Here is a 452,036-nt window from a genome sequence, read left to right as displayed (position 1 = left end):
AAGCCCCAATGTATGTGACATAAATGGGAAGTCCATGGAAGAAAAGAGCCAATCGTCTATGGAGCCCCAAGTGAGCAATGTTTGCAAAGATCTGGAAAGAGGGATTGAAAAAACAAAGCTGCACATAATGTATGTACAGACTGAAACATTAAACCAGACAAGCAGTATGATAATCACTGTTGTTTATATGAGATAAATATATTTTAATGAAAGCCCTTCACATCCTTTCTACAGTAATATTTTGATGTGTGGAAGTTCATCTGCGGAACTGACTGATGGACGGGGGTGTGGGTGTGTGTGTTGTGGGATGGAGCAGGTATGGTTTACTCACAGGTGAAATATAAAAAGAAAAACAGTTGTAGGGAGCGCACAGGCACCGTAAGAGTAATTACTCAGAGAGACGGAATAACAGCAGAACATCTGTCGTGTTCATTAGAAAGCATTATGGCTAGGGGATCCATGGAGGCTTTCAAATTAAGTCCTAATTATATTGGTGAGGGGGATATACGGAGGGATGAATGGCTGCTAAGAGACTGCCGTTAGAATTAATAACCCGGGGTCTCTGAACAACTGAAAGACTGATATGTGAAGTCATCACCATCCTCTTTGACTGTCTAGCTAATCAGCTGTTTAGGGAGGGTGAGGGAGCGAGGGGGAACCGTGCTTCATCAACGGACATGAATTCTGCATTTGCTCAGTGTGGAACAGGAGCCCAGCTATTAGGAGACTTGGTGGCAGATGTCTCGGGAGATTGCTGCAACGAAACCGACTGCACGGCAACGGTTCCTTCCAGCGACTCGTTCCCTCTCCCCATCTCCCTCTGTCTATCTTTGACCTTCTTTCTGTCCCTCTCTATCTATCTCCGTGTTCCATGTGAATGTGTGACGCAAACTCTCTTTCTCTGTCTGTCTGTCTGTCTGTCTGTCTGTCTGTCTGTCTGTCTGTCTGTCTGTCTGTCTGTCTGTCTGTCTGTCTGTCTGTCTGTCTGTCTGTCTGTCTGTCTGTCTGTCTGTCTGTCTGTCTGTCTGTCTGTCTGTCTGTCTGTCTGTCTGTCTCACTCCCACGTTGCAGGGGTGTAGATGCCTGATGGCTCTGTAGAATGAAGGTTATCACTAACACAGTGGACAAACACCGGTTCATAGACGTTAGTTCCCTCTACCATCATTGGAGGGGGGCTGCGGGAGGTTTAATTTCGTAGACGTGCACGCTGTGTCATTTGCTAAGTCCCTCAAAGATAATTGTATGTTTCTGTGTCACTGGTTCAACTCTCTGATCTTCTGTTCTTTGCTTTCTCTTTCGTAGGTCACACGATAGCAAGAGAATCACTGAGCAGCGACATCACCAAGTCTCTCTACTGTTAACTCCATATGTAAAGAAAGGATGGCACTCATAGCTGAGACACTTAGACTGCCAACTGACGGAAGACTGTCAGTCATCCCATAATACCAAGCTGTGACAAAATCTAAAGAACAAATAAAAAAAACACTCTCTAATGGACCGAGACACCAAGGTGCAGTGTCAAATGTAATGCCCAAAACTGCTATGGACTATAGACTTCATAGAAACAAAGGGTGTATACTTTTATGGTGGATAAAGACTACATCTGAATACTTTTGAGGAGCCTGCATCTGAAGACATTCGCCTGTTAATAGACAAATAGGGAGATCCAAAGAGGTGGTTTTGACCAGTGGCTGAGGAGGAAGTGTAATCGATGGCTGTTTTGACCAGTGGCTGAGGAGGAAGTGTAATCGATGGCTGTTTTGACGAAGCATTTGTGGATGTATTGGCACCAGAGCCGCAGACAGTGTGTCAGTGTATGTTTCTACGGCTCTTGGACTGGATCCTGAACCACTCTGATTATAGAGTGGAGTGTCGCTGCTCTATCAGGAGGACTTTCTATTCATGAGCACGGAGGGGGAAAAATACATCACTCGTGAATCGCAAATTATTGTCAAATTACTCTTGTGGGTCAACTCATTACCATGGAGATGTTTCGATTAATTTAACAGTTCTAATTAGGGTTGCTAAGAAGGATCATAACAACATATAAAAAATAAATATAAGATCTTTACACTAGTAGAAGACCGTTTTTGGAATGTTTTGTTTTTCTAGTTATTTCTCGTCTTTTGCTGGTGATGTCACATTAAATGAAAGAGAGGAAGATATTTTTTAAGAGTTTTGCCTCTGATGCTGTAGAGATGACACAGCCCTTCTCTCTGGTATAGTTGCAGGTTATTACAAGTTAATCCATGGCTCAGACTAAAGGGATAGTTCCCTTTGAACATATTTAACTATATACTTTGATTCTTTGATAACGAGCAAGTAATCTGGACATCATTTGGTCGGTCACTGACGCTCTAGATCTACAGGTTACTTTCTAGTTTTCCATAAAATAAGGTAAACGTGTCATTTGTGGGAACTAATCCTTTAAAGAGTCTTAAATACTGCTTGTCACTAACTGTGGACTGTCCAGAAAGCTGAAAGTCGATACCTGTGACATCTCTTATGTAAACTGTAAAATAGAGCGCCCATAAACCATTAAAACATGCTTCTGCTTATGTCGTGTTTCAGTTTGACTAAGAAATAACATGTTTTTAATCTCTGACTAATCCTTCTCTCCATCCATTTTTTTAAACAACATTTTTGGTAATGTTCTATTTTTACAGGCCGCTGTTTGCTTGCATTTTCATCCAAAATGTTTTCCCTTTCCATCGATTTTCTCATATCCCCCCATCTCTTTCTTTCAATCTCTCTCTCTCTCTTTTTGGTCAGACACGGGGCCAGACCTGTGATGGCTTCTCAGAGTGAGAGGCCCTTCAGACTGGCTGCTTTGAGAGCTATGATAAATCTATTTGAGCTGTTGCGTTTCCAGTGCTGAGCCATGGGCCAGAGGGAGCTGGGGACAGCAGGGCTAGTGGCAGCTCCACTCTCTCATTATCCAGGCCTGGATCGCACTAGCCCTCTCCCGGGACCACTGACTTGTATTTTTAGGTTCTACTGTATAAGGGGCCTTATTGTCACAATGCCACACTCTGTCCCCCCTCTCTCAACTCCAATGGTCCATTTAAATTCCACACATGTGCCTGCAGACACACACACACACACACAAATATTCATACATACAGAAAAACATATATTGTATAGTAATATATAGTACAAACACAATTTGAAGAGAGAGTAGATTGTTTGTACTCTTATGGTCTAGTGTTTGCTGTGCTAAATTAAGCCAGAGAATGCCTCTCTTTCTCTCCCTCCTCCCCCTCATTCTCTCTCTCTTCCTTTCCTCATCTCCCTGCTCTCTGGAGGGATGTTTACTGGGCTGTGGGCTGTAGAAGAGCCAGGTGCCTGGGTCCGTCCTACACGGCTCTCTGCAGCAAAATGAATATTTGAGGACAATTTGCGCGGCGCTGCCACATGGTGGCCGGGGTCTGACACTACAGCCCCAGTCAGAGATGAGACCTGTCTGATGACTGTCATAGGCAGCCCATCTCAGGTCACTATTATTTCACTGGGAAACTGCACAGCGCACCATGTATACAATTACCACTGCTGTGGAGCAGAGACACCTCTGCAGCAAATAGAGGAACTCTGCCCTGCTTTAGGCAACAGCCAACACCTGAACACAACCCTGTGCCGGATGCATTGGCCCCATTCAATAACCTTTACACATCCAGGTGTGTTATTGAGAGTCACCTCTTTTTTACTGAATGATTTTAATATAGTGGGAAACCATGATAAGACATTAAATAGTAGAAAGAAAGAGTGTCTCTCCGTGGGCAGGTGTCTGATTGCAGGATAAATGTCCCGTGGCGATTGGTCCCTTTAATCTCTCTGGGTAGCCTATCAGGCCATGGGGACGGGACTCACAGTAGCAAACACAACATGAAGGAGTTCAGCTAACTACAGATCAACATGCTAATGAGATAATCAGTGAGAGAGAGAGAGACAGAGACGGACAGGAAAATGAGGATGGAGTGATGGAGGGAGAGAGTGGTAGAGAAGGGAGAGATATTGAAGTTAGTGAGAGGGACCAGAGGAGAATCATGAAGTGGGTGAGAAAGACAGCAAGACTGTGAAGCGTATTTTAAGTATGCTGTTGTTTATGTTCCATGCTCAGTGGATCCCATGAGGCCACTTGCAATGGCAAACCGTGCACCTCCACTGGTCCATCATCACGCTCCCCGGCAATCACAACATGAGGGGGGAAATCAACCCAGGAAGCACAGCTACTTTGACTTTCCATTCATCTATTGTCAAGTCCAGTTTGTATTAGCTACCCTCCAGCCAAATTCTGGAAATGTGGGGCTTTTCCTGTTCAGTGAGAATGGTAATCTTCTGATGAGCAAGGGATTCTGTCATAAGCACTGAAATGTATGTGACTATTCAGCTCTGCTCTCTGTTATTGGAATATCATGGATGGAAACCGCTTGTTATCTTTGAAACTACAAACCTATCTAGCATTTTACATGGTATAATGTAGGCACCAGTATCACAAGGAACTTAACTGTGAGCATGATTACATTCATTGTATGGACAAACAGACATTGCAGAGTGATGTCCATTTTATTTACACCCACATTCCCAGTACATTCTTCATGAATGGTGCATTCACGTCATGTAATTACATTTCCTTGAGGGATATATGATAGTAGGACATGATCCTATTGGCTAACCATCCTGTTAGCCTTCAGGTGATGGTATGATCATTAATTGCATAAGTCACACTCTCTTAACCACCACAGACTACATGACAAAAGCACAACAACACAGGATATTTAAATTCAATCAAACGTTGCAAAATGCCAAACAATCAGGAGCTTTTCTGATGAATTTGCACAGCGGTGGTGGCCGGCGAGGGAATGCTATTAATGCTGGAGTGACTGAGGATTCATTAAGTTCATCTCCCCTCGCTGTCTGCTCCCAGAACCTCTCGCTGCTGCGTCATCAAACTCTGTTATCTCTCCAAACCAAAGCAATTAGCGACTGGAGGCTCCAATGACCTGGGCCATTGTTGGAGCAGGCTGCTACATTAGCATGGCCAGAGCCTGGGAGCTTTGGCGCTGCCAGAAGAGGTGCCAATGTGACCAGCACCGATAAAGCGGAGCCCTGCAGTGGGTGTGTGTGCAGGAGCTACATGAATATTAACTGGGTACTGCCAGCGTGTCCAATAGGATTTAAGCAGTCAGAGAGGAATTTGTTGTTACAGTGTTGTTTGTGTGTGCCAGGGAGGGATACAGAGAATAAAACTAATTTGTAATTCAGATGGGGTATGATCAGGGTGTGTGAAGTGTGCATGGTGTGTGTGTGTATGCGTGTTTGCATATGTGTCTGCATTCGTGTTCCAGTGTTGCATGTGTACGCTTATGATAGTGACTGTGAAAATGGTACATCTGTAAAATCACATCAATCACAGCACAACAGAGGTCACTACTATTTTCACTCACCATTCTTTCAGGTTCGTGACAAGCGCTGTAAGTCAACATGCTGAGTTTTACCAGAGTGACAGCTTCAGAACACCATAATGAAAACAGACAATGCCTCTTCAAGCCTTAGCCGTATGGTTTATGACAGACACAGTGAATTTAGATTCAAAAAGTATGATAAGATCATTCTGCAAAATGTACTATGTTCATTTAAATGAGCTGCAAAGCACAGATCTACAGTACACAATAACGAACACAACTTATGTTTGCGTGCCAGTATGTCTGTTTCCACTGTGTGTAGTCAGTGAATCCAAATGTACTGTACATGACTTGCAGTCCACCACCTGTGAATCTAGCATGCCTCTAATTTGTGGAAAGAGGATTTACTGTCGTACTACATCATAGTCAAACAGTGTGTCACATGACATGAGAAAACACAAGAACCGGACAACCCAGGGCAATAATACAGATAAATAGCAAAAGAAACAGCCAGGAAAATGACTGCAAAATAGAGGTTTGCAAGCAAGCGTTTTAATGTTTTTACCGGTGACAACAACGCACAAGTAGCATGCATTATTCATAATTAATACCCAGTATGGCTGATTCCTCTTCCTTATTTACCAAATTAATGATTTTTTGGCAACGTCTCCACTCTATTGCATGGGGTGGAGAAAAGGCTTGTATATTCAGGCAGTAGGTGAAATAGGCAGAGCGTGACTAGACACATTAGGTAATGTACCAACAAGTAAAAACCATTATTTGTTATTTCTTGGGAAACTGATGGAACATTTCTAGTCAGCCAAACTACAGTACACATGGCTCATTCTGAGAGCATATTACTAGTGTAGAATGTAGTGAACACACATTATTGTAACCCCTGTTGTCTTCTAGTCCAATGTAATATCGTGTGGATTGGTATTCTGGTCAGTGTCAGTGACTTAAAACAAATGGAATGATATTTGTCACGTGCTTCGTAAACAACAGGTGTAAACTGTAATGATGTGCGCTGAGAGTCGGGAAGCAAGTTCAGGGAGTGAGCGTTTTAATAAATAAATGCAACATAAAACAAAACAAGAAACACGAACAACGCACAGACTTAACACTGGAACAGAAACAATAACGCCTGGGGAAGGAACCAAAGGGAGTGACATATGTAGGGAAGGTAATCAGGGAGGTGATGGAGTCCAGGTGAGTCTGATGACGCGCAGGTGCGCGTAACGACGGTTAAAGGTGTGCGCCATAACGAGCAGCCTGGTGACCTAGAGGGAGCACACGTGACATAAACAGTGAAATGCTTACTTACGGGCCCTTCCCAACAGATAGAAAAAATATAACACCAGGAATAAATACACAATGAGTAATGATAACTTAGCTACAGACACGAGGTAGCAGTACCCAGTTGATGTGCAGGAATATGAGGTAATGGAGGTAGATATGTACATATAGGTAGGAAAAAGTGGCTAGGCAACAGGATAGATAATAAACAGTAATAGCAGCGTATGTGATGAGTCAAAAGAATGTCAATGCAGATAGTCCAGGTTGGTTAACTATTTAACTATTTAGCAGTCATATGTCTTGGGGGTAGAAGCTGTTCAGGGTCCTGTTGGTTCCAGACTTGGTGCATCGGTACCGCTTGACGTGCGGTAGCAGAGAGAACAGTCTGTGACTTGGGTGGCTGGAATCTTTTAGGGCTTCCTCTGACACCGTCTGGAATAGAAGTCCTGGATGGCAGGGAGCCAGTGATGTACTGGGCCGTTCACTCTAACCTCGATGCTCTCGATGGTGCAGCTGTAGAACTTTATGAGGATCTTAGGGCCCATGCCAAATGTCTTCACCCTCCTGAGGTAGAAGAGGTGTTGTCGTACCTACTGTACGACTGTGCTGGTGTGTGTGGAACATGATAGATCATTAGGGATGTGGACACCAAGGAACTAGAAGTTGCTGACCCGCTCTACTACAGCCTCGTTGATGTGGATGAGGGTGTGCTCGGCCCTCCATTTCCTTTGTCTTGCTCACGGTGAGGGAGAGGTTGTTGTCCTGGCACAACACTGCCAGGTCTCTGACCTAATCTCTGTAGGATGTCTCATCATCATCGGTGATCAAGCCAACCACCGTCGTTTCATCAGCAAACTTAATGATGGTGTGGGAGTCACGCAGTCATCGGTTAACAAGGAGTACAGGAGGGATTAAGCACGCACCCTTGAGAGGCCCCCCGTGTTGAGCGTAAGCATGTGTTGTTGCCTAACCTTACCACCTGGGGGCGGCCCGTCAGGAAGTACAGGATCCAGTTGCAGAGGGAGTTGTTCAGTCCCAGAGTCCTGAGCATAGTGATGAGCACCATGGTGTTGAACGCTGAGCTGTAGTCAATGAACACTATTCTCACATACACTCTTAGAGAAAAAGGTGCTATCTAGAACCTTAAAGGGTTCTTCGGCTGTCCCCATATGATAATCTTTTGAATAAACCTTGTTGGTTGCAGGTAGAACTCTTTTGGTTCCAGGTAGAACCCTTTTGGGTTCTATGTAGAACCATTTCTACAGAGGGTTCTCCATAGAACCTGAAAGGGTTCTACCTGGAACCAAAAATGATTCTACCTCGAACTAAAAAAGGTTCTCCTATGGGGACAGCCGAAGAGAACCCTTTTGGAACCTTTTTTTCTAAGAGTGTAGGTGTTCCTCTTGTCCAAGTGGGAGAGGGCAGTGTGGAGTGCAATAGAGATCTTGTCATCTGTGGATCTGTTGCGGCGGTACGCGAATTGGAGTGCGTCCAGTGTGTTTGGGATGATGGTATTGAAGTGAGCCATGACCTTTCTTTCAAAGCATTTCATGGCTACAGATGTGAGTGCTACGGGGCGGTAGTCATTTAGACAGGGTGTTGTGGCAGGGCCAGTGAGCATGGCAGGCAGATGCAGCCCCCTTGCCCAGGCCCTGACCCCCCTGTCTGGCCCTCTCTCTGGCTCTATGGGCAATAACTGGCACCCTGAACTTCCACCACCGCGTGCCTGCCTGCCTCACTGCCTGACAGATGCCTTGTCAGGTGACCAGTCTGAAGAGGTGTATGTAGGGCAAAACAGGGCAGGACAGGACATGACAAATAACTGTGTAATAAACAGGGGCATGGTGGGGAGGGGGAATAGCAAGCAAATAAACATTTACAAATGGCCACACAATCCTTGTAATCAGTAGTGGTTCTACAAAAGAGACAGGCTGAACAATTTACTGGCTGTAGAGGATCTGGCTTTGGGGGATTTTGGAGCATTGATTCTGGCCGGGAGAGGGGGTAGGAGCAAGGCTTTCTCTCTGCTAGTGTTATCAAATGCTTCCCACTCTCTTTATCTTTCATTTCCGCCTTTATGACTCTCTCCAGTCCTACTTTTTGCTTCACTCACTCCATATCTTTGGGTCCTTTTCACTACCTCTCTGTCTTCCACTGCTCTTCCTGGTCTCATTTGATCTGTTTTTCTGTCTGAAACTGTGTGGTTGCCACTATGCTCCAACTTGCCAGAATGGTAAATAGCAACAGCACACAGGAGAGAAAAACAAAGGAACAGATGGCGGTAAAGAGAGAGAGAGAGGGATGGAGAGATGAGGGAGAGGGAGAGAGAGAGAGAGAGAGAGAGAGAGAGAGAGAGAGACAGAGAAAGTGAGGAGGGAAGGCTGGGGGAGACAGAACAGATACAAAGGGAGGGAGACAGACAGTTAAAGCAAACACACTGGGCACACCACATCATTTCAACGTGGAAAATTGGGTCATATTTGGTAGATACTGTACATTGAGATTCCAACCTATTTTCACACACTCAAAAAGACAGCCACAAGTTTGTTGAAGTTGATGGAATGTTGACAGTCTCTCCCCACCGGGCACAAACTGGTTAAATCAACGTTGTTTGAACATAATTTGTCAATGTATTGGGACGTGGAATCTATGTGGGAAAAAAAGGTCATCAACATAATCAGTTTAAATTTGAGGGTCACATTTAAACAATAGAATTATGTCTTCATGGTAACCAATGTTCAACATAGACAAAACTTGTAGAAAATATATACAATTTGTACCTTTGAAACAATGTCAGATATTCAACGTAATATACACCATAAACTGGGCAGCATGTCCTACTGGAGAGTTGATCTATCTACAGCTAGCCCTTCGCTCTCCCATTCAGGATTTTAACCTGCTTAGCTTTGATGTTTGTTACTGACACTACCAATGTGCTATCTTGAGAATGCTTATTTAGAAATCTCCAGATTATAGATTCACTGTTGCTATCGAAGTCATTCCAAAGTCATTCCAAAGTGTAGGCTCAACAGAGCAAATTAAATGGAACCATACTTTGTCAATCACATGTCATATAGCATTTGAGAAGTCATCAACAGCTATTGTTTCAATTCAGCCCAGGATTCAACTAAAAATAACAATGCGTATAGGCCAACGGTTTCAAGCTTCTCCATCCACGTCTCCATCTCAACCAAAAATCAACGTTAAAGAATAAGATCAAATCAAAACTGTATTTAAAGGGCATTAAAAGTTGGATTTGATTTGATTTAGTCGAACATATCAATTTTTCATTTGTAGACAAACTGGAATTAAAGTCAGACTCAGTTGATATTTGGTTGTGTTGACAACCAAACACAACTCAATATCACTTTTGCAATACTGCATATAGTCTATTAACTTATCGGCAAGTTAACAAATAATACTGTATGTTGGATACACTTCTCCAACTAAACCCAAAATAAAAGTCAAATAATAGGATGAGTCAGTGGCTCATGTGGAACTATCCAAGCAGTAGATACATCTCCTTTAAATGTTGATATTTGGTTGTGTTGTCAACCAGGCAACAATAAAAAAAAAAAAAAATGTAAGACAGTAAATAGCCTAATAGTTAAGGTTTACAAACAAATGTAACAGTATTTATTCAACCTTAAAATGAATAACACATCCATGGCCATATTTTGAGGTTACTGTAACTATAAATGTCTTCTTATGTAATCATAGAACACGTGCATGTTTAGGGTCGCAGGTCTGTGGAGATCTTCACAATTGCTATAATAATCTGCACAGAATCTCAAACGACATTGATCACTATCACCATTTACTTTAATAATCTCAACTGCAATCCAAGTCATTTGGTTCTGCTATTAGATGAAGCACAGTGTGAACACATGAAGTTGATGTATAAATAAACAAAATGTAAGACATTGTATTCCCATTTGATCTTTGGTGTGCTTTTAGATGGCTGAAAGCGCAATGATAACACATTTAGGTTACAACTAAACCAAAGATCTGACATAGATTTTCTATAGAAATGTGATTGTGCTTTCAGATGATTGAAAGCACAGTGATAACACTTTGGAAATTCAACAAACTTCTGGAATCTCATTGATCAACGTATTTACCGAATATTACCCAATTCTCCATGCTGAAATGGCGTGGTGTGACCAAACTCCTCTGCGCAGGAATCGATGCAGTCTCTTCTCTCCAGATGTCACAACAAAGCAGCAACCACCTTGAGCATAACTATGGTCTTTTCTATGGACCACCGTATCCCCATTAGCGTAGGTTTCCTGATTATACAGATACACTTGGCATGATGTCCCTGGGAGTCACATGAAAGCGTTCCCCTGTGTACTGATGCCCTATGCCCAAAAAAGCATTGATACAAAACAGACAGTCACTCTGGGCTAAACTTGGCAAACCCTTTGAACTGTCTGTCTGTCTGCTCTGGTCCATGACTAATCATATGAATTACTCTATTCCAAGAAGTGAACCAATACGGTATCATTTTTATTTATGCGTGATGTTTAACTTTTTAGCTGACAATAACCACTTTTGGGAATTTAGTTAGAAAATCATAAAATTCAGTTGGGAAGACGAGGATTGGCACGGTACTTCAAGAAGGACCGCAGTAGTCACAGAGGTGTGTGCGTAATATGGTTGTATGTGCGTGGGTTACATCATCCACCTAGCCTCATGGCCATCCCTCCTCTGTGTTGACACAAAAACGATGTACAAAGACTCAGAGGAAATGTGCTCAATAACATTGAAATGACTAGCATTCCACTATAGCCACTGGCACAGCTAAATCATTAGATGTTTTCTCTGGGTTGGACCCAATTATTCTCAGCATCCACTTCCAAACCAAATTGCATTATTGCAATTATATCCCCTGTGTGACATAGAGGAGAAGGCGTGTGAAAGAGTGAGAGAGGAGAGAGGAGAGGGGGAGGAAATTCTGTAGTGGCAACAAGGGGCAGTAAATGTCTTTATGTTGCCAGGGCCAGTCTTTAAAATGCTTTATTGATGGTGTTTTTATTGTAATGGATGTTTGCATTTACCCCATAAACGCCTCACACTCCTTTTTCTCTGACTTTCTTTAATTGATTAAGGCATTCTAAGTCTGTCTTTATTATACTACATGTCTCTCCAAGGCATGGTCTCGTGCCGTCTCTCTAATGCTGTCCTACCTCGTTACATTTTCATCTTCACCTCATCTTCAGCTGACGCAGGACGTCATCACACCATCACTCTGAATGTGACAGGGCTGGTGATGGTGACTAGTGGAGATCATTGGTCTGGCATCGGTATGTGTTCTGTTAAAGAGGCCTACCTTCTACACTAATTAAAGCTAGACATCATCACACAGCATCCTGTCAATACCACCAGCGTCCATGACCAACAATACTTGCTACACTTAGATCCTAGACCTGTGAGTCACCACACTGTCACCGTGATGTCACATAATCACTCTAAGGTTTTGTGGGCCAATGCCTGTACCACGATAGTATAAGATCGACAGTATCTTTCTGCCCACTCTTACTAAATTGTCCCATTAATAAATTCCAATCACATTTGGTAATTCATGTAACCGAAACAAGGAAGCAAAACTAAAAAGTTCCCTCTCTGTGTGAGTTGACTGACGTTGGCTTTAATTAAGGGCCGCATCTGTGTGTGTTACCTTGGCTCTGCCCTGTTCCTGACGTCTGGCAGTGGGGTGTGCAGCGAGACCTTGGACCCAGATGTAATTAGACTTGGTAATGACTGTGGCCTGTTTACAGCGTAAGCCTCTGCTAATGATGAATGCAGCTGACTTATGGATTCCGGACTGCACTTCAAACATGACTTATGAAGTTCGGACTGCACTTCAGTCTGTGTGGCTAAGGTCCATATCAATTAGCCAACAAACAGTAATATATCATTCACTTACATCCTGGACTCCCTGCACGCAAACATTTTCACCTAGAGGCGTTTTCATTTTTAGACATATTACTCCGTAATAATGTTTGGAATCACTGAACTGAAGACCTTGTGGAAAATAGTGTAAATTGAATGCAGCCTCTGTAGAATGCCCTTTCTTCAGCCTGGCCTCAAAGACTAGACATAATATAGTAAATGTACATTTGTGACCCTCCAACGCAAAGGTTGTGTGTATGAATCTCATCACAAACAAATTAGCATCTTTGCAACTACTTACTTTTTTTTTAGCTACTTTGCAACTAACCATAACCTTAATCCCCACCATAACTCTTAACCCTAACCTTAACCCCTGTTGGAATCGGCTAAACTTTGAACATTGAGATATTAAATAAATGAGAGAGACAAAGCCTTGAATAGAAAGAGTTTGTAAAAAGCCAGAAGGCTTTGGAATGTGTTTGATGGAGGAGAGGAGAGCGATGTGTTGATACAGGGAAGACTGATGGATATCTGTGGATTAGGTGAAGGAGGGGTTGAGGTCAGGAGGTGAGGGTGAGGTCAGTCCCCCTTAAGGGAGTAATCAGGGTTGGTATCTGGTTACCTTCTTTCCTGTGGAGAGCCATAAAATGTAAGGATTGGAGAGAAAGAGGAGTGTCTTAAGTAGGATGCATATAAACTGTGATGTCTGAAATCCTTTGCTGTCTGTTTACAGCTGTTCAGAACCTTTGGGGAATGATTAAACTTGGTTAAAGCTTTTCTAGTGTTATTTACTCTGAAAAATAAGAACCCAACACCCCTAACCCCAGTGCTTTATTTGTAAATTGGGAGGTGCCGGAACCCAAAGTGAGTGTGAGAGCAGGGTGACCTGGGTGGCTCTGGGGGGCTCTGAAGTGCAATTTGTAACATATCGTACAAAATGGATGACGGACATCCACAACTTAAAACATATCATACAAAACGTGACATAGCATAATAAATGGAGAGATTCAAATGTACGTTTACTGTGTAACGTCTACCCCTGAGTCTAGGTTGCTGGAGCGTTTACTTTTTCATTTAATAGACTTACCTTTACCAGACCATAAAGTTGTATAAACTTTGGTTTAATGTATTTGTCTGAACTGTAATAAGCACTATATTTTCCTCATGGTTACATAGAAATGTCCTCGTGACAATGCCCATAAAGAATGTGTATTTCCCTTGGCGCTGTGCCTGGGAAGTGACATTCGTAAAAATGGTAGAGCAAGAAAGAAGGAGAGAAAGAGACAGATGGATGAAGAGAAAGAGGGAAGAGAGCGAGTGGGGAAAGAAAGACAAACAGACAATGTTTGTGAAAGAGAGAGAGAACGAGGAAGAGAGAGGAAGATAGAGAGAATGAGGAAGAGAGAGGAAGAGAGAGAGAGAATGAGAGAAAAATATGAAGATAGAGAGGAAGATAGAGAGGGAGAGATTAAGAGAGAGAGAGGGCATCCTCAGTCCAGCCTCAGCCAGACTTCTGGACACCTGCTCTGCTCTTCAAATGCCAAGCTGCCTGGAGGGGGCATTCTGGACAGACACACTCAGCAGTCAGTGGACCTGTACTAACACACTGTTTGCTGAGTCGCATGTTTCCCCTACCTCCTTCCTGTCCTGCACCACACTCTGTCCCCTCATTACCGGCCAGAGTGGACAGAGTGCAGGGCGTTAAGGGCAAGCTGCCTGATGATGTGACAGTAGAGGGGCAGCATCGGGCCTGCTGCTCCAGCTTCATCAGTACCTCGCCTTCTGTTCCTCTGCTTTATGACCTTTGACTGTCTTTAGGACTTACATGGCAAGGGCGTCTGTGCTACGTCACATTACGGTCCCGTCGGACCTGGGGTTACCTTGGCCGTGTGTGAGACATACATGCACGTCCCTGGACAAAGACGAACCCCAAGGCCAAATGTGAAAATGTATGAAGAGCGTTAGATATTTTATGATCCACAGAGAATATTATTTTACCCTCTGCTGATGGGCTACACCACGGGTTGGCAACCCTGTTCCTGGAGTGCTGCACGATTTATTTCCAACTAGGCGCCACACCTGACCAACTGTCTGAGCTAATTGATCAGTTCAGTGACTACCTAAATTCAACACACCTGGGCACGGTTTCCCCGAATGCATCTTAAGGCTAAGTTCATTGTTAGTACCTTGGTAGGAGCATTGTTAAATCTACAAGCTGTTTCCCAAAACCATCGTTACTAAAGTAGCTCTTAAAAACGCTTGTTATTTAATGACTGCAGATAACTTCAGAATGAATGTGACCAGCTACAAATACAAAGGTGCCAATTTCTTTGCCATTGTTACTAACAAGCCAATGACATAAATCTGAGATGACTGTATTAAAATGTAAATACAGTATAGGCTACATATACCTTTATATTTCAATGATATTAAAATCAATTTCATGTTAATTTAATAGAGTTTTATTTAGCTATTTGTATGCTACTGTCTGTAATTTTTGCCTCAATTTATTTCATGATGTGTAACATGCAAAGTGATGTGCCATGTTGATTTAGTGCATTATTATAGGGTAAGTATTATAATAAGTCGCCTCAATATTTGTAGCCATAGGTGATAATATCTCGTCGTCAGTATTGTGGAATAATTCTAATGTTATCGCTGAACCTATACATAGAGCAGAGCTGCCTTTCTTTCGATCCTATCAGTATCTCTCCGTGTGGTGTGTTGGGAAACGCATGTTACATCTTCAGTCGTTCTAGGAACGATGTATTAGAACACTCGTAAGCCTAAGTTCCATTGCTATCGGGACACCGGGCCCAGGTCTTCCAGGTCGATTAAATAAAAATGTCTACACAGTAACTCAGTGATCCATTTAAAGAAGTTCTCAAATCTGACCCCAACATTCCAGCACAACAGAATGACAGCTCACTAATCTTTGCCTCCCAATAAATGTTCTTATCCACTGACTCCAATGTAGTAATACAACAAAAAGCTGTCACTTTATTGCCATGGTTTGGGCACAATAACCCAAAGTCAGGCAATTCACAGAGGAGAGAGAAAGAAAATTAAGCATCTGTCTCATTTCCCAAACTAGCTTTTTGCCAGACTCATTAAAAACAACTGTGCTACAGCTAATCAGCACGGAGAAACAGCCAGTTGTTAAAGGGGCAATCTGCAGTAGTTACATTCATTTTTAGACTTGTAAATCTATCACATTGCTTCTTGAGGAACATTACTTATAAATGCCTCATGAGCTTAGTTTGACTGTCACACATCATCAGAACGTAAAATATAAGCATGTTTTGAAACAATTAAAATGTAAACAAACACTGTATAACTTCAAAACATGGCTAAAACTATCATTTTGATATCATTGATGGTCAGTCCTTGCATCCATAGCTCTGTCTATGAATTTGAGAGTGGTTACATTTCTCCAGTGCTATCCCTCAGCTTTTTCTAACATTGGCGGGGAAAACCTTTGTTACTATTTCAACTGCCGATTGCCACTTTAACCCTTGTTTTGTCTTAAGGGTCAAAAATGACCCGCCACTATGTTTATCAGCAGAGAAAACCCCCCCCAAAAAATTCAACTTGAAATTTGATGACTTTTCCTAGTGACCCCAACATTAGAAAAGTGAAACATCACCTTTGCTCATATTTCCATGAAAGCTGTACACCACCAGGGTACAAAGATTGTCTTAGGGTCATTTTTGACCCGGCAGTTATAAAATAATTTACACACCACAAAAAGCACAAAGACACACACACACACACACACACACACACACACACACACACACACACACACACACACACACACACACACACACACACACACACACACACACACACACACTGAGAGATTATGTGTGCTACTGATTGAACTCAGCCAGCAGTTCCTGAAGAGGAAGATCACCATGGTTGGCACAGTTAGAAAGAACAAACCTGAGCTCCCCCCTGCACTCCTTGCAACAAGGGGGAGAGAGGCCTTCTCATCAAAGTTTGCCTTCACCGCCACCACCTCTCTAGTGTCTTACCTCCCAAAGAGGAACAAGAATGTGATCCTCCTGAGCACACTGCACAAACCTGATGAGATCAGTGATAGTGAGGACAGGAAGCCAGCCATCATCCTGGACTACAACCACAACAAAGGAGGAGTGGACAACATGGACAAGATGATTGGAACTTACAGCTGCAAGAGGATGCCTGCCGGCTGGCCCCTGGTCATCTTCTATAACATCATTGATGTGTCCTCATACAATGCCTTCGTGATATGGAACAAGATCAACCCTACCTGTATGCCTGATAAGCGTAACAAGAGGAGGGTGTTCCTGGAGCAGCTGGGAAAAGCACTTGTAACCCCACACATTCAAAGAAGGGAGCACCTCCCCCACAAAGCAGCCTCTGCAGCGCTTGTGAAAGCTGTTCAGGGGGCTGAATCTTGTCCTGATCCACCTGAGGCTGCAGCTGGAGCAGGCAAGAGGAGGAGATGCCAATTCTGCCCCCCAAGAAGGACAGAAAAACAAATACTATGTGCTGCACATGTGAGAAATACATCTGCAATGTCCATGCACACACACTTGCATAATGTCCTACATGTGAAAATTAGAGTTGATTGATTTATGTTCTTCACATTTTTGTTTTGTATCTATTATCTTATTTTATTCTTATTTATTGCTGTTGTTTACACACCTTGTGGGTGGTGGCAATGGTTATAAAAATAGGAGAAGACTAGTATTTTGTAGTTGAATTCCTCATTGTACAGTATATAAGAATATATCACTATGTTGCCAAAACAGTTCAAGACTCTTATTGTTTCCCTTCAATAAAATGCATTCAAAACTACTTTCTGCACATTTCTGCTACTTTCTTCGGCTCTTTCTAAAAAATGTATGTTTACACCTATGCAGTACCTTTAGCAATAATAATAATAATAATAATAAACCTCTACTTTAGTAAAGAAAACAATTATGACAAGTGTATTGTAATAAAAATGTGTGGTGTCCACTGATTAAATGCCGTCTTTCTGCATTGTGAAGAGGGAAAACACAGATATTCACAAAGTTTGTGATGAATGACAGGTTGTTTCTTCATGCAAAATAGATTTGGGGTTTAAAATTCAATTAAGCTGCTTTATTTTAGGGGTTTAGTGAAGGCGGCTCATTTTTTACCCTTAGGACCATGGTAGTATACAGAATGTTAAGACTACACAAGGGTTAAATGGGTGGTCCTGAATGAGCAGACTATGACATGGTACTGAGTATGCATGGCAGGATTACAACAGTGGCCACATCCTGTCAGGAGGCTTATGTGATGGGAGCAAGCTAGCAGGATTACTTGCTACTGTAGGTCACTATTGGGACTTCCACTGTGACTAACACAATTGCACTGTTTGTGTGTTTGTGTGTGTGCCACAGTTGAACTATGACTGGGATGATGGCTAGCCGCTACTGTTTACAGACAGGGGGAAGGACAGAAGGACTGGGGAAACCAAATGCTAGAAAAGCTTGCAGATAAAGAGGTTAGAGTGAGTCAGAGGAATCAATTAGCTTTTGGGGAAGGTCTTAAGATTCATTAGTGACAGCTTAATTACAGAGGAACAATGTGCCAATAATTACATTGCCAATAATGAATACACTTAATGTAACAAAGGGAGCTTTGAGAACACAGTCATCGGCTAATAGGTTATTACTGAGTTGATATAATCAGCAATTTTGTAATGTAGCACAGTGCCAGAAAACGTAGCTCAGCGTGAATAACGATGGTATCATTTCCATGGTTTTTGAATGGCACATGAAAACAGTTATTTATGACCCCTTTAGGTATCAAAAAAAGAATATATATATATATATATATATATTTGATAAAATATTGATTTTGCCCATTTCTACCAAAGCCTATAAAAACACATTGAATAACACATTCTTAAATGGCAAAAAGTACAGGACAAAAATAAGGTGTTGAAGTGTCTGTCCTAAAACGCAGTAAATATGTATATATACGTATTTCTTTTTTTACACATATTTAACACCTTTTTTGGGGTAGGCATAAAACTACTTTTATACTTCCATTCGTTTTTTTTAATCCGGTACTGGTTACCTTCATACGAGTTCTGTGACAATTGTGGGGGTCATAGAGAAAATAACATTGTGTTCCTGAGACTCTCCCCTTTCCATAGAGGGGTCATAATAGATTTTTGGTCAAACTATTCGGACGCTACAGAAGTTTTCGTGAGAAGACCAATTTTCGGGATGTCTCATGGTCTGACAAACATCGCTCTAGCTCTGCCACCTTTCACCGCAGATGCGGAAGTGCAACACTAGTGGATGCACTGGGTTGACGCAGCCAATGCAAAAAATACCAAAAACTGTATCTCCAGTTAAATTCAGGATCGGACCCTTTTTTTCAATTTTCGCCTAAAATTACATTCCCAAATCTAACTGCCTGTAGCTCAGTACTTGAAGCAAGGATATGCATATTCTTGAATGTATCAAACCAGTTGCCATGATGAAATTGTTTTGTTGTTGTACACTATCCTCAAACAATAGCAGGGTATTTTTTTGCTCTAATAGCTAATGTAAATTGGACACTGCAGTTAGATTAACAAGAAGTTAAGCTTTCTGCCCATGTAAGATATGTCCATGTCCTGGAATTGACAACGTCATTCTAGTCACATTATCGCATATTGAGCGAGAACTGTCCCGGTTTAGGGACACCGATCCCGTAGATGTTAGACTGACTGATTTTGATGGGAATTTTTTGTTATGTAAATTAATCGACTCTAAGGGTTTTTAAACAAGTGTCCTCTATCACTGTTGATTTGATGTATTTCAGAGAGATAAAAAATAGGCTAACTGCTTCCCCCCCAATTGATTTTAGTCTATTTGAGAGGAAGGCCGCTATCAAGGCACTGCAGCTCTCTCGAGTGTAATTTATTCCAAATAGGTAACTGTAATTAATGTTGGCTGTGAATGTTGCCTTTCTATCTGCAAATCTGTTCATTTGTTCCAATGGGAGGAGGGCATTTTTTATTGATTGATGTGTGCTTGGCTGGAACCACATACTGTATGAAACACAGAATCATGAACAGGGGACCAATACAAAGGCCTACTCATTAGGTGTTGTAACAGAATTAGCAGTCCATAGTTTACTGTAATTGTACAAACCTTTTATTCAATTATTCAAGGTGTTAGGGGGGTAAAACACTTTTTTAGAGCTGAACTGACACGCACGCACGCACACACACACACACACACACACACACACACACACACACACACACACACACACACACACACACACACACACACACACACACACACACACACACACACACACACACACACACACACACACACACACAGTTTACTGGTTGTGCGAAAAGAACAGATGCTCAAAAACAAGAGCCAAAACATTTCATTCTGAAAACATCACCCTGGACAGTACAAATCAGAATGTGCATACATTTTTCCTTGTCTATCACCTCATTCTGGGTGATAATTCTGTAAGCCATGCAGTAGATTGAGGCCAGGTCTGCCAGGGATATTTACTTCCATTCGCAGGACATATCTCTGTGTTTGTCCAGGGTAAATGTTAGAGCTATGGCCATGCTTGACGGATGCTGCCAATGTTCCTTCGACTAAAGTAAATATTCCCATGGTGAGCTTACCTGGGCTGTCGACAGGAAAGTCACAGCTCTATTACACCAAGACCCAGCCTGGCCCAGCACAACACGATCCTCACTACGCAACACTTCCTTTACAGATACACTGCCAGCCTCGTCATACAATCATGCATTCTACTGAGCATTAAACAAATGAACAGTGAGATTCAATTGTTATTTTTAACATCTGTGTATAACTACAGTACGGCCCTTATGTACAGGTATACAATTAATAGGATTTCACTATAACATTAACCTGTCATTTGATCTTGGTTTAAAAATGTAATCTATAAATCAACTCTGAGACAATGTGACGCATGTGATGCTATTTGATGCATGCACTTCTCACCTCCTACATTTTTGCACAAATGGCACAGGTATGTCTGACTTTATTTCAAGCTTTGTTAGTTTCACACTTACTTATACATTAGGGTTTAATATTTTCCCGCTATTTTACAAATGATCCATCCCAAGAATAAATCACTTTTCTCCCGGGAAACCCGTTTTTTCCATCCAAAACCAGAAGTGTCATTCAAAACGGCAGCTGCACCGCCCACAACCGCAGGGCTCTCCAGAGGGTGGTGCGGTCTGCATCACCGGAGGCAAACTACCTGCCCTCCAGGACACCTACAACACCCGATGTCACAGGAAGGCAAAAAAGATCAAGGACAATAACTACCCGAGCCACTGCCTGTTCACCCCGCTTCCATCCAGAAGGCGAGGTCACTACAGGTGCATCAAAGCTGGGACAGAGAGATTGAAAAACAGCTTCTATCTCAAGGCCATCAGACTGTTAAACAGCCACCACTAGCACAGAGAGGTGGCTGCCAACCTACAGACTTGATATCATTAGTCACTTTAATAATGCCACTTCAAGAATTTTTACATATCTTGCATTACTCATCTCATATGTATATACTGTATACTGTATCCTTCACTATCTATCTATTTTTTACTATCTATTGCATCTTAGCCACTCTGTCACTGCTCATCCATATATTTTATACTTATATATTTTTATCCCATTCCTTTACTAGATTGTGTGAATTAGGTTTTGTTGTGGAATTTGTTAGATATTAGGTTTTGTTGTGGAAATGTTACTGTTACTGCTGCACTGTCGGATCTAGAAGCATAAGCATTTCGCTACACTCGCAATAACATCTGCTAACCATGCGCATGTGACCAATAACAATTGATTTGATTTGAAGGCATTTTAAAGCATACAGTGCCTTCAGAAAGTATTCAGTCCCCTTGACTTTTTCCACATTTTGTTACGTTACAGCCTTATTTTAAAATGGATACTATAAAAATAAATCCTCCTCAGTCTACATATAGTACCCCATAATGACAAAGCAAAAACAAGTTTCTAGAAACGCTAATTGCTAATAATAATATATATAAAAAGAAATACCTTATTTCCATAAGTATTCAGACCCTTTGCTATGAGACTTGAGCTCAGGTGCTTCCTGTTTCCATTGATCATCCTTGAGATGTTTCTACAACTTGATTGGAGTCCACCTGTGGTGAATTCAATTGATTGGACATGATTTGGAAAGGCACACACCTGTCTATATAAGGTCCCACAGTTGACAGTGCATGTTGTGATACAAACCTTATCAAAACATATAGGCCTATGGGCTAGGCTACATGAGGTGTGCCACTATGATTTTAAAAAGTATTGCCTTAAGCTGGGCATCATTCAAAAGTGATAAAATATAAATCACAAATGATAGGCTAATATTGTGTCACGCCCTGACCTTGGAGATCCTTTATTCTCTATTTTGGTTGGGTCGGGGTGTGACGAGGGTGGGCATTCTAGTTTCTTTATTTCTATGTTGGCCTGGTATGGTTCCCAATCAGAGGCAGCTGTTTATCGTTGTCTCTGATTGGGGATCATATTTAGGCAGATATTTCCCCACTGTGTTTTTGTGGGATCTTGTTTGTGTATAGTTGCCTTGAGCACTGCATAGCTTCACGTTTCGCTTTGTTCTTTATTGTTTTTTTGTGCCGGTTCACATAATAAAGATGATGAACCCAAACCACACTGCATTTTGGTCCGATGCTTACTCCAACGATCGTGACATATTTTCACAAATCATACTATTCTTGATTTAATATTGTCTTTATAGTACTAATTAATATACGTGTGAAATTTGTTTTGATTTATAATGGACCATTATCATGCACCTGTCTCAAAACAAGGACAGCGGGGAAAAAATGCATGTCATCTATGCACTTAAATAGCGAATGGAGGACGCTTTTCCTGTGGTTCATTTTTTATTTCAGCCAGGTAGGCTATACTCCTGTTATAAAGAGAAGCAATGTACTTAATATTTGGTTAATATTAGGAAAGTTGAGAAATAAATATAGTAGGCCAAGCCTATAAAAGCTGATGGGATCCTCCTAGAGGCCATCACTCTGTTTTATCACGCAATTGCATAGCCTTTAGAAATGTTGTGCAACATGAGCTCATGGGCTATCATGAAGTGTTTGATTAGATTTTCGATTACATTTGCATTGATGTCAGAGTGATTAGAGGGAGAATAGAGTGCTGAGTACCGGCAGTTAGCATGTATGGCAGGCTACTAATTATCATCAGCAGCATCAGAGCTTGGAGAAGCCTAATTATGCGACTAAATGGTCACGTGGAATTTGACTGCCTTCATGACCAGTGTGGTGGTATTATAGTCACCGCAACAGCCCTAAGTGTGAGTGTGTGTGCGCGGTGTCAGACCTGTTAGTATGTGTGCAGTGCAGCAGAGCCCCTCTCTGAGGGCCTTTATGGAATGTGTGTACAGTTTATCTATGTATATGTGTGAGAGCCCGCCGATATGGAGAAATCAATTTGAGGTCACCTCGGGAGGGATTTCATACTGTTTGTTAATAATGCCGAAGTCTCAGCTTCTCCCTTCCAGCATGCCTTTGATTTATCACACCATAGGGGAGAGAGGAAGGACCAGGGGGATTCCACTGGACAGGTCCACCAGACAGATTGTGACAGGGTTGGCCTCTCCCATGAATGGATAAACCTGTTATGCTTAAGCTCTGAGCTTATTTCCAGTGTGAGGCCTGAGTTTGATGACCTTTGCAGTTGTGGCTGGTTGTGTGCACCAGAGAGAGGCCTTTCTCCCTGGTCTCTGGGCTGAGTAACCAATGGTTAATGCCCTCCACTGTGACTCCATGCTGGCAGGCCTGTCACACACTCTACACTCCTGGACTGCTGGGTTGAACTAACCAAACGCTGAGTGCAGAGATTTCTGTTCACCTTTTCTTTCAGACCTGTGAAATTTTAAATCTAACAACTGATCTTTGTGATCTTTGTATTGAGAGGGAATTCACAGTGGGTTGTGTTGTTGCAACCCTATAAACAAATCACATTTTATTGGTCACATGCACGTGTTTAGCAGATGCTGGTGTAGCGAAATGCTTGTGTTTCTAGCTCCGACAGTGCAGTAATATCTAACAAGTATGGGTGGACCATTTCAGTTTCTTAGTGATGTGTACACCGAGGAACTTGAAGCTTTCCACCTTCTCCACTGCGTTCCCGTCGATGTGGATAGGGGGGTGCCCCCTCTGCTGTTTCCTGAAGTCCACGATCATGTCTTTTGTTTTGTTGACACTGAGTGAGAGGTTATTTTCCTGGCACCACACTCCCAAAGACCTCACCTCTTCCCTGTAGGCTGTCTTGTCATTGTTGGTAATCAAGCCTACTACTGTTGTGTCGTCTGCAAACTTGATGATTCAGTTGGAGGTGTGCGTGGTCACGTAGTCATGGGTGAACAGGGAGTACAGGAGGGGGCTGAGCATGCACACATTGTTGAGGATCAGCGAAGTGGAGGTGTTGTTCCCTACCTTCACCACCTGGGGGCGGCCCGTCAGGAAGTCCAGGACCCAGTTGTACAGGGCGGGGCCCAGACCCAGGGCCTCGAGCTTAATGATGAGCTTGGAGGGTACTACGGTGCTGAATGCTGAGCTATAGTCAATGAACAGCATTCTTACATAGGTATTCCTCTTGTCCAGATGAGATAGGGCAGTGCGATGGCAATTACATTGTCTGTGGATCTATTGGGGCGGTAAGCAAATTGAAGTGGATCTAGGGTGACAGGTAAGGTAGAGGTTATATGATCCTTGACGAGTCTCTTAAAGCACTTCATGATGACAGAAGTGAGTGCTACGGGGCGATAGTCATTTATTTCAGTTACCTTTGATTTCTTTGGTACAGGAACAATGGTGGCCATCTTGAAGCATGTGTGGACAGCAGACTGGGATAGAGAGAGATTGAATATGTCCGTAAACACACCAGCCAGCTGGTCTGCACATGCTCTGAGGACGTGGCTAGGGATGCAGTCTGGGCCGGCAGCCTTGCGTGGGTTAACACGCTTAAACGTCTTACTCACGTTGGCCACGGAGAAGGACAGCCCACAGTCCTTGGTAACGGGCCATGTCGGTGGCTCTGTGTGATCCTCAAAACGGGTGTAGAAGGGTTTTAGCTTGTCCAGATGCAAAACGTCAGTGTCCGCAACGTGTCTGGTTTTCCTTTTGTAGTCCGTGATTGTCTGTAGACTCTGTCACATACGTCTCGTGTCTGAGCCGTTGAATTGCGACTCCACTTTGTCTCTATACTGACATTTTTCCTGTTTGATTGCCTTTCGGAGGGAATAACTACACTGTTTGTATTCTGCCGTATTCCCAGTCACCTTGCCATGGTTAAGTGCGGTGGTTCGTGCTTTCAGTTTTGCACGAATGCTGGCATCTATCCACGGTTTCTGGTAAAGGTAGGTTTTAATAGTCACAGTTGGTACAACATCTCCCATACACTTCCTGATATACTCAGTCACTGTATTAGCATATTCGTCAATGTTATTATCTGAGGCTACCTGGAACATATCCCAGTCTACGTCATCAAAATAATCTTGAAGCGTGGATTCTGATTGGTCAGGCCAGCGTTGAATAGCGAGTGCTACAGTCAATGTGTTGATAGAACTTCGCAGCCTTATTCTCAAAATTTCTTTGTTAAAATCCCCAGCTCCAATAAATGCGGCCTCAGGATATGTGGTTTCCAGTTTGCATAAAGTCCAGTGAAGTTCATTGAGGGCCGTCGTGGTATTGGCTTGAGGGGGATATACACGGCTGTGACTATAACCGAAGATAATTCTCTTGTGTGGTATTCTAGGTTGGGTGAACAAAAGGACTTGAGTTCCTGTATGTTTTCACAATCACACTATGAGCCGTTAATCATGAAACATACACCCCCGCACTTCTTCTTCCCGGAGAGATATTTATTCCTGTCTGCGCGATGAACTGAGAACCCAACTGGCTGGATGGACTCAGACAGTATATCCCGAAAGAGCCATGTCTCCATGAAACAGAGTATGTTACAATCCCTGATGTCCCTCTGGAAATAAATCCTCGCCTGATCTCGTCAACCTTATTATATAGATACTGAACATTAGCGAGTAATATACTCAGAAGCGGTGGGTGGTGTGCGCGCCTCCTGAGTCGGACTAGACATCCACTCCGAGTACCTCTCCTCTGCCGGCGGTGTTTTGGGTCTGCCTCTGGAATCAGTTCAATTGCCCTGGGGGGTGCAAACAAAGTATCCGATTCGGGAAAGTCGTATTCCTGGTCGTAAAGCTGGTAGTGCTGGTGAGTTTCCGCCGCTCTGATATCCAATAGTTCTTCCCGGCTGTATGTAATTACACAAAAAAAAATCTGGGCTAATAATGTATTGTTGGGAGCATGGGGTTGGAATGCAGTGCAGACTAGTAGTAGGAACCTGACTCAGATCACACATTTGGGTCTCAGGTAGGTCTCATGTGTTAAATACACTGTCCTGTACAGACTTTACTTTACTGACCTTTAGTCACGGAGGCAATCACACACTTAATCATTGTCTTACCATCTTATCAACCCCAGCTCAGAGTAGAGGGAGACTCACCTCTCTCTCTAAATCCTCAGTATTCATGTTTTATTAATGTCATATGCTCTTTAGTCGGTCTTTCTTAACTGACAGGTCATCCCATTCCTTTTCACAAATCAAATTAGCTCAGTCGGCCATTAATCTTGGCCTGGTGCAGCCTCTGCTAGGGAATGGACACCTTATTAATTTTCTTAATTAGATCTCTTATTAGGTGTCTGAATCGTCACCTCTAATTACGCGTTCTTTGACTCTCACACTTTCACCTGGCTACGCAAATTATTTGTGCAAAGTGAAGTATTTAAATGGATTTATTTAATGTAAGTGAGTGTGATTAATGTATGAAAGTAAAAGGGGAGGATTTTTCCTCCCCTACTGCATACAAGCCAAGATGGATCCCTATGCTAGCAGATAGTAATTATGACTGTGTTGTAATGCTATGGATGTGTGTTATTTCACATAGGAGTCCCATCTTATTCTGTCTCAATTCTCATCCAAAAGGCAATTACTGTCAAAATAATCAACACAAAGTACCATGGTTTTGGGCATTGTGTTATTTTTCAGTGGTACACACTCCGGATAAAGTGTTGGGCATGTCCAGTAGAATATACTGTTGCTGCCATTGTTTGTGTTTGGATGGCAAATGTGAAGGTGATGATATGAAAAAGACAGAGTGTATGGCAGAACGCTCACACACCACAGACATACGCATTATAGGCTGATGAAACTGTTAGGAAATGAATTGTTCATAGAGAGTTTAAATGGTTTCATTCTGATCAATTTGAGACAAATGTGATGCCAGTGGTAAATGATATGTCTGGTTGTAAGGGCCCTTACCTCCTACGGATATGTCTGGTCTTCCTCCTACGGATATGTCTGGTCTTCCTCCTACGGATATGTTTGGTCTTCCTCCTACGGATATGTCTGGTCTTCCTCCTATGGATATGTCTGGTCTTCCTCCTACGGATATGTTTGGTCTTCCTCCTACGGATATGTCTGGTCTTCCTCCTATGGACATGTCTGGTCTTCCTCCTACGGATATGTCTGGTCTTCCTCCTATGGATATGTCTGGTCTTCCTTCTACGGATATGTCTGGTCTTCCTCCTACGGATATGACTGGTCTTCCTCCTACGGATATGTCTGGTCTTCCTCCTACAGATATGTCTGGTCTTCCTCCTACGGATATGTCTGGTCTTCCTCCTACAGATATGTCTGGTCTTCCTCCTACGGATATGTCTGGTCTTCCTCCTATGGATATGTCTGGTCTTCCTCCTACGGATATGGCTGGTCTTCCTCCTATGGATATGTCTGGTCTTCCTCCTACGGATATGTCTGGTCTTCCTCCTATGGATATGTCTGGTCTTCCTCCTATGGATATGTCTGGTCTTCATCCTACGGATATGTCTGGTCTTCCTCCTACGGATATGTCTGGTCTTCCTCCTACGGATATGGCTGGTCTTCCTCCTATGGATATGTCTGGTCTTCCTTCTACGGATATGTCTGGTCTTCCTCCTACGGATATGTCTGGTCTTCCTCCTACGGATATGTCTGGTCTTCCTCCTATGGATATGTCTGGTCTTCCTCCTATGGATATGTCTGGTCTTACTCCTATGGGTAACCTTGGCAAAGAAAGCTAGGTCCAGTCACTGCATATTATGAGAAGTCCAGTGGATTGTCAACTAGAAGTCAAACTAAAGCTTTGTTTATACCTGGTGTATCCGTCTACACTTGTAAGATATCCAGACACAATGAATACATGACTAACTCCAGAGGTGGTATTCAGACCCCTTGACTTTTCCCACATTTTGTTACCTTACAGCTTTATTCTAAAATGGATGAAATTTTTTTTTAAATTTGTTATAATTAAAAAAAAAACTGTTTTTGCTTTGTTACTATGGGCTATTGTGTGTAGATTGACTTAGGGGGGAAAAAACAATTAAATCCATTTTAGAGTAAGGCTGTAACGTAACAAAATGTGGAGGGGTCTGAATCCTTTCCGAATGCACTTCCTCAATTACCTCCAACTACCTCGTACCCCTGCACTTTGACTCGGTACTGGTACTCCTTGTATATAGTCTCGTTATTGTTATTTATTGTGTTAATATTTCCATTTTTATTTTTAACAAATTGTTGTTACTTTCTATCTCTGCATTGTTGGAAAAGAGCTCGTAAGTTAGGTATTCACGGTAAAGTCTACATTCGCAGCATGTGACAAATACAATTTGATTCGATTTTATTTGATGAGGGTGAGTATTAAAACAGGCCAGCCAAAAGGATACTCTTTCTGGAGTTGTTAGCAGGAAGCTTGCATGTGTAATATATTACAACTATAAGACTCTTTCTAAACCTAAGGTAACACACAGAGAAACAAGTCAATCATATAGTATATATCCCCCAGCTATACTTACCTGCTTGTCAGTTGCATTGCGCCTGCAGTGTAACTTTGGATTCGGGACCTTTCCTCAAAATGTCTGATTGGATAATATAGCAGAGAATGTCTTTATGAATGTAACAAAAATAACCTTTATGAGCAAACCACATTGTGCCTCAGTAAGCATAATAAAACCAGTGTTTATACAGCCACCCTGTCTGTTTTATTGTCTGTCAGTACAGTGCAGTGTTCCTCGATGTGGCCTGACAAATAGAATACATTGCTTTGATGGCTCAGGCAACAGCATCTCACATCCAATGTAAATCAATGGCCATCGCCTTGAGACACAGACACCATTCTATTTGGGATGATAGCTTGGGAAAAACAAGGTGAGGAAGGTAATACAAAAAAGAAATACTCTGCACAGTCATACCAGGGAACTGTCATGGGGATACATCTAAATTGATTTTTGCACCATACCCATGTTAACATTCCATTGGATCTGCCACAGAGGCTATTTTCTACCTGCTTTTCAGAGCCTGCTGTTTTTTCCTTTGGAATTTCTATCGTTAGGTTAGGGTGATTTGCAAGGCAGGTAGCTGGCTTGTATTAGACAGCACATTATGGGGATTCATAGCAAAATGATAAGAACTCCATAGTTCCTTTAACAAAACATGCCTGGATGGATGTACATTCTGAAAAGTTTAGATTTCACCTACTTGGACAAATTGATTCTGAATCCAAAATGATGGCTGTCCATCAAAGGGGGCTCCACTCCCACTCTGCCTCAAAACTCTGTCCTTTACCTCTCCCAGCATGCCCTTGTGGTGTTCATTTGCACACTGCCCAGATCCAAACAGCCTATTGGCTGAGGATAGAATTGGAATTGGGCATAATTGTTTTATCCTCCCGCAAAATTAGCCTCACCATTACCATTAATCCAAACAAATCACACTGCTGAGCGCTACTCTGACCATTACTGCAACATAGCAATCTGGAATGAGCTATGCTGCAAGAACATTTACTGTACTGCAACAACTCTTTTATTGACACGCGTCCTCAGAGCATGTGCAGAACAGCTGGCTGGAGTGTTTATGGGCCAGCTGGCTGGAGTGTTTACGGACATATTCAATCTCTCCCTATCCCAGTCTGTTGTCCCCATTTGCTTTAACTGAACTAAATGACTATCACCTCGTAGCATTCACCTAGGTCATGATGAAGGGCTTTGAGAGTCTAGTTAAGGATCATATCACCTCCACCTTACCCGACACACTAGATCATTACAATTTGCATACCACCCTCACAGATCCATGGGCGATGCAATCGCCACTGCATTAAACTCTGCACTATCCCACCTGGACAGGAGGAATACCGATGTAAGAATGCTGTTCATCGACTACCACTCAGCCTTCAACACCATAGTGCCCTCTAGGCTCATCACTAAGCTCAGGGCCCTGGGTCTGAACCCCTCCCTGTGCAACTGGGTCCTAGACTTCTTGACGGGCCGACCCCAGGTGGTGAAGTTAGGCAACAACACCTTCACCACGCTGATCCTCAACACGGGGGCCCCACAGGGGTGCATGCTCAGCCCCCTCCTGTACTCCCTGTTCACCATGACTGCGTGGCCATGCATGTCTCCAATGCAATCTTGAGCAAGGCACTTAACCCTTATTGCTCCAGGGTCACTGTTGATAATGGCTGATCCTGGCCGTAACCCCACTTTCCGAGGGTGTCTCAGGGGGAGTTGGAATATGCAAAAAACAAAAGTCCAATTCACACAAATTGTGAAATAGGACAAATATTTTTTATTATGGTAGGTCTGATTTCCAACGACGAGACAGCCTACAGGGAGGAGATGAGAAACCTGGCGCAGTGGTGTTAGGAAAATAACCTCTTCCTCAATGTCAACAAAATGAAGGAACTAATCGTGGACTACAGGAGACAGCAGAGAGTGCACGCCCCCATTCACATCGACTGGTCGCAGTGGAAAGGGTCAAAATGAGGCTGAAGAAATTTGTCTTGGCCCCCAAGACCCTGACAAACTTCTACAGTTACACCATTGAGAGCATTCTGTCGGGCTGTATCACCGCCTGCTACGGCAACTGCCCTCCAGAGGGTGGTGCGGTCATCCCAACACATCATTGGAGGAATATTGCCTGTCCTCCATGACATCTACAGCACCCGGTGTCACAGGAAGACCAAGAAGATAATCAAGGACCTCATCCATGCTAGCCATGGCCTGTTCACCCCACTACCATCTAGAAGGCAGAGACAGTACAGGTGCATCAAAGCTGGGACTGGGAGACTGATAAACAGCTTCTATCTCCTGGCCATCAGACTGTTAAACAGTCATCACTAGTCGGCCTCTGCCCAGTACCCTGCCCTGAACGTTAGACACTGTCACCAGTTGGCTACAACCCGCTACTCTACCCTGCACCTTAAAGACTGCTGCCTCATGTACATAGTCATTGAACACTGGTCACATTAATAATATTTACATAGTGTTTTACTACTTTATATGTATAAACTGCATTCTAGTCATGGCTCATCCTATATAACTACTGCTGTACACAGCTTTTCTATTCATATACTGTCCATACTGTCTATACACACAATTCACATATACTTCTATATATAGAAAAATATATATATTTATATTCCGGACTCTGACAATGCTCGTTCTGATATTGTTCGTTCTGATGTCTTAATTTCTTATTTTATTGTAAAAAAATATATAATTGGAGGGGGGGGTTATGTGTGTATTGCTAGATATTACTGCATTGTTGAAGCTAGAAACATAAGTATTTCGCTGCACCTGCAATAACACCTGCAACACTCTGTACGCGACCAATAAACTTTGATTTGCCGGGTAGCATGGGGATGCTGCAGGGGGGTTAGTGTATTCTGTAACCTAATATTATAGGAATCAACTCACTCTTTTGTGACTTACATTTGATGACAAGTGTAAACATAGAAGTGTAAATACCTACAATGTACTCCCCGAAGGCCATTACATTTATGCATGGTCTTTACTATGGAAATTGCACTCACTGTTTCAAAGCCGAGGGAGTCTTTCTTTTGGGATGAAATAGCATTTTGTGTACTTTGTGTCACATTTGCCTTACAAAAGACATGACATTGAGTTCCTGACAACTATCTGAGCACAGACAGTCTTTCAGATGAAACACCTTGAATAATGAATGAACAGAAAGTTTAATCCTAAGAAGTTTTATGGGAAAAAAAAAGCTTACAATCAGCCTCAAATGGAATTGGGAGTCATTTGATCAAAAGTGCTTCCAATAGAAACCATTTGTTAAATATTAAACAAAATCCTGAATATTGTTACTGATCATTTATATAGATAATTTATTGAGAGCTTGTTTGCCGTGTAAGTCACTCAGATCAATAAAAATGTAAGTGCACTCAGTCATTGTTGTGATGGAAGAATTCTGAGAAGTTAATTAAGTGCCTATGCTTCATCAGGCCAGTTTGAAATCTATGACATTGGGCTGTAACCGAGGAGGAAGTGGAATGGATGAACTCTCTGAGGAATATAAACTAAAGCAATGTGGGACATCTCAATGGGTCTAGGAACAACAGCTATAGGGTTGATTCAGAAACACAATGAGCTGTGGTTGAGAGAAACACAACAGTGACATGTACAACACTGGAGAACATTGTGGAACTACTTCTTTGAAAACGGTGAAAAACATGTGGAAGCTTATGTGATCTTCACATACTAGACGGTTGCACTGTCCATTACATCCAGTGCTTTTCTCTAGGTTTGATTGCAGGTGGAGTCACAGTGAGTCAGTCACAAGTTGTGGTACGCTGTGATTATTAAGGTCACTGTGTGGAGGCCTATGTCCTATTCAGAAAGGAAATCACTACGCCGAACCAGCTGCAAAGAACACGTATGTTGAAATGCACTGCGACTTGTGAAAAATGTACACTGTGTACATATAAGTCTCTCAGGCTTAATGCGCGATATTAGTTCTCTCTCTCTCTCTCTCTCTCTCTCTCTCTCTCTCTCACACTCACTCCCCCCCCCCCCCCCCCCCCCGCCCCAGTTTGGAACACAGCTCTGGGTCATTCACTCTCGAGTGGAAAAAGATTGAGAGTCACTATGCTGACGTGTGGCTGATTCTGTGGAGACATTGTGATGAAAAATGGTCTCTGTTTAATGGAAAGTGTGAAGTTTGAAATCTCCCAGGAAGCCGAGAGTGCTGTGGCCCCAGCGCCCCTTGTGGAACAAGCCCTGTCATGTACTGCACATAACCATTCATGAGGAACATGATGGATCTCATTGTTGGGCCCGTCTCAGGGTAGTGGCTTTTGGGTTGACTTTGCTTTCTGGGGAGAAAATATGGTGGAGAATTGTCATCCCGGCTTATCATTATCATCGCAGCTGACAGTCATAGACTGGCAAGTCATTTGACTGTAAAGTGTGTTGGCGGTTCGTGGGCATTGTGCAGTGTCAAGGGAGGCAGACAGTGATGTATTGGGTGTCTATTAGAGTGTGCATTCATTTGTCACAAGGAATTGTGTTGGAACAGTGTGGCAATCTGTTTCCGATTGTATTGTGTCGAGTTGTGATTTTGCCCAAAAACTTCAGAAACGAGAATATAGCTGTGTGTTACATGTGGAAAAATTAGTTTGAGCTACTTAAAAATGTCACTGCAAAACAATCTGTTTATGTTATCTCCTACCATATACAGTGAGTGTACAATGACATAGACTGACCAGCTGAATCCAGGTGAAAGCAATGATCCCTTATTGATTTCACTTGTAAAATCCACTTCAATCAATATATATGAAGGGGAGGAGACAAAAGGATTTTTAAGCCTTGAGATATTTTAGACATGGATTGTGTGTATGTGCCATTCAGAGGGTGAATGGGTAAGACAAAATATTTATGTTTCCTTTGAATGGGGAATGGTAGTAGGTGCCAGGTGCACCGGTTTGAGTGTGTCAAGAACTGCACAGCTGCTGGGTTTTTCACGCTCAACAGTTTCCCGTGTGTATCAGCAATGGTCCCCCATCCAACTTGACACAGCTGTGGAAGGCATTGGAGACAACATGCGCCAGTATCCCTGTGGAACACTTTTGACACCTGGTAGAGTCCATGCCTGATGAATTGAGGCTGTTCTGAGGGCAAAAGGGGGTGCAACTCAATATTAGGAAGGTCTTCCTAATGTTTTGTACACTCAGTGTATATTTCACCTACAGTATATAAGGGATAATTAAGTTTTACAGCAAAACATCAACACACATACTACCAATCATAAACTATTGTTAGGCCAATTACATGGATACCTTCACAATTATTCAAAAGTCAAGTTGACTGCAATTGGCTATTGGAGTGAATAAAGACTTCAGATCTTTATTCTACACTACAGCAGCTCAGTCATGACAGCTTTGCTGACACCCCTACTAGAATAATAATCCCATTCCACTTTGCTTGCTCTGTGATAAAGAACTCAAAATCTAGTATACTGTGGCCACTCTTTTTCTCTGAAGTCTTTTCCTCACCAAATGGATCTGGGCTAATAACTAGGCATCAAAGTCAGACACTGCAGCCACTAAACAGCTGTCATTAAGAAGACGTTTGAGGTTATTCATGATGTTTGGGAGACTTTAGACATCTGCCAGAGATCAGTGGAAAGGTGACATTTGGGATTAGTCATGGTCCCTATTTACATATTTTTTTTTTTTTACCTTCATTTGACTAGGCAAGTCAGTTAAAAACAAATTCTTATTTACAATGACGGCCTTACACCGACCAAACCTGGACAATGCTGTGTCAATTTTGCCCTGCCATATTGGGCTCCCAATCACTGCCAGTTGTGATACAGCCTGAATTTTAACCAGGGTGTCTGTAATGACGCCTCCAGCACTGAGATGCAGTGCCTTAGACCTCTGTGCCACTCGGGAGCCCCGAGTGAGACTACTTTACAGGTTTTGAAGACATTGAATTCAAGACTACCTTTCACAGACTGAACTCATTGATCATTGAATCCACAAATTATAGTCTGATAGAAAGTGTATTAATCAGATATAGTCAACTGTAGTAGTTGTACCTATAGAAAGTTAATGGAAGTTGTGTTGGAAGTTCCAATCAATCCCGTTGAACACTTGATCAGCGTAGTGTTCCATCAGTGCTTTATACAACGGCTGATTGGTTAAAAGCACGTTCCAGTGTCTATTCCACAAGTTACCACCGGCTAAATCTATGACGTTAAAGTGCCTATTTACTCTGTTCCATATGACTGCGCAATCCACTGTCTCATCAGGCCCGGGCAAAGAAGTTATAAACTTGATCTCCACTATAAAAAGCATCTAGACATTATCTCACATTTCTTTTAGACTAACATTTAGTTTTCAACAGCGGAGATTTCTATAAACCTTACTGTCTGTCTCTGCGATATTTGCAACATTGTTTCAATATTCAAATTCAATCTTCAACTGTCCCATAGTAATGAACGTGTCGGGGTTGGGAGTCGGGACGAGAGAGAGAGGCAGACAACGTTTCTCAGTCGGTCTAAATCAATAATCAGCTGGCATAATTTTTATGGATGTATACAAAGAAATGTAAATTGAGAAAAGGTAAAACGAAATGAAGTGCAGCTAGTTTGCAGTCTTTCCAGCTTCAGTTTGAAGTGATTGTGTTAGCTGTGTTGTTAGCTCCTCTGAACAACAGTGTCCTAACGAGAGAGCACATGTTCTATGCCAGGCGAAATTGTGCCTCATTAGCTCATTGTTATGGATTTATCCAAATAAATGTCACTTGAAAACAGCTTAAACGAATGCTGCTACTGTTGTTATTCTGTCTGCACTGTTTGATGTGACTAGAAGTTAGCCGTAGTTGACTAGCTAGCAAGCAAGGGATAAGAACGTTGCCAGCCAGTATGGCAATGGAACATTTAGAATGGAACGACTGGGTCGCGTCCATAGATACAGAACAAAAAGACTGAACGACTGGGTCGCGTCTCTGACAACCGACTTCATATCGGGCCTAACAACACCCGTGCCAATATATCCTCCAAACACCGGCTTCTTGGGCATTATCACTTAAGTGTTCCATCAGTGTAGTGTTCCATCATTATTAGTGTTCCATCAGTATTAGTGTTCCATCAGTGCAGTGTTCCATCAGTATTAGTGTTCCATCAGTGTAGTGTTCCATCAGTATTAGTGTTCCATCAGTATTAGTGTTCCATCAGTGTAGTGTTCCATCAGTATTAGTGTTCCATCAGTGTAGTGTTCCATCAGTGTAGTGCTCCATCAGCTGTCATGCTGTCGGCTGTAGAACAGCGGTACAGGTTGATGCGGACATGGTTGCTTCTCAGAGGGAGGCTGGGGGGCGTGATTGACGTGTCGCCTGTGACATTGTAATAATAATGTGGAGAGGGAGAGAACCGAGGTCTGTTATCTATGCAGGTTGCGTTCAGCTCTACTCCGCCTTAAATGGAGCAGGACCTCCCTCCACAGCATGACTCCATCATCTCTGCACAGGAGTGGAGTGCATAAAAGAGAACAAAGAACAAACATATCTCTACTTCTCTTCCAGCACTTATCCAAGAGCACCCTTTAAACACAATCCACTTTAGAACCTGCATAAACAAGGAGAGAAAAACCCTATGATGTGTGCATCTTCATGCATTTAAGGATAATCTTCACAGTATGTCACAGCACCATATCTTCCCTTCAGAAACTTTAGATTCTCCCGCTCCTCTACCTCTCACTGCAATATACACACTCAGTCATGTTGTTCTGTACAGACACAATGACACCACAGGAAGCTCTGAATCCTATTAGATATGAAACAAACAAAGAGAGGAATGGGAACGGCTCATTGAGGAAGAGAAAACACACATTCCATCTCTCTCTCTCTGCATATCTTCCTGTGTGATTTTGGCAAGACCGCTGGGAGATTGATGTGTCTGTCAGTTTGATACCTTCTGTGACTGTGCAGTGAGGAACCAAACGGCACAAAAAAGCAGAATTTCGAAATGACTAATATACAAAAGTGTCTGTAGGGAGATAAGACAACTCTGCATCAAGAGATATAGCTGGGCATGATATTGGAAATCTTTATTCTAATTGCATAAATTCATTGAATATGTTATTTTGATAAATTCTCTTTGGCACCAAGGGAGTTGTGTAAATGAACAATCACACACTAATTTGTGTGTGTGTGTGCGTGTGTGCGTGCGTGTGTTTTTGAGCACATCTGTGTGTATGCATATTTCCGCCAGTTATTTTAATACTTGTTAAAAGCGTTGTTGACTGAGTGTCGACTCAGACAAATGGTATAATACTTATCTGTTCACAATATAGATGGCACTTAGAGGAAATTATGAATGTACGCACCACAAGAAAAAGCACCCACATTAAAACAGTAAACGTTTAGTAAACGGAGACAGGAAACTCATTATAGAAAACCCCTTTAATTCTGATAAGACTGTATGTATATTTAGTGAAGGTACTGCATGTCTGTTCAATATGTCCAATACTTTCTCAATGTGTGTCAGTGTGGAATCTACGCACAACAAGCAAAGTCAAGTCCACAACCATTCTCAATAGCAGACACAGGACATAAAATAACTCTCAGATACTGGACCCAGTTGCACTGTTGTTATCTATAATTTATAACAAAAAAAGAGGACTTGGGTCACTGTTGATGCTTGTTTCTTTTGTGAGGCAGTTCTGTACAGTAGTTTAATAATCTTTACAGAAGCTACAGGGATGCCTGTTTTCCAAGCACATCACTGAAAGGTGAAGGAGACCAATATTTTCTCATTATGGTCCTGCAAAGTCTATTCCAGAGATTCTCAATGAAATCAAACACTGCAAACAGTCCTATACACAGAGAGGATATTCAACCACTACCTTTGACTAGGAATTCACTGTACTTCATAATCAGGTATAGAACTGAACAATTCCATGGAAGGATCTCCTTGCAGGATATGTTTACTGTATAAGAGAGCCCTCAAACTGCCTTTTTTATCCTGTATTTACAGTATATATACACACAAGTATATTATGCACAAAGAAAAAGCTCCAATGAATTACATAGAGCGTGCCAATAAAGAACAGTTCTGAATGACATGTCAATCATGGACAGTGACTATGGGCCCCTGGGTTGACCCCTGTGACCTCTGAGTGTCTGTTTAATCAGCGTTGTGTTGTTGTTGTTCCTGGGGGCATTGGGTTGCGTAGGCAGAGTCGACAGCAGTCAGGGTCACTGCCCAAGCTCCGCACAGTCACAAGAACGCTGGCATGCTGAGATGTCGCTTCTAAGATGGACGCTGATGACAAGGATTATTGAAAAAGGTTCAATCGATCCCCACATAATGTCCCTCCAATGTGCCACTGATCCTGTAGGATCCCTTGCTCAGTGGCACTGAGGCTCAGTGAGGATAATACAGTTTACCTTTGGGGAGGCGTTAGTGTCTTCAAATAACGTTTTTACAACCTCTAAATAACCCCTGCTAAGCTGTTTTAGTTTCGAAAGGGAGAAAAAAAAAGCATGAAAGGAATTGTCCGTGGTTGTTGTGGAGGAGAGTCCCGACGTGAGGCTCATTGATCAAAAAGGGATTAGTCTGGTCTAAAATCCTTGGCACCACCCGAGCGAAGCTGTTTTATCTAGGAGGATATCCTTTTTTTTGCAGTCACAGGTAATCCAGTTGATGTAATAGTTTTAGTCCGTTCGGAGGGAGGGGATCCTGGCTGGGAGCCTGCAAGGGAGCTCTTTGTTAGGTCCTGGGGTGAATCTGAAACACACAGGGAAGAGGAGAAGAGAAACACACACACACTTAGACAGAACAAAGGCATACAAGTGCGTGAGGATTACACCCCGAGGAATTTCTCCATTCCACATGTCAAAACAAGAGGTCTTTTGAACTGAGAGGCTCATCTCTCTCACCTCCCTTCTGCTGTTATTGCTAAAAACAGACAGCTTTTGTGAGAGTGAGCAACATCGAAACTGAGTTACGTTCTCAGCCATGAGATATCAGAGAGTCAGTGCAAAAACCTTGGTGTGCTTCCATGCTGTGTTTGTCTGCTCTGGGTAATATCACTGTGGCATATTTTCTGCTTTATTACTTCACACTTCTTTACACATGATCAACATCATGGAAAAGCCTGTGCTTCCTCAAACAGAACCAGCCAATCATCTCTCAGTATTTCAGCCTGTCTATCTGAGCGCGCTGAAGTGACTTTGGTTCTGCTAAAAGGGACGTATGCCTGACTGTCTCCCTGTGGTTTAAATTCAACAACTCTTATTTAGTGTCAGTCGTGAATCTGGCTGGATTTCAGTGGCACATTGTGCAGCCCTCAGGCAGCTATAGAAGGCTTTTCAGAGGGCTGAATGAGGTGCTCAGTATGTTCATGATGAACCAGACTGCTCAATCTTTACCTGCTGCATCCCCTTTGTCTCGTCTTGGTTACACACACAATGTTGACAGTGTGTCTCAATATATCATTTAAAAGTTAACATCTCCTCAGAAATGTGATATTATGTTGGATATTTACTCAAATGCTCATTTACCGAAATCAGCAACATTCACAGCAATCAATCTAAAACGTTGACTCGCTGATAAATCCTGTCTAAGAATCAGAAATGAGGACCGAGAATAGGGGACACACCCTGCACAACGTGGAGCTAATAAAAAGAAATAAACCCGGTGGCTCTGGTCTCGCCCTCACACTGCTCACAATGACATTTCCATCCACCGGTCTCTGCTGGTGGTGGCAGCCAGGTGTGTGTGTGTGATTGAGACAGGGACAGGACCCTGGGGGACCCCTCGGGGCCCTGGGCACAGCTCATACTAAGAGGTCTGTGTGGTAATTTGGAGATTGTGGGGGTGGATGGTGGAATGATGTGGAGGCTTATAGCCTTTCTCTCTGACAGGTCAGAATGTTCATGCAGTTTGTTAGTGGCCCTGTGTGCACCACCTCTGTCAACCCAACTCTCCTGTCCAAAGTCCTATGTTAGCATCATTTTGTATGGTTCACAATCATGGTATAACATTGTGATGACATTCAACATTTTCAAGATAAGTGCCACCTTTTTTCAAAGCTGGAGTGATATAGTTTTAGACAACATTCACAACCATAAACACCATATAGGAACGTCTGACTTAGTGTAGCATGACGACTCGATCATTCCCATTTTCTCTTTACCAGGCCACAGCCTTACAGTAGCAGGTACCACGTGTACTCTCTCCCTTCTCTTCTCTCTATGCAGAACTAGCCCCTTTGGTCAGAGAGCTAATCCTTAGGGCTTAGCTGTCCAGCATTTGCATCTGTTTCATCTCTATCAACCAATGAATTGCCAAAATGTCACAGTGTGTTTCAGCAGAAAGTGACCTCTAATGTAACAAGCACAGTTGTCATTACGCCTGCTTCTCCCACAGAGAGACAGACTGAATCCCATAGAGGTTTGTTACATTATATGCACATGCTGTCATTTCAGCTGTCCTCCGTTCTGTCTCCTTCTCTGGAAAGGAACAGAGCAGCAGCAGGTAGGGATGGATTGGAAAAGGATTCACAAACTTTTTTGTTGTTGTTGGAAACGAAGCCCTCTGCATTCTAATTTACAGGCCACATTAAAATGCAATTTGCATAGACATCAATAAGTAAAAAGAGCCAAGGACAATTGCCTTAGCGAAATCATGTAGACATTCTCTTTCCTTCTGTTTCTCGTTAAGTGCTGAACACATCCATTCCATTTGTTGAGGAACTTCTTTGAAAAGCAACGAAACCCCCTCAAGGAACAGAAAACTCCAGACAACAACAACATACATCAAGATCCATTTAATGTGACACTGACAATGGGTATAGAGCAAAAGAGTAGAAGCAAGCAGATCCACTTTACATGAACCTTCCATCATAACGCCTACATAACACTGTTATGAGAATGACATGACAGATGACATAAACAGTGAAGGCAGTTGATGTCAGCTGATGACAAATCCCTTTATGACACCGCAGGCTCGGCCCTAAACTATGTCTCTCTGTCAGCTGGGGCTGCATGGCAAATGGAGCAGCAAAACACAAATGACAATGCTTTAAGGACCAGTACGCTCTTCCCCCCTCTGAGGGCCAAAATGTATCTCTCTCTCTACAGCAGCGGTCACAGACATTTTCTGAATCAAAATGCAAGCCGAGATCTAACGCTCAGAAAAAAAATAACATGACTTTAAAAAAAGTATGCCTATGCAACATTAACCAATTAAAAACAGTTCTGCAGCAATGAGGTTTGTGCAGCAGGCTGTAGGCCCAATACATTATCACTGCATATTGGCTAAGCTTGAATTGCCCTGCCAATGTTGTTCTTCTAAGACAACTTTGAAATGATATATTTCAACATTTAAGGTGTATGACCACACTGGTAATAGATCATTTGTTGTATTACTTGTGACAAACAGCTGAGTGAGCGTAATCATTCACTTTTTTTTACTGGACTGATGGCCTGCATCTGATAGTCAGTTTGAGGGGAGGGGGGGAGCAGCGGTGAGGCTGCCTCTTACCCGATTCACCATCCCTCCTCTCTCCTTCCGCTGAGAAAAGGGGACACAGTCTTCCAGCTGCAGTATTTCTGCCTCGCACCAATTTATGTTGTTGAAAAATTCCTCGATATTAAAAAAGACGCCTCAAGTAACAACAACGCAAGCTTATCGAAACACTTTGCTATACTCATTCATTGCAGCTGCAGTGCTGGTTATAGTGTGAGTGGAATTTGGGAGAACGTGCATTTTATGAACTATTAAAGTGTTGAACAAAGTGTTGACAGTACTGAATAACAACTTAAACATGAACTTACTCATAAACACAGCAGCTCTTTGCTGTATTCGTTGAGTCTCTACTCATGGTTTTAAAACTTTTGAAATCTCACATTATCAACTTTGCTGTGCGTTCGATCCTTCCTATTACAGTGTGCAGACACTGCAGACACGGTGTTACGTGCTATCTGATTGGTCAGTGGTAGGCCTATAGGTGCACTTGATTTGCTATCTGGGACTGCTGGGTAGGTGGAGTTCTACCTTCAGACACATGCAACGGTTCAAAATGGGAACACTGCCTTCCCGGTGCTAGGGCTGCTGAATCAAGTGCACTTAATATCAACAGCATGAAAAAAAGAAGAAAAAAACAGGAACACAAGGCTTTATTGTTGTTGTTTTTTTACGGAAATGTTTGATGTATTAGGTTTTGTTGTGGAATTTGTTAGATATTGGGTTTTGTTGTGTAATTGTTAGATATTACCTCTTACAGTGAGGGAAAAAAGTATTTGATCCCCTGCTGATTTTGTACGTTTGCCCACTGACAAAGAAATGATCAGTCTATAATTTTAATGGTAGGTTTATTTGAACAGTGAGAGACAGAATAACAACAACAAAAATCCAGAAAAACGCATGTCAAAAATGTTATAAATTGATTTGCATTTTAATGAGGGAAATAAGTATTTGACCCCTCTGCAAAACATGACTTAGTACTTGTCTACTACTTTGTCTACTGTTAAGACAGTTAAAGCAGTAATCAGCAGTTGAAACAATTAGAAAGTGCAGGGATGGGGCTGGATAAATGTAACCACTCTCAAATTCATAGACAGAGGTATGTACGCAATGACTGACCATCCATGTATATGTTTACATTTACTTTGTTTAAAAACATTGGAGTAAAACAAGATCAAATTTTGGGTTCTGATGGGGTACGACAATTGAACTAAGCTCATAAGCTCAGTATTTCTACTTTGCACACTCACCTACTGCAAATCTACAATTCCAGTGTTTTTTAATTGCTATATTGTATTTACATCACCACCATGGCCTTTTTATTGCCTTTTACCTCCCTTATCTCACCTCATTTGCTCACATTGTATATAGACTTGTTTTTGTACTGTATGTTTGTTTTACTCCATGTGTAACTCTGTGTTGTTGTATGTGTTGAACTGCTTTGCTTTATCTTGGCCAGGTCGCAGTTGTAAATGAGAACTTGTTCTCAACTAGCCTACCTGGTTAAACAAAGGTAAAATTCATAATAAATAAATAAGGCATTTAGAAGTTGCAGTATATTCTTCAACAATCAATGGGTACATATCATTAATTTAGAAGTCCAGAATGTATGTAGCAACTGTAGACTACCCCTTTAAGCTTACATCAGCTGTCATGTCATTATTATGAAAGCAAAATGCAGATGGATGGTTAATGTAAACTGTTACCAAAAAGATATACACTACCGTTTGTGAGTTCGATTACAGGCTCCAAATGGCCAGAAACAAAGAACTTTCTTCTGAAACTTGTCAGTCTATTCTTGTTCTGAGAAATTAAGGCTTCATTAAATAGTACCCGCAAAACACCAGTCTCAACATCAACAGTGATGAGGCGACTCCGGAATGAGTTCCTCTGTCCAGTGTCTGTGTTCTTTTGCCCATCTTAATCTTTTCTTTTTATTGGCCAGTCTGTGATATGGCTTTTTCTTTGCAACTCTGCCTAGAAGGCCAGCATCCCGGAGTCGCCTCTTCACTGTTGACGTTGAGACTGGTGTTTTGAGGGGTAATATTTAATGAATCTGCCAGTTGAGGACTTGTGAGGTGTCTGTTTCTCAAACTAGACACTCTAATGTGCTTGCCCTCTTGCTCAGTTTTGCACCGGGGCCTCCCACTCCTCTTTCTATTCTGGTTAGAGACAGTTTGCGCTGTTCTGTGAAGGGAGTAGTACACAGCGTTGTACGAGATCTTCAGTTTCTTGGCAATTTCTTGCATGGAATAGCCTTCATTTCTCAGAACAAGCCTGTAATCAAACCCACAAATGTTGAAGCTCCAGATACTCAACTAGTCTAAAGAAGGTCAGTTTTATTGCTTCTTTAATCAGAACAACAGTTTTCAGTAGTGCTAACATAATTGCAAAAGGGTTTTCTAATGTTCAATTAGCCTTTTAAAATGATAAACTGATTAGCTAACACAACGTGCCATTGGAACACAGGAGAGATGGTTGCTGATAATGGGCCTCTGTATGTAGATATTCCATAAAAAATCTTCCATTTCCAGCTACAATAGTAATTTACAACATTAACAATGTCTACACTGTATTTCTGATGGGCTTTTCTTTCAAAAACAAGGATATATCTAAGTGACCCCAAACTTTTGAACGGTAGTGTAAGTTGAACACATGATTTTACTGTGTGGAGTAGTGCCAGTTGTTCATTTGAACAATTGATTTATGATTTCTCTTATTCAACACATTTGATGGTGATGCGTCTGTTGCACTTTGCTCTGAACTAGCCTCCCAGATGGGATATATCCTGTTGTGTTTTGTGACTGGCTTGAAAAGGTGCCTTCTGGTACTACTAATAGACAACATGTGGCTTTTGAAACAGCAAAGCATATACTGAATTTACATACTGAGGCAACAGCTAGGAAGCTATTAGTATTAGTGAAACGGCTGTTATCAGTTTCTTCTTCTTCTCTCAGCCAGGAATGATCCTGGGCTAACAGTCAATCTGCCTGGTGACATGTACTGTCTGTCTGGTAGGGATTCTTGATTATATTGAAGCCTTCACATAATTAGATCTTTATAACAAAAGGGGCAGGTAAGCAGAATGAAGACAAGATGTTACATTTCAGCTTTTTTTTGTTCTCTCCATTTTCCATGTAACTGTATGGCGTGAGAAAAAGGATTGATCTATTTAGCCAATGGAGCGGGTAATGTGGATCTATGCTGGGCGTGTGTTTGGAGGGGTCCCTCCCCAGTTCCCTTCACTGTGACTTCCTCAAACAAAAGGCCTGCCTTGTCTGCTGCTGATAGAGTACAGGCAAGCAGGGCTCCCCCTCTGAAAGACAGCAAGAAAAAATACAGAAAAAAAGGCTGTCAGGCACTCGCTTTGTCAGCTTCTAACGTTCATGCCAATTTAAAAAACGAGTATTAAAGCTGATGTATTTATGTGTGTGTGTGTGTGTGTGTGTGTGTGTGTGTGTGTGTGTGTGTGTGTGTGTGCCTGATTGCATTTCACTGAGGCTGTTTAGAGCCAAATGAAACCCTGCAGGTGAAATGAAAAGGGGGAAAAAAAGTCCTGTAGGATTTACTGGAGTATAACAAAACAAATACAGATGAGGTTATTTGCCCTCAATGCAGAAAGAATGAAGGATGTTGATTAAAACAGGAATACAGAGAGGGAAATAAAACCCTTTTAAATGGCCTGTTGTCTATGCTGTCCGCTGATAGTTGTCTAAATGCCCCACGTTAGAGGCAGATCAGGACATAAAGCAGCCTCTGATAACAACCCACACAACAAGAGGGGCAGAAGACAGACATACCCAAGGGTGTCAGACAAACTCAAACACACACACACACACACACACACACACACACACACACACACACACACACACACACACACACACACACACACACACACACACACACACACACACCCGAGATTAGCACATGATAATGGGATTGGCAGACTGGGACTATGCACTGTAATCTAATTCACACAGTACCCAGTAGCAAAATAGGACATGAAACAAAGGAGAGAATGGATGAAAGAGAGGGACTGATCCTACTATTACACACTGATCTGACCAGAACAGCAAATGAGCAGGGCTGTGTTTGTTTGTATACATGTGTGTGTTGACAGGCGGCATGCATGTCTTTGTATTTCCAGATGTACAGTACCAGTCAAAAGTTTGGACACACCTACTCAGTCAAGGGTTTTTCTTAAATGTTTTACTATTTTCTACATTGTAGAATAATAGTGAAAACATCAAAACTATGAAATAACAAATATGGTATTGTGTAGTAACCAAAAAAGTCTTAAATCAAAATCTATTTTATATTTGAGATTCTTCAAAGTAGCCACCCTTTCCTTGACAACAGCTTTGCACACTCTTGGCATTCTCCCAACCAGCTTATTTGGAATGTTGTTCCAGACATCTTGAAGGAGTTCCCACATATGCTGAGCACTTGTTGCTTTTCCTTCATTCTGCGGTCCAACTCATCCCAAACCTTCTCAACTGGGTTGAGGTTGAGTGATTGTGGAGGCCAGATCATCTTATACAGCACTCCATCACTCTCCTTCTTGGTCAAATAGCCTTTACATAGCCTGGAGGTGTGTTGGGTCATTGTCCTGTTGAAAAACAAATGATAGTCCCGCTAAGCGCAAACCAGATGGGATGACGAATTGCTGCAGAATGCTGCGGTAGTCATGCTGGTTAAGTGTGCCTTGAAGTCGAAGTAAATCACAGACAGAGTCACCAGCAAAGCACCCCCACACCATCACACCTCCTCCTCCATGCTTCAAGGTGGGAACCACACATGCGGAGATCATCCGTTCACCTACTCTCCTTCTCACAGACACAGCAGTTGGAACCAAAGATCTCAGACCAAAGGACAGATTTCCAAGGGTCTAATGTCCATTGCTCATGTTTCTTGGCCCAAGCAAGTCTCTTCTTATTATTGGTGTCCTTTAGTAGTGGTTGCAGAAATTCGACCATGAATGCCTCATTCACACAGTCTCCTCTGAGCAGTTGATGTTGAGATGTGTCTGTTTTTTTAACATTTTCTTTTTTTAATTTAACCTTTATTTATACAGGTTTTTCTCATTGAGATAGCAACGCTTTTCCCAATAGCAGCAGGGGAACAAAGTTTCAGACAAAACAACTTACATACACTAACACAACATTAAAAAAACTATAGACACACATACAGTACAACAATTACATATTACGTAAAAAAAACACGAATGTCACGACTAGAAAACAGCTGTCCTAAAGACAATTACACTCGTGATAGTTACATCGATGAAGTGTTAAAACTCCACCAACGTGACTAGATCATCAAATTTTCAAATGTTCAGGAGAGAATTCCAAAACCACAGAGCTGAGTACCTAAAACTATTTCTACCATGACCTGTTCTAATTCTTGGTACTGTTAAAAGCAATTGAGAATGGGACCGTAATTTATATTTATTTACCGACCTGATTAAAAAAGAACAGAGAAAGTGGCATTTTACCCAGTATGGCCTTATAAATCAGTGTATACCAGTGTTTAAGCCTACGCAAGGTCAATGACGACCAGCCAATGACGCTGTAGAGATCACAATGGTGTGTTCAACGTTTTTGATTGGTAACAAACCTGAGGGCCGCATGATATACTGAATCAAGTGCTCTCAGGGGAGGGGTTGAGGCCTGCATATGTATACTACTGTTCAAAAGTTTGGGGTCACTTAGAATTGTCCTTGTTTTTGAAAGAAAAGCACATTTTTTGTCCATTAAAATAACATCAAATCGATCAGAAATATAGTGTAGACTTTGTTAATTTTGTAAATGGTTGCTGACTTTTGTAAATGGTAGCTGACTTTTAATGGAATATCTACATACGGGTACAGAGGCCCATTATCAGCAACCATCACTTCTGTGTTTCAATGGCACATTGTGTTAGCTAATCCAAGTTTATCATTATAAAAGGCTAATTGATCATTAGAAAACCCTTTTGTAATTATGTTAGCACAGCTGAAAACTGTTGTCCTGATTAAAGAAGCAATAAAACTGGCCTTCTTTAGACTAGTTGAGCATCTGGAGCATCAGCATTTGTGGGTTTGATTACAGGCTCCAAATGGCCAGAAACAAATACCTTTCTTCTGAAACTCATCAGTCTATTCTTGTTCTGAGAAATGAAGGCTATTCCATGCAAGAAATTGCTAAGAAACTGAAGATCTCGTACAACGCTGTGTACTATTCCCTTCACAGAACAGTGAAAACTGGTTCTAACCAGAATAGAAAGAGGAGTGGGAGGCCCCTGTGCACAACTGAGCAAGAGGACAAGTACATTAGAGTATCTAGTTTGAGAAACAGACGCCTCACAAGTCCTCAACTGGCAGATTCATTAAATATGTCATTAAATATGACCCTTCTAAACACCAGTCTCAACGTCAACAGCAAAGAGGTGACTCCGGGATGCTGGCCTTCTAGGCAGCGTTCCTCTGTCCAGTGTCTGTGTTCTTTTGCCCATCTTAATATTGTATTTTGATTGGCCAATCTGAGATATGGCTTTTCTTTGCAACTCTGCCTAGAAGGTCAGCATCCCGGAGTCGCCAATGATTCTATGATTCCATGTTTGTTATTTCATAGTTTTGATGTCTTCACTATTATTCTACAATGTAGAAAATAGTACAAATAAAGAAAAACCCTGGAATGAGAAGATGTGTCCAAACTTTTGACTGGTACTGTACATGAGATAGTTCTTAAATTGTTGCGCGTGTTGCATGTGTTGTGTGTGTTATACTGTAATCTTGAGTAGAAGGGAGAGCGCATAGTATTTGTGTCATTTTGCCTAATTATGCACATACTGTAAACACACACAGTTGAATATTTTTCACTGAGTATTTGAGTTAATGAGAAGCCAATGAACATAAGTCAATCAGTCACACTCCTATAGTTGTTTAGTGAAGTGCACATGAAGAAAAGCTGGAGAGAGACTAACCTTTACAGAAGCAAGAATGCAGCTCAGTTTCTGTTGAAGCATCCTCTGCATTTTGCTTCCAGAGCTAAAAAGGTGAGTATGGCGCAGTGTTCTGCAAAGAGAGGGTCAAGAGAAAATGTTGATGTGGATATTTAGTATATCCTTTCGTAGAGCCTTTGACCTCTGACCCTACTGCACACGCACAGGATCCCTTCCTGTTCACTGACTTCAGATCACTTCTAGTACTGCACATAGTAATTGATTCATATGATGAGCGTTTGGACAGTGGTTCTCAAACCTCTCCTCGGGGATGGCCAGACATTTCAATATTTTGTTGTGGCCTTGAATTAGCTTGCCTGATTCATGTATTCAACGGGTGCCTGGATAGGTAGTTTAGGTATCAGCTAACCACATCATATGTTTTAGCAATCTGGTGCCCGACGGCACAGTCGATGACGTGTCACGCAACCATTGGTTGATGCACGCAATGTCTGAGCAGAGGACCAAGGATTTGATGATTAGTTGACAATTTGAATCAGGTGTGCTAGCTCTGGAATAGATCAAACACATAGGATGGTAGGGGGTCCCCAAGGAGAGGTTTGTGAACCACTGTTTTAGGAAATATGCTTGGCAACGAGAGGGTTCGTCCAAGGTTACATCCAACTTATGAAACGCATTTCACGTTGTTGTCCAAAGAATGCATTCTGAGAGGCGTTCTTAAAGTTTGCTTACCTTGACAGGCAAAATCGTACCATCCGGTCAACTTCTTTTCACTTTTAGGGCTTGGAATAGCATGTAAGTATAGACTGTGTATTGCATAAGCAAGCGGAACAACCTTGAGAAACCCTGTGTGGTCTAACCTTCCCTGGCTGTTCCTGTCACCATTATCACATTAGTCTCTATTTCTATTCAGTCATGGTCACGAATCACTAAGAGAAGCGGGAGGCTGCACCCGTAGAATGAATACAAATCTGCCGATCAACCTGTCACAGAGTGTTAGATGAGCTCACTTTATTCCTTTTATTATTTTCATTTCTTACGACCGATTCTTCATCTTGTTTTTTTACACACTGCCTGGCAGTGGAAAGGCACTTGCTCTTAAGTTTATCTTCTAAAAGAGTTTACCCCTCAGGCAAAAACACGTTGTTTTTCACTGCCTTGCTTACACTTTTCTGGCGCAGGTCATTGGATATTCTGCTTACAGTTTAAAAAGCCCACCTCACTAGAACAAACACATGCACAATACGTGTCAAGTGCACACTTTATTCCCACTGAACTCTGCTTGAGTTTTGAAAATGTAGGGTTCTTCATATGAAATAACAGGAGACGATTCAGGAGGTGATTACCCAAATGATAGGAATGGGAAAGGAGATGCACCTACCACAGTACACCAGTGGATGTACCAAAGCATTTATATCACAACTTTCTTGTCTAGCTATGGTCACTCAGGTTCTATTTACCGCCTGATAGGTTGTTGTGGTTGTGGTTGTTTTCTAGTGAGGGCTTCTCACCACGACTCACTTAACCAACAGATTCACAAAGCTTATCTGACACATCCATAGCCATTGTGAGAGAGTAGCCTATGTGTGCTGTGCTGATGTGTATATGTGCTGTGTGTGTGCTGCGTTCAGTGTGATGTGTGTGTTTGTCTAGGGCCATAGCAGAGTCTCACCCTTGTGGTCTTGATCTTGTTCCCAGAGGAGCACATCCATCCAGAGTTATCAGGCAGAGTCTTACACTCCTCTCCCTCCAGACACGGCTCCATCTCACACCACCACTTCCCAATCACAATGGACGCTGCCGGGGGGAGAGAGAGACAGAGAGAGAGGGCTGAGTCCAACCTGTCATTACACACAATATTGGTACACAGGCGTGGGCAACAGACACATTGAGGATAATTCCAGCTTTTCAGTATGATGAAAAAGTCCTCAAGTGAACAGACTATGGTGATAAGACCCACACATGTTTCAAAATGAATGTTTTCTCATCCTTCCTCGCTCAGAGCAATTTGTACAGTTTGTGAAATGAATCTCGGTGTTGACAATAATGTCTTGCCCAAACAGTGATTAATCATTATTTTGTTTTGATATAGTAACATTGCATGGAGAAGCAGTAATCTTATTTTGAATCAAAACTAATTGCCTCTCATTAACATCTACAAAACACGTCCTCTAGCTATTAGACAAAACAAATAAGGTTCTTTCCCGTCTTCTCATCGAGATGTTGTGTGTTGTGTGTTGTGTGTTTGTGTGTGAACATCTGCCTGTGCGTGTGCACCTATTGCATGTCTACCACAGGAATTCACAAAGTGGTTTCTGTGACATTCAAACTTAGAAAGTATGTGCTTTGTATCACCCATGTGCCGTTATGCTTCTGTTTCCAGTGATAGAAATGTCTTGTATAGAGCCTTCATTCCCATTGAAGGCAATGAGCCAGTCTGGTGTTTGTCCTGCATGATCTTCTTTTCACCCAGAAATGTACTACTGTACTTTTTATTATATTATTTTAAATGCACATGTTTAGCACTAGATTGAGCGCATCTCTTTGCTTAGCTTACCTTCCTAAAGTTTTTCCATTCCCCTGTAACTGGATAGGATTGGAAGTTTGAATGTCTGAGTCAAGATAGACATATTGGGGTTTAGCAACTCACATCCTGTTTCACCTTTCTGGTAAAGTTTTTCTGTAGTCGGTGTAACCAAGGTTACAGGGTAGCAAGTCTTTGTAAGCACCTCTTCAGAAATGCAGGGCACAGTAAAGCTCCTGTGCCTTGTGGTACAAACTGTAGAAACATACGGAGCACGAACAGGCTGAACTGTAGCCTACTTTTCAAACACTGGACACATACACACTCCTCACACTCCGAGAAGAACTGACTCATACAGTTGCTGCATTGGCTTTATAGAAACCACAGAGACTCCTCGGTGAAGTATCAGCAATCCCAGGCTGACGCTTCCCCTCCCCCTAAAGATGGCCTAACTGTGTGCTGAAGCTACCAGAGCTAGCAGAGCCCAGAGCAAAGCGTTATCTTCCTCCGCACACCAACCAAACACACATTAACCATAGGCTCCCCCGTGGCTGTTCACCACATACAGTAATTACCACACACTCATCTGTCATATCTCTTTCTCTCTCTCTCTCTCTCTCTGTCTCTCTCTCTCTCTCTCTCTCCCCCTTTTTCTCACACACTGTGTAGCTTCACTAAATATGCATCCGATCTTAATCACACAGCAATCGCATGTGTGATGGCAGGAAACATTATCTCACCATGAGGTCTTTCTGAGATGCTGCAATGTTGGATTCCATGCTATTCTAGTTAAGCCAGGGCTGAGCTGGACAAACACCATCAAATATAAATGCGTCTGATCGTTTTGTGCTGCAATGAGCCTGTTTTCTATTTACCTCATGATTTTTGTTATTGACAGCAGAACCTGGAAACATTGAGAAGGATTTATATTCAACACTTTGAATGCAGAATCCACTGAATTGAAAATGGTGAAGTAATACCTGCAAATATTTGTATTTTTTTTGGAATGGAAAGAGAGAGACAGAGACGGAGAAAAGAGAAGGAGAGAGAGGGAGAGCTGAGATTAAAATGCTGCCTCACCAGAGGGGTTGAAAGATGACCTGTAATTTGCATGAAAGATGAATGGTATTTACTATACTCCACGAAACATTGATTTCTCCTCACATTGTGTGCTGAGTGTCTACATCTGTGTTAGTCATTTCTATAGGGCCAGTCAATTGTATGTGCCTGTCAAACATGTCTCAAAGACAATAACTCTGCCCTCATTATAAACAGCATAACGGCTTTCTGTGCAAGATATATAAATAGCTCCAAGTCATTTCTACCACCGTTACAGTACCTTAGAGACAAGATGTCTATTGATAAGACAGTGGCAGACAGTGGCAGACTTCTCCATCTCATTCATAAGGTCATCATCGTAAAAGCTAAACTGAAACAATTTGAACCCAACTTAAATAGCAGGCCTTAACTTGGCAGCCCTTCTGTGTGATCCAGGATGTGTAGGGAGTCAGAGAGCCACAGGGGCTAAAGGAGAGGCTCAGGGTTAATATGGAGCTCCAGATCCATTGAATCCAGGCCAGGACATCTCTCTCTTAGTGACCATGGCAGCTGGAAAAGTGCCAGTCTATGGGCTGGGATCCATTCCTCACTACCCAGCAGTCCACTCCACCCCTACCCCCCCCTTTCCCACTACCAACACTAAAGTCCCAGCCACAGCGACTTCATGACCCTTCCTGTTTGCCCTCCTCTCCTGACGAGAACTATGGAGGGGATGTGGATTACTATAGCAGGACAGTGGTCCCTGGGTAAATCACCTACAGTGCAAGGCCTGGTCATCACAAAAATATCTGTCTGTATGTCATACTTATTTTGCCTCTATGGCCTATTTATTGCCTTACCTCCCTAATCTTACTACATTTGCACACACTGTACATATACTTTTTCTATTGTGTTATTGACTGTACGTTTGTTTATCCCATGTGTAACTCTGTTGTTGTTTTTGTCGCAGTGCTTTGCTTTATCTTGGCCAGGTCGCAGTTGTAAATGAGAACTTGTTCTCAACTGGCCTACCTGGTTAAATAAAGGTGAAATAAAATAAAATATTATTGGCACAATCATGATGGACCAAATTCTGCATTAGAGGTCTTCACGGGACCAAAACGTTTTCTATGTCACGGGTCTGAGGGTCTGATATGATTGTCATGGGTCTTGGGTATGTGCAATTTGAACTGACTTGTAGTGTCAGTCAATTAACTGACTTAATTAACTCACACTACTCTGAGTGAGCGAGTGAGTGACACGGGGAGCAGGGAGAAGACGCAATTGTAGATAGCTGTCACAGCAAGGTTATTTATCATTCAGTATGATTACATCGTACCTGTCTTGACTGCATCAAACCAGGAGACGCTAGTTAAGCTAGCTAGCTAGGCTAATTCAGGCTGCACGCGCTTTCTCGTCCTACACAGTTACAAATAAACTCCATTCAGAATATTAAGTAGCAGCCTACCATTTGGCTCTTGGTTGTTGTAGCCTATCCTCAGTAGTGGAAAAAGTACCCAATTGTCATACTTGAGTAAATGTAAAGATACCTTAATAGAAAATGACTCAAGTAAAAGTGAAAGCCACCCAGTAAAATAATAAAGTATCCCAGTAAAATACTACTTGAGTAAAAGTCTAAAAGTATTTGGTTTTAAGTAAACTAAAGTATCAAAAGTAAATGTATTGCTAAAGTATACTTAAGTATCCGAAGTAAAAGTAAAAGTATGAATAATTAAAAATTCCTTTTAAATTTAAGCAAATCAGACAGCACAATTGTATATTTTTATTTATTTACGGATAGCCAGAGGGACACTCCAACACTCAGAAATCATTTACAAACAAAGTACTTGTGTTTAGTGATTCTGCCAGATCAGTGGCATTTGGTATTACCAGAGATGTTCTCTTGATAAGTGTGTGAATTGGACCATTTTCTGTCCTGCTAAGCATTCAAAATGTAATGAGGACTTTTGGCTGCCAAGGAAAATGTATGGAGTAAAAAGTATATTATTTTCTTTAGGAATGTAGTGAAGTAAAAGTAAAAGTTGTCAAAAATATAAATAGTAAAGTACAGATACCCCCCAAAACGAATTAAGTAGTACTTTAAAGTATTTTTACTTAAGTACTTTACACCACTGCCTATCCTTCTCCTTTAACTTTTAATTCCATAATTTGAATTCCATGTTCCATTGATTATATATCTCCTAACCTTTGCCACACATGGAGGCTCCGTGACTGTAGCCTATTGCCGCGTTGATGACGTATGTTTGGCCAACAACAACAACAAGCTACACGTGCCACGCGTCACTCTTGTGAAAAGCAAGAGCAGCAGAATAAATTATACAATTTCTCTCTTTCTACTGCTGCAGTCGCGTTTGGATCTGTGTGGATCCTTCTGGACAAGTCAGTTAAAACTACACATACCTGTGACAGTCATATAAGATCCGACTCAGAGAGTGACAATACTTAGAATTCTGGATTCGGACCCCCTTGGAACAAGTGGATCCGTGAAGACCTCTATTCTACATGACAGATCTCTTAAAGTATAATCCACCTTTACATTGAGGTTAAGAACAAATTCATATTTACAATGATGACCAGTGACGACTGGGAAGTGCGGTGCAATAAATACAGTAACAAAAAAACATTAAAATCATAGGACAAGACAGACATCACAACACAGAAGCACAGGGACATTATGACAAACACAAAGTCAATACAGAACAACATGGGCCAGCATCCCTGTGGAGCGCTTTCAAGACCTTGTAGAGACCAATTGTGTTAGTCATTTGAACCAATTGAGACTGTTCTGAGGGCAAAAGGGGGAGCAACTCAATAGTAGGAAGGTGTTCTTAATGTTTTGTACACTCAGTGTAGAACTCATATGATGAGACGTGTAAGGGGAAAACCTGACGGCAGAATGATAAAGCATGTCTAAATTCTCAAGGGCTCCTTGCATGCTGACCTGTAGATGACGTCCCCATAGTCAAGCATCCACACAGGGGTAGTTACAGTGTGTGATAGACTGAACCTAACACATGTCTGACAGGTAACACAATGTAACACAATGTTTGAACACCTTGACAGATGAGCGAACATAATTGAATTTGGTCCCAGTTTAGTTTTGAGGGCATGCCTGAAGTTTCAATGAATAGTTAAAGCTGCAATGTGTACATTTTTGGGTGACCCGACCAAATTCACATAGAAAGTTATAGATCTGTCATTCTCAATGAAAGCACATCTAAGAAGCGGTAGATATGTTCTATCTGCGCTATTTCTATACTTCGTGTTCTTAAGTTTTGTTTTTGAGTATTTTACTTTAGGTTTTGTACAGCAGTTTCAAACAACTGAAAATACATTATTTTTGGTTATTGAACATATATTTCACAGCAGTTTAGATGGTACAATGATTCTCTACACTATACATGGACTGGACTTACTTGAAATGAATCAATGGCCTTTTCCTATGTCTTGGCTTTTCTGCAGGTGTTGGGGGCATGGATCAATAGTTCACACTGGATAACGGGGAACTCTCTCTGCCTCTCTCTAACGCCCCTCTGGCCCTCCAGTGCCCCTCTGTCTGGCACCATGTCCCTCCAGCCTCTAATAGTCAGCAGCACTCTTCTACTCTCCAATCAATCTACAGTACCTCAACACTCGGTGTCTGTGTCTCTAACCCATCACTCATTTATTTCCAAATCAATCAGTCATGGGAGTCCTATCTCACCAGACCAGTAACAAACCCCCAAACTGGGCATAATGAGCTGATTGTTTTAATGAAGAGGCCTGATCAGTCCTTACACAGAGAGATGAGCCTCCCTGTCCCAGGGAGACTAGCCATTTTGTAATGGCAGTAATAAGACTGGGGAAGGTCAACAGAGCTGGAATAATGAAGCCAGTGTGTGATTATGGAGGGGCCGAGACAGAGACCCTAGATCTGAGGTCAGTTTCACAAGTCATTATTTTGTATTAATCGCTGCTCTGCACAGTACCAGACTGGCTCTTGATTAGCTACACAGACACTATTGTTTGGCCTCTCAATTATTACATGTCCAAGATTTTACAATCATAATGACTACCCAGGGACTACAGCCTGTATTTATGGAATGTGAAAAGTGTATATTTGCGTGTATGAGTGTATGTGTGTGTGTATGTGTGTGTGTGTGTGTGTGTGTGTGTGTGTATTGCATGTGTATGTGCTTGTAATAGTGTTTTCTTTTTCTTGAAGTGTGCCCGAGTGGTCATTGTAGAACTGTATCACCTCTGGTGAGAGTTTTTGAATTTCCCATGACTTGTCAATTGTAACCTGTACAATTGCTCTTGCAAAAAGAATGTTGACAATGGATGGAACTTTAAAGTGTCCAAACGTGAAGTAGTATATGTGGAACTATGCAGAGCGTGGAACACAAAGAATAGCCCTGGTTGGCTGAATGACTTGCTGAGCACTTCCTGTCTTGTCAGTTGATTTGTCAAGTGTCCAATGATGCCCGCTTTTAGGGAAGAGTTTTGTGGAATGCAACAAAGTTGGAGGACGTTAGCTTCCTGGTTCCATTCAATAAGAAAAATAAACAACTCTGACTCAGGCATTCTTTAGTATTTGTACAGTTTTTACTTTGCTCGTGTCGGCGGGCGTGCAGCGAGGGAGGATGCATTGTTTTTCTACAGGAGCTACAGCCCTGTTCTGCTGACCTTGTATTGGCACCAGGTTGAGGCCTTGCAGGCTTACTCATCACAAGTGGGTCTATAACTGAGTAAAGCATGCTGGGAAAGACAGAGGTCTTCCAATAAGTGAATTTGATGTTCATTTTGTGTGACTTTGTTTAGATGTCATTGGATTGAAGCCAGGTCTGAAGCATTGTTTTAATGCAGCCAGCACAAGTGTGTGTGTATAAAGAATGCATCTCCTCTGTATAGTCTGAGCAGTGTGTACAGTACACATGTTGTAGAAGAAAATTATTTTATTCTTGCCTTTCTTGATGATCCTGCTGAATCATATTATGAAATGCACTGAGTATACCAAACATTACGAACAGCTTTGTAGTATTGAGTTGTACCCCCTTTTGCCCCCAGAACAGCCTCAATTCGTTGAGCATGGACTCTACAAGGTGTCGAAGCGTTCCACTGGGATGCTGGCCCATGTTGACTCCAATGCTTCCCACAGTTGTGTCAAGTTGGCTGGATGTCCTTTGGGTGGTGGAATATTCTGGAAATACACACTGGAAATTGTTGAGTGTGAAAAACCCAGCAGCGTTGCAGTTCTTGACACAAACCGTTCAAAGGCACTTAAATATTTAGTCTTGACCCATTCAACCTCTGAATGGCACACATACACAATCCATGTCTCATTCGTCTCAAGGCGTATGTATCCTTCTTTAACATGTCTCCTCTCCTTCATCTACAGGGATTGGAGCGGATTTAACAAGTGACATCAATAAAGGATCATAGCTTTCACATGGATTCACCTGGTCAGCCATTGTCTTGGACAGAGCAGGTGTTCTTATTGTTTTGTATACTCAGTGTATGTAGCATGTCACATCTTCAGATATAATGAAGTAAGTATTCTCTTTGAAACATTGATATCACTAATGATGGGAATGGCCTTGCGTAGGGAAAATACTATCTTTTGAAGGGCCTTTTCAAACTATGTAGTTTATTCTGTAGCTATTTAGATGGTTCTTTTGATCAGCAGACTGTATGGAGGAATCAGGCATCTCTTTCCACCCTTGAAGTAGCTAGCGTCCATGTGTCGTTTCCCCCTGGACGTTGCTCAAATGTACCATGACAACCTGTCATGCTCAGTATTACCCGCCCACAGCCAAACAGAAGGGTTTATTCTCCATCAGTGGCTAGCACCACACTTAATATGCCGAAGAGGGAAAATAAATGTGTGTCTGTGTGTGTACTGTACAGTATGTGTATGTATGAGAGAAAGTGTGTGTGTATTGCTTGTGACAAGAGATCATCATTGCTACAGTATAAATAGTATGTGCGCTGTCTGTGGCAGGGTGCAAACAGCATTCTGGACGTGTGTGTGTGTGTGTGTGTGTGTGTGTGTGTGTGTGTGTGTGTGTGTGTGTGTGTGTGTGTGTGTGTGTGTGTGTGTGTGTGTGTGTGTGTGTGTGTGTGTGTGTGTGTGTGTGTGTGTGTGTGTGTAAAAAGTATGTGTACAGTGTTTGTGCACTTGCATTTCTCATAGCAGGATAAAGGCAGTGGTGCCGTGACAGGCGCCTAATTTGAGCATATTGCATTGGCCTAGCATGGGCTGTGAGAAATAAGCCTGAGTGTTTGACTTGTTAAAAGGGATGTTCCTCACTAAAAGCCTTGTTGGCCCTGACATAACTGGGACGTAGTTCTACTTGTCAAAGCTAATAATCAATTCCCATGCAGGGATAAGCTTACAGCACTCCCCCACTGAGTATGTGAGGCACCAGCCTCCAACACAAGCACCACATTCCCATGCATTAATAAATACCCCAATCATTTACCAATCCCAGAGGAAGAATCACTCAAAAATACACATCTCGCATATCCACAAAGGAGTAAATATTACATTTAAAAGAATGGAACTGGAACTGTTTAATCTTAATGCAGTCTTTTTTCTCTGTTCTGTTTAGGGGTTTGCCTGGTTTGATGCTAATGACAGTTAATACACCTGTCTCAAAGGAGAGTAATCGATCTCTACGTCTTGCCCCTCAGTACAGGACTTGGTGCACGTGTAGGAAGATAGGGTGCTGTGTGTGTGTGTGTGTGTGTGTGTGTGTGTCTGTGTCTATGGGACAAACACAGCAGGTATCCACTGGAGGGTAAGATGAGCCCGGCTGGGTAGCAGCATCGTTACTCATCGTAGATGCAGCATTAATAATAGGAGACCTGGGGATGAGTTCCATCTGGGCCAGTACACCCCACCATGCCCCACCCCACCACTGAGGGGACAGTCACGGGACATTGACTACACAGGTCTATAATCCCTCACAGAGTTGAACAGGGACCCGCAGGCTCCACACAAACAACTTTCAGAATGAGTTCACACACTAAAGTCTTAACACTTTCAATGATTTTCCTTGATTGCGGACTCTTTTGTTACCTGTGTATTGTACCAACTGGTTCTATTCCCTGAGCCGACTAGGTAAAAAAATCTGTTGGTGTGCCCTTGAGCAAGGCACTTAACCCTAATTGCTCCTGTAAGTCGCTCTGAATAAGAGCGTCTGCTAAGTGACAAAAATGTAAATGCAAAGTTATGATCATCTGAGTACAAAATGGCATCTGTTTTTCTCTGTCATTTCACCTGGTTCTATGAAAGAGGGATAGGCACCACTGGCACGCTTCCTCCCTCCTTCTGGGGTGCCGTGGTGCTCACTGCTGGAACATCGCTGCTCAGTGACTTGTCAGTTCCATTTCCATCCCCTCTCTCTATATAACAGGCTGTTAATTAATACAGTAACAGGTACAGGGATTCTTTCCTCACTGCAGGAGCCAGGAGCACCGAGGCATGAAGTGTCTCCCAGCCCTCTCTTCCCCCCTCTGCATCCCCCCTATCCCCTTCTCCTACCGTCTCCATTCATTCTCCCCTCCCCACCACCTCACTCCCCATCCTCTCAACTCTCCTCATATCTTGATCATATCAAACGTTATCACACCAAGGCAATGTAAGGATATCAATCCATCTAACATACTGCACTATATCCTTTCATTCAGGTGGGTTTTCCCTTTGTGAAATGCACTAAATAACATATTGGGCGCGTTCCTATGCTCAGACATTATGGATGCTTGACAGAGCTTACAACGGCTGGATAGGTATTTGAAGTATCAGCTAAAGCAATATACAGTTGAAGTCGGAAGTTTACATACACTTAGGTTGGAGTCATTAAAACTCGTTTTTTAAACCACCCCACAAATTTCTTGTTAACAAACTATAGTTTTGGCAAGTCGGTTAGGACATCTACTTTGTGCATGACACAAGTAATTCTTCCAACAATTGTTTACAGACAGATTATTTCACTTATAATTCACCTTATCACAATTCCAGTGGGTCAGACATTTACATAAACTAAGTTGACTGTGCCTTTAAACAGCTTGGAAAATTCCAGATAACGATGTCATGGCTTTAGAAACTTCTAAAAGGGCTAATTGACATAATTTGAGTCAATTGGAGGTGTACCTGTGGATGTATTTCAAGGCTTACCTTCAAACTCAGTGCCTCTTTGCTTGACATTATGGGAAAATCAAGACCTCAGAAAAAATATTGTAGATCTCCACAAGTCTGGTTCATCCTTGGGAGCAATTTCCAAATGCCTGAAGGTACCACGTTCATCTGTATTAACAATAGTACGCAAGTATAAACACCATGGGACCACACAGCCGTCATACCGCTCAGGAAGGAGACGCGTTCTGTCTCCTAAAGATAAACGCACTTTGGTGCAAAAAGTGCAAATCAATCCCAGAACAACAGCAAAGGACCTTGTGAAGATGCTGGAGGAAACAGGTACAAAAGTATCTATATCCACAGTAAAACGAGTCCATAACGACATAACCTGAAAGGCCGCCCAGCAAGGAAGAACCCACTGCTCCAAAACCGCCATAAAAAAGCCAGACTACGGTTTGCAACTGCACATGGGGACAAAGATCGTACTTTCTGGAGAAATGTCCTCTAGTCTGATGAAACACAAATAGAACTGTTGGCCATATTGACCAGGAGGCCTGCAAGCCAAAGAACACCATCCCAACTGTGAAGCACGGGAGGTGGCAGCATCATGTTGTGGGGATGCTTTGCTGCAGGAGGGACTGGTGCACTTCACAAAATAGATGGCATCATGAGGGAGGAAAATGATGTGGATATATTGAAGCAACATCTCAAGACATCAGTCAGGAAGTTAAAGCTTGGCCGCAAACGGTTCTTCCAAATCGATAATGACCCCAAGCATACTTCCAAAGTTGTGGCAAAATGGCTTAAGGACAACAAAGTCAAGGTATTGGAGTGGCCTACACAAAGCTCTGACCTCAATCCTATTGACATTTTGTGGGCAGAACTGAAAAAGCGTGTGCGAGCAAGGAGGCCTACAAACCTGACTCAGTTCCACCAGCTCTGTCAGGAGGAATGGGACAAAATGTACTTATTGTGGGAAGCTTGTGGAAGGCTACCCAAAACATTTTACCCAAGTTAAACAATTTAAAGGCAATGCTACCAAAAACTAATTGAGTGTATGTAAACTTCTGACCCATTGGGAATGTGATGAAAGAAATAAAAGCTGAAATAAATCATTCTCTCTACTATTATTCTGACATTTCACATTCTTAAAATAAAGCGGTGATCCTAACTGACCTAAGACAGGGAATTTTTACTAGGATAAAATGTCAGGAATTGTGAAAAACTGAGTTTAAATGTATTTGGCTAAGGTGTATGTAGACTCCCGACTTCAACTGTATGTCATAGCAATTTGTGGTGATGTGGCACGCAACCATTGGTTGTTGCGTCACATCGCCTTAGCTGTGGAACACGCCGGCTTTCTTAAATTTGGTAAGTCAACCAAGTTCGGAGTCCTTAGCCTTTGGAGCTCAGTTCAGAACTTTCAAAAAGTTTACGCAGTTGGTTCCAAGAATGAATTTGCTTAGCTTTGTCTGTCTCATGTGTCAGATGTAGCTAAACAAGCCTATGAAATGGATTGAAGAGGGCAGACATACGCCTCCTCATAGTACCGTCATTCATGATGAAGACTGTGTCGTTCCTTTGTGAGGACAGTCTAGATTACTTTGGTCATTGAGGAGTTTGAGGTGAAACAATAAACTGCATCAGGATAAATTAGTTCTGAAGGACCTCTGTTATGTTGTGTTCTATCTCACTGGGCTTGTGACTGCCTGTGGTCCTTTGCTCTGTTTCCCTGTAACTGCGTCACTCCGTTGATTATTTTCCTCAGGCATTTCAGGTGTGTCAGCCCAGGGGTTCCTAGACTTGTGCTTTTTATTTTTTCATTTATGAACCTAAGCTGCATTGGGCCATGCAATATGAAACATGGGTAATTCTCATGTGCTCAGCTGTGCATCTGAGGTATTGCTTGTCTCCCACAATCCTTTGCAGCACTCACCCAGATTCGATTTAGTCTCCAATTTAGAGTGCTTTGATATTATCTTAATTGACTTCATTAGGACAGAAGAGAGTCATGCATAGAGTATATTATTTGAAACTTTTGAAGTTTACCAGTAAACTACCAGAATGTTGGCATCTTTCAAGGATCGTAGACTAGTATCGAGTGGCCCTTTTGGGATACTTCAGATTATCACAGGTGTCTGTAATTATCTCTGCCCCTTTGTGTGGCCTTATCACATGTAAACTATATGAAATAATTCAATAACATTTAAAAAAAAAAATTGAATGATAAAGCTGTAAAACATTATCGTAAATAGAAAACATCAACACCCTTGGTCTTTTAATATGAAGATTTTTACACTGATTTATTTTACTTTGTCAATATGTACTTGTTGTAAATGTTGTGGTGTCAAACTGGTGACAGCTGTGAAAAAAGTCAATAGTTGGACAAGTTGGAAAGGTAATTGAAAATAGTGCTTTTGTCCTTTCATTAATAAGACTATTTTATCTTGAACAATATGGTGTATCTACATGGACAATATGGACGAGACATATAAAAATGAATACTATATATGACTACATTTTATGAAAGTTATTCAAGTATAAATTACCTACATTTCTACAGATTGCCATAGATTTTCAGTTAATTACTAAAATTACTGAAGATTCCAGTAACGTGGGTAAAATACCAGTAGCTTTGCAACCCTACTCATGCAAGAACGAGCCGCATTAGGTAGAAAGCTGTTGAAACACCTCAGCGTGTGGCAGTCTCATTCAAAAGTGCGTAAAAGCCAGCAATATTGTAATTACAATCAGCTATAAATGACTGTAAAAAAGTACCTCAACACTACATTCAGAGAACTACTTCTTTTTAGAATATTAAGCCGTATGTGATATTAAAAATGAAAAAGATGCTTTGAACATATCCTTACCATCCACACAAGAGGGTTTGTTGCGTGTTGTCCCGGCCACCTTTCCCGGTAGACAGGAGCACTTGACAGTCTGGGAGCGCTCCTCGATACGGTTCTTATTACAGCACCGGTGGGCTGCGATCACCTCACACGTACCTCCTTCTGAGGACACACAGACAGAGGGACAGAGACACATGGTTAGCTGACACATGGAGCTGAGGAGTTTGGTTGGTTAATTACTGTGGAACATATAATACAACGTCAAGAGTAGGGTTGATGTTCGATGATGTTTGGTATATGTACAAAATGATGTTAGAAAGGGAATAAATCCCTGATGTGAATTCTATATAGACCAAATGATCGACAGTGAGCTAGAAAAATACATTGTACTAAATAGGCTCATAATGCTTCTTTTAATTAGCTTCTATGGTTACTCACTTCATCTTTTTAAATGACTATATTTATCTGAGTGTAAATACCTTTCTGTTGTTTTTAACAACCTGAACTTAATTAAATCATGAGTTCATATAATCACATACTACACATTTTAAAAATACTGCTGAAAATAAATGTAAGGCACATAAACATGAAATTACTATGTTATCCTCTTCACCACAGCATGCGCTGCAAATTGCCCCTAGAGGCATTTAGATGATTCTAATTTGACTCTCAGGGTGTTCCTCAATCCATTACAAATCACTCCCTGATGAGGAAATCATGCTCTGCTCTTGCATTGACGTGGCTCTCCTTACATCCCTGAGAGCCTGCATATGATAATCATCTGTTCCAGTAGGTTCAGGAGTGAAGGCCTGGAGAAACGGAGCAATTAAATCTCATTATTACAACACACACCAGGCCTTAACCAGGCTGACTGGGTTAAACCAGCCTCCACTAACAATGGCTCTCCTACAGAGGTGACATCATTTACAACAACAGCAGCACAATGGACCTCGTTCTGACAGAAGAGGGTGTCAAAATAATGTGGAGGAGAAATGTGCCACTGATGGGTCAAAGTAACAATAAGGATCACCCTGGGGAGCGAGGGGCTGAAGGAGCCTAGGGACGTCCCTCCTCTCCAAAAAATGGAGAGAGGAGAATGGAGAGAGAGAATGGATAGAGAGAGAGAGGGCAGGGGCCTGCCAGAGCCCCGACTGGGCCGGTGAGTAATGAGGGAGCCACTGGAAGTGCCCCTTTCACATAGTTATAAAGTGGCGTGCTAATGCAGCCAGCGGAGCTGCAGGAGAGGGGCCCTCCATCACCGTGTGGCCCTCTCCTCACGCCCCGGGAAAAACTCTTCATCTTCCTCTGACAGCCGTCACCACAGACACCATCGTCCAACAATTAAACTGGAGCTCACAGAGGAGAGGAGAGAGGGATGATCAGAGGGAGAATAGGTAAAATGGAACCAAAGAACACTTCCTCTTTTTGTAGCAGTGTGATTTTCTTCATGGTGGTATTGCATTTTAAACATGGTGGTAAAATCGTTATATTGTCTTATTGGAGGATGGCTGTGTAAATGTTTGAAGTGGCTGGATCTTGAAAAAAATATCTGAGCTGAGCTTGGTAACACTTTTCTGTTCACATTTTCATCAAGGTCTGCCATGCCCAGACCACAGGCAGTGGAGACTGGGATTAAAAGGAGTACATTTGCAGTTATGTTGGCCACCGCTGTCCTGCAGAATTAATGTCACTCTCCACAAGCTTAGTTTTTGATACAGTATATCGGGCCATGAGGCATAACACGAACCATAAAAGTGAGGAAAGAATCCCTTGAGTGCACTATATTTAAACCCTAAAACTCACAATATGTTGGATTTATTCAATATTTTACTGGTAGTTTCCTGCCTGGAGACATGCTTTCAAGCCTGTTGTAGAGGCAGCCCTCACAAAATGCCCACCTTCAAGTTCCGACTACTTAGGGAATATTTATCATACCCCTGGCCTTTTGTCGATGTTGGTCAAAAACCACAATGATTCCATCAGACTCCTAAATGCTGAAAATGCATTGCTATGAGGAATCAATTATTCTGTCAATAAGAAATGCAAACCGGTGTGATGAACATGTACTGGTGTCCTCTCTTCATTTGATCACTGAGCATTTTCAAGGTTTAAAAAGGCTTCTAAAGTTTGTAATTTCCACTTAGTTATATCTGACTTGATTTGCCCTAATGAAAAATGTATCAACTCCTGCAAATATTTCCATTATTTATAATCCATATAATTCACATGTCCTGTTGCTGTAGGATTATTTTTCTGATGTGAGAAACTGGTCAAATTAAGATTGGACATCTGTATGAACTGCATTTCAAAGGACATTCAAAGAATATGGTATCATCTCTTCTTCCAAACTCATCTCTTCTATCTCACTTCCATATGGGATATTTGATCAAAACATGCGTGTGTGTTCTTGCATTTGGGCGTGCCTGTGTGTATGTGGATCTGCATGCATGCGTGTGTATGAGTGTGTGTGCGTGCCTGTGTGTGCACGCGTGTGTGTATGTGTACTTGTATGCGCACGCATGTGTGTGTTATTTAGCTCCAGGCCCTGGGGTGAGATAAGCAGCTCTATGTCCAGCCATCAGCCAGGTGGACATTAGAGCAGTTAACTCAGTACCATCTGTGCAGACAGAGAATGTGAGCAGTACAATAGACCTGATCGGACACCATGGGGCCAGAGGGGAGTGATATGCAGAGGACAAATGGCCACTTGGACAGTACATTATGCTGTCCACATACAGTACACCTAAGCTCACTTGGACCATGTCAGCATGGGGCTAATACTTGTCTATTCTGTTTGTGTGTGTGCATGCATGCCTGTGTGTTGCATGCCTGTGTGTGTGTGTCTGTTCCTGGCCTGTATGTGCACATTTGTGTGTGTGTCTGTGTATTTGTCTTTGTGTATGTGAATGTAAACAAGGTGCACTGTACATGTATGTGTGCATTCGCGCGTGCATGTGTGTTTGATGGATGGACCGTTCACAGGCTGTCACCCAGCTAGAAGGGTTCATCCAAACAGGTAAGATGGGGTAGGTGGTTCTGCTTTCTACCCTTTGGTGGGATGAGGTGAAGGGCATCAATGAGAGCATCGACTGGTCATTTTTCTCCTCGGAGCCCACAGTGACAGCAGTCATTAGGCAACTGGTTGAGGTGATTATGTTTAAGGAAATCAATTCTTCCTTGTCTTCAGCTTAGCCCAACGGCCAATTAAAACCCCACTAACGAAGGAGCGCTGGGATATGAAGAGAGAGAAGAGATGAGAAATGGAAGCTTACAGATCAGAGTCATTATTCACAGTAATGAATTAACCGCTCATGATTAAAAAGCAAAGAAACCCAAGTTTGAAATCAGTAGTAAGGTAGGATTGGATGTGTGCTGCATGGTGTGTATTGTATACACCCACGCATATCCACATTCCAGTATGAATCTCCTATGGCAACATCAGATGAAGAGAAAACTCACTGGAAAGAGAAGGAGCTTTGTGTTTTGACACTTTGGGGGACAGGGGTGTGCGGGCTACCAACTCCCCTCTCACTAAATCTGTCAATTTCAGACATGGCGACAATAGCACTGTTTTTGTCTATGTCAGTGCAGAGATAACAGAATGCCTCCCCAGAAAACCAAAATTGTGACTTATTTTAGGAAAGTAGGCGTATGTCGCGCGTCACTACTTCACAGGATAATTTTTTTTAAATAAAAATGTGTTTTTTGGCAGAAATGCCTTCTGGAACATGTGAACTTTCATGTTCCTTAATTACAAACTTGAATGCCATCTGTAAATACAAATAAAATGGTTAAATTATGATCTTAGTTGGTTTAGCCATGGAAAAAGACTGGAACCTTCCCGGTAGCCATGATTGGCTGAAATAATGGATGGGCTGGACATGCTGAGAGATGACTTTGGAGTGGTCTGCCATGTAGCACGCTTCTGTCTATAACATGACCTGCTCAGAATGTGTAGGTAATCCTTTCTAACGTGTCTTTTTTGAAAGATTTCACAAAGAACTTCAAAGGTTTTGCTCTCCACTTTCTGCAGGACCAAGTTTTGAAATCAGTGGAATGCCCGGTGGAAGCAGAGTATGACAGCAAAGGAGATGGAGAAAAATCTGCCGTTTGATTGTAAATATGTGGAGTGAGTTAAAAAGAGAACACACAGGCTGTTTTATAAAACACCTGTCTCCGGATTACATCTTCAAACTAAGGGCAACTATGGCATCTGTGACAGAGAGGGAGAAGCATTCATTCTTGTATATGAGTAAAAGAGTCTAGCTAGCCACATTTGAAGATATTACATGTTTCTAGTTTTGTCAGAAAGTCATTTTCATGCAATTTAAAGCGTACTGTTAGATAGCTAGCTAATGATTGCTGGCTGGCTCGCTAGCTAACGTTACGTGTATGATCTGTGTAGTAATATTATTCGTATCTTAGAGCCATTTGCATTATTAGGTATAGCCTTACGTTAGCTAGCTAGCTAACATTGACCCTAGTTGATTAGCTACCTGCAGATTCACGCAGGGTAGTAACATTATGAGTTGGGATTATGGTTCATTGTTTAGCTAGCTAGCTAGCTAGCTACATGTCTAAATAAAAGACTCCACTATGCAAGTAACCATTTCATAGTACCATTTACACCTTCTGTATCCTGTGCTAGTGACATACACTACCGTTCAAAAGTTTGGGGTCCCTTAGAAATGTCCTTGTTCTTGAAAGAAAAGCATTTTTCCCATTAAAATAACATCAAATTGATCAGAAATACAGTGTAGACATTGTTAATTTTGTAAATGACTATTGCATATTTTTAATGGAATATCTACAAAGGCTTACAGAGACCCATCATCAGCAACCATCACTCCTGTGTTCCAATGGCACGTTGTGTTAGCTAATCCAAGTTTATCATTTTAAAAGCCTAATTTATCATTAGAAAACCCTTTTGCAATTATGTTAGCACAGCTGAAAACTGTTGTTCTGATTAAAGAAGTAATAAAACTGGCCTTCTTTAGACTAGTTGACGATCTGGAGCATCAGCATTTGTGGGTTTGACTACAGGCTCCAAATGGCCAGAAACAAAGACTTTCTTCTGAAACTCGTCAGTCTATTCTTGTTCTGAGAAATGAAGGCTATTCCATGCGAGAAAATGCCAAGAAACTAAAGATCTCATACAATGCTGTGTACTACTCCCTTAACAGAACAGCGCAAACTGGCTCTAACCAGAATAGAAAGAGGAGTGGGAGGCCCAGGTGCAAAACTGAGCAAGAGGACAAGTACAATAGTGTCTAGTTTGAGAAACTAGACAGTTTTTGCAGCTTCATTAAATAGTACCCGCAAAACACCAGTCTCAACGTCAACAGTGAAGAGACGACTCCGGGATGCAGGCCTTCTAGGCAGAGTTGCAAAGAAAAAGCCATATCTCAGACTGGCCAATAAAAATAAAAGATTAGGATGGGCAAAAGAACACAGACACTGGACAGATGAACTCTGCCTTTGGATGGTGTATCAATAGACAACATCACTAGAGGCTTCCTTCCTAAGTCAACTTCTCAGGGATTTCATCATGAGGCCAATGGTGACGTTACAACAGTTACAGAGTATAATGGCTGTGACATGAGAAAACTGAGGATGGATGAACAACATTGTAGTTAATCCAAAATTTTATTTGACAGAGTGAAAAGAAGGAAGCCTATGCAGATTACAAATATTCCAAAACATGCATCCTGTTTACAGCAAGGCACTAAAGTAATACTGCAAAAAATGTGGCAAAGTAATTAACCTTTTGTCCTAAATACAAAGTGTTATATTTGGGGCAAATAGAATTTAACACCTTACTCAATGCCAGTCTCCATATTTTCAAGTAATGTGGTGGCTGCATCGTGTTATGGGTATTCTTGTAATAATTAAGAATTGGGTCGTTTTTCAGGATAAAAAATAAGCTGAATGGATCTAAGCATAGGCAAAACCCTAGAAGAAAACCTGGTGCTTTCCACCAGACACTGGGAGATGAATTAACCTTTCCAGCAGGACAGTAGCATAAAACTGTCACGACTTCCGCCGAAGTCGGTCCCTCTTCTTGTTCGGGCGGCATTCGGCGGTCGACGTCACCGGCCTTCTAGCCATCGCTGATCCACTTTTCATTTTCCATTTGTTTTGTCTTTGTTTTACACACCTGGTTTCAATCCCCCAATTACTTGTTCATTATTTAACCCTCTGTTCCCCCATGGTTTTTGTGAGTGATTGATTGTATGTATCTGGTCCGTTATTGTGGGCTAGTTTATTGTGTTGTATTTATTGATTCCTTGAGTAAAATTACGTTCCTTACTCATATCTGCTGTCCTGCGCCTGACTCCTCCACACCAGCTACACACAGGCCAATTACAAAACACAAGGCCAAATCTACACAGAAGTTGTTTACCAAGAAGACAGTGAATGTGGCCTTGACTTAAATCTACTTGGAAATATATGGTAAGACCTGAAAATTGACATCTAGCAATGATCAACAACCAATTTGACAGAGCTTGAATAATTTGGCAAGAATAATGGGCAAATGTAGCACAATCCAGGTGTGGATAGCGCTTAGAGGCTTACCCAGAAAACCTCATATCTCTAATAGCTGCCAAAAGTGCTTCTACAAAGTACTGACTCAGGGGTGTGAATGCTAATGTAAATGAGATATTTCAGTATTTCCTTTTTACAAATTAGTAACATTTTCCAAAAATATGTTTTCTCTGTCATTATGGAGTATTGTGTGTATATGGGTGAGAAAACCCTCCAATTTAATCAATTTTGAATTCAGGCTGTAACACAACAACATGTGACCTGTTTCAGTAAACTAAGTGTATGTCGCCGGTCACTACTTCACACGAGAGCCATTTGAAGGTAAACTTTTCTTAAAATAAAAATGTGTTTTTTGGCAGAAAATGCCTTCTCGAACATGTGAACTTTCATGTGCCTTAATAACAAACTTGCATGCCATCTGTAAATACAAAATAAAATTGTTAAATTACAAGCCTAGTTGGTTTAGTCACAGAAAAAGTCAGCAACCCTCCACTAGCCATGATTGGCTAAGATAACGAGTGGACTGAACATGCCGAGAGATTAGTTTGGATTGGTCTGCCAAATAGCACGCTTCTGTCTTTTTGAGCTGGTCAGTATGTCTAGGTAATCCTGTTTAGCACATTTTTTTTATGTATCGCCTAGTAAAACTGCATGAACCTAATGTCAAGTTGAAGTGTACTGTTAGCTAGCTAACGTTCGCTGACTGGCTCGCTAGCCAACGTTACATGAATGCTCTCCACTTTCTGGAGGACCGAGATTTGAAATCAATGGAATTCGAGTATGATAGCTAAGGAGATGGAGAAAACACATGTCTCCTGATTACATCTTGAAACTAAGGGCAACGTGGCATCCGACAGGAGACACGTCCAACAATGATGTATACGTTAAGATAGTCTAGCTAGCTACTTTTTCAGATATCACACGTTTCTAATTTTGACAGAATGTGGTTTAATTTCAATTTAAAGTGTACTTAAAGTGTACATGCAGGGTAGTAACATCATGAGTTGGGATTATGGTTCATTTTTAAGCTAGCTAGCTAGCTAGCTACATGTTTTAACAAAAGACTCCATAATGCAAATATCCATTTCAATAGCATGTCACTGCAACAACTGTTGATAGACGTACTAGCTGGTAAATTCGCTGTGGCTATCTACTCCGTTTTCAGACCACGGGTAAGATAGTCTAGCTAGCTACATTTTCAGATATTTCACTTTCTAATTTTGACATAAGGTCTTTTCATTTCAAGTTAAAGTGTACTGTTAGCTAGCTAGCTAACATTAGTTGCCTGGCTTGCTTACTAATGTTACGTGTATGATCTTATAATTCGTATCTCAGAGCCACTAGTTATAGACTAATGTTAGCTAGCTAACATTTACCCTGGTTGGTTAGCTACCTGCAGATTCATGTAGGGCAGTAACGTCATGAGTTGGGATTAAGGTTAATTGTTTACCTAGCTAGTTAGCTAGCTACATGTCTTAATAAAAGACTCATCTTAGTGTGCCAGAGTGCAGAATAACTGATGAATTTACGAAGGCTAAACACCAGTTGAATATGGCCGGTGTCAGTTAACGTCGGCAAAAAAGCTCAATTAAATTTTAGGCAGAAACACAGTTAGTCACCAACACTCTGGATAACATGAAAACAGCCTAACCAGCTCTGTTAGGGCGAGTAAAATGGTCAAAGTGGGGTGTTCTCTCATTATGTGTCTGGAAGTAGCTAGCAAGCTAGCCAATGTTAGCCAGTTAGCTTGGGTGCTTGACTGCCATTGTGAGGTCAGAACATTCAGATCAACCCTACTCATCGGGCCAAAGCGCCCAGTGTGCACTCTGAACGTGAAACGTTCTGAGTTTACGAACTGACAATCTGACAGCACAGTTGCAGTCACCAACGCTTTGGATAACATAAAAGCCTCACCAGCTCTGCTAGGGTGAGTAATGTTCAGTGAGGTATTCTCTCTCACTTAGTTGTTTGGAAGTAGCTAGCAAGTTAGCTTGGGTGATTGACTGCTGTTAGTACAGAATGCTCAGATCAACCCTTAAAGATATGGGTGGGGCTAAAGCTTAAGAAAGGTGTGAACGATGCTGAATGGGTGTAGCCAAAGAAGGGCTCTCCAATAGTAGTACCAAAACATTCAAAGGCCATTTTCTCAAAAGTGAGTTTACAAGTTTATCAACTTTCAAAGCAAAATGACTTTCCCATTGATCCTCAACTGTAGTGTATGATATACCATTTTGTAGCTCTCTGTCTCTACCTCTATCCAACGTAAAAAAAAAAAACGCAATTTCAAATGTCGCTACATAAGACCGATTTGAGCCGGTCGGTCACAAATGTGGAATAAGTCAAGGGGTATGAATACTTTCTGAAGGCACGGTGAGTGTGGAGCAAGGAGCAAAGCATAATTATAGCAGATTGGAAAAAAATGGTGTAAGCCTTCCCTCCCGTTCCAATTTTGCTCTGGCACTGCTCACCCACAGGCTCTGGGCATGCTCTGCCTAGCGATTTTAGTTTCCTTTATCACTATTCTTTGAATTATGCCTATTCGGTTGTAATTATTTAGCCTACCCACCCACAGTAGCCTATCTCTATTTTATATTCTACTTCCTAACATTAGGATGTGTTGTTTCTATTATGAAGGACTTCAAATGTGTTAACAGATGTTTTAGGTGGGCAATACATAGGATAATGTAAAATGTATTTTCGCTTTTGGGGGGGAATAGAAACACCATAATATAAATCAATTTAATTAAGCTACAATTTCATAAATAAATAATAAAGGCCAGTTTCAGCTTCTTTTCATGCTTCTGTACACAAATCATTTTGCCGCTGCAGTTTGAGATTATTCATTCCCGTTTGTTTACGAAAAGAAGCGGATACTGGCCTATATTATTTACAATGTATTTCTGCTATTTTAGATTAATTATGGAGTTTCTATTCCAAGAAAAACTCAAATACATTTTACAGTAGCCTATGTATTGCCTACCTAGAACATCAGTTAATACATTTGAAGTACTTAATGTTAGAAAGTAGAATATAAACTAGATATAGGATGCTGTGGTTGGGGAAGGCTAAATAATTACAACCGAATAGGCCTAATTAAAATAAAAGTGACAAAGGAAACAAATAACGCTAGGCAGAGCATGTCCAGAGCTTGTGGCTGGGCAGTACCAGAGCGAAATTTAAGCGGGAGAGAAGGCCGACACCATTTAAAAAAAATATCTGCTTGAATTACACTCTGCTACTCGCTCCACACTCACCCATTTAGATGCTCTGGCATTAAAAATTAGCCCTGCTTTAGGCTATCAAAGAACTGTCAATGAATAATCATGTCAATGGATGGAATCAGTGACTTAATGGCTGCAGCAAGCATTACACGGTCTGACAAGCTGCATAACAAATGAGGTCTAATAAGACAAAAGAACAATTAAGTCGTTCAAATGAGGTACGAAGTCGTTCAAACTGGATCATTCCAAGAGTCTACGTTTTTTTTTTGTCACGACTTCCGCCGAAGTTGGTGCCTCTCCTTGTTCGGGCGACGTTCGGCGGTCGACATCACCGGCTTTCTAGCCTCCACCGATCTACGTTTCTTTGTCCATTTGTTTTGTCTTGATTGTACACACCTGGTTTCCATTACGTTATAATTGATTCCCTATTTAACCCTCTGGTTCCCACATGGTTTTGTGCGTGTTTGTTCTTTGTTAAGTGGTCGCTCTTTTGTGTCGAGCTGGAATATTTTCCCTGTATGGAATTAGTTTGTGATTTATTCGAGTAAAGTGCCTTTTTACTCAGTTCTGTGTCCTGCGCCTGACTCCGTCCTACCCGCTGCACACTGACACTGACACTTTACATTTTTCTTTTGCTTTGGCTTCAGGACTTCCGTACTGTTCAAATGTCCTATGAATGAAATAATGTGCAGATTGTCAACAGATGAAGTTAATAAAATATGGTTGTGTTTGTATGGTAAAATGCTGTTCAAATGTCCTATAAATTAAATTAAAATGCTATGTGTCTATATAACCTTCAAGTGGGCCTACAATACAGCCCTCAAATGTGAATTGCCATTAAACCTGGAGAGAAACATAGTAGGGATGTATTCCAATCTGCTGTTTTATGCTTTAAGGAGCTACCAGTTTGCATGCTGAGAATTGTGCGGCAATATCAGGTAAGATTTAATATAACATGTTCCAAATGTTCTTAAAATGTTCCGAGGACCTCCAAGACAAGTTAAAATGTATATTGCATGAACACCAATGGAATATTGTGGACTTATTTATGGACCCATGGACTTATTTCAAAATTGTGGAACATTGTACAACATTGTGGGAATGTTCTGTGCAACCTATGTGAATATCCCAAGAATATTCTTGCAACATCCCAGACAAGTCCCATAACTTAATTAAATGTTCTACCAACTTTTAATGAACGTAGACCAGGTGTTCTGTCAACATTCTTACAGCGTTATAGGAACATCCGGTGCAACCTAACTTAAACATGGTATGAATGTCATCACAACTGAGCATATTGTGTTTTGGGGACCTATCTCTTGTAATGTATCCACACTGTGCCCACAACCTAATTAAATGTTCTGTGAACTTTTAAAGAACTCAAAGGCTGTTCTGTCAAAATTATTGCAACAACAAAGGAATGTTTTGTGCAACCTGATACAGACATTATCTGAATGTCAGCACAACTGGACTGTTTTTGTGGTTTGGGAACATACATTTTTGATGTCCCCACATTGTTCTCACCAGACTGTTCCCACAACCTAATGAAACATTCAGAGAACCTTTAAAAACAGATTAAATGTGTTCCAGGAACATTCTTGCAACATCAGATGAATGTGTTTTTTGCATCCTAAAAGAAACATTGTAGAATCATCCACACAGCTGGACAGTTTTTGTTTTGGGAAAATCATCTTTTGTGATGTCCCCACAATGTTCCCACCTGACTGTTCTCACAACCTAATGAAACATTATGGGGACCTTTAAAGAACACACACAATGTGTTCTAGGAACATTATTGCAACATCAGGTGAATGTTTTATACAAACATTGTATTATCATCAGCACGATCCGACAGTTTTTGTGTTATGAGAACATTTGCAGCAACCTAACGAATGTTCTGGAAACTTTCATAGAACCGATTTTGGTTTGCTGGGAAAATATTACAGTTAAATTGTGTTATTATATTACCTGGAAACCTAATGAGAACTTTTGGAGAATGTTCTGTGGTGGTTCTTACAGGTGTTGTGCCCAACATTTTTGTGAAAGTTATGAGAACATTTCAAGGATAATTCATAAAATAAATAAAAAATGATCTTAATGTTAGATTAAACCCTAACTATACTGAAAAGAAATACAAACGCAACATGTACACTATAGTGTTGGTCCCATGTTTCATGAGCTGAAATAGAAGATCCCAGAAATGTTATATATGCACAAAAAGCTTATTTCTCTAAAATGTTGTGCAAAAATGTGTTTACATCCCTGTTAGTGAGCATTTCTCCTTTACCAAGATAATCCATCCACCTGAAGAAGGTGATTAAAGAGCATGATCAAAACACAGGTGCACCTTGTGCTGGGGACAATAAAAATCCACTCTAAAATGTGCAGTTTTGTCACACAACACAATGTCACAGATGTCTGAAGTTTTGAGGGAGCGTGCAATTGGCATTCTGAATGCAGGAATGTCTACCAGAGCTGCGGCCACAGAATTGACTGTTCAATTCTCTACCATAAGCCACCTCCAACGTCGTTTTAAAGAATTTGACAGTACGTCCAACCGACCAAACAACAATGTGTAACCACGCCAGCCCAGGATCTCCACATCCGGCTTCTTCACCTGTGGGATTGTCTGAGACCAGCCATACAGCTGATGAAACTGAGGAGTATTTCTGTCTGTAATAAATCCCTTTTGTGGGGAAAAACTAATTCTGATTGGCTGGACATGGCTCCCCAGTGAGTGGGCCTGGCTCCCAAGTGGGTGGGCCTATGCCTTCCTAGGCCCACCAGGGCTGCGCCCCTGCCCAGTCATCTGAAATCCATAGATTAGGTCTTACTGTAATTCATTTATTTCAATTGACTACTTTCCTGATATGAACTATAACTCAGTACAATCATTGAAATTGTTGCATTTTGCGTTTATATTTTTGCTTAGTATATAACTTAACGGGAATCTTAGCTAATGTTCTGGGAATGTTCCCAGTTTGCTGCGTCTCTATGCCCTCACCTCTTCTCAGAATTAACAGCACTCTCATTTATGCAGAGTGTGCCCTGATTGGTAATCATTGACAGAGACTGCCAGGATTCTTCAAGAGCTCTCTGTCTCTCTCTCCCTCAGAGCTGCCATTATATCGTAATGTATCGCTGTAACAACAAACACCTAAGACAGAGAGGCCCACTCTAAATAACTCAAAGACTACCTCTCAACCCACAACATCTTAATCACAATTCAATTTTCCTGCATGTTTGAGTGGGTGTTTTGTTTTTGCAGATAAGAGGGCGTCCTTTGTTCTACCTTTTCTTTCTGTGTGAGTTTTTCTTCATTGGCAGTCTCTCACTAACTGACAGCAAATAGTTTAGTTTTAAATGGGAGACAGACTCAATTTGAAGAGTGTGGTTATAATGATCTCTTTCAATAAATAGATAAGGGAAAAATACCCCCAAAAAAGAACTAAAAAAATGTGTGGCTTTCATTTTTGGAACTAACTGGGAGCTGTGTTCATTTGTCGTTTGTTTGAAGCAGCTGATGAATATCAAATTGAGTTCCTTATCCCCTCCAGTGCTCTTTGGCTATGAACCTTAAAACAATATTTTCTTAATCTTTTCTCCGTGAAAAACATCTCTATTAAAGCACCAACAGCGTTTCATTATCTTCAGCATCGAAGTGGATTGTTTTTCAACCACACTGGAATATAGTGGAGTAAGGACATGCATTATGGAACAGACACTTCTTTTCAGACAATGTATTTACGCTTGAGTGGCAGACATACTTTAGGTGCAGTACATTCACAGTGAAGTGCTTTTGATCGCTGACAATTAAGTCTGATATCAAAACAGCTCTATTCTGTTTGGCCAAGTCTGTGTTTTTGATCAGTTAGCTGGGTCTTTAACGGGTGGAGTGTTAATCAGCTAGCATCAGAAATTAAGAAAGAAAATGGGAGATATTAATGACTTGTTTTAGGAGGCAGAGGCATCAAAGTGGATGAGCCCCAGCTGTCCCTGTGCATGTATCTTTAACGGTGCTGCATCATCAGCCAGGCAAAGGGATTTGGCTCATCATTACTAAAACATCAAGGAGGAACTCCAGGAACAATCCCCTGATTAGTTAATGTTAATGTTAAAATGCGCTATAAAGCAACATAATATGGACTAATGTGACGATATCGGGGCCTCGAGCCTCGCCAGAAAAACTGTCTTTGTGTCGTTCCCCTCTGACTGCACTTAGTGCCTTCCATATTTCATCTGCTTAAATGCACCTTCTGAGTCACAACGTTATTGAAATTACACAGCTCCATGACTAGCACTGAAGGCCTTGGTGTCTTTCATACGAAAGACCCCACATCCATACAGGCAATGCATGTTTAAACAGGCAGCAAGTGTTCTGTGTGTGGATTGGTGGAAATGAGCTTGGTGTTGTATTCTGATGGTGGCCTTGGCGCCCCGGCCCCAGTAACTTGTGGGTTCACACAAACCCTGACCAGGTCATCTCCCAGGGAAGTATGCTGCCTAGGCTGTCAAGGCTCATACTGCCTCGCTGCCACTAACACTCTTTGACTAACACCTCCCGATGAAGAAAAGGAACGTGTGAAGGAACAAAAGTAGGGAGCGTGTGTGTGTCTGTATGTACAGTGCCTTCAGAAAGTACTGTACTTCTTCCACATTTTGTTGTGTTACAGCCTGATTTGATAAACTAACAAAATAAAGAAAGTCTCACACTCCATATTTAAACTCACAGTAATTTATTTGGGTATTTACCAACGTTTCGGCATCACTGTGCCTTCTTCAGGGTAATGTCATGAATACTTGAACCAGGTTATGTAGACAATTAGTGCAACCAATGACAATAGTGAGGGGTGTGTCATAATGATTAAGTTAATTAGAATGAATTAGTGAAACTAAAAAAAAAATTGTACATGGCATATTAAATATATTAGGCTATTGTTATCATATAGAAACATAATTGAATATTGTACATCATATTAGCATCAACATACAATATTGTTTAATTCAATTTCAGATATTTAATTGTTTTGTATTTCATTTCATATTTGTTACATGTAATATTTTGGTTCAACCTTAATGTATAATGGCAGGGGGGACATATTAGGTGTACGCTAACAAACTGTAGAAAGAATATATTAATTTCTAAGACTTGTTCATAAAAGAAAGAGCTGTTCATTAGAAGGGCCTGAGATCAAAGTCAATATTCAGACCACTAGTGGTCAATGTTTTTGGATAGGATATCCAGTAAGTCTCCCTTTGTAGTGGTAGGATCTCCATGTTACCTTCTCTCCTTGGTAGGACAACATGCTCAATGCCTGTGTATTTGAGGGAGGAGATTGGATGTTTAGCTTCAACAAAGTGAGCTGCTACTGGATAGTCAATGTTCTGACATCTGATTGAGCTGCGGTGTTCAGCTATGCATTGTTTTAATTGTCTTTTAGTTTGTCCTACGTAGACTTTTCCACATGAACAGGTGATGAGATAGATTACTCCCTTGGTCTTGCATGAGATGATACCCGTAACAGGGATTTTTTTACCTGTGTGTGAGTGTCTGAAAAATGATGTTTTTATAGTGCTATTGCACTGTGTGCATGAGACACATTTGTAGTCCCCATTTGGGATAGGTGTCAAGAGTGTCTGAGTGGGCTCAGGGGGCATGTCAGATCTCACAAAGCTATCGCCAATATTGCGACAGCCTGATTTGAACAATTAAGAAATTAAGATTATTTTGGCACAGGCCTACCCACAATATCTCATAAGGTCAAAGTGGTATTATGTTTGTATTATGTTTTCCAATGCCTAGCAAAGAAGGGCACCTATTGGTAGAAAAAGCAGACATTGAATATCTCTTTGAGCATGGTGAAGTTATTAATTATACTTTGTTGCCGGAGAGGAAGGAAACCTCTCAGGGATTTCACCACGAGGCTAATGGTGACGTAAAACAGTTACAGAGTTTAATGGCTGTGATAGGAGAACACAGAGGATGGAGCAACATCATTGTAGTTACTCCAAAATACTAACCTAATTGACAGGGTGAAAAGAAGGAAGCCTGTACAGAACAAAAATATTCCATTACATGCATCCTGTTTGCAACAAGGCACTAAAGTAATATTGCAAAAAATATAGCAAAGCAATTAACGTGTTGTCCTGAATACAAAGTATTATATTTGGGGCAAATCCATTATAATATGCTTATAATCGTTACGGACTGGGGGGTTTCTCAGGATAAAAAAGAAACGGGATGGAGCTAAGGCAAAATTATAGAGGAAAACCTGGTTTAGTGTGCTTTCCACCAGATACCCTGAGATCAATAACCTAACCTAAAACACAAGGTCAAAATCTACACTGTAGTTGCTTACCAAGAAGACAGTGAATGTTCCTGAGTGACCGAGTTATAGTTTTGGCAAAAATATATTTGAAAATCTATGGCAAAACCTGAAAATGTCTGTCTAGCTTTGTTCAACAACCAATTTGACAATTTGACATAATGGACAAATGTTGCACAGTCCAGTTGAGGAAAGCTCTTAGAGACTTACCCAGAAAGACTCACAGCTGTAATTGCTGCCAAAGGTGCTTCTACAAAGTATTGACTCAGGGGTATGAATGCTTGTGTAAATTAGATATTGGCATGTGCGGACCATCCAAAGCATGCGCAGACCAAATGTCAAGTGTCTTCACTGACATTTTCAACCTCTCCCTGACCGAGTCTGTAATACCTACATGTTTCAAGCAGACCACCACAATCCCTGTGCCCAAGAAAGCGAAGGTAACCTGCCTAAATGATTACCGCCCCGTAGCACTCACGTCTGTAGCCATGAAGTGCTTTGAAAGGCTGGTCATGGCTCACATCAACAGCATCCTCCCGGCCACCCTTGACCCACTCCAATTCGCATACCGCCCCAACAGATCCACAGATGATGCAATCTCAATCGCACTCCACACTGCCCTTTCTCACATGGACAAAAGGAACACCTATGTGAGAATGCTGTTCATTGACTACAGCTCAGCTTTCAACACCATAGTGCCCACGAAGCTCATCACTAAGCTAAGGACTCTGGGACTAAACACCTCCCTCTGCAACTGGATCCTGGACTTCCTGACGGGCCGCCCCCAGGTGGTAAGAATAGGCAACAGCATGTCTGCCATGATGATCCTTAACACTGGGGCCCCTCAGGGGTGTGTACTCAGTCCCCTCCGGTATTCCCTGTTCACCCACGACTGCGTGGCCAAACACGACTCCAACACCATCATTAAGTTTGCTGACGACACAACAGTGGTAGGCCTGATCAACGACAACGATGAGATGGCCTATAGGGAGGAGGTCAGAGAACTGGCAGTGTGGTGCCAGGACAACAACCTCTATCTCAATGTGAGCAAGACAAAGGAGCTGATCATGAACTACAGGAAAAGGTGGGCCAAACAGGCCCCCATTAATATTGACGGGGCTGTAGTGGAGCAGGTTGAGAGTCCACATCACCAATGAACTATCATGGTCCAAACATACCAAGACAGTCGTGAAGAGGGCACAACAAAACCTTTTCACCCCCAGGAGGCTGAAAAGATTTGGCATGGTTCCCCAGATCCTCAAAAGGTTCTACAGCTGCACCATCGAGAGCATCCTGACCGGTTGCATCACCGCCTGGTATGGCAACTGCTCGGCATCTGACCGTAAGGTGCTAAAGAGGGTAGTGCGAACGGCCCAGTACATCATCACCAGCCATCCAGGACCTATATAATAGGCGGTGTCAGAGGAAAGCCCATAAAATGGTCAGAGACTCCAGTCTCCAGTCTCTATAGACTGTTTTCTCTACTACCGCATGGCAAGCGGTACTGGAGCGCCAAGTCTACGACCAAAAGGCTCCTCAACAGCTTCTACCCCCAAGCCATTAGACTGCTGAACAATTAATAAAAATCACCACCGGCCAATTTACATTGACCCCACCCCCTTTTGTACACTGCTGCTACTTGCTGTTTGTTTGTTACCTATGCATAGTCACTTCGCCCCCACGTACATGTACGGATTACCTCAACTAGCCTGTACCCCTGCACACTGACTCAGTACCGGTGCCCTCTGTAGATAGCCTTGTTTTTATTATTCTTATTGTGTTACTTATTATTATTACTTTTTATTTTAGCCTACTTGGTAAATATTTTCTTCTTCTTGAACTGCACTGTTGGTTAAGGGCTTGAAAGTAAGCATTTCACAGTAAAGTCTACACTTGTTGTATTCAGCGCTTGTGGCAAATAAAGTTTGATTTGATTTTTCAGTATTTCATTTTCAGTACATTTGCAAAATTTCTAAAAACATGTTTTCACTCATTATGAGGATATTGTGTGTATATGGGTGAGAATTTTTTTTTTTTAATCAGTTTTGAATTCAGGCTGTATCAACAAAATGTGTAATAAGTTAAGAGGTATGATTACTTTCTGAAGGCACTCTGTGTGTGTGTGTGTGTGTGTGGGGGGGGGGGGGGGGTGCATGTTTGGGAGGAAGGGCATGGCATTATGCCTGTGAAAGCATAAGGAATCGGCTACATCTTGGCTCAACACAAAGGTTCACACTAAAAAGAATCCAAAGTGCCCCGAGCCATGTGAGTGAGTCATCTGGTAGGACGTGATCCCCATCCAGACTTAGACGGCCCTGCTACAGCACTGTGTTCACAACGCTGACGCTAGCCAACATGGCTCAATAAGAAAGGCTACCCTGAGGATGCGGGCACTGACATACGTTCATGCCAATCGTCCCTAAATATATTGAAGTACTTTGGATGGCAGCCAGCTTGTTTTTTTTAATTGCATCATGAAATGTCTTTCCATTATCTCAGAGAAAGCCCTGAGAAATGAATGTATTGTGTACAGTGTCGATTCAGTTGATATAATGTTATGTCATCTATGCTGAATTGACTTTGACCAATGGCATGCCTTTGCTGCTCTGATGTTGGTGAATTTACCCCTGGTTGTTTCTCAGTGACCCATATGTGGTCCATATCTCCATCCACACCCCCCCAGGGCAACATTACCTACAGTAACTGGAGAAGACAAACAAGTGGACATCCAGCTAGCAGTGCCTGAAGCTAACAGGCTGCTTGCTGTCTGTGAGCTGAGAACGGGGAACTCTGCCGTGCTCCTGCTCCGGAGCAGAGCTCAGACAGACAGACAGACTGGCGAGAGAAACCACTGACCCAGCTACAGTGGATTCACATGAATCAATTGTGGTTTTCCCTCAGCTAGAACAGCTTATCTCGAAAGCCGAAAAAACAGCCACTGAATTTTAAACATCATCGCAGAGACACACTCTGACCCACATCTATCGTCCTGGTAACCGGTAGATGGAGAGAGAATGTCTCTGTCTCTATCTTCAATCAACACAATGCCTTTCATCCTGGTTAAATAATTGGTACCCTCTTCCATGTGCATTGAGTGCCCCACAGTGGTTAGTAAGTTGTGAGTTAAAAAGGTAAAAATACTATAAACAAAGTATAGTAGAATATCACTTTTCTTTGTTGTAGTAGTAATGGTGCACTACTGGTAGACTGGTAGTAATGATATCTCTAACTAGTCATTCTACTGAAGTGAATGGGAGGTGGGAGGAGGGTCGCATGGCCTCAGTCCTGGTCAATTCTTAATAACCTATATGGAATACCACACCTGGGCCATATGAATCAGATGCCCACATCTTTATGGTTATTAACGTTAACGATTGCTGCATGCCTCATTTACCCGCACTATCAATACCAGTTCAGCACCATGAAATTACCTAGGTCCAGTGGGAGCACTGTGACAAATCTGATTAAGAAATTAGGCTAGAGATTAGAGAGTTTAATAGTCACATGTACAGGGTTGCAGATGTAATTACAGGGTACAGTGAAATTGTTGTCTGTAATGCTCAAGTGTAAAATGCTCAATGTCCAGGAGTGAGCTGGCTTCAAAACGCCCTATTCCCAAGATCCAATGGGGCGGATAGTTGCTAGGTGTTGTTGATGTCCCTAATAGCTTCTATGTGTACAGTAGTGGCCAAAGGTTTTGAGAATGACACAAATATTAATTTTCACAAAGTCTGCTGCCTCAGTTTGTATGAAGGCAATTTGCATATACTCCAGAATGTTATGAAGAGGATCAGATGAATTGCAATTAATTGCAAAGTCCCTCTTTGCCATGCAAATGAACTGAATCCCCCAAAAAACATTTCCACTGCATTTCAGCCCTGCCACAAAAGGACCAGCTAACATCATGTCAGTGATTATCTCGTTAACACAGGTGTGAGTGTTGACGAGGACCAGGCTGGAGATCACTCTGTCATGCTAATTGAGTTCGAATAACAGTCTGGAAGCGTCAAAAGGAGGGTGGCGCTTGGAATCATTGTTCTTCCTCTGTCAATCGTGGTTGCCTGCAAGGAAACACGTGCCGTCATCATTGCTTTCCACAAAAAGGGCTTCACAGGCAAGGATATTGCTGCCAGTAAGATTGCACATAAATCAACCATTTATCGGATCATGAAGAACTTCAAGGAGCGCGGTTCAATTGTTGTGAAGAAGGCTTCAGGGCACCCAAGAAAGTCCAGCAAGCGCCAGGACCATCTCCTAAAGTTGATTCGGCTGCGGGATCGGGGCACCACCAGTACAGAGCTTGCTCAGGAATGGCAGCAGGCAGGTGTGAGTGCATCTGCACGCACAGTAAGGCGAAGACTTTTGGAGGATGGCCTGGTGTCAAGAAGGGCAGCAAAGAAGCCACTTCTCTCCAGGAGAAACATCAGGGACAGACTGATATTCTGCAAAAGGTACAGGGACTGGACTGCTGAGGATTGGGGTAAAGTCATTTTCTCTGATGAATCCCCTTTCCGATTGTTTGGGGCATCTGGAAAAAAGCTTGTCCGGAGAAGACAAGGTGAGCGCTACCATCAGTCCTGTGTCATGCCAACAGTAAAGCATCCAGAGACCATTCATGTGTGGGGTTGCATCTCAGCCAAGGGAGTGGGCTCACTCACAATTTTGCCTAAGAACACAGCCGTGAATAATGGTACCAACACATCCTCCGAGAGCAACTTCTACCAACCATCCAGGAACAGTTTGGTGATGATCAATGACTTTTCAAGCATGATGGAGCACCTTGCCATAAGGCAAAAGTGATAACTAAGTGGCTTGGGGAACAAAACATTGATATTTTGGGTCCATGGCCAGGAAACTCCCCAGACCTTAATCCCATTGAGAACTTGTGGTCAATCCTCAAGAGGCGGGTGGGCAAACAAAACCCCACAAATTCTGACAAACTCCAAGCATTGATTATGCAAGAATGGGCTGCCATCAGTCAGGATGTGTTCTAGAAGTTAATTGACATCATGCCAGGGCGGATTGCAGAGGTCTTGAAAAAGAAGGGTCAACACTGCAAATATTGACTCTTTGCATCAACTACAGGGAATTGTCAATAAAAGCCTTTGACCCTTATGAAATGCTTGTAATTATACTTCAGTATTCCATAGTAACATCTGACAAAAATCTCTAAAGACACTGAAGCAGCAAACTTTGTGGAAATAAATGTTTGTGTCATTCTCAAAACATTTGGCCACGACTGTACAGAAAACAAATAGCAAGTGTATGAAAACACATTTCGCAGCAACTATACGACTATGCCAGGGGCCTCATTTATTAATATTGTATAAAAACTATTCTAAAATACTACTTACAAATGGAATTTAGAATGTTCTTAGGCATAGAGAATGTGTGACTTATCAAACATTCCTACGTCCATCATACATAATGTAACAGTGTAGGTTCCGTCCCGCTCTTCGCCCCAACCTGGGCTCGAACCAGGGACCCTTGCACACATCAACAACTGACACCCACGAAGCATCGTTACCCATCGCGCCACAAAAGCCGCGGCCCTTGCAACGCAAGGGGAACAACCACTTCAGGTCTCAGAGCGAGTGATGTCACTGATTGAAACGCTATTAGCGCGCACCACCGCTAACTAACTAGCCATTTCACATCGGTTACACTCATCCCCCTTTGACCTCCTCCTTTTCCGCAGCAACCAATGATCCGGTCAACAGCATCAATGTAACAGTGTAGGTTCCGTCCCTCTCTTCGCCCCAACCTGGGCTCGAACCAGGGACCCTTGCACACATCAACAACTGACACCCACGAAGCATCGTTACCCATCGCGCCACAAAAGCCGCGGCCCTTGCAACGCAAGGGGAACAACCACTTATCTAGCCATTTCACATCAGTTACACACACACCGTTAGGACATAACCACTGATAAATTCCAATTGTTTTCAGCCTCAGTGCTAATGCACGGAATTGGCTAATGCATTTCGAAATGCCCCTATTTAACCATATATGGTCAAATAATCTGTTTATAGCGCGTGGGGAATATACAAAGCAGTACCATGAAATACAGCTGCACAACCAAAAATGCTACGAAATAGAATGAAATAGAGGTGCTAGTGTCAGAGATTGAGTACAACCAAAAGGTTTTATTTGGCTCGTTCAGTTGTGGCTTGACCAGTAAAAATAAAAACATAGCTACAAAGAGAGGACCATTAAGACAATTTTAGTTGCTTTAACAATGACAAATATACTTCAAATGAGTAGGCAACACTCACCAATAAGCCATCCATCCTCAACAGCTCCCTCCTGTAGGCGTAGAGGCCAACATTGCTGTTCTGCAGAATGAACGAGTCATGCGTTCCACCTGGCCACCACATTCAACAGTGTCTTTTGTGCATCATATAACCTATCACCTGCACATTAAGAGTCAAAGCCTTTTCTGTTCACATTTGAACTCATTTTGGGATGGTGCTTTATGGCGATGTGTGTGCCGTCTATTGCTCCGTTCATATTTGGGAACCCTTTGATGGCATCATAGCAAAGAAACCCCTCTCGACTTCAACCTGTTGTGATATGGGGTATGGAAATGACGTGTTACTGTTTTGCTGATGAGGACGTGCCTCTAATTTAACCAAATTACTGTACTTTATATTGATTATTATCATAACAAATTCACTGATGTGTTAAAATTATACTATACAGCCTATCAATATATATTGCATGAATTCACAATGGAAATACAATGACATCTAAAAATAATTGAATTATTTCTCTAACAATTTCACACATTTTCAACATATATTTTCCTCATTCTACGCTTGACAAGCAGTTCCGTTATTTCAACACTTGGCACTGTGCGTAAGCATGGTAATGGCTGTGCCTAAATCTACACACACTCATAAGCAAACGTCCATATTAATACATCTCACACTTTGCGTGGAAATGATCCCACACCGGATTTCCATGCAGATCTGCAATACACATGACTAATAAACAAGGCACCTGAAAAATAAAAGTTTTCAGAACTTTCTCTAAAGAAGAATATGAGAAAGTAAATGACTATGATAAATATATGCATGATGTAACCTAGTTCTATGTTTTTAAGGTGCAAGTATTCACACACATTACTTTGTTGGATTTCATGTCAAAGAAGTGGCAGGTATTTTCTCATGTTGGGCTGAGAGACTTAAAAATCTGTTCCTAAAATGAAAGAGGAAGAGAAAGCTCTTGTCCTTTCTCTTAAATATCCCATATGCCCCATTTCCTTCGCAGTAAATTAGTGTGTGTGTGTCTGTGTGATGCACAAACACATTGGCCAAAGTCTGACTTCGGTGAATGTCCGTATGATGCACGTCACTGAGCACTTTAAATGAGAACAGGCAGCTGAAACTAGCAGCTGAATTGTCCATTCAAAATCATAAAATCACTTATTTTTAAAGCAATCACAGGACAGCCTTGCTGAAATGGTATTCCTTTGAAGAAAAATGTTGGTTGAGCCAGGAACAAAGGGCTGATCAAAGAATGAGGGATATACACAAAACAAAAATATATACGCAACATGCAACAGTTTCAAAGATTTTACTGAGTTACAGTTTATACAAAGAAATCAGTCAATTTAAATCAATTCATTAGGTCCTAATCTATGGATTTCACATGATTGAAAATACAGATATGCATCTGTTGGACACATACCTAAAAAAAAAGGTAGGGGTGTGGATCAGAAAACCAGACAGTATCTGGTGTGACCACCATTTGCCTCATGCAGCATGACATATCTCCTTCTCATAGAGTTGATCAGCTGTTGATTTTGCCCTGTGGAATGTTGTCCCACTCCTCTTCAATGGCAGTAGGACGTTGCTGGATATTGGCAGGAACTGGAACTCGCTGTCTTACGTGTCGATCCAGAGCAACCCAAACATGATCAATCGGTGACATGTCTGGTGAGTATGCAGGCCCTGAAAGAACTGGGACATTTTCAGCTTCCAGGAATTGTATACAGATCCTTGCGACATGGAGCAGTGCATAATCTTGCTGAAATATGAATTGGTGGCAGTGTATGAACGGCACGACAATGGGCATCAGGATCTCGTCACGATATATCTTTGTCTATTCAAATTGCCATTGATAAAATGCTATTGTGTTCATTATCCGTAGTGTATGGCTGCCCATACTATAACCCCACTGCTACAGTACCATGAGGCACTCTGTTCGCAACATTGACATCAGCAAACCACTCACCCACAACGCCATGCATGCTGTTTTCCATCTGCCTGGTACAGTTGAAAACGGAATTCATCCGTGAAGAACACACTTCTCCAGCGTACCAGCGGCCATCGAAGGTGAGCATTTGCCCGCGGAAGTCGGTTGCGACACCGAACTGCAGGCAAGACCCAGTTGAAGACAACGAGCACGCAGGTGAGCTTCCCTGAGACGGTTTCTGACAGTTTGCGCAGAAATTGTTCGGATTTGCACGCCCACAGTTTCATCAGCTGTCTGGGTTGCTGGTCTCAGACAATCACACAGCTGAAGAAGCTGGATGTAGAGGTCCTGGGCTGGAGTGGTTACACGTGGCCTGCGGTTGTGAGGCCAGTTTGACGTACTACCAAAAGAGAAATGCTCACCAACAGGGATGTACACAAATTTGTAAACAACATTTTAGAGAAATAAGCTTTTTGTACATATGGAACATTTCTGGGATCTTCTATTTCAGCTCATGAAACATGGGACCAACACTTCACATGTTGCGTCTATTTTTGTAATGAGGCGGTGAGTCAGAAGCAAGCGCAACGTTTTAATAAAACAACAAACCCAAGAACACAGCACTAACATAAGGCAGAACGCTGATACACAAGAACAATACCAACTGGTGAGTGAACATGGGAGAGTGGCATAAAGGGGAGGAGATGAAGGTAATTGAGTCCAGGTATGAATCATAATGATTAACAGGTGGGCGAAATGATGAGTGCCAGGTGGGCGTAATGATGAATCCCAGGATCGGGGGTTAGTACTCTGGCGACGTCGTACGCCGGAAGGGAGGAGCAGACGTGACAGTAACCCCCCTTCTGACGTGTGGCTCCAGCTGCAGGACGAAGGTGGAAATCATAGATGATGTCTGTGTCCAGTATCCTCCACCGGAATCCAACACCAACTGGTAGATGCATCTGTGCAGAGGTGTAGCACCTGGAAAACAGATCAATGGCACAGTCCCGGGGGCGATGGGGAGGGAGACAGGTAGCGCTGGTCTTGGAGAATACCTCCCTTAGATCCTGGTATTCCTCCGGGATGTTGAGCTGGAGGGCAACCACAGGACTCTCAACCAACGTGAAACCACAGGGGACAGGGAAGCAGGTCCTCCGGCATTCAGGTGACCAGTTGGTGATTCTCACACTCGACCATGAGATGGTAGGGTTATGGCGCTGAAGCCAAGGTAGGCCGAGGATGATCTTGTGAACTGGTGCACTAGTGATGAAGAAGGGGATGTTTTCCTGGTGATTGGGCTCCACGGTGAGGGTGAGTGGTTGGGTGATGTGTGTGATGGTTCCGGATCCTAGAGGCCAACAGTCGAGACCTTGAACAGGAAAAAGAGAGGAGAGCGGATAGGTAGTAATATTGAAAGAGGCAGCAAGGGTCTGATCCATAAAGTTCTCCGCAGCGGCAGAATCCACTAAAGCTGTGGACACAGGGCATTTGGGACAGCCAGCCAGAGTGATGGATATTACAAATAGTCTAACAGGAAAAGCAGTAGATGGAATACTCACTCCTGGTCCAGGGGATGTAACATCCCGTGACCGTCCTTCTGCTGCAGTGGATCCGGGATTCGGAAGTAAAGACACCGCTGGACGCATGTGCCCTCCCTGGCCACAGTACAGACAGAGCCCCAGCTGTATTCATCTGCGTCGTTCCACGGCGGGAAGGCGTGTGACCCCTACCTCCATGGGTTCAGGCTCTGATCCCGAACACTCGCCGAAGGAGGGAGAAAAGCGATGAAGATGCCGACACTCCCGCTGGAGGTTATCCAGATGGATGGCCATCGCAATGAGTGCGTCCAGGGGGAGGTTGTCATCTCGGCAGGCCAGTTCCGTCTGGACCTCCTCCCGCAGACCTCTTTTAAATAACGTGCTGAGCGCTGGCTCATTCCATCCACTGGAAGCTGCTACTGTCCAGAAGGTAAGTGCACTCTCAGCAGCTGTCTGATTCCCCTTCTGGAGTTAAAGCAGACGCCTACCTCCCTCTCTGCCCTCCGTGGGATGATCGAAAATACATTTAAACAGAGCCATGAACCCCTCATAAGACTCAAGCTCCTTCTCACCTCTTCCAGATGGCTGTAGCCCATTCCAATGCCCGCCCAGTCAGCAGAGAAATAACCATGGCAACCTTAGACCTCTTGTAGGTGGAGGCTCCCATCTGATGTGCGAAATAGAGGGAGCACTGAAGGAGGAAGCCACGGCATTTGGATGGTGTCAGGTCATATTTCTCCAGGAGGGATAGACATCCATCGCTGACCTGAGCGGGTTGCTGGATGGGCTGGTGTGCTGACTCGTTGGGTAGACAGGCTCCAAAATATCCTCCGCTGTTGAGACGTTGTAGACTGCGGAGAACATTTTACATGGCCATCCCCAGTTGAGCCAGCTGATCATGGTGTTGACGAAAAAGGTAACCTTGTTCATCGATCGTCTGGGAGATGTCCGGTTGTCCTGCTGCTTCCATATTTTGAGTTGGTATTCTGTAATGATGGGACGGTGAGTCTGAAGCAGGTGAAACGTTTTAATAAAACAACAAAACCAAGAACACACAATTAACAGAAGGCAGACCGCCGATCCACAAGAACAATACCAACTGGTGAGTGAACATGGGAGAGTGACATATAAAGGAGAGGAAATGATGAAGGTAATGAAGTCCAGGTGTGAATCAAAGATTCACAGGTGCGTGTTATGATGAGTGCCAGGTGTGCGTAATGATGAATCTCAGGACCGGTGGTTAGTACTCTGGCGACGTCATACGCCGGAGGGGAGGAGCAGGAGCAACTCACTTTTCCCTCAGTTGCACGCTGCTTGGTCCTTGTTTGGTGGGATATTCTGTCACGGTTGTTGGGATAGACGGACCAAAGCGCAGCGTGTGTTGAGTTCCACATCTTTTATTAGTGAAACTTAAACAAAACAATAAACAAACAATAACCGTGAAGTAACAGAGCGCACATCAGCACTCAACAAAACAACATCCCACAACCCAGGTGGGAACAATGGAGAACTTAAGTATGATCCCCAATTAGAGACAACGAACATCAGCTGCCTCTAATTGGGAACCATAGCAAGAGCACCAACATAGAAAAACCTAGAACACCCCCTAGTCATGCCCGTGACAACGTGACAATAATTTTGTTCAGTATAGTATTGGCTCGTTCCATGAAAAGAGTGCCTTTTGCGTCCCTTTGATATTTTAAGAAGAAATATTTATATTTTAAAAGCCTGTTATATTAACTTGCCGCTCATCAACAGCCAGTGAAAAAATCGGAGCGCCATATTCAAAACCAAATCGAATAATTTCTATTTATCAAACATAGGACTATTTTATAACATTTTATAGATACACTTCTCCTGAATCGAACCACGTTGTCCGATTTCAAAAAGGCTTTACAGCGAAAGCAAAACATTAGATTATGTTAGGAGAGTACATCGACAAAAATAACCACACAGCCATTTTCCAAGCAACTAGCATGCATCACAAATACCCAAAACACAGCTAAATGCAGCACTAATCTTTGACGATCTTCATCAGATGACACTCCTAGGACATCATGTTACACAATACATGCATTTTTTGTTCGATAAAGTTCATATTTATATATAAAAACAGCATTTTACATCGGCGCGTGACGTTCAGAAAATATTTTCCCTCAAATACTGCCGGTGAACCAGCGCCACAATTTACAAAAATACTTGTCATAAACATTGATACAAAATTAAACTGTCATTCAAAGAATTATAGATGAACATCTCCTTTATGCAAACGCTATGAAAGATTTCAAAAAAGCTTCACGAGGAAAGCACTCTTTGCAATAATCTGAGTACTGAGCTCAGAAAAATACACTAGGCTATACAGATAGCCGCCATCTTGGAGCCATCTAAAATCATACATTGCATTAGAAATATTCCCTTACCTTTGATGATCTTCATCAGAAGTCACTTCCAGGTATCCCAGGTCCACAACAAATGTTGTTTTGTTCGATAAAGTCCATAGTTTATGTCCAAATAGCTCCTTGTTGTTAGCGCATTCAGCAAGCTACTCCAAATGTGGGAAGCGCGCGGACGATGTCGCGACAAAAAGTAAAAAAAAGTTGTATTTACGTTCGTTCAAACATGTCAAACGTTGTAAAACATCAATCTTTAGGGCCTTCAGAACGTGTAGATTCAGTAATATTTCTACCGGACGGTTCCTGTGTCTTGAAAAAAGTTTTGGAACGGAGGATCCACTCTCATGAACGCACGCCAAGAAGTGATGTCATCCCCTGCCTCAACAACTTCCCCTCCTTCTCATTCGGTCTCTGTTCATCGTAGACTCTTCAAACAACTTTGTAAAGACTGTTGACATCTAGTGGAAGCCGTAGGAAGTGCACAACTATTACTACGTCACTGTGTATTCAATAGGAAACGACTTGAAGAGAGCCCATGCATCCAGATTTCCACTTCCTGGTAGGATTTCTCTCAGGTCTTTGCTTGCCATATGAGTTCTGTTATACTCACAGACACCATTCAAACGGTTTTAGAAACTTCAGGGTGTTTTCTATCCAAATCTACTAATAATATGCATATCCTAGCTTCTGAGTTTGAGTAGGAGGCAGTTTAATATGGGCACATATTTTTTCCGAAATTGTCAATACTGCCCCCTATCCTTAAGGAGCTGTAAGAGGTTTTAAATGAAGCATCCTTTAATTTAGACCACATGTAAAATTCTATAAATCTGATGTGCAAACACGTTCAGCATTTTGTCTCTCCGTGTACCCTCTGTGACTAGGAAGATTTTAACCCACTTAACTCAAAAATGGCTCCAAGATCTCAACATTATTGTAAAGCCCTAGTCATTCTGTTGCTTTGACAAAGTAATTTCTAAAGATTATGTCATTAGTGATTCATTTATGTTGGTCCATCATTTTAAGGTCAACACTGTTATATGAACTAAACTCTTGTTTTAATATGGTGAAACTATTTATTTTAAAAAAAATGTCAAAAGAAACATTGACCGTCTAATATTCAAATCATAGTAAAAAAGCAGGTGAAGTGGTTACACTCTTTTTGGCAATGTTCTGGGGTTTTGTGGTGGAAAACGGAGTGGGTCGAGCATAACACGTCAACTCTGTTACCCATACTGTAGATAGACAGGCTAGAAATGTTTTAACAATTTCAATTTCTTTGTGAAGCTTGCATTCAATTGCCCCTCCCTGTTGCACACATCAAGCTTCCTTTCGCCCTGTCATAAAGGGATTTATGGTTGATTTAAGATGATTACTTTATTTTGGCACTTAATAGTCACTTACTATAGTAATTTTGAGATGGGAAAACATGTTTTTTATTAAGTTGATCATGTTCTCTTTATGACAGAATGTAACAATTAGGTTAAACCCCCGAACATTGACCACGTTACACTTCTCAAAAGGCACCAAATTGGTGGAATGACCCTATTGCACTGCTGTTTTGATAAAAAGAAATATACTGAACCTGGATTACAGTATGTGAATGCAGTAACTAAAACAGGGGATAAAAGCATAATGTCTGCACTTAATTTTTTTAAATTATTTAAACGAATTATTATTAAGTAACTGGTTCCACAGCCTATTTTTTGGTTTACTCAACTTTTTGGTCCTGAAGTGTTATCTGAACAACAACAAAAATGGTTGGCCCAAACTTGGCTCCAACTTGAGAAAACCCATGCAAAAATTCTGTACACTTAAAACGAACATGCACAATGCAATCATGTATGTCAATGTGTGTCAAATATGTAAGTTGGAAACATTGTAGGTTAAAAGCAGTGTGTGTGTTACTAGTATCTACTTGAATGAACATATGAGACAAGTTGAGCAAACACATCATTTTAAGTTGACTGTATTTTTGCCTTTTTGTATTTTTGTATTTTTGGGCTACCTTTTTTTCTCAGGTAACACTTGGACTGAAAAATGCTGTGAAACTGTTACTTAATAATAATTAATTGAAACAACTAGACTTTTTTTACAGTGTGAGTTAGTAATCTAACCAGGGTGAGGAATGCATCACTGCCACTCAGACACATTGCTGTACATGGGTTAATCCAAAACCACCTTCCTGTATAGGTGAGTCATATATCATATATGAATGTGTTGATGAAAAGACATGACGTGTCGAGGTGTGAGGTAGAAACATTCAGAGCTGGCTCTTCCACCATGCAGCGGTCAGCCTGTCTCCTCTCTAAATGACCTGTTCCAGTCAGTTCAATGTGCCCAGATTACATACAATACATGAGTTAATATGCATTATGCATCGCAAGCCACTTATCTGTGTCCAATTATAAGTGCATGCAAAAAATCCCAGTGTTACATATGGAAAAAGGCTCACTCACTCTGCAGCGTGAATAATCTAGCCACTTTCTATTAAACCAGAACATCAGGGACTGGAATGATTTTGCATAACAGGGCCTCATTTGCAATGAAAGTTAATCAGCTCCCCCTCTCTGCCTGCCACACATTTCCATGTTTGAATGTTTTCTTAAAGCATTAAATGCAGCTGGCTATATCCCAGTGTCTGTCTGTCTGTTAATTCAGCGCTGCTATTCTGTGCTCTCTCCTCCCTTCTCCCCACAAACACCCCCCAGGGCACCCAGGCCATCGCAGTAACACAGTTGTGAAAAGGGACTCTGCTTTGTCATGCATTGTGTGTAATTGGTAGGGACAGTTACGCTTGTAAACCATTTGTGCGAAGGTGGTCTGGTCTGGCAAGACTGACTGTCGCGTTTCATAACACTGAAGGCCACTGTGCTGTGTGGCTCCCACACTATACACCCACACTACAATATCTATTCAACACTTTCCCTTTAAGAAAGCACAGTTTGTTAATTAACGCACATTGGTCATGTTAAATGACCAATGCAGAGATCAAGGCTGTTTTCTCTACTTACGTTAAATGTCGTTTCTTGATTTTTTTCAACAGTACTTTCCTGGAAGCTGCTTTTTCAAATAATTATTGGCTTATGAGATCGCATTGTATAAGTCTTTGCTAAATGACAATTGTAAGGCACAACATTGATCCTTCTCTCAGCCAGAGACGTTCAAATGATGATCAGTCTGGGTAACATGAAAAGGGGAGAAAATCAATGTCTTAAGCAGCCAGTTTCAAGGTGTCAATGCAGAGCAATAGAGTCAGATGGATTATTTAGCGCCTGGCCTTGCTCTCCCTGCAAGCCAGTGGTGCCATGTATTATGTTGCAAGAAAAGGTTGGTATACATTTACATTTACGTCATTTAGCAGACGCTCTTATCAAGAGCGGTATGGGGAACCACTGGGGCCGCAATGTGCGACTGGTGTGTTTTCAGTTTGCTCTCACAGTTTTCTTAAAATGTACATGAATTTAGCATTAAAACCATATTTTTTTTTAAATATTATTTTGAGGATCCCTTTCTGAAGTACCGAAGACTACATTACTTTCAAATGTCAGCATGTCGACAATACAAAAGGCCAAAAACAGGACTGAGAAAACCTGGCCTACAAGACCCAGTTTCAACACCACTCCTGAACCGGGCACAGCATTGGCCTAGAGACCAACGATGTGCACGGGGACGCAACTCTGCCTGGGGGGGGGGGGGGGGGGGGGCTGAAATGAACGTTCTCGAGGCCATCAAATTACTACACTCGGAGATTAAATGATATGGAGGTAGTTGCTACGATTGAGGCCCAAATCCAAGGTGTTTCTGAAACATCCAAGCAGATTTAACTAATCTGCGAAATGAGACAGTGCCTGTTATCACATCACTCAAAACAACAACAGAGTTGCACAACACAACGATTTCAGCGCTGGAGACTTCCGCTACCAGTGCCTCCGACCTGACTATCTCTCTGGAGGCCGGCGTGAAAAGCCTGACTACGGATCTTAAAAAGGTGTAGGATAGCTTTGTGAGCTTAGAGGGATTTTCTTGCCGCAATAACCTCAGACTGGTATCGATCCCAGAGTCAGCGGAAATGCCTCGAGCCACTGATTTCGTCTCCTGCTAAAGAATGTTCTCGCCATGGATAAGAAGCCCTGATCAATCTTGCCCACCAGTCACGGCGCCCAAAGCCCTGAGACAGTGTGAAGCCCCGTGACATCATTCTTCGAGTGCACTTTTTCAATAAGAAGATGGAGATTCTCCGACGAATCAAATACCACTCTGAGCTTTCAAGGACAGAGCTTCTCTGTCAACCAGGACTACTCCCCCACTGTGTCCAAGCAGCAAGCAGCTTTTGGGCAGGCCAAAAACCTGCTACAAGACCATCCAGGTGTGAAGTATGAACTGCGATTCCCAGCCAGTATTTTACTTGTTCATAGATCAGCAACTGTGGCTTGCTGACTTTGGATTGTAAGTAAGTAGCCTACTTGGGTGAAAGTAAGCCGGTCCGGTATGGCGTCCCAGCAAAATATATAGTGGGGGTATGCTGTACCGGTAAAACATGAACATATCACAATAATTAACACAAAATTATAAGAAAACTATAGGCTATTACACCATTATTTAACATGGCCACATGTCAGCCGCATGAAAAATGTGTGAATTGACTTGAAACCGGGTGGTATATGATCCTAGTTGCAATGTTGTTTGACAACAACACTTACATTGTACCAAGGCGGAGATAAGTGGCCGAGACCAAGCGTGGACAGCAGTGGATGAATCAATTTAGGCTGCAATTGCAGGTCTAATTAAAATTGCATCATGTCATAACAATACATGTTTAGGTGTTTTGGAACAGATGTCTCTTTCCATTCATGAAATTGCGGGTGCACAGTGCACTGTTTGGATGCTGGAATTATCTTGTGAGTGGTCAAATGTGTGTGGGTAGCCTACAGTGGTGATTTCACAAACCCCCCATCTCATCGTCAAGCTTTGATTATTTGAATCAAATACAAACCTTGCACCCAGGTGGACTTTTTGAAGTGAATGGTTGACAGGTTGAAAACAGGTTGTGTTCATACCACTTGACAAACTAATACATCTTAAAGGTGATATGACAAATCTTTACTAGGCCTAGGCTACTAGGCCCACAAAGATCATATAAAATGATAAAGGATTCTATATGTAATTCTATGATTACATCTAGGCTATAAAAAATTGTTGTGCGTGCTTGGCTGTCCCATACCGGTAAGACAACCCACCCCTGGGTATAACTATGTTTAATTACAACAGTACCCTTTCTGCATAGTTTGGAAGTAGATGAACCTATTCAGGCTTATTTGATGTAATCAAATGTCTTGATCATCGAGTTTGCTTGCCTTATAAACATTCAGTCAATATTATTTCCTTTTTTTAACCTCTACGTGATTGGTGTCCCTCCACCGGGACGGTTGAGCTAACGTGCGCTAATGTGATTAGTGTGACATTGTAAGTAACAAAAAAAAAATCCCTAGACATTGTCACAACGTCCACAGAAGGTGGCGCCTCTCCCCGGTCGGGCGGTGCTCGGCGGTCGTCGTCGCCGGCCTACTAGCAGCCACCGATCTATGTTTCTGTGTCTTTTGGTTATGTCTGTTCAGGTCTGCACCTGTTCTGTGTTAGTTAATTAGTGGGGTATTTAGTTTGTCTGTTTCGTTTGGGATATGTGCGGGATTGTTTATTTGTCATGCCTTTTGGGCACGAAGGGGTATATTGTAATTTCCTTATTACGCTGTGTGTTTTAGGCATTAGGGTTGCCGAGCTGCGTCCCGTCCCTTAGTATTTTTGGAGCTGTTCTCCTATTGTATTATTGTGCATCCTGCCTTGTTGCGTCATTTTTTCAAGCATTTATTAAACGTGTGTTTCACGGACCTCAGTCTCCTGCGCATGACTTCACCCCTCCTGCTATCGAAGTGTTTCGTGACAGACATACACATGTCTTATATGGGCAGAAAGCTTAAATTCTTGTTAATCTAAATGCACTGTCCAATTTACAGAAACTATTAAGGTGAAAAAATACCATGCTGTTGTTTGAGGAGAGTGCACAACAACAAACACTTTTATCACGGCAACTGGTTTGATACATTCACCAAGGTAAATAATGTATTTACATTCAGTAATCTTGCTCTGATTTGTCATCCTGAGGGTCCCAGAGATAAAATATATTATAGTTTTATTTGATAAAATCCATTTTTATATCCAAATGTAGGACGTGGGTTCTACAGTTTGAACCCATGCTGTGTCTGGCTCCACACCAACCCCGCCCGGCCATCTAGATGTGTGAAAGTTAGTGTATAAGCTAATGATCCATCATGTATGACATTCCTGGGAGTGTGTAAACTTACATTTTTTTATTAACATATCATTTTTTGTATGTTCTCTATAGTTATGTATTTGAAAATGTATCAATTGACCAATTCGGCACATTTGGGCAGACTTGATACGAAATATTGTCCAGTATGGAAATGCTTCACAGGATCAATACTTCTGCCATCTAGTCTCCAAAATCTAATTTGCATTGTTTAAATACATTGTCTTTTCTCTTGCATTTCAAAGATGATAATTATATATTTTTTCTAAACGCATGTTTTTTGGTTTGTATTATCTTTCACCAGATCAAATGTGTTATATTCTCCTACATTAAATTAACATTTAAACAAACTTCAAAGTGTTGCCTTTGAAATGGTATCAATAAGATGCATATCCTTGCTTCAGGTCCAGAGCTACAGGCAGTTCGATTTCGGTATGTCATTTTAGGTGAAAATTGAAAAAAGGGTGTGATTATTAAGAGGTTTAAGGTAGAGTCTCCAGATGGAAGAAACTCCTCAGTAAAGGCATACGACAGCCGGCTTGGAGTTTGCTTAAAGGCACTTAAAGGACTCTCAGACCATGAGAAAAAATATTTGCTGGTCTGATGAAACCAAGATCGAACTCTTTGGCCTGAATTCCAGGTGTCACGTCTGGAGAAAACCTGGCACCATCCCTATGGTGAAGCATGGTGGTGACAGCATCATGCTCTGGGTATGTTTTTCAGAAGCAGGGACTGGGAGAATACAGAAAGATCCTTGATAAAAACCTGCTCCAGAGCGCTCAGGACCTAAGACTGGGTCGAAGGTCCACGGTCCAACAGGACAACGACTCCAAGCACACAGCCAAGACAACGCAGGAGTGGCTTCAAGACAAGTCTCTGAATGTCCTTGAGTGTCCCAGCCAGAGCCCGGACTTGAACCCAATTGAATATCTCTGGAGAGACCTGAAAATAGCGGTGCAGCGACGCTCCTCATCCAACCTGACAGAGCTTGAGAGGATCTGCAGAGAAGAATGGGAGAAACTCCCCAAATACAGGTGTGCCAAGCTTGTAGCATCATACCCAAGAAGATTTGAGGCTGTAAGCACTGCTAAAGGAGCTTCAACAAAGTACTGAGTAAAGGTCCCATGATGACATAATCGTCCTGTGGGAGGGGGGTGGGGGAAGAGAGAGAGAGAGATACATAAAATATACAGACCACAAATTCAAATTGGCTATGCTTAAACTTTTTAACATCATCCTCAGCTCTGGCATATTCCCACAATATTTGGAACCAAGGACTGATCACCCCAATTCACAAAAGTGGAGACAAATTTGACCCCAATAACTACCGTGGGATATGCGTTAACAGCAACCTTGGAAAAATCCTCTGCATTATCATTAAAAGCTGACTTGTATTTCCTCAGTGGGAAACAAACAGACCACGTATTCATCCTGCATACACTGACAAACAAACAAACCAAAACAAAGGCCAAGTCTTCTCATGCTTTGTTGATTAAAAAAATGTGGCACCAGGGCCTGCTATACACATTGATGGAAAGTGGTGTTGGGGGAAAAACATACGACATTATAAAATCCATTTACACAAACAACAAGTATGGGGTTAAAATTTGAATAAAACACACACATTTCTTTCCACAGGGCCGGGGGTGAGACAGGGATGCAGCTTAAGCCCCCCCCCCTTCAACATACACTACCGTTCAAAAGTTTGGGGTCACTTATTCATTTCCTTTTTTGTCCATTACAATAACATCAAATTGATAAAATGATAAACTTGGATTAGCTAACTCAACGTGCCATTGGAACACAGGAGTGATGGTTGCTGATAATGGGCCTCTGTACGCCTATGTAGATATTCCATTAAAATCATCCGTTTCCAGCTACAATAGTCATTTACAACATTAACAATGTCTACACTGTATTTATGATACATTTTATGTTATTTTAATGGACAAAAAATTTGCTTTTCTTTCAAAAACAAGGACATTTCTCAGTAACCCCAAACTTTTGAATTGTAGTGTATAGATCAACGAATTGGCGAGGGCACCAGAACAGTCTGCAGCACCCGGCCTCACCCTACTAGAATCTGAATTCAAATGCTTACTGTTTGCTAACGATCCGGTGCTTCTGTCCCAAACCAAGGAGGGCCTACAGCAGCACCTAGATCTTCTGCACAGATTCTGTCAGACCTGGGCCCTGACAGTAAATCTCAGTAAGACAAAAATAATGGTGTTCCAAAAAAGGTCCAGTTCTCAGGACCACAAATACAAATTCCATCTAGACACCTTTGTCCTAGAGCACACAAAAAAACTATACATACCTCAGCCTAAACATCAGCACCACAGGTAACTTCCACAAAGCTGTGAACGAGCTGAGAGACAAGGCAAGGGCCTTCTAAGCCCTCAAAAGGAACATAACATTTGACATACCAATTAGGATCTGGCTAAAAATACTTGAATCAGTTATAGAACCCATTGCCCTTTATGGTTGTGAGGTCTGGGTTCCGCTCACCAACCAAGAAAATGGGACAAACACCAAATTGAGACTGCATGCAGAATTCTGCAAAAATATCATCAATGTTCAAAGTAAAACACGAAATAATGCATGCAGAGCAGAATTAGGCCGATACCCGCTAATTAACAAAATCCAGAAAAGAGCCATTAAATTCTTCAACCACCTAAAAGGAAGCAATTCCCAAAACCTTCCATGACAAAGCCATCACCCACAGAGAAATAAACCTGGAGAAGAGTCCCCTAAGCAAGCTGGTCCTGGGGCTCTGTTCACAAACACAGACCCCACAGAACCCCAGGACTGTGACACAATAGACCAAACCAAATCATGAGAATACAAAAAGATAATTACTTGTCACATTGGAAATCATTTACAAAAAAACCAGAGAAAACTAGAATACTATTTGGCCCTGAACAGAGAGTACACAGTGGCAGAATACCTGACCACTGTGACTGACACAAAATTAAGGAAATCTTTGACTTTGTACAGATTCAGTGAGCATAGCTTTTCTATTGAGAAAGGCAGCTGAAGGCAGACATGGCTCTCAAGAGAAGACACACTGCCCTCAAAATGAGGTGGAAACTGTGCAGCACTTCCTAACCTCCTGCCAAATGTATGACCATATTAGAGACACATATTTCCTCAGATTACACAGACACACAAAGAATTCGAAAAAATATCCAATTTTGATAAACTCTCATATCTATTGAGTGAAATACCACTCTGTGCAATCACAGGAGCAATATTTGTGACCTGTTGCCACAAGAAAAGGGCAACCAGTGAAGAAGAAACACCATTGTAAATACAACCTATATTTATGTTTATTTATTTTCCCTTTTATATTTAAACTATTTGCACATCATTACAACACTGTATATAGACATAATATGACATTTGAAATGTCTTTGTTCTTTTGGAAGTGAAATGTTTACTGTTCATTTTTTATTGTCTATTTCACGAAGTGTTTATTATCTATTTCACTTGCTTTGGCAATGTAAGCATTTGTTTCTCATCCCAATAAAGCCCTTAAATTGAATTGAATTTGAGAGAGAGAGAGAGAGAAAGAGAGAGAGAGAGAGAGAAAGAAATGTGGATGATTTATTCAAAGCCTTACTCAGATGGAAATGGGACTATAGAAAACTGAAGCACAATTTTGTGTCAGATTACTGTGAATGATATCAACCAAAAATATAAGCCAGTCACTATGTCCTAATAAACTGGTTGGTAAGGTATTAAACGACAGATAACGTCTTGATATGATCACACAAGGAGAAAACTAGTGTTAGTTTGAAGCTGCAGTAAGCTACAATATCTTGCTCTGTAGAGTTCTAGAATTAGAATGGTTACGAATGGTTGAGCAGAATCTTGACTCTGACTAGGTGTCGTTTGTTCAGGTCCTGCACTCTGTGAGGTTAATGTGAATTAGACAGGTTTTTTTGCTAGACGTACTAAGAGGGGAATTTCGTCGTCATGGTGCTGAGAGTATTATGCACTCCTTTCCAAGTGCAGTACCTCACCCGGTGTGCAGATAGCCTCTTCTGAGATGAATGTCTCATTTATAGTTCAATCTCTGAATGTTTCAATCATTCAAAGTTGAATGACACAATCTAATCTTGAAGTGGAAAGATTAGTGTCATCTTTGGATGACAAGAGAGCCCCTGTATCAATTGCCTAAATGGATTAGGATCACTTGTGATTTGATTTCATTCCCCTGCTGCTATTGAAGGTTGTGGACACATACAGAAGAGCAAGAGAGAGAAAGGACTAATTGCAAAACACGTAATAATTTGTGAGATAGATTAAAGTCAGAAGGCGCATTGCAATGAAGAAAGCACATCTGAATGTTACCGCTGGATTTCTTAACATGCTACTAACGGGAGATTACACGGAGCTCAGAGCTACAATGACCGTGGTTGCAACGAAAACAACAGCGGAATTAATTAGCAGACCAGCTGATTTGACATTGCTACAATGTCAAGCTGGGATGATACTAGATTGTGGAAATGGCATGGGAAATGCTAATTGTCTGCATTCATTACTCCAACCCCAATGAGGTAACATCCTATCAGGAACAACTAAATCAAAATAGGAAAAAGATATATAGAAGACATTACAACTGAAATTAAATAATTAAACTGGAAATGTAGTCTATTACAAGGATTTAGTTAAGATGGTTAATTGCAGACAGTTATGTATCCAAATTATGCTTATATGGAGGCTACTCTTCTGCGAAAATAAAGTTATTGTAGACCAACTTTTTATTAATTATCACATTGTAAATTAAAGTAATATGGTTTGCAGCAACATGTGTGATTATTGCATTTGTTTTTTTGGTTAAGATAACGACTTCCAAATAATAAAACATTAGTCTCCCTACCACATTTCTTTCCAATTCAGAATTTTTTTCTTCAATACAGTATAATATGCCACGGTAGGACTACTGGCCTAATACTGTAAGAAAATATAAAGTATCACTATTGAGTGTTAATTAAGGATGGCTTGGAATTCCCATTGTTAGAGCATATCCTGCCCATGATATACAAATGGTAGACAACATACACATGGCCAGAACATTCATAAAAAGTGCCATTGTTTATGTCGTAACCTAGCAACGCACTGCTACTACCACTACTACTACTTTTACAGATCCACTGCCCAGCCATGCAATTTATAAGCTTGATCTCCACGGTAAAAACATTATCTCCAACATTTACAACATTGTTGCAATATTGAAATTGGATCGCCCCTGTGTTCCATAGTAATGAACATGTCAGCTTCGACTCATGGCTATGACCACACGGCCTCGGATGTATTATTCGTCAATCATCACGTTGTTCTACAAATAAAGAAATAATCTCTGCTATCCACACAACATTGCAAATGTTACTCTTCACTACCAGCCTAACCACAAACAGCCCATCACGCACAGACTATCACGCCAAGATGTATGCTGTTTCTATGTTGTTTTGTTTTTTAAAGTAATTATTTAAAAAACATATCATTATAATAGCCATGACAAATAACTACATTTGTGCAACTTTTAAATTATTTCATTAGAATACAATATAATTTGACAAAGAATATAAGACGATTGTAATTTACTTTCTAATGTCAATTGTGTAGCCCACAGTTCAGGAATATTTTATTTTCCCCTCTTGATAAGAAATGTCCATAGGCCAAGTAAAAATAATCAATGGATTACATAAATTGGAAATTAAGAATTTATCCTAAACTATGATTTTTCCATTGATAATGTGTAGGACAGGCTAGATTTGCTGTTGGTGAACAAATTAAATACTTTATTTCAGTTGTACAGAATGATTGTCAAAAAGATAAATCGCTCTTAGTCTCCTCAAATAGCAAGACTAAATTGTTACGATTATAATACCCACCAGACCGCAAAATATTATTGAAAATGGTTGGCAGCAATCAGGAATAAGAGTAAACCACAACATCTGCTTTAGGGAGAGGTAAATCAGTGGCCTATTTGGTTGCAATTGAGATCAACTGTGTGGGTGATTTTTGCATGTATTGATGGCTTACCAAGAGAACAGATGGCGATAATCTAGAAGCCATCAATGGTTGCAATTGGCCCACTGCTCAATCCCTCTGGAAAAACGACTTTAAATGACAAGTTTAAGATTTCCTAATTAACACTTATTTTACCACACAACACATGTTTGCAACAAATTATTATGAGAGCGAAAATCCATAGAATAACAAATGCATATAGCAGCTTTATAACATAAACTAAACATAAACTACACTGTCTACTGTATGTAGGTGTCTCACCAGAGGCACACAGCTGTCTCAGCTGTCTACTGTATGTAGGTGTCTCACCAGAGGCACACAGCTGTCTCAGCTGTCTACTGTATGTAGGTGTCTCACCAGAGGCTCACAGCTGTCTCAGCTGTCTACTGTATGTAGGTGTCTCACCAGAGGCACACAGCTGTCTACTGTATGTAGGTGTCTCACCAGAGGCACACAGCTGTCTACTGTATGTAGGTGTCTCACCAGAGGCACACAGCGGTCTACTGTATGTAGGTGTCTCACCAGATGCTCTCAGCTGTCTACTGTATGTAGGTGTCTCACCAGAGGCACACAGCGGTCTACTGTATGTAGGTGTCTCACCAGATGCTCTCAGCTGTCTACTGTATGTAGGTGTCTCACCAGAGGCACACAGCTGTTTCAGCTGTCTACTGTATGTAGGCGTCTCACCAGAGGAACACAGCTGTCTCAGCTGTCTACTGTATGTAGGTGTCTCACCAGAGGCACACAGCTGTTTCAGCTGTCTACTGTATGTAGGCGTCTCACCAGAGGAACACAGCTGTCTCAGCTGTCTACTGTATGTAGGTGTCTCACCAGAGGCACACAGCTGTCTCAGCTGTCTACTGTATGTAGGCATCTCAGAGGCTCACAGCTGTCTACTGTATGTAGGTGTCTCACCAGAGGCTCACAGCTGTCTACTGTATGTAGGTGTCTCACCAGAGGCACACAGCGGTCTACTGTATGTAGGTGTCTCACCAGAGGCACACAGCTGTCTACTGTATGTAGGTGTCTCACCAGAGGCACACAGCGGTCTACTGTATGTAGGTGTCTCACCAGAGGCACACAGCGGTCTACTGTATGTAGGTGTCTCACCAGAGGCACACAGCGGTCTACTGTATGTAGACGTCTCACCAGAGGCACACAGCGGTCTACTGTATGTAGGTGTCTCACCAGAGGCACACAGCTGTCTACTGTATGTAGGTGTCTCACCAGAGGCACACAGCGGTCTACTGTATGTAGGCGTCTCACCAGAGGCACACAGCGGTCTACTGTATGTAGGTGTCTCACCAGAGGCACACAGCGGTCTACTGTATGTAGGTGTCTCACCAGAGGCACACAGCTGTCTACTGTATGTAGGCGTCTCACCAGAGGCACACAGCGGTCTACTGTATGTAGGCGTCTCACCAGAGGCACACTGCTTCTTGAGAATAGATTAAATCTGAACCAGTCCTCTCATCAGTCTCGACCGCAGACACCTATAAATGTGATCTTTGTCATCAGGGTGGACTGTGAAATCATGTGGCTGCATATCAAAGTGTGACTGGTTTCGATGTTGCATACTAATGTAGAAACCATGCCTGAGCCTGTGGGGAGACAGAGTTAGAGAGAGAGAGAGAGTGAAGCCTCCAGTATATCTATCGCTCTTCAAAGAACATTTCTCAAAATAACACATTGACTTGATCTGATCTACTGTTGGCATTTTCAGAATGTGCAATTGGAGAGAAGTATACCCAGGCTAGTGTCCCCATCTTTTGAGACTTTGACTATGTTTTGCTACTGTTTATATCACTACTAGTGTTTCCACGGCTACTTATACAATACAACACATACTACTACAACAACTATGTAATAGCTAAGTTGGAGCAATAAAGATAATACTAATACATATTCCCTACCATAACTAGTACCACCTCTACTACAATACTACAGCTGACAAAACCACTATAACTGTCCCCATTCCCGCCATCGACCGACCGCCCTCTCTTCATCGTCATTTCCATTATGCGCTCAGTCTGGGATGGGAGCTGGCAGGTTAGTTATTGTTTCTCTGCAAGCGAGCCGATCAGAGATAGAGCAGAGGAGCAGTAGAGGAGGCTGCCTCTGCAGACAACATCAATAGGTCTCCTCTTCTCTGCCATCCATCCTAGGCAGGTCAAAAAAGAGATCCTTTATGGTAGCTCATCCCTCACCCTGATGAAGCCGCTTGTTAGTGGGACTCGTCTCTACACCTCTAAACATCTCTCCTGTTCCCTCTCTCTTTCTCCCTATTTCTCTGTTTTTCTCGTTCCTGCCATCTCTCACTCCTTCCTCTCTCTCTCCCTCCTTCTCCGACTCTCCATCTCCCACATGTTTCCATCTCTCCCTCTCTCTCTATATTTCCCCTCTCTCACTCTCTATTCCTCCCATTTATCTCATTAAAATCCTCTCCTGCTGGAGGACGCATGCAGGAGCAAACTGACCGGCCTGAACTCTGTCTTGTATGAAGGAGCCAGACCGTACCATGGATGGCTCTCATTACTCCGAGGTCACCAGTGTGAGGGCAGTGTGAGGGCAGTGTGAGGGCAGTATGAGGGCAGTGTGAGGGCAGTGTGAGGGCAGTGGATGCACAGCGGACAGTAGCAGGTGCTACTGATGATGCATCAACATGTAACAGACAACAGCCAAGGAGCAGATGTGAGATGTGGACCAATAAAAAGCTGCAGTAGCTAGGTCTCCATTCTATTGGCTATAGATTTTCATGCAAACATTCTAAAATCCGCGTAAAGAAAATTTGAGCATTTTCCCACCAGTGGAGTGTTTCCAACAAACTGACTTGTTGCAGAGAGAAATCAGTGAGTGATGATGTAAAATCTACAGTTCAATGTGTTTCCATCGCATTTTCAACTCTACCGATGGTTTTGTCACAAAAACTGTTGTGTTAAATAGCAAATGTGCCTACAATGGTTTTGGCACGTGCACTCTAGCCAACAGCTGGCAGATACAGCGCAAGAAGGCTGTGCTGGTCGACTAGTCTACATAATGAGATTATTATGGATAAGAGCGAGAATATTTTTTATTTGTCAAACGCCAGTCAAGCATCGATCATCACGTCACCAGAATCATTGGAAAGGAGCATCAAGATTATCGCGCAGTTTCACCACTGTCACAACTTCTGCCGAGGTCGATGCCCCTCCTCGTTCGGGTGGTGCTCGGCGGTCGACGTCACCAGTCTTCTAGCTATCACTGATCCATTTTTCATGTTCCATTGGTTTTGTCTTGTTTTCCTACACACCTGGTTCCAATCCCATTCATTACATGTTGTGTATTTAACCCTCTGTTTTCCCTCATGTCCTTGTCCGAGATTGTTTGGTGTTGTGTTTCGTGGATTATGTATAGGTGTGCAACGGATTATGTTACCCATGTTATTTTTTGTACGCTTGTTTTTTGGAGTTTGTTTTTATCTCATTAAACCACTCCAATTACATCAAGTTGGTTTCTCCTGCGCCTGCCTTCCATGCCAGCTACACCCACGTCAATGACAACCACCCTGTGAAGTTCATCATAATAAACTGCCTGATTTCCCGAGTCGTAGTGCGAGGACCACACACCATCATCGCCTGACTCCAAGTTACCTTCAACATGATGGTTTTTATATCAATATTTGCACATAAAGGGGGTTTCACCGCCATTTGTCGCATAATACATTTTACAGACACAAAAAGATCCCACCATGTCGAACGAACATATTATATAGGCATTTATACAATTGTAACAAAACTTCCTGTTTCCATCACAGCTGTTGTGATAGGGTTTTTTTCAGTATAACTTTACCCGCATAAAAACTGTGGATGGAAACGCAGTTAGTGTGTCAGAGCTGGGTTCAAATACATGTGTCTTTGAGTATCTGGCGCTTAGATTTTTTTGTTCTGTGTATTTGAGTATTTTCAAATACATAGCTCAAAACAAGTACTTTTTGAGTATTTGAATGGTTATTTGTAAAGAAAAAATAATTGTATTAGAGTATTTTCAAATACTTATTTCAAATACTATTTCCAAATAACTGGATAAAATGCATGGGAGTGTATTAGAGTCAGTATTTTTCCTATATTCAAATAATTTCCATGTACACTAAAATATTAAATGACTTGTTTAAAAAATACACACATATATATATGAATACTTACTTCGAATGTAGGTGAAAGTATTGAGATATTTGAAACAGTATTTGAACCCAGGTCTGCAGTGGGTAGTAGGACTGCATCAGTGCCGGTTACTTCAGCACGTCCTGTTGTGCTGATAGACAGTGTAACTACAGTTTACAGATTTTTGTGAAGCAACACAACAGGAAGCCCCATATTGAATACAGTTCAAGTAAACGAGCATAAGTGAAAACTAATGGAATTGTATTGGTTCACTTTTTGCTTCGAGTTGAGCAGCAGGATTGCCTGATTAATTTAATCATCGGATAATTTGTACATTCATTTCAACATTATTGCTTTTGGTTTGTCAACACCTATGTCAACCAAATGGAAGAAAATACAATAACTATATTAATTTGCCAGCTGTGTGTGGAACACAAATTAATTTAGAGAGCTCAAGGCTCAGCAACAGATGGCTGTCTGAACTGTGTCAGAGTAAATCCCTAGCAGTAACCGTGACACATGCAGCTGAAAAACCACCATATTATCCCTATTTTGAGAGACAATTCAGCTTGCTGACAGTAACATCTGCTGTAAAATAAATAGAGTGTCTTGGGGTAAAACGTCATTCACAGAAACCACTTTATGTTACCAATTATTTTTCCAACGCTTTCCCTGGTTGCTACTACACTTGCTACTACGCTCAACTAAACATTTAATCTGTCTCATCTCAACTTTTTATGTCACTCCCAAAAAATTATTTTGGGGTAAATTGGTCAAAGATTTTGCCATTTTGAAAAAGTGATATAGTCTAAAGAAGTTATATCCTTTTTTTCTATAATATACAGTATATCAGTAGGGGAGCCTAAAGATAAATAATGAACTTGTTTCGAGAGAAAAATCTGTTTGGAATAAAATAGTCAAATTTAAGGTGAGCATGTTTGGGGTAACCACTCCCCCCCAACTTCATTAAGTTACACAATCAATATTAAGATATACTTTAGGATGATATGGACAGGAAGCGTAAAATGAAAAGAGGGACTACATCAAAACCTCCTCATTCATTTCTTTGAAATTGAATTAATCAAATTCCTGGTTTTGGCTGACACCGTTGAGTATTCTCCAGGGGGGGGCCTGGCTTTTGTTTCTCTCTAATGCTCAGCCCCCCCCCCCCAAACCCACCTACTGTGCCTGATGTCTGGGGGCTGTGGTGACTGAAGGAGGACGAGAAGGAGAGGAGGATGAAGGACCCGCTCATCAGGTTCCATTATCAGCCAGAACACAGACAGTCTGCCAACGCAGCACTGCCTGTTGGGGTCAACGCCCTCCAACCCACCACCAACCCCCATCATCCCCCCCTCCACCCCACTGTCAACCCTCCTCCAAACACCACAGCAGACAAAGCACTTCAGAGCATGACAAAAACAGCTTGGAGGACATAATGTTGAGAAACAACATTGACACTAATATTCTAGGAGAGAGATGTGGGAAGAAGGAAGGAGAGAGAGAGGGAGAGAAAGTTGATTACCACAGTGTACCAGCTTTTTCAGCTTCAGTTTGTTTCATTACCGCAACTTTTGTCAGCGAGTAATTAACCAATGTAAAATCAACTTTCTTTCCATGAACTGTAAAGAACAGGAAGGTTAACACGACTCAACTTCAAAACGAATGTTCCCTCTTTTTAGAAAAACACAAAAACACTGACAGGTCAACAATGTTCAAATACCTGAAGGTTTTTCAATCACAAAACTATTGATGTACACCCAGCCAGCCTTGCAAGGAGGCCAGGGAATGTCTTTAATTAAACGGCTGTCTGGATCCTAACATCCGGAAACCATTAAATACTTGTCTCTAATATAATCAATCAGAAGACAAAGTTTCAGACATCATCTGCTTATCTGCTTCTAGAGTTGAAACTCTGCTACTTTGAGAAATTCCATAGGTCAAAAGTTTATGGTCAGAATAGAAGAGAGCAGACAGAGAGGAGAAATTCTTAAAATCCAATTCCCTTCTTACCTTTGTCCTGGTTCCACGAACACTAACAGTATTACAATACTTAAAGTCTAGCTCCTTCTACCATGAAAGCACAAGTAAAATGAGAAAATATACAGAAATAAGCAGATAGAAAACATACATTGTATGGTATTGACCGCAGTTCCACCTCCAGACTATTGCTCTGTCCAGCACCAGAGGATTCACATGACAGTCAGGTGTGTCTGTGCTGCGGCAGCTACTGTGTTGCATGTTTAACACTAGTTGAATCACACTGCTTCACTGCACTTCACTGATGTGCTTGGCTCCTCTTTGACTCCAGGCAGTCATGATGGCATCAGGTGTTGGTGCTCGGGGCCCAGTCTTCCCACCACAGTGAAAGAACTCATTTGAGTGGCGTGGGCAGGCATACGTATGTACTCATTAGGATCAGCGTGTTCCATGCCACAGGGCATCAGCTCCCAGAGACTACATTGGCTAGCTAATGAGCTGCAGCAGAGAGCCCCTATACGGCAGGAAGACAGGCCGAGGTTAGCCTGCCTACAGAAGCCTACGCCTTGAAAACGTACAGCAGCAGCATCTGCACCAGCAGCACCACAGAAAGCACTGTTCACGCAGTGTTAATGAATCAATCAATTTCTCCCAGATAAATCACAATGAATGTGTTGCAATGGCCGACTGTCACAATGATGAATTCCTTCATTTCAAGTAATAAGCTCGCTGGGAAGTGATTTATCCCTCATTCGCAGGAATCTACGCCAGTGGACAGAGTCGAGAGATAGGACTAGGTGTAATATGTCACAGACATATTTATTTTAAATTAGACGGATAAAGGGAGTTGTGGAAAACCCAAACACAAAAATATGTGAGCGGGGAAAAAAGGTGCTATCAAAGGTTTTCATTCAATCATACCATGTTTAAGAGAAAGTCCCATTACATGGGTTGTCTCTTGCATACATTTTCGCTACACGTTTCAGCTCCATTTCCACGGCACGGGTGAACAAGCTAATGTATTCACACACAGTGCCAGATAGCTGGCATTTGGTTGAATTATGCAGTGCACCTTTTAAGGAGTGCTGTGGTGCTCCAATTCCTGATATCACACAGTGGCTAGAGAGAACAGAGGAGAGGAAGATGTACATTCGGATGCTATTGATTGCCTTGGCCATACTTTGTGTCCAATATGAAGCTGTTCTGATTCTAATGCAGAACTTCTTTCCCTAAGCAGGAGACTTTCAGTGGTAGGTCGATCCTTGACACCACCTGCCTGCCCCAAATTAGCACAATAAATAATCTCAGCACAGGTTGTACCAAGGGTTTGGGGGCTGTGTTAGCTTTTGTCTTAGTTTTGTGGTGATCTGATATCGAAATCAACCTGTTATTCAACCTATAATCCTTTATAGCCATGTGAGGATCGCTGTATTGTAGATCAAGGCCCAACTTCAAGTAAAATACATCTTGGTTTTACTTAAGAAGAAAACCTCTGGGCGTGGCTTAGCTCCAACTGTATCTGTCGAAATCCATTGATGATAGACAAAATGAACAATTAACACTATTGAGTCCATGTGACTAAAGAATTACAACACCCATAGGCATTTCATCATATTCGTGATAAGGATTCCGATTTCATCCATCCGTTCAAATGTAACCCTAACAGCCAAAAGACATAGAAGCAACAATTCAGTTCAGTTCAGTTTTCAACACTATCAGCAAAGTACAGTATGTTATACAGTTCACATTTCCTGCTGAAATGTCACTAGCTCTAAGACACATTAATTGTCAGTCTGTAGTAGCTAGATTCATCTTTGCCCGCTCACTTTAGAATAGAGGGCATAGTCCTCAATATTAAATACTAATTGAATCTACTCCAATTAAGCAGTACTGAAGAGAGTATTTGTATCCGGACAAGTTAGAAAAAATCCCTGTTGGTTATTGAACTACAGTAAGTGAAGTGGATTTACACCTGGTAACAGAATTACGGTAACGAAGTGGGTCATGTGTCTCAGATCTGCACTACACAGAAATGCATAATTATGGATATGAATGTCATTCTATTCATGGTAATGTATTCTGAATAGGTACACAAAGGTAGAAATATGCAATATTATCTTTTGCATGTATGGATATTATTCTACATTCTGGCTATTATTCTATGAGCTTCGCCCCAAAACAAGATCAAATTTGGTGGGTCTGGACCGGACCAAATCTGAATCAATCATATTCATTTAAGGTTCACAAGTTTGAACATCACAGTACAGCAAAGTAGAGCACAGTAGAGTACAGCACAGAACAGAACAGTAGAGTAGAGTACAGTACAGTAGAGTGGAGTAAAGTAGAGTTCAGTAGAGTAGAGCAAAGTATAGTTCAGCAAAGTAGAGCAGAGTAAAGTAAAGTATAGTTCAGTAGAGTATTGTATAGTTCAGTAGAGGACAGTACAGAACATTATACAGTACTGTACTGAACTATACTACCGTGCCTCACGATACTGTACTGTGCTGTCCAAACTCTGTAGACGTTGAAATCATGGCCGATCTGGACCGGCCTTAAAAACGGCGTCTGTGGAAGTTGAAATCGAGGCCAGGGCGGACTGACTAAATCGGTACGACTTTCAAAGTACATGGACATCTGGTGTTGGTAAATAGAAAGATAGGGGGCTCATGGGTAGATGTCAGTAAGAGCCGGGAGAGGTAACGTTAACTGGAGAGAGCAAGAAGAAAGAGACAGAGAGAAAGAGAGGGAGGGGTTGTCTAGTCTGACAACTCACACTAAATTCTTCTGCTGCTATGTCATTCGCTATATACTTTAGTCTGAGCCTGACATCAATGAAGTCGACTGTGGTGACGAGGGGCACAAGGGATGTTGTACAAGCGATTGGATCATCTCTAACCAATCAGACTATCAAAGCCAATAACTATTTTTCAAACCACCGGTTTACCCAAGTGTTCTGATTTTGTCTCAACCTATCGGTTTCTGGACCAATCAGACTGTCCCGAATGTGTTAGCATTCAGTGAAGGGTCATGGAGGTACTCAGATCTAGACTCATTGAGGAAAATAATCGAACATCCGTGGGCGTGACGTAGCATTTGGCCAGAACAAGGAGTCTGGGTAGACAGGCAAGGGGTTGTCCAGACTGTTTTCACTGTCAGGCTTTGACCACAGACAACAGAAAGAGAAAGAAAAGAGTTAGGTTATGAGCTGAACATAACAGCATGCTACTGGAAGGGAAGACAGAAGCATGTAATTGCGATTTGTGACTTCTATGATTTCCATCCAGCCAATTCAATTGCAGCAACAGAGTTTTAATCACTTAATAATTCATGAATAAAAATGAATATCAGTTAAACCACTGTAACGAGTTGCTAGGTCTACCTTAACTTGTTACTTCTGTGAACTTTCATTATCCTCCCTCCTTATGAGAGAGAGAAATTTGAAAATATCTTAAAGATATGTGAGTTTTTGGCAGTGGCAACCTGTCATTCAGTGCAGGTGGGGCCCCACCTGTTTATCTAAACAATATAAATATATATATGTACAGTACCAGTCAAAAGTTTGGACACACCTACTCAGTCAAGGGTTTTTCTTTACTTTTACTATTTTCTACGTTGCAGAATAAAATTGAAAACACCAAACTATGAAATAACACATACGGAATCATGTAGTAACCAAAAAAGTGTTAAAATATATTTTACATTTGAGATTTGCACACTCCTGGCATTCTCTCAACCAGCTTCATGAGGAATACTTTTCCAACAGTCTTGAAGAAGTTCCCACATATGCAGAGCACTTGCTGGCTGCTTCCAACTCATCCCAAACCATCTCAATTGGGTTGAGGTCGGGTGATTCTGGAGGCCAGGTCATCTGATGCAGCACTCTGTCATTCTCCTTCTTGGTCAAATAGCCCTTACACAGCCTGGAGATGTGTTGGGTCATTGTCCTGTTGAAAAACAAATGATAGTCCCACTAAGCTCAAACCAGATAGGATGGCATATCGCTGAAGAATGCTGTGGTAGCCATGCTGTTTAACCTGTTGGGGATAGGGGGCAGTATTTACACGGCCGGATAAAAAACGTACCCGATTTAATCTGGTTACTACTCCTGCCCAGTAACTAGAATATGCATATAATTATTGGCTTTCGATAGAAAACACCCTACAGTTTCTAAAACTGTTTGAATGGTGTCTGTGAGTATAACAGAACTCATATGGCAGGCAAAAACCTGAGAAGATTCTGACCAGGAAGTGGCCTGTCTGACAAGTTGCTGTTCATCTTGGCTCTTTTTATTGAAGACTGAGGATCTTTACTGTAACGTGACACTTCCTACGGCTCCCATAGGCTCTCAGAACCCGGGAAAAAGCTGAATGACGTAATTCAAGGCCCAGGCTGAAACACACTAGCGCGTTTGGCAAGTGCTCTATCAGAGGGCCATTAGACAAGGCTCGTGCATGAGGGGATAGCATGCTTTTACTTTTTCTCTCATTGAATGTAAACAGGCTTTGCCAGTCGGAATATTATCGCTTTTTTACGAGAAAAGTGGCATAAAAATTGATTTTAAACAGCGGTTGACATGCTTCGAAGTACGGTAATGGAATATTTAGAAATGTTTTGTCACGAAATGCGCCATGCTCGTAACCCTTATTTACCCTTCGGATAGTGTCTTGAACGCACGAACAAAACGCCGCTGTTTGAACATAACTATGGATTATTTGGGACCAAACCAACATTTGTTATTGAAGTAGAAGTCCTGGGAGTGCATTCTGACGAAGACAGCAAAGGTAATAACATTTTTCTTATAGTAAATCTGACTTTGGTGAAGGCTAAACTTGCTGGGTGTCTAAATAGCTAGCCCTGTGATGCCGGGCTATCTACTTAGAAAATTGCAAAATGTGCTTTCACCGAAAAGCTATTTTAAAATCGGACATATCAAGTGCATAGAGGAGTTCTGTATCTATAATTCTTAAAATAATTGTTATATTTTTTGTGAACGTTTATCGTGAGTAATTTAGTAAATTCACCGGAAGTGTTCGGTGGGAATGCTAGTCACATGCTAGTCACCTGCTAATGTAAAAAGCTGGTTTTTGATATAAATATGAACTTGATTGAACAGAAATGCATGTATTGTATAACATAATGTCCTAAGATTGTCATCTGATGAAGATCATCAAAGGTTAGTGCTGCATTTAGCTGTGGTTTGGGTTTATGTGACATTATATGCTAGCTTGAAAAATGGGTGTCTGATTATTTCTGGCTGGGTACTCTGCTGACATAATCTAATGTTTTGCTTTCGTTGTAAAGCCTTTTTGAAATCAGACAGTGTGGTTAGATTAACGAGAGTCTTGTCTTTAAAATGCTGTAAAACAGTAATATGTTTGAGAAATTGAAGTAATAGCATTTCTAAGGTATTTGAATAACGCGCCACGGGATTCAACTGGCTAGCCCAGAGAGGTTAAGTGTGCCTTGAATTCTAAATAAGTCACAGACAGTGTCACCAGCAAAGAACCCCCACACCATCACACCCCCTCCTCCATGCTTCACAAAGTACCACACACGTGGAGATCATCCGTTCACCTACTCTGCATCTCACAAAGACACAGTGGTTGGAACTAGAAATCCCAGATTGTAATCATCAGACCAAAAGACAGATATCCACCTGTCTAATGTCCATTGCTCCTGTTTCTTGGTCCAAGTAAGTCTCATCTTATTATTGGTGTCCTTTAGTAGTGGTTTCTTTGCAGCAAATCGACCAGGAAGGCCTGATTCACGCAGTCTCCTCTGAACAGTTGATGTTGAGATGTGTCTGTTACTTGAACTCTGTGAAGCATTTATTTGGGCTGCAATGTGAGGAGCTGTTAACTCTAATGAGCGTATCCTCTGCAGCAGAGGTAACTCTGTGTCTTCCTTTCCTGTGGCGGTCTTCATGAGAACCAGTTTCATCATAGTGCTTGATGGTTTTTGAGACTACACTCGAAGAAAGGTTCAACGTTCTTGACATTTTCCAGATTGACTGACCCCTATGTCTTAAAGTAAAGATGGACTGTTGTTTCTCTTTGTTGATTTGAGCTTTTCTTGCCATAATTTGGACTTGGTCTTTTACAAAATAGGGTTATCTTCTGTATACCCACCCCTACCTTGTCACAACACGACTGATTGGCTCAAACACATTAAGAAGGAAAGAAATTAAACAAATGTACCATTAGCAAGGCACACCTGTTAATTGAAATGCATTCCAGGTGACTACCTAATAAAGCTGGTTGAGAGAATGCCAAAAGTGTGCTAAGTTGTGAACAAAGCAAAGGGTGGCTACTTTGAAGAATCTCAAATATAAACTACATTTTGATTTGTTTAACAGTTTTTTGGTTACTAAATTATTCCATATGTGTTATTTCATAGTTTTGATGTCTTCACTATTGTTCTAGAATGTAGAATATAGTAAAAAAATTAAGAAAAACCCTTGAATGAATAGGTGTGTCCAAACCTTTGACTGGTACTGTATATAAACCCAGGGGGTTTGGTCAAGACGTTTACACAGATCAGACATGGACAGAGTATGATTAGCTCAGTTTCAAGGGTGTTTATTAAATAATAAATCAAAGAAAAGGTCTCCCCCATGAGACCCTCTCCAGGATACCGTCTTCTGGGCTCCGGATCTTGCTGTATCCTGTCGGGCACACAAACATCTTCGCTCGGGCACAGTCTTCAACTACACGGAAGTCACCTTACTTCCCCCAGTCCTCTCCTGTGTGCTGCCCTTCTGGCAGCTTTATGGGGCTTATACAGCTGGTGAGCAATCAGCCTTTGATTACTCACCAACTCCCCAATCAGCCCCAATTAGTCCTGGGCGGAGAGCCCGTCGAGACCTGGCACGTCCAGCAGATGGAGCCATCGCCTCGTGATGTATACGCCGTCTGTCACCAGGCCTCGACGAGTCTCCCCCTGGTGGCTGACCTGCTGTACGCCACAGTATATATATATATATATATATATATATATATATATATATATATATATATATGTCTTTATTTTGTTGTTGCCCATTTTGCATGTTATTTTGGCATTACTACGTGTCACATATCAGTTTGCAAACAAAAATATATATAATTGAGTTAATAAAGCCGCAGACAAACATGGTCTCTTTTTTGTTTTCTTGAGTAAGGCAGCTCCAAAATGTAGGTTTTTCAGTTTAGCTCAGTACTTTCTGTGGTGGTGGGGCAGCCAGCAGAAAATACGGAGCATAGGGGTTGCTAATGTTTTCTAGTTGCGCCGTGATTGGCTCAGTGTTCTGTCACTCATGGGGACACTACGTCACCGCAAAATCTACAAAAATTCAAGCCCCTTGAGTGCTGCCCGTAGATTTACATTAAAAGTGCTCATCCAAGAAGGCTCAAGGTCATTGGCCACAGATAAAATGATGTCAAAATCACATTATGTCTACCGTAGCTTTGATTGGACTGATCATGTCAACATCATACTTTCAAAATCTTAGCTAGCAAGCAAAACAAGCAGTCATCATCATGGATCAAGTGGAAAATCTATTTGGAAATCCTTTTTAATCCTTGTCATATGAAGAGAAATTATAAACACAACGTAGCGGTGCTCATTGGCCATTGGACATAAACATTACACACCAAGTTGGAAATCGCAAATTCAACAATGAGTGATTTGGAAGGAATCAGTGGCTAACTGCAAGATTTGCAAAGCAATCACTAGCCTGCTATTCAGTAGAGAGGGTGTGTGGTCCAAGTCTAAACATTCACTCGCAACACACCATGGTCCAGAAAAGGTTGAATACATTGGCCATGCTGTCAATCCAGCGCGACTTCTGCAGCGCTAAAAACAACTGGAAACTCGGAACTGGGAAATCTCAGACTTCAGTGAGTTCAAGACAACTGGGAACTCTGAAAAAAAACAAGCTCCGTCTGGTAAAATACGTTTTGAACGGTCATCTAACTGGCATCTTTCTAGAGCTGTGACCTGAAGATCACTGATGTCATGATTCAACCATAAATCCAGAGAATGCCAGACTTTAATGACAAAGTTGGATGACAAAATTCGCCCACAAGAAGGACCACCGCACCACCTTCCTGTTTAAGTGAGTCCAAAAATGTACTGTATGCTGCTGCATAAATTATGCAATATGCCAGGGAGATATGTATAGTAGCTAAGAAAGTAATACTAAGTGTATGTTGTGTAGTAAGCTGTTAGTAGCCCATGTGCCTCATCCTAATAATTTAGTCGTTCCCCCTCATAACATAGCCTATTGTTTGGAATTGGTAATACACATGTAGCCTATAGCCTGTTTTAGAGTAATGTGATCATAGAATATTGTACGTTTTCATTGCCTGCTCGTACAGTATGCCCCCTTTATTTATCCTACGTTTCTGACTTGGTGTACAGGGAGAATACTGTAAGAATGGCCCATGTTCTGAATTCTGTTGCTGTACATTTCAAAAGTGCTAAAGAAATAGTTATATTGACTATGTCCATCCTAGCTCGCTCATTAATTCATTAATGTCTTAATGGAAATTACAGATTGCCTCTTATCGGCTCATCGTTCCCTTATGTACATAGTTTGTAGATCTCAATTGTCAGTAGAAACCACATTTGTTTAAGCAAGTCAGCCATATCAACTATGTTTTTAAAAAGGCAGTAAATGAGACTGAATGAACTGTTTTGCTGATCGCCAGGTGTAGCGGTTGTAAGAATTCACTCCATGGTGCTGAAAAGAAAGCTGTGCTGTTGGCACACCTTTATGTAGGTCCTAACAGTTTGTGGGCACCGTTTGTTACCGTTATATTGCAATTTGTGTATTGTTTAGTGTTGTGTTGTCTAGTGGCTTTGCTGGCATGCATCAGAAAACATTTGGGGGAGTTGCCCCACCAAGATTTACATGCTAAAATCACCACTGGTTTTTGGTAATGGAATTACAAGGCACTAGGCAATATTTCTTAATTGAACATACAGAAGGCAAATAATTTCTCTAAAACAAAATATAAGCGTTGATATTAGTTGTCAGGGTTTTTATTTCAAAAGTAGTGAGTTTTGATGTATTTCTAATACCTTCATTAAGATGTTTTCTTAGAACCCTTTTCCATCTGTTTGACCAGAAATCAAAGCCATTACTTATTTGTCACCCAATTTGATATGCTCCTATACATTTCCCATTGGGTCCTGTTTCATGGAAATGACCCTCCAAGACTGCTAAATGTATGGACTGAAAAACATTCAGGGAAATTGTTTGTCTACATGTACCCAGGATAGTCTGCTTTAATTGGAACCCCCCCCCCCTCCCCCCCAATTAGGCACAGAGCAATAACTTGCTTAATCATTTTTTACACAGAGCTCAAAGTTCAATAAGCATTAAAATGAGCTGACGATGGGCTTGGCCCCTCTCTTTATGGCACTTTCACATAATTAATTAAAAACAAATTAGATATTCCTCCAACTTACGCACAGTGGAAATATGGTGATATGGGAGCCATGTTTTAATGACTTGGGCAGGGCGATAATGAAGGAGATGACACTGTGTTATTAAATTCTCCCACTGAGGTGTGTGAGCTCCTGGTCCTGTCTCACCGTCTCACAGTCTCTGCCCGCTCCCCAGACCCTCCCAGCTCTTAATATGCTACTTAAATCTCTGCAGGGTTCAAAGGGCACCATTTAATTATACCGCAGCAAATTCTTAATTTTCAATTATGATGGCACAGGGGAGCTCACCTTGAGGAAGGACAGACGGGCCCAGAGACAGGTTTCCCCTTGAAGAAGAAATGGTTGTTTCTAACCTTTTACTGTCTCCTCTGTTTTATGGCCATACTGCTGCTTCACAGTCATTTGCATCAGGCTGCTGTGGTATAATAAGGGTGGCGTTCAGGTGACCCTTGTTAGTAGTGAGCCAGCTGGCTGCATCAGTCAGGGGTCAGGTCTATCAACCTGTCTATGGGGCAATTAGTACGTACAGTACACCCTGCCTGGGTGGGATGCTGCTGTTTCACACAGAGTCTCTTACACTCAATTTTAAGAAGGCCATATAAGAACTTGTAATCAAGAAACTGGTACTGTAATAAATGTAAAGTGTTATTGATATAAGTTAGAAATTGTGAATGAGATTTCTTATGTGTTTTAGGATAATGTAACCCAATACAGTAATGGAAAGCTTAGTCATTAAGCCACATAAGCAGGACTTTTGCACAGAAATAGGGGTAGGGTTGCTTTGACCTTGATGGAGACCAGAAGTTGAGAACTCACCTGGTAGAAATTGAATTATGCTAATGTATTTTTTATGTCTCTTAAATCCTCTCAGAATGGCGGCGAACGGTCTGTGTTCAGCATGCCTCTTTCTCCGTTGGCACTGCTGTGTGGGAGCAGCAGGACAGTCTCACACACACAATAAAATGGCTCCAGAACGTGCCTCACTCTCAGGTGAAGAAATGGGCACAGAGCATTCCACTTAAAGCCAACAACTTCCTCCTCTCCTCCGGATCCAGGTTAAGCTCTTTGGAACATTTCTCTTTCTTAGAACATTTTTAATGTACAGTACACGCTATGTTCCTTGAAGGAGTGAGCATCAGTACCAACTCCTCACCTTCCCTTTCATGACATAAGGAAATGGTTCGCCCACCCTCTGTTCAACAACAACTCTGTCCTGTTAAACTGTCACTGCCAAAAGAGGAGAGAAGATAGTGGAAGTGGATTGGGGGGGGTGACAGACAGAGAGGTAAGGAAGCTGACTAACGTTGCACTGCTGACTCCAATTTCCTCTGCTCTGTTTTCTCAACTCAAACACTGTTCATTTATCAACCTAACTACCTGCCAAACCATAGAAAAAAACACAACTAAATCCCTCAGAGAGAGAGAGAGAGAGAGAGAGAGACCTGCATATTATCGAACTCAGGTCCTTCAACGTCTTGTAATTTGATGAGTCAAATAATACTATTTAACACTTCAAATAAGGTTATTGACCAATCAGGACTTGAATATGACTGCATGTCACTTAAAGGAGTCAAAAACATGACTTCCATGTGTTTTATATACATTCAGTGGCTTGGATTGCTCCTACAGACAGTGTGTGAGTATCTCAGAAATGGCCAGCCTCCTGGGCTTTTCACGCATGACAGTGTCTAGGATTTACTGAGAATGTTGCGGCAAAAAAAAACATCCAGGTGTGGCAGTCCTGTGGGTGAAAACAGCTTGTTGATGAGAGGTCAAAAGAGAATGGCAAGAATCGTGCAAGCTAACAGGCGGGCCACAAACAAGCAAATAACGGCGCAGTACAACAGTGGTGTGTAGAACGGCATCTCGGAACGCACAACTATGTCGGTCCTTGTCACGGATGGGCTATTGCAGCAGACGACCACACCGGGTTCTACTCCTATGAGCTAAGAACAAGAAGAAGTGGCCACCCGATGACCAACGACAAATGAGGACTGGAAAAACATCACCTGGTCCCATGAATCCTGGTTCCTGTTGCGTCATGCTGATGGTAGTCAGGATTTGGTGTAAGCAGCATGAGTCCATGGCCCCATCCTGCCTGGTGTCAACGGTACAGGCTGGTTGTGGTGGTGTAATGGTGTGGGGAAAGTTTTCCTGGCACTTGTTAGCTCCCTTAATACCAATTGAGCAACGTGTATAGTGTATGTTTCCACCCTATGAGGTAGGAATAATACTGTTAAATTATGATATTGCCCTTTAAGCCGGTTTAGGTGGGAGGGAGTTTTGGCCTTCCATGGTGCTGTCACCATGCTGTAAATGGTGTAGTTAATAGACCAATAAGAAATAAAGTTCCATACATCTCTGACAATAACAGCTAGTTTTCCGTTTTCCCGTCCCTACTCAAACCACTCCCAGACAGTCCTAGCTAAATTCTTGCTTGAGAAATTGCTCTTTGCTAAAAAGCTTATTTTTTACCATTTTAATTGAAAACAATCACAGTTAGGTAATTCATTGATACAAATAAATGATTTTATATTGAGGGAAAAAAAACGGCGGCATTGGACCTTTAATAATCTAACACTTACAGTACATAGATTTTTTTCTTTGTGATTACACTGTCACTCAAATTCCATATGTCACAGTGATTCACTGGTAGGGGAGAGTGGGGTATGTTCAGCCATTTTTTTTCATTCACCATCACTACGTCAAGGGAAATATAGTATTCTTTCTAACAAAGATATCTACATGTATTTCAGGATGTTGTGTATCCCTGGAAATAAGCAGAATTCATGTAAACAGCTATGGGGTAAGTTGAACCACGGGACTGGGTTGAGACACCTTTGGGTAAGTAAGGGGAATACGTAGTGAGTTACACAACTGAATGCATTCAACCGAAACATGTCTTCCGCATTTAACCCAACCCCTCTGAGTCAGAAAGATGTTGGGGACTGCCTTAATCAAGGTCATCGGCGCCCAGGGTGCAGTTATTTTTGGGGGTTAACTACCTTGCTCAAGGGCAGAATGGCAGATTTTACCACCTTGCCAGCTCGGGGATTTGAACCAGCGACATTTTGGTTTCTGGCTTAACACCCTTAACCGCTAGGCCACCTGCCGTTTCATAACTATTTGTCTGGGACAGTGATGTTGTTCCGATGTGCCAATTCATAGTCAAGTTCTCTGAATAAGTCTACTAAGCCCATGAAATTGGTCGGTGAGATTCTTGATATGTTTAGCAAGCTAAGACTCCATGTCATCAGATAAGACCTTGTGTTTTTCTGCTAGTCTACCACAGCCTCTCTTTCACAGCCTCTCTTTTATTTTATGTTAATGATCCTCTTCAGTGTCATAAGGTCTATTTTTTCATCCCTTGCTGCTACTCGAATGGACTTCTTCCCTTCTCTGACTTCCTTGGCTGATCTCTCATGAACATCAAGGGGGGCGAGACCTCCGCTTGTTTTATGTTTATATACATTGGGCATGATGATCTCTGCTCTGTAAAAATAAAATAATGTAAATATATATTGAGTACTTTTGCATGACACATTTAAAAAATACTATGCATATTATACTTTTAACTAACAAAATGTAATTATCATTTGTATGGGGTATAGTGGCACTGGCTCAACTTACCTCAAGGCAAACATTTTGATTATATTAGCCCACACAGCTACAAGGATGCACTTTCATTCTTGGTTTAGGACCTCATAATATTGTAGCTGAGACCCACCTGATGTACAAAACAATCTTAAAACGAACTACTTCGGTTTAGAAACAAGCATCATAGGGGTGCACACAATTGCGTTGTCCGGGTTAGGCGAGAGTTATGGGAGTGTTTAGCCGGTGTAGGCCGTCATTGTAAAATAAGAATTTGTTCTTAACTGACTTACCTAGTTAAATAAAGGTAAAAAAGTATATATACAGTTGATGTCGGAAGTATACAGGTTTGTAGGACTCTTTGCTCGCACATGCTTTCTCAGTTCTGTCTACAAATGTTCTATGGGATTGAGGTCAGGGCTTTGTGATGGCCACTCAAATACCTTGACTTTGTTGTCCTTAAGCCATTTTGCCACAACTTTGGAAGTATGCTTAGGGTTACTTTATCCTATCCCAGGTATTCCTTAAAGAGGTGGGGTTTCAGGTGTCTCCAGAAGGTGGTGATTGACTCCGCTGTCCTGGCGTCGTGAGGGAGCTTGTTCCACCATTGGGGTGCCAGAGCAGCGAACAGTTTTGACTGGGCTGAGCGGGAACTGTGCTTCCGCAGAGTTCCCGTGAAATAATCTGTCTGTAAACAATTGTTGGAAAAATTACTTGTGTCATGCACAAAGTAGATGTCCTAACTGACTTGCCAAAACTATAGTTTGTCATTAACAAGAAATTTGTGGAGTGGTTGAAAAACAAGTTTTAATGACTCCAACCTAAGTGTATGTAAACTTCCGACTTCAACACTATATATAATGTCTTGTTACCAAAGAGGTATTGTAAAGACATTGTTTGCAGAATTATATTTTTTTACAGTTTTGACTGTGCTACTATCCGTAGTGGTGGCGCTTGGTTTGTGCAAATTCACACAACATTTGTTACCTGACGCATCAAATTAAAAGCTTAGTTGACACGACAAATTGTGTTATTTGACACATCAAATAGTGTTATTTGACCTGTTCATTTTGACACGTAAAGACCTGAATGGCCTTCCATAGCATTAGAACTGTTTCTATCTGTTAGCTTTCTATCTGTCAGCTGAAGAGCTGAAGGAGGAGAGGGGAGATAGGCTGTTGAGAAAACATATCTGTTCCTTGGTGGCATTTTGGTGAGTACGGCACAGAGTTGCTGTCATTGTCTGTCCCCTGCTCCTTCTCAAATTTTTACTTTTTTTAAAAAAATTTTACCTTTTTTAATCCAGGTAGGCCAGTTGAGAGCAAGTTCTCATTTACAACTGCAACCTGGCCAAGATAAAGCAAAGCAGTGCGACGAAAACAACAACACAGAGTTACACATGGGAGAAACAAATGTACAGTCAATAACACAATAGAAAGATCTGTACACAGTGTGTGCAAATGAAGTACGGAGGTAAGACAATAAATATGCCATAGTGGCGATGTAATTACAATTTAACAGTTAACACTGGAGTGTAAAAGAGCAGAAAAACAAAAACAAATATGGGGATGAGGTAGGTAGATTGGTTGGATGGGCTATTTACAGATGGGCTGTGTACAGATGCAGCAATCAGTAAGCTGCTCTGACAGCTGATGCTTAAAGTTAGTGAAGGAGATATCAGTCTCCAACTTCAGTCATTTTTGCAATTCGTTCCAGTCATTGGCAGCATAGAACTGGAAGGAAAGGCGGCCAAATTAGGTGTTGGCTTTAGGGATGACCAGTGACATATACCTGCTGGAGAACGTGCTACGGGTGGGTGTTGCTATGCTGACTAGTGAGCTGAGATAAGGCGGAGCTTTACCTAGCAAAGACTTATAGATGACCTGGAGCCAGTGGGTTTGGCGACGAATATGTAGCGAGGACCAGCCAACGAGAGCATACAGTTCGCAGTGGTGGGTAGTATATGGGACTTTGGTGACAAAACGGATGGCAATGTGATAGACTGCATCCAATTTGCTGAGTAGAGTTTTGGAGGCTATTTTGTAAATGGCATCGCCGAAGTCAAGGATCGATAGGATAGTCAGTTTTACGAGGGTATGTTTGGCAGCATGAGTGAAGGAGGCTTTATTGAGAAATAGGAAGCCAATTCTAGATTTAATTTTGGATTGGAGATGCTTAATATGAGTCTGGAAGGAGAGTTTACAGTTTAGCCAGACACCTAGGTATTTATAGTTGTCCACATATTTTAACCTGTTGGGGGTAGGGGGCAGTATTTGCACGGCCGGATAAAAAACATACCCGATTTAATCTGGTTATTACTACTGCCCAGAAACTAGAATATGCATATAATTATTGGCTTTGGATAGAAAACACCTTAAAGTTTCTAGAACTGTTTGAATGGTGTCTGTGAGTATAACAGAACTCATATGGCAGGCAAAAACCTGAGAAGATTCCTTACAGGAAGTGGCCTGTCTGACAATTTCTTGGGCTTCTTGACTCTCTTTATTCAAAACTGAGGATCTCTGTTGTAACGTGACACTTCCTACGGCTCCCATAGGCTCTCAGAAGGCGGGAAAAAGCTGAATGATGTCTTTGGAGCCCCTGGCTGAAAAACATTAGCGCCTTTGGTAAGTGGTCGATCAGAGTACAATGAGACTGAGGCGCGTGCACGAGGCGACACCATGTTTTTATTTTCTCTGTCTTTGAACTAAAACAGGGTTTCCCGGTCGGTATATTATCGCTTTTTTACGAGAAAAATGGCATAAAAATGGATTTTAAACAGCGGTTGACATGCTTCGAAGTACGGTAATGGAATATTTAGATTTCTTTTGTCACGAAACGCGTCGGGCGCGTCACCCTTCTTTACCTTTCGGATAGTGTCTTGAACGCACGAACAAAACAGAGGATATTTGAACATAACTATGGATTATTTTGAACCAAACCAACATTTGTTATTGAAGTAGAAGTCCTGGGAGTGCATTCTGACGAAGAACAGCAAAGGTAATCAAATTTTTCTTATAGTAAATCTGACTTTGGTGAGGGCTAAACTTGGTGGGTGTCTAAATAGCTAGCCCGTGATGGCTGGGCTATCTACTCAGAATATTGCAAAATGTGCTTTCACCGAAAAGCTATTTTAAAATCGGACATAGCGATTGCATAAAGGAGTTCTGTATCTATAATTCTTAAAATAATTGTTATGTTTTTTGTGAACGTTTATCGTGAGTAATTTAGTAAATTCAGCGGAAGTTTGCGGTGGGTATGCTAGTTCTGAACGTCCCATGCTAATGTAAAAAGCTGGTTTTTGATATAAATATGAACTTGATTGAACAAAACATGCATGTATTGTATAACATAATGTCCTAGGATTGTCATCTGATGAAGATCATCAAAGGTTAGTGCTGCATTTAGCTGTGGTTTGGGTTTATGTGACATTATATGCTAGCTTGAAAAATGGGTGTCTGAATATTTCTGGCTGGGTACTCTGCTGACATAATCTAATGTTTTGCTTTCATTGTAAAGCCTTTTTGAAATCGGACAGTGTGGTTAGATTAACGAGAGTCTTGTCTTTAAAATGGTGTAAAATAGTTATATGTTTGAGAAATTGAAGTAATAGCATTTCTAAGGTATTTGAATAACGCGCCACGGGATTCCACTGGCTGTTGAGTAGGTGGGACGATTTCGTCCCACTTACCCTAGAGAGGCTAAGTCAGAACCGTCCAGAGTAGTGATGATAGTCGGGCGGGTGTTTGTGGGCAGCGATTGGTTGAAGAGCATGCATTTCGTTTTACATTTCGTTTTACATTTCGTTTTACTAGCATTTAAGAGCAGTTGGAGGCCACGGAAGGAGTGTAGTATGGCATTGAAGCTCGTTTGGAGGTTTGTTAACACAGTGTCCAAAGAAGTGTCCGATTTGACACACTGAACTCTATCTGAGAAGTAGTTAGTGAACCAGGCGAGGCAGTTATTAGAGAAACCAAGGCTGATGAGTCTGCCGATAAGAATACGGTGATTGATAGAGTCGAAAGCCTTGGCCAGGTCGATGAAGGCGGCTGCACAGTACTGTCTTTTATCGATGGCGGTTATGATATCGTTTAGGACCTTGAGCGTGTCTGAGGTGCACCCGTGACCAGCTCGGAAACCGGATTGCATAGCGCCCCCCCCTCTCGGTCCCCCCTCCCTCTCAATAGGGACCTGGTGACAGTGGCATTCACACCTATGCAGCAAACAACCTGCAGACATGCCAATAATGTGGTCAAATGACATAGGTCGATACAAGAGAGTGTTGAGGCAAGAAAACCTTCATCAACATGTGTTCATCTGTACTTAAGAGTTCATCCAAGTCAAGTAGTTGAAGCTCAGTTACATTGAGCATGGTGATAACAATGTTACAAGTGTAATACCAGTGTATTGGTATGCATTGGTGTGACGCATCTCCCCTCCTCTCTCTATTTAGTGAGTTATTTCGTGGAAGAGCCTTACTCTTCCAATCACTCTAAATGAGACCCTAGGCTTGTCCGCAGGCTTTCTCACTAAATGTTGTGTAAACTGGACAACATTTGGAAATGATGTTCAGATGTGAGACAGTGAATATTAATAATGTGTGTGACTGGGCTTAGTTTGGTGGTTTCTCCTGTTGTTTTTTTCTCCCAGGGAGGAGACCTTGAGGATTCTGCCTTGGCTCATACACAGGGGAGCCCTGCCGAACCAAACCACACCTGAGCAGAATGCTAATACGCCTAGCAGGTGTCTTTAATATTTCACCATCCTTCCTCCTGGAGGGGAAATTGACTAGGAAGGCAGGAAGCAACGTAGTGGTGTGGTGGTCTGATCTGATGGAGGCTAATTGGAAGGTGAATCAAAATGTGCAGTTTACTTATAATTAAAGCTAATAACTGTATGACAAAAAAAGAGAGAGAGAGAGCGAGAGGATGAGCGAGAGAGTGAGAGTGAGTGAGAGAGAGAGAGAGAGAGAGAGAGAGAGAGAGAGAGAGAGAGAGAGAGAGAGAGAGAGAGAGAGAGAGAAAGGACAGACAGGAGAAGGAAGCTCCCCACAGTGGTGTATTCCATGGTGGGGAAATGTACCAGGGTGTCTTCACTGTCCCCAGCTAGGGCTTTAATTAAAGAGAGCATGGGGGAATGTGTGTGCGTGTGTGTGTGCATGTGTGTAGAATAACTCCCTGAACCAATCCACTGAGCTGATTGTGACAAGGGGATGTTTGCACTGCGCTAATCAAGAATTGTTCACAATAGAACAAAAAAAGAATATTTATTTTGCCGACAAGCTCCATGATAACAGCAATAACAACAGCCAATCCACATGGGAGCCTGTTTTCAGCGGGCATTACTTCAGTAATTACAAGATGCATACCCTATAATTCTGCTTTAATGCGTTTAGATAAATAGAGGATGAAAATATGTTGGGTAACAGAGAAGGCTGGAGTCTGAACATAAACCAGGGGCAAGGAGGACGCTTTAGCGTGTCTTTAGCGTGTCTTTAGTGTGTCTTTAGCATGTCTTTAGCGTGTCTTGATGTATTAAACAGATAAAGCAGGAAAGGCAAACAATAATCCCATAGCGATATGTTTCTGAAAACATGAAAATCATGTCTGTATTTCCAGTGGTTCCATGCCCTCCCCTCATTCTCTGCCTGAGGTGAGTCCAAATCGCTTCGACAAGGGCACTCGTTTTATCGCACGCATGGCTTCTCTTCACCCCGTGATTGATGCAGGATGCTCGGAGTCAGCCGCTCATTGTTTCAAGACCACATACCTGACTTATGAATCTTCCATTCAGGGGATTAAATATGAACTGGCAGGGTAAGCCCCTCCCTCAGCGCATACAGGCTGGACCAACCCAACACATGCTAATAACAGCCTTCCATGAGAGAGAGAGAGAGAGAGAGAGAGAAAGAGAGGAGAGAGAGAGAGAGAGAATGCGAGCGAAGACAACATCAGTAGGCAGGGCCCTATTTTTCTATTCTTCCATCTTTCAGCATCATTGTTGCTCAAATCTTCTCTCTCTCTATTTCTTTCGGTCTTTCCCCTTCCTCGTTCCCTCACCATCTCTATCACCATGTACGCCTACGGTATACAGTATGTATATACTGCAACAGTTCACCAAAAAATCGCAAAGAACATTTTGACTAAAGGGATGAAAAAAAATCAATCTTGTTGACGTGTGAGACATGGGGAATAGCTTTGCTGCAATGACATGCTGGCCTGTCTTCTCTGTCTCCAAGAGAGATTTGTCAATATAACGTGCTGCAGCGTTGGCTGACAAGCTCTTGGAATCCCATTGCTATGCCCGCGGTGGGGGGTGCTACAGGGAGAGCACGGTGGTGTCACTGTGATGCACCCGCCAAACCAGTGATCCAGCCCCTCTCTGCACTGGTTGGAAAGCAGGGTGGACCCACCGGCTACGGGCTTTACTCTACCCCATCATATCACCATCACATCAGAACAACAACCTGATTTTGAGATAGAAGCATGACATACTTTACCTGTGGCACTACCTCAAATTCACGGCAATCAGGTATGACAAGTGACACAAGATTTGCAGTTGAACCAATACTGTAGAAATTGAGAGAATTTTGGAGAAGGTCGAAATCAAACCATGCAGGTATCTAGCATTAGTCAAGACACATACAGCAGACACGCAAACACAGAGAGACAAAGGAGATGAAAGGCATGCGTACACCTCCGCAAGGGATCCCCACTAGCACTCAAAAGGGCAGATTAGACAACCAAGACTTGACTGATTCATGCAACATTTGACACATCACAGACACTCTCTGTTCCTTTGCCTCTGTCATGGCACATGGAGAATGGGATTAGGCTCATGTTCTATCCCATTAAGTAGTATCCAACTGGGACAAAACTGGTTGAATCAACGTTGTTTCCACGTAATTTCAACCCCGAAAATCTATTTGATGATGTTGAATCAACATGGAAAACTGATTGGACTTGCAAAAAGTCATTAACGAAAGGGAATTTCATATTTTTTTCGCCCCACTTTTATTAACCTAAATCCTAAGACATTATATTGTTTTGTTGATTGTACATTGAACTCACGATAGTTGACAACTCAACCAAATGTAAATCAAAATTAGACGTTTAACTGACGTCTGTGCCCACCATACATAATCCTCACAGTACTACACTCTTAGCACACACCAAGAAAGACCATTCAACACCACAATGGGTTCCTAGAGATGAGACCTTTGATGCTGGGGACTGGAGCACATCCTGAATCTGAGATGTTTGTGTGTACTGTGTGTGTGTGTGTGTGTGTGTGTGTGTGTGTGTGTGTGTGTGTATATACTGACAAAACTGTGTGTGTGTGCATGTGTGAGAGAGCTTCGTGCGTGAGAGAGCTTCGTGCATGTGCGTAGCTCAAATCCCCTACCCAATGTGATGTGGATCAAGGAATTGTCAGCCTGCATACCATGTGGAGTAAAGCTACTGTCTGTCCTACTAAGACTCATGCACTTGTAACCGTATGCCTGAGCTCACGGCTGTAATGCTAGAGATCTGAGTTATGTTTTTGTTACAGTAGCCCGAGAGGCAAGGTGCGGTGGTTCAAACACAGAACTACACCTCAAGTCCACCAATCTAATATGGGGGATTCTAAAAAACCCTCTAGTTTTGAGTAGAAACATTGTGCACACTAGTGGAGGCTGTTGAGGGGAGGACGGCTCATAACAATGGCCAGAATGGATTGAATGGAATTGGTATCAAACACATTGTTTTCATGTGTTTGATAAGATTTAATGAACTCCATTCGAGCCATTGCTATGAGCCATCCTCCCCTCAACAGCCTCCACTGGTGTGCACAATGTTTCTATGACTGAGAAGAGAGACACACATTGGAGCAGAAGAATGGTTTCAGGTTTGCATCATCATTACATCATTACACAAGGCCATTTACAATGACGATGCATTAATTTGCTGTTAAAGTAAAGGGACCAGAGATGGAGCTGACAGCAGCACACAATGGGGCATAAAGTTATGGATTATTTTCACTGATTCTAATACAAAGAAACAGCTTCATTCATACTTTATGAGTCATGTTCGGATACATGCACTGACAGCACCCGTTATGCAAAACTGAATTGAATAACATCATTAGAGATACAGTACAAGCTGAACTGTAATTAGCTAGAACTCATACAAATTAAATATTCACGTCATGTTTTCATAACACCAGTCGCAGTACATATCAGAAATGACAGTGTATGATTTGTCACCCCATATGAAGCATGTGTTGGGTTTGACAGCTGACGAATACCACGTAACATATGGCTTGTGTTGTAGAATAGCCCATACAAGCAAGCCAGTGTGTGTGGTGTGTGTGTGTGTGTGTGTGTACTAGGCTATGTGTGTATGTCTGTACGTACATGTGTGTGCACCTGTTTGCATGGAGTAGGAGTACTCTGCCATACTATGTAAATGCTCAGTAGAGGGTGAGAGTGCTAGTTAGTGCTGAACACTCTCCTCTCCTCTCCTCTCCTCTCCTCTCCTCTCCTCTCCTCTCCTCTCCTCTCCTCTCCTCTCCTCTCCTCTCCTCTCCTTGTGTGTCTGGGGGCTACACAGGTTACCACGGTTACATAGGCACGGTGGGCACGGTGCACGATACAAATGAGCCTGGACACACTCTGACGAACATATGTGCTGTTACACATACCGGATAAGCCTGTAACACACTCTCTCTGTAGCATATGGACTACAACACACTAGAACGTGGGTATTTGTAAGGGAGACCTCCCTAGCGGTAGAGGTTTTAGTCAGGAGGCAGACAAATGGACCCAGTGCAGTGCCATGGTGAGGGCTTTAAATGGTGAAATCACGGTGCTGAGCTATGTAGAATATGTACAGATATGTATAAACAAAATAACAAACATGGTGCTAACAAACAGAAAACATAAACTGGGAGTAAACTGAATGAATCAAATCACCGTAGAGCTCTGGGGCGGCAGGTACTCTGGTGGTTAGAATGTTGGGCCAGTAACCGAAAGGTTGCTGGATCGAATCCCTGAGCTAACAAGGTCAAAATCTGCCGTTCTGCCCCAGAGCAAGGCAATAAACCCACTGATTCCTGGGTGCCGAAGACATAGATGTTGATTATGGCAGCCCCCCGCACCTCTCAAATTCAGAGGGGTTGGGTTAAATGCGGAAGACACATTTCAGTTGAATGCATTCAGTTGTACAACTGACTAGGTATCCCCCTTTCCCTCTCAAATGAAACCAGGCCTCAATAAATGTTTGTGAACTCCGGCAACATGTCGTTCTTACCCTGTCTCTGTTCAACAAACTTCTTATTCGCTGTGGTTTTACGGCAGACTACGTCCAAAAAGTTGTATTGCTTCCACCTACCGTGAGGAATGAAAATAAAATATCCCAAAAGATAATGTGTATAAAAATACTCACATGGGCCTCTATTGTTAAAATCAATAATCCATGTCTGATCCCTACACAGGCTCAGGAGCCTGGGACGGCGGCACATCTTCCGTCTCCAATAACCCTGGCAATACCTTCAGCTGTGAATTCCTGAAGCCTCGAATACTTTCCTGCCACAGCCACAATTATGTCCAATTTCTTTGACTTCCTTGCTACTTGAGCTGTGCAGTTTATCGCAGTTGCAATGGACGCCACAAAATCCACTTTCTTTACATGCAGCATGTCTGGTTCTCTTGGTTGACAAACATTAACCATGTGCTGTGGTGCATCCACAACCATCTCTTCCACGCTAGTGTCACTTTTGCTCTCAATTCTTTTGATTGCTGTGCATAGGAGATCCGATGGACCGCCATTATCTAAGACACCTCAACCTCCTTCACCCTTACAGGGCACTCCATGAACTCTGGGTCATGACCCCACCACAATTACAACATGACCGTTCTTCAATCCAATCTTTCATATACTCCTTCGGTCTGCACACATTTGAAACAGGACCAGATCCTTTACAGTTTTTGCATTGTAGTGGTTTTTGGACAGAGGCTCTAACTCCATACAGTACCTCATGTATACTATATTTACATTCACAGGGAGGTAGTCACTGTCAAAAAACAACAACACTGACAAACTTGCTTCCTTTCCTCCATTCACCATGCGGGTCAGGCAACGGTCCCGAACCACACATGGGATTCTCGTCGCAAGGATTTCCTCCCTTATTCCCACCGACACCCCAGAAATGACTCTATTAACAGGTGCCCCACTCCGGAGTTCAAAGCACAACACATCAGATGTCCAAACTCTTGTGATGCCCAATGCCTTCTTCCTCTGTTCCTCAGACACACAATCAATCAGGACAAGCTCACTCCTGGTCACTCTGATTGATCACACTTTTCCCAGCACAAGATTCACCTTCTCCGAGACCCCAAACGGATCTCCCAGATACACATCCTTATAAAATCACACACTTATCATGGCCTTCAGTTTTCAATACTTTCTCATTTTTCTTTCCCAATACTGTTCTCCATTATTCTTCTCCAACTCCACTTCACTCAACTCACTTCTCGTTTCACATCCACTTCCGCCATGATCCTTCTTAGCTTGTTGCTAGCAGCTGTGAGCGGCCACCGTCCTCGACTCCTGTCCAACAAAGAATGAAAGGACAGGCTTCTTACAGGACTACCCACAATGCATGAGCCAGTTGGAAAAAGCCATTGCACATAACAATTAACATGAACAGGTTCAAATAAAGGCATTAAATGCACAATAACATATTCAGGTAATCAATCAAACGTCACCATAAATATACACACTTTCAATAACAGTGCAGACCATACCAAAAGCATATAGTCCTCATAGACCGGGATAATTCAACCACATTACAGAACCAAGTAACACAGGATAAGTAGCGCTCCTGAACGCAGCGCTTTTTGACAGCCCTCCCCGCCCAGCACGACAGAGAGGAACAAACCATTCACCTCTTCAACTACGATTCCTAACTTCAACATAGTGACAACATTACAAAAACATGTGCACTTGAATCGTAACATTAATAACGAAAGGCATGATAAGACAAATGGATGCTGCGCCCAAAACCAAAAGAATGTCGGCGTTTGACTACAAACTAACATGCTTTTCTCTCTTGTTGCAGGCAAACATCGGCAGCACCAAAGGACATGGCTAAATACACATTATACTCAATAAATAATGTGCATTATCATGAACTCATAAAGCGGTTCAAATGTCAGGTTATCCAATATGTAGGTAGCATATGCACTGAACATTTTCAGTTTCATGAGCTGAAATAAAAGATCCTGTTCCATATGCACAAACAGCTTATTTCTCTCAAATTGTGTGGACAAATTTGTCTACGTCCCTGTTATTGAGCATTTTATCCTTTGTCAAGATGATCCATCCACCTGACAGGTGTGGCATATCAAGAAGCTGATTAAACAGCATGATCATTACACTGGTGCACCTTGTGCTGGGGACAATAAAAGGCCACTCTAAAATGTGCAGTTTTGTCACACAACACAATGCCATAGATGTCTCAAGTTTTGAGGGAGCGTGCAATTGGTATGCTGATTGCAGGAGTGTCCACAAAAGCTGTTGCCATGGATTTTAATGTTCATTTCTCTACCATAAGCCGCCTCCAATGTCATTTTAGAGAATTTGGCAATACGTCCAACCGGCCTCAAGGCCGCAGACCACGTGTGACCACAACAGCCTAGGACCTCCACATCTGGCTTCTTCACCTGCAGGATCGTCAGAGAGGGGCGGAGGAGGGTGCGGAGGAGTCATTCTGTCTGTAATAAAGCACTTTTGTAGAGAAAACCCTGATTGGCTGGGCTCCCCAGTGGGTCTGCCTGGCTCCCAAGTGGATGGGCCTACAGTATGCCCTCCCAGGCCAACCCATGGCTACACCCCTGCCCAGTCATGTGCAATCCATAGATTAGGGCCTAATTCATTTATTTAAATTGACTGATTTCCTTATATGAACTGTAACTCAGCTAAATGTTTTAAATTGTTGCGTGTTGCATTTATATTTTGTTCAGTCTTAAAGGCACAGACTCCGTGACAGTATTATAACACTGAAAAGCATGAATAAGATCTTAAGACTACAACCTATTCTAAAAGAATGACAATGCAACCTACAATAAGGGACATAATATGGGTGTGGAGCACATATTAACACAACAGTATATGTAATAAAATAAAATAAAAACGTTATAAAAACGGAATGACTTCCTTTTTATCTGAGGTTCGCAGTTATTAATGCATAATGGGAAATAATCAACCAGCAATTTTAGCCTCTATTAAAACAATTCTGTCCACCTCTCCTTTTACCTTCTCTCCCACTGAATCATGTTGCTCTCTATCCCATTGAACCCTGTCACTCTCCCTCCCAGTGAGCCATGTCACTCTCTCTCCCAGTGAGCCATGTCACTCTCCCTCCCAGTGAGCCATGTCACTCTCCCTCCCAGTGAGCCATGTCACTCTCCCTCCCAGTGAGCCATGTCACTCTCCCTCCCAGTGAGCCATGTCACTCTCCCTCCCAGTGAGCCATGTCACTCTCTCTCCCAGTGAGCCATGTCACTCTCCCTCCCAGTGAGCCATGTCACTCTCCCTCCCAGTGAGCCATGTCACTCTCTCTCCCAGTGAGCCATGTCACTCTCCCTCCCAGTGAGCCATGTCACTCTCCCTCCCAGTGAGCCATGTCACTCTCCCTCCCAGTGAGCCATGTCACTCTCCCTCCCAGTGAGCCATGTCACTCTCCCTCCCAGTGAGCCATGTCACTCTCCCTCCCAGTGAGCCATGTCACTCTCTCTCCCAGTGACCCTGTCACTCTCCCTCCCAGTGAGCCATGTCACTCTCTCTCCCAGTGACCCTGTCACTCTCCCTCCCAGTGAGCCATGTCACTCTCCCTCCCAGTGAGCCATGTCACTCTCCCTCCCAGTGAGCCATGTCACTCTCTCTCCCAGTGAGCCATGTCACTCTCCCTCCCAGTGAGCCATGTCACTCTCCCTCCCAGTGAGCCATGTCACTCTCCCTCCCAGTGAGCCATATTACTCTCTGTCCCATTGAACCATGTCACTCTCCCTCCCAGTGAGCCATGTCACTCTCCCTCCCAGTGAGCCATGTCACTCTCCCTCCCAGTGAGCCATGTCACTCTCCCTCCCAGTGAGCCATGTCACTCTCCCTCCCAGTGAGCCATGTCACTCTCCCTCCCAGTGAGCCATGTCACTCTCTCTCCCAGTGAGCCATGTCACTCTCCCTCCCAGTGAGCCATGTCACTCTCCCTCCCAGTGAGCCATGTCACTCTCCCTCCCAGTGAGCCATGTCACTCTCCCTCCCAGTGAGCCATGTCACTCTCTCTCCCAGTGAACCATGTCACTCTCCCTCCCAGTGAGCCATGTCACTCTCCCTCCCAGTGAGCCATGTCACTCTCCCTCCCAGTGAGCCATGTCACTCTCCCTCCCAGTGAGCCATGTCACTCTCCCTCCCAGTGAGCCATGTCACTCTCCCTCCCAGTGAGCCATGTCACTCTCCCTCCCAGTGAGCCATGTCACTCTCTCTCCCAGTGAGCCATATTACTCTCTGTCCCATTGAACCCTGTCACTCTCCCTCCCAGTGAGCCATGTCACTCTCCCTCCCAGTGAGCCATTTAACTCTCCCTCCCAGTGAGCCATGTCACTCTCCCTCCCAGTGAGCCATGTCACTCTCCCTCCCAGTGAGCCATGTCACTCTCCCTCCCAGTGAGCCATGTCACTCTCTCTCCCAGTGAGCCATGTCACTCTCCCTCCCAGTGAGCCATGTCACTCTCCCTCCCAGTGAGCCATGTCACTCTCCCTCCCAGTGAGCCATGTCACTCTCCCTCCCAGTGAGCCATGTCACTCTCCCTCCCAGTGAGCCATGTCACTCTCTCTCCCAGTGAGCCATGTCACTCTCCCTCCCAGTGAACCATGTCACTCTCCCTCCCAGTGAGCCATATCACTCTCCCTCCCAGTGAGCCATGTCACTCTCCCTCCCAGTGAGCCATGTCACTCTCCCTCCCAGTGAGCCATGTCACTCTCCCTCCCAGTGAGCCATGTCACTCTCCCTCCCAGTGAGCCATGTCACTCTCCCTCCCAGTGAGCCATGTCACTCTCTCTCCCAGTGAGCCATGTCACTCTCTCTCCCAGTGAGCCATGTCACTCTCCCTCCCAGTGAGCCATGTCACTCTCTCTCCCAGTGAGCCATGTCACTCTCTCTCCCAGTGAGCCATGTCACTCTCCCTCCCAGTGAGCCATGTCACTCTCCCTCCCAGTGAGCCATGTCACTCTCTCTCCCAGTGACCCTGTCACTCTCCCTCCCAGTGAGCCATGTCACTCTCCCTCCCAGTGAGCCATGTCACTCTCCCTCCCAGTGAGCCATGTCACTCTCTCTCCCAGTGAGCCATGTCACTCTCCCTCCCAGTGAGCCATGTCACTCTCTCTCCCAGTGAGCCATGTCACTCTCTCTCCCAGTGAGCCATGTCACTCTCTCTCCCAGTGAGCCATGTCACTCTCCCTCCCAGTGAGCCATGTCACTCTCCCTCCCAGTGACCATGTCACTCTCCCTCCCAGTGAGCCATGTCACTCTCCCTCCCAGTGAGCCATGTCACTCTCCCTCCCAGTGAGCCATGTCACTCTCCCTCCCAGTGAGCCATGTCACTCTCCTCTCCCAGTGAGCCATGTCACTCTCCCTCCCAGTGAGCCATGTCACTCTCCCTCCCAGTGAGCCATGTCACTCCTCCCTCCCAGTGAGCCATGTCACTCTCCCTCCCAGTGAGCCATGTCACTCTCCCTCCCAGTGAGCCATGTCACTCTCCCTCCCAGTGAGCCATGTCACTCTCCCTCCCAGTGAGCCATGTCACTCTCCCTCCCAGTGAGCCATGTCACTCTCCCTCCCAGTGAGCCATGTCACTCTCCCTCCCAGTGAGCCATGTCACTCTCCCTCCCAGTGAGCCATGTCACTCTCCCTCCCAGTGAGCCATGTCACTCTCCCTCCCAGTGAGCCATGTCACTCTCCTCTCCCAGTGAGCCATGTCACTCTCCCTCCCAGTGAGCCATGTCACTCTCCCTCCCAGTGAGCCATGTCACTCTCCCTCCCAGTGAGCCATGTCACTCTCCTCCCAGTGAGCCATGTCACTCTCCCTCCCAGTGAGCCATGTCACTCTCCTCTCCCAGTGAGCCATGTCACTCTCCTCTCCCAGTGAGCCATGTCACTCTCCCTCCCAGTGAGCCATGTCACTCTCCCTCCCAGTGAGCCATGTCACTCTCCCTCCCAGTGAGCCATTGTCACTCTCCCTCCCCAGTGAGCCATGTCACTCTCCCTCCCAGTCAGCCATGTCACTCTCCCTCCCAGTGAGCCATGTCACTCTCCCTCCCAGTGAGCCATGTCACTCTCCCTCCCAGTGAGCCATGTCACTCTCCCTCCCAGTGAGCCATGTCACTCTCCCTCCCAGTGAGCCATGTCACTCTCCCTCCCAGTGAGCCATGTCACTCTCCCTCCCAGTGAGCCATGTCACTCTCCTCCCAGTGAGCCATGTCACTCTCTCTCCCAGTGAGCCATGTCACTCTCCCTCCCAGTGAGACCATGTCACTCTCCCTCCCAGTGAGCCATGTCACTCTCCCTCCCAGTGAGCCATGTCACTCTCCCTCCCAGTGAGCCATGTCACTCTCCCTCCCAGTGAGCCATGTCACTCTCCCTCCCAGTGAGCCATGTCACTCTCCCTCCCAGTGAGCCATGTCACTCTCCCTCCCAGTGAGCCATGTCACTCTCCTCTCCCAGTGAGCCATGTCACTCTCTCCTCCCAGTGAGCCATGTCACTCTCTCCTCCCAGTGAGCCATGTCACTCTCTCTCCCAGTGAGCCATGTCACTCTCCCTCCAGTGAGCCATGTCACTCTCTCTCCCAGTGAGCCATGTCACCTCTCCAGTGAGCCATGCACTCTCCCCTCCCAGTGAGCCATGTCACTCTCCCTCCCAGTGAGCCATGTCACTCTCTCTCCCAGTGAGCCATGTCACTCTCCCTCCCAGTGAGCCATGTCACTCTCCCTCCCAGTGAGCCATGTCACTCTCTCTCCCAGTGAGCCATGTCACTCTCTCTCCCAGTGAGCCATGTCACTCTCCCTCCCAGTGAGCCATGTCACTCTCCCTCCCAGTGAGCCATGTCACTCTCCCTCCCAGTGAGCCATGTCACTCTCCCTCCCAGTGAGCCATGTCACTCTCCCTCCCAGTGAGCCATGTCACTCTCTCTCCCAGTGAGCCATGTCACTCTCCCTCCCAGTGAGCCATGTCACTCTCCCTCCCAGTGAGCCATGTCACTCTCCCTCCCAGTGAGCCATGTCACTCTCCCCCCCAGTGAGCCATGTCACTCTCCTCTCCCAGTGAGCCATGTCACTCTCTCTCCCAGTGAGCCATGTCACTCTCCCTCCCAGTGAGCCATGTCACTCTCCCTCCCAGTGAGCCATGTCACTCTCCCTCCCAGTGAACCATGTCACTCTCCCTCCCAGTGAGCCATGTCACTCTCTCTCCCAGTGAGCCATGTCACTCTCTCTCCCAGTGAACCATGTCACTCTCCCTCCCAGTGAGCCATGTCACTCTCTCTCCCAGTGAGCCATGTCACTCTCCCTCCCAGTGAACCATGTCACTCTCCCTCCCAGTGAGCCATGTCACTCTCTCTCCCAGTGAGCCATGTCACTCTCCCTCCCAGTGAGCCATGTCACTCTCTCTCCCAGTGAGCCATGTCACTCTCTCTCCCAGTGAGCCATGTCACTCTCTCTCCCAGTGAGCCATGTCACTCTCCCTCCCAGTGAGCCATGTCACTCTCTCTCCCAGTGAGCCATGTCACTCTCCCTCCCAGTGAGCCATGTCACTCTCCCTCCCAGTGAGCCATGTCACTCTCCCTCCCAGTGAGCCATGTCACTCTCTCTCCCAGTGAGCCATGTCACTCTCCCTCCCAGTGAGCCATGTCACTCTCCCTCCCAGCGAGCCATGTCACTCTCTCTCCCAGTGAGCCATGTCACTCTCTCTCCCAGTGAGCCATGTCACTCTCCCTCCCAGTGAACCATGTCACTCTCCCTCCCAGCGAGCCATGTCACTCTCCCTCCCAGTGAGCCATGTCACTCTCCCTCCCAGCGAGCCATGTCACTCTCCCTCCCAGTGAGCCATGTCACTCTCCCTCCCAGTGAGCCATGTCACTCTCCCTCCCAGTGAGCCATGTCACTCTCTCTCCCAGTGAGCCATGTCACTCTCCCTCCCAGTGAGCCATGTCACTCTCTCTCCCAGTGAGCCATGTCACTCTCTCTCCCAGTGAGCCATGTCACTCTCTCTCCCAGTGAGCCATGTCACTCTCCCTCCCAGTGAGCCATGTCACTCTCCCTCCCAGCGAGCCATGTCACTCTCTCTCCCACTGAAAGGTTCTCAGAGACTAAAAGTAGGAGATATGCTCCCAATGCACTCATTATTCATCTGTGCCCCTATGCCCCTATGCACAGACACAATGGAGCTGTATCTGTCCAGTGTCCATAAGGTTTGAGGAGACTCAGACTGAGTAAGGTTTGTGATTTCATTTTCCTTCCCCATGTTTGTGGAGCTGACAAGGTTCCCGTGTTAAGTACAGTTTGTGTTAACTATTCACTCTGGAAAAAGGCATCTGCTAAATTATTATATTATTATCATTATAAGTAAGTTGCATGTGTTGTGTGTTGTAGTGGAGCACTAAGCTAATGTCAGAGTCCCAGATTCATCTGTATATTTCTGCACCCTTCATGCTCCAGGCCGAAGGACAGAGAAGTCCATGGGAATAACTTGACCAGGTTAAGGCCTCCTGGGACTGCTTGAGTGCACAGATAACCCAGTGATTGACGTGCTACATGGAACATATGCTCTCTCTCTCTCTCTCTCTCTCTGTCTCTCTCTCTCTCTCTCTCTCTCTCTCTCTCTCTCTTTTTCTCTCTCTCTCTCGCTCTCTCTCTCTGGTTATTCTTGAGGATGCTGAAAACTCCTTGAGGATGCTGAAAAATAACCTTGTGGAGGGTTTACTCCAACCACTCTGCCTGTGTGAGCTAAAACCATGAGGCGGTGACCACCAGAGAGTGGTGAATAGTTAACACAGCCTCAGTCAGAGCCTCAGTCCCCACACAGCCTCAGTCTCCACACAGCCTCAGTCAGAGCCTCAGTCTCCACACAGCCTCAGTCAGAGCCTCAGTCCGCACACAGCCTCAGTCAGAGCCTCAGTCCCCACACAGCCTCAGTCAGAGCCTCAGTCTCCACACAGTCTCAGTCAGAGCCTCAGTCCCCATACAGCCTCAGTCAGAGCCTCAGTCCCCACACAGCCTCAGTCACAGCCTCAGCCTCCACACAGCTTCAGTCAGAGCCTCAGTCCCCACACAGCCTCAGTCAGAGCCTCAGTCCCCACACAGCCTCAGTCAGAGTCTCAGTCCCCACACAGCCTCAGTCAGAGCCTCTGTCTCCACACAGCCTCAGTCAGAGCCTCTGTCTCCACACAGCCTCAGTCAGATCCTCAGACTCCACACAGCCTCAGTCTCCCCTCTTTAAGCTGGGTGTCTGGCCTGCAGAGATACATACCGCAGTGCTGCAGCTGTCTCTCTGGATCTCCCAGTATCCTTCCAACCCTCCTCCCAACCTTCCCCAAAACAGAGAAGAGTATGAGCACCACCAAGCCAACTAAATACTTTCTCCTACCCCTAACCACCACCCCCTTTAACTTTTGTTGACTCGTTTTACAAACTCCAATCCGGTGCCCTAGGGCAATAAAACTCCTGATTACCAGAACGCGGTCATTAAAAAATAACACACAGCAAACATCAATACCTGCCTAGAAGCCTTTTGGTTTAGGTCAATCATCCCAGTCAGTTAATGGTCTCAAAAAAACTGGGCAAATTCATCACCAGCCCTAATCACATTCTCCCAGTCCACATCTCACACAGAACAATAACAGTAATGATATTAGTGAAGGGCTGGTAATGTGATGTGATTCCCTACAGTCAGACAGTGCTGATTGATTGAGGAAATTCAAGGCAACCCAATGCTGTCATAATGCTGTCAGGGTATCCCATCTCCACACCGTGCTGTGAGCAGCTCCTGCTGTTTGCTGCGGAAGGGAGGGATTAAGATGGCAGATTGGACACATTAGACGCTACTTCATTGGAACAAAGAGAGATTAGTATTTTTTTCTGGAAGTGAGACAAACATGTTTTCCCAAACAGAGAAATGCTGTGACTGCTGGGTCAACAGACTCAATTAACCTTTGTGGAGAGTAATATGAGATTTTGAAGGAAGAATACACACAAGAGCACACACACACAAACACACACACACACACACACACACACACACACACGACAAAGGAATGCAACATCCCTGTTGATGTTTTCCCCACTGAAAATATTCCCTCTCAGGTTCTAAGATGGAGGTGTGAGGCGCTATGACAATATTTGATGGGATTCAGAGGAGCTCAGATCAGCTTTAGAGAGACAAACCCTCAATTTGCTCTACATGGAATAAAGCTTTAATAATGGCGCCTAAGGTTTTCCACAGAGTCTGCAATACTCTCCATATCTGAAGCCATAGTGGCCCGATTGGAGTCCTCATTAAACTGTCAATATGAATTTATCAAATTGAAGGTTGTTCCTAAGATTTTCAGTGTATATTTGCAGCTGTGTTTGGATTATTATTAATGCACTATGGTTCATTTCTGGTTTGGTGTGTATAACAATGTACTGAACAACGTACTGTAACCTCCAACATACTGGACAATGCACAGTCCAGGGTGTGGTGTGAGATTGTGTGGGGTGACTTGTCACTAAACAATCACTCACACACTCTCTCTCACTCAATCATCCTTCCATGCACCAACTTTAGAGGTATCGTCTCACATGAGTAGCGTTGCATCAAGTTGCTATTCAACAGTAAAACTGTAGAATGTTTCTCTCCACTCCATTGTGCTGGAGCTCTGCAGGGCCTGGGCCAGCCAGAACCTCTGAATGGGGAGACCACAGCATAACGTCAGGCTTTCTGCACCACCGTCTCTCTGACAGCCAAGCACTGCCTCCTGGATCCTCCACTCTCCATCTCCCCTCCTCCCCTCCACATCCTACATTCATATTCAGAGCCTCCACTGGTCCCTGTCCTTCTCGCCCTACTGAGCCCAGGCACAGTGGCAGTGGGCTGGGCTGTAAAAGCAGGCGAGCAGGGGGAGGCCAGGGCCTGTTTTATCCCCACCAAGAGGAACTGGTGGAGGATTTACAGACACTCACTTTGAAGATGAGGAGAGAGATAATCCCAGGAGACACACACAAATCCTACGTGTGTGAATGAGACAGGGAACAAGAGAAAGTGAAAAAAGCAAAAACATAAATGACAATGAAAACATAGGAAAAGCTGTTTACTTATTTATGCCATTCACAGTCCATCTCCACAATTCACAGCCCTAAACAGTTATCAGATCACATGATACAGTATACTTATCGCTAACAAACAACGCTCTCTTTCTATCTTGTCTTGTAAATAACCATCTGAAAATATCCCTATTACATGTCCTGACAACGCTGACAAGCCCTTGAAATAAAACATAAAAACAGTGTGTGTGTTTTTCAATCAACAGCGTCATGTCGGGGGCCTGATGTTGGGAACAGCAGGACACACACCCTCCCTGCGTCCTCCCTGCATCCAGTTCCCGGGTTAGAAAGCCCTCCATTTGCGACACCACGCCGGCCTGAGCTCGGCACTGGCCTGCCTCCAGCTGAAAGCCATTTGACAGTGTCTGATCAATCATGCCATCTCATTACCCTCAACTCCCTGCTCTGTCATAGAAGGGCCATAGAAGAGAGGACAAGACTGACTGCAGGGAACAGGTAACCGCCTCCCGGTCACCTTGAGCAGAAATATGACCAAAAAGAGGAAGAAACAAACCTAGACTCAACCTAATTGTGGTGGAGCCTGCTGCTTGGGATGCAGACTTGGTGGGCCATCTTTGGATGTGCCTGTGTCTGGGTTCTGTGGGAAGTGAATTATTACGCGCGCAACGCTTCACAGGTGGAAGTCTGCTCCTGGATTGACTCAGAGCTGACCTGTGGAGTAATGGTCCTGGCTGGTTCTGGCAGCTGGAGTAGAGAGGCGTGTAGAGAGGAGGGCTGGCAGAGCTCTCCCTCCTAATCCAGACCTGTCTCTGGGCCAAGCAGCTGTCAGAGTTACCCTGTCCTAGCCTGTCCTAGACCTGCACCATGACAGAGGGTGGCATAGGGTGCCAGGCTACTTCACCTGACCACCACAACTCACAGTCATCCATCTCAGCGCTGAGCTCACGTCTGACCCAGAGCCTGTAATGTCTTTAGGGGAGGGGATGTTGATGAAGAATGCCCTGCAGTAGATCACATAGAGCTGCTAGAGAAGCCAAGTCATGGGGAAAGGGGAGGGGCTTGCCTGTGCAGTGCTCCTCTATCTGGATGAGATACAAGCCTGTTATCTACATTTCATATTCCTGGCATATTGCACTGCTGTCATAGTGTCTTGTTACAATGCCATTTGTAACAAGTGGGCTTACTGAAAACTACAGAAATGTATTAGAAGCGCCAGTTCACTTTCAGTTAGATTGTCGGCAGACCTCCTGACACTTGTGTATTGAGTGAGTGTATCCTAGGGTGAGCATGAGATGTGTATGTGTGTGATAAGTGTGGGTGTATTATGTAAGTGGCCAGTACAGGGTGATTGAGTGTGTTTGCAGGTTAAGGGGTGGTGTTATGTTTTCACAAGGCCCCTTGTCTGTCTGTTAAATGTATGTTTCCCCGACTGCTCGGTCCTTTACAAACATGTTACTTTACTGCTGTTTCTGCAGCTAAGAGGAGGTGCAGATGGCTCCCAGCAGAGAGAGAGAGAGAGAGGGAAGGGAGAGAGAGGGGGAGAGGTAGAGAGAGAGAGAGATAGGGCAGGGGAGCCGGCCAGCCAGCACTCCCCTGGCCTCCCTTAATAAAGGCCATGCTGCAAGTTAAATTTGCCAATATAAATACAATATACAGCCTTTGTAGATGGCAATACAAAAAATATATATATATGTGCTAGTAACCCACGTCCCCCAAAAGTGCATGACGCAGCCTGGGATTTTGCCTTTGACCTTCGTTCAGGTGAAGACTCCGGAGCTGCACCTGGTGAAGATGATGGTTCTACAAAGAAGTAGCTATTAATACTCTTGCCTTTAGTAAACTAAAATTATCTGCTTGAAGGTAACTGTCTCTTACACGTGTACATGATTTTTGTTGGTAAAAGGCATGAACTTGGTATTGCTAGCTGGCTTCTGACTTATTCATCCTACTTTACTAGCAACAACTGGCAAGATGTATGATTGATAAGGTTGATAGAAAATGGCATTAGCTAGCCAGCTAGCTAGATTGAAACTGCTGGGTTCACCACCTTAGCTAGCAAAGTGGACTCTAGCTAGGTTTCTAGAAATGAACAACTATATACTGTATTTGCTTGCTATAATACTGAGTATTGTTTACACTTTTGTCAAATTACTTCGTTCCCCTGCATGTTTATTGATGCATTGGTGAGAAAAGTTGGCACGAAAAATGCCCCTGCAAATAGGCTGTTCTTTTGGTATAATTTTGCTGAATAGGCTTGTGCACATTTACATTAGTGTTTCATTAGTTAGCTAAGGGCACTTTCACATATCCCCTTATGATCCGGATCCTGGAGCATTTGGTACCCTGATCTGCGCTATAAAGCATGTGTGAAGCGCAAACAATCCCTGGCTGAAACGAATCCTGAACCTGCATGAGTAGCGGCTCCAAGCAGTCTTTCACACTGGACCCTAGCAATATTACAGTTAATGCTTCTGAACTGAATATTTGTATGTGAATTTCCATATCAATAACACTAACAAAAGGGTTGAATTGTTCAGGAACTTGTGCAGTGAACATGGCTTTGGTGATGAAAGATACACTGCATTCGGTAAGTATTCAGACCCCTTCCCTTTTTCCATATTTTGTTACGTAACAGCCTTATTATAAAATTGATTGAACTAAATGTTTTCCTCATCAATCTACACACAATACCCCATAATGACAAAGTGAAAGCTCAGGCACATCCTGTTTGTATTGATCATCCTTGATATGTTTCTACAATTTGATTGGAGTCCACCTGTGGTAAATTAAATTGACTGGCCATGATTTGGAAAGGCACAAACCTCTATATATAAGGTCCCACAGTTAACAGTGCATGTCAGAGCAAAAAAAACAAGTCAGGATTGTATCGAGGCACAGATCTGGGGAAGGGTACCCAAACATTTCTGCAGCATTGAAGGTCCCCAAGAACACAGTGGCCTCCATCATTCTTCAATGGAAGAAGTTTGGAACCAGAAAGACTCTTCATAGAGCTGGCCGCCCGGCCAAACTGAGAAATCGGGGGAGAAGGGCCTTTGTCAGGAAGGAGATCAAGAACCCGATGGTCACTCTGACAGAGCTCCAGAGTTCCTCTGTGGAGCTGGACAACCATCTCTGAAGCACTCCACCAATCAGGCCTTTATGGTAGAGTGGCCAGACGGAAGCTACTTCTCAGTAAAAGGCACATGGCAGCCCGCTTAGAGTTTGTCAAAAGGCACCTAAAAACTCTCAGACCATGAGAAACAAGATTCTCTGGTCTGATGAAACCAAGATTGAACTCTTTGGCATGAATGCCAAGCGTCACGTCTGGAGAAAACCTGGCAATATCCCTACGGTGAAGCATTGTGGTGGCAGCATGCTGTGGGGAAGTTTTTCAGTGGCAGGGACTGGGAGACTAGTATGGATCGAGAGAAAGATGAACGGAGCAAAGTACAAAGAGATCCTTGATGAAAACCTCCTCCAGAGCTCTCAGGACTTCAGACTGGGGCGAAGGTTCACTTTCCAACAGGACAATGACCCTAAGGACACAGCCAAGACAACGCAGGAGGGGCTTCGGGACAAGTCTCTGAATGTCCTTGAGTGGCCCAGCCAGAACCCGGACTTCAACCTGATCGAACATCTCTGGAGAGACCTGAAAATAGCTGTGCAGCGACGCTCCCCATCCAAACTGACAGAGCTTGAGAGGATCTACAGAGAAGAATGGGAGAAACTCCCCGAATACAGGTGTGACAAGCTTTTAGTGTCATACCCAATAAGACTTGAGGATATAATCGCTGCCAAAGGTGCTTCAACATAGTACTGGATAAACGGTCTGAATACTTATGTAGATTTGATATTTCCGTTTTTTATTTTTAATACATTTGCAAACATTTCTAAAAACCTGTTTTTGCATTGCCATTATAGGGTATTGTGTGTAGATTGATGAGGGATTTTTTTTTTTAATCAATTTTAGAATAAGGCTATAACGTAACCAAATGTGGAAAAAGTCAAGGGGTCTGAATATTTTCTTAGTGCACTGCCCATGATGCATTTATTGTCATCTCCCTATCAGATCACTGCATGCTGTGACATGGGCTTGGATTGTGACACACATCTTCAAGCTTCCTGACTGAATACTGGGGTCTTCTGTGGTTCCGGAAGCAAGGGCCTTACCTGGGAGTACAGCAACAGTCTCTCTGTCTCACAACCATTCTGTCAACTTGTACTATATCTACCCTCAAATTCCACTCAAATTCATACATACTGCTATGGATGCAAGCTCCAACTTATATTCACTTTGTCCCAATATTTAATCTTGTCTTGGATATATATTTAGTTAATTAAGACACCTGTATGATATACATGAATAAAAATGTATTCACTCTGGACATTAGACTTGCATTTATTTTAGACCTTTTAAATCATACGCTCTAAGTGTATTTGTCTTAATGTTGTTATCACAGAAGTTAGTAAAAATTTGAAAACCAACATGACAAACATGCTATGAAAAAGTTACGTTTTTGTAATCTTACAATAAAAAAAAATGTTATGAGCTGTTTATATAAAACTTTATTGCGTTTGTTCATCCCCAAAATGTGGCCATTGAAAGTCTACAGAGAGCTGACAAAAGGGTGGCAGGGATCTACAGCTCCATACATGTTAGTTTTGATAAAAGTCTGGGAGACTTTTGCAGGGAGGAGACCGCATGAGTTAGAGTGAGTACAGTAAACCCAATTCAACCATTGGCCCTGGATAATATGCTTACATCACACAAGCAGACTGCCATAGTGAAGGTTTCCATCAAATCAAATCAAACTTAATTTGTCACATGCCCCGAATACAACAAGTGTAGACCTTAACGTGAAATGCTTGCTTACAAGCCCTTAACCAACAGTGCAGTTCAAGAAAGAGTTAAGAAAATATTTACCAAATTAACAAAAGTAAAAAATTATAAAAAGTAACACAATAAAATAACAGTAACAAGGCTATATACAGGGGGTACCGGTACTGAGTCAATGTGCGGGGGTACAGGTTAGTCGAGGTCATTTGTACATGTACGTAGGTAGGGGTGAAATGACTATGCATGATAATAAACAGCGAGTAGCAGCAGTGTACAAAACAAATGGAGGAGGGGGGGGTCGTCAATGTAAATAGTCTGGTGGCCATTTGGTTAATTGTTCAGCAGTCTTATGGCTTGGGGGTAGAAGCTGTTAAGGAACCTTTCGGTCCTAGACTTGACGCTCCGGTACTGCTTGCCGTGCAGTAGCAGAGAAAACAGTCTATGACATGGGTGACTGGAGTCTTTGACAATTTTTGGGGCTTTCCTCTGACACCACCTAGTATATAGGTCCTGGATGGCAGGAAGCTTGGTCCCAGTGATGTACTGGGCCGTATGCACTATCCTACCGAGCAGTTACCATACCAGGCGGTGATGTAACCGGTCAGGATGCTCTCGATGGTGCAGCTGTATACGTTTTTGAGGATATGGGAACCATTGCCAAATCTTTCAGTCTCCAGAGGGGAAAATGTGTTGTCGTGCCCTCTTCACGACTCTCTTGGTGTGTTTGGACCATGATAGTTTGTTGGTGATGTGGACACCAAGGAACTTCAAGCTCTCGACCCGCTCCACTACAGCCCCGTCAATGTTAATTGGGGCCTGTTCGGCCCGCCCTTTCCTGTAGTCCACGATCAGCTCCTTTGTCTTGTCTGAGGGAGAGGTTGTTGTCCTGGCACAACACTGCCAGGTCTCTGACCTCCTCCCTATAGACTGTCTCATCTTTGTCGGTGATCAGGCCTAACACTGTTGTGTCGTCTGCAAAAATAATGATAGTGTTGGAGTCGTGTTTGACCACACAGTCGTGGGTGAACAGGGAGTACAGGAGGGAACTAAGCACAGGATCATCGTAGCAGACTTGTTGTTGCCTACCCTTACCACAAGTATACTATTATGAGTGGAACTCACTTTTCTGTACTCTGGAGAGATCACAGGTAATTGGCCAGAAGGCTCTGAAGGTCATTGGACCTGTCTGTCTCTTTAGCACCTGGAGAAAGATGCATAGAGGTAGTGAGTGTGCTTGAAAGAGAGAGCCCTCACCCCTGACCTACCACTGGCCCTCTAGTCACAGTCACAGTCACAGTCACAGTCACTGGCCCTCTAGTCACAGTCACAGTCACAGGCCCTCTAGTCACAGTCACAGTCACTGGCCCTCTAGTCACAGTCACAGTCACAGTCACTGGCCCTCTAGTCACAGTCCCAGTCACAGTCACTGGCCCTCTAGTCACAGTCACAGTCACAGTCACTGGCCCTCTAGTCACAGTCACAGTCACTGGCCCTCTAGTCACAGTCACAGTCACTGGCCCTCTAGTCACTGGCCCTCTAGTCACTGGCCCTCTAGTCACAGTCACAGTCACAGTCACTGGCCCTCTAGTCACTGGCCCTCTAGTCACTGGCCCTCTAGTCACAGTCACAGTCACAGTCACTGACCCTCTAGTCACAGTCACAGCCACTGGTCCTCTAGTCACTGGCCCTCTAGTCACAGGGAGTTACTCCAGGAGTAGACTCTTGCATGGTACATAGGGCTTTGCTACGTCTTATATGACTGTAGTATTAGCTCTTGAAATGGTAAAATGCAATGTAAAGGAAAGATAATATCATAACTTACTGGCATGGAGTGCTCCATGTTCTTGCTGATAGCAAGCCTCAACCTGGATGCAGACATTTCCTACCTTAGATTATGGTTGCATCCTACTTTGCCAATCTCCAATAAAACAGATTACAAACCTGCAAAGATTAACAAACGGAATTGGTACCTGTATTTAGGATTCATGTATCAGTTTGCCTACTTTATGATTCATGCCTGTAAATGACAACAGATCAATCGCCACTAGTTACCACAGCCACAAAGGCATTCTTCCCGACTATTTTGTAAATGTTTCTTCGTTAAATCACATTTTAAGCATAACCTAACCACACAGATAACCTTATTAAGACAAAAAGCAAAGGTTTGTTTTCATGATTGTTTACGATTTGGCATATTCTGACTTTGTGGCTGTGGTAACTAGTGGAAACGCCATTGCACACCATTTTGTGATAACGGTTACTACAAATTAAATGGCATCCATGTGAATTTATAGCTAAGATATTGTTTATATTATGGCACCATGTATAATTTCTAACGTGAGCTAGCTAGCCAACATGCATTATTTCTGACATGCCACGATCCAGCTTACTTTACATCTGACAGATATTTAGCGACTGTAGATATCTAGATAATGTTCATGATAATTGCAGCTAGTTCATTAACTAGCTAGCTAACTAGATAAGTGTAAAATGCAGCTAGCTAGCTAACTAGATAAGTGTAAAATGCAGCTAGCTAGCTAACCAACTATGCAGTTAAAAAAGACACTCAATCAACTTACCATACTTTTCTGACCAACTAGGCATTACTTCTGACTCCTAGGTTGAAAACGATATGCCTGTAGTCCGGTGGTCCCTTGTCAAAAGAAACCCACTCTCACACTGCCATCTGATGTAGCCAGGCAGTCAATGGCTCAGTGTTCCAAAAGTATTCACCTTCAGCCCAGAAGTACTGTATATAATCGATTATATCTTTAATTTACAATGTCGGATTGAAAGAAAAAGTGACATATCAGATTCATACATATATGCACTTCTCATTATTGAAACATGGCCTTTAACAGGTGTGCATTGTTAAAAGTTAATTTGTGGAATTTCTTTCCTTCTTAATGCATTTGAGCAGATCAGTTGTGTTGTCACAAGGTAGGATTGGTATACAGAATATAACCCAATTTGGTAAAAGACTAAGTCCATATTATGGCAAGAACAGCTCAAATTAGCAAATAGAAACGACAGTCCATCATTACTTTAACACATTAAGGTCAGTCAAGAACTTTGAAGGTTTCTTCAACTGCAAGTACTATGATGAAACTGTCTCTCATGAGGACCGCCACAGCAAAGCAAGATCCATAGTTACCTCTGCTGCAGAGGACAAATTCATTAGAGTTACCAGCCTCAGAAATTGTAGCCCAAATAAATACTTCACAGAGTTCAAGTAACAGACACATCTCAGCATCAACTCTTCAGAGGAGACTGTGTGGTCGAATTGCTGCAAAGAAACCATTACTAAAGGACACCAATAAGAAGAAGAGACTTGCTTGGGGCAAGAAACACGAACAATGGACATTAGACCGTGGAAATCCCAATTTTTTTATTTTTGGTTCCAACTGCCGTGTCTTCTGAGATGCAGAGTAGGTGAACGGATGATCTCTGCATGTGTGGTTCCCACTGTAAAGCATAGAGGAGGAGGTGTGATGGTGTGGGGATGCTTTGCTGGTGACACTGCCAGTGATTTATTTAGAATTCAAGGCACACTTAACCAGCATGGCTACCACAGCATTCTGCAGTGATACGCCATTACATCTGGTTTGCGCTTAGTGGGACTATCATTCATTTTCAACAGGACAATGACCCAACACACCTCGGGGCTGTGTAAGGGCTATTTAACCAAGAAGGAGAATGACATGGACTCCACAACCAATTGAGATGGTTTGGGATGAGTTGGACCGCAGAGTTGTGGAAAAGCAGCCAACAAGTGCTCAACATATGTGGGAACTTCTTCAAGACCGTTGGAAAAGCATTCCAGGTGAAGCAGGTTGAGAGAATGCCAAGAGTGTGCAAAGCTGTCATCAAGGCAAAGGGCGGCTACTTTGAAGAAAATATATTTTGATTGTTTAACACTTTTTTGGTTACTACATGATTCCATATATGTAATTTCATAGTTTTGATGTCTTCACTATTATTCTACAATGTAGAAAATAGTACAAATAAAGAAAAATTGTTGAATGAGTGTGTCCAAACTTTTGACTGTTACTGTAGAAAAACACATATGCAATTGACAATTGATACGGTCTTAAGGCCCTCTGATCATGAGGCCACATCATTTTGAAGGATCTATTTATGTTCTGTTTATTTGTTAATTTGTTTTGTTTGTTTATCTATCTGCCAGGGTACAGAGAAGGTTTTACAGTGTACAGTATGTGTCACTCTCACTCCCCCATACATCCTCAGGCTGTATTGGATGAATGCAATAACCTCACCAGACGTGCTCAGGGGAAAGAAAAATGCCACATAAATGTTTGCCACTCAGACATTCTGTCCTGAAAAACCTCAGAGGCTGGTATTTTCTTGTTATAAGTCTGTCCAGTATGTTCATACCTGGGCAAATTAACAGAGTAAACGGAATGAAAGAGATGGATGGCCAATGTGAATTCTCTTTACACTTTACATTCTTCTCCAGACATTTTTTCTCAGAGAAAAGATACAAAATGCCATTGATTGCAACATGCACCACCGAGACTCACAGGCTGGCTGTAGAAATAGAATTGTGTTTACACATTGTAGTCCCAATTCACTGAGAAGGACATCATTGAAGAAGCTACAAAATGTCTACGGTCCTAGCCTAAGGCTTCTACGGCACAGTAGTGTTCCACACAGAATAGAATGCTCTCATCGGAAATCCAGTCTCCCATATCTAACACTCCATTAGTGAAATACACTTGGTCATCTACATGTTTTTCTATGTCTGAATCAAACTCTCAGATCATTTATAAATGAGCATGCTAGGTGTCTGTCTGTATGGTGAGACGTGCCTAACCCACAAGAGCGTAGAGTTATATTCTCTTTCTGCCTCTGCTTGAGCTGGCTCGCTCTGCATGAGTAGAATATTATTCCTCAACAAGAGATATTGTGATTATGTAGTGTTCCACTACCACTGATATATTTCCTCCCAAGTAGCCCCATTTTAATTGTCTGTGCAAGATAAAATGTCAGCAGCACAAAAGGATTGCTTGTATACACACTCCTTATGCACACTCTGCTCCTCCAGCTGAGAGGTAAAACACATCTTGGTAATTCTGAGAGAAGTTGGAGAAAAAGAGGGAGTCAAAAACATGGCTGCCAGAGTAGGTCAATATAATGACTCTGTGGTTCAATGGAGTCTGGGATTAAGGGAATGTCATTCGGGTGTGTGTGTGTAAGGGAGTAAGAGTGTGGGTGGGTGGGTGGGGGGGGGGGCTAGGTGTATGGCGCATGTGTGGGAAATTACATACAGTATGAATGGTATGTGTGTAGGTGGTGACAGGTCGAACCCATGGACTAAAGGACATCTGTAGGGAGCTGTGGTCTGCTGTTACCCATGCTGCATCCTCTAGGGCTCTCTCTACCCAATGCAATGGCATCTGCTCTGCTCAAAACTACACCAGGACAGCCCTGCTGCAGGAGGGCAGGCTCAGAATATATCGCATGTCCCTGAGAACCACAGGAAATCTGCAAAGGTTTACAGAAAAGCTGCTCATCAGCAATGGTCCAGACGGAGGAAGGGTCAGTGCATGTGAACATGCTGCTCACAGGGGAGAGGCTGGCAGACAGACAGACAGACAGCTGAGGGTGCCAGTGTGAAGGGCACAGATCATTAGAGTGCACCAAGGACCTGCATCTATACATAGGTCAAAAACACTGTTGGATTGCAAACACTCCACTGTTAGGCCTCCAATAACATTCTTCCCATATTAGGCCTGGAGGCTTTCATTCAGCATCCAGACAGCCTTGTTCAAGATTCCAAGGATTTATGTCTACAGCCTCCATGAGAAGAGTTTATGGTGCATCCAATCATTTCATAGACCACTTACAGATTGGCACAGTCCGCACTTTCTTTTGTATTGGCTTTAGGAGGCCAAGAAAGCCTTTCAGTCCCGTTATAAAACCATACGTTTGAGAGTGTCTTGTAACAGTTAGTTGGTCCTTCACTATAGCCCAGACACCTCCATACATTAGTAATGAGTTCCCTGCAGGCCTGGCTGTAGAGCTGAGTGGTTCTGTGAGGTCCTTGGGCCTCTGCTGTTCTCAGTCTGACATGTCCTGCAGGCTGCCCAGGGCCACTGTACAGAATTCACCAGCACCAGCCCACCTAACTCTCATCTCAACCACATACAGTGGCTTGCGAAAGTATTCACCCCTTTGGCATTTTTCCTATTTTGTTGCCTTCCAACTTGGAATTAAAATAGATGTTTGGGGGTTTGTATCATTTGATTTACATGCCTGCCACTTTGAAGATGCAAAATATTTTTTCTTGTGAAACAAATAAGACAAAAAAACTGAAAACTTGGCTCTACATTGTAGAGCCACCTTTTGCAGCAATTACAGTGGCAAGTATTTGGGGGTAGGTCTCTATAAGCTTGGCACATCTAGCCACTGGGAGTTTTGCCCATTATTCAAGGCAAACTGCTCCAGCTCTTTCAAGTTGGATGGGTTCCGCTGGTGTACAGCAATCTTTAAGTCATACCACAGATTCTCAATTGGATTGAGGTCTGGGCTTTGACTAGGCCATTCCAAGACATTTCAATGTTTTCCCTTAAACCACTCAAGTGTTGCTTTAGCAGTATGCTTAGGGTCATTGTCCTGCTGGAAGGTGAACTTCCATCCCAGTCTCAAATCTCTGGAAGACTGAAACAGGTTTCCCTCAATAATTTCTCTGTATTTAGCGCCATCCATCATTTCTTCAATTCTGACCAGTTTCCCAGTCCCTGCCGATGAAAAACATCCCCACAGCATGATGCTGACAGATCATTTGACACTTAAATTGCACACAGGTGGACTTTATTTAACTAATTATGTGATTTCTGAAGGTAATTGGTTGCACCAGATCTTATTTAGGGGTTTCATAGCAAAGGGGGTGAATACATATGCACGCACCACTTTTCCGTTGTTATTTTTGTTTGATTTTTTTAAACAAGTTGTGTATGTCCATTACATGAAATCCAAATAAAAATCAATTTAATTACAGGTTATAATGCAACAAAAAAAGAAAAACACCAAGGGGGATGAATACTTTTGCCAGGCACTGTATCCATTAGTTATTTACTAAGATTAGGGAGAGAAAGGCCTGTCTCTCTGGGGCAGCTGATGACCTTACATCTCAGAGACAAAGACAGCTATTTACGCAGACATCCTGGGTTAAGCAATGCCCCACAGGGATACTACTTAAGGTGGACATCCATATACACATGTGTTAAATGCTGTGTGTGGCATCGGAAAGAGGTAAAGAATATGCTGCTAATGTGTTGCATCGCTTATTGGTAATATCTGCATAGATATGACGTATTAAGTTATATCTAATACTGTACGCCTTTCATACTAGCTAATGTTCCTCAGCCCATCTATCTCATCTAATATTGATATATTGCTCTGGTGCTCATCCAGTGTGCTGTATGGTAACCATGTCAGGTGAGTCTGAAAATGTAGTTAATGGTTGTGTTTTCCAAGAGGTGGGCAAGTGAATTCACATGTAAAGGAATAATAAAGGATAGTTGATTCTAGTCAGGGTGGAAAATGTCCTTTTGACTTCTCAGACAAGGTCAGGGACTCTGATTGTCTCCCTGCAAATTTTAAGAAACTCATTTTTAAATGTCTGCTCATGAAATTAATTGGGAATAGTTCATTTCTTCAGTTAGCATGAATGAAACGATGTCTGGGTGGTACATACAGTCAGCTAGTATTATATAAAACCCTGTCGGAGCACACTGTTCCATGGTACATCTGATATCACCTCATCCTCGCTCACTCCTGTGGAGAGGAGAGATGAGGAGCCTGGCAGCAACACTGCTGAGAGCAAAGTCATCAAACTTACTTATCAAGGCCACATCTTAAACAGCTATGTAATCCTGCTATCTCCGCCACCATCGCCTCCCCTCCAATCTCCCCACACTGCTTCTGTATTCCGGTATTCCAGTAAGTCACCATGCACGGTATCGGCAGTCACTCCCTTCAGATTGGGTTCAGTCGTTCAGAGGCTCCCGCAAACATCAAGCCTTGACAAATAGAAGAGAGAGGGATTGGAAAAACAGCCAGGGGGGATGTGGCACCTGTTACAAAGGAGAGGCTGCATGTGTTTGTGGAGAGAGCGGAGGGGTGTTGTAAACATTGATGGCCCAGGGAAAAGGGCAGGTTGGATGGGAGGACAACCAGGTTGTTATTAAGATGAGGGGATCTGCAGGAGGCATCTCTAAAGAGATGGGCGGTCTGTGAGATTTGAGAGGGATGGGAATGAATTGGATGCAGGGAGAGAGATAGCAATAGAGAGACATTCTATTAGAGACAGAGAGAGAGAGATTTGAGAGAGGATTTGAGATTCTATTTGCATGTACTGTATATTGTGCATCATCCTCATAGTCTGCCCCACACTCTCTTCTGCAGCAGACTGAGCAGGGCAGCAGCAGCCCAGGCTGAGATGAGAGGATCCTGACCCTCCTGTGTTTAATATGATCCGGGCAGATAGCTAGCTTTGTGGGGCAGTGGGGAGCACCGGCAGCCCCCTCAGGGTAATACATCTGACGTCTAGCCATCACTCACCAGGCCTGGACCACAATCTAAATTATATGAGGGTCATAACTGCTTGGAAATCTACCACAGTATCCTACTGAGCAAACCCATTCTCTGTAATTCTAATCATCAGATAAAATGTGTGTGTGTGGAGGGGGCGGGGGGGGGGGGGGGTGTCAAGCCCAGGCATGTTAAACTATGTATAAATGTAATTATATCCCTAGAATGGAACACTGTAAAAACTTGAGGATGCAATTAGGCTCCCATTGAATAACTCATCCTCTCTGGCAACAACAAATTGCATTAAAATGGACTGTGTATAGTCCTCTACCATGCGGCATTAAGATTAACGCTGGGGAAGTTAATAGTGTGTCATCTCTTGAGTCTACCCACATCTCTAATATAAGATTAGAGAGAGGGAGAGAGAGGGAGCAAAGGATGGTGGATAAAAAACATGTTGGTTTTCTCCTCTCAGCATCTGCTCTTCCAGCTGGGACACGACCTCAGCTATTCATCAGGCTCCAAAGTGCTGCCTGCACATATTCATCTCACTCAAAGGTCACCCCAATAAAACACCAATCTGCAATGCTCTCGCTGTTTTTAAAACCTCCTCATTTCCAAATATGTGCAACTTCTAAGCCAACCTCATTTACATACAGCCTGGCCCAGAAATAGGGACCACATGCTATTTGCATCATTCATCCTGTTCTGTGTTTCTACTCTTTTGTTGTTCGCCAGACCTCTCGGCGATGTATTTTACCTCAACAAATTAAAACCTCCATTCTACCGGCTTCATATTATTCAATTGAAGGAACTGATTTCAACTAAGCCACCTCTCATTCCAGACTGCTCCCCTAGCTGGCTGGCTAATGGGTTGTGGAGAAACCACTTACTCATCTCTTCATACGGCCCTCATTGGGCTAAGCTATAAACGGTAGCCTGAGACACTTCTTCACACTCAACCTTACACTGACTCATTCATCAGGGCTCTGTGCAGTATGTGAACGTGAGTGTGAGGCATGTCTAGTTCACAGAGCTGACCCTGGAAAGCATGAGTTGACATTCCAGTGTAACACTCCTTATCTGTGGGCTAGTAGAGAGTGAGCAGCGCTGCTCTGTGTCATAGGGCCCTGTCAGCTCCTCGATGCTCCACAAGGCAGCTAATGCATCAGAGAAACGTTCGCAAGCTCTGCATTATCCCCACAGTCCTTCCTTCCTGTAGGGGATTTAATGTGACACGTAACCACACACCTCAGTGGATCCTACTGCTGATAATGAAGTGGTGTTGTCGTAGTAGGAACCCAACAAGTACGGTAATTCCTCACTAATGTCGCAGAGATATGTTTTAAAAGAAACACCATTTCTCAGTGAAACGATGTGGAAAATGGCCCGCAGTGAATGTAGCCTCTCTTTTTATTCCTCAAACCAAGGCTTCCTGCCAAATCTGTGAACTGAATCAGTCCATGGAGAACGTCTGTCATCAGATGCCAGACACAGAACTGATGCAGAATAAAGAAATGTTCATGTCAGCACAGTTTAACTAAGGCCAATGTTTAGAAGAGATGGAATGAGCATGGCTGATTGCTGACTGGCATCGTATCAAGGAAATGTAAATTTGTATCATTGTATGGACTTTACAGGTGATAATGTGCCATGGTGGACCAAAAGCTGTACTGTCATAGTTTTCTCTAAAATAGTATTGTCACTAAATTCAAGTCCATTCAGGCCTAAATAGAAGGAATGGCTGTTCAAACATAACACATTCAGTGCTATTCCTTGCTGGAAAATATGGATTTACATCGTTTAGCACACACTCTATTCCAGAGTGACTTACAGGGGCAATTAAGGTTAAGTGCCTTGCTCAAGGACACATCGACAGACTGTTCACCTAGTTGGCTTGGGGATTTGAACCAGCGACCTTTCGGTTAATGTCGCAACACTCTTAACCGCTAGGCTACCTGGCGCCCTACAACTTGACATTTGCCTTCTACCAGTTATTTTTACAAAAACAAGGAAAAGTACCAGACAAATATCCATGGGTCACAGCCTAAGATCAACAGCCGATAGAAAATGTCCAGCCATCACGCCTATGCAGACAGTCGGAGACAATGCGTGCACTTTGAGGCAACCTCCAGAATGAAGTCAGCATCTCAGAGACGACGTTCCCAGCCCACAGCGTGTCACTTTAATGTTGCTGCCTACTGGGCACAAACGTCAATTAAACGTCTATTCCACATTGGTTCAACGTTATTTCATTGAAATTACGTGGAAACAATGTTGATTCAACCACTATGTGCCGACTTGGTGGGCTCTTACATAAATATATTGCAGCCTTTGTAAGGGGGCAAAGAAATTGTCTGTGATTAAAATATCCTGTACCCTTACAGGAGAGGACATCAAATCAAATTCAAATCAAATCAAATGTATTTATATAGCCCTTCTTACATCCGCTGATATCTCAAAGTGCTGTACAGAAACCCAGCCTAAAACCCCAAACAGCAAGCAATGCAGGTGTAGAAGCACGGACATGGCATGGATATTGATTTGTTCCTCAGAAGTTTTGACGTTCCTGTTAATTTCTCCTTCTCTTCCCCTCTACGTTAAGGACACCTTGCTGACTGAGGAGGATCAGAGCTGCATGGCTTCCCCTCCAAATGACAGCACAGGGGCTATCCGTTAAACCACACAGGTAATCAAAGCAGAGATTAACATGCCTGCAGAAGGACAATATGGTGTGTGTGTGTGTGTGTATGTTTGTGTGTGTGTGTGTGTGTGTGTGTGTGTGTGTGTGTGTGTGTGTGTGTGTGTGTGTGTGTGTGTGTGTGTGTGTGTGTGTGTGTGTGTGTGTGTGTGTGTGTGTGCTTATGTCCAACATACTCATCTCTCTCTCTGGGGAGGCCTTGACAAGCCCTGTCAGGTGCTGTGTCTGTATTGACTGAGCAGCAGGATGTGTCTGTATTCAGCGAGCGTGCGTGCGTGCATGAGCAGGCACCTGTGTGAGTCCGTGTGTGTGTGTGTGTGTGTGTGTGTGTGTGTGTGTGTGTGTGTGTGTGTGTGTAGAGCCTGCATCCGTATCGAGCGATAACAGCATGATGCGAGGTAAATCTGACCTGCCCCAGGAATCAGGGATTAATGGAGAGACCTGGCAGACAGTTTCCTCCTGTGCTTCAGTCAACACCCGCAGCCCTAGATTCTTCCTCCGTATTGTCAATATAGTCCTATTAATATGTCTGTGTTGGGGGCATTGTCTAAAGGTGTCAGTCTTTATCCAGGGCAGACACAGCCAAGAAGACATGTTTTAAATAAATGATGCAGCAAAAATATGTCTGTTAAAGTCAGCTGCGGATGATTCTAAGAGCCGCTGGGTAATTTAAGCATTGCATTTTTAAACGTACATTTTTTGGGGGAGGGGAGTTGGGAGGAGGAAGTGTGACTGGGCCATCCTTGAACTCAGAAATAATTGAAGATTTCTTTCTTTCTTTCTTTTCCTCCTTGGCTTTTAGTTGGGGATCCATTAGGACCAGGGGAAATTGATAATCTGAGAGGAAGGAGTCAATAATTCAGAAGCCAATGTTTCCTGTGATGTGCACTCATTGAACTCTGATCCCTGTTGTTAATCTGCAACTTGATGGATACCTCCATTCTGAACGCTTACTCTCAGTAACCACACACGTAGGTACATTTACATTTTAGTCATTTAGCAGACGCTCTTATCCAGAGCGACTTACAGTAGTGAATGCATACATTTCATACAACATACATTTCATACATTTTTTTTTTCATTTTTTTTTTTTTTGTTCTGTGCTGGCCCCCCGTGGGAATCGAACCACAACCCTAGTGTTGCAAACACCATGCTCTACCAACTGAGCTACAGGGAAGGCTACAGGGTAGGCATGCACACACACACACACGCATACACACACACACGCACACGCACACACGCCCACGCACACACGCCCACGCACATACTCCCCATACTACAGTAGATAAATCTCATAAATCAACACTCCAATCATTGTAGATAAAGGGGAGAAGACATGATAAATAAGGATTTTTAAGCCTTGAGACAATTGAGACATGGATTGTGTATGTGTGCCATTCAGAGGGTGCATTTGAATGGGGTATGGTAGTAGGTGCCAAGTGCACCAGTTTGAGTGTGTAAAGAACTGCAATGCTGCTGGGTTTTTCATGCTCAACAGTTTCCTGTTTGTATCAAGAATGGTCCACCACCCAAAGGACATTCAGCCAACCTGACACAACTGTGGGAAGCATTGGAGTCAACATGGGCCAGCATCCCTGTGGAAAGCTTACGAAACGTTTTAGAGTTATATGCCCTGACAAATTGAGGCTGTCTTCAGTCCTTTTTGGAGTCACTTTTATTGTATTAATGTGGATGCTACCATGATTATGGATAGTCCTGAATGGATTGTGAATAATGATGAGTGATAAAGTTACAGAGGGTCAAAGATCATATGCCCAGGACATGTTAACCTCCCCTGTTATTGGTAATGGTGAGAGTTCAGCATGTCTTGGGGTTATATTTGTTATATAATTTTGGAAAAATTATTTCAATTTATCAGGGGGTTGCGGCACCTCCAGCACCCCTACTTCCCATGGCTATGGTAAGCACTACACGATCAAAGGATATTACAGTGTGTAGTATAGTATGCTACAGTATACTACACAATTCTATAGTAAGCACTTCACGATCGCTAATAAAAAAATTGAAATATAGGTCAAATGTGATAGTCTGCCTATAACTCCATTCCTATTCTATTCAGAGTTTAGAGAAATTAATACAATTGGAAATGAGCTGGTTAATGCGATGCATGTCTGTTGAATTTGGCCAAATCCACCCGCACTCGGCCCGCCCCACCAGTCAGAATCCACTATTGTGTTGTGGCTGTGGCATACTGCATACTTTTTACTAAACAATAATTGCTAAATACTAAGTATGTGACGATGAGTACATAGCATGCAGTTCAAATCAAATCAAATGACATTTTATTGGTCACATACACATGGCTAGCAGATGTTATTGCGAGTGTAGCGAAATGCTTGTGCTTATTGTTCCGACAGTGCAGCAATATCTACCATGTAATCTAACAATTCCACAACAACTACCTAATACACACAAATCTAAGTAAATGAATGGAACAAGAATATATACATATAAATAAATGGATGAGCAATGACGGAGCGGCATAGGCAAGATAAGTATGTAGTACGCTAGTATAGGTATAGGTCCCCAAAGCACACTCATCCCTGGGTCGCTCCTCTTTTCAGTTCGCTGCAGCTAGCGACTGGAACGAGCTACAACAAACACTCAAACTGGACAGTTTTATCTCAATCTCTTCATTCAAAGACTCAATTATGGATACTCTTACTGACAGTTGTGGCTGCTTATGGGGTTATCCTTGGGGTCATGATAGGGGCTGCACCAAATGATTGATGTATTATAATAATTGTTTGTGCTTATATTGTATTAATAGAAGGGGAAGGGCTATATGACCTTCCCCCACTACATTATAGGGTCCTGGTCCACAGATTAGAAATATATGCATTATAAGGTTTAATACTGTTCCACAGTTCTTTTCTAGTCTCTCCCTCTTATAAGAAACAGTCTGAGAGATGTGTGAGCCATTGCAGTCAAAACAGGGTGTCTGTGAGAAAGCGCCTCAAGGCTAAAAGAGATACATAGACACAGACCCCTGCAGGGGAGCAAATAGATAAGAAACAAGTCAGACACACCACAGTAAGCCACACGGGAATGGGAAATTACTGCTGAGCCCTTAGTAAACACTGGACTATTGTTTTCCCCTGCAAGTTTGTATAACTGCATATGCATGGGCTTGGTCTCATGAGTAGAAGGTGTTGACGTAGGCAGTTACATCACTAGGGGTTGACTGCAAGTATATTAAAGGAACTTTGACCTTTTTTTATTTTGCAGAATTTACTCTGAAACATGCATGCTGTGTTTCCATTGTCAACTTCTGTCTGCAATTGCATTAATAAAGGTTTAATTGATTTACTTAAAGAAGATATTGTCTGATTGCGGATTTCACCAATAAGCCAATGATTGACAAGGAACAAGGAACCTACCCCAACACTGCTTTGTATGATGTATTGTTGTCTCTACCTTCTTGACCTTTGTGCTGTTGACTTTGCCCAATAATGTTTGTACCATGTTTTTGTGCTGCTACCATGTTGTGTTGCTACCAGCATACTACCATGTTGTGTTGTCATGTGTTGCTGCCTTGTTATGTTGTTGTCTTAGGTCTCTCTTTATGTAGTGTTGTGTCTCCCTTGTTGTGATGTCTGTTTTGTCCTATATTTATATTGTATTTATTTTTTTAATCCCAGGCCCCGTCCCCGAAGGAGGCCTTTTGCCTTTTGGTAGGCCGTCATTGTAAATAAGAATTTGTTCTTAACTGACTTGCCAAGTTAAATAAAGATTAAATAAAAAATGTAATAAATTAAAGGTATTCGGACACGGCCAGTGTGAAGTATAATATCCTACAGTATATTACAAAATGATATAGTAAGTACTACACATGATCGAGGGATACTACAGAGTGTTGTATAGTATTATACAGTTTACTAAATAATACATTTACATTTACATTTAAGTCATTTAGCAGACGCTCTTATCCAGAGCGACTACTATATAATTCTATAGTAAACTGTAGTACTTTTTTGTGTGTTGGCTATCTGGTGAGATTCCGCCCGAGCTGTCACTCAAATGATAAATTAATTAGCCCACGGCTGCCTCAGCACTCCTTGTCTTTCCATTAGAGCTATTTCCCCCTACTCAGCTCTGCAAAAGCTTAGTAATATCTCAAACACACACACACACAGAGGCCCAAACCACCAGACATACCCCCTGTTGAAATGTGTGTCTACTAAGTGTCTACTAATCAAATCACTTAGTCTTACATTAATGGGCTTATTAAACTGCTGCATCTGCTGGCGTCCTCTGGACCTGAGTACTCGGATGGATTAAAATCAACAACAACAGCAACATAACAAAGCGTGTGTGTGTTTCTGTGTGTATATGTGTGTGTATATATATGTGTGTGTGTGTGTGTGTGTGTCCGCCTAAACAGCACAGTGAGTTGACCATTAATATGCGTGGCAGAGGAGCTTCTCACTAGAGAGTGACAGTATAATAGATTGTGATGATGTGGCGAGACGTGGGATAATGTCGTGGGATAATGTTTTTGATCACGTGGACTGGAAGATGTTCCGGGTCGCCTCTGGAGATAACATGAATGAATACGCCGACTCAGTCACCAGATTCATCAAAAAATGCATAGATATCGTGATAGCATTATAGTCTTTCAAAACGTTCCCGAATCAAAAAACGTGGATTGATAGCAGCCTTGTAGGACAACTGAAAGAGAGAGATGCTGCTTATAAACAGGGCAAGGTGACCGGGGACAATAGTTAGGTTAAACAGTACAAATAAGACCTACGCAGATCGATCAAGATGGCAAAACACAAGTTTACGGACAAAGTGGAGGAGGAATTCAGCGGGTTGGACACAAGGCGTATGTGGCAGGGGCTCCTAACAATCACGAGTTATAAAAAGAAAACCAGCCACGTTGCGGTCACCACCCTACCAGAGGAACTAAAGACCTTTTCTCACGATTCGAACACAATGACCCTGAGCTGCCGAGGAGAGCCCCCGATGAAAACATGGGCTACACACTCAGTCTCCACTGAGGACATATGTTAATCTGTGCTACAGACCCGTTCTGGCTCTGTGTGGGGCTAGAAGGGAGACGGATACACAGGTGGGCCTGGAGCAGAGTGGCAGAGGGTGGGCAGAAAGCCAAGCCTCCTTGAGAGAACGTGGAGGAAGCACTGCTCTAGACAGTCAATAGTATCCCTAAGAAAGCATGTATAGTACAATGTATAGGAACATGTGTTAGCCGTGGTACTATATTAGCTCTATCGACTGCTGACTATGAGGCAGGTTAGCGGTTTTCATCATGAATCTTGTTCTGGAGGAAAACTCTGCATAGTGGCCACCGGCTGGCATAGCCGCAAAGTCATAAAATCAGATTTTAAACCTAACCCTAACTTTTTATTTTTTATTTTACCCCCCTTTTTCGTGATATCCAATTGCAACCTTGTATCATCTCTGATTCGGGAACATTTTGAAAGACTATATTGCTATCACGTTATCTATGCATTTTTTGATGAATCCGGTGACTGAGTCGGCGTTATCTCCAGAGGCGACCCGGAACATATTCCAGTCCACATGATCGAAAACCTTATCCCGCGTCTCACCACATCATCACAACCTGTTATACTGTCGCTCTTTGGTGAGAAGCTCCTTTGCCATGCATCTCTGTAACTCCCCAATGGACTCAGGAGAGGCAAAGGTCGAGTCATGCGTCCTCCGAAAAAATACCCGCCAAACCACGCATCTTAACACCCGCCCGCTTAACCTGGAATTAAGGAAACACCGTCCAACTGACGACCAAAGACAGCCTGCAGGCACCCGGCCTGCCACAAGGAGTCACTAGAGCACGATCAGCTAAGTAAAGCCCCCCCAGCCAAACCCAGGACAATTTTCACCGTGCTATGGGACTCCCGGTCATGGCCGTTTGTGACACAGCCTTGGATTGAACCCGGGTCTGTAGTGACGCCTCAAACACTGCAAATGCCTTAGACCACTGCGCCACTCGGGAGGCCTAACCCTCTGCTAACCACACTGCTAACACTATTGCCTAACCCTAACCTTAGATTATGACCAAAAAGCTCATTTTTATTTTCATGAATGTTTACAATATAGCCAATTTTGACTTTTCTGGCCTATCTAGTGGAAATCACTAATTTCTGCCCCCAGGACAAGACTCATGACAATAAACGTCAACCTGCAACTGTGGGAGAAGTAGAGCATATATTTTTTTATGTGTCTGATGATGTCGCTAAACCAAATAAGTTTTGTTCTTTACTTGTACTTCATGTGCGTAATCCACAACAGGGTTTTAACGTGAGATGCTATGTATTGACTTTTGTAAATAATGCTCTTTGTAATTAGTTCTCTTCCATGAGCAAACCCCCTAAACCATCATATTGATCTCCACATTGATCCCTGAAGGGAGGGTAAGTATCCTTTGGGAATATTCACAGTCACAAACTACTCTGCCGACTCACACATGGGAATAGTGGCAATAGGGATATTGTGTTCTGTTACATAGAGCTAGTGGACATAGATCAGAAGTTCACCACACATCACAGTTCATTTCAATAGCGCATAGGGAGATCTACCCCCCTCCCTTCCCTGATAAGCCCAGAGTTACATGTTTAACCTCATGTTAGATTTGGGGCATACTGTATAATACTCTTTGAGAAGGATCCAAGGATAATCCATGCCTTTAATAAAGAAAGGCTATCATGGCCAAGATGAAAGAATTTTCCAACCCAAAAGTAATTGAAGTTCAACAGAATTGGGTGCACTATAGATAGTGTTAAGGCAAGTTCCCGCTTCTGTCTAGCCGTGGCCAATTGGATTAGTTTAAGAAATGATGAACTAGGAAAGGGAAGGTCTTTCTTCATGGATTATATCCAGCTGGTGGAGATGAAGGCAAAAGGCAAAAAGAGAGAAAGAAACTACAGTATGCTACTTTAGCTGTTCCTTAGGTGGGCAATAAGCCGGCACAAACCCACTCAAATCACAATACAAAAGGCCAAGCATACCTTTCCTTAATCATATTGCTATCACTAACACTGAACATACTTTATTAAATATACATCCATACCATTTTAAATGTACAGTGGAAGGGTGAAGTTGAGAGAGAAGAGATGTGTTTATCAGTGTAATACTAAATTCTCCCTCAACAGTCCACACCATCTTGACCAAGGATAAACCTGGCCTGATATTGAACGGAAAATGATTAAGAATGAGGCTTTCAGAGCACAATGTGAGGTCCATTGAAATGAAGTCCATTCATAAATGAATTTTCAGACATTGCTCTGCTATCTCATTTGCAATAGAAGACAGTAAATGCATTTGAATGACATTGTCACAATAATCAGCACCCCTGATTCAATTTAGACCAAAAACGTATTCATACACACTCACAGAGAACACTTCAACGAGCTTTATAGCAATGGCCCTATATCTCAACTCTATAGTGTAATTGTTTGCTGAGTGCAATTGTTTGATCAGCAAGCTTCATCAAGCATTAAATATAGGATAAGAGACAACATTCAAGGCTTGAGTTGATTCAGTCTCCCACAAAAGTCTGGCACGCACACACGCACACTCGATCACACACTGTTTATTCAGTACAGTCTCCAATGTATCTTCTTTTCTCCTCTACTGTAATTGCCCCAGCAGACAGAGAAAACCATTCGAGCTCACACTGCCCCAGCACACTTAGAGGCATCCGACTGGAAAAAAATCTGAAAATTTCATCCAAGTTTTGTCGTGCCAGTTTTGAAAGTGTCACACTCAGAGGGGACAGTCATCTTCTCGCGTAGCCCTCGGGTGTCTTGCATGTCTCTCGCGGATGGCCATCTTGAGGGCATGTTAAAGTTTAACGCTGATAAAATCTGACTAACATCACGAGAAATGAATGTTACACATCAGCTGGATTGCTCCTGTGTGCGTTAGGAGGAAACTTACTGTGCCTTCAGAAAGTACTCAGACACCTTGACTTTTTCCACATTTTGTTAGGTTACAGCCTTATTCTAAAATGTATAAAATATTTTTTTCCCTCATAAATCTACGCACACTACCCCATAACTACAAAGCAAAGACAGTTTTTTACACATTTTTGCTCATAAAAGATAAAAATACAACTGAAATATGACATTTACATAAGCATTCAGACAGTTTACTCAGTACTTTGTTGAAGCACCTTTGGCAGTGATTACAGCATTGAGTTTTCTTCGGTATGACACTACAAGCCTGGCACACCTGTATTTTGCTAGTTTCTCCCATTCTTCTCTGCAGATCCTCTCAAGCACTGTCAGGTTGGATGGGGAGCATCGCTGCACAGCTATTTTTAGGTCTCTCCAGAGATGTTCGATCAGGTTCAAGTCTGGGCTCTGGCTGGGCCACTCAAGGACATTCAGAAACTTGTCCCGAAGCCACTCCTGTGTTTTCTTGGCTGTGTTTTTATGATCGTTGTCTTGTTGGAAGGTGAATCTTCACCCCAGTCTTAGGTCCAGCACGCTCTGGAGCAGGTTTTCTCACGGATCGCTCTGTACTTTGCTCCATTCAGCTTTGCCTCGATCCTGACTAGTTTATGAGTCCATGACGCTGAAAAACATCCCCACAGCATGATGTTGCTACCACCATGCTTCACCATAGGCATGGTGCCAGTTTTCCTCCAGACTTGACGCTTGGCATTCAGGCCAAATAACTCAATCTTGGTTTCATCAGTGTTTCTCATGGTCTGAGAGTCTTTAGGTGCCTTTTGGCAAACTTCAAGTGGGCTGTCGTGTGTTTTTTATTGAGGAGTGGCTACCGTCTGGCCACTCTACCATAAATGCCCGATTGGTGGAGTGCTGCAGAGATGGCTGTCCTTCTGGAAATTTCTCCACAGAGGAACTCTGGAGCTCTGTCAGAGCGACCATCCGGTGCTTGGTCACCACCCTGACCAAGGCCCTTCTCTCCCGATTGCTCAGTTTGGCCGGGCGGCCAACTCTAAGGAATAGGTGGTTCCAAACTTCTTCCATTGACGAATGATGGAGGCCACTCTGTTCTTGTGGACCTTCAGTGTTGAAGACATTTTTTTGGTACCCCACCCCAGATCTGTGCCTCGACACAATCCTGTCTCAAAGCTCTAGGGACAATTCCTTTGCACCCATGGCTTGGTTTTTGCTCTGACATGCACTGTCAACTGTGGGGCCTTATATAGACAGCTGTGAGCCTTTCCAAATCATGTCCAATCACTTGAATGTATCACAGGTGGACTCCAATCAAGCTGTAAAAACATGTCAAGGATGATCAATGAATACTTTCCGAAAGCACTTTATATTCTTTACTTTTGGGGACCACCAAAAGAATGAAGCAGACTGATGTTTTGCACTGGGATGTGGAGCCACTGGTGCACTAGTGTGTGGTGCAGCTCTGAGGTGGAGCTCTGAGCTGAGGCTGTGAAGTTCTGCGCTAGGACTGTGAGGCTCTCTGCAGCCTTGAGGAGCTCAGCAGGCCTTGGCTGCAGTAAGAAACCCTGAATATAGATGACATACAGTATCATGGGGCTCTGGAGATCTTCAGGAATACCAATAGAAATGTAAATAAAGCACTCATCCTTACAGTGCATTCGGAAAGTATTCATACCCCTTGACTTATTCCATATTTTGTTGTGTTAGAGCCTGAATTCAAAATAATTTAAATACATTTTTAGAATGTTTTTACATTTTTTTTAAACATGAGCTACAGAAATATCTAATTTAAATAAGTTTTCACACCCCTGAGTCAATACTTTGTAGAAGGATCTTCGGCAGTGATTACAGCTGTGAGTATTTCTTAGTAAGTCTCTAGGAGCTTTCTACACCTGGATTGTGCAACATTTGCACATTTATTCTTAAAAACATTATTCAATCTCTGTCAAGTTGGTTGTTAATAATTGCTCAACAGCCATTAGATTTTGAAGCCGATTTAAGTAAAAATTGTAACTTGGTCACATAGGAACATTAATGTCGTCTTGGTAAGCAACTCCAGTGTGTTTTTGGCCTTGTGTTTTAGGTTATTGTCCTGCTGAAAGGTGTAACTACAATGTTGTTGATCTATCCTCAATTTTCTCCTGTCACAGCATTTAAACTGTGTAACTGTCTCAAAGTCACCATTGGTCTCATGGTGAAATCCCTGAGCGGTTTCCTTTCTCTTTGGCAACTGAGTTAGGATGTCACGACACCGACGGATGGTGGCGCCCCTCCTCGGCCGGGCAGAGCTCGGCGGTCGTCGTCGCCGGCCTACTAGCTGCCATCGATCCTTTTTTGTTTCACTTTCTGTTGGTTAGGTCTAGGTAGGCACGCACCTGTTTTGGGTTAGTTATTAGTAGGGGGGGGGTTATTTAGTTTAGCGTAGGATGTCTGTGTTTGTGCGTGATTATGTTTCTTGTCCGTTTTGTGTGCTTGAGAAACGTGTGCAGGTTTTCCTCTGCCTGTGGTTGGTTTCTTTGTGTTCACCACCGCAGAAGTATTTAAGGGCTGCGTCCCTATTTTTGGCGACCACATCTATTTTTTGGAATAAAGAAGTGTGGTCAAGAATTCTCTGTCTCCTGCGCCTGACTCTACCTCTCCTGTTTTTTTGAGCCAGCTCGTGACATAGGAAGGATGCTTGTATCTTTGTAGTGACTGGGTGTATTGATACACCATCCAAAGTGTAATTAATACCTTCACCATGCTCTGAAGGATATTCAACGTCCGAATTTTTTTTTACCCATTCACCAAAAACCTCCCTCATGTTTGTGGTTTGTGAAATTCACTGCTCAACTGATGGGACCTTACAGATAATTGTATCTGTGGGGTACAGATAAGTGGTATTTATTCAAAAATCACGCTAAACACTAGTATTGCACTAGGAGTGAGTCTATGCAACTTATTATATGACATTGTAAGTACATTTTAAGACATTTTAAGTACATTTCCAGAATTTATTTAGGCTTGCCTTAACCAAGGGGTTGAATACTTATTGACACAAGACATTTCATCTTTTTATTTTTAATACATTTGTAAAAAGTTTGAAAAACATAATTCCACTTTGACATTATGGGGCATTGTGTGTAGGCTGTAACACAAGAAAATGGGGAAAAGGTCAAGGGGGTGTGAATACTTTTTCAAGGCATAAGCCAACTGTCTATATTCTGGCCATTTGATGTATTGTGTGCATTTCTCATGTACAGTATATAAATAAGAGTGGTGCATTAGTGGAGAGGTAATTGTTGCCATGACAACCCTCAGATTTTTTTTAGATACTGTACAGAGGTGCAGCTTCTCCACCTCCACACTTAACAGTTTACTTTGTTATTGATACAGTATGTGCTACTTTTTTAATTAGTTGCTGGTTCTTTGTTCTTTGCTATTTTCATGTCAGCATTATCCCCCTTCTACTCACTGTAAAGTACCTTTTGTTCTGTATATGTCTGCTCTCACTGAATCTACACCCAGGTCACTCAATGTACTGCACCAAAGCATGGTACCATCATCCACTAACAGAGGCTAAAAAAAGCACCTCACATGGTTCATTCGTAGCTTTGCAGCTAAGATGCTGAGCTCAATTTCAAACAGGCATGTAAGAGGTTATTCTGAGGTGATTTAGATGCTGCAGTTTATTACGGTTATACCCATTGCCCATTGCAGTCAGCAGTCTTTAGGAAGGATCAAAAAGTACACTTCTTTGTTCCCAGGGCTAATTAGCATGAATTTATACAGTGGAAAATGGGAAGCTGTAAAATGCCTGATTAGCAAGAGCATGAACTGTGGGATGCATGATTACCTTGATGGAGTTCTACCACTTCCACTGTCTAGTCGGAAATCACACATGGTCACCCATGACGCTAGCACATCTTTATCCCCCCCGTCTCTCTATTAAACTCACATCGATCGATCGATCGATCATCTATCTATCTATCTATCTATCTATCTATCTATCTATCTATCTCTGTCTATCTCTCTAAAATATTCTCTGAGAAGAGAGTATTGTCATCATCTCACTAATTAATGCACTGTTTTTCCTGTGGCAGCAGGATAAAAGAGAAAGAGTCACTCTATCACTCCTGTTCTGCTTGTATCTGTCTGTGTGTTACAACATAATCTGCTGTTTTATGTGTTATCTCCAGTAGGGGGGTGTTGAAAGCTGGTGGGACAATTTATCATTCTGTTTCTTTATCTGTCAAGTAAAAGCCCAAGACACTTCCTCGTCTTATCCAAAGAGCAGTGATAACAATAGGAAAATAGCAGAGCCATCACAAACATCTGTGTTTCAGAGACAATCCATGGAACAAACCCCTCAGCCCCCAACGCAGCAGGACGCAGCTTTTATTTGAGTGGTTCCCTGTGCTAGCTTGCATGCGTCATGCATACTCAATTTAAATGCAGATAAATAGATGAATAGATAAGGAGATGAAAAGTGGAGAAGATTTGTAGATGAGACACCCCCTCTCTCCCCTGCAAAGGCAGAAGACACACCTGGTTGGTGTTGTCTCTGTCAGGCCGTGGTGTTGTGAAGACGAGCAGTTCGAAATGTGACGAGTGATCAGATGTGAGGACATGGAGGAGAGTGTGTGTTATCCCTGGTGGTACTACAAATAACATGCAAACACCTTCCAGTCAAACGAACAGAGCCTCTGTTAGCCATCTTCCACGTGTGGATGACGGCAATGGGATGAAAAGCACACAACCCCACAATGGATTTAGTGCTGTTGAACAAAGTTCCATAAACTTGAAGACTTACAAAGTTGCCTGTAACTTGAAGACCTCCCCTACTTACTTCTGTCTGCCTGAGATGTTGTTTTGTATGATTCTGTCCTTATTGTAATGCTTGTGTATATTCCTCTTGCTCGGTGAGCGTATATGCCTTTGGTATCATTGTGTAAACCAGACAAGGTTACAGGAATCTTTTCAGTAGGGCTGGGAATGGTCAGGGACCTAAAGAAACAATATTACCATGACACTTACAGTGCATTCAGAAAGTATTCACATCCTTTGACTTTTTCCACATTCTGCTACATTACACCCTTATTCTAAAATGTATCAAATAAATAGTTTCCTCATTAATCTACACACAATACCTCATAATGACGAAGTGAAAACAGATTTTTAGAAATATTTTCACATTTTCACATTAAAAAAATAATACAAAAATTACTTATTGACATAAGTATTCAGACCCTTTGCTATGAGACTCAAAACTGAGCTCAGGTGCATCCTGTTTCCATTGATCATCCTTGAGATGTTTCTACAACTTGATTGGAGTCGACCTGTTGTAAATTAAATTAATTGGACATCATTTGGAAAGGCACTCACCTGTCCATATAAGGTCCCACAGAGCAAAAACCAAGCCATGAGGTCAAAGGACTTGTCCGTTGAGCTTTGAGACAGGAATGTGTCAAGGCACAGATCTGGGTAAGGGTAACACATATTTTTTGCAGCATTGAAGGTCCCCAAGAACACAATGACCTCAATCATTCTTAAATGGAAGATGTTTGCAACCACCAAGACACTTCATAGAGCTGGCTGTCTGGCCAAACTGAGCAATTGGGGGAGAAGGGCCTTGGTCAGGTAGGTCACCAAGAACCCGATGGCCACTGACAGAGGTCCAGAGTTCCTCTGTGGAGATGGGAGAACCTTCCAGAAGGACAACCATCTTTGCAGCAGTCCACCAATCAGGGCTTTATGGTAGAGTGGCTAGACTGAAGCCACTCCTTAGTAAAACAGCCCACTTGGAGTTGGCTAAAAGACACCTAAAGGACTCTCAGACCATGACAAACAAGGTTTTCTGGTCTGATGAAACCAAGATTGAACTTTTTGGCCTCTCAGACCATGACAAACAACATTTTCTGATCTAGTGAAACCAAGATGTAACTTTTTGGCCTGAATGCCAAGCATCACGTCTGGAGGAAACCTGGCACCATCTCTATGGTGAAGCATGGTGGTGGTAGCATCAGGCTGTGGGGATGTTTTTCAGCGGCAGGGACTGGGAGACTAGTCAGGATCGAGGGAAAGATGAATGGAGCAACGTACCTAGAGATTCTTGATAAAAACCTGCTCCAGAGCGCTCAGGGCCTCAGACTGAGGCAAAGGTTCACCTTCCAACAGGACAACGACCATAAGCACACAGCCAAAACAATGCAGGACTGACATCGGGATAAGTCTCTGAATGTCCTTGAGTGGCCCAGCCAGAACCCGGACTTCAACCGGATCGAACATCTCTGGAGAGACCAGAAAATAGCTGTGCAGTGACGCTCCCATACAACCTGAAATAGCTTGAGAGGATCTGCAGAGAAGAATGGGAGAAACTCCCCAAATACAGGTGTGCCAATCTTGTAGCGTCATACCCAAGAAGACTCAATGCTGTAATCGCTGCCAAAGGTGTTTCAACAAAGTACTGAGGAAAGGGTCTGAATACTTATGTAAATGTCATATTTCAGTTTTTTATTTTTAATACATTTTTCCTTCATCATTATTGAGTATTGTGTATATACTTAATCAATTTTAGATTAAGGCTGTAACATAACAAAATATGGAAAAAGTCAAGGGGTCTGAATACTTTCCGAATGCACTGTAGGTGCAGATACTATTGCAATTCCCACCATTCTATATTTATCGAGATTCGATACTGCGATTTTATTGCGACGCAGTGTTCTAAACATATTGCTGCAGCGGGACAAGAGAGATGAGAAAAAAAGTTTTGATCAGTCATGGAAATGAAAGTGCTGAAAACATGTTGGCTCACCATTTAAAAAGAAGAGAAATACCGGAGTTTATGCTAACCCTAAATACCAAACAAAAATGTAATAAAATAATCGATACTTGGATTTATAGAATCTATAATATTGTCCAAAATAATATTTTGATACTCTACTATATACATTTTTGTCCACCATCACAAGCTCGTATTATTGTCCTACCTTTGAATTTCAAGTACTCAAAAACTCTGGTTGTCTATGGCAACCTTACCTATGTCAGAATTGCATTTCACTGGCAAAAGTCTCACTTAAGATTTCGATCCAGCTTCTGTCAAACTACAGAATTCTTATGGGGTAAGTTCAGCAGAAGGAATCGAAATGTAACCCAGTATGTGCCTTCGTGGAATAATAATCCATATTCATTTGCAGGGTGACCTAACAAAATAAACCTTCAAAGCTGTCAATGTAAAACTGGCTTAATACTGCATGTTTCTATAATCGTAAAAAAATTGAAAGGTGAAAGCTATGATCCCTTATTGATGTCACTTGTTAAATCCACTTCAATCAGTGTAGATGAAGGGGACAATTGAGACATGGATTGTGTATGTGTGCCATTGTGGGTGAATGGGCAAGACAAAACATTTCAGTGCCTTTGAACAGGGCGGAAGGCGCACCCTGCAAAGCTGCTGAGTTTTTCACACTCAACAGTTTCCTGTTTGCATCAAGAGTGGTCCACCACCCAAAGTACATCCAGCCAACTTGACACAACTGTGGGAAGCATTGGAGTCAACATGGGCCAGCATCCCTGTGGAACACTTTTGAAACCTTGTAGTCCATGCACCGGCGAATTGAGGCTGTTCTGCAGGGCAAAAGGAGGTGCAACTCAATATTAGGAAGGTGTTCCTAATGTTTTGTACACTTAGTTTATACACTGAAAAAAACATTCAAGCAACATGCAACAATTTCAAAGATTTTACTGAGTTACAGTTCATATAAGGATATCCGTCAATTGAAATAAAGTCATTAGGCCCTAATCTATGGATTTCACATGCCTGGGAATACAGATACAATATTTTTTTATTTCACCTTTATTTAACCAGGTAGGCTAGTTGAGAACAAGTTCTCATTTGCAACTGCTGGTATGTTGGTCAGAGATACCTTTAAAAAAAGTAATGGCCTGGATCAGAAAGCCAGTCAGTATCTGGTGTGACTACTATTTGCCTCATGCAGCGCAAGACATATCCTTTGCATAGAGTTGTTCAGGCTATTGATTGTGGGATGTAGAATGTTGTCCCACTCTTTTTCAATGGCTGTGCAAAGATGCTGGATATTGGAGGGAACTGGAACACGTTGTACACGTCACTCCAGAGCATCCCAAACATGCTCAATGAGTGACGTGTCTGGTGACAATTTGCAGCAATGGAAGATCTGGGACTTTTTCAGCTTCCAGGAAATGTGTATAGATCCTTGCGACATAGAGCTGTGCATTATCATGCTGAAACAGGAGGTGATGACAGCAGATTAATGGCATGACAATGGACCTCAGGATCTTGTCAAGCTATCACTGTGCATTCAAATTGGCATTGATAAAATGCAATTGTGTTCGTTGTCAGTAGCTTATGCCTGCCCATACCATAACCCCACCGCCACTATGGGGCACTCTGTTCACAACGTTGACATCAGCAAACCACTCGGCCACACAACACCATACACGTGGTCTCCGGTTCTGAGGCCAGTTAGACGTAAAGCCAAATCCTCTAAAATGACATTATGGTAGAGAAATGAACATTGAATTCTCCGGCAACAGCTCTGGTGGACATTCCTGCAGTCAGCGTGCCAATTGCACACTCCCTCAAGACTTAAGACAACTGTGATATTGTGTTGTGTGACAAAACTGTATATTTTCGAGAGACCTTTTATTGTCCCCAGCATAAGGTGCATCTGTGTAATGATCATGCTGTTTTAATCAGCTTCTTGATATGCCATAAGTGTCAGGTGGATGGATTATCTTGGCAAAGGAGAAATGCTCACTAATGGGGATGTGAACAGAGAAATTGAATATTTCTGAAACCTTTTATTTCAGCTCATGAAACATGGGACCAACACTTTACATGTTGCATTCATATCTTTGTTCAATGTATATATATATGCAGCACCAGTCAAAAGCTTTGAACACTCTTGGCATTCTCACAACCAGCTTCACCTGGAATGCTCAGCATATGAGTTCCCACATATGCTGAGCACTTATTGACTGCTTTTCCTTCACTCTGCGGTCCAACTCCTACCAAACCATCTCAATTGGGTTGAGGTCGGGTGATTGTGGAGGCCAGATCATCTAATGCAGCACTCCATCACTCTCCTTCTTGGTCAAATAGCCCTTACACAGCCTGGATGTGTGTTGGGTCATTGTCCTGTTGAAAAACAAATTATGGTCCCACTAAACGCAAACCAGAGGGGATGGCGTATCTCTGCAGAATGCTTTGGTAGCCATGCTGGATAAGTGTGCCTTGAATTCTAAATAAATCACTGACACTGTCACCAGCAACACACCCCCACACCATCACACCTCCTCCTCCATGCTTCACGGTGGGAACTACACATGCAGAGATCATCCGTTCACCTACTCTGCGTCTCACAAAGACACGGCGGCTGAAACCAAAAATCTAAAATTTGACTAATCAGACCAAAGGACAGATTTCCACCGGCTAATGTCCATTGCTCGTGTTTCTTGGCCCAACAAGTCTCTTCTTTTTCTTGGTGTCCTTTAGTAGTGTTTTTTTTTTGCAGCAATTTGACAATGAAGCCCTCTGAACAGTTGATGTTGAGACGTGTCTGCTACTTGAAATCTGTAAAGCATTTATTTGGGCTGCAATTTCTGAGACTGGTAACTCTAATGAACTTATCCTCTGCAGCAGAGGTAACTCTGTGTCTTCCTTTCCTGTGGTGGTCCTCATGAAAGACAATTTCAGTTTCATCATAGCCCTAGATCGTTTTTGCGACTGTACTTGAAGAAACTTTCAAAGTTCTAGAAATGTTCCGTATTGACTGACCTTCATGTCTTAAAGTAATGAAGGACTGCCGTTTCTATTTGCTTATTTGAGCTGTTTTTGCCATAATATGGACTTGGTCTTTTACCAAATAGGGCTATCTTCTGTATACCACCCCTACCTTGTCACAACACAACTGATTGGCTCAAACGCATTAAGAAAGAAAGACATTCCACAAATTAACTTTTAACAAGGCACACCTGTTAATTGAAATACATTCCAGGTGACTACCTCATGAAGCTGGTTGAGAGAATGGCAAGAGTGTGCAAAGCTGTCATCAAGGCAAAGGGTGGCTACTTGGTTTCTTTAACACTTTTTTTGGTTACATTATTCCATATATGTTATTTCATAGTTTTAGTAAAATAGTAAAAATGAAGAAAAACCCTTGAATGAGTAGGTGTGTCCAAACTTTTGACTGGTACTGTATATATATATATATATATATATATATATATATATATATATATATATATATATATATATATATACAGTATATATATATATTTATATATATTTTAAAAAGTATTTGATCCCCTGCTGATTTTGTACGTTTGCCCACTGACAAAGAAATGATCAGTCTATAATTTTAATGGTAGGTTTATTTGAACTGTGAGAGACAGAATAACAACAGAAAAACGCATGTCAAAAATGTTATAAATTGATTTGCATTTTAATGAGGGAAATAAGTATTTGACCCCCTCTCAATCAGAAAGATTTCTGGCTCTCAGGTGTCTTTTATACAGGTAACGAGCTGAGATTAGGAGCACACTCTTAAAGGGAGTGCTCCTAATCTCAGCTTGTTACCTGTATAAAAGACACCTGTCCACAGAAGCAATCAATCAATCAGATTCCAAACTCTCCACCATGGCCAAGACCAAAGAGCTCTCCAAGGATGTCAGGGACAAGATTGTAGACCTACACAAGGCTGGAATGGGCTACAAGACCATCGCCAAGCAGCTTGGTGAGAAGGTGACAACAGTTGGTGCGATTATTCGCAAATGGAAGAAACACAGAAGAACTGTCAATCTCCCTTGGCCTGGGGCTCCATGCAAGATCTCACCTCGTGGAGTTGCAATGATTATGAGAACGGTGAGGAATCAGCCCAGAACTACACGGGAGGATCTTGTCAATGATCTCAAGGCAGCTGGGACCATAGTCACCAAGAAAACAATTGGTAACACACTACGCCGTGAAGGACTGAAATCCTGCAGCGCCCGCAAGGTCCCCCTGCTCAAGAAAGCACATATACATACCCATCTGATGTTTGCCAATGAACATCTGAATGATTCAGAGGACAACTGAGTGAAAGTGTTGTGGTCAGATGAGACCAAAATGGAGCTCTTTGGCATCAACTCAACTCGCCGTGTTTGGAGGAGGAGGAATGCTGCCTATGACCCCAAGAACACCATATCCACCGTCAAACATGGAGGTGGAAACATTATGCTTTGGGGGTGTTTTTCTGCTAAGGGGACAGGACAACTTCACCGCATCAAAGGGACGATGGACGGGGAAATGTACAGTCAAATGCAAATGAATTACTTAAAAATCATACAATGTGATTTTCTGGGTTTTTCTTTTAGATTCCGTCTCTCACAGTTGAAGTGTACCTATGATAAAAATTACAGACCTCTACATGCTTTGTAAGTAGGAAAACCTGCAAAATCGGCAGTGTATCAAATACTTGTTCTCCCCACTGTACATACAGTATATACATATATAATACAGATTGTACGTAATTCTATGGCAACAGCTCTCATGTTGTTTCAGATATGTTGATGAGTGATCTGCATTTGTGTAAGTGATTTATGTGTCTATTCTAAATCTGTTTTGATGGTTCTGATACAGTATGTCGGCACTGGGATTTGTTACATCACTGGTTGAGAGAAGCAGGACATGGATACTAAGATGATAACATATGTCATATGATATGGGTACATGATGTAAGATGCACGCTTATATTGTCAGCATGAGTTATTGCATAAACATATCCCAAATAAAAATATAGCCTAGCTCTTTTCCCTTTCAGTGTGTTATTCCCTCTCTTCCATCATTAGAGATAACAGAGTCGATTCCGATTGGACTTTGGAGAAGGAGAACAGAGACGCATTTTGGCAATGCCCTAGATAATGTCCTCGCATTAAAAGCTTCTGCCTTAGAGGGCTGTTTCTAAAGTGGCTGTCATGGGCAGTAATGTTATTCTTTCCAAATTATTCAATATTAATTACTTTCATATTGAATATGCTAACCAGAAAAGGCTAAAAGAAAGAAAATAATTCCCCAAGTACTCAAGATGTTAATAACTGACTACAAATTGTGTCAGCAATACATAGTGTGTGTGTGTGTATGTGCATTCATTCCAGGTGGGATATCCCTAGCTTGCGTTACTTGCTGCGTGTTTCTTCCTTATTATTCTAAGCTGCAGTGACAGTCCAGGTGCAGTTAGTCACCTAAGTCTTAATCTAGTCCCTAGACCCCAGGCCCATGCTTTCTCTATCTCTAAATCTGTACAGAGGACAACCACTTCCCCTTTCCAGCTCCATCTCTGCCTGCCTTTATGTCTATCACTTTATTTTCCCAGGCTCCTGTCTTTCGTTAGCTTTTTAAAAAAAACATTTCTCCTTTGCAGAATCTCTGTAAACACCAAATCATTACTGCAGGCAACTCGGATGGATATAGTCTGCCTCTCTCTCATTTTGACAAAAAAATTCTACAACAGCAGAGCCATGAATTATTTAAACATTAATAAGTAAGTGTATCCCCCCTCAAGAAACAGTGAGCACCACAGTTAGTTTCTTTTGTCCAAAAAACAAATTGATTAGTTCAGGGCATTCGACTCATATGCTTTAGATAATTGTTAAAGTTGCACATTGTTGCTGTATTATTCATATTATCACCATGAATAAATTAAGTCATATGTGCTTTATTTCATCGAAAACATCTACAATGATTTACCCTGTGTATAGAGTACCATCCAGGAACACACTAATCAGCATATCAAGGAACCCAACCAACTTCCAAACTTCCTGCTAAAACTCTTGCTCCCTTGCCAACATCTCTGGCTGTAGTTTTGTTGTACAGTTTCCAGTACAGTATGCTGTTTAAGACAAACAAACAGGCGAAAGCCTCTACTCAGCTTGGTGGCAGATGTCCCATCGAGCAAGGCTACCCTCTCCCTGCCAGCAGACAAGCACAGCGTGATCAAATGATGAAGTCCAAACTTTCTGCCAAATTGGATGATGGGAAAATTAGATGCTTGGCACAGGCCCCTGTGTTGATGAAAAGAAACTCTAAAAACTGACTTCTATTTTTAGCGGCTGCAAGCGGCGGCTTCTGTTAAACAGAGTAATTTGATTTATTTGGTAATCTGCCTCTGCTCTTATCGTTTCCAAACCAGTGAGGAGCACTCAATAAAAGAGAGATGTCTAGGGAAATAATGCATAGAACACGCATCCAATGCAGAGACCGTACTGGAGACATTAAAATATTACGTAACTTCATGGTGCCATTGTTCTTGGGAGGAGGGGAATGGTATAATATATGTCCCTGTCATGCAGCACTGCACTGAACTGGGGTAGCAGAGGGAGAGAGAGAAAGTCCTATGGTACAATGGACCCGTGATTACTGCTCCAACTAGCATCACTGCATTAACTTCCCGTTCCTCATCTCAGCCCTACACAGCACTGCACAGCACAGTCTCCCAAACTCTCACCAGGAGAGAAGGCCAGGCAGATTACAGAGTTCAGAGGCAGACCACTGTGTGTTTGGTGCGTGTGTGCATGCGTGGGAGTGTATAGAGGTAGACTGCAGCCAGCACTTCTGATTATCACAGTGACTGTGAGGACTGGGTCCTGGATGATGAGGGCAGGTAATGAAAGGTGTGTGTCTGGGAAGAAGTGGTACAACAATAGGGGTCTGTGATGTATGGACATGTTTAACTATATTTGTGGGCACTGTAAGTCCCCACAAGTATAGTAAACAAGCAAACATTTTACCAACTGGGGACATTTTGTTAGTCCCCGCAAGGTCAAATGCTATTTAGAGCGGGTTTAGGGTTAAGGTTGGAAATAGTGTTAGGGTTAGAATTAGGTTTTGGGTTAGGAACTAGGGTTAGGGTTAAGAGTAATGGTTCGGTTTAGGGTTGAGGTTAGGTCTTGTGGTTTGGGTTAAGTTTTAGGGAAAATAGGATTTTGAATAGGACTGAATTGTGTGTCCCCACAGTATGCACGCATGTGTGTGTGTATGTGTGTGTGTGTGTGCTCGTGCGTGTGCGTGATATGGGAACATAGCCATTGACGCCCTAACCCTGTGTATTCAGGTAAATAGGAAACAGTACTATTCCTACACCACTACCATTGTTTAATTAGCACTCAAAAGCAGCCAACGAGCTCTGAGTTAACTAATCCTATTCAATGCAAGACACTATTTTATCTGTATTTTTACAGGTACCTTTTCACAATGCATTTGTATGGTAATTTTAACACATTAACACACACATACCTAGTTAAATTCTACTTTTTTTTAATACCTTTTTTAACAACACTCTACCTCTGTTTATAGATTTTCAGAGGAGGAGAGATGATGGAGTGGGTCAAACATTTTTAAATGTGGTCTCTGTTATGGCTGTGAAAAAGCCATCATCACACAGCTTGGCATTTTCCATTATAGCTTGACAGCTCTTTCATGAAGTTTGAAAATGTCGTCATGCACTTTTCTTTTTGGTCCTTTTACAATTTCACATGGCCAAAGATTATGTCTGAATAAGCAATTAACTTTGTATTATTTTTCTGTGAATAAGTACATTGCACAATTAGTCATAAAAATGGTCATGAAGGTCAATGACCAGAAAAACGTATTACACAATTGCAGATCAGTGATAAAGGTTGATTAAGTACTGGTATTCTCGAGTTTCAATCAACTACAACAAAAAACATTACTGAGCGACTAAAGATAGCATAATGGCAATGTTTCCATCCTTTTGGATGTAGAACGGCAGAATAAATACTGTATTCCCTCATGATGAAAATGTGGTCTTGGGTTATGGGTTTGGAATAGGGGTCACTTCACACGTTCTATGTTTTCCTGACATGAAACATACCGACATGCCACTTCCCATTCCATTTTGAAACACTTCATAGAGTAAGCCACTGTATCTGTATGACCTTGTTCTCTCCTTGGCCTTCTCCGCTCCCAGTTTCACAGCATCAGGTCTGTCTACGTGTGAGATGGAGCCCCAGTCGCTCACTACCACCAGCCTGAACCAGGGGATCGATGAGCGACTGGGCCTCTTACTGTAATCACTGACCCATTCCCCAGCCACCATTTGTCCCCTGACCCCTCCTCCCCAGCCCTGTGCGGAGAGCTCGATTTCTGCAGAGCCGGGTCCAAGAGATCGTAATGATTTCAGTTCACTCAGGCTCTGGACCATGAGCCCTCTCAAGCTCACATACTACAGTTTCGAAGACTACACATTTATTCTATAGAAACAGCAGTTATGTGAGCCATGAAGACATTTTCATCCAGAGAACAATGTCGGTTATTATATACTGTAACAGACATACTGGTGGGCAGCACTGTGCATTCTATACCTTTTAATGAGTCCATGGAGGCAGGAAGGCAGACCAAGTGTCAAACTGTCTTTATGTGCTAAATGTTTTCCTAATCCATCTCTATCTGAACAGATGTTATGCTGTCTGTCTGATGATACAAGCACTTAGTTGGCGAGACTCGACTATCTAAGCTACATACCTGAGGGTTTTTTAAAGTTCCTAACTTATGCAGTCCAGATTCACGTCTCCATGGCAACCCTCAAACTGCACCATGTGGCCCAGCATGAAGTCTCCACCAGTGTTCTTTGTCTAAGGGCAACAGCGTGTTCAACACATGGCTCAAACATCTGCTGTCTGTTTGACAGGATTGAGATTGATGACCAGGGTGAGCAATCAAACTATGACCGGGATGAACACATTTTTATCGGTACGCCCATTCTCTTCCTATCCCACCTTCTCCTTAACTGGTGTCCCCGGTACCGGTGGCCACGGTGGCGTCTCTGCCCTGGGCCCATGGTGGATGCCGTGGCAATGTGAGACGTACAGCAGCTGGAGAGCCGGTGGGGCTGTGGGGAAATGTTTTCTTAGGCCCAAGGATCCTCCCATGGAACAAGTCATCTGTGAACAGCTGCCGGAGTCAGATGGAGAGGATGCACACAGCATTCTAATTAATGAAGCTGTTGGCGATGGGGTTGCTCATCGCTCACGTAGCTTTACTTATGGTGGAGCGGTGGGAGACTGTGTAACAACATAATCCACACATGCACACACTGGAGGAACATGCTGTTTGTGTGTAATAGAGGTGGTATGTATTGTGTGACAGTAAAGTCTTGTGAAATAAAGACCTGAAGTATTGTAACTATTGCCTCAGAAACACAGAAGCTGGGACACATCATGTGAGCATTCTATAGAACCCCAGCAGGTTTGGTACACGTTACATATGGAAGAGGTTGTTCATCATTCTGACAGTAACGTTATTGTTCATCATTCTGACACCCACGTTATTTTCATATTACATGCATTGAATCATTGATGCGAGTGAACTTGAGATTACCACTCAAGGGTTACTATATAGGCTACAATAATAACACGCACATCTCCCGTGTCTTCGCTCGCCTCTTTTTGAATGTGGAGTGTTCACTAATGTCTGGGTCTGACGCAGTGTGAAGATGTGTGAGGCGAGTATGAGGAGAGTGTCTGATCCTTTAATCTGTAAAACAGCTGCTCTTTGGAAGTTGCAAATAACTTAATTCATGTATCAGGCTCTTCAAACAGAATCTACGATGAGCCATTGGGGAGAATGCTGATTGAGTTAAAAGACCTTACTTAACTCTAAGTCAAAAGCCAAACTTGTCTTCACCTCGGCTAGCAGTGTATTGCAAAAGCATAACTGCTCCAGTGATGTATAATTTGTCAGCATGTCTCAGAGACGTCCCATGTCTCAGAGAAGCTCTTGTGCCTCCTTAGAAGAAGGGATGGGTAGGGTCCTTAGTATGAGGTGTGATCTGACAGAGAGCTTACAGAAAGAGCTCATACCCCTTGACTTATTCCACATTTAGTTTTGTTACAGCTTGAATTAAAAATTGATTAAATATAATAGTTTTTTTTAAGCATCTTTGGCAGTGATTAGAGTCTTTCTGGGTAAATCTCTAAGAGCTTTCCACACCTGGATTGTGCAACATTTGCCCATTATTCTCTTCAAAATTCTTCAAGCTCTGTCAAATTGGTTGATAATCATTGCTTGACAACCATTTTCAGGTCTCGTCATAGATTTTCATGTAGATTTAAGTCAAAACTGTTTTAGGTTATTGTCCTGCTGAAAGCAGTGCTTAATTTGTAAATCGGGAGGTCCCGGAACACAGTGAGTGGGGGGGGGGGGGGGGGGGGTTCCGGCGGGCTCTGAGGTACACATTGAGAAAAAAAGTGACAAACACAACTAACAGCGCAGCAGAACGAATAAACATCGAAGTAGCCTAATATCTATGGTGGTGAAACGGACCGCACTCTCCAAGGAGCTGATTAATTCTAAGCATTTAGTATACTGTAGCTGTGGGCCTTACACATGTCAGAATTTGTTATAGCCTAATTTTCTAGACATCAATGTACAGCAACATATGAACACATACTCAGCCGTGGGGCTTACAAGACCCGAATTTCGTATAATTTTCAAGACTTCAATGTAGCAGTAACACACATATCACAAATAGAACTTCAAATAATAATAATAATAATAAGTCAATGTAGGCTACAGCAGAACACATATGAGAATATATAGGCCTCCTGCCTATGTCATAATATGAAGCACATATTCAGATTAACTTCACAGTACAGAACAAGTTTGTAAAGGAAAACCATGTTTCTACCTTCGTTTTCAAAACCTCCCACAGTAGCTTTCTCCATGTCAAGTCTATTTAACTCCCGACAGTCAATTTCTTGCTCAAAGCCATGAGCGGGCATGTGGCTGTGACGTTTAGCCTCCTTCTAAGGCTGTTCTGAAGACTCTGGCTGTAGTGTCTATTTTTTTCATTTTGAAAGTTAACTATAACCTGGGTGTCCTCTTTAGCCTTGTCTATAATGCTTTCTGACACCAAACGTGCCTTGGTTCGGGCATGTTCAAAAACCTGTTTTCTGAGTGCTCTTTGTTGTGTTTTTACAAATTGCGCTTGACAAGCCAGGGGTTATACATTTGCTTGTTCTTGAACTACAAATTGCACCCGCTACGAGCACTTCGTCGGTGGATGCGCTGCCCCATCCCCAGCTCTCCGTCTCCCTCTCCCGCTGAGTCTGACTCGCTAGTAGGCCTACTAGCTAGTGGAGGTGCCGGTGGGGATGCTGAACTGGTGGTATTAGCAGCGCTGCTAGCTAAGGCATCGCCTTTAGGAACATTTTGCCCCTCACTCCTCTCATCCGGCACTGAAAGTTATCCGGATTGTTCTGGGTTCGATTCACAATATTTTTCAGGATTTTTGGACTTGAAAAATGTCACCAAACTCGATTGCCTTTTCTTATCCATTTTTTATTTGGCTTTACCACGTTTCAAATTCAGTAGGGAGACTTCTAGCCTAGGTTATGTGACATGATTACGTAGGCACCGCTTAACCAGCTGACCACCACTACAAAGACCTGTGTCAAGATCAGTAACTTAACCCACCGGCCCTCCCCATAACATTTACAGTATGCACAAATAAGAGAGCAGGTCTGGAATCAGTGTGGCAGGATAGGATGATTACGCAGAAGGATCCCCTCACTTTTACATGATGGTCTTTCTGCGGGGCGGGGGAAATAACAAGGAGGCAACTTGATTTAACACAGATCGCTTTTATTAAAATGTCTATAGTGCGAAGAGGGAAAGTATTAATAAATCATGCTGCGAGAGGTGGATCTGGCTCAAATTAAGCACTGGCTGAAAGGTGAATTCATCTCCCAGTGTCTGGTGGAAAGCAGACTGAACCAAATTTTCCTTTAGGATTTTGCCTGTGCTGAATTCCATAAAGAAAATGTATCCTGAAAAACTCCCGTCCTTAACGATTACAAGCATACCCATAACATTATGTAGCCACCACTATGCTTGAACATATGGAAAGTGGTACTCAGTGTCACGTTGGCATGAATGATTCGGGAGTCAGGCGCAGGAATGTGTAAAAAAAAAATTATTAAGCCCATATTACGTACGGCGTGCTGTGTAAAAGTACGGGGACGAAGACCAAACAAACACGTAACAAAAACACAGGGTTGAAACCCAAAACACACAGCACAGGTACTCACACGCACCAACGGACATTGTAACAATAATTGACCCCTCAATGGAAACCAAAGGGCACATATATACAAATACTAATCAGTGGGAATAGGGGACAGGTGTGCGTGATGAAAGTTCCGGAGGGATCCCTGACAGTCAGGACATAAAGTTAATTGCATTGCCACAATTTTTGCAGTATTACTTTATTGCCTTGTGCAAACAGGATGCATGTTTTATGCATGTTTATGCATGTTTTCATATTTTTATCTGTACAGGCTACCTTCTTTTCACTCTGTCAATTAGGTTCATTTTGTGGAATAACTACAATGTAGATCCATCCTCAGTTTTTTCCTATCACAGCCATTATACTGTTTTAAAGTCACCATTGGCTTCATGATAAAATCCCTGAGCGGTTTCATTTCTCTCTGGCAACTGAGTTAGGAAGGAAGCCTGTGTCTTTGTAGTGACTGGTGTATTGATACACCATCCAAAGTGTAATTAATAACTCCACCATTCTCAAAGGGATATTCAATGTCTGTTTTGTTTATTTTTACCAATCTACTAATAGGTGCTCTTCTTCGTGAGGCATTGGAAAACATCGCTGGTCTTTTTGGTTCAACCTGTGTTTGAAATTCACGTCTCGACTGAGGGACCTTACAGATAATTGTATGTGTGGGGTAGAGATGAGGCATTCATTCAAAAATCATGTTAAACACTATTATTGTACCCAGAGTGAGTTAATGCAACTCATTATCTGACTTGTTAAGCACATTTTTACTCCTGATCTTATTTAGGCTTTCTATAACAAAGGTGTTGAATACTTATTGACTCAAGACATTTCAGCTTTACATTTTTTATTAATTTGTACAAATTACAAACAGAATTCCACTTTGACATTATGGGGTATTGTGTGTAGGCCAGTGACAAAAAAAAATCTAGATTTAATCCATTTTAAATTCAGGTTGTAACACAACAAAATGTGGAAAAAGGGGTGTGACTTTTTCCGAAGGCACAACAGCTCTAGAGATCTGATTTCTTTATTTAATCAAATTAATGCAAAATTTGAAAGAGAAGTAAGATATTCTCCAACAGAGACCTGGCCACAAATAACTAGTGTAGCTTTTGAGCTGTATTATCATGCTGTTTAAGCTTCTGCACATGCCAGATTTGAGCTAGGTACACTGTACAAACCTCCTCTGTGTGTTACATTTAGATTTTAGTCATTTAGCAGACACTCTTATCCAGAGTGACTTACAGTAGTGAATACATACATTTCATTTTCATTTCATGCATTTAAAAAAACAAAACCTTTTTTTGTACTGACCCCCCAAGGGAATTGAACTCACAACCCTGGCGTTGCACACACCATGCTGGCATTGCAAACACCATGCTCTACCAACTGAGCCACAGGGAAGGCCATTTTGTGTGTGTGTGTGTGTGTGTGTGTGTGTGTGTGTGTGTGTGTGTGTGTGTGTGTGTGTGTGTGTGTGTTTGTGAGAGAGAGTGAGCGAGAGTGAGCGAGAGTGAGAGAGTGAGAGAATGAGAGTGTGTGTGAGAGAGTGAGAGAGTGAGAGAGTGAGAGAGAGAGAGAGAGAGAGAGAGAGAGAGAGAGAGAGAGAGAGGGAGGGAGGGGTCCTCTGTGACTGTTCACAAGCCCTGCTGGAGGGATGTCCTGCTTAGTCCCCATGAGCAGGCTGACTGGGATGTCACCAGACATTAGTGTCAAGCCCAGGGCCCGTTAGGTGAGTGAGAGCTGCTGTTTGTTACCATGGCGCCAAGGAGCCATCACTTCATCTTTTCACCAGTCTTTTTATGTTACATCTGTATCCCTCTCTTTCTGTCTCTCTCTGTCTCTCCATTGCTCTCTCTCTCTCTGTCACTCTGTTCCTCCCTCTTTCTGGTTGTTATGAATAAGTCATATAATTGCGAGCGGCAGACAATGTTCTTTGCCATGTAGCGTGTGTGTTTTTAAAATTTGGAGCTTTAAGAGCTGGAAGAGTGGTAGGCACAATAGAAGGTGAAGAGAATGGATGTGGAGATGGACGGCTAAAATCCACATTGTTGTTAGAGGCGGTTAAGGTGTATATAGAAGAGGTTCCACATTGTTTACAGTTGCTGAGTTGGTAAATAATAAATAGAGAATTGATTGATTTATATCTTGAAGGGGCTTCTGCTTGAACCAAGAGAAGCTTTGAAAACCTATGCCTCAGAGGATTCTGCAGACAGTAGAAAGCTAGCTAATGACCTTTTCAAGGCCTGGCTTTTAGTGAGGTTCTAGTATAAGACTCTCTAAAGTATTCAAAGGTATCACCTACCTGACATAGTGAGCCTAGTCTTTAAGACCACCATTGTGGGGATTAAACCAATGTCTTTTGTCAGCTATGACGTAAACCACTAAATCAATCACATTTAAAGACAAGCACACACAGGAAGCCTTTCTTCTTCCCAAAGGCAATCAGGAAGGTGACATTGTCAATTTACCCAATCATGGGATGGGGAAAGGGTGCATTCCTAATATTCAGATTAATCAACAAAAATAAGAAAACACTGATTTGCACAGCACAAACTCTTATTCAATGACTGTCCTTTCTCATTTTAGTGGAACCACTGAAAGCTTTTCTTTCACATGCTGAACTGACCTTCGCTTTCTCCCTTTCTCCAACTCTCTCTTCTCTCTCTTTTTACCCTCCCATCCCTCCTCTCCCTCCCTCTCTCTATACAATATTATAAAAGGCAAGGTATAGCTTAATTATCTTCAACATGACTTCTCTTACCATCTGAAAAACAAGATTAACAGTGCGATCTCTTCTTAATCGGTAGCATGGTGGAGTGGCCTTGCCACAGCCACACTGACTCTAATAAAGTGAAGCATTCAGATCCAGTGTACCGTGTCTGGCAGAGAGGTACAGTAGGGTCCGCAACTATTGACACCCTTGATATAAATGTGCAATAATGACTATAAAATAAAATAATTCAAATACTGAGCTATATGGTATAAAAAGAAGAGAAATTACAATACAATTGCTCAAAGAAAGAGACTTTGTTTAACAACTAATATACATTTTTCTCAAAAAGGAAAGGGTCAAAATTATTGACACCCCTAAATATTCTTATAAATAAAGTCATCAGAAGTTTAGTATTTGGTCCCATACAGTGTTGCGTGTCCAAGGGGTGGCCCAGGGTGGCCCAAGGTGCCCCGCACCCCCCTTAAATATGAGATCTGATAGACCATTAGTCAAGTTGATCATCCTAATGAAGTGGGACCAGCGGCATGTTGTGCAAGTGAGAGCTGATCTGTCAGTATTACACTTTCCTCATGTAGCATTCGGGGCAGGGAAACTGATTCTAGCAGCACTCAGTGGCATCTTCACCCGGACTGGACCACCCCACCCTTGGATATGCCCCTGTCCCGGAGCCAGAAAAAGTAGGTAGTGGCATCAAGTTCCAAAAACAACACACGAAACACGCAACGAAGAATGGTCGTACTCAGAACAAGAACACAAAGCATGAACAGGTTGGTCGTCATTGTTGGATAGATTGAGATTGAGAAAATCGGAGGCAGTGGGAAATAAATAAACAAAAAAAATATGTAAAAAAATATAGCTGTGTTCAAATACCCCATACTAACATACTGTATACTACATACCTAATGAGTATATACTACATACTATATACTATTAGTTAATTGTAGTATACTGTAAACGAACGGTATCCTTTCAGTTGACCGTACTAGCGCTTCACCTGTCTACCGGAAGTTGATGCTGTTACCATGCAACATCTTGCTAGCTTTTTAGCATAACACATTACTAGCTAGACGTCCTACGATTTCGGGTGTGTTTATAAATTCAATCTGTAGTGCCAGAGTGCGCTCTGGGCGTTCATAAATTCAGAGCGTTGTCAGATTGCTTTTCGCTCTCGGAGCGTTCAGAGCGCACACGTCACTGGGAGCTCTGGCTGAGGAGTAGGGTTGATCTGAGCGTTCTGACCTCACAACGGCAGTCAAGCACCCTAGCTAACTGGCTAACGTTGCCTAGCTCGCTAGCTACTTCCAGACACAAATGAGAGAACACCTCACTCTGACCATTTTATTCTCCCTAGTAGAGCTGGTTAGGCTGTTTTCATGTTATCCAGAGCGTTGGTGACAGTAACTGTGCTGCAGGAAACCAATTTAATGATGCTTTTTTTGCCGACATTTACTGACACCGGTTATATTCAATGGGTGTTGAGCGTTCGTAAATTCATCAGTCATTCTGCACTCTGGCATACTCAGATGAGAGTGCTCTGAAATCGATAGCCAGAGCGAATGAACAATGTCCATTGAGAACACACAACGACTATACCACTTAGCTAAGCTAAGAATGACATGAATAATCAAGTCAATAAACGTTAGGAAGTTAGTTGACCAATGAGCATACTACATACTCAATTTACGTCACAAATAGTACAGTTAGTGCGATTGGTATGAGTATTCAAACACAGCTTATGTATTATTAGCTATCTACTGTAACTAGGCCACTTTGTAGGCTTACTCAACTGAGCTGCTAGCTAGCCAGCAAATTTTACATACTGTTTAGTTAGCAAATTGAAATAAATATAATCAGCTAGCTAATGTCCTATTATTGAGGCATGAATTGTACACGAGTGCCATTCAGAGGGTGAATAGACAAAGGATTAGCGTGCCTTTGAACAGGGTATGATAGTAGGTGCTAGGCGCACCGATTTGAGTGTGTCAAGAATTGCAACATTGCTGGGTTTTTCATGCACAACAGTTTCCCGTGTGTATCAAGAACGGTCCACCACCCAAGGACATCCAGCCAACTTGACACAACTGTGGGAATCATTGGAGTCAACATGGACCCGCATCCCTGTGGAATGCTTATTACACCTTGTAGAGTCCATGCTCTGCTGAATTGAGGCTATTCTGAGGGCAAAGGGGTGTGCAACTCAATACTGGAAAAGGGGGTCTTAATGTTTTGTACACTCAATGTATATCATAAGGATTGGTAGCCTACTGGTGATGTTAAGCACTTGTAGAAAAAAAAGAAGGAAGGCTGGCGCTGCTAAGGTACACAATAGTAGGTTTTTGTAGACAGAAGGTGCGCTTTGGTAAAAGGGGTAAATAATTGGTCATCAAAATGAAAGGAGTACCAAGGCACTCTTCATATAATTAATTAAAATGCCTTTATTTGTATGGCATGTTCAATGGAAACAAAGTTTAAAAACTCTGACGCGTTTTGGCTGCATGGCCTTTGTCAGCGAGTACAACTTCTCCAATATTCTGTGCGGCACCAGACGAGATAGGCCTATCTTCAACCAATCATATTTATTCTATCTTTTTGTGGTAAATTCCAGCTAAACTTGGAGAGGACAGTTTGGCATAATTACTTAAAAAAGCGTGCTTCTAATGAAGAGCTACACAAGTAAGTAAATAGCCTTTTGAGACTGAAAGATATAAGGTAATATTGTTAAATTTGTGAGGCTCTCCATGCTCATTCCACATATTTGCTGTTACTTCACTCAATCCCGTTTTAAGTCTACCTTCCTAACTATTTTACATTCCTTGAAACCGACCGTAAATGTTTCCTTGCTCAAATATTCCAAAATATTCCCATATTAATAAAACAGCCACACATTCCACACGTGGTCTCGTTTCTGCATCACCAAATTTTTCGCCAGGCAAAGAGTAGACTAGTTATGCTTCAATTGCTCATTTAATGAAGTGCACCGGCTTCTCACTTCTCACAATGGTGCTTGTTTAGTAAAGTTAGATTAAAGCTGAATCAATGTCTTGCAAGATTGCATAATGACTTCAACGTAATTTAGTTGAAAGGATGTGGAAACAACATTGATTCAACCAGTGTGTGCCCAGTGGGTTAGTATTTTACATAACATAACCAAATATGAATGCATTGTATAACTTTACTATTACACCACAAACATAATCTAATTTCTTTAGATGGTTGAGATTTTAGGATGGTTATGTTATGTAGATGTTTTAAATTAAGGGATGTGCTGCCAAATGCTTTTATTCATGTTGAAGTCACTTTCCGGCTAATGTTCCACAAAATCATCCTGTTGTCCGCCTTTGGGTATTTTAAATGTGGACACCCTAGAGTTAATACCAACATAATATTCAGTGCTATCTAATTTAAATATAATGAAGCATGTTTCTTAGATGTTTTCTGCCCTCAGATATGGAAAACTGTGAAAGGTTGTTTGCAGATGAAGAGAGAGGTCCCAATGAATGTCCCAAGACTGAGACTAACATGCTGACCAGACCGCACACGCACATGCGTCTGTGTGGACCATTGTGCGCATGTTGATTTTGTCCCCCCACACTAGACGCGATCAGGACACGCAGGTTGAAATATCAAAACTAACTCTGAACCATTACATTAACTTGGGGACAGGTCGATAAGCAAACTTTTATGGTAATTTAGCTACTGTAGCTAGCTTGCTGTTGCTAGCTAATTTGTCCTGGGATATAAACATTGGTTTGTTAATTTTACCTGAAATGCACAAGGTTCTCTACTCCAACAATTAATCCACAGATAAAATGGTAAACCAAGTTCATTTCTAGTAATCTCTCCTCCTTCAAGCCTCTTCTTCTTCTTTGGACTTTATATGGCGGTTGGCAACAAACTTTAAGGGGCATTACCACTACTGACTGGACTGGAGTGTAGACCTCAGTTTATCTTTCAATCACCCACGTGGGTACAGTTGAAGTCAGAAGGTTGGAGTCATTAAAACTCATTTTTCAACCACTCCACAAATTACTTGTTAACAAACTATAGTTTTGGCAAGTCGGTTAAGACATCTACTTTATGCATGACACAAGTCCTTTTTCCAACAATTATATACAGACAGATTATTTCACTTATAATTCACTGTATCACAAATCCAGTGGGTCAGAAGTTTATATACACTAAGTTGACTGTGCCTTTAAACAGCTTGGAAAATTCCAGAAAATGATGGCATGGCTTTAGAAGCTTCTGATAGGCTAATTGACATCATTTGAGTCAATTGGAGGTGTACCTGTGGATGTATTTCAAGGCCTACCTTCAAACTCAGTGCCTCTTTGCTTGACATCATAGGAAAATCAAAGGAAATCAGCCAAAATTGTAGACCTCCACAAGTCTGGTTCATCCTTGGGAGCATTTTCCAAATGCCTGAAGGTACCACGCTCATCTGTACAAACAATAGTACGCAAGTATAAACACCATGGGAACACGCAGCCATCATACAGCTCAGGAAGGAGATGTGTTCTGTTTCCTAGAGATGAATGTACTTTGGTGCGAAAAGTGCATTAATCCCAGAACAACAGCAAAGGACCTTGTGAAGATGCTGGAGGAAACAGGTACAAAAGTATCTATATCCACAGTAAAATGAGTCCTATATCGACATAATCATGAAAGGCCTCACAGCAAGGAAGAAGCCACTGCTCCAAAACTGCCATAAAATAGACAGACTACGGTTTGCAACTGCACATGGGGAAAAAGATTGTACTTTTTGGAGAAATGTCCTCTGGTCTGATGAAACAAAAATAGAACTGTTTCACCATAATTACCATTGTTATGTTTGGAGGAAAAAGGGGGGAGGCTTGCAAGAACACCATCCTAACCGTGAAGCATGGGGGTGGCAGCATCATGTTGTGGGGGTGCATTGCTGCAGGAGGTATTGGTGCACTTCACAAAATAGATGGCTTCGTGAGGAAAGAAAATTACATGGATATATTGAAGCAACATCTCAAGACATCAGTCAGGAAGTTAAAGCTTGGTCGCAAATGGGTCTTCCAAATGGACAATTACCCCAAGCATACTTCCAAAATTGTGGCAAAATGGCTTAAGGACAACAAAGTCAAGATATTGGAGAGGCCATCACAACGCCCTGACCTCAATCCCATAGATAATTTGCGGGCAGAACTGAAAAAGTGTGTGCGAGCAAGGAGGCCTACAAACCTGACTCAGTTGCACCAGCTCTGTCAGGAGGAATGGGCCAAAATTCACCTAACTTATTGTGGGAAGCTTGTGGAAGGCTATCCGAAATGTTTGACCCAAGTTAAACAATTTGAAGGCAATGTTACCAAATACTAATTCTGTGTATGTAAACTTCTGACCCACTGGAAATTTGATGAAAGAAATAAAACCTGAAATAAATAATTCTCTCTACTATTATTCTGACATTTCACATTCTTAAAATAAAGTTTTGATCCTAACTGCCCCAAGACAACAATCAATTACAATATGAAACAAAAAAGCCATCAACACAATGTCAAATAAAATAGAAATACAGTACAACACAGCATTTCTGAAAAACTATTACTTCAGTTTCTTCAGCAACTAGGTGCTTAATTAAAACTTTAAATTGACAGAGCAGCACCAGAACATCCAATTGTAATGAGTTTTGTAAATTGTTCCAGCAGTGAGGTGCATTTAAACTGGAAGCGGATTTACCTAATTTGGTGGAGACTCGAGGGACCTCAAGAGTTAACCAACCCTGTGAACAGGTTTGGTAACCCATGTTTTTATACAACAAAGTTAGGTAAGTCGAAAGCTTGTGTAGTAGAGCTTTGTAAACAAAAAGTGAATAGTGAAGTGATCTACATGACTTTAATGAAGACATTTTGGTAAAGGATGCAGTGATGAGTATTACAACTGCCACCTGTGATAAAGCGAAGGGCGCTATGATAGACAGCATCCAAAGGTTTAAGAGTAGTGGCTGCTGCATTCTGGTAAATGATGTCACGGTAGTCAAGCACAGGCAGGACATTTGACTATGCAATCTGCTTCCTGCTGTTTAGGGAGAGGCAAGATTTATTTCTAAAAAAGAAGGCCACTTCAAATCTTAGCTTTTTAACTAGCTCATCAGTATGTTTTTTACCCTCTTAGAGTTTCTGTGGTCCAGAAGAAATCTAATAAGCATAATAAAAAAATTAAAATTGATACTTCAAGGGGCCTTAAAATTCAAAATCAAATGATCCTTTGTATGACCTTCTTAAAAGGATACATTTTCGCCTAAAATTACATACCCAATTCTAACTGCCTGTAACTCAGGACCTGAAGCAAGGATATAAATATTCTTGATACCATTTGAAAGGAAACACTATCAAGTTTGTGAAAATGTTAAATGAATATGGAAGAATACAAAAAAATAGATATGGTAAAAGATAATCCAAAGAAAAAAACATGTGATTTTTAAAATGTATTTTCATCTTTGAAATGCAAGAGAAAGACCATAATGTATTTTTCCAGTTTAGTCACAATTTAGATTTTGCCCACTAGATGGCAGCAGTGTATGTGCAAAGTTTTAGACTGATCCAATGAACCATTGCAATTCTGTTCAAAATATTATATCAAGTCTACCCAAATGTGCCTAATTGGTTTATTGATACATATTCAAGTTCATAACTGTGCACTCTCCTCAAACAATAGCATGGTAGTCTTTCACTGTAATAGCTACTGTGAATTGGACAGTGAAGTTAGATTAACAAGAATTGAAGCTTTCTGCCCATACATAAAACCTCATGCTGATCACATTAGCACACGTTAGCTCAACCATCCCTCCGGGGTGGACACCAATCCCGTAGAGGTTAAACAGATAGACAATGTTATTTTTGTAAATGGTAAAACGAACAGGTCCCAATACTGACCCCTACGGTACACCTTTCGGGAATATCCGGCAAACTAGACCTAACACTATCAGAAATCACACATTGTGTCCTGTCTGACAGATAATTCTTCAAACAGTTGCCTGGTCCAGGCCTTTTTGAAACAATTTTTAACAATCAAAACAATCTAGGCTGTCTAGCAATGATAAACAACCAACTTGACAGAGCTTGAAGAATGTTGAAAAGCATAATTGTACAATCCAGGTGTGCAAAGCTCTTAGAGACTTAGCCATTGATTTATTTTCCATTAATTAATTCCATTAAGCTAACAAGAATTCTTTGACTTTCTCTTGACATTGCAGAACAAGTTTTTTCTCTGCCACGCTGGTAGGAGCCATTGTGATTAACAGGGTTTTAATGCACAGGCAGTAAGAGTAGTGTACAACCACCAGATGTTCAACTAGTCTATTTTATGCATCAGGTTTAAATATGTGTATTTAAAGACCACAGCACCATTCCCTTCACTCATAATGATATCTCTCCTGAGGCCTATCTGAAACCACAATAAAAAAAACACAACATTCATAAAAGGCTGACACCATCTGATACAACTCTACCTGCATGACCGCCTCACTCAAAGACCTAGCCTAATTGCTCAGCAAAAGTACCATTATGTGATGGTACTCAGGCTATTGTAACAAGGGATTAATTTGTGCTTCTATGCCTTAAACCTCATGTTAATGAAGAGATGTGCCATTTTAATTCCAGAGTGTTTAATTGCGAGGCCCTGGGTTGAGGAGAGAGAGTCAGTCGTTCAGTTTGTATTGAGTGCGTTACGTGGGACTTAAAGGCCAGCAGACCTTGTCTTATTCACTACTCCTGTCTGGGGCTGGACTGCCTCTGAGCTGAAAGAGACTCCTCTCCTCTTCTCTTCATTCTGATTACTCTCAAGTGTGGGATCACCAAACTACCCTTTGTACCGTGGAGAGCTCTTGTTTAATCTATAATTTAAAAGCATTAGTTAGAGAAGGGCCTATTAAAAAAAGGAAACATGACCCGCCATATCTACTTCCTCTTTATTTAACAGTTAAGAACAAATTCTTATTTACAATGACAGCCTAGGAACAGTGGGTTAACTGCCTTGTTCAGGGGCAGAACAACAGATTTTTACCTTGTCAGCTCAGGGATTCAATCTAGCAACCTTTCGGGTACTGGCCCAACACTCTAACCACTAGGCTACCTGCCACCCCAATTCCTCCATGTGTGATTTGACAGGGAGATAAAGTGGTGTGTGTAATGCCTGGCCCTTTCCAAAAGGTTGCTGGTTACGGTGGCGTGTATTCATGGAGAGTATGACATGTTGCCGCCGTAGCATTTGATTGATTGATGATAGCAAGTATTTGGCCTCCCTTGATTCAGCCGCCCTTGATTCAGCATCCAATCAGCATTGAGCTGAGCTCAACTGTTGGTTGTCCTGGCACAGCTAAACACCAGTTTGGGTTTGCCTCTTTCTGGTCTGCTTGTGTTGATGTCCTGCAGTAGCTAGCTTGCTAAATCTACCCTTTCCTAAGACATGGATGGAGATGGGGATTTGGATTTGGTTGTGACTTAATTCTCTGTACAGGCCAATGACCCCGATTCTGATCTAACCATGAATTCATATATACTGGCCAATGGCCCGAGACAATTGAAGTTCAATATGTAGCCTAGATGTAGCCTAGTAGGCTCACATTAACTAACTAGCTAACTTAGCTGGTTCATTGTTGGTCATGCGAGGAAGTTAGGCTAGCAAGGGTTGGCGTTCAACTAGTCTACACTTAGCAGTGCAGACACTGGAGACATTAAAAGCCTTACTAGAATGTGGCATTTTACAAATTGATTCATTTTAAAGTGACATAGAGGAGCAAGAGGCATGGAGGCAGACAGACAAAGACTGAAAATACCTCTGCATTAAATGTGGATACTGCAGCATACAAAGCCATACCGTCATTCATTGTCCATTGTTGCTATCCTTTTACTCAGATCAGATTCCTTCTACTAAATGTGCTTACTAAATGTGCTAGCTACATGGCTAGCTAGCTGTCAGTGTATTTGGTGTGTAGCCTATCCAACTGCTTCTTCATGGGCTCTGTGTTTGTTTTCTCCTGTGAAGAGCTGGGCTCATATGTCTCTGCCATGATGGACAGGAACCAAGTGCTTTTCCCAGCGTCCCGTCATATCAGGGTGAAATGTTGATAGTGTGGCGATCGGGAAGTCGAACGCTGTTTGTTTAGCTGCACTCTTTACAGGCAGCTCTACTCATCGATTTAGACTCAGGTTTAAGGATTTGAGTTTCCTAATGATTCCGATGCTTCCCATCCTGATTTATCAGAAAGACCATGCCCTTGGGACGGGCTGCGGTATGTACACTATATATACAAAAGTATGTGGACACCCCTTCAAATTAATGAATTTGGCTATTTCAGCCACACCCATTGCTGACAGGTGTATAAAATTGAGCACAAATCCATGCAATCTCCATAGACAAATACTGACAGTAGAATGGCCTTACTGAAGAGCTCAGTGACTTTCAACGTGGCACTGTCATAGGATGCCACCTTTCCAACAAGTCAGTTCATTAAATGTCTGCCCTGCTGGAGCTACCCCGGTCATCTGTAAGTGCTGTTACTGTGAAGTGGAAACATTTCAGTGGTAGGCCACACAAGCTCACAAAACAGGACCGCTGAGTGCTAAACATAATCTGTCCTCGGTTGCAACACTCACTACCGAGTTCCAAACTGCCTCTGGAAGCAACATCAGCACAATAACTGTTAGTCTGGAGGTTCATGAAATGGATTTCCATGGCCAAGCAGCCGCACACCATGCTCAATGCCAAGCGTTGGCTGGAGAGGTGTAAAGCTCGCTGTCATTGGACTCTTGAGTAGTGGAAATGCTCTCCCTGGAGTGATGAATCACACTTCACCATTGCAGTTCGGTGTATTAATCTGGGTTTGAAAGATGCCAGGAGAACGCTACCTGCCCAAATACATAGTGGCAACTGTAAAGTGTGGTGGAGGAGGAATAATGGTCTGGGGCTGTTTTTCATCGTTCGGTCTAGGCCTCTTAGTTCCAGTGAAGGGAAATTTTAACTCTATAGCATACAATGACATTCTAGAAGATTCGGGTTAGAGTCCCGCTCCTTGAAAGCGGTAGCTCTACCCTTTAGCTCAGTGCGGATGTTGCCTGTAATCCATGGCTTCTGGTTGGGGTATGTACATACGGTCACAGTGGGGACGACGTCATCGATGCACTATTGATCGAGTCACTGGTACTACCTGCTTTAGTTTTTGCTTGTAAGCAGGAATCAGGAGCACAGAGTTATGGTCAGATTTGCCAAATGGAGGGCGCAGGAGAGCTTTGAACGTGTTTCTGTGTGTGGAGTAAAGGTGGTCTAGAGTTTTTTCCCTCTGTTTGCACATGTAACATGCTGGTAGAAATGAGGTAAAATGGATTTCCCTGCATTAAAGTCCCCGGCCACTAGCGCCACCTCTGGATGAGCATTTTCTTGTTTGGTTATGGCCTTATACAGCTCGTTGAGTGCGGTCTTAGTGCCAGCATCGTGGTGGTAAATAGACATCTACGAAAAATATAGATGAAAACTACCCTGGTAAATAATGTGGTCTGCAGCTTATTATGAGATACTTTACCCCAGTTGAGCAAAATCTCGAAACTTCATTAATATTAGATTTCATGCACCAGCTGTTATTGACAAATAGACATAGGCCACCACCCCTTGTCTTACCGGAGGCAGCTGTTCTATCTTGCCGATGCATGGAAAACACAGCAGTATGTTATCCATGTCGTCGTTCAGCAACGACTCGGTGAAACATAAGATATTACAGTTTTTAATGTCCTGTTGGTAGGATAGTCTTGATCGGAGCTCATCCAGTTTATTATCCAATGATTGCACGTTGGCTAATAGGACTGACGGTAGATGCGGGTTACACACTCGCCGTCGCATTCTTACAAGGCACCCAGACCTACGAACCCTATATTTCCATCTCTTCTTCATGCGAATGACGAGGATTTGTGCCTTGTCCAGTGTCTGAAGTAAATCCTTCATGTCCGACTCGTTAAAGAAAAAATCTTTGTCCAGTACAAGGTGAGTAATCGCTGTTGTGATATCCAGAAGCTATTTTTGGTCATAAGAGACGGTGGCAGAAACTTTATGTACAAAATAAGTTACAAATAACACAAAAAAACACACACACAATTGGTTAGGAGCCTATAAAAACGGCAGCCTTCGACGCCATTTTCCGCATCATTGCAAAGAGAAAGAGAAAAAAAGTTCATTATATAAGGTTGGATGGTTTGGAATGGTTTGCAGGCAGACACAGAGACATGGGTTTGTTCATTGGAAATCTTAAATAAAGAGCAGGGTCTTTTGGCCCTCTCGGATTTGGGAACGGCAGAGCTGGATTGGCTATTATCTCGGGTGGCCCCTGTTTTGAGTTGCAGTGGGAGACTGTTAGCAGACCCCAGGTGCTCTTTGGTACATGGAGGAAATTGAGCAAACAGGAGGTAAGTGAGATGGAGGGCTGTCTCTCTATAGACCGCGCCACAGCAACCATTCATTCCTATTAGGTCTCCTCTCTTCTACCTCTCTCCTCCTCTACAACAAAATAAAACATCCCGCTAGTGTCTGGCATGCATACACACACACACACACACACACACACACACACACACACACACACACACACACACACACACACACACACACACACACACACACACACACACACACACACACACACACACACACACATAGCTCCCTTGAGGAATGGGCAGCCCAGCTGGCGGTGCTGTAGCATGCCACCCCTGTGCTCCTAACCTGGCGAGAGGGGACAGGGGGCCTGGGGTGGTCATCATTGCTGCTCATAGGCGTGCTGGCTCAGAATGGTGGTGGCAGGCTCCAGATGCGGGGCCTAAGGGCTTGGACGCATGTCTCTACCCATCACAACATAACCCCAGAGTGGGGAAAGGAAGGGACAGCACGGGGGTGGGAGCTGGCTATCCAGATCAGATGGAGGCGGAGGGGATGGAGAGGAGCTCACTCCACCATGCATTCAAACCCCATGACATTGGTTGAGGGGAGGGGAGAGAGATGGAGCTAGTTACCCGTAACAGCGATCTCCAACGAGTGTGTGTGCGTGGGGAGATGGCATTGTCAGTGATATGATTAGTGGCTATAGGGGGAAGAGTGACAGGACATGAGAGGGGGAGTGGAGGGAGGGGGGAGAGAGAGATATGCCTCGCAAGGGCACGCTTACATAAGGCTATTAAAGTGTCAATGTGTTATATCATGCAAGCAGGCAAAAAACGTTTGGTTTTTACCAACGACAGGGATCTCTTTCTTTCCCCCTGCCTTTGCGAGGGAAGACGCCTGCTCGTGTAAGACACATTTTGTGAGGATGAAGATGGGTCAGTCTTTGTCCAGAGTTCACGGAGTGTGTGTGTATGACTAACAGGAGCATGTACAGTGTGTCTGTCTCACATGAGTACACATACACTCTTAGAAAAAAAGGTGCTATCTAAAACCTAAAAGGGTTCTACCTGGAACCAAAAAGGGATCTCCTATGGGGACAGCCGAAGAACACTTTTGGAACCCTTTTTTCTAAGAGTGTCGCGGTCTTGGAAAGATTGTTTTCTTAGTATTCCCCTTGGGTAGTACAGTTATGATGAAGGGCTATAATTGTGTGCTCTGTACATGGTGTGCAGCATGTCATTTACCCATCCATCAGAGCTGTTAGCAGCTTCTCCTCCGAGCACAAGTGTTGATTTCTCTCTGATGTGGGTGGGTACTGCTATCTTCAAAAAACTCAACAAGGAGGTTCAACCCTGACATGTTATGTGTCTGTGTGATTAGTCTATACTTAGTGAGTGATTTATATGCATTGCTTTTGCTAGTTTTTGCATATTTGTTTGTGTACTGTCGTGCCTCAGTGTCTGCGTTTCAAAACTCGGACTCCTGAGCCACTCAAGAACCCACAATAAACCGAAGTGACATGCACGAGTCGTCATCGTCAAAACCGACAGACGACCAGTGAGATAAAGTACAGCATGTACTGTATGCAATGTGCAGTTTGTGTGAATATGTCTTCTCCCATGATCTATCGCCCCATTTCCAACTCTCCATCAGTACCTCTCTGTCAGGTCTTTGTTATCCCAGTCTTACATCATCATCATTGGGCATCACACAGCATCAGCAGCACACCCACACATCTCCATGCCAGCCCCTGGATAACGTGTCTTGATAGTCAGTAGAATAAATGCCCCTGAGAGCTGCTCTCCTCCAACACTACATCTCTTCATCTCTCTCCCTCTGTCTGTCCCTCTTGCTCCCTCTCTCTTCATCTCTGTATCTCCTGTCTATCCCTCTCTCTCCCTCTCCCCCTCTGTCTAGCCCTCTTGTTCCCTTTCTCTCATCTACATCTCTCCTTCTTTCTATTCCTTTCGCACTCTCTCAATCAATCTACAGCTCTCTTTCTATCCCTTTCACTCGCTCCCTCCGTCTTCCCCTCTCCCTTCCTCCTCTCTCTACCTTTTTCCCGTCCTCGACAACATCCCTGACAGGATTTATTTGTTCCTGGAAGTTATTGTCCCCATAATATACTGAATCCATCTTCATTAGTCATTGGCCAACGTCGGCTTGGGGAGATAAAAAGTGCCCCCTGTCACTGGGGGAGATATCTATGGCAGTGCGTGTCGATAGATTCACTAGGGTCTGACCTTTCCTGTAGAGAAGAGCGAGGGAGGGTTATTGAGTGCCTCCTCCAAACCTTGTAGTTTATCGTTTCGTTTTTTTTCTTTCCACGGTGCGACATCACCGACGAGAATTAACTTTGAAGTAAAGCTAACAATCGATAGAGTGTTGCATGGTGGTGAGTTTAAATGACATGTCTGAAATTCCATGCTATCACATGGGTGATAGGGTCCATCTGGCATCTACGTCGAAAATAATTCGTTTTTTTCCAAGTAATATTCAGTATGGTAGTTAAAGAGAGCATCTAGTTATATGATCTAGCACAGATTTGTTAATGACACAAGGTGCCTTTGTAATTGAAATGTCTTTGCCGCTGTGATAATTTACTGTCGAGAGGAGGCTCAGGTTACTATCTATATAACCTCGTCCCCAGGCTCGAATAGCTGGCGCATAGAGCCTGGTAATAGTGTGGGCTGTTTGAGACTTAGGAGGTGTGGATTTACTAAGTGACATGATAATCAATTCAAATTCTGAGCAAATCACACGACTATGAGGCGTGGCTCCAAATCGAGGCAGAAAAGTGTTTGTTATGGTGCACCACAGAAATAATTCCCCTGAACCCGAGGTAATAGGAAAATATTGCGTTCATGCTAATACAGTAGCAAGCCAGCTTAACTCTGCTAACCATCCTATAACGTGATAAATACTGAGGTCACTGAATGCTGTTTACACACTTCCGATATAGCAGACTCTGGAATATCCATGTTGCACGAGCTAAACGAGTTGTCTTTGTTGTACATGAACACAAAAATAATACTGTCCCCCGGATGCAGCACACTTAGGGGAACTTTCTAAGCCTGTAAGTGTTGCTCTAGATGGTGATGTACTGAGAGATCAGCCCACCCATGTCATAGGTTTACAGTCAAGTCCTGTTCTGAGTCTCTCAGAAGTCCTACCCTGCCTGATATGAGCATGATGTTTGTGTGCGCATTCACATTTGTGTGCCTACTCAATTGATTATGTCCATGTATGCACTAGCCTCTCTCTTTGCAACATAAGGCTCAACCCACAACCATGGTTGGGGAGTAACTAATTACATGTAATCAGTTACATGTAATCTAATTACAAAAACCGTTAACGTAATCAGTTAAATTACCATCAAAAATATAGTATCCAGATTACCAGTGGTGTTGTGGCTATAAACAGGTATACACTGAGTATACATTGCGTACACTCACTTCTTTATCTCCACTGATGTGTATCAAAGTAGTGTAGTGGAGGTATACGAGGTATCAATTATGTAGTACAATAGAGAAATCCTACACAACTGCCAAGCACATGAAAAATAGTCACATGAGCACCGCACACAGCCTAGCTTCAATGGAATATAATCTTTCAGGCAACAAGCGCGCACTCTCTCAACTGGTTGTGGCATGGAGCAGCTCACAGGAGAGGAACAACATCGGTAGCGGGTAGGGTCATAGCTGCGGGCAGTAGGGGTCCTGAAAATGTTTAATAAAATAAAAAAATATATATTTTTTTTTAAATTATCTCTGTGGGTAGGGTAGGTAGGGAATGCGTATTAAATTATGATATGTACCAGTAAATGCTAAGTAAAGCAACCAGGTATTGAAAAAGTTTGGTCCGAATTCTTAGTTGAGTCTATGGGATGTCAATTCAGTCATCATGAGCTGCTTGAATGAGCATTTCTAAAAACTTTCCCCAAAAACCTTCCCAATTAAAGGTTGTCTGCAGCGTAGGCCTATCTGGCAGAAGAATGTCATGATGATGACTATCAATCAGGAGGTCGTTTGTTTTGCGAACTCTGCCATCACATGTCAATTGTAGGCCAATATTGTACAGTACATTAAACATTGCTAGCCACATTTTCTTTTGCTAGGTCCGGAATTGAATTTAAGGGCAACTACACCCTCCCCAAAATATTTGAAATTAAGGTTTAAACATTGTTGTGTAGTTAGAACATCCAATTTTGTCGTGTTTCTATAAAAAGTGTGATTTTCGAAGTGAAATCATGAAAAAAATATATAGGAAAACTCACACATGGCGCCTTCGCTTCACTGGGCGGACCATTTGGGATATTTTTGGCAAAATTAGAGTATACCCACTTCTCCAGGCACCACTACAGCGCAGATTACAGATACTTTTGAAAAACTAGATGATTGTTATTGGATTACTTTTACACTCAGAAAGGATGTTTGCGAATAAATACATAATGACACCTTTCTCTTTCCTCAATGACATTCAACTCGGCATTGAAAAAAGGCACAAGTTTAAGTTTGTTGCACCGGAGCGAGTCAGAGACCAATATGATGACACACCCCTTACGCTCGTGGGAATTGGCCTATATGGATAGGGCTAAATTGAAATGTTTCTTACAGAAGAAATATGGAAAGCATATGCATAACCATGGTAGCAATTAAAAGGGAACAGTTTGGACACTATGGGAAAAGTATACACATTTCCTAGGAAATGTCAATGCCCTTCTATGACTCAAAGAAACATCTTCGACTATAAGGTGTTTTTGTTAGCTCTTCTAGCTGTGCCGTTAAGGAACTAGAGCAAGCTCACATGTAGTTGTTTTCTTTGGAACACAGTCCTGCATCCCTGCCTTTGCACAATTAATGTCGTTGTTTATGCAATTCAAAAACAGTCTATTATAAATAGCAATCTGGGTAAGGTGGGCATAATTTGAAAGCTTGTTCTACTGCCAACACGACTAGCTAAATTATAAAATACAATCTTACAGTGCTAGGCTATCACAAGGCTATCACAATTCAGAGATGGCGTCATGCATTCAGATGTGCATAGTACGCAACAAATGTTCTTCCCAATAGAACAAACATAGGCTCAATCTGTTCAGGACAACCCAGGGTATAACGCCATGTCATCTTGTAACTGTACATCAAACACAGTGATCATAAACGTTGACACTGTACTTTCCATGAGTTTTATGATATGGAAATGTGAATGTGTTTGGCTTGCTTGTATGACATCAAAGCAGTATTTATTATCATTCTCAATGTCTCATCTTTCAAAGTACATTGAGTCCTCATAACTTACAGCATTTCCCTCACTCAGAAAACAAAAAAATTTGCAAAAGTTGCCCAATTACCGGGAGGGATGAGGGGCAACTTCTTGTCGCGCGCAGTGTTCAAGTTCAGAGCGGCTGTCAGTCAAAACCCGTACAGAACTGGGAACGAAGACCCTGAGCTCTGACGTCATGTGTAACATGTAACTGTACAGCCACTGCGCTCCAACATAGGTGCTTATCAGTGTCCAAATCTGCCATTTTCAACCCGTATATGGGTACGAATGTAAAGGGCTACGAGGAAAGTAATACAAAAGTAACTGATAGCAATCAGATTATGTTATTGAGTTTGGGTATTTCAAAAGTTACGTTAATGATTGCAATTTTGATACTAACTACAATAGTAACTGTAACTGATTACATTTAGGAGGTAACCCTATGTTACTGACACTGAGACATACTGCTAATCAACTGCCTAACCTACTGCAGGCCACGCAATTCACTTCATTACTTTCCCTTCACCCGAAACCCTATTACTGTTTACTGCTGCTCCACCCGAGATGAATGGCGAGAGAGAGAGAGACAGAGAGAGACAGAGAGAGAGAGCGAGAGAGAGACAGAGAGAGCGAGACAGAGAGAGACAGAAAGAGAGAGAGAGAGACAGACAGAGAGAGTGAGACAGAGAGAGAGAGAGAGAGAAACAGAGAGAGAGACAGAGAGAGAGACAGAGAGGGAGACAGAGAGAGCGAGACAGAGAGAGAGAGAGAGAGAGACAGAGAGAGAGACAGAGAGAGAGAGAAAGAGAGAGAGAGACAGAGAGAGCAAGACAGAGAGAAAGAGACAGAGAGAGAGAGACAGAGCGAGAGAGAGATGCTTACAGTGTGATGGAGATAACTTATTTTAATCAGCCTGAAACGGTAACTGTGGCCTTCCAATCGATTGTAATCGGGGTATAAACCATAATAATGGAAATGTGTTTCTTTTAGATCAACACATTAAACTGGCACAACATATTTCTCTGCAGATCTGAAAATCAAACCACTTTCAACTCACCCCTGATAATGAGAGCTTTAATATTGTTAATAAATCAGTACCTCTTTCCTGATGGCTAGGGCTAATTTTATATGCGTGGTACTGGGAGTTCAGAGCTATTTTCTTCTCTAAACAGACACCGAATTCCACTGGCTCTGTGAAAGCCTTTTTCCTCCATCTTTTTTTAACAAGCCGATGCCAATTATGAAGAGGAGAGAGGTGAGTATCCAAATACAATGTAGGAATCATTAAGTGGAGAGGGGCATTAATATTTCATGGACCTTATGACACCAACAAGTGCATGTGTAACATTTGGAAAAAACACAAATGGCCACAGATGTAAACACACATATGTTTATATTCCTAGAGTCAATTGACGCATTGGTGCGTCAATTTAAGTTACATAACAAAAACATCCCCATCAAAATCCGTCAGTTTAAGCTAGAGATATATCCCGAAAATTGGCCTTCTCACGAATACATCTGTAGCGTCTAAATGGTTATGACCACTCTGGAAAGGAAAATGGAGACTCTCATGAACACCATGGTGTTCTCCGTTTTGCTCTACGACCCCCACAAGTGTCAGGGGACTCGTCTGAAGGTATGAATGGAAGTATGAAGATAGGTTAAATATGTGTTAAATATTAATAATACTATTATAATAATAACAATACTTATTATTAATAATAATAATAATTATAAGTATAATAATAATATCTATTTCCTGAGCATTCTTATATCTCCTAGATATAGGACAGGCACTTCAAAACCTGGTTTCTTCTGATTTATTTTGTGACTGTCTTTTTTGACATTTATGAATGTGTTATTCAACATGTTTCTCTGTGCTACAGCAGTAAAGGCCAAATGTAATAGCTAAATAGCTAAATGATCCATAGTATGACCAATCTTAAAACAATTCCCACTCAAAGGCTTAGACTTACAGGGGTTATACACACATAAATACACACGCATAGACGCATGCACATCCTCTGTAGAGAAATTGTAATTGCCGTCTGAGGGGTGACATACTGGGGTGTAAATTGAACTCTTAGCAAAGACCCCCTACCTCTCACCTCTCCCCCCCACCTCTCCTCCCATGGCTCCCCCATCCTCCACTCCTCCCCTCCTCTCCTCCCCCATCCCCTAAGCAGAATCTTTCTTCTCCTCTCTTTCTAAATAAAGAGAGCCCTGGTTTCCTCTGACTAAACAGCAGCAGGTTTCTGTTTCCCCCCATTACTCTAACCTTAGCTGGGTCGCCTCTTCTAATCACCCGCTATGAGCCTGGAACCATATCAAAGGGCTTGGAAGTGTGTGTAAGTTTGTGTCTGCATGTGTGTGTCTGCGTGTGTGTATGTGCGTGCGTGCTCTCAAGTGTGTATTGTGAGTTAGATCAAAGCCCTGGTAAACCCCTCTGGGGCTGACACACTCTTGCAGGGCTCCTGCGTTGTGAGATGAGCTACTGGTAATTCTGCTGATACTGTATGCTGCTATTAAAAGTTGAGGAGGAGTTTGCAGGACTGGAATTCTCCCATTCTTCATTGTTCTGTGGAGGTGGGGAATAGTGGATGTGGGGACGTGATGTGGAGATATACACTGAGTGTAAAAAACATTAGGAACACATTCCTAATATTGAGTTGCACTGCTTTTTGGCCTCAGAACAGCCTCAATTTGTCGGGGCATTGACTCTAGAAGGTGTCGAAAGCATTCCGCTGGGATGCTGACCCATGTTGACTACAATGCTTCCCACAGTTGTGTCAAGTTGACTGATGTCCTTGGGTGTTGGACCATTCTTAATAGACATGGGAAACTGTTGAGTGCGAAAAACCCTGCAGCTGTGCAGTTCTTTACACACTCAAACCAGTGCATCTGGCACCTACTACCATACCCTGTTCAAAGGCACTTACCTCTTTTGTATTGCTCATTCACCCTACTGAATGGCACACATACACAATCCATGTCTCAATTGTCTCAAGGCTTAAAAATGCTTCTTTAACCTGTCGCCTCCACTTCATCTACACTAATTGAAGTGGATTTAACAGGTGACATCAATAAGGGATCATAGCTTTCACCTGGATTCACCTGGTCAGCCTACGTCATTGAAAGAGCAGGTGTTCCTAATGTTTTGTACACTCAGTTTTAGTCTCTCTGAAGATTTCCAGGGGTGATTGGACTTATAAGAAGAGGTTTCTGTATGTTTCTGTGGTAGCTGGCTAAAAGGGTTTGAGGGTTTACGCAGTGCATGAAATAAGTTGCTATGGGATTTACTAAGTGTTTACATCATTGGAGAACCCTGCAATCCTTATCCAGAGGGAACAACTCATACAAGTTAAAACAAAAGCTACAATAAGAGAAGGAATATGATCTTTAGGCCCATCTAGAACCTTAAAGGGTTCTTTGGCTGTCCCCATAGGAGAACCCTTTGAAGAACCTTTTTTGGTTCTAGGTTGAACACTTTTTAGGTTCAATGTAGAAACCTTTCTACAGAGGGTTCTATATGGAACCCAAAAGGGTTATATATTGAACCAAAAAAGGTTCTACCTTGAACCAAAAATGTTTATCCTATGGGGACAGCCGAAGAACCCTTATCGAACTGTTTTTTTCTGAGTGTAGTGTAAATAAACACAGTTTCATGTTTTCTGACTTCTCTTCCTTTGTTTTCTGTCTTCACCTTTGCATCTGAGAATGCAAAGGTGAAAAGTTTGCATTTGGGCAAAGGCTTAGTATCCTAGATCTACAGTAAGCAGAGGAGTAGTGATTAGGTTGAGGGTCTCTCCTTCCTGGAGAGAGGGTGTTGATATAGTTAGCTGATAGGGAGCTGTGTTGTGGGCTAGTAGAGCTCAGGGATATCTGTAGAGATACAGGGGTCTTTCTCTCTGTTCTCCCTCTCCTATCTTCATCTTCACCAGGGGTAAGGGGTCTCTAACAAGGGCTCTGGTGGCATGGTTGAGGAGAGACCTGGAGACAACTGGTAGTGGAGCTGCAGAGAGGATCCCTGAATAAAAAAAAGGGTTATTTGATGAGGTAGCATGAGGTTGGGGGGACACTGAGGAGTTGGGCTTAGTAGAGGTGGGGAAGAGAGAGGGGGTCCGAGTATAGTTGGGGAGAGAGAGGGGGTCTGAGTATAGGTGGGGAGAGAGAGGGGGTCTGAGTAGACGTGGGAGAGAGAGTGGGTCTGAGTATAGGTGGGGAGAGAGAGGGGGTCTGAGTAGACGTGGGAGAGAGAGTGGGTCTGAGTATAGGTGGGGAGAGAGAGGGGGTCTGAGTAGACGTGGGAGAGAGAGTGGGTCTGAGTATAGGTGGGGAGAGAGAGGAGTCTGAGTATAGGTGGGGAGAGAGAGGAGTCTGTGTATAGGTGGGGAGAGAGAGGAGTCTGTGTATAGGTGGGGAGAGAGAGGAGTCTGTGTATAGGTGGGGAGAGAGAGGAGTCTGTGTATAGGTGGGGAGAGAGAGGAGTCTGTGTATAGGTGGGTTTAGCAGAGCTGGGGAGAGAGAAGAGGTTTGAGTAGAGGAGGGGAGAGGGGAGTGGGGTCTGAGAATAGGTGGGGGGAAAGAGGGGTCTGAGTATAGGTGGGGAGAGAGGGGAGGGGGGTCTGAGTAGAGGTCGGGAGAGAAAGGGGGTCTCAGTAGAGGTGGGTTCACTAGAGGTGGGGAGAGAGAGGGGTTTTGAGTAGAGTTGGGGAGAGAGCGAGGGGGTCTGAGAAGAGTTGGGGAGAGGGGGGATCTGAGGAGAGGTGGGGAGAGAGGAGGGGGGGACTCTGAGTAGAGTTGGGGAGAGAGGGGGGAGTCTCAAGTAATGGTACGGTTCAGTACTGGGGCTGAGAGGGGGGATCTCTGTATGAAGAGTGATTTGCTCTCTCTCTCTCTCTCTCTCTCTCTCCTTAAGAATCTGCAGCCATAGTATAGGCTCAATGAATAATGGAGTGAGCCGTGACCTTCTCCTGCTGGAGTTCAGAACTGCACTATATTCTGTGTGATTCTGTGTGATCTGCAGCACGTTTGATCCAACCCACACCGGAGACTCCAATAGGAACAATGTGATAGGCTGCTGTAACATGATCACCGCTCTGATCCAGAGATGGTAATATTTACCTGAAAGTGAATGTACAAATGCACACTTACTGCTGATGTTATGAGAGAAAAACTACAAGGAGCATTTTAGATGAGTTACAACGGTGCTTGTCAGTGATTCAGCTGTCTAAAAACGATATGTCAAAGTTTGATTTCTGCCACTGCTGTAATGTTGTTCACAGAGATACCACAACATCACACTTTCTCTATAAGGTGTAATCTTAGCGTGAGCCCTTTGAGCCCTGTACGGATTGGTTTAGGGCAGTAGGTAGCCTAGCGGTTAGAGCGTTGGGCCAGTAACTGAAAGGTCGCTGTTTTGAATACCTGAGTCGACAACATGAAAAATATGTTGATGTGCCCTTAAGCAAGGCACTTAACCTTAATTTGCTCCAGGGGTGCTGTACTATTATGGGTGACCCTGTAAAACAACACATTTCACTCTACTTATCTGGGGTATGTCACAATAAAACATCTATGCTTTCTCGCATGGATTAAATTCACATATTAACACCACCTTTTCACGTGAGAAAAAAATATGTTTTCACCTCACCTGAAATGCAGTTGCATGTGAGATTTGTAGTTTCACATGTTAAAAGTTTTCTCATGTGAAAATCTCACGTTCACATGTACAGTGGCTTGCGAAAGTATTCACCCCTTTGGCATTTTTCTTATTTTTTGCCTTACAACCTGGAATTAAAATAGTTTTTTGGGGTGTTTGTATCATTTGATTTACACAACATGCCTACCACTTTGAAGATGCAAAATATTTTTTATTGTGAAACAAACAAGAAATAAGACAAAAAGAAGCGGGCACAACTATTCACCCCCCCAAAGTCAATACTTTGTAGAGCCACCTTTTGCAGCAATTGAATCCTACAGACGAAGAACCGTATATGTGACATTTTTCAAAAAAAAGAGATATACATGAAAAATCATTATTGGACATCCTTTTTCTATAGTGAACCGGTTTCACAAGCTTTCCACGCGCTAATTAACAATATTTTTTAATTTAAAGATAGGCTCTCGTGGAATAACCGTTTATGTGCACCACTCAGAATGGACGGACAAGCGCACAACTTTTCTGTTGCTGATGAAAATCGCCGAAATGTGGGAAAGAAACGTAAAACAAAACTAAAAGAATGGAAAGACAGGCAAAGGAAGATCTTACGGAATGCGGGAAAACCCTATACAAATCGTAAGGGTCAAGAAAAAACAGTGAAAAGCTGTCCAAAAGAGGTATGTGGAAGAACCGTATATCAAACAATCAAGCTAGCTAGCTATAGAGTACAGTAACTAACATGTATGTTCTGGGTTGTCTAATTTGTAACTATAGAGAAAATATATTAGCTAAAGTTCGTTGGCTACTAATTTATACACTATCGTTACAAATGTTATTGCTAGATTATAGAAGAAACATAGCTAGCTACTTTTTGTCCATCCACCGGATGATTCGACATGGCTATAGTAGCTAGCTAGTTATATGTAACGTTACACTGTATCCTGCAGGGAAGAGCGTGTTCCACGACGTGCAGAAAGAATTAATGAACTACATATTGCATTTAAGTTATTTACATGAAGGGCATCTGTACTTGAAAGTACTTAAAACATCATATCAGGTGTTAAAAAAGGACATTTTACAAGTGTCATGCAAAATGTCACATATACTGTTCTTCCACAAACTGAAATCATCGCTGGAGATATACTGTTCTTCCACATTCTAAAAATTAAAACACCAATAAAATAAGTATTTTTTTAAATAACAAAATAATATCAATTGTTGTTGGAAGATATGAGTATGGTGAATTATTTGTCAACCATAAAACACCTAATGTGGTACACACAATTAATAATATAAAAATAGCTGATTATCTTAAAATGGAAAAATTGTCACATATATGGTTCTTCGTCTGTAGGATTCAATTACAGCTGCAAGTCTCTTGGGGTATGTCTCTATAAGCTTGGCACATCTAGCCACTGGGATTTTTGCCCATTCTTCAAGGCAAAACTACCCCATCTCCTTCAAGTTGAATGGGTTTTAAGTCATACCACAGATTCTCATTTGGATTGAGGTCTGGGCATTGACTAGGCCATTCCAAGACATTTAAATGTTTCCCCTTAAACCAAACGAGTGTTGCTTTGGCAGTATGCTTAGGGTCATTGTCCTGCTGGAAGGTGAACCTCCGTCCCAGTCTCAAATCTCTGGAAGACTGAAACAGGTTTCCCTCAAGAATTTACCTGTATTTAGCACCATCCATCATTCCTTCAATTCTTACCAGGTTCCCAGTCCCTGCCGATGAAAAACATCCCCACAGCATGATGCTGCCACCACCATGCGTCACTGTGGGGATGGTATTCTCGGGGTGATGAGAGGTGTTGGGTTTGCGCCAGACATAGGGTTTTCCTTGATGGCCAAAAAGCTCAATTTTAGACTCATCTGACCAGAATACCTTCTTCCATATATTCGGGGAGTCTCCCACATGCCTTTTGGTGAACACCAAATGTGTTTGCTTAATTTTTTCTTTAAGCAATGGCTTTTTTCTGGCCACTCTTCCGTAAAGCCCAGCTCTGTGGAGTGTACAGCTTAAAGTGGTCCTATGGACAGATACTCCAATCTCCGCTGTGGAGCTTTACAGCTCCTTCAGGGTTATCTTGGTCTCTTTGTTGCCTCTCTGATTAATGCCCTTCTTGCCTGTTCCGTGAGTTTTGGTGGGCGGCCATCTCTTGGCATGTTTGTTGTGGTGCCATATTATTTACATTTTTTAACAACGGATTTAATGGTGCTCCGTGGGATGTTCAACGTTCTGATATTTTTTATAACCCAACCCTGTCTTTACTTCTCAACAACTTTGTCCCTGACCTGTTTGGCGAGCTCCTTGCTTAGTGGTGTTGCAGACTCTGAGGCCTTTCAGAACAGGTGTGTATATATACTGAGATCATGTGACACTTAGATTGCACACAGGTGGACTTTATTTAACTAATTATGTGACTTCTGAAGGTAATTGGTTGCACCAGATCTTATATACGTGCTTCAAAGCAAAGGGGGTGAATACATAGGCACGCACCACTTTTCAGTTTTTTATTTTGTATTCTTTTTTGCGCACCTTTGATGGTCACTGGCACACTGGAGAAGTGTGCTATTCACGTATGAATTCAGGTTTCAACTGTTCCCGGCAGATAGAAGACACCATGTATGGTGTCGTGTGGGTGAGCCCATGTTGGCGGTGGGATTATGGTATGGGCAGGCATAAGCTATGGACAACAAACACAATTGCTTTTTAATGCTGGCAATTTGAATGCAAAGAGATACCTTGACGAGATCCTGAGGACCATTGTCATGACATTCTTTCACCGCCATAACGTGATGTTTCAGCATGATCATGCGCAGCCCCATGTCGCAAGGATCGATCGGTACACAATTCCTGGAAGCTGAAAATGTCCCAGGTCTTCCATGGCCTGCATAATCACCAGACATGTCACCTAATATCTAGTAACTTTGCACAGCCATTGAAGAAGCGTGGAACAACATTTCAAAGGCCACAATCAAAAGCCTGATCAACTCTATGCAAAAGAGATGTGTTGCGCTGCATGAGACAAATGGTGGTCACACCAGATACTGACTGGTTTTCTTATCCACACCCCTACCTTTTTTTAAGGTACACTGCATGACCAAAAGTATGTGGACACCTGTTTGTCGAACATCTCATTCCAAAATCATGGCCATTAATATGGAGATGGTCCTCTTTTGCTGCTATAACAGCCTCCAATCTTCTGGGAAGTCTTTTCACTAGATGTTGGAACATTGATGCGGGGACTTGCTTCCACTCAGCCACAAGACCATTAGTGAGGTCGGGCACTGATGTTGGGCAATTAGGCCTGGCTCACAGTCGGCGTTCCAATGCATCCCAAAGGTGTTCGATGGGGTTGAGGTTAGGGCTCTGTGCAGGCCAGTCAAGTTCTTCCACACTGATCTTGACAAACCATTTGTATGGACCTGTTGAAACAGGAAAGGGCCTTCAAGTTGTTGCCACAAAGTTAGAAGCACAGAATTGTCTAGAATGTCATTCTATGCTGTAGAGTTAAGATTTCAATTCACTGAAACTAAGGGGCATAGGCCGAACCATGAAAAACAAGCTCAGATGATTGTTCCTCCTCATCACTCCAGAGAATGTGTTTCCACTGCTCCAGAGTCCAATGGCAGCTATCTTTACACCACTCCAGCCGACGCTTGGCATTGCACATGGTGATCTTAGGCTTGTGTGCGGCTGCTCGGCCATGGAAACCCATTTCATGAAGCTCCTAACAAACAGTTATTGTGCTGACGTTGCTTCCAAAGGTAGTTTGGAACTCGATAGTGAGTGTTTGTAACGCCCAGGCCATAGAGAGGGGTTTTTGTTCTTTATTTTGGTTAGGCCAGGGTGTTACATTGGGTGGGCGTTCTATGTCCTTTTTCTAGGTTTTTTGTATTTCTTTGTTTTGGGCCGTGTGTGGCTCCCAATCAGGCACAGCTGAAGTTCGTTGATGTTGATTGGGAGTCACACATAAGGAGCATGTTTTTCCTTTGGGTTTTGTGGGGGATTGTTTTCTGTCTCGTTCGTTTTTGACAAGACACGACTGTTTGCTATCGTTGCTGTTTTGTTTATAGTGGTTCATTTTATTAAATATTCATAATGAATCCACAACCTCCGCTGCATCTTGGTTTTCTTGCGACGACAGCCGTTACAGTGTTGCAACTGAGGACAGACGATTTTTACGTGTTATGCGTTTCAGCACTCAGCGGTTCCATTCTGTGAGCTTGTGTGGCCTACCACTTCGCAGCTGAGCCGTTGCTCCTTTCCACTTCACAATAACAGCACTTACAGTTGATTGGGGCAGCTCTAGCAAGGCAGAAATGTGATGAACTGACGGTGCCATGCTGAAAGTCACTGAGCTTTTCAGTAAGGCCATTCTACCGGCAATGTTTGTCAATGGAGATTGCATGGCTGTGTGCTAGATTTGATATACCTGTCAGCAACAGGTGTGGCTGAAATAGGCGAATCCACTAATTTGAAGGGGTGTCCACATACTTTTTAATATATAGTGCATCTGTTCCCAACAGAGGGATATCTGTATTCCCATTCATGTGAATTGTGTAGATTAGCCTAATTTATTTATTTCAGTTGACTGATTTCCATATGAACTGTAACTCAGAAAAATCTTTGAAATTGGTGCATATTGTGTTTCTATTTTTGTTCAGTGTAGAAAAAGGGTTCAAAAAGGGTTATTTGCGTTTCAAGGTATAACCCTTTTGAGTTCCATGTAGAACCCTTTGTGGGAAGGGCTTTGTGGAAAGAGTTCTACATGGAACCCAAAAGGGTTCTACCTGGAACCAAAAAGGGTCCCTCAAAGGGTTTTCCTATGGGGACAGCTGAAGAACCCTTTCAGGTTCTAGATAGCACCTTTTTTTCTAAGAGTATACACTTCATCTTCCCCCAGCCCATCTATCTCCCTGCACTGAGTAAGACTACGACACCAGGATAGGGAGCCTGACATGAGCTAATGCCCCAGCAGCAGCAGCAGCTCAGGGAGCAGACTACCAGGCTCAGAGCTCTCTTGCTCTCTCCGATGACAAGAGATGATACCCTGATTAAAACGAAATGTGAAGCCAGAAAACATTGATCACACAAAATGCATTTCACCTCAACCTGTGTCCTGAGATATGGCAGTGATTAAAAAATCATGAGGGGAAGTTCCCCAGAGCTACGCCTAGACAAGAGAAAGAGAGAGGAAGGGTGAGTGAGAGAAGATGGAGGGATGGAGAGAAGTCTTTAAGAGGCCTGGCTGGTGGAGCGTGAAGGGAGGTGAAGAAAGGAAAGAGTGAGCAGAGGAGACAGGACAGAAGGAGTCCCTCGCTTTAAAGATAAGAGGAAGTCTTGGCCAGTCAGTCAACAGGCAGAACTAGCTGACCGATTTGTGACACCCACCCAGATGAGAGTCAACCAGATGGACACAGGCTCGAAAACTTGAGTCTCTTAATGCAAAATAGTTTTTTTTATTGAAATTACAACTAATGGCAATAGAGCAAATAACTTGAAATGAGAATGTGATGTGATCTGATGGCATTGAGGTGCATTTAGGTGTGTTGGGGGCTGTAGCTACATGCCTTTGGAGCACTATGTCCTCAGAGACTGAAGATGAATCACTGTGGTGCAGATGGAGCCATTCTCTCCCACTACTCCCTAGCTGAGCTCCAGATGCGAATAGAGAAAAGAGAGTTCATTACCTGTGCTACAGTGCTCTTGAAATAGACATCGATAGAGCAATGTTCAGAGAGGAGCATCCCAACAAAACAAATAAGTCATAGCTGTGGAAAATTGACAGCAGTTTCATACTGATGGAAAGAGAGGTAGGGAGGGAGGGAGAGAAAGAGAGCAAAAGAGACAGGATGGCAGAAGACAAATGTTGAAAGGACCCTGATGGATATCCTAGCTTAAAAACAGTCACCAACACCCCTCCACCCCTCTATGCCTACTATCCCACACATACTCAAACAACCACGCACACACACACTATCACACAGGCACACACAGGCAGACACACACCACCCCCTGATCTTATGGCAGCCCAGCAGATATGAACACTGCCCCCAATATCTACTGCTGTGCCTCAGAGCAAATGAGTGACAATTGACCAGTTGTTGTTGTTGTTTTTGTTGTTGAGCCACATCATGTGCAGCGTGAGTCACATAGTTCAACCCTGGGAAATGGAGAGAGCAAACAGGCCAGAGGAAAGGGGTTGGCTCTCATATCTCCATCACATCGCTCACAACTGTCTGTGGCCTGTCCATTGCTCTTAAACACTGCAGAACAGGGCAATAACATCATCAGTAATCTACTGGGATAACACACACGCACAAACACACACGCACAAACAAGTTGTTCCGTGTTCAGACTGATGTCTTATTTATTCAACTGTCCATGTTGGTTACTGTTTCAGAGCAGATTCTATCCTGTAGACTATGAACTGACCTGCTAGTGCCTGTGCTGTAGTCAATGAAGTGCCTTATGTTGCCCTTTCATTTCTGCTTAGTCCCTCTAGTACTCCAGTTATATTATAAGAGACAATTTCTCTAGTCTATTACTGCTGATAAATTGGATTTAGACCAGTGGACTGGCATGAATCAGGGGCTAAATACCGAGCTTGACACATACTGTACCCCTGGCAGAAGAGAAACTGGGTTGGCTCTCCTGACACCCTGCCTGTTGTGAGAACTCATTAGGCCTACCATACCCTGGCCAAGGTTTTATCTGACACTCATCCAACACAACACAACATGCCTCCAACACAACAACACACCTCCAACACAACGAAACGCAACACAGCACACCACACCACAACGCAATTCAATGCAACACAACACGCCTCTAACACAATGCAATGCAACACACGGCATCACAACAGAACGCGCCTCCAACACAACACAGCAGATTTGCTCTGTCCGATCCTGTAACACTTATTCCATGTTCTCAAATCATTCTACAGTATGTCATGATCCGTGTTGTTGTTGTCTTTACCATCATACTGGATAGTACTCTTTTCAAATATCTACAATGAAAGTGCTATCCTCTGCTATTGTCTCTCTATGGACTCGCTATAACTTCTGGTGTATTGACGTGATCCAAGCCTTCTCTATAGAAACCATACTGTATCTCCACATACTGCAGTGACTGTGCCAGAGTAATGGCAGTCCTTTTGAGATGTTTAATGGGTGCGTTCTCATGAACGTGGAGACAGAGAGAGAGAGAGAGAGAGAGAGAGAGAGAGAGAGAGAGAGATGCGGCTACAGTAATAGCATAAAGATAATGCATATATCAACTAATTAAGAGATGATAGAACTGTCATGTGAACAAGTTCCTATACCTTTGGAAATTCTTCTCTTTATTTGTTTCATTCTTTTTTTCCCAGCAGGGATGCGAGTGTACCCATGACTAGGACTGGGCGGTATACCATATTTTACTACATACAGGTATTGAGGCACGGACAAGTTAGAGTTTTTACTATACCTTGTATAATGGTATTTTAATGTTTTATGTTTGATTTAATGTTTGATTGCCACGTGTAATAATGTACGTATTTACAGTTTACTCCGTTTGCTACTTGAGTCATCTCTCTCCCTCGCTCCTTCCACACACACCAAGCCCCGCCCCCCCATCACTCAAGGAGAGCCGTTTTTGCGCTACCACGAGTCACAACAACCAGTCGCGCTGACAGTCTGCATGGTCAATGCTGCAGATGTTGGTGATAACGATGTCGCTTTCCACTTTGCTTCTTAATATAAAAAAGTCTTCGCCTCACTATGCGTGCAGATGCACTCACACCTGCCTGCTGCCATTCATGAGCAAGCTCTGTACTAGTGGTGCCCCGATCCTGCAGCTCAATCAACTTCAGGAGACGGTCCTGGCGCTTGCTGGACTTTCTTGGGTGCCCTGAAGCCTTCTTCACAACAATTGAACCGCTCTCCATGAAGTTCTTCATGATCCGATAAATGGTTGATTTAGGTGCAATCTTACTGGCAGCAATATCCTTGCCTGTGAAGCCCTTTTTGTGCAAAGCAATGATGACGGCACGTGTTTCCTTGCAGGTAACCATGATTGACAGAGGAGGAACAATGATTCCAAGCACCACCCTCCTTTTGAAGCTTCCAGTCTGTTATTTGAACTCAATTAGCATGACAGAGTGATCTCCAGCCTTCTCCTCGTCAACACTCACACCTGTGTTATCAAGAGAATCACTGACATGATGTCAGCTGGTTCTTTTGTGGCAGGGCTGAAATGCAGTGGAAATGTTTTTGGGGATTCAGTTCATTTGCATGGCAAAGAGGGACTTTGCAATTAATTGCAATTCATCTGATCCTCTTCATAACATTCTGGAGTATATGCAAATTGATATCATACAAACTGAGGCAGCAGACTTTGTGAAAATTAATATTTGTGTCATTCTTAAAACTTTTGGCCATGACTGTACATTTCCCCTACACTGTTGAGAGTGCACTTGTTGATCTGAGATGGATGATAGGTGTATCAGTGGAGTGAGGATGTGACGTTGGCTGTTGACATCTTGCTCAGCATGAGAGTGGTGCTACATCAAATGGCAAAAAACTATTGCCTGTGTACAGTCAGGGGTAGTGTTAAATTATAGGCCTCGCTACAATATCTGTTTATATGTTTATGCATCATACCATGTCACGCTTAACAAGACTTAATAATTAAGCTTCCAAAGCACCTGGTGTTAAAATGCCCTTGCTTTAGCTGGCAGGTTGGCTGTTGGCAACAGTTCATTAGGTAAGTTGCCGTGCAATGTTAAATTAGCACAGATACAGTGACAGCAAAAGTTAAAAAAATATTCTTATTTTTGCACAGCAATAATGGACACTTCTATTAAAGTTCGCACTTCATGTACTCCATACAGTAGCAATTTTGTTGACTGTTGCCGGCTAATAGTTACCCCAAAGCAAGCAAACTAGACATGTTCCACTGCATTTAGCTCAATTCAAGTAGATGTTAAAACTGTTATACCATAATTAATGATATTACCTAATAATAATAATAATAATAATAATAACACTGTACAACACAGCTTTTGTGGAGGCAGAATAAGAATTAGTTAGGTAGAGTAACATAGATAATTAAGATGTCTTATCTGCATAATATGGTTATATGATATGCTTGCTATTAGAATGTATCCCTTCGAATTCTGGTGTTGGCAGTTGCACTTCCTCCCTCAGCTGGGGCTCAGTTACCTGGGTCCCAGCTGAGGGGAGAAGTCAGGCTTGTCTTTCACATGTCTCTGGTGCTATGCAGAATATCAGAAAGAGAAGAGGACAGGAGGGAACATTGTCTTCATATGTGAATGTGTCTTTACCTATTCTAAACCATGTGAAGGGATGGCATGATTGATGGGGAACCACTTACTTGTCTCCACAATGTCTGTGAGCCAGTCACTCCCTCCTTGGGGGAGATAAGGTCTGAGAAAAGATATGTGAGGTAGTGTCTGGAACCATTGTATGTCATCTCTAATATTGCACCTATCCTGGGGGAGTGAATGACCTAGAGGCTCACTCCCTTCAGTGAGCTTGTCCAGGCATGTGGTCAAGAAGGGGTTTTACTTGAGATGGGAGTATCTGGAGTTGACAACTGATTTATGCATATAATGAATTGGTGTTTCTGTGCTATGAAGTACCAGGAACGAGATTGTAGCCTCGTCTTAGGGGCCAGACTAAACAATAAGAGCAGTCTTCATAGCAAATGCTATCTGATGGGATACTCCTTTCTCATATATCAAGTTTCACCTTGTGACCCATTCCATACATCTGTTGTTTGTCATGAAGACTAAAAGGGCGTATCTTTTCTATAAAATATATTTGTGTTCTTCATATGTCAGAGCTACTCGCCACAACACTGGAAGTGTTGAGCCGACCAGCCTCATCCTTATAGAAGCAATTACTCGATGCTTTCCTTATTAATACGTTTTTGAATAAAGTAATATCCTGATTGGTGATTGATCTTGTCTCTCATTGTTGATTAAAATTTCCACCACAATTTCCACTTGAGTTTGTACCATGATATCATATTGGAGTCCCATATAGAGCTGGGACAATAAACCTTTTTTCGCCAGTGGTGGAAAAATGACCCAATTGTCATACTTAAAAGTAACAATACCTTAATAGAAAATGACTCAAGTAAAAGTGAAAGTCTCCCAGAAAAATACTACTTGAGTTAAAGTCTAAAAGTTTTTGGTTTAAATATACTGAGTATCAAAAGTACATTTAATTGCTAAAAGATACTTAAGTAACAAATGCAACATTTTAAATCCTTTCAAATTCCTTCTATCAAGCAAACCGGATGGTACCATTTTCTTATTTTTTTAATTTACGGATAGCCAGGGGCACACGCCAACACTCAGACATAATTTACAAATAACACATGTGTGTTTAGTGAGTCCACCTAATCAGAGGCAGTAGGATATACCAGGGATGTTCTCTTGATAAGTGCGTGAATTGAACCATTTTCCTGTGTTGCTAATCCTTCAAAATTAGTGCTTTTGGGTGTCAGGGAAAATGTATGAAGTAATAATAACATTATTTTCTTTATGGATGTACTGAAGTAAAAGTAGAAGTAGTCAAAAAGGTAAATATACTGAACAAAAATATAAACGCAACATGTAAAGTGTTTGTTCATTTTTGAGCTGAAATAAAAGATCCCGGAAATGTTCCATGTGCACAAAAAGCTTATTTCTCCAAAATGTTGTGCACAAATTTGTTTACATCCCTGTTAGTGAGCATTTCTCCTTTGCCAGATAGTCCATCCAAATGACAGGTGTGGCATATAAAGAAGCTGATTAAACAGCATGAACATTACACAGGTGCACCTCGTGCTGGGGACAATAAAAGGCCACTCTAAAATGTACAGTTTTGTCACATAACACAATGCCACAGATGTCTTAAGTTTTGATGGAGTGTGCAATTCTCTACCATAAGTAATTTTAGAGAATTTGGCAGAAAGTACAATGGGCCTCACAACCGCAGACCACATGTAAACAAGCCAACCCAGGACCTCCACATCTGGCTTCTTCATCTGCGGGATCATCTGAGACCTGCCACCCAGACAGCTGATGAAACGGTGGGTTTGAACAACCAAAGAATTTCTGCATAAACTATCTGAAACCGTCTCAGGTAAACTCATCTGCCTGCACGTCGTCCTCACCTGGGTCTTGACCTGACTTGCTCACCTTCGATGGCCACTGGCACACTGGAAAAGTGTGCTCTTCACGGAGTTCCCCATGGTGGCGGTGAGGTTATGGTATGGGCAAGCATAAGCTGCAGACAACGAACACAATTGCATTTTATCGATGTCAATTTGAATGTACAGAGATACCCTGACGAGATCCTGAGGCCCATTTTCATGCCATTCATCCAACGCCACCACCTCATGTTTAAGTATGATAACGCTCTAGATTGACTTGTACGACAGCATGTTCCAGTTCCAGACAATATCCAGCAAATTCGCACAGCCTTTGAAGAGGAGCGGGAAACATTCCATAGGCCACAATCAACTGCCTGATCAACTCTGTATTGGCTGGTTTTCTGATCCACTCCCTTACCTTTTTTTGAAGGTATACAGTACAGTATGTGACCAACAGATGCATATCTGTATTCCTAGTCATGTGAAATCCATAGATTAGGGCCTAATGCATTTCTTAATTTGACTGATTTCCTTGTATGAACTGTAACTCAGTGAATGTACAGATCCCCCAAAAAGTACTTAAGTAGTACTTTAAAGTATTTTCACCACAGCTTATCGCAGGCATTTAGCTGATTATGATAAGTAGCCTATACTAGAGAAATGTGAAGTTTGAAATGAAATAAGTTTGATTATATGGGTGATTGTTAGTGGGACAATTGATTGCTATAGTAGTAGAAGTAGTCATAGTAGTAGTAGTTTAAAGAATAATTGAAAACAAACTGTGGTGCATATTAATGTTAGTAACATATCCTTCTATTTAACCTCACTAGGGTAGGGGGCACTATTTTCACCTCCGGATGAAAAGCGTGCCCAAAGTAAACTGCCTGCTACTCAGGCCCAGAAGTTAGGGTATGCATATAATTAGTAGATTTGGATAGAAAACACTCCAACGTTTCTAGAACTGTTAAAATAATGTCTGCGAGTATAACAGAACTGATATGGCAGGCAAAAACCTGAGGACAATCCATCCAGGAAGTGCCATTATTTTGAAATGGCTGTTTTTCCAATGAAAGCCAATCCACCATTTAAAGGGATAGATTCCGTTCCCTATGGCTTCCAGTAGTTGTGAACAGTCTTTAGACATTGTTTCAGACTTTTATTCTGAAAAATGAGGGAGAATGACAACTTTGAGTGAGTGGATAGTGGGATGTCCCCAGAGCTCTTTGCTGAGCACGACCGAGAGCGCACCTTTCTTGTTTTTCTTTTATATTGACGACGCTATTGTCCGGTTGAAATATTATTGATTATTTAGGCTAAAAATAACCTGAGGATTGATTATAAACATCGTTTGACATGTTTCTACGAACTTTACCGGTATTATTTGGAATTTTCGTCGGCCTGTTGTGACCGCATTTGAGCCGTTGGATTACTGAACAGAACACAGAAACAAAAGGGAGGTTTTTGGATATAAAGAGGGACTTTATCGAACAAAATAAACATTTATTGTGTAAATGGGAGTCTTGTGAGTGCAACCATATGAAGATCATCAAAGGTAAGTAATTCATTTTATTGCTATTTCTGACTTTCGTGACTAATCTACTTACAGCTGGTAACTGTATGTAATGTTTTGTGTGCTGAGTGCTGTCCTCAGATAATCGCATGGTTTGCTTTCGCCATAAAGCCTTTTTGAAATCTGACATGGAGACTGGATTAACAACAAGTTAAGCTTTATTTTGGTGTATTACTCTTGTGATTTCATGAAAGTTAAATATTTATAGTAATTTAATTTGAATTTGGCGCTCTGCAATTTCACCGGATGTTAGCCAGGTGGGACTCTACCGTCCCAGGTACCCATAAGAAGTTTTTAATGTTATCCCATCAATACAGGCAATTTATTGTGATATGGATCTTGGTCCATATCGCCCAACTCTAGTCTCATATGTTTCGTGATATACTGTAAGTGCATACATTTGTCGGTCCTTGATTTATACCTAATAGAAATTAATCTCATATGCGAATTGCAATTGTCACACACACACACAACAAACACACGGAGAATCACACTGGGGGACGTGGAAGGAGATTCAGATTCAGGGAGAAAGTATCTCACATATTAGACAAACCAATTCATTATCAAATTAAAGGCAAATCACAGTAGAGATATTATGACACTTAAATGTGTTTAACAGTCCTTCACACATACAGTAGTTTGATATGTTACACAATCACAACTCTGAATAGAAGCACTGTCTAGAGTGGATTCCTATGAAAGTTCTGAGATAAATAGGAGACCACTAGATCATGATATTTGTAGTTACATAATGCGTACTGTAAGTAAACACTCTGGAGCTCTGTCAGAGTGACCATCGGGTTTGTGGTCACCTCCCTTACCAAAGCCCTTCTCCCCCGATTGCTCAGTTGGCCAGCACCCACTACCCATCCAGGAGTTGGGCCCATTTGGTAGATTATGGCACTTGAAACACCAGGGTTGTGGATTCGATTACCACATGGGACCAGTACAAAAAATGTATGAAAATGTATGCACTCACAACTGTAAGTCACTCTGTATAAGTGTCTGCTAAATGACTAAAATGTCAATGTAAAACATTATGACACAGACAGTGGAGCATCTTCTCTAAGTGTTGCATGGGTTCACAGTTCACAGCCAGACTGGCTTTCTACTGGCCAATTAAATGCCTAATATCACACATTTTATACATGCACAACAGATTAGTTTGTATATTATATGTCTCAGGATGAAATGTGTAATCTGACATCTGTGGGGGGAGGGATGAGGAAGTTCCTGCCATTTAAGTCTAACCTTCAAAACATTGAATTGTCACAGGATAAGGATATGATCCTGAAAATGCCTATGTCAGCAGCACAAGAGGAACACTTCATGAGGAAATGTATACTGATACAACATACTGTATCACCAAAATATGACCATTTGTTTACATATATGATCTACTTATTCAGGGGGAATTTGAATGGGCACATTTGTCAGAGAAGCTTGTGTAATATGATAAAATAAATACAAATAAATAAAATCCTACACATCTCCGTGCATGATGATGCTAAACTGAACAGTTGTCTATTCCTGGAAGCAATCGTCCATGAGTAAAGGGTGTTGCTGTCTGGTTAAATAAGATGCCAGAGACAGGTGAGAATTATGATCATTTTATGGCAGGCCTAGTTTATCTGCGGGCCATTATTTGATCTGATGGTACCACTCCTGAGTGTTAATTTTCAAGTCCATTATAATGGTCCTAGAGATTAATTGAGAATGAGGCCAGGCCAGGCTTCCCCTCCCAGGCTGGGCAGATTGCAGGGGAGGAGGATGTTGTCTGGTGGAGAAAGGCAGAGACAGGCAAGGACGGGCAAGGTGTGCCAGAGGGGGCAGGACCAATCAAACACGGGAGTAGTGTCAAGTGACCTGCTCTCCAGTTAGTCCCATTTTCCAAACACATGTATGCACGAACGTGCACACCCACACACAAATGCATACGCGCACAAACACATCTTTCTCATGAGAGAGAGCGCATATACACATACCCCACAGGAGACCAACCAGCTGTTCCTTGGCTGTACCAGACTGTGGCATAGATGATTGGAGCTGAGTGACACCAAATTCACAACCAGCAACCAGTGGCAGCAGTGGGATGGCAGGTTTTTAAAAAGGTCAATGTATTTACTGACAGGCAGGCTGAGAGGACGGCCTGCTCATAAGGACCAATGACAGCCAGTCGTTTAGCCACACGCCCTACCGGCCATTACAGTTTCTCCCTGATCAAATGGGTGTTATCTGTCTGGCTGAGACACAGCAACAGCAGCAGAACAGAGCAGGCTGGCCAGCCGAAACAGGCAGGCAAGCGGGCAGGGCAGGTGCAAATGTCTGAGAAAAAAGGCATTCTGGGAATGGATGCCATCTAGTTTCTCACAAGAGGCGGCCGGGTAAACAATGATAGATGGCGGTCATCGTACAGGGGAAAGGGATTGATCTGCCAAATCATCCCCCAGCCAAGCCAATGTCTAGCTCATCGCTCCTCGCTCACCTCTCAGCCAGGCCGGGAGACGGAAATCACAAATCCAATTTAGTGCTCTGCAGACACACAGAGAAGCAGGGGAATGGTAAACACTAACATGGACACTGTCTGGTTCACAATGAGGGAGCAACACTAAGTTTCTTAAGATGTGCTCTGTTGTTTGGTTAATGTATAGTATCTGTCAATGTGTGCTCATTTAGCAATCCATCTTGAAATGTTCTTTTTCATTCCAAACCTAACATTTTACATATTTTATCAATCAGTAAACTATAGTTTGATCCACCATTCCAAGCAGAAGGCAGAACACTATAATCTTACTTGTATTATAGTATGATTCAGTCTACTATCATATTGTTTCTATAATCAGTACTCCCACCAGAGCAGCTCTCCTGAGTGGCGTCACATAGGAAGTGATGGCTCCGAAAAGGACTTACAATGGCTCATCCTCCTCTGCATCCACTTCTCCCTGGGATGGACTGTTATGTTCACCAGAGCCTTTAAGACCTTAGGAGAGCTCATTTTCTCCATTGAATATCACTACCATTAGCCCACATCACCCAGGAAATGAGAGAGAGCTCTCAGGCTGGATCCCCCCTCCTCGTCTCAGGCAGTGGCCCATTCAGCAGCTAACTGCTGGATAGCATCTGCTGCGTAGGGTGAAGGGCTTTCATCTCCTAAGTTTAATTTAAATCTCATTCATTGATTCAGCACACAAGTGGTGCTCAGGCTAATTCCAGGCCCGCTGTGGGTCTTCTCAACCTCTGCCACGAGGTGGACGTTCAAGCACTGAGCAGGCGGCTCTTAGCTAGAGAACACTTAGACAATGGTTCACAAGAATGTACTTGCTCGTGTTTATACTGGTTTGTTTCCACATCCTCTGTGGAAAAGTATCAGAAAACAGGTTTACTGGATTTTGTGTCTTTCTGTGGTACACATTTAGGAATACATGGTAGGCCAAATAGAGGAAGCTCTATGTTGCAATTCATGGACTTATGGAAAATAGATCATGAGATGTTAATGTGAACGGGATGAACACAAAGAAAGCAGCAGATCAATTAGAGGAACGCTAACATGGTGGCACTATCACATCTCAGTAGCGTAACTGGAGATTTGTGGATGTCAACCCAAGGCAGATCGCTATGACACACACAACTGCCACTGTCACACACACACACACACACACACACACACACACACACACACACACACACACACACACACACACACACACACACACACACACACACACAATCACACACACACACAATCACACACACACACACACGTCACTCTCTGTGTCAAAGTGTCAGGGTGGGGAAAATGACCTGTAAGAAATGTACTGTACAGGTAACAGCCAAAATAAAGGAAACATTTTACTAAATGAGGGATACAAAGTACAGTATTTTGAATACGTATATTAACCAGGTGCTTCCACACAGGTGTGATTCCTGAGTTAATTAAGCAATTAACATCCTGTCATGCTTAGGGTCATATATAAAAATGCCAAGTTGCCCTATCAATAACTTTGAAAGAGGGGTCTCAAAGGAGTATAGGGGGTTTTAAGGGTGTGTGTGTGTGTGTGTGTGTGTGTGTGTGTGTGTGTGTGTGTGTGTGTGTGTGTGTGTGTGTGTGTGTGTGCATGCGTGTGTGGGTGTCTCAGTCACCAGATCATCTCAACCCAATTTAACGCTTATGTTAGATTCTGGATCGGCGCCAGAAACAGCATTTACCACCACCATAAAAAAAAAAGATGGCATTTCTCATGGAAGAATGGTGTCGCATCCCTTAAATAGATTTGCAGACACGTATATAATCTATGCCAGGGTGGATTGAAGCTGTTCTGGCAGCTCGCAGATACTGTAGATACTCAAACTCCTTCTACTTTCTCCCTTCCTCCTCCTCCTCTTCCTCCTCCTCCTCCTCCATGTGTCTGGTTGGTACCAGCCAACCAAACTTTAGGGGAACAAACTGTTACACCCTTCTAGTGCACCCCTCCAGCCTGCCTCTGTTTGGGTTCTGGATGACATTTCTCATTTGCTGTGAAAGTTGGAGAGACTGCCGGCTGGCATCAGAGCCTGCCCTCTCATGTGAATCACTGATTCTCTAATTATCTCGCCACGGCAAAGGGGCGGTAGGATGGAAGGACGGAGGCCCGGCGGTGACAGGCTGCTCGTGACGGCAGTGACAGAAAGCCTGCACCTGTTATGCATCTCAAAGAACCTCTGGCGAGTCAATCTAAACACTATAGAACTCATCTCCTCACTTGGAGTGGTTTATCCTCTCACGTATAAAGAACTAATAATATGCTAATTGCATACGAGGAACTCAGCCCTGGAGTCACAGAGAGAAAGGGTAGCAAGTGAATGACTTCTGATTGAGAGAGTGATATTAGTCGTGCCAGAGGGCTGTCGTCTTGAGAGAGGTCGTTAACCTGACTTGCCGTCAGTAAAATGTCCAGCTATAAGGATGAGCTACGGAGATCTGTGAGTCACAAATGGATGAAGAAGTCTGCTCACAATATGGAAAAGTCTCCAGAGACTCAGTACCTACTGCATGTGGACTGAAATCAAAGCCCCTGCTTTTACTAATGAGACAGAGAACGCTAGCGTACCTTACCTCACCTCAGTCTGTCTTCTACAGTAACAGTACAACACAGGGGCTACAATAAGATTTAATGTACGCCTCTCTTTGATGTCCAGAACTGTAGACAATTATACAATGTGGTGAGCTGAAGCCAGGGCTGAGAAGTAGAGAACTCATAGAACATTAGTCAAATATGGTAGTGTACATTGTATGTTGAAGACATCAGGGCTTTGGAAACATACAGGTACCTGATTATGTTTAATGTAAGGGCTAACATGCATACTTGCCTGTTAGACAAGCCCTGTATTTATTCTAAGCCCTGATGTCTTCAACATACAATGTCTTCCAGGAACATTTGGGTGTACACTGAATTTTAACAACCCCTAAGGGCGATGTCCGTGCCCACGTGGAACTCTAATTAGCATAATAAAACAATCCCCATACAAATCTGTCAGTTTAAGATAGAAATATCTGGTTTCTTTTTGTATTAGATGTGTCTCAATCCACCGCATCTGCCTATGTCGCACTTCCGCATCTGCAGTGAAAGGTGACAGAGCTAGAGGGGTGTTTGTCAGACCATGAGGTACATTATCCAGAAAATCGGTCTTCTCACAAAATCGTCTGTAGCGTCTGAACGGTTTGGCCTAGAAACGATTATGACCCCTCTATGGAAAGATGAGACTCGCACAAACACGATGGAGTTATCAGTTTTGCCCACGACCCCCACACGCGCGTTTTGCGACTAGTCTGAGGTTGGTACAGCCGATCTGCCAACTTCTGTCTGTAGGGTCCAAATAGCTTGGGCTACACACTAATATAAACCCCTCTGTGGAAATGCGAGACTCTCGCAAACACGTACATGTCAGTTGGTTTGCGGTATCAGTTGAAAAAGGGAATGGAAGTACAGTATACAGAGAGGGGAAAAAGTATTTGATCCCCTGCTGATTTTGTACGTTTGCCCACTGACAAAGAAATGATCAATCTATCATTTTAATGGTAGGTTTATTTGAACAGTGAGAGACAGAATAACAACAAAAAAATCCAGAAAAACGCATGTCAAAAATGTTATAAATTGATTTGCATTTTAATGAGGGAAATAAGTATTTGACCCCTCTGCAAAACATGACTTAGTACTTGGTGGCAAAACCCTTGTTGGCAATCACAGAGGTCAGACATTTTTTGTAGTTGGCCACCAGGTTTGCACACATCTCAAGAGGGATTTTGTCCCACTCCTCTTTGCAGATCTTCTCCAAGTCATTAAGGTTTCAAGGCTGACGTTTGGCAACTCAAACCTTCAGCTCCCTCCACAGCTTTTCTATGGGATTAAGGTCTGGAGACTGGCTAGGCCACTCCAGGACCTTAGTGTGCTTCTTCTTGAGCCACTCCTTTGTTGCCTTGGCCGTGTGTTTTGGGTCATTGTCATGCTGGAATACCCATCCACAACCCATTTTCAATGCCCTGGCTGAGGGAAGGAGGTTCTCAACCAAGATTTGACGGTACATGGCCCCGTCCATCGTCCCTTTGATGCGGTGAAGTTGTCCTGTCCTCTTAGCAGAAAAACTACCCCAAAGCATAATGTTTCCACCTCCATGTTTGACGGTGGGGATGGTGTTCTTGGGGTCATAGGCAGCATTCCTCCTCCTCCAAACACGGCGAGTTGAGTTGATGCCAAAGAGCTCCATTTTGGTCTCATCTGACCACAACACTTTCACCCAGTTGTCCTCTGAATTATTCAGAGGTTCATTGGCAAACTTCAGACAGGCCTGTATATGTGCTTTCTTGAGCAGGGGGACCTTGCGGGCGCTGCAGGATTTCAGTCCTTCACGGCGTAGTGTGTTACCAATTGTTTTCTTGGTGACTATGGTCCCAGCTGCCTTGAGATCATTGACAAGATCCTCCCATGTAGTTCTGGGCTGATTCCTCACCGTTCTCATGATCATTGCAACTCCACGAGGTGAGATCTTGCATGGAGCCCAAGGCCAAGGGAGATTGACAGTTATTTTGTGTTTCTTCCATTTGCGAATAATCGCACCAACTGTTGTCACCTTCTCACCAAGCTGCTTGGCGATGGTCTTGTAGCCCATTCCAGCCTTGAGTAGGTCTACAAACGTGTCCCTGACATCCTTGGAGAGCTCTTTGGTCTTGGCCATGGTGGAGAGTTTGGAATCTGATTGATTGATAGCTTCTGTGGAAAGGTGTCTTTTATACAGGTAACAAACTGAGATTAGGAGCACTCCCTTTAAGAGTTTGCTCCTAATCTCAGCTCGTTACCTGTATAAAAGACACCTGGGAGCCAGATATCTTTCTGATTGAGAGGGGGTCAAATACTTATTTCCCTCATTAAAATGCAAATCAATTTATAACATTTTTGACATGCATTTTTCTGGATTTTTTTGTTGTTGTTATTCTGTCTCTCACTGTTCAAATAAATCTTCCATTAAAATTATAGACTGATCATTTCTTTGTCAGTGGGTAAACGTACAAAATCAGCAGGCGATCAAATACTTTTTTCCCTCATTGTATATAGAAACTGGTCAGTGCCAAAAATAAGAGGTTAAATACATATATATTTTTTTACATGTTTCCTGATCTTTCTTATATCTCTATCTGTTGTTCCATGTAGTGACTTTGATATTCAATGTGTTTGTATGGTGTAATAGCAGTAAGTCTAAATATGTATTTACATTTTGTAGTTATTTTTATTAATAATAGTGGCTTCCACGGCCCCCATTGGCCAAATCTTAGGTGGCTCGATATCAAAATGTTTTCAGGGTACATACAGTACATCTACCTCTGTGCCAAATGTGGTGTTTTTATCACAAAATCTACTACTGAGTCCACATTTTTGAGTCCAGCACTAGTATACAAAATATATATAATTTTTTATTCCTCCATAATAACACAGACATCATGGTAAATGTGACCGACTGGCTCGATTGGGTCTTATGTAGTAATATTTGAAATTGTGTTTTTTACATTGAATAAAAGTAGAGACTCAGAGCATGAAAATGGTATATCATAACCTATAGTTGAGGAACAATGGGAAAGTAATTCTGCTTTGAAAGTTGATAAACTTGTAACCCTACTTTTGCGAAAAATGCCTTATAATGTTTGGTACACCTACTGGAGAGCTCTTCTTTGTCTTCACCCAATCAGCATCGTTCACACCCTCTTAAGCCTTAGCCCCACTCATCTCTTTAAAGATTCACATGTGAGGCAATGTGCTAAACAGAGTGAGTACGGCAGTGTACTAAACAATCAAAGATTTCAAGACTAAAGCCTGGTTCACTTCTCGTTATGAAAAAGTATAAACACAAAAACGACAGGCTGCATGACATCATGATGTCATGCAGCCTGGTGGTCCAAAATAGCATAACTGGTGTATTTTAACACCAATAAACCCAACCGTTACAAAATGAATTAAGTATATGTCAATCTAGCAGACCAGACAACTCAAATAAACTTTCTAAACAATATTTTGGTTCATTTCTAGCTTGTTAAGCTAGCTACCTAACTTTATGTTAGCTGGCTAGCCAGTTCAAGTGATAACCATATCATATAGCTGACAATGTCTTAACTTTAGCAAATTGGGATTCATTATTACAATTAAATAAATTCACAGAAATATAGTTATTTACAAGTTAATTGCGAGCTAATTACAGAAAATAGCTTACTCTTGTGACAAAATAAAAGCGGGGCATTCTACTCAATACTTTTTTAACTTGGACACTGTCTCTTTGGCCTAACGTTATATCCTAATTTGACTTTGGTGCGGGTCATGTTGTTCTTCACATTACCTTTTCTGATAAACACACATTATATCAAATAAAGTCAATGTTTATTTGTCACATGCACAGGATACAGAAGGTGTAAACCGCACAATGAAATGGTTACTTGCATAGTGGAGTCTTTTGTTTGGCTAGCTAGCTAAACAATGAACCATAATCCCAACTCATAACATTACTACCTTGCATAAATCTGTATCTAAAGCTAACCAACTAGGTTCAATGTTAGCTAGCTAACTAACATTGGGCTATAGCTAGCAATACAAATGGCTCAGAGATACAAAATATATTACTAAACAGATCATACACTTAACTTTAGCAAGTGAGCCAGCCTGCTAACGTTAGCTAGCTAGCTAATAGTATGCTTTAACTTGCAATGAAAATGAATTTATGACAAAATTAGAAACATATAATATGTGAAAGTGCAGCTACAGTAGCTAGACTCTCTTACCCTTATACATGGATAAACGCTTCTCCCTCTCTGTTAAGGTTCCCATGGTTGCCCTTATTCTGTGCAGATGTAATACGTAGACATGTGTTTTATACAACAGCCTTCTGTGTATTTTCTTTTCGACTCCCTTCGCATATTTGCAATCAAACACTTTTGCTGTTCTTCGTGATATCTTTCAAAACAGACACGTTAAAAAGGATTACCTACACATACTGAGCAGCTCACGTTATAGACAGAAGCGTGCTACATGGCAGACCAATCCAAACTCATCTCTCTGCATGTCCAGCCCATCCATTATCTCAGCCGATCATGTTAAGCGGGAAGGTTCATGACTTTCTCCGTGGCTAAACCAACTAGGCTCGTAATTTAACTATTTTATTTGTATTTACATATGGAATACAAGTTTGTTATTAAGGTACTTGAAAATTCACATGTTCCAGAAGGGATTTCTGCCAAAAAAAAACAAATTTTGATAAAAATTAATATTTTTGTTCAAATGCCTCTCCTGTGAAGTAGTGACGTGCGACATATGCCTAGTCTCCTGAAACGAGTCATAAATTGTGTGTTTTTATCTGTAACTAGTTGCTTGACAAAGTCCTACAATTTCAGAAGGGTAAAAAAAATATTTAAAATTAGGAAATGTTTAAACTCTTGGGGTCAAAATGTACCCCTTTTGGCACTTTTAGGGTTAATTGCTTGGCAGGCTCTTATCCATAATCTCATGTACCCTCTGCACTGTATCTGCTAGCTGTTAGATAGAGCACATACCAAAACCAAAAGCATTGACAGAGTAAAAAATAGGATGGAAACACATAGAATTTCAGTTTTTATTTGGTAAATTTGGTAAATTAGAAGTTATACGACACACTGGCCACCACTGCTAAATAGTTAGCGCCATTCACAAAGATATTTGGAAAAATTATTAGTTTTTTTTGGGATGGTAAAATATCTTCAGTGTTAACTTAAACAACTAAACACAGATATAAACTATATAGAAAAGCTTTTTCCATGACATAGACTGACCAGGTGAATCCAGGTGAAAGCTATGATCCATTTCTGATGACAATTCTTAATTCCACTTCAATTAGTGTAGATGAAGGGGAGGAGACAGATTACTGAACGATGTTTAGGCTTTGAGACGATTGAGATATGGATTGTGTGTGTGCCATTCAGAGGGTGAATGGGTAAGACACAAAATGTAAGTGCCTTTGAACGGGGTATGGTAGTAGGTGCCAGGTGTCATGAACTGCAACGCTGCTGGGATTTTCATGATCAACAGTTTCCTGTGTGTATCAAGAATGCTCCACCACCCAAATGACTTCCAACCAACTTGACACAACTGTGGGAAACATTGGAGTCAACATTGGCCAGCATGCATGTGGAACGCTTTCGACAACTTGTAGAGTTCATGCCCCGACAAACTGAAGTTGTTCTGAGAGCAACTCAATATTAGGAAGGTGTTCCTAATGTTTGGTATACTCAGTGTACATATTTAAATAAGATCATCTTTGAGAACTACAGTAACAATCACCAAAATAAAAACTACACAGTCAGGGAGTATATACAATTAAAATAAATGTTATGGCATGGGGCCCCCACTGATTTTGTTATAATATTTGTGTCACTCAGATAGCATAAGAACACAGCATTAGCCATGCCAAAATGTGTAGAATTGCAAGAAATTTGATTTCAAAGTGCACATTTTCTTTCCCGTGGCAAAATGTGTAGAATTGCAGGAAATGTGCTTAAATCTGCATTTTTTTTCTGTCAGCCCCATGATAAAATGTGTAGAATTGCAGGACAATTCCTTTAAAACTGTAACACTTTCTCTCTGCCCCATAGAAAACTGTGTAGAATTGCAGGAAATTTGCGTTAAAATACCTACATAATGCATATGTGGTCAAGAGGACGGCCTTTAATATTTTTGAAAACAGTGAGAAACTGCATTGCATGTGGTTTAAACCTTTAAGAGGGAAGGTTTCTGGCTTCCATACACTAAGAAATGCCGGGATAATGTCAGGCGGTGGGTGTAGCTGGTGCATGAAGTCAGGCGCAGGGGAGCAGAGATGAGTGAACAACGCACGTTACTTAAGCAAATAGCACAAAGTAACAATACCAATGTACAAACAATAACAGTTGCCACAAAACACGGGTGAAAACAGCACCCGGAAAAAACCAGCCGGAAACGTACCGACCTTAACAATAAACAATCACACACAAAGACATGGGGGAAACAGAGGGTTAAATACATGACCAGTAATTGGGAAATGAAAACCAGGTGTGTGGGAAACAAAGACAAAACCAATGGAAAATGAAAAGTGGATCGGCGATGGCTAGAAGACCGGCGACGTCGACCGCTGAGCTTCGCCCGAACAAGGACAGGAACCGACTTCGGCGGAAGTCGTGACAGATAAAATCAAACCAATTTGAGTTATTTGGTAACCCAGAGCTGCATAAATATTGGACAGAACACACGCTGGGTTATTTTGACACATCTCGTTGGATTACATGAATAACTCAACATGTTGGATTTTTTGGATTAGCCAAACATGGGTTAATTTAACCATCAGTTGGGTTTTTATTTAAGCCTACTTTAATGCTGGGTCTTTTTTATGTAATTAGCTATTTTCAGGAAGTGTGGCCTTTTAGGAGCGTGGCTTTGAGATAGTTATTTTTAGCCACCCGTGAGATTAAATGTCATTCCTGTTCATCATGTTAAGTTTGTACTCTGCAAATTTAAGTTTTTCATATTTTCATATAAAATGTGTACCATTATTATTTACATATTGTAACAAAGTGTTAACTATCCAAACATTGGGATATACATAGGCTCTTGAGGAACTCATACATTTGGGTAAGCCTAATTAAAGCTACAAAAGTGTCAAGATGTTTAAGATGAACTGGAACCAGGTAAAAAAAGTCCTTATTTTGAAACCCTTTTTTTGATCCTTCTGAAATTGTAGGACTTCGTCAAGCAACTAGTTACTGACAAAAAACACAGTTTACCATGATATTTGTGTTAATATGGAGGAATAAAAAATTCTCTCTTTTGTAGACTGGTGCTGGACTCTATCTGAAAGCCACGCATCTACTAAGCCACGCCTCCAGTCGTCTGATCTGACCCACTGGGTCATATCTCAATAACTTGAAGTAAGGGAAAACTCGCACCCACTGAAATATTCTTTATGTTTTAGTGTATTATTTTTTTGAAGAACAGGTCAGAACAAACGGACGCATGTCGACGGCAGCCAACCCTGCCAAAACAGATCATAATTCTGACCTCTGCTGCTAAAAAAATACATAAACATGTAAAGAATATTTCAGTGAGTGCAGGTTTTTCCTTTCTTCAAGGATATGCCTTTGAACCCGGCACCCGAAGACCTTTTGTCACCACAAACATTTAATCTGAGCACGCCAAATTCTCTTTCTATCATATCACACAGCATTAATAACACAGCATCAACAACCCAACCTTGCTCTTTTAACAGAAAACAACCCAACTAAGTGACCCAATGTCTGCAACCCATGAGCTGGGTCATCCAAATACCACAAAATGTTGTAGATTGTACTGTATGGTCTGTTCGTAACCAAGTGGGAAGTGGAAATGTACCACATACAACTGGGAAAATCCACATGAACGGTCCTCCAACTGTTAATTACTAGTGGGAAACTCGTCTACCATCTTCAGCAGGGGTGTAGGCACAGGTGGGCCTGGATGGGCACCGGCCCACCCACTGGGGAGCCAGGCCCACCCAATCAGATTGAGAAAAATATTTTAAAATAATAACAAGAACAAGATTAATAATAATAATAGAAAATGCACTACTTGTCAGTGTTCCGAATGGGACATTATTTTATTTTTACCTAAGCACAGTACTTGACTTGGGCAGGAGCTCACAGGAAATGAGTACCAACATCTCAAATTGTCTTCTGCTTGAGTTCCTGCACCGCCACCTTCTATATAATATTAGCTCAAAAGTATTAAGGACTTGCGTCCAGGTCAAACACTGGCCTAAACATGCATACACCATCAGATAGAATTCGTAGCAAGCAGTAAGGAGGGGGTGAGAAAACGAAAGGGATATTGACAATGATAATAACAATAATACAAATACAACATTTTATTTGGCAGATGCCTTTCAGGACACTCAAGGACATCTTACATAACATCTAGTGCTGTACATAAAATCAATTTCATTTAGGCCTATGTAATGAACTTCAATTATGCTTGATTATTTTCCCTAAAAAAGAGATATACAGTAGCTCTTCCTGTAAAAGTTGTCATACTGCAGCACACCTTGCGGGCTACTGCAGGATTCTATGGCACGTCATTTAATTGTCAGCCATTGTTGCTATTAATGTTAGTTAGTGCTAGTTTGACCACCAGAGGGCACCTTTGAGAAGCATTTAACAGTCTTCAATATTGGCTGTACTAGAAAATTAAAAACCTTTTTTGGAAGAACATAGTATATGGGATTGATTTTAAGAAATGTAGCTTAATTAATTTGATTAAAATTATGGTGTTTCTATTCCAAGAAAAAACTAAAACGAAACCCTCAGGGTTTCCGTTCGGAAAATATGGTGCTGTACAAAGTGACCGGTCGGGAGTAGGCTACAGTACTAAGAGCAAATAATCCTAACATTTCCACACCCTAATTGTAGTCTAAGCAATACACAAACAGAGATTCAGTGAAAATCAAAATCTAATTGATTTATCAAAACCAGTCCCCATGCTTGTCTCAGAGCAGCGCTGTCTTGACCTCTGAATGCTGTCTTTTCCCCCTTCCACTTGACTCTTCCATAAATTTTGAAATACTTTTTTCCAGTAAGCATAATCAGTGCTCTAACTCCCCCTTGCGCTGGTCTGGAGCAGTGGCCTTAAAGACAGTTTCAGTACATTCAGAGACAATCATAAGCATTACAACACTATTTTTATTCAACACTTTTAGAAATCATAAAACACGCTTCTTCACTTCGACTCGCACTCTCTCCCTCCCTCCGCTGAGACATGATCATCAGTCCAATGTGTCACGCCCTGACCTGAGAGAGACGTTTTTCTCTGTTTGGTTAGGTCAGGGTGTGACATAGTGTGGGCATTCTATGTGTCATATTTCTATGTTTTTTTTCTTTGATTGGCCTAGTATGGTTTCCAATCAGAGGCAGCTGTCTATCGTTGTCTCTGATTGGGTATCATCTTAGGCAGCCCTTTTTCCCTCCTTCAGTGTGGGATCTTGTTTTTGTCAGCTCAGTAAGCCTGCAGAATGTGATGGTTGTTTTTTTTCTTTGTTTGTTATTTTGTTTGAGTGTTCTGATTTACAATAAATATAAATATGAACACGTACCACGCTGCACCTTGGTCTACTCCTTTTGACGATCGTCACACAATGCAATAAAAAAACTGGTCCAATCACTTTATACTCCTATGTGCCTCACAAGTAATAATCTACAACAACTGACCTAATACCAGTGTTATCATATAGCCTAGTTTGAGACTCGAGTTTTGAAATATAAGGGACTCTACATTTCTTATAATAAGGAGTAGGCCTACATGGAGAAAATTGTCCCTCCCATAACAATATTAATTTCCGTTCAATGTCAATAGCCTATCAATTTCAGGAATTCAATTTCATTGGAAATAGAACTTTGCCCTGTGCTTTTCCTTCATGTACTATATTTAGGCCCTATAGGCTATTGATAATTTAATTGGTATCACACAATGCATTGTAGGCACACTTGATCTCCCGCTTCCAGCAGAGAATTGCACTCTGCTTGCATTTTGACTAAAACAATTATTGACTATGAAAAGGTTGGTTACCACTGTTCTCGTCTTTGATAGGCTATGGCTGCCTATTGTGATTATTACTGTTATATCAGGGCATTATGTTCTACAGTAGTCTCATAGTCTATTAATTATAGGTCTATGGTTTATTATTTTTAGGTCTATGTGAGTCATGTTAAATGCAAGAGTCACGGATTTTTATAGGCCTACAACATTATTTGGTCTGTATTGCAAAATCACATTAGATGGTGTGTTGTGTCTGATCGATTACAGTGGGATATAGGATAGTCTACATGTACGCTTTTATGATCATTTAATGATGATTTGAGTTCCCAAATTTAGCCATCAATGAATTTCTGCCTATGCCACTGATCCTGAGCTCTCACTTCTCCCACATGCTGACCTCTGACATCACCTACAAAGATAATGACCTCAATAACAGCATTTTCTGACAAAACATCTATTAGTATGGTTTTTGAACACTATAATGTGGTTTACCCAGCTTTTTGGCCAATTGGGGTTTCTCAATGAGTTCAAAGCACGTGAATGCATCCAACTGGTATTTACGACTTCACAACTGGTAGCTTCCCACATCCCACTTGGTTACGAATGCAGCATTGGAGTCTGCACTAATCTCTGAATGAACCCACTTTATGAAACGCATAAGTACAGAGTACAGGTTGGAAAGGGCTTTTGTAGGAAATGTAGCTTGAACATAAAAAAAATCAGGTCTTGGGAGAGGAATAGAAAGTCCTTAATAGCTGCTTGACTTGGGTTCTCATAAATAATGCTGCCTCTAAATATCCAGCTCAGGCTTTGCTAAATTGTCCATGAAAAATATAGTTTTACATGTGTTTTGGCAGCTCTGAGGAGAAGAGTGGAGCCCAGCAACAATGACATACAAATACTGGGTAAAACAAAACGGTTGACGTTTTGGAGACAGAACTGAGCGATTTCCACTAGATAGGCCAGCTGCAAAGTTGAAATTGGCTATATTGTAAAAAGTCATGAAAACAAAAATTAGCTTTTTGGTCTTAATTTAAGGTTAGGGTTAGTCAATAGGGTTAGCAGTGTATTACGTTTTAAGGTTAGGGTTAGGTTTAAAAACACTGTGGCTGTACCAGCTAGTGGCCAATCTGCAGAGCTGCCTCTAGAACAAGATTCATGACAAAAAACGCTAACCTGCGTAAAACAATGGTATTGTAGATGGCCATATAGATGGTCTGGACAGGTAAGGAATAAACAGCCATGATGGAGAGGATGAGGCCCCCGCTGGGTCATTAGGCCACACAGTAACACACTCTGACACCACGACTCATTCCTCATCCACACACACTCACACACTTAGCCAATGAGAAGCAGACATAGGTTGGAGCAGAAAGCCATGGAGATGAAACTGGTTCAGTCAACTATGAGAAAAGTAAGAAACATCACACATACAGTATGTACTGGTTACAGTCAAACAGATGTTGAGAGGTGGGACAAAAGGGTCTCTCAGATCAAGCCTGTTTTGATTGACTTCATATCAATGTCCTGTCTAGCATTTCTCTGTCATCTGGCTACTGTGTCTAATCTGGCCTGTATCATTTAGCTAGAGTCATGTTTGTTGAGAAGATGCTGAGAAGGGGCTTTCCCTTTCCGCTACATCTCTCATTGCATTATCAAGTCCCTCCTTGGCCGATAAGGAGGTGATGAGACAATGTAACGCTGCCTCTGTCTGCAAACTACCACAGATATGGCCCGGCACCAAGCATATCACACAAGATTAATGGACTTATTCTTACCCTGATAGAGCACCCTGAGAGACTATACAGACACATTTTCAATCACCCCTTGTGACAAGCACAGAGTTATTGAAGAGCAAATAACATCCATATGTTTTAACCTTCTAATCCCTGTTCATTACACATCACTGCTAAAATAAAGATATAACAAGACTAACAATTCATGTAACCATTGCAACATATTACAGTTGAAGTCAGAAGTTTACATTAACCTTAGCCAAATACATTTAAACTCAGTTTTTCACAATTCCTGACATTTAATTCTAGTAAATATTCCCTGTCTTAGGTCAGTTAGGATCACCACTTTATTTTAAGAATGTGAAATGTCAGAATAATAGCAGAGAGAATGATTTATTTCAGCTTTTATTTCTTTCATCACATTCCCAGTGGGTCAGAAGTTTACATACACTCAATTAGTATTTGATAGCATTGCCTTCAAATTGTTTAACTTGGGTCAAATGTTTCGGGTAGCCTTCCACAAGCTTCCCACAATAAATTGGGTGAATTTTGGCCCATTCCTCCTGACAGAGCTGGTGTAACTGAGTCAGGTTTGTAGGCCTCCTTGCTCGCACACACTTTTTCAGTTCTGCCCACACATTTTCTATAGGATTGAGGTCAGGGCTTTGTGATGGCCACTCCAATACCTTGAATTTGTTGTCCATAAGCCATTTGCCACAACTTTGGAAGTATGCTTGGGGTCATTGTCCATTTGGAAGACCCATTTGCGACCAAGCTTTAACTTCCTGACTGATGTCTTAAGATTTTGCTTCAATATATCCACATCATTTTTGTGGAGGTCTACAATTGTTTTTCTGAGGTCTTGGCTGATTTCTTTTGATTTTCCCATGATGTCAAGCAAAGAGGCAATGAGTTTGAAGTTAGGCCTTGAAATAAATCCACAGGTACATCTCCAATTGACTCAAATTATGTCAATTAGCCTATCAGAAGCTTCTAAAGCCATGACATCATTTTCTGGACTTTTCCAAGCTGTTTAAAGGCACAGTCAACTTCTGACCCACTGGAATTGTGATACAGTGAATTATAAGTAAAATAATCTGTCTGTAAACAATTGTTGGAAAAATTACTTGTGTCTTGCACAAAGTAGATGTCCTAACTGCCTTGCCAAAACTATAGTTTGTTAACAAGAAATGTGTGGAGTGGTTGAAAAACGAGTTTTAATGACTCCAACCTCAGTGTATGTATACTTCCGACTTCAACTGTATGTTTGCATATCCTAAATCTGTCTACAATGTCATATAATATACTGAATTACATAGTTAAAAAAATGGATAATCAAATCAAACTTTTTTTGTCACATGCACCAAATAGTGTAGACTTTACCGTGAAATGCTTACTTACAATACAAGCCCTCAACCAACAGTGCAGTTCAAGAAGAGTTCAGAAAATATTTACCAAATAGACTAAAGTAAAAAATTATAAAAAGTAACACAAAAAGAATAGCAATAATGAGGCTATATACAGACTCGGTACCGGTACCGAGTCAGTGTGCAGGGGTTACACGTTAGTTGAGGTAATTTGTACATGTAGGTAGGGGTGAAGTGACTATGCAAATGACTAATGGATAATGATGTGAGAGGTAATTTCACTCTAAAATATAGATGCAGTGTTACACAGGCGTTGTTTCCTGACTGTGAGGTGTAGGATGATGAGAACCAAGACAGGGACTTTAAAGCAGCACTACAGATGTTAACTATACATATTTCAGTGGTACAACCTGAACAGTGAGCTAGGGATGATCAATATAGACCTGAGGCGATAGGTTACCTGAGATTTAATATCAATCGTTCCATCTGTGTTTATTTCCACTTGTAAAGTTGGGAATTCAGTGAAGGAGAAAAGCAAAGGGAGTAAAATGTTCTGAACAAAAAAATAAGCTACAAAAAAATTGGAAAACTAGCTAGTTCAGATGACAAAGACAATAGAGGTCAAAACAAAACAAAATGAGAGACTAGCACTCCCAGCTCATTGGCTGTCTGTCCACGTTCCTCAGAAGGAATAGAGTTGTTATTACTGCGACGAAAGAACACATTGATATAACCTTATTTCACCATTTATTTCTATTTCAGTATATTTCCAAACTTTAAAGGGTATGCAAAACTCACACTGAAGTGAATAGATTGGGAGGTAAATTGCTACAACATTTAAGACAATCAATTTTCACAGTCACTAAGTAAATTAGGTGCCTGAGTGCAGTGAGTCCTCTGCAAACAACATAGCAAATGAGCAACATTTGTCCCGTGCAGTGGTTCTAAATGATGGTGCAAAGTAATCTGCTGCATTACAATTACCTGCCTGTGTCTCTTTACCCTATTAACATAACCAAGCTATTTCAGTCCAGACACACACCAAAAAAAAACAGCTGGGGATGGTGGAGGAGCTGAATTAAAACACTGATATTTGCATTGTTCTATATAATCTATTTTGTTCCCTGTATGGGTTTCCATTTGGTAGGCTGCAGTATGTGTTGTCGATATGGCATTGATGTGATACACTGTTTTCTTAAACGCCTTGGATGATATCAAATAGTGGTGCTGCAGACAGCGAGGGTTCACATTTTGCTGTTACTTCACATCGACCATTATACAGTTTTTGTTACAATTTATTATAACTATCTAAATGCAGGAGTTGAAAAACCACTAATATACTGGATAGTACCACAGTGTATGTTATGAGGGTGGAAATCCAGGTTAGGCTGATATAGGACGGAGGACAAATCCTTTCCTCTAAACAGTGACTTGGTCTATTAGTTTGAGTTTGTTGTATGACAGGAGTAGAGGAGCAAACTTTTGTAATAAACAGGACCTGTTCTCTTTCTGACACAGTTATCTGACTATAGAGAGAACATAAGGATAGCACAGGATCTAATCCACTACTATCTCATTTCAAGTAAGACTCTCAAGTAAGAGCGTCTTACTTGTCAAGTAAGACTCTCAAAGTACAAGCAGTGTGATAGCAGAATTTCCTATGTAAATATTACTAATCTTGCAGCTGAATTAAATGTGTTGAATAGGCCTAGGAAGATGATGAAACAGAAACAATCTGTCTCAATGTGTACCTCCATTATTCGAGTCATGGATACTCAAACAAGAGTAATCATTAATATTTCCTTACAAATCAATAAATTAAGACATTTGACATTATGGGGTATTGTGTGAAACATGGGTGACCAAAAAATCTAAATTTAATCCATTTTTAATTCAGGCAACAAAATGTGGAAAAAGTCAAGGGGTGTGAATACTTTCTGAAGGCACTATGTATATGTCAATTTGAGCCATACATATACACTACTGTTCAAAATTTTGGGGTCACTTAGAAATGCCCTTATTTTTTGAAAGAAAAGCACAGTTTTTGTCTATTAAAATATCATCAAAATTGATCAGAAATACAGTGTAGACATTGTTAATGTTGTGAATGACTATTGTACCTGGAAATGGCAGATTTATGGAATTTCTACATAGGCGTACAGAGGCCCATTATCAGTAACCATCACTCCTATGTTCCAATGGCACGTTGTGTTAGCTAATCCAAGTTTATCATTTTTGAAAGGATAATTGATCATTAGAAAACCCTTTTGCAATTATGTTAGACAGCTGAAAACGGTTGTGTTGATTAAAGACGCAATAAAACTCTCCTTCTTTAGACTAGTTGAGTATCTGGAATATCAGCATTTGTGGGTTCGATTACAGGCTGAAAAGGGGGGGAAACAAAGTACTTTCTTCTGAAACTCGTCAGTCTATTCTTGTTCTGAGAAATGAAGGCTATTCCATGCGAGAAATTGCCAAGAAACAGTGCTGTGAAAAAGTATTTGCCCCTTCCTGATTTCTTATTTTTTTTACACATTTGTCACACATAAATGTTTCAGATCATCAAACACATTTTTATATTACACAAAGATAACCCAAGTAAACACAAAATGCAGTTTTTAAGTGATAATTGTATTTATTAAGGGAAAAAGCTATCCGAACCTTCATGGCCCTATGTGAAAAAGTAATATCCCCCTAAACCTAATAACTGGTTGTGCCACCCTCAGCAGCAACAACTGCAATCAAGCGTTTGTGATAACTAGCAATGAGTCTTTCACATCGCTGTGGAGGAATTTTGGCCCACTCTTCTTTGCAGAATTGTTTTAATTCAGCCACATTGGAGGGTTTTCGAGCATGATCCACCATTTTAAGGTCACGCCACAGCATCTCAATCGGATTCAAGTCCGGACTTTGACTAGGCCACTCATAAACCTTCATTTAGTTTTGTTAAGCCATTCAGAGGTGGACTTGCTGGTGTGTTTTGGATCATTGTCCTGCTGCAGAACCCAAGTGCGCTTCAGCTTGAGGTCACGAACTGATGGCCCGGACATTCTCCTTCAGGATTTTTTGGTAGAGAGCAGAATTCATGGTTCCATCAATGACAGCAAGTCGTCCAGGTCCTGAAGCAGCAAAGCAGCCCCAGACCATCACACTACCACCACCATATTTGACTGTTGGTATGATTTTCTTTGTCTGAAATGCTGTGTTACTTTTACGCCAGATGTAACGGGATGCACACCTTCCAAAAAGTTCAACTTTTGTCTCGTCAGTCCACAGACTATTTTCCCAAAAGTCTTGGGGATCAGCAAGATGTTTTTTTGCCAAAAGTGAGACGAGCCTTTATGTTATTTTTGGTCAGCAGTGGTTTTTGCCTTGGAACTCTGCCATGGATGCCATTTTTTCCCAGTCTCTTTCTTATGGTTGAGTCATGAACACTGACCTTAACTGAGGCAAGTGAGGCCTGCAGTTCTTTAGATGTTGTTGTGGGTTCTTTTGTGACCTCTTGAATGAGTCGTTGCTGCACTCTTGGGGTAATTTTGGTAGGCAGGCCACTCTAGGCCGGCCACTCTCTGTTCCAAATTTTCACAATTTGTGGATAATGGCTCTCACCGTGGTTCGCTGGATTCCCAAAGCTTTAGAAATGGCTTTGTAACCCTTTCCAGACTGATAGATGTCAATTACTTTGTCACATAGGTGCAGGAAGGTTCGGATAGCTTTTTTCCCTTAATAAATAAAATTATCACTTTAAAACTGTATTTTGTGTTTACTTGGGTTATCTTTGTGTATTATTAAAATTTGTTTGATGATGTGAAACATTTAAGTGTGACAAATGTGCAAAAAAATAAGAAATCAGGAAGGGGGCAAATACTTTTTCACAGCACTGTATACTACAGCAGGAAAATAATCCTGCGAATTTCAGTAGAAATGAGAAACTTTAGAAGCCTTTTTAACCCTCAAATACATTGCAAGTTTGACATTTCCTGTTATTCTTGTTAATTAGGGATAGGCGTCCAGTCAGCGGGACACCTGTCAACAACTTCCGGTGAAATTGGAGGGCGCGCAATTCAAATAAATAATCATAACAATTATGGATATTAAACATCTAGGTACATACAAGTGTCTTATATCGGTTAAAAGCTTCAATTCTTGTTAATATAACTGCAGTGTCCGATTTACAATAGACTTTACAGTGAAAGCATGCCATGCAATTGTTTGAGGATGGCGCCCCACATCCAAATATTTTTCAACCAGCACAGGCTTCATAAAATTACAAATAGCGATTAAATATTCACTTACTTTTTGAAAATCTTACTCTGATTTGCAATCCCAAGGGTCCCAGCTACAACATGCATGGTCGTTTTGTTAGATGAAATCCTTCTTTATATCCCAAAAAGTCTGTTTAGTTGGCGCCATCGGTTTGAATAATCCACTCGCTCAACATGCAGAGAAAAGAATCCAAAAAGCTACCTCTAAACTTTGTTAAAACAAGTCAACATACGTTTCTATTTAATCCTCAGGTACCCTAAAATGTAATTAAACTATAATATTTCACACGGAAAGAAGTATGTTCAATAGACAAGCTAAATTAGCAAGTGTGCACGCGCACAGACTGATTTCCAACTCTGACTCCCTGTACCAAAACTCAAAATTCTTCCTCATTTGGGAAGAAAGAAGCCTGAAACCTTGAACAAAGACTGCTGACATCTAGTGGAAGCCATAGGAATTGCAATCTGGGAGCTGGAATTGCATAGGACCCATAGCTTTCCATTGAAAGAGCATGGGCTCTCAAAAAAAATCATTCTGGTTGGTTTTTCTTTGGATTTTCTCCTACCATATCAATTGTTATAGTAGCATACATTATTCTAACATGTCTACAAACGTCAAAGTGTTGTCTATCCAATGGTACCAATTATATGCATATCCTGGCTTCAGGGCCTGGGTAACCGGCAGTTTACTTTGGGCACGTCAGTCAGACAGGAAGTGGAGAAAAATAGACCCTAGCCTGAAGTTAATGTCCTCCTGCAACAAGATGATCAAATTAAGATCCTGCAGTACATACAGTATGTATTCACTCTACTTTTCCAATCTAGTGCTACTTCAACGATACCACCTCCTCCAAGTGGACTCTCTTCCAGATGAGTCAGCGCTTCTGTGTCATACAAGAACAAAAATGGTATGAAGCTCATATAAAGTGCCAATTCAACCTCCATCCCTAGTCCCTTCCCCCCGCCAGCCATAAAAAGCATTGTAATAGAATTCCTAAGCTTTTCCAGTGACTGCTTCCACTATCACACAGACATTTAAGTGCACTAATCCATGACAAATTGTCACATCTGATCCGTGACAAATCGTCTGAGGGGCAGATAGAGACGAGGAGATGGAGGGAAGGAGGGCAGGATGGGGAGGAGGGGAGAGAGAAAAGGCAAGGGTGAGACAGTGGTGTTCTGAATAGGAATGATCGGGCAGTTATTTCTTGATAGAGAGTGAGAGACCTCACCAATGAGCTCTCAAGTAAAGCCTCCAGTTTTCATAGCAATTATAACCCAATGTGGAACCAGATTAAAGGCTTTGGGTGTTCGAGCCGGGAAAAAGACTGCCATGATAGACGGCACGCTCGGAAATTGATGTTTCTAATTAGATTTGTGTCAGTTTATTTTTTGATTCTCATCGCCAGGCAATTACATTAGAGACACTAAAGAAGTGCTTTTGTTTGATTTTAAAGGGATGTGGAAGTATATTTTTCTTAGCCCATGAGAATTGCATTGACGAACCATGCCTGCTGTAACCTCATTTAGAAAACCATTCCACTATGGAATGGGTGGGAGGAGCTTGCATTACTATCCTCGAGGGTACCAGAAATCAACAAAAGTCCCCACAAGGATAATAAAACAAGGAAGGAGCTAGTATTACTATACTCGTGTCTGTTAGAAATCAACAAAAGTCCCCACAAGGATAGTAAAACAAGGAAAATTCTTTCTCGTAGGGACATTTCCCAGGTACTATTTTGGATTAGGGGTTAGGGTTAGGGTTACAATTAGGTTTACGTTTAGGGTTAGGAGTTAGGGTTAGGCTTAAGTTTAGGGTTAGGGGAAAGGTTAGGGTTAGGGAAAATATCTGCATGTGTGTGTATTTCCATACGGAAGCACTGGCAAAAAAAAAAAGTAAACTCTTGGAACTTTCTCATCTAAACAATTTAGTATCTTGTTTGAATGAAGTTGTTCAAATAAGATACTATGTTGTTCAAATGAGATAATAAGTTGTTTGAACACTTCCTGAGTTGCGCATCTCAGTGCTAGAGGCGTCACTACAGACCCTTGTTCAATTCCAGGCTGTATCACAACTAGCCGTGATTGGGAGTTCCATAGGGCGCCGCACAATTGGCCCAGCATCGTCCGGGTTAGGGTTTTTAACTGACTTGCCTAGTAAAATAAAATAAAAAATCTTGTTTGAATGACTTAATTGTTCTTTTGTCTTATTAGGCCTCATTTGTTATGCAGCTTGTCAGACCGTGTAATGCTTGCTGCAGCCATTAAGTCACTGATTCCATCCATTGACATGATTATTCATTGACAGTTCTTTGTTAGCCTAAAGCAGGGCTAATTTTTAATGCCAGAGCATGTAAGTGGGCGAGTGTGGAGCGGGGAGCAGAGTGTAATTCGAGTAGATAAAAAAATTGTGTCAGTCTTCTCCCCACTCCAATTTCGCTCTAGTACTTGCTAAACCACAAGCGCTGGGCTGAGCAGTACTTTTTATTTTCTTTATCACTATTCTTTCAGTTTAACCTTTTCACGGATGCGTTTCAAATATCTCTTACGGTCCCCCCAGCATGAGTTTTCTTATGCGTGTGACGTCCGAATTCACTCAGTGTTCCAAAATGCAATTGTTATGCAACAGTTAACAGTTAACCCGTGCTGCACTCAAACCAAGGCATGCTGCCTGCTATTTATCTATAGGCTGTGTTTGTCACATTTGAATTATTTTTTAACAACAGTTTGAAATAAAGTGCGTTCCACCTCCTCTTGAATTCACAAAGAAGTAGCCCATTTCACTGTGGTGGACAATTTATGTTTAAGGCATGCTATGCTAATCTAAGGTGAGGATTAGCTAGATGAACCGGACCTACTTTTCTCTTTGATGAGAGCCCAAGCACTCTACCATTGTTTCCTCAGGTCATTTATACAGACATTTGCTCATCTCCAGTCAGAACAGAACCTGCCCGAACCGTTCCCCCTGGAGCATTGCCTTCATTGTTGTTTTCCTTACTAATAATTACTGTGTGGGTTCTAATCAAAGTACATGCCTATTACCTTATCATAATACCGTTTTTTATGTAGTTTTATGTAATTTCTACTGTAGGACACCATATTTATGTATGGAGCATAATATATTGTGTGTGTATTCCTTTGTAACCACGGACACGCGAAGTACTAATTTCATAACCTTTATTGTGTTATACTCAATTTTGCTTATATAGTAACATTTTTCTATTAGTTCTGTAAAACAATGCTAATGGCATCAAATAAGTTTTAAATAGTGTTGTATCCTTTGAAGCTGCCCTGGCCTGTGTATTCATTGCCCCCTTGTGGAGCCCTTGTGGAACTCTTCAGTTATGTTATTTGTAACATTGTTTTATTGCTATATACTGATATTTTATTATAATTACTAATAATTTCAGTTTGTTCTGTACTTTCAGAAACCACACACACATAACTTGCCAACATCATAACTGGAACTGGACATCTTTCGTGCCAAAGACTGGAGGACAGCTTTTGTGTTCTACAGTGGTTCCGTCTTTAAAAGTTGCAAGCTTACACCCCGGGACTTACAGGTACCCAGCGTCACGGCTTCATTGCTCCAGACCACCGCATGGGGGAGTTAGAGCACTCATCATGCATTTGGGTCTCAAGGTTTTTATATGACCAATCATATCGAGTGGATCCAATGACGAATTTGACGTGAGCCACCCATCTCTGGTGACTTTCTTCAGCAAAGATGGCTGACAAAACATTACGGTGGAAGCTAGTTTAAGTAATTATAATGTCATAACGAGTCAAGCAAAAAAGGTACTCTACATTTGAAAGGAATATGTGAATTAATGTAGAGACAAACGATTGTGCAAACGACAGCATCATCCAAACTCCATTCTTTGAATGATGATGTGTCTGCATGTACAGTCGTGGCCAAAAGGTTTGAGAATGACACAAATATTAATTTTCACAAAGTCTGCTGCCTCAGCTTGTATGATGGCAATTTGCATATACTCCAGGACGTTATGAAGAGTGATCAGATGATTTGCAATTAATTGCAAAGTCCCTCTTTGCCATGCAAATGAACTGAATCCCCAAAAAACATTTCCACTGCATTTCAGCCCTGCCACAAAAGGACCAGCTGACATCATGTCAGTGATTCTCTCGTTAACACAGGTGTGAGTGTTGACGAGGACAAGGCTGGAGATCACTCTGGCATGCTGATTGAGTTCGAATAACAGACTGGAATCATTGTTATTCCTCTGTCATCCATGGTTACCTGCAATGAAACACATGCCGTCATCATTGCTTTGCACAAAAAGGGCTTCACAGGCAAGGATATTGCTGCCAGTAAGACTGCACCTAAATCAACCATTTATCGGATCATCAAGAACTTCAAGGAGAGCGGTTCAATTGTTGTGAAGAAGGCTTCAGGGCGCCCAAGAAAGTCCAGCAAGTGCCAGGACCGTCTCCTAAAGTTCCTTTAGCTGCGGGATTGGGGCACCACCAGTACAGAGCTTGCTCAGGAATGGCAGCAGGCAGGTGTGAGTGCATCTGCACGCACAGTGAGGTGAAGACTTTCGGAGGGTGGCCTGGTGTCAAGAAGGGCAGCAAAGAAGCCACTTCTCTCCAGGAAAAACATCAGGGACAGACTGATATTCTGCAAAAGGCACAGGGATTGGACTGCTGAGGACTGGGGTAAAGCCATTTTCTCTGAAGAATCCCCTTTCCGATTGTTTGGGGCATCTGGAAAAAAGCTTGTCCGGAGAAGACAAGGTGAGTGCTACCATCAGTCCTGTGTCACGCCAAAAGTAAAGCATCCTGAGACCATTCGTGTGTGGGGTTGCTTCTCAGCCAAGGGAGTGGGCTCACTCACAATTTTGCCTAAGAACACAGCCATGAATAAAGAATGGTACCAACACATCCTCCGAGAGCAACTTCTTTCAACCATCCAGGAACAGTTTGGTGACGAACAATGCCTTTTCCAGCATGATGGAGCACCTTGCCATAAGGCAAAACTGATAACTAAGTGGCTCGGGGAACAAAACATTGATATTTTGGGTCCATGGCCAGGAAACTCCCCAGACCTTAATCCCATTGAGAACTTCAGTCAGGATGTGGCCCAGAAGTTAATTGACAGCATGCCAGGGCGGATTGCAGAGGTCTTGAAAAAGAAGGGTCAACACTGCAAATATTGACTCTTTGCATCAACTTCATGTAATTGTCAATGAAAGCCTTTGACACTTATGAAATGCTTGTAATTATACTTTAGTATTCTATAGTAACATCTGACAAAAATATCTAAAGACACTGAAGCGGCAGACTTTGTGAAAATGTATATTTGTGTCATTCTCAAAAGTTTTGGCCATGACTGTATGTATTACAATTATACACATCAACAATATTTACCACTCCTGCTCCTGGGACATCAATGATTACACATTTTAACTATGCAATAGACTAGAAACATGATTTAAGTAAAGGCTGATTTGTAATTCATATTTACAGAATAAAAAACAGTACTTCCTGCCAGCACGCCCACAAGCGAGCCACTCAGGCAGAAAATGACGTGTGCAAGAGAGCAGGAATGAGATGGAAGTAGCAATCCAGGCTATTTGCTCTGAGACCGGCATAATGATGTAAAGAAACAAGAAGGGAGCAGGTTTCGAACCCTCAACATGCTAGCCCGAAGTCCAGCACGCTATCGATTGTGCCCAAATATATTAATTGGGATTGGGGCCGATTGTGGCTAAAAACACTTTATCAATTGGAATCTTTGACATGTGGAAAGGGGAAAATTCTTATTATTAGTTTTTCACAAGCGTAGTAGGATGGGCTATTAGCTGAACAATAGACTATTCAACCTTTACTAAAGAACTGTCTAACAGCCGAGCTAGGTGTGAACCCCCCCTCCCAACTTGAGCTAGGTGTGGTGAACCCCCCACTTCCCCCTCCACGACTTGCAACAATTCATTTGTATCTATCTTTCTACATCTGCCTACACACGTATCTACCTAAACACGGTTAATGTTCTGAAAAAAAATATATACATTTGAAGTCGGAAGTTTACATACACTTAGGTTGCAGGCATTAAAAGTCGTATTTCAACCACTTCGCAAATTTCTTGATAACAAACTATAGTTTTGGCAAGCCGGTTAGGACATCTACTTTGTGCATGACACAAGTCATTTTTCCAACAATTGTTTACAGACAGATTATTTCACTTATAATTCACTGTATCACAATTCCATTGGGTCAAAAGTTTACATACACTAAGTTAACTGTGCCTTTAAACAGCTCGGAAAATTCCAGAAAATGATGTCATGGCTTTAAAAGCTTCTGATAGGCTAATTGACATCATTTGAGTCAATTGGAGTCCTGTGGATATATTTAAAGACCTACCTTCAAACTCAGTGCCTCTTTGTTTGACATCATGGGAAAATCAAAAGAAATCAACCAAGACCTCAGAAACAATTGTAGACCCCCACAAGTCTGGTTCATCCTTGGGAGCAATTTCCAAATACCTGAAGGTACCACGTTCATCTGTACAAACAATAGTACGCAAATATAAACACCATGGGACCACGCAGCCATCATACCGCTCAGGAAGGAGACGCATTCTGTCTCCTAGATTTGAACGTACTTTGGTGCAAAAAGTGCAAATCAATCCCAGAACAACAGCAAAGGAACTTGTGAAGATGCTGGAGGAAACATGCACAAAAGTGTATATATCCACAGTAAAACGAGTCCTATATCGACATAACCATGAAAGGCAGCTCAGCAAGGAAGAAGCCACTGCTCCAAAACCGCAACGAAAAAGTCAGACTACAGTTTGTAACTGCACATGGGGACAAAGATTGTACTTTTTGGAGAAATGTCCTCTGGTCTGCTGAAACAAAAATAGAACTGTTCGGCCATAATGACCATTGTTATGTTTGGAGGAAAAAGGGGGAGGCTTGCAAGCCGAAGAAAACCTTCCCAACTGTGAAGCACGTGGGGTGGCAGAATCATGTTGTGGGGTTTCTTTGCTGCAGGAGGGACTGGTGCACTTCACAAAATAGATGGCATCATGAGGAAAGAAAATGATGTGGATATATTGAAGCAACATCTCAAGACATCAGTCAGGAAGTTAAAGCTTGCTCGCAAATGGCTCTTCCAAATGGACAATGACCCCAAGCATACTTCCAAAGTTGTGGCAAAATGGCTTACGGGCAACAAAGTCAAGGTATAGGAGTGGCCATCAGAAAGCCCTGACCTCAATCCTATAGAAAATTTGTCAGCAGAACTGAAAATGCGTGTGCGATCAAGGAGGCCTACAAAACCTGACTCGGTTACACCAGCTCTGTCAGGAGGAATGGGCCAACATTCACCCAACTTACTGTGGGATGCTTGTGGAAGGCTACCCGAAACGTTTGACCCAAGTTAAACAATTTTAAGGCAATGCTTCCAAATACTAAGCTGAAATAAATAATTCCCTCTGCTATTATTCTGACATTTCACATTCTTAAAATAAGTGGGGATCCTACCTGACCTAAGACAGGGATTTTTTTACTGGGATTAAATGTCAGGGATTGTGAAAAACTGAGTTTAAATATTATTTGGCTAAGGTGTATGTAAACTTCCGACTTCAACTGTATTGGTCATGGCTCCCGAATGGCACAGCGGTCTAAGGCACTGCTTCTCGGTGCAAGAGAATTTACTACAGTCCCTCGTTCAAATTCAGGCTGTATCACATCCGACCGTGATTGGGAGTGACATAGGGTGGCGCACAATTGGCCCAGCGTCATCCGGGTTTGGCCGTGGTATGTCTTCATTGTAAATAAGAATTTGTTCTTACCTGACTTGCCTAGTTAAATATAGGTTAAAACAATTTTTAAAACAACTGGCTGCAACCACAGCGCAATCAATAAAAGTGGCCTGTGCTGAAAATATAGGTAACTTGTTATGCAAGTGTTGCACACCAACAGATGGAGAAAACCTACACCAGTCGAGCAATTCACTTCAACAATAATCATTTGTATTTGACTTTACAAACAACAAGAGGGCTTATTTGGAGTCTTTTTCTTCAGAGCCTTATATAAAATAACTTAACTGGCTGAGGTAGGCTATGAGGCTTAACAGCCTAATAGAAGTAGGATTTTTTTTATTAGGCCTACATACAATTGCAACCGGTCTCCCTTCCACACGACACAGGGATTTTTAGCTAAATAGCCCAGTACTGTACTGCCGACTGTCACGTTGTACAGCGCCAAATTTTCCCTTCCATCCTAGCAGAAAGCCAGAGGGTTTTTCGTTTTTCATGGAAAAGAAACACCATCATTTTAATCAAATTAATTAAGCAAGTCCCTGTCAAAAGTTTTTACACACCTACTCATTCCAGGATTTTTCTATATTCTTACTATTTTCTACATTGTAGAATAATAGTGAAGACATCACAACTGTAGCAGGTGTAGTCCATCATGCAAATGTTTCCTATTAGCAGGACAATAGACTTTTTATAACCAGGCTACTGTTGTGAAAATCCCTCAACTTGCAATGTATTCAATGCTTAAATGCTGTAAAGTGTTACATTTCTAACTCAAATCAGCAGTACAGTATTTCTTCATCAACATCTTTATGCTTTCGTTAATAAAATAACGAGAAAAAAGACATTCAAATGTGGATGTTTATATTAACTACATCTTAGTCGCACTTCCACCCAGCTCCACGTCCACAGGTAAAAACTTGCTGACATGATCAATGAATTTGTTGCATTGTTGTATCATCAATTTCTCTAGCCAAAACATCTTCATGGCCTTGACCAGATGATCTTTGACTGTCGGCTTGGCAGAGTTACGAATTAATGTTTTCAGTTGATGCCAAACAAGTTCGATCAGGTTTAAAATCAGGAGACCTACATGTAGAGATGAAAAACATATTTTTAGATACACTGTAGGCCTACCGAAGATGTTGTAGGCCTTTTATTTATTTTTATTTAACCTTTATTTTACTACATAAACCTTTATTTTACTACACCATACTACGTTTTGACCCAGTTTATGTCCTCATTTGCAATGCAAACCCGCTGTGTTTTGGGTCATTGTCTGCATTTGTTGAAGAAAAAAAATACATTTAGCCTAACAGCCAAAATTAGGTACAATAATATAGATGTAAATAGGCCTAAACGTAACAAAATATTGCTATGATCCTACCTTGAAAGAAACAATGTGTGCCCAGAAACACCTCTCTGACATAGGGTCCAGGATATCTCTTGATGATTTCTTCCTCAAAGAAATCTCGAGCAATGATACCTGAAAAAGGAGGCAAGAGTGAATTATTGTGGAACACATAACAGTCCGTGAGGTGTAAGCTACAATATTTGATGTACCTTTTGCTTTGTAAATAGCCAAACTTACCATAAAAAAATCTAATATGGGCCTGGTCCCTGGTGAGAAATTGCCCCCCACACATGGAGTTTGAGCGGATGTTTGGGACTCGGCTTGCTTGATCTTCTTCCTTTTTTTCTAAAGCAATTTTGAGCAAATTGCTCAAGGGCCAAGGTTGACTCGTCTGTGAAGATGACATTATTGAATGTCTCGCCAGCTTTGATCCATGCCTGGGCCTGCAGGACGCAAAGTTCTTTGTTTGTCAGATGAATCATTGGGTTGAAACTACAGAACAGTAAAAAACAAGCGAACACACATTGTTAATGTTCTGGTAATTGAAAATATATATATATATATATATATATATATATATATATATATGCAAAAGTATTCATCCCCCTTGGCGTTTTTCCTATTTTGTTGCATTACAACCTGTAATTTAAATTGATTTTTATTTGGATTTCATGTAATGGACATACACAAAATAGTCCAAATTGGTAAAGTAAAATGAAAAAATAAGTTGTTTCAAAAAATTCAAAAAACAAAATGCATATGTATTCAACCCCTTTACCTATGAAGCCCCTAAATAAAATCTGGTGCAACCAATTACCTTCAGAAGTCACATAATTAGTTAAATAAAGTCCACCTGTGTGCAATCTAAGTGTCACATGATCTCAGCATATATACAGCTGTTCTGAAAGGCTCCAGAGTCAGCAACTCCACTAAGCAAGGGGCACCACCAAGCAAGCGGCACCATGAAGACCAAGGAGCTCTCCAAACAGATCAGGAGCAAAGTTATGGAGAAGTACAGATCAGGGTTGGGTTATAAAAAAATATCCGAAACGTTGAACATCCCACGGAGCACCAAAATTATATGGCTCCACAACAAACCACCACGCCCACCAAAACTCATGGACCAGGCAAGGAGGGAATTAATTAGAGAGGCAACAAAGAGACCAAAGATAACCCTGAAGGAGCTGCAAAGCTCCACAGCGGATTCTGGAGTATCTGTCCATAGGACCACTTTAAGCTCTACACTCCACAGAGCTGGACTTTATTGAAGAGTGGCCAGATAAAATGCCATTGCTTGATGAAAAAAATAAGCAAACACATTTGGTGTTCACCAAAAGGCATGTGGGAGACTCCCCAAACATATGGAAGAAGGTACTCTGGTCAGATGAGATTAAAATTGAGCTTTTTGGACATCAAGGAAAACGCTATGTCTGGCGCAAACCCAAAACCTCCCATCACCCAGAGAACATCATCCCCACAGTGAAGCATGGTGGGAACAGCATCATGCTGTGGGGATGTTTTTCATCGGCAGGGACTGGGAAACTGGTCAAAATTGAAGGAATGATGGATGGTGCTAAATACAGAGAAATTCTTGAGGGAAACCTGTTTCAGTCTTCCATAGATTTGAGACTGGGACAGAGGTTCACCTTTCAGCAGGACAATGACCCTAAGCATACTGCCAAAGCAACACTCAAGTGTTTTAAGGGGAAACATTTAAATGTCTTGGAATGGCCTAGTCAAAGCCCAGACCTCAATCCAATTGAGAATATGTGGTATGACTTAAAGATTGCTGTACACCAGCGGAACCCATCCAACTTGAAAGAGCTGGAGCAGTTTGCCTTGAATAATGGGCAAAAATCCCAGTGGCTAGATGTGCCAAGCTTATAGAGACATACCCCAAGAGACTTGCAGCTGTAATTGCTGCAAAAGGTGGCTCTACAAAGTATTGACTTTGGGGGGTGAATAGTTATGAATACTCAAGTTTTCAGTTTTTTTGTTTAAATTTCATGTTTGTTTCACAATAAAAAATATTTACATCTTCAAAGTGGTAGGCATGTTGTGTAAATCAAATATTACAACCCCCCCAAAAATCTATTTTTATTCCAGGTTGTGAGGCAACAAAATAGGTAATATGCCAAAGGGGATGAATACTTTCGCAAGCCACTGTATATATAAAACACTTCTTACCGAGCCTTTCCAAAAGTCCACGCAAGTTTCTTCAACTGTCTTCTGACTGTAATTAGAGCGATGTTGATGTCGTGCTGTGAGGTGAGCAGATTACAGATAGCATTTGCCGATCGCTCATCATCTTCATGAAAATAAGCAAGTGATGTCAGCTAAATAATAAAGTTAGGTTTCTCCATAAATAAATAATTCTAAATAACGAACTGGCTTTAAAAAAAAATGTTTTTACAAATGATTGAGAATGTCTCACACCATGTTCAAGAATTGCCTTTTTATCGCTCACTCTAGGTTAAATGAAAACAACATTTCCAAAATAGTGTTTCTCTTAAACAAAGCGATTATAATTATTGATTCATTTAGAATTATATAAAAGCCCCTTAGATATTCTCAGATATTCTCACAGATCCACACAATCCTCTAAATGTAATTATTGGCGGAGAGTCACGTCATTGAAAAATAGGTTTTTTGATATGCTGTAGGCCTACCATAGGTGAAATGAGTCTCACTAGTGTTGAGTAATGTGCTGTTAAAAATGGAGTAGGTCTTGTTTATTTAAAGAGCATATTGAAGTTAGAAGCAAAAGCCTACAACTATTTTAGCACATTTTCGAGCTGCTCTAAGGCAAGCATGGGGACTGGTCTTGATAAATCAAAGATTACTATTTTCACTTAATCTCTGTTTGGGTATTGGTTAGACAAGAATTGGAAAATTAGGGTGCAGAAATGTTATACTATTAGTGTAACCTTTATTTAACTAGGCAAGTCAGTTAAGAACAAATTCTTATTTACAAGGACAGCCTACTCCTTCCTCCCGTTGTACAGCGCCATATTTTCCGTTCCATCCTAACGGAAACCCTGAGGGTTTAGTTTTTTGTTTTTCTCTGAATAGAAACACCATAATATTAATCAAATTAATTAAGCCACATTTCTTCAACTCAATCCCATATACTATGTTTACATTTTTTTATAAAAAAAAAAGTCCTCTCACTGTCAACTGCTTTTATTTTCAAACTTAACATGTGTAAATATTTGTATGACATAACAAGACTCAACAACTGAGACATGAACTGAACAAGTTCCACAGTCATGTGACTAACAGAAATGGAAAAATGTGTCCATGAACAAAGGGGGGGTCAAAATCAAATGGAACAGAGTATCTCCTCCTCATGGACTTCACCAGATTTGCCAGATCTTGCTGTTAGATGTTACCCCACTCTTCCACCAAGGAACCTGCAAGTTCCCGGACGTTTCTGGGGGGAATGGCCCTAGCCCTCACCCTCCAATCCAACAGGTCCCAGAAGTACTCAATGGGATTTAGATGCGGGCTCTTCGCTGGCCATGGCAGAACACTGACATTCCTGTCTTGCAGGAAATCACGCATGGAACAAGCAGTATGGCTGGTGGCATTGTCATGCTGGAGGGTCATGTCAGGATGAGCCTGCAAGAAGGGTACCACATGAGGGAGGAGGATGTCTTCCCTGTAATGCACAGTGTTGAGATTGCCTGCAATGACAACAAGCTCAGTCCGATGATGCTGTGACACATCGCCCCAGACCATGATGGACCCTCCACCTCCAAATCGATCCCACTCCAGAGTACAGATCCCACTCGGTGTAACGCTCATTCCTTTGACGATAAACGTGAATCCGACCATCACCCCTGGTGAGACAAAACCACGACTCATCAGTGAAGAACACTTTTTGCCAGTCCTGTCTGGTCCAGCGATGGTGGGATTGTGCCCATAGGTGACGTTGTTGCCGGTGATGTCTGGTGAGGACCTGCCTTACAACAGGCCTACAAGCCCTCAGTCCAGCCTCTCGCAGCCTATTGCGGACAGTCTGAGCACTGATTGAGGGATTGTGCATTCCTGGTGTAACTCGGGCAGTTGTTGTTGCCATCCTGTACCTGTCCTGCAGGTGTGATGTTCGGATGTACCGATCCTGTGCAGGTGTTGTTACACGTGGTCTACAATCAGATCAGCTATCCATCCTGTCTCCCTGTAGCGCTGTCTTAGGTGTCTCACAGTACGGACATTGCAATTTATTGCCCTGGCCACATCTGCAGTCCTCATGCTTCCTTGCAGCATGCCTAAGGCACGTTCATGCAGATGAGCAGGGACCCTGGAAATCTTTCTTTTGGTGTTTTTCAGAGTCAGTAGAAAGGCCTCTAGTGTCCTAAGTTTTCATAACTGTGACCTTAATTGCCTACCGTCTGTAAGCTGTAAGTGTCTTAACGACCGTTCCACAGGTGCATGTTGATTAATTGTTTATGGTTCATTGAACAAGCATGGGAAAATACAGGGTCCTGAAAAAGGTACTTTTTATTTTGCTGAGTTTATAAAAAAGGTTTTAAATTCTCTGCCAATGCCAATACAGAACACTACCAAATCGCTCTGGATAAGAGCGTCTGCTAAATGACGTAAATGTAAATGTAAATGCTTCTCAAAGATGCCCTCTGGTGGTCAAACTAGCAGTAACTTGCATTACCAGAAAAAATGGCTGCCAAATAGATAACGTGCCACAGAATGCTGCAGCAGCATGCAAGGTGTGCCGCAGTATGACGCAACTTTTAAAGGAGGAGCCACTGTAGCAACATACTATTTGGAGAGGGAGCAGGGAAGATGAGAGAATGGAGAGGATGATGAGGGAGTGGGAAGGTGGTTGAGATATTGTCAGTATAATTGCATAATGGAACTGCATTTGATTTGTATGTTGAACTGTGTGTCCAATTAAAAAAACCTTGTTCAGAACTCATCTCACTGGTTAGCTGGTGGTGAACTATGTGGCCATTGAGGACAACAGTGTCAATCAGATTGAAAATTAACTTCTTATACCACTTGGTGGTTTCCCGAGCGCCTGCCACAAAGTTGTTTATCATGTCCGCCATATCCACTGCAGCCATTTGGCGATTATTGTCAAGTACACATTGGTCCACTTTCCCTGAGGCTCTCTCTTTTCCCGTAGATCCAAGGCATAGCGATTGGTCTCCTCCGCTATGTCTCCCACCGGCTCCTCTGTCAAAAACAGCTGGAAGCACTCTGACTCGGAGCGAGATGGCAAGGGGCTTTGCGCTCCAGACTGGGACTCATCAAAGCCAACAGCAGGGCCAGGAGGGGTGAAATGGCTGGAGGCCTTCCAGCTACCGCAGACCGTCAGGTACTTCACCCGCTGTTGGTGTGCCTCCATCCCCACCAGCATCTTCAGAGGGACCTTGGACTTTGTCGTGGGCAAGTTGTCCTCAGACTCATGATTCTCAATGTCCACAAAGTTGGGGGACAGATCCCCACTGTCAGAATCTTCTTCCTCATTGTCATACTCAAAATCGTTGTCAGAATTTACAAAAATCTCAAAATTTTCTGCATTTGTGAGCTGTCTCAAGACATTGCTAATGGATACAGCTTAAACCACTAGCTACATACAGTGCCTTCAGAAAGTATTAACACACCTTGACATCTTCCACATTTTGTTACAAAGAAGGAGGATTTTTTTTGCCAATGATCTACACAAAATATTCTGCAATGTCAAAGTGGAAGGAAAATTCTAACATTTGTAAAACATTTATGAAAAATAAAACACAAATATACATTAATATACATGTCCAAATGTATGTGGACACGGCTTCAAATTAGTGGATTTGGCTATTTCAGCCACACCTGTTGCTGACAGGTGTATAAATTCGAGCACACAGCCATGCGATCTCCATAGACAAACATTGGCAATAGATTGGCCTGTACTGAAGAGCTTTCAACGTGGTACCGTCAGTTTGTCAAATTTCTGCCCTGCAAGATGTGCCCTGGTCAACTTTAAGTGCTGTTACAGTGAAGTGGAAATGTCTAGGAGCAACAACGGCTCAGCCGAGAAGTGGTAGACCACACAAGTACACAGATGGGACTGCTGCACGTAGCGCATAAAGATCGTCTGTCCTCGGTTTCAACATTGACTAGCGAGTTCCAAACTGCCTCTGGAAGCAACATCAGCACAATAACGGTTTGTCGGGAGCTTCATGAAATGGGTTTCCAAAGCCTAACAGCCTAAGATCACCATGCGCAAGCATTGGCTGAAGTGGTGTAAAGCTCGCTGCCATTGGACTCTGGTGCAGTGGAAACGTGTTTTCTGGAGTGATGAATCACGCTTCAAAATCTGGCAGTCTGACGGATTAATCTGGAATTGGCGGATGCCAGGAGAATGCTACCTGCCCGAATGCATAGTGCCAACTGTCAAGTTTGGTGGATTTGGAGTAATGGTATGGGGATGTTTTTCATGGTTCGGGCTAGGCCCCTTAATTCCAGTAAAGGGAAATCTTAACGCTACAGCATACAATGACATTCTAGACGATTCTGTACTTCCAACTTTGTGGCAACAGTTTGGGGAAGGCCCTTTCCTGTTTCAGCATGACAATTCCCCATGCACAAAGCGAGGTCCATACAGAAATGGTTTGTTGAAGTCGGTATTGAAGAACGTTACTGGCCTGCACAGAGCCCTACCTCAGCCCCATCGAACACCTTTGGGATGAATTGGAATGCCGACTACGAGCCAGGCCAAATCGTCACTGCTCGACCTCACTAATGCTCTTGTAGTGAATGGAAGCAAGTCCCACAGCAATGTTCCAACATCTAGTGGAAAGCATTCCCAGAAGAGTGGAGGCTGTTACGGCAGCAAAGGGGGGACCAACTAGGGATGATGCGGTGACAGTATTACTGCCACACCGGCAGTCATTGAGACATGACCGCAGTAAAATTGCACATGGCCATTGAGTCACGGTAATCTCCTCTAATGCACTCAGGACATGTGTTGGTAGTACCCTAGTGAACATTAGGTTGTTAATGGCCTGGTCTCTTTTGGGCTCTATTGTCCCTCGAACCACTCTGACATCAATGCAAATGCATTAAAAAATCACATCAAATACTGATCATCAAAACTATATCATGCTTTTAAAACTCACCTCACTGTGATACATTTGAAGAAAGAAGTTCAAAAGCAAGTTGAAACTGAGTGTACAACATGGTCATTGTGGATGTAGTTTAAAAGCTTAACACAACAAAATGGACAGTGCTTTCTAAGGTGATGATGAAACAACCATATGCATATTAGAGCTTAGGCATATGCATAAGCTTATGAGCCCAAGCCCGGAAAAAAAATAAGAAAAAAATGATGATTGTGCTGTTATACAATACATAACCTACCGCATGTTACACATGGCCAAACAAACATAAAACAGAACTCTCCTTTATTCATTTCTCAAGCATGCAGAGGTGGTGTCAACAGTTTAGTGAAATACAGTATGTTTCGTTGCAGAAACATGTTAATATTGATGTTCCCAAAACAGATTTCACTTGGTTTCCCAAAATGAAGCACTGGGTATCTGCAGGAACAGGGTTGGAGCCCATGACATACAGAGCTTGGGCGGAATATCACCTGTTGTGTAGCAAGAGCATGCTCCTCAAAGAGTGACTGATGTGTGGGGTGAAATAAGTTTTCTTATATTTATTTCTCAGCTGCTCATATTAAGCACTGATTCCCTATAAAATCGAAGTAGCCTATCCGGCATCATTGAAAAACGGACCTGCAGGAAAGCAGGTGGCCTCAATTGCTATTACAGTGTGGATGACGTCTTTTTTACCCCCTGCCCCTGCCCATTTGATAACGGGCCATTCTAAATCGAAACTAATTTGGCATAATATGTCATAACATTAGTGAAGACAAAATTAAATTGAGAATAGTCTGATGAGTGAAGATATGATCACTTGATGAGAGAACAGCTGTGCAGCCTGAGGCAAGGAACAGAGTGCAAGCGTTCGCGAATCATCAATAGCCTAGAGTTGCATCAAACACCCCATACATGTTTTGATTTCTAAGACATTCTAAGGTTTGTATCACTCGTAACTAAAGTTGCCAAGTAACTCAAAATATAGCGTATAGGACCTGTTTCAAATGATCACTTTTACGCTCAACATACCCACTTCGTATGTGCACTTGCTCCAGAATGGGAAAAATATCCTTTCTATTTTATTCTTTTTTTTTACCCCTTTTTCTCCTCAATTTCGTCATATCTAATTGGTAGTTACAGTCTTGTCGCATCGCTGCAACTCCCCTACGGACTCAGGAGAGGCGAAGGTCCAAAGCCGTGCGTCCTCCGAAACACAACCCAGCCAAGCCGCATTGCTTCTTGACACAACATGCCTTAGACCACTGCGCCACTCGGGAGGCTAATTATATTCTTCTCACTATAAAATCTTATAATATAAAGTAATGGCACGGGACTTATAAGCATATCTTCTCAGCTAAATGAACAAGCCTAGAGACTATGGCATGGAGCATAGCCAGATAACATACAGTAGGCCAACTCATATTCTGTCCTTCTAAAATAAGTTTTATTCACATCAATGTTTCTTTAGACCTGACTAAAATAAATAATGGATCTACTGTGACGCTGTATATTAAATGGATTTTTATAGACTTTTGAAATGTAGATGTTCCAAAGTCGCACATCAGCGGCTTGAATGCAGCTTGTATGTGTGGAGGCCTGGAGATGCTAAACTTGTTTATTTTAACTCTCCTGCTTTGTTCGTTTCATGTCAATTAATTCTGTGTTCCCGATCCAAAATGACTGCCCCATTATAGCTGATTATAAATCCATAATAATACATATATTATCACCTAATGTTGTGATAGATCTTTTTATCAACTTAAGTTCTTGTGAAAATTACACATTTTGAACTTCTATTTGCTATTTATGGCCTGTAGGCCTCATTGACCTGAGCTCATACAAATCATTTTTGAGTAAAAAATAAGCATAATGTATGGAATATTTTGACTGTAATAAATACTCAGATGAAATATATTGTGCTATTTATCACAAACTACTTTATGTCAAAGATATGATCAAGAGCCTCACATACAGTATATCGTTTGGTCTTGTGCTGCCACAGAATAAATTGTGGCAGCCCAAGTGGCCCGCCTGTCCTCCGGCCCAGCCCGAGTGGCCCGTCTGCCCGGCGCAGCTATCAGCGCCACCAAAGTGGACGACACCGAAGGTGGAGAGAGGTTTACGTCCCGCACCTGAGCCACCTCCAGGACAGGTGGGTTGGGGAGGGAGGGTGTAGCACAGTGCCGTCGTTGACGGCAGCCACCCTCCCTTCCCTCCCTTTAGTTTAGGGGGATTTTTGTTGTTATTTGGGGTTTTTGTTTTTGAGGTGCTTCCAGGGTTAGCACCTTTAGGGGGGGGGGGGGGGTACTGTCACGTCCTGGCCAGTATAAGGGTTAATTGTCATTTTAGTTTGGTCAGGACGTGGCAGAGGGTATTTGTTTTATGTGGTTCAGGGTGGTGTGTTAGTTAGGAGGGCGTTTGATTTATTATTTCCGGGTTTTGAGTTATGGTCTATGTTGATGTATTTCTATGTGTAGTCTGGTTGATGTATTTCTATGTTAGGTTGATTGGGTTTGGGACTCTCAATTGGAGGCAGGTGTTTCCTCGTTGCCTCTGATTGAGAGTCCTATATGTGGGTAATTGTTTGGTGTAGGTTTTGTGGGAGATTGTTTCTTGTCTAGCATATGTGAGCCTGAGAAGACTGTCTGTAATTCGTGAGTTTGTTTTGTTATTTTTGTATGTTCATTTTGAGTTAATAAATGTTCAAGATGAACAAACACAGTCCTGCTGCATTTTGGTCCTCCTTCACCGACGATAACCGTGACAAACGCTGGACAAAGCTGTCGAGATAGCCAGATCTCACGAGCTAGCACAGGTTCAGATGAAAACCATTTCGCGCGGCAGCACGAGCGCATCATATGAACAAGCAGTGCATGTAGTCAGGCAGACATCAAAGCACACCTCCGGTGCCCAGAGAGAGCGCTTCAGAGCAAAGAGAGACACAACTCAACAAAACAGAACGACACAGACTCAAAACACCCCAAAACATGTGAATATTGTGGATACAAAGATACAAACAGGGAAGGCAAACAGTGTACTAACTGTGGAAAATGGAATCACTTTGCAAAAGTGTGCAGAGCTTACCGTGAAAAAACAGTACATACAGTGAGTGAAGATGAAATGTCAATCAAAGAGTCAAATGCTGATGAACTGTTTATTGATTCAGTGGCACAGAAAAATAAAATATCAGAGACAGAGCGAGCCATTGCTGACATTGAGATAGGAACACAAGGCACAGAGCTAAAGTTCAAACTAGTCACTGGTGCACAAGTAAACATTATTCCTCTGAATAACTACCGCAGCTTGACATCAGAGTGCGAGCTACAGCCCACCATGCGCAGACTGACTGGTTATGGTGGTGAACAGCTCCCAGTAAAAGGCACATGCACTTTCAAATGCAAATACAATGAAAGTGACATGATGTTGGACTTTTACGTTGTTGACACTAGAGCACCTGCAGTGTTAGTTCTTAAAGCATGTTTAGACATGGACCTCATCAATCTAGTTTTATCAGTGACAGCACCAGTAGAGACAGAATATGGAGTTTGCTGATGTTTTTACAGGAATAGGATTATTCCCAGGAGAATGTACCATTCACTTTGACCCAGACGCAACCCCTGTGGTCTACCCACGGAGAAAGATTCCCCTTGCTCTCCGCGCCCATCTGAAGAAAGAGTTGGAGAGCATGGAGCAATCTTACATTGCCACCAAGGTTACAGAACCGACAGATTAGGTAAACGTGTTAGTGGTGGTGGAGAAACCACGCACAGGCAAGCTCAGAGTATGTCTCGACCCAAGAAAAACAAGGCTATCAAATGCCTCCATTACTCATTACCGACGTTAGATGGCATCACACACAAGCTAGCAGAAGCACGCTACTTCAGTGTCATGGACGTCAGATCAGGCTACTGGGCTATCAAGCTCACAGAAGAGTCATCTAAGCTCACAGAAGAGTCATCTAAGCTCACAATGCTCAACACACCATTTGGACGCCACAGGTTTCGTCGCCTGCCTTTTTGGATTATCTCAGCCCAAGACGAGTTTCAGCAAAAGATCGAAGTGTACGAAGACCTCGATGAAGTTGGGGCAATTGTGGACAACATCCTTGTCTATGGTCGAACCAAAGAGGAACACGACAGAAACCTTCAAACGATGCTGCAAAGGTCCCGCAAGAGAGGAGTCCGGCTCAACCCCGAGAAGAGCACAGTCGGCGCTACAGAGGTCAACTACTTTGGACATCTTCTCACAGCAAAGGGAATCAAGCCAGATCCACAGAAGATCTCAGCCATAAAAGAATTGGAGCCACCAAAGAACCGTGCAGAGCTGGAAACAGTGCTTGGCATGGTCAACTACTTAGCCAAGTTCGCACCCAGCCTCTCCAATGCTATTGCACCCCTGCGTCAGCTGCTAAAGCATTCCAGTGAGTTCCTCTGGGACAAGCAACACAACATTGCTTTCCAGAAAGTGAAATAATTGATCACGAGAGAACCAGGAACAATCCTTGCCTACTTCGACCCCAACAAAGAGCTCAGACTCCAAGTGGACGAGTTGAAGTATGGACTAGGTGCAGTGCTATTGCAATAAGGAAATCCCATCTGCAATGCTTCCAAATCTCTCATGGAGTCTGTTATCAACTACGCTCAAATCGAAAAGGAGCTGTATGCCATTCTGTTCGGATGTTTTGGTTTACATCAGTACATATATGGACGACAAGTCATTGTGGAATCCGACCACAAGCCCCTCATGTCAATCATGAGGAAACCGCTAGCCGCAGCCCCGCCAAGGCTACAGAGAATGATCTTTCAACTACAAAAATACGACTTCACAATCACTCACCATCCAGGCAAACAAAGACATTCCTGTCGCAGACACACTCTCCAGGAAGTTTCTTACCTAGAAGGACAGCTGTCTCAGTGAAGGCATGGACATGCAAGCTCACACTGTGTACAGGAACTTACCAGTTAGTGACACAAAACTGAAGGTGATCCAAGCAGAAACAGAAAAGGACACAACTCACACAGCTGAGGAAAGTCATACAGGATGGATGGCCTGAGGAGAGAAGAAAATGCCCTCTGAGTGTCTCAGAGTTCTGGAACAGTCGTGATGAACTATCACAGATCAACAGAACAATTTTCAAAGGAGAGACAATCGTCATTCCTACCAGTCTCAGAGAAGAGATTTTGACAAAGATCCATGCTGGACACACGGACATGGAAAAGTGCAAACAGAGAGCACGGGACATTTTGTTTTGGCCCGGAATGTGCAAACAAATAGAGGACATTGTTGGTAAAGGTCCCACCTGTCTTGAACAAGACCCCTCAAAAACCAAAGAGCCAATGTTACCTCACTGTATCCCAGACCGACCCTGGCAAGTCGTCGGAACCGATCTGTTCACCTTGAACAACGAGGACTACATCGTAACATTGGACTACTACAGCAGATACTTCGAACTCGACAAGCTTCACAGCACCACATCTGCAGCTGTGATACACAAGTTGAAAGCAATCTTTGCCAGGCATAGCATTGTAGAGAATTGAATATCTGACAATGGACTCTGTTACAAATCAAATGATTTTGAATCCTTCACAAAAGCATGGGAGTTCACACCTCACCATAAGCCCACATTACCCTCAAAGTAATGGCCTTGCTAAAAAATCTGTGCAGATCGCTAAATCTCCATGAACACCGCAACACTCCAGTTGACAACAGCCCAGCTGTTGATGCGCCGCAGACTTCGCTCCTTCCTTCCCAGCACCAACCAGCAGCTGCAACCTGAGGTCGTCAGCTACAAGGAAATGCATGAAAAACGTGCACAGAGACAACAACACCTAAAGCAATACTACGACAGGTCAGCGAGACAACTGCCACCACTGAACGACGGAGAGTCAGTTAGAATCCAGGAGCATGGCTACTGGAAGCCAGCAGTCGTCATCTAGCCAGCTGACACTGAACGCTCATATCACGTCTGCAGCGCAGAAGGACCGGTGTACTGCCACAATCGTCGTCACCTACTGAACACAAAAGAACAACACGCTGAAGAGATGAACTGTTCCCCTGAAAGAGAACGTGGACTTAAACACACACACAACACAACATACACCATACTTGCATGCAACACCACAAGAACTGTTGACTGACACAGAAGAATGCTCAGCATCATATAGCACAAGGTCAGGAAGAGAGGTCAAGCCCAGAGCTGTCCTAGACCTGTGAAATGTCAAAGGGTGTAGGCGGATCGCTGCCCTAAAAGAGTTCCAGACTGTAAACGTGTTATTGAAAAGTTGACTTGAAATGCCTTGGTATTGCATTTGTTTGAAATGTTAAGATGTCATTGCTACAGTGAAAGCTGAGTTGCTGAGAACCCTTCGTTCTAAAAGTAACAGTATGCTGAATCGTTGTTTCAGAGTCTGTTATGTTGATTCAGTTGGTGCAGTATGCAGTATAAATGGTTACTTACCTTGAGTTTAAACTACAGAGCATGTATTCAAAAGAAACGCTAGAATATGTTGAACATTTTTATTTTTGTTTTAAAAGAAGGGGGATGTAATATTCATATCTGTAAACATACTGAATTGTAATTGGATGCATTTACCGCCATACCATATATTACTGCGCTCTGATTGGTTAAGACCACCCAGGTGATGAGATCATCTTCGGTTGATCATGGTATGAGACACGTGAACATGCCAGTTATAGCTAGCTAATAAAGAGCTACATTTAGAAATATCTTGTCCCACTGCATTTTATTATTTTGTACAAAGCGTGTAAATCAAGACATGGAGTCGTTTTTATTAGAGGGAAGACGTTTAACTAATGTCTAAATTGTGGGATCTTTGGTAAACAAAAGTGTCATAATACATAGGGGCATATTTATCAGTCAGGGCATTTGAAGCCGATCAGAGATCTTCATGCCTTCTGCCAAACCTGGTCTGATATCACAAAGAAGATTTGTCCTGTCCCTTTGGGGATTTATCTAATGAAACAGTATTTTAGGGAATGGAGATGACCTGCGTGGAGCTGTTTTTACACACCAATCATCTGTGTTCTCTTTAGGTGATATCACCATTATGCATGCCCTTGGTGACAGTCTGTTCGATTACAGCCAAAAGCTGTTTTGTTGGAATGTAGTGAGTCTCTTATAGAACCTCTGATCATTCAGTTCCCTGAGTACTTCAGTCTTATACAAGGCGTAGTCTTGTACAGTGCCTCCCTTGTCCACTGTGTGGATGGCTATAGAGGTGTCATTTTGGAGATTTAAGGGCTTCCCACTGGGCACAGACATCAATTCATTGTCTATTCCATGTTGGTTCAACATAATTTAATTCAAATTAAGTGTAAACAACATTGATTCAATGAGTGTGTGCCCAGTGGGTTGTTTCTCCGAGCGGGTAACGTTATTCTTTACATAAGGGATAGAAGCCACTAACTTGGATATGTCTTTACGCACCAGTCTGTAGTAGATACAGTGGAATGGGAAAGTATTCAGACCCCTTCCCTTTTCCACATTTTGTTACGTTACAGCCTTATTCTAAAATTGATTCAATTATACTTTTTCCTCATCAATCTACACACAATACCCCATAATGACAAAGTGAAAATATTTGTTTAGAATTTTTAGGAAATGTATTAAAAAGACCTGAAATACCTTATTTACATAAGTATTCAGACCCTTTCCTATGAGACTCAAAAATGATTTCCATTGATCATCCTTGAGATGTTTCTACAACTTCATTGGAGTCCATTCAATTGATTGAGCATGATTTGGAAAGGCACACCTGTCTATATAAGGTCCCACAGTTGACAGTGCATGTCAGAGCAAAAACCAAGCCATGAGTTCAAAGGAAATTGTCCGTAGAGATCCGAGACAGGATTGTGTCAAGGCACAGATCTGGGGAAGGGTACCAAAACAATTCTGAAGCATTGAAGGTCCCCAAGAACACAGTGGCCTACATCATTCTTAAATGGAAGAAGTTTGCAACCACCAAGACACGTCCTAAAGCTGGCCGCCAGGCCACACTGAGCAATTGGGCGAGAAAGGCCTTGTTCAAAGAGGTGACCAAGAACCCAATTGTCACTCTGACAGAGCTCCAGAGTTCCTCTATGGAGATGGGAGAACATTCCAGAAGGACAACCATTTTTGCAGCACTGCACCAATAGGGGCTTTATGGTAGAACGGCCAGACGGAAGCCACTCCTCAGTAAAAAGCACATGAAAGCGTGCTTGGAGTTTGCAAGGCATCTAAAGTACTCAGACCAAGATTCTCTGGTCTGATGCAATGAAGATTGAACTCTTAGGCCTGAATGCCAAGCATCACGTCTGAAGGAAACCTGGCACCAGTGAAGCATGGTGGTGGCAGCATCAGGCTGTGGGGATGTTTTTCAGCGGCAGGGACTAGGAGACTACAGTGAGGGAAAAAAGTATTTGATCCCCTGCTGATTTGTACGTTTGCCCACTGACAAAGAAATTATCAGTCAATATTTTTAATGGTAGGTTTATTTGAACAGTGAGAGACAGAATAACAACACAAAAATCCTGAAAAATGCATGTCAAAAATTGCACGATAGACACTGTAAGAACTGTCACATTTTTTAAAATATCATCCCCACACGGGGGCGCCTCCATTTCAATGTATTCAAAAAACATTGGCTTTTCAAATATATTCCATACTCCTTTCTCTTAATTATTTTATGGCTATATTCCTACTAATATTCCTTTATGTACAGTACCAGCCAAAAGTTTGGACACACCTACTCATTCAAGGGCTTTTCTTTATTTTTACTATTTTCTACATTGTAGAATAATAGTGAAGACATCACAACTATGAAATAACACATGGAATCATGTTGCAACCAAAAAAGTGTTAAACAAATCAAAATATATTTTATATTTGAGATTCTTCCAAGTAGCCACCCTTTGTCTTGATGACAGCTTTACACACATTCTCTCAACCAGTTTCATGAGGTAGTCAGGACTATCATTTGTTTTTCAACAGAACAATGACCCAACACACCTCCAGGCTGTGTAAGGGCTATTTGACCAAGAAGCATTACTTGTGTATACCAATCTTGATATTACTTTAGCTTTGGTCTTGAAACAACATGCGGGAGGAAACCACGCAATAGCCACTCTAATATTATATTAGATAACCGCTCTATATTTAGCAGCCTATATCTCCGGTTTAGCCCCCGTCTCCCTTAATCTGCATTGGATGCACTCATAAATGCATTGCTACTTACAGAATGTTTCAGAGAGCTCAAGTTATGATGCTGTGTGCATTTCATAAAATGTTTATAGTCAAACAACTAATAATAATGGTCATTTTCCTGTGTTTGGTCCGGACTGCGTTCTCACTAGCAGCGAACCGCACCACGGTACGAATTGAATCTACCGAGACCACTCTTTTTCAGTGAACCATGGTGAGAAGTCCTTGACACATTGCTGCCAACCTGATCAAACGTTTCCTTTTTAACCAATTTGCTCAAATCGGATTAAGTCGCCATCCATTCAAGTGAGCGGAATTTAATTGAATTCTGATTCCACCATCCATTCACGCACAAATTAATTATTGCAATTAAAAGTGGGTGTGAAATTAATCGGATTAATGGCCAAACAAAAACACAAACTCATAGTGAGATGTTATTTGCCTGTGGGTAGTGTGACGTAGTTGTAAATCTGCTTGCTTTCCCTTTGGCAGTTTGCGAAAGCTTGTAAATCGAAGCTGCATAAGTGAACCAGTCGTTTGGATTACATTAATGTTGACAAAATTTAAATATGGTTTGAGCACTATCGTGAGATTACAGTGTATGTTTCTTCTTGTTTTCACTGTATGTAAAATGCATGCAAAACTACAAGTGTGTATGTATTGTGTACTTGATACTGTAGCTAATTGCTATGTTTTCCAAACAGGAAAACCATCCGTCTTCTGAGCTAGCTATCCTCATGGCAATGGAAAAATGTAAGTTTAGTATATTCAATCCAGTCCTCATTTACCAACACATAGATGTCCCAAGGTTCACCAACCCACCCACCTACACTCAGACATCTCATCCTACAGAAAAGACCCTACAGCAGAAAAGGTCAAAGTAAACCACAAAATAGATGTCAGAATCATATACATTGGTCATATAAAAAGCCTCAACACAACATTTAAAGTTATGAGGGTGGTCAATCTGGTCATCATAACATAGGACTCCATTCAACATTTCATTTTCTGCTATTGCTCACTTTAAAATGAAGATTTACAGTATCATACATCACTATTAGTTTTGATGAAGCGTCTTCAGCTGTCATTTTGACAAAATAAACAGTGTTGTCAGACACAATAAGAAGTCAATTGTTTGATCTAGTGTCGGTGCTAAACTGTTTCTCATTGTTGATTAAATCAGCAGAACTGGTAAAGTACTGACAGGTTAGCAAATTGTTTTCCACATTGTACAAGAACATGCAAGCAGCCACTTGGTGTGACTGTGAACTAATAATGTGATTAGGAATCAATTTTAATAGCGTAATTTAGCTGTGTGGATATTTCTATGTCATAATGGATAATCATAGTAATTTCATGTTTTTTTTTATGCCTGAAGAGTTTTCCCAGACTGAGGGAGTTTTGCATATCACATGGTACACTGAACATGAAGCTCATTAAAGCACCTTCCAATCATCTGTGAATAGGTTAATCATTATGATCTATTTAAAATCAATGGATTAAATCATTTTAACCATTTTATAAATGCTATGGGTAAGCCATGTTTGCTGCAGTATAATCTTGGTTAACCCAGAACTAAAGTATCACATAATTGGTTGGCTGCTTGAGTACATGTTAAGAGAAGAGATTAAGAAATGCTAGAACAAGGAGCAGAATCGGAATGAGGAGCTCCACCCTCTCTCTTTGCAAGTTACTGGTCAATTGTCCCCTCCTCTTCCAAAATTCGAAATCATGATTTGACCAAATAACAAGTGAAGAAAAACCCAAACACTGGAACTACTGCTAGTCTTATCCTATGCATCCCGTTCGGTCCTGACAGATTCTCTCGGTTTATACACATAATCGTTCGATGAGAGACTAGCTTCAATATGGAATTCATGACCTATTCACCTTATGCTATAAACCATAAAAACATCTGCATGAATTGCTCCAAAACAAAGTCCTCAGCCCCCCACTTCCTGAAGCAGCCTATATCTCACAATTTCCCTCTGAATATATTTTTTTACAAGGATGAATCAAGTGATTCCTAATCACATCATTAGTTCACAGTCACACCAAGTGGCTGCTTGCATCTTCATGGAGAATGTGGAAAACAACTGGCTAACCTGTCTGTCACCAGTTCTGCTGATTTCATCAACAATGAGAGACAGTTTAGCACCGACACTGCAACCAGCAATTAACTTCTAATTGTGTCTGATAACAACGGATTTGTTTTGTGAAAATGACAGCTGAAGACGGCTCCATCAGAACTAATAATGGTGTATGATCCTGTAAATCGTAATATTGTTGCCTACACTGGAATGGGAATCAGCTAGTGCCCTCAGAGATCTAAGGGCACCTTAAACAGTTCTGCCACTATCATAAACCGACTGCCTCGCCATTGTATTCAATATCCTCCCTGTGGGCATTGATAGGAGACACAATGACAATGCACTTCTATTTGGAAGGGAAACAATTAAATATTCAGTGGCATTTGAACATAAAACTGACTGTAAAGAAATGTTTGATTCCAATCCGACTCCTGCAAACAAAAACTATCCATATACCTTTGGATGTTACAGTTTGACCCTTCTATTGGGCTGCAGAGTGTCCAGTAAAATCCACAGCAGCAGCCTGCTTTCTTCAGGAATGTTCCTGGCAGTACTGTGCTGGTTGGCAGGTGAGGAGAGAGCTGAGCTGGGCTTGTATGTCATGTCACATTCCCCTCATCTGTCAATGTAGTGGATTATTTCTTGAGAGACCAGAATTGGCTGCCCAGAATCAGGTCGCCATCAATCTTCCTGGCGCGGGGGACGCAGGGGAGGCCACAGAGCAGAGGCTCATGGGAAGGCAGCGGCGCCACTTCCTGAGTAGGTGATGGAGCAGTCAGGCAACTCGTTACTCAATCCCAGCCTCAACTTTGACCAGCATATTTGTCACTGAAATATTCAAATAAATAAAGAAATGGAGGTTGAAAACCCCTATCTCTCTCATATATTTTCGGTATGCATGTACTGCACAGTGGCATTCTGTCAGCTGGCTGTTGCAGGAGGGGATAAGCCGGTTTTTCAAACATTGTTAGATGCTTGAACAGGCTTGAGGATTACATTTGTACCTTGCTCAACATGACCTTCACTTCCCCTGTGCAGAGATATATCCACACCCTCATCTGAACACAGAGAGCTACTGCACCATTCACTCACTCAGCCAGAGAACTCAGGTAGCCAGTGCAAAAATCAGCCTCCATATCGAGATCCACACTACCTTCATTCAAGGCTTCTTTCTGGTACAGAACAAATGCCTGTCAATCAAACAATAATGTAACACCTTTGTTAGAAAATAATGCATATAGAGTAGGCAATATTGCAATATTCTAAATATGTGATAGACATGGATGTTTTCAAAATAAGACGTGTGTACAAGGCCAGAAGTTGTGTAAACAGAAATACTGCATCAAAGGCAAGTTTGACTGAGTCCAGCCCACAAGGCACAACCACTCACATGCAGGGCTATTTGTTTTGTGTATTGACTGCCAGAAGTTGTAGCCAACCTCAAACACTTTGAGCCGTAACATATGAACCGTGACATGTGAAGTTCCTTTTTTAAAAAGATGTGTACAATGTTCTCAGCATCAAAAGCATGTATGTAACCAGATGAAAGGATCTGACAGTGTAATGCATTATGTCAGGTAAATGTGATGCATCACGGTTGAATTCTGTTTAACGTTTCCCCTTTTCAATTATGACTATCCATTCAATTGTATTTGATTCCAGAAAACAGCCAAGCATAAAACCAAAGTGTTTATCAATCTGAGATCTCACTCTCGTCTGTCTACATACACTGTATACAGTATATTTATATCACATAGTCTGGTCGCTGAAACCAGAGAGCATCCTAAGATTATAAAATCAATTCTAATACAAATATTCATCATAGCATTTCAATTCCGAGAAAGCAGTTCTCGTTAGATCGGTTAACGCCAGTATGCACATGAGTAAGATTGATGAGCACTTAAAAGGCCTTGAAAGTGCAGTAAAACAACAACAACAAACAAGTGTCCATCACCCGGCCAACATAAAGGCAAAATAAATTTGGAGTGGTTTTTGATTATGATAGTGAATGTCAACACATCCAATGGTGATTATACTGTATGTATTGTAACGTGTCATCACCAATTATTGTAATGCTTTATCACTGTTAGTTGTAGATAGCCTGAGTTTAACTTAGCCTTTCTATCATTCTAGAATTTGAAAATAAGCCAGTGACAGTACTCACTGTGTACATGCTGCTGATTGACCATCCCAATCTTCTCCATAGCAAACTGAACAATAAATGCATCCATTGCTCTTCTGTGCCAAGAATCAGAGCTGCATCCACTTTCACAGTACAGAACACTCCTGCTCTCAGACAAAACAGTCCTACTCTCAGACTGAACAGTCCTGCTCTCAGACAAAACAGTCTTACTCTCAGACTGAACAGTCCTGCTCTCAGACAAAACAGTCTTACTCTCAGACTGAACAGTCCTGCTCTCAGACAAAACAGTCTTACTCTCAGACTGAACAGTCCTACTCTCAGACTGAACAGTCCTGCTCTCAGAATGAACAGTCCTACTCTCAGACTGAACAGTCCTGCTCTCAGACTGAACAGTCCTGCTCTCAGACTGAACAGTCCTACTCTCAGACTAAACAGTCTTACTCTCAGACTGAACAGTCCTGCTCTCAGACTAAACAGTCTTACTCTCAGACTGAACAGTCCTGCTCTCAGACAAAACAGTCCTACTCTCAGACTGAACAGTCCTGCTCTCAGACAAAACAGTCTTACTCTCAGACTAAACAGTCTTACTCTCAGACTAAACAGTCTTACTCTCAGACTAAACAGTCTTACTCTCAGACTAAACAGTCCTGCTCTCAGACAAAACAGTCTTACTCTCAGACTAAACAGTCTTACTCTCAGACTGAACAGTCCTACTCTCAGACTAAACAGTCTTACTCTCAGACTGAACAGTCCTACTCTCAGACTAAACAGTCCTGCTCTCAGACAAAACAGTCTTACTCTCAGACTGAACAGTCCTGCTCTCAGAATGGAAATTAATTGTAGGTTCCCACAAGGATAGAAGAAGTGTGTGCGTGTGTGTGTGTGTGTGTGTGTGTGTGTGTGTGTGTGTGTGTGTGTGTGTGTGTGTGTGTGTGTGTGTGTGTGTGTGTGTGTGTGAGCTGATCTCTGACCATAACGTTCACAAAACTAGAACAGGAGGATATTTTTCTCACCCACAGCTGACCTCTCTAGGTGCAGGCGGTTCTTATGTTAAAAAGCTAATTCATTATCAACATACTTGCCTTGACATCACAAGTCGGAAAAATCAATGCCTTTTTTGGGCCTTGTGCTTCAATTACTGTCGTTTCACTCCATGGTGCAGCACGGCTCGGAGAATGAGACCGTACAGATAGATAGCATCAATGTTTAACAAGTGTTGGGATTTGGTTTCCTGGTGAAAGGGGTTTGGAATACTGTTGTTGTCAGCAGCTGGTTTCCTGGTGAAAGGGGTTTGGAATACTGTTGTTGTCAGCAGCTGCGGGGAGCGAGTCATTGTTAAAAGCTTAAAGGAGCCTGTTTCTGCCGCTTCCAAAGACACATGGCTGGGGAGAGAACGCCACAACTCTGCTCCCACTGGTGTAAAGTACCTCAGTAAAATACTTTAAAGTCCTACTTAAGTAGTTTTTGGGGTGTATCTGTACTTTAATATTTATATTTCTGACAACTTTTACATCACTACATTCCTGAAGAAAATCATTAACTTTTTACTGCATACATTTTGACACCCAAAAGTACTCGTTACATTTCTAATGCTTAGCAGGACAGGAAAATGGTCAAATTCACACACTTATCAAGAAAACATCCCTGGTCATCCCTACTGCCTTTGATCTGGCGGACTCACTAAACACAAATGCTTTGTTTGTAAATGACGTGTTGGAGTGCTTTTAAATGGTGCCGTCTGATTTGCTTAATGTAAGGAATTTTAAATTATTTATACTTTTACTGTTACTTTTGATACTTAAGTATATTATAGCAATTATATTCCCTTTTGATACTTAAGTATATTTTAAAACAAATACCTTTAGAGTTTTACTCAAGTAATATTTTACTGGGTGACTCACTTTTACTTGAGTCATTTTGTATTAAGGAATCTTTACCTTTACTCAATAATGACAATTGGGTACTTTTTCCACCACTGTCTACTGCCACATAAACAGGGAGAATCAGACCCACCTCACTGACACCCTCCCCTTTTGCCCCCACAGTCAACAAGGAACTGGATTTAATTGTTGAATGTTTCCAGAGAGGGAGAGAGAAACATAATTGTAATTTCCATGTGAGCCACTGTGATCAAAGCAGCCTGCACTCATAGCATACTGATGGGGAGTTTAGCCTAGAGCTTGTCCTACGTACCAACCAAACAGCTAGTCTGATAGATTCAGGATGCTGCAGTCACTCTTTCCCCACACTGAGAATCCTCTCCCGTTAAAAAGTGCTCTTTGTCTATCTGGGGCTGAGGGGGAGTTCCAACCTCTGATCAAAACAGCAGCTGCAGCTGAGCTTAAACATTACAATCAACTCCAAGCAAAAAAGATTTACTCCAAAGAATGTACGAGAATGTCAATAAAAACAACCTTGAAGATAAAGTAGTTATACAGTTACCAGTCAAAAGGTTAGACACACCTACTCATTCAAGGGTTTGTCTTTATTTTTACTATTTTCTACATTGTAGAATAATAGTGAAGACATCAAAACTATGAAATAACAGATATGGAATCATGTAGTAACCAAAAAAGTGTTAATCAAATCAAAATAGATGTTATATTTGAGATTCTTCCAAGTAGCCACCCTCTGCCTTGACGACAGCTTTGCACACTCTTGGTATTCTCTCAACCAGCTTCAAGGGTTAGTCACCTGGAATGCATTTCAATTAACAGGTGTGCCTTCTTAAAAGTTCATTTGTGGAATTTCTTTCTTTCTTAATGTGTTTGATCCAATCAGTTGTGTTGTGACAAGTTAGGGGGGTATACAGAAGACAGCCCTATTTGGTAAAAGACCAAGTCCATATTATGGTAAGAACAGCTCAAGACCCAGAGTTACCTCTGCTGCAGAGGATAAGTTCATTAGAGTAAACTGCACCTCAGATTGCAGCCCAAATAAATGCTTCACAGAGTTCAAGTAAGAGACACATCTGAACATCAACTCTTCAGAGGAGACTGCGTGAATCAGGCCTTCATGGTTAAATTGCTGCAAAGAAACCACTACTAAAGGACACTAATAAAAAGAAGAGACTTGCTTGGGCCAGGAAACACGAGCAATGGACATTAGACCGGTGAAAATCTGTCCTTTGGTCTGATGAGTCCAAATTTGAGATTTTTGGTTCCAACCGCCGTGTCTTTGTGAGATGCAGAGAAGGTGAACGGTTGATCTCCGCATGTGTGGTTCCCACCGTGAAGCATAGATGAGGAGGTGTGATGGTGTGGGGGTGCTTTGCTGGTGACACTGTTGGTGATTTACTTAGAATTCAAGGCACAGTTAAACAGCATGGCTACCACAGCATTCTGCAGCGATACACCATCCCATCTGGTTTGCGCTTAGTGGAACTATAATTTCTTTTTCAACAGGACAATGACCCAAAACACACCTACAGGCTGAAGGAGAGTGATAGTGCTGCATCAGATGACATGGCCTCCACAATCACCTGACCTCAACCAAATTGAGATGGTTTGGGATGAGGTGGACCACAGAGTGAAGGAAAAGCAGCTAACAAGTGCTCAGCAAATGTGGGAACTCCTTCAAGACTGTTGGGAAAGCATTCCTCATGAAGCTGATTGAGAGAATGCCAAGAGTGTGCAAAAGCTGTCATCATGGCAAAGGGTGGCTACTTTGATGAATCTCAAATATCAAATATATTTTGATTTGTTTAACACTTTTTTGGTTACTACATGATTCTATATGTGTTATTTCATAGTTTTGATGTCTTCACTATTATTCTACAATGTAGAAAATAGTGAAAACAAAGGAAAACCCTTGAATGAGTAGGTGTGTCCAAACTTTTGACTCGTACTGTATGTAGAGCTGGAGCCATAAGCAATGAACCATTAGAAACAAACAATCCATTATACCATGCTGGCATCTATAGAAACAAACAATCCAGTATACCATGCTAGCATCTATAGAAACAAACAATCCATTATACCATGCTAGCATCTATAGAAACAAACAATCCATTATACCATGCTAGCATCTATAGAAACAAACAATCCATTATACCATGCTAGCATCTATAGAAACAAACAATCCATTATACCATGCTAGCATCTATAGAAACAAACAATCCATTATACCATGCTAGCATCTATAGAAACAAACAATCCATTATACCATGCTAGCATCTATAGAAACAAACAATCCATTATACCATGCTAGCATCTATAGAAACAAACAATCCATTATACCATGCTAGCATCTATAGAAACAAACAATCCATTATACCATGCTAGCATCTATAGAAACAAACAATCCATTATACCATGCTAGCATCTATAGAAACAAACAATCCATTATACCATGCTAGCATCTATAGAAACAAACAATCCATTATACCATGCTAGCATCTATAGAAACAAACAATCCATTATACCATGCTAGCATCTATAGAAACAAACAAGTATAAAAATGAACGCAACCACAGGGCACTATTCTTCTTCTCACAGTAGCTGCCATAGTGGTTTCAAACCACAATAAAAAAACATCGCTATTACAAAAAGACAGAAGACTGTTTTCTCACTGTATCCACCAGGGACACAGTGAATGGTACCATAGCATTATTTTACAATGACACTTCTCAGGGAGGTCCCCTGAGAGGACTGGCTGGGTACTGGGTACAATGTGATGTGGCAGACAGAACAGAGACAGGGGCTCACCCAGGATCTGTATGGCATTGCGTCCGGGCCGCGGAATGTGGTGCTGCTGGATAGTCTCGTACAGTGTGGCCTGGCACAGCAGCAGGAAGCCTAGGCTAATCCACAGGCCCAGGAACCAGGACATGGCAGAGCAGCTGCAGAAAGAGTGCAAAGAGAAGGTTAAAGCGACATGGCAGGGCAGGGTGGCAGAGTGGCTACAGGAGGAGGGCAGAGAGAGGGTTAAAGAGACAAGGCAGGGTGGCAGAGCGGCTACAGGGGGAGAGCAGACAGAGGGTTAAAGAAACATGTCAGGGCAGGGGCAGCTACAGAAGGACTGAGAGAGGGTTAAAGAGACATGGCAGGGACAGCTACAGGAGGAAGGTAGAGGGTTAAAGAGACATGGCAGAGGGTGTCTAATGGAGGAGATAGAAAAGACTGAGGGGGTGATGGAGGGTGACCCACAAAATACATGGAAGGAATATTGAAAAGAAACACAAAACAAATGAGAAAGGTTAGGAGAGGAAATCAGGGACAGTGGCTCTTAGAAGAAAAAACAGGTATAAGCATTGATCGACATGGCCAACATGGGGAGGGCTATCCCAGGACAATCAAAACAACTCCATGTGAAGAGAAAGTGACAAGGTCAAACTTGTCAAAAATCACCATACTACATGAGAACAGAAAATGATTATGACTCAGACAGACAAAAGAATATCCCAGACTTGTGTATGGGGTAGCTACAGAGAAAATAGGACCATTACATCCCTAGTGTTGCCTTTGTAGCAAAGATATTACCCGCAACACAGTCACCTCTCCAACGATGGACATATTTTGTGAGTTCCAAACAACCCTGTGCAATTGGAAAATAGACACTACTTAAACCAAAGATCAGAAATCAACCAATTTTGATCATCATCTTCACACCATGTACACACTGTAGCCTGCCAACTCAAAATATAAAGGCCCAAAATGTATGCTTCCATTCCACAGATAAAGGCATGATGAGACACCTTGGCCATTCATTTAACGATCGCTTAACGGCTGCTGAAGGCCGACATATGGACCCATGCCTCGCTCGCCTTCCTCACAGTGAATAATAACTCCACCTCTCCAGGTGTTACTACCTCCTCTCCTCTTAATTCTACTCTGAAACATGCTTGGTCCTGAATTCACTATAGCCTTCCAAAACTGCATCCCAGTCATTCAGTAGATTTTCCACATCCTCATTTGTAAAAGTGACCTAGTCCCATACTGATAAACAATCTCAGAGTGTTTGTAAATTGCATAGTAAATTGGAAGGGTAGAGTTATGTCTTTCATGGAGTTATCAGAGTTATGGGAAGTTCCGCACAATCCAAGATTACAGCCAATTAATTACAGCATTACCCCAAAAAAGTATACCAGTTTCATTTGAGGACCAGAATGTTGACAGCTGTGCTATACAGATTGCAAAATAGCTGGGAAGAGCTTTTTGATGTACCGATTTTATGGCACAGGGGGAATGAGTGCGTAACGGGTGTCGTAAGGATCAGACCAAAATGCAGCAGGAACGTGTATACTCATCTTCTTATTTAATGTGAAGAAGGAAAAACAAACCATCACATATACAAAACAAACGAACGACACTAACAGTCCTATCAGGTGCTCAGACACTAAACAGGAGACAACTACCCACAAATACCATAGAAAAACACCCCTCTTAAATAAGACCTTCAATTAGAAGCAACGAGGAGCAGCTGCTTCCAATTGAAGGTCAACCCCATAACTAAACATAGACATAGAACGACTAGAACTAACATAGAAATAAACATAGCCCAAAAACCCCGGAACACTCTAAACAAACACCCCTCATACATAATAACATAACCCAACAAACCCCGAACCACATAAAACAAACACCCCCTGCCACGTCCTGACCAAACTACAATAACAAATAACCCCTTTTCTGGTCAGAACGTGACAGTGTGATATAAAATGACGCAAGGTTCAAGACTTCGTGCTTTTCAGCTAAAGTTATTGTACAGAATTCTTGCCACCAACAAAATGTTAAATATTTAGAGCATACAATCATCGCAGCTCAGCTGGGAAGAGATTTTTGATGTACCGATTTTATGGCACAGGGGGAATGAGTGATATAAAATGACGCAAGGTTCAAGACTTCATGCTTTTCAGCTAAAATTATTGTACAGAATTCTTGCCACCAACAAAATGTTAAATATTTAGAGCATACAATCACCGCAGCTCTGCGAATTCTGTTGTGAGGATACATAATCAATATACCCTTCTTCTGGTATAGCCCTCAGGTAACCAGTTTCCGGTCTCAGGTTCGGGAATGGCTGAAAAAGCACAACATTAATCAAAAGTTGACCCTAGAAATAGCATTGTTGGGAGATCTGGAGAGACCTGGTCAGTCAGTTAATAATACACTAATACTCTTAGTAAAAGTATTTATCTTCAACTCGCAAGCTGTGGATTATATTTGATTAGATAGATTCAAATTGTATGTTAAACATCACAGCATAGTTGAAAGATACAGTGGTTCTTTCTTTAAAAGTTGTGGCGTATTGCAGCACAGCTTGCGGGGTGCCACAGAATTCTATGGCACGTTATTTGAGTGTTAGCCATTGTTGCCAGAATGACGCAATTTACCATAATCTGCCACCATCTACCACAAACGGCAATCCATGCTTTGGTTTAGTTTATTTGGCATTGTTTCCAAATGCTAACGTTTCAGCATTTGTGGTACAAATCCTATTCAAGTCATGGTACTGTTATTAGCATTTTTTGCACAGTATGTTCAAATCATATACATTTTAGAAACTTTTAGATGATTTGGACATGATGTGTGAAAAATGCTAATATCGGTACCATGACATGAATCAGATTTGTGACACAAATGCTAAAACGTTAGCATTTGGAAACAATGCCAGGGAAACAAAACCAAAGCATGGAGTGCTATCACACGTTGTCCATAGACTGCTTACAGGGTAAGGAAACCAATGTGTCATTTTGTAATTTGATTGAACTATGCCTTTGAGAGTATTTTATCTATCTATTGGCTACAGGTCATCTATAAGTCTTTGCTAGGTAAAGCCCCGCCTTATCTCAGCTCACTGGTCACCATAGCAGCACCCACGCGTAACACGTGCTCGAGCAGGTATATTTCACTGGTCACCCCCAAAGCCAATTCCTCCTTTGGCCGCCTTTCCTTCCAGTTATCTGCTGCCAATGACTGGAACGATTTACAAAAATCACTGAAGCTGGAGACCCATATCTCCCTCACTAACTTTAAGCTCCAGCTGTCAGAGCAGCTCACAGATCCCTGCACCTGTACATAGCCCATCTGTAAATAGCCCATCCAACTACCTCATCCCCATACTGTTATTTTTTTTCTTCTACTTTGCACCCCAGTATCTCTACTTGCACATTCATCTTCTGCACATCTATCACTCCAGTGTTAATTGCTAAATTGTAATTATTTCCCCACTATGGCCTATTTATTGCCTTACCTCCCTTATCTTACCTCATTTGCACACACTGTATATATACTTTTTTTCTCTATTGTATTATTGACTGTATGTTTGTTTATACCATGTGTAACACTGTGTTGTTGTTCGTGTCACACTGCTTTGTTTATCTTGGCCAGGTCGCAGTTGTAAATGAGAACTTGTTCTCAACTAGCCTACCTAGTTAAATAAAGGTGAATTAAAATACAAATAAAATAAATATTGACACCTTTTATATCAAGTCAACTGCTGAACACTGATCAATTGCCGTAAAAGAAAATACCTGACTTCAACTGAAAGATTGTTGTCCAGCGCCTTCTCGCCATCTCCCTTGTTCGTGAAACCCGTTTGGACCATAGTATGGCACAGATTGCCGTTGTGTTGTCCTCTTGGTAGTTTTTTATGTTATAGTATTGATAAATGGCAAAGATTCAGCAGACCTAAAGAGACCTCCCAGTAAGCAAAATGAAGCTGAAAAGACATTGAAGTTGGCTCAATTTAGGTTCTGAAATAAAGGTGAAAAAACGTGTTTTTCTGACATTTTAAATACATACTGTATTTTACAGACATTGAAAATACATATTTTCCGGACATTGAAATCAGGTTCATTTTCAGTTCTGAATGAATGATGAAAGGACTTATTTTCCGGACATTGAAAATACGTATTTTCCGGACCATGAAATCAGTTTATTTTCCGTTCTGAATAAAAATTTAAAATATGGAATTTACGGATGTTGAAAATGCATATTTTGGGGTTTGTGATTCTATGACCAACTGCACGTACATTCTCAATGAAGTAAGCATTATCACAATAATATTATTTTTTTTGCATTTAATTTAGGAAAGAGGAGCCAAATGAAGATTACATAGAATATTTATTATTGCTCCCATCTGTCACATTCACTTATGTTAGCTTTTTCAAAAGCTTTAAAACTGGCACATATGATGTTCAAAGTTGTCCAACCTACACAATAAACCAACACACCAATTCAACTACAATAACATTCTCAGTAACATATACAGAATTATTTGCTATGGCTGTGATATGTTTTTGTTTATCTACAGTGCCTTCAGTAAGATTTCATACCCCTTGACTTATTTCACATTTTGTTGTGTTACAGCCTGATTTAAAATTGGATTAAACAGATATTTTTGCTGACCCGTCGACACACAATACCCCATAATGATAAACATGTTTTTAGACATTTTTGCAAATGTATTTAAAATTAAATACAGAAATATCAAATTTTCATAAGTCAATACTTTGTAGAAGCAACTTAGGCAGTAATTACAGCGGTGAGTCTTTCTGGGTAAGTCTCTAAGAGCTTTCCACACCTGGATTGTGCAATATTTACCCATTATTCTTTTCAAAATTCTTCAAGCACTGTCAAATTGGTTGTTGGTCATTTCTAGACAACCATTTTCAGGCCTTTCCATTGATTTTCAAGTAGGTTTAAGTCAAGAACTGTAACTTGGCCATTCAAGAACATTTGCATTCTTCTTGGTAAGCAACTCCAGTGTAGATTTGGACTTGTGTTTTAGGTTATTGTCCTGGTGAAAGTTGAATTCATCTCCCAGTGTCTGGTGGAAAGCTGACTGAACCAGGTTTTCCTCTAGGATTTTGCCTGTGCTTAGCTTTATTTAGTTAATTTTTTATCCTGAAAAACTCCTCAGTCCTTAATGATTACAAGCACTCAGATACTCAGTAATGTTTTGTATTGGATTTGCCCCAAACATAAGACTTTGTATTAAGGACAAAAAGTTAATTTGCTGTATTAAATCAAATCACTTTTTTTTGTCACATTCGCCGAATACAACCTTACAGTGAAATGCTTACTTACAAGCCCTTAACCAACAATGTAGTTCAATAAATAGTTAATAACATATTTACTAAACAAACTAAAGTAAAACAATCAAGTCAATCAAAAAGCAACACAATACATTTACATGACAATAATGAGGCTATATACAGGGGGTACTGAGTCAATGTGTGGGGGTACAGGTTATTTGAGGTAATTTGTAAAGTGACTATGCATAGATAATAAACAGTGAGTAGCAGCAGTGTAATAACAAAGGGGGGGTATATGATTAGTTTAGTTGTTCAGCAGTCTTATGGCTTAGGGGTAGAAGCTGCTAAGGAGCCTTTTTGTCGTAGACTCAGAGCTCCGGTACCGCCATACGGTAGCAGAGAGAACAGTCTATGACTAGGGTGGCTGGAGTCTTTGACAATTTTTAGGGTCTTCCTCTGACACCGCCTGGTATAGAGGTCCTGGATGGTAGGAAGCTTGGCCCCAGTGATATACTGGGCCTTACGCACTACCCTCTGTAGTGCTTTGTGGTCGGAGGCCGAGCAGTTGTCATACCAGGCAGTGATACAACCTGTCAGGATACTCTCGATGGTGCAGCTGTAGAACCATTTGTGGATCTGAGGACACATGCCAAATCTTTTCAGTCTCCTGAGAGGGAATTGGTTTTCTCCTGCCCTCATCACAACTGTCTTGGTGTGTTTGGACCATGTTAGTTTGTTGGTGGTGTGGACACCAAGGAACTTGAAGCTCTCAACCTGCACCGCTACAGCCCCATCGATGAGAATGGGGGCGTGCTCGGTCCTCCTTTTCCTGTAGTCCACAATCATCTCCTTTGCCTAGATCACTTTGAGGGAGAAGTTGTTGTCCTGGCACCACACATCCAGGTCACTGACCTCCTCTCATTGCTGTCAGTGATCAGGCCTACCACTGTTGTGTCGTCAGCAAACTTAATGATGGTATTGGAGTAGTGCTTGGCCACACAGTTGTGGGTGAACAGGGAGTACAGGGACTACGCAAGCACCCCTGAGGGTCCCCAGTGTTGAGGATCAGCGTGGTGGATGTGTTGTTACCTACCCTTACCACCTGGGGGTGGCACGTCAGCAAGTCCAGGATCCAGTTGCAGAGGGAGGTTTTTAGTCCCAGGGTCCTTAGCTAGTGATAAGCTTGGTGGACACTATGGTGTTGAACGCTGAGCTGTAATCAATGAACAGCATTCTCACATACGTGTTCCTGTTGTCCAGGTGGGAAAGGGCAGTGTGGATTGTGTATGAGATTGATTCATCTGTGGATCTGTTGGGGCGGTATGTGAATCGGAGTGGGTCTACAGTTTCCGGCATGATGGTGTTGATTTGAACCATGACCATCCTTTCAAAGCACTTCATAGCTACCAACGTGAGTGCTACGGGGCGATAATCATTTAGGCAGGTTACCTTTGCTTTCTTGGGCACAGGGACTGTGGTGGTCTGTTTGAAACATGTAGGTATTACAGACTCAGCCAGGGAGAGGTTGAAAATGTCAGCGAAGACACACGCCAGTTGGTCCGCGTATGCATTGAGTACAAGTCCTGGAAATCCGTCTGGACCCGCGTCTTTGTGAATGTTGACCTGTTTATAGGTCTTGCTCATATCGGCTATGGAGAGCGTGATCACATAGTCATCTGGAACAGCTGGTGCTCTCATACAGGCTTCTGTGTTGCTTGCCTCAAAGCAAGCATAAAAAGCATTTAGCTCGTCTGGTAGGCTCGCGTCACTGGGCAGCTCACAGCTGGGTTTCCCTTTGTAGTCTATGATCGTTTTCAAGCCCTGCCACATCCGACGAGCATCAGAGCCGGTGTAGTAAAATTCAACCTTAGTCCTATATTGACGCTTTGCCTGTTTGATGGTTCATCTGAGGGCGTAGCAGGATTTCTAATAAGTGTCCGGCAGCTCCAGCCTTTAGCTCCATGCGGATGTTGCCTGTAATCCATGGGTTCTGGTTGGGAAATGGACGTATGGTCACTGTGGGCACGAAGTCATCGATGCACTTATTGATGAAGCCAGTGACTGATGTGGTGTACTCTTCAATGCCATCGGAAGAATTCCAGAACATATTCCAGTCTATGCTAGCAAAACAGTCCTGTAGCTTAGCATCTGCGTCATCTGACCATTTCCGTTGTCGTCCCCACAGTGAACACATTAGATTTTGTTTTGATTGTTCAGGTTCAGAATGAGCAATAGTTTTGGTACTTTTGCTTCAAACAATCAGTGTATATGGTCATTTTTAGATATACAGGGTAAAGTTGATAATTCCATAACTAGGACAGCAATCACTTTTGTGACTGCATGTCATGACTTCCGCCGGAGTCGGTCCCTCTCCTTCTTCGAGCGGAGCTCAGCGGTCGACGTCACCGGCCTTCTAGCCATCGCCGATCCACTTTTCATTTTCTATTTGTTTTGTCTTTGTTTTCTACACACCTGGTTTCAATTCCCCCATTATGTGTTCATTATTCAGCACTCTGGTTTCCCCCATGTTTGTGTGCGTGTTTGTTCTATTGTTCAGGCTGTTACTGACGGCTGGTATTTTGTTGCCTGGCTTTGTTATTACGCCCGTTTATTTCGTGGTACCGGTATTTTTCCCGCACCGTAGTATTGTGTTTATACTGGTGTTATCCTGTATTAAATACCTTGTCCACGCATCTCAGCTCTCCTGTGCCTGACTCCTTTCACCAGTTACCCACAGCCTTGACACTGCATGGTCAATGTGGGAGGAAAAGAGAATCTCACTCCAGTAAAAATGTGTAAATGGTCAAAACCATTTGATTTGTTCTATCAATTCATTTGCTATGTCATAGCAAATTCCTTAAGATAAATATTGATACATTACTGGCTGAATTACTTTTAATCTGCAAAAACGACAAGTTAATTAGTGGGTGATGGTGATTTCAGATCAAAAGTGGACAAAAAGTAGCCTATACATTGCTCCCCCTAATCTGATAGTGGAAATGTAGTGGTTGTAGATGCCCAGTCTACCTTATGTGTCACGCCCTGACCTGAGAAAGACGTTTTATTTCCTCTATTTTGGTTAGGTCAGGGTGTGATGTATGTGGGGGACAAAAGCCGGGGCTACGCCCCGAACCGGAGCCGCCACCATGGGTAGATGCCCACCCGGACCCTCCACCATGGGTAGATGCCACCCGGGTGGGGGGGGGGGGGGGGGGGGGGGGGGGGGGGTACTGTCACGCCCTGACCTGAGAGAGGCGTTTTATTTCCCCTACTTTGGTTAGGTCAGGGTGTGGTGTGGGGTGGGCATTCTATGTCATGTATTTCTTTGTGTTTGGCCGAGTATGGTTCCTAATCAGAGGCAGCTGTCTATCGTTGTCTCTGATTGGGAATCATACTTAGGCAGCCTTTTCCCCACCTGTATTTGTGGGTAATTATTATTTTCTGTGTGTGTTTTGTGTGCGCCTCAGTAGCGTCACGTTTGATTCTGTTTACCTGGTTTTTGTTTTGTTCAGTTTCACTTCAATAAAAGAATGTGGAATTACCGGCACGCTGCGCCTTGGTTAATTTACGACAGGGAATTTGAAGATAGCGAACGTGACATTATGGATCAGCTCAGGTGCTTACAAACACCATAAACATTTAAATCATTTACACACACACACACACACACAAACACACACACGTGTTTATGCAACAAATGTTAGTGTGTCGGATCATATCACATCGAACCAAATCGTTCCTCTAATCAAACCGAATTGCACTGAATCATTTCAAACTAAAGCATATTATTCCTGCATTGAATCGGAGCCCATGTACAGTATCTAGATATGAATCGAATCGTCTTCAAGGGGAAAGATGCACATCCCTACTAGAGCACAGTAGAGTACAGTACGCTTTCTTTACTTTACTGTAATCTACTGTACTGTACTCTACAGTACTGTAGTCTGTTTCTTTACTATACTTTACTGTAATGTACTGTAGTCTGCTGTGCTCTACTGCACTGTGCTGTCCAAACTTGTGAAACATAGATGTCTATGATTGGTTCAGATTTGGTCAGGTCCGGACTGAACCAATCTGAACCAATTATAGACGTCTATGTTTGGGCCAAATTAAATCTGGTACGGACAGTATGTCTGTGGACTTTGAAATCAAGGCCGGATAGGACAAAATCTGAACCAAACATATACAGTACCATTCAACAGTTTGGACACACCTATTCAGTGCATGGGTTTTCTTTAGTTTTACTATTTTCTACATTGTAGAATTGTAGTGAAGACATCAAAACTATGAAATAACACATTAGGAATCATGTAGTAACCAAAAAAGTGTTAAACAAATTAAATATATATTTTAGCTTCAAAGTAGCCACCCTTTGCCTTGATGACAGCTTTGAACACTATTGACATTCTCTCAACCAGCTACGACAAAAAACACTTCTAAAGGACACCAAAAATAATTAGAGACTTGCTTGGGCAAAGAATCATGAGCAATGTGCATTAGACCGGTGGAAATCTGTCCTTTCGTCTGATGAGTCCAAATTTGAGATTTTTGTTTCCAACCGCCGTGTCTTTGTGAGATGCAGAGTAGGTGAACGGATGATCTCTGCATGTGTAGTTCCCACTGTGTAGCACGGAGGGAGAGGTGTGGGGGTGCTTTGCTTGTGACACTGTTAGTGATTTATTTCTAATTCTAGGCACACTTAACCAGCATGACTACCACAGCATTCTGCAGCGATATGCCATCAAATCTGGTTTGCGCTTAGTGGGACTATCATTTGTTTTTCAACAGGACAATGACCCAACACACATCCAGGCTGTGTAAGGGCTATTTGACCAAAAAGGAGAGTGATGGAGTGCAGCATTAGATGACCTGGCCTCCACAATCAACCGACCTCAACCCAATTGAGATAGTTTGAGATGAGGTGGACCGCACAGTGAAGGAATAGCAGCCAATAACTGCTCAGCATATGTGGGAACTCCTTCAAGACTGTTGGAAAAGCATTCCAGGTGAAGCTGTTTGAGAGAATGCCAAGAGTGTGCAAAACTGTCATCAAGGCAAAGGGTGGCTACTTTGAAGAATATCAAATTTCAAATATATTTTGATTTGTTTAACACTTTTTTGGTTACTACATGATTCTATATGTGTTATTTCATAGTTTTGATGTCTTCACTATTATTCTACAATGTAGAAAATAGTAAAAAAGAAAGGAAAAACCCTTGAATGAGTAGGTGTGTTTGCAAACTTTTGAATGGTACTTTAGGTCTATGATTAGTTCAGATTGGTTGTGAAATCAAGGCCGGTCCAGACCCACAAAACATCCGGTCCAGACACCACCAAAAACAGACCTTCAAAAGACCTCGGAGTCGGTCCGTGCTTAGTCGGCTATAATGCCTGTTTTACACCACTTCTGAGTTATTACTGAATAACAGTTTCACATTTCTAAATTGTGAAAACAATTGCTTCAAAGACTATTTGAAGTGGGGAATCATTTACACATGTAGCCTATTTAGACTATTCTGTTTCTATCACATACTCTGGCGGTGTAGCTGCCTATCTAGATTTTTTTCTCTCCAAATTATAGGCTAGAAATTTGGTATGTGTATGTCAGTTTGAGAAAAAGTAGACCTTCATCTACCCTGAAATGACATTGAGACTAGCCTACTGAATATTCAACAAGCAGAAATTAATCATATAATTATTAACGGCATATTGTAATCCCCTCTCCTGCAATAAATCCGCTGTAATCCGCAGTTTTGTGGAAATGTGAACTGTTCCCCAGGGAATGCTTTTTACAGCGCTGTGTTTCTCTCTGGCAAACTGCCTTGTTCCTGAAAAAAATAGGAATCTTTAACCTGAACAACGGCATGAAGAGAAGAAGCTGCTCTTTCGGTCCTCCCCTCCTTTCAGTTCAGCTCTGAGCAACTCTTGGACTGTCAGCATGCATTTATGTCAAATAAGGAATGTTGTCTTGACCGACAGCGCGAGAGAATACGGATGGAGAGGAGACCCAGAAAGATATTTGGACCACACAGGCTTAGGCCTATGAATTTCAATGTAAATGGACAACTTTCATGAGTTAATCGTAGCCACATAAAAAAATAAAAATCACCATGTCAGTGCTATGTAAAGAAATTCATTTACACATGACTTTTAGTTTGAATCCCTACCTCTTGTGGTTTTTGATGAATAAAGAACCATGCGCACTTCATGCAGGATTGGCCATTTGCGCCTGTTTAACGAGCCGTTTGGTTGTCTCTTTGTGGTCTAATTAGACCATTGATTTATATCGCCTTGATGGTTGTGGAATGGATGTTACATTGCCTTTCTTACAAGCATCCAATGTCCGGCCAATTTAGACGAGACACGTAGTGCAATGGCCCCTGCTCGGACACACCTGCGCACCGTCTCTGCACAAGATAGGCTTCCTGCTGATGTTTAGCTTTCCCTACAACATGGTTGTAAAGGGGCAATTTTACATGGTAAGTAAATGCCTTTGACACGGTTCAGCTTAGGATAGCCTGTATAAAAATGGCAATGGAATAGACTTGATATGGATTTCATGTGTCAATTTCACATCTCAATAAAGACTAATAACTGTTTGTAATATAGCCTTGCATTAAAATGAATAAAGAATAGACTCTAAAAATCAACTTGGTCTGGGCTAGAACATTTGCATATTACAGCCTATTGTGTTCCATAAGTAGCAGCATAAGACTGACATCTCTGCCTACTTAGAACTGCATGGCACTTTCAGCATATCAGGCAACAGGAAATGTCCAAAAACACGCCATATCTGGAATGTCCATAGCCTACACTCCTCATTAAACCATACAGTAGTTCAATCCCACACATGTATGCAGGTCATGTCACATGCTCTGCCTGTCTGTTGCTCACAGCTCATACCTGTCATCTTAATACAGTGGCTCATGGAGCCCTTCTACTTCTTACAAACATGACAGCTAAACCTTATCTTAAAAGAGCTCCATAATCCGTTTGTTTAAATTAAAGTACATTTTCAAAAGGAACAGAATATAATCACAAATCACCAACAGAGTCCCAAAGAATAGCCCCACACCCTTTACCTGAGGGGTCTGTCTGGTCAGAAGAAAAGGAGCCCTGCTGTCAGTATCACCGTCTGTCCAACAGACTCACAACACTGTCTTAAATCCATCCATAGTCTGAGGCCAGAGATTCCCAACAAAGATCCAGGTGTAAATGAGCACAGCGCTGCAGGATAAGAGGTTGAGGAGCTCTGTTGTTTCGGCTCCCTCCTCTCACTGTCCGTCTGAAATCCTGAGAGTGCAGTCACCAGAAACCTCCTCAGCTCACAGCCACGACACTCTGTCACAAACTAGCCAGGGTTTACAGGATGAAAAGCTGCTCAGGTCACCTTTATATCAGCGCAGACAGCAACTCCTTTCTCTCCTTCTTTCTCCCTCTCCCTTTTCTCTCTCTTCTTACTCCTGTGAGGATGAAAGCCCTCTCGTGACGACAGGGAGTTAATTTGCCTCCTCACTTCTCAGACACGGATGGAGATTGGCTCCAGCGGAACGATAGTCCTGTCTCCTCTTGGCTCCGTCCCCCCATTGAGAAGCTGCTCTGGTTGTGTGTGTGAGGCTCAACCCTCTTTCCAAAGCACTAAGTAGTGTCTATATGTGTATTACAATACAGCCCAGCCAGAGAGCGAAAGGGAGAGAGAGGGAATGTCCATAGAGAGAGAGAGAGCAAGAGAGAGAGAGAGAGTGAGAAAGCGAGGGAGAGAGGAAGAGCGGGAGAGAGAGCGAGAAAGCTGGATCACATGTCTTAAAGCAAGACTGCCCACTTCTGCATCGAGACTATCATCGAATGAAGCATGCCAATTAACCCCCCTCCACTCGAGACATGATGCTCTCAGCTTTACAGCTGGAATGCTTGTCACTGAGTGTGTGTCCTTTTGTGTGTGTGTGTGTGTGTGTGTGTGTGTGTGTGTGTGTGTGTGTGTGTGTGTGTGTGTGTGTGTGAAGGAGGGGTGAATGTGCCTCTTTTACTCATTGCAATCCAGCGTTTAAACGGAGATTGAAATATGCTCAGAGCATGATGCTTTTAATAGAAGGGAGTTTGCCTCATCCAAGCTCTGTAATCACCACATTATCCAGCGCTGGCTGCTTTGCTGGCTTGCCTGTTTTTGTGGTGGCATTGAGGCTTTGTTTAGCACCCAGATCCTCTTGCCGTTTCACACCTCCCAAACAAAGTTGCATCTGCCACAGCTGGCGTAGTGAGCGAGCATTCACCCGATGTTCAGTCACAAACTGAATCTGCTGGCTCAGTGGCATAGATGTCCATTGGTTTTCGTGTTGTTGTTGCTAGTCCACAGTCAGGCAGAAGGAAACCAACCAACAGTGTTTATAGAAGGAAATGGAGTGTGTAAAATAGGGGATTGACCACCTAACTCTATGTAGGAATTCACCTTTAGCTAGACTTACTGTGAACCGGCTATGTTTATGCCAATCAGCCACACCTGACAAAGATCTCTCCCAGACTGTAACGCCCAACACAGGAGATGAGAAGCTGCTACAGGGAGTGAACCATTTAATATAGAAGGACATGCAACGGAACAAGAACAGCATCTGGACATAAACACGACACGACTAACAATGCTGTTTGGAACAACACAGAGGAGCAGACATATATTTTCAGGGGCAATCAACAAAGTGAGGGAGTCCAGGTCCAGAGTCCAATGAGCGCATCTGCGCGTAATGATGGTAACAGGTGCGTATAATGACGGGTAGCCTGGGGGAGCGGGAGTAGGCATGATAGTACCCCCCCTCTAGGGGCGCCACCCGGCGTCCCACCTGGACGGGTCGGCCGAGGCATGGACGCTGGACAAACCGGCTAAGGCATAGAAGCCTGATGATTCGGCTGAGGCGTAACAGCGTGACGATCCCGCTGTGGCGTAGAAGCCCCATGGGCCAGCTGAAGCATGACATGGGATGGCAACCTGCCGAGCCAATCGAGGCAAGGAAACCTCTCGAGCCAGCTAGGGCGTGACAGCCCGACAAGCCAGCTTAGGCACCCCTGGTTCCATCTGTGGCGGAATCCAAGCCCAACGTACCAACAAAACAAAAAAACGTATGGGCCGGCTGAGGCATAGGAGCCCCACGAGCTGGCTGAAGCATGATGTGGGATGAGAACCTGCCGAGTCAACCGGGGCAAGGAAATCTCTCAAGCCAGTTAGGGCATGACAGCCCAACGATCCATCTTAGGCATCCCCAGTTCCATCAGCGGCAGCCCCCGGGTCCGACTTCACCAACAAAACAAAACCCCCAAAATAGTCTCTGATTCTTCTTGTAATGGTAGTAGCATTCTGTAAGGCCCAACGCAGGAGATGAGAAGCAGGTACAGGGAGTGAACCATTTAATATAGATGGACACAGCAGAACAAGAACAGCGTCTTGTCACGTCCTGACCAGTAAAGGGGTCATTTGTCATTGTAGTATGGTCAGGGCGTGGCAGGGGGTGTTGTTTCTGTGTGTTTTGGGGTTTGTTTGTTTCCAGGGGATATGTTCTAGTTTTCTTTTTCTATGTTCATTTTCTATGTGTGGCCGAGTATGGTTTCCAATCAGAGGCAGGTGTCCTTCGTTGTCTCTGATTGGAAGCCATAATTAGGCAGCCTGTTTTTTCCTTTGGGTTTGTGGGTGGTTGTTTTCGGTATAGCCTATGTGCCTTACGGAACTGTTGATTGTCGGTTTGTTATTTTTGTTTAAGTGTTCACTTTATTAAATAATAAAAGAAGATGAGCACTTTACCCGCTGCGCTTTGGTCCCCTTTCATCGACGCTTGTGACAGAACCACCCACCAAAAGAAGACCAAGCAGCCAAGAGCGGCCAAGAGAGTCAAGAGCGGATGACGACGCTGGAGTCCGGAGAAAGGGACTGGTGGAAAGCGCACGACGGAGCAGACGCACAGGGGGAGGAGCTAGGCAGTATGGAGGAATGCACACTATGTTGCCCATACGCACTCAGAGCCCTGTGTGGTCGATACAGGCTCCTCAACGGTGTCGTGCGACAGCTAGCCGGCAGCCAGGAAAAAGTGCGCCGGCTCAGCGTATCTGGCCTCCAGTGCGGCTCCTCGGCCCAGGATATCCTACACCTGCTCCACGCACGATACCCTGCATTCCTCAGCACAGCCCAGTTCGTCCTGTGCCAGCGCTTCCCCCTTGCCGGGCTAGAGTGAGCATTGAGCCAGGACGGGTTATGCTAGCTGTAAGTGTCAGACCTCCAGTGAGAATCCTGGGCCCAGGATATCCTACGCCTGCTCCAGGTACGGTGCCCCGCATTCCCCAGCACAGCCCAGTTTGTCCTGTGCCAGCGCTCCGCCCTTGCCGGGCTATAGTCAGCATCAGGCCAGGACGGGTTGTGCCTGCCCTGAGCGCCAGACCTCCAGTGCGCCTCCAAAGCCCAGTACGTCCTGTGCCTGCTCCGCGCACTCTCCTTCCAGCGATATTCCTCAGCCCGGAGCCTCCAGCGACGCTCCTCAGCCCGGAGCCTCCAGCGACGCTCCTCAGCCCGGAGCCTCCAGCGACGCTCCTCAGCCAGGAGCCTCCAGCGACGCTCCCCTGTCAGGAGCCTCCAGCGACGCTCCTCAGCCCGGAGCCTCCAACGACGCTCCTCAGCGTCGTTGGACGCTCCTTAAACCGCAAAACAATGCGGTTTGTTATTTTTGTTTAAGTGTTCACTTTAATAAATAATAAAAGAAGATGAGCACTTTACCCGCTGCGCTTTGGTCCCCTTTCATCGACGCTTGTGACACGTCTGGACATAGATATAACACGACAAACAGTGCTACTACAGGGAACAACACAGAGGAGCAGACATATATGCAGGGACAATCAACAAAGTGAGGGAGTCCAGGTGAGTCCAATGAGCGCAGCTGTGCGTAATGATGGTAACAGGTGTGTATAATGATGGGTAGCCTGGTGCCCTCGAGCGCCAGGCAGGGGGAGCGGGAGCAGGTGTGACACAGACTGACATTTCACAGAAAATGAAACCAACTTATTAGTGATGTGCATCTTTCCCTTTAAACACGATTTGATCTATATCTAGATACATAGGCTCTGATATGATACATGAATGATACGTTTAAGTTTGAAACAATTTATTGATTAGAGAACGAATCGATGCGATATGGTTCAATGCGACAAGATTCGATGCATTAACATTTGTTGCATAAACACAACAAAAATTGGACCAACTGGGGACATTTGGTTAGGGTTAGGCTTAGGGTTAAGGTTAGGGTAAGAGTACGAGTTAGGGTTAGATTTAGAGTTAGGGAAAATAGGATTTTGAATGGGACTGAATTGTGTCTCCACAAAGTTAGCTGTACAAGACTGTGTGTGTGTGTGTGTGTGTGTGTGTGTGTGTGTGTGTGTGTGTGTGTGTGTGTGTGTGTGTGTGTGTGTGTGTAAATGATGTATGTTTATGGTGTATGTACTATGTAGCACCTGATCTGAGCCATAAGGGACACTAGGAATCTACCACCCCACTATCTGATAAGGGGGACAGGCAATGTTTTGTGTCCTCCCACTTTGGTTCTGAAATCCCCATCACCAACTAATTAACTTGTCATTTTTGCAGATTAAGGGTTTGAGCTAGTAATGTATCAATATGTATTGTTTACAAATGAGCTATGACATAACCAATGAATATACAGCACAATTTAGCACAACTTTGGATTTCACCCCAATTTCAAAGTCTAGTGGTTTTGACCGTTTGGAAGTTGTTAGCTAGTTTCTTTTCTCTTCCACTTTGTCAATGCAGTGTGCCTCGCAATATGATTGCTGCTCCTTATGAAATAGTAAACTTTAGCCTGTATATCTAAAAATTACCAAATACACTGATTGTTTAAAGCAAAACTACCAAACATATTTCTAATGGTGAACCTGAACAATAAAATCAAAGTATATTCTAAGCCCCTTTCAGCAGTTAGCCTACAGTGCCTTCAGAAAGTATTCAGACCCCTTGTAACGTAACAAAATGTGGAAAAAGTCAAGGGGTCTGAATACTTTTCGAAGGCATTGTATATAACCAGCAGGGTTGGCTGTTTTTCCATGTATGAATCTGTTATTCAATGCGTTTCTATAGGCTAATAACAGTAATGACAAATTCAATGTTTCATCAAATATTATTTTTAAATAGATATTTTTTTAACCTACAGGTGTCCTTAAATACAAAATCAAATAGCTAAATTATCCTTGGTATGACCATCTGAAAACAATTGCATATGATAGCTTAGTAGTAGTCCCACGTTGCTGTACCTCCAAAATCACATCGCTGTCACGCCTTCCTTGGAGGTCTGGAGAATTTTGTATTGTAAAAATGGTTTGAATGGTCCACTGATTCCCAGCGGCAAGATTTTGATTCAATGTTACACTTCAAGAATCCTCCCCCTACATGCCTGTGTTATGTTTGTCAATGTTTTCAGACCAAGAAAAACACATTTGGCAGAGAGTTGTTCCATAAGCTATTTTGCAACATTGCACTGTTTTCTCAGTAGTAGGCTCTATACACAAAATCGACATTCATCAACACACTTTGATGGGGTTTTAATCAGTGATTTTTCCGGCCGTCCTCAACATAAACTTTAAAAATAATCATCCTGCACTGTTGCACCTACGACACTAATCTAGTGAGCACTATTGGAGCTCCGCCCAAGCAAGGCATTTGATTGGTTTGTTGTGTAGCGAGGCGTCACCGATTTACACCGGGTCTCCACCCCTATTTAGCTATTTTTCTGCCATGAACTTCCCGAGGTTTATCTGTATTAGGGAAGCCTGGTGCTCAATGTGGCTAGCTCAGTAGAAACCCAGCCCCAGGCCCTTAGACTCTAGGGGATACAATATGCATTATTTTGTTAGAAAAAGACAGGTCCTGCTGATAATAAAATTAAATCAAATTTTATTTGTCACCTGCTCCTTACAGTGAAATGCTTACTTACAAGCCCTAAAACAACAATGTAGTTTAAAGAAAAATACCCAAAATAAAAGTAACAAATAATTAAAGAGCAGCAGTAAAATAACAATTGCGAGACTACAGTATATACAGGGGGTACCGGTACAGAGTCAACGTGCGGGGGCACGGGTAAGTCGAGGTAATTGAGGTAATATGTACATGTAGCTAGAGTTACTAAAGTGACTATGCATAGACAATAACAGAGAGTAGCAGCAGCGTAAAAGAGGGTGGCCATTTGATTAGATGTTCAGGAGTCTTATGGCTTTTGAGGGTAGATGCTATTTAGAAGCCTCTTGGACCTCGACTTGGCGCTCCGGTACCGCTTGCCGTGCGGTAGCAGAGAGAACAGTCTATGACTAAGGTGGCTGGAGTCTTTGACAATTTTTAGGGTCTTCCTCTGACACCGCCTGATATAGAGGTCCTGGATGGTAGGAAGCTTGGCCCCAGTGATGTACTGGGCCTCACGCACTACCCTCTGTAGTGCTTTGTGGTCGGAGGTGAGCAGTTGCCATACCAGGCAGTGATGCAGCCCGTCAGGATGCTCTCAATGGTGCAGCTGTAGAACCATTTGAGGATCTGAGGACCCATGCCAAATCTTTTCAGTCTCCTGAGGGGGAATAGGTTTTCTCGTGCCCTCTTCACAACTGTCTTGGTGTGCTTGGACCATGTTAGTTTGTTGGTTGTGTGGACACCAAGGAACTTGAAGCTCTCAACCTGCACCACTACAGCCCCGTCGATGAGAATGGGGGCGTGCTCGGTCCTCCTTTTCCTGTAGTCCACAATCATCTCCTTTGCCTAGATCACATTGAGGGAGAGGTTGTTGTCCTGGCACCACACAGCCAGGTCTCTGACCTCCTCTCATTGCTGTCAGTGATCAGGCCTACTTGGAGTAGTATTGGAGTAGTGCTTGGCCACACAGTTGTGGGTGAACAGGGAGTACAGGAGGGGACTAAGCAAGCACCCCTGAGGGTCCCCAGTGTTGAGGATCAGCGTGGTGGATGTGTTGTTACCTACCCTTACCATCTGGGGGTGGCACGTCAGGAAGTCCAGGATCCAGTTGCAGAGGGAAGTGTTTAGTCCCAGGGTCCTTAGCTTAGTGATGAGCTTTGAGGGCACTATGGTGTTGAACGCTGAGCTGTAGTCAATGAATACTGTTCTCACATAGGTGTTCCTTTTATCCAGGTGTGAAAGGGCAGTGTGGAGTGCAATAGAGATTGCACCATCTGTGGATCTGTTGGGGCGGTATGCAAATTAGAGTGGGTCGGGGGGTTCTGGGATAATGGTGTTGATGTTAAACATGAAGAGCCTTTCAAAGCACTTCATGGCTACAGATGTGAGTGCTTCGGGTCGGTAGTCATTTAGGCAGGTCACCTTAGCCTCTCTGGTGCAGGCATTCCGCTAGCAACCCACCTCGACAACATCCGGTGAAATCGCAGCGCGCCAAATTCAAAATACAGAAATAGTCATAATAAACATTTATAAAAAATACAAGTGTTATACATCGGCTTAAAGATTATTTTCTTGTTAATCCAGCCGCTTTATCAGATTTCAAAAAGGCTTTAAGGCGAAAGCATACAATGCGATTATCTGAGGACAGTGCCCCGCTTACAAAAGCATAGAAACATTTTACAACCAAGTAAAGGAATTACAAAAGTCAGAAATAGCGATAAAATTAATCACTTACCTTTGAAGATCTTCATATGGTTGCAGTCACAAGAGTCCCAGCTACACAATAAATGTTTGTTTTGTTCGATAAAGTCCCTCTTTATATCCCAAAAACTCAATTTTGTTGCCGCTTTTGTTCAGTAATCCACTGGCTCAAAGGCTGTGAAAACATGCAGACGAATACATCCTAATAGCACCGGTAAAGTTCGTCGAAACATGTCAAACGATGTTTATAATTAATCCTCAGGTTGTCAATTGTCTAAATAATCGATAATATTTCAACTGGACAATAGCGTATTCAATAGAAAGGAAAAACAATGAAGGGCTCGGTCACAGTCACGCGTGCAAACCAGCTCTGCATGAGTCTACAGTCCAATGACAGAAAGGTCTCATTCTTCTTCATTTTTCAGAAAGCAAGCCTGAAACAATGTCTAAAGACTGTTTACATCTAGTGGAAGCCATAGGAACTGCAATCTGGGTCCTAACCCATGCTCTATAGGCATTCAATTGACAACTACCCACATCAAAAAAAAATTCACCTGCAATATCAGTACTGTTATACTCACAGACATTATTTTAGAGTGTTTTCTATCCAAATCTACCAATTATTATGGTCTGCTTGAAACATGTTTGTATTACAGACTCAGACAGGGAGAGGTCAAAAATGTCAGTGAAGCCACATCCTGGTAATCCATCTGGCCCTGCGGCCTTGTGACCTGTTTGAAGGTCTTACTCACATCGGCTGCGGCGAGCGTGGTCACACAGTCATCCAGAACAGCTGATGCTCTCATGCATGTTTCAGTGTTACTTGCCTTGAAGCGAGCATAGAAGTATTTTAGCTCGTCTGGTAGGCTTGTGTCACTGGGCAGCTCTCAGCTGTGCTTCCCTTTGTAGTCTGTAATAGTTTGCAAGCCTTGCCACATCCGACGAGCGTCAGAGCCAGTGTAGTACGATTCTATATTAGTCCTGTATTGACTCTTTGTCTGTTTGATGGTTCGTCACAGAGCATAGCAGGATTTCTTACTATCGTCCGGGTTCGAGTCCCGCTCCTTGAAAGTGTCAGCTCTACCCTTTAGCTCAGTGAGGATGTTGCCTGTAATCCATGGCTTCTGGTTGGAGTATGTACGTACAGTCACTGTGAGGACAAAGTCATCAATGCACTTATTGATGAAGCCAGTGACTGATGTGATGTACTCCTCAATGCCATTGGAAGAATCCTGGAACATATTTCAGTCTGTCCTGTAGCTTAGCATCTGCTTCATCTGACCACTTTTTTTATTGTGCGGGTTAGTGGTGCTTCCTGCTTTAATTTTAGCTTGTAAGCAGGAATCAGGAGGATAGAATTATGGTCAGATTTGCCAAATGGAGGGCGAGGGAGAGCTTTGTATGCATCTCTGTGTGTGGTGTAAAGGTGGTCTAGAGTTGTTTTCCCTCTGGTTGCACATTTAACATGCTGGTAGGAATTAGGTAAAACGGATTTAAGTTTCCCTGCATTAAAGTCCCCGGCCACTAGGAGTGCCGCCTATGGATGAGCGTTTTCCTGTTTGCTTATGGCCGTATACAGCTCATTGAGTGTGGTCTTAGTGCCAGCATCGGTTTATGGTGGTAAATAGACGGCTACGAAGAATACAGATGAAAACTCTCTAGGTGTGGTACACAGCTTATCATGAGATACATTTCCTCAGGTGAGCAAAACTTTGAGACTTCCTTAGATGTCGCTCTTGCTGCTGGTGAATCTCTGATCCACCTCTACGCAGACGACACCATTCTGTATACTTCTGGCCCTTCTTTGGACACTGTGTTAACAACCCTCCAGACGAGCTTCAATGCCATACAACTCTCCTTCCGTGGTCTCCAACTGCTCCTAAATACAAGTAAAACTAAATGCATGCTCTTCAACCGATCGCTGTCTGCACCTGCCCGCCTGTCCAGCATCACTTCTCTGGACGGTTCTGACTTAGAATTTGTGGACAACTACAAATACCTAAGTGTCTGGTTAGACTGTAAACTCTCCTTCCAGACTCACATCAATCATCTCCAATCCAAAGTTAAATCTAGAATTGGCTTCCTATTTCGCAACAAAGCATCCTTCACTCATGCTGCCAAACATACCCTCGTAAAACTGACCATCCTACCAATCCTCGACTTCGGCGATGTCATTTACAAAATAGCCTCCAATACCCTACTCAACAAGCTGGATGCAGTCTATCACAGTGCCATCCGTTTTGTCACCAAAGCCCCATATACTACCCACCACTGCGACCTGTACGTTCTCGTTGGCTGGCCTTCGCTTCATAATCGTCGCCAAACACATTGGCTCCAGGTCATCTACAAGACCCTGCTAGGTAAAGTCCCCCCTTATCTCCGCTCACTGGTCACCATAGCAGCACCCAACTGTAGCACGCGCTCCAGCAGGTATATCTCTCTGGTCACCCCTAAAAAAAACAAACAGCTGTTGTTTACAAATATACATAGACCGCCACCTCTTGTCTTACCAGAGGCTGCGGTTCTATCCTGCCGATACAGTGTATAACCCGCCAGCTGTATGTTATTCATGTCGTCTTTCAGCCACGGCTATGTGAAACATAAGATATTACAGTTTTTAATGTCCCGTTGGTAGGATATACGTGCTTGTAGTTCGTCAACTTTATTATCCAGTGATTGTACGTTGGCCAATAGCATCGATGGCAAAGGCGATTAGTCACTCATCACCGGATCCTCACAAGGTACCCCGATCTCCTACCACTCTTTCTCCTGCAAATGACGGGATGAGGGCCTGTTCGGGTGTCTGGAGTAAATCCCTCTTGTCCGACTCATTAAAGAATAATTATTTATAAGTTACAAACAATGTGAAAAAACAAACAAAATAGCACAGTTGGTTAAGAGCCCATAAAACGGCAGACATCCCCTTCGGCGCCATGTTCCCACATGTACGTTCCCACGACGATGACAATGCTGCCATCGTCGTTGAGGCAGGGGACATGTATGTGTAGCCCATGTATGTGATGCTGTCTGGTCTAAAAGAGTATGGCATGTCATCAGATACATGGGCTACAAATAGTAAGACTCTGCCTGGGGCCTCCAAAATCACAAAGTTCACCCCTGTGTGGGTGTGTGTGTGTCAATGTGTGGTTGTGCATATGTATTTCTGTACATACATGTGTGCATAAGTGTATGTTAGGGAGATAGCTGTGACGCTGTGAAGCTGTGAGCAGATGTAGCAAGTGTAAATTCTTAGCTCCCTGACAACTGGTTCCTGGTGTGTTTGAGATGGTAATGCTCCGTTCACCTTAGCAGTGGTGGTCATCCAAGCCAGAGGGCATAGAAGACCCTCTGTGTCCTCCACTCCTCTGTTTGTTCCTCCCGCTGCTTGAGTGTGCCAGGCAGATGCACACAGTCAGCCCAGAGTTACGAGCAGTAGGGGAGGGGCGGCGGGGGGCTGAGCAGGAAAATTAGAGTGCAGCAAAATGGAGGAGGAGAAAGAGAATTATATTTATTATTCTCTCTGTTGGGTAACACAAAGGGAAGGTGCCTTGGGTACCTGCGGTGGGATATTGGCACCTTGAAATAGTGGTCATTAACAAGGCCTTTCATGGTAGGACGACACCAAGAGTAATGGTCGGGAAGTTACTGCCATGTGGGTTGTCTCTTTATTTAAATGTATGTTTTGTAACATTGCTCTTTGTAAAGGGATAACTCTATAGTGATATAATGGAGAAGATGCAGTGAATGTTAAAGCTGCCATATTGGCTTATGTTAGGTAATACAACAAAGCAAACTCAATGTGACAAGCAATTACCATAATGATTTTTGTTGCCGTATTTTAAATATTGATACAAAGGATCAAAATTATGTTAGAAAGCCCATAAATTAGTACATTACATGAACATTGAGATTCATTAATATTTTTCAAGCTGAATCATGGCTGGTACCTTCTTTAAAACTTCACAATCCCTTTATGAAAAAATAATCACTATGGTCCATCAGGTTGGACAGAAATGAAACTCCTGAAATATGTCTCAAAGGAAGACTTCATGGGATAATCCACCCCAAAACACTAATTCCTATTATTAACAGTGTTAAATATTGTTAAATAACACTAATATATTTGAAACCATCATTTTTGTGAACAAATGTTTCATTTTATCTTCCCAGAGTGAGAGCAGAGTACGTGGGGCGGCAGGTAGTCTAGTGGTTAGAGCGTTGGACTAGTAACAAGGTCGAATCCCTGAGCTGACAATCTGTCGTTTTGCCACTGAACAAGGCAGTTAACCCACTGTTCCTAGGACGCCATTGGAAATAAGATTTTTTTCTTAACTGACTTGCCTAGTTAAATCAAGGTAAAATAAAATACAACTATTGTAGTTATAACAAGGTTGGTAGAAACATGTGAAAGTTGTTGTTGGGAATCTGTTGCAGCTCAAGTCTACTACATAACCCACAATGCAAAGCTCTCCCTCTTTTGGCTGGCTGGCTGGCTAAGTAGCTTGCTAGAACACATAGCTAATACCAAAGTCAATATTAGCATGTGAAGTAGATATCTAGCTGTAAAATCGGCTAAACAAACTACACTATCAACTTCTCACAGAGTTCAACTTTCAGTTTGTCTCTGCCCAGAGTGAGAGCAGAGTACGTTTCTTTCCCACAGAGATACTTTGAGGAGATGGGGAACTCCATTAGAATCATATTAACGCCCATTGTGTACATTGCCCATGTGTCGTCAATGGACATTCTCCTTCAAGGAGTGAATGGGAGTCAATTGGGCACTAGCTCAATAACCAAAAATGTGCATGAATTTTGTGGAGTGGTATAAAGTACTACTGTAGATTTTTGAGCGTATCTGTACTTTACTTTACTATTTACATTTTTGACATCTTTTACTTTTACTATATTCCTAAAGAAAATATTGTACATTTTACCTCATACATTTTCCCTAACAGACAAAAGTACTCGTTACATTTCGAATGCTTAGCAGGACAGGAAAAAGGTCCAATTCACGCACTTCTCAAGAGAACATCCCTGGTCATCCCTACTGCCTCTGATCTACTGGAATCACTTAACACAAATGCCTCCTTTGTAAATTATTTCTGAGTGTTGGACTGTGCCCCTGGCTATCCGTAAATTTAAAAAACAAGAAAATGGTGCAGTCTGGTTTGCTTAATATAAGGAATGTGGAATGTTTATACTTTTATTTTGATACTTAAGTATATTTTAGCTGTTACATTTACTTTTGATACTTAAGTATACAGTGGATTCGGAAAGTATTCAGACCCATTCCCTTTTTCCACATTTTGTTATGTTACAGCCTTATTCTAAAATAAAACATTTGCCATCAATCTACACACAATTTCCCATAATGACACAGTGAAAACAGTTTGTAGAAATGTTTGCAAATGTATTAAAAATAAAAAACAGAAATACCTTATTTACAAAAGTATTCAGACCCTTAGCTATGAGACTCGAAATTGAGCTTAGGTGCTTCCTGTTTCCATTGATCATCCTTGAGGTGTTTCTACAACTTGATTGGCGTCCACCTGTGATAAATTCAATTGATGTACAAGATTTGGAAAGGCACACACATTTCTATATAAGGTCCCACAGTTGACAGTGCATATCAGAGCAAAAACCAAGCCATGAGGTCGAAGGAATTTTCCGTAGAGCTCCGAGACAGGATTGTGTCGAGGCACAGATCTGGGGAAGGGTACAAATAAATTCTGCAGCATTGAGAGTCACCAAGAACACATTGGCCCCTATCATACTTAAATGTTGGGAGCAACCAAGACTCTTCCTAGAGTTGGCCGACCGGTCAAACTGAGCAATCGGGGGAGAAGAGCCTTGGTCAGGGAGGTGACCAAGAACCTGATGGTCACTCTGACAGAGCTCCAGAGCTCTTCTGTAGAGATGGGAAAAACTTCCAGAAGGACAAGCATCTCTGCAGCACTCCACCAATCAGGCCTTTATGGTAGAGTGTCCAGATGGAAGGCACTCCTCAGTAAAAGGAACATGACAGACCACTTGGAGTTTGCCAAAAGGCACCTTCCCTGGTCTAAAGAAACCAAAATTGAACTATTTGGCCTGAATGCCAAGCGTCACATCTGGAGGAAATCTGGCACCATCTCTACGGTGAAGCATGGTGGTGGCAGCATCATACTATGGGGATATTTTTCAGCGGCAGGGAGTGGGGAACTAGTCAGGATCGAGGGAAAGATGAACGGAGCAGTACAGAAAGATCCTTGATGAAAACATGTTCCAGAGCCTTCCAACAGGACAACGACCCTAAGCACACAACCAAGTCAACGCAGGAGAGGCTTTGGGACAAGTCTCTGAATATCCTTGAGTGGCCTAGCCAGAGCCCGGACTTGAACCCGATCTAACATCTCTGGAGAGACCTGAAAATAGCTGTGCAGCGACACTCCTTATCCAACCTGACAGTGCTGGAGAGGATCTGCAGAAAAGAATGAGAGAAACTCCCCAAATACAGGTGTGCCAAGCTTGTAGTATCATACCCAATAAGACTCAAGGCTGTAATCACTGCGAAAGATGATTCAACAAAGTACTGAGTAAAGGGTCTGAATACTAATGTAAATGTCGTATTTCATTTTATTTATTATTAACATATCTGAATTTTTTTTTTTAACTGTTTTTGCTTTGTCATTATGAGGTATTGTGCTTAGATTGATGAGGGGAAAAAACTATTTCATCCATTTTAGAATAAGGCTGTAATGTGACAAAAGGTGAAAAAGGGAAGGGGTCTGAATACTTTCCGATTGCACTGTATTTAAAACCAAATACTTTTAGACTTTTACTCAAGTAGTATTTTACTGGGTGACTTTTACTTAAGTCGTTTTCAATTTTGGTATCTTTACTTTTACTCAAGTATGAAATTGGGTAGTTTTCAATCACCGATTTCTTGAACAAGAAGTACAACATTGCACATCTTTTCCATAGCTGTGGAGTCGTGACATAACGTACTTTCGAGGAAAATAGGCAGGTTTCTCAATTCATACCCTGACTTTGAGAAGGGATTGCATGACGATTAGCTTAGCAGCACGTGACGCAGCATGACAACGTGAATGCAATTGGTCGACAGTCAGTTTGGTGGGACGTTTATCCATTCATTGCCCAATGGGATTTATATCTCCTAATTTCTATAATATCTCTGTTTCCCACAGACACAGGGCGCATTGCAACATGGTACTTGAAGGAGAACAATTTGGTACACTGTTTAGATTGAGCACATCTAAGTAAAATATAAATTTTTTCATGACGATACAAGCAACTCGCTACACCCGTAATAACATTTGCTACATATGTGTATGTGACCAATAAAATTAGATTTGATATAAATGGACGGATGTGTTCTAGACAAGTAATCCCATACCATATATTTGCTGATTTGGCAATCTGGAGTGAAGGTAATTGTTTTCAGATTCAGATCAACATTATATGATCTTTAAAAGTGTTATGAAATGTGAAAGTGTTTTATACCCTATCTCAAGTGACAAGAATTATGTAGCTATGACATGTTCCTGCACAATTTCCTGATTTTCACAGATGGATAACTCAGAAGTTAAATCATGGCAAAACATGTTTATTTTACCCACTGATAGTATATACAATACCAGTCAACAGTTTGGACACACCTACTCATTCCAGGGTTTTTCTTTATTTTTACTATTTTCTACATTGTAGAATAATAGTGAAGACATCAAAACTGTGAAATAACACATATGGAATCATGTAGTAACCAAAAAAATGTAAAACAAAAGTAGCCACCCATTTGCCTTGATGACAGCTTTGCACACTCTTGGCATTCTCTCAACTGACCTTCTTGTATTTAAGTAATGATGGACTGTCATATCTTATTGCTTATTTGAGCTGTTCTTGCCATAATATGGACTTGGTATTTTACCAAATAGGGCTATCTCTTCTGTATACCAACCCTACCTTGTCACAACACAACTGATTGGCTCAAACGCATTAAGAAGGAAAGAAATTGCACTATTTAACAAGGCGCACCTGTTATTTGAAATGAATTCCAGGTGACTACCTCATGAAGCTGGTTGAGAGAATGCCAACAGTGTGCAAAGCTGTCATCAAGGTAAAGGTTGGCTACTTTGAAGAATATCATATATAAACTATATTTGGATTTAGTTTAACACTTTTTTGGTTAGTACATGATTCCATATGTGGTATTTCATAGTTGTGATGTCTTCACTATTATTCACAATGTAGAAGATAGTAAAAATAAAGAAAAATCGTGGAATGAATAGATGTGTCCAAACTTTTGACTTCTACTGTAGGCTTTTGCAAAATTGACAGGACTTTCATGATTTTTATTTCTTAGGGTGGATTATCCCTTTAAGATAAAAGGCGTCCAATTACAACATGTTCCTTACAGTGATTATGTACAGTATCCTCCCCATAATACCTTTTTTTCTTTGTTGATTTGGCTGAGCCGCCTATTTCTTACTCTGCATGTGTTGGAAACTGTGTAGGGAGAACAGGGCAACAGAATTTCACAGTAATTTGTGCATGTTGTTTTGCTCCCACTCTTCCTCGTCTCACATCTCAGGGGCTCCTACTATTTCCAGACAGCTGTCACAGCAGCCCATGCCAAGACAGATCCAAACCCACCAATGCCAGTCAGTCAGCCAGCCCAGCACTGTGCTGTGTTTGTGGCTGAGCAGCCCTGTTCAAAAGCAGCCTGAGCCAGCTCTGTCTCCTGCCTGGCTGGGGAACAATTGTCCCCTCCGCTACCCCAACTATCTTTAATGTGCCCCCCAAACCTTGGACAGACGTACCAGTTTAACACCCCCCCCCCCCCCTCCCAGTCCTCTCTGCCTCTCTCCTAATGGAACCCCCTCCCTTCCAGCATCCTCTCTCCCTTCTATCTTCCCTCCCTCCCTGACTCACGGCTAAGCCACCATTTCCCTGGCTGATGACTGGAATTATCACAGCAGTAAACCACTCACTGTAGGGGAGAGCCGGGACGAAAGTAACACACCCATTTTCTCAGATAAGACAGAAGCTAGAATGACATAGTGAAGTCAGCATGTTCCTAAGGCAGAGGACGAGCTCCCTGCAAAAAAAAACATACCAGCCTGACCATGTTTCGACCAGTTTTAAGCGACGTAACTAAAAAAACAGATACGGGAGTGTTTTTTGGTTGTTTAGTTGTTTAAGGTTCCAAACATATGTCATTTTCTTACACCATCTAGTGACTAACTGACAGCATAGGTTTCAAGCATCATGCTAGCTAGTCTTGGGGCTTAGCCTGGGAGAAGTTACAGGAGAGACGTATGGGACGAAAGTAACACAATGTTAACTGTTGACCTGGAATAAAATAAAACAAAAGTTTAAGCACAGTTCATTGTCTCCTCTCGTTAATATGGTTTTTATAATGTTAGCAAAATATAATATATTACATCATTAGAATTGTGCCTTAATCAATTGACATGATGGATCAGCGTGTCACATAAGCTTTTATCAACATGTTAGTGGTTAAAATATATATATCTTTATTTTCGGGGGTTTAATTACCTTGTGTCAAGCCATGAAAATGTGATAAGCCTGAGGCGTTTGCCGTTTGTGAAGAGAATAAAAACATTTATTCTATCAAGACACGAGGAGCGCGCAGGACAAGGACAGCTGGATGGCACCTGATTGGTAGGGCTAAGCACTAAAGTAATTGAAAAGGGTGAGAAACATGTCCTACTACATTGAAGTGAGATGAGAAAATGATGGTTAAAATAGCCATTATGTGATCCATTTCAGTCTGATGAATATTGTGGTTGCACAACAATGCGATGTTGACGCATGGTTCATTTTCATAAATTCCAAACCTATGGCATTAATTATTCAAATCGATACAAACTTAAAATTATGACTGATAGTACATTTATTCAAAATAATGAGCATTACAAACCAGAAACATGGAGATAAGACAGATATTGTGCACTTCTCGCCAGATGTTACTTCCATCCCAAGGCTGTGTTACTCCCGCCCCGCCGAGAGAGAGAGAGAGAGAGAGAGAGAGAGAGAGAGAGAGAGAGAGAGAGAGAGAGAGAGAGAGAGAGAGAGAGAGAGAGAGAGAGAGAGAGAGAGAGAGAGAGAGAGAGCACATGGCCTACAGCAGAGCCTGGACCTGCTAGAGCAGTACTGCCAGACCTGGGCCCTGGCAGTAAACCCCAAAAAGACTAAAATAAGGATTTTCCAGAGAAGATCCAGATCTCAGGGAATTAGACCGAAGTTCTCAATTGGTACAAAATATATACTGTACTGCACACACTACAATTACTTAGGTTTAAAATTAGCTCAACTGAACACCTTAATGAGGCAGTGAATGAACTGAGAGAGAAAGCACGCCGGGCATTCTACGCCATTAAAAAACAAATTCAAATTGAAATACCTATTAAAATTTGGCTAAAACTAATTGAATGTGTCGTTGAACAAATTGCACTTTATGGCAGCGAGGTGTGGGGTCCACTTGCAAAACAAGATTTCATCAAATGGGACAAACTGTCACGCCCTGACCTGAGAGAGACGTTTTGTTTCTCTATTTTGGTTAGGTCAGGGTGTGATTTGGGTGGGCATTCGAGATTTGTAGTTCTTTGTTGAATTCTATGTTTTCTAATTCTATGTTGTTTGGTTCTAGTTTTGTATTTCTATGTTGGTTTGTTTGGGATGATCTCCAATTAGAGGCAGCTGGTCCTCGTTGTCTCTAATTGGAGATCATACTTAAGTAGGGTTTTTTCCACTTGGGTTTGTGAGAGATTATCTTTGAGCCAGTGTATGTTTCACCTCTGCCTCACGGTTTGTTGTGTTTGTCATTCAGTTTATTTGTGTATTGCATAGTTTCACAGTGTAAATAAAATGTGGAACGACACACACGCTGCACTTTGGTCTTCTTCTCCTTACGACAGCCGTGTCAGAATCTCCCACCACCAAAGGACCAAGCAGCGTGATCAGGAGTGGACCTGGGAGGACATTCTGAACGGCAAGGGATCCTGGACATGGGAGGAGATCCAGGCTGGATGGGATCGCCTCCCATGGGAACAGGTGGAGGCAGCGAGAGCAGAGCGGCGACGAGAAGAGGAACTAGCACGGCAACGAGGCAAGCACAAGAGGCAGCCCCCAATGTTTTTTTGGGGGGCACACGGGGAGATTGGCAGAGTCAGGGTGGAGACCTGAGCCAACTCCCCGTGCATACCGTGGGGAGAATAGGACTGGTCAGGCACCGGGTTATGCGGTAATGAGCACAGTGTCTCCAGTGCGCAGCCACAGCCCGGTGCGCTCTGTGCAAGCTCCCCGCAGTGGCCGTGCTAGAGTTGGCATTCAGCCAGGAAGGATTGTGCCGGCTCAGCGTTCCTGGTCTCCGGTGTGTCTCTTCGGCCCAGATTATCCTCCGCCAGCTCTACGCACGGTACCCCCAGTTCGCCAGCACAAACCAGTGCGACCTGTTCTGGCGCCCCGCACTTGTCCAGCAAGGACGGATTGTGCCAATCATAAGCTCCAGACCTCCAGTGCGCCTCCAAGGCCCAGTATATCCTGCGCCAGTTCTACGCACTGTGTCGCTAGTGTGCCTGCACAGCCCAGTTTGTCCTGTGCCAGCGACCCGCCCTTGCCAGACTAAAGTAAGCATCCAGCAAGGACGGGTTGTGCCAGCCATAAGCTCCAGACCTCCAGTGCGCCTCCACGGCCCAGTATACCCTGTGCCTGCTCTGCGCACCCGGCCTCCAGCGACGTTCCCCAGTCCGGAGCCTCTAGCAGCGTTCCCTAGTCCGGTGAGACCTGTTCCGGCTCCACGTATGAAGCCTCCAGTGATGATCCATGGCACGAAGCCTCCAGTGATGATCCATGGCCCGGAGCTTGTAGGGATGATCCATGGGACAATGCCTCCAGTGATAATCCATGGCGCGGAGCCTGTAGTGATGATCCATGGCACGGGGCCTGCAGCCCGGAGCCTCCGGCGATGATCCTCGGTTCGATTCCTTCGACGATCCACGGTTGGGAGCTTCTGGCGATGATCCACAGTCTGGTTCCTCCGGCGACACAAAAGTGGAGGGATCAGCGGGCGGAGTGGGGGCTACGCCCCGAACCAGAGCCTCCACCATAGGTAGATGCCCACCCGGACCCTCCCCTATAGGTTCAGGTTTGCGGCCGGGAGTCCGCACCTTTGGGGGGGTACTGTCACGCCCTGACCTGAGAGACGTTTTGTTTCTCTTTTTTTGTTAGGTCAGGGTGTGATTTGGGTGGGCATTCGAGATTTGTAGTTCTTTGTTGTATTCTATGTTTTCTATCTTGTTAGGTTCTAGTTTTGTATTTCTATGTTAGTTTGTTTGGGATAATCTCCAATTAGAGGCAACTGGTCCTCATTGTCTCTAATTGGAGATCATACTTAAGTAGGGTTTTTTCCACCTGGGTTTGTGGGAGATTATCTTTGAGTCAGTGTATGTTTCACCTCTGCGTCACGGTTTGTGTTTGTCATTCAGTTTATTTATGTATTGCATAGTTTCAGTGTAAATAAAATGTGGAACAACACACACGCTGCACTTTGGTCCGCTTCTCCTTACGACAGCCATGACACAAACACCCCATTGAAACCTTACATGCAGAGTTCTATAAGATTTTCCTACATGTCCAGAGGAAAACTACAAATAAAGCATGCAGGGAAGAATTAGGCCAATATCCACTAATAAAAACTAAAAAAAAAGCAATTAAGTTTTGGAAACATCTAAAATATAGTGACCCCCTCTCATATCACTGCCAAGCCCTGCAATGCCAAGAGCTGAGCAAAGAAAAGAGTCCCCTCATCCAGCTGGTCCTGAGGCTGAGTTCACAAACTTGTTTTACTAACACACTGAAGCCTTAGGACCAGAACATCCAATCAATCAGAATAAACCAAATTACAACACAGTCAAAACAAAACTACATTGCTTATTGGGAAACACGCACAAAACAAAATGCAGTGCTATCTGGCCCTAAATCGACAATACATCGTGGCTAACTATTTGACCATGGTTACTGATCAAAACCTTAGAAAAACCTTGACAAAGTACAGGCTCAGTGAGCACAGCCTTGCCATTGAGAAGGGTAGACACAGGAAAACCTGTCTCCCTGTAGAGGAAAGGCTGTGCAACCACCGCACAACAGCAGAACCTGAGACGGAGCTCATTTCCCCAAATTTGAAACCCTTATTCAAGGTTTCAAAGACCTCTCTGATGAGAGTAGGCTACCCGTCCTGTTGGGGGAGGACGCAGAGAGCTGTGGGTTGGTAGCGCACTACATTGCTGACTGTCATAAGATGAGGGACAGTGTCTGACAGACCCATCAACCTGCACATGTCCTCTATCTTATGCTTATTGTTATTGTTCAATGTATGGTTATTTTAAAACCTCTTGATGGGCTCGTCCCGTATGCGGGACGGACATCCAGCGAAAAATCCTATCGCCATTAGCATAACGAAATTTAATATATATATTTTTTCAAATATAGGACTATGTTTTATAGATACACCTCTCCTGAATCAAACCACGTTGTCCGATTTCAAAAAGGCTTTACAGCAAAAGCAAAACATTAGATTATGTTAGAGGAGTATATCGTAAAAGTAGCCACATAGCCATTTTCCGACCAACCACATGCATCACAAATAACAAAAAAACAGCTAAATGCAGCACTAACCTTTGACAATCTTCATCAGATGACACTCATAGGACATCATGTTACACAGTACATGCATTCTTTTGTTCGTTAAAGTTCATATTTATATATAAAAACAGCATTTTACATCGGCGCATAACGTTGATTAACTATTTTCCCTCAAATGCATCCGGTGAAACAGCGCTACAATTTACTAAATTACTATTAAAAAAAATTTTTAAATGTAGTATTGTCATTCTAAGATTTATAGATGAATATCTCTTGAAAGCACCTGTAATGCCAGATTTAAAAATAACTTTACTGGGTAATCACACTTTGCGATAAAAGGGGATGCGATACTCAGAACAATAGGCTAGCAATACAGGTCAGCGCCATCTTGGAACAATCGCATATCAAATCTAGTCTTGTATACTATTGTCAATAATCCCTTACCTTTGATTGTCTTCATCAGAAAGCACTTCCAGGAATCCCAGGTCCACAACAAATGTATTTTCGTTCGAAAAAGTTAATCCTTTATGTTCCAATAGCTTGTTCTTGTTAGCGCGTTCTAAAGGCTGCACCAAAAGTTCCGTCGTGCGCGGGACTCCTCTTTCGAAAAAAATCTTTTTTTTTTCATTTAGGCTTCGTTCAAACATGTCAAACGTTGTATAACATAAATCTTTAGGGCCTTTTTCAACCAGAGCTCCAATAAGATTCAAGGGGGACGATTGCATTGTCTTTCAAAACGTTTCGAAAGGGGAGGGTAGCCAGGGGCGCCGGCGTCATAATGGTGATGGCCCTCTCCATGTGACCACTTTCCACAGCGCCTTATTCAGTCAGTTTTCACATTAGAAGGCTCAAATCACTTTGTAAAGACTGGGGACATCTAGTGGAAGCAATAGGAAGTGCTCAATGAACCATTGCTCACTGTGTGATTTACAGGCAAAGTGATGAAGTTGAGTCCGCAATTCAGAATTCCACATCCTGTTACGATCTGTCTCGGGGTTTTCACTGCCATATGAGTTCTGTTATACTCACAGACACCATTCAAACAGTTTTAGAAACTTTAGGGTGTTTTCTATCCACAAGTATTAATTATATGCATATCCTAGCTTCTGAGTTTGAGTAGGAGGCCGTTTAAAATGGGCACGATTTTTTTTCAAAAATCGCTGTAGCGCCCCCTATCCTAGGCGAACGACAAGAGGTTAAAACAAGTCAAAATGAGGCTCGGTAGTGTGTGTGGCCTCCACGTGCCTGTATGACCTCCCTACAACGCCTGGGCATGCTCCTGATGAGGTGGCGGATGGTCTCCTGAGGGATCTCCTCCCAGACCTGGACTAAAGCATCCGCCAACTCCTGGACAGTCTGTGATGCAACGTGGCGTTGGTGGATGGAGCGAGACATGATGTCCCAGATGTGGTCAATTGGATTCAGGTCTGGGGAACGGGCGGGCCAGTCCATAGCATCAATGCCTTCCTCTTGCAGGAATTGCTGACACACTCCAGCCACATGAGGTCTAGCATTGTCTTGCATTAAGAGGAACCCAGGGCCAACCGCACCAGCATATGGTCTCACAAGGGGTCTGAGGATCTCATCTCGGTACCTAATGGCAGTCAGGCTACCTCTGGCGAGCACATTGAGGAATGCCACCCCACACCATGACTGACCCACCGCCAAACCGGTCATGCTGGGGGATGTTGCAGGCAGCAGAATGTTCTCCACGGCGTCTCCAGACTCTGTCACGTCTGTCACATGTGCTCAGTGTGAACCTGCTTTCATCTGTGAAGAGGTATCTTTACTTTTACTCAAGTATGGCAATTGAGTACTTTTTCCACCACTGTAGAGCAGTTTGTTATTGATGTATATTGGCGTCTCTGGAAACGTTGGATTTTATGTCAGACTCTTTCAGCTCACAGATTTCCAAGATTACAATGCTCTGAATGATTTAACAGTGGAACGTGTGGAGGTTTAACCCTTTACACTCGTGGGAATGGGCCTATATGGATAGGGCTTAATTGAAATAGTCTTACAGAAGAAATATGAAAAGCAATTTAATGGGAAAATTATTAGTCCTTATTTGAGTACACTATAGTTCACCTGACACAAGACTGAATTCAAACATTACACTGTTGATTTTATGTGCATTTGACATTTTCTGTACTTTTGGCCGCAAAAAAAATGACAAGGGTTTGAGTGAGAGGACTAAATGGTGTCTCCAAATGGCCACACACCATTCCAAAGTTTAATACACTTTTATGACTCAAAGAACTACAGGGTACTTTTTTGTTGCTAAAAAGCAAACACACTTGTAGTTTCATTTGGAACACAACCCTGCATCCCCACCATCACACAATTACTGCTGTTGTTTACGCAATCCAAAAATGGTCCAACAAATCTGGGTCAGGTGGGCATGATTTGAAAATGTATTCTATTGCCAACATGGATAGCTAAGTTATAAAATACAATCTTACAGTGTCACACTTTCAAATCAAATCAAATTTATTTGTATAGCCCTTCTTACCTCAGCTGATATCTCAAAGTGCTGTACAGAAACCCAGCCTTAAACCCCAAACAGCAAGTAATGCAGGTGTAGAAGCACGGTGGCTAGGAAAAACTCCCTAGAAAGGCCAAAACCTAGGAAGAAACCTAGAGAGGAACCAGGCTATGAGGGGTGGCCAGTCCTCTTCTGGCTGTGCCGGGTGGAGATTATAACAGAACATGGCCAAGATGTTCAAATGTTCATAAATGACCAGCATGGTCAAATAATAATAATCACAGTTGTCGAGGGTGCAACAAGTCAGTGTCACGTCGGTTGAAAGGAGAGGACCAAAGTGCAGCGTGGTGAGCGTACATATTATTTTTATTAGAAAAGACGCTGAACAAAAAAATAAACACTACCCAACAAACCATGACGCTAAAGGCTATGTGCCATAAACAAAGTCAACTTCCCACAACACAAGGAGGGAAAAGGGCTACCTAAGTATGGTTCCCAATCAGAGACAACGATAGACAGCTGTCCCTGATTGAGAACCATACCCAGCCAAAACATAGAAAATAAAGAACATAGAAAAAGGAACATAGAATGCCCACCCTAGTCACACCCTGGCCTACCCAAAATAGAGAATAAAAAACCTCTCTATGGCCAGGGCGTGACAGTCAGCACCTCAAGAGTAAATGTCAGTTGGCTTTTCATAGCCGATCATTGAGAGTATCTCTACCGCTCCTGCTGTTTCTAGAGAGTTGAAAACAGCAGGTCTGGGACAGGTAGCATGTCCGGTGAACAGGTCAGGGTTCCATAGCCACAGGCAGAACAGTTGAAACTGGAGCAGCAGCACGGCCAGGTGGACTGGGGACAGCAAGGAGTCATCATGTCAGGTTGTCCTGAGGCATGGTCCTAGGGCTCAGGTCCTCCGAGAGAGAGAGAGAAAGAAAGAGAGAATTAGAGAGAGCATATTTAAATTCACACAGGACAAGACAGGAGGAATACTCCAGATATAACAGACTGACCCTAGCCCCCCGACACATAAACTACTGCAGCATAAATACTGGAGGCTGAGACAGGAGGGGTCAAGAGACACTGTGGCCCCATCCGACGATACCCCCAGACAGGGCCAAACAGGAAGGATATAACCCCACCCACTTTGCCAAAGCACAGCCCCCAAACCACTAGAGGGATATCTTCAACAATCAACTTACCACCCTGAGACAAGGCCGAGTATAGCCCACAAAGATCTCCGCCACGGCACAACCCAAGGGGGGGTGCCAACCCAGACAGGAAGCCCACGTCAGTGACTCAACCCACTCAAGTGACCCACTCAAGTGACTCAGCCCCTGTAATAGGGTTAGAGGCAGAGAATCCCAGTGGAGAGAGGGGAACCGGCCAGGCAGAGACAGCAAGGGCGGTTCGTTGCTCCAGAGACTTTCCGTTCACCTTCACACTCCTGGGCCAGACTACACTCAATCATAGGACCCACTGGAGAGATGAGTCTTCAGTAAAGACTTAAAGGTTGAGACCGAGTCTGCATCTCTCACATGGGTGAGACCACCACGGGGGACCAGTACGGAAAAAATAAATGTATGAAATGTATGCATTCACCACTGTAAGTCGCTCTGGATAAGAGCGTCTGCTAAATGACTAAAATGTAATGTAAATGTGGGTAGGCAGACCATTCCATAAAAATGGAGCTCTATAGGAGAAAGCCTTGCCTCCAGCTGTTTGCTTAGAAATTCTAGGGACAATTAGGAGGCCTGCGTCTTGTGACCGTAGCGTACGTGTAGGTATGTACGGCAGGACCAAATCGGAAAGATAGGTAGGAGCAAGCCCATGTAATGCTTTGTAGGTTAGCAGTAAAACCTTGAAATCAGCCCTTGCCTTAACAGGAAGCCAGTGTAGGGAGGCTAGCACTGGAGTAATATGATCACATCTTTTGGTTCTAGTCAGGATTCTAGCAGCCGTATTTAGCACTAACTGAAGTTTATTTAGTGCTTTATCCAGGTAGTCGGAAAGTAGAGCATTGCAGTAGTCCAACCTAGAAGTAACAAAAGCATGGATTCATTTTTCTGCATCATTTGTGGACAGAAAGTTTCTGATTTTTGCAATGTTACATAGATGGAAAAAAGCTGCCCTTGAAACAGTCTTGATATGTTCTTCAAAAGAGAGATCAGGGTCCAGAGTAACGCCGAGGTCCTTCACAGTTTTATTTGAGACGACTGTACAACCATCAAGATTAATTGTCAGATTTAACAGAAGATCTCTTTTTGCTTCTTGGGACCTAGAACGAGCATCTCTGTTTTGTCCGAGTTTAAAAGTAGAAGGTTTGCAGCCATCCACTTCCTTATGTCTGAAACACAGGCTTCTAGCGAGGGCAATTTTGGGGCTTCACCATGTTTCATTGAAATGTACAGCTGTGTGTCATCCGCATAGCAGTGAAATTTAACATAATGTTTTCTTATGACATCCCCAAGAGGTCAAATATATAGTGAAAACAATAGTGGTCCTAAAACGGATCCTTGAGGAACACCGAAATTTACAGTTGATTTGTCAGAGGACAAACCACTCACAGAGACAAACTGATATCTTTCCGACAGATAAGATCTAAACCAGGCCAGAACTTGTCCGTGTAGACCAATTTGGGTTTCCAATCTCTCCAAAAGAATGTGGTGATCGATGGTATCAAAAGCAGCACTAAGATCTAGGAGCACGAGGACAGATGCAGAGCCTCGGTCTGACATCATTAAAAGGTAATTTACCACCTTCACAAGTGCAGTCTCAGTGCTATGATGGGGTCTAAAACCAGACTGAAGCATTTCGTATACTTTGTTTGTCTTCAGGAAGGCAGTGAGTTGCTGTGCAACAGCTTTTAACTTTTTTTTGAGAGGAATGGAAGATTCTATGTAGGCCGATTAGTTTTTTATATTTTCTGGGTCAAGGTTTGGCTTTTTCAAGAGAGGCTTTATTACTGCCACTTTTAGTGAGTTTGGTACACATCCGGTGGATAGAGAGCCGTTTATGATGTTCAACATAGGAGGGCCAAGCACAGGACGCATCTCTTTCAGTAGTTTAGTTGGAATAGGGTCCAGTATGCAGCTTGAAGGTTTAGAGGCCATGATTATTTTCATCATTGTGTCAAGAGATATAGTACTAAAACACTTAAGTGTCTCCCTTGATCCTAGGTCCTGGCAGAGTTGTGCAGACTCAGGACAACGGAGCTTTGGAGGAATACGCAGATTTAAAGAGGAGTCCGTAATTTGCTTTCTAATGATCATGATCTTTTCCTCAAAGAAGTTCATGAATTTATTACTGCTGAAGTGAAAGCCATCCTCTCTTGGGGAATGCTGCTTTTTAGTTAGCTTTGCGACAGTATCAAAAATACATTTCGGATTGCTCTTATTTTCTTCAATTAAGTTGGAAAAATAGGATGATCGAGCAGCATTGAGGGCTCTTCGATACTGCACGGTACTGTCTTTCCAAGCTAGTCGGAAGACTTCCAGTTTGGTGTGGCGCCATTTCCGTTCCAACTTTCTGGAAGCTTGCTTCAGAGCTCGTATATTTTCTGTATACCAGGGAGCTAGTTTCTTATGACAAATGTTTTTAGTTTTTAGGGGTGCAACTGCATCTAGGGTATTGCGCAAAGTTAAATTGAGTTCCTCAGTTAGGTGGTTAACTGTTTTTTGTCCTCTGATGTCCTTGGGTAGGCAGAGGGAGTCTGGAAGGGCATCAAGGAATCTTTGGGTTGTCTGATAATTTATAGACTTTTGATGCTCCTTGGTTGGGGTCTGAGCAGATTATTTGTTGCGATTGCTAACGTAATAAAATGGTGGTCCAATAGTCCAGGATTATGAGGAAAAACATTAAGATCGACAACATTTATTCCACGGGACAAAACTAGGTCCAGAGTATGACTTTGGCAGTGAGTAGGTCCAGAGACATGTTGGACAAAACCCACTGAGTCGATGATGGCTCCGAAAGCCTTTTGGAGTGGGTCTGTGGACTTTTCCATGTGAATATTAAAGTCACCAAAAATTAGAATATTATCTGCAGTGACTACAATGTCCGATAGGAATTCAGGGAACTCCTTGAGGAATGCTGTATATGGCCCAGGAAGCCTGTAAACAGTAGCTATAAAAAGTGATTGAGTAGGCTTCATAGATTTCATGACTAGAAGCTCAAAAGACGAAAACGTAGTTTGTTTTTTTTATACATTGAAATTTGCTATCATAAATGTTAGCAACACCTCCGCCTTTGGGGGATATGGTCACTAGTGTAACCAGGAGGTGAGGCCTCATTTAACACAGTGAATTCATCAGGCTTAAGCCATGTTTCAGTCAGGCCAATCACATCAAGATTATGATCAGTGATTAGTTCATTGACTATAACTGCCTTTGAAGTGAGGGATCTAACATTAAGTAGCCCTATTTTGAGATGTGAGGTATCACGATCTCTTTCAATAATGGCAGGAATGGAGGAGGTCTTTATTCTAGTGAGATTGCTAAGGCGAACACCGCTATGTTTAGTTTTGCCCAACCTAGGTTGAGGCACAGACACGGTCTCAATGGGGATAGCTGAGCTGACTACACTGACTGTGCTAGTGGCAGACTCCACTAAGCTGGCAGGCTAGCTAACAGCCTGCTGCCTGGCCTGCACCCTATTTCATTGTGGAGCTAGGGGAGCTAGAGCCCTGTCTATGTTCGTAGATAAGATGAGAGCACCCCTCCAGCTAGGATGGAGTCCGTCACTCCTCAACAGGCCAGGCTTGGTCCTGTTTGTGGGTGAGTCCCAGAAAGAGGGCCAATTATCTACAAATTCTATCTTTTGGGAGGGGCAGAAAACAGTTTTCAACCAGCGATTGAGTTGTGAGACTCTGCTGTAGAGCTCATCACTCCCCCTAACTGGGAGGGTGCCAGAGACAATTACTCGATGCCGACACATCTTTCTAGCTGATTTACACGCTGAAGCTATGTTGCGCTTGGTGACCTCTGACTGTTTCATCCTAACATCATTGATGCCGACGTGGATAACAATATCTCTATACTCTCTACACTCGCCAGTTTTAGCTTTAGCCAGCACCATCTTCAGATTAGCCTTAACGTCGGTAGCCCTGCCCCCTGGTAAACAGTGTATGATCGCTGGATGATTCGTTTTAAGTCTAATACTGCGGGTAATGGAGTCGCCAATGACTAGGGTTTTCAATTTGTCAGAGCTAACGGTGGGAAGCTTCGGCATCTCAGACCCTGGAACGGGAGGAGTAGAGACCAGAGAAGGCTTGGCCTCTGACTCCGACTCACTGCTTAATGGGGAGAACCGATTGAAAGTTTCTGTCGGCTGAATGAGCGACACCGGTTGAGCATTCCTTCAGCATTTCCCTCCAGAAGCCATGAGAAGGTTGTCCGGCTGTGGGGACCGTGCGAGGAGATTTATACTAACGTTAGTATCTGTACTTACTGGTGGCACAGACACTGTTTCATCCTTTCCTACACTGAAATTACCCTTGCCTAACGATTGCGTCTGAAGCTGGGCTCGCAGCACAGCTATCCTCGCCGTAAGGCGATCGTTCTCCTGTATATTATGAGTACAGCGACTGCAATTAGAAGGCATCATGTTAATGTTACTTAGCTTCGGCTGTTGGAAGTCCTGACGAACCATGTCCAGATAAAACGTCCGGAGTGAAAAAGTTGAATGAAAAAAAGTTGAGTGAGGGAAAAACTAAAAATATAAACGGTAATTAAAAAGTAAAAACCGTAAAGTTGTCAGGTAGCAAAGTAAGGTTGGCAACAAAATCACACAGCAGCACATAAACAAGTCTGCAAGTTGTGACCGGAAATGACGTAGAAGAAGAAGAGGAGGCAATTCAGAAAAACTGATCTTAATTTTGGTGGGCATTCTTAATTTTTTGATGAATTCAGGTGTGTGTGCCCCAGAACATGTCCTTCACAATAAATAAACATGGGCTCGTTCTGTTCAGAACAACCCAGGGTATGACTTCATGTCATCTTGTAACTGTACATCCAACATAGTGATCATAAACATTGACACTGTGTATGAAATTCGTTTTATGATATGGAAATGTAAAGTGCAAATTTTGACTTTCTTTATGACATCAAAGAGCTATTTATTATAATCCTCAATGTCTCGTTGTTCAAAATACATAGAGTCATCTTAATTTACAGTATTTCCACACTCGGGCAAAAACAAATTCTCAAAAGTTGCCCAATAACCGGGAGGGATGAGGGCAACTTCTCATAGCACGGTGCTCCAATTCAGAACGATTGTCAGTCAAAACCCATACAAAGCTCTGACGTCATGTATAGCATGTTACCGTACAGCCACTACGTTCCAATTCAGACGCTTATTAGTGCTCAAGTCTGTCATTTTCTACTTTTATATGAGTACGAGTGTAACAGGCTACACACACTATAAGATATTTTGGTCAACATTCAGGCAGCTTTGTGCTTTCCCAAATAGTAGAGATACATGGAGCTCTTCCACTTGTAACCTCTCAGCTAACTCCCTAACTTTGAATTCATATCTAGCCCTGCCCTCATTTCCCATCTCTCATCTCTCCCACTAACACATTAGACTAGACAGGGTGCATCCTGCAATGCCTAGTCTACAAATGACATTGTCTCTCAGTCCCCACACCTATGATTTCTTAACTAATGAGGCTGTAATTACGGATTAACGTTGAGTTGAAGGAAATGTTTGAATAAATTCTAATACAGTACCGTAATGTCTCTCGTGTGCCTCTGCTCTGCATGTGTAATTCCTCTAATAAAAATACATATTTATGCTAGCTTCAGGTGCTTGCTAATTGGAGTATATGACTGGGAGCAATGAGAAACATTTATTGAGGGGTTGGATGTGATGATGGCTTCTGATAATTATGTGCTCATGGCTGAGAGGGCCTTGTTCACGCCTCTCTGCTTTAATTGACACACTATGGAACAGTCCCCCGTGTATTCAGCCAGGCGCCAATAATACTATATGGGTGAAGGAGTGAGGGTGTGTTTAGGGAAGAGTGTGTGGAGGGGTATACTGTAAGAGCCATATATTTGTATTTAAGGGCTGAGGGCTCAGCTCTATATGAGGGGCTCTCTGCTGCTCAGACTCCCAGGAATAATCTTCCTACACATTCGATCACGGCCGAGAGGTAGCTGAGGAAAATAAGTAGGCTTTTTTGTGTTTGAAGTAGATCAGAAATACTGTGCTGGTAATGCGTTGGGACTCAAAAGGTCTCGATGGGAGCCCCTGCCATTCCACCTGGGAAAGTAATTGAGCAGTAGAGGCATCTACTTGTGGAGACGACAGGGCAGCCCATGGAAATGTGATGTCCCCAAGTAGACCAATAAAAATGTCCTATCCTGAGTGAGGTAATTGGACCTAGGAGGGTGAGGTTCCTGGCCCGGGGAAGCCACCTGTGGAAGCTCCATGCTCAAAATGTTACTAATAACAGTGTGAGGAGACAGGGGAAGGCCCTGGAGACTGGTAGCCACAGAACCGAGCAACAATATCTATCAGCACCACTGCTGTACATTTCCAGTGGTGATAGAACCAGGCTTCCCACCATACTGAGACTAACATTGAGTGAGAGGTGGTGAGGTTTGCTGTGATAAACAAGCACACCCCTGTTAGAGGCATTTGATCAGGAGTCAGAGTAAGAGCTGTATGTTAAGTTATTCAATTGGCTATTTGGCATTGCATGATGGTGGAGGGCATGGCTCTTAGTGGGGGATAGATGTGATTCTGCAGGTGTCGTGGTACTCACACATTGGCACTAACAATAGCAACCAGGCATTTCAATGGAACAAGACGCCTAGTGAAGGCTCATGAGCTAGAGAGAAAGGTTTTATGATTGCACCAATAGTCCCCAATGTATTCAATAATGTTCCCTGCATCCCTCCTCAGTTATAGTTCTGAACATAGTATTGTCTGTTTAGCATTGTAGTTTGGTCACACCTCTACACGTTTTTGGATTGTTATCTAATGGATTTGAATTGTTTAAATCTCTAGCCTCACAAAACCATGGAAACTTAACTAACTCTTAATGACAGTGAATGGAGCAGATTCATTGTCATTGATAGTGGTTGCTACTGTTGGTATTGGTTTTACAAGTGATAGATACTGTGCTGTGCTGTATGTACCTCTGTATATATGAACAATACCCAGATAAACAACTTCCAAATTCACTCATTGTTCACCTGGACACACACAATATGAGCTGAACAAGATTTGTTCCCTACCTTGGTATATACAAAAGGCCATGATCCCTTTCAGTGAGACCCCCTCTTCATTCAGGTCATCTTTAAAAGACATTGAGCATAGTGAACTGATTCAATTCCCAGAACTGAGGGAAGAGTGTGAGGGAGATTAAGAGAGGGGGGGTGGAGAGAGTGAGGATGTGGAAGGAGAAACTTAGAGAGAGAAACTCAGAGAGAGAGAGAAATTGACAGAGAGAAGGCATTCAGACTCAGCTCCATTCAAGCATTCATCCACTCCTTCTCCTGCATTCATGGTGTCTAGCCAATTCCAGTGCGATAAGCTGAATGTGTGCTTCTCAAGGTAAGACTGTGAATAGAGGAGCGCAATCTGTGGCTGGCGGTATGAAGGGAACAGGGCCTACGCTCTGTGACACGGCTGACCTTCTTGAGGCCAGCTCTACTTCAGAAGGGAGGGAGTTCATAAAGGGATTATACGTCTCTCTGCCCCCCCCCCCCCCCCACACCCTTGTAAAAGAAAGAGCTGATGCTGCATGTCTGTCACTTCAACAGGAGCAGAGATAAGAAAACCGATTGATTCAACCTGTGGCGGGAGCTTAGATACTACTGTTGCAAGAGAGGACAAGGGCTTAGACAACTGTTACGGGGGCGTAGTGTTTGTACTGTCCACTAAATGAAAGGAATATAATGTTTTTGTTTAGATTTTTTCGTAGAAAAAGGCCTTGATTTTCATTGAGCATGATTCATCTGAACTACTGGAACAACGTGGGGACTGAATGTCAAGCACCAAGAGTTATAGTTGGAAGAAAATTCCTTTTCCCTGTACAGTTCATGATTTTCAAACTTTTAGAGTTTGAAGAGTGAGATAGCGTGAGGAGTCTGCGGAGAAGAAATAAAGATGAGTCAGAGGAATGGAGGTAACACAACACATAACAGATCCAGAACAGTGACTCACTCAACAGCCAGGCACTGAACCCCATTCAACAGCCAGGCACTGAACGTTCACTCAGTGGACTGTTAGGTGAATAGCTACATTTACCATATCTATACAGTGATTTATATGCTTTCACATTTGTAGTGGATGTATGAGTAGTGTACATGTTGGCAACAATAATGTTAACTCATTAGTCATTATAGAGCAACCTTAGTTTTCCTGTGTATGGAGGAGCTACACATTTCAAATGAAATCCATTTTTATTGGTCACATACACATGGTTAGCAGATGTTATTGCGAGTGTAGCGAAATGCTTGTGCTTCTAGTTCCGACAGTGCAGCAGTATCTAACATGTAATCTAACAATTCCACAACAACTACCTAATACACACAAATCTAAGTAAAGGAATGGAATAAGAATATATATATATACATATATGGATGAGCAATGACAGAGTGGCATAGGCAAGATGCTATAGATGGTATACAATGCAGTACATACATATGAGATGATTAATACAAGATATGTTAACATTGTTGAAGTGGCATTATTAAAGTGACTAGTGATCCATTTATTAAAGTGGCCAATGATTTCAAGTCTTTTCATAGGCAGCAGCCTCTCTGTGTTAGTGATGGCTGTTTAACAGTCTGATGGCCTTGAGATAGAAGCTGTTTTTCAGTTTCTCTGGCAGATGTGTGTTTACATCGTGTCAGTATTTTGAACCATAAAGGGCTGTATGATGATGACGTGTTGGGACCAGAAGGAAGGTCTGAGCTGTAACAACTCTCTCCAGCAAAACACATCTCCTTGTGTCTCAAAGGAAGGCTCAAAGGAGGAGGCATCCAATTCCACATTCCTTTCAGCAATTTTCACTGAAGAAAGAGAGAAGGGGATTGAGAAGGCAAGAAAGCAAAGCGAGATTGAGACGTGTACAGAGGTGAGAACAGTAGAGGGTAAGGACAGACAAAGCAATGGAGGGAAAAAGTAAAAAATGAATGGATGAAAGAGTGCGAGAGAGAGAGAGGGAGAGAGAGAGGAGAGAGTACTGATGAGATGCTCCTGTCTTTCTCTCCCCCTCTGGCTATCTGCTGGTTATTTAATGGGCCCTCTCCTCCTCTCCCCACGGACCTTGAGGAAATGGGCTCTTAGCTAGGTTTCCATACATCACACACTGACACTGATGGTCCGAGTTTTGGATCCGTACATCTGATGTTTCTTTTTTAAATCAATTATTTACAATGTATCCGAGAGCCAGACAATTCATCATGCCTAATTGCAAAGCATCAGCCAGCCATTGATCAGAGCAGCACTACCGCCTCTCTCAACACTCCAAACAGTGGAGGAAAGAGAGAGAAATACCTTCTTAAAAGAAGTGGGCTGTTAATCAATGGGATGTCAATATCTTTTAGAAAATGTTTTTTACAAGTTACCAACACACTGAACTGAATTATTCAATCTGGCGTAGCCAACACTTTTTAACTTCTGACACAGCAAACCCACTGAGTACAGATGTCAGTTCAATGTCTAGTGATTTGAATGCATTTTTACCAGCATGTCACCTGTGCAACTAGAAGAAAAAAAACTCTTCATCATCTCTACTCCAAACACATATAAAGCTCTCTATCACCCTCTATTTAGCAAATCTAAGAATGCTATCCTCCTGATTCCTGCTTTACCAGTGATGGGTCCAATATGGAAGTAGCCTGATGAAGCAAATGCTAAGCTACAGGACTGTTTCGCTAGTACAGACTGGAATATGTTCTAGGATTCATCAGATAACATTGAGGAGTTTACCACATAAGTCACCAGCTTAATATATAAGTGCATCGACGGTGTCCTCCCCAAAGTGACCGTATGAACTAATCCCAACCAGAATGCATTGATTTTCAGGCAACATCACTGGGCTAAAGGCTAGAGCTGCTGCTTACAAGGAGCAGGACACTAATCCGGACACTTATAAGAAATCCTGTTTCAACCTCCGACGAGCCATCAAACAGTCAAAACGTCAATACAGGACTAAGATCAAATCCTACTACACCCGCTCTGACACTCATCGGATGTGGCAGGGCTTGCAAACTATCACAGATTATAAAGGAAAACCCAGCCGCGAGCTGCCCAGTGATGCGAGCCTTCACCAGATGAGCTAAATTCCTTCTATACTCGCTTTGAGGCAAGCAACACTGAACCATGTATGAGACCACAAGCTGTTCAAAACGACTGTGTGATCTCGATCTCCGTAGACAATGTGAACATGACCTTTTAATTAACAGGTTAACATTCAGACAGATTACCAGGTCACATACTCAGAGCATGCGCTGACCAGCTGGCAAGCTTCTTCACTAACATTTTCAACCTCTCCCTGACCCAGACTGTAATATCTACATGTTTCAAGCAGACCACCATAATCCCTGTGCCCTAGAACACCAAGGTAACCTGTCTAAATGACTATCACCTCAATCACTCGTAGCCATGAAATGCTTTGAAAGGCTGGTCATGGTTCACATAATCACCATCGTCCCAGACACCCTTAACCCACTCCAACTCCCTCTGCAACTGGATCCTGGACTTCCTGATGGGCCACCCCCAGGTGATGAGGGTAGGCAACAACACATCCACCATGCTGACTGACCCTCAACACGGTGGACCCTCGAGGTTGCGTGCTTAGTCCCCTCCTGTACTCCTTACTCACCCACGACTGCTTGGCCATGCACGACTCAAGCAAAATCATTACATTTTCTGACGACATGGCACTGGTTGGCCTGATCACCCACAATGATGAGACAGCCTATAGGGAGGAGGTCAGTGACCCGGCAGCGTGGTGTCAGTACAAAAACCTCTTCCTCAATGTCAGCAAGACAAAGGAGCTAATCATGGATTATAGGAAATGGAGGGCTGAGCACACCCTCATCCACATCGATGGGGCTGTAGTGGAGTGGGTCAAGAGCTTCAAGTTTCTCAGGGTCCACATCACTAAGGAATTAAGATGGTCCACATACACCAAAACAGTGGTAAAGAAGGCACGATAACACCTCTTCCCCCTCAGAAAGCTGGGAAGATTTGGCATGGGCCTTCATATCCTCAAAAGGTTCTACAGCTACACCATTGAGAGCATCTTGACTGGCTGTATCACCGCTTGGTATGGCAACTGCTTGGCATCCAACCGCAAGGCGCTACAGAGGGTAGTATGTACAGCCTAGTACATCACCGGGGCAGAGACTCCCTGCCATCCAAAACCTCTATACCAGGCAGTGTCAGAGGAAAGCCCTATAAATTCTCAAAGACTCCAGGTACCCAAGTCATAGACTGTTCTCTCTGCTATCACACGATAAGTGGTACTGATGCACAACGTCTGGAACCAATAGGGTGCTGAACAGCTTCCTCCCCCAAGCCATAAGAATGAAATCAAACATATATACAGTATGTATATCAGATAATCTTCCTGCAGTGAACGGCATACTCTTGTACTAATAAATTACAATTGTCACCAATAACAATTATGATCATTAGCAAGCACGTTTCTGTGTGTCCTTTGGCTTGAGTAGTCTTTTTTCTCAGCGGATATGAATTGGGGCACATCTGTAGACCAGAGGGTGGATGTGGGCATCCTGCTTGTCTGAAAATGGTTTGAATGTCCCTCCTGTTGTGTGCACCTCAGCCAAAGAATCCACAAAATCAAAAGCTTTGATAAAACCAAGAAACAAGCAGAAGTGTGATTGTTTGCATTATGAGACAAACCAATAAATATATTAACCTTTACAAAACAGAACATGTTGGCTTCTCCAAGTTGTTGTGTTACATTTATATTAAATAGCAAAAACACATTTATTTTCTTTTTTCTTTGTTTGGAGCTGGCCATGCTGTGTTTGTAATGTCAGTGGACGTGTTGATGGAAGAAACAGACGTGCCTATGTAAATCTATACTCTGTTTATCTTGCCAATACTATAGAGACATTATTTTGACCTTTTATAAAAAGCAAGGTCCTTGAAAAAAGCAATTCAGCATAAATAGCACTTGTAGCATCCAGACACTAGGAGATGGGAAGGCATGCATTTGACACGTATGACCTCTTCACTGGCATTTTTGTGTGTTTGTGATTTCATGTTCTCACTCATATAATTGTGTTGAGGTGAATTGAAGGATATTGGGTGCTTTCACCAGTGGATGCCTTGACTATAGGTACTCAGGCTAAGAGAGAGAGAGAGAAGAAAAGAAAGTGAAAAAAGACAGAACAAGAGTTGGACAGAGACAGAAAAAAATTGCAATGAAGAGAAGGGAAATCATAGAGAGATGAATAGGGGAGGCGAAGTGAGGACAGGGAGAAGAGGGGAAAGGATAGGGAGGCAGGGAGGAAGAGAGAGGCTGATTGACAATTTGCATCCTCTTCAGAGAGTATCACCGGGACATGATTGAATCCAGTGAGGCTGAACCCATTAGGGGAGTGCGGCTGCTGTCGGAGGCCGAGCAGAAACCATTCACTCGCACCCCAGTCCCTGCACCTCACCCTCACCATTAATATTCATGCTAAACCAAAGTTACTGAGGGGAAAGAGAGGGCCAGGTTTATCCATCCATCCATCCGTCCACACGCTGTTTGTTTGGTGGTTAAATTCTCACAAAGCAGTAACAGGACATTTACCTGGGTGTAAAAGATTGCATTTGCATGTTGTTATCATGGGTCAGTCTGGAAATGTGGGGCTACAAATAAAAATTACGTAAAATCTCTCAGAGGAATTAAAAGCTGGGCCCGAGGCAGAGGATATCATTTGTATTTTCAATGGTTGATTTTAGAAGGATGTGGCTCTCAATACTCCTCTATATCCTCCTCACAGTATAATGACTCAGTAGAATCTTGCAGAGGAGCTAAGATGGTACAGTCCACATAGATCCAGGCCAGTCGTTTAGCCCCCAGGCCTTCAGGCATATTCCTGGACTTGACACAAGACCACCAGAGATAGATGTTGGCTCCAGGACCAGATCTGCCCAGACGCTGAGGGGTATGGGGTGGCTTTTAAGACTTACCCCCACTCCCAACCACCCATCCACCCATCTCTCCTTTCGTTCTCCACAGCCCACAGGATGAGAGGCTTGTATGTTTGAATCAGTGACAAAGGGGTGTGAGGAGAAGAGATCCTTCTCCATGTCCATCTCTGAGACGCCAAACATGCCGATGCACTGAGTACAGGCCTGTGTAGGAAGGCAATGTTTCAGACTGTGGAAGATGGAACCAGGAAGAGGGTGCTCTCGTTGGGATCAAAACTCTGGAGTGTTGCTGTTAGAAAAAGGTGTCAATCTATCTCTTGGACACAGCACGAGGTGTTAACAGAATGTGTTTGAACTGTTGACAGTAAAATAAATAGATCTGCAGATGCTGAAATATGTATCGAGTGACTGTCATGCATTTCCTTCAAATTATTCAGTAGAAGGTAACACATACAAATTTGTATTTTCTCTCTCTATGTCAATCTTTCACATATAGATTGATTTTCTTTGATGAATCAATATAAACGCAACATGTAAAGTGTTGGTCCCATGTTTCATGAGCTGAAAAAAAAGATCCCAGAAATGTTCCATACGCACAAAAACGTATTTCTTTCAAATTTTCTGCACAAATGTAATTACATGCCTGTTAAAACCTGTTGGGGCTAGGGGGCAGTATTGAGAAATTTGAAAAAAATATGTGCCCATTTTTAACTGCCACCTACACCAACTCAGAAGCTAGGATATTATTACCAGATTTGGATAGAAAACACTCTGAATTTTCTAAAACTGTTTGAATGGTGTCTGTAAGTATAACAAAACTCATATGGCAGGCAAAAACCTGAGAAAACCTGAGAGAAAAAAAGAATTTTGTGGCTGTACTATTTATTTTGTGTCATTGTTTAATAGATACCACAGTGAGAAAGGATTCATTTCGCAACTCCTACGGCTTCCACTAGATGTCAGCGATCTTTATAAAGTTGTTTGAAGCGTCTATGATTAACAGAGACCAAATTAGAATGCAGGGAAGTTGACGTCCCTGGGATGTCGTCACTTCCATTATTGCCTGCACCTGCGCAATCATGAGACGCAAGACATTTTTCAAAAACGTTTTTCTAGACACAGGTGAGGTCGGGTTGAAACATTACTTATGTTTCACGTTAAAAATGGCTCTAAAGATTGATGCTAAACAACGTTTGACATGTTTGAACGAACGTAAATAGATTATTTTTTTAAACTTTTTTAACTTTTTGCCGTGACTTCACACCCCCCCAGCGCTACTTTTTAGTAGCCACTGAAGCGCTAACAACATGGAACAACTTGGAGTTATTTGGACATCAATTATGAACTTTGTCAAAAGAAACCACATTTGTTGTGGTCCTGGGATTCCTGGAAGTGCCAATGGATGAAGATAATTAAAGGTAAGGGATTATTGACAATAGTATTATTGATATTACATGGTTACAAGATGATGCTAACCTATATAGCCTAGCCTATTGTTCTTAGCACAGCACCCGGTTTATTGCAACTTGTGATTTCCCAGTAAAGTTATTTTGAAATCTGGCAATACAGTAGCATTTACGAAATGTTAAACTATAATTATTTGAAGGACAATATTATAATTTACCAATGTTTTCGAATAGTAATTTTGTAAATTGTAACGTTGTTCACCGGAAGCATTTCAGAGAAGAAAAGAATCTGAATTTCACCGCTACTGTAAAATGCTGTTTTTGGATATAAATATGAACTTGATGGAACAAAAAATGCATGTATTGTATAACATAATGTCCTAGGAGTGTCATCTGATGGAGATTGTCAAAGGTTGGTGCATAATTTTAGCTGGTTTCTGCTTTTGGTGACGCCTGACCTTGAATTGAAAATGGATGTTTGTACTTTTGTGGCTATGTACTGTCCTAACATAACCTAACTTTATGCTTTTGCCGTAAAGCCTCTTTGAAAATCGAACAATGTGGTTAGATTAAGGAGATGTTTATCTTTTAAATGGTGTAAAATAGTTGATTGTTTGAGAAATTGAAATTATTAGATTTTTGATGTTTTGAATTTCCAGCCTTGCTAGCAATCCCGTCTCAGGGTTCATTGCTACCCCGTATCCCCTTAATGAGCATTTCTCCTTTGCCAAGATAATCCATCCACCTGACAGGTGTGCCATATCAAGAAGATGATTAAACAGCATGATCATTACACAGGTGCAACTTGTGCTGGGTACAATAAAAGGCCAATCTAAAATGAGCAGTTTTGTCACACAACACAATGCCATAGATGTCTCAAGTTTTGAGGGAAGGTGCAATTGGCATGCTGACTGAAGGAATGTCCACCAGAACTGTTGGCAGAGAATTTATTGTTCATTTCTCTACCATAAGCCGCCGCCAAAATTGTTTTAGAGAATTTGGAGGTACATCCAACCGGACTCACAACCGCAGACTACGTGTAACCACGCCAGCCCAGGACCTCCACATCCGGCTTCTTCCCCTGCGGGATCATCTGAGACCAGCCACCCGGACAACTGATGAAACTGAGGAGTATTTCTGTTTGTAATAAAGCCCTTTTATGGGGGAAAAACTCATTCTGATTGGCTGGGCCTTGCTCTCCAGTGGGTGGGCCTGGCTCTCAAGGCCTTTGACCTCCCAGGCCCACTCATGGCTGCTGTGTCCATTCCCAGTCATGTGAAATCCATAGATTAGGGCCTAATGAATTTATTTGAATTGACTGATTTCCTTATATGAACTGTATCTCAGTAAAACCATTGAAAATGTTGCATGTTGCGTTTATATTTTTGCTCAGTATAATATCACAATTGCACAACACTCATGTTAATTCAATTGAATGGGTTTAAATGTATACCTGCTTTGATAAATACATGTAATCATTTCTGTTAGAGAAATATCATCATTTATCATCAATATCATCATTTGAATCCTACAGACGAAGAACCGTATATGTGACATTTTTCAAAAAAAAGAGATATACATGAAAAATCATTATTGGACACCCTTTTTCTATAGTGAACCGGTTTCACAAGCTTTCCACGCGCTAATTAACAATATTTTTTAATTTAAAGATAGGCTCTCGTGGAATAACCGTTTATGTGCACCACTCAGAATGGACGGATAAGCGCACACCTTTTCTGTTGCTGATGAAAATCGCCGAAATGTGGGAAAGAAACGTAAAACAAAACTAAAAGAATGGAAAGACAGGCAAAGGAAGATCTTACGGAATGCGGGAAAACCCTATACAAATCGTAAGGGTCAAGAAAAAAATGTGAAAAGCTGTCCAAAAGAGGTATGTGGAAGAACCGTATATCAAACAATCAAGCTAGCTAGCTATAGAGTACAATAACTAACATGTATGTTCTGGGTTGTCTAATTTGTAACTATAGAGAAAATATATTAGCTAAAGTTCGTTGGCTACTAATTTATACACTATCGTTACAAATGTTATTGCTAGATTATAGAAGAAACATAGCTAGCTACTTTTTGTCCATCCACCGGATGATTCGACATGGCTACAGTAGCTAGCTAGTTATATGTAACGTTACACTGTATCCTGCAGGGAAGAGCGTGTTCCACGACTTGCAGAAGGATTGTGGAAAGTTGACTGATGAGCGCAAGCTGCATCTGTTCAACAGTTTCTACACTGTCCCATACGAGAAACAACAAGCGTTGATTCTCTCCGGCTTAGAACAGGTTAGAAACAGGACAAAACTCATATTATAATAGCTATATTGAACACTTGCATAGTTTAACTTTGACAGTAATGATACGTACATTAACGTTAACTCTAAAAGTGCAGTGTTACACATTGGTGCAATACAAACTCATTCTGTGTATAGGTTGGGAGTGTGTGAAAGATGGGGGTCCTGATCAAGCAATACCCTGAATGTGCTACAGTATATGTTTTACTATCAATAAATGTATATGTTCTACAAAGAGAAGAATACCACATCAACTGCAAAATTCTGGGTTTATAGGGACATTTTCAAACAGCAGTCTCAATTTCGGCCAACCCAGGAGTGACACCTGTGGCAAATGTGACACATTCTTCACTAAGATGTCAGCAGCAACATCTGAAGAGGAGAAGAGGAAGATTGCAGTTGAAAGTGAGTTGCACCATCGAAAAGCCGAAAAGGCCTACACACAGCTTCAAAGTGACACTGAGTGGGCTAAAGCCAATGCTGACTGCCATGTCATTTCTGTGGATCTATAGGGGGTGATGTACACCCCTAATCTGACCCACTCCAATGTCTACTATCAGCGGCAGCTGTCAAATTTTAACCTTTGCATCCAGGAACTTGGAAAAGAAGATCCTGCATACATGTGTGTTTGGCATGAGGGGATTGCACACCGAGGGTCCATTGAGGTAGCAAGCTGCATATTGAAGTGGGTGAAGACAAAATTCACATCACTCACCAAACCAGAGGTGCACAAGTTGATCATCTTCAGTGACAGATGCTGTGGGCAGAATAACAACTGGCGGATGCTCAATCTGATGTCGATGCTCATCTCTATGGGTTACTTTACCCAAGTTGAGCAGAAGTTCATGGTCTCTGGTCATTCTTTTCTTCCTTGTGATCGATCTTTTGCCACCATCGAGAAGAGGTGCAAGGAGTCAGTCCTTCATACACCTGATGATGTTTCAAAGATGATACTTGAAGCACAACCAGCGAAACCATTCAAGGTGATGAGGATGCAATGTGAAGACTTCAGGCACCTTCCAGATTCTGTCCTCAAGCGACCAGCTGGACTACAGATCACCTCAGTGAGGTGGTTAAAAGTCACAGGTATTGCACAGAAAATAGTTTACTAACATCCCATCAACATGCAACATGTTGTTCTAACAATAAAATATCCTAATGATTCCCTTTTTTTATTCATTACAATATACAGTACATCTCTCTGTCACCACATTTAGCATTAACTCTAAGCAGTTAACTTATTTACTGCTGTCACCTCAGTACAGAAGGACATTTCTTGCCTTTAGCATGGGTTTAACGCAATTCAAAACTTAATTGCTGATCATAGTGTTAAACGCAAAGAGAATGGTTTTCTGAATGTTTTGTAATATTGACCTTAGGGACCTGCATAATGGACATGCATATTGGCACATCACATTGATCCATATTTGATATGTACAAGTTGTGCTTCTTTTGATTGAATTAATTTAATTGTATTCTATTTTTGTAGTTATTCTATGGTATGTTCACATTGAGGGTTTCATTTTAAATGAGACTAAGATTTCATGACTCAACTTTTAAGAAAAGTCATCAGTGCTAAAGTTGATAGACCACCTTTAAATGAACCTCCATACAAATGAATTAACTATATATTGCATTTAAGTTATTTACATGAAGGGCATCTGTACTTGAAAGTACTTAAAACATCATATCAGGTGTTAAAAAAAGGACATCTTACAAGTGTCATGCAAAATGTCACATATACTGTTCTTCCACAAACTGAAATCATCGCTGGAGATATACTGTTCTTCCACATTCTAAAAATTAAAACAGCAATAAAATAAGTATTTTTTGAAATAACAAAAAAATATCAATTGTTGTTGGAAGATATGAGTATGGTGAATTATTTGTCAACCATAAAACACCTAATGTGGTACACACAATTAATAATATAAAAATAACTGATTATCTTAAAATGGAAAAATTGTCACATATATGGTTCTTCGTCTGTAGGATTCATTTACTGCTGTCACTGCAAGTTTGTTAAACATGATTTAACAGAGAAATACAAGGCTTTTACTACATCGACATCAAATTAACTGTAAAAATGTGTAGTTTTCTATCAGGAACACATGAGATCATTGCTTCTATATTCAGTGTAAATCCAATAACCACAACCAACATGAATCCAAGTGTACTTAACCCTCATTTCATAATACCATGGCGCCACAAATACACTTCAAATCCAGTCCTATAAGTTTCACGTTTTATTGTCAAGTGCACAAGTTCAGTGAAACGCCTTTCTTGCAAACGCCTTTCTTTCCAAACAATGCAGTAATCAATATCAGTTTACTATTTTGAAAAAGGTAAAGTAGAACAATTAGAAATAAGAAGAACACAACTATATAAGTAACCTATATACATGGTCAGTCCCAGGGCCAGTGCCAATACCATATTTACAATGTGCAGGGATACTGGAGTGATAGAGGTAGATATGTAAAGGAGTAAGGTGACTAGGCGTCCGGATATATTAGAAACAGAGTAGAAGCAGCGTATAATTACGGACTCCTTTTTAAATCTGCGTATTTCTCCAAAGCTTGGTTGTCTTGTGTTTGCACAACACTACCAGAACCTAGGACAAGTTTTTTAATACTATATCTCTTGACACATTGATGAAAATAGTCTTGGCCTCTAAACCTTCAAGCTGCATACTGGACCCAATTCCAACTAAACTACTGAAAGAGCTGCTTCCTGTGCTTGGCCCTCCTATGTTGAATATAATAAACAGCTCCCTACCCACCGGATGTGTACCAAACTAACTAAAAGTGGTGGTAATAAAGCCTCTCTTGTAAAAGCCAAACCTTGACCCAGAAAATATAAAAAACTATCGACCTATATCGACTCTCCCATTCCTCTCAAAACTGTTAGAAAAAGCTGTTGCGCAGGAACTCACTGCCTTCCCGAAGACAAACAATGTATACAAAACGCTTCAGTCTGGTTTTAGACCCCATCATCGCACTTAGACTGCACTTGTGATGGTGGTAAATAACCTTTTAATGGTGTCAGACCAAGGCTCTGCATCTGTCTTCATGCTCCTAGACCTTGGTGCTGCTTTTGATACCATCGATCACCGCATTCTTTTGGAGAGATTGGAAACCCAAATTGGTCGACACAGACAAGTTCTGGCCTGGTTTAGATCTTATCAGTCGGAAAGATATCAGTTTGCCTCTGTGAATAGTTTGTCTTCTGACAAATCAACTGTAAATTTCGGTGTTCCTCAAGGTTCCGTTTTACGACCACTATTGTTTTCACTAGATATTTTACCTCTTGGTGATGTCATTCGGAAACATAATGTTAACTTTCACTGCTATGCGGACAATACACAGCTGTACATTTCGATGAAACATGGTGAAGCCCCAAAATTGCCCTCCCTGGAAGACTGTGTTTCAGACATAAGAAAGTTTATGGCGGCAATTGTTTTACTTTTAAACTCGGATAAACAAAGATGCTAGTTCTAGATCCCAAGAAACAAAGAGATCTTCTGTTGGATCTGACAATTAATCTTGATGGTTGTACAGTCATCTCAAATAAAACTGTGACCCTGATCTCTCTTTTGACAAACATATCAAGAATATTTCAAGGACAGCTATTTTCCATCTTTGTCACATTGCAAAAATCTGAAACTTTCTGTCCAGAAATTATGCAGAAAATTGAATCCATGCTTTTGTCATTTCTAGAATAGACTACTAAAATGCTCTACTTTCTGGCTACCCAGATGAAGCACTAAATAAACTTCAGTTAGTGCTAAACACAGATGCTAGAATCTTGACTAGAACCAAAAAATGTGATCAAATTACTCCAGTGCTAGCCTGCCTTCCTGTTAAGGCAAGGGCTGATTTCAAGATTTTACTGCTAACCTACAAAGCATTACATGAGCTTGGTCCTGCCGTACATACCTACACGTATGCTATGGTCACAAGACGCAGGCCTCCTTACTGTCCCTATCATTTCTAAGCAAACAGCTGGAGGCAGGGCTTTCTCCTATAGAGCTCCATTTTTATGAAATGGTCTGCCTATCCATGTGAGAGACGCAGGCTCAGTCTCGACCTTTAAGTCTTTATTGAAGACTCATCTCTTCAGTAGGTTCTATGATTGAGTGTAGTCTGGCCCAGGGGCGTGAAGGTGAACGGAAAGGCACTGGAGCGACGAACCGCCCTTGCTGTCTCTGCCTTGCCGGTTCCCCTCTCTCCACTGGGATTCTCTGCCTCTAACCCTATTACGGGGGCTGAGTCACTGGCTTACTAGTGCTCTTCCATGTTGTCCCTAGGAGGGGTGCGTCACTTGAGTGGGTTGAGTCACTAACGTGATCTTCCTGTCCGGGTTGGTGCCCCCCTCGGGTTTGTGCCGTGGGGGAGGTCTTTGTGGGCTATACTCGGCCTTGTCTAAGGGTAGTAGGTTGGTGGTTGAAGATATCTCTATAGTGGTGTGGGGGCTGTGCCTTGGCAAAGTGGGTGGAGTTATATCCTGCCTGTTTGGCCTTCTCCGGGGGTACCGTCGGACAGGGCCACAGTGTCTCCCAACCCCTCCATTCTCAGCCTCCAGTATTTACGCTGCAGTAGTTTATGTGTCGGGGGGCTAGGGTCAGTCTGTAATATCTGGAGTATTTCTCATGACTCCTTGCTGTCCCCAGTCCACCTGGTCATGCTGCTGCTCCAGTTTCAACTGTTCTGCCTGCGGCTATGGAACCCTGACCTGTTCACTGGATGTGCTACCTTGTCCCGGACCTGCTGTTTTGGACTCTCTCTCTACCGCACCTGCTGTCTCTAACTCTGAATGATCGACTATGAAAAGCCAACTGACATTTACTGCTGAGGTGCTGACCTGTTGCACCCTCTACAACCACTGTGATTATTATTATCTGACCCTGCTGGTCATCTGTGAACTTTTGATCGTCTTGGCCATGTACTGTTATAATCTCCACCCGGCACAGCCAGAGGAGGACTGGCCACCCCTCAGAGCCTGGTTCCTCTCTAGATTTCTTCCTAGGTTCTGGCCTTTCTAGGGAGTTTTTCCAAGCCACCGTGCTTTTACATCTGCATTGCTTACTGTTTGGGGTTTTAGGCTGGGTTTCTGTACAGCACTTTGTGACATTGGCTGATGTAAAAAGGGCTTTATAAATACATTTGATTGATTGATATGATGATTGTGTGTGTGTATGCGTGTCCCTAATGTTACTGCATCTCCCTCTCTCTCTCTCTTGCTCTCTCTCTCTGCTAACGTTCTTGCTTTTTCAGACATGATATAGAGTAACTTTGAGATCATGTTTGAGGGGACAACGATGATCAAGTTATGAACATACCAATTGGGGAGGAGTGGCCTGAAATTGGAGCTGAAATGACTAATCTGCGTCTGCAAAGACAAGAAAAGGGCTTTATTTAGGTAGGCTTAATGTAGCCTAGTGACTACTGATAAGGACTGGGATTAGGTAAAATATACTTCACTAATGCACACTTAATGGTTAAACATATTAGGAACACCTACTCTTTCCATGACATGGACTGACCACGTGAATCCAGGTGAAAGCTATGATCCCTTATTGATGTCACTTGTTAAATCCACTTCAAATCAGTGTAGATGAAGGGGAGGAGACAGGTTAAAGAAGGATTTTTAAGCCTTGAGGCAATTGAGATATGGATTGTGTATGTCTGCCATTCAGAGGGTGAACGGGGAAGACAAGATTTAAGTGCCTTTGAACAGGGTATGGTAGTAGGTGCCAGACGCACCAGTTTGAGTGTCAAGAACTCTAACGCTGCTGGGTTTTTCGTGTTCAACAGTTCCCCATGTGTATCAAGAATAGTTCACCACCCATAGGAAATCCAGCCAACTTGATAAAACTGTGGGAAGCGTTGGAGTCAACATTGGTCAGCATCCCTGTGGAATGCTTTCGACACCTTGTAGAGTCCATGCCCCAATGAATTGAGGCTGTTCTGAGGGCAAAAGGGAGTGCAACTCAATATTACGAAGGTGTTCCTAATGTTTTGTACACTCTGTGTTGATCAGTTACAAACGCAGGCAGACGTACATATTGTAATATTTAAAACATGAACTCAAGGTTACTTAAGTAACTCCGGTTCTATTTCAAATACTTGTTTCGATGTTTCACTATGGGATACACCTGGGCGTGTCCACAACCTCGAAGTAACCAATCGCATAGCATCTGTTGAAGAAAGACAGGTCGAGTGGCGAATAAAGTGAGCCTTTTCCTCCATAGTGAGACACTGATGAGCGGTGAGACATCTCACTCATATTCTCATAGAAGAATTGAGGTTACATAAGTTACCTTGAGTTCTATTTCAAATACAAGTTTCCATGTCTCTCTGAGATATGGCCAACTCCTGTAATGCAAACATGCTTTCCGAAGCCAGGGTAGTTCCAACAGCGTCACCACTCAGAGGCTCCCACAATGAGGACTGTATGCCCCAATAAACGTGCAGTTACGTTCAGTCGGTAAAACCTCATAAAAGTGTTAGGGGTTGCCCAACATGCTGCCTCGAAAATCTCTTGTAAACAGTGCCCAAGAGTTAGCCAAACCTCTGGTTAAATGAGCCCTCAGGCCCTCCGGTGGCTTGCTATTATAATCAAATATAATAGCCTCCACTATCCAATGGGATAGCCGTTTACGAGAGAGGGGCCCACCTTTGCAGGGTAGGCGCCCAGGACACGAAGAGTTGGTAACTCTTGCGCATGGTCTCATTCTATCCAAGTAGATGCGCAACTTGCGTACTGGACATAAACCATGGAGACTCCGAGTTGAAGGGCAGCGGGTGGAAAGCCGTAAGCTCTAAGGCGAGACAATTGTAATTGCCGCTGACCTTAGGCATAACAGTGTTACCTTGGAAAAGGGTAACAATGTTTTCTTGGAAAACCTGGGGGAAACTGTAGGCACAAATGGTGGACTGATAGTGTGTGCAGCTCACTCACTCGCTTTGCAGATGTAAGGGCAATCAGCAAAGCAGTTTTGAAAGATATATATTTCAACTCCACGCTTTTCAGCATCTGAAAAGGTTGCTGAGAAATCACCTCAAGCACAATAGACAGGTCCCAAGATGGGGCCAAAGGCTTGGTAAGTAAGCTACGCGCCCCCTTCATGAAACAACACAACAGCGGGTGTTTTCCAACTGTGTTGTTTTCTAAGCCTTTATGACTGGCAGAGATAGCGGCTAAATGGATCTTAACTGTGGAAAACGCTTTCCCCCTGTCCAAAAGGTATAAAATCTTAGATACAGAGCATTGGTAGCAGGCGTTTGAAAGCAGTTCAGGGAACAGAACCCGAAAACCCACAAAATAATGACATTTTTGGAGGAACAGAAACAGAACCGGAAATAAAAGGGATCTCTAGTGTTCCAGAAAATAACCTTTATTTTCAAATCTTGAGAACCGTTTAATAATGTAATATTTTGTTCAAAACATATTCTTTATGTATATATAATTCTGTAATTCAGTGAAGTTATAATGATAGTAATAGCCTAAATACATAAAACATTCATTCACGTCATGTCATAATGTTCATCGTTTTAAGCCAAGCCCCCTCCATGTCCACCCCTCTCTATCGTTCACTCCCCACCGGTGAAATTTCAGTGTAAATTAATAAGCTATTTTGTAAAAACAATGTTGATTTCACAGGTAAAAAAAGATCAAAAAGGAAAAATATCAACCTTTCTTTGGTTCTAACCAGTTCAGAACTTAATTTTCTGGTAAAAGAAGTGTATAAATAGGGGTTCTGTTCAGAACGGAATGATTGGAAAATAATTTTGGTTCAAACCACTGATTAGTAAAGAATGATCTGTTTTCGGTCACACCACTTCTCAAAAACACACCACTTGTTTTCATACAGTGAGCGTGTAGAAGGGGCTCTTGTGCACTGGATAGTCTCAATGATTCCGAGATGCAAGCCTGTCACCTTCAGATGTATCCTTTTACGGGATTGGCCCAGGTTTCCGGGTGAGGGTGGAAAAGCTCTCTGTTCGCCTGGGTCAACAGATCACTGTGTAAAGAAAGTTACAAGGGCTCAATGTAAAGCAGCCGAATTATCTCCCCCTAACCAGAGTCTGCCTAACAACCGTGGGGCTACCAAGATTAGGGATAATCCTTGTTCCACACTCTGTTCAGATTGGGGAGAAACAAGCATAGAGGAGGAAATAGAGCATCAGCCAGTGCATCCAGCTCCATTGGTGCGTATCCCGCTATCGTCTACGGTAGCTAGACTGTGTCTCACAACCTAGGTGTGCTCTGCTCCACAGAGTAATCTTGCCAGTTAGTCTGTCGTCACCACCTTCCTCAATGACACTACTCATAGGGGAGAGCCAGAGAAGAAGATCGAGTGGCTCCTCTAGTGACGAAGTGCCCAAAACTGGGTCACCGATATCTGTTGATTGCGGTGTTGTAATAAACACAAGCGAAGGGCAGTCACCTGACGGTGAAAGTCTGTCATTCTCAGTAGTCCCAGTGGTACTGCTGAGATGGTGGACGCCATCAACCCTAGCACTCGGAGACACGTTCTGAGTGTGACTGACCGCCCCCTGTTGAACAGGGAGAGGCACTGTCAGAACGACACAATGCAGCCCTCCAATAGTGTAGCCCGATAAGACAGAGAATCCAGCTTAATGCCTTGGTATTCTATTCTCTGTGTGGGCATCAGACTGCAGAGAATGATTGTTTTATGATTGTTGATTGTTGTATTTTGCCACGATTCTCTGCACCGCTCACTGCATCAAGGCTGCATTGTCTGCTCTATATGACGCTTTATAAAACTCTAATTTTGAACCATTCAATCACTTATCCTTTCTTCCTATGGTAGTAGCAGTGAGTATCTATAGTATTATTGATAATGATATAATTATATATATATATACATATATTACATTTATTATTATCTGAAAGAGGCTTTGGTATTAGTCTGTCTGAGGGGCTGCACGTTTGAGACAGGGTGTGAAACCTGAGGTACTAAGTCTGGTATGTTTGATATAATAGTGGCGAACAAACAAATTGAGAGCGAGGTATGAGCCAATATTACATATGCCGACCATGGCTAAGGGAAACACTGGCATCCTGAATACTTTTTGTAATTTTTTTTTAATACATTTCATTTATTCTCCCCTGGAAAAACTAGACTAATCGGTGGCTACATTTTGATGGGGGGCGTGTCTGTATCCCACCCGAGAGGAGGCAGGGCATGACATAGAGTGAACAGTTGGCTGCCCCTTTCTACATTTACCACTGGGGATGTACCCCTAGGTCGGACACCCCTTCTTCCCTCCCGTGATTCAGGTGGGCGGGACCCCGGGGCGGTAGCAGCAAAGGACCATTTCCACCCACTATCGGGCTCTGTTAGGAGAGTCGGACTGTGGGTTTGCAGCCTGCTGAGTCACTGGAGGTTTTGCGTTACCCTCCCGTGACGCTTGTGGAAGTGGAGAATGGATCGCCATGTTTCCCAGTCCTCCGGGGCAAAAAGAAGTTGAAGGCTTCACCTTCCTTCTTGCAAAGTTCGCATGGTGGCAACAGAAAGGCCAAACAGATTCTTCGGCACGAAATGAGAGTCGAGGAAGTCCGAGAGGCTGGACAAGTTGAGCCATATGGGCTCTCTCCCCAACCACCACAAGGCTCATAGTGCATCCACAGCCTTGGATGGCGTCCCTAAAGGCTCAGAGGATGAGATCTGCAAAGACGCAGATCTTATCCCATTGGTATTGGCTGGCTGTGCGTTTGACTAAGAAAGTGCTTATCTCTTGTAGCAAATAGGAATGTCCAACACTCGTACAATGTAGACCTTTGGAATATAGAGGCTGTAAAGCGATCCGTCTTCCTGAGCAGAGTAATGATGTTGTGGTAGAATGTGTTCCCAGGTTTGTGAAGCTGAGACGAACCCTGACAACCCTGTCAGTTCCTCAGACAGCAACACTGTGCCTCTGTGTCTGGGACATGCTGGGAACCAGAGCCAGTTACACCTGTCACCTGTTCATCGGTCACCTTTAACTCTGTGCTGCAGGCGACCAGCCTGCTCAGCTCCACATGAGACCTGACAGGTACTCATGCTGCTCAGGATCAAATTAGTCCTGTCCCCTCTATTCCCTTAGCATGGAGAGTGAACAGAAAACTACATGGCTGCTATGCATTCACAAAGTATCATACAGGCTGTTATTTTTGCTTAGAATGAGACAAGGTATGATTAGGGCTGTTACGGTGACCGTATTACCGCCACACCGGCGGTTATGAGTCGTGATGGCAGTAGAATTCCATGTGATCGTTTAGTCACGGTAATTAGGCTTCTCCAAACTCTGATGCTGCTTATGGTCATTAGTAGCCTATCAAACCTGGTACTCCACACTCTATTGTCCCTCTAATCACTCTGACATCAATGCACATGTAATCAAAAATCTGATCAAACACTTCATGAGAGCCCATGATCTCATGTTGCACAACATTTCTATAGGCTTTTCAATTGCATGAGAAAACAGAGTGATGGCCTCTATTAAAAAGAGGAGTATCCCATGAGCTTTCTAAAGGCTAGGCCTACTATATTTATTTCTCATCCTGCCTAATATTAAGCACATTGCTTCTCTTTAAAACAGGAGTATAGCCTACTTGGCTGGCATGAAAATGAACCACGAGAAAAACATCCTCCATTTGTTATTTAAGTGCATAGATGACATGTATTTTTTTTCCCGCTGCCCCTGTTTCGAGACAGGTGCATGATAATGGTCCATTCTAAATCAAAACAAATTTCACAGATATAATATTTAGTATATGTAAAGACAACATTAAATCAAGAACAGTGTGATGGGTGACAATATTAGTCTATCACTTGTGAATAATCTATTATCACTTGTGAATGATGCCCAGCTTAATGCACCTCATGCAGCCTAGCCCATAAGCCTATATATATATATATATATATATATATATATATAAATATATATATATTTGTGGTCACAATTGGCGCTGGGCCAATTGTGCTCTGCCCTATGGAACTCCCAATCACAGCCAGTTGTGATACAGCCTGTAATCGAACCACGGTCTGTAATGATGCCTCTAGCTCAGAGATTCATTGCGCTACTCGGGAGCTCTTTTGATCAGGTTTGAATCACAACTAAAGTGGCCAAATAACTTCTTAAAATTAAGCCAATTAATCTGCTTTACAATGGGTGTAGAGCCTAACTGGCATACATACGCAAGTTTGGTAAAGAATATTTTCACCATTGAAATGCACCTTTATAATAAAAGCATTACATATATAATTGCATTTGTGGTCACTTTTGAGAATGGTGTTTTCCTGCTAATGGAACATTCATGCCGATAGCTTACTGCTGTGTGCACATTGCTGCACTTATAATGTGAAGAAATAGCCTAATAGTTTATCAACATTAAATGCTAAATGTTCTCATCTGTTGTGTCAGGCCCATTAATTAAAACAGTTTTTTTATGCTAGTGGTTGTATTCATTTGGGATTTATCACATCCCACAACTGTGCCAGACTATGTTTGGAATATTTATTTCTCGCACAGAATAGGTCAACTTTTTGTACTATGAGGGATAGTAGATTGACATAGGCTAGTGCTTTTGCTTTTTGTTAGGACTACTCATCTTGTTGGCTGACCAAAAGTAAATGTGGACAGTTCTTCCAATATCTTCAGTATGCGCCTCGAATTGGATAAGGACACACAGTTGCATCCCCGATGTGATTGTTTTCACTAGTAGCCTGTGAGAAAGTCCCGATCAGGTGACTGAGAGCATGTGAGTGAGATGTGCTTTGGCAGGCAGCGGGGATAAGGGAATTATAGTTATTATATTCAGCTCAAGGGTATATTGGCCACTGGTCATTAAAGGCATGGATTTATTTAGGGGGATTATGGCTACACAAATGGGATGCAGCCACCGGGAAATTTGAGGTGTTATCAAGTGCTTGTCAAATTGTGAATGAGAGACTGATGAAGTGTGTACAGCCTGCTCAAAAACCAAAGCAGAGCTCATGCCTTTCATTCAACTTTTTTCAAATCATCATTAGAGTCGTATCATGCAGCCTTAGAATGTATTAAACATCAAAACATATAGCCCAACATTTTTATCACAACTAGAGTTACATAAATAACTCTAAATTAATAGGAGGACCTGTTTCTTTGTTAACCGCTCAACACAGAATAGCCGCAGGTGCTCACTCCCTCAAATTGTTTGGAGGAAATATCCTTTCTATTTTATTCAACTATGTTCAATTGTATTCTTCATGCTATAAAATAATATAAAATAATGCTGCGGAAGTCGAAGTAAATCTTGTCTGCTAAATGAACTAGTTTAGCGTACAGCCATATGGCATAGCCAGATCAGGGCCTAACACCAGGACAACGCAGAGTATGCTATTTTGTTCTTCTGAAATAAACTACATTTTCTTCATATCATGTTTCTTTAGACCTTTCTAAAATAAATAATGCATTTATTGTGATTTGAAGGCAATTTTTTTTAAATGTAGATGTTCCAAAGGCATGCATCAGTGGCTTGTAGGCTATGCTTTGAAGACAGGAGATGCTAAATGTGTTTATGTTAATTAACTGTGAGACCAGCAGCTATTTGCTTGACAATCACTGGCTGACAAAATGTCATGACCGCCACAGCCCTAGGTTTGATTACATTAGAACATATTTTTATAAACTTCTAATAGGTGGGGTCAACTCCTTACACATCTAGACAGCCAATACATCTATGTTGCTAGGCAGGAACTTAATTGGTTCCTCCCACTGGTGTAGTCATAGCCCGGCCTGATACTAGAACCTTCGTGGGCGTGGAAGTGTATGTGTGAGATAGGACTGTAGTAGGAGGGTCATTGTGGTGGGCCTCTGCTGCCCCTGTTTTTCAGTGTTACTTTCACAAAGTTGTTTATTGTTAAACATTATTCTTGTGACTGTTTGCGCGTTTTGCACTTTTTGCACTTTTGCCTAAATAAAGTGTGCGCCTGTTCACAAATTTCTGCTCTCCTGCACCTGACTTCGCTACCAGTACGCACACGCCTCACAGTGTTAAGCTATTTATAATCATATATGGCAAAAACCGAAGTTTGATAACATGACAATTCCCACCTACCTTAGCCTGACTCTATACCTTGGGGATACTGTTCTGCTGGTGTCCACAAAAATGAAGGCTCTAAAAACACCTAATTATGCTTTTACCCTGGAGTCCCCATCAGGCAGCAGGTTTTACAAAAGGTGTTGGAAAACAGAAAGGAATACACAGCACACTACTGCTCATGCTCCCAGGTGATATTTATTTACAACGTTTCGAGCTTGAGGTCTTCATCAGGCATCCATTTCCCAAGTGGGGGTGGAAGTTCCTATATATAGGGGCAGTACTCAGTGACATCACTTCCTGAAACAGGAGGTAAAAATGTATAACATAGTTTCACAATATTAACATTCAATGTATCAAAATATATGATCATACACAAAGAATGTGATCAATATTTATAGTAATATACATACACATACAATATTCAATTAGGATTAAAAAAACGAACATTTTAGAATTATTGCAACTATTAAAACAGTTTCAAGTAAACCTCCTCTTTAAGGCCAAGAGGAGACATAGGGAAAACCCGTAGAAGCCTTAAGACACGGATCAGTGAGTACCGCAGCAATATATGGACAGGTGAGACAAAAAAAATCAGGTTGCTGCTCATTTTGTACAAGCTGGACATCCTATTAGTTCTCTGTGATATATTGCTATAATAATGGTCAAGATGTCACGCAGGGAGGGGACTTTGAGAGGAAACTTCTTCAAAGGGAATCTTTCTGGATCCACAGGCTGAACTCACTGACTCCTCTTGGCCTTAACGAGGAGCTTGACTTGAAACCGTTTTTATAGTTTCAATAATTCAAAATGTAGTTTTTTTATCCTAATTGAATATTGTATGTGTATGTACAGTTGAAGTCAGAAGTTTACATACACTTAGGTTGGAGTCATTAAAACTCGTTTTTAAACCACTCCACAAATTTCTTGTTAACAAACTATAGTTTTGGCAAGTCGGTTAGGACATCTACTTTGTGCATGAGTAATTGTTCCAACAATTGTTTACAGACAGATTATTTCACTTATAACTCACTGTATCACAATTCCAGTGGGTCAGAAGTTTACATACACTAAGTTTACTGTGCCTTTAAACAGCTTGGAAATGTACCTGTGGATGTATTTCAAGGCCTACCTTCAAACTCAGTGATTCTTTGCTGGACATCATGGGAAAATCTAAATAAATCAGCCAAGACCTCAGAAAAAAAATGTAGACCTCCACAAGTCTGGTTCATCCTTGGGAGCAATTTCCAAATGTCTGAAGGTACCACGTTCATCTGTACAAACAATAGTACACAAGTATAAACACCATGGGACCACGCAGCCTTCATACCCTCAGGAAGGAGACGCGTTCTGTCTCCTAGAGATGAACATACTTTGGTGCGAAAATTGCAAATCAATCCCAGGACAACAGCAAAGGACCTTGTGATGATGCTGGAGGAAACAGGTACAAAAGTATCTATATCCACAGTAAAACGCGTCCTATATCGGCATAACCTGAAAGGCCGCTCAGCAAGGAAGAAGCCACTGCTCCAAAACCGTCATAAAAAAAGCCAGACTACGGTTTGCAACTGCACATGGGGACAAAGACTGTACTTTTTGTAGAAATGTCCTCTGGTCTGATGAAACAAAAATAGAACTGTTTGGCCATAATTACCAGTGTTATGTTTGGAGGAAAAAGGGGGAGGCTTGCAAGCCGAAGAACACCATCCTAACCGTGAAACACGGGGGTGGCAGAATCATGTTGTGGGAGTGCTTTGCTGCAGGAGGGGCTGGTGCACTTCACAAAATAGATGGCATCATAAGGTAGGAAAATTATGTTGATATATTGAAGCAACATTTCAAGACATCAGTCAGGAAGTTAAAGCTTGGTTGCAAATGGGTCTTCTAAATGGACAATGACCCCAAGCATACTTCCAAAGTTGTGGCAAAATGGCTTAAAGACAACAAAGTCAAGGTATTGGAGTGGCCATCACAAAACCCTGACCTCAATCCTATAGAAAATTTGTGGGCAGAACTGAAAAAGCGTGTGCGAGCAAGGAGGCCTACAAATCTGACTCAGTTACACCAGCTCTGTCAGGAGGAATGAGCCAAAATTCACCCAACTTATTGTGGGAAGCTTGTGGAAGGCTACCCGAAATGTTTGACCCAATTTAAACAATTTAAAGGCAATGCTATCAAATACTAATTGAGTGTATGTAATTTTCTGACCCACTGGGAATGTGATGAAAGAAATAAAAGCTGAAATAAATCATTCTCGCTACTATTATTCTGACATTTCACATTCTTAAAATAAAGTGGTGATCCTAACTGACCTAAGATGGGGAATTTTTACTAGGATTAAATGTCAGGAAAAACCGAGTTTAAATGTATTTGGCTAAGGTGTATGTAAACTTCCGACTTCAAAAGTACATGCATACTGTATGCGCCTACAGTAGAAACGACAACATAATATACAGAAAATAAGGAACTTACTTTGACAGGAACGCACACATGTCCAAAGTTATTGTGTGTAAGAAAACCAACAAGGCAAACCGAGCGTCAGCAAGAAAACATTCAAATTCTTGCAAGACTGCACAAATACATGCAAACTTAATCTGCGCAAACATGAGTGATGTGCGGTGGGTTCTCCTGGAAGACAGAACTTTATGCGGCTCAGTAAAGCCTCAAACATAAATTGTCCGCAACGCTGAAATGGACTACTTCTATGTGAATTAATGAGGATGCATTCTGACATCACGTGTATGAAACATCTCACGCTGGGGCGACCATTAGAGATATTTTGAACTCACGTGTGAAAAGGTTAAGATGCATCCTTTCTAACACATGAAGAACCCACTAAAACCAAATAAAAAGACCCGCCATAATAAATCAGACACGGTATTAACACCACTAACAAATATTCATAACAGGTAGGTTGGGTATGTGTGTGTGTGCTGGTGTGTGGTAAAACGTCGGGCAAAAACAAACAAATGGCTAGGCCTTACTTAATTGGGAGCTCCCTTTATGGTTGGGTCTGGGTACCTTTATACTTAATAGAACTGCAGAATTTCACTAACTTCTCTCCCAAAGGCAATGGCCTCGGGAAACATTTTCAAAGGGAGAGATAGGGACAACCCATCCTCTCCTAAAAGAGAAAATAAAAATTTCATTAGTTTTCACTAAGCTAAATCTTAAATCAGCAAGAAAACGGTTTTAATTACAGACAAAACAAACATAACTTCTGTTCACAGGGAGACCACTGACCCCCCCCCCCACACACACCACACACCACTCTTTAATTGTGTTAATCCATCCCAACGTTTACTGTATATCCTATTACCAATCACCGTTGGATATTCACTATTTGCTACACACTCGTTAATGTCTACTATTTTAAGATTAAGATCAAATAAATCGAGACAGATCTCCTTTTTGGCCCATTGTAATCGAAGCAGTGTTATTCAAAACCATTTCTGTCGTCTACACTACCCTCCTACACAGCGACATTCCTCTCTTTCCCCATGATTTTGTGTAACCACCACACTACAATGTCCTTACTCATGAACAACATTTTCAACTGTAATTTTAGGTTTGGTAACCCCAACGCTGGCTCTTGCCAGAATTGCTTTTTTAAAGGTTTATTTAACTCTACAAACAATTACTCACAGAATTAACTCCTCTAATTTCCCTTTCGTCAATTCTATGAAGCTATTTCAGAATAAAATGGAATAAAGTGTCTCCCGAGATTAAAAACCGAAAGGTTTTCTGAGCTTGCAAGGAGCGTTTGGTTGTGCCAATTTTAACTTGTTACCTTTCAGAATCCAATCCCCTGGCATTTAACAAAGATTATCCAAACACAAAATTGGTGCTACCCCAGCTACCATAAAGAATGACCTGGTATTGTTACTGGATCCATTGTAACAGCATGGGTAGTAATTGCATTGGTTTAGATTCTGTACCTGTTACTCCACTGAATGTAATTATATTCCGTCGTAAATTTGAACAATTTGGCGACCGCACAGAGGCCAAATACCCATGTGTTACTCTCAACTCCGGCCGCTTTCAGGAGTACTTGCTGTTGCTCACTAGTCAGTGAAGAAAATGTCTGCACAACCGCAAAATTCCCTGCTCACATGTGTTCTGATACTGCTGGAGGGTAGCCATAAGTTGTTAGACTTGATTTTGGTTATTTTCCAGAGCCCTCGCGAAGTCCTGGTTTTGTTCATCCAATTTATGAGCCCGCCCTTCTGCTTTTCCTAATTTTTTATTAGTTGCCTCATACTTGCCAGTCACCCGGACAAGATGACCCTGCATATCTTTAATTTGAGCTTCATCAGTTCAACTTTTCTGTTGATAAAACGCCGACATCAAAACACTTGTATATTGAGCTTGCGATTTCTCATTGATGTCATTATGCCATACCACAAAAGCATCTCTGAGTTCTTTATTTGTTTGGAATTTTCCATCAGCGGGGAAATGCAGACCAATTTTATTCAGTTGCTCAATTTTCCCAATACTCGAGGTGAATCAGGAGATTGCTTGTGCGCTTCTTTTAGCGCATCCATGGCTTTGCTAAAGTTTTCCTCTTCTATTCCCTCTTTTACGGGAGTGTCAGAAACCACGGACGCCATTTCAATGGTGGTTATTTCTGCGCCTCTCAACAGCGTCTAGGGTGTTTAGATTTTCTCACTCACGACTCTAATACACGCTCTCTATTAACTATTTTTCAAGGTAGTGATACCCACTTCTCCAGAGAGTAGTTATGGTATATGTGCCTAATAATTATTCACCGCACCCGATACCTTGTGTTGAGAACGGCACTGAAGCGTTTGTCAATTTATTACTGGAGAATACGGGAGACCTAATGTCCTAGTACCAGTGTCACGCCTTAAGCACCACTGTTGTCGCAACTCAAGTTACTAGTATTGACAACCGACAATCTTTATTGCTACACAATCGGTTTCTAATAACTTCTTAATGCCACGGTTCTTCTACAGGCGCCGGTCTATCACCGTACACATTTCCACCTACTGACTGTCTCATCCTTGACGAATACTACTACCAGAAATCGCCTATACCCCACTCCGGGTTTTAATATATCAGGTATTACCAAAAGGCTACATTTATTCATTTTTAGTATATGGATGTGCCAACTTCTCCATATACCATATAGACTACAGACACTTAAACAGACTCCAATCCCTAATCTAACCTATTAGGGGGGCTAATTCCTCCTAAGCACGTAGTGCCTGCAGTGCCTAGTCTAACCTATTAGGGGGCTAAACCCTCCTGAACATGCTGTGCCCGCAGTGCTCCAGTTTAACCTGTTAGGGGGCTAAACCCTCCTAGGCACGCAGTGCCAAGTCTAATAACCTTCTGGTGGCTAAACCCCCCTAGGGGCCCCAACCCCTAGGTCTACCGATAGAATATACAGTGGGCCTACTGAATAAACAGGCTTTCCAGATACATATCCTTTCATTTGTATTCAGTCTCGACTCTCGTCTCCCCAAGATGTCAGAATGAGTAGTAACAGGTGTAGGAACATTGCCTACCTTTTATGTGCCGGCTCCTGTTACACGGATTCGGACTCTCCAGTTCGACTATAAATCGTGGTGAATCCTGACGACAATGCCAGCTGTTAGGTTCTGAACAAATGGGGAAAACGTATGATTACACAAACACATATTTAGAACCTTCTAATAGGTGGGGTCAACTCCTTACACATCTAGACAGCCAATACATCTCTGTTGCTAGGCAGGAACTTAATTGGTTCCTCACACTGGTTTAGTCATAGCCCGGCCTAATACTAGAACCTTCGTGGGCGTGGAAGTGTATGTGTGAGATAGGACTGTAGTAGGAGAGTCGTCGTGGTGGGCCTCTCTGGCCCCCCCTCCCAGAGTTTTCTGTTGTCTTGACCTCGAGATGCATTCCTCGCTCCTCCCAAGTTCTGCAGCTGGCCTGCCTTATCAGAGACTAACTCTTGACCTTTGCCTCCCTTCTTAGAATATTAACTGTCTGCACTCAGTAACTTTTCATACACTCAGTCCCTGTCAACCATTCATTGACCCCATCATATACATTCCTTATATAAGTAATCGATAAGTTCTAGGATGGTAACATGAATAAGTATATTTTAAGCTAGAATCCGACATCACGGATATCATATGAAGAACATGTTATTACGAACATTAACACCCCCCCCTCTCTTTCTGACACACACATTAATCTGCACACACACAAAACAGTTTGTTTTGTCCTGGAATGCTCCTTTGTCCCCCACTGAGTGTTGGATCAGGGAGGGGTTGCAGCAGACAGTGTGTGTCCAATGGATCCCTTTTCAGAAGTGAATTAAGGGAGGTCTGTGCAAATGAACAGAACAAGCCTGTAATCAGTTCCAATTTACCTCTAAATCCTGCCTCCTGACTCATCCATTAAACCACGCTGGGAAATTGACTTCTCTGGCCTTTAATGGAATGAATCTTAAGCAGTTTGAGTTTGAAGCAGTGGAGAAACATTCAGGAGTGAGTGTGTATATAAAGGAAATAGAGACCCTGGCAGACAGTGGAGTAGAGAGATGCTCCAGAAGATGCTGTGTTCAGATTATACCTCATTCGACATGCCATATCACTGTTGCCATTATGATCTGAATGTGGGCGCATTACAAGCATTTTAATTAATTACATTGCCACAAACACAGCCCGCTCTCCACACGCCACCACCTCCGACTTAATCCAGGAAATGCATGCTGACAATCCTCTCAAGTCTGTCCTCCTTCCTTTAGGCTAATATCCCTCTGAGTTTGTACAAATTGATATGCAGTTTTGGAGTCATATGAGGTCCAAACACATATCCAGAAGAATGAATGTACTAATCCTTCTCAAATTATTGACTTCACACCAACCAACAGTAGATACGTAAATAGTGAACATACACACGCTCCACAAAACAGCTCCGGATACTCCACCTCTATCCTCCATGCATTTTTTTATTACATTTTTTTTTCACCTTCATTTAACCAGGTAGGCCAGTTGAGAACAAGTTCTCATTTACAACTGTGACCTGGCCAAGATAAAGCAAAGCAGTGTGACAAAAACAACACAGAGTTACACATGGGATAAACAAATGTACAGTTAATAACACAATAGAAACATCTGTATACAGTGTGTGCAAATGAAGTAAGGAGCTAAGGAGATAAATAGGCCATAGTGGAGAAGTCAAGACAAATCAGCAATTAACACTGGAGTGATAGATGTGCAGATGAGGATGTGCAAGTAGAAATACTGGTGTGCAAAAGAGCAGAAAAACAAAAACAAAAAGGGATGAGGTAGGTAGTTGGTTGGATGGGTATTTACAGATGGGCTATTTGGAGTTTGGAGATATTCTCCTTCCTTTTTTGTTGACTGTGCCCCCTGCCTTGTCGCTGTATTTGCTCTGGGCTTGATTAAACGTTTGGCAAATGGACCTCAGTCTCCTGCTCCTGACTTACCCCTTTCCTGCTATCTTGGAGAACGTGACAGGCTGTGTACAGCTACAGTGATCGGTAGGCTGTTCTGACAGCTGATGCTTAAAGTTAGTGAGGGAGATATAAATCTCCAACTTCAGTTATTTTTGCAATTCGTTCCAGTCATTGGCAGCAGACAACTGGAAGGAAAGGCGGCCAAAGTAGGTGTTGGCTTTGGGGTTGACCAGTGAAATATACCTGCTGGAGCGCGTGCTACGGGTGGGTGTTGCTATGCTGACCAGTGAGCAGAGATAAGGCGGAGCTTTACCTAGCAAAGACTTATAGATGACCTGGAGCCAGTGGGTTTGGCTACGAATATGTAGCGAGGACCAGCCAACGAGAGCATACAGGTCGCAGTGGTGGGTAGTATATGGGGCTTTGGTGACAAAACGGATGGCACTGTGATAGACTGCATCCAATTTGCTGAGTAGAGTGTTGAAGGCTATTTTGTAAATGACATCGCCGAAATCAAGGATCGGTAGGATAGTCAGTTTTACGAGGGTATGTCTGGCAGGAGGAGGTTTCGTTGTGAAAGAGGAAGCCGATTCTAGATTTAATTTTGGATTGGAGATGCTTAATATGAGTCTGGAAGGAGAGTTTACAGTCTAGCCAGACACCTAGGTATTTATAGTTGTCCACTTATTCTAAGTCAAAACCTTCCAGAGAAGTGATGCTAGTCGGGTGGGCGGGTGCGGGCAGCGATCGGTTGAAGAGCATGCGTTTTGTTTTGCTAGCATTTAAGAGCGGTTTGAGGCCACGGAAGTAGTGTTGTATGGCATTGAAGCTCGTTTGGAGGTTTGTTAACACAGTGTCCAAAGAAGGGCCAGATGTATACAGAATAGTGTCGTCTGCGTAGAGGTGGATCAAAGAATCACCCGCAGCAAGAGCGACATCATTGAAATATACAGAGAAGAGAGTTGGCCCGAGAATTGAACCCTGTGGCACCGCCATAGAGACTGCCAGAGGTCCAGACAACAGGCGCTCCAATCTGACTCACTGAACCCTATCTGAGAAGTAGCTGGCGAACCAGGCGAGGCAGTCATTAGAGAAACCAAGGCTGTTGAGTCTGCCGATAAGAATACGGTGATTGACAGAGTCGAAAGACTTGGCCAGGTCGATGAAGACGGCTGCACAGTACTGTCTTTTATCGATGGCGGTTATGATATCGTTTAGGACCTTGAGCGTGGCTGAGCTGCACCCGTGACCAGCTCAGAAACCGGATTGCATAGCGGAGAAGGTACGGTGGGATTCGAAATGATCGGTGATCTGTTTGTTAACTTGGATTTCGAAAACTTTAGAAAGGCAGGGCAGGATGGATATAGGTGTGTAACAGTTTGGGTCTAGAGTGTCTCCCCCTTTGAAGAGGGGGATGACCACGACCGCTTTCCAATCTTTAGGAATCAAGATGATACGAAAGAGAGGTTGAACAGACTAGTAATAGGGGTTGCAACAATGGCGCGGATAATTTAATAAGGGTCCAGATTGTCTAGCCCAGCTGATTTGTAGGGATTCAGATTTTGGCCGGTGTCACATGTGATGACGCTGGAGAAACGAAGCAGGTACGGGGAGTAAAACATTTCATAAATAACGGACATGGCACGAGACAGGAACAGCGTCAGCAAACTAATTCTAAAGACAAAAAACAATCAATGCAGCAGCGGGGAACAGAGCAAGGTAACTGACAAAATATAGGGGAGGAAATGAACAGATGATGAGTGAGTCTAGGTGAGACCAATATCGCTGATGCGCGTGATGAGGGAAGGCAGGTGTGCGTAATAGATGATAGGAGTGAGTGATGCAGGGCAGCCTGGCGCCCTCAAGTGCCAGGGGGCGAAGAGCGGGAGCAGACGTAACAGTACCCCCCTCTTCTAGGGGCGCCAGCTGGCGTCCCACCTGGGCGAACCGGCCGAGATATGGGCGCTGGGCAAACTGGTTGGGGATTGTGAGCACAACGAACCGGCAGGAGCGTGAGAGCCTGGCGAGCCGGCTGAGGCATGGAAGCCCGACAATCCAGCTGAGGGAAACGCCTGTCGATCCCACTGCAGAAAGGTAGCCCAAAGATCCGGTGGAGTGTGACGGGAAGCCGCCGAGCCAACCGAGACAAGGAAATCTCTCGAACCAGCCAGAGCGTGAAAGCCCGATGGGCTGGATTAGGCACCCCCGGTTCCATCAGCGGTGGAATCCACCGCAACATCACCAACAAAACAAAAAACAAACAAAAAAACTCCTGGACCGGCTGGGCAAACAAGAACTGACGATCCGGCTGAGGCCGAACATGGGATGGGCGCCATCCGAGCCAACCAGGGCAAGGAAACCTCTCAAGCCAGCTAGGGCGTGGAAGCCCAACGATCTGGCTAGGCACCACCGGTTCTATCGGTGGCGACCCACAGCCGATGCCACCATACCAAACGGAACGCCAGTACTCCCCGATGCTTCGTGTGTTGGCTGCTGCATTCTGTCACATGTGATGATGCTGGATAAATGAAGCAGGTATGGGGAGTAAAACATTTAATAAATAACGGACATGGCACGAGACAGGAACAACGTCAGCAAACTAATACTAAAGACAAAAAACAATCAATGCAGTAGCGGGGAACAGAGCAAGGGAACTGAGAAATTTAAGGGGACGAAATAAATAGATGAGTGAGTCCAGGTGAGTCAAATATCGCTGATGTGTGTAACGAGGGAAGGCAGGGGTGCATAATAGATGATAGGAGTGAGTGATGCAGGGCAGCCTGGCGCCCTCAAGTGCCAGGCGGGGGGAAGAGCGGGAGCAGACGTGACAGCCGGGGTTGGTGTAGCCAGGTGGAAAGCATGGCCAGCCGTAGAGAAATGCTTATTGAAATTCTCGATTATAGTGGATTTATTGGTGGTAACAGTGTTTCCTAGCCTCAGTGCAGTGGGCAGCTGGGAGGATGTGCTCTTATTCTCCATGGACTTTACAGTGTCCCAGAACTTTTGGGAATTAGTGGTTGCAGGATGCACATTTCTGTTTGAAAAAGCTAGCCTTTGCTTTCCTAACTGACTGTGTATATTGGTTCCTGACTTCTCTGAAAAGTTTCATATCGTGAGGACTATTCAATGCTAGTGCAGTTATTCATCATGCATTACTGTATTCTGAATATATAATGCAGTTATTTGTGACAAGCTGCATCTCTGTCTCTGCTGAATGGATCACCATCTTAACAATGTACAGTGTTTTTTTCATACACTTCATAGTCCTCCTCCCCATAGGCTCCTGAGCAATGCAGCCAATGGAGAAGCTGCATCCCCACTTTTTTACCAGTCAGGATCTGGTGTGACCACCATTTGCCTAATGCAGTGCGACATCTCCTTCACATAGAGTTGATCAGGCTGTTGATTGTGAGCTGTGGAATGTTGTCCCACTCCTCTTGACTGACTGTGCAAAGTTGCTAGAACTGGAACATGCTGTCGTACACATCATCACAGGCATCCCAAACATACTCAATGGGTAACATGTCTGGTGAGCATGCTAGTAATGGATGAACTGGACACTTTCAGCTTCTAGGAATTGTGTACAGATCCTTGCGACATTATCAATCAGTGCATTATCATGCTGAATCATGAGGTGATGGCGGCGGATGAATAGCACAACAATGGGCCTCAGGATCTCATCACGGTATCTATGAGCATTCAAATTGCCATTGATAAAATGCAATTGTGCTCGTTGTCTGTAGCGTATGCCTTCCCATATAGCGTATGCCAACCCCTCCGCCACCATGGGGCACTTTGTTCACAACGTTGACATCAGCAAATTGCTCTGCCTCCGATGCCAAACACATGGCCTGTGGTTGTGGATATTTTTCCCATTCTGGAGTGAGCAGGCATATGAAGTAGCTTAAAAGTGATAATTTGAAACAGGTCCTTTATGCTAGATTTAGAGTTATTTGTCACCTTTAGTTATGAATGATACAACCCTTAGAATGTCTTAGAAATCAAACCATATATGGGATGCTTTGATGATTTGAGAATGTCGCAAAAAAAGCTTGCGCTCTGTTCCTTGACTCATCAAGTGATCTTATTTTCACTCATCAGACTATTATCAATTTAATCTTGTCGGTTTTGGAACAGTGGCTTCTTCCTTGCTGAGCGGCCTTTCAGGTTATGTCGATATAGGACTCGTTTTACTGTGGATATAGATACTTTTGTACCCGTTTCCTCCAGCATCTTCACGAGGTCCTTTGCTGTTGTTCTGGGATTGATTTGCACTTTTCGCACCAAAGTACGTTCATCTCTAGAGGACAGAACGCATTTCCTTCCTGAGCGGTATGACGGCTGTGTGGTCCCATGGTGTTTATACTTGCATACTATTGTTTGTACAGTTGAATGTGGTACCTTCAGGCATTTGGAAATTGCTCCCAAGGATGAACCAGACTTGTGGAGGTATTGGCTGATTTTTTTCTGAGGTCTTGGCTGATTTCTGTTGATTTTCCCATGATGTCAAGCAAAGAGGCACTGAGTTTGAAGGTAAGCCTTGAAATACATCCAAAGGTACACCTCCAATTTACTCAAATTGTGTCAATTAGCATATCAGAAGCTTCTGAAGCCATGATATTATTTTCTGGAATTTTCCAAGCTGTTTAAAGGCACAGTCAACTTAGTGTATGTAAACTTCTGACCCACTGGAACAGTGAATTATAAGTGAAATAATCTGTCTGTAAAAATTGTTGGAAAAATTACTTGTGTCATGCACAAAGTAGATGTCCTAACCGACTTGCCAAATCTATAGTTTGTTAACAAGAGATTTGTGGAGTGGTTGAAAAACGAGTTTTAATGACTCCAACCTAAGTGTATGTAAACCTCCGACTTCAACTGTATATATGTATTTATAAGTATATGAGTGTTTTGAATAAATCATCACCTTAGAAAAGCACTGTCCATTTTGTGGTGTTAGGCTTTTAATAAACAACATCCACAATGGCCATGTTTTCCACTCAGTTCCAACCTGTTGTTGACAACTTCCATCTTCAAATTGATCAATCACAGTGAGGTGAGATTTAAAAGCATGATACTGTTTTGATGATAAGTGTTTGATGTGATTTTCAATTGCATTTGCATTGATGTCAGAGTGGTTAATGAGACAATAGAGCCCCGAGTACCAGGCCATTAGCGAGTTGTGTACTACCAATACATATCCAGGTTGAATAAGAGGAGATTACCGTGACTCAATGGTCACGTGGAATTTTACTGCGGTCATCACTCCTGACTGCCAGTGTGGCGGTAATACGGTCACTAGTCCTGGATTTTCATTTACAATGTTACGTCTAATCTGAGTCCAGGCTGCACTTACGCCTGTCTTTGTGGTTATGTGACATTTTTCATTTCTTCTCCAATGTTACTATTGATGGGAAAGCAGCTTGGTAAGTCTTGGGTCTATTGAGGGTAATCCTGTTTGGCTGCTGTATCCACATCCCATAGGAACTATACATCTCTCATTCTGCGGTACGTTCTGTCACCCAATAACACACTCCAGCCTCCTAACAGACAAACAGCTCGGTGCTGCGCATACCCTGAACAGAGAGAGCTACAGCCATTCTAATGGCCACATCTCATTGCATTATATCTCACACAGTAAATATGGCATCAAACTGTTTAAATTGAGGACATGAAGCAAGCAGCAAATGTATTCGCATAGTGGTAGCTTCAGTAACATTCTGAACATAAAACCAGGACAAAGTCCTAGATTTATATTCACCTTGTACAGGATATAAGAGCAGGGCCTAGCCTTTTGAATTCTACACATTTTCCCATGGGTGGAGAGACAGCCAAAAGTGTGTTCAATTTCCCATATGTTATCACTATGCTTTCAACCATCTAAAAGTACAAGCAAATTCCAATGCAAAAACAATTTTTGGTTTAGTTGTCATTTAAATGTGTAACCACTGCACTTTCAACTATGTTAAAGAGCACAACAAAGTTCACATGGGAATACAATGTCAGATATTTTTAATCTATAGAACAACAATGTTCTCACTGTGCTTCATCTAACAGCACAAGCAAATTACATGGATTGCAGTTGAGATTACATTAACCTTTTACTGCAGTGGGCTAAATCAGGGTCACAGAGAGTGATTCTTGGTAGTCTTAAACAAATCTATTTTGAAACAAATGTATACATACACCTCACACACACAGTTATGGGCTTAAAGAAAAGGTGACACCTGTAACATCAGCTATAGAGTTGAAATGTATTCATTATTAATTATGAAAATATTAATAACATTCCACCCATGAAGCCAAAGAGGGCGCTTGTGGTCACTGACTGCAGGAAAGGGCAACAAGAACATCATGCAAGTGACCTAACTGAAGACATAAAGACATAAACTTGCACAACCTTCAGTCTCTTGACCATCCATCTACTCATGATTATTAATGATGTTGTTATTTTTAATTTGCTTGTTTTTTGTTGTTGTTGTTGTTGTTGTTATACAACACTTTGAAATGTATTTATGTTATGAATACCGCTATAAAAAAATGTAAAAAATGATTGTGAAATAATAAATGATTGTTATTATTATTTGTTTTATCTGAGTTACTGGCTCAATCCTATTCTTTAACTTTTATTTTTGGTTTAGTTGGAAACGTGAATCCAACATATCATTTATTAACTTATCGACAAGTTAATAGGCTATTTACTGTATTGCAATAGTGATATTGATTTTTTTTTTTGTCAATGCAACCAAATATCAACATTTGTATATTTTGTACCACCGACTTTGTTTGGCTTTAATTCTAGTCTGTCTACAAATTAATCATTGATAACCAAAAAAAAACTAAAATAAAAGTTAAAGAATAGGATTTAAGCCCTTAGTCCCAGTGAAGGAAATTCTTAACGCAAAAGCAATGACAATGACATTCTAGACGAGTCTGTGCTTCCAACTTTGTGGCAACAGTTTGGGGAAGGCCCTTTCCTGTTTCAGCATGACAATGCCCTGTGCACAAAGCGAGGTCCAAACAGAAACGGTTTGTCAAGATCAGTGTGAAAGAACTTGACTGGCCTGCTAAGAGTCCTGACCTCAACCCCATCGACCACCTTTGGGGTGAATTGGAAAGCCGACTGCGAGCCAGGCCTAATCGCCCAACATCAGTGTCCGACCTCACTAATGCTCTTGTGGCTGAATGGAAGTAAGTCCCCGCAGCAATGTTCCAACATCTAGTGGAAAGACTTCCCAGAAGAGTGGAGGCTGTTATAGCAGCAAAGGGGGGACCAACTCCATATTAATGGCAAAGATTTTGGAATGAGATGTTCGACGAGCAGGTGTCAACATAATTTGGTCATGTTGTGTAGCTGCACATGAAACACATGAAACAATTTGTTGTAAACTGCATTAATTAATCATCGTTAAATCTTTCTCTTCAGACATGGCAGGATTTGAATGAATGGGCTTTCAAGACAAGGGCACCTACACACTTGAAGCCATGTCATATGTTAGTGTTTAGTCGTTGTTTTTCTCTCGAGCAGTTGACACCTACTGTTTTACATAGTAGCTTAGAGGCAACCTGAAACGCTTTACGGTCTTATGTCTTTCAGTACATTATCCTCAACCTTGGCATTTATGTCAATTCCATGAGTGTTTTCACTCCCCTTATTTGCCATATCATCAGTCTTGCTTGTTTCTAGATCTTCACTGAGTGTCTAGCAGTGGCGGCCGGTGCCGTTTAAGATGAGAGAGGACAATCTTTTTTTTTAATGAGTATGGCCTTATTTCTATTAAAGCATATTGGATGACTGTCATTCATATTCCATTCACCCAGTTCAATGTAACATCGATAGGCTTATGCTACTACGTGATACTCAAATTTTCCCTATACCCCATCATGAGGTTGCTGCAACATAGCTTATGAATGAAAGTTTACAACATAGGTGCACACAGGTTGAGAGAAAGATTTGAGGTGACAGACAGTGACACATGGACAGACAGTGACACATTCAATACCGCCTTGCACACTCTTGCCTGCATGTACTGTAGCTGATCTCTAGGGTGTAATCATTAGTCCAACAGTTTCAAATGAGAGTTTCTATTGGAAAAATTCAGGTATGTTTAACCCTGTTTCATTCCATTTGCTTCCGTTTAAGTAAAAAAAATTCAACAGAATTGGCAGAATGAATACATCCCTGATCACAAAAAACAGTTCACTTTCATAGCCACATACAAACAGCTCGTTGTATTCCTTCTCTCATCTGCTGTCTGTGACCAGGTGAAAAAACTTTTCCAAGCCAAACCTTGATATCATAACCGCTACACACAGCCAGTAGTGGTGCATGGGTAAAATCACTGGGGAAGCCAAGTCTTATGTTTTGTGATAAGTGCATTGTTTGCTAAATAACCTGTTAATTCATATGCATTGTGACCGTGATATATAGGCTTAAAGGCTGATACAATAAGAAGACACAGTGGCAGAATAAATTCAACCACACATGGATAGCAACCTCTGTCTAGTCAAGTCCACAAAGCATATTGCATGTACAGTAACAAACAGTTACATGACCTACAAGCAAGTTAATGTTTTCAACATTTTCAGACCACTAAACAACTATTGATTTAGAGCCACAGAGAGTTACAGCAAGTCGCAAAGAAAACAGGCACCATTTCAACATCATCAAATCAACTCTGCTTGATCTAATACAGTGACAACTAAAAAGACACTAAAAACAATTTAGTCCAAACAACATAAGCTAAATATGATGTGGCTGTCTGAATTTTCAATCCCAATGATAATAACTAACAATCAATTAAGCTTGGACCAATCCCCAAGGTTTGTAAGACCCTGGGTTTAATAATAATTAGGCAAAGACTCAGCTTATGCAAAAGGTTCGTACAGTTTATTCACGAGAACATTCTGAAGTCCACAATACAAAGACATGCTATTTATTAACTCACTCCCTACTTACGCACATACCTCCACACAAACAGTAGATAGCCTACGCACATACATACACACGAACAGTAGGTAGGATGTATCCTTCTCCATAGTTCTCACCACTGTTTATCACTACCAAGTTGGCAGTTCCATCCCCCCAAGATTAGAGGGACCTTGAAAGGACTCCCTGTCCTATCATAAGATTCTCAGAATTCTAGCCCGGTCAGGTTATACACAGTTTAATTGTTCTCGGTATCTTCTTAGTCACACACACACACACACACATTTCTCTCCCTCACATGTCTCTACTGAACCTTATTGGACTTACATTTAGTACTTTAATTATTCATTATACATGCTACATAAACTAATAATTACTAATAGTTACGTTTCAGGGTGGAATTCTTTAATCATTACCTTTAAGCATATAAATTCCCTTATCACTGTCCAATGTTCTGATTTCTGTGTGCATTTGTGTGTGTGTGTGTGTGTGTGTGTGTGTGTGTGCAGGTAGAAAAACTTGTTGACTCACCCTTGTAGAGAAAGGCCAATGCCATTCTCCTCTCTTTCAGTACACGCTTTTACCTGGCTAAAATGCTTGCTCGCTAGCCTAACTTCCATTCATTGGCAAAGTTAGCTAGTTAACATTAGCCTTCTACATCTAGCTACATATTGAACTTCTATCCTCTCAGGCCATGGACACAAAAATGTATGAATTAATGGTTGGATCAGAATCACCGTTTGAATCATTGGACAGTACGGAGAATTGAGTAAAACTATAAGTCCAAATCCCTAATCTCCATCCATGGTTAATTTAGGAAAGGGATAATTTTTAGCTAGCTAGCTAACAGAGGACAACACAACGAAATGCAACAATTCAAGTTTTTCTATCAACGATGTATAATCGTAATGGGATTTGATAGGAGTGATGCCAAAATCAAAGCTGGCTTCTCTTGACACTTTTTTTTGGTGCGCCAGGACCATTCACATTTTAGCTCGCTCAGTTTAGCTCAACGCTGCTTGGCTAATTTTTGATACTTCTTTAATCAAGGGAGGCCAAATGCTCGCTAGCTTTCTTTGCCTTCAATGCTACGGGCGGCAACAATGTCATACTTGTTTGGACCAGACAGCATCAGATAGATGGCCTACACGTAGAGACAGAGGGGCGCTGTTTAGCTTGCTCAGATGCTTTCTCATGTGAGATATATATTCAGCCTCTTGCAAACTGAAGGAAATTTATGAATCACAGAGAGATGAAAGATAAATTGTTTTTATTTTTTATTGGTCACATCCATGAATACATATCACTGCACACAGCCTTCATCGTTGTCACCATATTAGCTAAAGTAACGTCATAGTCAACATAGTTAATAGAACTAACGTGTTAGTAAACCCGCTACAATCATGCAGTATAGTGTACAGTCAGTAAGCAGTTTGCCAGTTACACCAGCGGGCCCTGGTGGCAATACATTTATAAAACCAAAAGCCTTGACTTACCTTGGTTTGACAGAGTTCCAGTGTTGGATAGTCATAGCCTTGTTGGCTAACATAGCATCCCTCTATTTGAGCAGGGTGTTTCAGAAATATAGCTAGTTCTCTCGCTCTCTTGTTCCTCCATTTTTTTCTAAATGTATGTGTTCAAAACTGTTCAACTATTGTCTTTCTCTCTCTTTGAGTCTACTACTCACCACATGCTATGCACTGCACTGCTAGCTAGCTGTAGCATATACCTTCAGTACTAGATTCATTCTCTGATCCTTTGACTGGGTGGAAAACATGCTGCAAGAGCTCTGATATGTTTGAGGATATCCTCCACAAGTTGTCATAATTACAGTGTAAGTCTATGGAATGGGGTGAGAACCATGAGCCTCCTAGGTTTTGTATTGAAGGCAATGTACCCAGAGGACGACGGAAGGTAGCTGTCATACGGCTACACCATGGTGCTACACTAAAGAGTGTTTTTTTATTTATATATATATATAAATGTAACCTTTATTTAGCAGGCAAGTCCGTTATTAAGAACAAATTCTTATTTACAATGACGGTCTACCCTGGCCAAACCTGGAAGACGCTGGGCCAATTGTGCGCTGCCCTATCGGACTCCCAATCACGACCGGATGTGATACAGCCTGGAATCAAACCAGGGACTGTAGTGATGCCTCTTGCACTGAGATGCAGTGCATTAGACCGCTGCGCCACTCGGGAGCTGCCTGAGGCTACTGTAGACCTTCATTGCAAAATAGTGTGTTTTAATAAATTATTTGGTGACGTGAATATATTTTGTATAGTTTTATCTAAAAAGGATAACTTTTTAAATGCTTCACATATTTTATGAAATTCACTGAGTAGGATGGTCCTCCCCTTCCTCTACTATTGTCTAGTGATATCAGGGACATTAGTAGATACTACAGATCCCATTTCAAGCTCCATTCTGGTGGTATAACTGACAAGATGTTGAATTATCTTCAACAAAAGTACTCCTGAAAAATTTGACTGCCACTGAAGCCTTCTGGCCACAGATTGTGGTGTTGCTGGAGTTCATTCAACAGTCCGAACTGCTCTCAGGAAAAAAAAGTATGTTTAATATCTAACTTCAGGTCTATGTGGGCCCAGTACAACAATGCTTTAACCATTTCAATCCTCCTTAAAGAAAGATAATGGCCCCCTGATGAGATATTGACCCTCTCGTCAAGGTAAACTGACTAAGAACCCGTTAGGACTAATAACTTTGCACATAATTGATGTAGAACAGGACTCTAGAGGTACATACTGTTGTACATTCAATGTGAAATGAATCCTATACTCAAACTGCGGTGAATAAGAATTATATATTTTTTTCAGAGGTTTACAAAGCCAAGAGGGAAACCATCCCCTTATGAGGTGTTGAGCTGAGTAATCGAGGATTACATACTCACTCAGGTATGCCTGTGTGAGAGCCTGGTGGTTAACGTCTTAAAGGTTAGAAGTGCTCCTTTAAAAGCACTGAAAAGCACTGAAAGACACTGAAATGGATTAAATATGCTTGCACAGGGCCTGGTCTCAACCTACAAATCAAAGGGTTTTAGTAAAATGGGTAGACATGAGCAATCAAAATCATTTTGCAGCAGGTTTATTGGAAGATGTGTGGAGAAACTCCAAAATTAATGACATTTCTTGACCCCCTCACCGGCCTGCCTCGGCAGTTAGACCCTGACGTATGTTATAAGATTGTAAAAATGTCCAACCATAACAAAATATGATGGTCATGCAGCAGAGCAAGTAACACAGAACCCAAAGTGATTTCATAACCCAGAGATGAAATGACAAGCCCAGGAAATGCCAGTTTAGGGGTCCCGCGGGTGTCCCAGTCTGCTTCCATGCACCCTGCACTCTTAATGGATTCTTTGGGCTAGTTGTTTCTGCATCAAAGTAGCTGAAATGTCAGAGGAGTAATATGATCATTCCATCCAGACACATTTGACTTAATTACAGATCACCACTGCATCTCACATAGAGAGAGAGAAGAGAGGGACATTCTCAGATGGGATTATTTTATTTTTGAAGCAGTGTTGGTGTTGTTGTTGTCCTTGCTGTCTGGGAAACAAGTTTTTATTAGTCGCATGTACAGGATACACATGGTATACACCGTCCAACGAAATGCTTAATTGCAGGTTCCTTCTCGACAACACAACAACAAAAAATAAAAGATAAGAATTCAAACAAAGTAAATGGCTCAGTAGTGGATGTGTGTGTGCATGCATATGTGTGTGTATGTGAGCTAAGGTGCGGAAAGTCAGTGCAGGTGGTCAGTCCAGTTCATGTTTTCAGTAGTCTGATGCCTTGTAGATAGAAACTGTCTCTAAGCCTGTTGATTTTAGACCTCATGCTCCGATAAAGCTTACTGTATGCTTCCCAGTCAAAACAGTTTGTGCATAATGTATACTAGGAAAATAAATAGTGAGGTTTGTGTTTGTTTTGGTGTACAAAGGTTTTTTTTCCAGTTTTTTGAGCACACACGTTTTTCTTGAGGCTAGTCGAAGTTCGGTACCCAAAGTCTACGCTCCTTCATCAGTGAACAGTAGGGATTCTTCAATGATGTCACGTAAATCCATCGTAACCGCCATCGATAAGAAACAATACTGTGCTGCCGTATTCATTGACCTGGCCAAAGCTTTTGACTCTGTTAATCACCACATCCTCATCGGCAGACTTAGTAGCCTTGGTTTCTCAAACGATTGCGTCGCCTGGTTCACCAACTACTTCTCTGACAGAGTTCAGTGTGTCAAATCGGAGGGCCTACTGTCTGGACCTCTGGCAGTCTCTATGGGGGTACCACAGGGTTCAATTCTTGGGCCAACTCTTTTCTCTGTATACATAAATGATGTCGCTCTTGCTGCTGGTGAATCTCTGATCCACCTCTACGCAGACGACAACATTCTGTATACTTCTGGCCCTTCTTTGGACACTGTGTTAACAACCCTCCAGACGAACTTCAATGCCATTCAACTCTCCTTCCGTGGTCTCCAACTGCTCCTAAACACAAGTAAAACTAAATGCATGCTCTTCAACCGATCGCTGCCTGCACCTGCCCGCCCATCCAGCATAACTTCTCTGGACGGTTCTAACTTAGAATTTGTGGACAACTACAAATACCTAGGTGTCTGGTTAGACTGTAAACTCTCCTTCCAGACTCACATCAATCATCTCCAATCCAAAGTGAAATCTAGAATTGGCTTCCTATTTCGCAACAAAGCATCCTTCACTCCTGCTGCCAAACATACCCTCGTAAAACTGACCATCCTACCAATCCTCGACTTCGGCGATGTCATTTACAAAATAGCCTCCAATACCCTACTCAACAAGCTGGATGCAGTCTATCACAGTGCCATCCGTTTTGTCACCAAAGCCCCATATTCAACCCACCACTGCGACCTGTATGCTCTCGTTGGCTGGCCTTCACTTCATAATCGTCGACAAACACATTGGCTCCAGGTCATCTACAAGACCCTGCTAGGTAAAGTCCCCCCTTATCTCCGCTCACTGGTCACCATAGCAGCACCCACCTGTAGCACGCGCTCCAGCAGGTATATCTCTCTGGTCACCCCTAAAGCCAACTCCTCCTTTGGTCGTCTCTCCTTCCAGTTCTCTGCTGCCAATGACTGGAACGAACTACAAAAATCTCTGAAGCTGGAAACACTTATCTCCCTCACTAGCTTTAAGCACCAGCTGTCAGAGCAGCTCACAGATCACTGCACCTGTACATAGCCCATCTATAACTTAGCCCAAACTACTACCTCTTCCCCTACTGTATTTATTTATTTTATTTATTTTGCTCCTTTGCACCATATTATTTATATTTGAACTTTGAACTTTCTTCAAACTACAAATCTACCATTCCAGTGTTTTTCTTGCTATACTTTATTTACTTTGCCACCATGGCATTTTTTTGCCTTTACCTCCCTTATCTCACATCATTTGCTCACATTGTATATAGTCTTATTTTTTTCTACTGTATTATTGACTGTATGTTGTTTACTCCATGTGTAACTCTGTGTTGTTGTATGTTGTCGAACTGCTTTGCTTTATCTTGGCCAGGTCGCAATTGTAAATGAGAACTTGTTCTCAACTTGCCTACCTGGTTAAATAAAGGTGAAATAAATAAATACATAAAAAAAATGCAGGAAGTTAGGAAGCAGGTACAGAAAGAGAGAAATTAATAATGATGATGCAAAGTAGATGAACAAAACAGGGGTAGCGTATTGAATGTGAAAACAAACCAATACTACCTGATGACTGAGGCTACTGAGGGCTAAATAAAGGGACATTTGTGCACATACGGATCAGGAGTTGACATAGTGGTCGACGTCCTGAATCATGGTGGGCCACCAGTACTTATTGGAGAGGGATTGGATGGTGCGGGTGATACCTGGGTATCCAACGGCAAGGGATATGTGCCCAGGTCAACAGCCGATCGCTTACCCCCGTGTGGACGTAGATGTGCTCTGGAGGGCAGGTAGCCGGAGCGGGTTCCCTCTCCAGAGCCTGGCAGATGTCCACATCTACATCCCAAGTCACGGAGCCAACGATATGGGAGGACAGATTGATGGGCTGTAGGGCACTTACAGGACTCTCAACCAACGTGGAACCAAAGGGTAAGGGAAAGCAGATCCTCCGGCATCCTGGTCCCCAGGCGATGATTTTCATTCTCAACCAGGAGATGGTGGGGTTATGACATTGGAGCCATGGGAGGCTGACTTTGTTTACGGGTGCGGTAATTATGAGGAAGGGAAGGCTTTCCTGATGCATGGGTCCCACGGTGAGGGTGAGGGGTGCTGTGATGTGATGTGCGTGATAGTGCCAGATCCCTATGGTCAATTATCCAGCGCTTGGACCGAAAAAGGATAGGAGAGCAGGTACGAGGTTAGATTCAAGGTGGAGGTGCGGGCCTGGTCAAATAAATTCCCTGCGGCACCAGAGTCCACTAGAGCTGTAGAGACAACACCTCAGGGACATCCAGCCAGTGAAATGGAAACCAGAAATGGTTTGACAGAAAACAATGATGGAATATTCACACTTACCCTCGAAGAAGGAAGATCACGGGGCCGCCCCTCTGCTCAAGTGGACCCAGGGTTGGGACGCACCACTGAAGCTGGTGCCCCTCCTGGCCACAACAGGGACAGAGTCCCAGCTGTCTCTGGTGAAACCGCCACGGAGAGGTGTGTGGCCCAACTACCTCCATGGGTTTAGGCTCTGCCTCAGGATAGCCAAAGGAGGAGGGGGAGGAGAGAGGTAGGTGCCAGCGCTTTCGAAAAAGGTTATCCAGACGGATGGCCATCGTGATGAGTGCATCCAAGGATAGGTTGTCATCCCGTACTCCAGTCTGGGCACCCTGCTGAAGTTGGAGAAGTCACTTACCTCTCTCTCTGCCCTCTGGAATATGGTTGAAGACCGCCCTGAACAAAGCCATGAACCTCTAATAGGAACCCATGCACCTCGTCTCCTCTCTCCCAGACGGCCGTAGCCCACTCCAACGCCCGCCCAGTCAGCAGGGAAATGACCGTGGCAACCTTGAACCTATCGGTGGTGGGGGCTCCCATCTGATGGGCGAAATAGAGGGATCACTGGAGTATGAAGCTATGGCATTTCGATGGAGTAACGTCATACTTCTCCAGAAGGGACAGTCAGGCATCGCTGACCAGGGCGGACGGCTGGGAAGGCTGGGGGACTGATAGGGGTATGAGAGCCTCGCTGACGGTGTTGAGGCGGTGGAGAACGTGGAGGGCCTCCTCCATCGTCATACCCAGTTGCGCCAGCTGGTCATGGTGTTGGTGGAATAGATGACCCTGTTCTTTGACCATCTGGAAGATGGTTTTGTCCTCTGCTGCTTCCAAATTCTGAGACAGTATTCTGCACGTAAATGCAGAGAGTCAGGAAGCAGGTGCAGAAAGAGAATTTAAAAATAGTAATTCAAGGCAGAGAACAAAACAGGGGTAGCATACTGAATGTGAAAACAAACCAATACTGCCTGATGACTGAGGCTACTGAGGGCTAAATGAAGGGAAGGTAATCAAGGTGATAACAAAGTTGAGGTGTGCATAATGATGGTGAGCAGGTGTGTGTAATGATGTGTGGTGTGCGTAATAATGGTTGCCAGGGCCGGTGGTTAGTAGACCGGCGAAGTCGAGCGCTGGAGAAAGGGAGTGGGAGTAGGCGTGACAAATTAAGTGGTTGTTGTCATTCAACGAGAGATGACTAGTTTTCATGCACGTTTATTCACTTGAGAAATACTTCACCAAACATCTTAATTAGATGTAAAATTGCACGAGTAAGACCTCCTCGGCAAAAACTTAAAATTGTATTTATCTTAGATTAATTCTGACTATTTTGAGGAAGTGTATACTGGCTATTTGTTGATACCTCGTCTCAAGAGGGACAAACAGTAATATTGCCACTTTTTTCAAATTTTTCAACCAAAGTTCTTTTAAGTGAGTCCTAGTGAGTTCTGCTAGGAGCAAACCGAACTACTGGGCAAAAAGGGTCAATATCACGGATATCGTTCTCTATACATTTCCAGATATCTGACATTTTATTCAAAATAATGTAAGGAGTAGACATGCATGTCCTTAATTTCATATACAGAGATAGGATATTCTCCGTAACAGGACAGTTTCTACATGCATCCAATCCGGACCTCAGAAATCTCCCTGCTACCATATGAGTCCAGTGAGAAATCTGTGGTCATATACGTTCAAGACACGTACACTTTGCATACACTTAGGTTGGAGTCATTGAAAGTAGTTTTTTAACCACTCCACAAATTTCTTGTTAACAAACTAAAGTTTTGGCAAGTCGGTTAGAACATCTACTTTGTGCATGACACAAGTAATTTTTCCAACTATTGTTAACAGACAGATTATTTCACTTATAATTCACTGTATAACAATTCCAGTGGGTCAGAAGTTTACATACACTAAGTTGACTGTGCCTTTAAACAGCTCAGAAAATTCCAGAAAATGATGTAATGGATTTAGAAGCTTCAGATAGGAAAATGTACATCATTTGAGGTGTACCTGTGGATGTATATCAAGGCCTACCTTCAAACTCAGTGCCTCTTTGCTTGACATCATGGGACAATCAAAAGAAATCAGCCAATATCTGAAAAACAATTGTAGACCTCTTCAAGTCTGGTTCATCCTTGCGAGCAATTTACAAATGCATACCACGTTCATCTGTACAAACAATAGTATGCAAGAATAAACACCATGGGAACATGCAGCCGTCATACCGCTTAGGAAGGAGACACGTTCTGTCTCCGAGAGATGAACGCACTTTGGTGCGAAAAGAGCAAATCAATCCCAGAACAACAGCAAAGGACCTTGTGAAGATGCTGGAGAAAACAGGTACAAAAAAAAAATCGATATCCACAGCTAAACAAGTCCTATATCGACATAACCTGAAAAGCCGCTCAGCAAGGAAGAAGCCACTGCTCCAAAACCGTCATAAAAAAGCCAGACTACGGTTTGCAACTGCACATGGGGACGAAGATCGTACTTTTTGTAGAAATGTCCTCTGGTCTGATGAAACAAAAATAGAACTGTTTGGCCATAATGACCATCGTTATGTTGTGAGGAATAGGGGGGCTTGCAAGCTGAAGAACACCATCCCAACCGTGAAGCACAGTGGTGGCAACATCATGTTGTGGGGGTGCTTTGCTGCAGGAGGGACTGGTGCACTTCACAAAATAGATGGCATCATGAGAGAAGAAAATGATGTTGATATATTGAAGCAACATCTCAAGACATCAGTCAGGAAGTTAAAGCTTGCTCGCAAATGGGTCTTCCAAATGGACAATGACCCCAAGCGTACTTCCAAAGTTGTGGCAAAATAGCTTAAGGACAACAAAGTCAAAGTATTGGAGTGGCCATCACAAAGCCCTGACCTCAAAATTTGTGGGCAGAACTGAAAAAGCATGTGCGAGCAAGGAGACCTACAAACCTGACTCAGTTACATCAGCTCTGTCAGGAGGAATGGGCCAAAATTCACAACTTACTTTGGAAAGCTTGTGGAAGGCTACACAAAACATTTGACCCAAGTTAAACAATTTAAAGGTAATGCTACCAAATTCTAATTGTGTGCATGTAAACTTCTGACCCACTGGGAATGTGATGAAATAAATAACAACTGAAATAAATCATTCTCTCTACTACTATTCTGACATTTCACATTCTTAAAATAAAGTGGTGATCCTAACTGACCTAAGACAGGGAATCTTTTACTAGGATTAAATGTCAGGAATTGTGAAAAACTGAGTTTAAATGCAAGGACAGCTTTTTTCCATCTACGTAACATTGCAAAAATCAGAAACTTTCTGTCCAAAAATGACGCAGAAAAATTAATCCATGCTTTTGTTACTTCTAGGCTCGACTACTGCAATGCTCTACTTTCCGGCTACCCGGATAAAGCACTAAACAAACTTCAGTTAGTGCTAAATACGGCTGCTAGAATCCTGACTAGAACCAAAAAATTTGATCATATTACTCCAGTGCTAGCTTCCCTACACTGGCTTCCTGTTAAGGCAAGGGCTGATTTCAAGGTTTTACTGCTAACCTACAAAGCATTACATGGGCTTGCTCCTACCTATCTTTCCGATTTGGTCCTGCCGTACATACCTACACGTACGCTACGGTCACAAGACGCAGGCCTCCTAATTGTCCCTAGAATTTCTAAGCAAACGGCTGGAGGTAGGGCTTTCTCCTATAGAGCTCCATTTTTATGGAATGGTCTGCCTACCCATGTGAGAGACGCAGACTCAGTCTCAACCTTTAAGTCTTTACTGAAGACTTATCTCTTCAGTAGGTCCTATGATTAAGTATAGTCTGGCCCAGGAGTGTGAAGGTGAACGGAAAGGCTGGAGCAACAAGCCGCCCTTGCTGTCTCTGCCTTGTCAGTTCCCTCTTCCCACTGGGATTCTCTGCCTCTAACCCTTTTACAGGGGCTGAGTCACTGACTTACTGGTGTTCTTCCATGCCGTCAATGGGAGGGGTGCGTCACCTGAGTAGGTTGAGCCACTGACGTGGTCTTCCTGTCTGGGTTGGCGCCCCCCCCTTGGGTTGTGCCGTGGCGGACATCTTTGTGGGCTATACTCGGCCTTGTCTTCGGACGGTAAGTTGGTGGTTGTAGATATCCCTCTAGTGGTGTGGGGGCTGTGCTTTGGCAAAGTGGGTGGGGTTATATCCTGCCTGTTTGGCCCTGTCCGGGGGTATCATCGGATGGGGCCACAGTGTCTTCTGATCCCTCCTGTCTCAGCCTCCAGTATTTATGCTGCAGTAGTTTATGTGTCGGGGGGCTAGGGTCAGTCTGTTACATCTGGAGTATTCTCTTGTCTTATCCGGTGTCCTGTGTGAATGTAAATATGCTCTCTCTAATTCTCTCTTTCTTTCTTTCTTTCTCTCGGAGGACCTGAGCCCTAGGACTACCTGGCATGATGACTCCTTGCTGTCCCCAGTCCACCTGGCCATGCTGCTGCTCCAGTTTCAACTGTTCTGCCTGCGGCTACGGAACCCTGACCTGTTCACCGGACGTGCTTGTTGCACCCTCGACAATTACTATGATTATTATTATTTGACCATGCTGGTCATTTACGAACATTTTAACATCTTGACCATGTTCTGTTATAATATCCACCCGGCACAGCCAGAAGAGGACTGGCCACCCCTCATAGCCTGGTTCCTCTCTAGGTTTCTTCCTAGGTTTTTGGCCTTTCTCAGGAGTTTTTCCTAGGGAGTTTTTCCCAGCCACCGTGCTTCTTTCACACGCATTGCTTGCTGTTTGGGGTTTTAGGCTGGGTTTCTGTACAGCACTTTGAGATTTCAGCTGATGTACGAAGGGCTATATAAATAAATTTGATTTGATTTGATTTGATTTTGATTTTGCTAAGGTGTATGTAAACTTCCGACGTCAACTTTACCTGATGCGCGTGCACCCACTTACATATTTTTTGAATATTCTAACTCCAGAAAGGGTGTGTGTCAACATGCTGATATACTGTTTAAGCCTAAATATGTACAGTACCAGTCAACAGTTTGGACACACCTACTCATTCAAGGGTTTTTCTTTATTTTTACTATTTTCTACATTGTAGAATAATAGTGAAGACATCAAAACTATGAAATAACACATATGGAATCATGTAGTAACCAAAAGTGTTAAACAAATCAAAATATATTTTAGATTCTTCAAAGTAGCCACCCTTTGCTTCGATGACAGCTTTTCACACTCTTGGCATTCTCTCAACCAGCTTCATGAGGAATGCTTTTCCAACAGTTTTGAAGGAGCTCCCACATATGCTGAGCACTGCTTTTCCTTCACTCTGCTGTCCAACTCATCCCAAACCATCTCAATTGGGTTGAGATCGGGTGATTGTGGAGGCCAGGTCATCTGATGCAGCACTCCATCACTCTCCTTCTTGGTCAAATAGCCCTTACACAGCCTGGAGATGTGTTGGGTCATTGTTCTGCTGAAAAACAATTGATAGTCCCACTAAGAGCAAACCAGTTGGTATGGCATATTGTTTCAGAATGCTGTGGTAGCAGTGCTGGTTAGGTGTGCCTTGAATTCTAAATAAATCACAGACAGTGTCACCAGCAAAGCACCCACACACCATCACACCCCCTCCTCCATGCTTCACGATGGGAACCACACATGCGTAGATCATCCATACACCTTCTCTGTGTCTCACAGACACTGCGGTTGGAACTAAAAATCTAAAATTTGGACTCATCAAACCAAAGAACAGATTTCCTCCGGTCTAATCTCCATTGCTCGTGTTTCTTGGCCCAAGCATGTCTCTTCTTCTTATCAGTTTTATTAGTAGTTTCTTTGCAGCAATTCAACCATGAAGACCTGATTCACAGTCTCCTCTGAACAGTTGATGTTGAGATGTCTGTCACTTGAACTCTGTGAAGCATTTATTTGGGCTGCAATGTGAGGTGCAGTTAACTCTAATGAATGTATCCTCTGCAGCAGAGGTAACTCTGGGTCTTCCTATCCTGTGGCGCTCCTCATGATAGTCAGTTTCATCATAACGCTTGACATTTTTTGCAACTGTACTTGAAGAAATTTTCTAAGTTCTTGAAATGTTCCGGATTGACTGACCTCCATGTCTTAAAGTAATGAGGGTCTGTCATTTCTCTTTGCTTATTTGAGGTGTTCTTGCCATAAAATGGACTTGGTATTTTACCAAATAAGGCTATCTTCTGTATAGCACCCCCTACTCTGTCACAACACAACTGATTGGCTCAAACACATTAAGAAAGAAAGAAATTCCACAGATTAACTTTTCAGAAGGCACACCTGTTCATTGAAATGCATTCCAGGTGACTAACTCATGAAGCTGGTTGAGAGAATACCAATAGAATACCAATAGTGTGCAAAACTATCATTAAGGCAAAGGGTGGCTGATTTGAAGAATCTCAAATATAAAGTATATTTGGATTTGTTTAATATGTGTGTGTGTGTATATATATATATATATGTGTATATATATATATATATATATATATATATATATATATATATATATATATATACACACACACTTTATATACTGTATGTACTTACCTATGAAAGAATCCACATGTTTTCAGAAATGTATCATATCTGTAGTCATACCTGGTCGTTTGTGATCCGTTTCAGGAAACTAGGCATATGTCGCGGGTCACTACTTCCATTTGAACATAAAAAAAACATGTTTATCAAAATGCGTTTGTTGGCAGAAATTCCTTCTCGAACATGTAAACTTTGATGTGCCTTAACCTGTCTGGGAACCTGGGACCCTTACGTACCACCCTAGTCAACAGCCAGTGGAATTGCGTCGCGCGAAATACAAATACCTCATAAATGCTATAACTTCAATTTCTCAAACATATGACTATTTTACACCATTTTATAGATACACCTCTCCTGAATCAAACCACGTTGTCCGATTTCAAAAAGGCTTTACAGCAAAAGCAAAACATTAGATTATGTTAGGAGAGTACCCTGCCAAAAAATATCACTGGCATTTTCAAAGCAACTAGCATGCATCACAAATACCCAAAACACAGCTAAATGCAGCACTAACCTTTGACAATCTTCATCAGATGACACTCCTAGGACATCATGTTACACAATACATGCATTTTTTGTTCGATAAAGTTCATATTTATATATAAAAACAGCATTTTACATCGGCGTGTGACGTTCAGAAAAATTTTCCCTCAAATGCTTCCGGTGAATCAGCACTACAATTTACAAAATTACTATTCGAAAACATTGTTAAAATGTAATATTGTCATTCAAAGAATTATAGATTAACATCTCGTGAATGCAACCTCATTGCCAGATTAAAAAATAACTTTACTGGGAAATCACACTTTGCAATAAACGAGGTGGTATGCTCAGAAATATAGGCTAGGTGATACAGATTAGCGCCATCTTGGAACCATCTAAAATCAAATATACTATTGTAAATATTCCCTTACCTTTGATTATCTTCATCAGAAGGCACTTCCAGGTCCTGGAATCCCAGGTCCACAACAAATATAGTTTTGTTCGAAAAAGTTAATAATTTATGTCCCAATAGCTCCTTCTTGTTAGCGCGTTCCGAAGGCTACTCATAATGTACTGTAGCGCGCGGGACTTGTCGCCACGAAAGAGCAAAAAATATATATTTATGTTCGTTCAAACATGTCAAACGTTGTATAACATAAATCTTTAGGGCCTTTTTCAACCAGAGCTTCAATAATATTCAAGGCGGACGATTGCATTGTCTTACTAAACGTTTCGGAATGAAAGGCTACCCATGGGCGCCTGCGTCATAGTAGTAAGGGCCCTCCCTCTATGACCAACTTTCCAAGCCTCTCTTTCGGTCAGTTTCTACCATAGAAGACTCAAACCACTTTGTAAAGACTGTTGACATCTAGTGGAAGCCTTAGGAAGTGCTAAATGAATCCTAACTCACGGTGTTTCTCATAGGCAAAGTGTTGAAGGTGATTCCACAAATCAGATTTCCACTTCCTGCATGAAATCTTCTCAGATTTTGGCCTGCCATATGAGTTCTGTTATACTCACAGACACCATTCAAACAGTTTTAAAAACTTTAGTGGTTTCTATCCAAATCTACTAATTATATGCATATTCTAGTTTTTGGGCAGGAGTAGTAACCAGATTAAATCGGGTACGTTTTTTATCCGGCCGTGAAAATACTGCCCCCTATCCCAAACAGGTTTTAAGATGGTGTGAACAATGCTGAATGGGTGTAGACAAAGGAGAGCTCTCCAGTAGGTACCAAAACATTCAAAGGCTTTTCTCAAAAGTGAGGTTACAAGTTTATCAACTTTCAAAGCAGAATTACTTTCCCATTGTTCCTCAAATGCAAAGTATGATATACCATTTTGTAGCTCTGTGTTTCTGCTTTTATCCAATGTAAAAAACACAATTTCAAATGTTGCTACATAAGACCGAATCAAGGCAGTCGGTCACATTTAGGTATCCGTATAAAAAATAAACAAAATTATACAATCCTTACATTATATGTAATATTCATCCTCATATGTCTGATCAAAAATGGGCTAAATCCAACTCATGATCAATGTTCAGCACCCAAATGATTTTACCTGTTTAGGCGCAAAAAAATCATAGTGAAGGTGACATATCTGAGAATACATTTGCACCATATTCAGTAGTAGGCTACAAGGCATGGAAAGGCAAACATCGTCATAGTTTATCCAAGTTGCTATTTCCAAAGCACTTCTCTAATATTTCTGTAAAAAAATGCAGCATTGCAAATGGGATGGGTGGAGCTTGGGTCAACAGCAATGGTCCCTTGCAGTCCAGACCCAACGTGGTGGTAGTGTTGCCACAGGTAGCTACTCTACCTGTTTCATTCGTGACGTGAAAACTAACTGGAAAAAACTAGCTAACCAAGTTACTAGTTAGCTACTGTAGCTAGCTAAGATAGTCAAATAGCTCGCTTATATTAACCAGAAGTTCAAAATCTGTCTAAATATTTTAAAACTTTAGCTGTCACCTTGAGGCTTGATGGGGGTAAAAAAAGGGAAGGCTATTTCGTTATTTGTTAGTTAGCTAGGCTAACAGTTAGCTGTTACACCCCTATCAAGCCTAAGTAGCTAGCTAGCCATACTGGCTGTTTGCCAAATTAACTAACGTTCTTGATTCTAGTTACTAAGATAAATAAAACATCTCAAATTAGCTATTCACTTTAGCATTAACTTCTTTAAGGTATTATCTGAACAGCTTCTCACTCCCTTGTATCTCCAGTTGTCAGTTCGGGCCACACACCATTTACACACTCATTTGTGGTGCCTAAATTTAAAAAATGACAGCTGAACTCATAAGAGTAAGTGATTCTTGTTGCTAGGCTACCAGTTCACTTGCTTTTAGCTTGTGGTTTGTGCATGCCTGTATGCAGGGGGCATACAAAAACTATAGATAGTGTCTGAAAGAATGATATGGATTTAATATGTCAAATTTTTTAGCATGTCCTCAACTCAAATAAGCATCAGAAATTGTCCTTATTTATCATATCAAAAAGAATATCAAGATCCTGATATGGACTTCAGTCAAGAGCATATGCATTGTATTTGCTGAGAAAATATACTATGTAGGCCTACTGTCAGTAGCGTAAAGCTTCAGTTAAATGCTGAGTCTCGAATAGCCGCCTGTCCCTTTTAATAGTCGGGCAACTGCACACACGTCAGCAAATAAATACCTGTTACATATAAACCCTTGGTCTAAATGAACTGAGAGGTTCAATGTCTGATTTGTTACATTATATAATTCAGTAACGACTCAAAAAAATTATGGAATTCCTATATTTTTATCACCAGTAATAAACCCTAAAGGCTAACAACTGCTAGCAAACTGGCAAGCACAAAAACAGTCAACAACGTCAGTAGTACAAACCCCAAGAAATCTCCCTCTGGTGGCAAAAGTAAGAACTGCCAAGAAATGCACAGTCAAAGAGGAGAATCATTATTCTGTCAAGGGCAATGTTTTTAAAAAATGTATTAGAGGCATACTAAAACAAAAGAAAAGTGACAAAGTATGTAAATGATTATACATTAGTGCAGGAAATAAAGAAATTCATTAAAATGCTGGAAGTGAATGGTGGAATTAAGCAATTAACTATGGAAATGAGCAAAAACTGTTTTCATTAAGGGAACAGACGCCTAGCTGTAAGCGCCTGTTATGTCCAGAGCTTTAAGCAAATGAACACCCATTCTATTAAAACCTCTTACATCTAGACGTTCCGCTAGCGGAACACCTGCTCCAATATCCAGTGATGGGCGTGTCGCGAAATACAAATTCCTCGAAAATCCGAAAACTTCAATTTTTCAAACATATGACTATTTTACACCATTTTAAAGCAAGACTCTCCTTTATCTAACCACACTGTCCGATTTCAAAAAGGCTTTACAGCGAAAGCAAAACATTAGATTATGTCAGCAGAGTACCCAGCCAGAAATAATCAGACACCCATTTTTCAAGCTAGCATATAATGTCACAAAAAACAAAACCACAGCTAAATGCAGCACTAACCTTTGATGATCTTCATCAGATGACACTCCTAGGACATTATGTTATACAATACATGCATGTTTTGTTCAATCAAGAACATTTTTATATCAAAAAACAGCTTTTTACATTAGCATGTGACGTTCAGAACTAGCATTCCCACCGAACACTTCTGGTGAATTTACTAAATTACTCACAATAAACATTCACAAAAAACATAACAATTATTTTAAGAATTATAGATACAGAACTCCTTTATGCAATCGCGGTGTCAGATTTTAAAATAGCTTTTCGGTGAAAGCACATTTTGCAATATTCTGAGTAGATAGCCCGGCAATCATGGCTAGCTATTTTGACACCCACCAAGTTTGGTACTAACCAAACTCAGATTTACTATAAGAAAAATTGGATTACCTTTGCTGTTCTTCGTCAGAATGCACTCCCAGGACTTCTACTTCAATAACAAATGTTGGTTTGGTTCCAAATAATCCATAGTTATATCCAAATAGCGGCGTTTTGTTCGTGCGTTCAAGACACTATCCGAAGGGTAAAGAAGGGTGACGCGCCCAGCGCGTTTCGTGACAAAAAAATTCAAAATATTCCATTACCGTACTTCGAAGCATGTCAAACGCTGTTTAAAATCAATTTTTATGCGATTTTTCTCGTAAAAAAGCGATAATATTCCGACCGGGAAACCCTGTTTTCGTTCAAAGACGAAAAAATAAAAACATGGTGTCGGCTCGTGCACGCGCTCCCAGTCTCATTGTTCTCAGATCGACCACTATCCAAATGCGCTACTGTTTTTCAGCCATGGGCTGCAAAGTCATCATTCACCGTTCTGCCGCCTTCTGAGAGCCTATGGGAGCGCTAGAAAATGTCACGTTATGCCAGAGATCCCCTGTTTTGGATAGAGATGATCAAGAAGGCCAAGAAAAAGTCAGAGAGGGCGCTTCCTGTTTGGAATCTTCTCAGGTTTTGGCCTGCCAAATGAGTTCTGTTATACTCACAGACACCATTCAAACAGTTTTAGAAACTTTGGAGTGTTTTCTATCCAAAGCTAATAATTATATGCATATTCCAGTTTCTGGGCAGGAGTAATAATCAGATTAAATTGGGTACGTTTTTTATACTGCCCCCTATCCATAACAAGTTAATTGAAGTTTTAGGGTATTTATCATATTGAGAAAATAACATGTCCACATAGAATAGACATATCTCAGGATATCTAATGAGTCAATATCCAGCCATACCATAAATTAAATCCAGAGGGGATATCCAAAACGATTTGTGCATGAAAGAAAAATATGGATTTCATATTGAGCATGTGCTGAAAATTCAGAAATGCATCAGAAATTGTCCTTATTTTCAACACATTTTTATTTTACTTTTATTTAACTAGGTTAGTCAGTTACAAACAAATTCTTATTTTCAATGGCGGCCTAGGAACAGTGGGTTAACTGCCTGTTCAGGAGCAGAACAACAGATTTGTACCTTGTCAGTTCGGGGATTTGAACTTGCAACCTTTCGTTTACTAGTCAAATGCTCTAACCACTAGGCTAAATCTAAAAGCATATTTAAGAAAATATATATACTGCTCAAAAAAATAAAGGGAACACTAAAATAACACATCCTAGATCTGAATGAATGAAATAATCTTATTAAATACTTTTTTCTTTACATAGTTGAATGTGCTGACAACAAAATCACACAAAAATAATCACACTCAAAATTAAAGTGGAAAACCACACTAAAGGCTGATCCAACTTTGATGTAATGTCCTTAAAACAAGTCAAAATGAGGCTCAGTAGTGTGTGTGGCCTCCACGTGCCTGTATGACCTCCCGACAATGCCTGGGCATGCTCCTGATGAGGTGGCGGATGGTCTCCTGAGGGATCTCCTCCCAGACCTGGACTAAAGCATCCGCCAACTCCTGGACAGTCTGTGGTGCAACGTGGCGTTGGTGGATGGAGCGAGAAATGATGTCCCAGATGTGCTCAATTGGATTCAGGTCTGGGGAACGGGCAGGCCAGTCCATAGCATCAATGCCCTCCTCTTGCAGGAACTGCTGACACACTCCAGCCACATGAGGTCTAGCATTGTCTTGCATTAGGAGGAACCCAGGGCCAACCGCACCAGCATATGGTCTCACAAGGGGTCTGAGGATCTCATCTCGGTACCTAATGGCAGTCAGGCTACCTCTGGCGAGCACATGGAGGGCTGTGCGGCCCCCCAAAGAAATGCCACCCCACACCATGACTGACCCCCCGCCAAACCGGTCATGCTGGAGGATGTTGCAGGCAGCAGAACATTCTCCACAGCGTCTCCAGACTCTGTCACGTCTGTCACATGTGCTCAGTGTGAACCTGCTTCCATCTGTGAAGAGCACAGGGTGCCAGTGGCGAATTTGCCAATCTTGGTGTTCTCTGGCAAATGCCAAACGTCCTGCACGGTGTTGGGCTGTAAGCACAACCCCCACCTGTGGATGTCGGGCCCTCATACCACCCTCATGGAGTCTGTTTCTGACCGTTTGAGCAGACACATGCACATTTGTGGCCTGCTGGAGGTCATTTTGCAGGGCTCTGGCAGTGCTCCTCCTGCTCCTCCTTGCACAAAGGCGGAGGTAGCGGTCCTGCTGCTGGGTTGTTGCCCTCCTACGGCCTCCTCCACGTCTCCTGATGTACTGGCCTGTCTCCTGGTAGCACCTCCATGCTCTGGACACTACGCTGACAGACACAGCAAACCTTCTTGCCACAGCTCGCATTGATGTGCCATCCTGGATGAGCTGCACTACCTGAGCCACTTGTGTGGGTTGTAGACTCCGTCTCATGCTACCACTAGAGTGAAAGCACCGCCAGCATTCAAAAGTGACCAAAACATCAGCCAGGAAGCATAGGAACTGAGAAGTGGTCTGTGGTCCCCACCTGCAGAACCACTCCTTAATTGGGGGTGTCTTGCTAATTGCCTATAATTTCCACCTGTTGTCTATTCCATTTGCACAACAGCATGTGAAATTTATTGTCAATCAGTGTTGCTTCCTAAGTGGACAGTTTGATTTCACAGAAGTGTGATTGACTTGGAGTTACATTGTGTTGTTTATGTGTTCCCTTTATTTTTTTGAGCAGTGTATATATTTCACCTTTATTTAACCAGGTAGGCAAGTTGAGAACAAGTTCTCATTTACAATTGCGAGCTGGCCAAGATAAAGCAAAGCAGTTAGACACACACAACAACACAGAGTTACACATGGAGTAAAACAAAATACAGTCAATAATACAGTATAAAAATAAGTCTATATACAATGTGAGCAAATGAGGTGAAATAAGGGAGGTAAAGGCAAAAAAGGCCATGGTGGCAAGTAAATACAATATAGCAAGTAAAACACTGGATTGGTAGATTTGTAGTGGAAGAAAGTGCAAAGTAGAAATAGAAATAATGGGGTGCAAAGGAGCAAAAATAAATAAATACAATTAATATATCATTGACCTCAGCCAAGAGAAGCATATCAGGAATCAATATACAGTGGCTTAATATCTTGAATGTGTTGAGAAAACACAGACATGCAGTGTATACAGTCAGTATTTGTCAACATGAAGAGAGAAAATAGGATGTCACATATCTCAGGATATTGAATGAGTCCATATCCAGCCACAGGAAATGTCCATGTATGATATTCGGAGTAATCCTAATATCATATATGTCTAAAAGACACATCTGGATTCACAATGTGTCAGGATATGGTGCTTATCCACAAAACTCAAAGTACAGTGCCTTTGAAAAGTATTCAGACCCGTTGACTTTTTCATCATTTTGTTACGTTACAGTTTTATTCTAAAATGGATTAAATTGGTAAAAATCCTCAGCAATCTACACACAATACCCCATAATGACAGCAGAGCCTTGTCTGGCAGCAAAACAGTTCATTCAGACTCATTTACTGCCTTTCAAAAAAACACAGCTGATATGGCTGACTGACTTAAACAAATGTGATTTCTACTGACAATTGAGATGTACAAACTATGGCATAAAAGGACGACAAGCAGATAAGAGGCAATTCGTAATTTCGATAATTACATTAATGAGCGAGCTAGGGCGGACGTACTTAATATAATTATTTGTTCAGCGGTTTTGAAATGTACAGCGACAAAACTCAGAACATGGGCCGTTCTTAGTGTTATCCCTGTACACCAAGTCAGAACCATAGGATAAATGAAGGGGGCATATAAGCAAATAATGAAAGCTCTTACAATATTTTATGAAAACATTTCTCTAAAACAAGTAATAGGCTACATGTGCACCACAAAGTCAGAACAGTAGGTGAAATTAAGAGGGGAAAATAAACCAAATTATTAGGGTGACGCACATGGGCTACTAACAGTTTACTACATAATATACACTTAGTATTACTTTCTTAGCTATGGTATAGTACATATCTCCCTGGCATATTACATAATTTATGCAGCAGCATACAATACATTTTTGGACTCACCTTGTTGTTCTCACTTGAACAGTAAGGTGGTGCGGCGGTCCTTCGTGGGCAAATTTGGTCATCAAAGTCTGGCATTTTCTGGATTTATGGTGTGTGGCAGACCAGGGGGTTGGGTTAAAACATTTACACAGATCAGACAAGGACAGAGTAGGATTATCTCAGTTTAAAAGGTGTTTATTAAAATAGTTCAAAAGAAAAGAATAGGTCTCCCCCATGAGACCCTCTCTGGGATACTGTCTTCTTGGCTCCGGGTCTTGCTGTATCATGTGGGGATCAAAAACTGAACTCACTCCTGTTACCTCTGCAACCGTCCCCAACTATACGGGAGTCCTTTCTTCCCCAACTCTCTCCCCTGTGTGCTGCCCTTCTGGCAGCTTTATGGGACTTGTACATCTGGTGAGCAATCAGCCCTTGATTACTCACCAACTCCCAATCAGCACCAATTAGTCCTGGCCCAAGAGCCCGTTGAGACCTGGCACGTCCAGCAGATGGAGCCATCGCCTCGTGATGTATACTCCGTCTGTCACCAGGCCTCGACGAGTCTCCCCCTGGTGGCTGACCTGCTGTACGCCACAGGTGCTTTCAAGACAACTGGGAACTCTGAAAAAAACAAGGTTGAAAAATTATGATGTCAGTGATCTTCAGGTCGTAGCTCTAGAAAGAAGCCCGAGTTCCAGACTTACAATTCCGTCTTGGAAGACTGTTCAAAATGTATTTTCCCAGTCGGAGCTAATTTTTTCCTGAGTTCCCAGTTGTATTGAACTCATTGATGTCAGATTTCCCAGTTCCGAGTTAACAGTTGTTTTGAGCATGACAGAAATCATGACAGCATGGCCAATGTTGAATGTTTATAATTTTAAGCTTGGAAAAGAAACCCTTAAACCCAGACTTGGGACCACACAGCCACTCCACTGAATAGCAGGCTAGTGATTGCTTTGCAATGCTTGCAGTTAGCCACTGATTCCTTCCAAACCACTCACTGTTGAATTTGCAATTTTTCAACTTGTAATGTTAATGTCCATTGGCCAATGAGCACCGATACGTTTTCTCTATAATTTCTCTTCATTTTTTCTCTTCATATGATAAGGATTAAAAAGTATTTGCCAGTAGATTGTCGACTTGATTCATGATGATGACTGCTAGCTAAGATTTTGAGAGTATGACATTGACATGATTAGTCCAATCAAAGTTACTGTAGATATAACGTGATTTAACGTCATCTTATCTGTGGCAAATGACCTTGAGCCTTCATGGATGGTTACTTCTAATGTAACTCTATGGCAGCACCCAAGGGGCTTGAATTCTCGAATTCTACCCTTAGATTTGGTGGTGACGTAGTGTCCCTATGAGTGACAGAACACTGAGCCATTCACGGCGCAACTAGAGAACATTACCAACCCCTACGCTCCGTATTTTCCAATGGCTGCCAAACCAAAGCGCTGAGCTAGAATGAAACACCTGCATTTTGGAGCTGCCTTACTCAAGAAAGCAAAAAAGAGACCATGTTTGTATGCGGCTTTCTTGACTCAATGATTATATATTTTACATTGTGTGTGCAAACTGATATGTGACACGTGTTGGGTTCTGAGAATATGAAATATACTTATTCGTGTCACTGAGGAAGAGAGGGGAATGTATAGCGTGTACATTCTTTCCGGATATGTTATTGTTAGCCGTCAGGGATCCTATGGGAGGAGAAAAGACACAGTCTGGGACGAGTCAACATGACAGCCGTGAGTTGGGGGAGGAGTGAGCACCGTGGGGCAAGGGTCAGGTAAGATGAAGTGAGGAAGAACAGATCACTAAGGTTCTGTCTAGCAACAGAGATGCATTGGCTGTTCAGATGTGTAGGAGGAGACTCAGCATAGGAGAAAGGGTTAAATACCAGTGCTTGTGTGAATATGTCTTTTGTCTGTTCAGCTGTTTGATCCTTTGGGGTGAATAAACTTGATTTAAGCTTTCATAGTGTTCGCCGAGTTCTTACTCTGATATTTAGAACCTAACACACGTATTAATGCCAAAATAACATGCAAAACAAGCAACCCAATGCTCTGCCCCACCTGCCCTGAATGACGGGTCACCATTGCACCTGTGGCAAATTCAATTGATTGGACATGATTTGGAAAGGCACACACCTGTCTATATAAGGTCCCACAGTTGACAGTGCATGTCAGAGCAAAAACCAAGCCATGAGGTCGAAGGAATTGTCCGTAGAGCTCCGAGACAGGATTGTGTCGAGGCACAGATCTGGGGAAGGGTACTAACAAATGTCTGCAGCATTGAAGGTCCCCAAGAACACAGTGGCCTCCATCATTCTTATTAAATGGAAGAAGTTTGGAACCACCAAGACTCTTCCTAGAGCTGCCCACCCGGCCGAACTGACCAATCTGGGGAAGGGCCTTGGTCCGGGAGGTGCCCAAGAACCCGATGGCCCGGACTTGAACCCGATCTAACGTCTCTGGAGAGACCTGAAAATAGCTGTGCACCAACGCCCCCATCCAACCTGACATAGCATGAGAGTATCTGCATAGAAGAATGGCAGAAACTCCGCAAATACAGGTGTGCCAAGCTTGCACCATCATACCCAAGAAGACTCGATGCTGTAATCGCTGCCAAAGGTGCTTCAACAAAGTACTGAGTAAAGGGTCTGAATATTTATGTAAATTTGAGTCAGTGTGTAGTCAGTGTGAAGGAGGTGTTGTTAGCAATCCTCACAGACTGGTTTTCCACTCAGGATGTCCAGGATCCAGTTGCAGAGGGTGGTGTCTAGACCCAGGGATCTAAGCTTGGTGACAAGCTTGAAGGGAACAATAGTGTTGAATACTGAACTGTAGTCAATGAACAGCATTCTCACATACAGTAGGTGTTCCTCTTTTTCAGATGTGTTAGGGCCGCATGATTAGCGATGGAAATGGCATCTAATGTGGATCTGTTGGAGCGGTGGGCAAATTATATTGTGTCCAGTGCCCCTGGCATGTTGGCCTTGATGTGGGCCATGACCATCCTCTCGAAGCATTTCCTGATATGAAGGGTGAGTGTGATTGGGCGATAGTCATTTGGGAATGTCACCTTGGTTTTCTTGGGCTCTGGGATGATGGTGGTCTTTTGAAGCAAGTGGGGACTACAGCCTGGGACAGGGACAGGTTGAAGATGTCCGGGAAGATGCCTGCCGGCTGGTCAATGCACACTCTGAGAACGCAGCCAGGGATGTCATCTGGGCCGGCGACTTTGTGAGTATTCACTCCTTTGAGGGTTTTCCTCAGGTCAGTCTTGGAGAGTGATGGCACGTGGTCGTTGGAGCAGCAAGAGCCTTCCTGGATGGCTCGGTATTGTCTGCCTCAAAGCGAGCATAGAATGTGTTAAGCTCATCTGGGAGGGAGGCTTCGGTGAAGTCCATGATGGCCTGGCCTGTAGTCCTTGCCACATGTGTCGTGAGTCTGAATTTCAAACATCGATTCAAGTTTGAGTTTGCATTGTCTTTTTGTGTCCCTAATGGATTTGCGGTGCTCGTACCTGCTTGCCTTGTACTCGTGTACTTGTGCCACCGAGTCGTCGGGGTTCATTCTGCGGACATTGAATGATGCAGTACGGTCTCTCATCATGGCACGGATTTCTCCGTTCATCCAGGGTTTTTGATTGGGGATTGTTATTGTGGGTACAACATCACCAACACATTTCCTAATGAAGTCCGTAACTGACAAAGTATATTCAACAATGTTAATGGATGAGTCCTGGGTGTATATTTCTTTTTTTACATATTCCAATCAGTATACTCGAAACAGTCCTGCAGCATAGAGTCTGACCCCTCTGTCTAGCATCAAATCTAGAATCCGCTTATTATTTTGCAACAAAGCCTCCTTCACTCACGCCGCCAAACCTACCCTAGTAAAACTGACTATCCTACCGAGCCTCGACTTCGGCGATGTCATCTACAAAATATCTTCCAATACTCTACTCAGCAAACTGGATGCAGTCTATCACACTGCCATCCGTTTTGTTACCAAAGCCCCTTATACCACCGACCACTGCGACCTGTGCTCTAGTCGGCTGGCCCTCACCACAAATTTGTCGCCAGACCCACTGGCTCCAGGTCATCTACAAGTCTATGCTAGGTAAAGCTCCGCCTTACCTCAGCTCACTGGTCACGATGACAACACCCACCCGTAGCACGCGCTCCAGCAGGTATATCTCACTGGTCGTCCCCAAAGCCAGCACCTCCTTTGGCTGCCTTTCCTTACAGTTCTCTGCTGCCAGTGACTGGAACGAATTGCAAAAATCACTGAAGCTGGAGACTTACATTTCCCTCACTAACTTTAAACATCAGCTATCTGAGCAGCTAACCGATTACCGCAGCTGTACATAGTCCATCTGTAAATAGCCCACCTAATCTACCTACCTTACCACCATGTTGTTTTTATTTACTTTTCTGCTCTTTTGCACACCAGTATCACTACTTGCACATCATCATCTGCTCATCTATCACTCCAGTGTTAATCTGCTAAATTGTAATTACTTTGCTACTATGGCCTATTTATTGCCTTACCTCCACACGCCATTTGCACACACTGTATATGGACTTTCTTTTTTTCTATTGTGTTACTGACTGTACACTTGTTTATTCCATGTGTAACTGTGTTGTTTGTGTCGCACTGCTTTGGTTTATCTTGGCCAGGTCGCAGTTGTAAATGAGAACTTGTTCTCAACTAGCTTACCTGGTTAAATAAAGGTGAAATAAAAAAACTCACTATTATCTGTGTTGGTGGCTTTCTCGAGTTGCTGCTTGTAGATGGTGAGAAGGAACAGAGTGATGTGATCTGATTGGCCGAAGTGGAGGCGGGGGATGGCTTTGTATGTGTCACAGATGTTTGTGTACACATGTTCCAGCACATTGTTTCCTCTCATGGGGCAGGATACATGTTGCTGATAGACTGCTTCTGGGTGAGAGGATTCTTGCTGGCTAATGTTATTGTACAGTTTGCTGTTTGAGAATGGAAAAGCCTTTTGGTCGAAATGTATGCATGCCTCTTTTAAAAGCTGATAAAAAATTACTTGATTGTGTCCACTGCTATACTGATATGTTTAGATTGCAATGCTGACACATGTGATTGTCCAAATCGTCAATCACTTTGTATGAGTACATGTAGTAATTTACAAATTGAAACACAATGAGTAAAAATTCTCAATGAGCAAATTAATGCTGGAATGTAAGAAAGAGCTAAACATACAGTAACTTACACATACCGTACATCTCATACCTACAATTTCCCCACACTACGGCACTGACTAAGCCCTACTGATGAAACTAACTGGTTTTCCTCCTAGGGCTGTTGTGGTGACCGGATTACCGCCAGACCAGCAGTCATGAGCCATGACCACAGTAAAATTATATGTGAGTCACGGTAACTCCTCTTATGCACTCTGGACATGTGTTAGTAGTACCCAACTCGCTAACAGTCAGGTTGCTGATGACCTGGTACTCAGGGCTCTATTGTCCCTCAAGCCACTCTGACATCAATGCAAATGCAATCAAAAATCAATTTGAAGAAAGAATTTCAGGAACAGGTTGAAACTGAGTGGAACACATGCTCGTTGTGGATGTTGTTTCAAAGCCTAACACAATGAAACTGAAAGTGCTTTCTAAAGGTGATGATTCATTCAAAACACCCATATGCATATTAGAGTTTATGCATATGCATAGACCTACAGTTGAAGTCGGAAGTTTACATACACCTTAGCCAAAAACATTTAAACTCAGTCTTTCACAATTTCTGACATTTATTTCAGATTTATTTCTTTCATCACATTCCCAGTGGGTTAGAAGTTTACATGCACTCATTTAGTATTTGGTAGCATTACCTTTAAATTGTTTAACTTGGGTCAAATGTTTCAGCTAGCCTTCCACAAGCTTCCCACAATAAGTTGGGTGAATTTTGGCCCATTCCTCCTGACAGAGCTGGTGTAGCTGAGAGGTTTGTATGCCTCCTTGCTCGCACACGCTTTTTCAGTTCTGCCCACAAATTTTCTATAGGTTTGATGTCAGGGCTTTGTGATGGCCACTCCAATACCTTGACTTTGTTGTCCTTAAGCCATTTTGCCACAACTTTGGAAGTATGCTTGGGGTCATTGTCCATTTAGATTTGCCATTTGCGAGCAAGCTTTAACTTCCTGACTGATGTCTTGAGATGTTGCTTCAATATATCCACATATTTTGTGAAGTGCACCAGTCCCTCCTGCAGCAAAGCACCTCCACAAAACGATGCTGCCACCCCCATCCTTCACGGTTGGGATGGTGTTCTTCGGCTTGCAAGCCTCCCCCTTTTTCCTCCAAACATAACAATGGTCATTATGGCCAAACAGTTCTATTTTTGTTTCATCAGACCAGAGGACATTTCTCCAAAAAGTACAATCTTTGTCCCCATGTGCAGTTGCAAACTGTAGTCTGGCTTTTTTATGGCGGTTTTTGAGCAGTGGCTTCTCCTTGCTGAGCAGCCTTACAGGTTATGTCAATATAGGACTCATTTTACTGTGGATATAGATACTTTTGTACCTGTTTTCTCCAGCATCTTCACAAGGTCCTTTGCTGTTGTTGCACTTTTCTCACCAAAGTGCGTTCATCTCTAGGAGACAAATTGTGTCTTCTTCCTGAGCGGTATGATGGCTGCGTGGTCCCATGGTGTTTATACTTGCGTACTATTGTTTGTACAGATGAACGTGGTACCTTCAGGCATTTGGAAATTGCTCCCAAGGATGAACCAGACTTGTGGAGGTCTTGGCTGATTTCTTTTGATTTTCTCATGATGTCAAGCAAAGAGGCACTGAGTTTGAAGGTAGGCCTTGAAATACACCCACAGCTGCACCTTCAAGTGACTCAAATGATGTCAATTAGCCTATCAGAAGCTTCTAAAGCCATTACATCATTGTCTGGACATTTCTGAGCTGTTTAAAGGCACAGTCAACTTAGTGTATGTAAACTTCTGACCCACTGGAATTATGATACAGTCAATTATAACTGAAATAATCTGTCTGTAAACAATTATTGGAAAAATTACTTGTGTCATGCACAAAGCAGATGTCCTAACTGACATGCCAAAACTATAGTTTGTTAACAAGAAATTTGTGGAGTGGTTGAAAAGCGAGTTTTAATGACTCCAACCTAAGTGTATGTAAACTTCAGACTTCAACTGTATATATGAGCCCAACTCTGAAAAAAAAAACTGAGTTAAAATAATGATTGTTTCGCTACACAATACATAGCCCACCGCATATTACACACAGCAGAAAAACTTTTTTAAAGATATCTTTGGTACATATCAAACAATTTCAGAGATACGCTATAATTATAGTGAATTTGTATTTGATTTTGAATAGCCTAGTAATATACTTTTTTTATCTTTTCATAATTAATAGTCTGACACATTACCTTTAGCTACAGAATATCTCACCACTGTGTGTTTTCTATCTCCTCCCCTCACTCCTTCATTCCTTTCTCCAGAGGGGCTGTCAACTTTTTAATTAATTATGTTTCGTTATCAATGTTCCCAAACATATTTCAGTTGGTTTCCCAAATTAAGCACAGGGTGGCTGCAGGAACAGGGTTGGAGAACTCATGGCATACAGAGTTTGGGCAGGATATCACCTGTAGTAGTTTACACAACATGAGTGAAATGAACATGAACTGGTGGGAAAGTGACCTCCATTTGCTATTCGAGTGCATACAGATTACATGTATTTTTTTTCTTGCCCCTGTTCCAAAGGCGCTCATCGGCAGCTTGTATAAAGCATGTATGCGTGAAGGCCTGGAGATGCTAAACGTGTTTATGATAATTAACAGTCAATTACCACCAGTTTTTTTTGTATGACATTAGCTGTCAGAAAAATATATAATGACCGCCACAGCACAAGTTCCTTTTCCTCATGCGCCATACCCACACCACACACCAGCCCCAGCCCCTCCGGTGCACCAGCAGCCCAGGGCTATTCCACCTCCGAAAAAGTCAGATAAAATGTTGTTTGCCAAGAGGTAATTTTGAGTTGCACCCCCTTTGCCCTCAGACCAGCCTCAATTTGTTGTGCATGGACTCTACAAGGTGTCGAAAGCGTTGCACAGGGACACTGGTCCATGTTGACTCCAATGCTTCCCACAGTTGTGTCAAGTTCGCTGGATGTCCTTTGGGTGGTGGACCATTCTTGATACACACAGGAAACTGTTGAGCATAAAAAAACTCATTGTTACAGTTCTTGACACACTCAAACCGGTGCACCTGGTACCTACTACAATACCCCATTCAAAGGCACTTAAATATTTTGTCTTGCCCTTTCACCCTCTGAATGGCACACAACTGTTACTTTGTTTGTTTTTATGCGTTGTTTGTAACTTATTTTTTAACTTATTTTGTACATTATGTTGCTGCTACCATCTCTTAACATAACTTCTGGACATCAGAACAGCAATTACTCACCACGAGCTGGACAAAACTTTTTCCTTTAACGAGTCCAGCAAGTCTGACGTGAAGGATATACTGCTTTCCCAGGAACAGGACCAAATCCCCATCATTTGCATGAAGAGAAGATGAAGAAAAGGGGGGCGGAGGTCGGCTGCCTTCTGAGAATTCATAGGAGAGCGAGTAAACCCACACTGTCATCTGTCCTATTGGCCAACGTCCAATCATTGGAAAATAAAATCGATGACCTATGAGCAAGATTAAACTACCAACGGGACATTAAAAACTGTAATATCTTATGTTCACCGAGACGACAAGAAGAACATACAGCTGGCAGGTTTACCACTGTATCGTCAGGATAGAACAGCAGCCTCTGGTAAGACAAAGGGTGGCGGTCTATGTATATTTGTAAACAATAGCTGGTGCAATATATCTAAGGAAGTCTCAAGGTTTTGCTCGGCTGAGGTAGAGTATCTCATGATAAGCTGTAGACCACAATATCTACCTAGAGAGTTTTCATCTGTATTTTTCATAGCTGTCTACATACCAACGCAGACCGATGCTGGCACTAAGACCGCACTCAATGAGCTGTATACTGCCATAAGCAAACAGGAAAACGTTCATCCATAGGCAGCGCTCCAAGTGGCCGGAGACTTTAATGCAAGGAAACTTAAATCCATTTTACAAAATCTCTCCCAGCATGTTAAATGTGCAACCAGAGGGAAAAAACTCCTAGACCACCTTAACACCACACACAGTGACGCGTTCAAAGCTATCCCTCGCCCTCCATTTGGCAAATCTGACCATAATTATATCCTCCTGATTCCTGCTTACAAGCAAAAATGAAAGCAGGAAGCACCAGTGACTTTGTCATTAAAAAAGTGGTCAGATGAAGCAGATCCTAAGCTACAGGACTGTTTTGCTAGCACAGACTGGAATATGTTCCGGGATTCTTCCAATGGTATTGAGGAGTACACCACATCAGTCACTGGCTTCATCAATAAGTGCATCGATGACATCGCCCCCACAGTGACTGTACGTACACACCCTAACCAGAAGCCATGGATTACAGGCAACATCTGTACTGAGCTAAAGGGTAGACCTGAACTCTAACCCGGAAGGTTATAAGAAATCCCGCTATGCCCTCCAACGAACCATCAAACAGGCAAAGCATCAATACAGGACTAAGATCAAATCATACTACGGCTCTGATGCTCGTCGGATGTGGCAAACAAACTATTACAAACTATTACTGACTAAAAAGGGAAGCACAGCCGAGAGCTGCCCAGTGACACGAGCCAACCAGATGAGCTAAAATACTTATTTTCTCGCTTTGAAGCAAATAACACTGACACATGCATGAGAGCATCAGCTGTTCCAGATGACTGTGTGATCACGCTCTCCACAGCGGACGGGAATAAGACCTTAAAACAGGTAACATTCAGACGGATTACCAGGACGTGTACCCCGAGCATGCGCTGACCAACTGGCAAGTGTCTTCACTGACATGTTCAACCTTTCCCTGTCTGAGTCTGTAATACCAACATGTTTCAAGCAGACCACCATAGTCCCTGGGCCCAAGAACACTAAGGGAACCTGCTGTCGTGTTTTTATTATGGATTAAATGATATGACATGCTATTTTATAAAATCAAATCTCTGTAATTAATATTACCTGATTAAACTAATCATGTAAATGTAATTAACTAGGAAGTCGGGGCACCACTGAAGAATGTGTATAGATCTGTTGTCTTCCCAATAAACTCTTAAAGACCTGGTAATCTTTTATATCAATAGCAGTCAATTATTAATCGTCACCTTATTCAGTCTCATCTGAACGTTGTAAAATGATTGGTTATCTTCGCGAACCCTGGCTAACAAGTTGAATCAGCAATACAAAATTTGGTTTAATTATTTATTTACTAAATACATAAATAATCACACAGAATTACATATACACAGGATGTATACACATACATTGATTACTAATTATGCCATAAAATAAAACGTCCCTAGCGGGCAAAAACGATATGACGGCTGGTTACACAAAGAAAGGGGTTGGGTTTGAATGAAAGTGCGGGAAGTCTGAGGAACAAAAGGATTGGATCTCTATCAGACCTTATGAAGCTATGCTATTATAAATACAGAATCTTATGCATTCTAAATAACCGCCCATTCAGAAAAGGAAAATGCAAGAAATATATTTACTCTGAGCTGCACTTCGATAGATTGGTCGAAGATGGAATGCTGGGTTGCCCAGCAGAGGTCTCCCTTGTCCTTTGAAGAATATGGTAGAGGACGGATACATTTTAGTGCCCTGTCGTCTGGTGGTAGAATGGATAAGATGTAGCACGCTGTCGTTCCGAAGAAATTCTCCATCCCTTCCCAGGCCACGCACGTCCACAGCTGCTGCTGATAACTCGATGCCCAGGATGTATCACTTCTTTAGTGAATAAAAGTTCAAAGTTCATACCAAGTTGCCATACTATAAGCTCATGCTATATTCTGGCTGGTTATAGTCGAAATTCATCCTTCCAGCGTGTCGATCATCACCTCCACGTTGAAGTTCACCCTTTTAAACGTATGGACATCAGTCCTCACGTCATCGGGAATGCAATGTTAATTTCGTTAGGTTGTAGTTGTTCAACCATTTGCCACCAGAGCTCACGCTGAGGTTGGCTTAGTTCTGTAGTTGATATTAGCCCTTTTAAACGTATGGACAGCAGTCCTCACGTCATCGGGAACACAAGAGGTTGACTTTCGTCAATGGGATTTTGTTGTGGGGGAGAGAAGGACACGTTTCATAGTTCACAACCAATGCCTGTTCACTTGGGCGGGGCCACTGAGTGAGCATAGTTCACTTATGAAAACAATTCTCTCATTTAGAAGCTAAAATTACATTTAATCTTTTTACAAATAGTTTCACATTTAAACATTTAAATTGCACAACAATTCCATGTGAATTTGATAATTAGAATGTGTAGACTTTCCAAGATACAGTTTATGTTGTCCTATCATCAGTAATAATGCCTCAGACGACAACTGATCTGACATCATATTCTTTAAGTACCAACGGATACTTTCAACTGGGTGGATTACCTAAAGATTGTTATTTTCTCCAACCTTTTGATGTTACAATACTCTCTCTATGTTAACAAAAGGGCTTTCCAAGAGTCCACTCTGAAGAGTGGAGACAAAAAGGGGAAAAGGTATTTATGGGGGGGTCCTGAACCTCCCCAACAGGGCAACGTCATGACACTGCCTAAATTACTACCGACCCGTAGCACTCACGTCTGTAGCCATGAAGTGCTTTGAAAGGCTGGCCATAGCTCACATCAACACCATTATCCCAGAAAACCTAGGCCCTAACAGGTCCACAGATGTTCAGGAGTCTTATGGCTTGGGGGTAGAAGCTGTTTAGAAGCCCCCTGGACCTAGACTTGGCCCTTCGGTACAGCTTGCCGTGCAGGTAGCAGAGAGAACAGTCTATGACTAGGATGTCTGGAGTCTTTGACAATTTTTAGGGCCTTTTAAGGCATTTCACTGTATTTCTTTTCATTTTTATTTCACCTTTATTTAACCAGGTAGGCTAGTTGAGAACAAGTTCTCATTTGCAACTGTGACCTGGCCAAGATAAAGCATAGCAATTCGACACATACAACATCACAGAGTTACACATGGAATAAACAAAACATACAGTCAATAATACAATAGAAAAAGTCTATATACAGTGAGTGCAAATGAGGTAAGATAAGGGAGTTAAGGCAATATATAGGCCATGGTGGCGAAGTAATTACAATATAGCAATTAAACACTGGAATGGTAGATGTGCAGAAGATGAATCAAATCAAATCAAATTTATTTATATAGCCCTTCGTATATCAGCTGAAATCTCAAAGTGCTGTACAGAAACCCAGCCTAAAACCCCAAACAGCAAGCAATGCATGTGAAAAAGGCACGGTGGCTAGGAAAAACTCCCTAGGAAAAACTCCCTAGAAAGGCCAAAAACCTAGGAAGAAACCTAGAGAGGAACCAGGCTATGAGGGGTGGCCAGTCCTCTTCTGGCTGTGCCGGGTGGATATTATAACAGAACATGGTCAAGATGTTAAAATGTTCATAAATGACCAGCATGGTCAAATAATAATAATCATTGTAGTTGTCGAGGGTGCAACAAGCACGTCCGGTGAACAGGTCAGGGTTCCGTGGCCGCAGGCAGAACAGTTGAAACTGGAGCAGCAGCATGGCCAGGTGGACTGGGGACAGCAAGGAGTCATCATGCCAGGTAGTCCCGAGGCATGGTCCTAGGGCTCAGGTCCTCCGAGAGAAAGAAAGAAAGAGAGAAAGAGAGAATTAGAGAGAGCATATTTAAATTCACACAGGACACCGGATAAGACAAGAGAATACTCCAGATGAAACAGACTGACCCTAGCCCCCCGGCACATAAACTACTGCAGCATAAATACTGGAGGCTGAGACAGGAGGGATCAGAAGACACTGTGGCCCCATCCGATGATACCCCCGGACAGGGCCAAACAGGCAAGTAGAGATACTGGGGTGTAAAGGAGCAAGATAAATAAATAAATACAGTATGGGGATGAGGTACTTGGATGGGCTATTACAGATGAGCTATGTACAGGTGCAGTGATCTGTGAGCTGCTCTGACAGCTGGTGCTTAAAGCTAGTGAGGGAGATATGAGTCTCCAGCTTCATAGATTTTTGCAGTTCATTCCAGTCATTGGCAGCAGAGAACTGGAAGGAAAGATGACCAAAGGAGGAATTGGCTTTGGGGGTGACCAGTGAGATATACATGCTGGAGCGTGTGCTACGAGTGGGTGCTGCTATGGTGACCAGTGAGCTGAGATAAGGCGGGGCTTTACCTAGCAGAGACTTGTAGATAACCTGTAGCCAGTGGGTTTGGCGACGAGTATGAAGCGAGGGCCAACCAACGAGAGCGTACAGGTCGTAGTGGTGGGTTGTGTATGGGGCTTTGGTGACAAAACGGATGGCACTGTGATAGACTGCATCCAATTTGTTGAGTAGAGTGTTGGGGGCTATTTTATAGATGGTACGAGAGTATATAGGAAGCCGATTCTAGATTTAATTTTGGATTGGAGATGCTTAATGTGAGTCTGGAAGGAGAGTTTACAGTCTAACCAGACACCTAGGTATTTGTAGTTGTCCATGTATTCTAAGTCAGAGCCGTCCAGAGTAGTGATGCTGGACGGGCGAGCAGACTGTAAGGTTGTATTCGGCGCATGTGACAAATACAATTTGATTTGATATACACAATCCATGTTTCAGTTGTCTCAACGCTTAAAAATCCTTCTTTAAACTGTCTCTTCCCCTTCATCTACACTGATTGAAGTGGATTTAACAAGTGACATCAATTAGGGATCATAGCTTTCACCTGTATTCACCTGGTCAGTCTATGTCATGGAAAGAGCAGGTGTTCCTAATGTTTTGTACACTCAGTGTATATGCCTCCAACTCACTTCCCTCAAGCAAGGGGCAGCTCAAAGGTAATAAATATTTGGTTGAAGAAACAAACATTTTCAAGGGGATAATACGAGCTCATAAATGTTCATATTAAGTTCATCTCTTGAAAGAAACTAAAAAACATTGTTTACAGAAATAAATACATGTTTTGTTGTACTAGCAGTACTTTTTTTGAAATATCTGCAACTGAACTTTCATCTCTTTGAGTTAAGACAGCAATCTTCAAACATTGCATGATGAATAGAACAGGGTGTGATCCCTCTCTCTGTTGTGTGGGCTCAGTTTCATTGGCCCAGACCCAGTCTAGGAGCTACTGGCTGCTGGAATCTGGCTTTGACCAGGCAGAAAGCACCAGGAGTTTTGTATATCCGCAGTGCCAGCTGGTTCATTTGTAGCTAGATTGATATTCTGCCACCAGCTTCTGCAAGTGTGTTAGAGCACCTCTTATGGCGGGAGACCAGAAATAGTTTTGACCTAGTTGGAGCTCTACAGTTCACCATCAACTTCAATTTCACTCGAGATTCAGGGTTCTCGATGTGAGACAGTGGAGCTAAGCATTCTTACAAACTTTACACCGTAAATCTTACTGTCATCCTTAACAAGCGCTCATTTTTCATGTGCTGCAGATGTCTCTTAAAGTTAGTGGAGTCACAGTTATATTTCACACTTTTGTAACATACTTTAATTTAAGATATAAACCTAATTATCACATTTGGTTAATCTACAATGGTTAATTTTAGAATGACACCTAAAAAAAAACGTTAAATAGGTGCAACACAACAGAAGCAAATCTATAGGTGATCAACCTTTTGCACTGTTATCTTCCCTCTATGTAGGCTAACACCTTCTGTAATAATGAGACAGACACAGGAGAGAGTTCACCTTTCAAACAAGCCAGGATTTAAGTTCAGAATATGGTTCAGGAGTATAGCCCTAGAGAATGCCAGAGCAGCTGTTGATCAAAATGTGGGAGAGATTATATATGTAAAGCTGACTAGCCTAGTCATTGAGAGGTCTTATTTCATTCTGAACGAAGTGAAACTAGTTCTCTCATGCATTACATTAATTCAGTTTCAACACCACACACTTTAATTATTATCGACACTTCATAATTTTTTTAATGTGGATTGAAGAATCTCAGCTGCAGTTATGTGTATTGATTGACAGGCCAGGGGTTCTGAGAGCTTTGAACAACAGATATAGAAGGTAATAATCTATTTTTGCCCCATTGCGAGGCTTGTCCATATACATAAAGGTCACTCAATCAATAATCAGGATTAAAACAAGCTACACAAGGTTATGCTTTGTAAGATTGATATGTTAAAGGTCCAATGCAGCCGTTTTTATCTAAAATAGCAAATTATTTCTGATTAACAATTAAGTACCTTACTATGTGTAATGGTGCCGAAGGAGATGGCTGCCATTTTAAGGTGCTCCTGACCAATTGTGCTATTTTGTGTTTTTTCGCATTGTTTGTAACTTATTTTGTACATAATGTTTCTGGCACAGTCTCTTATGAAAAGAGCTTCTGGATATCAGAATAGCGATTACTCACCTCGAATTGGACGAATTATAAATGTATTTTTTTTTACAAGTTGGAAGCGATTGATTTACTGCTGATACCGGACCAGGCCCAAATCCCCGTAATTTGCATGAAGAAAAGACGCCGATACAGGCGACGCAGGTCCGTGCCTTGTGAGAATTCGTTGGCGAGTGGGTAACCCACCTCTACCATCTGTGCTATTGGACAACGTGCAATCGTTGGAAAATAAACTGGATGAGCTCCGTTAAAGTTTATCCTACCAACAGTACATCAAAAACAGTAATATCTTATGTTTCACAGAGTTGTGGCTAAATGACAACATGGATAATATATAGCTGGCTGGCTTTACCATGCATCAGCAAGACAGAAGGGTAAGACAAGGGGTGGCGGTCTGTGTCTATTTGTCAATAACAGCTGGTGTGCAAAATCTAATATTAAGGAAGTCTCTAATTTTTGCTCGCCTGAGGTAGAGTACAGTATCTCATGATAAGCTGTAGACCACACTATTTACCAAGAGAGTTTTCATCTTTATTTTTTGTAGCTCTCTATTTCCTACCACAAACTGATGCTGGCACTAAGACCGCACTCAACAAGCTGTATAAGGCCATAAGCAAACAAGAAAATACTCATCCAGAGGGTGCGCTCCTAGTGGCCTGGGACTTTAATGCAGGGAAATTTAAATCTGTTTTACCTAATTTCAACCAGCATGTCACAGGTGAAACCAGAGGGAAAAGAAATTCAAGACCACCTTTACTCCACACAGAGAGACGCGTACAAAGCTCTCCCTCGCCCTTCATTTGGCAAATCTGACCATAATTATATCCTCCTGATTCCTGCTTACAAGTAAAAACCAAAGAAGAAAGTACCAGTGACTCGCTCAATACAGAAGTGGTCAGATGGAGCAGATGCTAAACTACAAGACTGTTTTGCTAGCACAGACTGGGATATGTTCCCAGGATTTATCCGATGGCATTGAGGAATAAACCACATCAGTCACCGGCTTCATCAATAAGTGCATCGATGACATTGTCCCCACAGTGACTGTACGTACATACCCCAACCAGAAGCCAGGGATTACATGCAGCAACTGCATTGAGCTAAAGGGTAGAGCTGCGCTTTCAGTGAGCGGGACTCTAACCCGGACGTTTATAAGAGATCCTGCAATGCCCTCTGACGAAGCGTCAATACAGGACTAAGATTGAATCCTACTACACCGGCTCCATTGCTCGCATCAACACCATCATCCCATCAACCCACTCCAATTCGCATACTGCCCTAACAGATCCACTGATGATGCAAACTATTGCACTCCACACTGACCTTTCCCACTTGGACAAAAGGAACACCTATGTGAGAATGCTGTTCATTGACTACAGCTCAGCGTTCAACACCATAGTGCTCACAAAGCTCATCACCAAGCTAAGGACCCTGGGACTAAACACCTCCCTCTACAACTGGATCCTGGACTTCCTGATGGGCCACCCCAACGCAGTAAGGGTAGGCAACAACACATCTGCAACGCTGATTATCAACACAGAGGCCCCTCAGGGATGCGTGCTTAGTCCCTTCCTGTACTCCCTGTTCACCCACAACTGCGTGGCCAAGAACAACTCCAACACCATCATTAAGTTTGTCGACGACACAACAGTGGTAGGACAGCCTATAAGAAGGAGGTCAGACCTGGCAGTTTGGTGCCAGTTTACAACCTCTCCCTCAACGTGATCAAGACAAAGGAGATGATTGTGGACTACAGGAAAAGGAGGGCCGAGCACGCCCCCATTCCCATCGACGGGGCTGTAGTGGAGAAGGTTGAGAGTTTCAAGTTCCTTGATGTCCACATCACCAACAAACTATCATGGTCCAAACACACCAAGACAGTCATGAAAAGTGCACAACAACACCTATTCTCCCTCAGGAGACTGAAAATATTTAGCATGAGTCCTCAGATCCTCAAAAAGTTCTACAGCTGCACCATCGACAGCATCATGACTGGTTGCATTTCCGCTTGGTATGGCAACTGCTCGGCCTCCGACCGCAAGGTGCTACATAGGGTCGTGCGTACAGCCCAGTACCTCACTGGGGCCAAGCTTCCTGCCATCCAGAACCTGTGCAAAGGCTCCAGCCACCTTAGTCATAGGCTGTTCTCTCTGCTGTCGCACAGAAAGTGGTACTGTAGCATCCAGTTTAGGTACAAAAGACTTCTTAACAGCTTCTACCCCAAGCCATAAGACTACTGAAAGGCTAATCAAATGGCTACCTGGACTATTTGCATTGACCCCCCCCCCGGTAACCAGTAACCCCTGTACATAGTCTCGTTATTATTATTTTATTGTTGCTCTTTTATTTTTTTACTTTATTTAATTTAGTAAATATTTTCTTGAAACTACATTGTTGGTTAAGGGCCTGTAAGTAAGTATTTCATGGTAAGTTCTACACCTTATGTATTCGGCACATGGGACAAATAAAATGTAATTTCATTTGTTTTCTTTCAATTAAAACTGTCAGAAATAAACAAAAATAGCAAGCAAGAATTTAGCTAGGACTGCCTGGGAGTGGTCTGAGTAGGGAGCGGAAAACTGAAAATAAGCTGTTTTTGGCAGAGAGGTTTGGATCTCTCTTTCTTATTGGTCTACTAATTTGCTGCATGGTGATGTCACCATGGAAGGCCAAAACTTCATCCCATCAAACAGGCAAAACTATCAGGCGGTCTTTTCAAACAGCTCTTACACTAAAATGGCATTATTATAATTTTTACAATTTGCAAATAAAGTAAGTGCCTTTGGAACATATTCAGACCCCTTGACTTTTCCAAATGTTGTTACATTACAGCCTTATTCTAAAAAATCCTCAGCAATCTACACACGATACCCCATAATGACTCAGCGCAATGTTTTTATTTATTATTTCTTTATTTTTTTATTCAAATGTATAAAGAAACAAAAACAGAAATACCTTCTTTACATAAGTATTCAGACCCTTTGCTATGAGACTTGAAGTTGATCATCCTTGAGATGTTTCTACAACTTGATTGGAGTCACCCTGTGGTAAATTCAATTGATTGGACTTGATTAGGAAAGGCACACACCTGTCTATTTAAGGTCCCACAGTTGACAATGCATGTCAGAGCAAAAGCCAAGCCATAAGGTTGAAGGAATTGTCCGTAGAACTCCGAGACAGGATTGTGTCGAGGCACAGATCTGGGGAAGTGTACCAAACAATGATTGCAACATTGAATGTCCCAAAGAACACAGTGGTCTCCATCATTCTTAAATGGAAGAAGTGTGGAACCTCCCAGACTCTTCCTAGAGCTGGTCGCCCGGCCAAACTGAGCAATCAGTGGAGAAGGGCCTTGGTCCGGGAGGTGACCAAGAACCCGATGGTCACTCTGACAGAGATCTAGAGTTCCTCTGTGGAGATGGGAGAAACTTCCAGAAGGACAACCATCTCTGAAGCACTCCACCAATCAGGACTTTATGGTAGATTGGCCAGGGAAGCCACTCCTCAGCAAAATGCACATGACAGCACGCATGGAGTTTGCCAGAAGGCACCTTAAGACTTTCAAACCGAGAGAAACAAGATTCTCTGGTCTGATAAAACCAAGATTGAACGCTTTGGCCTGAATGCCAAGCGTCACGTCTGGAAGAAACCTGCCACCATCCCTACAGTGAAACATGGTGGGGGCAGCATCATGCTGTGGGAATGTTTTTCACTGGCATGGACTGGGAGAGTAGTCAGGATCGAGGCAAAGGTGAACAGAGTAAAGTACAGTGATCCTTGATGAAAACCTGCTCCAGAGTACTTAGAACATCAGACTGGGGTGAAGGTTCACCTTCCAAGAGGACGACGACACAAAGCACACAGGCAAGACAAATCAAGAGTGGCTTCGGGACAAGTCTCTGAATGTCACTCCCCAGTCGGGGGGCCTATACCTTCCCAGGCCCACCCATGGCTGCACCCTTGCCCAGTCATGTGAAATCCATAGATTTGGGCCCAATGAATGTATTTCAATTGACTGATTTCCTTATATGAACTGTAACACAGTAAAATCAGAGAAATTGTTGCATCTTGCGTTTATATTCTTGTTCAGTATATATACCATCTAGTCAAAACCAACTAGTAGGGCTGGTTTCAGTACCACAGACAGCCACAGCTGCAGCTTGTAGGACGGGCTTTAGAATGATACTTCCAGCTGCTTATTCAGCACCATGGACAGCAGGCTCAGTGCCCTGCTGACTCAGTGCACAAGATTAGCCATGCATTATCTGCAATGCATTCTTGCTTAGTAATGTTCTATAAATTAAAGACACAATACAAACTGTAGCCTCACATATTAACATCCTGCATCTATGGACATTATTTAATTATCTTAATTCACAGATGCAAAATAGCAATGTGATTTAAGTCAACATCTTCATTAGTTAACTCTACGTTTGATAGAATAGATGGAATATAATCCATATGCTAAATGAGAAACATGAGAATTTCATAACAAAGGACATGATTGGTATGTCTCTCTCTCTCTCTGTCCTTTGAGAATCACAGTCACCCCTATAGTATTGAAGTCTCATCTGCCGATTACAAAGCGTATGAAGACCTCAAAGACTTTCAGAATGTTCTATCTAGACCTCAAGACCGGTGTCCAATGCCATTTCCAATTGTGTAAGACTTCAATTGTGGAAGACTTCAATGTAAAGATGAACCCAGCATTGTTCACTTCTGACCACGGTCTAGACAATTCTACCAGGGCCAGTAGATTCTCAAACAAATCCAATACTATCCAAGTCTGTATTGCCTGTCTGACGTTAATGCCTGAATAAGACTATAAAGGCAAAAGGGGACTTAAGGTTGATGTAATCCTCTTGTGTAATGGTTAGAGGAGTGATAAGGATCTGTGTTTGTTTTTCCCTCTCTACTACGTAGGCTAGGAATTGACTGACACTATCTAAGCCTCTGGCAATTATCTGACACGCCAGAAGGGTTTACGCTCTGAAGACTAATTAGTTTCATTAACCTGCGTCAAAGATAAAAAACAATTGCTTTAATTTAATTGAAATACTGGTACCTCATCCCTCTGCTCTCTCGTTGCTTTCCCGTCTCCCTTATCTGTCTCCGTCTTTCTCTTTCTCTCTACACTCTTAGAAGAAAAAAAGTGCTATCTACAACCTAAAAGTGTTCTTTGGCTGTCCCCATAGGAGAATCCTTTGAAGAACCCTTTTGGTTCCAGGTAGAACCCTATTTGGTTCCAGGTAAAAACCCTTTCCCCAGAGGGTTCTACATGAAACCTAAAAGAGTTCTACCTGGAACCAAAAAGGGTCCTAACTGGAACCAAAAAGGGTTCTCCTATGGGGACAGCCAAATAACCTTTATGGAACCCTTTTTTTCTAAGATTGTAGCATTGCCTCATTCTGTTCGTTCTATCTCTCCCTCATTCTCCTCTCTCTCTATTTCTCACCCCCTTTCTCTGTTTCTCACCCCCTTTGAAAATACATTTTCCAGATGCAGAGCAACACCACTGGTTTGCTGAGCTCCTGCACAACCTGTACCAATGTGTAAACACTTATTTTCAGTGTCATATTCCGTTAGGCTTCTTAAATGTCTTGTCAACTCTCTCCCTCCCCTTACCATATTTCCAGGCCCTGTCATCTGCATTATGTTGCCTTTTTTCACTTATATCATATCTGTTCTCAGTGTAGACTGACAGGTTAAGAGCAAGTAAGTCTTATTAGTAAACTGACAACTAATACATGGCCTATCTAATTAAAACATGGAAATCATCTGAAAGCCCCAAAATACACCGTATCACTCTGGAGAGGTAGTGTGAATTCAATACAATTTCATTATACACTAGATATACTTTCAAAGGTTAATATCTTGCATTTCAGATATGGTGATTATTTACTTTTAGAAATCAAAATGTGTCCATTTGTTTTCTGTTTCAGCTGAGATTGTTGTGATTCATGCTGCTAGCATAGGGAATGAACAGCAACAGAGAGTACCTTTATATGTGAAGATTTCATACATAACTCAGGGAATATTTAGGTTCTTGGATTTAAAGAAAAAAATTGATTAGAGAGGAAAAGTAAACACGGTTTCATCTTAAATCTTCGTCACCAACCTCATCACCATCCACCACTCTAGCAGAGTCTTCATCCTGACGGGACAGCAGTGAATAAACAGCTAATGTGTGTCCTGGGTCTTAGATACACAAAGACACATAATGAGCTTGGTATTGATGAAGCGAGAAATATAAAACACACACAGGAGAGACCAAATTATCCCACTCATCCTTCCTCTCCCTCATCCTTCTATATCCCCCTTTGTCTAATTCTGACTGTGTAACCATGCTGTTCCTCTATGTTGTATATAAGCATTTGGTCCCTGTACACGGGAACGCCTGGATGAGTGATGACATCCATGGGCTTGTTTGGTCTTGCGTGCAAAGTGACACAAACAGGAATGCACAGCGGGAATTGTTCAGGCCTGCCCCCCTATGAAGATGCATTGCTGTTTCAACAAGAGAGCCAGCGCCCACCACTAATGAATGACCTTTTAGAACTGTGAGTGAATGAATCGTATTGAAACCCCACTGTCGATGCTTTGGCTGTTCATGGACTCCCTATCTTCTTAAAGGAATTCAGCTGAAAATATCAGAGCTTCATCTTGACCTCTAACAAACAAAAGAAAGACTGGACAGTGCAGTTCAATTGAAATCTCCTGGGGTATTGAAGTACCAATCTGAGGTTTCTACATTTCACTCTGTTGCAGCAATTATTGATAAAGTTACAGGAATAAAATCACTCTTATCAATAAAATAAAATCTAAAACTGGCCAAAAGAGCACTCTTCCTTGGGTAAATGGAGAAATCTGGAAATTGATGAAAGAACGAGATTATGCTCTAAAAACAGCCCTAAAATCCAAATTAGAGCATGACAGACGTAGGTTTACCATGTTGAGAAATAAGATGATGAAAGAAATCAGACAGGCCAAGGCAAACCTTTTTATTAACATAATTGGTGAGGCAAAGAGAAATTCTAAATTGATCTGGGAGAATCTAAAAAAGTTAACAGGGAAAGACCATAGTAACACTGCAAAAAGACTAGAAATCATGGTGAGTAACAATCTAACACAGGATGCAGTCGAAATAGCAATAGCCTTCAATTCCTACTTTATTGACTCTATCAGGGTACTGACACAGAACCCCTCCACTGGTTTCTTGGGCTCAGTGCTAGTGAATGACGCTCAACCTATCTTCATCATAAGGGAGATTTCTGAGTCAAAGGTGAACAAGGTGATTAGCTCACTAAAGAACTCTAAATCCAAAGATGTGTTTGGGCTGGACTCTACCTTCCTTAAAAACTACAAAGAGTCACTCATTGGCCCCATTACTAAGGTCACCAACACATCTATTGGTCTGGGGGTGTTTCCAAGGGTATGGAAGTCGGCCATAATAATGGCCATCTTTAAATCGGGCGACCCTGCTGGCGTGAGTAACTACAGGCCCATTAGTATACTACCTGTGGTGTCGAAGGTTGTGGAAAAGTGTGTAGCAGAACAACGGATTGCCCACCTCAACAACAGCCCCTTCACATTACACTCCATGCAGTTTGGCTTCAGAGCGAAACACTCCACAGAAACGGCCAACTCATTTCTTCTGGAAAATGTGAAGTCTAAGATGGACAAAGGGGGCATTGTTGGGGCTGTGTTTCTGGACCTAAGGAAGGCTTTTGATACTGTTAACCATAAGATTCTCATCACAAAATTGTCCAAGTTCAACTTTTCCCCTGATGCCTTGAGATGGATGAAATCATACCTTGAAGGCAGAACTTAGTGTGTCAGAGTGAGTAATGAGCTGTCGCCCACTCTTAGCTATGATGTGGGCGTGCCCCAAGAGTCAATACTGGGGCCCCTCCTGTTCAGCCTGTACATTAATGATCTGCCCTCTGTCTGTACTGGGTCTGAAGTAGAGGTCGACCGATTATGATTTTTCAACGCCAATACCGATACCGATTATTGGATGGGCCACAAAAAACCGCTGCCGATTAATCGTCCGATTATTTGCTTTATTTGTAATAATGACAATTACAACAATACTGAATGAACACTTATTTTAACTTAATATAATACATAAATACTATCAATTTAGCCTCAAATAAATAATGAAACATGTTCAATTTGGTTTAAATAATGCAAAAACAAAGTGTTGGAGAAGAAAGTAAAAGTGCAATATGTGCCATGTAGAAAAGGTAATGTTTAAGTTCCTTGCTCAGAACATGAGAACATATGAAAGCTGGTGGTTCCTTTTATTAACATGAGTCTTCAATATTCCCAGGTAAGAAGTTTTAGGTTGTAGTTATTATAGGAATTATAGGACTATTTCTCTCTATACGATTTGTATTTCATATACCTTTGATTATTGGATGTTCTTATAGGCACTTTAGTATTGCCAGTGTAACAGTATAGCTTCCGTCCCTCTTCTCGCTCCTACCTGGGCTCAAACCAGGAACACATCAACAACAGCCACCCTCGAAGCAGCATTACCCATGCAACTACTCCAAGTCTCAGAGCGAGTGAAGTTTGAAACGCTATTAGCGCGCACCCGGCTAACTAGCTAGCCATTTCACATCGGTTACACCAGCCTAATCTTGGGAGTTGATAGGCTTGAAGTCATAAATGCTTGAAGAATTGCGAAGAGCTGCTGGCAAAACGCACGAAAGTGCTGTTTGAAAGAATGCTTACAAGCCTGCTGGTGCCTACCACTGCTCAGTCAGACTGCTCTATCAAATCATAGACTTAATTATAATATAATAAACACACAGAAATACGAGCCTTAGGTCATTAATATGGTCGAATCCGGAAATTATCATCTCGAAAACAAAACTTTTTTGATTTTTTCAGTGAAATACTGAACAGTTCCATATTTTATCTAACGGGTGGCGTGGCATCCCTAAGTCTAAATATTCCTGTTACATTGCACAACCTTCAATGTTATGTCGTAATTACGTAAAATTCTGGCAAATTAGTTCGCAACGAGCCAGGCGGCCCAAACTGTTGCATATACAGTGGGGGGGGGGGGGGGGGGGGGAGTATTTGATCCCCTGCTGATTTTGTACGTTTGCCCACTGACAAAGAAAGGATCAGTCTAGAATTTTAATGGTAGGTTTATTTGAACAGTGAGAGACAGAATAACAACAAACATATCCAGAAAAACGCATGTCAAAAATGTTATAAATTGATTTGCATTTTAATGAGGGAAATAAGTACTTGACCCCCTGTCAATCTGAAAGATTTCTGGCTCCCAGGTGTCTTTTATACAGGTAACAAGCTGAGATTAGGAGCACACTCTTAAAGGGAGTGCTCCTAACCGCAGCTTGTTACCTGTAAAAAAGACACCTGTCCACAGAAGCAATCAATCAATCAGATTCCAAACTCTCCACCATGGCCAAGACCAAAGAGCTCTCCAAGGATGTCAGGGACAAGATTGTAGACCTACACAAGGCGGGAATGGGCTACAAGACCATCGCCAAGCAGCTTGGTGAGAAGGTGACAACATTTGGTGTGATTATTTACAAATGGAAGAAACACAAAATAACTGTCAATATCCCTCGGCCTGGGGCTCCATGCAAGATCTCACCTCGTGGGGTTGCAATGATCATGAGAACGGTGAGGAATCAGCCCAGAACTACACGGGAGGATCTTGTCAATGATCTCAAGGCAGCTGGGACCATAGTCACCAAGAAAACAATTGGTAACACACTACGCCGTGAAGGACTGAAATCCTGCAGCGCCCGTAAGGTCCCCCTGCTCAAGAATACATATACATGCCCGTCTGAAGTTTGCCAATGAACATCTGAATGATTCAGAGGACAACTGGGGGAAAGTGTTGTGGTCAGATGAGACCAAAATGGAGCTCTTTGGCATCAACTCAACTCGCCGTGTTTGGAGAAGGAGGAATGCTGCCTTTGACCCCAAGAACACCATCTCCACCGTCAAACATGGAGGTGGAAACATTATGCTTTGGGGGTGTTTTTCTGCTAAGGGGACAGGACAACTTTACCGCATCAAAGGGACAATGGACGGGGCCATGTACCGTCAAATCTTGGGTGAGAACATCCTTCCCTCAGCCAGGGCATTGAAAATGGGTCGTGGATGGGTATTCCAGCATGACAATGACCCAAAACACACGGCCAAAGCAACAAAGGAGTGGCTCAAGAGGAAGCACATTAAGGTCCTGGAGTGGCCTAGCCAGTCTCTAGACCTTAATCCCATAGAAAATCTGTGGAGGGAGCTGAAGGTTCTAGTTGCCAAACGTCAGCCTCGAAACCTTAATGACTTGGAGAAGATCTGCAAAGAGGAGTGGGACAAAATCCCTCCTGAGATGTGTGCAAACCTGGTGGCCAACTACAAGAAACGTCTGACCTCTGTGATTGCCAACAAGGGTTTTGCCACCAAGTACTCAGTCATGTTTTGCAGAGGGGTCAAATACTTATTTCTCTCATTAAAATGCAAATCATTTTATAACATTTTTGACATTCGTTTTTCTGGATTTTTTTGTTGTTATTCTGTCTCTCACTGTTCAAATAAACCTACCATTAAAATGATAGACTGATCATTTCTTTGTCAGTGGGCAAACGTACAAAATCAGCAGGGGATCAAATACTTTTCCCCCCACTGTATCCTGACTCTGCGTGCAATGAACGCAAGAGAACTGACACAATTTCACCTGGTTAATATTGCCTGCTAACCTGGATTTCTTTTAGCTAAATATGCAGGTTTAAAAATATATACTTCTGTGTATTGATTTTAAGAAAGGCATTGATGTTTATGGTTAGGTACAGTCGTGCAACGATTATACTTTTTTTGAAAATGCACTTTTGTTAAATCATCCCCCGTTTGTCGAAGTTGGCAGTCTTTGTTAGGAAGAAATAGTCTTCACACAGTTCGCAACGAGCCAGGCGGCCCAAACTGCTGCATATACCCTGACTCTGTTGCAGAGGTGACACATTTTCCCTAGTTAAAAGAAATTCATGTTAGCATGCAATATTAACTAAATATGCAGGTTTAAAAATATATACTTGTGTATTGATTTTAAGAAAGACATTGATGTTTATGGTTAGGTACACGTTGGAGCAATGACAGTCCTTTTTTCATGATTTTTCGCGATTATATGCAACGCAGGACAGGCTAGATAAACTAGTAACATCCTCAACCATGTGTAGTTAACTAGTGATTATGATCGATTGATTGATTGTTTTTTATAACATAAGTTTAATGCTAGCTAGCAACTTACCTTGGCTTCATACTGCATTCGTGTAACAGGCAGGCTCCTCGTGGAGTGCAATGTAAATCAGGTGGTTAGAGCGTTGGACTAGTTAACCGTAAGGTTGCAAGATTGAATCGCCAAGCTGACAAGGTAAAAATCTGTCGTTCTGCCCTTGAACAAGGCAGTTAACCCACCGTTCCTAGGCCGTCATTGAAAATAAGAATGTGTTCTTAACTGACTTGCCTAGTTAAAAAATATATATATTTTTAAATGAAATATTTTTACAAAATTAATTGGCAAATCGGTGGCCAAAAATACCGATTACCGATTGTTATGAAAACTTGAAATCGACCCTAATTATTCGGCCATTCCGATTAATCGGTCGACCTAGTCTGAAGTTCAAATGTATGCAGATGATACAGTGATATATGTGCATGCAAAGAGCAAACAACAAGCTGCACAAGATCTCACTACTGTAATGGTCCAGGTTACAAAGTGGCTCAGTGACTCGTGTTTGCATCTCAATGTGAAAAAAACTGTTTGCATGTTCTTCACAAAGAGGACAACAGATGCTACTGAGCCAGATGTCTATGTGTCAGGGGAGAAGCTCCAGGTGGTATCTGATTTTAAGTACCTTGGTATCATACTTGATTCCAACCTCTCTTTTAAAAAGCATGTGAAAAAGGTAGTCAAATAACAAAATTGAACCTAGTTAATTTCCGATTTATACGAAATTGATTGACTACAGAGGTAGCAAAACTATACTTCAAATATATGATACTCCATCACTTAAAATACTGCTTCACTAGTTGGGCCCAAACTTGCTGTACAACATTAAAACCTATTCAGTCTGTCTACAAACAGGCTCTCAAAGTGCTTGATAGGAAGCCCAATAGCCATCATCACTGTTACATCCTCAGAAAACATGAGCTCCTGAGTTGGGAAAATCTTGTGCAATACACCGACGCATGTCTTGTATTCAAGATCCTAAATGGCCTGGCTCCCCCTCCACTCAGTATTTTTGTTAAACAGAAAACCCAAACATATGGCAGCAGATCCACAAGGTCTGCCATGAGAGGTGACTGTATAGTTCCCTTAAGGAAAAGTACATTTAGTAAATCTGCTTTCTCTGTGAGAGCTTCCCATGTCTGGAATACACTGCCATCAGACACACATAACTGCACCACATATCACACTTTCACAAAATGCATGAAGACATGGCTAAAGGTCAATCAGATTTGTGAACATAATCCCTAGCTGTGTATTGTCGCTTTCCATGTTGTCTGTAGTTAGTGAGGTGTGGAAACACTTTGTTGCTTTTATGGATTTTGTCTTGTTGCTTTTTATTCTATGTTGCTCTGTCTGTATGCTACATCTTGCTTGTCCTATGTTGCTCTGCGTGGGCCCACTGCTCAATGATTGTCTATATTGTTTTTAATAACCTGCCCAGGGACTGCGGTTGAAATGCTTACTTCGAAGCCCTTAGCCAACAATGCAGTTTTTAAGACAAATAAGAGTTAAGAAAAATATTTACTAAAAAAACTAAAGTAAAAAATAAAAAAGCAACAATGAAATAACAATAACGAGGCTATATACAGGGGGTACCAGTGCCAAGTCAATGTGCAGGTGTACAGATAAGTTGAGGAAATTGGGTAATATGTGCAGTTGAAGTCGGAAGTTTACATACACCTTAGCCAAATACATTTAAACTCAGTTTTTCACAATTCCAAACATTTAATCAGAGTAAAAATTCCCTGCCTTATGTCAGTTAGGATCACCAATTTATTTTAAGAATGTGAAATGTCAGAATAATAGTTCAGAGAATGATTTATTTCAGCTTTTATTTCTTTCATCACATTCCCAGTGGGTCAGAAGTTTTCATACACTCAATTAGTATTTGGTAGCATTGCCTTTAAATTGTTTAACTTGGGTCAAATGTTTCAGCTAGCCTTCCACAAGCTTCCCACAATAAGTTGGGTGAATTTTGGCCCATTCCTCCTGACAGAGCTGGTGTAACTATGTCAGGTTTGTAGGTGTGCTCGCACACGCATTTTCAGTTCTTCCCACAAATTTTCTATAGGTTTGAGGTATGGGCTTTGTGATGGCCACTCCAATACCTTGACTTTGTTGAACTTAAGCTATTTTGCCACAACTTTGGAAGTATGCTTGGGGTCATTGTCCATTTGGAAGACCCATTTGCAACCAAGCTTTAACTTCCTGACTGATGTCTTGAGATGTTGCTTCAATATATCAACATAATTTTCCTCCCTCATGATGCCATCTATTTTGTGAAGTGCACCAGTCCCTCCTGCAGCAAGCACCCCCACAACATGATGCTGCCACCCCCGTGCTTCACGGTTGGGATGGTGTTCTTCGGCTTGCAAGCCTCCCCCTTTTTCCTCCAAACATAACGATGGTCATTATGGCCAAACAGTTCTATTTTTGTTTCATCAGACCAGAGGATATTTCTCCAAAAAGTACAATCTTTGTCCCCATATGCAGTTGCAAACCGTAGTCTGGCTTTTTTATGACGGTTTTGGAGCAATGGGTTCTTCCTTGCTGAGCAGCCTTTCAGGTTATGTTAATATAGGACTTGTTTTACTGTGGATATAGATACTTTTGTAACTGTTTCTTCCAGCATTTTCACAAGGTCCTTTGCTGTTGTTCTGGGATTGATTTGCACTTTTCACACCAAAGTACGTTCATCTCTAGGAGATAGAACGCGTCTCCTTCCTGAGCGGTATTACGGCTGTGTTGTCCCATGGTGTTTATACTTGCGTACTACTTGTTTGTACAGATGAACGTGGTACCTTCAGGCATTTGGAAATTTCTCCCAAGGATGAACCAGACTTGTGGTGGTCTACAATTTTTTTTATTTTGAAGTCTTGGCTGATTTCTGTTGACTTTCCCATGATGTCAAACAAAGAGGCACTGAGTTCGAAAGTAGGCCTTGAAATATATCCACAGCTGCACCTCCAATTGACTCAAATGATGTCAATTAGCGAATAAGAAGCTTCTAAAGCCATGACATCATTTTCTGGAATTTTCCAAGCTTTTTAAAGGCACAGTCAACTTAGTGTATGTAAACTTCTGACCCACTGGAATTGTGATACAGTGAATTATAAGTGAAATAATCTGTCTGTAAACAATTGTTGGAAAAATTACTTGTGTCATGCACAAAGTAGATGTCCTTACCGTCTTGCCAAAACTATAGTTTGTTAACAAGAAATTTGTGGAGTGGTTGAAAAACAAGTTTTAATGAATCCAACCGAAGTGTATGTAAACTTACGACTTCAACTGTATGTAGGGGCAAAGTGACAGTGCAAATAGCCCGTGTAGCCATTTGATTAGCTGTTCAGCAGTCCTATGGATAGGGGGTAGAAGCTAAGCAAGGTTGGTCCCTGGATGCGAAACCAGATGCTGCTAGAAGTGGTGTTGGAGGACCAGTAGGGGGCACTCTTCCCTCTGATCCAAGGAGATCCCAGGGCAGTGAAGGGACATTGCCCTGCCTCGAGTGCCGTCTTTCGGAAGGTATGTTAAATTGGTGTCCTGACTCTCTATGGTAATTTTAAATCCCATGGCACTTATCGTAAGAGTAGGGGTGTTATGCATAAATTCCAAGCCTGTCCCCATTCCATCATGGCCACCTAATCATCCCCCTCATTCTTAATTGGCATACACTATATCCCACAAAAATGGTTGCTTTGCATTACCCAGGTGGGTGCCACACATTGGTGGTGGATGAGGTGAGTTTCCCTCCTACTATGTCAAGCGCTTTAAACACCTCAGTTGGTAGATAAGTGCTCAATAAATTCAATTGATTATTAGTTTTTAAGAGTGGCTGGCCTTCTCCTTTCATGTTGTCTTTAAAACATGGGCTCCCGAGTGGCGCATCTCTGCATCTCAGTGCTAGAGGCGTCACTACAGACCTTGGTTTGATTCCAGGCTGTTTCACAACCGACCGTGATTGGGAGTCCCATAGGGTGGCGTACAATTGGCCCAGCGTATTCCGGGTTAAGGTTTGGCCGGGGTAGGCCATCATTGTAAATAGGAGTTTGTTCTTAACTGACTTACCTAATTAAATACATTTTAAAAATACATTTTATCAATGATTTAACAGTATGTAGTAAACATTTATGGGCTTGTATTTAAAGAACAACTAATAGATAACTATAGGAATTAGTTAAGATAATTATATAAGGTAAACAGTGTTTAAGGTTACTATTGTGGCCATTAAAATAACTCCTATCTCTCAATGAAGGTTAAAACGAAAATTGAAATGTGAAAAAGAGTTGGTTGAATTATTGATTCTATTATAATGTTTTTGAAGGAAACGCATGAATCTTAAATGTGTAAAACCAAAATGTCTGCATTTCCAGCTATAAACTGAATCTCTATAGTGTTAGCAATTATCCCTTAAAACGGGTCTATCTGCCAGGTTCATGGGGCATAAGATGCTATGATTGATGGTGGCACTGCCGGATGATGCTGGTTGGGAATAGGATGTTAATAAGCTGCCATAGAGTAAACAGACAGCTACTGCTTACTTCCTCTCTGAAGCCTCACACCTCCGATCTCCATTTCAATCACTGCCTTCTGAGTGGGACGGGACGCAACCCAGTACAGTACAAGACTCAGGAGCCACAGAGCGGGAGGAGCCACGCTCCCCTAGTTGACAACCCTGGTTAGAGTCTACTGCCGCACACTGACGTGTCTATGCTCCTCATCATCCTTTGTTCTCTGATTCTTCCTCTGTGATTTGTGAGTCAGAGAGTGCAGTTTGCAATCTTACCGATTCAATTGGCTTTCTGTCTATATAAACATTCTTTATCTCCGATCAAAAAAAACTTCCTACAATCAATGCTGTTGCTTGGTGTCTTCCTACAATCATATGAATTAACTCTGCCACCAATATCCTGATCCCTCTGTGAGAGTCATTGGGGTTTGACATACTAGTCACTTATCAGTTTCCTCTGGCATGGGTCATTTAGAACATATTTAGGGTAATTTACTCTAAATCTGAGTTAAGGAGAGGCAAGAGTCCTCTCTTAGAGAAAAGGGTTCCAAAATGGTTCTTCGGCTGTCCCCATAGAAGAACCCTTTTTGGTTCCGGGTATAACCCTTTTTGTTCCAGGTAGAACTCTTTTGGATTCCATGTAGAACCCTCTGCGGAAAGGGTTCTACATGGAGGGTTCTACCTGGACCCAAAAGCGTTCCACCTGCAAACAAAAAGGGTTCTTCAAAGGGTTATTTTATGGGGACAGCCAAGGAACACTTTTAAGTTCTAGATAGCACCTTTTTTTCTAAGAGTGTATAGACCTGTCGTTTCTAATATGCAGTGTGCATTGTATCATTGCCTCCAAATATAGGGCTCTGTTGAGGGTCTGATGCAGCTCTCAGCCTGTAAGTAGGATGCACTAATGCACACTGACATAAATAGGTCCCACATATTTGGCAAAGCAACGCTGGGATATATTTGGATGTGTTGCAATAAAACATCTATTTGCTCTCTCTCCTTTTCTCTCTTGCTCTCTCTCATCTTCAATGTCTTTGTCTGCCAAGTGAAATGTTTGTTTTTCCCTTCACCTCCAAAGGAACACTGTTAACACTAGAAAAACCATGGTTTATTTTCACTGGTGCTCTCAAGGCAACGTTCACACATGATGTCCCAATGAACATGGCTCTCTAGGAGAAGCCACATGTATGTAATGTGAATAAAGTGATCATGAATAAGCCTGCTTGTCATATTGTGAAAGGGGGATGTTTGAATGGGGCAGCTGTAGCTCGGCCAAGATGCTGTCTCTGTTGTCAATACTGTAAGTAAGATGAAGGAGCTGCTTAGCTGAAATACAATAAAGACATTTCTGCTCCGGAAGTGTGACATTATTGGTCTGCAGGCATGTTTTCCTGTACTGTACATCCTTAAATAACACTACAGATAGCAGCAGTTAATCACAAGGAACTGTCTGCCCATGTTATATGGTTCATTGATGTGTGACATGCACATTATCTGAGATGATGATGTAATCAGATGCAACTAGAGAAGCCTTGAGATCACAGTGTAGCAACGGTCAGGTTAAAGACTATTTGTGATACATCTCTGAATTGCTCAATGAAATCAAACCCACATTACATTATTACATTAGTCTGCATAAAAACATACTGTATTGATTATGACAAGTGTGACTGAATCTGGCACACAGTCTCGGTGATCAGGTAAAGGTTTAACAGGACTAGGAAATTAAGCAACCAAATGAACATGCTTTGAGCCTCCAAATTGCTGAACTGTTTCAACATGGTCAATAGTTACCGTATGCTGTATGCACTGCCAAAATGTGTCTCTGGCTTGAAATTAATAGATTGCTTTAACGCTTTTGTCATACCATAATCTCAGTGGATGATATGGACATTCAATGTAAAATGTATCAACATAAGACTTAGAGAAATACTGTCACCCTTAATTTGTTACGATTTCACATTTTCTCCACCAGAGGAATCCCTATTGTATTCTATTCAGTGTCTCATGAACCAAATGGTTTGGAGCTACGTCTACCAGGGAGCAATGAATGAGATCTCAGTAAGACACATGATGAAGGTTGTGCAGTGGCCATTTAGATGGACTCTGAACATTCATTAGCAACTCTTAGCCCTTTCCTGCAGTCAATGACTAAGAGTACCCTCTTTGGCCTCATGGGTGGAACGTAACTAATATTTTTAATAAAGATTATTCATTTTAAAAACTAAATCCGATGTTTCTATGTCAAACAGTTATATTTCAGTCTTCTGTGATGTATATAAAGTGTAATATTGGGATGCAAACTTAAAATTGAAGAGATTTCAACTCTATATCTGACATGGTACAGGTGTCTTCTTTTCTTTAAGCCCATAACCATGTGTGAGAGGTGTATACTTTTGTTTCAAAGTAGATTTGTTTAAGAAAACCAATAATCACTCTGTGTGACCCTGATTTAGCCCACTGCAGTAATTAAGGGGGAGATCTGTCTAGAGTATGGAGCACTGAGCAGCATCCGCTGTGTCAATACTAACCGCTGAGAGAGAATAGATAAGGAATAATATTTGACTTGATGTGTATGAAATTGTTTGGTGAAATATGCATAAAAGGAGAGTATTTTTGCGTAATTATGCACCTTTGGATAGATAGGTGTACTTCCAATTTTGATCATAATGATTTAGTGACAGCAAACATCAGTTTTCTCCCACACTTTGCACTGGCCACGCCACATATTTCAACGTGGAGAATTGGGTAATATTTAGTTGATACTGTACATTGATCAATAAGCTTACAACATATTTTCACCCACTCAAAATGTCAGACAGAAATGTGTTGAATTCCCAATGTGTTATCAAATTCCAATGGAAAATCAATGTCCAATTGTTTTGTTAAGTTGTCACCTAAATGTGTTATCAATGCGCTTTCAACCATTTAAAAGCACAACAAAGTTTCAAATGGGATATTTTGTTTATTCATACAACAACATAATGTGTTATCACTGTGCTTCATCTAATAAAACAACCAAATTACCTGGATTGCGGTTGAGATCACATTAAAAAAAAAAAAATGTAGTCATTTCACAGAACCTCTTATCAAGAGCGACTTACAGCTAGAGCTTTCATGGTAAGATAGTTAGGTGGGAAAATCACATATCACAGTCATAAAAAGTACATGTTTCCTCAAAGTAGATATTAGCAAAGTTCGAGTTAGTAAGGGGGGGTGTGAGTGCGAGTGTTAGGCGTAAAGAGGCGGAGTGCTCAGGTTGGGGTGTAGGGTTTGAGCATAATCTGAAGGTAAAGAGGAGCAGTTCCTCTTGCTGCTCCGTAGGAAAGTACATGGTACATGGTGCTGATAAGTGACGCTTGAGATTCTGAAACAGATTATTATAGCAATTGTGCAGCTCTCCACAGACCTGCGACCTTTGCATGCTATCTTGAACATGCACACTTTCTATGATTACATAAGAAGACATTTATAGTTAAATGAGGCTAACCTCAAAATGTGGCCATGGATGTGCTACTCATTTTAAAGTTGAATAAATACTGTTACATTAGTTTGTAAGATAGTCTTAACTTTAGGCTATTTACTGTATGAGAAAAGTATTATTGAATTGTGTTTGATTGACAACACAAGTGTTGTATGAGTGTTGATGAGCTTTTTCTGTTGGTGAGACATATAACGGCTACAGTTTGAGAGGCTCTATGTAAATATAATGATATCAGCCTCTCTGCAGTTCTCTGTCAAACGGTTACCTCATCATCACCTCTGCTTCTTCATCCTGCTCTTCTGTGTGGCTTTTGCATCGTTTTATTGTCTTTGTTTAAAACTAATGCAACACGGACGTGTTGCCTGGGGCATAGTAAGTGTGTCTTTGTTTAAAAGGTTATTCTGTTAGAAGCATGCCGTTTCAGAAGAATTACGAGCTGAGCAGCCTGAACATTGTGTTTAAATCTTTTCAATAGCAGCACGGCCATGTCTAGCCTACTACTGAATACAATACTGAACCTTGAACAGATTGACAGTGTTCATAGCATTAGTCATACAGTAAAAATTGCATGGATTATTTATGTAACTTGCTCAGTTTCCCCATGTCTAATGGAAAGCCATCCATTTGTTTGGGTATGGTACCCATAGTTCTCAGACATAGGAGTAAACTTTGACACCATCAATAGTCTTTACTCTTCGTCATGTGAAATATGCAAATCTAAAGTGTAGTCTTTTTAAAAGAGCAATGCGTGGAACACTGGCAGACATACATGGAACAGAAATCAGCCCAGAAATCACTTCCATTTATGATGCATTGGAACCGACAAGGCAAACAGTTGCTGGCTGGGGGAATGGATGTGTGTGTGACCCCTCCATGCTCTCTCTCTGGTATAAGGGTCTACTGTGCGTCCCTACATCTCTGATCGAAGCCTCAGATTTGTGGAAAAGAAACCAGCTGCTCATTATACTGGAGTGTGTGTGTGTCTGTGTGTGTGTGTGTGTGTGTGTGTGTGTGTGTGTGTGTGTGTGTGTGTGTGTGTGTGTGTGTGTGTGTGTGTGTGTGTGTGTGTGTGTGTGTGTGTGTGCCCATCAGCAGACAGAAGCTTTAAACAACCACTAAACCACTGTCAATCATACAAGATCCACACAAAACAGACAGTTAAGAGAAAACATGTTTAGTCTGTATTGATTTACATACTGTAGGCATTGTGCTTGGATAATTAGCATAATTGTGTACAGTACACACTTTGATCTGCTCTGCAAACTTATACAGATTGTCTTCTCAATCATCAAAGACACAAAGACACATGATATGACTGATTCTGATTTGTGTGTGGGTAAAGGATGCATGTATGCAGGCATGTGACTGTTTGCTTGAGGTGAAGCTGTGCTTACTCTGCGGGCACTTCAAAAGATATCCCTTCTCGACTCTCCTCTTCTTCATTATGTTGCCTAAAGAAGAGTTGCCTAAAAATTGCCCTATCTCTGGAACTCTGGCACACTAATAAACATACAGTATTTCTCTATCTCTGGAACTCTGGCACACTAATAAACATACAGTATCTCTCTATCTCTGGAACTCTGGTACACTAATAAACATACAGTATCTTTCTATCTCTGGAACTCTGGTACACTAATAAACATACAGTAAATGTTGTTCTTCACATTAACTTTTTGTTTGTTTGTTTACCAGGCCAGGTAACTCCAAATGAGTACAGCCTCCATATCAAATAGGATGAAAACCATCTAAAGCTAATACAATTTTTGAAGAAATAATACGTTTGCCTTGACTTGTAAGTTAAGAAATTGCCTCTCGCATACTGCCATCTCAGTTTTGTTTACTGCGCCACCTAAAACATTTGTTCGTTTCATTTGTGGCTTTTATGAGAACAAAATATCCCAGAGATGTTTAGCCTTTCGACGTCTGATGTTGCCATGCGCTCATTAAAAATGCATGATCTAATTCTAGGCTTTGGGGTCTCTAAAAACTGCTATACTCTATTTCATCAGATGGAATTAAAAAGTGGCTGCTATTAATATGAGTAAGCTTCCCTCAAACCGGATTTACATATGCATACAGTAGGATGCCAGCACTTTGTACAAACGAATTACAAGTCACTATTTATTTATGTTAACAGTAATCTAACCACTTTTGAATTGGCAAACCAATCCCCATATCCAAAATGGATGTTAAACAAATTGTTTAATGTAATGTGCAATACAAAACAATGAAGATATGGCACATGCAGTATCAGTCAAAAGTTTGGACACACCTACTCATTCAAAGGTTTTTCTTTATTTTTACTATTTTGTACATTAAAGGATAATTGTGACCACATCAAAATTATGAAATAACACATATGGAATCATGTAGAAACCAAACAAGTGTTAAACAAATGTATTTTATATTTGAGATTCTTCAAACAGTCTTGAAGGAGTTCCTTCATATGCTGAGCACTTGTTGGCTGCGTTTCCTTCACTATGCGGTCCAACTCATCCCAAACCATCTCAATTGGGTTGAGGTCGGGTGATTGTGGAAGCCAGGTCATCTGATGCAGCACTCCATCACTCTCCTTCTTGGTCAAATAGCCCTTACACAGCCTGGAGGTGTGTTGGGTCATTGCCCTGTTGAAAAAGAAATAATAGTCCCACTAAGCGCAAACCAGATGGGATGGCGTATCGCTGCAGAATGCTGTTGTAGGCATGCTGGTTAAGTGTGCCTTGAATTCTAAATAAATATCTGACAGTATCACCAGCAACGCACCACCACACCATCACACCTCCTCCTCCATGCTTCACTGTGGGAACCACACATGCAGAGATCATCCGTTCACCTACTCTGCGTCTCACACGGCAGTTGGAACCAAAAATCTCAGATTTGGACTCATCAGACCAAAGGATCTAATGTCCATTGCTTGTGTTTCTTGGCCGAAGCAAGTCTCTTCTTCATATTAGTGTCCTTTGGTAGTGGTTTCTTTGCAGCAATTTGACCATGAAGGCCTGATTCACGCAGTCTCCTCTGAACAGTTGATGTTGAGATGTGTCTGTCATTTATTAATTTATTTGGGCTACAATTTCTGAGGCCGGTAACTCTAATGAACTTATCCTCTGCAGCAGAGGTAACTCTGGGTCTTTCTTTCCTATGGCGGTCCTCATGAGAGCCAGTTTCATCATAGCGCTTGATGGTTTTTGCAACTGCACTTGAAGAAACTTTCAAAGCTCTTGAAATTTTCCGGATTGACTGACCTTCATGTCTTAAAGTAATGGACTGTCATTTCTCTTTGCTTATTTGAGCTGTTCTTGCCATAATATGGATTTGGTCTTTTACCAAATAGGGCTATCTTCTGTATAGCAAGGGCTATCTTCTGTATAACAAGGTCAAAATCTGTCCTTCTGCCCCTGAACAAGGCAGTTCCTAGGCCGTCATTGAAAATAAGAACTTGTTTCTAACTGAGTTGCCTAGTTAAATAAATACAAATAAATTTTAAATTTTAAAAATTATATATATATATATATATATATATATATATATATATATATATATATATATATATATATATCTTGTCACAGCACAACTGATTGGCTCAAATGCATTACGAAGGAAAGAAATTCCACGCCTGTTAATTGAAATGCATTCCAGGTGATTACCTCATGATGCTGGTTGAGAGAATGCCAAGAGTGTGCAAAGCTGTCATCAAGGCAAAGGGTGGCTACTTTGAATAATCTCAAATATAAAATATATTTGTTTAACACTTTTTTGGTTACTACGTAATTCCATATGTGTTATTTCACAGTTTTGATGTCTTCACTATTATTCTACAATGTAGAAAATAGTCCAAATACAGAAAAACCCTTGAAGGAGTAGGTGTGTCCAAACTTTTGACTGGTACTGTATATGAATCAGATTTCATTTATACTACTGTACATATTTTACATGGTTACAACATTGAGCACCATGCTCAGAAAGAGAGCCTCTCCTTTAGTCTTAGTGCATTATGTATCAGGAAGGAGATGTTGGTGGAGTTGGAGGGGGCACTCACAGTCTCTGATTTCACTATTGATATCTCAGGGATTCACTCCTGGCACCAAAATGTCTGAATGCTTTAAGAACAGCCCCTTCGCATTAATTAAGCCTCTGACTAACACCAACACAGAGTCACTCCCAATCAATGCCTCTGGGCCCTAATTGTTTAAAATGCTTTGCTGCAACACTTCTGTGTTCAAAGCTATTGCCTCTGATACCATCTGGATACAGATATGTCCCCTACGTGCTGGTACATCCCTCATCAGCCAATTACATACCACAGACTGGCAAACCAGACCGTAAATAGACACCTGGCCATGGGTCCAAGAGCAAACGTTGGGAGAATTAATCAAATAACAAATAGAATTGCACCCTGTCTTCTTCTTGTGTTCCATCCTTCATAATGCATGACCCACCATAAAGGCCTGCTACGGCCGAGAGGGACAGGCACGGAGGCAGGCAGGAACACTGGCCGGTTCAGGATGTGATCTGGTAATCGAGAGTTTTTTTGCGATAGTGCAGCCTTCTGTTCTGTATGATGAGATCTGAGGAATTATTTTTGTTTTCTGCTACTTTTTTAATCTAAGTTTTGAGGGGCTTATCAATCTTTGATGTGGACTGTCCTCCCGTCGTTGTGTGATGGCTTTGATGTCTCCCTGCACTTCCACTACCTGAATCCCATGTATTTTTCATACTCTCTTAACCCTGGAAGTCCACCGGAACTTAGATCACCTTTGCATTTTAGAGTGTAATGGAGTGTGGTAGAACGCTAATTTGCACACAGCATTAGTTATGTAAAATATATATCCATGTAGTTTGCATGCAAATGAGCATTATGGTCTCCCTATTAAAATAATGCCAAATAACACAAAAGAGGGCTTATCAGAAAAGAATGGACAGAAAATACACAGAAAATATGATGTATAATATGGTAATACATGTATTTTTGCTCTAGTTTAGTTAGGGCCGAGGGTGGATAGTCTGACTATAGACATCCCTCTAGGCTTTCTCCTGTTTACCCTCAGCTCTACGGCTTTGCATGGTAGACTACTGAAAGGACGGATTGCACAGAGTGCACAGTGCTGGGTGTCACACATTAAAACCAGTGGTGTAAAGTACTTTAAAAAATACTTTAAAGTACTACTTAAGTCATTTTTCGGGGTATCTGTACTTTACTTTACTATTTATATTTTTGCCAACTTTTACTTTTACTTCCCTACATTCCTAAAGAAAATAATGTACTTTTTACTCTATACATTTTCGCTGACACCCAAAAGTACTCATTACATTTTGACAGGAAAATGGGCCAATTCACACACTTATCAAGAGAACATCCCTGGTCATCCCTACTGCCTCTAATCTGTCGGACTAACTAAACACAAATTCTTCGTTTGTAAATTATGTCTGAGTGTTGGAGTGTGCCCCTGGCTATCCGTCAATAAAAAAAAAACAAGACAATTGTGCCGTCTGGTTTGCTTAATATAAGGAATTTTAAAAAGTTATACTTTTTACTTTTGATACTTAAGTACATTTTAGCAATTCCATTTACTTTTGATACTTTTACTCAAGTAGTATTTTACTGGGTAACTTTCACTTTTACTTGAGTCGTTTTCTATTAAGGTATCTTTACTTTTACTCAAGTATGACAATTGAGTACTTTTTCCACCACTGATTAAAACCATGTGCTCTGTAGAAGTGCTGCTCTGCCATGTAATAAAACAAGTTTATAGCGCTACACTCCTTTTTCCCTCTTTTCATCTGTATGACAAAGTGCACTCTCCCCAGTCAGAGCATAACTCTCCCCTCCAGACAGCTCCAGGATTATGGGTGTGAGGAGGAGGTGAGACTGGGAGGATGGAGGCAATGACTCTGCTCTTCAAAGTTATCACGGCAGACATAGGTTACATAGATTTCTCTTGCCGGCTCCTCTTGACAATCTGCTGGTGTGCGTGATCAGGCCAGGGAAATGGGCCTGATGAGATGGGATTGGATGGCCCAGGCCTAGGATGAAGCCACCTGATCCCTGGGCCTCTGGTGAAGCCAAGGCGTCTCTCTTTTTCCCATTCAATAACAGGAGGCAGACAGGGTTTAAGGCTGGAACTAGCTGATCACCATATGACTAGAGAGCTCTCCGCTCACTCTGTCTGTCTCTCTCTCCCTCTCTCTCTCCCTCTCTCTGTCTCTCTGTCTCACTCTGTTTCTCTGTCTCACTCCTTCTATTCTCTTTGTGCCATTTTCCTATCATTCTCTTCACTTAATATCCTTGTCCGTCGTTCCTGCCATACCTGACTCTCCTTTTAAACCCCTTCTAAGGGATTAACATACATTACACATTACACAGTGGTTCTGTAATAAAATACAATTTCCAGGTCTATGTTTCAGTAGAGACAGAACCTGGGACTCCCCAAGGTCACTGAAGACCTGAATACCCCTCCTTAATTCTTTTTGGTGGCGTGCCAGCGCTCTGGCACTGCATCTATTTGCATCACAGAGCAGCCCAGGTGTTGCTTTTAGATTACACTGTGTGCTCACACGAGCGGGGAAATAGCTGTAATCAGGTTAGCTAGCCTAATAAAGAGACATGGCTCTTCCCTCTTCATGAAATTACAACCATTGTAGACACTCAGAGCCACTTATCCCTGAGTCAGTCTGACAACTACTGTCTCTCTCTCTTCTGATTGGACCGGCTGGGGCTATAGGCAGACTGAGAGCAGACTGGCTGCAGTGGAGAGGAGAATGGCTAGCTGAATTACCCTGCTCCCCAACAAAACACATGCCACCCAGTCCCAATGCCAGTCTCTCCGAACACATTTGGCACACAGAGTGGAGCATCTGCCACTGACTCCAAAGTCAGTTATGATTCCCAGTGTCCCTGTCACTGCTGTGGCTCTGTGGCTGTCTGGGTTATAGGCTCATTGACATAACCCACAGCACAGTGCGTGTACTTACAGCTCACAACGCTCTCTATTAGGGAAATCATAACGGCAAACCACCAGACCAGTAATGGGTTACATGCTGACCTGAACTCCATGACTTGCGGTAATAATTGACAGTGTGTGTTGGAGGAAAGGAAGGTCCAGGCCAAATATTCATCGCAAATAAAACCAGCCCCGAGGACAATCATTAGGAAACACACATCTCTCATTATCTATGCTCTCAGAGCTATTGAACATAAATTATTGATATTTGCCATAAGCTCACGTTTGTCATTCACAAATACATTGAGTTGGGATCAAAGATAATGAGAAGCCTGCTATGAATAAGTTATCCTGCACATGTATGGGAGACGAATCAGGCATCTGCTCCTGGCTACATAGATGTTGGGTCAGTGCATGGGGAGGGAAAATCCTTGTGCCATTACAATTCACTGTAAACACCTTGAGTGGGAGGAACTCAATATACTGTAGCACTAAATAGAGGAAGCTAATTAGCCATTAGGTCACTGTTAGTCATTGTGGGTAACCATGTCTAAACAAATAGTCAATATCTGGCTACCAAGGACAGGTGGGCTGAAACGTGTTGAAATCTTTGCTTCGTACATTACAGCATTAACAACAAAATAACACGTCTGTTATTATAATTATTACTAATGGTTTTTGCTGTTGTATTAATGATATTCATTTTAGCAGAGATGTTGGATTTTCTACAAATCTCTCTTCTCCTCTTAGCTAATCCCTATGCAGAGAGAGACACTGGTGTGTGTGTGGAGTATCACGCTACAGAAGACACACATCTGCCACATGAAGCCTCTGTGATTCTCCTGGACGCTCTCCGCATGCCGTGTAACCCTCATGGCTCCACTCTTCTCCTCTGACATCACTGTGCACAAACGAGCATACTCCAAGGAGTTGATTTGCCTATGGAAATAAAGATGTTTTAATGAGTTGTTAAGATGCACCTGTGTACAGTACATGTAGTAAACAATTGATCATGCATTGGAGATTTTAATTGTGTTAATTACCTTTTAAGAAATTGTGAAGGAAATGAATTGCAATGATGCACAAACAATGGTTTTAATTATATAAAACATGCCTTAAAATTGAAAGTTTGAACATTTAAATGACTTTGTCCAGACAAGGAACCGTATATCATGTAAATTTACCAGCAACTGCAAAGGTTCTATTATGGCATTTGTCCTGACTTGAGCTAAGGTTTAAGAAAACATAAAATGTATTTTCTGTATCAAGAAACAACAAGAAAACGAGACTTTCATTAATCAGGGCTTTAAGATGAATCAAATAAATCAGCCTACTCACGAATACAAAAAGGTTTGTGTACAGATGAGCATGGTCAGCATTTCTCAAGTAGCAGAACAATAAAGCTACATCGACACTGTGAATTATGCTTCAGTTCATTTGGAAAATGGCTTTGATGGATTTAATACATTGGACCATTGCCTTAGCAGGCTTCTTAGGAACTGCACTTCTCCACAGTCTGTACATTTCCAATGCAATGCTCCAACTGTGCCTCTTTTCAACTATACACTCATATGTTTAAGAACTCAGGAGACTGTAATACATTCATTATCTTAGTGGAAACATCACCTGATCGTATAGAAGCCTTCTGAAACAACCAATGGGCTCATTGGACTGAGTGACTGGTTACCAGGAAACCATCAACAGGCCTATTAATACAGAAGCTCAAATAAATGCAGGATCAAAATATTCCATGTGTCATGGCTTTAAAGTGTGCTACTTAGATGAGTTTGGAAATTGTGGTCAAGATGTTGAGGGAATACGAGATGTGAAAACATCATCAGGCTTGTGTGACTCATAGACAGAAAATAAATAGAATGCCTTCTTTGTTCCATTAAAGTAAAATAAATCCATGCTCTGAACTCTATCAGAAACCCTGTCAGTTAAAACTAAACAAGACATTGATTTTAGCAAAGACAGTCTCAACCTCAAAAGCTAGCTGGGAAAATGAAGGTCTTCAGCAAGATCACAACTGTGTCTTTAAATGAAATAAGAACTCTGATAATAAGACAAATATGGCTGCTCAATGTCTGATCCGCACTGCTCTGTTGTGCCATATCTAGCATCCTGTATCTGTAATAACAACAGGCCTTTGTACTTTTTGTTGTGCTTTGATTTGATGTGTTTTCATTGTAATGAATTTCCCTTGTTCCTTTGGGTTTAACGTTAGACTGGTAACTTTTCTCTGTATGTACTCAAATTCTGAGTCACTGTGATAGTCACCACTCTGACAGCCACAACCTAACTCAGGTACACAGAGCACTAGGGGTGATAGAGCGCGAGCGCTGTGACTACTGCCAGTAATAGGTTACTTTGGAGCTGCTAGCATGTTGTCTCACAGTCAGGGACAGGGAATGGGGCAACTGCAGTTCAACTGTCAATAGCAGAATAAATTCAAATCTTGTAAAACTAGCCGCGTAGGTAATTAGCTGGTTAATCTAGTCTACACATTAGCGATGATCAGCTGCTATAGCCCACCCAGTAGTGGTTCAGAGATAGCCTACTTAACTAACTCCCTTTCATCTTTGGTTCTAGCTGGCTTAGAGTAACAATGTGTGATGAGTCAATGTGTTTCAACAGAAAATAAAGGTTAAAACAAATCATGGCTACAGGAGCAGTAGAAACGTACGAATGGAGTGAAGGTCAAGTTTTCACTTTGAGCACCTGCTCCACCTAAGGTCTGTGCAAGGCCTTGACCTAACCCCAACCATGACATAAGAGCTGTGAGGGAATGTGTTACTTACTTTCAAGTGTCAAGAGTCAAATCAAAGTATGATGTGTCCTCTCTGACTTAGTCTCCCCTGTAGCACGCTCTAGCCATCACTGTAGGATTCCCTACAGTTGTGTTCACTGGTATTGCCAAGCAAGTGCATCTCAGTCCACAGGAGGTTGTTTTGGAGGTGAGGCGCTTGCTTCTTTTGCCTGGTGAATAGTCTACCGTGCCGTGTCGGTTGAATGAGAGTATAGTACTCTGACCTCATCTCTCCTCTGCACCACATTAAAAGTTGAATTTTGTGGAGCAGGTGGCCAACAAGTGTCATGGAAGGGGAAAAGAAATACAACAGCTGCAGGTGTAAATTTGTTGTAATTATAAATGATTAAACATAGAGAGTATTTCTCATATTAAAGATGAAATGGATCCAGTTCTGATTCAGGCTCCCCCTTAAACTCCCCTTTCTGTCAGAAAAGAGAGAATGCCAATTACACACCTGGATAATTCTCCGCCACCAATCAGTAAATATCATTAAAACACTGATTAAATGCCAGGTGACTCACAAAGAATCTCAATGAGGAAAGTGCTATTTTACAAAAATGCAGGTCGTATAATAAAGTGGTATTAAAATTCACAAATGGGATTTTTATTGCACATCTTCATCATTGTTCCCATATTTTTATCTTGTTGCCCACTTGGTCTTAGTCAGTGAAAATAAGCAATAAGGAGTTAAATTTGAATATACAGTGGCAAGAAAAAGTATGTGAATCCTTTGGAAATACCTGGATTTCTGCATAAATTGGTCATACAATTTGATCTGATCTTCATCTTAGTCACAACAATAGACAAACTGTCACGTCCTGACCCTTGTAAGAGGTCATTTGCCATAGTAGAGTGGTCAGGGTGTGACAGGTGGTTGTTTTGGGTTTTCTGTTTATATGTGGGCTTTTTCTAGATTTCTATTTCTGTTTTGTTTTCTATGTTTTGGCCGGTTATGGTTTCCAATCAGAGGCAGGTGTCTTTCGTTGTCTCTGATTGGAAGCCATACTTAGGCAGCCTGTTTTTCCTTTGGATTTTGTGGGTAGTTGTTTTCCGTTTTGTCGATGCACCTGACGGAACTGTTGGCTGTCGTGTTTGTTATTTTGTTTAAGTGTCATCATAAATAAAGGAAATATGAGCACTTTACACACTGCGCCTTGGTCCCCTTTCGACGACCCATGTGACACAAACACAGTCTGCTTAAACTAATAACACACAAACAATTATACATTACCATGTCTTTATTGAAGACACTGTGTAAACATTGTTGGAAAAAGTATGTGAACCCTTGGATTTAATAACTGGTTGACCCTCCTTTGGCAGCAATAACCCCAACCAAACATTTTCTATATGTCTGGTGTGAACTGCTCTCTTGAGGTCATGCCACAGCATCTCAATCGGGTTGAGGTCAGGACTCTGACTGGGCCACTCCAGAAGGTGTATTTTCTTCTGTTGAAGCCATTCTGTTGTTGATTTACTTCTGTGTTGTGTGTCGTTGTCCTGTTGCATCACCCTACTTCTGTTGAGCTTCAATTGGTGGACAGATAGCCAAACAGTCTCCTGCAAAATGTCTTGATAAACTTGGGAATTAATTTTTCTGTCGTGATAGCAAGCTGTCCAGGTCCTGAGGCAGCAAAGCTGCCCCAAACCATGATGCTCCATCCACCATACTTTACAGTTGGGATGAGGTTTTGATGTTGGTGTGCTGTGCCTTTTTTATCCACACATAGTGTTGTGTTCCTTCCAAACAACTCAACTGTAGTTTCATCTTTCCACAGAATATTTTGCCAGCAGCGCTGTGCATGTTTGCAAACTTGGACAGCAGTGGCTTCTTCAGATGGTGTCCTCCCATGACCACCATTCTTGTTTTACGTATTGTAGACTCGTCAACAGAGATGTTAGCCTGTTCCAGAGATTTCTGTAAGTCTTTCGCTGACACTCTAGGATTCTTCTTAACCTCATTGAGAGTTCTGCACTGTGCTCTTGCAATCATCTTTGCAGGACGGCCACTCCTAGGGAGAGTAGCAACAATGCTAAACTTTATCCATTTATAGACAATTTGTCTTACCATGGACTGATGAACATCAGGGCTTTTAGAGATACTTTTGTAACCCTTTCCAGCTTTATGCAAGTCAACAATTCTTAATCTTAGGTCTTCTGAGATCTCTTTTTGTTCAAGGCATGGTTCACATCAGGCAATGCTTCTTGTGAATGGCAAACTCACAGGGCAAGGCAGCTCTAACCAACATCTCCAATCTCGTCTCATTGATTGGACTCCAGATTAGCTGACTCCTGACTCCAATTAGCTTTTGGAGAAGTCATTAGCCTCGGGGTTCACATACTTTTTCCAACCTACACTGTGAATGTTTAAATGATGCATACAATAAAGACAAGAAAAATAAAGTAATTTGTGTGTCATTAGCTTAAGCACACTATGTTTGTCTATTGTTGTGACTTAGAAGAAGATCAGATCAAATTTGATGACCAATTTATGCAGAAATTCAGGTAATTCCAAAGGGTTCACATACTTTTTCTTGCCACTGTGTATAGAACAACACTGATGGGCCGTTTTAAGAAAGACATTCAGGTTTTCATACAATTCCTAGAAGATCTGAAAACCTGAATGGCCTGGCTGCGACACCATCCCATGCCCTCTTTCTTTTCCTTTTCCAACGCGTCATGTTGAGTTTGTGCGGCACTGTCATGTGTGTGTTTGGGGTGCCCGGTGTGAGGGACATATGATGTTCCACATGAGAGGAAGATGGAGGCGAGTGAGGACAGTATGACAGTATGCTTGGCTTGTCCTGCTGGTGACCCCCACACTAGCTGTGCCCTGCCCACTCATCACCCACCTCCAGGCTCTTGCTCCTCTTAAACAAAAGTCTCTTTCACCAGGCTGCAGGCTGACTACTCCACACATGCTTTTGAAAACAGTTGTCCTTTTTCATGCGAGGGGATATTGTTTTATCACTTGACACTCATACAAATGGTTTTGGATTAGTCGAATTCACAAACTGTTTGAAGTCTGTTGTTTAGAAGGTTTTATTTCACATATAACTTTGTTTATTATGCTTTCCATGCATTTGTTATTTTTGAGAATGAATGCCACATGTACAGTAATTACCTTACAGATAAAATCCCAGTGTTTTATGTTTGATTACTCTGCATTCTTATGTATTCACCATATACAGTGCCTTCAGAAAGAATGCAGATCCTTTGACTTTATTCACATTTTGTTACATGACAGCCTTATTCTAAAATGTATTAAATAGTTTTTTCCCTCATCAATCTACACACAATACCAATTTTTGCTAATAGATGTTTTTTTAAACATGGAAATATCACATTTACATAAGTATTCAGACACTTTACTCAGTACTTTGTTGAAGTACCTTTGGCAGTGATTACAGCATTGAGTCTTCAAGCTTGGCACACCTGTATTTGGGGAGTTTCTCCCATTCTTCTTTTCAGATGCACTCAAGCTCTGTCAGGTTGGATGGGGAGCGTTGCTGCACAGCTATGTTCAGATCTCTCGAGAGATGTTGGATCGGGTTCAAGTCCGGGCTCTGCTTGGGCCACTCAAAGACATTCAGAGACTTGTCCCAAAGCCCCTCATGCGTTGTCTTGGCTGTGTGCTTAGAGTCGTTGTCCTGTTGGAAGGTGAACCTTCACCCCAGTCTGAGGTCCTGAGCGCTCTAGAGCAGGTTTTCAACAAGGATCTCTTTGTACTTTGTTCCATTCATCTTTGCCTCGATCCTGACTAGTCTCCCAGTCCCTGCTGCTGAAAATTATGTTGCCACCACCATGCTTCATCAAAGGAATGGTGCCAGGCTTCCTCCAGATGTGACGCTTGGCATTCAGGTCAAAGAGTTCAATCTTGGTTTCATCAGACCAGACAATCTTGTTTATCATGGTCTGAGAGTCTTTAGGTGCCTTTTGGCAAACTCCAAGCGGGCTGTCATGTGCCTTTTACTGAGGAGTGGCTTCCGTCTTGCCACTCAACCATAAAGGCCTGCTTGGTGGAGTGCTGCAGAGATGGTTGTCCTTCTGGAAGGTTCTCCCATCTCCACAGATGAATTCTAGAGCTCAGTCAGAGTGACCATCGGGTTCTTGGTCACCTCCCTGACCAAGGCCATTCTCCCCCGATTGCTCAGTTTTGCTGCGTAGCCAGCTCCAGGAAAGTCTTGGTGGTTCCAAACATCTTCCATTTAAGAACGATGGAGGCCACTGTGTTCTTGGGGACATTCAATGCTGCAGAAATTTTTGGTACCCTTCCCCAGATCTGTTCCTCAACACAATCCTGTCTCGGAGCACTATGGACAATTCCTTCGACCTCATGGCTTGGTTTTTACTCTGCGATCCGCTGTCAACTGTCACTGTGGGACCTTATATAGAAAGGTGTGTGCCTTTCCAAATCATGACCATTCAATTGAATTTACCACAGGTTGTGTTACGTGGGGTGGAGCAGGTGAACCCAAGTGCAGACTCAGACGAGGAGACAGGGATAAGGTAACCAAGGTATTTATTGAAAAGCGGGGGGAGATGGGGTGCAGGCCAGGGGGAGCTCGGGCGGGAAGCAGGGAACCAGGAACTGAGGCTGTGGCCCGGGAAAAAGGAGTAGGGGCAGGGTAAGCAGGTCCGGAGCGGAATCCAAGGAAGCAGTAGAGAGGGAGTCCAGGGCTGGGAAGCAGGACTGACGAGATGAGGGACTGGAGACAGGGACCAGAGTCAGAGAGGACGGAACTGCAGTGGGGAGAAAAGCAGCATCAGGATAGGGAAAACAGGCACCACAGGATAACAAGATCTATGCAGGAACAAACGGCTTGAAATGCAGACTGGCTGAGCAGAGGCTACAATCTGGCAGCGTGGAAGAGGCAGGGCTGAGTATTTGTAGAGTTATTGATTATGGAAAAGTTTGCAGCTGGTGGGAATCTGCTCTGACTCCAGCACACCTGTCTCCACCCACACAATCAGATACACCCACACAGAGAGAGAGAGGGAGAGAGCACTGGGGGAGTGGTGGCAGGTTAGGGAGACACAGGATGAGAAGTAGAGGGCGTGGCAGGAGCAGATGTAACAGGTTACCTCCAATCAAGTTGTAGAAATGTCTCAAGGATGATCAATGGGAACAGGATGCACCTGACCTGAGTCTCATAGCAAAGCGTCTGAATAGTTATGTAAATATGTTTTATATATATATATATATATATATATATATATATACAGTTGAAGTCAGAAGTTTACATACATTTATGTTGGAGTCATTAAAACCCATTTATCAACACTCCACACATTTCTTGTTAACCTCTACGGGCTAGGGGGCAGCATTGAGAATTTTGGAAAAAATATGTGCCCATTTTTAACTGCCTCCTACACCAACTCAGAAACTAGAATATGCATATTATTGTTGAGGTTTGGATAGAAAACACCCTAAAGTTTCTAAAACTGTTTGAATGGTGTCTGTGAGTATAACAGAACTCCTATGGCAGGCAAAAACCTGAGAAGGTTTCATGCAGGAAGTACCCTGTCTGACAAGGTGTTGTTGTTCTTGCTTCTGTTTATTGAAGAGTCAGGATCTTAGCTGTAACGTGACAATTCCTAGGGCTCCAATAGGCTCTCAGAACCCGGGAAAAACCTGAACGATGACGAGGCAGCCTCAGGCTGAAACACATTATCTCCTTTTCCAAGTGTCGCATCAGAGGACCATTGAATTAGGCGCGTGCGTGATTCGCCCCCGTGGAGTATTTTCATTCGGCTGTTTAGCTAATTGCAGATTCCCGGTCGGAATATTATCGCTTTTCAATGAGATAAATTGCATAAAAATTGATTTTAAACAGCGGTTGACATGCTTCGAAGTACGGTAATGGAATATTTAGACATTTTTTGTCACGTTCTGCGCCATGCGCACGACCGTGATTTAACATTCTGATAGTGTCTAGAACGCACGAACAAAACGCCGCTGTTTGGATATAACGATGGATTATTTGGGAACAAACCTACATTTGTTATTGAAGTAGAAGTCCTGGGAGTGCATTCTGACGAAGAACAGGAAAGGTAAGACCATTTTTCTTATAGTAAATATGATTTTGGTGAAGGCTAAACTTGCCGTGTGTCTAAATAGCTAGCCCGTGATGGCTGGGCTATGTACTTAGAATATTGCAAAATGTGCTTCATCCGAAAACCTATTTTAAAATCGGACATATCGAGTGCATAGAGGAGTTCTGTATGTATAATTCTTAAAATAATTGTTATGCTTTTTGTGAATGTTTATCGTGAATAATTTAGTAAATTGTTAGTAAATTCCCCGGAAGTTTGCGGGGGGTATGCTTTTTCTGAACGTCACATGCTAATGTAAAAAGCTGTTTTTTGATATAAATATGAACTTGATTGAACAGACATGCATGTATTGTATAACATAATGTCCTAGGTGTGTCATCTGATGAAGATCATCAAAGGTTAGTGCTGCATTTAGCTGTCTTCTGGGTTTTTGTGACATTATATGCTAGCTTGAAAAATGGGTGTCTGATTATTTCTGGCTGGGTACTCTGCTGACATAATCTAATGTTTTGCTTTCGTTGTAAAGCCTTTTTGAAATCGGACAGTGTGGTTAGATTAACGAGAGTCTTGTCTTTAAATAGCTGTAAAATAGTCATATGTTTGAGAAATTGAAGTAATAGCATTTCAAAGGTTTTGAAAATCGCGCCACAGGATTCAACTGGCTGTTACGTAGGTGGGACGATTTGGTGCCACCTAGCCCAGAGAGGTTAACACAGTGTCCAAAGAAGGGCCAGAGGTATACAGAATGGTGTTGTCTGCGTAGAGGTGGATCAGAGAATCACCAGCAGCAAGAGCGACATCATTGATGTATACAGAGAAGAGAGTCGGCCCGAGAATTGAACCCTGTGGCACCCCCATAGAGACTGCCAGAGATTGGGACAACAGGCCCTCTGATTTGACACACTGAACTCCATCTGAGAAGTAGTTGGTGAACTAGGCGAGGCAATCATTTGAGATGCCAAGGCTGTTGAGTCTGCTGATAACAATGTGGTGATTGACATTGTCGAAAGCCTTGACCAGGTCGATGAATATGGCTGCACAGTAATGTCTCTTATCGATGGCGGTTATGATATCGTTTAGGACCTTGAGTGTGGCTGAGGTGCACCCATGACCAGCTCGGAAACCAGATTGCATAGTGGAGAAGGTACGGTGGGATTCGAAATGGTCGGTAATCTGTTTGTTAACTTGGCTTTTGAAGACCTTATAAAGGCAGGGTTGGATAGATATAGGTCTATAGCAGTTTGGGTCAAGAGTGTCTCCCCTTTGAACAGGGGGATGACCGCGGCAACTTTCCAAACTTTGGGAATCTCAGACAATGCGAAAGAGAGGTTGAACAGGCTAGTAATAGGGGTTGCAACAATTTCGGCAGATCATTTTAGAAAGAGAGGGTCCATGATTATCTTGCCCGGCTGATTTGTAGGGGTCCAGATTTTGCAGCTCTTTCAGAACATCAGCTATCTGGATGTGGGTGAAGGAGAAATGGGAGGCTTGGGCGAGTTGCTGTGGGGGGTGCAGCGTTGTTGATCGGGATAGGATTAGCCAGGTGGAAAGCATGGCCAGCCGTAGAAAAATGCTTATTGAAATTCTCAATTATTGTGGATTTATCGGTGGTGAAAGCATTTCCTAGCCTTAGTGCAGTGGGCAGCTGGGAGGAGGTGCTCTTATTCTCCATGGATTATACAGTGTCCCAGAACTTTTTTGAGTTTGTGCTACAGGATGAAAATGTCTGCTTGAAAACGCTAGCCTTAGCTTTCCTAACTGCCTGTGTATATTTGTTCCTAACTTCCCTGAAAAGTTGCATATCACTGGGGCTATTGGATACTAATGCAGAATGACACAGGATTTTTTTGGTGCTGGTCAGGTCTGGAGAGAACCAAGGGCTATATCTGTTCCTGGTTATAATTGTTTTTGAATGCGGCATGCTTATTTAAGATGGTGAAGAAGGCATTTTTAATGAATAACCAGGCGTCCTCTACTGACGGGATGAGGTCAATATCCTTCCAGGATACCCGGACCAGGTCGATTAGAAAGGTCTGCTCGCTGAAGTGTTTTACGGAGCGTTTGACAGTGATGAGGGGTGGTCATTTGACCGCAGACCCATTACGGATGCAGGCAATGAGGCATTGATCACTGAGATCTTGGTTGAAAACAGCAGAGGTGTATTTGGAGGGCAAGTTGGTTAGGATGATATCTATGAGGGTGCCCGTGTTTACGGATTTGGGGTTGTATCTGGTGGGTTCATTGATAATTTGTGTGAGATTGAGGGCATCAAGCTTAGATTGCAGGATGGCTGGGGTGTTAAGCATGTCCCAGTTTAGGTCACCTATCAGTACGAGCTCTGAAGATAGATGGGGGGCAATCATTTCACATATAGTGTCCAGGGCACAGCTGTGGGCAGAGTGTGGTCTATAGCAAGCGGCAACGGTGAGAGACTTGTTTCTGGAAAGGTGGATTTCACAGCCAGTGAAATATCAAGGCGGAAAATTCAAAAACAACAAAATGTCATAATTCGACTTTCTCAAACATACAACTATTTTACACCATTTTAAAGATAAACTTCTCGTTAATCTAACCACATTGTCCGATTTCAAAAAGGCTTTACAGCGAAAGCAAAACATTAGATTATGTTAGGAGAGTACGTAGACAAAAATAATCACACAGCCATTTTCCAAGCAAGGACATGTGTCAATAAAACCCAAAACACAGCTAAATGAAGCACTAACCTTTGACGATCTTCATCAGATGACACTCCTAGGACATTATGTTACACAATACATGTCTGTTTTGTTCGATAAAGTTCATATTTATATCCAAAAACAGCATTTTACATTGGCGCGTGATGTTCAGAAAATGTATTCCCACCAAAACGACCAGTGAATGTGCACATCAATTTACAAAAATACTCATCATAAACGTTGACAAAATATATAACAATTATTTTAAGAATTATAGATAGACTACCCCTGGATGCAACAGCTGTGTCAGATTTTAAAATAGCTTTACGGAGAAAGCACATTTTTCAATATTCTGAGTACATAGCTCAGCCATCACGGTGAGCTATTCAGACACCCGCCAAGTTCAGGGCAAACTAAACTCAGAATTAGTATTAGAAATATTCTCTTACCTTTGCTCATCTTCGTCAGAATGCACTCCCAGGACTGCTACTTCCACAAGAAATGTTGTTTTTGTTCGAAATAATCCATATTTATGTACAAATACCTCCGTTTTGTTCGTGCGTTCAGGTCACTATCCAAAGGGTAACGCGCGAGCGCGGAACGAGAGACGAAAAGTCAAAATGTTCCATTACCGTACTTAGAAGCATGTCAAACGCTGTTTAAAATCAATCTTTATGGTATTTTTTACGTAAAATTGCGATAATATTCCAACCGGACAATAGCATATTCATTCAAGAAGAAAAATAAGGAGGGGTGCGCTTGTGGGACCGAGCATATACAATCCCTTTGTTGCCAGGCAAACCACTCAGTAACTGAGCTCCTATTATCTTCCCAGTGACAGGAAAATGCTCAAACCACTTTCTGAAGGCTTTAGACAGCCAATGGAAGCCTTAGGAAGTTCAACGTCACCCCACAGACACTGTAATTTCGATAGAGAATCAAAAGAAGAACTACAGTTCTCAGACTTTCCACTTCCTGCTTGGAATTTTCTCAGGTTTTTGCCTGCCATATGAGTTATGTTATACTCACAGACACCATTTAAACAGTTATGGAAACTTCAGAGTGTTTTCTATCAAAATCTACTAATAATATGCATATTCTAGTTTCTGGGCCAGAGTAGTAATAGTAGTAGTTTTCATCCGGCCGTGAAAATACTGCCCCCTAGCCCAGACAGGTTAAAAGTAGAAGCTCGAATTGTTTGAGTACAGACTGGGATAGTAAGACAGAACTCTGCAGGCTATCTCTGCAGTAGATTGCAACACTTTGGCAGTTCTATCTTGTCGGAAGATGTTGTAGTTAGGGATAGAAATTTCTGTTTTTTTTGTGGTCTTCCTAAGCCAGGATTCAGACACGGCTAGGACATCCGGGTTGGCAGAGTGTGCTAAAGCAGTGAATAAAACAAACTTAGGGAGGAGGCTTCTAATGTTAACATGCATGAAACCAAGGCTTTTACGGTTACAGAAGTCAACAAATGAGAGCACCTGAATATCTGAATATTTTCCTAAGGCACTGTATGTACAGTGTCTATACATGCACTAAAGCTGTATAGCCTGCCATTAATATTGATAAGATAAATTCATGCGCACAGAAAAATGTGTACAGCACTCCAAGTTGTTTCCTATACAAATAATGGTTGAGAAATCCAATGTAGCAGTTTTCAGCATAAAATGTCTAGGTATTTAAATAGCTACATTGTGCAGCCTTGAGTTGTAGTCAGGTTTTATTTGGTTTCAGACAGACCCAAGCATTCATCAGATCTGAGATCTTCAAAAACATGAAGAAATGTATTGTAAGCAGATGGGGCTTTAAAGAATATGTAGATAATTTTGACAGGTGTAGACAGTGGTATGGGTGAATGGAGATAGTAGACAATCAATACAATATTCGATCTCCCATAACATGTACATGTACAACCAGAGGGAACCAGTGATGTATATAGACAATTATAGTTGAATATCCCCAGCAAGCTTGTATTTTAAGGACTGAATAGAAAAGCCAAACAGGGCTTCACTAGTTCACCAAGTGAACTGTGCAGTTCCGGAAAATTATTTCTATTGTCTTGTCAACAAAACTGTATTTAATTGCATGTTTTGAGAATGGGGAGCCTGGTAGAATGTCAGTCCTATGCAGCACGAATGCAGGTCTTGCATGAAAGAAAACAGATTGAACTAACCTGGAATCCAATTTAGAGAGTTAATCAGGACTACGCTAAAGAAGAGAGAAGCAGAGGTGAAGTGGAACAGTGTCTGATAAGATTTCTGTGAGCACACATGAGAACCATTCTGCACGTTCCGTGGAAAACATTGAGATTGTATGCCCCAGTGTGGAAATCTCAGAGAATGGAGAATCTTATGTGTTTATTTACTACAAAGAGATTAATGATAGGAATTGGGGATTGAACGGTCACTGGCACCATGTTGGCCATGGGACTACTCTTAGTATCAGTGACGTCCAACGGCAGCCCTAACATTCTCTCGGTGGCCTATTCCTGAAATGTCTGTTAATGGCTCTACTAATACTCCCCAAGCCAGGTCATATTTCATGTTTTATTGGAAAGAGTGCACATTTGAGTTCATAATCGTCTCTGTATTGCGCCAGGGGCTCGTTACTCTCTCATTGCTGTGATTTATGTTTAACTAATCTCCACAGAGAACACTCTTTATAGCGCGTTCATGTACAGTAATGCATGACCAGGACACCAGAGTACATTATAAAACACTGCAGGGACTGCTCTGTTATGAACCAGCTCGGGTGAGGGGCGGTTGAGGACATGTGGGTGGGGGTAAAAAGTGCACCTTTATTCTTTAATGCCCCTCTGCCCTGGGGGAAACCTAGAGGGGCACCAATGGGCATCCCTCGTCTACTATCCCCCCACCTCAACATCTCTAACATTTAAAATGCAGTGCTACCCAGAGCGTGGTAACAGAAGGGTTTGGTTTGAATTCTTCCATTTTGGTAACTGTGCTGCGGGGGGGGATGTTTGGGTTTTAAATTGTTAATGTTAAGTTGGTCACAATCTCTCTTGGTTGAGTTGTTCCTACTTATGTTTGCCAACTCCAATTTTAAGATGGCCCATTTTGGATTCTGATTAGTCTATAGTTGTGCCCTTTTTAGACCTGGCAAGGCTGTTTCTGTGCAATGCCACTCCATAGGTTAAATGTTATCTCCTTCCTCATACTGTATCTCAAGTCTAATCTGGTTAGCTGTCTTTCCATTTAGGTGTTCTGACTCCAGCAACATTTTGGGTGAGTTTCTCCATTGAGATGTTCCTTCTATGTTTTGGTTGTGGTTTCTTGTTTTTCTGCTTGTAATTTGCACATCAGGGGGAGGACCCCAGCTGCGATGAAAAGGAAGTGATTCATGATTCATGGGGTTGTAAATGTAGACACCCAGGCTAATGGGCTACATGGCGTTATGTAATGAAATACAGCAGAATGATATTTAAGAATATTTTATCACCCTTTATTAGGAGCCAAGGCTTTCTAATGAATTCAGAATGTATTGCTATACATAGCAAGTTAATGTCATTATTATTTACATGAAAACCCTGCTCTGTTTCAAAACCATGTTCAGTAACTAACCTCTAGAGACCAGAATAGAAATGATTGGGCACACTAGGTTGAGTTAATCAGTTATTTGTGAAATGTTATTTGTACCGGGGACATGCACTCTGATGATATCATTGTCTAGCGTTATTTTTAATGTGTGTTTTTTTTCTATAAAATGACCCTTGAGATGAGAGGAGGCAACTGTTTAAGCATTGCATTGTTTCATAGATTAATGTATGAGAGAGCGAGAGCGAGAGAGAGAGAGAGAGAGAGAGAGAGAGAGAGAGAGAAACAGCACCCTTAGGAGGAGATATTCCTTTGTTCTTCTGCCACACTGAAAAGGCTACATCAATGAAGTTGACTGTTTCCCACAAAAAAGAAAGATGGAAGAGTGAGGGTGATTCGTTTGGGATTCTGGAAGGGTCTCACCCCTCTACTCCACTCGACCATCTCTTCCAGAGAACGCAAAGAGCATTATGCATGAGGCCCAGAAGGTCTCTGAGCACACACCATGTTGTCACCCTGCATACAATGTCACCCAGCCACCCTGCACGGGAACTGCATAACACATGTACGAATCAATGAGGAGTTATGAGGTGATCAGCCCTCCACACTGTTTTTATTGAGGTGCGATTAACAGCCAGTTTCTGCCGAGATAGGACAGTGTCCTTTCTCTCAATAGAGTTTTAAAAACTATGAAGAGAGTCACAAAGGAAGCCAGAGGTACTGTGTTGATTTCTTGTGAAGTGACCCTTGAATTTTTCATTCAGATTTCTTAGGATTTTTTCATGTCGCCAATGTGAAACTTTCTTACTGTGAAATTCAGAGTAAGGATGTAAAGATAAGAATGGTCCAAGTTCCACATATCAACCAGGTGTGCTTTTCAGATAAAGTCAAAATAATGCGGAAAGAAGGGGGAGCTATTCTTTTTGATAAAGGTTGAACCACAGCCTGCTGAGACGGAACTCTGATGGCGTGTCCAGATAAACTATTGAAAAGAAAAAACAAGAGGCACATTCAGTGTTTTCTCATATTACAATAACAGAACATTCACACGCATTAAACCACGAATCAGAGATAAGACAGGTCATACATTTCACGTTTGTACTTTGTTTTGTTGTTTGTCTGTTTGTAGACCAGCTATATCTCTATGTTCCAATGAAGTGAATTGATTGTATCCATTTTCCTGCCTCACTGCACCAGGATTGCTGAATAAGTCACTAGTGCATGACAATGATTTTACATAAGAGTTGGCGATATTGCTTGCGTTCTATGACTGTCGACTGCAAGAAGACTGTAAGCCTGATCCACCCTGCTCTAAGCTAGTTCCTCCTGTGAAGAGCTTACATTTTTCCACCGATACTCAATAAACATCATGTACTGTATCTTGGTAATATACACACTCAATACAGATATCCAGTAAAGATCATGCATCCTAGTAATACAGCTGTATGATATATGAAGTTTCAGAGGGTGAAAACACAAGTGTCACTTAGAAATCTGCCGGGCCATGCAGAGGAGTACCGGGAGTTCAGACAAATATTGGTTTTGTGTCAAAAAGCCACTTAAAAATTGGATGTGTTAATCTTCTTGCTAATGGCCCTCTGAACGTCTCCTTAATATTCACCCCCCAGTCTCCTGCTACAGAAGGTGTCTCCACAAGGTTAATTAGTAGTGGGTCCCCTGTGGTTACCAAAGCGATGAGGGCTTCAGATAGTGGAGGATACCTCCACACAACACTGGAAAACAAGGTTAATGGGCCTCCAATCTCACTCGCTCACCCACAGTCATCTACATACAATGTGTTACTTCCCACAGTGTGTTACTTCCCACAGCGTGTTACTTCCCACAGCGTGTTACTTCCCACAGTGTGTTACTTCCCACAGCGTGTTACTTTCCACAGTGTGTTACTTCCCACAGCGTGTTACTTCCCACAGCGTGTTACTTCCCACAGCGTGTTACTTCCCACAGCGTGTTACTTCCCACAGCGTGTTACTTCCCACAGTGTGTTACTTCCCACAGCGTGTTACTTCCCACAGTGTGTTACTTCCCACAGTGTGTTACTTCCCACAGCGTGTTACTTCCCACAGCGTGTTACTTCCCACAGTGTGTTACTTCCCACAGCGTGTTACTTCCCACAGTGTGTTACTTCCCACAGCGTGTTACTTCCCACAGTGTGTTACTTCCCACAGCGTGTTACTTCCCACAGCGTGTTACTTCCCACAGCGTGTGTTACTTCCCACAGCGTGTTACTTCCCACAGTGTGTTACTTCCCACAGCGTGTTACTTCCCACAGCGTGTTACTTCCCACAGCGTGTTACTTCCCACAGTGTGTTACTTCCCACAGCGTGTTACTTCCCACAGTGTGTTACTTTCCACAGGTTGTTACATCCCAGTTCTATGTCCATTTTTGATTTGCATTGGTTGAGTTGTGAATTCAAATCAACATAAAATGTCACCATGCCATTGGATTTAGGTTAAAAGTTGGGTGAAAACGTTGATTCAATGTCATCACATTTAATTGTTTTGTTGAAATGACGTGGAAACAATGTTGATTCAACCAGTTTTTGCCCAATGGGTTATTACCAGTGTTGGTCACTATTAAGATGGAGGTGTGTCTTGGGCAGTTCTAGCCGTTGAAAATATTTGCAGTTCAGTCAAGACACAACGGTCATTACGACAGTATGGAAAGCTTGTAAAATAGAGCTTTTTTTTCTTGTTTCCACTACATTAGTGAATTACTAATTGACTTGCACGTTTTATTAGATTACCAAAATGATTTATAGCACTATATATATATATATTTTTACATATACATGTATACAGCACTATTGGGTCACATATGAAAATTAATCAGCATTGGTGTTGTCACACACAAAAAAGCATGCCTCTGAATTATTTTTCTAATCATACCTAATGCATACCTAATTCAGCCCATGTTTTTTGATGTAACTGATTCTCAAGTAGCTGTTGTATTTGTCAAACATCCCCTTAAGAGAAATAGTAGCAGAGCATAAGCCCCAGCGTAAGCATAAACACAGAGATGTGTTTGCATCAAGTCACACTTGAAATCTCCCCCTTGAATAAAGCGTGTTTTCCCAGTTTCCCAAGAGTATACAGGATCACAGCGCTGAGTATCATGTGACCTCATGCCTCCTCACCCCTCCCCTGACTCCACTATGATCTCTGTAGGCACACACCCCCATCACCGCCCTGATTGCTTTGATAGCTTTATTGACATTTCCTCTGAGCAGGGAACTCTTAGGTCCCATGCATTTTTTATGACTGTCTGGAGACTACATGGATCCCGAATCATAATCACCATAATAAAGAAATAATCTACCACAAGCATGTGCCTCTATCATGTTGACTATTTATGTATTAAGCACAGTGGCCCACCTCCAGTATCTCTCTCTTCTCTCCTCCCTCCCAGCTCCTCATCCTTGGTGCTATTCCCTGCAGAGAGAGGTGGATAAGAAGAATCCAGCTGCTTCTCTGAGGTCACAAGCAGAACTGCAGCTGATGTGGCAGAGGTTTGTAAGGGAATGAAAAGGAGAAGAAGAGCAGCTAAGAGTTTTAAAGTATGACCCAGCCCCCCTTTGGAGATGAATGTAGCACGGCGTGCAGCAAGGAGCTTGAGAGGGAGTTTGGCTTTCAGACTCTCATATGCACATCTAAGCTCTTTTCAGTCTCTGCCGTCCTGGCAGTCAGTGCATACAGCAGGTGCCGTGTTTAGTATTAGTTATGAGATTCCAGCTCCCCAGTGCAGTGAAGCATGCAGTGTCTGATATTCAAGACTGAAATAAAACAGGGGCTGCCTTTGAAGCAAAACTTCAGATGTCACCTTTTTATTGTAGTGGTTTTTGGTCTGTTTATTTATTTTTGTATATTTTTTGTGTGTGTGTGTGTGTGTGTGTGTGTGTGTGTGTGTGTGTGTGTGTGTGTGTGTGTGTGTGTGTGTGTGTGTGTGTGTGTGTGTGTGTGTGTGTGTGTGTGTGTGTGTGTGTGTGAGACTAAAGCAGGCCAGGTTGACAGATTTAACATTACTACTTGTTAGCTACCTCTATTTCAACAATATGGTGTCAACCTAAGGCTTGTGAAATTTTGCAGATTACATATATTCTTTAAATACCTACAGCTGTGAATGTTTTCAAGCACATCCTCTCACCGGCGAACTTAATCTACTAGATAGATCACCTCCATACAGACTCTTCTGGTGATATCAACTATTCCATTTCAACCATGTCTCACCATCTTTGTTCACATAAGGATTGTCTGAGGATCCCTACAGTTACAACACACATGAAAATCAAGCATCTGTCTGATGCCTCCGTTCCATTTCCAACCATAGCCTACAGCACATATTATTCCTCTAGTAAAAGGAACTCCTCCAGCTGAGTGAACCTGATAGTTATTTGGACTTTGAGGCCTTTGAGGCTCTGGGAAGGATGTGCAGGTCCTGTAGGCTATTCGTATTGACTCAATCCTCACTCTTAAATTCACTCCAAATACAACATGTAGGCACATACATGTACTTGCTATTTACATCACATAATAATTATCCTGTAGGTAGGCCTATATGTCCAAAACAAGCAAACTGACAGTACTTGCAGGCAATTTCTACACTCAGGAAAGAAAATGGGAAAAAGCTGGACTGCTTGAATATGCCTGTATTTATGACTGCAGCCATAATATTGGTGTTACCGAGATACTATTTAGGGTGTCCACCCACAACTGCCCAGAGTGGGTGAAAAAGTGCTTTGGCAATGAAATTTCACTTCCTTATGTTATAAAATACATTTTACCAAGACAAATATGATTATTCATGATCTGAATCATTCAGTGGGGTCTTTCTCTAACATATCATTAACATAATATACAAAAAGTCGGATTTCGTAACCTAATACATCCGGTAATCAGCACCGAGCTCTGTCGGTTTCTCGTAATCACTTTAAAGAATTGTACTATTTTCTTTGTCATCTTCAAAGTTGTTTCTGCAAAAAAGCTCAAAAAGCTAAATTAGCATGACACGAGCTGAAATGTAAAAGGCTTTGAAAATAAAAAGCTTTGGATATGCTCAGTGCTCTGTTGACATTTCACAGAGATACACTTGTTTTTATGAGAAATCAGGAATTTCAAATTAATATGAAAGTGTATACTAAAATATGAAAACACTACGTGTCATGTCTCAAATTCGATATCCATCTTACCTCTATATTGTTTTATGTCCTGTGGATTCGCAATAGCCTCAATGAGTTTTGGACCATATATTTTCTTAGAGAATTATCCATTTACCCATTGGTCAAAATATATGTTTTTGATTGGACACCCTATACTATTGAGGACATCTGGGGAGGAGAACTCATACATACATATGTGATACTGGGGGCACGACAGTGGGACAAAACAGATTACTAATTATGTTTGCATTCTGTCATATGAAAAGATGTGCTGAGCACAGAAGACCATGCACTCTGATCTCTATCAAGAGTCTTAATGGTGTCTCTCTCTCATTTAATTTCCCCTTTAGGCAGCAGGTTTACTTTCTCTGTGACTAAGCTTCTAGATTCCCTGCCTGTTGACTCAGCAGTTAAGTGCATTCATTCCCATCTCTCTGACTCATTTTCTATTCGGGCGGATAGAAAACAAGGCCTTCCTGTGGCTGCCTAATGCCTCATAAAGCTGAATGAAAACATACAATAAAGTGTGAAAGCGGGGCTTTGACGGGGATAACAGCACAATAACAAGACTGGCAGCCATTTTGAAACTCTTATGCAGTACACTCTAAAAAGTAGGGGTTTAACGAGTTCTTCTAAGATCCTCAAAGTTCTTTGAAGAACTTGAGGGTTCTTGGCACTGAAAAAGGCCCCCAAAGGGTTCTTCCAAGAACCCCATAGGAGGTGGGGTTAATCGAGGAACCTCCTTAGTTGGTGGGGGTTCTTGCAGGAACCTAACTACCCAACTGAAACACTTGGAATTCAATTTGAAAGGACAGCAGGTGTAGGCACTCAACTGAAAAATGTAAAAATCTCCTCAATTTAAGGTAAGGTTTGTCCCTTGTGTGATCTAAATTGATATTGTTTTATGATGATACCATCTATCTTTTCATATTTGTGCAAATCTTTCTAAAACAGAAAATTGACACAATTCAATGGAAATCAATCAACAAAGAGGTGAGAATATGTAGGCTATGAGATATGTTGAGGCTAGCTGTATTGGGTGCAGATGATTGAACTGCTCACTTTTGTGTCTGTGTCTGCAGGAATACAGAAAAGGAGGCATGCAAAGGTATGTTAATTGGTATGATATGCAGATCACATTTACCATCCTCCTCTCTTACCTCTTCAATGAATATCCCATATGCCTCTACATTATGGACAAGGGATGTGTATGAAAACCATTATCAAAACAGTTTTTTTCATTCACATTTACCACAAAAACCAAGCCATGAATACTGTTGTCTGCATATTTTGTTAGTCATCTGTATAATTACTATTTTTTGGATTCACCCTCCCCACACCTCTGACGAATATACCAGGAAACCTGTTTGATCACCATGAACAGCAAAATCATTCTGGCTATGCATACGGAGAACATCAACACATTAACATCAACACGCCAGAGGATATACCCATTTTACTTGGGCCTCTGCTGGGAGTTTACCTCATATTTAGATTTTTTTATTCTGCTTTGCCACAAAAAAAATAAAAAAACACAGAGAACTAAAATATTGTGTTTTTGTTGTTTTTGTGATATGTTATTATTATAATAATAACGGGGGAGTGGGGGGGTAATTAAAAAAATCGACACCAAAAGATTCTTCGATTATCCATTAAAAGTTTTTTTTTTAAGAACTTATAGATTCCCCCACAGTTTAAATTTGAAGAACCCCTAAACGATTCTCCAGGAACCTTTTCTTTTTGGAGTGTATGTGGTGCCTGAGTGTATCATATATACTGCATTCAAAGAGGCACCGTTGCACATCCAAATCACTGAGAGTGTCTCTCTTTTTCAGACAAGGAGAATGAGAGCAGGCATAGAAGTGGGGAGTGAATAAAATGAAATGGGCCTATTTGCATTGCGCCAGAGGAGAGAGGCTGGGGCCTTTAATGTGGGCAAGGTGAATCTAAAGAGAAGGAGAAGAGACTCTCAGAATGGAGGAGCTTTGTCAGGGATACCCAGAGGGCCCATGGCTGTTCAGGCTGAGATTCAGCCTGCGAGGAGAAGGATGGATGGAGGATTATTCAGTAGCTTTTCTACTCCGTGCTACGCCACGCCGACCAGACCAGTTAATGAGACGGGCACCACCTTGCTGTCAATGTCTCATTGACTTCTTAAGAGGGCATCATTAGCACCACACCGAACTGGGTTCAAACTCACTGGCGAAAAATGGGGTTAACATACTGATCAGAGAGAGCAAGAGAAAGTGTGTAAGAGAGTGAGAGAAAGACAGACAGAGGCAGAAACATGAAGACAAAAAAAGGCAATGGAGTCCAGACTCCACTGGGCAGGGCCTGAGGTCTCAGCCACATGCGGTGAGTCCTGTGGGTTGTTAGTGAAGCCCCCTGCTGTTACATAAGTGTGAGGGAAGGTAGATCAGACCACCTTCTGGGATCTGTGGCTCTCCTCTCCAGCGCTCTCCATGCCCACAGCCTGCTGAGTGGAAATTGACAATGGATTATGGAGGGAAACCACAAAACACTTGACTGCCTCCCTCTACCCTCTATGGGAATGGAGGTGGGGAGCAAGGGAGATCAGATGTGTGACATCATTATCTCCCTCTTCAAGTAGTGCTGGACATTGTAGAAGAGACCCGAGCTGTTAATGGGGTTGGACATAAACAGGGGCTCCATAGAAGTTTTAGTGCAGTTTCTAATGACAATAAACGCTGGAGGAACATTATACTTAGCAGACAAATTGAAGCTGTCCGCAACTCCCATCATTATCTACATTGTAGGAATTCATATGTTTTGGAGCCCAAGTCAAAATGGCCAATTCACTGCTCAAAACACAGAAAATTAGCTTTTCTACTAAGAGTGTACATTCAAAGGCTACTGGATGGAATCGCTGCTTTTAATTTGAGAGATTCAGTCCTATTGTTCTAAGCCCACACATTCCCTCACTTCCCCTTTTCCATCCATCCTTCTTTCCTTTCCTTTCCTTTCCTTTCCTCCTCCCTTCGCCCATTATTCATTTGATGCTAAGTAAAATGCTCTGTAGTTCATCTCAATGGCAATATCGTACCTGTACCATCTCATCTCTCAAGGGGAAGTATACATGTCATAACCATCCAACAGAGTATAATGTAGTTTATGTTGGAATAAAAGCACAATGGGATGACATTAAGGAAGGTATCACACTGACACGTTGCATTGTCCATATTTGCATGTTCTCTTTTTACACCCCAGGAACCATGCTATGATGAAGGCAGGAAGCCTGTGTTACGGAAAGAGTTACACTCTGCTACGAATAATGGTAACAGATTTGGCACCCATACTAATTCCAAAGTAATTGCTAAAGTATAAATAGATTGTAAATCAGGAATACAGCAAGCCATTTTACTTTCCTAGGGACAAAACACACCTTTGCTTGCTCTGTGCGAGAGAAATGAGAAAAGTTGAATTGCACGAGTCAGACATAATCATATTCTGAAAGGCATGTCCAACCGGGTGAAAATGTGTAAGTGAATCACCTGTCAATCACTCTGGTTAATTTTAGCTTCCATTAAATTTTATAGCCTACCAAGTTGATGACTCCAATTATATGACAACAATGCATTTTCATACATCAAGCACGTTTTGTTGACAGAATCAAATATTGTCCAGAGCCAGCATCTTTACTTCATTTTTGCTCTTGCCCTGGTTATGAAGTAGAGAAAGGCCAGAACACAGAGAATATTTTACTTTATGGAATATGGATCACTGACTATCAAAAGCTCCCCTCAAAACGAGAGAGGTTGACAGTGCAAAGAATAGAATAAACATGAAGCAAATTCACCTCATTTGCCATTATAAAATGTCCCACATTTGCACATGTCAAAAGCAGAATTCATTTTCACCGCCGAACAGATTTGTTTATTTGACTGAAACGGGGCTGAAGAAAACACACTCATCTTTTTTTCGAGAGGTGGTTCATCACCTCCTCCTCCCCTCTGCCTGCACTCTCCCTCGTCTGCTGACACTGATCATTTCTAAGCGAGTGTCTCTCTCACTCTCTGTCATAATCACTGCTCTTTATGGTCCCTTTGCCCTCTTTTGCCCTTTAAAGATGTCAGGGTAATGAGTGTTCTGGAGGACTGGGTGAGTGGGTTATTTAGCTATTCAGTCGAGCTCCCACAGCCCACGCCTGCTCTCCTCTGCTCCTACCTCCCAAACCCTGTCTACTGAGGAGAGTGGCAGGCTGGTACAGGACTAAAAACACAACGTCACAAAAGTGAATTGAGCTGGAGAGGTTCAGAGCAGAAGAGATACGCCTTTGATAATGTGCATGTTCTCTATTAGCTTCAGTCGTCTTTCTGCCCCTATAATTTACTGTACAGAAATATGTCTAAATGCAGATTTAAAATGAATAACCTCAGCGAGGGCAGACAAGCACTTACAGTATTTGATTGATATGGCATATAACCTGCAGATGATAGATCAGCTCACAGATTACTGCATCTGTACATAGCCCATCTATAATTTAGCCCAAACAACTACCTCTTCCCCTACTGTATTTATTTATTTAACTGCTTTGCACCCCATTATTTATATTTCTACTTTGCACTTTCTTCCACTGCAAATCTACCATTCCAGTGTTTTACTTGCTATATTGTATTTTCTTTGCCACCATGGCCTTTTTTGCCTTTACCTCCCTTATCTCACTTCATTTGCTCACTTTGTATATAGACTTATTTTTCTACTATATTATTGATTGTAGGTTTGTTTTACTCCATGTGTAACTCTGTGTTGTTGTATGTGTCAAACTGCTTTGCTTTATCTTGGCCAGGTCGCAATTGTAAATGAC

At 42.2% G+C, this 452,036-nt stretch overlaps 2 protein-coding genes across 4 annotated transcripts in view; one reads left to right on the top strand and one right to left on the bottom strand.

The window, feature by feature from the left end:
- LOC115150779 (chemokine-like protein TAFA-4) overlaps nt 1-2,558 on the top strand; it is a 53,926-nt gene extending 51,368 nt beyond the window's left edge. For both annotated transcript variants that reach the window (XM_029694451.1, XM_029694452.1), the window contains one exon: nt 1,303-2,558. In XM_029694451.1, coding sequence (XP_029550311.1) covers nt 1,303-1,314 — 12 coding nt within the window. In that variant the 3' untranslated portion in view covers nt 1,315-2,558. The remainder of the gene's footprint in view (nt 1-1,302) is intronic.
- A 34,417-nt stretch (nt 2,559-36,975) lies between these two features.
- On the bottom strand, nt 36,976-293,359 carry LOC115150778 (chemokine-like protein TAFA-1). Of its 2 annotated transcripts, none has more exons than XM_029694447.1 (6): nt 292,725-293,359; nt 280,370-280,503; nt 62,577-62,717; nt 49,677-49,801; nt 48,026-48,116; nt 36,976-38,317 (listed from the first exon to the last, which is right to left on the bottom strand). In XM_029694447.1, the coding sequence occupies exons 2-5, from the start codon at nt 280,491-280,493 to the stop codon at nt 48,090-48,092; spliced, it is 417 nt and encodes a 138-aa protein (XP_029550307.1). In that variant the 5' UTR covers nt 280,494-280,503; nt 292,725-293,359; the 3' UTR covers nt 36,976-38,317; nt 48,026-48,089. The 2 variants fall into 2 exon arrangements, with proteins under 2 accessions (XP_029550307.1, XP_029550310.1); XM_029694450.1 differs by having other exon boundaries at nt 293,033-293,359.
- Between the last annotated feature and the right edge of the window lie 158,677 nt (nt 293,360-452,036).

Source organism: Salmo trutta, chromosome 16, assembly GCF_901001165.1.
Source record: "Salmo trutta chromosome 16, fSalTru1.1, whole genome shotgun sequence".
NCBI lineage: Eukaryota > Metazoa > Chordata > Actinopteri > Salmoniformes > Salmonidae > Salmo > Salmo trutta.
This window is presented reverse-complemented; position numbering and strand designations above follow the sequence as displayed.

What these genes read in the sequence shown, in the direction of transcription:
- LOC115150778 (XM_029694447.1), bottom strand. Translation starts at nt 280,493, where the DNA reads ATGTCCTGGTTCCTGGGCCTGTGGATTAGCCTAGGCTTCCTGCTGCTG. An exon ending in CAAACCCTCTTGTGTGGATG is followed by an intron (nt 49,802 to 62,576) that starts GTAAGGATATGT and finishes TCCCCCCGGCAG; the next exon opens with CGTCCATTGTGATTGGGAAG. An exon ending in ACAAGATCAAGACCACAAGG is followed by an intron (nt 48,117 to 49,676) that starts GTGAGACTCTGC and finishes CTCTCTTTGCAG; the next exon opens with AACACTGCGCCATACTCACC.